The 576,716-nt window shown below is 38.5% G+C and overlaps 3 protein-coding genes and 5 long non-coding RNA genes across 33 annotated transcripts; 5 read left to right on the top strand and 3 right to left on the bottom strand.

The window, feature by feature from the left end:
• The first annotated feature begins 66,947 nt into the window (after nucleotides 1-66,947).
• LOC135327984 (uncharacterized) lies at nucleotides 66,948-77,098 on the top strand. The gene is made up of 3 exons (XR_010388700.1): nucleotides 66,948-67,101; nucleotides 67,964-68,082; nucleotides 73,193-77,098. It is a non-coding gene; the product is annotated as an uncharacterized LOC135327984 (long non-coding RNA).
• Nucleotides 77,099-95,745: 18,647 nt separating this feature from the next.
• On the top strand, nucleotides 95,746-115,270 carry LOC112985493 (uncharacterized). Its single transcript, XR_003259758.2, has 3 exons — nucleotides 95,746-95,898; nucleotides 111,215-111,333; nucleotides 112,133-115,270. It is a non-coding gene; the product is annotated as an uncharacterized LOC112985493 (long non-coding RNA).
• Nucleotides 115,271-259,743: 144,473 nt separating this feature from the next.
• On the bottom strand, nucleotides 259,744-401,393 carry LOC135327980 (uncharacterized). The gene is made up of 3 exons (XR_010388687.1): nucleotides 401,328-401,393; nucleotides 397,300-397,490; nucleotides 259,744-263,410 (listed from the first exon to the last, which is right to left on the bottom strand). It is a non-coding gene; the product is annotated as an uncharacterized LOC135327980 (long non-coding RNA).
• A 51-nt stretch (nucleotides 401,394-401,444) lies between these two features.
• On the top strand, nucleotides 401,445-468,873 carry ATP2B1 (ATPase plasma membrane Ca2+ transporting 1). 11 transcript variants are annotated; one of them, XM_064510023.1, is made up of 22 exons: nucleotides 401,445-401,571; nucleotides 431,653-432,062; nucleotides 436,851-437,048; nucleotides 437,891-438,145; nucleotides 438,228-438,353; nucleotides 438,728-438,892; nucleotides 441,843-441,881; nucleotides 442,249-442,410; nucleotides 444,056-444,270; nucleotides 445,620-445,862; nucleotides 448,267-448,508; nucleotides 451,351-451,588; nucleotides 452,592-452,771; nucleotides 452,858-452,945; nucleotides 453,265-453,371; nucleotides 456,384-456,575; nucleotides 456,777-456,990; nucleotides 457,101-457,312; nucleotides 459,285-459,392; nucleotides 461,315-461,497; nucleotides 461,810-461,896; nucleotides 465,944-468,873. In XM_064510023.1, the coding sequence occupies exons 2-22, from the start codon at nucleotides 431,858-431,860 to the stop codon at nucleotides 466,253-466,255; spliced, it is 3,771 nt and encodes a 1,256-aa protein (XP_064366093.1). In that variant the 5' UTR covers nucleotides 401,445-401,571; nucleotides 431,653-431,857; the 3' UTR covers nucleotides 466,256-468,873. The 11 variants fall into 11 exon arrangements, with proteins under 11 accessions (XP_064366093.1, XP_064366091.1, XP_064366107.1 ...); XM_064510021.1 differs by having other exon boundaries at nucleotides 401,452-401,645; XM_064510037.1 differs by lacking the exon at nucleotides 401,445-401,571 and adding an exon at nucleotides 401,825-401,841.
• On the bottom strand, nucleotides 434,184-438,808 carry LOC135327982 (uncharacterized). Its single transcript, XR_010388688.1, has 2 exons — nucleotides 438,669-438,808; nucleotides 434,184-435,145 (listed from the first exon to the last, which is right to left on the bottom strand). It is a non-coding gene; the product is annotated as an uncharacterized LOC135327982 (long non-coding RNA).
• LOC112985502 (uncharacterized) lies at nucleotides 457,310-493,386 on the bottom strand. 2 transcript variants are annotated; one of them, XR_010388684.1, is made up of 5 exons: nucleotides 492,473-493,386; nucleotides 485,860-485,928; nucleotides 480,644-480,714; nucleotides 468,591-468,693; nucleotides 457,310-457,533 (listed from the first exon to the last, which is right to left on the bottom strand). It is a non-coding gene; the product is annotated as an uncharacterized LOC112985502 (long non-coding RNA). The 2 variants fall into 2 exon arrangements; XR_010388685.1 differs by lacking the exons at nucleotides 457,310-457,533; nucleotides 468,591-468,693 and adding an exon at nucleotides 480,361-480,490 and having other exon boundaries at nucleotides 492,473-493,376.
• A 107-nt stretch (nucleotides 493,387-493,493) lies between these two features.
• On the top strand, nucleotides 493,494-557,684 carry POC1B (POC1 centriolar protein B). Of its 15 annotated transcripts, none has more exons than XM_026104150.2 (12): nucleotides 493,494-493,621; nucleotides 493,781-493,865; nucleotides 502,516-502,687; nucleotides 503,443-503,622; nucleotides 504,978-505,085; nucleotides 506,003-506,118; nucleotides 506,506-506,639; nucleotides 507,428-507,496; nucleotides 511,913-512,065; nucleotides 520,762-520,848; nucleotides 548,584-548,808; nucleotides 557,445-557,684. In XM_026104150.2, exons 1-12 carry the CDS (start codon nucleotides 493,607-493,609, stop codon nucleotides 557,517-557,519), a joined length of 1,419 nt encoding a protein of 472 aa, XP_025959935.2. In that variant the 5' UTR covers nucleotides 493,494-493,606; the 3' UTR covers nucleotides 557,520-557,684. The 15 variants fall into 15 exon arrangements, with proteins under 15 accessions (XP_025959935.2, XP_064366183.1, XP_025959937.2 ...); XM_064510113.1 differs by lacking the exon at nucleotides 548,584-548,808 and adding an exon at nucleotides 518,591-518,751 and having other exon boundaries at nucleotides 557,445-557,461; XM_026104152.2 differs by lacking the exon at nucleotides 557,445-557,684 and adding an exon at nucleotides 550,030-551,140.
• GALNT4 (polypeptide N-acetylgalactosaminyltransferase 4) lies at nucleotides 493,889-498,909 on the top strand. Its single transcript, XM_064510063.1, has one exon. The coding sequence runs from the start codon at nucleotides 494,230-494,232 to the stop codon at nucleotides 495,979-495,981; it is 1,752 nt and encodes a 583-aa protein (XP_064366133.1). The 5' UTR covers nucleotides 493,889-494,229; the 3' UTR covers nucleotides 495,982-498,909.
• Nucleotides 557,685-576,716: the final 19,032 nt, after the last annotated feature.

Genomic DNA, 576,716 nt, shown 5'->3' with positions numbered 1-576,716 from the left:
CTACAGTATTAAAAAGTGAAATTAAGGAGTCATGAAAATATGTAGGTTTCAGAGACTTCCTCAGTGGGACTTACATGGGGAGTCTTTTCCCCTAATTGTAACATCTGATACCTATCTTAGAACAGGATGAATCACCCTTTGCATTGATAATTTCTGGAGTCTAGAAACTAGTTTAGGGGCAGCACTGAGTATTTAGATGGCTAAAAGTTTGGTGGAATGAATTCCAACCCTTATACTGATTTCCATCACTTTCACTGAATTCCAACCCTTATACTGATGTATTGGCTAAATTCACTGGTACCTGAACATCAAATGCTGAACGCAAATAAGCATGCATATTTTTGTAACGTGTCTTTTGTAACATGTTTTGTAACATACCATATGTCTGTACAACTGAAAGAAGTATGAGAAATCTATCTCAGTCTAATTTATCCAACCACATACTGTGATCTAACTTTGACAATTAGATGCCTACAGATTGCCTTGAGGATGTTGCACAGCATCAAGACTAGGCTGCCGCAAACAGGAAAATTGTTTTAGATTTCTTGGAGTTGTAAGACCATTCTTGTATTTTTCCTTTTTGATGATTATTATTAGATGATTCTTCAAACCATTCTGATAATGAAATTCCAATTCTGCTTTCTACCAAATGTGTGGGTAGGTTCCCTTAATCAGCCCACACCCATTCCATACCTGGACTTCAATTTTTCCTTGAACACTGCTGTGAACTAGCAAGATCTGACTGTCACCTCCTTTGCACAACTAATCTGTGCTTGAGGCCTCTTGGGAAGGGAAGACAATACAGGGATTTCCTACTCCTTTTTCTGCCCTTTTTGCCTATCCTGTGACATACTGCAGTTCTAGCAATTTTAAGTAACTTTAAATCGGCATGCCTTTGACTCCAGACTGTTACCTGTATGCAGTATGTATGTGCTAGTGATAAATACAGCGAGCTATGTCTCTAAGCTTCGGGCAAGGCACAACTGGGGAAGGCTTCAATTCTCTAAACACAAGCATTAGTGCTATTTGAGATGCCAGGAGTACACACACATACACAGGACTTACAAGAAACTTGCACATTTATAGTATGGCCTGGAGGCAATGTGGCATGTCCCATAGCACCTGCAATGACACTAGCTGAATTTATTTAGGCAGCTGAATGCCACTGCAAGTCAACAGACCTAAGCTTATGTTTTTCAGTCTCAAGCCGAATAACATTGTTGGTGTAGCTGAAATATTGACTTGGGCCAAAAACTCCTCAACTAAAGTGCATAAGCTAATTCTTACTGTATTAACCAGCACTAGATGTGCTGTCGCCCTGGCAAATCAATAAAATTCTTACTACTTTTCAGATTTTTCTTCTCTGTTTTTACACTGTGATGCTTTCATGGGCCAAAAGATAAGAGATCACAAAGCAGGCAATGCCCATTATTTCTTCTGGTCTTTTTGTTTAGCTATTACTAATGAAAAATGCTTCTAAAATATACATTGCCAAACATGATGTAGCCAGGCAAATTGCAATAATGGCTTTGACATTTTAAACTTTTTTTTTTAAAGAAATTAGTTCACTAGTATTTATGAATCCAGTGCATAACAGACTGAAAGTATGAAATATCTCCTATGCACATATGAGCACAGGAACCCAAGTGATAAATGTTCACTCAGCCAACAGTACCCTTTGTCTGAACCCAGAGGAACTACTCAGGTGTTATTTTAGTTTACAGTGCCTCATAACATTCTCAGTATTCATGCCTGATATCTAGTCTTAATTATAGCAAAATATATTCATTTAGTTATTGCTTTTCTGTTGACTAAGCTTTATGATGAAATTTTTTGAATAAAAATCAGCAGAACCAGCTCTTTGTCATAGGTTATAGACTTTCTCTCACTCATCCATGTACTTTGCAAGAAAAGTAATAACTTCACAAACCATTTTTCTTCATGTCCAGAAAGCACTGAAATGTTTCCATTTTGGGGATTGTTTTCTTCAAGATTGTCAGGTTTAGTGACAACAATAGTACTTACATATAACATGGTGAAGGAAGACACAAGTATTCTAATCAGCATCTTTATTTATTTATTTCCTTAAAGCTTTATTAAGTGGTTTTGACTGGTTATTAAAAACTGTTTTGAGTTCTTAGAACTTACTGTCAAATCCAGTCAGCAGCAAAATCCAGTTGGTGCTTAGCATAATTCATGTTAAGATTGTAGAGATGTTTCTAAACCTTAAGTGGTTTGTGTATTTATTTTTAAAGCAAGCAAGGTCATCTGTGGTCTGAAATCAGAAGAAATTCAAATAAACTAAAAAGAGAATACAGGACAGAGGGGGACTATTTTAGTACGTTTATATTTCAGTCTTGCATATTTTTATGAGCTCAGAGTGAATTTTTCCCTATTGTGAATTCTTCTTACCAAACACCAAAATAACATATCTATTTACTTTCAAAACTGGACATCTAGAATACACATGTTCTCCTACGAAAATAATTGAAATTAAAAGCATCTAGAGATTTATACGGACAATCACACCACTGAAGCTATTCTTCCCTACGGTTAGTTATCCATTGATTGATTTAACCACTACTGCTAAGGGACAAATCATCCAGCTAGCTTTTACTTAGCATTATGCACTGGTTTCATCTGAATTAGACTCATGAGATGAAGTCTAAGGTCTTTTCAGAAATAAATATCATCATAATAGGTTAATCTGTTGTGAAAATGAGAGCCACAGAAGTTAGATGGCTGCTTTCTCACTGCATCCTTAGCTCAGCAGAGAAATCTTGCGTTGTTCCTAAGGTCTTTCAGCGTGTGCTCACTGGAAGCTGTTTCAGTCTGCAGGGCATAATATGCAAGTCCTTTCGCTGCCATCCTTACATTTGCATCCTATCCACTTATTCACGGTTCTGCCCTGTGCAAAACCTTCCTGTTACCCTTCACAGAGGATGGGGATTTTGGAGTAAGACATAAGGAAAAGAGGAAGGTGGCACAGAAAGAAGTTTGCTTGAACTAAACAGCTTCTCTCAGTGCTTCAGGCTCTTTAATATTGCCAGATCCCAGAGGAAATATGATGTCTGTCCTTCCCTTTCCATCAGCCTGCATAGATGTGACAGCAGTGTGATGAGCAGCAGGACACCTGCTCGCTCCCTGCGGCTCTGGCAGTGGCACAGGGCCTTGCTTAGATGGCTTCCTAAGTTGCCGACTGGAGCTGCAATTCCAGGGTAGACAGAGCTCAGTCTGCCATGGCTCCAACCATGCAAGCCACAGACCGTCTGTAGAAAACAAATGGAGATGCGCAGAGTCTGAGGAGGGAGAACAGGCCCAGGTTTCTCCAACAGCATAAGCAAAGGTGTTCATGTTTGCTCCTGGAACTGCCTTCCCTGCATCTCCCCTTTCATTTTGTCCTTTGGCTAAGACATTGCCCTTCTCTTCCTGCTTTAGTAAGTAGCTGTGAGACACCAGCTACTTTGTTTAGCACCTAGAAGATGTGAAAGTCAGTCTAACTTTTGAGTTCCATGAGCAGGCTGGAGAGGCATCAATAAGTCCACCAGGTTCCCCGTCTCAACATCATCTTCCTTCACAAGCCATTGGACGGACTGGGGTCTCCCGTGGCAGGGCAGAGGACGGATTGCAAGAATGTTTTGCGAAGTGTCCTCTTGCTTCTTCACACTTGCTTCTCACAGTTATCAGCTCCTCTCCATATTGTTCTTCTTGCTGGAAATAATAAAAATAACAAATTCTAAGCCATGCAAGGGAAGGCAAAAACTTCTTAGTCAAGAAATTTTGCATACCTAAAAGCCTTTGTTCACACAACCTAGGTCAGGACAGACTAGGGACACCAGGGAGTAGCCCTGCATCAGAAGAGAGAACAAAGGTGGCATTGTTTAATGGAAACTATATATTTTTTTCTTTGTTACTTTTGGTTATCTAAGAACAGGTAAATGGGATCTGCTTTTTCATATGAGCTGTTCTACAGACATGTCCAGCCTGCATGAGACACATATTTTTACATTTTATCTGTCACTGATACAAATTTATCTTCACAAATAACTCCATTAAGTTGCCAAAATGTATTCAAATGGGGTTGGGGTATGGGGTTTGTTTTCTTTAACTCTTTTTGTGATTCTCAGTTTAAAGGAGTTTTAAAGGAGCTCTATGTTGTATCCTTCTAGATTCTCCCCTCTATTCATACATGGTACTTTCCATTAAGCTGGTAAATCTCTTTATTTGCTCAGCAAAAAACAGCTTGAGTGCGCCAGAAAGAAGGGAATTTCACATCAGTAATACCTCAGTGGAAGGAAAAATGAGGGAAAAATCAGATAGATTCCGTGGAAAAATGTATGGCATAATGATAAAAAGCATATTTATGTGGCTCTACATCAACATCTTCTTGAGAAGAAAGAAAGAGAACATTGATGGTGAAACAAGCATGGATATCATGCTCCAAAAAAGCTGTAGAGAAACTTTGCTACTTAGAAAAGGATGCCATAATTAAAATAAAAAGTGGTATCAGAAGCAGGGCTGACCCTGCCAACAACTTTGCCAAAAAACATTCTGCTTTATCAGACCCAAGTGGTCCTGAGCACTCTGGAGTTCCTCCAGCAAAGCTTTTAATCATGTGTTTAATTTCAATACGTCTCTTGACAAAAATTAAATTACTCATACAGTAAATATGTGCTTAGGTGCTTTAATGTATGAGAACCAGAGTACTTTGCATCTCTCAGGATCAAGACCTATGTACCTTCTGCTCTGAGTTTCCCCTGTGCTGTGGATAATCACATGTTACTGAATGGAGCTATGCATAGTAACGAGCACTACATGCAGTAGTAACTGTTTGCATGGTAATCTGTTAACTTAATGAAACAAGACAAAGTGTTTATAACTCAACAGCTGAAATCATTATTAAAATTAACTAAAAAGACAAATAATAGTTTATCAACAAATTTATCCTTACTATAAAGTACTTCATAATGGGAATGACCCGCAGTCTGTGGATAGCTGAAACTCTGGGTTATGATATATAAGAATACAGATGAGCACATTGTAGCTGTTACTGGAAGAAACAGGAGAAAATCTAGAACAGTAGACTGGTGTTTTTGCCTAGAGTCTTGTAGACAGAGTTAGTACCACATTTTCCTTGTTGTCATATTCCTGCATCTCTTCAATTTTCATGATTTTTCAAAACTACCCTGTCAGTGGTTTGTGTAAGTTTGTTTACTAATTACCTTAAGATGCAGAATGTTTGCAGTGACTGGTTTGCTTGGGTTCATATTTTTAACTACTCCTTGTCTACTCCTTGTCAACAGCTGCTTTTGCAAACTCTTCTTTATGTTACTTGTTAAAGTTAGTTTTTAAACAGCAGTATTTCACCAATTTTTGAATTCTACAGATTCAAAATTATTCAGAAGTTCAGATAGCTTTTCTTTATGAAATGCAGTGTCTCAGACCAGAAGTGATTTACACAAGAATATGTTATTTCCCACTGCTTTCACTGGCTTGTCATTTTAGCTTTATGACCATAGTACATTCTTTCTTAGTATGATTTTTATGCAAATCACAAGTACAATTATGCTATTTTTGGCTGCTCGTGTTGTGTGTGCCACTGAACATTGAATAGTAATTTGCTGTTTTAAATTACATTTGAAGTTACATTTAAAAACATGCAGAGCTTCTTGTTAAATGATGTAATTCTCATGGCTTTAAATCAGCATACAGCTTATACATATGCCTGACTTTAAGCTCATGTTAAATCAGAAGCCTGAGAATCTAATTCAAAGGCAGCAGAGAACGGTTTTGTCATAGAGTAACAGATGCTCTTATATGAATAGACTGAGCTCATATATCCATTTTCTATGAATTGCTTTGAAAGTCAAAACAAGGAACCCCACACAATTAAACTAGTATCTCAAACACCTGTTAGCTTTGGGACAGGTCATGTTCATGCAGTATCTTGTTTTGAACTACTGTTAGCTTTGTTCTGTTTCTATCCAATATTAGATTAGAACTGTGCCCAGTTCAACAATAAATTAAATGCTTGGTTTCATTTTTGCAATTCAAACTGTAAGAGCGGTGAATTAAAAGCAGGTTGTGTTAACCTACCAAATGTATGCTTAAGTCTAAACCGACAATCCATGTTGACTCATACTCTAATGCTGGATAACCCAGAGCTTGAGAGTGGATTAGGTACAAGGGTAGGCACCTGCTACCTACACGCCTGAACTTGTCGTTTCTGTTTTGTGAACTAGACATCTGCTCACAAAGCCACAGTCTCACACCCAACTCTCACCATGGAATAACAGTTAGCTGAAGAAAACATTTCTTCAGACAGATGAACCGTTGTTTCTTTCCACAGCCAAAATGCCCATAAGTAACTGAAGCTGGGACAGCTCTCGCTGCCATTAGCTTTAGCCTTTGAGGAGCAGTGTGAGGAAGGAGCAGGTTCTTTCCACCTTTTTTTCCTCATGATAAAGCTTGCCAATCTACAAGTGTGCTTGAGATAAATGACCTGTTTCAGGTCTATCAGTATTCTGAAAATATATGCCCCAAGTTCAAATACTCAAATAACCAAGGAAAGTTAGTACCCTGTTTTTTTGCAAGCACTGAGGTATCTATGCATACCATGATGCATACCCTGTAAATGCACATTTTGTGCAATTTGCATTACATGTTTGGTATTCTTCCTATGTCACTGATGATAATAAAGTTCAACCCTCTTTAAAATCAATGGGAGTGAGTCAGGTAACCTCCTTAGGTTTTTGATATTTTTTTTTTTTTTTTTTTTGTATTTAGTGTTTGGAAAATCCCGCTAGGCACCTATTTACATTTTTTAGCACCAAAATATATTTTCTGTCTCTTACTTTGTAAAGCTTATTTTACCTTATGATCAGAGGAAACATCTTAACTTTTGTACAGCACCTTAGTGAGTTTGTCACCATGCTACTATCCATAACACTGCTGTGTGTGGTAAGCAACTTCGACAAACTTTTTTTTAATGAATCTAATTTTTTACTTCCATGAACATAATTAATTAAATCTTCATATAAAATGGTGAAGAATATGTAATTTACAGGACAATCTTACATTATCAAATAATTTTTCAGAGGAACTGGCAAGTTCTTGTTTATGTAAGGTCTCCTGGTAGAAACCAGTACAATGCACCAAGACTTTTTTGCAGGAAATAAACCATGACCGAATAGCTGCTTTGCTACTTTGCCAAAAACTTCTTTAGAAACATTTAAAGATCTCGTCCAGCTAAGAACTTCTGATATTTTTTTGTAAATGTTTGTAAACTGAACTTTACAGAGCGCTTATTATGGTGGCACTAGTTTATGGAAAATTCCACTGTATGTTTGCACTCTTGCAGATTGCCCAGATTGTGGTGAGTTTGTACCAGAAATGTGACTCATAGATGTGAGGGACTTTTCCAGCTGCAGAAAATCGAATATTTATTCTCACCTCAACAAAAGATGCTTTCAGACATGTCCGTTAAAACAGAAATTTTATGTATGGATATTTTTCTGAACCTCGTAGGGTTCAATTTCTCACATCTGAAGTCAGAATTTGAGCAACACATTAGAAGCAATAAAGAGCATTGCTCTGGTTAATCAGCCTCTCAGTTTTCTTACTACTGAAAGCCCTGAGGACTTAGGAGTACTTTCACTAGGGGATTTATGCATGGTGATGCTCAGCATTGCAACACCTAACTTTCAGGCACATGCTGAGAGTAGAGTCTTCAGTCCTGAAGTAAATACCAAATACACTGTACACTGGGGAATGTGTGGGACTGAAAATGGGACTCACAACAGTCAGTGTGTCAGGTGAGGAGCCACCAAATCTCACCAAGAAAACATGTTGAATGGAAGGGTGACTGTTAATTACCACTTTCGGTAGTAGCCATTGCACAGTAGTACCTACTGGATGCCTAATTATTGATCTTTAGACTGCAAGGAGACAGATATGTCATACTGAAATTCATAGACCCAGCCTCCTTTAGCACATTAAGGCCAGTAATCTTTTTAACCAGTAAAGCTCAGTGTGAAATACATTTTTAACCTCTGAAAGGTGGAGGTGCGTTTCTTCTATACAAGTGCTTGAATGCCTGGGCTACAGCATTTTGACCCCTCTTGCTTGCTTATTGGCCTTACAAGTTTCTGAACCATACAGTGTCTTCAGGAGGGTAAGCACTGATTTACACATGCCTTCCAGAACAGTTTATTCCGGGGTAATTAGGACACTAGCTTGGGAAGTAAGAGCTTTGGTTTAGATCTCTTCAAGCTAAATAACAAGTCTTTGACTTTCTGGGAGATAACTCTTATCATTCAGCTGTTGGACTGTCTTTCCATCATCCATCCTAAGGGTGCCATCCCAGGAATTCCCATCCCATCCTTCTCTAGATCCCTTTTATCCAGTTCCTAACTGCAGTTTACTATTGCCCTTACTCTGCTGGTTCAATTGTTTATCTGAAAGTTTTGTTTAATGATCCAAGTTAGAAATAAGAAGCACCTTTTGATGAGACGTTTCATTTTAAGGTAGGTGTATTTCACTGGTCCATTTTACTGTATGACCGTGTGAGGAGTTACACTGGCATTGCTGAGTACACTAATGAGTGAGGGGACACTGTGAAAAAATGGCTCTGAGCACAAGGGAGTCTTCTAAAATATATCTTCAGTTGGAGAACTAACAGTGTGGAAAAGTGTCTTAGAAGAGACGAAGCAATCTTAGGCAAAAGAAAGACACAATGATGTTCAGGCCTATCTAAAAGACAGTAGTTCTGAATGACATGAAAAGCATGGGATCTTGTGTGAGCAAAAAGCCAGTTTTCTACCTACTTCAGCCAATGAAAGCATTAGGGTGAGGGTATAATGTTGAAATTAAGACAAAAGCTAAGTCTTTTGGGCCTTATTTTCAAAGTTAACATGTTAAATATCCAATTAGAAGAAACAGTGTCTGAAAGTGAAACGTGTGTGTGTGTGTATGTGTGTGTATATATATATATATGTTTGTATGCATATTAGAAGAAAGCCAAGTACAGATTCCTGAAGATCAGTCAGTATGAATGTACCTTTGATTCTTCTTTGTACTACAATGATGCCTTATACTTTCAAGAATCCTCCTTTATATTATGTGTGTCATACAGCTCTACTTTGGTCCATTCAGCTCTATTCAATGGATATGCTAGTGATAACTTTACCAGGGTCTGCTCCTTACTTACTGATATATTCTCTGTCATCAGTTCTCCTGGGTCACTTCACATCAGCTTGAGGATTTTCCCTTTCAGCTTTTGCCATGTTTTCTTATTGCTTCATGTCAGTTAGCACCACCCAGTCCATTATAGAACTCAGTTCATTGACTTTTAGTTAATCATTTGTCTTTTGTCTTCATGGCATGTTCAGGAGCTCTTCATTGCAGCATACATCTTGACACTTTAAAATGCCAGTGGCTAATTAAAAAGAAAAATGTTGCTTATGTTGTTATTTCAAGTAAATATAACAATATATATTCTGGATCTATTTTTATACTAATGTTGTACTTTGGAACACTGCATATATTTAGAAAAGTTGGTAATGCTAGACTATGCAGCACATAAATAATGGATAAAGAGTGGTTAACTTTTCTAATTTACTCTGCACTCAGAGACCTGTCAAACAGGTTTTCATATGCAAATGAGAAGTGAAGTAGAATCAGTACCTGTATATAGCAAGCTTTTGACAGAATTGCTCTGAGTTGCAAAAGCTTTCTTCTTCTTTTTATGTTTAGTATACAGAGACAAATTAGAGGCTCTTTTTGACATTTCTGTCTATTTGATATCCATACAAGTGATATAAAACAGATGAAAAGAAAGGGAAGCCAGCTTGCTTCCTGTTCCTATAAAACCATTTTTGAACAGGCTGCCATAAAGCCTTGAAGCTTACAGTGCACTTAAACATCAATTATGCATTAAAATAAGGATGTTTCTCCTTAAGTTTTATAGAATATGGAGATATGGATATGACTAGGGCTGAATGTAGAAAATTTATTGCACATATAAAAACATATGTAGGTAGATTTTGCACCTGCTGAACAATTCAAAGAGCATTCACTAAGATTAGCAATGGGATATATTGGCCAAAAATTTACTGTGAGCTAGGGTCCCTGAAGAAAGATGGCCTGAAAATGTCTATAATGGGATTATAGGAGGTTTGGCTGGATATGGAGAGTGTCTGCAGCCCTCTATTTTATAATTAGTAAAGACTTCATGAGGAGGCTTTCCCCTAGTTACTTAATACCTGAATCCTCTGCCAGATGGAGGTTCAATGTAAGACCTCTGTCCAAAACAGCCTATTGTTCTTTTACTTTCTAGTGCTTTTAGATAGATTCTTGCAACACAGGAAAAATGAACAGGTCATCTGATCCTTCTGCTCAACCCAAGTCCCTGTTACAAGTTCCTATAGTGAGCTCAGATGCCAAACCTATATGCTTAGGAGAGTTTAGGATGGAGATTTTTGGTTCTGCTTATTGAAAGGAAGGTGATGTGTGGTTACTGATTCCAGAATTAAGATGTGAGGTTTAGACTGAGGCTTTTTTCTAGAAGGTATATTATATAATACAACTAAAATATCATTCAGGTGATAGTGCTTTAGGCAACCGATTGTTATTTGTCCAAATGACAGGGGCTTATTCTTTTCTTAAATGTTAACATATGCTGAAATTTTGCTATTTGGACAAAATTAAATGGTTTTAAGACAGACTAATAGCATGTAATATGATGTTGTTTTATGCAAAATTCATTTTAAATGTCAAAAAATATAACTAGTTAGCCATATAAATCAGATTTCTCTGTTGATTAAGCAACTTTGCAGTCATTTAAAATACAGTGTGGAATTTTATTGTTTTTCCTTGAAAACTCTATTACTCTTCATTCATAACCTTTTTATAACCTTTTTTTTTTTTTTTTTTTTTTTTTTTTTTTTTTTTGAAACCCTTGCAATTAAAAGTTATGGTCCATATTCAGAACAGATTATGCTGCATATATAAAACTCTCTCTTACTTCCTGGCAAGATGACTAATTCCTAATTTTACTACTCAGCCTACTGCTTCCTCAACAGTAAAAGCCAAAGCATTAATGACATTGTCCATGCGGGAGCCTAATATACAGAAGTGAATGCTGTCATTAAGGCATGTAAAAATGATCTAATTATCCAAACTGGCATCAGATTATCATTGCTGACAGGAAGCTGGCTTGTGTTTTAGGGAATACTACAAAAGCAAAGTCAGTATGTACCTTTTATAAGGTGCATAATGCTATGCATGTCTCTCCTTCCCTCACTGTCTAGTAGGGCAGCAATAACAGGCACAAGGCATTGGGCAGTGAAACGGGCTGTGTCAAGTTTTGTGACCCTGTAAACAAACAGATTTGCTTTGTAGACATCTTAAGCATTCCTGAGAATACCCTTCCCCATCTCCCAGCATGAAGGTTTGTGAAGAGAGGTGCTTTTTCAGGGGTGGAGAAAGAGAACAGAATGGGGTAGTTTTTGAACCGTGCCAGCCCTTTTCTGCTGGCAGCAGCTGTGATGGGTATATGATGCCTTCTGAGACAGTTTGCATAGGAGATCAGGTTTCAGCATAATGCTTGTTGCAAGCACAATGTTCAAAAAGGTCAGGTTGTGATCAGAAACTTTCATTTCCTGGTCCATAAAATAGGTTGTCCATAGGTGAAAAGCACTTCTTAAGTGTCAGACTTTCAGCTTGCTGGGCAAAATAGTTAGAATTTCTTTTAAATGCTCATTACACGTATATATTTTACAGCTTTTTTTCCCCAGTGGTCTCATATTACATAATCCATTTCAGAAACTTAAGATGAATTAAGTGCTTTCTTGCCTGTTTTGTTTGGTCTATTGCAATACGATATGGAAAAGGAGCTAATGAACTGTGAAGGGGTTCTCTCTTCAGGAAAAAACACTCAGGCTTCCACTGGGAGCTAATTTTATGATACTGATATAATGATCTGAGTACAGTTTAAATACTTACTGTTGAATACACTTTTGTAAGCAGCCCATTTCTGATGGAAGCCTGAGGGTCTGAAACATTGGCAGCATTTTTTCCTCTCTACTTAATGGCATTAAAAAAAAAAAAACATACAAAATAGGTTAAATGTAGGTAGTAAAAGGGTGGGGGGATTTTTTAATTTCCCTTGAGATACAATTCACTGTTCCTCAGAGCTGTTTGTAGTTTCGTCTGTGATTTGGAAGGAGTTCTGCTGTTTAATGGCAGTAACTCTAGTCAAGACATGGCTTTGTAAAAATATATACACAGTGGTGTACACTACAGGAGATGAATAAAGAGCTGAATAAAATTGGCTGTAGTTCAATAGTGAATGGTAAATCTGTAGTTGAAAATGCTTACAATCCAGATGGGAAGGTTACTGTGAAAATGTTTCCAAGGTAGTCCCCCTACCTGCACACTTCCTAAGGTATCATTTACCACTGTAAGACTTTTTTGGCCAACTGCATAGGATTTCCAGAGGCCAGGCAGCTTAGTGAGAACAATGGTAATAGCTGACAGGATCTGGGAACCCTGGACCTTGCCAGTTGTGCATGCGTCGCATTACTCCCCCCGTGTGTGTGGTGAGGTAAGGGACATGCATGTGTGATGCACTGGGCTGGGCATGCTTCGATAGCAAACCTAATCTAGTCTAACAGATCAGACTTATTCCACACGTGGGTGTTAGAGATGTGATTCAGATATGATAGATCCCAAATGTGTTGGACTCACAAGCGCACAGCAGTTGCACAGCATCTTTGTTAGTTCCATACACTGCTCACAAACAACTTGTTTTGGGGGCAGAAATATGAGGGCTACAGCTTTTTGGTTTTTTTCCATGTCAAATATTGGCAAGTATGTACCTCCAAGCTGTAAGATACAAGGGCTCAGCTAACACTGACACCAGGGGAAACTGAAGGTGCTTTGGACTTCACAGGCTGAAGTCTGTACCACGTAGACAAGGTTAAAAAAAAAATGTTGAAAAGCTGACAGACTGAAAAGGTTGCTCTGAGCAGGGAGGAAAAGAACAAGAATAGAAACAAATATAAGGCAATTTTAGAAACAGAGAGAAACAGGAAGGAAGAGAGCTGTAAAAGCTGATGTGCTCTTTTCTTAACTGAAGCAAAGTAATAAATGGACCAATTCTGCAAACGCTGCTCAGGCTGAGTAGCCATTACCTGCAGTTAAACATCTACTAATACAAGTCCAGCACAAAGTAGAAGAAATTGCAGTTGTTTTTAAATCATATTCTTTTACCCCTATCGGAAATACATCCACCCCAGCTGTGTTTCTTTTGTACTTTGGAGATAGTGCAGGAGGCACAGAGTTAACTGTGCTGGGGAAGCTGGAATTTTTCTAATGTAGCTGAATACCGGAGCAGCAAAATGCTTCATGGAGAATGAAGCTGTGGTTGCAACCAAGAGCGAATCCAAATGACTTGAGTTAAATATAGTCAGAAAAGCCAGTTTCTCTACATGGCAATTGACAAAAAAAGTTCATGTTTTTCTAAAATTTTCTAAAATGAATATTTAAAAACTTAATTTTCATTAACTAAAACCAGCTTCAGAATGTAGGATTCTTGCATTTCTTTCTTATTTTGAGGGGCTCAGAGTATTTTGTATCTTTTTGATATTTTTTGTCCCTTGCTGAAGACTGGAAACATTTATGACAGCACGATAACTTTCCATGAAGTAGAACCTCCAGCCCATGGAAAAATTAGATTTTTTTCTCTTCTTAACCTTAAAATATTTTCTGCATTTTGAATTCTGATATTAGAGTGTTTTACCTTACCTAATACTTACACAAGATCGAAGTCACACTGCTTTCCCACAGCTTCTGAGATAAATTATATAATGTATTCATCCCTTCAGAATTGTCTTCCATAATTCTGAGGCAGAGTTCTGTTTCTCAGTTAGCCAGACAGAACTTATGTCTGCGTGAATGGGAAAGATTCCATTAATTGCGACAAGAAACTATGCTTCTACCAGCACTTACAGTCTAACATTAATGCCACTTTTCTAACCAGACCTTTGGGAAAAGAAAAGCAGACCAAAAAACCACACAAACTGCACCGCACAAATGCAGCTGAAGTGCACTGCAGTTAAGAGTAAGCCACTGAAGCTGAGGTCTGCGTGCCACCACTCCCTAAATTGTGCTGCTGTAAACACAGAGCCTCCTCTTAGGAGTCCTGCTTGACTGAGGGGCCTCAGCATACCAGCTCTGTCCCACGCCCATGTACTGCTTGGCACACTGTAAACAACCTATGCTTCTATTATTTTACTGTTTTCTATGTTCCTTTGCAAAGGATCTGAGATACTTCCTGTTGCATAGGGACAATAACATAAACTCTAATCAAAAGTAAACTCAAAAGAAATGAAGAAACAGAAAGAAAAGCATTGCAGTTTGGGGGAAAAAAAGTGTTATTTTTGCCTTACTTAAAATTAGAGAAGAAAGTAGTTTAAAAAAAGAAAATAGTGTTTGTACTAACAGAGACATCTGGGTTAAGACAGATCTGAAGTCCAACTCTGATAGTTATTTAATATCTTTACATGAAAGGCAATAATTTTTCTTGCTGTGAAATCCATTAGTGACATTTTGAGATAGGAAGCACAGTTTTCCAATGTGCAATATACAAAGCATTTCTCTATAAGATATCTATCAGGAAACAGGCCTTATGGTCTAGACTGTGAAACTTCAAGCCCTGCTGAAGCTCTGGCATTTTCTCATTTGAAAAGTTTATCTTCACAATACAGTTTCAAAGTTTTAAGCATCTAGGTAAATAAGCATTATCCTAGGTCACTAAATTACTGACTGGTACAGAATTCTGCAGTTGATTTGGGGCACAAAGGAAAAGAAAAGCAACTGTATATTTATTTGCAGAATAAATGAAAGTGTGAAGTGTTTCCTGAGGAGCACCAGTCTTCTAACATTAGCTACCTGGAAAAAAAGTCAGGGGGGATCATTTAAAATGCTGCTAAATGCTGAAATGCTAAATAAATGAGATACTTAACACTTCTCCTTAGTTCCTCATTTAGTTCTGTGCTAATTTTAAAGGAACTCTAATAACCATATGCAACATTTATTTACTTTTAATAACCTTGAGCAAAATGTTTCCTTTCTGGCCTCACTTGCAAACCCTTCCAGATTGTCGAACTGCATTTGTGAGTTTCTTTTCATCTGCCATCCTAAAATAGGATTTTGGGGCGGATCTGTCGAATTATGTAGCCTTGAGTCAGATGATGAAGTGATCATGGAGATTTTTCTTATGAGTTTGTACAAGAATCTCTTTATCAGCCTTGTCATAAGTTTGTTATTGCTATAATTGTCAGTCACAGCCTATAAATATATGATCAGATTTGTCAGGAAAATGATTGCTTTGAAATCCTCTTCTCAAGTGATGTACCACACCATGTTGGGTCAGTAGGTTTTTATACCTTAGTAAGAGCCTAAGCCAACATAAAGAAAATGTTATTCTGCCTGTGCACTGGAAAGGCAAGTGTATGTTAATTAAAGATGGGGAAAGAGGAACAACATAGGCATATATCAAAATTCCTAAAATATGTCAGTATCTTGGCAGAACTGAGGAAGAGAGAGAGGCAGATTATTTAAAGTGTGACAGAAGAGCTTCCTTCTATATCCCTTTCTTAGAGTGAATAAAAGTTGACAGAAACATTGCTCAGTCCATTTTATTTTGTGTTATGTTGCCTACACCTTTGCAGGTGGAAGAATTCTTTATAGTTATAGACATATAGACATATGATGAAATAAACATTGAAATTAAGCATATATGTTTATATATAATGTATTATCCATAGATATATGTATAAATATATGTTTAATTTAAAAAAATAAGTTTCTCAAGTGTAAGATATGGAGTTTATCTCCAATCCATAGAAAAAGTAAAGGTACAAGAGGTCTGCTCTCAGCCACTAGGAAGGTGTAAAAGTCACAGGATGTTTAAGTCAGGCCAGGTTATGGTGAAGAATGCCATGGTAAATATATGGGATAAAATCATCCCTTACCTTCTAAAAACTTAGCATATAGGCTAAGTCTATTTGCAATTATTCTAGGTAAACTAGAGCTGTTCTGGAAGCATTTTTCCAAGTATCACTAGCGATTAAGTAGTTGCTGAAGACAATAAGACATTTTCTTATAAAGTTTATAGGGAAAAATACAGATGTTATGTTAAAGATGCTTCAAGCTGGAACACTGGAGCAAGACAGCCATTAGCAAAGGTAGCTCAGAGTCAGTCACTCAGAAGCTGGGCAGAAGGAAGGACTCTCAAGAGCTTTCTCTGTCATTCTCACTTTGCTTAACTCTGGTCTGGTCCTTCAGTGTTCAAGCAGCTGTCTCCATGCAGGACTGAAGACTTTTCCTCAAAGAGTCTCTTATCCATTCCTTGTTCCAATTTCAAAGTTCATTTGAATTTCTGTCACAGCACTCTGAAGTCTTCTGTCAGCAAACACTGGAAATGCATTCACTGAAGCCCATAAGGGCATGAGGCCTGTTTCCCTCATGGGCTGCTGAGCCTGGGTGAATCGCTGAAGTTCTGACAGGCTATCCATGCCCTCATAGAAAGAGCTGCCTTCATACCGTATTTTGAAGCCTTCCCAAGCAGATAGGACTCACTGAACTTTTGCAGAATAACCAAGAAAACTCATATTTAGTAAGCATTTGTGTTTTCCACAAAGTTTAGTGAAGTTTAGCATAGTTCTTTTGTTTTGTTCTCCTTAGCATAATGCTTCCTTTTTTTGGGTTATAATTGCAAAGTTACCAGCCTAGAGTGACATCCCATTTCAGCAGATAAAATCTGAAACAAAAAGCTATATTCTTTGCTTTTGTTTTGAGAATATTGTTCGGTGCAATCTTAGGATAGTGTAAAAGGAGGATCTTTTTATCTGGGTATTTGTGATTATTTCTGTGGAAAGACTACATTTTCTTCAAGGTGAATTCTACACTGAAAGCAAGGTTCATTCAACAATTACATTGCTTACTGTTCATCCACAACATATTGATTAAATGACTGTGTCAGTCTTCCCCTCATCCATGTGACAAAAGACTGCATTAAGGGATGTACAGTCATCACTTGCATAGTCCATTCTTTTTGAACTAATACGATTGCATCAAGAAACCCTGACTTTCTTGCCAGTTCCTGTTTTTGATTGGAACAGATAGAAAGTTTCCTGGGTGGAAGGGGGGAACATATTGTTTTAATTCATGTTTCAGGTATCATCTATTAGTTAGGATGCGAATGTAGCCATGTTCAGCCTTTGCAGAGCATTCAAATTCTGGATAGAGATTCACTGAGTAAATATAAAGTGTGATAAACCAAATAAAATCAACTGCAGCCATTTATTGCGACTCTTGTTGGAACAAAAGAGCATGAGAGAAATTAAATTTTAATGTATAGTGACAACAAACATTTTATCATAGAGGTTACTGATTTGCCCAGGGCTTTGCTGAAGGATATAGTGTAACAAACAAACAAAGGAATCAGATGCATATAACAATGTTGTTTCCATAACTCACAGAAGAAATAGGTGACAGCCAGCTGGTATAGGGACTTATGAAGTCATCATATAGATAGGGTTTGTCATTGCTGAGCCTGATGGAGGACCAAGGCAAAAGGTATGTCATGTCACACATACCATGTGAGGTTTGAATGGTCCCATGCAAGGTCTGCCTTATGGAGAACAGCACATGTGCAAGAGGGTAAAATATCTGGAATACTGGCCCATATATTTGTGGAAAAGTGAGTGTATATTGAAAGAGTAGCCCCTGAATTCCTAGAGGTATGCGACTAAATAAAATCTAGGCAAATAAATCCCAATTCATGAAGTTACTTAAGATACAATAGGACTATTTACGGTTAAGGAATCAGGCAGCACTCATATCCCTACCTGAACAGGAACTGTAATCTGAACACTTAATTCAAGATCCCACTGCAATTAGTAACATTAGGAGTATTTAAAAATATTAGTTTAAAAAAATGCAGTTCAGGCCAGGCTTTCATGGTAAAAATACTCCACCAGTTTTGGACGCCTGCCATTTGTTACAACACACACTGTACTGTTTTGTCTGATTGGGTGAGCAGAACAGTCTGCGGGGCTCAGCTGGCTTGAAAACTGGGAATGAAAACATGCAGGGGTCCTTTAAAGATGGACTGGTTCCCCAGTCCAGTCTCAATATTGTCACTGAGCACTTTGTGTTATGGAAACATGTTGGAGTGCTTTTCAGAGGCTGTGCTGACCACATGGAACAAAAGGCTGGCCCTCATGTGGCTACCACGAGAAGCTGGTTCCTTTCATACCACAGAGACAGGCTATTCAGCAGATGTAGGTTGTTTGAGGTAATAGTAATTATTATAAGTGTTTTGAGTGGAAATTGAACAAATAATGAGAAAAGTAGGTAAACATCTACCTAAAAGCAAAAAAAAAAAAAGTATTTAATTTTTATTCCCCCCGACTGAATATTTTTATCTTCATAAATGCAGAAGATAGAGAAGAACACGTGCTCTACAATATTAAAGAAAAAAACTATAGCTTGAAAGAGTATGTCAGATTGATTTTTGGCTTTTGTTCTGTTTTAAATTGTTACAACTGTATTAAATGACCTGGTTTCAGAATTCTGTGATGTTTTTCTGTGACGGACAGCTTTCCACGTCTCTCCTGTGCTGGAAGGTGCTTGCTTCCTTGGTCTATTTTTTTTTTTTTTTAACATGAGTCACTATACTCTAAAGACTGATTAATGACCTTGGCAGAGAGCAAATAAAGGTGTAACGGATCTCAGGAAAAGAAGCTTTTGCCCAAGTTCTTTGGCTTCAGATGAAAATCGCTGGTCTATAGGAAATCAGCTTAAAATTGTGAGTGAAGAAGATATATGTGTTGACTGCGAGAATCATACAAGCTTTAATAGGCTTCAACACATTTGATTGCAATATGATTGAAAAATCCATGTACATACAATATTTCAGCCAACCCATTCCTACCATTATTTTATTTCAGTCAGCCTCATAAATTATTCTCAAATAAGAAAACATTTACAAGATTAACTGTAGTGATACCTCCTAGTTCTACTGAAACATTTAGTGCAAATTTTCCAGAGTAAGTAAACGTGACTAGACAAACAAATCTTCTTTAGCTGAGCAAATCAAGATCTTTACCTTAAATAAAATTTCATGTTCAGTTACATTTTATATCAGCATTTTAATAACAGCATGTTTTTGCCATAATGCTGGCTCTTATGCTTACTGCATTAGTAGACACATAAGGAAACTTATGAAGAATAAGTAATGATGAATAGTTACTTTTCTGAAATATGGTATGTTGATTTCAATCCAAGTCTTGATAAATCCAAAAAAAATCTTTCTATACACCCTTTTCTAGTAGACTGGCTTCCAAAACGTGTCAGGGCCTTTAGAAAGCTAAGTCCAAGAGGTGATAATATTTGACATCCAGGAATCTTAGTCATATGATCTGGCTGCAGTTTTGAAGCAAATTTCTCTGTCATAGGACATGTGCAGTGCTCACTAAGCCTGACTTTACACTAGCTCTGCAATGTCAATATATTAACAGATGCATCAGGAAACGGGAAAAAGGGTGAAAAGAGGGGTAGCCTTATAATGATGTTTTCTTTATCAGAGGTTCCAAATGCAAAGAACTCCTGAAAAATTGGCTACTAATATCTGAATATTTACCATAACATCAGTATAAGATGTTCCACGGGAGGTAATTTCAGCGTAAAAGGATTGTCCATTTATAATGGTTTGGAACTTCATTAAAAAAAATATATAGTGTGGTTTAGTATGTACTAGTTGCCATACAAGGTCCTGCTCATGTCCAGCACTAAACAGTTGTCCACAACAGGTTCCATCACAAACTCGCAGCAAGAGAATTTAACAATGATATGACTAACAAATTGCAACACACCCACCAATTCAAGTTCATGTGCATAGCCTTGCCAAGTGGACCAGAATAGCTTTGAGACAAGCTCTCCGTCCAGGGACCTGGTATACAGAAAATTAAGAGTAGAAGTGCTCAGGCTCCACGGGAAGAAGAATCAGTGCTCTTTGTCTTTTTTTCAGCACATGGAGAGCCTAAGAAAAAACCTCTACAAAATCTTGATTAAATTCCCTTGCTCCTGTCATCATCTTACTGATTATTGTGACATAGTTCATGGTGTTATCATAATGTTACAAAAAGCTCAAGGCATGAAGCAGGACCCCATGGTGCAATGCACTGTACCATGCTAAACAAGCTAATAATTCATAATACAAAGGCAAGAAATGATAATAAATAGCTTGAGAGAATCCAGGAAAATAATGGCTAATGTGATATGCTCTAATCTCCACACTGGACATGAAGGTTGGGATTCATTTGGCCAAGTGCGTGATGTGCGTGATGACCAAGAGTGTGATCTTTGCCTGTGGTTATGAGTTGATCACAGGGCAAAATCCATACATTCGGATGCCATGCCTTCTTATTTCTCTTTTAAAGATGCGATCAAAGAGAAAGGTTAGTAGTCTGACTATGTGATGTGTCCCACTTCCCCGCATGAATTATATTTCTGGCATCAATCTGTGGTATCTTCTATGTTCTTTAATTTGATAGATCACAACAGGTCTCAAATCAGGCACTATATCTACATTCATGATAGCAGAATGCCCTTCTAAGGAGGAACGAAGGAAACCGGAACATTTGGTTCTTATTCAGAATGTCTGAGGGTCTCATTCAGAAAATTTCTGTTAAAAGAAAAACAGAATTTGGGAAAACAAAAGATAAGAAGCTAATCTACTATATATATTATACTTTAATATTAAATTTAAAGCCTGTAACACAACAGATCAGGGGGTTACCACATATTACCTCAAGGAGACAATCTGTGATTTCAGAAAATATTTCACATTTACTGAAAGAAAAGGTATCTTTATTAATAAAAAGCTCACTAGCATGAACCTAATATGGAGGCATGAAGGATATACAAACCTACCTTGGTAGTGAAAAACATTAACAGATTATGGAGACATTATTTAATCTGACAAACAAGGATAACTCTAGGCAGTCTGGCAGGAATGAATGGGGAAAAATTCTGTGTGTGTGTGTGTGTGTGTGTGTGTGTGTGTGTGTGTGTGTGTGTTTATGCATGCGGGAGAGAGAGAAGGAGAGATCACAACCATCTCAACTTTCAGAAAGTTCCTCCAGGTGCAGACTTCTGGCATCCAGTAGCCAACTAATATCTGATGGCTTCTCACATATAAGGAAGCCTAACAAGCTCTTTTCTTTCTCATCCAGAGAAGATAAGAACACAAAATAAATAAATACATAAATAAAATAAAAAAACTTCCAAAGAGTAAAAACTAACTCATTTGAACATTTTCTTTAGAGTGTAGGTCTCTGCACTGGCATACAGTGTGGAGCAGAAAAGCATTAGCACACGTTCTCTCCCCTTCAGGACTAACTTGTAGTAGGATAGATTCCCAGGAACCACTTATAATTCTCCAGAAGTCTAATTGGAGGATTGATGAGGTAATATATAGAATGAAATACACCATGTACTGGGAGATCATGATATTATTCCTTTTCATCTGGGAGCTAGAAAAAAATGGAAGTAAAACGATAGAAGAAAACACATTGAGAAGAAAAATCATTAAAACTTGAAGAAGAAATCTAAGGCACAGATGAAATGCTATATTATCCTGAGCGATGCACCTACCAGGAGACACACACAAGTCAAGGAAGCCTTGTGGTAGGTTCTATGGTTACTAAGAAGGAAATCTTTCAAGAGATAACAGATAGAAATATTTAATGAAACAATGGTCATAGAAAGGGTAGGCAGAGTAGAAGCAAAACTGCCACAGAAATGAAAAACAAGTGGTACAAAGTTTTTATGAATGTCCAGACTCTACATACAAGCAGATTTATAGCCACAAAACCTTTGGAATATGAAGAGGAAAAGTATCTGTGAAACCTACTGGCTTTTGCACCATGTCCTACAAATGTCCTATGACAGGAGGAAGGGATAAGCCCCACAGGAAAGTGAAAACAAGTGAGGAATTCCCATGGGTATTTAGAGACTAACAATTTAAGAAAAATGTACAGTCTCTTAAGGGGAATACTTTAACCCTTGCTTTATTTTATCTTTATCTATGTTGCAGTTTCACATTTGGTCATTATATTCATTTAGGCAATGAATTTTCAGACAACATGGGAATTAAGCAAACTATGTTTACCAAACACTTGCATTCCAGCACACAAGTGAGACACCAACAGGCTTGGCTTTGTTTAGTAAAAGGAGAAAAGTGGCATCTAGTAAAAATCAGTAGTCCTGTAACAAGTGTTTATATTTTGCTGAATATAACTGGAGTTTGGGGATTGTTTTGGAAGCATCAGTTTTAGCAGACTAAAAAGAGGCAAACATGTAAGAATTAAATTGATGCATTCATATGTTAGAGGGAGTGATGTAAGGATGATCATTCCAAAGAAGAGGATCATGTTTTCCTCTAAAGATTACTATGAGTCATGTGGCAATCAAAATCCTGAGTTTTACACAAAATTAAGTCTATCTATTTTTAAGTCTTTGTACGAGGTGGATCTTTATCCTCATAAGATGGGAATGTATTTTCTCTCCCATTTACTTAGTTGAAAAATGTGTATAAAGCAATTACTTCCACTCCTCCTCTCCACAGATTTCTATATCTATATGTATATATATCTTCACCTTATGTGCAAACATGTACTTCTTAGCACACGTGCACGTGACTACACATTTTTGAGCTCAGAGCAAATCTACAGCACATCAGTCTTCAAAACCTTTTTTTTTTAAGCCAAAAGAGTGAATTTGAAACTATAACAATTTGTCACCCCAGCTGTTTTGTGTAGTGCCATGGAGTGTTTCAAAATAAAGTACATCCATCCACAAGGGATTCTAAACAACTGCTCATCCAGACGTAGCAGTAATGTTTTATGTATTTGCGTGGCTGTTTTCGTATTGTACTCAGCTCTTCTGAATAATGAAAGGAGTAAGACAGAATAGCACACAGCAATAGACAAGAGAGGAAAGGGCAAGGAGGCAGTTTAGAAAAAAACAGTTCCTCACTAGAAATTTGGGCAGATTCGATATAAAAACAGACTTAGTAGGAGAAGACAGAAAAAGGAAAATTGCTTCTGCAGAAGTGACCTAGACAGGAGGGAAGACAGTGGTCCAGCTGTCTGCTTTTGCTTTAACCAAAGAGAATTACAAAGTGATCAAGCTGTTAGATGTATTCAGGTACAGGGCATTGCTAATTCTGAGATAATTTTTTTCAGTTTTAATGTTCTGCTGTGACACACAGTGCTAATTATTCCTTGAAGGGTGAAGTTTTAGTGAGAATAAGGTTTATGTGGACCAAAAAAATAGAAGCCTACTGCTCCTATCAAATCCTGCAGTTATTTGTCAAGTGTTTCTAAAATCCACTACGTGTGCCACAGAAAGCACAACTGGCAGAACAAAATAACAGCTTGAAAAGAGAAACAAAGGTACCATTCTGGCAGTCCAACAGCTTTCATTTATTCTCCATTTATGGTCACATAGCTTAACCCAATTACTTGGCAAAAGAAACAAAACCAAATTTGAGTCATAATTTAGAATCATATTCCTGTATACATATATAGGAATACATGTAGCATTCTTCCTCCTCTTCTTTGTCATCATCGTCATCATCATTTGTACTTAATGACTTCATTAGGACATAGTAACTTGCATTAAACCTATGTTTATTAACCTTCTTGCCAGTGTCAGAAAAGTGCTTTGTTTCTGAACTGCGTTGGCAATGTAGATTTACTAATGAATGGACACATTCAGTTTGATGAAAATCTGTGGTAGCTTTATACAATGAACAGAAGTCTCCTAGTTCAGGAGGATGAGACCACCAACCTTACAAAAAACAATATGATTAAATGGATTTATTTATTTTCCCCAGAGTATTAATTTCAGCATGACTGGTCTACAGTTAAACAGAGATCAACATTTACTTATATAACTTTTATAGGATTTCCACTGTAGAGGAGTTGAGACTGGTATCTCAAGTGACAGATGAAAATCTAAAATATCTAAATCAGATTTTACAACTTAATGTTGTATGTGTGCTTAGTATGCTGGACAAAAGCTGACCAGCATTTGTTAATTGACATTTGTGCTATATAGGAAGAGATTTAATGAAAAATATTCTACATTACTAGATAAGGTTTACAGTTTGTTTTCACTCTGCTTGCATCTTACGAAATGATCTTTTTTCTTCCTTTTACTTCCCTTCCCTTTTGAATGAGTGTGCTGTCTGGAAACATCTGCCATTCCACCTTGTACTCTTGTCCGACATAGTGATCATGTACCTTTGACATGGTGAGTTTTCTGAACTCAGTTTTTTCTTCAGCTTAGTTTTCCTTCAGTTTTCCTCCTTACTGTTTTAGGGGATCTTTTGGAGATACTCCCTAAAATTTTCTGTAGCTGTTTCACAAGGCACTGTCCTTGAACAATTTATCTGTGTTACACATCATCTCAGGTTATTATCTCCAAATACAAACTACCTATGAGTTCAGCTCACGGCTGAATTGTGTCCAAAAACATCTTGGCTGCCTTCTGGCATTACCTTATATAAATCTCATGTCAGCTGAAGCTCAGTATGACTAAAATATAATTCTTAATCTCTCCCACACAAATCTTTCCTTCCTAACTTTCTCAGCTGTGATGCCATCCTCCTGCTGACATTTAAAACTTTCCTTTGTCCCGAACCATTTTCTGGGTCTTCATGCCTGGGATACATCTCATTTCATGTTTTTTAAAACCTCTCATTCCTCTCTAGCAAGATTCTTTCTAGTGTAAGTCTCTGATATTGCAGCTAGCCTTTGTCTGCACCTGGCAATGCCATATCCCCCTTCTCAGGTTTTTTTTCTCATGTTCAGAACACAAACTGACTCTCCAGGATGAGTAAGAAGTAGAATACAGACTTCCTATTAAAGAAGAGATTTTATTGACAGAAAAACCAAGCAAACCTGAATTTGAATGTGTTAGGATACCTAGCTAATCTAACAGTTATCCAGCTGATTACTGCCTTTGACTGCATGTGACTTTGTCAGGTAACCAATTCAATGTTGGACAACTGGGGAAAGTATAAATCAGCCACCCAGTAGGTGATGGCTCACCAAATAGAGGTGGTCCAACGCTTAGTCCCAGGCGGACTTTGTGACTCTGCCTATCTGCTGTGTTTCTCCTGGAAGCCTGTATAGTTTCAGCTAGTCTTGGGGATACATGGTGGCCTGGCCTAACAGGGTCGGTACTTCTGGACAAGTCCATTACAGAAAAGTTCTCAGAGAACAGGTTCTTTTTTCTTTTTTTTCTTTTTTTCTTTTTTTTTTTAAGAGAAAATCCAAGTGAAATCCCCTTTAGAAGAGCATATTTTAGTTAGTTTCCTCTTCTGAGCATTAAAAAATGAGAGTGATATTATCCATGCTCCAGTGTGTTCCTACCATGCTGTGGCCTTCAAAACAACTCTCTAGCTTTAAGAGTCATTATTTTCTTTCCCATTCATTCTTAAAACTCTTCTTTTCTGTGATTCATTCTGCCACCTCCAAACACAACACACAACAACAGCATAACTGTTATGTTACTGGAGTAGGATTTATCTCACCTAACTGTAAATATCTACAATGAAGACAAGCATATGTGAGCTAAATGGCTCTGTTTTTGTCAGTTGAGAAATATAGACACTTTTAGGTATGATTCATCTGAATTACTTCACTAATCTACATTATATTCAATAAATTGTACCCTGTGTTTTAAATGAAGTCGATGATACCGTATCAGACAAAAGTCTCTTTATACATAAGACTATGCTGAATTATTAAGATTGCAAGAACAAATACTGCAGTTGGAGTGCTAAAGAAAATGAAGCTAGTTTGAATTGCTTCACATCAAATACCTTAGAAGATTATTTCTATAAACAATTAACAACAATCAACTAACACAATGCAATTTGTTACTCTACAATTCCTTGTTCATATACATGGCTGTGGTCAAGATCTCAAGCTAGCCTCAGAGAATGACTGAAACATGAGAGTGGCTGCCTTTGGACTGTTTGTCATACCCAGAACCACGTAGTTGTAGGTCTGAGCAATTTTAGTTTTTGCTTTTTTAAGGAGAGGGTAGGTATTGATTCCCAAAGTTTAAATGGGAATGAATATAGTTTAAAGAATCTGGCCAAAAGCAACTAGGCTTTCACAGTAACAGATAGTAAGAATTAACTCTTACTCTTAATTTTTCAACAAAATCAATAAAAAGCAATGTAATACATACAAAATATAAAAAATGCATTTACGACAATGATGAGACGTAGGTGTATGTATGATAAATGGGAAAACAAATAATGGGTCAGTTGAGAACTTAAGTTTACTTTGAAGATCATAGGTGGGTGGTCAGCTTATATTGGTGGAATTCACCTCACAGTTTAAGACACATAAACATAGATGTCTTCCTATAAGGCAAGTGTTAGTGGCACTCTAGTCAACAGTGTCAAAGCAGTCTAGAGAGTGATTTAGCCCACCCTAATCCAGAAACCTACGTTTAGTCCTAACATCTTTTTTTTTCCCTCATTTTTGTGATTTTTATATGCAGCTGTCATTATTTGGAACCAGAAGTGGAATATTGGGGAGAACTCATAACATGTTCAAGGGTCTCTCGTCATGTTGCAAGTCTATTGGCTTGCCACATCAATGACAAAAATCTCTTCTTTAGACCAGGGAAGGGATGGGCAGATACTTTCAAATGACTGTAAGAACAGAGGCTTTTCTACCACATGGACTTTTTTTGAATAATTTCCATTTTTGCTCTGGCTCAGGGGCCACCAGCATTAGCATGAATATATCCAGTACGTCAGGATGTTCCACTCCTCTACCAGTCTTGCCCTTTTAGGCCTTAGCTTACCATGGGAAGTTCAAGGGTCTCTATTACTTTCACTTTAGTAGCATCAGAAAGATCTTAAAACTTTTTTACTCCAAATCAGACATTCTTCCAGAAAAAACAAACAAACAACAACAACAACAACAAAGAGAAAAACCACAGGATATATTTGCTTGGAAAGCTAAATTCAGTCTTCCAGCTGAGGTAATGGACATATGAGCCAGAAAAAGTATGTCACACAAACAATGTATAATAGTTCAATTTTCATCTCTTTTTCATGCATGCATAGTTTTCACAGCGGTTATTCCAGGGTTATCAGCCTTTTTTAAAAGCTCCAGAGCTTTTTTTAAAAAAAAAAATCATGAGAAATTCAGAAACTAAAATAAATTTGTGGCTTATTCTACTGATTTTTTACTTTTATATTTCATCAAAATGTATTATTCACATAATTAAATTACTTCAGCTTTTACAATATTTCTTCAAATTAAGGGGGTCTTCTCTGACTGCCTTTGCATTCAGGCTTTGGACTGAAGGATTATTTTCAAACTTCTTGGCATAAGGGCCTTTTTTTTTACCTAAGAATAAATAACATTAAAATTGATTAAATAAAGAAATCAGACAATTTAGCAATATAAGACCTTTCTTCAACAACATGCTGATATACCATAGCTATCTCATGACCTGAAAATCAAAAAAAAGGAATCATAGAAAATGAATGAATATAAAAAAACAGCAAATTGTAAAGATTTCCAGAAATCCATAAGACAAATTAAGAGAATGAGTTTCAGCTAGTAAGAGGCATAATAGGCATTAAGAAAAATTTTCATAAATACATGACATTTAAAAAAACCTGAAAGAAAATTATTTAACTATGACTGGACATATAACAAATGAGATGGAAAAGGATAATCAGATATGAATTCAAAATGTTGTGGGTAAACTGGAGAAATTATCAGATACTGGTAAGATGATTTTTAGCAATATCGAGTGGGGATATCACATTTAGGAATGATAATCAAATACACAAATACTAACAGGGAATAACAATACAGGAGAAGAGCTGAAAGTGATGAAATACAAAGTCTGGATGCATGTTATCAACTTAGCTGCTTTTGCATGATTACATGTCATTGTCAGATGCATTAAAAATATGAAAATAATTATTGTATTGTGTCCCACACTGTAAGGTCTTCCTGGTATTAGAAGTCAATTTCAAGCATCTCATTTTTAAATGAATTAGAGGGAACACAGAGAAGGGTAGTAAGAAATGGGTGTTTGGAAATGTAATCTTTATAGTCTGGGAGGACTGGGATTCTTAAATCTAGAGAAGAAAGGGTAGGATGAGAGTGTCAGGAGGAAGTCAGAGAGAGGAACATAATAGTCTTCAAACATATAAAATGTTAAAACAGAGAGAAGACTAATAATAGTGCTCCACAGTCATGGAGCACAGGACAAGGGGAACAAAAGAATTTGGATTTATATCAACAGCTAATTAGATGAGATACTAGAAAACATTTCTAATTGTAAGGACTGCCAAACAGTCGACCAGGGCTAGTTTGGGAAGCTCTCAAAATGCTGAGTTGGATGTTTTTATGAGAAACATATAAGACAAACATCTGTCAGGGACTGTTCAGTTACACTTAACCTTGACTCAGAGCAGGGAAATGGACTAGCTTATTCTACAGTGCTTGAATATTAGTGTCCTCAGGATGGGAGCCACATAGATTTCCAAAAGGAGGAGAAAAAAGCCGATTTTAATTTTGTCTGTGCAGTTCACAGAGGAGCCATTTACAAGTCATAATGAAAAAGAACCTCTTTAAAAATACATGAAGGGCAAATGTGTTTTCTTTATCAGCTTCAACAATTTGATGCACGTTCTAATTTCTTTCTGTTGTAGCTTCCAGGGTTCCATTGATCTTCTGGCGTGGGAGGACTCTTACAGTGGGAGTCTGTTACCATGAGCAACATGACAGCATTAATTCACTTGTGCTCAGGGAAACCGAAAGTAGGCTACATGCATATTTGCATCTCTGCCAATAAACACATTAGTGCTGCAAGTGCAGAAATTTTTGCCGCATTAATCAGTTTGATTCTCCATTAGTATTTTTTAAAGCTACCTGTCTTCCATCTGCTTGATGAGAAGAGCAAGGAATCTGTTTTTACATGTTTTATATTGAACCTTGCTCAACTGGTCTGCTCGATTGCATACATTTGTTTTAAAGTTCATAAATGACAAATCCAACAATATAGAACTAGAGAAACCAGATGCTTTTGATGCCATTTCAATGAAATAATTATTTTTGTCTTACTAAAAACCAGAAAATATTATTTTTAAGAATAGTTCTGAGACTTGTAGAGCATAGCTTGATTCATACTCACTGCTGAGATGTTTCTTCCTCATACTCTGTGTTAGTGCAGCCAGCGGCTGTTTAATTCATGAGAAATCTGTAGGTATGCTAAGTACAGTCAATCCGGGATTCATCTTGCCTAACTTTACCATGTAAGAGCTAGTCATCCAGGTCCTCACTGCAGTCCTTGGGGAGAGAAGCACCTTGAGATGGTGTTTCATCCCAGCTGCAGCAGGCGGGTAAAGTAAATGGGAACCTACGTGTATGGGACCAATATTACACCCTGGCCAGTCTGCAAAGGGCCAAGGCATTGGAGAAGTGATAAAGTGAACCTTTATAACTCAATCTAGGCGCTGTCTCAGTCTTTCTGGCAGCAGCTCTAACATACTTTCCTAGATCGAATTTAGGAAGAAGGTCTCTAGTAGAAAATTTCCTCTCCGAAGACAAATTGTAGGGGACTGGATTCTCTTGATTTCAGCCCTTTTTTTCTGTGCTGGTGTTCCCACACGAATGTGAATCAGCCTTGGGCTAGGACTCCTACATAAAGCCCACAGACATGTCTACCCACAGACAGGCCAAAAGCCATGGCACAGCATCACAGCCGCTGGATAGAGCATTGCTTTAGGCTAGAATTATCAAACATGAGGTCTAAATATTTAACATAGGGCATCACAGTAGGCATCTCCTCCCACTTACTTAGAACTCTAAATCCTCTAAGGCGTGGGACACTGGAAGAAGAGGAAGATTTTTTATATATATATATATATATATGTATGTATGTATGTATGTATGTATGTATGTATGTACACACTAGATCCTAGTGGTGAGAACACTTTTTAGAAATAGAGAGCTCACGTTCTAATCCTATATGAGTTCCAGGAGTCTTGAACCCATTGTTCCTGCTTCTCAAGAAAATGGTCTAATCTCCATCTTTCTGCTTAAACTGGGTCTCTGTACAGAGGAAAAGGCAAGATTCATGTGTCAAAGAGAAGCAGCATGAGTGGGGGGGACCTACTGGGCAACCCATTGAGAAGGGAACTTTGGGATTCCCAGTGCCATTTAGCAGTGACTTTTTAATGCATAATCACCATGAATTTTCTGTGTTATCTTTTAGTATTCAATAAATCACTTTTCAGTTCCTCAAATTATACTATATAACTGGCATACATAGTATGAACTTTGGAAGACATAGACTATATATCAAAATGAGGAGTGCAAGGTTCTTCTCCCCTCTTTTATTTATTTTCTTACTATCTCCAAAAAGATGACAGCAGGAACCAGGAATCTTGCCCAAGGCATGCTTCATCTGAACTAAACATGTTAAGCAGATAATATTAATGATTTTTTTCTAATATTTATGTCTGCTTTAAATAAGAGAAAGAAGTGTACATTGAATTAGAGAGTATTTAAAAGGCAGTGTGCTCCTAAAACTGTCTGCTCTTATACCCAGAGAAAAAAAAATCTACACACAGAATTTGTTTTTTATTTGAAATCCCTATATGTTGTAGCCTTGATGACTGAGAAGCAGAAGAATCAAAGCTACTAATTTCTGTTTTCATTCATCATTTTGAATGAATGAGAACTATTATGTGAACTAGCAGATTCACAACCCAGCTTGCTAAAACCCATGTTGTGCTTGCACGTGTTTGTGTGTGTAACGGAGAAAGTGAGTGATGGGGAGTAACGCAGTGTTAAGACAGGAAACTCAAAACATTATGATATTCATTTATAAAGAGCAAACCTCATTTTCCACATCTCCAGCCCCGTGAGCCTGCCTTTCAGCTGTGAAATTTAAAACAACAAATGTGAGCAAGCGATAGCCATGTAAACGTGTTGGATATGTCTACTACCAAGATGATTAGACTCCTGATTTTATGCCTAGTTTCATATCTGATGTTGATAATTTTTCAAAATAATAGAGGTTATTTCATACTGATGAAATTTCCATTTTGCACAGAGAGTGAATTCCTGTGCTATTATGTCAATGCAGAGTTTGCAGGTAAACAGCAACTCCCTGAGCACTTTGAGCTCCGAGACCTGTAGACCCAATCCAGCTCTGAACTGTAAGTCACGTAGCAGTCATTAGCATAGTATTCAGCTAACAAGCCGTGCTGAGAGGCAAGATATATTTGCTTGGGCTTATGACATGATCATATGGCTACCTGTCTGTGGGCTAATTTGCAGTGCAGATAGCTTGAGGATACATCTGTCTGAATAAGAAATGGAGACATACCTTTTAATCTCTTCAAATGAATTTTGAAGGCTTACTGGGAGTTTAAATGGTATAAATAGCATTTCTTGCAAAGCTTCCCTACTCCTCCTCTTCCCTCATGATGAAGGTGGAATTTTTTTTAAGAAGAACTGGCATTCTAATACAAAGTTTTCCTTAAGGTTCCTAAATGAAAAATGATTTCTTTCTCAGTTCATCCAAAGGAACTTTCTTGTCCATCAGCCGTTAACAAGTTATTTATATTTCTTTTCACCTGAATATCTCTAATACTCTTTTGCTGTGGTTTTGTCCATCTTTAAGCATCCTAGAATCTCTAAATTACTTTTGGACACTTCTATTCAATTCATCTGAAAGAGTCTGGTATGACAGGACCTATTGCTGCAGTAAATGGAGGTGACCGCTGCATACAGCTTATAGAAATAGCTCTGGTGTTGGTACTCAGACAGAAACTGATTAAAATAGACACCACTACATGGAAATATTATTCATTCTAATAATGCCAGATGGTCCCAGGAGTATGATTGGTAATGGATTCCATCTGGTTCAGTTGTCTCTGTTCTGCCTCAGAATGGCTTTATAATTAGCTTTGAATCCATTAAACAGTATAATTTCAATCCTGAAATAAGCTAGGTGGCTTCAAAAAAGTTTAAAGGCAGTGTATAGACTTAGACTTTCACTTTAGGAGATGAATATAGGAGGTCAAGGACTGACTTTAGTTAATTGTACATCCTGAAACCTAGCCCAAAAGATCAAATAGATGAACTGGATATGAGCTAAGGATAATGGCTTCATTTAAGATATGCAAAAAGGTCATTTGGATAAAGTAATTCTTAATGGGTCTTTTGCCACTAAGAATTCCTGAACTTTATTTGCTTTCAATTGTTATTACAAGACATTTACTAATAATTCAAAGAAAGAGATGGGAGAGGCAAGATTCCTTTATGCCTCTAAAAACAAAAATAAGGATTGAGAAAGTCACTAAATCCTTGTTGAAGGTGTCATTAGTGAGTTGACTCATTATGCAGTATTTTTGCATCTCTTACACAGAGGCTTCTGGAATAATTTCCCCACAAATGAAACCTTGCCACAAATAAAATTCCTGTGGATACAGAAAATAAAGTCCCTTTTATGAATTCTTCAGCATGAATAATCTTTTAAATTAACCTGAATGGGCATATTATCTTCAATTATACGGCTTACATACATCATTCTTGTGTGTTGCCATTCAACTATAGCAGGATGAATACTGTTAGGCAAAGTCTTTTCTTATTATAAAGCAAATCATTGATGCCAGTAAATCATTGACTCTCAGGCAAGAAGAAATGGGAAAGCCATATCATAAACATTAAAGATATTTAGAGATAAAAAATAATGGTTTCCATCAGTCTTACAGAGTCACTACAACTGGGCAAGATCTAATAGATGGTCAGCTGCAATTAATAAACTGCTCACTTTAAACATCATAGAGTTGCTTCTGTAGAATATCAGGGACTGGACTTGTAGCTGTTTGAGTTGAATCTCTATAAGAAATCAACATATTATCAGATTTATTCCTCAAAAAAAGAAAAATTGCAGAAAAGTTAAGTTTTGAGACACAGTTACATTTGTAAGCAGATCGATGGCACTGGTTCAGACTGTTGGCAATGACAGAAAAGTGGACTGGTACTTGCAAGAGTGACTTACAGTGATTTTGAAATAAACCTGATACAAGATTCCAGGAAGGTTCCTCATTGCTGCCAATAATCATGTCACGACTCTGCACGCATGTTGAAAACCAATCTACTTCTGCATCATATTTCTTAGCAAGTAGGTTTGTATAAAACTGTTGCAGTGACAAACCTTACTGGTAGCAGTTATTGGTGTTTGAAAGTTCCTAGCTCACAGCAAAGAAGGAAATCCAAGAAAAATTATAGTAGATGACACTTCTTAGGTTCTAGTGGGAATGCCAGTGATATTTACCATTGCAATGATCATGCTCTCTACAGGCTGCCACTTCAAGATGTTTAATAATGTTCTGTGACAAAAAATAAGTAAGCAAACCTTGCTTTTCAGCTGGAGGAAATATTTTTTCCTCTTAGGGAAATTCTGGCAAAAAAAACATAATGGAAGTTCCTGGTGACACACTTTCAGTGCAGTTGCCCTGTTTGATTTATTGCTATTTGCTAATGTAAAATGCCAAAAGGCCAAATTCAAACAGCACATATGCAACATTCTTTCAATTCACAAAATCATAACAACATAAAATATACTCTAAGATATTGGGTCCAAAATAGTTAAAGATAAATCTGGGAGATCACAGCTAAGTCCTGGACAAAGAGAAAAAATCCCTCCAAATCCCTCCAGTCACAAAAGGTCTTAGTCCAGCATGGATCTCATCATGGACCATAATATTATTCAGTGTATTGATATGAAAAATCCTGAAAGGAAATTTCAATATTCATTATTCAATAATAAATAAATAAGTGAAACTAATTGTAATGCACTGAGCTCCTCTCAATCCTGAAACAGAAATGTCCGTTGTTTTTCTTTGATCTAGCCTTAAGCAGCCTTGAAAAGGTAAAGATGAAATGTACAATATTTCATATATATGACTTTAAATATAGGTACAATAACACACAGCACCAAAATTGACAATGTTTATAAAAGTCCAGCAAGCATTTGTCTGTGTATACACACAAAAATAACTCTCTGTTACAAGTGTCAGAGAATTAAAAAAGAAAAAGAAAAAAACATGGATATGGGTGTGCTTTTTCTTCTTTTCCAATGAATGCCTTTCTGTTTTTACTCAAATTTTCTATTCGAGTAAGTTGTTAATACCTTAGGAAGCATCCCTTTGGCAGAGATGACAGAGTTGGTGAAAATGTAGAACTCATTCTTGAACCTTCTTGACATAGATATTCATACGCAGCCACTACAAAGTCAGAATCAGCTCTAAATTCTAACGAAATAAAGGTGTAAGCAAGATTACAAGTGGGTGATTTAGGATGAGTGAAATTGCACAAAATTGGAAAAACTATTAAAAGTGACACAATTCTTTGAGCACTCACACTGGCTAATTTGTAATTCTGTGGTTTAAATACATAATATCTAAATAGCTTAGTTGCTTTTATAAGGTGATACTGACGGTTAGGCTGAAAAAGAAAATAATCTGAGGGAACCACAAGTAGGAAAGATGGGGGTCTCAAACCCACACAGAGAGCTGAATTGCAGATTAAGATATTTTCTTCTATTCAACCATCTATCCAACACCATTCACAGAATTTCACCGAGTTAGACATGTCAAGTTCATAACTTCAGTTGCAATGATATATGCTCTTTGAAGGAGCGCTGCTCCTGCTTTTTCGAGTTCTATTAATGAACTGTCATATTCCCAGTTAACTTTCACTCTTCATGCTAAAATGGTGTGCTGTATTTTTAGTTTGAGTTCATCCAGCTTCAGCCTCACTTTTCAGACCTAGATCAGTTCATTTAATGTTCTATCTGTTGTCAGTGATAGCTTCCTGACACAGATACTTATAGATTATGAATTTATTGTCTCTTCATTGCATCTCAGATAAAATATTTTCTCACTAAAAGCAAAATTCAGAGTTGTTATAGTTGTTTTCTGACATTTTCCAACTTTTACTATTTTTCTGCTGCATAGGCAGGATAATAACTTTCACTGTTGCTATTTTCAGGAACAATACCACCTTTTTAAAGCTTGATATTACCTAGAATATGCATCTGAACCTCATGTTAGTTCTCTTTCTGAAGAATAACACTGAGAACTCAAATGTTTAGCTATTGTTAATTTTGAGTCTTTTTCAGAATCAGCCCATATTCCAGTTGTCTTAGAAGTATGGTTCACATTTTTGTCCTCAAGTTTTGACATTGCATTTTTAATGCTTATGGTAAAATGAACTTCTTCTGCCACACAATCCAGATCAGGGTGGCATAATTAATAATTGAAACTTTGACATGTTTTAATTATAATTTACTGCTTTATCAGTTTTTGTTTACTCTCCAAATTTTACCAGCAATAAAGTTGTCTTGGTGGGCAACACACTGAACACCAGGAATGCCCCTTTAAAGCAATAAGGTGAAATAGGTATTGGGTCACATTAGTGCAAGCATAACCAGCTGTCCAAGGGAAGTGATTACTCCCTGTTATTTATGCAGCATCTGAAGTAGCGCATAGAGTTTGGGGTCCCCTGGTAGGAGAATGATATTTACAAACTAGATTGAGTTTTCTGGAAGGCCATGAACGTGTTTGGGGGCAGAAGTATGCGATTTATGAAAAACACTGAAGGAGCTTGGTTTGTTCATCCTGCATAAATCTCCAGAAGATATTTGTTCAGAACAAGGCGGGGTTTAATGTCTGTCTTCAACTGCCTAATAGGTTATTATAGAGAAGATGGACTCCAGCAAAGGGACAAGAGGCAACAGTCATAAACTGCAGCATGGGAAATTCCAGCTGGACATAAAAAAAAAAAGCCAAAAACCCACAAGTAAAGTAGTTAAACATAGAAATAGGTTTCTCAGAAAGGTTGTGTCTAGAGAAATTCAATACTTGACTGACTTGGGCCTCAGGAAACGTTATCTATCTTTGAGGCTGAACCTGCTTTGAGCAGGAGGTTGGACTAGATCATCTTCTGTGCTCCTTTGCGACCTAAATTATTCTATGATTTTATTATAAATGGGTTGTACAGTGAAACAAACCAGAAAGACATATCTGATTCATAATGTCTTGTGCCAGATCAAGGTTTCTACTTTTGAGACTGACAAGTGACTTTTAGGATGTACAACATCCCTACACATGGTAGTCGTTAGCACTGTTTTATTCATTTTAATTTGGCCAACAAGTGAAGCCTGCAGATTGCTCAGGTAGAGATTTCTAGAGTAGCAATATATGGAGGAAAAGCACTTGCTGCAAAGCTACAGATCTGGGATACAATATCAAAAGTAATCGGAAATGATGTTAAAAAAAAGAAAATTCATTCATACGCAGAGAAGCCTCAGAAAGAACAGACATGGAAAATGAATAATGGGAAAGTTCCCACCTCACTTTGTTACTGAAATCAAGACAAATATGCTGAGGTCTAGTTCAAAAGGGTAGCAAGCAATGAAATGAATACTAATTTAAACCTCTGGGACAGTTTCAAATTGAGTTAAATGATTTTCCTATAATAAATCTTAATATAGTTTTAGTAGGCTATAATTTTAAAGTTTTCATCCTGCACAGGACATTAAAAGTAATAGTCCCTTTCCATCTGGGAATGAAGGCTATCAAGACTTCATGGTGACTGTTAAAGTAAGAAGGGCAATATGAATGTTTTCTGCTACTCTCCTTTAACAGTTACAAATGCTGTCTTTGATTTATTCCTGAAGAATTCTATCAGGATGCAAAGATTCCCCAATAAGCTTCCAACGAAACATCAAGACCAATGAAGCCTGAGCACCGATGAATTTGCTTCCTGTTTCCTGCCTCTTCTGCAGCAACCTCAAACCTCTCCCATGTCTTCTATGTTTTCTTTATCACACTTCAGGTCCTAGAATATGCCCAAAGCCTGTAATTCTTGAGGTTCCACTCACACCTCCTAACCCCTTCAGTACACCCACATTTTTTCCATATTCCTCAATTCTTTACAATGTTGTACACCCAGCTGAGTTAGCCCAAACCTCCCCAGCAGGGTAGGCCAGACTGGATTTTGCTCGTCCGTCACTTTTCTGTCCCATCAATGGGAAGGAAAGGTGAAAAGGAAGGTTGTGGATCCTCTTCTATCAACAGCATTTATCCTGGATTTACGAAACATAAACACAGGCAAACCAGACAGCTAGGCAAAGGCCATTTTGCCTATGCCTAGAGCAAAATCTGGCCCAGCTCCATCTATGCCCTCTAAAGAAGTTATAAGGGTTACAGTTTGTTTCACAGATCTCAAAGGTCTTTCTAATGAACCCAATCTCACAGCAGCTCTTTGAAGCTGGGAAACTTTATCTCCAATTCATTGTAACACAGAGAACGTGTAGATTCAAAGGATCTTCAGTAGGTGCTAAAAATGTTTTAGGCAACATAATAAAAAGCTGCAATCCAGAAAAGCCCTTTATCCTGACAACTAAATGCTTAAGAAGTCTAAGTTCTTCTGGCACCCACATTTTGTATCATGATATTCTCTAGGTACACAAATATAGATGCCTACATGTAGACAGGCACTCCATTTTGAGAAGTTAGAAACCCATTTCCCACCTAAATTATGTTGCTGACCAACTAGGCAGAATAACAACTCCGCATTACCTAAAACCCCGGAGGCCCTTGATTAGGTAAGCATACCAAGGCATACCTAATGCAGCACTGCATTCTGCCCAAAAGTGAACAATCCTGCTCACTTTCATTGAAAGACAGTGCTTCAGGGAGGAGGTGGGTAGTCCCATAGACCTCTAGTATAATATCTAGGTAGATCAATCACCTGGGAAACATTAAATCTCAATTCCAGCCTCTTCACTAAGTGTGGAAATTTAAACATATTCACACATAGGATAACAAGGAGGGGAGAGGAGGAGAAGAATTCAGAGGAGACTGGGTAGATTGGGGCATCCTTCATTACTTTTCTGCACAGTAGCTCAACAAGATTCATTATTTCAGAAAGAAAATGAGCAAGCTGAGGCCTGACTCTGTAGCCTAGTGATTAGGGCACTTAGCTGTGTGATCTAGGAGACTACTGTACTTTTATTGCAAGGCATGACTTTTTCTGTAGTTGTCAGGAAACTTCACTGGTGAGGTGAAAAATTTTAATTAGCTTACTAATCCATGGAGTATTAATGTACCCTTTTACTTTGCTTTATGTAATTACATTAATTAAAGCCAAATTTATACAGGGTAAATCACATACTGTCCAACAGAAATATGAAATGAGTAAGAGCAGATATTCTTCAGCATAGCAATGAACATGGTTCATTTTCCTGTAGCAGTAAGGATTTAGATCACTTTCGCTGGGGAATCAGGGGCTCCAATTTTGTAAACAGTCAGCATATGCCCAGGCATCAGCATATACTCATATTCAACTTCATTCACTAGATAATTTCAGCATATGTTTAAAGTTAAGGGCATACTTAAATCCAACTGTTCTAAAAGAAGATTAAACACTTACGTAATACTGTTCTGAATCCAAAAACATGATTTCAGCAGCTGTAACAGTTCACTGTAAAAGCCAGTTTCTACTCCCAGGTCTACACTAATGTTAATCTACTATGAGAAAAATGCTGTGCAATATTAAAATTAATCAAATGCTTTTACTTTTACACTTTTGCCTCTTGGGAATGCTAATTCAGACATCATTCATAAGAGTTGAAACCAATTCAAGTCCGCAAATGCAGATATTTTGTGCTTGTGATAAACCTCCTCCATGCCGATAAGGTCAAATTTATTACTGAATTATCATGCTTAATGATATGGTTTAATTACTAGGACAAACGAGAAAAAAGGACAATCTTAGTATTTTATTGAAATATTTATGTAAACCCATTTTTGCTTTATTAATTAATTTCTGTAAAGTTGTTTGTAATTATTTTGCTTGGCTAAAAGTCATATAAGAAACAATAATGTGCTTCTGGAAGTATAAGAAGCTTGACTGAATATATTTAACCTCAGCAAATGATTCTTAAGATATCTTATTCATTCAATATTTCCCTGCATACTATAAAGAATATTCTGTTAACTCACCAAGAGCACTGAAAGAGATCTGTAACTTGGAAAAGTAGCATAAGCTATGAGTCTCTAAAACATAAGCAACATATCCTCTAGTTGAGCTTCAAACAGTATCTAGAGAGATTCAGATATGCCTATTAAGTGTTTAGTACTTTAGCAATGAGCATCATAGAAATCCCTTTTTAATAAATAGTGTAGTGGAAAAATGAGATGAAATCAGTTTCCAGAATGGGTAAAGTTCATAGTGCAACCACTAGATAATATCACATAACACTGAAATAATTGAATGTATTGCATTTGCCCTTGGAATTTGGAGGATTTTAGTTTCTTTCAGATTATTCGTTTTGCAGAAGTGATCCAAGATCTGTGCCAACCTATGTCAAAAACTACTAGAGACATTTAAGTTATGCAAGTATTGCAAAGAGCAATGGAGAATAAAGATACTCAGCTAGTCCATGAGCTATAAACATTCTGAGTACACTAGAATGAAGCATAATATGTATTGCATTATCCTACCAAAAAAAAAGACTGGTAGTCAGGGAATTTTATTTGACTGGCAAGGCAAATTATGGAATGGCAAACTGGAACAACTAAGTTTGTCTAGCTAGACAGTAACATAATAAGGAATAAGACCTGATTCCAGTTGATTTCCCAAGAAAATCTATGCTGCCACCTGGATTTTCTAATGAGATGTCAAATGAAGGGACAGGATATATCATAAATTCTTGGAAAGATAATAAGGCTTTTGCTACTTTTTTTGAAAATGCTTGTCTTTACATCCATGCTTTCCTTTATAATATGGAGAAAGAACGAAGAAAACCTACCTTGTCTATGGAGATACCTATAGCATGCGCACGCGCACACACACGCACACACATACACAGCACACCACCCCACACACAGAGTTAAAGACTTTAAAAAAGCTTTCAGCAAGGATTTTCATTCAAGGTGCATATTGTCAAGTTGCAAGTAAATTTAACTACAAGGGAAAATTCAGCTGACTGCATCAGGGGAGTTATTCAAATGTGCAAAGGGGTGAAATAAAGGACTTTTCTGCTTGTCATGAGCTGAAAGTAAATTTCAAGGTGTTTTTTCTATGTCCTAAAGTAGAAAGTATGCAGTCATAAAAGATCACACATTCCTGCAGAGGAGAGCTTAATACTTTTTTATGAATTTTCCATGAGAAGTGTTTTAGTGAGGGGGGTCATGAAAGCCCTCATGTAAGTGTATCATTGCACTAAGGCTATTTGAACGGACTTCTTGAAAACTCAGCGTCCTTCTCCTAGTAATATGTTTGAATTATCATAACTATTCTCAGTAGGAGTACCTATGTGTTTATAACTATTGGATCAGAATCAAAATGTTCACCATGTTGCAGGATGAAGCACAGGATGGGCAGAAAACAGGAGGCTTTATTACTAAATGTTCTTCAGGAATAACAAATTATGACTAACAATAGTGTTAGTCAAAACAAGCAGCTTGAAAACATGCATTTCCATTCATTAGCAACTGATGAGCAATTCCAAATAGCATACATTTGCAAAGGTTATTGCCGATATTGAAAGATTTTTCTCTTCTAATGGAGTGTCGTGAATGATTAATACATTTGGTTCCACCAAAATAAGGCTACACTGGAAGCCCAGCTAAAATGGACCTTATTCCTCAGTGACTTACAAGTCATTCTCTGTAGAGGAATACCCTGGCAGCAAAGGGGGATTTCTGAAATTTAAAATATGAGTTTCCCATTATATTTGCAAGTGAAATAACTGAAAAAGATACTTCTGAATTTACTTAGAGCATTTTCTTTCTAATATGGCTCAAGACTATAATACTAAAAACAAACGCAGGAACTAATTTTAGAAAGTAAACTTCTCCAGTAAGATTCAACTTTTAAATCCACTTTTTCTAACCATGTAAGTAGCTATTTGGATCACAAATTGAGTGAATAGTTGAGGGTATTTGCTCTCTGTGTTACATTAATGGTTTAGCTAAAATCATTTCATGTGTAGTCTCTGCCTAGCTAGATATCTATGTACCACGAGCACGAGTGATTCTTTGCTCCTTTGTGTTGCTGCTTTGTTTAATGAATCAGTAATGGTAACGCAGCAGTTCCCTTTCAGTTCTAAAATAATGACGCTCAGAAAGCAAACATGACTCCGGTAAATGAGACCAGGCTCAAGCACTGCCTCATGAATATGGGTACAGTTTAATTATTTCCACGTTCACTTGCACAGACCTGGTCTGAGCCAAACAGCACTCCCAGACAGTTTCTGGACATGACTGGCAGAATAGTGTGGGCCCAGAGACTATTCTTAGTAAAGATTATGGATGAAGCCAGCCTGCTCGGATGAAGAAGAGAGTCTAACTAGGTAGACTTGAGCTGTTTTCCACCATTTGGTTTCAAAGTTAGGGTACATTATTTTGCTGTTGTAGATGTACCACTTGGTTAGACAGGTCAGAATTGATCTCTTATAACTCAAGGGTAACATGCTAACATCTACTCTGCCAAAAGGTAACAGGAGAAGGAGGTAAAATTGCCCTAAGCTGCCTGTGTCCTAAAAGAGAATTTCTGCAGTGCAGGGTATAAGGAAAGTAGCCAGACTGATCACTGGGAATCCAGTCTCAAAGCCTACTGTCTCTGCTGGGATACAGCTGTGATAGGTGTGTGGAAGAGCTAACACTACCTGTGTGATGGACATTTTGGATATTAGTGAGGTCTGGAGAGTCTGTAACTCAGAGTTACAGTAGTCTTTCATAAGAAAGGATGCAAAGATAACTGAAAGCTACCTCATAATTTTGTAAAACTGCAGACTGTGTATTGAGATACACCCAATACTGCATACTGAATTTTAGAACTCAAGCATAGTACAGAATATTATCTCAGGAGCCAGAAGTGGAATCTTTATGTTATACGTTGACAAAGCCTTCCTGTTTGTGATTTTGGATCTTTTCAATACCAGTCCAGGAAAGCCTCAGTAGCATTCTTGGATCCAGCCCTATTAAGAAAGTATACTGAACCATCTTCTTGAACTGGAGTGTAAACATCTAATTTAATGCTCACTAAATGCAGTCCAATCCCTAGCCCAGCTGTGATAAACATGTTCCTACCTAGCCCAACGTTCAGCTTGCAACAAAGCCACAAATTCAGCATATTTGGTGGTTCTAAAGATTCCAGTTAAAATTTTACAGCCATACTTAAAGCTTGCCAATTTTGCATCAAACTGCCTAGCCTTGCTTGAGATGTGACTAAAACGTACCTTAAGGAGCTGAAAGACTGCCTAGGGATACCCAGGTTATTATTCTTAATTGGAAGCTGTTGTACTCTACTCAAAGTCTGCTGCAGCCTTCTCAGTTTATTTATCCAGTTCTTTCTGGAAGGAACTAAAGCAATGTGGATTAAAGGCAACACAGAAGCAGGTCTGACTGTATTACAGACCTGTGTGTTTACAGTTCCAAGGAAAAGTTTGCAGGGCTGTGATATGAATAATCTGGTACTGGAGAGACAGTTTCATCCATTACCAAAATGCCTCTACTTCTGAAACAAAAAGAGGTGTCTCTTTCACTACATACACTATCTCCAAAATGGTTATGGAAATAATGCAGAGCATAGCATAGGCAGTTAACCCTCACAGGAAACTGGGATGAGTGAAATGTAGTTGACAATGTAAAGTCTGGCCCAAATACAAGCATCAATACTGCAGCTTCTGCAAAAAGTGCAGTAAAATAATTAACAGCCGATAGTCACCAGAAAGAACTGCAGTTCTAAACTATATTGACAAGAAGCACTTCCATTAGTTTTGTGGTATTGTTCTGAGAAGATAGCAACATCTAGAGATTCACCTCAGTCACCTTATGTTTTGTTTTTTGATGTTCAGATGTCAATTTACAGGTAATGATTGCCAAACATTTTGAGTACATCTGTGGATTGGGGTGCATCAATATTCATAATCCTGCTGTAAAGTTAATCTTCATCAGATAACAGAAGTACTACTAAATAAGTTGCTTTTGACTTCTGAAAGGAATAACTACTTTAGAAAGATCAAGTAATTACCAGTTACACTTTGGCTATGCCAAATAGAGCATACCAGAGCATACCATACTTGCTCTACACGTATGTTTAAAAAGCATTTCAGACATCTCTCATAATCTTATAATTTCACCTACGTTAATATCAGCAGGTGCTATATATTCAGAATACATCTTACCCCAATGAATTTAGATGCCAGTTTCTAGAAATATGGGGGTTTTCTTATTTTTATTTTGCTGTGAGAAGCAATAGAATTGACAGAAGAATGTCTTCGCTGTGAAGGATATATACTTTCCATTTTAAACACTGAATAAATATAAGGCCTGAAGGGTATGGCCAGCTTCATTTTTGTCACTTATTTAATATCAGATCAAGTATGATGAATCCATCTCTAGAAAAGAAGAAGTTTTAGATGGAACAGAAAGGATTAAAATGATTTTTGTCAGGCAGTCCACTACATTTTGGTCAGTCATGTTGTTAATGGTAGCAATTCATCTCCTGTCAATTAGTTCTATGAATACAGCAGTGCCTGCAAATTTTTGAGACTCCATTAAGAAGAAGGAGATGCATTACTTCTGTCATGTGTGTAACAAACTGTTTCAGAAAGGTAGCTAATTACTTGGCTTAAAATTCAGGACTAGAAAATTAGGAAGGTCCTGTTAGTTTTGCTTTCACTGATGTACATGTATTTTTAAGTTTCTTTCAAAAATTCCTTTGATTGTTATTGAAATAAGTAGTTCTCACTGTGAACATTATGTCTGCATTTATAAATTTGGTGCCAATAAATGTAAAGCATATTCATTTAGCAGAATAGTAGAAGTTATTTATAACCAAGATAGCTAACTTCAATATAAAATATTTTTGAAGAAGAAAAAATACTATGGGATTTGCTAGTGCCATTGTGTTTAGGATTCAGTGGGCATTTGTATTATAAATGGGGTCTGTGTGGGCTTATGCATCTCACCATTTTGATGTAAAATGTTGCAAGACTGAGCTGGTAGATCTCCTATATGTACAACTACCCCTAGGCTGCTTTTTTCATCAAAGGACCAAAACTGAATATTCTTTTTCAAAACAAATATTTATTGAAGATTTTTTGTAAGGCCATGAATTAACTCTTGGAGAAAATCTGCTTTTGAGGGGGGATTTACCAGTGCCTTTATTGTTGCTGTTATTCATGTACATTTAAAGCACACAATAGTTACTTTCCCTAATACACTATCATATATGCATGCTTTAGCCAAGAAGAAAGTCCAGACCTTCTAATAGCTTAACTAACAATGGATAGATATGAGAAGTTTTAATTAGGAAATAGCACATTAATGTCTGCAATAGACCTGAATTATCTCAAATATTTCCAGTCCTTTCTGCATTTTCTGCACATGTGCAATTGTACCTACCTTACTGCTGTTTGCTTCTGCGAACTTAAATGATATTTCCTGAAAACACACACTGGTTCCTTTTCTTCCAAAATACAACCCTTACCGAGGCTCAGCTATTCTTTTCATTTTCTTCAGCTCCTGCCACTGAGAGACACGGGGTTGTCCAAAGTGCTTGAAGATACGTAGCACTTGTTCAATAACTGTCCCAGAGTAATTTTGTCTTAGTGTTTGCTATTTAAATGACAACAAAATTACAATGTAAATAATATAGGTAATATACTACTCTACTAGTTAATAGAACAGTATGATTTAAGGAAGAATGGCTGTTGTGTGTTGCTATGTCTATATAATGCATGAGCTGGCAGACCTTGTAACTGGCCAGACCTCCCTTCTGCTCCAAAGCCTGGCTCTGTGTAGCCCGTTGCAGGCAACATGAACTCAGTTTAGGCAACTGTAAACCCTTTTGCCTTTGTAGCAGGAAATATTAAAAAAGTGACAAAAATGTCAGGAAAGTCCTGGCAGTCTTGTCTCCTTGACAAGAGTCAGATGACATTGTCAAAAGGGCAGATGTGTGTGAGTGGAAAGGTCAAATACAATGTGCTAGGATCTCTCTAGACGAGAGATCAGTGTGAAATGCTGTTAACCCCCCCCCCCAAAATGCAAACTAGAGTATTACTGCCTCAGCCCCATCCCGACATGTAAAAGCTGATCTATGGTAAACCATAGGGTTTACCATGCACCCTTTAAGGGTGCTCCTTATGGTCAACAGCAACTCAATGGAACAGTGACAATCATTAATTTTCAAATCATCCATCATTACATTGTCTATCATCTTAGCCTCAAGTCTACTCTGGAATGATAGCATAGATACAACCAGAGTACTTTTTCTTCAAGGAACTCAAGACAGTTACAGTATTATCATTCACATTATGCAGATGCAGAAACTCTCCAGAAATGGGGAGGGGGGGGGGAAATAAGAAAAAAAGTATTCTAGGTATGCTTATGTAACAGACCTGGAAACACTTTAACTGTTGTCTAATTAGTCACTCCTGTAACAGTACTCACCTTAGTTCTGCACCAAGCCCTGTCCTTAAAAGCCTGAGATTTTAAACAGCAGATGCTTAAAATTCACTTTCTGGTCATTCGGATTCATAATATATGGGCTGATTTTCACAGGTGTTCAATATACCACTGTTTGAACTGATACCCCTACAGGTAGAGATTCAGACCAAAAGGTTGTTGCAAAAAGAGGTTAGTGCATGCCAATTCTAAATTAAAAAAAAAAAAAAAGAAATTTGAAAAAAATTCAGAATAGGATATTTTCACCTTTCAAAATGAAGAGTTCATTTTTCATGATGAATAACATCTAAAAAATTACATAGCTTCTACTGAGAAATAAAAGTTGAAATCAAAACAAAAATGAAATTACTGAAACAGGTCCTTTACTTTGACCTGAAATGCATGGTTTACACTCCTCATTTGAGAAAAACACTGAGATTTTCACTTTAAGTTCTGATTCAGGATTTTCTTTCCTCTTTTATCTTGACAGTTTCCACCCAACTCTTTGATCTTGAGTTGGGATTTTAAGTGACAGTCTTGGAAAACCTTTACTCCTTAACATTGATATTATGACAGCTTCCTGAACATAAGTGGCTCTGTTAAGCAAGAGTAAATGAAAGATTTGTGTAAACTGAATTGCAATAAGCATGAATTAATCCTACTAATGTTAGTGCAACTCTACATGTTTTTGGCAATGGAACTCAAGTCTGTCTCTAATCATCCAAGCAAAGTCTTTAACCTTTCCTCACGAAATGCCAGTCAGTCATGCGAAATGGTATAGTGGACAGTCATCAGATGAAAATAAATGTGCAGTATGCACTGGAATAAGATCATCAAATTCATTTTAATCTGTGATTTCTTAATGGATTAAATGACTCCATGACCTGTCCTGAATATATAATAGGTATGTCAGCAAACCTATGAAGTAAAACTCCTTGGGTCAGTTGGGCAATGAAGTAGTTATTTAAAGGAATTTTCATCTCCGTATTGACCCTGATTTCTAATAAAATAAAGCACAGGCTGTTCTTAAGTAATCATAGAAATTGCTATCGCTTTTAATTTCTATTACTAATGGGAGTTGATCCAAAAGCAAATCAGAGCTTATAGCAGGGTGTTGGCTGATTTTGATGGGGTGTTGTTGTTCATGGACTTAGTACTCTTTTTCACAGCTGTCTTTCTGCACCTAGCTATATGCTGAAAATTGAAAGCAAAATACATTCCTGTAGGGCATACTGGTATATGAAGGTTTCTTCTCTCCTACAGGAGGCCGCCTTTCTACACAAAAATATACTGTTGAGTTTTCTGAAAACATGAACAATAAGCAACTGAACAGCCAATGAAAATAGCCTTTCTGAGGAGAGGAAAAATATGTGGTGACTGCCTTTCAAGTATGCAAAGCTTTGAGTGGAAGAAGGCAAAAATTATTACCTCATACCATATAAAACATGTCCATTAAGTTGATGATATCAAATTTACAAAGCAGGACACTCTCAAGATTTGACATTTTCGCAAACTTTTCTACATCTCTTTTGAGGTATTTTGCTATTTATTTTTTAGCAACATCTTGCTTTTGCTTTGGCTTGAAACAGTGAACAATGCACTGAAAAAAGGCATGTCAATCCACTGGCAGACTTCCAAGTTGGAGCAATATTGTTTTCAATCCAGAATGTTGAGACTGGGGTGGATGTTACCTGAACTATTTTGTGGATTTGAGGCTAGAGAGTAGGTCCCAGAGCAGAAGACCTCTCCCCTGACTTGATCATGGGCTGACGCAGTCAAAGCATCGTAGAACCAACCAGGACAATAAGGCAAACAGCAGCTGGCGAGCGAAGGCACGCAGTGCAATCCCTCAGGCAGCACAGACTATTTGCACTGTTCAGAATGCTACGGCATGTTCAGAAGTGATCTAATCCATAATAAGACATGATTCCACTATATAGAAATAAGTAACAGGAATGAAACGTAAAAGGAAGGTCTTTCCCATCTGTCTGAGTTCTTCACCTGAAGAGGCCAACACATTCAACCTTTGGTTGGTTGCCATAAAAGAAACAGTAATCTGAAGGAAAGTATTGGTTGCTACCTAAGGGAAATAAAGGGTAAGAGTGTCCCTTTGATTTGTACATAAAGGCTTGGTGCTTTTTCGTTGTTTTCAAGACGTGATGTCCTAATAATTAGGCTTCTGCCAGGATGGGCATAGTCAGCAGAAGCTGGAAATGTTTTTATTGTTAGAAGAGGAAGATAATTCAAGAGACCCTGACACTTTCTGTAGAAGCTCAGCCAAGAAAATACTGCCATCTCTTCCAAAGTGTATAGCTATTTGTACTCCCTCTCAAAAAAATTCAAGGGAGCCAAAGAAGAGTGAAAAGGCTGTTTTCTTTCATCATGCAATAAAAAAATCAAAAAAAAAAAACCACTAGTAATGAGGTAGGACATTTTAAATTACTGTGAAATTGAGGAAAGCTACTGTTGGAATGGAAATGGCAATGGCCCTGTTAAGTCCACATCAACATTATTACTGCTCTAAGGGTGCAGTTTTACACTAATATTTTATGACAAAATAGAAATTATAGCTGCTTTTCTGCTCATATTTCATTTCTTTGTGTTCCTGGTAAAAAGAAGATACTACCTCAATGTTATCAATGTTCTTACATAATAGCTATGAATTACATAGTCAAGTTAGGTCTGTAGCAAGACTGTGGCACCACTAAGTCTAGAACCCAGGATTTCCCTGCATTTTCACTGAGTTACAAGACTGGACTAAGGAATATCTACTTTAGTGTGGTATTCTCTGCCATATCTTGGAGTACTGATAGTTTTAATGGTGTTCAAAAGGGTACCCATGCATCTGTAAGCAGGCATCGAGACTTCCTGTTTTTTAAGTGAAATCACAATGTGAACTGAGTTATGCCCACAGTAATTTAAGGTAATTTACCAAGAGGCATACCTAGAAAAATGTCTCCTGAAATAGCTTTATTATGTACGCACAAGAAGTAGAGCCTGGAGATGCACAAAATGTTTTAGACTAGATTTACTCACGTTGGTTAAACTTGAACATGACTATATCCTAAGTGGCAATAACTTTTAAACTCAAATAGCTGTGTGGGTCATGACTATGGTATATCATTTTTCATCAAGGTAGGAGAATGAGTATGACTTTATAACAATATCAATAGATGCAATAAATTAGTGTTTTTCAGGATTAGCACAAAAGACAAGTGAACATGAGCAAGAAAATTTTGTCTGTAACCAACTGAAAAATAAACCAATGTGACTTCTTTTGTTTAATTTTCAGCTTTTCAAGCATCTCTGTACTTTTCTTTTCTGCCCATAAGACCTTATTTCTTTCTTTCTAAGTGAAAAAGTTAAGAAAAGTTTTCTTTAGGAGGCTAGGAACCGTTAGGAACAATACTTTTCACTGACTTCATGGAGGTAATGAGGTTTGAATATGATATGCCAGGGAATGCACTATATCATGTTTTATACCATTTCCACATTATTCCGCTTCAGCTGTTGAAGAGTTAGCCACATAGGCAAAACTAATCTCAAGTCCTTTAGTATGGGAGAGACAAAGAGGGAGATGAGCCCTATTTTGAGATAGGTGTTCACAGTAAGACAGATGACTCTCTTTCCATTGGCTAGAGCATATGAAAATAGTACAGATAAATATCTACCAATTATATAGTGAAAAGCAGAGAGATGCATCCTACGCTTTCTGCTGGCAATGATGCATTTCTCTTGCATTCAGGTGACTCTTCCCCAGGCTCTGCCTATGCATGTATAAGAACATCCCTACAGCTCGTCTGCTCTTTGAAATAGAGTAGAACCGACAGAAAGACTTTCTGTTCTTGCAAAGGATAATATGGCTAGTTTTGCAGATGACTTTTAGTAAAAACTGTCATTAACAGAGAACAGATGAAGGTGATCTGAACTTCTGAATTTTAGTCTTAACACTGCCTGGCTGAAATGGCGTTTTACATATAAGCATTTCCACAGATAGTAGGAAAGCAGACTTCACTGCAATGAAAGAGGGAAGGCCTTCTTTTCTCCCATGATTACCATGCCTCCATTTCCTGAAGGTGCCATAAAATGTGCTGTCTCTTTAAGGTTCTTGCAAGTTCAGGCAACAGTAAACTGCAAGGAGCTGATATCCAAAGCCACTCTTGCCCTGAGTAGGAAGCAGTTGTCCCAGTGCTATGCAACTTTACCACTCCTAGTCACGGGCTGAACAGCGAAGTCTAATGGAAATTCCTGCTCATGCTGAAAAGGCATGAAAATATCACGTGCCCTTACAGTTAGAATTACTGAACCAGCTTCCCTCAATTCTGTTTTACTAATGTGTTATGGCATGGAAAAATTTAAAAAATAACCTACATGAGAACAATCTTGGTTTCAGAAACTACGTAGTTAGTTTGCAGTTGGAAAACATATAAAAGAAATAACTTTCTTTCCTTATCAAGGCACAAAAAAAAAAAAAAAAAAAAAAAAAACCTAAAGGGACTTTGCTGAAATCAGAAAAGAATGCCTCTGAACTAAGACTAAACAAGGAAAGCATCAAATATCAACTCAAGAGGAATGTGACTGCCAAAGTAATGAGCAACTGAGAAGGTGGGCTACCATGGAAATTTCCTTTCTACCTGAATAATTCCAAACAATAACCACTGAACAATAAACAGGAGACATTTAAAGCTGTATGTCAATCATTTGTTATTTTCAGAGACAAGAAACAAGACATGATCAGGTTCAACTACTTTTAAGGAGTTAAAGGATCCTGAAGCTAGGAAGCTTTAAAATATTTCATATTTTCCATTTTTGAAGGGAGAATATCATATTAATCTCAACTCTCAGCAGAAATTGTACTTAAAAATAAACAAAAAATTAACTTCACAAAAGAAGAATGAGCTTGGGAGGCTTTGGAAAACATTTGAAACCTACACACTCATTAAAGTGGAAATGTGGGAATTAACAGCCACAGCTAAAGACTGAATCAGAAACAAAATTTCTAGAACCTTTAAAATGTAATTTCTCTCAGAAAGATTCCTCATGACCCATATCCTTTGTGCACAGAATAAAAAAGGGCTGGACCTAATCCAGTTTTTTAATTAAGAAAGTACACATATGCCATCAGATTTATTTCGACTCACTATGTCAAGGTAAAACAGTTGGTGGTGATCGAGACAAACAGGTCTCTTTGCAGGCTCAGATCTGAACTGAGACAAGATCAAAAGTGGCGTTATATTTCCATGTGATCAAAGCCTTCAGAGTCAGCGGCTAAATGTTTCCAGTCGACTTTTCAGTTTGCTTTAATGTTCACTTAATTCTAGGCATACATATTATGTTAGAGCAGAAAGGCAAAGCCATATTAGTCTTATTAGCCATAAGCTTTTGCATAATATTAAGAGATGTGTGCTGAAACACGACTAAAGGTATCTTATTCAGCAGTATGGGTATAGGAAGGCTAAAGAAACAGATTTGGGCCTGATTACAGAGACAACCTTTTTAATGTAAGACTTGGGACTGAGCAGCCCAGCCGTGCCTCCTGTGGTTGCACCATGCTCCCTGGAGCTACAGCTCGCAACGTGCAGGATTACAGGGCCTCTCACTCTATCACGTCCAATATTGCACAGACAATGCACAAAATACACTGCTTTGAGGACTATATGCCTTATGCCACGGCCCTGCCAGCTACCTGCTGCACTTGTGTTCGGTGCCGCTGATTCGGCGCAGCAACGCGCCCAGAGTCGGTGCCTGTGGAAAGGCTGGAGAGAGCAAGGCCCCCAGATATGGTCCAGCTGTGTTTATGCTGAGCGGTATTTCCCTCTTGCTGTTTTCAGCAAAGAATCCTGCATTAATAATGCAGCTGATGTATCAGGGGAATTTCTGATAGAATAAGGCTTGAGAAGGGTGGCAGAACATAGCTGGAACTGGAAAACTCGCTCTGTGAGAATATTGTGTAACGGTTCCTGTGTGTGCCAGTAATACAGTTGTCAAATTTAGGAGCGCCGAGACCTCTTCATTATTCCAACAAAGGCCTTGATTTAGGTTGATGAAATAATGCCACCTGATTCATTGCAAAATGCTTTATTCACATTTTGCTAATAGTAACTGTGAAACAGATGTGTGGAAACACAAGGGAAGAGCGATGGGTTGTAATGCATACCCCAGCTGTGAGTGATTCCTGCCAAAGCTTAGAGTCAAATCTGAATTTTGAAACATTATCTGCAGGAAATCTCAAGAGCTCAGAAAAAGCACAGGCGAAGGTTGTACAGAGTGGCTGCACTTAAAATTCATGTAACTTCTAGGGTGCTTTTATGCTCTAGAGAAACTCTCTGTACACAAAAGGGGGAATATTACTATACACTGAAAATCTTTCTGCAGATGGAATGGGCTCCATCAGGGCACTTCCTGCAAATAGGTAAAATATTCCATATTGACCTATCATTCAGTCATTCTTATTCATTTCCATACAAGTGATACACCTAACTCATCACTGATGGTGTTTTGCTGTCTAAATAGTAACATGGTAATCACTAGAGCTGCTACACAAAGGGTTTACCCTTATTTGTGGTCAATTTTCTTCTCCGTTTCTGAGCAGACGTGGTTCAGAAATGCCATTAATGTTAGCAGATGGTTGACAGCCTGATTGCTACTGAAAGGAGAACACAATTTTCCGAATAACTATCATGTATACCTAGCTGTCTGTGGACACGCCTGAAGAATGAAAAAGGATTTTTCCACTCCACCTCCAGTATCAGCTGCCACAGAGTTTAGCAGCAGACATCATTTCTGCCTAAGAGAACACCAAAGGGAAGGGTTTTCTCTTCATTTTATTCTGTGAAAAATTCTAGCTGGGCACAATTCAGATTTTTTTCTTTTCAATTTTAAACAGAGAATATGTTCCTAAACCAAAATCTCTTTTGCAGCTTAACCATATCATTCCATTAAAAATCAGGGAGAGAGATAAAACAATCTGATCTCTTCATAGCTTATAAATTATATCTTTCTATCCTTCAGCATCAATAAATAAATTATATTTTCTTTTTTTTTTTTTTAATTGCCGAAGAGACTGTTCAGTGCACTTGCTTTCTTCAAAGTTTTTATTTGTGCAGTGGTTCCACAGTCATAAATATTGAAACCAGGACGTGTCCCCACCTGACCTGAATCAGGTCTAGCACAGCATATCACTTTGTCTAATTAGTCGCAACCCATGGTGTGGAATCATAACATCATGCTCACACAGTAGGGTTTCTTGCTACGTGCTTAGGGATAGATAGATCTGCCTAGGTCTGACCAAACCTAAATTTAGAGTCGTATAGAAAGATGTCCCTGATACCACATAAAGCCTGCCAGAACATTCACATTTTTTATTGCATTTGAACTGTCAAAGTAAAAAGATGGATCAATCAGTTCACTGTAACTTTTTTGATCTAGTGCCAGGAGCCTTAAAGTGAGATTTAATACATTGCCAAACCACAGCCTCAGGATGAGATTCTTGCCCATGCATAAGGCCAGTGAAAAGCCTGCAAAACTCTTAAGTCTTACTTATCACTTCTAAATAGATTTTAAGTGAGACTTCTGCTATTTGGTAAATTTTGCATTAATCTTTTGTATGGGGATAAATCTGACTCTCCACAAGTTACCTTTAACTATTTAAAATGTCCGGAACACATGCTAGAAGGAAGGATGATACTGTAAACTGATCAAACACAGTCCTTACCTGACACGTGTTGGAAACAGGCGTCTCTTCATGCAAGACTAAGCTACAACGCAGAACACCTACCCATGCATAATAACATATAGCTTTTGTTCGGCACTGCAAATACTATACTTCCAAAGGACCGTGCCACCAGCACACCAGTGAAAGGTCTGAGAAGGAAACTAAAGAGTTGCCATTATTGCTGTCATTCACGGCCTCTGATTTCAGGCTTTTAATCAGTGATATGCAGTCATCATGATGTCTGGTCAAGTTATGTCTTTCTGCCTGAGCCTTGCAGCACAGCGATTCGCTGTGGACCTTGTGCCTCAGCACTACTCTAAATGGTCTGAATGTGCTAGGCCCTGTTATGCTCTCTACAAGGAGAAATGACTTCACCAAAGGCATCAGCATTAGGATTTTATCAGCATCTAGGACTGTATGACAGTGCACAAGGAATACTAGGGGAAAGTGGTTTCAGACAAGAGGCCCCCATGTTATCATCCATATGCAACACCCTCAAAATGCCAATGACATGTTGTGGTCTAAGATTTCACCTGGGGCAGACACCACATGAGGACAATAGAGGTGGGAAAATCATCAAAGAAGAGGAGGGTTACTTGTAGCATCAGCAATTACAGATTCTTTTTCAGGGTTAATTTTCAGGTGATTTTTCTTCTGATAACTGCTGCATATAATCAGGAAAGTGGTCTCATGAATCATAAATAATTTCAGCAAGTAAAGGTTTATTAAATATTCCGGTAATTAAATTTATGCAGTAAAATAGAAAGGATTTAATAAAATCCACATCTGCTCAGTCATCTAGTGCATGTTTATACTTCTGATAATATACAAGCCACCTTTTAAATGATTTTTTTTACCTTTGATAAAAGAGGTGATTCTAAGGAAATTAGAACTATCTCTTACAAAATCCTTTTTTCTTGTAAATATCACATACCCCTTTTACTTCTCCATCTCTTTATCCTTTTTTATAGAGCCACAACTGCTTGAAAAGTATTATTTTAACTAAACTGTAGATACTCAGATGTTTGGCAGTTTATTCCTATTTGTCTGTGGATGAAATCTTGGTCCCTTTAAAATGAACAGGAATCATCCCACAAAAGTCTATATGACTAAAATGTCACCTGTTAAAAACACTTGAGTCAAACAGCCATGGCAATGCGAAGCTCATGCTTTTCATATGAATCTCATTAGACATACTAGCAAAATGCTTGTTTACCTTGTTTATGTTCTGCCTCGGATGAGAAAAGGAAAGCAGATGGTAAATGATGCAGATGTAAGGAAGTGAGTGGAAGCAGAAAAAGAAGATCATATGAAAGAGGACAACAGAAGAAAAGGGGTAGTGGGCAGTCCAGTAGTACTAACACCACACACTTTTCAGGGATAACATTTTAAGAGAACTCAGCAAAGGATATCCCCGCAACGGGCAATAGTCACACATGAGGTGTAATGAGCAGTCCAATAGGTGGCAAATCAATAGTCATCAGAAGTTGGGCAGGAAATCCTGGATGGCCTGAAGGCCTTCATGATACTCTGCGTCTGAAGGAGGGCTAATAACCTATCACCTCCTAAGGTTGTTTATTTGCCTGTCCTAAAAATAAAATGGAATAAGGGAGTGATTTTAAGAACTGCTTAAAAATAGCAGTGTCAGCTCTTACATCTGATTTAAAAAAGCACTTACTACCAATAATATCCACAATTACTGGGAACTAAGAGCACTAAATAAAGTAGTTCCTGTAATGTTTAGTTTGTTTGGCATGTTATGCACCATTAGTTTCACTGTTTTCTTCTTTGTAGTTATAATGTCTGTTTCCTTTTCTCAGGGTAGATAAGAGAAGGAAGATTAAAACTTTTTAAAAGGAATATATTTTGTTTTGTTTTTAGATTACATTGCAAGAAGGACTTAAAACAACTTGAAACCACTTAATCAGCTGCATGAAATGATGTTTCAGTTGATCATGTCCCTACAAATTAGTGTAAAATCCCCCAAAAAGGACATTCTGTTTCATTCCTGTAGTGAACTTGGTGTGTTTCTATCATAAGGGAAAAGAAGGATTGAATTAATTTTTGCTATGAATTTTTAAGGAATAATTCAGGCTTTCTAATAAGGCTTTGCACTGGGATGTATGTATATAAATTAATTTTATTTCATATGATACATTCTGTCTTTGTTTAATATGCTTTACATAAAATACAAAAAAAAAAAAGAAACTTTAATACCAATGTGCAATACATGCCTATATCTCTATATGCACACTCATGAAATTTTCTGCTTTATGACAGGTGAAAACAATTCTTAAACTTCATGATCATAAATATGTCATTGGATTAACATTAACTTTAGAAGAAGTTTGAGTGCCTGAAGTGGATTATTTCATGATACATGAATGTGAAGAATAAATAACCATTTAATTTCAAATAACAATTTCAACAATGACAAATAAGCCAATGACTGAAGGCAACATTTAGAAGTGCTATTCCAGTTTGTGGGTTTGGTTGTGAATCCTCAAAATGAAAAGATATCAAGATATCAGTGGCATTGGAAATGCCCCCCAAAAAGAGACAAAATGGCAGTCAAAGTGCACCATGAACGTTTTACTGTGTGACTGTCATTGCTTTTCTCCTCAGAAGGCAGGAGCTGAACTGGAGTTTTCTATTCACTAGCCTATGGTCAAGATTTTATTTGTGGCTCTTTTCATTACTCTAATATTCATTTTTTGTAGCCTCATTGGCATCATAAGTATTAAATAAGTCTAAAGCCAAAGTAATGAAGTGGCTAAGCCGTTCTCTTCCCACTTCAGGAATGTCTTTGCTGTTGTTTTCACTCATTTTCAGTGAAGAACAGGCCACAACAATCAAATGTAGGGCAACATTTTGAGAAGTTTCTTCTAACTGTTCACTGTACTGTGAAATCTGAGTACATTTGTTTGTACATGCCAAATCCCAGATTAGCATGTGCAAGGATGTAATTATATGTTAAAGTACCAGCCTGATTTTCCACATGTAATTGTGAAGCTTCTTCCTCTACTGCATGCTCAGTTCTCTTTATCTTCTCTTCATTGATGCTATTGATTGATGACTTAAGTTTCTCAGCATCTCTCTAGTTTAATTTTCATGCTGTAATCATTAAAGGATGCTGCCTTACTCACTTCTCTACTGATGTGATTAAGACCTGTGCATCACAACTTGTCCGCAGGCAAAATCAATGACCTAAGGCTCTGACTATACTGTGGGGTAGGTATACTCTGCTGTACTTTGCCCACTGTCCAGACACCTATGATCATCCAGACCAGACAGCACTATTGCTTTCTTTCCCCCACCCTCTGGCTTTTTTCAGAGGAAACCAAGTTGTGCCAGCGGATGGTGTACACATGGGTTGTGCCTTCACAGGACGTCAGTAGTGGGTGTGTGCTGGGCCAGGACTCTGCACGTTTAAGCACACCTGCTCGGCAATGTTTGAGCCAAAGAGATCCATTCTGGCTCCTGTAATTATAAGCACATTAGTTGCATTCATTAGAGGGCCAAGTGATGGCTGCATCTTCTGGTATTTTGAGAGCAACTTGTCACTTTATAATCTGCTAGTATTGGTTTTCTACAGGAGCATTAAAAATCCCTATCATTAATAAATACACCTCTTCAATTTGTTTCCCCATGGTCCCTAAGACACAGGACATTGATGCAAATATGTGGAGAAGAGCTCACTTAAGCTGACTGAAATCACAGGAGATACCAGCCCTTACAGGCAAACATGGTGCATGTCAGTTTGCATCAGTTTCTGTGCTGAGAACACCAGAAATAACACCACTAAGCTCTTACCACAGTCACATCTAGCTGGGTCTTCAACAGTTCATATATGCGTTGCCATGAGTTTGGACGGAGATGAGCAAACTTATTTGTGCTTCCCCTTGCCTGTGTCACAGACGATCAGGCTCTTTGACAATTCACTTGTCATAAGCAGTTCAGCTTACGTTGTGCATACCAAGGTTTGCCAATCAGGGTAATGTGTTGCCTTTGGCTTCTTCATTTGTTTAGATCAAACTGCAGGTGTATTCAGCAGTTCTTATAGTTGGCATTTTCACTCCTACACAGGCAAGAAAGGATTGATTGAGGTGTAATGCCAGGACAACACTAACAAGAGTCCCTGGTCCCCAATGATACACCAGGGAAATGTGCTTGCAGCTGTGCAGAGCCACCTTAAGCCTATGTGTGCTGATAAAAGGGTGAATTAAAGATCAGTTTAAGCTAAGGAGCAAAACCTGAGTCTGAAAAAGCCATGGGCTGCAAGAGGCTAGACCTCTTCTTGTAGGGTAGGCTTAGCTGGGAAAGGGAGGTGTTATTTAGGGCAGCTTATGTCAGTTTTCTTTTACTGAGTCTACCTTACGGTATGCCCATTGTCTCACAGCCTTCTAATGAAAAGTAAATTAAAATGTCTGTCTCTGAATTAGCACCTTCTTCTCTCCACGATGACTTTAGTTTTTGACAGCAACAGAGCTACATTTTGGTAATTAGGGCTCAGGTACTTCCCTGAGTCAAGTAACAGCTATTGAGTGTCCAAGTAATGCAATGGAATAGTCGAAAATGCACAAACACCAGACAAAAGTGGAGATGAAGTGAGAAAGCATTGAGAAGGAACTTGGCAGTGTCAGAAATCTGATTTCTTGTGCTGGGCCAATGCCAGCTACACCATGGCACTGTCTATCCAGGCACCTGTGTCCTCACCAGATGTCCCTTCACACTCTCTGGTTTTCTCCTCAGCACCTCTTCGCTGACACTCAGTGCTTTCTGTCTGCTCCCCCAGCTAAATTCGCACAGGAAAACAGTTACAGATATGAATCTCACTGTGAAATAAGAATGCTATAAATAGCCTGAAGGTTATCTTTTCTGAAATTTTATTCTGCAAAATGAAAGATGAAGGCTTTCTTGGCACACCTATCTCAACTGTTTCTAGCTAGCCAAGAAGGCGGTGATTAGCAGATTGAAACTGTTAAATGGTATTGATTATCATTAGTGGTATTACTTGTTATTCAGTTAGAACACAAACTAGAGATATACGTGTATGCTTCTTTGTCATATATTCAGGGAACCGCACAAGGGTTAATTGAGGATTATGAAAGGAAATTACTTTGAAAGGTTTGAGGTTTTTATACCTTTTAAAGCTCCAAGGAAATATAATATAAGAGGAAATGTTTGGCAGTCTGAATTACCAACAGATGCAGGTTCTGAATGAGCAGTATTAGAAGACATTGAACAAATTCTCTGCATAGAAAGGAACCATTCTATGCTCTGCAATGGGCCCTTCATTATTTGATATTCTCTTTCTCTACTTCTTTGATCTGTCTGCCCATCTTACCCCTCTGACTACCACAATAATTTTGTGGGTAATAATAGACACCATATATAACCCAGCTTCTCAGAATATTTCTTAGGGAAATGTGACTGAGCATTTCCACCATGGAAATAGAATAAAATTAAATTGTTCATTATTGGTCTTTCTAATTCTATTAATGGAACTACAGTGAGGGCATTCTGTGGCATTAAGAAATACTCCAAGACATTCTTTCCAAAAGAAAGTTAAATGCATCTGGCAGGTAATACATTAATGGGAGTACTGCAGGCTATGCCATTGTGGAGATTTTCCAGTCCATATCCGGACTGTCTGATTTTGCTCATCACCCCTGCTCTATTCCCTCAAACATCCCCACAGGACTGTTAATTATGCTTCTGAAAGTAAAGAAGGAATGGGTTACTGACATCTGCGAAAACCTGCATGGTTATCACAATAGTTTTTAAACATGAAACACTTTTCCAGTTAGATCAGTGATCCAAATAGCCCAGTACCCTGTCCTCAACCCATATATCTGCTTCTGGATTGGCAGCTATAAGAAGATATAAAGAAAGCTTGTGTACATCTCGTCACAGCAGATGGATTGAAGAGCAGAGAGAGAAACAACAGCTTTTCCTTTCTTGTACTAATGCCTTCAACAGAGTTAGTACCCCGGTATCCTCAGAGAGCTTTGCCTGGAGCCCACACATGTAAAAGGGGCTGACAGCTTCCATTCTGGGGTCTGATGTATTGTATTTGAGAAAAGGTGACTGAAAAATCATGCTTTAGTGTAAGACAACAAACAGAAAATGCATTCCCTCCTGAAGGATCCTTGCAGCTTGGTTAGCTACATGCAAATACTCGTTTTTAATGAACTAATGGGTTCCAAAATTGGCTTGCTGGCAATGATCTGTTTTTGTCTCATCATATCAATTGACTGAAAAAGGATAAACCTTTTTCTTTCTATTTGAGCAAGTTGTAATATTTCCATAGGCTTAAATGGACAGATGCCTGGATCTTAGTCCTATAGTCACAACTGACAATAAGCAATGGATATCTCCTTTGCATTACAGCTCTATTCTTGCCAAAAGAAAAAAAAAGCATGGTTATCGTGTCCATTTATGAGGAAATAAGAAATTGGTGTGGGAGCAGGTTTTTTTTTCTTTTACTGTGTTTAAGGCCTATAAGCTTAAGAGCCCTGAAGATTTGTCTTAGTGATTAATTTTAATCAGCAAAATCTTGCGTAGACACTCATTTCAATATCAAATAGATAGAAAAAGAATTGTTTTCATTACAAATACTGTAAGTAAAATATATCAGTATTCCAGATATTTTTATGGAGAGTATATTTTAATAAAGCTGTGTTATTAGCCATTATTAAAACTGCAGGTTGGAGGTACATCAGTACACATTTGATGATACTTCTGATTACTAAAAAGGTTTCAACTCCATTTGATATTAATTGGATATAGTTTTCATTGTCTAAACTCAGTTTTTCATTTGCTTGAGAGAAGAATCAGATTCTGGATGTAGATTTGATTCTAATTAAATGTGTCCTTTTTATTGGAAAATTGCCTAGGTTCTTTTCTACATAATCTTAAAAAAAAAAAAACAAACACAGTCTCTCTTCCCTCTTCACTTGATTCCTACATGCAAAGTATTGCATGAGGACATTAGAAAGAGCAGTAGCACCTGGTGCAACAGGTTGTAAGTCATCCGTTTATCCTGGTGGCACAGAGCTGCCGTGCAAAAAGCTTTAGTAATGGTATGGATTCCAGCTTCCTTTTTCAGGTCACGCACAGGAATAATTGGGGTAGTCATAATGTTCTCGGGATTGTGCAAGGATTCATTTAGAAATTACCATATGGCAAAACACTCAAGAACTAACATGGTTCAGTGTGACATCGTATCTAGAAGGTGTCATGCTACCCTTGAAAAGCTTTTGTTCTCTATAATAAACCCGAGCAATGTGCTGCTGTAGCTGATTCATTTTGTTTAAAAATACAATCATGTTAAGAAAATCTGTTCGTATATGTGGTGTATGAAGGTTGTTTAATTCAAGATGCTTGAATTTAGACACTCAATTAGACGTAGTAGCCCTGTAATTAGGATCATACAGGGTGTAATTTGTCATTGATTAAGTATGTACTCAATTAAAAAAATCCCACAAATAATTGTATGCACATGGGAAAAAATCCAGACTTTTTTCTTGTATCCAGATATTTTTAACCAAATAAAAGTATCTAACCTAATTATTATGCAACTCTTATTAAGCTATGCAGTTTTTTTCTTGCATATTCTTTGTAAAATACTTTTAAATAATGGTTCAGAAGTCTGGTATGAGAAAAGCTTTGTGTAAAAATAACAAATGATAGTATTTCATAGCCACTAGTTATATTTAAACCCTACAGCTAAATCCTCATCCAGACTGAATTAGCACCACTGATAACTACTGGCTATCCCAGTTACATCAATTGATCACCTGATATAGGAGTGTTTTGTTAAAAATTAAAGCCAATATGACTGGCACCGTGTGTCTTAGAGCCAATATGACAGGCACCATGTGTCATATTACTGGTGTAATCAGAAGTGTAGATTGTCTTGTTCCAGGCTCTAGGCCCTCAGTACAGACCAACTGCCTGGAAATTTGGGACACCTGAATTTGGGGGCCAGGCAAAAAAGTGCAGACAGAGGACAATCAACTAACACATTCATTGGTGTGGCTTCTTACAAACAGTTTCAGATATTAATTGACTATTGCAAGATAGCTGTGAATCTATACAATGTGTATGTGGCTTCGAAAATCTATTTTCTTTTTTTTTTTTGGCAAAAAAAATCTATCTTTGAATCAGGCAACAATAATAGCAGTGCTGTGATAGTGTGAAGATGGCCTTTAGAGCCTAATTGGCTGTTTTTACTGCTCACATCTAGCTTGATTTTGCGACATAATTCACAGTGCAGAGCAATAAAGCTCAGCTTTGGACTCCAAGTGGCAAAATCGGTCTTTTGGACACCAGTTCTGAGACGAATCAGCAGTGAAAGAGAAATATTTCACGGACAGTACAGGAGTGTGACAGCATTGTTTAAGTGGTAACCTGGTAGAAGATCCACCTACTGCACTTGCATCTCATTAGGGTAATACAAAAATTTTTCACTGCCTGATATAGAACAGTAATAAATCATTTCAGCCACTTGTTACTGTATCATATGCCACTTACTAAATCAGTCCTTTTCTATATCACGTCTACATTTCCTGCCTATGGAAGGCAAATTAAGGACATAGGCAAGACAAGATACATAAATATGGTCATATCTTCTTCAATACTACCTGGGAAAATTAGACCGTCTCTCAAGAACAGCAGCTTTCCCTCAGATTATCTGTGCACAAAGTTCTGTCTAATTTTTACAGCCTGTATCTCTACCTCCAGACATATTTTTGTACGTGGTGTTTTCTGATTAAGTTATCAGGATGTTATTCCTTCTGTTTGTGCTTAGACAGTACAATATATTTAGTGCTCTCTTTCATCTTACAGGTTAGAAAAGCAGCCAGGTAACTGCAGTTTGTAGTTTGTGTTTGTCTTCTGTTTCAACATCACTGATAGTGAAGAAAAAAGCAAAGTTTGGAATCACTGTATGTACTCAGAAGAGAGAAAAAATTCTCACGCAATGTATTTCTAACATTGTAGGTGGAAAACAACCATCTTCAAAACAAGGGATAAGAATCAAGCCTTCCTCTGAGTAGTCATTACAGTAAGACTCATGGACGCCCTAAAATGAGAAGCGTGTAGAATGAGTCTTGTGCAGTCTTCTAAAAATTAGCACCTTTTTATAAAAAGAAAAGGCTTTAAAAATTTTATGGAGTGTGGTTTACAAAAGATCATAATGTTAAATATAGCACTGAAATATATTCAACTGACTTCTGAAGAGAAAATAAGGGTAACAGAGTCAGTACTTCAAAGACCCTCAGAGAACATTTTCAAATGATTCTTACAAAAGCTAAGCAGTTCAAGCAGGGCTGAAACATAAGAAGAGGCCCTAAATTGATATTAAAAAGAATGGAAAAGGGTATTCCTAAGACACGGAGAACTGCCTGCAGTTCAGTATCTACAAGAAAACCCTCTGGCTTAAAGAAGGAACTGAAACTCAAAGGCAGGAGTCCACTTTAAAAGACAACACTTTAGTGCATAATTCCATGAATAATTCCCAATGGGTCTAGAAAAGTAACTAAAAACACAAATCTATTCAATTTGCTTGAAAAAAACCCTGCTTATCTGCTGAGAAATTCATAGGGGTCCGTACACCATAAAAGGTTAACAACAAATGTTGCAGAGAGAGAATATTTTTGACTTGGTTCCTTAAGTACTCCAGCTGAGAAAGACCTCAGAAAAACCCTGAACACCAGTTGGAGCAAGAGGGAGGTATCACGCAGATTTTGAGATTATGTTTTCCCTCTTTTTTTTTTTTATGCTGCTCCTTCATAAATGTGCTTTCTAGTTTGTAAACCAGAGTGTATCCCTTTGCTCGATTAGGATAAAACTTGCTGTTCACATTTTAAGGTTGGCTACTATTTAAAGTGAAAATTCAGGGAATTTGATAGACTGGACCTTCCTCTTCCTTCTCTCTGGAGGTCACAAACCCAAATAAAGTTTTATTACAGATTAAGCCTCTAAGTGCCACAGAGTTGTGGTGGTTTTGGTTAGTGTGAGGCCTAGTTGCATCAGCATCAAGTAAAGGGAAAAAAAAAATCTCTCTGTTGGAGTTTCTCTTGCGGTCCTCTTAGTTGGGGCATGCAGTGGAAAAAAAAAAGGGCTCTAAACCAAGCATGTTGGCAGTTTCCAGATGTCTGTAAAGAAATCCGGATGATCACTTTATGACAATATCTGAGCCTTGACATGTCTGTCTGTCTGTCTGTCTGTCTGTCTTTTTTTTTTTTTTTTTTTCCCCAGTAAGTTCTACAACTACCTACCTGGTGAAAATGACCTCTACTTTTTGGAAACACACAGTTTGCAAGATAATCAGTCATTAATACAGATAATCAGAAATATTTGTAGACCTTATTTCATGGTAAAGTTTTCTGTGGTTTAAATTGCTCCTAAATCCACATCCTGCCCCTCCCTCTCATATGGTACTGTTTGTCCTTTTGATAAAGCTGGGGTAATGTTGAACATTCTCTAGAATGAGTTATCTTCATTTTAATTCCCTGAAATGAAAACAATAAATGCTTTTCATGATGAAGCCATTAATTACTAATTCAAAAGAGTCTAAAGCAGAAGTGTACACCACCCCCTAGTAATTAAAATAATAGGTTTTCCATTAAGATAGATTTTGCCAATTTATGTATTTACACAGAAAATTTCCTATGGTTTGCAAATAAAGAATGCATTGCACTCCTGCAGTGCATTTACGAACAAATATAGATAAAGCTTTGACATTCAGTTTAGAGTGAAAGGTTTGGCAGGCTGGGAAACTTACTGTTGGAGATTATAAATTCCTGTGACTAGCATTCTAAATTCATTATGATGTTTACCGTTTTGATTTGTGCATCTTATGGTTTGACTGTATCTGTACACTATATCACTTAAATCATTGAAAGGATATATAAGAGGTTAAAGCAAGCTATAGACTGGGGCATTAGACAAGGTTTTTGTTTGGAAATCTAGGTAGGTCATTCCATCCAAACATAAAGTCTGTCTCCCTTTGCATCTTTCAAAAAGTGTTTCCGTGTGCTGCAATTTACCATCATGTAATTTGTTTGGAAAATTAAAGAAATAAAACCTTAATTTGTTGCTTGTCTAAATGGTAGCTATGATTGTCTCAGTAGGATGTTGTGAATGCTGGGAAAAAAGGCCTTGTAAAGATATGCAGACAGAGCAAAGTGTTAATTATCAGACACTAATGGACGAATATTATGTTTAATGTATTTTTAGACTGTTCTAGTACAAAAAAATGGTGCCTTTATGGCTACAGTTGTCAAAACTAAAAAGCCAGTGGGTGCCATTTTCAATTATATAACACACAGAATAATTATGACGTCTTGCATGCAATGATGTGTTAAGTGCTGATTTTTAGTGGCTGGCAGCATACAGTCACAGCTGTCTCCAGTACCTAAGACGTACCATTTCGAATGCAAAATTCCAAAATCTCTCTTAGGAAAGCAAAGCTGCTGGATGTAGACTTAAGGTATGATGTAACCTAATCCTTCAGAATGCCACTGTATATTTAGGATTTAAAGCTGGTTCATGGCCTTGTAATGTCAGAGCTATGTCCCGACCTGTTTCTATTGCAACGGCCACAAAACTGCCTGCTGTTGCAGCCAAAAAAGCCCCATGGCCCAGCAGTAGAAGAAGTTCCACTGGACTGCAGAGATCTTCCGTACACTGGCCTGGTAAGGTTATTTCATTCGGTGACCAATGGCCGTGGTAATTGCCCAGCAGAGCACACAAAAAGGTGGTTGTGCCCCAGCAGCATTTTCTGGAGGAGCTGCGTGATCCAGATGTGGAACGTGGAGCCGAGGACCCTGGTCCTGGCTCCCGATGTTGGGAGCGGGGCTGTTTTGGCAGCAGCATGTGAAAGTTGCTTGATTGCTATCACTTTATGATACCTGATAATTACTGTAGAGAAAATAAGACAGCAAAGAGTTTGTTTGTTTTTAATGGTGGAGTGCTTTGTATAGATAAGCTGTGTTACCTAGGCCTAAAATTTGAGAGGACTGTAAGATCATACCAAATCTAAAAGTATTCACATAAACAGCACACTTTAGACAGAGAACTATTGCATCTAGCCATGAATGCTCTTAATAGATTTTTTTAACATTAATTTTCCTCAAACAGTTTATTCCACTTGTACGTTGGTGAAATCAAAAGCCTTGTTATCACCTGTTTTTCTTCACTGTACACTGAAGTTATTTAACTTATTAAGTGGCAATATATAAATTATAGGAAAAATCACGTTGGCTTTATTGGAAAAGTCTGTAGACTCTGTGTTTGTTAGTATGCTGTTAAATTTCTACTGCAATTAAATAAGACCTAATAGGCCATGTGTTTGCAGCAATACAGCATACTTTTCAAGAAGGGAAAGTCTTATTTAAAACAGAGGTGTTGATGAAGGGTTTTTTCAGATTTTGATAATTTTCTTAGCTGTAGCCTTAAGTCTCTAAGAATGGCAACTGCTATTTGAAGGGACAGTTAAGGAGCAGGGAGAAGTGCAGTTTCCATCAAACGATCTTGCTCAATGACATGATCAGACTGCTTGGAGATCATTTGAATTAAAAATGTGACAAGTATTATCATTCAGAAGTAGCATTTTTCCCTTTTACGTGGTCAAATAGCAGTATATTCTGGAAGCAAGATACTTTTTATCCAAATTATGAGAGAAGAAACTGCAAGCTGAAACACAGGAATATTTGTCCCTGAAACAGATTTTAGTAAGTGAAAGAACAAGGTTATTGTAGTTTCATTTTTCCTTGAGACATAACAATATTCAGAACTGTTAATTAGCTATTGTGAGCATATAATGGTCAGTATTAAAGTTATCTGTCATGTACAAAGTTCACCCTTCCATACAGAAACAGCACAAAGCCTATAATGGCCTAAGTCTGGAGATGTTTCAGAGTGCACTACCTATTATCTGCATATTATGAGGAAAAAAAAAAGCAACAAATTTTAAAAGTTTTTCCTAACTTTTTCCAAATTAAATTGCTTTTATATTAAAATTATAGGCAAAGTCCTATTGGCCTGAATACCCCAGTGAACATTAAAAAAATTAAAAAAATCTGAAATATCGTTTTATCCAGTGGTCTTATTTTAGTGAGATCGATAGGAACAGCATCATATTTGGCTTTTCTAGGGACATAAATATCCTTTCCGCTCACATCACCTCTTATTTTTAAGGGTTGTTTGATGATAGAGTTTTTAAATGCATTGAAATGTCATTACAACGATACTTTAACACCCTTGCATTTTATAGTCCTTAATTGCTTCCACTAGATGGATGAGGAGGCTGAACAAACTGAGACACAGAAAGACAGAGGAAAATGGAGTATCAGCTAACTTCACAGAGAATTAGAATCAGAAAGCTGGTGAACAAAATTAAACTTTTTTAAATTGAACTTTTTCTGCTTTAACCTGATGAACTTCTGAAATCTTTTCATTAGTTAGATAGCGCTGACATTGTAATGGAAGAGTTGTAATTTTATGTACTTTTTTACAATTAGGAGGAATGACATTCTGAAGTCACACACCTTTAGAAGAAGTGGGAAATAAAGGAATTATGTGCCAGTACGGCAATACCTAAATAAAGGCATTTTATGATCTTGTCATGTTCCCAGTGCTGGTATTACCATTTCCTGGACCAGAGAGGCTCTTTCTTGTCCTGCTGTCAGTCCCTACAAGAGGCCAGGTAAGCACTTTCCCATCGCTGCTGCTCAGCGTGGTGCTGCCGAGACCGGGGATTGCTGACCCCCTACTGTCGGAGGAGAAATCTGGCCTGGGACCCATTTTTTCTGTGCATCTGGCCCGGGACATAACCTCATCGCAGCAAAGACAAGAGACCATACTGAGAAAATAAATGCAGGCTGAGAGCAATTTATATGTCAGTTGGGACGAATCACCCCACAAATCATAGCTGTCCAGCCTCCCTTCCATTCCTTTACAGATCTATCGCTCTAATGAGTCCTATTACTATAAGGCCTCGCAGCCTAATTAATCTTCCTCCAGGATAACAGCTAGACTAGAAGCCTCACTGTTCGCTTTGCACTTTGCAATTCTTAGATACCCTGTTAGTAGGATTTTAATGAGGAGAAATATTCCATGTCTTTGAGGATGCAATACATAAATAACTAGGTTGGAATTTTTTTTAAGCAACTTTTTTTTTTTTTTTTTTTTTTTAAGACAGATGAGGGTTATTTCCTCTCATTAAGATGATAATAAGATGCTGACAAGTGTTTGGTATTTTTAACATAATTAAATGTAGGGCTATTTTTGTTCTTTTCAAGCTATTTTTTAATGTGCTTTTTATTTTATAAGTAGCTCATCATATAATTAGGGATAATGAAATAGTTCAGTCAAAAAACACAAAAGGAACAAAAAAATAGCCCCCAGACCCTCTTGATTCTTTTTAAATAAAAATGATGATTTGTGAGTAGGATTTGAATAAACACTGTACAGATTACATCTACGCATTTCAAGTTAAAGTTATTCTGATACACGATATTAAGGATTCTGTTTTGAAAAGTAAGTTTTTCCGTATTTTCTCCTTGAAGTGAACAGCCACTCACTGAAAACAAAAGCTCCTGCTAAAGACTACTAAAGACAAAAGATGGAGAAACCGATCTGGAAAGAAAGAGAGCTGTCCCAGACTTAAGCCTTCACCATTCTCAAGGTTAGCAGCCTTTAAATAAAAGCACTGTTTGAGAAGAGCAAAATGTAGTTTGATTCAGCTTTTATTTGATTTCAGATCTGGGCAACTGACAGGGTGTAGAGTGGGGGATCCATTGTATATTTAATTTTGAATATAGAATTTGTCTAGAGGAGACTGCATGAGCCTGGGAATCAGTGAACCCAGGTTCTGCTGCTGGTCTTCTCTGTGTCTCAGTCACTTCAGGTGTCTTTTCCTCAGCCGCTTCCTTTCTCTTGCTGATCCAGGGTATAAGGTCTTGCAAGAAGGGACTCTCTCACCATGTCTGTAGATATTACTTAACACGCCAGGGTCTCACCTGTAGTTATAGGCTCTAGGCATAACTGAAATGCAACCACTAATATTTGTTTCCTTCAAAGAATGAAGCCAACAGAACTTTGTGTAATAAGCTCATAAGCGAAGACATTGTTCAGTACAAAAGGTAATTCTGGGATGACAGCCCACATAGTCACTGTGAATTCTCCTTAAAACTTAAAGTCTTATATATGCATCGATCTTTGTTCAGTCCTTCTGATTATCAGTGATTAAGCTGATTTGCTGAAATCCCTCTGTGTTCACATAGGAATGGTATCTGAAGAAATGGGACGCACAAGCAGACCTGATCTAATTTGATTTCTGTAGGCTCCACTCCCCATCTCCCTGCTTTCCACAGTAATCCTTTTACCCAAGTCTCTTTTAGACTTAATAATTGGCTTTCTGTTCTATCCAGGTGTCCACCTCCTATTGCTGGCATAATATACGATGTGAGCAGTGCCTTCATCTTCTTCAATAATTAAGATGGCCAGGTCCAAAAGGGACTAAAAAGTCCATCTAGCTCTGAATTACTGCAGAGCAAATGACACAGTGAGCAGCTGAACTTAAGCCTCAATTAAGATGTTAAAGTTTTCACTTAAAGATCAAGTCAACACACTAAATTCAACTGCAACTCTCAGAAATACTAGGTGTTATAAAAGATTTTGCAAAGCATTCTAGTAAAAATTAAAATGAAAGGGAAAAATTAAGTTGGAATTACATATTTACCTTCTCACATGCCTTTCTTTCACTCCATTGGTTAACATAGAAAGTGCTCAAAAGGGTAGCACATACTAATCTGCACCTGCACTTAATCAAAAGAGACTACTTACGAGCAGTCTGCTTATCCAGGAATGAGGAAATTGCCTATGTTTCACAAATACACTACAAAAAAATAAAATAAAATAAACCAGCTTGATTAGCGCTTTTAACAACCTTTATCCCTTTAGAGCCATATTATAACCCTTTCTTTGAGCCATATTATAAACAGAGAGATCACCAAGAGTAATATAATACTATAAGAAAACACAAGAAATCCAAACTTACTTTCCACCTCATATGAAAGGTTGCTCACTTTATTTTATGCTTTAATATTAATTCATTTGATATTCATCATTGTAAGGACACTATTCAGATTGAAATGTCAGATGTCAATCATGTTCTTGCATAAAAACATGAGCTAACCTATAATGGAAAACTCTTCTCACTAATTTTTCAAACTATGACTTTAGGTACATTAACATTTGCAAATAGATACTTTTCCAATCAGTTTTATATATAAAATTATTATATTTGAGTGTTGTTTTTTCCTCTAGGAAAGCTTAGGCAAAACTGTATCTGAGTATTTATTGATTCTTAAGAAAATTATGATTGGTACAGACATATTATTTTTGTGTACATTTATTTAAAAAAATGTATATTTTGTTTGACTTATTAGTACAGAAAAGACAAATTCATTAAAATTACAAAGAGATAGTATGCTGGCACAGAGATACAAGTATATGGGAAAAGAGTATGGGGCAATATTTTTGGATATTATTTTGCATGGGGCACATGAATCCTTATTTGAGCAGCAGAATCAAAGTTGCTAAGCAAATGACACTCTGAGAATTCAATAAAGGTTATGTGTGCTCAACAAGTCATGCCTCCTTTTAAATTTGGTGCTTAAAATGCTCTTAATTTACATGTTTAGTCACCAAAATATGAAAATTTTGACCTAAAGGATTTGCCAGGTCCTCTGAAATAAATTGATATTGGTGTGATAGTCTTGTTCTCTCTTCACCAGTTCTTTGTATGAACAAATCCTCAGAGACTATATGAGTAATCATAGTTTATCTCTGCACAGTACAACTTTAAATTTCTTACTGGTCCAGATGGATAGATGCACTGTTATTACTTGATTGGGGATGCTGAAACTTAGGAAAAAAAGTATTTTAAAGTTGACTTTGAACATTTGTAGTGTCATATAATCCTTTGGCAAATAATAATGCAAAGAATAAAATTTAAGGACTTCGGAGTTTTGAGAAAGCAATAAAACAGGACAATTTCCTCAAAGAAGAATATATAAAATTATACCTGAGACAGCTGAGAAAGAATCATCTCTCTGTCTTGAAATTTCTGTATCAATTGCATTCATTAGTACCAGTAATGCCTTCACAAGTAAAATGGGCAGACCAATTGAATAACATTTACCAATAATATACTTGCTGATATTTTTTCTCTTTATTTATTTGTGAATAGTTCTGTGTCACTTAAACCAGTTGTATAAATGGGCAAGTGATATTTATTGAATGGTACAAAATCAATCAGATGTCAATTGAATTATTCACTGTTGATATATTTTACTCTTCAAGACTGCTCAAGTCAAAGCTAGAGGTGGTCATGGAGTCTTCACCGTTACAGTGAAGGTACACCGTTACAGGCATACCACAGTATATTCTGTCTTTCTTTCTCTTGCTCAGTTTTCCACATGCATACTCTCACGCACAGATACATACATTTCTTTTCCTTTATATAGATATATTTAAGTACTGAGAAATGGAAAAGACATTCAACATTTCTCAGCAGATGGTACTCCAGGGTGGGAGTTGCTTAATATCAGGGAAAAAAAAAAAAAAAAAAGAGCCATTTCAGCATTGCAGTTAAAATCATTGAAACACTAAAATAGGCTTTTAAAAAACAACAGTTGCCGTGGTAAAGCCAAGACATCTGGTATCCTTAATAATAAGCCTAATAATTTTAATGCAGAGTTCCTTATATTCAGGAACAAACTGTGAAACAGCATCATGCTTCCTTTCAAACTATTGACTCCCAAAATAAATTAAGTGACTTTAAATATAAAAGATCCCGGTGAGCATGTGTCCATTTGAAACACCATTTCAAACGTCCATTTGAAAGAATTCTTTTGATAAAGGAAATGCCTATGTCGGATCACTCCTTGGAGTCCTTGGAGAAATCACTCCCAGTCCTGAATATAGTGGATTTGATGATAAACATAATTCAAACTGCTTTCTTCCTAATAGAAATTAGATATTTAAAAATAGATTAAGAAGAAATAAAACAGTCACAGCCATTCAAGACTAATGTTGGGCCACGCTTTCAAAACAGCGTAGGTGTCATCTCCAGTCTCAGTACCCGTGCCCCAGGGTCATGATGCTACATGGTGGTCCCCAAGCAGCTCCTTTGTGGTGGGAATAGGAAGAACTTCCTCAGCCTTGGCAGCACCGAGAGGCTCAATGCTTATGTCTATGCATCTGCAGCATTCCTTCGCGTCGTGTCTGGAGACAAAACATATGTATAAACTCCCCACAAGAAGAAAGAAAGTGCTTTCTCCTTCCTTTACTCAACTGCCTGCAATCATATCAGAGACTATATGTCTTTCTAAAGGCCACTCAGCTCACATTCTCAACTGTCAGGATAGTACTTAGCCACTGAGGTATGACATATACTAGAATTTAGCTTTTAGAGTCCTTTTGGAGCTGCTGCTCCTTGCACAAGGGAGAAGACAGCAGGTCAGCTGAATGCCATAATCTTCCGCTAACAAGGGACCTGGCTATAATACTTGCTGCAGTTAGCAGCATCCACTTATCTTGTGCAGCTTGAAGCATCTTCAGCAGGACAGAGACTTTGCTGTATAGGTCTCAGACCCACAGTTCAGCTGCACTCTGGAGGAATAGGGTGTAGGTGAAATGTGAGCACCCCGTGCATCCGGTGAGCACCCAGGGCCCAAGGGGAGAAGGGAGCATTCCCTTCTCACCAGCCTGGACTCAGTCTCCTCACATCAGAGGATTTTGTTGTTGTTTTCACCCCAGCAGCTCCCTATTTAGATCTAATCACCCCCATAAAAGCATTAAGGAAAAATATGCAATTCTTTTTATACAGATCATTTTTCTTCACCATCATTTTCTTCAATGTATATGGACATTTGTAAGCTTTATTAAGAATTTTCATCCAGCTAGTTCATACCTTACTAATTACCAGCCATAACGGTTCTAATTAGATTTGACATTTTTTCATCATTCCCTTGCTCAAAGGTAAATGTGTACTTTGCTTTTTTTCCACTGGAATGTTCTCATCTGCATGATTTAGATGCCTAGCAAATATCATGGTTTTAATTTCTGCAGATAGAGTCAGGAAGAGGAAAAAATCTGAAAGCAAATAGAAGCATGATGGGTTGCTAAATCATGTTCTTTAATGCCTACCAAACATTTATTTTGTGCTGTCCCTCATGCACTCTCTCTCTCTCTCTCTGCCTTTCTCAAGAATCAAAGTATTGTGCATAGCTGTTTTTAAAGTTGAGATGAACCCCAAGCAGTTGAGGAAAGGTTCATACTTGTAATTCATTTTGTAATCTGATTCCATGACCAGTTATCTTTAAGCTTCTATATCATATGACGTGCATGCTACAGAATATCAAATGAATGTACAATTAGCCAAAACTATCATAATTACTAATTCAAATACTAATTCTTAAATACTGTAGAAATATTTTATTGGATTTGATTGGAACTGAATTTTGCATTAGATTTTGATTTCTCTGGATTTACTCTTGATCCCATTGAAGTTGTTTCTGGAGCCTTGCCATGAACTTCAGTGATACAAGACAGCCTCTTCCAGGGAAAATTCATGTTCAAAACCTGGCCAAAAGTAGGTGGGAAAGAAGTTTTATCCTGTCAAAGGTAGTGAAGGTATTTCTGTAATGATTACATTACTAGTCAAAGTGCAAAATACTCACCTATTTCCTGCCAGTAGCCTAATTCTTCCTTTCTCTACTTTCATGCAGGAGAAGAAATATTTGTCATTCACTCCAGTCTTCCCCAACACTTCCCTGACTGCTGGCAACCTTAGCTTTCCTGGCAAGGATCCTACTGTGGAGCTATACACACAGATTTGACTATAAAACATATTGCTGGGCCTGGGTAAAAAAAGAAGAAAAGAAAAAAAACCACACACACACACACGCCACTCACTTTTTGTCAAAGGTGTCTGTGTTGCTATTCCCATGGACTGTGAGCTATGCTTAGCAAAGATTCACTATGTAGAAGGTTTTACAAAGAAAGTGCTTTAAATGAAAAAAAATCTTCCCATGAGCATACAGTCTTTGCAAAGCACTGAAGCTTTCTACAGCTTTGGTCCCTTCGGAATATAGAAGATTTACCTTTTACAGTTGCAGTTGCCTTACATCTACGTGTTCTATATAAACGAGAAGGAAGAGAAGCACCTGGAAAGAGAAGTTATAGTAATTCTGCAGTATCCTTTGTAGTACAGCCTGCAGCTCACAGTATGTTCTGCAAGTTTGGTTTCAATTTTACCCTTGAAACAAAACAGTATTTTCATCACATAAGCTTTCCTGTCAAACACATCTTAGATATTTTCAATTTGTCAACAGCTTAATGCATAAACAAAACAGTGAAATAGCAACCCCCCACGTTAAAAGGGAACAAGCATAAAGAATTCCTGTATGTAGGTGATAAATTACCACTTTTTTCACTTCATGATTGCACTGCCCAACATTATTACAACTGATGAGATTATCCAAACCTGTGTCTAATCACAAGATGAAGTGACAACTGTAGCTACTTAAGTCGCAGCAACCTTAAAAAGTCACTTCAGCTCTGAATCTAGTGTTTTGCAAAATTTTCAGCTTCAGTATTAGCTCTATTTCCACATACAAGCAATATCTATTGCTTAATTCACTCTCCCATTCAATATTCCTGGCCACTGGACTGCAACAGAGTCAGTGAGCTGGAGCTCATTGGAGGACAGCAATTTCATTTCAGAGCTCTTGGGGAGCAGTTTGCATCCTTGACAAATGGGCCTCAATAAAAGCTGCCCGATGGTTACTGGAGTCACCCTCCTACAGATGGCCGTGGTCAGCATACAAATTCCGCACTTGCTGCAAATCATTATGGCTCCAGCAAACGCTGCTTAGGGAGTTCTGTGTGTGACCACTGACTCCACTATCTTTTTCATTATTTCCAAGGTATCTTTAATATCACTTGAGATATTAAAGCCCTTAAGAACTGCTGCCCTGCAGAAACCTTCCTTCACACAGAAGACTGCCTCCGCTCTTGCTATCAGAGCAAAGCTCCAATAGCAGGGCTAGCGTTATTCCAAAAATACGCACAGGAGATGTTCTTCCATCGACTGAGAGCCTGAACACAAAACTTCACCTTTAACGAGGAGCTAATGGGATTACCTTCTCACTTCAGACAGCTTTTGAGCAGAAGTGTGAATGGTTGACTGGGAGTTCCCAAACTCCTAGTTAGCCATCAGTGTCTTGTAAAGTGGCCTAAGGGACTGGTTAATCTTTGCAGCTGTGAGTCTCATGAGACAAATCTATCAGCTTTCCTTAACATAACTTCTCAGACTCAATTTCAAGGAGGTACATTGTTTGAAATGGTTGGGTCTGATTTGTAATGTCCTTAGTGATACAACAAAATCAAACTCTGACTGAAGGATAAAATTGAATTAGACTTCAGAGAATGTCATAACAGCAATATATATTATAGCAGTGTCAGATTATCTCTCTCAGTGCCTCTTACTGCGGGATCTTCCAAGCATTTTCTAAGCATTAAACATACACAAACACTTTGCACAACAACAGAGAGAGTTTGTCGGGGCATCTGGGCCACTTGAGATTTGGAAAACACAGGTGGGAACCCTTGATCTGCATCAGGCAGACTGCCTTCAATGTGGGATTATAGCTATTCTCACTGTGGAAAGATTCTTCAGCTACCCAGCTGGTCCATGGCACAGTTAAATTTCATGACTCCCAATTATGTGTTTGTAGATGATTCTGTGACTAATTTGGTGGCATAATATATAATACATTAAAATGAATACACTCCCTAGTTTCTTTTTTATGGTGTCAGTGACTTCGGCCAGGCTGGATGAAATGGATCCCAAATGGTGTTCTGGCAAGAAAACAGTTACTTCCAGATGGATCATTTATACCATTTTAATTTCTCCAGCTAAACTGCATGCCTGTTAAATGAGTGTGCTGGGGATATTTACAGTTGTAGAGATCAATAGGCCATTTGATAAAGGTACAGTGGAAAGCTACCTCACAATATTCATCAGGCTTGAAGTACATATAAGTATATAAAATGCAAAGTCATTCCTCTAACTTTACTCATGTAAATACCACATTTGAAAGCCAAAAAGAAAAGGTGTCATGAGATGTAGGAAGTCATAGAAACATTAAAAATGAAATGTGAAACTAAATATGCCCTAATATAGAAATTTCTATAGTGTACCAAGGAGGCTGCATGTTAATATTAAACCAAAAAAAAGACATTATGAATAACATTCATTTCATATGGTAGTTTTAATTTTCTATAAACTCATCTTTTTCTTCCTGAAATGTAGCAGATAGCTACAACTACTCTTCATATACATGATGCCTAGAGAAAACTATAGCTCACAAGCTGATTTTGTTGGCTGTCAGTTTCATTAACTGAAATGTTTAGGTTAATTAAAGAATCTCCTAAGCAATCATTCCTTTTAAATGGCAGATATGAAGGCTGACAAGAAGAATAGTTGCTCCTTAGTTATAAATCACCACTGACCATCTGGGTTGATTGTAAAGAAAGGGGAATAAAGCTTTTACATTTTTATTTTGCTGCAATAAAACATGTAGTTTCATTGCATACTTCAAACCTTTATCAAGGTTAACTACTGTGACTTATTCTGGGCAGCTATTGGAGTCACTAATGGGCATAGGCACCTATAAGGCTTCCCAGTGTGATATCTTAAGCTCCAGCAGGGCTCCTCACTGTTCCTGGGAAGAGAGAGGTGTCGCAGAAGGGAAACCCAAGAGCGCTGTGTGCTGAGCACACAGGACAATCAGAAAACACTGACAAATACTTAAGGAAATCTGTTATTGGTTCAGCCCCCTCCCTGGAGAATGCATCAGCCACAAGGCAAAAAAAAAAAGCAGGGTTAAACAGTTTTATTTCAGAAAGACACATGGCATCAGTGGGAGAGAGAGAAGTGCTCAAGGCCCGTTAGCAAAGGTAGGCAGGCCTGATGTCAGGTGCTTTGAATCCCCTTAGACTCAGATGTCCTGAATTTCAGCCTTATAGCTTACGCAGTACCTTTTCTCTCTCTTTCTTTGTACTCTGGGGTCCTTTTTTTTCCCTGTATGGATTCAGATATTTTTGTATTTAGAGTGCTTTTTTATGGAAATGTTTCAAGGCAGAATACAGTTGATAGTCACTTTTATGTATTTATTTTTATTGATTGGAAAAACTGTAGAGCTCTTGAGTAGAAATGCTTGGTATTTGGTTAATTGTTTCTCCATGTTTCTCTTAAAGTCACTGTTAGAAACAGGTCACGTAACTCACTTGTTCACTCTAGTTCTTGTCAGAGACAAACTGATCACTGCTTCTTGCATTAAACTGACATTGTGTCCAGATTAGCTGAAGTTTCTGATGATTTCTGTAATACTCGATGACCTCTTACAGCTGAGAACTGAGCAGGAGAGCAGAGCAATGGCATACTGCTATGTTTCATGATAGGGGCGAAGGAAAACTTTTTTGTTCCTTTGGGGCTTAGTCTATCACCAACTTAAGTCACAGGAAAAAATTCTGATGGATTGCAGAAGAACTGAGGCCTAAAGCAGAGAGAGAGGTATGTAGGTCCATGTCTTGGTGGACCTGCTAGTCTATGAAAGCACATATGTATAAGACAGGCCTAATTCTTAGGGATTGTGCTGTTTTAGCTATGATGCTCAAGGGAAATAAGGAAAACTAGTCTTGGGGTGGGGGGGGGGGAGAAGAGAGATTTCTTTTTTTAGAATAGCTATTATGGGTAAGCTTCTTGGTGGGTGTCTGAAAATGGTTCTTCCTTGGGCTGGAAACAGAGGAATGAACATCAAATTGTGCTCATTTGGTGATTATTCTGCTCTGCTACCGTGGCCACTCATCAGTTGCCAGATTCTTTTCCCAGGCAGCAGCACTGAAATTTGAACCCATTTGTGGGTAAAAGCACTTTAGGTGGCAGGTCTGTGTCATGCAGACTAGAGAAAAAGATCATAATGCATTTATGACATCAATATATCTGGGGGATGAAGTGCCCTGTGATGAGTTTTGGTCTAGAACTGTGCAAACTGATGATTTATATAGTGTACTTGTAGATCAAATGAACTTGGAAAAAATATTTTAACTGACCCAAAGTGAATCTTCCTCCGTTTTTTAGACACGTGCAAAGTAAATCAAAAACTCACTTTGGATCAAACAAAGCACATGGATTTTTTTTTTTTTTTTGAGACTTTGAAAAAATAGATATTTTTTAAATTTCCTCTAAAGTAAGTGTTAAAATACAATTTTTTTGACTGAAAAGTCAAGCTTGTTATTTGTTTTTCTCTGAAGAATTTTAGAAATATTTTAATGTAAAATACAGTAAAGCCAATTTCACCAGGAAAAACAAGCTTTATCACAGTCTAATTTCCTGTCATGGGACACATGGACAGTACCTATCATGACTTAGGCAGCTAATTTGTCTATAGTAAACCATGATGTAAGGATATATGGACTCTTGGGATCAGCTTAGAAAAGTCACCTTACTTTTTTGTACAAATAAAGGGTGGTCAGAACGAGCAGAAGAGTGTTTTCCATGAATGTATTCATTTTATGTTAACATTGTCAACAAATTAAACAAATGTCAAAGCTCTGCCATCTCTCTGCAAGTTTTGGCAGGTCCTGATTCGTTTATAAGGACAGAGTCATTGATTTCAAACAGCAGATTATCATTTGTTGCATTCCCAGTGCCATATCTCTCTGAATCATTTTTAGCTGTTTTCACTGGGCTATTTCCAGTCTCTGCCTTTCTGAAGTGCTTCTCTTGTATTGGATCATTCAGACTTGAAGATCCTTTGGGGACTCTCTGGGGGAGATCATCTGCATCAAAATGTGCTGGGAACATCCCACGCAGTGCCTGCCCTCCTAGATGCTTTTCCTTCCTAGGGTGACTTTAGCCACTGCCTCTGAGCCGCAGTTCCTCCTCTTGGGACATGAGATGATCCCGCTGCAGGGAACCTCCTCAGAGCCCTCCAGCCTCACTGCAGCTATAGTCCTGGCCCCACATGCCACCCCACAGCATGACGGACACTTCGTCCAGTGGCCCCTTTCCACCAGCCCTCTCCTCAGGATGTTTCCAGGTCTCCCCTCCCTACTCCCTGATGGATTAGGATTCGTAATTCACCTAATCCTGAGCAGTCTGGACCCGGTCACCCAACAGTAAGTCCTAAACCACTGCAGAAGTACTTGACCACAGCTGATGTCTGAGTTTTACCTGCTCATCTACATTTCTTACCTCCACTCAGCTGTGAATTTTCACCACACTTTCAGGAACTTAGCACATTTGAGACTAACACTTCCCACTTGAAACAGGCCGGTTGTTCAGAAACTATTGGCTGAAACTAACAGACAACCAGCATGGCTGAGCAAACTTCATTTCCTTAGCACCTTGGCTAAAATTGGGATTAGGACCTCAAGAGATCATTAAGTTTATACCCAATCCATTATTACTGCTATAACAGATTTACTTGGACAAATTGAAATTCAGCTATGTTTGCCTTTACAAGTATATTAATGTTCAAGAAGTTATGAACCACACTGGGCAGAATGCCTGAAACAATGACATTTACCTTCTCATTTCTACACATATTTTCTGGCCCACTTAATTTCTTTTAATGAATCTAGAAATCTGGTATTCTGTGGTTGCCATGCTACTTCATAATATAATAAAGTTTTAAAATAAAGCGTATTTGTAAATTGGATTCCATAAAGTTTTCTTGGGAGACACCACAACAGCAACAGTTCCTGAATATAATAATATGTTATACTGCTTTCTCAATAACCTTTCAGCATAGACTCATTAGTCTGATTCTTTGGCTGATGGGAGTTCATTAAGAAGAAAGAAGCAAGACATTCTGAAATAGAAATCTTCCTGATAAAATAATTCAAAGTAAAGAAGGACACTCCACCTCCCTGTATCAGCAATACAACCAAACCTTTTACCTGTGTCAGAAACCTCCATCAAGTCTCACAGAAATAACTCCAGAAGCTCTAAGGCATATTTAATATTTTCTTTCAGCTTTGACTGTCCTAGCCAGAGCATTCCATGCTTCCTTTTCATCTTTCCCACAGAGCTGCAAATTGACCTTAACACTGAATCAGAGTGGAGAAGAGTTCTTCATTTTCCAAAATTTCCCCACCTTGAGTCAAGTCTAAAGTTTCTGCTTTTGTCATTTAAGTCTTGTCTCAGAACAAATGAGTTGGAATTGGTCAAAATAATTTTTTTTTTTAGTTTAGGTAAGAAAAAAAATCTAATTGTTATAATTTATATATAATTGAAACTCAAAGTGCATTAAATTTTAAGATGTGAAATGATTTTAAATTGGAAAATCAAAAAGGAAGATGCTCTCAGAATTAAGCCTGTGTTGTGAAAGCTTTCACTTCCATCAAGTCAATATTTATAGATTTGGTCAAAGAAAAAAGCTCCAAATGGTCCTAATTACATTTTTAAAAAAAAGAAATGTAGAAATAATATGTTGAAATAACTTTACTTGTTGAACAGATCTTATGAAAATACTCATATATCTCACAGTGCATTTAAATATTTGTTGGGATTAATTATGCAACTCCACATCTTCTTGGAGAAGAACACTAACTGTCATGAAAATTTGAATAATTTGCAAATTCTGGCAATACTGTGACACTAATTCTCAATGAGAAATTGCTAAGCCATGTAATTATTTTAAAATCTATTATTTTGCCATTTATTCTTTAATAATAAAAGATCGCATCATGTCACATATTCAGCATAGCAAGCTAAAGCCTCAATTTAGGAAAACTTTTCATGCCTATTGGCTTCAGTGGGATTTAAGCAGAACAGTAACTGCTGTCAAAAATCTCTCTGGAGTGATTCTGGGCACTGCATCACAGCCAGAGGCAAAGCCTGCTCAAGGTTTCTTTGCAGGGTGGGCAAAACCAAACGCTACTGTCCTGACAATGTGGATAAAATTAGTCAGCCTGGGGGAGACAAGCTTGCTGGGTTTGTTTTCACAAGGGGATGGAGGATGCTGCTTCTGTGAAATGCCCTGCCTTGGCTAGTGGTGGCCACTGCCCTGCAGAGGGATCCAGCCACCAGTGGTGCTAACAACAAAAACTGCTTTCCAGAGGTCCGGCTCAGGCAAAGTAGACAGTAGGCAGCCCCTGAAGGGCTTCAATTTCCTAGTTGCCTAGATTTAAAGCTTAGAATAAATTGGAGTGTCGAATGATGTAAAAGAAAAAAACTAAGTAAAAAGAAGAGATGTAGGTGGTGGTGCCAGCTACCATTCTGCTTTAATATAAGAGCGGACTCTACAAGATGGAATTGATTGAAAGTCAGTGAAAGTTTTGGCAGTGGACTCAACGGAGACAAAATTTTACCTGTGAGCTTACACACGTGCAAATAACATGCTCCAGTCTATCTTAGACTAGAGTGGGAGAATAGGTGAATAAATCTTCCCCTTTACTGTTTTATATCACTTTGAAAAACTGATGCAAGAACGAGTTAAAGGAGTCTGTTGTTTGACCCATATTGATTAAGTGGCAGAATAAAGATTAAAATGAAGGAATCTTTGAATGAGACCTCCCCTTTAGGGCTAGGTCACATTTGCTCCTGGCTTTAATATTACTCATTCAAATTTGTGTTATATATATATTTTTAATGTGGCTAGATTGAAGTGATACTCATTAATGTGACTTGAACGCTTATTTTTTACCTTAACACTCTGTCCATTTTTATTAGTTCTTCTTCACTGAACACATTTTCTCAATAAATAAGTATGTATATGTATCTATATGAAGCAAACTGTATTTATTTGCACTTCTTTACTGTGCTTAAAAGTTTAGCCCTAAATACATTTTTGGAAAATAATTCACCAAATGTGTATGCGTCACATTGTTCCACTCTTCAGCTGCAGAAAGACATTTTACTTGATGTACATTACCTTTCCCTCAGCAGAGTAGAATACAATCTTATGAATCCACCAAGGCAGCTTGGATAGCTCCCAAACCTGCAATCCAATCACACATTCAGTAATTCCCCTTTACAATTTTCCCCTCTTCCCTTAGTTCAGAATAGTAATGAGGACAATATTTCTTTCCACCAGACTACCCAAAGAAATCTTTGTCCAGTAATGGAGGTTGAGAATAAACATTTCAAGACTGAAATCCATTCTTCTGTAAACAGAGATGACATGGCTGACATTTGCTGAAAAAATAAGCAGAAATTATCTTTTCGTAGTGGCAGGAGACTGAGAATGAGTTAAAAAGCAAATTTTTTTTTGCGAAAAGCTGTTTCCTTCTCCTGATAAGTTGTGGCGATCACAATCTTTATGTTTAAATTAAACCAATTGCTTGGCTTTTATTTGTTAATGAACCAGAGCAATTTAGACTGTGTGCAAGCTAAACTAACAGGACTCATGCATTTAGAGATACCTTCACGAAGAACTGAGAGTGTTTTGCTACCTTCATCTGGAAGGACGGAAATTTAAAAGATAGTTTCTGTCTTTACTATCACCACATTTATTGCCTTTTCATCTTCAGAGATGGTGGTACGTAAAGTAACTGCATACTCCCTATGCATTCTTTAAGGGAACAAATTTTTAGAAAAAAAATAGCCAAATCTGCCATACCTCCAACATCTAAGTTGAATTCCAATAATGTAAGTCCCCATTTTTTCTGTATGCCTTTATTTTTTTTCCCCCTCATAAATGAATACCTGTTTTTTTCAGGAAGTCAAATTTAAAAAAATACATAATATTCTACCTAAAAGACTAAAAGTTTCCAATGTAAGCTGGAGGAAAAAATAGTCATTGCAAGGCAGAGAAAGCTGAAGACCAAAATAAGCCTAAACAACACGTACAGATGGCCCTTTAAGGAGCTACGGGAAAGCAACTTTAAGAAGTGCTAGGGCTTAGAAAATACTACTTTAATACATCTTTAGTAAGAGAAAGGAAATGATCAGGAGGGGCAGCTGTACTGTAATCCACACCTGTTTAGAACTGCCAGTTTTATTATCAGTTTCAAGGACATGAGTAATACATCTGACCAGCACCCAAAATGGAAATATAATAGACTTCAGTGAGTGTAGTTTTTCCTTTTTAGGGAAAACTGTGCTCCATCAGTATGATATGCACTGCTTTTCTGGGAATATGAGAGCTGACTTGAGAGCTAACTGGAGGATATTTTCCATATATGAAATCCCTGACATGAAATCTCTCTTTATTCCCTCAATATGGCTAATTTCCAAAGAATTTCCAAGCATGTGTTCCAATTTGCTCCTATGACATCCTCTGGCTGGTTGCAGATGCGGAGGATCATGCCTCCCTGAGTTCCCTCAGCAACAGGATTCCCCTGAGAAATTCGTCACGGAGGAGTGTGGGCTCAGCATGCACTTCTCATCTCTCCTCACCTTCTTTTCTTCACACCCCCTGGCTGACTTAAGCCAACCGGTGCAGGTCTGGGACGGGAAGCACAGGCTACAGGAGTCTTTACAACAGCAGAGCTTCCCAATACACAAGGACAATATCAGATGTTCTATACTCATAATGCAATACATAATAGATAACTGTGTGCTAAAAGAGATCAAATTAAGCTCAGAGAACTGGAGGATTCAACATAATATTTTCTAGAAGTAAAAATAGGAATAATACACTATAATCCTCGTTACTATGTTTCATTATTCTCCATGTCTTTCTTTTTTTCTTTTTTTTTTTTGGTCAGGTTGACCAAAAACGTAAATGAAATGATAGGTATAATACTATAATTAGTCTGCTTTCTTCTACTACAGTTTGTCAGCAGTAACCATCATGTGTGACAGCCAAAGCAAAGGCTTTTTAGTTTTTTATTCCTTTCCTAATTCTTCAAGCAAAAAGGCCTTGTGTCTCCTCACAGTTCTTCATCTATTGTGTCCTTTTCCGTCTTCCCCATTCCAAAATCAAAGAAAATAGAGTATCCCATCAAGAGAAAACACACACTGAGTTCACTCATGTCAAACTCTCCAATTTATTTATATTTGCTTTGGAAAAAAAGTGAAGCATAGAAATTAAACCTGTGTAAGCCCACAACTGCCAGCAGGCAGCAGCTGTCAGCAAAGCAAAAACAATCACTCTTCAGTGAGTCACAAACTGCAGCTGAAGAAACTTGCTGCCTTTTTTTTTTTTTGTTCCTCTCTTTCCTGCCAACGATTACACAAAACAAAACCTTCCACCCCAAAAAGCAAACAGTTTGACTTTTCAGAAGGGGGTTGGTGTTTTATCGACGTCCTCTTTGACGAAGCATAAACAGAATTGATTTGCTACTTCTGTTTCTGAGACTGCTCTGTGCACTGCGGCCCTGTGACAGGAAAAGCCACAAGTGGAGCCCTGCAGATTCCCATGGGGCTGTCTCACCGCTGGCCTGGGAGCAAGTAGTTGCAAGCAAGAGGTTGCAAGCTTGCAGGAGCAAGCTTGGAGAAGACTAGCTCAAGCTCAGCACTGGGAGATGGATAGTCTGCACCCATCCCTGAGGACATGAAACATTTCAGGCTCTCTGTTGGACTAACAACCTACACTGCTGCATGCTCAGATGTATCACTTCAATAACAATGCTTTGCAGTTTAACGCTTTATTTTGTTGGGCTCCAAAGTCTCCAGTAAAAGTTATGGTCCTGCTGTGCTGGGTGCCGCACAAGCGTGCAATTCAGAGATGGACAAAACATCCCTGAAATTGTTAAGTGCAGCCTGTCCTCCATTTCAGCTGTGCGTAGAAAGTAAAATGTTTCTGAGGTGAGAACAGTCTCCAGATCAAAATGCAAGCATATATCATTGTCCTAAACAAAAACAGATGTGAGGAAGCACTAGAATTTGAACTAGCTGGGAGCAGGGCTTGACTGGAGATGTTTTCAGTAAGAAGTGTGTATGTGAAAAGTAATCAGAAGAAACACCACAGAATAAAGCACAGAGAAGGAGTAGAAACTTAGTCCATGTCCAAAGAAGCACTGAAATGGTCACATACTGTAAAAAAGCATAAAGAAAGAGCTTTTGAATGAAAGGGACTCAAAGTTGAAGCAAAGCAGCTCTGTGCTATTGTTTGATTCCCGTTGCATTCAGGAAATCAAGACTTTGTACACCTTTTGTGAATAGCTATGATTGTACCCAGGCTGCCTGAGACATAATCACCTTCTCTTTCAATTCAGAAGCAGCACAAGGAACCCGGAAACACGGTGAGCTTCTTGGGTCAAAAAGAAAAGATATAAAAGGCATAACTTTCCCTGAAAGTGTTAACATTAAAGTTGCAATAGGGCCATCAAGAGGTCTGATGTCTCAGATACTTACTCTTTTACCACAGAATGCTGACCTGGACCTATGATTTAGGGCTTTTATCATCTTAATTTCTGTTTGAACCTTGAATGTCAGAGGTGCTTAACTTGGGCAAAAAGAACAAAATTTGGACAACTGTCTTATTTCAAGATCTTATCAGTGCCTTTGCAATGATTTATTCATCATTTTTAACATAGCAGGATTTCCCAATGTGAAATTTTGGAATGAAAAATCTCGTGTCAGTAGTTTTAAGAGCTAATAATTCCCCTGCCTTTTAGGATGACATTAGTCACCGTTCCTTAATCATGGATCTTATCTGAAGACTCTCCCTTCAGTCAGTCAAAAACAGTGTGACATTGCCTTCTCACCTGCTAATTGTTGTAAATGTTAAACAAATCATAAATATGTTAAATTATGCATATTTCCACCTTATTTTCAATAAATTCCAGTTAAATCTTTTTTTTGAAAGGGAAGATGCATATCTTGGACTCTCTTGAGTGAGTATGCCAAAGGCTTATGATCGTGTAGGGGTTTTCGAGGCTGAAATTCATGCTTATGTGGAGCAGTTTGCTCCATGATGAAGGTGGTCATCACTGCACTATGCCTCAGTCATCATAGAGGTCCTTACTTCCACTGTTAACAGACCTTCTAGGCAACCAGAGCATATGTGCATCTTCCTCTGCCTGCAGTCTCACAGAAACGAGAGCAAATCTCTATGGCAAGCCCTAACATGTTTGTTTCCCTTGCAAGTACCCTCTCCTGTATCTAGCACTCACGCAACCCAGGATAAAGTCAGAGAATGAGGCTTGGGACTTCATGGCTGTTGCCTTCTTGGGAATGTTTTTAAAAGTTTGCTTTTTCTGCGTGTGTTCTTGCCAGTAAGTAGGAAACTCAAAACGATGGGTACATGAGGAAATAGCACTGTCTGATGCAAGAAAAAATTCCAGCAAATGTTCAAGCACAGAAATGTTGTAAGTATGTTATCAGGAGTGTAATCTTGGTTTTGTTTTTGGTCTATAATTTCTATGTGTCCACATTTCTTCTTGAGACTGTGAGGAACAAGAGCATCAAAAGCCCTTAACAAAATCTAATAATATACGTGCATCTCCATAATATTGACATTAGCATTCTTTGCTCATTTTGATTAATGAAAGTATATTAGTTTAATTCTACATTAATAATAATATGGTAGGAACCTTGTGGTTCTTCTTCTGTTACACTGCAATCACTGAAATGCTGTTCTATCTTCCTTTATACTCTATTCATAAGGCTTATATAAAGCATTATCCATCAATTTTTTTCTAGTAAAATATTCAGGGGTAGGTGACTGCAAAACAAATTTGGATCATGATACAGAAAGCAACATCAAAAAAAACAAGCATAAATGTTAAAGGCATTTGGCCCTTAAAACTAACAATCCAAACAAATGGAGAATGCAGTCTAAACATCAAGAAACAGTCATGACAGTGTTTTACACAAAAGCATACTGTGGGTTCTCCTGCAGTATGGTATTACATAATATCTTGGAGGATTTCTGAGAATAAAATCTTGTACATATGGTTTAGTGATGGCCTTTATACTTTCCTGGGAAATGATGTTCTTAATGCATTAATTCATTCACAGATGAAAGGCAAAATCCGTAACATCACGTTCAAGATAGAATGCCCTATACAGATTTTTTTCTTCCTCTCAGCAAAGACTAGCACAGTCAACTTCCCAGAAGCCATGTTCTAATAAAAAGGGGAAGAATAGTTAGCCTTACTCATCAAAATAGGCTCTTTGGCTGAGCTTGCTTCCCTGCTGCTGCTTTGATAGTGGCTTCATATATTGATGTCCAGCTCTTGAAGGACATGATGCTGCGCCACTGTTGCTCCTCAATGGCCATTTCAATGTACACGACATCTACACAATTACCTCTGGTCTAAATTCTTCCTCTTTCTCTAATCTCCTATTTCTCTTTAATAGTGTCTCTTCAAAGAAAAATCTTTGCTGGTTGGTAGAGGACAAATACTTTTCCTCTTTATTGCTTCCCTGTCCCTTCTTCCTTGAAAATGGATGAGGGTGAAAGAAATTTTACTTAATTCAGAATTTTTCCCAACTTTACTTAATTCAAATTTTTTTCCCCAAATAACCACCTTTATCTCTCACTTTCTTTCTGTGTCTTTTTTTTTCCCAAAGCCCCAAAAGTGAAACACAGCCATGGAAATCAATTCAAGTTTTGCTGTTGACTTCGAGAAAACCAGGATCCTACCTGTTGACTTTATTCTCTCCTTGTTTGCTACTTTTCTTTGAGCTGAAATAGAAGTTACCTTGATTATACAAATTTATGTTTTAGATTACTCTATTGGGATGAAGTTCAGATCAAATATATATATCTATATAGCCTGTAGTAAAACCTCAGTGACTGCAAAATGTGAAATATAGAGCTTACAGTAAGCTCATAATATTTCACCCATCTGACTTTTGCAAATACATTCATGTATGTTTTTGACTCAAGAGTTAATTTTGGAAGCCTGGTGCTGCCAAGAGCACAGAAACAGACTCATCTTTCTTATTCTTATCATTACTGAAAGCCTCATACTGCATGTCTTCATTCCAAGCCCTTGATAACTTTCATTAAAACTGTTTTCTTTTTTTTGAAGATTACATATTCTGGGAATAGCTGTGCTTAATAGGTAGAATCAGCAAGTGAAATTCACCAGTACGAAATAAGCAAAATATCTTGGTTTTTTTGAGAAAATATCATCTGCATGGGAGGTTCAAATGAACATTTTAATTTTTGTACAAAAGAGGTGGAAAACCCACCAGGGTTGGCTCACATTCTTTTTCTATATCATCTTTTTGAACTGAGTGATCCCTATTGTTTATATAAGGAGGGTCACATAAACACTGTTGTCATGGTTTATCTTATTATGGATATAAACTGGGAAAGTATATTACAAGACCTTAAAATTAATTTTGTTTACATTGCATTCATCTCTGTACTTTGGAATGAATGCATTCCCTAAACTAAGATTACACTCTCCAGGTGACTTTCCTCACTGTAGCTTAAAAGAAAAGGCCAAGACTTTGCTGCTGACACAACTGCAGATATTCTAAATAGTTTGTTACATACATGCAAGATTAATTAATTCTAATAAGCTTAGGTTGCAAAAGCACATTGTGATGTTATTCCCTCAATGTTTCTTTGGGCAGTCTTTGGTTGATTTAATCTAATTCAGTATACACACATATGAATACATCACCATGACCAATGTAACAGCACTTCCACCAGCAGGCAGTGCTATGTCTTAGCATTAAGTTTTTATAATATTCTATATAATGTTTTTGTATAGTCTTTAATTAAACCAAAGACCTGGAGGAAAGTGATTGCATATTGCATATTATTCACATGTTATTTATCATAAAGGAGACCTGGAAGAAAGTGAAGGTGAAGAAACCTGTGCACTGATGTTTTTACTTTCAGTGTCGGAGTGAATCATTTGATTTGTTTAAGCATGTGTTACAGCTGGTGGTAGCAGCTTCTATGTGGCACAAGGACTTTTCCCAGAGAGAGAATTTGCTGGTCATGTGAGTAAGCCTGGGCTCTGTGAGTGTTTGGCAGTCTCCAAGCTTTTGCTGTCTATGAACGCGTGAGCAGAGGAGAAAGTAGCGATGCCTAGGAGTCTTTTTGGATGACCTTTTATCAGCAGATGCTCCAGACGTAGTGGCTCTTCTAGGCAGTTGCCCAAACACTTTGCTGAGAGACCAGCCCTTCTGGAAACCTGGGAGGAATGATGAGAGGGAGATGTCATCATATGTGTCACTGAGTGTCCTTTATGTACATTGAGAAGATTATAGATAGGGGTTTTCCTTGATCCACCCTGGCCAGAAGGTAGCTTAAATATAGCAGATCCCATGCTTGAGTCTGGACCTGACAATGCTGAGGAGGGGCCAACACCCACAGGCAGACCAGATAGAGCTCTGGGGGAAAGGCAGTTTATGGGCGGTTTACCAGGGAAGGGAAGAGATTATCCTGGAGACATTGTCACAGCAGCCTGTGCTCAGAAGCATGAGTGTGGGAGGAAAAGTCTGTTTTTTTCCTTCAAGATATGCTCTGGTAAGTCCTGGACTAAGGACAACCGCTTTATATCAGCAGTACGATTTTAAGAAGTGAAGTGGCTAAAAGAATCAGTGAATTGTTTTTGACTTGCAGATCCTTACAAGTTTTAAAAACCTCAGGAAAGACTGATAAATAGTCACAAAGTTAATTACAGCACAGTCCAAAACCTTAATATTCCCTTTTTCAAATGTGGTATAGACATTGCCTCTCACTGTCCTTACATCAAGTAGACACAGCAGCTTCTGTCTCTGTCTTTTCCTGGCCACGCCACACACTGGTTTCCAGCTCTCTTCATCTTTGCTCTTTCACCAATCACATTTCCTATGCCTCCTATTTCATCCTATTGGAACTTTGTCTATGCAGGTTCCTGTCTTCACCCTTCTCTGCTCTTATTCACTATCATTTCTCCTCCCTAACAGCACATGCCTCAAAAAGAGAGAAAAATTAAATTAAATAAATATAAACCAATTTGTAAAATAATTTGAATTCACAGAAAACTGGCAAAATTTTTAAATCTGACACCCTAAGACATTCTAGGACTAGGACATATTAGGAAGCAGAGAAGACTTCTACCAGCATATAAAACTCTTGCTTCTAACTTTGTGAGGTTGAGAAATAAAATACTAAACTCAGTCACATTTTCATGTACAGAGAAAAACTGTTATTGGCCCAGAACTGAATGTTGCCCATTCTGGGCTTTAAGCCAGGATAATTTAGTGGGGAAAGAGGGAGTCTACATTTGAAGAGAGACCGAGAAATGTTTCTCTGGCAGGTTGATTTAAGGGAATGGCAGCTGTCTGAAACTGCTCTGGGAGATGGAGTCTCACAGTGAATATTGAGGGAGGTGGGTTAGTGGGCAAGCAACGAAGACATGGGCATATGATTGGAAAACGGAAAATTGGAAAAGCATGTAAAAAATGTGCTTCTGCGTACTTCTGAAGCTGTGGATATGGCCTGTATGTCGGGGGGGGGGGGGGTGATCTTTTCCTCTGTAGTGTAATATACCTTAAATAGCAAAAAAGAACAAGCTGAACCCTTGTAGCATCCTGGGGAAGTTGCAGTGGAAAAAGAAGTAGTTGTCCATCACCTTCTGATATGCCTCTAAGAGAAGGAGATTCATTGGCTTTCTAGGTTCATCCAAGCTTGCAAGAGTTTCATTAGCATGGTCTGAGTTTAGTGAACATAACAAATCCAAATTTGAGTTCAACTGAGTTGATATGTACTATTTTGCACAATGCAGCAGATGATTCATAGAAGAGCTAATGCATAAAAATGCAAGATGTCATCTTTTCTATCATTATTCTGGTGTGAGAACCTGTGTGAATTATCTGCCAACAGATGGTGCTATTGCAACCGGAGAGACTTTCTGAAGGCTTTCGAATGACGCTTCACTTTCATACACCAAAGTTCAACATTTCCTGAATCTACATGGACTGTTTTAGTTTGACATCCCAAAAATGTTTCAGTTTGGACTGTACTAACAGATAGATTGTACATGACAAAGCTAATGGAAATGTCACACTAGGCAGTGTTGCAGAGGCTGGTGCTGAGGGTGCTTTAGGCATAGGCCACAAGACCAGGTGCAGGGTGGTTACCAGAGACGTTTCAGACTTGTGGCTAAATGAAGGAGTATGACCATGGGGCTGGCAAAAGGAGATTGTGGATGTTTCCACTACCTATAAACAGGGGCTTTTTAGTTTGGGGTCAGGATCTCTGACAGGTGCATCTTGTTGCACTGGTTTTCATTTATTCTGCAACTTAGCTACCAGGTCCAAGAGTCATGGCTTCTCCCAGAGCTGTTTCTAACCCTTTCTGAGGTCTCCTTGTACATTGGCCTTCTCTGCTCAGCCTCTTTGTTGAACAGTTTTCCAGAAGGCACAAGTCACTTTCTGATGCATGATTTTCTGGAGATTCTACCTCTTCTCGTTCTGCTCAGGGGCTAAGGAAGCCCCTGCCATAGTTAGCTTGCTTGATCCTAGAAACTGGAAAAGAAGCTGTTAAAAATTATTGTTTTCTGCATGGCAGAGCATTGTTACACAGAGTATATGATACTTTAAATACACTAAAATTCATTATCTTTACATACAATGTAAGATATAGAAATTTTCCTCAGCACATGTTATTATCGTGCAGTCTGTGCAGTAAGTCTGGAAGGACACAATCTTATGTATCTTTGGGAGAGCTATGAGTCATAGTTATTTTATATCTCTATGAGAAAATGTAGCGTATGTAAGTCTCTACCCCAGCTGTAACTAAGTTAACAGCATTTTGCCTTTCCACATTCCTCCAAGGACTCCGTTCATTTGACATTCCCCATTTCTTGTCTTAAATGATTGCATAATTCTGCAGTGTGCTGTTAAAGACTTCTCCATTTCATCCTACTTTTCTGCAGTGAAAGAATGAAAACATTCCTGCAAATAATTTGTGCAGGGGTTGGGCAAGCCATAAAATGTTCTGGGAGATATTAAGATGCAAATGTACTATGTAAAGGCTTCAGATATTTACAGTAACAATTTCTATAAATCTTAATTTGTGAATAAGTTGAAATACAAAGATATAATAGAGAAAAACAGAACAAACAAAAACTACAGTATAAAAAATATATTTGGAAAAGATGGCAGAAGCTCTGAGTTGTGAAGAAAGATTTAATATATGAAAAAGGAAATTCCAGAGATACTGGATGTCATATAAAATCATTACAGATGGAGGCTGGAGATGCTGGAGACAGTGGAGAGACAAGCTTGTTTTAGTAAAACTGTCCATCTGAACAGTCAGAAAACTGAGCTGTGAAATGCATGAGTACATTTTTTAAAAAAGATGTGAAGGAGCTGAAGCAAAACCAACAGCTGATTGTAAATGTCCAGTTAAACTCCCTGCAAGATTTGAACCACCTATGATCATTTTGTATGGGAAGTCTGGAATGTCATGAGTTTTCCAAAATTACAAATAATATCTATGCATTTTTTTTAAGACAGAGAAAGTAAAGAGTTAGAGTGACAGCAAGAGAAAAATTGAAAGTGTACCAAAGGAATACATAAGCCACTTTTCACAGTCTGGCATTTAGCTTTCATTAGTACCTCTTATATGAATTTTGATATTGCGAAATATAAAACCTACTTGTTATGGATTATTGTATAAGTGGAGAGGTGAAAAGCCATTGGGGATGAAAGCTTGGGAATTTTTCCATTGACTCCAATGGCATTGTGACTCCAATGGTATCATGATTTCAGTTAGAGAGACATTCCCAATTAAAAGGTGGGGTATCAAAGATGAGGGCTGAGGGCTGAACTGTATATTCATTTTCAAGGGCTAATATGGATCTATCACTTCTGTAACCTGTGTTCTACCTCTGCTGTTAGATCTGTACCTGCTTTAAGTTTCTGCAGATTCATCCATAACTGATACATTTTATCTATAATCTAATTAAAAGCCATTGGACGCAAAGACTTTCATTAATCATGCAAATTTGTTAAAGAAGTGCATCTTTTTGTATTAAAGTCTCATGAGATTTCCACTTAATACACCTATCAGTGTTGACTGAATTATAAAAGTAATCTGAGACTATTATGAGGAACAATAAGAAAATGTGCGATGTTATTATTATGTTATGATTTAATATGTGAATCAAATCACCAATAGCATAGCAATTTTAGATTTAATATTGTCCGGGGAGTGATGCAAAATGACATACAACATGAAAATGAAATGGTTTGGAAAACAGTGATCTGAATCTGGTTATAGTTAAATAAAGCTGGGAACATCCTGACCTTCCATACAGCCAGATGTGGAAAATGCACTTCAAAGTCTTTAAGATAGAGCTAATGGTATACAAGATTAATGAATGCTGTTCCTGAAGGAAATCAGGGGCCTTGTAATCTTGGAATCCACCAGAACAAGGCATATGTGTAAAATGCAACCTTATATTCTCTAAATAATGGGGAAGAAACTATATATCTTATCTATAACTGGGCAAATGCTTTAAAAGCAGCTATTACATGTTCAGTTGTTTTCATTTATTTCTTCCAGGAGTTCTTTAACAACAGCTGTATCTTTTACTGAGATCACTCTGTATTCAATTTTTACCAAAATAAACTTGGTTTAAAATAAGTGTTTTTAAAAAATACACTTTGAAGTATTTCCAGAATCTTTGTTATTTCAGGTTAATGCATGGGAGCATTCATTTCAGTTTACTTGTGTACTAATTAGACAATAAAATCATCCTATTTGAAATCAAAGGAAAAGAATCTATAATGCTTGTTCATCCAGCTGTAATGAATCAACATTTCAAGTTTTCACTGTTAAATATATATCTGATCAAGCCATACTATCATTGAAAGAAGAATGCGTTTTGCAAAAAATCATATTTTATAATGTATTTTATAGTGCTTCCTGGTAAAAAAAAAAAAAAAAGTCAAGTTAGACAAATTGCTTATTGTAAATTCTTTTGCTTTCTGCTTTTTATGTTTCTCTGCATTGTATGAAAAAAAAAGTCCTTTATTGGGAAACAGAGGCACATCCTGATAATTAGGCTCTCAACACAGGGAATTCAACTTCTAATGCACAGGATCATTTTTCACTGTAAAAATTAAACCATCTTTTAAGATTTCAGTGCATCTAATACTTGATGCTATTCTGATGCACAGCAAACCCTCTCCTGCTTAATGAATGTGCCTGATTTTTTTCAGTTGTTATTTTATTAAAGATGTTGACATTTAGTGACAAGTTCAGTACTATTATATAACCCCCTGTGATATGTAACGGTGTCTTTTCTGTCATCTTTCATAGTCAGGCATCTCTGTTTCATTTACTAAGCAGCATAACACAGACCAGAAATGACACGCAAAATTCCTTGGTACAAAGAATAGTGTGGGAACATATAAATCCATATCACAACTGGTCTACATACATAGGTTGTTGATAACAGACTTTTAACTTGTGCTTTATTTCATGCTGTTCACTTTGTCCCTTTGAAGAGAAAAAAAGAGAAACAAAGAAAAAGAACATGCAGTCGGTTCTACTTTTCTACTTGATGCAACAAAATGGAGGAGCAGATGGCTTGAAGAACTGGTAACAAGATATGAAACCTTTTATCTCTGTGTCAATGATTTAAACACAGCTTAGGTTAATAGTGACTGAAATCTGTTCCCAAGAGACTGCTGCTCAAGTGAAAAGCCTGTTGGTAGTTTCAGTGCAGTCTCAGCGCTCCGAGCAAGCGCATCTTAGTAACCACATCACAACTCTCATCTGTCTGCAGCTTCAGCAAGGAATCCAGGAAAATGGACCAGTAGTGAAGAATGAAATCTCTAACAGATTATTCCTTTGGGTGTCCTGGACCACACCGAGAGAAAAATGCAGATAAAGCTTTCCTTGTGGCCTTTCCTGTACCGTTTTTTATATATATTTGACTGCTTTTGGTCTAGGATGGGATATGTGTGTTGGACGTTGTCAGGAGGCCCAATGAATAATCAATACAACATTGCACTAGATGAACTTCGTTCAGAGGTAAGCCTATAATAATGCTGGTCATCAATGCACACATTTCCATTCAACTATTTATCCTACCCATATCAGGAAAAAAAATCACTCCTCAACCCCACCTTGTCTTAAACAAATGAATTCCAAATAGAATTACTGTCAAACAACTCAGCAACTCTGTAGCTCTAATGAAAGCTTTTTTCCCCTTGGCCCCTCCTTGCAAACACTTAAGTAAATTAGCATGGAATAGACAAAGTGATATCCAGATCAAAGGAGCAAGTTCGCACTCAATGGCATAGGACAATTAATGCCTTCTTTCACGCAGCAAATGAACCTTTGCTTTTGTTCTCCTAAGGTGCAGCTCCACTGTAAAAGTTGTCGAACCAGGATCAGTTAACTCTTTCCATGCATCAGGGGGCTCTTCTACCTGCTCCCTTCCAGCAGGATATTTATCTGACATGTGGAACCAGAAAAATGTTTTCACCTCAAATCATAAAAATTTGAGAACACTCCAGTTATGATGCAGAGGTCTCTGCATCATCTACACACTTCTTTTCTCTCTGTGTCTCCTGAAAAGATTTCCTTAGCCCTGTCTGCTACGAAGCACCTTATTCATAAAATCTCAAAGTCTTGTCATTTTTGTACTGGTTTGTACTGCCGTTCCACAAAAAAAGCCCCAGATTTCTCAAATGAAGGATTATAAAAACTCTTTCCACTATTCTCTTTATGCCTTATTTCATTTTTTGCAAGTGGTGATATAGAACTATTGTGTTACTTTTGTTGTGTGTAGTTCTGCAACTTTGGAAGATCACATGGTTTATGGTCTAAAAATAGATACATTTAACGGAGTCTCGAGGAATGGGCCAATTCATCATCTGTTCTTAAAATTGCTTTCCGATGACAGGAGTGTAACTGGAATTCCTGTCCTGTGAGAGACACGAGTGAGGGCCTGGCTTTCAGGGATCATCCCACAAGTGGGCGCCTTAGTTATGAAAAGAACAAACCCTTCAAAAGAGTAGAGGTTTGGTGTCCTAGGCAAATCACATGGCCGAGAGAGGAATCCTTGGTTTGGAAAGGACACATGGCCGTCCAGCATTGGAATTCATGCACAGATAGAGACCTATGGAGATATCTACATCAACCTTTCCCTAAGCCTTTTTCAGGCAATGGAAAATGTTGACTTCTCCCTCTCTTGTGGAAGGTAGCCTGTCCCCAGGCCCAAATTGCCCTGCTTCTCCATTTCACACAGTCCACGCTAGACCATCCTCTTAGTTCCTGGTCCTAGTAGGACTGCAGCTGAGATTTATTTTGCTGCTCATCCCTAGGCTGGGCTTTCGCATTCCCAGAGGGGAATGGTCTGCATTAGCATGCAGCAAATCTGCGAGCTCATAGAGCAGACAGGGCACTGACCCTCTCGTGACTCATTTCTACACAGCACAAGATAGCAAAAATTTCTGGGTTTCCCCAGCAGGCAGCTGTTTCCTGTCGTGACCACCTCAAACCACAGCCGCTCAGAAATACACACTGTGCTTCTGCGTGCGATGCTTCTACTCCTTCAGGTGGGAATTTAGCATTTGTGTGTCAGTGTAACCGCACTGTCGTCTGGGGGAGGGAGAGGTGCCTGCCTGCAGGTTGGGAAATGGCTCTGCTCTCTTCCTCATCACTGCTGAGCCAGGGACTTCTAGGCGCGCACGCACAATGTTGCATTTGTTGTGCAGGGCTCCCATATGCATTCACTGGGAGAGGAGAGGTCAGGGCCCTCTAGCCTGAAAGCAACCGACTTCATTGGCTAAATAGCCCTTCACCTGCCATTCATTAAGGAGCAGGTATTGAAGAAGAGGGGTAGATGATGGCTTCTGGGAAGTTTGGGGTTTGGGTTTTTTTTGTTTGCTTGCTTGCTTGCTTGCTTTTTTACATGCATCTCTCAGCTCTAACCTGGAAGGGCTCTAAGCCAGCTGCCTGCCTGGAGCTGTGCCAGAAAAGCAGACCTTTCATTCCCAGCCTAGTCAAATAGGCGGCTGCCTTGCATTTCCCCAACTAGGAGAGCTACTGAAGTTAAATACCTTGAGGCAGAAACCTGATTTAGTTTCAACACCTCCTAGGTCCTACCAGTTAGAGGAATGGTTTGTCTGATATTAGCAATGGGCAAGGGCAAAGGTACATTTGAATGTACTCTAGGCTTGAAGGTGTGCGTATTTTAACCCTTAAATGTTTGCTCTTTTTAATCTTGTATTTCTTGCTGTGTTAAGAAAGAGAACTTAGCAACTACTCACAATCACTTCAGCTGCATTTTCTAAAGGAATGGTAAAGAAGCTCACTTTTTTTTTCTTTGTTATTATCTCTTACCTCTCAGGCTTTTTATTGTCTTAGTGTTTGCCATGTTAGTGGAAATACAATACAACTTTCTTCAGAATTATATCTTTGTACAGAAAAATGAAATGCCAAAAGCCAAGACACTGTGAAATGAGCATCTGTTATTATAATTCATAGTATTTCCCCCAAACAATGCTTCCAGATGAAAAAATAATCAAACAAACTAACCATCCAGCCTCTCTGTGATCTGAACTTAGCTTACAACAGCCTGGCCCTCAGTACTGAATCATCCTACCCTAAATCAGTCAGGCTAACCCACTTTCTCACTCAGTCCCCTTATTTTGTGATGCTCTTGAATTGCTCTTCTTTCAGCTCAGTGCTTGGCTGCTCTTCCCCCCCCCCCCGCAGACTGGCAATGTGGCTTCAGCAGAGGTCTTTCTTCTGAATTACTGAAAATGGTTCTTCTGGTTTTTTGAATGACTGATTTTTTGTGACATACACAACACTTGTCAGCAGTCACTTGCAAGATACAGGAGAGGGCTGACAAGCTTTTAAAGAGTAAAATAAGTCAAAGCCAGAGTAGAACAACCAAAACTTAGGTGCCGTATGTAGCTTGGGACATTTGAGAGCTCAGCTGGAAGTGAAACAGCCTGATTTGCAGCCTTCCAATTTCCACGTTTCTCTTTCTGTTCCTAGTATATCAGAATGCAAAGCAGCTGTTTATCAATTCATAGTTTGCTTTGCTTATCATGGTTTTGGCAGGTAAATGAGATTTCCTCTTTTGTGCTTCTTGTATTTTTCACAGTACCAAAGTCTATTAGAGGGGAAGAGTACTGAATAGTAATTGCAGTGACTTCGTTGTAAAGTCCTACCTGGCATTCCTGTTCAAATGCATTAACATTCCAGTTCAAATGCATTAACATTCCTAGACCCAGTGCTGACCTCACTTGTGCTGATTTTACACTTACATAACTCTGCTGACTACTAAGGAACTGTCCTTAATTTACACAGTGTTGCTTTTTACTGAATTTTTACAAGTACCTTTACAAATTCTTGCTCATTTATTGTGCTTTTATTAATAATCTTATTTTGCCAAGAGCAGGACTCTTATCATTTGTCTTGTTTCATAAATCCCAATGGATAGCGCATTTTTATTATTTCTTTTACATTTTAATTTTCTTTCTTTTAGTTCTTTCTTTTAATTTTCTTTCCGCTAATCATGCTTCTTAATCAGTATTTTCACCACTTAAATGAAACAGTTGTTCTTTCTTGATATACATCCCTTTCTAGAGCTGGTAAAACTTCTCTTGTGTGAGGATCAGAAAGGTGCAGTGGCTTGTTTCAGTCATCACGAAAGCCAGGAATAGAGTGGAGACAACCCGCTTCCTATCTCTGAGGCAGAAGACCACATTTCCCTGCACTTTTCATTGTTATTATCTTAGCTGCTTTGAAACCTCTGAACTACTGAAGTGAATCAGGAATTTGCTAGCTAGTGGTGATTAAATCTAATGCCTGTTCTGTGATCCAGTCAAATGTGTATGTTCCTTGCTTTCCCTCACTTATTTATATTCAAGGGGAATAAGCTGACTTGTATTGTAGGTTTCTGAAGCAAATTAAAGGTCATTAATGGCTCTTTGCTATTTACTACAGATGGTTATTAAAGGAGTGTGAAAGGAATTCAAAAGCAATCTCTGTAGGCTGGTCAGCTCTGACTAACCTCCAGTTTCCTACAGGGTAGATATTCTCAGGATGGGAGAGGTCAATTGGATTTATTAGCATTCTTCAGCCTTCAGTTGAAAAGGAAGGCTGTGGAAAGAAGAAAAGCTTTGACAGTACCTTCAGGAATAATCTTTGTATATTGCAAATTTATTATAGACCTTCTGACAACAACATGTAGATCACATAAGTGTGGTAGGAAATAGCAACAAAAAATCTAAGACAAACTAGCAGATAGCTCTTGGGAGTAATTTCCTCAGAATCAGACAAGTCATCCCAAAATATATCTTATTTTGTTTACCCTCAAAATCTTATTAAAATACTATGTAAATAGTAATAATTAGTCATGTTCTTATCGCAGCATTGTACTGTCTTTTCAGCACTACCACTATTCAGGAACACCTTTTCGCCCCATACTATTGTGAAGTGACTTAAACACAGTCACTATTTTGCGTGAGCTGCTCCATGATTCAACTTTAAATATATTCAGGTATTTCCTATTTGTTTACAAAAGCAGAAATGCTGATTAAAATATGAACTAGAGAGCATCTTGCTCTAACATGGGGAAAAACTAGCTTTTGTTTGTAGAGCTGGTTGGAAGATTTCCAGTGGACCAGATCTCAACCAGCATATGCTGATTCAACAGAACAGACATGTCCTGCAGGAACATGATGATTGCATAGAAATTTTCTGTGGAAACCTATGAGGTAGGTAGCTCCCAGGCTGCCTCTGAGGACCTACCTCGTTGAGACTGCAGTACTGATTCCTTGGGGGTGTTTTTTTTACCAGAATGTCCCAAATCCCTTGCTGTCTCATTGGATTGGAATTTTCTTTGAAGAAATACATGCTATGTTGTGCATTTCCAGTTTTATATTTGTTTGATTTTTCTCTGAAAAAAACAAAGACTAAATAACCCCCAAATTTTCTATAGGACAAACATACCGATTCCCGTATAGCTTTATCTGCCTGTGCTTGGAAATTGAGACTCAACACAATTATCAGCCTGCCACCACCCATAACCCCAGACTCAGTTATGAGTATTCACAGTAACAAGATTGACCAAATATTTCCCATATACCATTGTGAATGTTTAAAGCAAAAGCCAGACTTGGAGCTGCTGAAACTAATTCCAACTCTGCTGAAATCAATGGAACGAGGGGATTTTACATTAGTTATTGATGATGATGCTTTCCCACTATGATCTTTGGTCTCCAACTGCTAACCATCAGCAGGCGCTGATAACCTCCACCAGAGGTGACAGGTACAACCTTCTCATCTTAAAAAATCTAAACTAATCCATTTTAAAAGCTCTGTCCTTTAATCTCTAATAGCCCTGCTGCTGCTGTTGTCATTATTATTATTGTCATTATTATTTTTACTGCTACTACAGATAACTTTGTTCTCTAATCTGTTCCAAAGCCATGAACAGATACCGGAGAATTCATTATTTCTTTTGTCTTCACATTATTTCTAAAACTGACAGCAACTTATTTTAAATGACTGAATCCCAAGAACACCCATTTTCCTTTTAGAGCATATCAAATATAGTAAACTATGATTAGCGAATGCTAATCATTTGTATTCACTGTAGGAACTGATGTTTAATCAAGTTTAATCTCATTGTCTATAAACAGTCTTTGACATCATTTAAAGAAACAATTATGTCTTCTTTTGGGGCGTTGATTCAGAGGATTAGCAATGGTTTATCTGCAACCTCCTGTCTCTAGCCGACCAGATCAAATCCAGCCTAAGTTGCTTGTCCCTGCAAGTTGTTAATATTAAATTCTGTGGCTTAAATGTGGTCTTTAAAATGCTGAAATCTCTTTGCCCAGTCAGATCGTATGTTCTGGCTGCTGGTGTTTGACTATCTATTGTGTGAACTGACCATGGGCCTCTGAACCCATGTTCAAGGCCAGAATTTACTAATCTTCAGTATATCCAGAAGGTGCTGGCAGAGGTAAAACTGGACAGAGAGGGAGGGAGGAAAGCTTGAATCTGTGTTAGCCCTTTAGTGAGGATCCTAGGGGTCATTCAGCCGCAATGCAGATAGGCAGTCACAGTGTCCTTGACATGGCACCACCAGGTATCCCATTTGCTGTCATCAGAGAGGCAATATTCAGCTACCTAAATATAGGTATCTAGTGTCATTTTACATGCCCTGGCCTCCTGCTGTCACTCTGGAAAGGCAGAGGTGTCCTTTAGGTCTGTGCCTTATGTCCTAACCTCATGCAGAAGTGACGAACGGATCGGAGCTGGATGGGAGCTGGATGGCAAATGTCATCCCATCTATAGAAAGGCATCTGGAGGGCATCCTGGAGACTATAGATCAGTGAGTCTGATTTCCACTCACAGTAAGGTACTGTGGTCTGTAATGAAGAGTAAAAGCATTGTGCTGTTATTCCATTCAGCACATACCAAACAGTTAGTGAGTTACATATATTTTGTGGGGGAGTTAATGTATGAGAGATGATCATCATGTAAGGCATTGCTTAGTAATTTTCTTCCATTTTCCCTGACAGTTTACCATAGAAACAAAGACATAAAGCTCAGTAAATCTAAAGAAAATCAGCTGCAGCTTAATTTGGGATTTATAAGCATGTTATTTACTATTTTCCAGGTTGTTTCCTCTGCCTTTTGAATTACTAGAGAAAAACTGGTCCTTTTTTTGGATTTTGCTGGTTTTTAAACAGATTGCTAATGTTACATTGCACTTAAAAGCATGCCGCTGTATAGTGAGCAAATCCTTCCCTGGGGTGCTGGGCCTTCAATTTCTGAAAATAAAACTAAATAATCACTAGAGTGCTTAAAATACATACCAAGTCTTGTAGTTTGCTTTTTATGCCATTGATATAAATTTGCATACCTGATTCTCTGACTCTCTGTAGTCTGATACCTCTGGAATTTGATTTGACTTCCCCACAGGAAAGGCAAACTTTCTCATAATGCTCCACAAAGGTGCATTGACCTTGGCCTGAAGCTCCTGGGAAGTTCTCCACATGTCTATGTTCAGGGAGTTTCAAAAGTGCACACAACACAAGCTGAAGAGCCCCATGAACTCAGAACGCGCTACTGAATCCCTGGGGAGTAGAGTCTGACCAACATTGTGAGCTTATTTCTCTCAAGAGTTCTCAGAATAGACTAAGACGTTTCAGCTAGGTTATGAACAACCTTGGGATTTTTTGCACGTGTCTAAGAGCCTTGTTCAGTTTGCCTAAGTGATCATGTGATTTTACACTGTTATGTGGTTAAAAATGATGAAATCATGAGCATTTTACATTTTACTGATGAAAAAAATGACTTTCACATGTAAAAATAACAGAAATTAAGAACATCTAACTGAATACAGCTATTTCTTTTCTAGGGAGAGGATGGACTAGAATTCAGTGTTTAAATATTCTATATTTAAAAGGAAAAATCTATAAAGGAAATCAATTTCTTCCAGAGAAAAGAATTTTGCATACAATCCATATGACAATTAATACAAACTTTATGCAAGAACAGTCCAGACTGGAGTAGCTGAACGCATTCCAGTTTCTAACTGGATTGCAGCATATCCCACCCAGGCTATGGGTAGCATTCACAGAATTTTTACTTTTATGACTAATGTGATGTCACCTACTAGTCTTTTTCAAAGAAATATGACTGGAAAGCCACTTCCACATGAAAAAAGAGAAAATGAAAAAACTTTCAAAGCTAGAGAAAATCCAGTGGGCCGCTATATAAACTACCAAAAGACTAAATCACATGCGGAACTGAGAAACCAATCATTGCAAAGCAAATGCAACAGAAAGCAAGCAAAAAGAAATCAGCGTATTGAATATAAGTTACATGGAGGTTCAAGGTTTCCATTCTAATTTCAGTAAAGTCAGTGGCAGTGCTGCCTCTGTCGTCAAAGGGTAAAGGGCAAGGTTCCTGGAACAGAAATTCCAATTCCTGTGAAAACATAGCTAGAAACATGAGGAACAACTGATACAAATGATTAAAAACACATGGACACTTTAGATAACACAATGTGTGGGAGAATCCACATTTTTACCATTAATGGAAATAACATTGCAACATTTCAGTAAACAGAAGCTGAACTATTATTACTACTCTCATCTAAAATTAAACTTTGAAGAGATTCGTGCCTCTCAGTAGAGGAACAAACATTCTGTCATTGACAATAGCTTATGGTAGTTTAGAACAACATTATAAAATTATAGATATTATTCTATATATGTCCAGCTGAGAAATTGGGTAAAAAATAAATACATAAATAAACACATGTACTTCATCTGTAGTTTGTAGGAATTCTGAGTATCTAATGTTGAACACAACATTTTTATTTTAGATTTAGCTGTAAAATAGGCAGCTAAATGCCTCCAAATTTCATAATACATGCAACAACACACATTTATAATGAGGACTGGACAGAGGAAGGGCCAAGTGGAGGCAAATATGTTTTGGACCAAGAAATTCTTCTACCACAAGGAAACAGACTTTTTAGATTATCGTTCTGAGGTCAATAAAGCATCTTGCACAGAACACAATCCTGCTCAAGCAGATGTCTATTGAAATGAAGGATGTGAAATTAGAACCACTCCCAGTTGCCAAAGGACCTTGTAGGAGCATAAAATGAAGAAGATCAGTGTTGGTTAGCATTTGCCTATTTAGAGACTAAAATATAGGGCAAATTTTGAATTTAAGAACTCCATCTCCTTAGCATATGTCAATTAATCATACATCTGCATAGACCACAGTATTCTGTCCAATTGATTCTCCCGTTAAGAAGCAAAATGGCTTTCATCAGATCTTTAATGTCTTCAGGCCCAGTGGGAACCCACACAACCATCAAACAAAGCCTACTATGGCAGTGAAACTATTCAACAACTCTTGCAAGCCCACTGCAGCGATCTTTAAATAAGGTTGCTATTTATTACTTGTGCTCCCAGTAGGCAGAAAATCAATTGAATCAGGATGAAGTAGACTGCCCCGTTTAGTTGGTGAAAAAACAAGAGTGGCTGAAATGGATAAATTGCACCTACTTTTTAAAATTAATGTGCAGCAGCTCTTCTTCAAGTAACAAAGGGAAGGGGGATAAGTGTCACTGTCTCTAAGACTGATATTTTTTTCCCAGCATAGTAAGAGGGACCCATGAAAATAAAAGTCCTACTTGTCAATGATAACTCTAGAACAAGGAAGAAACTAACCTTTTCCCTGAATACTTTTCAGTGGAGTTCCAGTATTTGGCTTCTGCAGACTTTGCTCTTCAGAAAATGGCCCAGGGAGTTTGGGCATCAAGCAAGTTTTTCAGCTAATGAAAACTAAAGACCCTTTCAAAGCTGAACCTGCCCCACAGCTTCAAAGTATTAAGGCATCTAATTCAGTGAAGTTTCAATAATAATTAACTGTGAAGAGCTGAGTCTGCAAGACTGTCCCAGAGCCATGAGAGAAGGCTACCCAAGAGCCAAGGATTGATGCTAGCTGTTCACAGCATCCATACTGAGCCCCCCTTGCTAGTGCTTCCTTCTTCCTAAAGCCAGCAATTTGACTTGTGGGCTATTCAGTTAGATTCAGGCTAGTAGGCTCTTTATTCTAAAATAAATGTCAGAAAGGATATGAAGAAAATGAAAAAAAAAAAATCCCTCCTGATGGATTTCTGTGGATGAGCTTTTTCGTGGTTGTACAAGTATGCACTACCATATGCGGTCTTTCAGGCTGAAGGCAGATGTGTAAGCTTTCCCTCCTTATGAATCCCTTCACTGTCTGCTATTCATTTGTACAATGCTGCTAGGTATCTTTCACTGATCTCTATTCTCCTTGCAGCAAACAGTGAAAGGATGTGACATTTAAAGTTGTTTCTATTTTCAGGTGTTGGGACCTGGAGGATCTGTATCAAACAGGCATGGGAGCAAGCACACTGGGATTCAGCCTTCATACTGCCATTTCCCTAAAACTCAGGGGCACTCCAAGTCACTTTTTTCCTCCCTATTTCTCAGTGTACCTAAACAAAGGCCAATACAAATTTGAATTTTGAGCTCTAGCTGCCTCACTCCCAGTTTATTTATTATTTTCTCACGCTCCAAATTAACAACAACAACAAAAGAGCTATGTCAGATTCTGGATCCTAACATGGTGGCTTTCATTTTTAAAGCTGCCTGAAGGCAATCATGCTAAGGCAGCCTTAACAGCCTAAAAATTTCTCAGTTTGTTGTATTAATGGAATTCCTGAGTGCAACTGCTGGACAGTCCAAGAGGAGCACGCTTGGAGGGCCCAGGTGGTGCTGTATGTTGTATTGGAGACTCCTGTTAAATTTCAGAGAGAGAATTCAGAAATGTATTGTATTCACAATTTCATGTAGCACTGGCACTTTTGAGGGCAGCTAATAGTTGGAATTGTGGATATTTCAGGTATGATAGTGTTTGAATTAGCATCTAGAAAAAAGAAAAGAAAATATGCGAATTGAAACCAGGAGAATAAAATAGAAAAACAGTTCTGTGTCCATTTCAGGGAAGTGATAACATCTTGGGGGATTTACAGAAATGCTTAAAAGAATTGTGACAGGAATCAGTTCCCCATGGTTCTGTCAGAGAATACACAGCTTAGGGACATTTTAGAAATCATCCCTTTCAAAACCAGGAAATGTGGTGATATAGGAAAATGTAGAAGAAAGAAACCCTCAAAATCCAACAAACTGGAGAGAAAAATACCTATATTGGTTTAAATCTGAAACAAAGCTGTTTCAGATAGGTGTTTGCAGACCCAGTTTATCCACAGAAATGATGGTTAGTGAACATTTTACTAATTTTCCTCATATTACGTACTATTTGTGAACATCAGATCTCCCAAGTGCCACTATTCTAAGAAAGCTCTGTCTTAAAATCTTATAACATAACCACAAAGATGAAACTAGTAACATTTAGATTTTGGTACTGTACTGAAATAAAAAAAAAGGAAGGATGATTCTGTGATCAAAGTCTTGACTGTAAGTCATTTCATACTTTAAAGCATCGAGCCTCCATTTATAAGCTAAATATGATAATACCATTTTCTGTCACCTTTGTTCTGTCTCACATATTTAGATGCTCAGGAGTAGAGATAACTCTCTTTCGGTACATGCATTCACATATTGCACCAAGAATAGACCTTGCCTATAATGCTCAATAGCTGGTGATAGTGGATAACTATTTTCAGGAAGCAAACCACTGCTTAGTTTTTGAAAGCCCATTTTTCACAGATAAATATGAAATAATTACCCACACAGGTTTGTTGTTGCAGTTTGTGCTGAGTCTTGTAAGTATCAGTTACACCTCACTTTAAGTGTCGCATGTCCAAAAATTTAATTTCTATTTAAGAAGGGATCCTATGCACAACTCTTGTAAATATACCTAATTTAATGAACCTTTTCTGCCTGATCAACAGCAACTGACTAAAAATTTGTTTCCTAAGAGACTGAAGAACAGTGGTTTCACATTGTTTAATGGTATGCATTATAACATTAATCTCTTACAGACATAGTGCAATTACCTCACAGAAGATACCTGTTATCTTTGGTATTTTATTATAAAGTTGAAAATCATTACTAATTCATGCTGTATTCATTATAATAGCCATTAATCACTATGATGTTGGTTAGCATTCAGGTAGCTAGGAAGAATATCATCCCTTGAAAATGAAATGCTTTATTCTAGAAGGTCTGAGTCACTTAAGGTGACTCAAAAACATTATTTTCACAGCAGTATATTGCCTAATTACCAACATGATTAATAGTTTATAACTTGGGCCATTTACCAGATTTTCACTTTGTTTGGTTCATGGAAAAATGTAGTTTTTGCAAATTTTTTTTTCCTCATGAATATTTCAGTCCGATGGGGAAAAACAGTGCCTTTTCATAACTGAGCACATCAAATTACAATGAGGCAAAACTTGTATGTGTGTTTTGTCTGGATATCCCAGACAGAATACCCATTCTGTCATGGCAAATATTTTATCCAGATTTATTTCAAATACATCTAGAGCATACAGTTAGGAAGAAGAATTCTGAAGACTGGTGGCAGCCCATAAGCCTGCTATATGACGGGTAACGTCACTGCATGCACACACTGCCAAGCAGAGACCATGTCTTGTTCATTTCAACTTAAATTGTATGCAGATACTTCCCCACAAATGAAATTGTAAAGCTTGTCATTCACCATCATAACAAGAAATGTTTGGCTCTGTCCAAAAATATGTTGGCAAAGAGTTAGAAGTGTCTTTCGACAACACATGTGGCAGGTGTGGATGGTATTCATATATATGTATATATAATATATATATAATATATATATAATTATATATAATAAGACTTGACAACTCAAATGGCACCCCAAGCACTTGCTAGTATAAAGGCTTATGCTATCTCTTTAGTTCAATGCCAATATTAGTACTGTTCTTACCTTTCTTCATTGCACAGAGAAACTTAATGGGTGGAATGTCCTCATTACAGTTCATGGACAAAATTCAAATCCCAGATTTAAAGGTTTCTTATTCAGTGCATGTCCCGATCCAATATCGGGAGAGTTTCGTTACGATCCCAAGGACGAGATTAAGAAGCTAAAACCGGTCAAATATCGTACAACCTTTTAAATTTATTTTCCACAGAGTGGGGAATAAAGGTGGGGAAAGGCAAAGGGGAGGAGAGAGAGAAAGAGAGAGAGAGAAAAGGGGGAGAGAGAAAGAGATATCACCACCCGTGGATCCAGCGGCGTCCCGTTGGTCCTCTTCACCCTGGGTGTAAATTTTAGCGATGCACATGCAGTAATTACAACTCGAGCAGGGTCCGACCCTAGGTTCCCGCTGAAAAGTTTGGAGCCAAATCAAGGCAAATTAAATAAATAAATTGTAATGACACGCGTGCAGTAGTTACAGCTCGAGTTGGGTGCCTCCGAAGAGGGACCCTGAACAAAAAAATCCCTGGGCAATTATAGCTTTTTTCAAATTAAGTTTCCCACCCCTCACGCGGTAGTTCAGACCAATAGTAATTTTTGGGTCTGGGGTCTCCTGCTCCCTATTGGGTCTTGTCATTGTTCCCAGGCAGGCTGCATTTCTCCCTGATCTTTATTGTTGCGGTTTCTGCTGACAAATGTGTTGATTCCTCGGGTTCTGCCCTTCTTTCTCAGGGCCCTGACAAACAGGTGTTGTTCCAGCAATTAGCACTGCCCCAGCAGTGACAATAGGTGTTATCTTCCAAGGTCCTGACGAGGAGGATATAATCCAGACCCCCCCAAAATTAATACTGTTTCAGCAGTGAGGGGAGGCTTTGTTTCCCAGGGTCCTGGCGCCCAAGCAGGCCTTATTTCAAAGGCTTGACATCCTCCCTCCTGGAGTGTGACGCATAGGAATGCAAACTGCTGGTAACTCCCTTATCTTTCCAGTCTGCACCAGCCCTGGGGCCCTTTCTCACTGAACTAGGGAGTGCGGCTAAGCAAGTTTTATAAAAGTTGTGTTAAGCGGCAGTAATTTGCAGTCCAGGTCCCAAAGTCTCTGTCCGATCATGGTCCGGTTCAGCGCAGGCTCGGTGTGTCCCGAATGGTCGCAGGGAGACCATTTCAGGGGTCGCAGCAGCTCAGTCCTGTTTCCGCTGGGAACAGATGGCTTGTTCGGGGTTTTGGTTTGCTTGCACCTTATGTACCAAGAAATGTTTAAGGCAAAAGTTCATTCATCTGTCCGCCACAGTGCAAACACAAGCCTCAGCTGTGTCCGTTATGTCCTGAGGGCAATGAAACCCTTCATCCTGCAAACACCCCTGTGGAATTTGTGCCTCCACGTTATCCTGCTCAAGTCAGTGTGATTCTTCTTAAGTGTACAACTAAGCATGCGAATTTGTAGTATCATGGCCTGCTAGAACAACATCCTTCTTCACACAAGTGTTAATAACAAAATCAAGCTGAAATGTCTTATTTGCTGCTCTATGGCTTAGTATCAAATCACTGTTATTAGGAGTGGTGATTTCCAAAGTGCATTGGAAGTGAAAAGTGAAGTGAAAAACAGAGGAAAAAAGGTGGCCTCTGAACCCCAGGGAAATCTGCGTCAAAATCATTGTTGGTTTTGGTGAGATAGCAGTTCCTTCAGACACTACAGAAAATCAGTAAATAAAACTTATCATGACCTTAAAGCATTCTATAGCTTTGCAGAACATTCTTAAGTATTTCATAAAATCCCCCCAAGTATCTGAGAAAAGGCATTGAGAAATTACTGGAAAGGTCAAAACTAAATTGAGAAACGAGAGAAGAAAAGAAAGATACACACTCAGCCAGAATAACAGATGTGAGGGTCGAAAGCAGATGAGGTATACTGACTATTATACAAAGAGAGGTATCTTGTTTATTTGGAGCTCTTTTTCCCTGTGCATAAGCAATAAAGAGGAAAGAATGAGTAGCTCATCTCTCATTTTCATTTCTGTTTATATTGCTTCTGAGATATAACAGCACATTTTAGCTGCTGTATATAAATGAAATTAGTATGATACAAAGTGGAATTTACTGTATTTTGAATGAAAAACACAGATATAAAACTTATGTTGCAAAGTTCTAAGGGTTAAAATCATGTAAACTATCAGAAAGCCTCCTGAAGAAAACAGGAAGCCACTTCCCTTAAAAGTCAGAACTAGACTGGACAACGGCACCACAAAATATGCTAAATAGAGCAAGATTGCACTGCTAAGAGGTTTGACTGGATGACCTACTTGGCCTTTGCTGTCTTTAGATTATGTAATTCTCTTTAATGCTATATTAAGGTTTTGAGGCGAAGCCAAAGTCTGCTAACAATGGTTGCCAACCCTTTTAAGAGAAAAGGCTAAAAAAACCCTCAAAGACACTCCCAGAAAATCTCCATGGCTGGTAGAAGAGAGAGGGCTCATGCAGAGAGGGGTTTTTTCTTCGCTTTTTTTTCCCCAGCACTTCCTCTGAAACTCATCTAGGATAATACATTATAAATTCAGTCTCTGTGCAGGATTTTGAAACCCCTGCCAAAATCAGAGCTGCAACCGCTGCTGGGGGGTGTAAGCAGAGAAGAGCATGAGCAAGTGCCTGCAGCCATGGTGGCCCAGTGGTGGCAGCGGCTATCACTGTGGGGCAGTGAGAGAAGAGGGGACAGAACAGCCTGTGTGCAAAGAGCTGTTCAGCTGTGGAGGAGCACTGCAGTGGGAAGTGGTGGTTGGGAAGCCTGGGGGGGCATGAAGTTGAGCCGCTGAGTGGGGAAGGGATCTTTGGAGAAGGTAGGGATGAGGACAGGGAGGACCATGAGGTGGGTTGGGGCTGGAGTGACAGGAGGCAAGGGGCTCAGAGATGGGCTGAAGGGGCTGTGGAAGGAGCAGCTTCAAGATGGGAAAGGAGAGGAAGGGGAGGCCTGAGGCGGCTAGAGAAAGATGGGAGGCCTCAGGGTCATCAAGGGTGGGAGGCAGCATGCGCTGGAGTGGAGGGGGCTAGAGGCAGCCAGCGCTGAGAAATTGCCACAGGATGCTCCCTCATCCAGGCACCTGAACACTCATTTAATAAGAACACTAGGGCAAGACTGTATCGGCCTTCCACTTCCCCTAGACCTGCAATTATCTTCATTTTTGCCTTCAGAAATTGAAAATAAGCACTAAAATTCATGAGCCTAAACTGCAACATAGAGTTGATACATTTGGAGTGAAAAACTAGGATTCTGGTCTTTTGTTATGTGGCCATGGAGGAAAAAGAACAAATATATACTTAAAAATACTAAAAGCTGTCATTCATTATTATGGTACTCAGGTTGCAATAAAACCTCTGGAAAATATTTTAAATCAGATGTTATTGTACCTGTTGTGGGAGTCTGATTTCAGCCCTTCAGAAAGGTAGGTGAGAGACAGGTGCTATTACTGCCTCTTCATTGCTGTTTTGTAGCATCAGTATCTAGTAATGCAGCTGGAACATCTGCACTGCAGGACTGAAGATTCTGTAGCACTCCCTGAACAAGGCCTGTTAAATCTGGAGGTAGTTTGGAACTGATTATCTCTTTGCCCCACACCTATGTTCCCCTGTACACAGCTACCCCAGGAATGCTTTCCTTTTGGAAAGCCAGAGCATTAACATGGCAATTCTGATTACTTTCACTGGCTCGGTCTACACTGCTCTGTTGACTGATAGAAAGACCATGCCAGCCAGAGCACCTCAGACTCATGCAGCAGTCAATGCACCAAATTCCTATGACATTCTTGGGATGGCTCAGACACATCGACACTGCGTAAGATTTGTTATGTCAAGATATCCCACAGGACCTCAGAGTATGTCTAGCAAGACACCTTTAGAGTTAATCCAGACTCTAACTTGTTTCTGCCATGAAATACCATTTTATTTTAAAATGTCCCATCGTTAATCTCTATAATGATCTCAGTGCACTAGCATGTGTGACAACCTGTGATAAATGTGGTTGGAAGACACCAGAAAAGGAAGACAGAAGTCCTGGGGGCTGCCATGCAAGTAGAGAATAGGGCTTTTTGTTGTGAGGGGCGGCACTGGCATATGCTATGCAGGGCATATCTCCTGTACAAGGATGTGACCTCAAGATGTATCAACAACAACAGAAGATGAATTTGGGAGGATTCTGGAATCTGCTCCAGAAAGAGGTTGCCAAAAATGTCAGTACCTCCCTTCCTTACTTGGTGTGATAGTTGTAACCAGACCTAGACAGACTTGCAACCTGCGTCCAGGCTGAGGAAAAGTAGCTGTTTTATAGCTCTGTGGACGGACGAGGGGTTGGGGGAAGCCTGGATGCTGGATGAGGGGCTTATGTTTGCACTGCTTGCAAAGACTGCATTTGTAGTGACCTGTGTCACAGTGAATGATGTTCTGTCGCTGCAGGGAAGGCTCTTAACCCTAGCAGATGGTTGACCTGCGCTGCCTCACGTGTGGGTATGTCCTCATGACATTGGACTGTCACATCAGACTGGAGATTCGGCTGTGATGAGAAGAGCCTTAAAGTATGTGGATTTGCCAAACGGGTCACTGGTGTTCCTCATGGAGGTCCCTGCAAGAGGATGCTGGGCTCCTCCATTTTCTCTTTCTCTGGTGGAACATGTGTTAGTGGGTGGGTTTGACATGCTCCATGTCAGTGTGAACCACACTGTGCCTAGAGATGATCTCATGGGCACAGAAAGAGCAGCTTCTCCCTGCCTGTTTTCTCCAGCTGGATTATACTCAGGATGTCCTGGAGGGCACTCTTAGAGTGAGGCACTGTGGATGGTCAGGGAATTAGCTTTCAAGGCCAAATGAAAGCTTCAGGGGTGCTGTGTGGACAAAACCAGAAGTTCCTCTGTTATATCCAAACATGCACTCAACACAGACCTACTAAATCAATGCCTCACACAATTTCTCTAAAGCTCCTGAGACTTGCACTGCTTTCAATTTAAGAAAAGCAGAATAAATAATAGATGGCTTCTCTTTAAATCAAGGGAATATATCTCAAGTGTAGGCATTAATATACATTAACATACAACACTGATGTCTTCAGAAAGAGACATTTAGCAAACTTCCTTTCCATGTTCAATGACTTTTCTGTTGCTTTTCCAGAGAAAGAGAAATGTTTGAAATAGGTCCTAGAATGAGGGCAGTTGTTGGATGGAAAGAGGGCTGATGTTTTATATTTCAAAATACATGTAAATAAATACTATCTATGTAAATGCTAATAGATGTCATTAATTTCATTACCATTACAAGTGTTTGCATATTAGCTGGAGAAAGGATAAAATGTATACCTTCTGTGCATGTTTCTCCAACCAGGCAAGCAGCTGCATCTCAGACGAGACCTTCACAACCACTGTGCAGAAGTCTTTGACCTCAGTAGAGCAGCATGCAGTACTCTTCCGTAATGAGGTGTATGTTCTGCGGTGTGTAATAGAGACATTTTCTCTGCTGAGAAGACTGCTACACAAATCAGGAAAAAGGAAATTCAAAAGGACTCACTTCCTTTGCTCCTTTGTTACCCCAACCCTACATTCCTCTAGGTAACCATGCTGAGCCCAAAAAAGAAGACATCTATGAGTGAAAAATAGAATCGGAGAAAAAGCAGTATGTCATCTCTGTGCCTGTTAAATTAAATATAAGCAAATGATGAACAAAAATTGTGATTCATTATGCATGCTATGACAAAAAGAATAATTTATAAATTCCAATTAATCTGTTATTTCTTCTGTAATAATAAAATGAATCATCGGCTTTTAATTTTCCACTATAATTGATCTAAACCTTTAATAGGAGGCTTGTGTACCTCTGGAGGTGTCCAGTAGCCTTTCCTAGAACTGTGTGAATTTCACAGTTTTGCCACTGATATATAAGCTAAAAAATTGCACCAGACTAGTTGCTTTCACATGCAATACACCTCTTGATTCATTACAGTTATTGGTATATTACTCCCTGAAGTGTCATCTTACATGTTACTGTATGTCCAATTATGCTTCAGCTACTGTATTTAACAGTATATGCCTCACAGACACAAGTAACTTATAGTATTTTCATAACTGAAAATAAATAAATTAATTAATAATGACTACCCCAACACTGGGATTTTTTTCTTCTGTGGGGGTGTTTGAAAATTTGACAATATCTTAAAGCTTGTTAAAAAGCAAATTAGAAGCAAATCAATTTTGGAACAGAATCTATTACCCTTTCTGTATGATCTGTTGCTTGTTTTACAGTGTTGCAGCTCTAATGGTGTGTTTAATTCCTATAGATGTCATTGGCACTTTTAAAGACGAGTTAATACAATGTAGTTAATATAATGCAGTCACTGGTATGTAAGAATTTGTAATAAGTTTATGTCAACCAGAGTCTGGAATTCTCTGTGTACTGAAGAATTGTATGTAACTTTGCCACCAGTTTGGATGGCAGATTATGCAGGATTTTACATGTCTATATTTTTGTTTCTTATGTAGAGAGGAGGGGGAAAAGTTGAAAAGGGACAAATGATGGTGTGTAATGTCTTCCAAGAAAAATAACCCAACATTTTGTCCAGTTTCATGAATTTCTACATCTTCTGTGATACTCAGCTTAGTGATTGCATGAATACAACTTAAAGGAGAAAGTCATACTGGATGAAGAGTACCACTGGGACCTGAAATTCATAGGCTTTTATCTGATTTTAGCCTTGCATCTTTAACTGTGCCTATTAAGAGAGGACCCTGTCACCTACTCTAATGAGAGAGTGGGACAATGTAGCCTTTTATCTTTCCGCTCAGTAAACGTATGAAAGCAGTCCGGATGCTTATGAATGCTATCCTTGAAATATTCTATCCTTTAAGTATTCACAGCTTTTGAGAGAAGTTTGACCTTTTATTGTGGGATAGTTTGCAGAATGATGTACTCAAGTGTGAGACAAGGTTTCAATATAATGTATTAACATTTTTCGCTTCTAAAATATTCTCTATTTGTATTAGAAAGCTCTAATACAGCTCTAATATAGACCCGTGTGGGAAGCTCACTCCTGCTCTGGCAGAACTATTGATATCTTTGATGGTAGGGAAGGAATAAGATCTCAAGGCATGGTGTGTTTTCTTGCTCTGTGTTTGCACTGTACCTTGCATACTAGGGTCTTGGCTGAAGACCAAAGTTTCTTTGGTGTGCCCCTGGTACAAGAAGTGCAGATATTCCCATTATCTTCCAACTCACAGACTTTTTCAAGTTTCTGCCCTCATGGGAAAGTATCCAACATGAGATGGAATTTATCTTGCCTCATTTTAGCTATCTAAATGTTAGGAATCGTGTATAAGCTGATGGTTCAGGATAACTTGTAGTCAGAGGAGAAAGACAAGCACCTTTGGACAGCAGTTCCCATAGGAGTCTGAAAGAACTGTAGTGCTCAGGCAATTCCTGGCAATTTCTCTTTCTATTGAAATAAATGACCAGGAGACTAAATGCCTAAGTTTAAAATGACTACAGTAAAATATGCTGTATGCCCCTAAAATTCCATTTTTAAACTTTCTAAGCTAATAAAAGAGCTGCATTTCTGTATCTTTATCTTCCATATCTATTAGCTTTAGAAATAAATTAAGTTTCTTAAAGTAGATTTTCCCCCTTTTATTGACTTTTTCATTTGATTATGTAATTCCAATTCTATTTTCTATCCCTGGAATAGCTGAATACAAGTTATTTCTTTTAGAAACTTTCTCTATGTGACCAGGTTCATAATGTTTAAAATGGCCTCTTCCAAACAGTAAAGCATTTTACTATTAACTGAAACTGAAATTTAATGCTAAGTATTAGATTCAGGTAGTGAAATGAAATACATTAGATCTTCTTGAATCTATACTAGGGTTGGCAATTCTCGTAGTTTTGTGGTTTGACTCGTATCTAGCAGATTTCTTAGATTTTGTCCACTTCTGGTAACTGAAAGTGTTTCTTGGCTTTCATTAAAACAACAACAATAGCAAAAACAATTCTTCTCATTTCCCAACCCATATTTTAATGAAAAGCTTGAAAAAAATCACCTAAATATGTCAACTGCATAAAACCCAGGAGATAAATAAAAATACAAAATGCATTAAAATAATTGTTGTTGCAAGGCTGTTATGTAGTATAATGCTTTAATTTTGAATATTATGCCTGAGAATACCATTAAACTTAATCCCTCTCTAGAACCAATGGTAATTTATTGATCAGTGCTGTCCTTAGTGGCAATGAAAGAAGAGCGCTAAGAGTCTAAATAACAGAAATGGTCTCCAAGGGCCTTCCAAAAACCTAGAGATACCATTGCAAGACCTCTCCTCAGAAATCTCTTAATTCCAGGAGGCATGATGATCTCTTTTCTTCAAAATTAATCCCTTTGTTTTGATGATGCTAACGGATGTGGTAAGTGTATGAATCCAAATAATAAGGCTCTGTAGAGGAAAGAAATATTTTCACATTGGAGAATAAAATATTGTCATTTTTCTTCTGATTGATATGAAGTAGTGAAAGGCATGGTCCCATGAAGTCGAATAAAGAGTACTCCAGGGTTTCTTTATCTTTCATTGTACTATTGATATAATCAAATCTGACCTTAATATTTGACATGGTAAGAACATTACAGAATGATCCCTACTGTCTTGCACAGACATTAATTTCATTTTGACATCTCTCTGACACTTTGTAGATCTCAAAGATTGCATAATGTGCTTATATTCCAGTTACAAGAAAAACTGAAATTCACTGAAATCAGTTACTTGGTAAAGGCAACTACTAACTGAAGACATGTACAGTAAAAAGAATCACAATAAATTTTGCAGCTAGAAAGAGGATGCATAGTGAAATTTTTTTTGAAGAAGAAGTCAGGAAAAAACAACACTTAACGATTACATATTAAGTCACAGTAGACATTCACAGAGAGAATATCTGTAAAAATACTTGGAGCCTGAAAAGTATTTGAAGGTTTCAAATTCCATTAATTTCTGGCTTTCCTGTTTTCAGTAGTAGTTGGGGATCTAAACCCTATTGTCCTCAGCTTTTTTTATTTACAGCAGTACCCTTTTAAAGTCAGAATTACTTACTCTTATAATAATCACAGTTACATTTTAAAGTGCTTGAAAATACTTGGGCATATAAAAGTGTTTCTAAATTTACAGGCCCACAGATAAAGCACAATTCTGAAAAGAAAGTTATTCCACTTGATTTGTGTGGAAGTTGAATCTGGCCCTTACTCATAAAATTTTTGAATTAAAAATAAGAAGAATTGTTTATAATACCAGGATCAACTTCTTTTCCGTTGCTCCTGTCTTCCTTGCCAGAACATACCTGTATTTTTAAAAGACCAAGAGTGAGAATGGGTCCTCTCTGTTAGAGGATATGCATTGAATTTATGTTTATATTTCAACTTAATGTGAAGTAAGTGCTCAGCAATGCTATTCTGGATATTCTGCAGTGAAAGGAAAAATACCCATGAATTTCCATGTTTTTTTTCCTGCCCAACATGAAGAACATTTTAAAAAGCTTCATTTTAAAACACAGTTTCTGAAAATAAGATTTTAAAACACAGTTTTGCAGAAGGAAGTGAAAAAGTGAGAAGGATAACTTTCAATGCAATAGATATCCTCCACAGACTAAATAGTTCACATAATCAGGATGGTATAGAAGAGTACATAGTCAAATATATAATGAGAAAAAGCAGAAAGTTAAAGGCTTTGCATAAAAATGTCATGCACAACAATATGAGTACTATATAACTCTGGTTGAAAAGCGCAAAGACAAAAAGGAGTGATGCAGGAAAAGGGGAATGAATGAAAAGGTGGCATCACTTTTCAAATCCTATCCATGATTATTAGCTCCTCTTTTTCTTTAGATACTTATATTAAGAATCTATTTTTACATGCTGAGTGCCAAAAAATGTAAGTCAATGAAAATACTGATGATCAATGACTCTGAAAATGAGGTTACATGCATCAACATTTGAGTGCCAAAAAAAAAAAGGAAATAGTAGAAGTTGGGATTGTTTTTGAAAATGCATAAGCAGCAAAAGCACACCATGCTGTCCTATTAGAGTGTCAAGACTGGGATATTTCTGCAGGAATACATTTCACAGGGCACAAAAAAAACGCCATGGTGGGGTAGGAAGCTTAGTTGTACAATCTTGTCAGATACAGGAAAATGCATTTGGTTCCCTGACTACTTTTCTAAAGGGATTAAGCAGTCAGCTTGCCCAGACTACTGCATGCTTTTTTTTCTTCTTGCTTTCTTAGAAACTGATGTAAATGTCTTCTCATGATTTTCCTCAGCTGTCGAGTTTAGATAACTTGCAGGTATGTGATCGTTCCCACCTAACCCAAATTGGAAACTAAGATTATGCTACAAAATGTGCTTCAATGTTAAAATGTTTTTGATAACCTTTTCTAGTAAAAACCAGTTCAAAGTCCACCTGAAAACTGGCACAAGACTTATATATGCCTACATTTTCACAAAATGTCATAAGTTCGAAGATCCCATTCTTAAGGCAGACTTTTCTCCTGAAGAGCAAGTCTGGGTTTCGGTTCCTGAAAAGGAGTTTGAATGCTGCTTGTGAACACTTCTGTTGTCACTCGCATTGTACCTGGACTCCCTGTAATTTTCTTCTAGTCCAATAAGAAAATAACACTTTTTGTTCTAAATAGGCTGCTATTTTGAGAAGCCCAACAATATTTTACATAAGCCTGTCACAAAACTACTTTTCCATTTATGACCGAAAAAGGAAAGAGGTTGCACAAAGAGGTTGCCCAGAAAATGCAAGAAAGTTAAGCAATGAAAAGAATTAAAGCAGAATGCAGTATAGAAGAGCGAACATGTTCAAAAGTAGGGAAAAAAAACATATCCACTTTTCCTACAGTTTAAAAATGGGCTTTAGCTGTTAATGAAAACTTACTCAGAAAGCCTTTCAAGAGCACAAAACTTTATTGATCCTAAAAGTCTAACAAAAACAATACTACTTAGGCTTACATGACAGTAGATGGCACTCTATAACTATTGACACACACGTGTGCCTGCACATATGTATGTGTAGGAACACATACATATGCTATCACAAATATGTATTCCTCTGCTAATAATGACACCTCAGGAAAAAGTGTAGGGTCTAGGCCTATGATGCTGTTTTCTGTCAAAAGACTTGTGAAATACAAAATTTCCCTAAGCAAGATTTTGGGGAGGATTTTGAAATGGAAGATCTCATGCAGCAGAGAAATATAATCAATTTCTAATACACTTTTTTGTCTTTCATTGATTTTCCATGCCTTAAAGTAAAAGTCACCTTCCTTGAAAATAAGTGTATTGCTCTTTATAGATGCTGGTGTAACACAAATGATGTACATAGGGGTGTTTTTTGCAAACAGCACACTAGCGTATCTGCTCATTACGCACCAGAGGCCCAAAATAGTAATTAAGAAGTTAGACTGTGTAGTAAGGAGAAGAAAGAGAGGAAATATTATACTGTGCATTGCAGTCCTATTGGCATATGCAAGAAATATGATGAAACATCTATATGAATGCTATGTCCTCATCTTGAAGATTTAGTAAGTTTTGTTCTCTATTACTAAAAGAAGAAAGAGAAAGAATGAATGAATGAAGTTGGAGAAAGCTGAGAGAAGAACAATAATTATTCAAGACAAGAAGAAACAGTGGTGATAGGACAATAATGTCACCTGAGAATAGATTGTTATTGGGTGCCAAATAACACTATTATTTTTGACTGTAGTTTGACTGTAGTTTGACTGTGGTTTTGCTTGAGAAAGGACTGTAGTGTTAAAACCAAATACACATAAAATATATAGATTTGAACAAATAGAACCCTTGAGAAAGATCTGTAATCTGAGAATCAGGCCTAGCTTCTTTTGTGATATAAATGGTCTTGCATTTCAACTGGCCAATAGAACTAGCCATTTCTCGTAGTAGTTGTGTTAACGCTAAAAATAGAGTAACACCACTGGTGACCTGGAGATTTTATTTTTCTGCTTATTCCTATTTCCAGAAATCTGCTGTTAAGCAAAGAGGTTGGAACAGCCTGTCTTAAAGTCCTGAAGGCCAAATTCACCAAGATCACATCTACATTTTATTATATTTACATTTTCTTTCAAGGATGGGACTGAAACAAGTTTTTGATTCACACTCAGATTTCTGAGGATACACGCTTGCATTTAGGTACAGGTTTTATCCAAATCACAGTTAGGGGGCAAAACTTGGTACTGTGTCACCCCTTATCAAAGACTCAAGTGTGACCCTGTGGAGTGGCTGCCTCAGCCCACATGCCAGCTCCCTTTGGGGTGATATTACAGTACCAGCCTTGACTAAAGGCTGTCCAAGTGACAGGGATCCTGACATCATCTGACAAGGTTGGGAACCATCCATGGACAGATCTCAGACTGCCTTTATACTGCTATATAATCCTAGTTATCAGGTGTATATGGTAGCTGAGAATCCACTAGACTTTTGTCTGCTTCCTCACCTGATGATCTGGTGGAGGCATAACCATATCTAGCACATTTTAGAACTAGATTCAATGAAAGAGCTATTTAGATTTAATGAAAGTTAGACACCTAAAATCTGAGTTGTGAGCCTGTATCTTTCTGCAGCTCTGAACTATGACTCTGAATACACTTTGGTTGCTCCAGCACATCCCAGTGATGCCCAGCTCTCCACACTAGAACTCATAGATGTCTTGCTCTTCCTCAGTGTTGTCTTAGATGAGAAGCTCCATGCATAATGCATGGCTGGGCCTGACAGTCCCCCTTTTGTGTAACTAGATGGATATGATCTGGCAAGCATTCACCCAGCACCCCTAAGCATACCCAGACAGGGCCAACAACCAGACAAGTGTAATTCTTGCCACTTGCTTCTAAAATGTAACTCCAAACCCCATCTTATTATTGTGCAGTTGCTAGAATAATCATGACAAAATGGGAGACTTCTTTCCGAGGTACAAAAATGGATGAGGAAAAGACTTTATTCATCATGCTACAATAGCCTTTATAAAATGGTCTGGCTTTAGCATGAAGGATGCTTGGGGAGAAATAGAGAAACTTTCTAGAGAAAAAAATCAGGACTGAATGGACTGGAAAGAGAATAAAAAATAAAATAGAATATATGAACATGGCTCATACTAAATGGTTAAGACACTGGCAATAAGAGATCTGGATCCTGATACTTCTCCAAACAGCTTTTACACATTTTTTCCATGGTGATTGTTCCTTTAATCCTTATAAAGCCTCCAATCACAGACAACCTAGATGGCAGCCTCCGAGCTAGCATATAGACGAAAGCAATCTTGCTTTGTGTATACAAGCAGAACAATAAATCTTGCATTCTTTGTTGCACAGTAAAATTGCTTCAACAGAAAGAGCTGGAAATGTTCCTTCTCCCACCCATAGTGCATTAAAATGCCTATAATAGTTAGGAAGCAGGAGAAAATACAGGTGTGAATCCTACTGGGTAGAGAGGAGCATGAAATAAGCCTTTCTCTGCTTCCAGGATGAGTGCACAAGTTGTATCCATAGGAGAAATTGCTCATCTAGCTGTCTTAAAAGAAGGTCAACTTCATACATTTTTTTCAGCAATCTGTTCCAGTTGTGTGTCAGGCGAATGACTTGTGAAATAGCTGCTGAATTTCTCAGCCTTGAGGTGACAGAGCTGCACAGCTAACCATGGAATAAAGAGGAGGAACGTGCCTGAGGAGTCGGGCAGCGCCATGCTCCTGCTGCCTGGCAGCTCCTGAGGAGGGGAATTCTGCATTTCAATTTTGGACTTAAGCACCAACCTTCATGTTGTGCATGTGTGGGCTGTTTTGAGTCTTTCGGTAACGTATGAGGCCCTGAATGCCAGAGCTGAGGAGCTGATCCAAAACTTTGGTAGTCAAAAGTCATTGATGGTCAAAAGTCTCATGTGCTTTGGATGCAGCCCAAGTCACTACACCTCTTCTGTAGCATATTTTCCATAGTACGTGAAGCTTTTGGAAAGTGGTTAAGAGCAAACCACAATGGAGAAAACCATGCTTGTTTTCCTCTCCTGCAATTATTCCAAAGTCCTATTTTAGATTTGCATTCTGCTTATTTCCAGCAATTCCCCCTCGTGTGCGATTCATCTGGCTTGGCAGCTGCTCTGTGTGCAGTACATTTCAAGAAGTAAGGGGACAGAAGCACAGGCATGTTTCCAAGAAAACAGATAAACTGCTTTGGTGTCACTGACTTAGTAAGTGGGTTAGTCAGACTTTAAAGGACTGGTCTCCCTGAATGTTTTTACTTCAGACCATCATACGTGTCTGTGCTAGCCCACCCCTCAGAGTAAAAATCAGCAGGTCTTCTCCTCTGGGAGTGCAGCAATGAACTTAAAAAAGGTTTTGCAGTTTACTATTTAAATGATGCAAAGTATTCAGCTGTTTTGAGGCAGCATGTAAAGCTGATTTAAGGATTACTGTTATGTTGCTTCTCTTTTTTTAGATATGCTAAGTATTTCTTTATCTATACATTTAAATCTTTATCCAGACAGAGAATAGGTAGGCAGATTAAATGACAGTGAACTAATAATTTTCATTGTACCAAGCAGAAGAACAGCATTATTTTGATGACAGTTTAAGAAGAAGCTAGCAAGCTTGTGGCACGAAAAGGTTAACTGGGAATTATGATTCTTTATGATTCATATCTGGAGAAAAGTATTTTAGCATTATGTAATCAAGGTTTGTGACATGATGATATTCTCTTTGAGAATGTAAAAAGAAATGTGTTGTACATGTGAGGAAGACCAGTGGATATGAGGAAAGGAAACAACTAAGAAACTCAAAGGAAGTTCAGAGGCAAAGGGAAAATTAAGGCTTCTCCTTTTTTTCCTTTTTCTAAGAGATAACTCATCCAGAATGAACACGTGTTAAGCTCTTTTGGAAGCTATGGCATATAGGACACTGACTGTGGGCTATGAATTATTACACCAGAAGTATTAATGGATGCCATGACCAGTCTGAACTATGCACAGCTATAGAGCTGTCTGAAGCCAATGGATAGGCTAAATGCCAAAGAATCGGTAGCTGTATCCACACGGTCCTGCAAGAGTGCCTTCAACTTTCCCGTCAAATTCCTGAACAGCCTGTGCTATCTAACCACAGGACTGAACGTCACAGAGTATGCCACCTGGTAAACCTGGGAAGGGCCATGGGTTTTTCTGGTTATTTGAGTGCTCTACCGGATACTTACACAGGTCTTTGGTGAGAACATTTTCCACCCAAACATCCTGACATCTGCTGCTACAATCTGAAGCACAATACCCTCGCGTCTATTCCTGCATCCCCATGCCACCCTACACAGTATTGCTCTGCAGCTTGGCCAACATGCACAGGCTTTTGCAGGGTCCACTCCACCAGCTAAGCCAGCAGCCTAAGGGGTGTGCAGCCTGCCTGAGCACACCAGAGTAGGAGCAGTACACTCTCTTTTCCATTCAGGGAGAAATGAGTGTGCTCTACACTAGAATTTTGGAAAGACGTCTCACAACCAGTCTCTTTGATTTCTGTCCCAAGAACACGATGCTATTGCCATAGCAGGAACCTTCCACAAGGTCAAGGTCTTCATTTATCTTGGAAGGATTGTTCACCTGAGAGACATCTACCAGCAATGAGTAGCCCATTTGTATGTCTAGAAATTCAGTAGGAAGCTGCCATCCTTCAAGGCAGGTAGCCAGCCCCTTCCTGACAAAGGTATTCATCCAGCAGTATGCTTGAGGATCTAACAGTTATCTCTTTGACCTTTTCAAAGCAGCAGTGTTTATATCAAATGAGGAGAAGAACACTTGTGAATCTGTTTCTGGATGGCCTGCTTATGCAAGCAAGTAGGATAGTGGGGTGAGTCCCTTAAGGAAGATGTGGAGCACACTTCTGAAGCTCTGGTTACCTAAGGGGAGGCAACTGAAATGGTGCAGTCCTGGGGTTGCTCCCGGCCCTGGATTCCATACACATTTCCTCCTTCTTTTGGCCCTGAGAGGAGATACTTCTTGGGATGGCCTCCAGCATTGCGCTTGTATCTTGGGCATGGAAGGTGGGCTGGCTGGTCAAAGTACATCTGCATGAACATCTGCTGAGCAGCTGCTTATCTATGAGGCTGGCACCATCAGCCACTTGTTGGACACAAGTAACTTCAGGAAGGAATGACAACTGAGTACTGATTTTCCCTATAACATCTTCACAAATCAAAACTTAAAACCTGCATGACATTCTTATCCTGGCAAGAAGTCTATAAAGAAGAGGTTGCATGGAAAAGACTCCTTGAGAATGACCCATGTGAGACAACTGGGATGAACAGGTACAGCTGCAGCGTAAGCATGTGTCGATGACAGAACAGCATGATAAGAAAGGCGCTATGACACTCTTATCAGTAGGTCTTTAAGAAGCAAAACAGCTTGTTGACCTTGATGCATGCAACTGTATCACTTTATGTATATGAAGGGGAGGATTTCACAGACTTACAGGGTCACTGGCTTACAGGCTTATATCTTGGGTTCTTTGAAGAATGGAAATGAGAAGTTCAGCTAAGTGACCGCATCTTCTAGGATAAACCTGAGAGTGCATTTGTGATATTTTTTACATTGGCTCTAACTGCTCCTGGTTGGTGAGTTCAGTTCAGTAGTGATGTGGTCAGAGGTGGAGGCCCTATTTGTCTATGGTTTGGCAAGGAAGTCCAAGAGAAGATTAAGGGCAACAATGCTGAGGCAAGGGAGAAGATGAGAGGGAAGAAAAAGTCCCCTTTGATTCATACTTTATTTTAAAGGGTATATTTATGGACTAAAAACCACATAAGAAAACTTAATACTTGATGAAACCTACTTGAGTCTTATGATCTCTGTCCTTTAATGTGATCCATTAACTCATGCATGTCTTATTAAAACTCTGTTAAAAAGATATTGAAGAGATGTATCTATTCAGATTAGTGGATTAAAAGTATAGCTATACTTATGGCAATCTTAAATTAGTCTCATATATTTACCACTATAAACTTTAAGGAAAGAGGCAATGGAAAAGATGGATCTTCTTAGTTTTACCAGTTTTTGTTTTCTCAGACATAATTCCTTTGTATATGATGAGTTGACTTTGAAGAGGAAAATACTTGTGAGATTTTATTACAGGCAAGAGGCAGTCCCAAATGCAAAAGACATTAGCAAAAAGTCATAACTCTGCATCTACTTGAGATTCCTGCTTTTGAAATATTCTGAAATTCTGTTTACTTTGCTTTCTAGAAAAAGACTGGCAATATGTAGTCTCAATAATTAGATATTGTGCCTACTACTGCATTTATTTATTATATTTCAAATTATAGGAATTTCCCTCAAAAACAGCAGGGTTTCCTCATAGCTTTCTGTGTTTTGAACACAATAGGACAACAGGAGCTACTGCAAGGGAAATATGAAAGATGTTTTAGGTCTGCAGAGTATTTTCTCAATCATGTCCATAATCCTGTTCTGAAGACAAAAAAGTATAAAACATAAGCAGGAAAACAAAGCGAAAATAATACAACTCCTCGTACATAATGGAGGCATTAGCTCTAAATAAATGTTCTGATTAAGAGTGATTTCAATTTGTTTCTAAGTGAACACTGTTTCTTATAAGGGACACTACTTCCTGTGTTGCTTAAGAAATAGCAAGTTCCAGCTGTAGCTGCAAGTAGCAAAGAACCTTCTGAAGATAGTAGTTATTTTCAATATTATTTTTAACATTAGTTAATAGCTTATGGCTTTGTTCAAATTTTCTATAAATTCTTACTGAGAGGCTTTGTTAAGTTACAAAAAGAAAGTTATAGCACTGTACGAGGAAATATGTTTGAAGACAATTTTCAAATGGTTATTTGAACCTGTCACATATTTATACTTAAAGAGCACATAACCCAATTTTCTTTTCTTTAACAGGTAACCTTTGTTTCTTTATGATAAAGGCACTGCAAAAGAGCTTTTACTTTTCCCTTATAAAGGATTTCATTCTTTGCTATTGTTAAACCATAAAAATATCAGTACTATCGTGTCAGTTTTGTGGAAAGATTCATTAATAACTTTCTTATCTACATTCACACCTCTTTGCTGATTAAGCTTGAAAGAGAAAGGACAAGGGAGGACAAGTCATTAGATGTTTCTATACCCTTTTTCCAAGTATTTATGTGCATAGGTGCTAAAGATAAACAATCACACAAAATTTTTTGAACTTTTTTTAATTCTGGCAAAAGAGATGTGCAGAAACAAAAATCGATTTTTTTAACTACAGGAAAGTCAAAAACTTCTCATTTGCCCCACTGCCTTCTTTAAACCCAGTTTGTTAATATGAAACAAGTGAATGAGACCCCTTTCTCCATATCGCTGTTCAGGCCTTTTCTATATACACAGAAAAGAAAGCATATACATATATATATACAGATATAAAATTACATATGTATATATACATATTACAATATTACATGCATATATATACATATAAAGAAAGCAAAAAAGCTCAGCCCTCTTATTTGCAGTCTCTTCATAGACTGTCTTTACAAATCTACAGTAGATTAAGCTTTTTACGCTGTAGTTCTACAGTATTTTCTTAATATTTTAAAGTAAAATAGGAAATGGGTTTTTTTCCTCTACTTTGTTTCAGACCTATGGTGTGGATAATAGTTTTATGGTGTATATGACATGGTAACCTGATTTTCACTATACAGGCTAGATTGTGTCTCTTAGGTGCGAGGGGCAGTAACAGGCAATGTGTGTGTCTGTGTGGATCTGGAGGAGATATGAACCTTCCCTGGGAGGTGAATATTGCCAGAAATGGAACATCTTGAATCAGTCCACCCGGCTTACCTCACCTGCTCTGCAAAACAGTGTCAGTAGAAGGTGTTTTGGAACCAATTCATAATATGTATAAAAACAAATCAGCAGGACCAGGTGACATTCACCTAAGAGGTCCAAAGCAGATCAAGTATAAAACTGCTCAATCATACATTTCACAGTTTCTTTATCCAACATCTACACCTATATCGTCTATTGTCAGGGGGAAGGGAACAAAGGTAACACCAATTAAAAAAAAAAAACTTCAAAGAGGAATAAAGAGGATCGCAACACAGTGATTGTGACTTCCAGACCAGGCATATATATATACTAAATAATAGCATTAGTAATCAAATAGATGAATGTAACATAACTGAAAAGATTTAAAACCTGAAGAGGAAATTCATGCCTCTCAAATTTGAGAGGTATGAGTTTTCTGAAGGTAATCATGTGAAGAAGGTTCCCCATCTAACATAACATTCTTGCATTTACAAAATTTATATTGATGGCTTTTAAAGAAATTAAGCTGTCATGAGGAAAAAGAGAAATTTCCCTTGTGAATCAATAGCTGATTGAAGAATAAGTAACAAATGATAGGGCTAAATGCTCATTTCCACAGTACAGAGAGGATTGTCAGCGGAGTTCCACACAGAACTGTCTTAGGGACTAATCATATTCTTAAATGGTCTGAAAAAGAGACTGAACAATGAGATGAAAAATCTGCAAATGATACACAATTATCCCCAGTGGTCAAAACTAAAATTGACCATAATGTTCTGCAAAAACATTTCATAATGCTGAGTTGACAGTGTGATAAAACGTAAAAAAAAAATCATTGACAAGAATTTGCATAATGAACATGGTAAAATCAAACCCAACTAAACATAGAAATGAATACCTCTGAATGAACTTTTACCTCTGAAAGAAGAGATTTTGGAGTCATAGGTTCTTGAAATCTTCATCTCAATGCTGAGTCAAAAAGGAAAATTGAACGCTAGGAATTATTAGGATGAGAATAGAGAACAAAGCTGGAAACATCACTATACCACTGTATGAATCTCTGGTGCAAACTTCTTTTAATTATCATGTCTTGTTCAGGTTGTTCCAGCTCAAAAAGGATACAGTAGAATAAGAAAAGAAATGATATAAAAGGCAGCAAGGGGAATCAAAGGAAACGGAAAAGCTTCTTTCTGTACAAGCAGAGACTAAAACTTTTCAGCCTAGAAAACAGACAGTTTAGGAAGCATGTGAAAAAAGCACGGCAGAGAAGGTAAAAGCTGAATAATTGTTCATTATCTCTCGTAATACCAACATTGGAGGGAACTAAATGAAACCAAATCAAGTTAAAAGCAAACAGGAGAAGTACTTTTTCACAATTTGTATAATGAAGCTGTGGAACTCACTGCCTCTGGAAATTTTGTCATAAGTTTGAATGGGTTTAAAAGAGATTAAACAAATGTGTATAAGAAAGGTCCATTGATGGCTACTAAACACAATCATGAAGATGCAGCCTCTGGCTCAGGAAGACCCCGAAGATACAGTTTGCACCCTGAGGAAAGTATCACTCTCAGTTTTGTATTTCTTATCCCCTTTCCTAAACTAGCCACGACAGAGAAAGGATTTTAGGCTAGAGGAACCTTTTTTTTCTGAACCACTATAGTCATTCTTACAGAGAAATGACAGTGTATTAAATTCTCTATCCTGGATACTCTAGAGCAGAGAATGGCCTAAGGGTTCACAAGAGAACAGAGAGAATCTCCTTGTTTTTTAGTAAGCATGGTAAAAGAAAGCTGCTAGAAATTTTCTCCTGTAACCTATGCTACATTCAAAATCAGTCCAAACCCATAGAATTACCATATTAGATGTTGAGAGCATTTGGCAATATGTTTTGCACCACAGGCCTTACCTTGATGACTACTGAACTGCATCATAAATACATGAATATCCACAAGAGGGCCTTGTGAAAGTTCTCAGCCTCTCAGGGGGTCATGGCAATAGCTAATTTAAGAAAGAGTTTGGGTCTGTTGACAGTTCATCTGACTTGATGTTACCAATGTGGGTAAGACTACATATAGCCCTTTCCAATCTTATTTTTTAGACAACCATCTTGAATTCAAGCATTTATTGAAAGAAAAGACTGTTCTATGCTGTTGTAAGGAAGATGTCATTGTCAAGTGACCAGGGTCAACTCTAACCATTAATCCACATTTGAAAACTCATTATCAAGAAATATGAGTTCTGAAGCAGAATTATGACAGAATTGGGTCTTTAACAAACTTTACTAAGTTTGCGGATTTGTCTTAGAACACATCATAAATATAAAAAGCATGAGGCAGTATCTTTGAAGATTTGGAGAGTTTTACCTGAGCTCATCTGACACTCTTTTTCTTCACAGTAAAAAATCCACATCTGAACAACAGGCAATGAAAAATCATGAAAAGAAAAAAGTGCCTTATTCAGTATTTTTTATACGACAAGACCAAAAATCCTCAGCAAGACGCAGGAAAAGAGAATGTACTGATTCAGGGATAATGGCTATGGACATTTAACATTTCAAGGAAGAAAAGAAAGCCATCTGAGTACTCACCTAAATGTTATCAGCAGTGTTAGGCACTAATGCAGCTGCTTAGACGGTATCCTCACTAATGAATGTTATAACGTAACTGGGAAGAAAGACCAAATGTCAATAGCCACCACCTTGGCTAGTAAGTTAAAATTGATTCAGGCTGCTCCTCCGAACCCTACAAAAACTACAGCACAGCATTTCACCTGTGGCTGCAAATGCAGTACCATATTGGAAATCCATGTAAAAATGGTCTTAAAGTTCTTGTTTTAAAAAAAGATTCATTTGTACTTTAGATATTATAGACGCGTCCAACTTTCCAGTTGAATTTTTTAGATTTAAATGGGGCTATAACCCAGGTCTGATCTTCAGAAATACTGAGCTCTGAGAATTTCCACTTCTCTCAATGGCAGCTGAACACTTGTGAGAACCAGATTTACATTTATTTGCCTTAGAGCAACCATTTGTACTCCTCTGATGAAATCTGGTTTCAGTGAAATTAGGGACAAGTATCACTTTTGGTTCAGTGGGACCAGTGTGCTTCAGAGAGTGCTTTCAGGAGAGGAAAGCTCCTTCAGTCCCCAAGGAGTTTCTCTCTCAACTAGCCCTGTTTAAAGCTTTCATTCAGGTGTTCATTCTCACACGTTAAAAGTAAATGGACACAATTTTAACATTAAAAGTTGATCATACCGAGGCAAATAAGCTGAAATTAAAAAACAATACAGACTGGCATGTGTGTGTTTACAGACACTTCAGTCATTTCCCTGGTGCATTGGAGGAATGATCAAAGTTTGAGGGAAGAGAATTTATTTCCACATGTGACTTTCCATGTATGCGTATGCGGCACTCTTCTAGCCTATGCCAGCAGATATTCCCCTAGACATTATGGATAGGATTTTTCATACCTCATTCTAACTTTCTCAAAGTTAGTAGTTTATTCTTATCTAACTATGCCTTTTATTTTCTGGAAGAAATATTATTCAGAATAGTAACATTTAAAGTTTACATACCAGTCCTCCAAAAGCTGCTTTAAATGTCATTTCATACAACTGACCATTATCACTGAGTCAGCACTGTAGACCTTTAAAAGTACTTAAAAATAGATTACATAACATACATTTTTTATAACCAAAATTACCCGGGGCGATGATTTCAGTGAATCAAAGGATAGTGGTTTTCTTCTGGAAAGAAAGGGGAAAAAAAGTAATCCAAAGCTTTTTGAAGTTGGAAACAGGTATTAAAACTTAAATGGCCAAAAACCTATTGCAAAGGCTCCTTTGAAAACATTACGTAACTCATTCTAAAAATGCATAGTAGAGGATTTACAGTAAATCCCCTAGAAAGTAGGTGACATTGATTATAACTACATGGACGAGTATCTTTTTCCCTTAGAAAAAATATAAATTTTGCAATTTTATCTATACCTTTTTAATTGTGATATTAAATAAAATTAGGCTTTACTGTATCAATTCTTTCTCCATTTAAATGTTAGCTTCACATACTGTATAAATAGCATAATTAGAAATATAATTTATTGGCATAAGAGATATGATATGAAAAAATAAGAGCACATGAACATTATAATTTTGTAGCAAATCAAACTTTCTTATATGCTTTTCATTCTATTTGTTTGTTAATATTATGCACCTAAGTCATCCAGGGTTGGAACCAAAAATAATTGAAGAATTCAGAAAGTTGAGATTTCTAGGAAAGCAGGACTGAAAATCTTAAAGATCTCAGGAACTGAAAATTCTGCGATATTACACTTTGAGATGTGAAGAAAAGAGAATGGAAACCCTTATAGAAGTGAGGAAATGGAACAGAATAAGTTTGGTTTTATTATTATTGTAATGAACAGGTATATATTGTATGTCCAATAGTTTTAGGAGACAACTGAATAGTTCCTTATTCACAGGCTATCAGAAGCTGTAGATCAAATATGATTTTATTCAAATATAATTTTAAAGTAAAAAGAATGGCTTACTAATTGCTATGCCTAAGAATAAATCTACCTCAAAGTAAAGTTCTTTTTGACATATGTACTATTATCTTTCATAATAAAAGTGAACAATTGATTTTTTGGTGATAACAGTTTTGTGCCTGAATTAGCTAAAACAGAACAGGAATTAAAAAAAAAAAAACAGTTCTATTAAACTCAAATATAATCAGACATCTGTGTTCAAAACATACCTCTTAACTCCCCTTCCTCTCACCTGACCCACAGCATGGCCGTAGGTTGTAAGCACTTCAGTTTTCAATATCGAAGTCCCCAAGGTGATTAAACCTCTGATCATGGGCATCAATGGAAACACTGCAGTCATTACAAAGCTGAGGATCTAAGCATCTAAATCATAGCTGAGCACTGTGCGGGCCATCTTTCTCCATTAATCCTTCATACAGTGGCTTTTTCCAAGCATATCTACTGAAGTAAGCTCTGCACAAACATACAGCCATCATGAGTTTTCTTTACAACATTTACCTGAAAAAAGAAGGGGGAAAAAAAAGGCTTGATATCCTGTGAGTTTAGCTGCTAGTGGAAAGATTTAAGAACCCCTCCTAGATCCATGGATAGTGTCTGCTTCTTTCTTCCTAGTGTAGGGACTACCTAACACAAAATGCATGAGCAGCCCTGAAATCGAGAACTGAGGACTTCTGACAATGACAGAAAGATTTTACATCGATTGGTATACAGCAGCCTAGTTTCAAGAAAATGAGTGGAGAACGCCACCCACCATCCAGTCTTGAAAAAATGATGGTGCCTTGGGCACATTTCTATGGTTTGGGGTTTGAATCTTCTGCAGAAAAAGGCCTGAAATACAGGTCTTCCAGTTTCTGGATAAATCCTAGATACTGGACAAAAAGAGAAATGCTCTTCAACAGTCCTTTAGGAATGAAAGTGGCCACAACTTTGGGCTGAACTCAACCGTGTGATTGTCTGTTTGGGTGTATGTACTAGATCTGTCCCCTGTGAGATTTAGGCAGGACAGCTTCTCGTTTCTTAATCCAGCGCGGTTCGGGCAAGAAATGGGTACCTGTGTGCTCAGCATGTTCTGGACAGGGAGGGAAGGGGAGCTGCAAGTCGGCATTCCCATCTGACAGAGTGATTCCCATCCTGGAGGTCAGATGGCTGCTCCACACTGTCTTTGTAGGGCTCCGTATTCCTGTCTATGATATTGGGGGAGTGCAAGCTCTCGTGCAAGTGCCGCAGTTACTCTGCACACATGTAGGAAATCCAATTTTGGGGGAACATGCAGAGCTTACTGGCCCTGTGTATACTTATTAATGCAACGGTGCCAAGAAGTGTTCTCAGTCACTGGAATTGGAATATCTGTACTGTTAAATCATTAGATCAGACTTGGGTACAATTTCCGCCCATGTCAATAGCATGTTCATATACAACTTCTAGGCACAATTCAAAAGCAAGTAGCAGACAAGAACCATTCCCGATTTATATGAGGCTCCTGGTTAATTTAAGAGTATGGATGAAGGACATTCCCCTCCAGTGGCCTCGATGCTGGAGAGCAGTCCTGAGCACATTTAATTTACTGGTCTAGAAGTAGCCACTGTGCAACATTTGTCAGTAGTCCACCTGAAGTTTCCAGAAGCAGAGGTATGAGAGTGGAGAAAAGGTGCACAGTGACTCTGACTAGGTGGCTGCACATCCAGAAATGTCAGTCATACCCACAACAGAGGAGCATGTCCGGGATATCTGGTCCACCAGATAGTGGGAGGCATCAAAGCCACTAATACCATAAGAAGTCTTGAAATTTCAGATATGTTCTTCAAAAGTTCTGTGATCAGATTTTCTGTTAGAAAGAGGATTCTGTTAGAAACTCAGGTGTACAGTAGCCCCATTTTTTAATCTGCATTAATGACTTACATATTTAAAGTCCACCTAAGTCCTGCTTAAACACTTCAGTCAATATTTGGCTGTGGTCTCTTGCTGCTCTGTATGGATATGTTGGCTCAGCAGTGTTAACAGGAGTAGAAAGCAATAAAAGTTTGTTTTCATTTTAAACGTTGTAAGCCAATCTGCCCCAGAATACGCAGGGAGAGTTGTTACATTATTTAACAAGGTGACATTTTTACATGGTCACTTTCTTAATAATAACTACATTATGCTGCTAGATGTGGCAACTAACATAAGTTTTTTTCCCTCTAACTAAAGATCCCACTGTGAAGACTTTCTCTGCCAGAAAATGGGATTATTTATATCTATTAGGAACTTCTGTGAACCAGTTAATGTTGCCAAGTACTTACTCTATTGCTGCAGATGGTTATGTTAGGGCAGATTTAACTCTTTTTTAAGTAACTTCTATATTTGAAATGTACAATGACAAGAGAATGCAAGTTTGATGTATACCACAAATGCAGTTTGAATGCTGCGGTCCTCCAATTCGGGAGAGAAATATAACGGCTTATTCAGACTTGCATGAGTGATTCTGCAACAGAATTAGAGTGCTCATTTCATTAAAAACGAAGCTAAAAACATGAAGTCTACTCATTAAGGGGTCGGTGTTTTAAAACTGTGAGATCAGAGACAAATGAAAAAAGACTGACAACCTCTTTACCTACTTCCCTCTTGGTATCTGCTGATTCAGATCAGGTATTTGCCTGTTCAGGTATTAGGAGAAAACTGCATTTGTGTTTGAACTGAAAGAGAGAAATAAAACATTATCATTGACAAATGTGCTTCTCTTGCAAATGAAAGTCAGCACAGACACCCACTATACACTCTATACCAGATTTGTTCAAACTGGGAAGTCTGTTTAATTGGGAGGGCAGAAGAAAGACTTGGTTGAAGAACAGCTTGGAGTGAGAGAGTAGGAGGATACACCTATTACTGGCATTATTAGAGTGATAAAATACAATTCCTCCAAGGATAGAAGAAACTTGCATGGCTAAGGAATGTCAATATCTGTAGCCAACAGCACATAAGGCAAGCATTATATCCAGCTGCTTTCAATTCCTCAGCTCAAATGACCAAAACCTCATTCATAACAGGGGCAGCTGAAGCATGAATCCAGGGTAAGGTGGAATTTCAGTCCTTCGGTTTTGCAGCAAGAGACTTTTCACCACTCTGCATGATTGCAGGTGTCTTATTTGTCATAAAATAGGTAAAACGAAGGCACCTCTTGGATTTAAAATTCATAATGTATATACAATGCTAAGCATGTTTGCATGATCCTCTCATTAAAAATTTTCACCTGTTTGGTGCTGTTGCTGTTTTTCTAATATAAAAAGGGTCTGTGAGAAGCGTAGCTCAATCCATGGAACCTGACTTCTGGCACTGAAAATATCTTTAGTAAAGGGACTTTTAAACTTCTGTTACAAATGATGGGCTGATAGGCATTTTTAAAGGAGGATAACTGTGGTTCAAGTTGAACATTAGGAAAAAAATATACTAAGAGGATGGCGTGACACTGGTAACCTGAGAGGTTGTGGAACCTCAGTCCTTGGTGATTGCTTGAAAAACTCTGGAGATTTTCAAGACTCAGCTAGACAAAGTCACGATTGACCTGATCTAGTTTTGACAACAGTCCTGCTGTGATTAGGCTGTCGTGGCTTACTTTCTCTGAAAACTTTAGTAACTGAATAGGTAATAAATGTAACACAAGCTTTCAGCATTTTTTCAGGGACCCTGGAGGACCCATGGAATAGGTTCTCAGAATAAATCTCAACAAATACGTGTGTGATGAAAGCTGATTTCTGATTTCTCTGCCTGTGTGTAGCAGTGACAGTTCCCTAGTGTTCTTGACTGTTCATGGTGAGAGTGCTTATCACACCAAGTACAGCCTGAAGGGACTACCCAACTGAGTTTTGAAAAACAAAACGTATCCTGTCTCTCTGAGCTAGTAATCGTGTCCTTTCTTTGACTGCTTTTTGTAGCTCCTCCATCTTAATTGATCTTTTACACATGGTACAGTATCACTTCCTCTTTGAATCCCTTCATCAGCTTCACCTATCCTTTGACATCACACTCAAGTTTCTTATATTTGCCCTTACCTATGTTATGCTATCCATACTGACCTCTCATTTCCTCTCCTTTATTCAGTGCTCTTCACTTTCCCAAAGGCATCTCTTTCTCTTCCTCCTGCTCCTACTATTGGTTAAAAACAAGCAAGAATGTTCATTTGCCTTATGCTTCTGCCTTCTTTTCCACTGCATGTTTATTTCATCCCTGTATTTTTCTCTCACCGTGTTGGTAAATTCTTCAGCAAAGGAATTACTTTGAAAAATGTTTTTCTATTTGTGACCCAGGCTTGGCACAGCAGAGCCTATAATGACAGCAATAATCATTAGATTTGTTCCTTCTTTGACTACTATTCTCATGGAAGTATATTCCATTGTCCTTCACTACCTACAACTTTTCCCTATTACTGTGTTCCAAATATTTCCCCTAAAATATTTTTTATTTGAATCTTACTGTGAAATTCATGTTTGCCGTAACAACAAATATGTTTAGTCCATTATGTCTAGACCTCAATATTACATATAAAAGATTACGAGGGAGAGAAGCATATAATACATTTAGACTGCGAGGGAAGCATGTCTGAAAAACATAAATGTTTAAGAATGAAATCCATCTCAGTTTAAGCTGCATTCCTAAACCTGCCAAATGCTTACGGATTTCTTGAATTACACCCAAATTGTTCAACCAGACCTCTTTCAGCTCTAATCTTTCAGGTCTCTGAAGGCCACCACAACACTGAGAATAATAGACTTTCTGATCAGCTGTCAGCAATCAGTTTATTGCACTCTAGTAGAAGACAACAGACTCTACCTTTTGCTTTAGGCAGTCTCATGCCCCCAGGATGCTGCATATGTCCCATTCAGGTTTTTATTCTAAAACTCTAAACTCTAAACTCAGGCTCACCTCTTCTGGAGGGGGCATTTTTCTGGGACTTTATGGGTTTACAGTCAATAGCTCTTTCCAGAGAAAGTATTTCTTTTATATGTCCAGTGACTTTCTTCTGGATAGCATTTCTTCACTGCCAGAATCAACATTGTCTTGTAGATCATTTTCTGGCTATTCATTTATACATAGAGAGCTGTTTGAAGCTAAGTACATGCTTTAATGATCCTCCAAGCAAAAGGATTTTGCTTGGACAAAGCAAAAGCTGATCTGAGGTCACACTGCACTGTCAAAAGAGCATAACCATTTTTCCCATTTTCCTTTCACCATGCAAACCAAGGAATCTGGGTCATTTCTTCATCTTTATTAAACACTAAGAAGTGGGAAAATGCATTCAGAGACAGATGGGCTTCTATATCAGCATGGACTTTTTGTCTCATCTCAGCTGCAAGCTGTTCAAAGCACTTTCCAGTGAGACCATTAGACCTCCAAGCTGGCACTGCTTTCACTTATCTTCTACATCCTCTTGTCCTGTTCCAATGTCTCTGGTCTATTATTTAATTTGGCAGACAAACACACTCAACTGGCCCAAATACATTTTCTGGCCTCCCAAGCTTTACTGACTGCCAGAATATGAGTATATCCCTCAGCAAAGGAAAAAAAAGAAGGACTTGCTATGTTAATGTATCTCATTCATTAATCTACTAAGAAAAGTTTTTTCTTGTTTCTTTCTTACATAGTGAATTGTGACTCCTTGACATGTTCTGTGTCCTAAAATAACACTCATTTCTTCTTTTAAAAAGCTGACCTAAGAGCTTATCTCATACTGCTGTACAGCACCTTTAAGAAGTGGCAGCCACCAGCAAAAACAGGTGGTTCAGGAATACAGAAGCAAAAACTTTATCAGCAATTCACAGGATGGCATATTACTGCATTTTCATTAGCTTCGTAGGGTTAAAAGTTATGACTATATGGCATTTTGCAGACATGCAGTGGCCAAAATATCTCTTCCTGCATTTCCTATCAAATTTCCATCCAAAGTTGGCCAAATCTGACTATACTTCAGTAAAGGAAAGAATTTAGTTGAAAATATTTCATTGAAAAACAAATTAATTCATGTAAGGCATTTCACACCTGTGCGGATGCTTCCTATGGAAATTTAGCATACATTTATTTTGTCTTGAACTTTTAACATTTAGAATTCTTTAAAAAATTAGTCAGGTAGACCATTTCAACCACAATGCTTATCTAATTTCTTCTGTTTACATTCATCTGGCTTTTGTGTAAAAATAACGAATTAAGAATGTGGCTAAGGCAGGTTAAAAATGGTAGATTTTTATTCAAGCAGGGCTAGAGGATTCTACCAGCTTTTAACAGCATAGTGTCTGAATATTGAAAAATATATTTATGAGACAAACATCTTTTGACCATCAGCTGTGAGTTGCCACTATCCAGCACACTGCTCCATTTATATTTTAATACAGCACAGGAGGAGAAGCTCTTGCTGTGTCTGATACAAACAAAATATTAAATGTGTTCCTTTACCAAAATAAGGCTGGTGAATCTCATTTAGAAAGAGAGGCTCAGTTCTTCTTCAAAGGTTATATCAAAATCTGTTGCAACGTTTCTAAGGATAATATTAAGAGAATACTCACACTGTGGTAGAAAAGAACATCACACACTTTTAAAGAAATTATTATCAATAATGTGTCAAAACGCATAGTTTGATTTGCAAAGGGTGGCTGCTACTAACTTCTCAACTCTACACAGTCCTTGTTCCAAACCAGAATTGAAGACTATCATCAGAACTGCTGTAAATCAGCACTGAAACCAATCTGGCCATATGACATAATAATGCCTGGAGACTGGCTCAGACCAGTGAGCTAACCAGTAGTCTATCCTCACTGTCCTGATGCACTGCATGTTCCACTCTTGACACTTCACATATGAAGATGAAATCAGTTTTCCTCAGCTTAAATGCCATTTAATGTGAAGATCTTCCCTACAAACTCATTTACCACTAGATGCCACTAAAGGTCAAACAGGCTGCACAGGAGACTGTGCATAGACAGTGTTATATTGTTGCAGTCACTTCCTTTGATGTCCAGAAGATGCATGTGTCTGAAGCAGAGGAGAGGCAAACAAGTCACTCTTCTGTTGTACTTGGCCATCAAGTGAATGAGACTGACCATTTCATCAAATGATTAATAGCAAATGCGGTGATACCTGGAGCTGATTTAGTGAATTATCAAATTCTTCTAAGCCATGCAAAATAGAATCAGGAGAAATAGACCAGGAAAGGGTTGCGGTATCACAGCCTCTGAAGAAAACCATTATGCTGGTATGGAAACTACCACAAGAAAGCTGTAATTGAGACAGCAGCAAACTCCTCTGCAGCCTGTTTTGGACAGGTTCAGGAAGGGCCTTGTAAACTTTTAATTCCTGCCAGTAACAATTAGAGGGTAATTAAAATTCCAAGCATGATAAGTTAATGGATAGTTATGAGAAGATGCTTTAAGGTCCTGATATGGGGGCCTTTCTCTGCTTGGAGAAGCTCTGTCTGGTTTGGAGATGACAGAGAGCTGGTGGGAGGGAAGAATGGAGTCAGTTTGCACACTGGATTTCCTTTCTCCCCAAAGGTCCTGCTTCCTCACACCTAATTTCAAGGGAAACCATTTATACTGTCTCAAGATGAGATTGTACCTATGAGTCCTAACCCTCATGCAGACTGTGCAAGGAGAGCTTGGCAAGGCCTTGTGTTTTTGAGGGTCAATCCCTTCACAGAAATTTCCTTTGAATAAGCTGTGACATCCTGCAAAAGTGCATGGCTTGTTGCTTCTGGTATGTCTGAACCACTGTGAAGACCTTTGGCTAGATATGGGCATATCGCTGTTTCTCAGAAACAATTTGAACCACCCACAGGGAAAACAATATTTGGTCATTTTTCTGTGTGCACAGGCCTTTAGTTTTCCTTGACCCTTGCATGGGGCACTCATATGGGAAATTAATTTTTTGTTGAACTTTGGGAATAAGGACATTGCTTTTATAGTCTAATCTAACCCAAGGGCTAAGAGAGTGAATGTTAATGTCATCAGTGGTGCTTGTCTCTGTGTGATTCTGTGTGAAACTCTATGCATTCAAACTTGTGAATAATTTGTGGAGACTTAGAGGCTGTAGGAAGAGATTGAAAGTCTGGCAAATGTTTAGCAAATATTTGAGTGTACCACCATTTGAAACCAACCTGGGAAAATAGGTCCCATGAATTCTTCTGAAGTGAGTTGGCTTAAAGTGGGTTTTATTAGGATATATTATTTATGAAGTATAGAACTGTGCAAGAGATTTTGCTAATGATACTTTGTGTGGACAATGAAGCACTGCAAGCAGCATTCAATATTATTAGTTATTACTTTATTCATTGGCTCAGATTTTGGTGGAAAGGACTAACCATCATAAAAAACTAATATCAGTTGTCAAGCCTTGTGGGTGTTGGCTTGGCAAATAGTTCAAATATGGAGTGAACCAGCCAATTCATTTTAGCAATGTGGAAAAAGGGATTCATAGGGACATACTTTGTGTTATTTGTGTTAGAGACAAATATGCAGGTTATTTCCTCAATTTCCTTGGTAAACGTGCAGTAGTTTTAGGATATGCTTGAATAATCTTTCTATATAAGACAAAGAGGCAAGTGATCAAATGTGAATGTGTTCATAGTTTTAAGCAGTGACGGTTAAGATTTTCTTTTATAGGCTGGCATAAGCTACGGTACTATGGCGATCCATTGAACTCATGTAAGCTTCCTGCCTGCAAGCTGATTCATGCAGACCATTCTGTCTCCCTGCACTTTAGGTGACGAAATTACGTCCTGGAATTGCTGGTCAGGCAGAGCCCAGAAAAACTTAGCTTTGTGGTCTGACAAGACCAGTTGTTGTGACTCAAAATGAGCAGCTGGGAATATGCTTCTCATGGAGGCATCTGAATCATTAGTCACCTGCCAGCACGTGTAGAAAGGAGCAGAAGAAATGGGTACCAAAGATACCCGAATAATGGTACTAGGTACACAGACTGAAGAGAGAGAAAAGAGTTTCAGCATATCCAGAACTGGAAAGTAAGCTGCAGCAGGGAACATCTGCAAGGAAATAAATATTTCAATGTGAAGCTGTCCTCCTTACCTTTATATAAAGGTAAGAGTCACTGTTAATCCAAAAGTGAAATAACCTGCATAAATGTAACTAAAAGGTAGATGGTAATCAAGATTTAGGTATTTCGATTATGATTATTTTTTATTTTGTGTTGTTTTCTTTCTTTTTTTTAGGGTTTTGCTTTTAAAGATGGAAAATTTGAAAAAATATATCAATGTTTCAAAAACATTCTGGCTTGGAGGGAAAAAAGAAGGGAAAAGACCTGCTCCTTCTGTCCAAGGAGGACTAGAGATAAAAATTTGCTCTATGCACAGATCAGTCTTTTATTACGGTGTTTGGCACAGCACCTTATATTTAATAAGGATTATTTGGAGCTTTTCTGGCATTTGACCTTGTTGCATGTAGCACAGATATCGAGAACACATCTGTTGTTTATGTCTGCCCAACAAATTGCTTGGCTGTGACAAAGAGAAGAGTAAACACAGCTAAACAAATTTCGTAGTCAATACCAGAAAGGTGTCTTTTTCATCTTCTGCGGGGGGGAAAGGGTATATATTGCTGTTGCGTCTCATCATGGCTCTACTGTTAGATGACATCTGCATGGCAATGTACAGGCTCCTGACATTCCTAACAAGTTGCATTAAACCTACCTATCAACGTTGTCACTGTAGCCTCACACGCTATGTATACTTGTGCCCACTTCCAGCATGTACTGCAGGCACATGTGGCCACTTGGGATTTCCTCATATGTCCCAAAGTGGACCCCCTATAGGAAATATTTCAAATGCCTTCTGAGGGACCCCCTGGACCTCAGTGGAGAGATGTTCTGATCTATATTCAGCTGAGGGACTTGTGATGCTTCATGCTTTTAAGTGTCTCCATCCCAGCCACTGGCATGTCACAGAGCCAAACCAGGTGGATGCTCTGTTCCTCTTTGTATCTGCATTACTATTGCAGCAGGGCGCAGACAGGGAATCTACAGGCACATTTCAAGCTGTGTGTCTGCGCTCTGAAGTCAGAATTGGATGCAAAGGAAAGAAGTCTATGCTTATAGACATAGTCTATGTCTATGCTAGCAGCTTGAAAAGCAAGGGGGAAAGATATCTTCCACGTTGCAATCTCTACAGGATCCCCTGCTCAGTGCATGACGATCATCTAGACCTGATGGGCTGACATCACCCCTCAAACAAAAGCTGCAACTTGAGGAAGCATGAGATCCATAAGGAATTTGCCACAGACCTGCAACACCAGATCTGGCAAATAAGGGTGGTCAAACATCCTCAGAAATATAAAACTATTTCCCGCAGTGAGCTTTTCAAATGCAAAGAAATACATTTCCTCCACATGAAATGGTATCAATGAGATATCAATATCCATTACTATATTAGGGGACCTTGTGTACTCTTTGCTTCCCAGAGTTATGAGGTCATATCCTGACCATGGAGTATTTGGCAGAAATCACTACAATTACATCTACAGCAATTACAAGCAAACTAGAACCTAAGGTGATACTGCCTTCAAAACACTTGGACAGTTGTTCAGTTCAGCAGAGGTAAAAGATCCCATCGAAAAAATGAAAAAAAAACAGGCTATTTTATGTCCCTGGAGGAAAAAAAAAAAAAAACAAAAAAAAACCACAAGAATGCCCTCACCATTTTTTTTAGTTTTTTTCTGTTTATAGCAGAGTCATGAGTTGATATTTGTTTAATGGTTATCCTTTATTTTAACTCTGTAAAGAGTCCAGAAGTGTGCAGTGAGAATGATCTGAGGTCTAAAAAACATCTCCTGTACAGAAGGACTGGAAGAATTGTGTTCTTGTCCATAAAAGAGATGACTGAGTTGGGGGAGGAAAGACAGTCCGAGTCTTCACATATTTTAAAAGTAACTGCCAAAGAAGAACATAAACTATTCTCCTTGTTCCCTGAGGACAGAACTAGAGGTAATGAGCATAAACTGTAGCGATGGAGATTTATGTTACACATTATAAAAAAGCAATTCCAACTGTATAATGGTTATTTACTAGAACAGATTCTCCTGGGATTGTGGAATTACTATCAATGCTTGCTTTTAGGAACAAGTTTAGACAATCATCTTTCAGGAATGGTTGAGATAGAGCTTATCTTGTCTTTGGGTAGTGAAATAAAGCTACATGATTTGCAATGTCATGCCAAGCCTTATTTTTTATAGTTCTACAGCTGGCCTGGTCAGAAGCTGCAGAGGCAGAAGCATTTATTGTCAGAAGCTGGCACAGTATACCTGCCAGCACAGGCTATCCGATGTAGGATAGCTGGTATATAATATATCTGGCAAGTACTGCTGGCTCAGGATATCTGTCAGCTCTCATATATGCTATGGCAAGTATTTAACATTTAATTCATTTGCAAAAAAGTTGCACAAGGGGCAGAAAGAGGGGAGAAGTAAACTCTAAGAGGATAGGCAGAGATCCTGATGAAAATTTGGGGTCCTATTCCTTATGTTAGCCATAACATTATTTCTGATTGGGGAAATTTTGAAAAAGTTGGTGCTATGGAGTACCCTGACTGGAGAAGGGAATAGGTTTTCCAGCCAAGGAGTTTGTAATCTGTGCAAAGAAAACTTTTCCCTCCTTCCTGGCTTGTCAATAAATTCATGAATAGAAAGGGATATGTAGGGCAACCACTGGTGGTTTGTCCTGTCCAGTAGCCTACTCAGCTAGCACCTTCAGTATGAGAAATTTTTATACATTATATGTCAGAAACGGAGAAGAACCCGGCTAAACTTTAGCAAGAGGCTGAATCAGGATGAAGGGGGGTTGCTGTCAGCAGAACTGGTTCATCCCTCCACATCTTGCACAGTTTGGACATCTTGCTACAACACCCCTACAGACCAACTCCTACCATCTCAAATGAGTTTCTTCATTTAGTTCTACTACTGCTATTGGGGTGTGTAAACCAGCCTGTACGGGAGATTGCCTTGGTGACAGTAACACATACAGTGAGTAGTGTAAATTGAGGCATGCACCCACACATATTCAACTGATCAACCCTGATTCCATTCAATTATATTTTTTTTATAAATACCAAATTCAAACACAATAAAAATGAATCATGAGTTTCATGTTTAATATTTTATCCCTGCCTGATCACCACCTTGCATTTCATGCCGATTAAGTGGAGACAGTGTCTCTGTGCCAGCAAAAGCTGGAGGTGCAATGGTACCAGTGATTCCCGGAGGGGAGACGATCCTGGTTCACATCAGCCACTGCTGTTAGATAAGTTTGAGAGAACGCTCTTCCAGATTACTCCTTCTCTATTTTGTTATATTAAAGGCTCATCCAAATCATAACCTTGAAATTAGAGTGCTCTTTAAACACTGCAAGAGAACATTACAAAGGCCATTCTTTTGTACATAAAGTACCTTCATAACAATCAGTATATTGGTCATAACTAGAAAATCCAGCCTTCTTATGCTATATATAATGTGTATTATATACATACATACATATGTATAAACACAGAGACAACATAAGGCTAAATTTTCTAGTTATGATCAATACATATAACTACATATACATGTATATATAGTTCCATGTTTGTAAACTATAAGTGTGCATGTGCATGTGTGTATATATATATACATGTACATATGTATGTATATACACAAAATATAATAAACTATGAAAACTGACACCTATCTTTCCAGACTGGCATTACTTCATAGAATTGTTCAGTGGAACCAACCCTGAACAAAGCTTCACATAATGGTTTCATGAGACTTTTTGGCCTATTCATTGTGGTATGTGCCCTGGATTTTCCCAGCAGTACAGCCTGTACAAGGATCTTTTCTGCTTTTTTGTCCACTATAGGGTCCTGTCCAGTGCTATTAAAATCTGCTCTGCCTCCAATCTAAATATTGGAATATATTGTTGATAAGGCCACCACAGTAAGATTGGCAGCACAGCTGGATCATTTTTTTTTTCAAGTACCTTATTCCACTGGAAAGCACACTTCCAGGACAACCAATATTCACTGTACATTCAGGTCAGTATCTTCATATAATTTTAGCCAAAAGCAAAACTTACAAAATCTTTTGAAAGCAGTTCATGTTAGGTTGAAAGAAATAGTTCAGAAACATTGAAACCTACTGTTCCTGCCATTTCCAGCACATTTCATTTCCAGTCACTTGTGATAAAACGGAAGACACAAAGCACAAGCCTAATAAAGTATGGGTAGAAAGAAGGAAAATTGCTTCTGAACAATAGCTTACTGCTTGGAGTGCAAGGTGTGGGACATCTGCGTTCAATTCCCTTTTTGCTTGAAATCCCACCTTTCACTGCTCGAGAAGACTATATCATGAGAAAAGTCTTCTCCAACTCTTCTGTTGATGCTATTCCAATGTGTATAAAATACTTAAGTACTCACTGAGAAACATATTGGAACCTCTCAAGTGAGTCATTACTTCAGCAAAAAGCATTTTGCCTCTATCTGGGTGCCTGCCTGTTCAAGCCGAACAGGATGAACAAGTGAGGCAGAAGGACCGAGAGAGAGGACACACAAAATCCTGTGCAACCTGATGAAAAGGATACCCAGACTGACCTGTGGGACTGACTGCCTGTCTACTGCCATGTACACAAAATAGCTGTCCATTCATGCTACCTGCCAACCGGAATCTCTTGGCTGGGCCAGGGGCAACCCTGGTGGTATCCTAGGTCTGACCTGGAGTGCTCTCTGTGCATCCAGCACACACTCGCTATGTGAGTGGACACTATCATACTAGGTAGCCTCTGGCTACCACATGAGCCCTTGTGACCAGAGGCTGTCTGCAAGGCTCCTGAAATCCCTCAAAGGCAGTTTCTGGCATCATGTTCTTCAAAGTCACAGGGGTTTTGTAGGCAGTCTAAGCTCACTCTTACTGCTGACTGCTTCTGAGCACAGTGTGAGCGGCCAAGGTGGTCCTCCTCTGCCCAAATGTAGACTTCTGTCATGTAAATGTACACACGTGAGTTGTTTGTTCTAGGTTTCCACTAAAGCCAGTGGAGATAACAGGCACATCCAGGGCACACTTCATCCCATTTATCTCATGTTTAAGTGTGTGTCTAAAATAGATTCATTCAGCTTATGTAACGTCTATTTCTCCCTTTGACAATAAAGGGAATCTACCTGACTAGAACAATGTAGATATCTTTTTTGTCTAATGCTAGGGAGGTAAATCCTATCTCACTGCAAATCTCAGGACTGATCTGTGGGAATCTAGCACCCCAGGAATAATCTGACCAAATATCATTTAGAAATCCACCTGTCAAGATAGCATCCGAACCACCAGGCTCTGAGCACTGGACAGAGAAAGGCTGGGGGAAAAATCTGAGTTTTCCAGTTTGGAATGGCTACTTTTTGCATTGTGATTGCAACGCTGGATGGCTTGTTTGCACCCGCTGCACTTGGACAGCCCCTTGCTCCCAAATAATATTATTTTAATTGAGATATATCAGGGAAGATGATGGATGCTTGATCTAACTTAATTCTGTTGTCATACCAGAGGTTAACCAGAAAGCTGATATGACATGCTCATACAGCACTACTTTGGGATGATGTCTTCAAGCACTCTTCCACTGATATGGGCCTAATATTGTAAAAGTGAAGCCATGAGGACAGCATAGGTTAAAACCCAGCAAGGAATGAGTACACAGAGGGGGTGTAAAACAGCCTTGATTGGCCTGAGCTCTACTACTCATGCTGTAGCTACCTGTGTACTGCAAAGTGAATGGGGCATGGTGCACATCCAAGGCAAACCCGCATTATAACTATTTCCCTGGGGAAACAAGTGAGTATGGGTCGAAAGCAGATGCATATTAGTTTTGTGGGAGGCTATTCATTCAGCGTGTATGATCCAACAGATGGGAAAGATTCCACACGGAAAGTGACTGCTTTGAAACTGGGTTCATACCAGCAAGCTGATAGTGACTTGGTAAGACTGGTAAAACTGTCAGCCTTAAAAGAAAAAGTCTTTAGACATGCACCAAAGCCACATACAAAAAAAAAAAAAAGAAAAGAAAAGAAAAGAAAAAAGAAAAAGAAAAAAAGAAAAAGAAAAAAAGGGAAAAAAAGAAAGTAGAAACTATCATAATATTTTGTATTTAAATGATCTTGTTACAGAATCTCAGTGAATTCTATTTTAACTACAGACAATCTGGCATTTTTGTTTTTCTTTTTCCCTAAATTGTTCCTTTATAGGATTTTTTTTTTCTTGTTTCCATGGTATTTATTATCCAACCATTTGCTTTCTATTCTGGGTTGAGCACAGAATGAAAAGCTTGAGTGTTGAGACTAGATTACTACTTGCTGTAAATCAGGACAGTAGTATCAACTTCAGTGGAGTCATTGTTTATTTATATCATCTGACCTTTGAAATTTTAGGATGTAGAACATTATGAAGAAACCCTGGAAAGGAAGTCCATCAGTTTGTTAGACATCTTTATGTTTATCTGTATTGACTTTTAAAATAATTAGATAGTGGTATAGGAAAAAAAAAAAAGAGTAATAGCAAATTCAGTCACTTAACATATTACAAAGGAGAAAAGAACAAAAGGACAAGCTGGACAGCTCCAGCTTGGATTAAAAATGGTAAATGTAAGAATGTGATATGTTTTCAGTTTTATAGAACTTACAATTTTCAAAAATTTTTCAACCATTTTATCCCAACAATTTTATATTCACTGAAAGCAGTAGGTCCTACAGGTTAGGTGCTACAGCTGTCAACAAAGGCAGTATGTGTCTTGCATCTGCACAGATTCCCATGTTTGTGAAAAACCTACATCCAATGATTTGCACAATTACAGCCTAAATCAATGGTTCCTTTTTTTTACCCTCAAAATATAGTCTTAGAGATTACTTCTTTAAGGCATGCTCAGATGGACTACTTGCCCACGAGTGTGCTTATTTACCACTATGTGAACTGCTTCCAATTTGTGATGTTATAACATCCCTATGGCAACTGCAGCACTTGCTTACATAGGAAAGTCATTTTAGGAAAGTATTGAATTTATTTTTAGCTTCTTTTAGTGAAATCTAGGAGCTGGAAATGAAGTAAGCCAGCACCATGTTACTAGCCAGGGCTTTGCAGAAGAAAGAACTACTGGCTTCAGTTTTATTTTTTTCATTATCACTTATTTCTTTACTGTGCAGAATACCTAAGTCCTTCCTCTGCCATTCTTCAGCCATTGAAATCAATATAGATTTTATCTCAGGGCTGGTTATCATGTCATCGTTTTTATTATGATATTTATTATTGACCTTATTTTAAAGCTGCTCAGTCAAAGCAAAAATTGAAATTATATTTGCCCATAATAACAATGATTAATTGTAGAAAAGATATAGAACAAGGAAAAATGCCTGTCTTGTGAAAACAGTTATAAATTTCATCCACTGTAAAACAAACACATGGGTCTGTTTGGGGTCAGCAACAATGAAGACATAAAATGATTTCAGAAATGATTTTTTCTGTCCTGTCTATGGTCCAAAATAATTTGGAGCTGTGTTCCCTCTTCAGGACAGACTGTGATAAAGGGGGTAGTAGTGAAGAAAGTTAACCCTAAACTTAACACACTACTAAAAGCAGCTGGTGTTACACTCAGAAATTCACGCTTTATTAATGGTAGATGGAGAAGGATTCCCATTCAGCATTGCTATAATCTGTGAAAGTAACACTATGGAGATGACCAGCCTGCAAACTCCTTCTTCTAGTTATGTCTTTCTGCTGCCATCTGTATTAAGCTACATATCATACACTTCTGACAGACCTCTCTTTCCAATGGTCATGAGCATATTTGTTGCATCCTATTTCGTGGGGAAGCTTGAGAACACTGTGTAAACTGTGTGCACTAAGCTATTTTCCTTGAAAGGGAATTAATGTGCCTATTTGCGAATCTTCCTAGGCAAAGAAGCAGATGCTTAACAAAAACCTTCAGACACTGGCAGTTAGTGCTGTAATGCTTCAAAGTGAAGAGTCCATCTCTAGTTGTTGAATTCATAATGTCAAGATAAGGGCTGAAGATGCCATGCACTGCTCAGACAGAGGAAAAGTCAGCTCCTGTATCAGGTTTCACAAGCAGTCTGAGCACTTACACTCATTACTCACAAGAAGAATGAGAAGGGTGCATCCAAAATCCTTTCTCATAGATAAGCATGAAAAACCTCCCATGGCAGCAAGATCCAAAAGTTTGATACCTGAAGAAACACTTTCCTGTGGCTATTCTCAACTCACCTCCTACCAGTGTCATTGAGTACCCTCTAGTCCTAGTATTGTGGGATTTGGTAAACAACAGTTCCACATTCACCTCACCCTCTGCCTTTAAACATAAGTCTGTTCCCCCTCAGCCTTCTCCACTCCAAGCCAATGAGTCCCAGCCTTTTGGTCTCTTCTCATGAGGCAGCTGCTCCATGCCCAGCCATGGTGCCTTATTTCTGGCCTTCTTTTTCCAGCTCCCCTTCTGGCTCCGTGAATCTTCTCTTTTTGACTATTCAGTTGACTAGGTTTGAGAGGAAAGCTATACATTCAGTATCCAGCCTCCACTACCTGGTGGTTAGATTATTGTTTTGGAAAACGGGAGCCTAGGAAGGCCTCCAAAGGGCCTCAACTTCCTGATGGACATTCCTATATACAAGCCATATGGCAGCAATAGCAAGACACTTTCACCTTTTTCAAGACATGCCAGAACATCGGCTCTGTGCATCTTGAACCACCTTTATCAGGAGCTACCTGAGTCAACTTGGCAACAACACGCACGTTAAGCGTTCCGAGCACCACACAGAAGATTTTGTGTCAAATTTTGGATGTTCAGCTTGCCTCAAACACTCAGGTTAGACAGGGCTTTTCTGAACCTTTTTCCTGAATTTAAGCACCTACATTCTTCTTAAACGCGAATGTTTTGTTGAATGCTTGCCATTGTGCTCAGAGCCTTGCCCATTGTGCATGAAATAACCATAATGATTTGATATATTGAAATGCTAAGAATAAATATACCAAATTCTTCCTTCGCTAAGGCCCCTCCATGTATAGTTTTAGTCTGTTTCATAATGCTCTCAACTTTTCTTTGGCAGCTGTGCTCCAGAACATTTTTGGCATGAACACTTACTTCTTGGCAGTAATACAAACTTTTATTAGACTATATATATTATTTCTTTTCAATTGTTCTAGTTTACTATTAAACGCGTGTGTGTCCCCCCCAGTTGTCTTTCAGTGGGTTATGGTCAAAATGCTTAACTTCTTCCATTAACAGACTAGGCACTTCCACACACACGCATTTCTTGTATTCAAAGATCTACTCATTTATCTACTTCAAGTGCTTTTGCTCATAAAGTGTATGACAACCCTGAGAAAAAAACTCTTTTCTTTCTCAACTAAATTTGCTCTCTTTTTCTTTGCCAGCATACTCTGTCTTTTGCTGAATGTGTCTCTTATGGTGATTAAGTGGTGTGATTTCCACTCATTTGTTGATAGGCAACCTCTTTAGATAATCGAAAGATGCCATAAAATGTCATTTGTGCTGACAATATTGCGGAGTACATTTGTAAATACTGGGAAATGGACAAAAGTATTAATTCGTAGGTAGCTCCAAAATACATTGTCATTTTTAATGTGATTTATGTTAATATGCCATATTGTCCAAAGGCAGATGAGGATATCTTTCTGGACACTGCAGTATTATATCTATTCAGTAACAGGTTGCAGACATTCAAAACCAGTTATGCTTATTAAAACAATGAGATCTTAATATTATTTCCTTAAGAATTTCTCAGCTATCATTTACTCATTTTTGCCTTGGACTTGCTTTAGGAGGAATCTTACTTACCAGTTCCAAAAGTTATTTGAAATCTGTCTTCCTAAGTCTCCTGGCTTTATTACTCTTTTTCTCTCCTTTTTTCCTGCCTCAGTGGTTCAGGATCACCAGCTCCCAAGCTGAATTCTGCCTTTGTTAGTTACTCCGTAGTGAGGAGGAGGAAATGTAAAAAGACAGTCCTCTATGCTTGCATCTCTTACATTCTCTGTCAAATCCCCAGCCCACTCCATGTACCTGCTGAATAGTTTCAAAATTAATCTCCCATCATATGCCCCTTTAATATCCTTGTAAACCACTCAGTCCTCTGATTCAGAGGATTCTGTTCCTTCCTTACAAAAAGTTATATCCACTTCATTTTCCCTGGTTCAATGGTTCACCATAAGCTTTAGTATGAGATTGATTCCCTCTTTTGCTGTTATGCACAAGCTTTCAACTGTGTATTATGCCAAATAGGTCATACTGTTGATCAAATAATAAGACTTCCAAATCTAGCTGTTTACGTTCCATGTTTTTTTTCACTAATATGTAGAAATCTAAGATATTCACCAATCTGAGATTCATTTTACCTTTTTGCCATTTCTTTGATCTTACTGTTAGCAGCTTCCCCCCCCCCCCCTTTGGTTTGAACCACTGTAACTTTTGTACTAACTATTAGTCTTATTTGTCCATCCCCTTTCAAAAACAGTGGACATTTTTTCTCCCTGGTTAACAACCCTATATTAACAGCTGAATTAGAATCACCTTCATAATGGGACAGATAGATAGACTTTTCAATAATCCTGAGCAGTAGCTCAATAACTATAGTGAAAAGCCAGAGGTAGCACAGATGTTTTCAATAATAGTAAAATAAGAAAAGATATTAAATGGTATTATCAGAGACAGAACTTAAGTCATGACATATTAATCATGGATTCTTTTAAAATTCTTAACTTAGAACTAGAAAATACTATTTTATGCAGAAGAGTGTGGAATAAGTATAAGGGAAAAAGCCATGGGATGAAATTAGAATGGAAGATATATCAGAAGAATTAATTTTAACCCTTCCAAGGAGGGTTGAAATTAATCAGAAGAGTTTTTCACAAATAAATTAGATTACACAATTATTTTTAAACTCCTCTGATAGTCAGTAAAGAAAAGTAATCACCTCTACAGTTGACTTTCTCCCATCCTGACATACATGAGAATCATGAACCCATCTCTGAAAGCACATCTTTCTTTCTTAACTTCAGAATAAGAAAGTAGGATGAACAGCTCAGGCTGCATGTCAAACTTTTACACAGCTAAGATTAGGTGGGATCAATCTGGCCTCATTAACAGAAGCTTAGAGCAAAGAAAGACAGAAGGCTCAGGTGTTCTGCAATAGGAGAAATGCAAAGTAGGGAAAAAATATTGGTGGCTGCAAGAAAAAAGACTGATAAAAGAAGTATGGTAAAAACACTATTTTCCACAAGGAAAAACAAATGCAGTTTCAGTGCCAGATGAAGAAATTCAAGTGGAAATTCAAGACCCAGGAAGTGGAGAGACCAAGATAGTTTATACATGCTTGAAATGGAGTAAGGACATGGCAAGAAAAGTTGAGCTAAAGAAAAAAAAAAGCATCAATATGGGTTGAGGCACGATAGTGGTAGGTTGGTGGTGGTAGCAGAGTTTTGTATGCAAACATGTTTGGGAAGTAGAGACAGGCAGATTGTGTGTACGGGGACAGGTGTCCAGGCAGGTGAGGAGACGTGAACTGAGGTTGTTTTTAGAGAAGGGAGATAGCAGAAGGTAAACCGGGGAGAAGAGATGGCGAAGAGTGATAGGAAGGCAGTAGTTAGGAACTGCAGAAGGAAGAGATTAACAAGGCTGGAAAAATGAAGTCTAAAGGGGAGCAGAGGGCAGAAAAGAACAACATGGAAGAGAGTAGTAGCTGCAGGATTTGGACAGGTGGACAAGATCACATGCATTCAGGACTGAAAAATACTGCAAGAACACAGATGGTGGAATAGCCCGAACCACACTGACCTTGGGCCACTGAAGAGTGCTGTCCTGGGAAGAAAAGATGTCCAGGTTGCACTGTCAAGAGGAGACTAGTAGGTGAAGACATCAGACAAGAAGTGTCACCCTGTGCAGGTTGCTCCTGAATGACTATTAACCCTTCAGCTGGATCAAAGATAAAAACATTTTCTCAGTTGTTGCAGGACGGCTAACAATCGTATTATATTATCTTATAAAAATTAATTCATAGTGATTTACAGATGAAAAATAATAATAGATTGACTCCTTATTCCCATAATTTTACTAATGTTTCTTCTTAGAATACAATATAAATTAGTTAACCAAACGCTATTATTTCCCTCCCTCTCCTCTCATCTTCCAAAAATGGTAAGACAACCATGACCTGATAGTCATGATTGTCATGATTATGTCATGATTTCTGTTATTATTTTAAGGAATTTTACTGCAGTTAGGACAAAATGAGGATAAACTGAAAGATAGGGATGTCAGTGATAAAGACATTACTACTATGTGTGGAAAAGCGGAAATACAGCAAATGAAACACAGTTCCTTTCATTTTCCTTTTCCAATCTGGTGTAGAAGTTTTGCAGCAAGAGAACACAGACTGAGTCTGAGCCTCTTTTTCTTTCTACCATCTTGCCTATGGATTGTTTTATTGAATATTAGTTAGATCTGAAGATGATCTGTATGGAGGAAATTCTCAAATATGCAAACTGGATTTCAGGTATCCCAGGTTTTATTGATCCTCGGTAGAAACTGGGTAGAAAAATACTCCTTTCACTTTTAAAAATCTCCTTAGTCTGTGTGTGCATGTGTGTGTGTATGTATAAATATATATATATTTATACTTACATATATCAAAAAGAAGATGTGCTACTTTCAAACAGCTATGGGAAAACCAGTATCTCAGCCAATGAGGAAAGTTATTGCTGTAACTGAAGTGAAATAGAAGGATCACATTTTCATTTTGACCTTGAGCTAAAGTAATATGGATCTAAAAGCAAGAACAAGGACATTTCATGCTAGAAATTTCAAAAGCTTTAATTAATAATAATAAAAGCCATAGGTAAATGAGTTTGATCAATCATCATGAGCAGAAGATCTAGTTTGCTCCCCAAATCGTATCCATTTGAAAAGCAATTTGAGAAAGAGTCAGTTTAGGTTATGAGAAATTTAGCCAGACAACTACTTATATAACTTATTTGGCATGTGTTGGTTTTGTAATTTCATATATTGAGATTGGATTTTCAGTACTTGTAGGCAGTATGCCATTTACTTCTTTATTTAATAACCCTTGATACCTGAAAAGGAAAAGGAAAGGGATATTAAATTTTTTCTTTATGTATTATTACAATGCTGTTTCTGGGCAATGTCTTCAAAAATTTATCATGGCAATTGTCCCTTTTCAGGGTGCACATGGCACTAGGATATTTCTTCTCAACTTTGGCATGTAGCAGTTCTTAATTAACTTTTCTCTTTTGTGTCAAGTAACGTATCTCTTTCTGTTTGGCTTGTGGGTCCTATTTTAGCTATTTGGTGATACAGTGATAAAATGTCACAATTAATACATTTTAAGAAGCAATCCTTTTAAGTAACTATATGACCCTCTTAGATGTGCAGATGTCTTTCAATCTACTTGTGAGCACTAGAGACCAAATAAAAAACACTAGATGATGGAATCGGGAAGCAGAAGTTCATATTGTGTAATGTAACTTTATAGGTCCCTCTGCTATTGATCTCTTCAAAATGCACCGGGAGCTCATTCCTGAAAAGAAAAATGTTCCTATTGTCTGGTGTCCTACTTCTTGTGCAGCCTAACTGAACAAAATAGGCTAAAATGGAAACCAACTATTTCTAGAGAGCAGAGAGGAGGCAGGGTAGCTTCCTGAAAGAAGACAATGATTCTGATGACTTTCAAAGAACTTTTAATATCATGGGGAATGACATGGTGGCAATTCACTGTTCCACACCCAACCTCCCCTCACATGGCCTGTCAGGTTTACGGATGATTGATGACTTTAATCTCCTGACAAACCAGCTCTTTGCTAGCTTTTAATGTTGGGACTTACACAAGAAATAGAAGATTTTAAATTGGGTGAACTCGATTACTTATTTACACTAAAAGTGGGGCGTTTTTTGCAGTTATTATATGTATTTTGACTGACAGATTTTTGTTCTGCTCAGTTTGGACCCTGTTGCACGTTATATTCTAGAGAGCCTTGAGAAGTTCTTTTCCATCATAGAACAAACATAGAGGTTAATGCAGGCTGCTTACCTTGTGTCAAAGACAACTTTGTAGAAGTTCTTCAAACAGCAGTCTATTCTAGTCCACTGATATTCTGTGATGGTATCAGAAAACTTTACTGAGATAATGACAATGTGCTTTTCGCAATACCAATCAGTATCACTCAGTCAATTTTGTGGAGTTGTTTGGAATATTCTTGTCCAAATGGTGTGAACCATTTTATGTGCATTTTGGGTGAAGACACCTAGATATATGGGCATTCTGCTGATGTAGACTGCCAATACTTTTCTTCATAAAACTAGAAGCTTGGTATGATCAAGGTGGTGTTGGGTAAATCCGTACTTAAAAATTATCTTTTAGCATTGACAAATTTGTCAACTAACAACTAATGTGAATAAATAATATACAATAAAATAATAAATAATATAAACAGAATAAATTCTGCTCTTAGGAGAGCAATTTGGACATTGGAGGATTTAAAGGCCACAGGTTTGTTTCATCATGATCAATCCAATTTCAACCAATTACCTGAGGAAAGAATTAGATAATGCAGAAGAGGGATTATTAGGATTTGAAATTATTCTAACTGTAGAAGGTTCAGGTCCCAGGCATATTCACGAGATTTTTTTTGCTTTGTTCGCAAAAGGCTAGGGGCATAAGCCTGATGACTCTTTATAAGGCATTCTACCTGCTAAAAAAAGAATGTTCTGGAGCATTTTTTAACCAAAAGATGTTAATATAGATGATGGAAGTTCCTGTGAAGCAGAGTTTTGATGAGTTAAAGAAAAAAAAAAAGATATTGATTTTCCATTTGGTCAACACAGAGGTTCAGCAAGGGGGGGAGGGGGGAAAGTGCATTGTCTGTGACTTAGGCGTAAAAGAAAGACGAGAAAGAAAAGGCTTTATTGGGAAAACTAGAAGAGAAAGAAGTGAAGAACGAAAAGAGAAAGAGATAGCTTATTCCAGGACCCCAAGTGCCCTGAGGGCTCTGCAGGCTCTCCTCACGTGGGTCCCCAGGGGATGCGCCTTGCCGCGGACAGCACAGCGCCCGGCTCCCAGCTCCCCGGGAGCGGCCCCACTGCTCCCTGGCAGCTTCAGCAAAAGCTTGAGATAGAGAAAATAAACAATATCCACTGTCGCAGTTCCCAGTCTTAAACAGTAGCTTGGGATATGGATAGATCAGTCTTTATATAAATAATATACTTGCAATATCAGCCAGAACTGCCTGCAGGGAAAACGCTCTGTCCCCTAAGATGCCACTTTTTCAACATTTCTGGCAGCAGTTTTGCTTTGAAATGTCAATATTTATTAAAATACCTTTCCACGTGCCCTAACGTATCAGCGTAATTCTAGTTATAAGTATTATTTTTTTTTCTCTTCACTGTTAGCTCTTTCAAATTTGCATTCAGGGTCTTCTGCTAATATTCTTATTTGCTGCATTATTACATGCTTAATGTACCGTAATGGCAGATGTGCAAAAATTTATCAGCTAGTCATCATGCAGTACATGTAATACATTTAAACCTCCTTTAAAAATAAATTCTGTTCACTAACAGAAAAACAAAAGTACTTTCTACCAATTTATAGACTAAATTGTTAAAATTAGTTATAGCAACCACATTTGTTATAATAAAGATCTCCGTGGGAAGCTGATTCAGAGACAGAATTATGAATTATAATTTAATTTGTGAAAAACAAAAAGATATATAATAGGATGAATGAGGAACAAAACTGTTAGCAGTTGCCATTATAATACAGACCCACACACACTGCAAAGTTGTGGAATTCATGAGAGGACTCTTCTACTTTAGAAAAAAATCAAAATCAATGACTATCTTAAAACTTCATGCTCCCAGAGTTTTCAGTTTGTGTTTGAAACACAAAAATAGTAAACTCTTAAAATGTGTATCTGTGAGTGTGTTAGATATACAAAATTGTATGCTTAGCTAAAGATGTTATTCCAAAGCAGGAACTCATTTTCATTCCTCTAGCTGATTTCCCTTCATCTCATTTCAGATAAAGTTTCAATTCTGCCATTTTTGAAGTGGCATTTCTCTTCTCTCTAGAGAAGCAAAATTAAAGTCCATCAATCATGAAATTATTTCTTTGGTTGCTCACTTTCTGTAAAAAATGTCATTGAAAGAAAAAATCCGTGTTGAATCAACTGAGCATTATCCTGCCATGTTCCTGGTGTTACAAATGATTTGTTAAGCACGAAGAGCCACGCTTGGCTCTGTACAGAATACAAAGGAGACAGAAACACTACTAAGGAATGTATAGACTAACTCTCCTCTACTGTTAAACACATGGAATCTTAGTCTAATATTGGTCTCTTATATAATTCCTTTCATACTAATTTAAGTTTTGTCATCACTGCAACAGCTAGCTTAAATTGTCACTTTCCAAGTCAGTAGTTCCTGAACTTGTTTTCCAAAATTTTGGATATATCTGTGCTTATTGATTGTTTTCCCCTGTCTGTTATAGCATGTCTTGTTCTCCGCCCAAAACTGCTGCTGCTTCAACACTGCTTTCTTCACTTTTTTATTTTATTTATTTGTTCTTTCACTGCATTAATCAGAAGAACTATTTACATCAGAAGAAGAAGTATTTACATTTTTTTTCATTATTCTCATCTTTTTCCACAGTGGGAAAACCTTTTAACACAAAGTCAACAGGCAACATCTATGACACGTCTTCCTCTTTTTTGCACCACTGCAAGCGGTATGCAAATCGTATTGCAAGTAGCCTCCTTTCGGTCTGCAGTTTTGACCTCCCTGATTACTTTTTTCCTCCTGAAGGAGTTGTGCAGTTGGATAGAAAAAGATTTTCTCCGGTTCACCTCGGGCATTTTTGCCCCAAAGTTGTTTTTTCTTGCTTCAGACTACCATATTACTTCCTGCAGAATGCATGTTGTTCTAAATTGCCTGCATCCCTCGGTATTCAGCCTCTGTCTTATTCTGTGAATTTCTTTATCTTAAGTTTCCACATTTATCCCGCCCTTCTCTCTGAATATTTCATTTACACAGGTTGTTTAGACACTATTCTTTAGGGTTTAATCTGTTTCTTTGACCAATCTTACAAAGCTTGGACACACAAGTCCCATGACAGCCATGTCCAGAGTTATGAAATTTTTGCAAAATCTTAATATTTATAAAATTACATATGATAATATGGTTCTCACCTCTATAACTTATACAGCTCTTTGCTTTCTGGTAAATGCACTACCTCTATGGAGACTTTTTTGGTTTAAGATGACTGATTTAAGACCTTAAGATGACCTAAGTTTTCCACTCTCCTCAGTTTGGGACTCTATTCCTGTTAATTATCTCATTTCCTATCATATGAGTCACCTACTTACCCTGAGAGCTGCTTTGTTTTCCTGCTAATCACATTCATGTATTTTGTTGTGTTCTTCACTAGACTGCCTTCTTGTCACCATGTTTCATGTTTGCTGGGTAATAACATGAAAGAGCTGCATGTGTCTGAAAAACCCAATCTCTGTGTTGTTTATTAACAAGCCTATTCTTGCTACTGCTAGTGAAGTAGTAGTGAAGAGACTGATCCTTCCTCCAAGTGCTTCATCTAAGCTCTTTTTTTTAACAAGTTCCTTACAAATTCCTACAAACTGTCTCCACTAACCTAAAATGATCCTTTGGAGTTTGCTGTATATAATTGGCCCCACCAAAGATTATTATGCAATAAGCAATATTATTCCCTCTGCAGAGGTGGTGTTGTCTGGGAGGGAAACAGAATAACACTCACTAACTACCATAAAAGCAAGGAATACATTGCAAGGTAATTCAGCATCAATTACGATATTGAAGATGGCCCACAGTACTTGAGGTATGTATGTATTACAGTGAATTTGTCATTTGAAAAAAAATTAGGTCTACTTGGTAGCAAATATATGTACTTAAATGATATATATTAAAATATAAAAGCTTATATGAATATTTTTTAGAATTAGGACTTGTTGTATATATAATAATGTATATATATCACCAAGACCTAATTTCAAAAAATGCTAATAAGCCAAATCCATGAAATGTAGGTTTGTATTATAATTACCTGTGTGTGTTTGTGTATATTTGTAGCCCTCTAATTAAGGGGGGAAAAAACATCATTATCAATTCCTTCCTTGTTCTTCTCAGCTTATTGTAAACGTCTGATGCATTTTTATTCTCCTCCTTTTCAGTAAATATAGGTCTTACAGAATGTATGGCTGATGGTTTCAAGTTACTAGTATAAACTTTGCCAGCTTTTCAGTATAGTGAGCAAGGAAAATTAGGCAAGATATTCTGAAAATTTGAAAAACATTTTTACATTTTACTTATTAGGTGAAGCAGGGATGAATCAAGAAGGAAAACTGAATTTAAATGTTGGGATTGGCATATATTACCTACAAATAGCCATATTCATTCAGGTTGAATTAATGTAAAAAGACTTTGCCTGTTTCACTATTAAAAAATACCCTTCAGCCTTAATTTTGGGTATTTTAACCCCTGGCAATTCAACTACAATAGCTTGCTTTTTCATGTATATATTAAAGAGTCATTAATCTTAATTGCTAATGCACACAGGTGCTACCTGGCTCACCTCACTGGTACCAAGATCATTTTAATTATCTTCCTATATTTGTTCATAAGCAGGTGGATAGCTGGTTGGAAGCTCTTTGCTTAGTAAATTAAAGGTTAGAGATCTAGGAGTAATTGCCTTCTGTAGTCTTCTGCAGTCAGAAAAGAATGGAGCTCATTTACGTGTTCTATACTAATAACTCACAAGACATAGGAACTGCCACTTTTAGCTCCTAATTTCATCAAGCTTAAAGCCAGAAGAGATAGCAAAATAATGGAGTCAGACTCACTGTACATCTCAGACCATTGGATTCTGCGCGTTTGACTCGCGTGTAAAAGCCAAGGGAACCTCATAAAGGTTTAAGTGCCTTTAAAGCTCTTTGCATTTAATTTCAGCATTTCTAATACAGTCTAGATTAAGAAAAAAATACCTTTTTGAGGGAGAAGAATTCATAGACGTCTCTAACTTTGATCAAGAGAGATCTTTGATTCTGAAATTGCAGGAAACAGGTGACACAGAGACCATGTGCCATATGGGATCTTGAGCTAGGCTAACTGAAATGAGTTTCCCCAGACTTTGCAGCTCTCTTATCTGGGCTTAAGCACTTATGGACTTGAGTAAACAAAAACATAGTTCCATAAGCAGTAAGACTAATCAAGTGTTTATCTTCTCATCATTATCATCATTAGTTGAATTCAGCATCAAAAAAGGTGAAAACTTCTACTGAACCTTTCCATGCAGCAGGGGTTTCATAAGGGCTCTTTCCTGGTTTAATTCTTTGGTACCTAATCAGATGTAAGTTCATGTCATAATTTTTCTGTCATTAGGGTACATACTGTTTTTCCTCCTCTACCTAGCCAGATTTTAATGATGTTCTCTATGAATTTCTTTCTGTAATTTCCACCTCTGTGCCAAATTAGCTTGAAATCAGTCAACAGATTCAGAAGTTATTAGAAGTTCAAGGACAGATGTGGCAGACAAACATATTATGATGAGACAGTACAATCACATAAGTCTTTCTTCTAAAGGAACACAAGTTTAAAAGGAAATACAGGACACCTATACACTTATTAAAATTAATGAGTAATATTCTATTTTGGTTGAGCACTCATAAATCAATAACTTTCCCATATCGATATCCAACAGTTATCCTTCTTGTTAGTGTAACCTAAAAATAATCTAACAATACTAGTCATAGCTATTAGGATTCTGAAGAAGCCCTACTAAAAGGATAAGTATATGCTGATATGTCATCTTCTGCACCAAAAAATATTTGAATTAGAAAGAGTGCATTTTGGGGTATGTGGTTAGATTGGATGAATTCTGTTATGTCTTCTAAAAACTTAATGAAACTTAGCATAAACAACTAATAATTTTGTACTTCCTTTCTGGCTACTGGACTAAGTGTTACAATTATTCCTAGGATGATGTGGGGAAAAGACATTAATTTTGAATCAAACATAAAAGGAAAAGAAAAGGCTGGAAAATATAAATGAGGCATCTCTTTTGAATATTTATTATATTTATTGTCAGTTACAGAGAACTGTAGCATCTTATTGATGTCAAAACAAAAACACCCCTCAAAATTTTAACTTACACAGTGAAGAAACATTCTATTGTAGGTTGGTTTTTCATTCGTTAGGGTTCATTTGCTATGAAAAAGAGCCAGACAGCATCATCCACATTATTACCAGATAAATGTTTGGCCTTTTTTACTGTTGGACTGTAAACAAAAGTCTTTTGGAAGTCTTTTAGTCTTCCTAAAGATTAAAGCATTCAGGAACCCCATAAATATTTACCTATCAACACAAAGGGGGAAAGAATGATCAGTGTGTCCTATATAGTCAAATTGACCTGAAGTCTTCAGAACTGAGCTCTGACATCATGTAAATTTAATGAATTTGAACTTCAGCTTCTAGGTGGTTTACTCATGTTCACACAGAGAAATCAATGGCAGATCTAGGAAGTATATTCAGATTTTCTAATAGCAGATACATCCCCTGAATCCCCCTAAAGCTGAGCAGACAGTAAGAAACAGAGACCAAGAAACAGGTATCCAGAATAGAAGGTAGGAAACTGAACTTGTAGGGGATTATTCTAGCTCTCCTGCAATGTTCATTTGTATCTGTTTGGATGCAGGTCAATACCCTCTCATAGGGTAAAATCCTAAGATGAAGGAAAGCATCTAGAAAAATATGGGAGATTTTTAAGGTAGTGGAGCTGTCTCTACTGGCAGAAGAGCTGCATGATCTTTCCCACATTGAGGCTTTCTTCAGTGTCTAAAGAGGCATCTAAAAGGGTAAGAAATTCAATAGCATTTTAATCTATGACTTTTGGAGGAGGTTCAAGACACTCTTAAGGTTCTGTTTTGATTCTCTTGATTCCCTTTTAGAGTTAAGCTAGGAACTGACTCGTGATGACTCACTCTTTAAATCATAAAAGTAGTTTTTTATCTTTCTTAAGTCAACACACAGCTTCCTGAATGGTATCTGAACTCTTTTGTTCCTTTTAGATTAAGATGTTTACCTTTCAGCTCTATTTCCTTCACCGCTATTTTGGAAAGTGGGCTTTCTAACGGTAATAATCCTGGTGAACAGGCTGCAGGAGTTGATGGTCCTATGTTATATTTCCCTCCGTTTTTCTGTTTGTCAAGATAACAGTCCTCTGCCACTCTACAGTTTTCTGCCAAATACATTTTTTTGCCCAGTCCTCCATTAAGATGATTTTCAGGTAAAATGCTGAGAAAAACAGATAAAACAGAGGCAGTGGGACAATTAAATGTACTTACATCAATTATTGAAACCTTATAAAACAGACAGTCTGGATCCTTTTTAGTCTGTTTGAAAGCAAAAGAAATGTTTTGTGGTTTGGGGGTTTTTTTTTACATTTTACATAATTTAGAGATTAGCATTTACCTGTTTTATGCTTACTGAAGAACTGTTTTTCCATCATCTAGCTGAACTCAAGGCTTCCTCCTGAGGTGCCAATGTTGTACTGAATACAGTGAGACTTGAAAGAGATGATCTTTATTACACAACCATCTGGGGTGGTATTCTACCAACTTAATTTTAGCCTGCTAGAAATGAGGCGCATAATCTAACCTAGTGATCTGAGTCCTTCAATAAGCAATAGAAAAATAATGGTATTTCTAGAAGGTAATTTGTCCCACTTATCTTAGATACTTACCTTAGGATGAACTGAAGCACTTTTGGAGAAACTTATCTTGTTGGATTTACTTTGAGTAAATATTGAATCAAATTGTTAATGATCATTCCATATATTTTTCTGAGTAATCCATAAGGCTTCTTTCAGATCGCTGCTTCAATGCATATTACCATAGTAGCTAAAGAAGTGGAAAAGGAAAAGGAAAGCATGGTGAAATACCTTGCTATTTTTCTCCAACTTTAAACATGTGAAGTTCTGAATATTTTTGATTGATTTTAGTGAATTGCACAGGGCAAATTTCTACATACAACAAAGTTCACAGTCACAGTTCACATTTCAAATTTCTAACAGCCAGTTCAAAGGCATTAATCAGAACCTGTCTCATTACTCCGAGATCGGTCCAGTTCACCCGAGCCCAGGCAAACAGTCAGGTATGGTTAAGGTGAGCCAGCATCTGCCTCCTGGCCAGTGATGCACGGGGGAGTGACAGTGGCAGTCACCTTTCCAGCTACCTTGAGTTGACTAATCCAGATTATCCCCTTTCTTCATTGGGTCACTTGCGGACAGCACTCACCACTGCGGGAAATAAGACTCAAGCCTGAACCTCTGGGTTCATAGCAGGAAGCCGTACCCACTCTGCCTTTGCCACGGCTTCTCAGTGAGAGCTGCTGAGATTTCTCCAGTAATGTTGTTTCCTCTGCTATAGCCCCCTTAATCAGAAGATAACTCAAATGCCTGCAACAAACATCACAGGAGCAAAGAGAGCATTAGAATATTGCAGCAGGTTATTACAGAAATAAGAACATATAATGCAAAAATTTAAGACAGTTGTCTCATTTCTTCACAGAATTCAATGGGAAGTTGTAGAAACACCTCGAAGTTTCCTCAGTACCATTATGTGGTGTCCCTGTGAGAGAACCATATGGGAGAAAAGTCTACTAGTAAGTTGACTATTTTCATGTATTTAATGTAAATAAAAACAGGTATGGGGTTTCTTATTGAATAATTACATAATGATTTATGATAATATTATCCCTTGGGTAATGGCAGTCATATATGACATCTATTCATATCAAAGAAAACAGTTTAATTAAACAGAAAATTTTAGCTTTTTTTTTCTTCAAAGAAGATTCCTCGCAACCACAAGTTTCTGAATATTAACATAGGAAACTCACTGCTTAATATAATATGTCAATAATAATGAAGGTACATCCTGTAATGGAATAAGCAAGCCACTGGCAGAGCGAGAATTAGCCTGTATGAATAGCAAGAGGCAGTGAAATGAGAAACATATTTCTTACTGCTTTTATTAAATTAAACAATCAAACTATGGCACTTTGAATGTTTATACTATTCCTTTTAAGACCATCTAGCAATAGCTCATTTTCATTCTTTAAATTTTGCATAATTTTCCTAGTGCCACAGTTTTATTTTGTGGTACAGTAACACGTTACATCTTCTGTGGCTTTCTGGTGTATGTGTTGCCAGCTCCTGTAATTTATCTGGAGCCTTCCTCTGTTTGCTGCTTTCTCTTAAACCTCAATGCTTGGAGATGAGGCATGAAAACAGTTCCAAACAAATTCCAGTTTTAAGCCAAAAAGAAAAGAAGTACTCTCAACTGTAAAGAATAGTTTGAAAATGAGGTACGAGCACAAATACAGATTCAAAACCCATGAGGCAAATAAAAATAATTACATTTACATTTTTAAGTATTGTTTTGGATGTGTTGAGGGTAGACTTAACCCACGCTTTTTGAGTGTCTGGGGTTGGCAAAGCCATAACATTATCTGTCCCTATCAGAGAAGAAGTCCCTATCAGAGAACAAATGTGGTTGTTCCGTTCAGCTATATTACAACTCTGAGATGAAGCTTTATTGTAACGGCATGTTGCCTCTGAAACTCAATTTTATCTTTTTTTTTAAAAGCAATATAAGATGGAAAAGAGAGAATTAGTTTGTCCTTGAACATAATGCTGGTATTTGGCTCATGGAAGAGCGGCCATCAGTTAATGCAGGGAAGTGCAATGGGGATAGCTGCGGTAGCAATTTTGAGTATCAGTATTAAAACTCATATAATAACAGACAGTGAAAGGAAGGAAAATTGTTAGGAAATATATGTAAATTTACTGAACTGGTCCCAAGAGGTTGTAGTGCCCTGCCTAGGAATATGATTTTTTTCTTAACAACTGTCTTGCATCATTTTAAGATGATGGAAGGACACATCAAGGACACTATCATATTTTTAAGTGCTTGATTTTAATGCTTATTTCCCTTTTGTTTTTGCATAATGCTTTTGAAAAGGATATTTGCTTCTACTGTAGATAGATTGTTCTATTGTCGCCTTGCCAGCTGATGTAAAAAGCATTTCTAACAAATATTCAGAATTAGAAACTGGAGAGAAGTTGCTTGAGAACAGGTATAGTACAGCAGGAGAAAAAGTCTTCAAGACCTCAAGAAAAAAATGATTTAAAGAATGAATTACAAAATACACAATACTTAAATGATCTGGCCTTCTGCCACCTTATCCACTGGCTGCAGAAGAAGGCAATGCTGTAGCAATAAAAGAGGCAGTGAGAAGTTTGCTTGTTCAGGAGCTAGTGCTCTATTACTGCCTCTACGCAGCTTGCTTACCTAAATCTGTGTTACGCCACGATTACGGCACTTTTTTCCACCACTGCTGGAGCTCTCTCCAAGAGGGCAGTCTTCCATGCTGCTCTGCTGGGTACCTTTCCATTGGATCCATGTACTCTTGGGCGAAGGGAAAAGTTTAAGTGGACGGCAGCACCTAACCTCACACACATTTTCCTGTCTCAGCTTCCTCATAAATTTGTCTAAGCATATCCTTCAGGGATCTTTCCCCTATAATTCATTGTTCATTCTCCCTGGTCATCTAGCTTAGACCTAGGTCTAAGACTAAATACCCAGTTCTAAAGCACCATTCCCTGATCAGCCCTTCTGTTGTACAGATCCTCTTTGACTCAGTCTTAGTTTTTCTAAAGCCTGCCTCCTGCAATTTGATCTTTTTTTCTCTCTTGCTGAAGCCTTTCCACGATCCACCTCGTCTTCTTTTTTTTTTTTTTTTTTTTTTTTAGAAAATTTGGGAAAAGGAGAAACAAAACAGCTTCTCTTCATTTCAGTCAAGCCAGCATCCCAAGGTATTTTCACCTGAATAGGGCAGCACCAAGGCAGGGTTAAAATGTGTGCTGTTTGTGATCTGGCAGCTATACAGCCCTGCACTGATAGATACAATAAGCAAGATCCTAACAAAAGCGGGCATGTGTTAAGTCGTCCCTGACTACTCACGGGTACAGAGTTCCCAGGAGTTAGCTCTTTCTGTGCATTCAGACTCTGCCCCTTGCTGGTAATCAAATCGTACAGCCCGGTAGACCCTCGACTGCAGGAAAGGATGCTGGAGACTTGGCTCTTGGTTTCTGCTTTGTGCAGAACCATCTTTGATATCGAAGAACAGCACAGAGTGGCTAAACGCAGCCTCGTGGCCCCAAAGTAAGGGCTGATGCAGCACCAGCTCACCCGTCGCATCATGTTGGAGAGATGGGAGAGACTAGGAAGAGCACAAGGCTGCAACACAAATCCTAACACATGCAAAAAGTTTCTGTTGGTCAAATTCCTATTAAGGGTTGGAGGTTTATAGTTAAACCATTGTGAGCCAGTAGGTGGTTTAACACTGTTCTGTAATCCACAGACTCATGCAGTTCGGGTGCAGAACCCTGATGGGTTTGAGTTTATTCAGTGAGACTCCAGTATAAAATACGTACATAGGCAGGGAAATTTCCACCAGTTTTTATGGTGGAGGTGAAACTGAAAAAAACTTAACGCCACGCAAAATAAAGAGAAATCACAGACTGATGTCCACTGGGTGTTGTTTGCTCAGTTTTACTGTCTGTTGACCAGTAGATACAGAGGAGTAACTGTTTCTGCAGCATCAAAAGAATTAGACTGTTAGATCAGTGCAGCATAAACCAAATTTTACTTGCTTATGAAGCAGCCAGCATGCAGTAACCAAAGGGATTACTCATTAATTAAGGAAATACTAATTCCTGAGCCAGATAACAAAAACCAAGCCCTAAATAAAAACTAGCAAATGATCACTGTCAGCAATTTCAGGCAAAGTGAATAAAGTCAAACACAAATTAAAAAATCTTCCAGCAATGTGACTACCTAGCAAGGATTTTTTCCATTGTGTTTACCAACAGAAACTACTTCTGTCTATATTTTAGCATTCAATTCAAACACTAAAGTATAAATTTTAGTATGTGTTTTCAAAAAAGTTACTATGTTAAGAGGAACATCAAGCCACAATTTTTTAAAGGCAAATTAAAAAAAAGACTCATGGGAAGAAAATAGATGCCATTGGCTTTTATCTTTAACAGAAAGTTTTGCTGGAGAACAGTAAAGAAGGTAACGATTTTAAAATAGATTATATTTTGGGAAGTACTTTATGTCAGTGTGCATTAAGAAAATTGGGCCCCCATGCAGGCAGTCCTGCAGATTGATAGAACAGAGGCATATTCAATTAGTACTAGACATTTTTGAAAAAAATATTTTTCTTTTCCTTCCTTCCTTCATTCCTTCCTTCCTTCCTACTTTTTTCTTTGTTCTTTCTTTTCCCTTCTTCCTTGCTTTTTCTTTCTCTTTCTTTTCCTTCCTTCCTTCTTCTTTGTTCTTCTTTCTTTGCTTCCTTGCTTTCTCTTTCTCTTTCTTTCTTTCTCTTTCTTTTCCTTCCTTCCTTCTTTCTTTCTCTCTATCTCTATCTCTATCTCTCTTTCTTTCCAGAAGTAAGTGCACACTGCTGTGTTCAAAGCCTTATTGCATGAACATCTCCTACATGTTCTCTTTACAAGGACTGCTGAAAAAGACGATGTTTGGGGGTTAAAGTGGGGGAATTACAGACATATTTTTAATTAAGGGCCAAATAAAGTCCTTTTTATTTTGTTTATAACTGAACAAATTTGAGTGTATGGTTAAATATTACTTTAAAATCTTGCTATTTAATCTTGCATTTTAAACCCCAAATAAACAAAGATTGCTGAAGAATCCAGGTGGAGTTAGTTAATTTTTTCTAAGGAAGAAGAAATACAGAAGCTACCATCTACCCAAACTCATCTCCATTCTGACCTTAACCCAAACTGAATGTGAAAAAAATAGAAAAGTTTTTATTGTTTTGTAATAGAGGCAGACTTCATGTAAATGTCACACACTATTTCCCCAAGTTTCCAAGCTGAGGTTTTTTTGGTCACATGCAAAAATTCAATCAGTGTAAGATTTGTGTGCTGCTATCTCTCCTTTTGGTGGAGGAATAGAATAAAAACTTTTGTATATCAATAGAAGTTTTCAATTTAAAAAGCTTGGCATCAGTTGCCAAATAAGCAGTACTGAACTTCTAAATATCTTAATTATCCCCAAAAGCATGAACATGTGAAGTGAATGGCCATATCTAATTTATTTATACCCTGATATTTAAGAAGCACTGGTGGAGACAATAACAAATTAACAAGGATACATTTCTTTCTTCACTTGCCTTTCAGGATTGTTCTTTTCTGCACAGGTGGCAATTTTGCTACAGACTGTGCATTAATGTAACCACATCAAACAAAAGCTGAAACTTTAAATTGGTAATTAGGATTTTTTTGGACTGAGAATGTTACATTCCTGACAAAGAAAACAACAGCATGAATTTCCTTATTTAAAGTCAATGATTTGGACTCTGGGCCAAGATAATTAACTTTAGTCTCACTTTCTTTGCTCTCAGCTGAATGCATTTCTTACAATAATTTCCTTTGCTTCACAAGATGTAGAAGATCTAGCATTATATTATTATTTTTAGCAGAAGAGGTGAGCCTTTGACATTTTAAAAATTTACTTATATATGCTTTTTATTATTATTATTATATATGCTTATTAATAACGTCTGCCCAGTGCTTAAGGCACTATACAAACATCAGTCAAATGTTTAAACTCCATGCCACTTTTAACCAGAAAATTCAGCAAGGGGACTTCATTTTGCTGTGTTTTTAAATTTGGCAACTTTATAAGGGAAATGTTTATTCTGACACTCATTTTCAAAATGAAACACTTAGACTGTCTGCATAGCAATAGCTAACTCAGATGGGTAGGATTCACCTCACTAATTTCAGTCGCCGAAAACATCAGTCCAGTCTAAGCTAGTCATGTACTTACCTCTGCAATCTACACAGATGTTTGGGCACCTGCAGAGAGAGACTTGGAGAGATGTGCAAGATAGCTGGCATCAGTTATCCTTGGAAATGACCAGTGACCATGGAGGGAATTTACAGATCTGAATCTAGAAATGGAGGAAGTTAGGATAAGAAGAATCCCAATTCATGTGATTAGCTTGGGTTGGGCTTCTAATTTTCAGATAGCTAATAAAAGGCAAGGTTGATCTTAGAGCATTACTACATTCACCCCTGCAGCCTGGGGCTAGTTGTGTTAAAGTAGGGGCTGCACAGACATATATCTGAATTTGTTTCCTTGTAAAAGGGCATATACACATACATGTGCAAAAATATGTGTGAGGGTACAAGTCTGCATCTAGATAGCAAGACAGCGGTAACTTTTTAAAGTAATGTTTAACCATACACTCAAATTTGTTCAGTTATACACAAAATAATAATGGCTTTATTTGGCCCTTAGTTGAAAACATATTGTGTAATTCCCCCGTTTTTAACCCAACTGACTTTGACTATTGCTTATTTGGGGACTTCATTACAATAAAGGAGCTATAACTGAAGGACCTCTGCAGTTTAGTAGGTACAAGAATGACAGAATGAGACTTTGAGCAAGCTGGTGTAACTTAGCTGTTTCCTTATGCCGTGGGCTGAACTAGACCCTTGGATGCGACCAACTGGCATGGATCTACCTTTGCCCCCTGCAACGCACCCTTTCAGATCTCTCAAAATTCAGATCAGCTAATTGAGTCAGATCAGTCAACTGAGAAGCTGTAGCTTCTAATGTTTTGTCCTATTTGTAATTAACTTAAACATTTGCTGATGGAGGGCTAATGCTATGAGTTTTCCCAAGAAGTACATTTAAGAGAAAGTAACTCTTCAGTTAAAAAATTAGGTGAGTGATTTGAACAAAAGGAAAATAGTAATAATCATCAGGGATTTTCACATCAAAGTTAAGAGGAAGTGTACAGTCAAATCCCCATGTGGCTTTGAAGATCAGCATTCTGGGACACCAACTCTGCAGAATTCAACAGAATTGCTTCTATTTGCAACACCTGTAGTTTTAATGAGTGTACTGTTATTTTACACATTTACAATTTTTCTAGTTATTTTTTGTTTATAGACTTATTTCCCTTAAATCTTTGAACATCCTTATTTAGGAGCAGACTATAAACCCATGCCCAGATTAATGAGTAGTGATTCTCTGGGTTGTTCACTGACCCTAACAGAACTACACATCCAAGTGACAATGGGTCCCTCTCTAGCCAATAGTCCATTAAACACAAGGAAAGTGTTGGAAAAGCTTCAAACTAGCTTTTCAGCAAGCATGCACAGGGTTAACTCCTGCTCATACTGGTTAATTTACTGAAGGCAATTGCTTTGTGTAAGGTCAGTGCAAATGCCTCCACAAGCTAAATACAGCAGTTATTATTTATAATGATTGATATACTAAACAAAACATTAGGCTTTGAAATGTCATTGCTTTTCAATCAACATGACTAATGTTTGACTTTACAATCCAGTTTTCTATGGTCTCCTTTCCAAAGATGATGAGCCATTAAATGGTTCCTCTAGAGGCCAGTGGCAGCTCTGAGTATGACACCATTAAAGATCAGACCATGTAGGCAACTAAATAACTTTTACACACTTAAGTTCTGCTCTCTGTATCTCAGCATTATGGCCTAAGATTCCGACACCAGCAACTGATTTCTAACAAAAGATTCTTGTAGTTATTAGTGAACACAAATAACATCCTGCAAAATTATCTAAGAATTTCTGTTTTGTTTAGTACCTTGCATCAACAGAATTTGATGCACACACAAATTCACAGCTATTTCACAGTTTTTCAAAATAATTTTCTTAGTTTCCTGGAGAAAAAAAAAAGTAACACAAACATCCCAAAAGTCCAACAACTTTCTCTGATATTTCTCTGTGGCACTCCCTTGTTTTAGTTCAAATGAAATTTTCAATATAGAATTATTTTTATTTGGCCTTTCCCTGTTGTGATATATGTGTTTCCAAAAACAGTTTTCAAAATGTCAAACAACATATCCCACAATGGGGATTTCACCTACTTTAACTGAAAAGCATGCTGTTAATTTGTCATTCAATTACTCCATGCAAGTCATTTCCCCAGGGATTACTTAAAGTAATATTCAGGGACAAATATGTCATTAAACTAAGTAGCCACTAATGAAAAAAAAAATGTGAGAATATAAACAAGTTACTTATCTCTAAAGGATGCATGTTTAACATTTCAAAGTGAGGCCTAAATGCTAATGATTTTTTTTACCAAATAGCCTCATAAATAGCATCCTGTTAGTGGTGGGAAATTGCATGCTGCATTTTACAGTAGCAAAGAAGTAAAAGCAACAACTTATAAGGCATGATTTGCAATGATAAGAGAACATATCTAGAGATATGTGCGCACATCGGCCCTCTCGTCTCAGCTCTTGCTGCATTTTTGCAGTTTGTCAGTCATCCTTCCTATCTTCTTTCTCAGCCATAGTCTGACTCAGTAAATGACTGTTATCAAAGGGAGTGGAGAAGGAAGCAAAGCATTTCGTGCTATGTCCTTACTTGGAGATATTAGAAAGGTTTATTACCTTACAGTAGAGCCTAATACACTGTTGGTCACAGTTTTGGCTGTTGGAATGGCTCTGCTGGAGCCTGATATTCAATATCTGACAAACCCTTAATGATACAGCCCACAGTCCTTAAGGTTTTGATGCATACTATCCACAGACTGTAGAAAAGGGCACTTCAAAGCGAAAGTAAGGACAGAAGTGTTGTTATAAAGTGCCTAAGCTCTCCTGATATATCCCATATAAAATATAGGCATTCCCCCCCACACACATTTTTATATAATCCTTTTCATGCATTGTTTTATAAAGTGATCTCAGTAAGGTAAGAGGTTAGACAAGCCTCCGTGCTTCTGTAGGTGAAGCAGCTTACACAAAGTGGCCACAGCAGTAGTTAATGCATAATGAACAGCAGTACATGAATGAATCCTCTCCTTACTGTGCAACGACTGCATAAGCCATCAAAACAAACAGTACACACTTCACTTCTGTTTCTATGTGGTCTTGGAAATTACCACTGGATATATCAATAAAAAATGTAGTGTGCTAATATGCTTTGGGAAAAAAGCCACACAAAGTAATTTCCAAACAGAAAGCAAGAGAAGATCTTATTTTCCAGAACTAGAAATAGCTTATATTGCTTGATTTAATCAGAATTAAGGATGCCATCATGCTGAATTTTTCCTGCAAATAGTGCTTGTCCAGAGAAAAACAAGGCATAGTTGAGAGCTACCACATAAACTTATGCAAAATTCTGAATTAATATCTTGTCTAGGTAACAGCTCAGAATAATATTGCTGGTTTCATCTTATTTTTTCTAAGCAAGCAGTTTAACACAGTTATGTCAGTCTGCTCGGCAGAGAGGTTACACTTGAAATCCTTCAGGCCTGGGATACTGTAGCAGATGTGTAGCAGAAGCAAGTATTGCAATTATCTGCATTTTGCATTCAGTCTTTTGGTGTAAATAAAATTCTCTCTTTTACGGCCAGTGTAACCTGGGTGTATTTTAAATAAATACCTTAGCTGAATAAAAGACAGGGGGAAAAGGACAATAAGTTGAATCATGACTCATGATGATGAGGCAGGTTTTAGAGCATGCCAATTTAATGTGTCTGCTACAGGTAGTGGTGGGTGAGACAGTGGGTAGAGAGAGAAAGAAGTTTGTTTCTCTCTGCCCCCAAACATTTATAATTAATGACCTGAAGTTTATTGCATGAGGTCATACAGAGATACCCACCTGAGGCACCCGTGACTTCTATAATGCTCTGTGTAGGTGCAGCAGTCCTGTCATGTTTAGCAGATTGCAACTAAGCCAGTCAGCAGGAGCAGCAGAAAATGTGCAAATGAATACATAACACCCACTTAAAGCTTATGTTAATTCAGCTGCTGCTTTGAAGAAGCATTAGCAATGGATAGTATGTGCTCTGTCTTGTTAAATAGCAAATGCCACACTACAGTTGTTTGACAGTCTACAAAAAGAAGAAATACCTGACATGTATATTGTGCAGTAGACTATGATGTTAGTAATAGGAGGAGTGTATTCTGAAACAGAAATATCAATTAATGAAGTTCTAGAGAAAAATCATACTTTCAGCAAAAGGAAACATGCTATTGGGATTTTTTTACAGGAAAAATGCATCATTTCACAAACTTCATTGGCACTATGATCTGAACAGATGTGTGTTTCAGCTCTGTTTCTCTGGCCTTCTCTGAAGTTCACTTATTCCATACAGGTAATCAACTGCTGTTATAATAAATTTGCCCTTGAGCGAGCCAAATGGATAGTTAGAGACTGAGCAGAGTCCATTCCATCCCCAGCTCACAGTTTAGGTCAAGGATTATAAGCACAGCAGCGTACAGCCCATATCGAACACGTCTCCTAATGTTGTTGATACTCAAAGGCAATTGTCTTCCTTCTTCAAGAAGCTGAAATCCACAGGAGGAAATGAGAAATACTGTGATAACTGGGTTAGTGACTTTGGTTGCTGGATTGTTGCCCAATTCCATGCTGTTCCACTGGGCAGACAATTCGCAGGTACAATTCCCCATGTGTCCCTGAATGGATCAGGGAAAGCATACACAGCAAGCAAGTAATTCCAGGGAGAAGGTAGGCCAGGCCTCTTGCTTTCTAGGCAAAGATGTTGCATTGAGCTAAAATGCAGCTGTGTTACCTTACATGACCTTCCCGTAACTATCGTCATCAGCTCTCCTGTTTCAAGTAGCAGGAAAATCTTGGTTCACTCTACTCAGACCAGCAGTACTTCATCATATCATGAGATAACCCCCTTCTCCATATGTAAACATCAGAATTAGAAATTGGATGGATTATCTAGCTTTACAGCTCAAGATGACACCTGTCCTATGGACATTTCTGTTACTACCTGTATTGGCATATGGGTGTGTAGAGCTATATACTGCAGTATCCATCCTGATTACAGTCTTAGGAGTTTGGTAACTCGAGCATGCTTTCTGCAGATCAACCATAAGGGAAATCCATATTCTGTCTTCTATGCATGTTTGGTTTCTACATGAGAACACAAAACTCTTCTGAGCTCCATTTTTTAGATAAAGTCCTGATCCTTGAACTAAAAACATCGTATGGGAATTAATCAAAATGAAGAATGGAGAGCTTTACTGATTTTTTTTTAACTGAGATTTTAAAAAACGATTAAAAGAATTAAAGATGTTGCAGCTTGCACAATATTTTTAATATTAACCAACACTTTTAACTTGGAGGCAACAATGAAAAAGTTTTTAAAAGAATCCTGACATCTTTCCCAGCCAGAACATTTGAATACTTATATGAAATTCAGGCAAAGCATATTGCTTTGGATATCTGGGCGAGAAGGAAACCAAGACATAAAAATACACTTCTAAACTTTATCAAGGGTTTTAAAGACAGTATCCTGAATAATTTGAAGTGTTACATAACATTTTTACCTAAAATCATTTTACAAAGAAAATTAAGCGTTATTTATTTGCCTTAAAACGGCACCTATAGAGTTGAACTCAGGCCCAGGGAGGATAGGTATCAAATAGGCACAAAGAGCTACACAAACAAAAAAAAAATCAGTGTCTACTTCCTACTTTTGTTAATGACTTTCAAAATTTTAACTTTCAAAGACCCCCCACCAGCACTTCCCAAACAATATAGATGTCTGAACTTTCATAAATGCATCCACTTCTACAAGACAGGCTTCGTTAGTATTTAATGGTAGAATTGCTATCAGTTATCCTCAAAGTTAATTTAGTCAAAGCTAGATATCTAGATTCCTACTATGAGGAGAAATAGACATCTCAAAAGGACCATTCATCCCATCACAAGGTGGGTGCCCTACGATATGTAGGATGAGTAGCCTTCTGATGGTGCCTTTACTGACAACAGAGGAGAATCAGCTAAGATCAGCTCCTTAACAGTAAGATGGTTAGAATTACTGAGAAGAATTTCACCTCCAGTATCTGCTGGTCAGCATGTTCAGGACCACCCAAACCACAGCTCTACACACAAACTAAACAGCTACTCAGATCTCCTCAGGAGTTAGGAATATTCAGAATATAACTGCTGGACCAGGCATTGTACACAGAGAAAAACTGCTAAAAGAGGTGCTGTGTCCTCTTCTCTTTTGCCCATTAAAGCACTCGGAAGGATCATGAAAGCCCTGAGCTCGCAGCTCTCATCTGCTTCAGAGATGTTGAAATCGCACTTTCCACAAGCATGGTCTAATATCGGGATGCAGCACGTTTTGGACAGGAGGCTGTGCTCTACCTCTCCTACTGAAACTGCTCTATTTTATATGCACTCATTTAAATATTAGTTGAAGCAAACATTGAGAATAAGTCTTTCTTTTAACTTAATCACTTGCCTGAATATAAAGAGATGTGCTTTGAACCTTGTCATCTAATTCATTTTATTTTATTAAATATGAAATATTTGATATAATATGAATAATATGAAGTTACTTGATATAATATGAAGTTATGAAGTAACTTCATCAAAAGTGGTCAAGAAGTCTCTCCTCCCTCCCACTCCCAGACTATGTCGAAGTGTGGTGATTAGATTATTCTGCGGGGTTGTAAACGATAGCTGCTCAAGTCCCCTCAGGCAGAAGACAGTTTGTCTGCATTTTGAGGAAAAGAGATGGCTTTGGCTTATAACTAATAATAACTAATTTAAGGAAAGTTCTATCCAGTACCTTAACCACTTCCTTTCTTTTTTACAAAAAGCCTGACAATTAATGTATGCAAAATCAGTAGGATTTTTAAAACTCTTAGATTAAGTCACATCCTCAGATAGCAATTAGAAGCGAAGGCCCTCCTGGTTAACAATTAGGGTTTAAAAATATAGTATTCACATATTAAGCCCCTACACAAGCTTCAAGGAAGAGAAACAAAAGAAACCCTTAGCCCATATTTGGAACTGAACTTACGCTGAACCCTTTATAAGCAAAAGTGCTTTGGCGCTTCTGATTTCCACCAGGGACTAGAGCTGGAAATGACTGTACTCTGGAAGAAAGGCTTTTCTTCTGGTATTTCCAGCTGAGATGCCAAGTGGAAGTGCTGGAATCTGATAAGAAAGCTTGTTCTCATAGATATTTATCCAATCTGAACCTGAACTCTAAAATTTTGGAGATCTGGCCATCTCTTCAAACTGACACTCAGGTCAGTTAGCAGAGCAGTCTCTATTATTTATATTCAAGCATTCTTTTTTTTTTTAATAGAAAACTTCTGTCTTTTTACAGATGCCAGTGTGATGGAAATATCAGTAGTACAGGTTAATACAATGCTGAAAGAAGATACCTAATTCACTGGTGCTAAAAATACAGTCACTGGATACAATGCCTTCCAATCAAAAGAAATACATTCAAAATGCCTGTCTTGTCTCCTCACACCTTAAATTACAGTGAGACAAATTTTGCATTGAAGATCTGGTATTAAATCCAGTGGAATCACTGAAAAGTCTGCTATTGAATTTGATAGTCTTTGGAACAAGCCTCTACTGCAAAACTTGGCTTCATTTATGCTTCCATCTACTCTATTGAGCTCTGAAGAGGTACTTTAACTGAAAAGTCTTAATAAAAATTACTAAAGGAAGTGAGGTCTCGGACAGCTTTTCAATGGAATAACACTTACACAGTCCTCATCTTGTCTGAACAGCACCAGACTATGACAGTGTGTAAAAACTGACAAGCTATGCTACCTATTTTCTGAATGCATTGCTAAAACATTTATGAAGAATGGGTGTTCAGTACAGGAAACTAATACAGAGATTATAACGTACACTTAACCGTGAACTAAAGAGAAAAGCACTCTCTGACCTGGTAAAACAGCTGTGTATCATTGCGTAACAGTGAAGGACTGAACCCAATAAATTATTATAGCTAACTCTGTTTGCATCAGCTTGTGAAATAGCTTCATCCCCCCACGCTGATGAATGAAGTAATATTATCTTCTCTAATAGCACAAATGATTAAAGTGAGACCTTCAGATGACTGTGCCTGATAAACCATAATCATGCCTTGTTTTCTGTACCACCCATTATATGGACATTTTCCAGTAAACTTTTACTTATAATATCTACAAAAGTTATGTAATTTATGCAATTATTAGATCAATTTATATAGTGTACCTGTCAAAAATGTTCTGGATGAATGTATACTTTGTATAAAAATTCTCTCTGTAAATAAATCTAAACTAGCACAATTACCAATAAATACTTCCTGAAGAGTAAAAGCTGAGATTATAGCTAGGCAATTTTTCTATACGCAAAAGGAGAGGTTATTAAAGCTTATATCCATAGTATTCACTGCAGATCAGCACATTAGACCAAGAAGTAAAAAGCATTTCATGGTAGAAGTTCATCCATCCAGAAATCCAAACATAAGGACCACAAGCAGGTGACCTACCTGTTGCCTTGTAAGACACCCTCTCTCTTTCAGATACAGTGAACTACAAAGCCGGTAATCTAATGTGCATTTACGACTGAATTGGCAACCAGTATAGCTATTGAACACCAATGCAGTAAAAGACAAGGAGTAGGAAGGAAACCATATTTTATTCTTGCTGAGGTTTCGAATGGTTTTAAACCCTGGATTCTACAACTGGTAACTCCAGATAAGCAAAATCAGAGAAAGTCTGTATTTATAGACATGTTCAGAAATGAGAGAACAGAACAAAACAAAATACCCTGGCTACTATTGCTGCCAAGGTATCAAGGTGCAGCCAAAGGTGCAACAAGATACCCTTGGATCATAAACTTAGCTAAAAGGAAGTAGCCAAAATTGCTGCTTCGGTCTCAGCCTGTACTTTTCTCAATCTGCCAGTTTGTCCCAGCTGTGCTTCAGGTATGAAGCTCTCACCCAAGGAGTCATCTCAACCCAGCATGAAGAAAGCTGAGGAACTACATCACCTGGGTGATATGAAGCAAAGATGTGTAGAGCTGCATGACGTCAGTGTATTGATGGCAGAGATCTTACAGTTCCCTTTAGTGACTGCATATATAATTTCAAATAAGAAGAGTGACAGAAAAATCTACCAAGCCACAAAATATTTGGCTTCTTGGGTAAAGGGATGACTGTGAGGTTAGTTCTCTCAGAAAGAAAGGAAGGGTGCTCTTGGGCATGTCCATGTCCATGTTTGCCAGGAGCCATAAATGTCACATAAATGATGCTCCATGTGAAAAGTCACTTCTGACAGTTCTGAGAGAATCGGCTTGGATGCAAAATGTATTTGCCAGTTTCTTACCCAGCCAGAAGGTATTGATTCAAAGATCAAGAAAGGCAAAGGCAGCATTCTGATATTTTTTAAAGGATCACATACAAAATGTGTCTCTTACGGGATCAGTCAAAAGGTTCTAAAATCTTTTTCTGATATCCATCTTTCTTTACGAATAAGATTCTCAGAAGATTGGGCATATACCAGGAGAAGAATATACCATTTCTGACTTCTTGTTTATGTACACAGTCTGCCTGAACTCTCAAAAAGTTTGCTTTAAACAATATCTGATTTGGTTGGTTCATACTGGAGAACTCACGGGTTTTCAAAAAATACCATTCCATGCCAATATAGACCAAGACCCCTGGGGATGAGAGCATACACAGTGCCTGCTTTTCTTTCTCTTTTGCAATGGTGTAAACCCACAGTAGCTTTGATGAGCTCACAGTAAATACAAGCTATACAAGAGTCTTCTAGATTTCAGTAACTAGGTTTGAACTAGGAGCACCTATGAAGTTGTTCCAGAGGGCAACTGCTTTTGAACCAGAGAATGCATTTGGATCATCTCTACTATGAAGTGATAAGCTGTGTAAGTTCAACCTACAATGGAAAGCCTTAACATTATCCATGCTTATTAGTACACAGCACTTGTATAAGTGCCATGGGAAATACCATTAAGATTGTGGACACTGAAGAACTCTGATTGCAAGACTATATATGCCTATTGTTGTTCTTGTATGGGTTGTTACTGAATCTTTCTATGTTGCCATCTCTCAACTTGTTCTGAAGTCCAATAGCTTTTTAAATCCTATTATCCAGTGAACAAAGAAATAGCAGTTTTGACCAAAAAATCGTTATAATGCAGCTATAACTGTGATGCATCTATAACTATGAACACTCCATGTTCATCGCACTCCAAGTTAACCTATTAAATTACACTCCATGTTAACCTGAAGATTGCCCAGGATAAATATATATGCTATTATATGGGAGAAGAAATATATGAGCTCGCATTCCCTCTAACTAAAAAGCCAAGACCACCAAAAATAAGGTAGATAAGTCTACTGTCCACTACAGCAAAAGTGTGAACTGACAGAAACTCCTCTCTCCCTCTCTCTTTTCTTTTTTCTTTTGTTCCAGCTCCTTCAAAAAAGAGAGGCCAAAACTCCAATTACGGGTACATGCTATATTCCCTGCCTTCATTTTGCACTGTGATACTATGAAGCATTGCAACAGTAGACAAAGCCCAGGAACAATTGCTTTTTAATCTTCATTAAGCAATATTTCACTTCTAAAAGAAGGAATTGGATGACTGCATACTTCTGTGTCCTTCTAGTAAGTATGACTAAGGTCTGTTCTTCAGTACATATGAGCACTTGCTTCTGAAAAGAGCTAGATTCTTGAATTACACAGTTCAAATGTAGCTCCATTCACATTAAGAGAGGTATAATGATTTATACCTGCTGACAATCTGGACTTAAATATCATGCACGGAGGAGCGCACATGATAGTTGCAACTAATAGTCTGAGGAATAAAAAAAAAGGCAAAATGGCAAACCAACTGAAATTAGGGACCTGCCATACCTTTATGCTGTTTTTGACTGCCATAATAAAATTCAGCTATGAAAAAGGATGTTTCAAAAAGTGCACCCAGCCAGAACTTACATAGGTTTGGAAGAAAAAGAAACAACAAGTGCAATACAAATTCACTGTTTATTGAAATATAATAGAATAATATATCACTATTGTTATACTCATATTTGTAAGTGTTCTCTATCTAGCCAAGTTAGATAGTTAATTTTGTATTACTAACCATTTTCACAAGATTTTTGATTCTTTGCACTGCAAGTTTATATAGAGCATTTTCTATATTTCTCCTATTCTATTCTTTCTTTTTTCTTGTTCTTGCATGAAAACAGTCTTTCTGAGAGTTCATCAGTTCCAGCTGGTTATTTTCCACTTGATGTCAATAATTCTTTATTCAGCTATTTGTCATAATTCTTTTCATGGCAGCCAATGGGTGATGTCACCAAGAAAGAGTTATAATTGCAGGTGGTAAATAAATAGGAGATCAAAAAGCTTTCAAGTAACCAAAATTCTCCATTTTTGCAAGTGTTCTAAGAAACAAAGACGAGAATAAGAAACAAGCAGACAACAAAGTAGGATTCAAATGGGAGCAAAATTGTGTCTAAACATACTAATCTTCAAAGCTTAACATGGCTTGTCAGCAGTTCTCTCAAAAAAACATGTTCCTGATATTGCAATTGTAGAACCATTAGTCAGCCGTATAGGAATGAATATTTCCCTTAATCAAATCAGATTTATGGAATATTTTGTCTTCTGTTAGATTATAATATATTTGCATTTAATAGTTCTAATTTAGAATGTTTGAGTTATAAATAGATAGGAAATGCGGCATAAATTAACATTGATATGAAAAACTAATATGTTTTCCTTGTAAGCTGTAAACTGCTTCTATGTTAAAGCAAAACTAAGCTGCACTGCACTTGAGGTTTTCTGAGGTAAGAATGCATGGGTGTTTTAGGTCAATCATCCTGTTCTTGAACTGTGAGCTGTGCTTTTCAAATTCCTGTCCATGTTAACTATTACTGACCTTCAGCTATGGAAAGCAGCTAGTAGGGTGACTTTGTTTGGCACCTGTTCTGGGGATTTCTAAATAGCTGAAGCCAAAAGCAATCCATATTTAGGTGGCCTGGCCTGTACTCAGCACATACTGTATTTTACTGTGGATTTCCGTAAGAGATTGTAAGGGCAATGCCATATCAGAATTCCTAAGTGTTGCCTTTCACTCTTTCAAATGCCAAATGTGCGGCTGTTTTTACCTACTTTGTTTTTTGTGGTAAGAGTGGCATCCATAGGAGAGATTCCTCCAATGCAGTAATTGCCATGCATTTTCCAAAAGCTCCTCGTGGGAATACACATTACTTGGGAACTGAAAAGGAAGGGAAACTATCAATCAAGTGAAACTGGGCTTGTAGTGTAGATGCGACACTATCGGGTATGCACATTGTATGGAATTTTCATACCATTTCTTGAGGATAATCACAGGAAAGGAATGTGGGTAGGCTGGCTCACATATGAAAAGACATCTCTCAGCTAAAGGAAAAACAACAAAACTTTTAAAGCACAGGGTTTCAACATAACCCGTAAGACATAGGACAAAAGCAAAACAATGAGCTGGAGTCTGTTCTCACACTAGTCTATGCTGAAAATGTCACTCCAGTTCCAGTGACAAAATAGCTTTTCAGTTTCTGATTCTGGAATTCTACTACCCTATGTATGTTACTTTACTTTTCCAAATTCTTTAGAGAAAATGATTGTTAATATTTTTTCTAATTGTCCAGAATTTTTTAAAATATAGCTGTAAAGAACTAAACAATGGGCTGGATTCCAATACTCATTATTAAAACAAAACAAAAAAAAAGTGGCATCCTAAATCTTCAGATACAATTCCTGGATGAACTATCTTTTACCAAGGTGCATCACATTCTTTCAAGGAGACACTGTCTACTATTTTAAATGACTATAACATACAACACTACATACAGGAGGAAAATGCCATATTTCTTTTCAGTTTCACAGATATATACAGACTATAATAACCCATATAAAGGAAAAGTCAGTGATGATCTTCCAAGGAATGAAAAGATGCAGCCTATTTTGAAGCCTATTTCCCCCCTCCTGTAGCATTTTCAGATTAACGCAAAATATTCTTGAGCCAGCTGGTTGTTTTGTTCACATTGGCTTTCATTGCCTAATCAGTGAATTCATTATAGCTCACTGCCTGAGGGCTCAATTTTCAGCTGTGCTGAGCATGACCTATATCTGCCATGGGAAAAGGAAGGCAAAGGTTCTCCGCGCACTTCACACCTTCCTGCGATTTAGAAAAGCCGTGGGGGAACCAGCCCTCGGGGCAAGCTGAAGTGGCCCTAACTATGTTATATGGCTTTGCATGTGTCTTAGGGATCATACTACTACTGGGAATTTGCTTGTCCTAGCATGAATCCTGTGACATGGTGTTGTGGGCTAAGAGAAGCTGCTGTAAAACAATGTTGATTTTGTATCAGCACAGGACTCTTCTAGACCAGGGAATCCTCAATGTTTTCTGGTTGGGAAATGATAAGAGGCTGCTCTTGCAATATAAAAAGACCTTTCTGGAACCAGAATTTGGGATCATGTATTTTTTTTCTGAGGTAATCAGACTCTAATATCATTGCAACAACTATTATAAATTCACTTCTCAGTTATGTGCTAGAGATATGCTATTACAAATAGAGAAGCTCTGTAGCAAATGGATTCTATTTGTGCATGTGCTACAAAAGGACAAACAGTTCTGTGTTTTTAAAGCTTTTTGGATGAGATTAGTGGTTGCGGAGTCTGAGCTGTGTCCATTTTGTCCTCACTAGCAAGTGGGTGGTTGCCTCCCACACTCACGTCACTACCACCTTTGGCAGCAATAACACTTTGGCAGCAATAATATATCTAGGAGGTCCCAGCACTGTAAAGTAGTCTCACTTCTCCCTACAGATTTTTTCTCTGAGTTGGGTAGTTTTGCTCCTTATTTTCAGTTCGCTGAGCTATGGTGACTACCTACACACATGCACCCACCCATCTCCTAGCACTGCAAGGAAACTACAACTTACAAATCAACAAAACAGAATGGTCCCAGCCAAGGAAGAGGGAAAAGCAAGATGAAAACACCATAAAGACCCCATGCTGGCACAGCACACTCTGACTCATCCTTTCCAGTTATAAATGTCATCTATTAGGTTTAAAAAAATAATAACAAAATTCAGTCTCCATTTTCTTTTTTATTGCTTGCTTTAATAGCTCTGCTCTTCATCAGCTCCAGTGTTCAGCAGCTGATCCCTCTTGCCTTGGCTAAGGACACGTGATAGTTTTGCTGAATAGTTGCAAACATGCTCTCTGCTGGGTACTAATAGCTGGCACATTAGGCTGCTTGGCGAACTGTGGCAGTCAAACAGAAATGCTTTCAACAGATTCTGATTTCAGTAAAGAAGTGGAGTGTTTTGGGTTTTTTTCCCTTTACCCACTCTGCTCGGTGCCAGAGTTCTTAAAATAGTTCTGTCAGAGTCTTCTTGTTACCCATTTTGGAGCCCAGATGTAGGAAGCAAGCCAGCACAGCTGGTGGAGCCTGACTGTGTCTCGCATATAGGGAAGACGTACATGGCCTTCCTTTTCTTTATTCTTATGAATACTGTTGCTGATATTATTATTACTGGAACATCAAGGAAAAATGCTATGCTTGCATAGGTTAAAAGTCTACCAGCTAAAGACCATTGCCTTCCTCCTGGCTTCACCAGGCCACTGTACTTAATTATCTTTGGTTCTTCCCTCATTCTTTTCCCTCATCAGGAATGTGGATTTAATTAGTTGTTCTATTCCAAGCTCACACGGATACCTGTGTTGAGCTAGTGCAAGTGATGTGCAGTGATGCTGCAATGTGAACTCATTCCCACAGCATGCTGGATACAAAGCAGCAGTCTGCTTATACCTAGGAATACATGCTAGACTTCTAGTCTGAGGGAGAAATAATGTACAGAGTGGTAGTAGTCTTCCCGACAGCAAGCTAAAATGTACATAACATACTGAAAAGACGTGGTATTTCAATTAGTAGAGTTTCCTTATAGTCATCTAGTAAGTACTGGGCTCTCCACTGTTGGAGAGACAGTAACTTTCTTCCCTTACAGGAGCAAATTAGATGTCTGGAAGCCTGAACTTTTGCAGATGCCATTTGCTTCTGTGAAATTTTTGTCTGTTAAAGACTTACTATCACCTGAGCACCCTCCTGAGATGCTTCCTCATGCAACATGCTATCACTCCTACTAGCTCTGAGTTACTTATAATTGCACAGTTCCCTAAAGGGTGGCTTCTGAAAACAGCCCAGTCTGGGGTATTACTGTTATAGACCACAGAACTACATGTTCCTAGTACATCTGTGAAAGCATTTGGGGGAACAAGGATATGGGTGGAAGTAACACTGATTCACTCTATCTTCATATGAAAACAGAGGGAACAGTTGGCCTCTCCAAACTGGAGTGATACAGATAGAGATATGAATATGCAAAAAATAGCACGGCAGTTTCTAGGAGAGGACTAAAGACATCTCAGAGAAATGCACGAGAAAGAAACAGTGCATTGAGACCCACAGAGAAACCTTTGAAAGGTGCAAAGTGCAATCAGGCAGCCAGGTCCCGCTGAAAGTCAATAGGAGTCAGGTATTTAATTCCCACTTATGCATTTAAACCTTTGTTATCTTCAACAGCTTACTCTAGCAGGAAGTGTGTCCCTTACATAAGCAAACCTCTGTTGTGATTACAGCAGTTGCAGATGAATGACAAAGGCTTTGGGAGATGAACGATCAAATTCTGCACTGATTTAGGGCTTTCATAAAGTTTCCCTGGTGGATGTTGGGCTACGAATTTAGAGACTTCCACTGCCCACCCTGCCTTTCTGCCTCCTCATGATGTCATCGGAAGAATTCAGTTCATATCCACAGCTCCCTGATGGCCACGTCAAGGTCTAACATCTTAGCTGAAACCATTAATAAAAGTGGTGTTGCATTTAGATGCAGGTCTGTGAGTGGGAGCTGCTGACGCATATGTGCTCTTTTCCACCAGCACTGCCACAGGAACAGTAAACTTCCAGTAAGCAAACAGCTGAGAAGGTATTTCCTTAAACAGCTTCAGCTGTTTGCACAGAGAATATGAGTACAAGTCCCTGTACTCTGTGCTAATTCTTACATGTGTCCATGTTCAAGCTATGCCTAGCTTCATTCCCTCTCCTTGAGTCGGCAGCGCCCTGCTTAGGTAGGTCCTGAGACTAATAGTAATTATATATAAGCAACAAATGACTAGAGAGCTTTAGATGAGCTCAGACTACATGCAGACTTTCATTACCATACATCTCCTCTTCTAGGGAAGAGGGACAGAGCTTAATGCCTGAAACCACAGTCTTACAGGTGCCTACTAATGTTTGGACCTCAGGCAGCTGTTGGCAGGAGCCATACACTTCTCTCTCCTTGAGCTCCTCGGAGGCTTTACCATAAGCAAGTTTGAAGATTTTCATTGTATTCCTAAGGCGAGACATATGATATCCAATTTCAGACATTTAGAAGTTAAGTGCATCACCTAAGCTAATATTTAGGTTTTCTCTATGTTAAATGGAGAGAGATAGGCACATTCATATGCCAGTTCTTTCACATCATAAGTTAGGTGTGTAAGATAACAGAGGAATTTCCCTGCAGCAATTATAGAGAGAGCCCTGACTACTGTCTTCAATTGTATGCTAAGAATCATGTGACTAAAGTTAGCTAAGATAAACTTCAACTTTCCTATAATTTTTCTGTCATGACTGAGTCCACCACAGAGCCACCACCTTGAAGTCTCTATGTACAGTACCTGCTTCCCTGAAGATTTTCAACAAAGATACTCATTAGCTCAATTATCCTTAAAGTTATCCACAAGAAAAAAAAATCTTGAAACAGATAACAGATGCACTTAAGGGTTGCATCTTGTGATGAATGAACACAAAATCCCAGCTTCATTATAGACAGCCCACACAGTCACATTTTCTATTGCTCATGTGTAATGATCAACAGTCATTTGGAAAAAAAAATAATAAACTGTAGCCAGGCCAAATTTCCAAAAATAAAATTAAACTAAATTAAAATAAAATAATGGAAATTATTTCCATTTGTGTTTGAAGCAACTGGGAGAAGCACCCTGTCTTGACCATAACTACTTACCAATATCTACCATTCTGATGTTCGTAATAACACCTCTGGTACTTTGATCTTCCACTCTTTATCACTCATCTTCCTATACCTGCTCCAAATGCCACACATCACCTTCAACAATCAAATTTTTCCTTTCATGATATCTTGCACTAGAACTGATCTGTAAAGAATTCAGCCAACAAATTTAGCTCCCAGTTTGTTCCTAATTTTGTGTACAAGCTGTATGATAGCACTTTGGTTCATGTGAAATTATTTCTGTTCTGTCTGTTTGGATGTGCTAATTTCTTACAGCAGGAATTCCTCTTCCCGTTGGCAAGTTACTATAAATATTTGTAATTGTTCAATAAATCCTTACAAGTCCTTTGTATGATTGATCCTTTCTTTTCCCAAAATGGCACTTCTTGTGAAAATACTCTTACACATTTATTTGAACCTTGAAATTCTTCTGCTATCTGCACTTCATTTGCCCAAGTGTTTGCATCCAAAACTAAGGACACATCTACACAGATGGGTATAGATGGTTATGTGTCTGTTCTGCCCAAACTCCAGTCTGACTGAATGCCATATAACTCAATTATTTTGTCCTACGAGGATTAAAATGCTTTTTGCACTTTAGACTGTGTGATTGGAGTGAAGGTGCATCTGGACCCATTAATCTGAACGTGTTATTTGCATGGCTGGCCAAAATCAGAAATGAACTGAGTTTTTGCAAATACTTATTTCACAAATATTTTGTATAGATATTTGTCTGTCCAAACAGAGTATTTCTGAAGAGTCATAAGATTTTTTTCTGATCCTCTGGCTCATTTTGCAAGTGCTGAAGTCTTTTGAAGTGAATTCTTCCTCTGTGGGGAAGCCGAAAGCTTGTGAGACTTGGACAGAACATTCTGACAGTCCAGCTGCAATGTTTGGGCACACTGCACCATTTCGTTTGCTTGCAAAGGTAACCTGCAATCCCTAAGAATATTTGTCAGCCAGGTGATGGGGAAGAAAATTCTATGCAGTTTTGCTCTTCTCAAAGCTGAGAAGACTAATCAAGATTGATAGCATTTCTTTTTCGTGCTCATTAAATCAGATGAACTGGCAAAACATCTACAACAATGCTATCTGTTGATTCTCCATAATGTTAAAAGTTATCTAGATGTAAAAATAATGCATTATAATGCATACTCTCCCTTCCTCCCTTCCCCCCTTTTTTTTTCCTATTTTTAAGTTCAGCTGAATTTCTTGTAGCTTTTATATCTTAGCATTAAAAGCAGTTGCTGAGACTAGTCAAGTCAAGCTTACTGTATGTCAAATTTTGATGGTAATTATAAGCGACTTAGATATTTTCACTTTGGTCCTTCCTGGAGATAGCATTGCACAGCAGAGACAAGCTCTTAAGATAACTAGCTAACAAAGGCCCATTTCAGCTTCACAGGTTAAAAGCAACACTCTAAATGCCACATGGAAATGAAGAAGCAACAGTGCTGATCACGGAGCACCAAGGTAATGCTCTCTGCTGCTCAATAAAAGGGCATCTACATCCTGCAACAGCACGTTTTCCAGAAGTGCTTGGCAGACAGTTCCCATGCAGTGCATTATGTTAGATTAATTTAAAGGTAGCAAAGGCATGGATAACTATAATAAGATCTGCATCCAACAATGTAATAAGAGACACAGGATTCCAGAGAATAGCAAGAGAAAAATGATCAGAAGATGAAGCACTTGGCTGCAATGGCTACTTACTTAATTAGCAATAGCCCTGATCCAATAAAATCAGCAGACTATGAATTTTCTTGCCCCAGTTCATTCAACAGAGGTGTCAATTATCTGGTCAGTGTAGATTTGTCCATTTTTTTTCCCTCTACCTACTAATATTACTTCAGGGTTTTTTTGGACTGGGCAAGCATGCGTCAGACAACAAGCTCTCAGTCAAATCCTTGTCTCATATGGATTAGAATACAGGATCTTCTTGGATCCCAGTCAGTTGCATTGTGTTCATCTAATAAAAAACATCAGTGGAAAAATTCACCACTACACAAAAAGCAAATAACTTGAAGCACTTTAACGATTGTGTATGAGCACTGGCATGCTTCAAAAATAACTACTAAACATTGCTGAGAGGACTGCAGGACTATATAATTATTTATGACAGGCTTTCAGCTTTTTTTCCTTCTCCTAGATGGTTGGTGTTAGTTGAAGGCCAAAGGAATGCTGTGGAAAATGAAGAAAGGCAGGCAGTGGGATGCTTTTTTTAAAGCACTGCCCCCCATCTGCACTGACTGTGGGTGACAATATCGAGCATCTCCTGGGAGAAACACTATTCAAAGGTGTTTGGACTGCAGATTTCATAATCCGAAATCCATGTCTGTAAATAGAAAGAATGAAGAACCATGAATAGAAATGAGCAGAAAGCAGTTTATTCCCATTTGAGGAACATGTTCAAGTTAAGAAACAGTTTTCCGTTCCATATTGGGATGAAATTGAGACCTTTCAACTTTTTCAAGAAAAAGCAGAGCAAGTGAAAGCTCCAGTGTTTCCCCCTCCTCCTGTTACTCCCCTTCATATCCATCCCGATTACCAGGCATTTGAGATGCTAACCTGCAAGGAAAGGGGACTAGACCGAAAAAGGACAGGAGCCCAGCCCTGATGTATTCACATGCCTGTTCTCAGTACATGACAGTCCCGTCATGCATTGCAGAACAGGGTCCCAACCTGCAGGCTAATTCTGAGGTCAGATACAATTCATTCTTTGTACTTAAAATAGCCCACCCTAGAGCTCAGATGCATTTCCAACCATCGGTTTTCTCATACTGACGTATTCCCACTAAATCTTTCAGTTACAGCACATTGACTCAGCTTCAGTACTCGCCCCCATTCTCGCTCTGCCGCAGGGTTGAGCAGAACTTGCTATCTGTTTGAGCACCCACCACCACTAACAGGACCCTGATTCACTCCCAACACACACACCAGGCTGGAAGGAAAAATGGAAGTGATCATGTAGAGAAAAGGGAGGCCTATATATCTCATGGAAATATGTTTTGCACCTCTGTTGTGGGATTACTTCCAGAAAACTGAATGAAAGATATGGTGATAACTGTCAGAAATACTCCTATAAACTGGCTTTCTGATGTAAGCCAAGGAAATCTGTTCTTACCTTAGTAATATCATCATTAACTTGTATCCCTGAGAATAGGTTTTTTGTTTGGTTGTTTTTTTCTCTAAGTATCAGCATCATTTTTGCTTGAATATTCCTATCCTTGCTGAGCTTTGCTAGACTTTCTGTATGTCTAAAATTCAACATCACTGGGGCCACTGTTTGAAATATCTTATTCTTGCTGGAATATCAGGAGATATGCAGAAGTTAAGATTTGTAATAGTGCTAGCCCTCATATTCCATGACTGAAGGTAAATATTCCCATGTTGAATATAAATAGCAGAATTAGACTTTTTTCCCACCAGTAAGGGATTTGGTGCTCTATCTACACTAAGCAGTTCCATTGCTTCCCAGTGAAGGCCTGTTTGTGAGTAATGGGATTGAAATCTGGTTGGTGCTATCTTACACAACAATGAATGATACCAATAATAATAAAAACATACTTTGGAAACATTTGAAAGAGGATCACCCTACATAATCATTAACAATCTGTCACTTGCTGGGTCTTTTGGGGCACAAAGTTAGTAACAACAACACTGACAACAGCTGCCATCCTGAATGTCAGGGAAGAATTTTTTTTTTTTTTTCATATCCCAAAGTGAATCAAGGAATTTTAAAACCTCTGACCTTGATATGCACATTTATCTGCATCATCATTTTGTAACTGGGCCCCAGTAAGAATAAACATATACATTAAACAGAATAATAAAAGACAGCAATGGCACAGTATCAGCTTCATCGAACATATTTGAGTGTTGCTGGGAGAAGTTAAGCTATAGCAATATAAGTAGAATAAGCTGTGAACACAAGTAGGTGAATCATCATTTTATCCTTGTTGTGTTTCAGATCAAGCTTCTAAAACCTTTCAGCCCAGACAGAAGAGACGACCACAAGAATCTGAATTTATAAATTATTTTGTTGCGATGGAAAAAGTATGTGTATAGTTGAAGTTAACTAGTGCATTTACAGTGACTGAGATGCGGGATAAAGAAACCCATTCCCCTTATTCCAAACCTTCCAGACAAAAGGAAAAATGGCAAACCCACTGAGGCAAGACCAGGCCTTGAAAAATGTTTTAGGTGCCCAAAGATGCAAATTCCTCACCAAATGGGATTCGTGGACATGCCTTGGTGCCTTATTCCTAATGAACTTCCATGGAGTGCCTTTAAAAATCTGTCCTGTGAGCCTATGATTTCCTATTTTACTGTAAGGCAGAGCAGTTCCTCCTTTTCTGAGGAAAGCACTTTATAGCACATACCACCTCATGCTAGATTTGCTCTAAGGCATGTTTTGGAGGAGGCTTGGAGTGGGAGAAGTGTGTTGCAAATGTGAAGGCCCTGCTTTCAGCTGCAATGCTTTCTGCCTCTGGGAGTGTAATGGTGAGTGGTTAGTACAGTTAGCAGTTTGTACCTCACTCAGCAGTTACCAGGCAATAGTTTGGAGCATAAAGACGGTAAGTTCCCAGTGGCCCATGCCATGTAGATGGTAGAAGTTGGGTTTTTTCGACTTCTAGGTCCCCATGTAGCTGTAATAGTCATGTAATGCATGGTGACCAAGGCTAGGTCTGTCACTAAGAGAAAATGCTTGAAACCCTTTCTCGCCATGTAAATGAAAATGCAAATATGTGTAGTCATAGCAGCAATCTGGAATGGAGGAGCTGCTGAAAGCCTTGTAAGTCCCTTGAGACTTGTGACAGATGTCCACAAGGGACAGGGGCAGTTGTTATTGATGTTACAAGCTTTGTCTGGCCATATCTCAGTCAGACAAGAAGGTGATGTGGGAATGTGCAACGGAACATTATCCTACAGTGCTTTCAAATGAGACCTGAACTGCAGAGGATTGTGCCTAGCAAAGACATCTCTGATGAGAATTCCTAGGAATTTAGAGCTTCCTCTAATGCCTTACTTCTGGGATTTTTCACGCTGAGACACTGGCTGGAAGAGTTGTCAGGTGAAACAGCCTTTTTAGTAGTCTCCTGAGTCAGTAATTCCAAGATGCTTCGGGTTTTACCTCAAGTGCCCAGAGCTTCCATAGTCCAGGTTGTTATGTTCACAGCACAATGACACTTGTAAGTCAGTAAGCACAGACTGGGAGTGAAAACTGTCAGTCTGCAGTCATACTAGGGATATCAGTGCTGTTCATTCTCTGTCTAGTTTCTGTTCCAAAGAATGTGCAGAAGAACTGCCACTGCTCCATATCGTCACTGACTATCTACTCATTTCCATATTGCTCTTTACTTTCTGGAACAGGGATGAAGGGTGATATTTCAGCTCAGGTCAATTCAGATGGACCCAGATTCCTCCAGATTTCTCTGTGTGGTGATTCTGTGTACACAGATGCCTGTTCTCTCACCATTTAGGTCCCTGCACGGTAACGGAGCAATGCAAGATGGAATTATACTTTCCAAGCATTCTGCACAGCAGGAGACAGAAAGGGAGCAGAGGCCTTGCCTGCTTCACTCTGCCCCGCAAAACCCAGCTGGCCAGCTGGGTACGCAGATAACACTCTTCATTTCCTAAAAAGGCGTCTTAACCAGTGCTCTCTGCTTGCATGCTGGGGAACATTGGGAGGAATCCCTCCCAGATCCTTCCCGGGACAATGAGTCTCCACTCTGTTCCCCATCTGGGTCTTTGCCTAATTTGCACAATAGTCCAGCGTGATTAATCGGTATTACCCCCCCCAGCCAAAGAAAAAAAGGGGGGGGGGGGTGGAGGAAGCATTATACAGGGTTTCCAAACAATACCAAATATTGCATTGAGACTGTAAACTGTAGATTCCATTGTTGAGCAGTATCTTTGTTTTAAGAACAACAGCTCAACTTCTCTCTCTCTCCCTCTTTTTTTTTTTTTTTTTTTTTCTTAACTCATATTGATTAAAGTAAACTCTGGAGTTTATTTGTTTTTTCTCCAAGGTACAGCAGCTGCGTAAGAGAACATCTCACCATAAAGAACAGGCTGATTCACTGCATTTCTCCTGAGTACAGATTGTTGTCTTCTCCCACACAGTCTTCATAAATTAGGAAAGAAATCTGAAAAGCACCACAATATATGTTTTCGATTGTTCCTCATTTACAGCAGATAACTTAGACCTCAAATCTCCTGACTTTATCTAAAAAATAATGCTTAAAAAATAAAAATAAAAAGATGAATAGACAAAGACCTGCATGCCCAGTTGCCACAAAGTAACTGAGAACAATGGCATGATTTAAACAGGAACTGCAGTGAGTTCATTAGAGAAACACCTTCCCTTTGTAAGGCCTGAGGCTACTGAGTACATTCAGCTCTTGGGACGTTTTCCTCAGCTATTAGATAACGATGCAGAACGGTGGGACTGTGTTATGGATTAGTATTGCAGTGGGCTAAGCTCTGATCTTGTTTGGCTCACTACGGGAACTTCACTCCAAAGAGCTTAACTCTCTAAGAAAATCAGAAGTTACCCACAGATACATCCAGCCTTGTGTGTGCAGTTACCAGCCTTCAAGAGAAAAAAAGAAGCAGTAGAAAGCTGGGCATCCATATCAGCAGCAAGACATGTTTTTCTCTTCCCAAACGTAACTTTTGCTAAACAATGTATATTTAGTGCACAAAATCAGCTAGTAAAATTTGTCTGAAATGAGATTTGGCTCCATGTTTCAGATTACAAGTGAAATGTCAGAAGTAATTCACTCAAGAGGTGGCAGAATCCCTCCAGGGTGGTTCAGCCCTCAGTTAGAATAATAAATAAATAATCCTAGAAGCCCTTTCTTTTTTTTCTTTTTTTTTTAACTATGAGCAACATGAGAAGGTTACCAGAAAGTTGCCACTGCAGACATGAAATGCATCTTTGCCTGGTTTCTGTAGTAAATTGCAATATATCACACTGTGATTCTGTCAAGAATAATTTTGAATAATTTCTTGAGACTCTTAGACATTTAGGCCTATCTTCCCCCTACAGAAAAATAAAGATAGTTGAAGGAAAGCATAAGTTCAAAAAGAAATCCAGTTCAATTAGTTATATATAGGGAGGCGTTCTGTGTTTGAGTGGTCTACAGGCTCTTAGCTCTCATCCCTGGTAAACTTTTTTACTAGGGAGCACTTGAAATTCCATTAACTTTTCTAATTGTAATGGGACCTATGTTAGAATGGGGCCTGAAACGCTGCAGGCCAGCAAATCTTGAGCGAATTTGAAGAATGTAATCTTTGAAATTGAGGCTATTGAGATAAAATTCCTAAATTGTTTAACAAGGAAAATCTGAAAGCCCCATCCCATAAAAGTACAAAGAACCTGATGATCAAATCTCCAGCAAGAACAGGATCTTAAATTTCTTCTACCAGTCATGCCGACATGAGCTAAGAGAGCACCTTGTAGCAAGGAAAGTTTGTTATCTCCTCTTCAGCTCTACCATAGGCTGGGGACACATAGGCAGTATGGTTTCTTTTTATACAGTAAGAGAAACTGAGATTTGGGGTTCCTGGATTCAGTTAGAACTGATGAAGAGGAATGTGGATAAATGTTTGTTAACTTTCCTTTCCTTCCTTCTAAATTGCCAGTTCTTCTGGTCCAGCTCTCTGTTCTCTTTTCTTTTTGTGATTCTTCCCAAAAGAAGCATTGGAAAGACAATCTCTTTGCTTGCTATTTTAGTGCCAGGCAAGCAACTGTAGGGAAAGTTGTTTCAAGGAAGAGCACGCGTGTTGCTCTGTGAGAGCAGTCCCATTCAGGTGGGAGCTGTGGAGAACAGTCAAGCTAGGCAATGAGGGCACAGATGCCAAATCCTGGTTAGCCTTTACAGAAATCAGCTGTTGACGACATGCTCCTCAGTGAAGCAGTTAAACATGCATTTTTCCCTTTCCCTTTGTAGGACCTCTGCCTTAGCACTCAGAACTTATGATGTGCCAGAAATTATTCTTATTATTTATCCTGTATGGAAAAGCATAGTCAGCTCTAAAGGCTGGCATGTTCTCACTTAACTTTAGTGTAAAAGTTAAGCATCCAGTCTAGGTTAGGAGTCTTTCATTTAAATATTAATTTAATTTTAATATTGACAATAAGTGAAAATCAGAACCACAAAGTGGTAAAAAAACAACTTTGATGTCAGGGCAAGTACTTGTAATTACATTTTGCACTACTGTTTGGGAAATCTTTCAGAAAATATGCTTCCTTGTTCAGCGGGATATTCTGAGTGTAGATGTCTCACTTGTTCTTTACTCTGGCTTCTACCCTGAAGTTGATGTTTTTGCTGTAGGTGTAGAAGCAACCCCCAGCCTTTCTAATTGAGTCTGGAGGGGACTTCTGGTGAGCATTGAGTTCCACTCCCTGTCTGAAGCAGGTCTAGTTAAATCAGGTGTGTCAGAGACTTGCTGAGTTTTGAATATCCCCAAGGATGGAGATTCTCTGGGCAACCTCTTCTAACATTTGACCACACTCACAGTGAAAAGTTTTTCTTTGTATCTAACCCATGGTCAAATATATATACTGCAGCAGCTGAACAGAAAATCCTGTTTTTCACTTATGGCTCTAGTTTCTTTTCTGTTGTTACACATACAGCTTGCCTGGCAAAACTGAGAAAGGAAAAAATCTTATAGCTCACTAATGTCTACTTCACTGGAGCACCCACTTTGACATATGTGATTGCTTTTCCCAATACAATATAATGAGGTTCTGTAACTGCCTTCAGCAGTTTTTCTGTCTTGTGAAATCAAAGCAGCTTCTTCTTGTTGTGATGGAAAGAACAGACCCTTTTAACATTCAAACGTCCACACATCCACACAGATGTCAGCATCACAATCCAGCCTACTGGAATTAGGAGAGGATAGCCTGATCAACTCATATGTCTGTAGCAGCAATGGAGTCAGCCCTGTACATGCATACCTTTGCAGAGAAAAAGAAGGAATTTCTATTTTTTATTGCCATGGATCAGGCTAAAGAACAGAATCATCTTGTATTTAGTCCATATATAGCTGAGGTATTTAGGTTTCTCACTCTTTAGCCATATCATTACCTCACAGCTCAAGCTCTGTCCCAATCTCCACAGTCTTTCTCATATCATTAGTCATGCAACTTAATCACAGATCAACATTGTAACCCATCCTTCAAAAGGGTGGTGATCCATTTTCTCCTGATATCAGCAGACCCTGGTTACATTCAAGACATAAACTCATCATCCAGGAAAACCATCCAGAGGCTGTGAAGAAGTTTGCTTTGCTGCTTTGCTTCATTTTGTGCCATGCTTCATCATACCATGTCACAGGTGTGATATTGAGTCTTGTCTTGGCTCCACTTCTTCTCCCTTTCCCTTGAAGCAGTCCATTATCTTTCTTAACCCTTTCTTAAGTCTTTTCTAAACCCCATATCAGAACAAATGGGCCTCCCTGGAACATGGAGCCCAAGCTGATTACATGCCTTTTATCTGTCTTGTAGATACATATAGAATACTTTCCCCAACACTTTTGATATCTACTGCTTTGACAAGAGGAAAACAAACTCTCACTTTTGTAAAGACTATGTCTAGTATATCGTTCTATGTCTTACTGGATGAAATAGATCTTTTTAAACAGGTAAAGCTGTAAATATTCTCAATAAAATACTCTGTTATACTACTTTGCTTTTTAAATAGAGTACTTTTCTGAATCAATTTTATCTAAGGCACATGTTTAAAGTAAGCTTAAATGTTGACCTCTACTTGTGCACATAAATTAGTGTTGGTACTTAGGTCTGAAGGAGGTTGTAGAGTTATCTCGTTATCTATTTTCTGTATTCGTAGACTATTCTTAGGGGCACATCACTACGTAGAATCTGACCACCCCTCAAGAATTGTGAATGTACTTGAGGTGATGAAATGGTTATAGACTTTATCACCTATTAGCATTGCTTTATAGCTGAGTCCAGATATAAACATGCATTTTTATCACTACCTTCTGTAGCGTGTTTCTGATAAGAGATGACAGTGCTTTACAGAGCCTGACCACAGCAAAATCACTACAAATTATATCAGAAATGAACTCTGATTTCCAGTAGTGCTGAATATCTACAGCTTCCATTAGCTTTGGCTGCTGATGAGGATAATTTGCACATGAACATTGGGTTTTAAGGAAGGAATTTATCTTGTCCTATGTGGATACCTGTAAGTTAGATATCTGTACATAGGCTAAACTGTTAAACTCTAATCAGTGAAGGTCCATCTCATATAAAGTATGTGAACCTCACCCTAATGTGATTCTAAGTCAATGCAACAGTAAAGGGAGTCCAGAGTGACTACTTTGGTTATTGACATCTCCACTGGAGTGGTCTAAAGTTAGATAAGATTAATTTCATTCTCTGTCTCAATTTAACATTGAAAAATGAAAATCTACAGCTTCAGTGCACAGTTCAAATGCCAGAGGCTGGAGTCAAACTGTGGAAGGGTTAGACTCCCGCTCTCCCAGCTTTTCATCCATCTTCAACCTCATTTATGATATGAAGCCTCCAATCTGAATTCATCTCTTGACTGTGAGTGCTGACTCGTATTATCCTTTCATAAGCACACCATGTCTACCATAACTGAAGGCAGAGGTCTGTTTTGTCCTATGCAGCAAATAGAAGGTCTTTTCAAGGTCAAATTGAAAAGATCCACAGATGTCAGTTGTATTATAAGAGACCAAAAATAAAAATGAGCTGAATATAGCAAATCGAATGTATTTGGGTATCAACTATCACCTCAAAATAGCAGAAGCCATGGTTGCTGAGAGAAAGAGATACAAATATAGTTTGGAAACCTTATATCATTTTATAAATAACCAGGTAAGTTTAAATATAGATGGATATTTATAATAGGTTTGTCACTATTAGGAACTCTGTCTGTCTCTCTCCCTGTAGGGTGTCGCACATTTGAGAGACAACACTGTGGGGTATGGAGTAGACAGAAGATTTTATTGGCCTGTATCTGAAGCACCTTCATTGCTCATTAGAGTCCTGGACAATAGTGATTTAAGTGACTTTCCCAAACAAGACATACTAGCTCTCCAAATTTACTCTAGCACAGTGTAGTTAAGGAGCACTTCCTATACACTGTGTGTAGACTCTGGTGACAATGTACGTTGTCTTTATTTATTAGGTCTGATGTCTATGCCCATTCTGCAAGCAGGTGTAAAGAGTTTTGTGATTTCTAAAGATAATTAATTTTCTCTTTCTAGCTTAATGTGGCCATTTTTGAACTACTGAAGCCACACCAGGGACACCTAATCGGGTTTAATGAGACACTGGGAACTGTTCAAAGATACCAATGACTATAGTTATGTTAGCGAGTAGTGCAGACCAAAAGGAGCAAATCTGTACAAGCAAACATTTGGTGCTGAGACAGGCACAGTATATACATTTCAGTATTTGGGGTTTTCTTTATCTTTTTGTTATATTTGGACTAGCTCTAATATGCTCTCATGGGCTGAATGCCCCGCAGCTGGATTAAATTAAATGCAATCTTGGAGTGCATCTTCCAGTTCAATTTCATCAAAAAGAAATCCCATTTGTGTGCTCTGGGATCACTCCACAATGCAAACCAAAGCACAGTGAGTGGGGATGATCAGATCTGTTTCCAAAATGCACTGCAGATGCAACCTAAGACAATAATATAGACATACATGATGCAATCAGTCTGAAACATATTGATGGAAAATAATAGTAAATAATGCATAATATAGACATTACATATCAAGTGCTTTGATAATGCCTACTCATATAATTCATTTGGAAAATGGGTGATAAAGATTGAAAGATTATTTAGCAAAAATATTTAAACAAAATATTTTCATGGATATTAGTTGGTATCTTACATTTTTCAGAGTTTCAATAAAGCTTACATAACTTTATACTATTTAGAAACACAACACATTAATTTTCTTAAAGGTTAGGCCTCAGACAAACTGAATTTTTAAATTGAAAAAAAGCTCAATACTTAACATGCATTTTATTTTGGTAGAAACCTATTTAAAATGCCTAACAACGTTGCTAATGCTTTTCTTTTTTTCTTGCTATGGAGTTCTTTTATGGTAATCATAACTGCTTATGTTAAATGCTTTAGACTATGTTAACAAACATGGAAACCAATTGTGCATGATAGTCCAGTTTGCTTGAATTCTTTCCATATTTTATTTATTATTAGAAAAAGTTTTGGTTTGAGATTTTTGTTTACTCACTATGTTTGAGTAATGGTTGTTATTTTTACCAAAATAAGTATACCCACACACCACAGTATTTGCAAGTGGATAAAAATATTTTGATCATCTGAGCTGAATTCAGAGAAGTGAGAGGCCCTACTAAAGTGAAACAAAAAGTACACAATAAATTCCTTAGTCAGGACCCTTTAACCTTTTAGAAAGCAACAGAAACAACAGACTATGATCTACCAGACCAATTGCAAAATGCAAGTACAGACTATGCAAATTGACCAATTTTATATTTTGCCAGAAAAGAAAAGAGGCAGAATAAAACATTCACTGCACAGCAATAAATAACAAAATCAAAAAGGCAGCTCAGAAACATAATGTAATGTGAAAATTAACATCTTTCTTTTTATTGGCTATTCCCAGTGTGCTTTCTACTTAGAAGATTCTCACCAGGCAAACCAACATGCAGAAGAAAAGACCAAGAAAGGTTGTACTTCTCATGAAAGTTTAGTGTCTCAGCAATACAGCCACTTACAAACCAAATGATAAAAATTATAGCTCACTTGACCTGATGGAAACCAAAGGTCCATTCTGAGGAATCTTCAGGGACTGCGACTGATGCTTCTGATTAAGGATGTCTTCCTTTTTCAGGCTCATTCAGAGCAGATCTAACCACCTTTTGAACACTAGTACAGCTAACATCACACCTACACTAATGCTCTTCATATTGCCCAAAGTGGTGAAAATAAATAGCAGGAAATTTCCCATGTGTTGCTTTAAGAAAAGCAGACTGTTTTGACAGGTGAGAGTTGTTCCCCATAGAGAAAAGATCTAGCATATATTCTTCTCTGCCCACAGATGGGAAACTATAAGCGATCAAACTTAAGACAAAGATCTGAGCTAAACTTTATGCTGTATACTGTTCATTTATGTTACTGAAACAAAATGAAGAAAGAAGTGTATATGATAATCTGTGTCAGGTGTCAGGACCTTTATATGTATTATAAAACAAGAACAGAAGAGGAAATGAAAGCAGTCGTAAACTGTTAGTGACATCGTAGAGCAAAGCAGCAACAGAATAGGACTTTCAGAAAGACCTCACTCTAGCATGTCAACAGAGCTAAGAAAAGACATGGGTGGAACATGTCCATGAAAATTTTTCCATTTTTGGTCAAAATGTAGTGAATTCTTTTCAAACACAATAAATGCTTTAGATAATCCATTCCAGATTATCAAAGAAAAAGGCAGATTCATATGCAAGAGCAGAAATTTTAAAAGTTCATTGTTCTGGAGACATCTTTTAGGCTGACCCTGAGCACTATCCCTTTTCTTTTCTAGAATAGGGTCAAATAGTAACCCTAAAACTTTTGCATGGGGTGATATTTCTCAAGGGGAGTAATCCTGAGCTGTCTGCTTGGTATCCTTATTAGGCTGAAGGACTGCAAATGTCTTTCGTGCAAATGTGATGAAGATGCTGCTATTGATGGTGAAGCAATCAAAGCTGCCATCTGGGACTGACTGGGATCTTGGAGAAAAAGTGGCTTTTCACTGTCCCTGGTGAGACTGGAAGTGAAAAGAACAAAGAGGAAGAAAGAGAAGATGCAGTTTAATGGTGCTATTCTGGGTTATTGTTTTCACCTTATGAGCTAGTATGTACTTCTTCTTTGTGGTTCCTATCTGTATCTGAATATGTTGTTCATTCTCTTGCTCCAGGAAACGTTTAAAATTTCTTCACCACAGCTACAAAAAAATCATAGCTGGCTGTGGCCTCTAGGGCAAATGGAAAGCAGGAAGCAGGGAAGTAGGAAGCAGGGAAGTTTGGCTTCGAAGTCTTACAGATTTCTTACTGCTGCCTACATTTATGCCCAGGTAGTAAAGGCAAGTTAAAGTAGCACTGAAGAGAACCTTTTCCTGCACTAGATGCTGAAAAACTTCCCATTTTCCTGAAACAGGGAAGCACAAAGACATGAGACTATATGGGAACACTAAGACTGTCAGACTTAGTCCCAATAATCACTGGCAACCATAACATAGATATCTGATGCTTGGAAATGCTACCTACCCTCCTAGTCACCTCATACCATTAATCACTTCCCAGTGCCCTGTAATAAGGTGAAGGCCTATCAAAGAGGACCAAATGTGACAACTTGCTGTGTCCCTCTAGCAGAGTCCAAGAAAGTGAGACCATCACCTATAATCTGAGGCCCTGAAAACAACCCAGAATTTGTTACATAGACCTCCAGATGATCCTAGAACCAGACCTCTGATGCGGGAAAAACAAGTATCCGCCTTCCTGGCCTGGTCTGGCTGGAGGAGGGGTGGAGATAATGTTCTGTAACCTTTAATTAGTTGGGTTATCTTTTTGCCCTTTTAAGCAAGAAATGCTAACTGGACGTGTGAGAATATCTCACCACTCATGGTGGGTGACTTGCATTCCTTCTCAGATGAAATTTCCCATGCATAAGTGGACTGAGGTGGAGGAGGAGTATAAGTGATTGCCTGAACCCCACAGGCAACAGCAGAAGTCCTGGGGCATCAAATAATGCAGTCATTGTAAATACGGTACAGATAAACCATGATCCAAGTTGCTCTCGTCCCCTTAGATAAATCATCAGATACCCAACGGTTCGTATTACAAATTTAATTTCCTATACCCAGGAATTATTTAATTAAACAATACCTTCCATTAAACTTATCAAGGACAAAAGGGGGAAAAAAAGGAAAAAAAACACAGACTCTCACTGTCCTGGCCCTAGGACAGTTGCAAGCTATGAATCTTTCCCTTTGCATTAATTTAGGAAATAGAAAAATCAGAAAAGAAGATGCTGACATTTTTAAATCTTAAATTATACTTTCATTTCAGTTCCAAGGAATTATGAAGTATTTCTAAGTGCAGCATATGCTTTTTAAAAGTGAAGCCACAGTCTGAAAGTCAAAGGAATATTATTCTGTGGAAAGTCTTACAGCTAATTTATTTAGCATATATCCATATCCAAAATGCTACTCGTGTCTCATTTTTACTTCTAGAAAAAGAACAGATTATAAATATAACACATTAGAACTTGACACCATCCATATTATATCATAAAAGAAAGTTTGTGAGATAAGTTAAGTGGATGGTTATCTCCTCTGGTAATTAATATTTTATTCTTTGTACAGTTTATTTGTAAAATATATGATGGTGTTAAATATTTTATAAAATAGAATGCATGGCATACATTTTTAGAGAAGGACAATCTCATTTCATTTAATATGTTATCAAAAAAATATTCATAGTTCTACTGTTAATAGCCACTGCAAAAGCTTGAACTCATGGTTAACTAAAGAATGTTGCTTTCATTATAGCAACTTATTTATTTTCAAGTCACCTATTTTACAAAAAGCCTGCAGAGATATGCTGTCTGATGTTTGGGAAGTTATGTTTCCATATAAGTTGCCTTAAAAAACTCCAAGGCCTCCAATACAAAGCAAAATCTATTGCTTCTTTTTCTGTGCAATGATTATTCTTTCCCACCTTCACCCAGGAAGTGAAAGAAAGCTTATTAAATAGGCTTCTGAAAACTGACCTGATTCCATTCAGTCACTCTGTGGAGGATATCATCTCAACTACATAATGTCTGCCTATGTCTCATATGACGTGGATCTCTGATTTGGTAACATAAATGGCATATATAGAGGAATCTGCTCTTTCTCTCAAACAGTATTGAGACAGCAGGAATTAAAGGTAATTCCTTCTGTTACATGGTCATGGCACTATCTGATTTGTGAAGATACTCTATTCTAGGCTTAACTGTTCCCCATCAAGATTAGACACAAACTTTTTGTGTTTTTCTCTCCTTCATTTTATTGATTATAATTCTGTTGCATTGCATGCAGCATGAAATATCCTGAATTACCTTTAAACTAGCTAATTCGGGTACAGATGGCAGAGGCAATGTTATGTTCATTGTGAGAGCCAAAAAAGCAAAGTAAATAACTGAGTGGTTAGTCTGTGCTGAGCCCTGTACTGCTATCCTCCTACCAATTGCAGGCTGTATAGCTTCAAAGTAATTTTGCTATACTCATAGTATATATGTATGGTAGCATAAGAGAGCATAGGTGACTGCTGTTTAGAAAGACATGCTAGTTCAAAGAAGAGTAAATTAATTCTTTTAACAGGGAATATAATACCATCAGTGTGTTCAAAGCAAAGATAATGCAGACCACTAGAATGATTTTATACCTTGTCAAGGCAAGAATGGAAAATTGCAATGGATTTTTGTTCACTGTTGATTTTATAACCTATCGCATTAAATGGCATCACATTCACATGACCTGAGTTTATGTAACAGAGTTATCATAGCACAATTGACTGAACACAGAACCTGCATTTTGCAGTAGCAGTCAATGTCTAGACCAACTTATTATTGACTGCTCAATGCAGCTTTTAAGTTTTCTTGTTTTGGTGAAATTGAATGTACCAGAGAAAATGTACTCTTCTTTCCTATGGAATCATATTAAAAGGACCTGACTGTTTGGTGCGTATATGTTATGCACCAATGTCACCCCATAATTAAAATCATGCTGAAATTGGCACCTAAAACATTGTTAAAATCCTTCTATTTTTCACTGGTTTTCTTAGTAAATAAGGTCTTTGAATCCATGCTGTCTGTCTGTCAGTACCATCTAATAACTGTCTAATTAGTTGGCCAGTTATGAAAAGACTGGACAAAAAGTAAAGATCTCAAAGATATCATGTTCTGGTAAAGGCGGGTGGCTAGGCAGCGGAGGGGAGCCCAGATCAGCGCCTGCAAGGGTGAAGCAGGGGCTCAGCCATAGGCGATCGACATGCCCTGCTAAAGCGCCAGTCAGACCTCGATCATGAGATGGTCAATCAGTTCACTTGTAGGTCTGAACCTGCCACAGCATATGGTGCTCTTGCCAAAGGTGACAGGTAAAGGACACGGGAGAAAATTGTTATGGGGTTAGGGAATTATTTCTCAGCTATCCAAGGATAACCTGGCCTATTCAAATAATATCTTCAATTCCTCTTGTGCAGTACTGCAAACTGTTTCCCCCCCCTTCTTTTTATTAGTCATGAAACTAAAACTAGGGTCAACTCTGAATTTTAATTAAATGCATCTCTTTCCACAGTTTTGTGTGTCTGTGTATATACACAATATAAGAATATGCAGGGATATAAAAATCCTTGAGTATTTTTTCAGGTTTTCTTTTGGCAACTAGCTGGTTTCCTGTGGACTGCTGGCATTTCAAGGATCATGAGTTTTCATTAGGATGATGAAGAAGTGGAGGTACTAAAAGGGAGGCTTGCAGATGTGGAGAAAGACCTAGAAAAACTGTGGCACGTGGATTACAGTAGGAATACAAAATGTGGTGTATGAAGGCCAGATACCGCAACTTCACAGAAAGCCAGACTTCATCTATATGGCTGCTGACAGAACAGATACATTCTTTAATAATTTAAGCTAGTCTGTGGGGCACTGGACCAACTACTCTTCTACCGTTGTTTTTCAGATTCAGCTTTGGCTTAGGAGGGAAAGAGATTATTACTTTTGTCAAACAAACCTCTAAAAAAATTTTTCAGAAATTTCCCATGAGATTTTGAAGTGCTTGCCGACTCTGCTCCTGCTGATGTGGGTAGCAGAATGTCTATTGATGCCCATGGGAGCTGTGCCAGGTCAGCCTTGTATCCTTCTTGCATATTCACTGTTTTTTCAGGGTTATTGGGCCAAAAAATATTGCATCACCCTGCACATCTTTTTTCTCGTAGTATAGTAAATTCATGTAAGTAAATTCATGTGACTATTTAAAATTAAGGTAAATATAAGGAAATGATTTTCCCTACCTTACTTGTTCAAGGCAACGCCAAGGCTAAGATTTCCTTCTGAGTGCTTAAAGCATTATGTGCGTGATCCATAAAGTAGGCTGGACAGTAGATAGACATTAACTCTTTAACATCGAAGCATAGCATTATTAATATATGCTGAACATGATGTTTGGCAGAAAACAGTGACCACAACCAAAGAGACTGAAAGTTCTTTCAGAGAGAAAACAGTTTAGCAGATGGTCGTATTGAACACGACAGAATACCGAAGTGAGAAACAACCTATCCTATAGAATCAGCAGAAAAGGGACATTTTGGTACAAAACAAAACTAGATCTACTATTTTCCTCACATTGTAACTATATATCTAAGCACATATCAATTAGAAGTTTTGCTGAATGTTAACATCAGTTACCAACAGCCATTTGGATCAAGTAAAATGCTTTTGCTTCTCATAGATGTTCTTGGATTAACATCCACTGACAATAATAACCATACCTAAAGCTTTGTCTAAAGCTCCAGATCAGACAAAAGAGTGCATTAATGTACACCAGACATACTTCACCCTGTTGCTTAAAAAAGCCTACTAGACAACAAATTTTTTTTTAAAAAAGGGACATTGTATGGTCTGGTCAGGTCATTTGATAGTGCATGCTAGAGTTTCTTTCTTTTCTGGCCACGCATGAATAATCTTATAAATTTGTAGTTTAGGTAGCACAAGTTGCCTAACAAAAGTAGAGTTACTCATGAATAATTTGGATTTCAATGTGTATGTGAAGAAAACAGCTCAACACAAGGCTTTTTGTACTAAAGCCATCTGTGACTCACAGTACCATCATGCATGATACGGGGGTCATTGTGTGAGAGCAGTAGGGCATGAAGAGCCATGGAAATGGCATATGAAAAGCTACCTTCAGGATGCCATGCACAGTTCTTGGAAATGATAATGATATGGGTTTTGAGGAACAGTGATGTGTTTACAAATCCTGCTGGTGCTGAAATCAGCTGTCTTTGCCATACTTAATATAGTTGTACATGAGGTTTTGGTGCATTGTAATGAGGTTATTAGCACGAGTTTTTTACTTGGGTATGAGAAAGATGTGTGAGTCATGCAGTTTCTCCAAAAGACAGCAGATGAAATGTTTATTTTACACTACCATGTATTCTGTATATGTGACAAGTATCCTATAAAACAGTTGCTTTGATGTACGGTAGAGTGCTCTTAAATATTGTGTTGTACAGTTTGCCCATATCAGCTTTTGTAGATGAAGTCTAGAGCCCACTAAAATCATGTATAAAACTCAGTAATTTCAGGGGCTCCAAATTTTACCCTGTAAGTTCCCAAGCATTGCAGAGGGAATATATAAACACATTTGAAAAATTGAAATAGGTTTTCTGCACAAAAAGAATAATTTACATACAAATAAATATGGTCTTCTTCTCTCATAGCCCCTTACACATGAATTGGAAGAACCCTAAGAGTCTGCATAAATATATTCATGAAAATTTGAATGAAGATTATATAAAGATTCCTCCATTTTGACATAAATCAGATTAATCTTCTTTGAATCTTCACTGAAAGGCTAGGCTAAATAAATCTCTTTGAATTCTCATTAGCTGTTAGTACAGCTGATTCTTTGACTGGTTCATTAGCATGCTTGCTAGCATATGCTCAAAAAAAAAAAAAAAAAAAAAAAAAAAAAGAACCCTACAATTTAATGCAAAATAGAACAAGGCTGTAGATTTCAGCTTTTGTCTTGTACACACTGTAAGGTACATAGAGCAACGATCTAACTTGAGCTGTGCGTGAGGTTCTTCTGATTTGCCATTCAAATTGTTTCCTAACTTTGTCAAAGTATAAATTAATTAGTCAGCTTCATGTAGATTTTCTCCTATCAAACTGAGTTAAAACTATGGAGAAAAAAGCTTTAAAAATATCTACTGTATAACATCAGCAAATAGATATGAGCAACTAAATTTGCTACTTTGTAATTGTAAAACATGCAAATTCAGATTTCATAGTTCTTGGAAAGAAAGAAAGAAAAAGCCCTCATATGTCTTCATCCCATGAACAACTCAGTGAGATAATTTTACTTTAGAGTTTTAGAGTGGGAAATTCTTGTCCGATTTACTGTCAGTCATACAGAGGCTAAAGCAATTATCTATCAAATAAAATATATAATCTGGATAAAATGCTACTATATTTAATAGTCAATTATCCACAGAGAAACTATATAACTTGGCTGAAATGCTACTATATTTAACAGAGATGAACTCAGAAAAAAAGAAATGTACAAGATCTCAAAGGAAATAATAGAACAATCAATAGCCATTTTCTATACTATGCACCTCAACAGTAGAACTGCATAAAGCTTTTTCCATTCATTCAGTTTCCATGACCTAATATTACTCTGCAAAATCAGTTCCTTGGCTTGTGACAAGGGTGGCTGGGATTTCCAAAAGGCCCCGATTTACAGGAAGGCCCTGCATAACATACCTTAGCATCCAGGACTGAATGTGATAGGGGACACCAAGTCAGCCACAGCCATAAGCACCAAACTTCTTGACTAGTCTTGCAGCTGAGCGGGATACTGTATTATTTAATCTATCGTTAATATGTTCCATGTTAAACGTACTGCCTGCTGTCATGTTTCTTGGCTTTCACAAGCTAAGCAAAGTAGCTGTTCCCTATTACATAACTATCCTGCAATGCAATTTTAAAGGCTAGGCCAGGATATCTCTTTTAGCTTACTAATATTATATAACATCCCAGAAAACCACTCTAAAGACATATGTAGAGAGGGGCAGATCTAGGGTTTGTATATCAGTTCCTGCTAGCCCAAATGGAGGAAAACTGCTCTTAGTACAGCTTGTATATTTTCACTGAAAAGATGAATCTCTAAAATCCACAAGGGAATTAAACCTGTATTATTCCAATTAATAGTATCTTGGAAAACTGCTGCTGTTTTACGTTATTTTGTTTTTCTGACAAGAAGATTTTTTGTTCTCCTGATTCACAGAGCAATGTCCTGAGTGATCTTCTTTGGGTAGGGATAGTGTCCAGCTCCCTTCCCTTCTGGGTTTCTGACTTTCTTGCCTAGCTCCTTCTGTCCACTCAGGTTAGTGTTCACACTTCAAGTACTTTTCACATTATTAATGTTGCAAGTTGTGAAGAAAAGCCTAGAATTACTGAATGCGAGCTTTATCTCACAGATTATTCTAATCCCAAATGATTTTTGAAAGTTATCTATAAAGGAGTTCATTTCCTTTTTTTTTTTTTTTTTTTTTTTTTCCTCTCTCTTCTTTTTTATCCTTACCTCAGAGAAGAGTGAGGAACAGCAGCAACACCTAAGGGAAGTGATAGCAGCGTATCAAACCCCGTGGAAGCAGAGAGGAAGCAGTAGCTCGTCTCAGTAAGAGCAGCATGCCTTGGCGTCTTTCCTTGACACCACCCCCGCCATCCCAGCCTCCTCTGCCCCTCCCACACTCACACATCTAAAAAGCAGATGGAAAATATTCTGCCAGAAGACATTGAAATACAGTGTTAGAAAGTTACTCTCTTAAGGCTGGAGAAAGTGACAGGGAACTCTGGCAGGCGAGTTAAATTATTCATAGTCCGTGGCATTTTGGAAGGAAAAGCGGGAAGGAAATAGGAGACTGAAAGAAGTTGTAGGGATGGTACAAGAACCATCTGGGACATTGGAAGCAGATGCACTTGAGCTTGCTACACTTCAGAAAGAAACCTGTGTAGCTAATACTGGGTTAAGGAGGCATTACTGGTCTTATCAGTTTGTTTTCAGGGCTGAGCATACTTTAATGCTCTCTCGTAAAGCCACAATATTATGGCTATAATGGAGCCAATGCTGCAAAATCTGGCTTCCCCAAATAGATTTTACTCTCTCTAATGGCACTGGGTAATGATGCTCAAATTCTAAAGTCACTGTAATTTGCTCTATTACTGCATCATTCTGTACCTGTGCTAGTCTCATTTGGATTTTAAAGGTGTGGCAAGGAAAGCAGACACTACTCTGTGGCATTCTCCATGCTTCAGTGATGAAACTTTTCTTAAAAATTTATTATACCCAATTTCATGTTTCCTGTGTGTGATTGAATGACTATGAGATCAGGTCTCACAAGAACTAAGCTACTTTCAAATTGAAAGGCAACTTTTCTTTATCTGACTCATTGGCAAAACTGCAATGCTTATTATAGAGTAAAAAGCATTTAGAAATAAATCAAGTTCCACTACCTAACATTTGCAGTGGGAAGAGAAGGGAAGAAATAAAAAAAAAAAACATATGTGAGAGAGAAAAGACATACCAATCAACATTCTCATGAAGATGTTGAGATACCAAGATGATGAGCACAGGAGGAAAGGATATTTTCTTTTCTGTTATTCCTTTTGAGTTTTAGACTTATGATGTAGGCAAGTATCGAATGCATTTTCCATTAATAGATCTATCCCACCACATGTCTCTATAGCTAAGATTCTAGAAACTGTATGGAATTTGCCCACATGAATGTATAGATGAACATAGTACATATGTGTATGTATACAAACACATACTGAAAAAGAGAAATTTGGTGAAAGCAAGTCTTCTTTCCCTCCCATCACCAGCATGCTGAATTTAACTCCCACAATAGTGATGTTATTAAATTACATTAAGCTAGTATTGTGTATAGATTAGAACATATATAAAATCAACTCTACACACACTCTTTAGAAGTGTTTGCAAGCATTTTTTCTGCTTTGTTGCTAAAAACAATACAGGCTGCTATTAATTCTTCACTTTCTTGTCCAGCCTGTGGAAACAAAGTAGCTGACACATGCTGCAGTAATATTTCAAGCATTGTAATTTTCCCATCATCACAATCTCATATTGGAAACCAGCTTTTTGTTGGAATTTGTAGATAAAACAGCACCTGCTACAGCAATCTAATAACCTGAAGGAATTCTTACACAATTAATCCTTTTGTGTTTTATTATAGAAATTAATGAAGTGCATCAGTTTCCAGTGGCACATTAGTCTGATGTTGTTTTCAGCGTGAAGATTGTTTAGGCCAGTGATCACACTTTTGGTTATAAATCACACTGCAAATTGGGGATACAAATGTAAAAATGATAATGGAATTAGCAATAATGAACATGATGCTCCAGAAAGAAATCAGTAGGGGAAAGACAAATGGATGTTAGTAGGAATGTTACGCATGTGTGCGTGTGTGTAGACAAACACTGAGCAGATTGCTTGTTTAAACTATTTTTTTTTTAGTTTTTTGCCTGAGGCTCACAGAATTTCTCTCAAGACTAATCATAATGAATGTACTTGGCACGAATGTGTGTGCTACATGAGGTAGCTCTTCCACAGGAAAACCATGCAATTACCATTCCAAAATGGTGTTCCATTAAAACAAATATTGAAGAGCATTTTTGGTGTCTACATTTAGTTTGCACAAATATTTGCCAAAAGAACCCTGAGCAGAATCTTTGAAAAAGAAAAACTAGTTGTCATGTAATAGTATTGAATTTTTTAATGTAAATTTCCATTAGTTAATCATAGAACGGGTTTTTTGAAAAAAAACCTCTCCTTTAGCATACGAAAATTACTGAGGTACGTGAAGATTTCAAATAAGAATAAATTTGTGATGTGAATATAAATAGAAAGTAATATGGAAGTGATTTTTTTAATCTTTTTGGATGAGTACTTGGGAAATCAAAATTAGGTTTTTCTTAGTTTATTGCCAAAATATGAAATGTTTGCCTGTCCATTCTACTAAAATAGTTTTAGCACTTACACATATAAACATGCACATGTGGCTTACAAACCTTGTTTACAGACTGAATTAAAGTTAATATTATTTGACTGGCAGAATATATTTCTAAACCCTATTAATTTTAAATCTATGTGTATATCTAGTGTCCTTACTCAAAATCCATGCTCAGGGCCTGCAAAGCAGACTGCCTATCATATCTTTATGCCAGAGCACGACTGCTATCCACTGGTGCAGAGAACATTGAAGAGTCAATCTTTCAGCACGCTAATTTTATTCTCTTGCCCTCAAAATGTAATTTTCAGCTAAATAACATAAATTGGTTACTATGTTTGCAGTAGCATTATCCTTCATAGGAGTAAACAGAAAATCCTGGGTAGATTGCCTCACTGGCTTTCTTCCATGAAAGTTAAAAATGTCATTAAAAAGGGCAGAGTTGGGCTTTTGCTTCCTGTTTCCCAAATCTAGCTCTTTGCTGAATCTTTTCCAGGTGGAATAAGAAGAGAAAGTTGCCTGAAACTCTGTGAGAGTGTGATAGGGTGATGGGCCTCCAAGGAAAGGACTTTGGGAGTTGGTGGTCCAGACGAAGTGGGACTGTGGTGAGGGCTGTAGAAAAAGAGCTTGTTTGGAGAAAAAAGACATGGTAAGCGGATGGTCCATTTGCTTAGGACAGCCACAGCAACTGCTTATAGCAGAGGCTGAGCGAATGTCTCCGTGTGAGTATCTCTCACCTCTCTCCAAGTGGTCTCACATCCACATGGCATGGGAGCAACATCACAAGGTGCAGTGACTTCCTATCCTGCATGCAGTGTAGCTCCATCAGAGTGGTGCTACATACAAGCCCTGCATCTCTGCTGGATTATACTGCAAAGATAGGAATTATGGGCCTATACTGGCAAACCTCATTTTGATGATATCAGGCATACTGGAGGAGGATTGTGGGAGTGCTAGAGTGGAGCTCAAAATAAGAGCAAAAGGGCAAACAGGTGAGGCTCTTCTGGATGCCAGACCATGCCTTGCATGAATAGAGTAGAGGTGAGAAGACTTTTCCAAGTTTTAATCAGAGGGATTAGTTCCTCTCCAGGCAAAATATGCTCTACTCTGAAGAGCAAACAGAAGAAACTAAGAGAACAGGAGGGTTTGATATTGAATGCAAAATCATATTGCTACAGCTTCTTTCATTAAAGTTTCTAGGTATACTGTACAGTATTTTCTTTTAGCATTTAGACAATATTGCTGTTGTCATTACAGCTTAGTGCCTGCAGCAAGGTTTGGCCTGTTCCATACTGGGCACATGGGGTGAAATGCTAGCCTTGGTGAAGCTGCTAGGGATTTTTGTCATTAAAGTCAGCTGGGCTCAGCTGCCTCCTGATGAGGGACTGTAAATCATCTGTGGCTAGGGCCAGCACTTGCAAGTGGAAAATAATCATCTGGAGACAATGCTGCAAGGAGAAGTCAAGGCTCCTGAATCCCAGGCCAGCATTACAGTAGTGTATCTCAAAATACCACCGTGATGTGTAGTTCTGAGATTCAAAGTATCAAAGCACAAAACACAAAATATAATTTCTCAGCTTCTCCAGGTAAATTTATACAGTCTGAGATAGCTGATTTCTAAAAGGTAGATAAATCATTAAAGATTTCCTCCTGTAAAAAGTGAAAAAATATATATTATTCTAAGTTCTTACTTTGGTTTTGGTTAGGCTTTCTTGCCTAATCACAGCAGTACTTAGCCCTCCCTATGGATAAATCTCAGAACACAAAGTAATTCAGGCTGGTGAAGACCTTCAGGAGGTGCCTAGTCCACACTCCAGCTCAAAGCAGTGTCTGTTCTGAGATCAGACCAGTTTGCTCAGGGCTTCATCCAGTCTGGTCTTGAAAACCTCCAAGGACAGAGACTGCACAGCCTCTCTGGGCACCTCTTCTATTGCTTGGTTGTTCTCATGGGGAACAATTTTCTCTTTATATCCAGCCTGAAACTCTCTTGTTTCAATTTATGCTCACCATCGCTTGTCCTCCTGCCATGCACCTCTGTGAAGAATATGGCTCTGTCTTCTTGATGATCTCCTCATAGGCACTGGGGGCTGCTGTTAGGTCTTTCTTCCAGGCTAACCAAGCCCCACTGCCTCAGCCTGTCCTTAGGGTTTTTTTGGAGTTTTTTTCTAGAGAACTCCATTCCCTGGCAAATGGGATTGGACTTGACCAATGGGCTCTGAAATTATTAAAGAGAACTGATGAACAAGAGGACAGATGGACTGAGAGGTAGACAGGATGCTTATAAAGGCCTAGCCTACAGGTGAAAAGAGAGGAAAAAAAAGAGGATCCTCTCTGGCTAACAGAGAAAGGTTATTCAAAATGGATGAATCAGATCAGATCAGATCTGAAGCTTCTCAAAAGTCTGAGCAGTGCTGTGCAGAAATAAAACAAAACAGCATGTCAAAACGTAGCTATATGAATATAATCTGCTCGACCCTGTGACAGTCATTTTGATAAAAATCCAACTGAAAGTGTTTTCATGGAAGCTAACTTTAGCCTAGGGAGGCTAATCACTTCTGTAGTCAGTGGAGAGAAACGGGATCCTCTAATGCTCCTCTATGCTCCACTGCCTCTGCTCTGACTATAGAGGCAGTCTGGAAAAACCAGCCTGAGTGGTCTAAGTCAGCCTTTGTGAATGCCCTACAAAAGCCTGTCTACGCAATCGTGACGTTAGGTGAGCTGCATCCACTAAGGGCAGCTTTCCCTGTCAGCCCAGTGGGCTGAAAGTCATCAGCACCAGCAGTGGAAGATTAAGCTTTAGCTTTTACGAGTGTTGAGTTACGATGCCTGAGACTGCCCTATTTCTTTTGCCCATCTCAAACATATGTGAGGTGGATTGTGGGTAGGAGAAGCTGTATTGAAGGTGTCTTCTCCCACATGCAGCTATTTGGGGAGAGAGCACGGGCACCATTTTGAGATGGGAAAGAAGAGAAGCTAAAAGCAGGTTGTCCAAAACTGTGATAGCACAAGCCAGGCAACTGTATCGGCAAATGAGGCAACGTTCAGGTACCATGTGAGAAATCCCAGGCTCCTTGTCGGATATATTCTTTTATTCATGGCATTGTTACTTCCTATACAAGCTCTGACCGCACAAGCAAAGCAACTTGATGTCAAATAAAAACTAAATGGACTTGCAGCAGCACCAGCAGCAAGTCTTTCATCAGTGTCAGTGTACAAACCCTACTTTAATGAGTTCAGACATGCCTTGGCTTTGTTACAGCAATATTGACTGAGCCTCTCTTTTAATTAAATTAATACAATATACAGAGAGAATTAGCTTCATGTAAACCATTGAACAAACACACGAAAACTCCTCCTACCTGAACCCCCATAATCTCACTGATAAACAGGCTGTTTCTTTCTTAATAAAATAGACAGTGTCCAAACAGTGGGCTTCATTCCTTATTTAGTGTCACATTCATCCCAACACCAATAATAGAGTCAATTTTATTCACAGGCCTGATATTTAATTACCTTTTCCTAGCTGTCTGTGGAAGAATTGTGTGTATTTATAGGTAGATAGGCAAATACATAGATAGGTAGATACATACCAACAGGTAAAAAGGTTATGGCAAAGGATTTCCATTCATTGCGGTGGAAAGGAATATCATAAATGCAGATGTATCATTTACACAGATTCATCTAAGTATGAATGGAGCACAGTAAATCTGATTCAGACACAGTTCTACCATTTAAATGTTTCCCTTCCAATGGATCACTGTTGCTTACATGCCTAAAATACTCTTTTTCCATTTGCTTGTTTTCTTAACAAGCGTATCTTGGGGCACACTCCAGTTTTGGCATGGCAGCGTTAGGACAGCATCCTTCAGCTGAGGCAGACTGTACCAGGGAGGTCTTTGCTGGTTCACTTACACACGCTGCTCTTCCTGAGTTGCTTTAGTCCTGTGACGTCAGCTCCCTAGAGGCTAACAATGTCATTATCATTACCAGACAAAGACGGTTGGGTAATTTTGTCTGATGGGAGCGCAGATATTGACCTGAACTAATGTATTCTTATTTCCCAGAGAGATGCTGATTGTAGCAATGTGACATAGTAGGGTTTGCTAATATTAATCTGAAGGCTGTGTTCTTTTTTAGCAGAGAAAAGCTTTTACATTCACATTTGATTTAATCACTCGGCATGTCTCTAGTCTGCTTGCTAGACTTGAGATTCTTTGGCTTTTTAAAGATAAATACAAGGTCTTAGTCTGTGTGTGCCTGTAGAATATTTCTGGCAGCCTCTAATTTGCACATTGTCTGACCCTGAAGGGAAAATTACCAAGACCATTCAAAAGGCTTTCTTTCTTCCGGATAGCCCAAGAAGAAATTTCTTTAGGGAAGGGAGACTTGTAGCAGTGATCATATCTGATGTGTCTTGTGACCACACATTATACGTATCTTACTGTGCTTTTTTATTGCTGACTGCTGGCAATGCACTTGGAATGAAGTCCTTGCCTTAAAGAGATTACAAATTGCACATTTTATTGCAGTTTCCTTGAAAAGCAGATATATGCTGTGTTTATAATAAGCATTACATAAACAGATTGTGGAAACATGCACGTTTAATAGTCCTTCTGGAACATTCTGCAATTATAATAACAAATACATATATATGCCAGAAGTACATCCTTATGAATGTACAAAGAAACTACTGTCAGTTGAAAACCAGTTAATAAATACTGCAGTGTAACTGTTTAATGAAGCAGTCTGGAATTCTGTGCAAAACCCTAAAATCAAAGCTTTGGTACATAAATACACATGACTGCATGCAGATTGCAATAAACCTGATTTATATTGAAGCTGAAATCATATGATACTCCCTCCAGATGTTAAGAAAGCAAAACTAGCCAGCCCTGAAAAGGCAATCAGGTTTCACTGCGACATGTAGTTTAGACAGTGCTATCACCCTCTACTAGCTATGGCACAAAAAATAACCACAGAGATTGCTCAGCTGAAAAGTCCAGACAAGCAGCCATTGCCATCAGTGGCAAACACTAGCTTCCAAACATTGATAAACTTGTTATGATTCCATGACAGTGTCCCATAGCAAAGGCTCTGGTTGTAACGTCATGTTCTCCGTTTGCAGTCCAAAGCCTTAAAAAAGCCAAGGTTTTAAGAAAAACTCAAACCTTTTTATTCCAATTTCAGCTACTGCCAAGCTGTACAAGTGTACAGGGATGTAGTCTAACAGTAAGCATTACAGGGAGAAGAAAATTAAAAAGAAAATATCTGTAAATAGCATGTTGCCCCAAGTCATGGAGCTGTATTTCTTTTGTTGAAATACTGTTAATGAAAGGGACATGAAAAGTACACTTTCAAAGGAAGGGATAGTGGATTTATTTTTCTTTATCTGGAAAACTGTGGGAGAAGTAAAGCTGCAAATCAATGGATGACTTGATGATTAACAAGGACCTTGGCATAGCCACCAGAGGCCAGACCACAAATGTCTTTTCACTCAAAACATAACAATAAAAATCATGCAGCCATAGCCACTTGTGGCTTCTTCTGAACATCCCTTTCAACCCAGCAGCCATCTGAGAAAGCATTTGTAAGCGCTATCATGAAGAAAGAGCAGCTGGACAACTACTGAATAAAGCCAGTACCCCACTTCCACGCTACATATATCTCCAGAGCCCTGATCTCATTTTGCACATAAGCTTTCTTAGTAAAAAGGTGTCATCTCTTCTCCATCGTTCTTCTCAGGGGAGGGGATCCGAAGATTTTTCTTATCAAGATATTGAAGTTGGATATTTTATATAGAGAAGGGGACTCCCTTGTTTTTTTAACAGATAAAAAAAAATCCCTGTTGCAGTTGCACACAAACAGGTTATAACACTTTCCCATCTTCAAATACATGTATCTTCAAAACCAGTGGACTGTTGTGTTTAAGAATCAAAACTAATATCGGAGTATTACTCCAGCTTTGGAAAAAAAATTTCCAGGATTTACAGTCATGACCTTTTCATATTATCCACAAACTATACAGTTTGTTTCCTGAACAACCAAGTTTGTTACACTGCTGTAAAGTATAATACAGCATTTCATGGAACAACATTATAAAATTTTTTATATTACATTTTCCCCACTGTAATAACAATGCACTTATTGTAACAAGTAGTGATGAGTGTATGGATTATCATGCCAACAGCAATGAATCTTCAGTCCATTTATTGGCCTTGTGCAGGCTTAACTCTACATTTGAAACTAGGTGAGGTTATTCTGAATTTTCTTCTTTGCAATTAATACAGAAAACATAATTAATGATTATGTAGCTGAGCCTCTATAACATCTTACAATAGATCCTATATTACAATGGAAAAATAAGAGGATAATGCCTCCAGCATTTACAGAGCTGGCAGTAAAATACTTGGCACTTCATTCCACTTAGGTTTCATCTGACAGAATTTGTTAAAATGGTAAGGGCATAAACTGGTACAGTAGCTTGGCAATTAAAACAAAGTCACACTTCTTTCCTTAGTTTTTAATATGATGAAATATAATTATATTGCTCCTTTTCTGTTGCTCCTGTATTTCAGAAAATCCCACAAGCTAATATTTTTATATGTCTAAAGAAAACTGCAGCAGTGTAATATGTGCTGCTGCTAAGCTTCCCATCCTAGTAACTGATAGGACGAAATTGTCATCAAGCAAAAGGAAATCTCATTCACTGCTATGATATTGGTAGAATATTTTATTTTATCCAATTTTTGTTGGGGCAGAATAGGAAAAGGATTCCCTTTTCAGTAGGTCATTTCTTTGGGAGTAATTCTTCAATAATATTCAAACGAAGTTTTACAAAAGTATGCATAAATGTATATGTATTCACACACAAAAAAAGCCCTGCTATTCATTGACCAAAAATACTATTCATGCAGAATTGCAGTCTCCCAAAATATAATGTGTGACTCAGATTAAACCTCCATAAATCAGGCAATAAAAAGTGAAGTTAGCATTAAGTTGTACTTTTGAAATCTATACATATTAATGCAGTTTTCGTTTTGCCTCCCTGAAGACAGAAATAGCCACTGAAATCCATACTTTGGAAGTTGCAAAACCTCTTGCAATGCTTTGCCGGAATGGCAAACCCTCGGGGATTTGTTTGAGTTGCCTCCACCCGTTACCTCTCAGGCATCCTTTGGGCTTGAGGACCACTGCTGAAAACCACTGCTCTAGATGCACACAGTCTGGATAATAGAGGAATTCACAGCATCAATTTTGCAGCATTGGGAGTATGATATGAGAAGATGGAGGAATAGCTGCAAGATCATCTGCAGGCTGGAGCTTCGTCCACTCGCTCTGTGCTGGCTGGCTGGGAACAACCAGCTCATTTCTGAAAGCCACATGTCCATGGGAGCTGCAGGCGCTGCTGCAGCCTGCTCCCCAGGCCTCCTGTGGCATGTTTTAGTGCTATCACAGGACAGTACTAACACAGCAACACAGGCTTTCCCCTAGGGCAGGCTGAGGATGTGAGCCGCATGGTGAACAGGTTAGCCACGGTGTGTGCTGAGCTCTGCAGGCTGCGTTGCAAGCGAAGAACAAGGTTCGCTGGCTGTGGAAACTGCTCTGTAGGAAGGCAGCACATGAGCAGTCAGTGCAAATTAAAGAGTGAGAGCAGACAAAATCTGTGAACTGGATGGGAAAAGTGGTCCTTGACTTGCTGTTCTGGTAGAGTAGCTCAGTAACTTGAGCAAAGGGAAGGTGGAGGCTGTTATTGAAGACGACTCACATAAACACAGTCTTTGCCTCAGCAGGATAAACGCTGTGACACTAAATTGCCATGGACATATGCTTTGCTTCCTGCAACGGCAAGTGCTAGTATGTATTTTATGGGCGCAGTGGCTTGCTGTGCAGAGAGAGAAGTTATGGCTGTCAGCATGCTGACTGTAGCGCTCCTAAGTGCTTCAAGGCTTAAATGTGCAGAGTCTGGAAGGATACGAGCTACCCCTGTGCAGCTGTAAGTCAGTGCTAATGGAGTCTAGGGGCATTTAACTTCCTTTTATTTAAAAACAAAGCAGTTTTAACACAAACAAATTATCCATCTCCACTGCTTCTGGTTCCCTACTGATGGTTGCCACAGTTATACAAGACCCTGACTGTGTATCGGCCCAGCTCTCCCTGCTGACCACCCCTGCACATCTCCCATCTGCTTTTCCTGAACTTCCTTCCCCAGCTGTCCTCTCTGTGAAGGAGCAGGTGCCAACATGACACCGGCAAATGAAAAAGCAGAGGGAGAGGAAGCAAGACCAAACAAAGGACGAGGTGAAGTCAGTGGAAATCTTTCCTTGAGGGTGGAAGGAATAAGGGGAACAAACATGTGGCATCGTAAAAGAAAATAGTGTCTGTAATGCAGGATTAGGGAAACCCAATGTTAGTTCTCTGCTCAGCTGCAAAGTTTCTGAGTATCCTGAGCAAATTGTTTAGCCTCTTGGGACATCAGCTCTCCATCCGTAATTGCTCTCTATTTCACAAGAGTTTTGAAAAGATGACTGTATTAAAGGCTATGAAATGCTCAGATAAATAGTACAGTGACAGGACCCAGCTAAGTGCTTACTTTGGGATAAGAGGGATGAAAATCAAATGACCATGCCTCCAGCTCGTCCCCTGGACAGGTCTGATGCCCTTTCTTCTGCACTGTTTTCCTTTGCACAGTTGAAAACACCCCTTTCCACGTTGTCCAAGCCCTGATTTTCTTCAGCTGCTTACATTTCCCTGCCACTCTGCCAAGACCAGTACAGCTGTCCTGGTGCCCCAAGAGGTACATACACATCCCCATTGCTTGGATCCCTCTTCCCCAGTTACACAGAGAGAAAAGGCGTTGCTCCACGCTATGTCGGTGCTAACGCTCTGTTCTAACGATTTTCCACAATGAGAAAATTACGGTGCCCAGCAATCAACCTCTGTAAAAGAAGCATTTAATTTCTTTCAGGAAGCAGAGTTGTTTCTAAATCAGGAAGCTCCTTCTTCAAAAGTAAAAACTCCTAAGCTCTTACCAGAGGTGGACAGGAACAAAATGACTCTATCTCCCAGATATCTGTCAAATGTTGAATTTTAGAGTGCCTGAGGCAATATAGCTTTGTCACAAGAATGCATTCCCTGGATCCACCAAATTACCACAGTGAAGATGTCCATTACCATTCCCTCATGCGGCTGACTATGCACACTTCAGGCTCTTTGCAGGAGAATGTTTCCTTAAATGACATTTTCAACATTGTTTCCCCCACAGGGAACTGAGAACTTGCCCTCTACCCCCACATACACTCTCAGCAGTAACTGAGATAAATCCTGAGAAAGCAACTTAGAAGAACTGGGAAACAAACAGGGTATAGTTACAGAGAGAGAGAGAATCAGAAGGATCTGTTGATTTTCTTATGCTGATTTCATTCTAAAGGTTTAAAAGAAGAAATAATTTTGCCTTTATTCACCAGTTTTCTAATTTTCCTTTTCTTAACAAGTATTTACTTTCTAACCTTTCCTATTAAAAAAATCTCTGAGAAAAAGGAAGAGTGAAGAGAGCAGAAAGAGTTAAAGTAAGTTATGAAAAGCTGTAAATTAAAACCAACCTTCTCTCCAGAATCTGAAGATAATTTTCTTTTTCCAGCTTTTCCACTGCATTGGAAAATGCTCTATGATTTTTTTAACCAAAAACATATTTCCCAAGGGAAAAAAAATGTTTCAAATCTCTTTGATGATTTGTTTGAGATTCATCTGAGTCTTCAGAACCTAAGGACAAGGAAAAGCAGAGCTGGGATGAAGCCCTTGGCTCTCACAAGGGGACTTGCTCTGACGTTCAGAAGTGCATAGTGATAGTGCTTGTCCACCTCAGCATAGCCGAAAGAGATTTGTTTTTTAGCAAGCCCTCTCTGAGGGCAAGCTCAAGGGATTCCCACTGCTGTGGTTTTAGACATGCTTGCTGCTCAGCCACCTGCCCATTGCCCACACTCAGGATTTGCCCATGCCCTTCACACCACCCCACTGCAGGCCAGCAAGTCTCTCCAGAGTTAGGAGCAAAGGAAGGAAGAGCAGCTGAGAAAGGTGAGATCTTTAACCACCATGCAAAGATTTGTCAATTGTAACCCAAAGCTCTAAAAATCAGTGATCCTGAGAGTTTCTCAAACTTGTCAACTAGAACTTTCATCCAGAAGTCTTGGTCTCCCCTTTGCTTCTTATTGTTAATTTACTTTATTGAATTGCTCGCTGTTCCCATCTTCCCTCTGAACACACAGATTTCAATTTACATTCATACTTTTTTTCCCTTGGATTATTTCCTTATCTCCCTAGATGCTCTACTTTGTTTATTTCTCTGCACAGCGTGACTGCACAGAGATTTTTTTATATTCATTTTTATTTGATTTTCTTTCCTATTTTTCAGATGCTACATTTCATGGCTTCATTGCATTTTTTCTCTCTTAGTCTTCTAATTTCCTTCCATTCCCATTTATTTTTGCTTTCTGCATCTCTCCATTTACTTTCACTGTTATCACTTTTTTACTATTATTCCTCATTTCTCTGTTTCCTTATGTATGTTTTTGTTTTTCCTTTTCTCTCTTTTCCTGTATGTCTTTTTTTTCCGAATGGCAACAGGAATAGTTTATTCATAAGATTATGAATAGGTAGATAGAATATATAGATATAAAACCGCTGTAAAAAATTACCTGCAGTATTTTATCTGACCAAAGTGCCAAAACACTCAAAAGAAGCACTCTGACTTGTGTTAAGTAGGTCCTTACGTAAGATCCAACCCTTTTATATCCAAAGGTCGATTCTAAAAAACAGAAAACATTCCTCTCCTACCTTTATAGTATTAGCTATGTGGGGAAGAAGGACTTGGAACAGTTTGTTTGGTTCAATTATATACTTTAGGGACAGTAGCCCATTCTTGATTCATTTTTATTATTTGGTTTATTACCAGAAGCTGATACAGAAGACAAATAGAGTTTGCCCAGACTATAAGAGCCAACTGAATGCAAGAGATTTAGCACATTCATGGGAACTAGGAACACTGAATTTGAAATTTCAGCTTTATCTTAAAATACTGCAATAAAATCACAGAGAAATCCAAACACAAGAGGTCAGGTAATCTCACTGTGTGTCAAATAATCATTTCTGTTTGGTGCTAAAAAAACATATTATTTGTGTTTGATTTAAGCATGTATGTTGGGTTGCTTTTCCTCTAGGACATAAACTTATTCTTATGTACTGGGAAAGTCGATATTCACTCTGAGTAAATCAACCACAATATTTTCAACTGTATAATGCTTTGAGTAGCTCTAATTTAGGCATTTGAGGTTTTCAGCTGCTGAGTCTGATTCTTGTGTCTTGGCTTTGTACATTATGATGCTGTCAACTGAAGTTACAAAGGAACTAAAATTTCCACTTCATGGGAAATTCTCAGGTTTTCAAACTCAGATCACAGTCTACCAGAAAAAAATTTAAAATTTTCTTCAAATCAATATTTATTCTTTTTCCTTTGTTTATGATTAATCACAATATTTTGTCTCACATCTGTTTTTTTCTACAGTTTTTTCACTATATTATGGTCTGAATATAATGTTGACCCTACTTTGAGAAGGAGACTGGACTAGGTTCCTTCCAGCCTGAATTATTCTATGATTCTGTGATTCTATGCTTTTTTAAAACTAAAAAAGCCATTCTATAATAAAAAATCAAAATGTTGCATTTCAAAAACCTAGAAATAGAAAGTTTTGAATGTACAAAGTACTTTTTTTATACAAATGCCCTCCTTTCCCTCCCATTTTCAGTGAAATCAAAAAAATTTTTCTGTCAAAATGGTGTTTTCCAATAGGAAGACATTCCTGAGTGCAAACATATATACTATTAACAATACCACTGCTAGTTTATCCAAGTGTAATACAAGAAGCTGGAACCATTGCCCCTTCTTACCGTTCAGGAATGTGAATTTTTCCTAAACTTTATGCTGTCTTTTCACATTCAGAGCTCTCAGCAGTTTTGCTTGTTCGTAGCACATCTGCCAGGTAAAGCTATGTGTGTGCAGCAGCTAATATTCATGAATAAATACTCATTTCAGGACTTATCCTGCATCTCCTGACTTCACCAGAAGCAAAGTCAGATGCTTCTGTTAGCATTTCATGTAAAATGTCAGCTGCATATTATGTATGCATAGTTTGATCTAAATGCATCTCCCATGGGCTTTACCTCACTAGAACAGGGGTTAGCTAAGAAGTAGCAAGATAATAAATCATTTTGTGGTAAAGAGTAGCAAAAGCAATAAATCAGATCTGTAGAAAATTATTTTTAAGCACACTGTTAAAAAGCCAGAACCAATATAACTGCTGATGGGTAGACTTCAAAAACTAGAAGCCAATTCTAATCCTAAGATCAGCTGAGTATGTCATATAAATGATTTTTGTAAGTATCTCATTCTGGTTCTTTGTTGAAATGCCACATTTTTGCAAAACAGACCTTTAATATTTCTAAAGACTATTTTCTTAACGTTGAGATTAATTAGGGTCCTGTTTGGGTGAAAGTGCAGCTCAGTGTTTATCTTATTCCAAATGCCTCACTCATATCCTGATAAACAAATTGAAATGATTGTACATGAAACAAATTTCTGCTGCAAGGAAAAAGTAATAAAAAAGAGAGATGCTGCTTAGCGTTTGCAGGATCTCCAGGCTTATAATTTATCTGAGCTATATAGAGGGTGAGCTGTAGATTAGCAAATTCATGGCAATTCAGAAGAAAGCTGAATGTATTTCTGAGTGTGGTTGATGTGTACATTGCTGATGAGGAGAACTCAGGTCAAAATGATCTATGACGCATACTTGTTCCCCTGACAAATCTTAAATGGAAAACCAGGAAAGAAATTATATCATCTCTAATGACATTCAACTGAAGTGTCCAATGAAATTTTAAAAAAAAAAGGAAAAAACTAATATTGAAGATTAAGTGATAAACCCACATTGCCTTTCAATTTCTAGTGCATATAAGCTTTGCAATCGGTTTAATGGAAGGATATTCTGGAGGGCATGGAGTTATGCCAGAATGGGGTCTGTGACATTATGTGAAATTTCCCTGCAATATTTTTTCTTAATTTTATTTTTATAAGAACTAAACAAATTGAAATTACTCTGAACCTCAGTCACCAGTGCTGCGCTGCAATGTCACGTACAGGTTTACAGAGGTATAAGACCAGACTGTTATGAAAATAATTGAAGCCTTGGGACTCTACAAAGGCCAAAATCAAACTGAACCACCCAGAGAGCTGCTAGTCCAGGCAGAATTAAAGGAAAAGCTTCTACTTGTCCATTGAGTGTTCAGAGGATAAAAGAACTCTGAAGTTAAATTTTCAAGGTATTTAGGATTCAAAGAATCAGATAGGCACCTTGGGATAGCTCCAGTGTGGCTTTAGGAACCACAAGAATTGAAACATCCAAACCCAGATTAGAAGGCAGCGTTCCTCGTTCCCCTCCTCTTGCCACCTAAACGTTGAAACAGCTAAACCCCATTGGACATGCCCTAATTAAGAGACCTCTTAGGTATAGTATGCCTTTTGCGCATGTCCAATGTGAGCATGCCAACCATTTTAGCCAGTAGCCTACCAAACAATGGGAGGCTGCTACCAGCTATATATCCAAGAATGAGCTCTGCTTAGGTCTTTAAAAGAAAGGCTGGAGACATGTATTTTCAGGAGAAAAAATCTGGCTGTGGATCCAAAAGTGATCAAAACATCCTGAAGGTCCAAATCTGAGACCTGAGCTACAAAGATAATCAAAATTTCAAACATTCCCCTTAAAATGTTGATGAGTTAATTCTAGGCACCCACAGGCTGTTTGCTGCAAAGCAAAGAGAAGCACCTGATTCTCCCACAAAGCCTGCGGAGAGCCTAGGTTCCTCCCTCAGGATTCGGGATACTCTGGGGAGAGGTAGGGCTCACACCTGAAACTTAGGCAATGTCTTGACTCACTTTTAAACACCTACACCCTCTGTTGGATCTCTTTCCTACAGGATTCCTGCTGAAGCAGTTGAAATGTGGTGCCTACATGCTTTAGGTGCTTTGCAATCCCACCATGCATATCTTTCAGCACCAAAGATGCCTTTGCAACCCTGATCATGGATCTGAATGAGAGGATGAAAATTTGATTAATGTCTAGACCCACTAAAATAGCTCATACACCAATTAGATTCCCTAAGCAAGATTCTCCTGTGTTTGCTGTTTCCATCCTGTTGAAAACACAGAGTATCTCTTCAGCCAGAATAATGCAGAAGAATCACCATAGAAAGAAGCATAGCATCTGGTAATACTGACTTTCTGCTGTGCTTTTATACTGCCCTGCAGCTAGTATTAGCCTGGAAAATGAAGTATGCCTGGAACTTCCTTTTCAAAAATCCCTGCCTGGCTCTTGCAACTGCCCACTAGCAGTTACTTTAATTTAGAGTAGCCTTCAAGGTCTTAAGCCTGCCCTAATATTCCCTCTGGACATAACAGCTTCCCGAGAGAAGACCTAATGCATTGCAAGAGGGGCAAGTCCATTGCAGCAGCTTGCAGTGAGTGGGCGATAGGGTGTTCTCTCAGGGTACCTCTGCTTTGAATTGATGGCTGCTTTATGCCATAAGGTGGCATAACGAGGAAGAGAAATGTGTCCCCTGGGAGCTATGAACACATACGGCTGTGATTTTGAAGTGGCCTGTCTGTGAACATTTGTGTCAATAAAGCAGACCTCTGAAATATCTACAGAGAATGAACTTCAAGGGGAACAGAACCAGATAAATATTTGAATGAAGGTAACCAAGAGCATTTTATGCCTTTGTTCTCATGCCTTTACCTCAAAACTTTCTACAACTGAAAGGGAAGATTTATCAGAACTCAGGGAAAATGAGTGTGCTACATGCCTCTGGCCTTATTTTATCTATGCTAGTTTTGAAATCTTGTGCGTTTTGTCTAACTAGGCTATAACAGATTTTTTGTTTGTTTGTTTTAATGACAGATTTTACCTCTTTGCTGTCCTCTGTGGTTTTTACTGTTTCAATAACTTCTCTCCTTTGTCAGGTTGCAGGGTCTTCATTGCACAGATGATGTCATAAAATTTAAGGTCAGTAGTTCACTTACTCGGCTGGAACGTGGATTTTAGACGAAGAGTATAGCTAGTACAGATATATAAGAGCAGAATAATAAAATGTCCCTTCATCTGTGTATTTAATTAGCTGCATTCCTCATGATTACAAAGATCAGTATGCGGGAAGAGAGGAGCTTTTAGGTCTCAGCAGGTTAACTCCACACCAGAGGATTAGACAGGACCCAAACTGTGATGCTTAGTGTTCTTATTTCCAGGACAGTGCTGGCATCCAGCACTTTTTTCTTGCACCTCTGCAGTGAGATGAAACATTTGTGTGACTGAAAGCTATGAGTTAATCCAAAAAAGAGTCATTCCAGATAGACTTTGGCAGATTGCTGAGTTAAAAAAAAGGCAAATCTGAATATGTAATAAATGATAAATTCTTTCTTCCTCCTGTGTTATCAGTGGCGAGTATATTGCTTTGTCATACAACTGCCGCAAAGGCTAATCCTCCACACTTGCAAAATCTTCTTATTCTAACTGCCACGGCCGTGCTGAAGCCAGGGCTTACGTCCCTAAAAATAGGAGCAGGATTACTTAGGTTGCAGGCCACTGAAGTAGCTAAAAGGTTTTCAGACGTGGAGTGGGGAGAGAAAAAATTATTATTCTAAAATATCAGCACCCGAAATTACCATTTTAATCAAGTTTAATTAAAGACTTCATACATTTCTGGTGCAAATGCTGCCAGCATGAATGAATGCATACTGCCTTATGAAAACAAACCATCCAATAAGGCACTTATTTAAACACCTTACCTCACACATTTCATATCTGTCTCAGAACCTCTTGGCTTTAGCTTATTGATTTCAACCTTACAGCAGCCGAGTAGGGGTTTTAAGGAGGATTTAGGCACCTGCAGCCATAATTGCAATCCTGACAATCCCTACTCAGCTATGGCCTAACCCCTTTTCCTTTTGGGGAAAAATCAGGCCAGGGTGAGCTAAAGTGTAGCCCAAACTAAAGGCTTGCCATCCTTCTGAGCAGGAAGTCAGGAATCTAGGTTTCAGCTGTATTCACAGGGCAAATAATAAAGAGCAAACCAGGGGCAGAAGTGAGATCAAAGATTCAATAGAAGGTGTCTGGACAGGAAAACAGAATAAAGATGCCCAGACAGTATTTCCTAGCATGTGAGAAGCTAAAACATGCTGCTAGGCATAATTCTACCTGTGGAATTGAAGGAAAAAGAGAATATAATCTGTGCAAGTCCAGCACTCCCTAGCCTTGACAGGTCTTTGCAGCTCATGCCTAAGCCCTGTTTAGATACAGAAGCTGGGCATTGGTCTACTACCTGTGCTTGAGAGGCTTGTTTTGCAGGCTTGCTTGGAACAGTCCTAAAATATTCAAAGAGGAACCAGCTCCTTGCAAGGAATTGTGGTAGCCACTCTTTCTTTCAAAAGATGCAGGAGAACAAATTGTTGTGCTATAGCCTCACATTAGGAGCTTTTCACCAGGGAAGTAACACTGCTGATTCAATTCAGTCTTCAGATTCAGGCAATCTGTACCTGAGAATAAAGCCTCAGCTGTGGGAAGGCTGCAGGGACTGCTGCAGGGAGAGACAGTCAGTCCTTGGCTCTGGCCCTTCTCTCCCTCTCTGCTCTCCCACTCCTCTCCATCCAGGCTGTGCCACCGTGTAGAAAATGACTGGAGGTGTATTGAGTCAGAAGGAGAGGAAGAGAAAGCAATATAAGAAGGAAAATAATGCTCTGGCTTAATTTTAAGGCATTTGCTTAGGATGAGCAAATCTGGTGTTTTAGCTTCTGATGCTGGGACAGTTTTTCTTTAATATAGAGAACAGAAATATTCCTTTGCAACAGAAATTGTGGTTGAGGATATCACTTTTTCAAGCATAGGTCTGAACCTGGGGTTCAAATCATACTTTGCATAATATTCTTCTTCCCTTCTTCCCATGGTAAACCTTGAATTCAGTTTCACTCACCAGGTTGTTTCAAGTACGTTTCAACCCACAGCTACGAAGTGTGTCTCCTGCCCCACGTGCCTTGTTGTTTAGGAAACTTTTCCCTGAGATGGGAGATATGATTCTGAATCAAAGAAGAAGCAATGAAATCTTCTATTTCCTGGGTGAGTGCCTCATTCAGGAGGTTTTTTCATGACAGATGGGCTCTATCAAATCTGTTTGGCTCTGGATGCCACTCGAGGACAAGGGTAGCACCCAACCTCTCGCCCCTCGCAGCAGAGCCTAGTCCCCCTCATGAGAAGCCCGTGCTCCTGACACAGTTTAGTACAATTAGGAGCTGAAACAGAAGTCAGATGTTCTCGTCCCCAGACGGCCCAGCATCTCTGGCAACTGCGAAGTAGCTGTGCAAGGATGTGCCAGCATGCCCGTTCCCTCCACTCAGGTGGGCAGCCTGCTCATTCCTCCAATTTCTTTCTCTCTTTTTCTCCTTGCTTACGTATCTGTTGTTACATAACCACATCAGTGTGAGTGACAGAAAATGCCATTCCTCGTCCCCAGTCTGGTGGTAAAGGCACTCTCACTGAAGACAAAAATTGTTGATTTGCAGTTCTCTTGGGTTGGGGGAAGCCTAGACTGAGGGCCATCGCTTTCTGGGCAGCACAGCAGCCACTGTATTATTACAGAGCAATAGCAGCACCCTCTGCCATCATCCTTAGAGCAATGAGCACTCAGATTTCTGGAAGATCAGTAACAGGGTCCTTCCCTCCAGAGGAGGTCACAGACCCTGGACCTCCAGGGGACAGAGCGCTTCCTTGATCCTCTGCCTCACATGGGAATGGGTGAGGTCTCAGACTCACTTCAAGGCTTGTTGTTTCTCTCTTGGGTGGCTTGGGGCGTCTCAGTCTCATTGCAAGGTTTTCATCTGTTAGTCCAAGGAGCACAACATCCTATGTACACGGTGTATGGAGACAAGGTACTAGCTCCTGTGCCTCTGTCCTCCTCCAGAAGGCAAGTGCCTAGAGGCTAGGCACTGTAATTGCTGAATTGCAGGTGCTTCTGCATTGTTTTATTGTTATTTTTTTGCTTGATTCTATTACATTCTCTCCCCTTTACCTGAAGCATCGGTAAGACTATCTGCAAAACATTGCAGTGTGCAATAATTTGGTGCTTTTTTATGTATGGCAGTCCAGTCACAGTTCTTGAAGGAAGAGGGGCAGGGTTCAGAGACAGGAATAAGTAGTACTTTTCAGCCTTCCTTTCTGCTTGCTTTGCAGAAAAGCCTACCGATGTAGACTTTATCCAAGACAAGACTTTGGTGGTAGCCACTATAAGATGGAGATACCTCTAGTGAGTGAAGAGTTGTTCCGATTTATATTTGTAGATGGGTTTGTTCAGGGGAGTTTTTACACTGGCCAAGGAGAGTGAAGGCACTGTGATCTAAACATAACCTGGAGTTTTATTGTTCTTTGCAAATGTACCCCATCGACCAGAGTCATTGCTAAACCTGAACTCCCTTTGAGGCTTCCTTCCAGCTGGACAGAGCCTGGGCCTCCCACTGCCAAGGCTTCCACCTTCCTCCCAGGCTCCATCTTTCTGCCATGTTTGTGTATTTGATTCTCACCATAACTGACAGAGCAATTGAGGATGCCTCAGTCACAGTGGAGACCGACTGGAAAATGTAAGTGGACTGGCTAGGCAGGAATGCTCAACTGGGAGTCCAGTTGGCATCAAGATAAAAATAGTCCCATGTTCTAGTCCAGGTGAGGTCTGCTTTGGGAACCCTATGCTTGAACAGTGAACAAGCACGTAACTTTCTGTGCCTGGCAACTTTCAGGAGCACTGCCGATAAAGCCAACTTTCATGATAATTTGCCGGCGATGAACCTAACGTGTCTGTGGAAGTGATATAAGGCACTGCTGAAAATAAAACATATTAAATATAATAGGAAATAAATCCCTTCCATGGTTTTAACCCATGCCAGTAACTTTTGTTTCTTCAGGTAGAGATGCCTAAGATTTTATTTATTGTGTTAATTTCCTTAGATAAATAGTACTAAAGAACTAATGCCAATTGCTAACAGTTCTGAGAAATTAGTGTCATAACAACAAAGTAACAATCAACAAGATTTCTTAAAAATAAACCTTCATATTTGGATTATACATATATACTCATTTATCTACAGATGTTTTAAGAAGATAGCAAATGAACACAAAAGCATATTTCTACTACATTTTAATTGAGGAAACATGCCTTAATCTACTTGAATCTTTGTAAGATTAATGAAAATAGATTTTTTAGCTTTCTTTTTATTTCTTTATGACTTTGTCCATAGAAGTTAGTGTATATGGTGTATTTTATTGTTTGTTTGTTCCATTAATAAATGGAGCTGAAAATTTTTAAGCCATATTTATTTAATTCATACAACATCACAGACATGCTTCATCTTTTCCTTATTCCAGAAGCCTCACACTGCTTTCCTACTGTGTTCACTGAAGAGATTATGTAGGCTTGACTACATGCAAAATACTGACTAATGGTAATTACAAAAAGTTGTGTGATTACAGGAAACATTGCAAGTCTTTTTGTTTTTCCCTGTTCTCCATGTGGTCTTTCTTTTATTTTTATCATTTAATATTGCTCCTCGGTTGTGCTATCCAAGCTAAACCTTCTGAGATCTGTTGATGGCACAGTGATTTATGACCATGTAGAATGACAAATTGTGGCTTCACATGAGATGGCTGGGTGCCCACAGTTTAATCTTATGAGGTTTTCCACTTCAAAAATTACCTTCTAAAATGCAATAGCAGATCTTCATTTTCTTCCTGACAAAGCTCCCAAGCTGGAAATGCATTTCCTTCAGTGTTCTGCACTGATCGTCTACAGACTGTACTCCAGACCTTTGATAGAGAAACCTCCCCCTACAAATCTACAAAGCCATCTACAGAATTTTTCTTTCTCGCTTTAGGAGTGTTCTACTTCAGTTACTCACTCTTTTCCTCACCACTTTTGCTGACCATTTTTTTCCCCCATATTATTACTATGAAATTTTTAAAAAAGACCAGCAACAGCAAACAACAAAAAACTGCATTGTGAATATTATTCTGGCAAGTGTGTTAGAGAACCTTACATTGTATAAATAGCAACTCCATTTCAAATGCATACTGCAGGATGTGCAAACACATATAGAAATGTACAACCACGCTTGATGATTCCTAAATAGTTTATAAACCGGGGTCATAAGCCTCCCATTGGATCCTTTCAGGTGCTCTCTTGCAGCTTGTAGATCTGACTGCAGAATTGCTGTCTACTTACAGTTAAAGAGATCATAAATACCAGTGAATGGGGGTTATGCCTCCATGGAAGGGCTTTGGCAGAAATGGACTCAGTTCTGACATGCGCCCTACATGGCCTGTGCAACTTTTTAGCATCTCTCTCTGTGTATCAGTTTCTACAAATTTAAGAAAAAAATAAAAACCAGCAAAAAAACCTTCACAAACTAAGAATTTCTTTCCTTACTTCTCTGACTGGATTGTGAACTGTGTGGGAAGCAGATTGCTTCTGGGAGTTGCTGGTATGTATTTACCATCAAAAGGCCCAATCTCCTTTAGAGTCTCCAGGTGCTGCTGTAATACAGACAATAATACTATCTAACACATGTAAAGGATCTTGAACTTGCACAATGCTACAGAATTCTCAGTGTTAATAGGCTGTCAGAAAAAGGCTGAAGGGTGACAAACAAATGTTCTGACAAATTTTCCAGCTGTGTCTGATTATTATTCTTTCCTTCTAAGAGCTTAACACTATGGTGAATACTATTTGGCTTTTTCCTGCTTGAAACTATTGATAAGAATGGCAAAAATTATGTTTATGCATGCTTAACATCTCTTATCCCATCCCAAATGGACCTTTAAAATGTGTTCTTTCACCAGTTTTTAATCTCTGTGAGAGATCTCAGGCTACATGCTGAATCCCGGGACAAAGAATTCTTTCTTGGATTGTCAGATGATAGAATGTCATATGTTCTCCATCTACTTATCATATTTCCCATAAGTTTTTATGCAACTTCCACCTATCAATACCATTACACTTTTTTACACCTCCTGCCATCCTGCTGAGAAGTGACCAGTTGGTCAATAGAGTCAATCTATAGCCTCATTCAGAATCTCCATGTACCAGAAATCATATTATATGATCCCTTTCAGGAAAGATGACCTAATCATGAGTCTGTAAGGGATCCTAAGGGCTCTCTAATTCATTACCCTATCCAAAAGCAGGATTAAATTGTTCTGTGATGCTCCAAATAGATGTTTGTCTAGTAAGGTCTAAGAGATCTCTGATAATGGAGATGCTACAAGCTCACAAAGAAATCTATCCAGTTATTTCAGATGATACTAATAAAAAATGTAAAGCAAACTGTTCCTTCTGGAGTGAGAGAGAACTCTATGCTTGACAGTTTTTAGAAGAGTACTTAGGTTGTCAGATGCTTGCATACGAATTCCAGTCCTTTCTCAAAGCATAAAATTGTGCATGTGTTTCATAAAAGGTGTGCTGGTCTATAGTAGAAAAAAAATGGAAGATATAGAGGCCATGGTTGTGCATTTGAGAGAAATATAAGAGAAATACTCACAATATAAAGTTTTCTTAAGACAACTGCATTTACATCTATTTCATTAGGTAAAATATTAAAGCACATAAAAAATGGGTTTGATCTGATACAGATTGGTCCTCGTTTGGACCAATAAGGACAGTACAAAGGGGAAAAAAAGGTAGAAATTCATCCTTTTGTACTTTTTCACAATGCCAAAAAAGCTATTTAAACAAAATGCCACATGCAACAATATAACAACACTTTTACATAAAATAAATTTATGAAAATGCATGGCTTAATGTATACAGCTTTTATGCTGTCCATGGAGGCAGTTCGGGCTATGAAAATGAAACTACAGTGAAAAACAATGTTTATCACCATACAGATTTGGAATAAACTCTGTAAAAACAACTGAGTATGGTAAAAATAACAGTCATCTCCCATGTATTGAACACTGCAACTGTGCTATCTCGAAAGGAATTCTAGCTTTGCCTGAAACAGGTTTAAACTTGAAAGAAGAAGAAATTAAGCAAAGCAAGAAATCATATAGAGAAGTAGTGGTCACCCAGTATTCTACTACTCTGGCAGTGTTTTTGTAATAATGAAGCATCTGTTAGTCAGTTCTAATGAACACCTGTTTTTCCAGAACAGAAGGACAGACGTGGAAAATTCTCACAATCAGGTGCATTAGAGAAGAACAAGGAATGTAAATATTCCCCTGATGTTCAATCCATTCTTCATCTACATCTCCTGCTCTCATATACCCATATATTATGATGTGTGTTGATATGAACATAAACATGTTTTCGGAGTTGCAAGCTTAACATGCTTTGGAGAGCAATGCAGCTTGGCATTTTAAATTTTGTGGTTTAGATACTCATTTCAAGCCTAGCAAGCATATGTCAGTAAGTCTGCAAGATGAAATCTACTGCCTTATGGAGCAAAAAGTGATCTCAGCCAGAGAGAGTACCTTGTCATAGATAGAGGGAAACTTCTTTGATGACTATAATCAAACTACTAAAATACATATTTTAAGTGACTTACTTATGAATATAAACAATTCAAGAATAAATCTTTAAACATAAAAGCTTTTTCTAGCCATATAAAATTTAACATGTACTGTAAGTTATTTCTTTATTTCTTATTCTTTTACTGTGTTCAGGTATTTTCAGTTGTTTTTCCTCTCTAAATATCTGCATTTGATTTGAAATATAATAATATATTTTCAAATCTAGTCATAAAACTGAAGATAGTACTTGCTCACTGTTTTTTACAGTAAGATCTATTTGCTTTCTCTCGTCTTTAAGTGAGGTTGACTTTACGCAGTCCTCTAAAATATGTTCTGAAAATAGCAATTCTGTGTTAAACTCATCTAGATGACTGTTTTTGATTCTGAAAAACATTTTTAGGATACATCTGTGGGCAGCAGGAGTTCAGCAGGAAGCAAGGCAAATGCCAGATTGCTTCGAGAAGTAGGCTTAGAAAGCTGAAGAGTAAGACTGATAGAGTGGAGTAGATCTGTTTTGAAAAAGAAAAGTACAGTTCTGTATGATAAAAATGCAAATTATTTAAGACTTTGGGGAGCAGTAAGTGCTAACACTATGGAAGTTAAAGATATCAGCTGCCTATATGAATCACCATTTTGTATGTGGTACCCCAAGTGTGAGGAGCAATAAACTCACTGAAGAACAAGCTGGTCATTTATTTCTGGTGGATTTAATAGTTTAGATCCTTTCCTCTTGCTTTTAAGTTATGGTTCAGTGGCAATAATTCATCAGCTTCTATCAGCTCTTTAAACTTTTCCTTAGTAAAAATCTTATTGCCATTACAAATTCTAGAACATAATTATCAATCCTGAACATTATCAAATTATTCTGGTAGTTTGATAAAAACTTGAATGTGTTGGACATTTCAGAAAGAAAAACAATTAAAAATTGACACCTTTGGCAAATATTTAGCAAGTTGACTCATTTCTTTTCTCTCTATAAGACGCTAGAAGTCTCTGGACACTGCTCTTAATCCATACGGTTTCTCCTCTTGTGCTCATACAGGGTAGAGTTTGTCTACTTCTTTCCACGTACACTTTTAGAAAACATTCACCAGGTCAAAACTTGTGCCTACTCCTTCCATTTCTCCTGAAAACTTCTAGAATTCATTTTTATTTTCATTGACTAAAACTGTGAAATTCAACAAACAATGTCTGAAGAAGAGGTGCTGAAAATCAGACCATTTTATAAAGTAACTTAGAGGAGATCCTGTTCATGGCTTCCTGTTTCTGCAGACCACCTCCAGATCACTAGTTCAACTCTTTGCAACCTTATCTAGTGCCTGACACCATATTTCAGAGTGACTAAACTATTTTGGATATCCTTATCTTTTTGAACTATTCTCTTCCTCATCCCCAGCCCCTAACCCTGAGCCAGGAATAGACTTCAGGACTCATCATTATTCCAACTGCTGATGAGTATGCAGTTGTATAACACACTGCGGAAGTGTGAGTCAAATCCTTCTCCAGGGCTTGAACTATGCAGGGATGTACTGCAGTTAGTTTGGTATGGTTCAGCAGACCTTGCTGTTGAAAACAGCTCCAGTACATAACCATACCATCCCTGCTCAGTTGGTTTTGTGGGTGGTTCTTCCTCTTACTGTTTCTCTCATTCTTTGCTTTCAAGTTCATGTTAAGAGGTCTTGCTTTGCCTCCACGCTCCTAACCTCAAACCTAATCTGAACGTTCAAGGACAGTACCCTACTAGAGCTATGAAGAGGCTGAGGCTGGCACCTTCATTCAAAGCCTTCTACTCCTATGTTTAAGGCTCTAAGCTTTGAGGATCTAAAAATCAAAAACTTAAAGAAGCTGAAACATACATATTCAGTTTTCTGCAGGAGTGTGTAATTCTGTCAAAGCTTTTGACCAAAATGAGGCAGCCAAGAAGATCTGCCCAATTCACCCACCTTTATTCCTCCCTGCCTGCTTCCCTGAGTGCCCCAGCTGGATGCCAGGGACTTCGATGCTCTGGACTCCCTGCCAGCCATCTCCCCAGATTACCCAGCTGATCTCTGCTTACAGCAGTCACGCTTCCAAGGCTTCCAACTTCCCACTCCCCATATGGCTCCAAAAGGCAGCTGACCCTTGGGGCTCTCTGCTCCTCCAGCTATCTGCTGTCAGCATCTCCCCAGGCTTCTCAAGCAGCCAGTCCCCTGGGACTCCTCCAAGCCCTCAGCACAGGCTGGGGTAACACCAAGAATTGCCTGACCAAATGAGTTATCCATCCTGGGAAGCAAGCCCAAGACTGCATTTAGGGGCTCCTGAATTCAACTTTTGGAGACTTCAGTTCCCTTGAAAATGTTAACTGAAACAGAGTATCTTCCATAATTCAAAATGAGCTAAGACATCTGCATTTAAGTTATATTCTGTTTCTGACCGATTGTAGATTAGTCTCTACTGTTAATGTAGAGGGAGGATTGGTTTGGTGATTCATACCAGGAGAATAACTCTTTAAAGTACATTTTGTACTGAAAGGAATTAGGATAACCTTTAATTTATAGTATGAATCACCAAAAGACATATTTCACAGTTAATGCATCATACTTCTACTGTGTGATCCACTGGACTGGAGGTGTGTCTTGTGCCTGCCCCCGTCAGTAGCTCTGCATCTATGACAACATGCTGTGATTGCAGCCCTCATGCAGGCTATGCAGATATGGGATCAGCCTCCTCCTCCTGTCTCAGAGGATGCTGAGCCATGACAGCCACAGTGGAGAATGCTATCCTCACTGCCGGTTGTAGGCCACCCATGAGAAGGAGAAGCAGCCCTGTGTGTCTCCAGTCTCGAGGCTGCTCTGTTTTGCTTAGCAGTTAAATGTTCATAAGGTCAAAGACCTAAGCATGAGCCTTCATCTAACCACTTACAGCATTCACCAGAGAGAAGAAAACTGTGATTCAATACCTTTACTGGCTGAGCATGCTCCCCAAAGTCCGAAGGCTCTTGTAGGCTTTAAAAACTTCCAAAGGTAAGTGACAGCTGAAAAAAAGGACGTGAGGATCACAGACTCACAGGGGTCAAGCTGACCCCTAAAAGTAGGAGTTAGTGGTGATTTCACTGGCTTGTGGATCCAACCCTGAGAGATCACTGAACAGCACACCTGTTACAACAGCTGCTCTTAGCTATATCCAGTTTCCAGAAGTCCTTGAATGCCACTAGAGTGTTTTGAGAAGGAAGTGATGACATGGGTTCCTTCAGGGAAGTCCCTTCCAGCTGACAGTCACACCAGCCTTGTACGTAAAGGACCCCTACAAGGGGTATCTCATTTTACTCGAACAATCTGGGAATGGAGGATCCTTTTCTCTGTATTTGGTTAGCACACTTTTCAAACTCCAAATGTGTAGTAATATTTCTTTTTGGTTATATCTTTCCCTGGGATCCTTCTCTGATAAGCAGAAGGTACCCATGCTGTGCCTTGCTCTTCTGTCCATGTAGGATCATAGTGCTTGTAGTGTACCAGCACCACTCCTTGCTTTTGCCTAGCATTGTCTTTGGTACCACTGTTGAACTTTTATACAAATGACATCACTGAACAACTCACTCATGTTAATTTTAAATTCTTTTAAATGGAGATAAAATGTGGCAGACAAAGAACTTAATTAAAAATATTGTTGCATCTTTAGGTAATCTGTGTAATGCTGTACATTGTATCACCCCCAAAAGCAAAAGGCAAAGATTGACTAGACGCTGTGATTTATAAGGTCATGAAATACTGTGGGCTACGTGTGGTGCACTCAGTCTTGTACTCATGAGTCCTGTAGCTCTACTCTACTTGCCTAGCAGCTGTACCATGCTCTTCAAAGTGTTAAATGACACTTGGGGAAAAAACAAGCCTGAATCAAGAGCTTCCCACACTTGGAGGCTGTAAGAATTTCATTCACTGCAGGACACAGAGAGAAGAGGAGAGAATTTTCCAATGTTACTGTCATCAAACTACACTGCACTGTCACTGTCATCAAATCAGCTTCTATTATTAAGTGTTTCTACACTTTTTTGAGGCTGTTTTAAATACACTTTTGTTTTATTTATTTATTTGCTATCAAAGCAGCTAAACAACCAAGCTTAAACATGGCCAAAGTTATGTCTTCCCAGCACAGCACAGGGATAACTTGGTCACAGCGTCTCCTACCATACAGTTCAAAGTGAGACAAACTCTACAATTATCAAAACTGCAGCAAACCAATTGACAGGTTTATGTGTTCCTGTTCCTTCTTGGCAGTAGCCAGAATAGCATACTGCAGAGATAACTTCTCTACAAGCCTTTGGGAAGTCATTTTTCAGGTATAGTAAGTTACAAATGGCCAAAAATGTAAACAAAATTGGCTTTTTGTTGCCAGCACTCCAACTTAAATGAAGTTTAATAGCACTGAGGTCTACCCACTGCTATCCACAATTTCCGCCCAAAGACTAGCACTACTGGAATAGAGAAATAATTGACCTAAATCTTCTCTGAGTCCTGTATTCCCACCTAGCACAAGCCTTTTAGCTAGCCCTTTAGGGTTCCACATAAAGCCTTGTGGTTTTTGCTCCTGTGGATAGTGTATTACACTCCTAGCAGAACAGCTGCATACTTGCTTCAAAATTGTTTCAATGGCATTTGTTTGCAACAGTCCAGCTACAGTAGCAGTGAGCATATGCAAGGTGATGCAGGAGTCTGCAAGACCTGGAAAGGAAAGAAAACACTATGAGTAAACTACTAGAATATGATCAACCTCTAAGTTTGATGCAACTTTGGAACTGGTAAATTTAGCTGGTATTTAAAAGAGGTCAGAATCTACACACAAGGTTTTGGGAGAGCCACATTCTGCCCTTGGCACAAATCTGTATAGCACCTTAGGCTGTGATACAGTCACAGTCTCTTCCCTCTCTCAGTGAGATATCAAAGCTTATTTCTGAACAAGTCGAGAAAGAAAGGGAAAATAATCAAGCAGAGACCAAACTTATAGTGCCACCATAAATTTGAATAACCTTAAAATGATACTCAGTTGTGTCGATTTGACAACAATTCCCTTGAAGCCATGACAGCAGCAAGAATTAACTTTAGCTCCCTGGTCTGCAGCCCTCCTTCAACCATGCTTGTGCTAGGATGGCTTAGAAATGCCAATGTCAATACCTGTTGATTCTGGGTAACACCAATGGCTTTTAGCACCCAGAGAACCTGTATTACCTCTCCCAACATGCATTAAGGGCTCAATTCAGGTGTCCCCTCAAAGGTGTGTAGTACCATGTGAAGCACTCCAAGGTATCCTGCCTGGCACCCCCAGATCTTCTGCAGGTCTTGTGTTATATCTGACAGCTCCCTGTGGATGCTTCAGGGCTTTGCAAAGAGTAATGGATGCCTATGTGTGGGACTACCTATTTGTGGGAGGCCTATGTGTATTTTAGGACTGAATCCTAAAAGATGATCAAGGAAAAAAAAAAGAAGAAGAAGAAAAGAAAAAAAAGATGAAAAGGACACCAGAATTAGGAAAATACAGTATAAAGGCTGTCTGATCAACTGTAATGCAGTTTGTCAGGTACATAAACTATGACGCAGGCTTAAATTATATTCCCTGGTTCTGCTCCCATTCCTCTTCTCCATGCTCCCTATTCCTCTCTAACTGCTGAGTCCTGCAGTTTCCTCTCCCTCCCTCTCTTTCTTCTTCCTTTATGCTCAGCATCACACTGAGCCATGGTAGTTAGCAACAATACCTGCATTTACATGGGGAACATGATTCTCTGGCAGTTCAGTGGATTTCTGGCATGTTGCTGCAGATGGCATGGGGGAGGAATGGGACTTATTCATTAAAGTCTCAGTAGTCTCTACTGAATGAATAGGTATTTTTCTGAAGCCTTCCGGCTTGCAAAAATCAGGTATACTTTCACAGACAGATTAATGTATATTCTTAATACAAAGGTCACCTGCTATTCCCTGCCTCAAAGATAAGAAGTCTAATGCTGCTCAGGAAGAATCTTTCCAACATAGGCTGAATAACCTGATTTCCCACACACAAATCTCTTTTTCAAACATCTGAACAGAAAACAAAGCAAAACAGCCCATGGCAGTGTTGAACATATAAAAGGATAACACCAGTGATTACTCCCATCAGCATAAGTACTGAAAACTGGACCTTTTTGGAAGTATAAGAACAACTCTAATTATAGTTGCCCTACCATACAGGTCTCTAAGAATGCAACAGAATATTATACACGACTAAACTATCTAATATGTCCCTTTTGAATAAATTCCTCACCACGCAGCCTGAATATTAAAATTCCATTCCAAATAGCTCTAGCATAGGTAGATAGTATTTTACGGGGAACTAACTACCTGAATACTTTATTATCTGTAGTATAACAATGAAGATGTATAGATAGAGAGGGCTGTTCTTGAAGAAAAGGATAGATAACATAGATAACTGACATCTTGCATTTGATTCTCTAAGAGCAGGGGAGACGCTGAAGCAAGGTAAAGCCTGGTGGAAGTTAATTAAGAAGGTTCTAAATCCAGCTATAGCAAATGCTTATTTTGGATCTGGGTTAATAATGATGGGAGCACACAAATGTGCACACAAAGGTAAAGTTTGGTCCTTTATGTATATCACATAATGACACTTTTTTCTTGCAAGCTTGTGGGATATTTTAAGTAATTAAAAGACTTGTAGTATACATTTTCCACTGAAGGTCAGCCAGTATTGTTAATCTCTTCCCAGTTCTCAAGCCCTCACTGCTATCTCCCTGCTCCAGCAGCCGATGCTAAAGCTTGCTTGTGCCTCAGCTCTATAATCTGGGTGTAGTTTTGAGCTCAGACCTATCTTCATCTGAGCAAAAAGTTTGTAGTTAAATCTTATCATTGGATCAGCTGTCAGATATGACTTTCTTTGCCCAATCACAATCAACATCTCTCCTCTACATCTTCACTATTTCAGGTCTTAGTTACTACTACCATCTTCTTTCTCTTCAGTCTTTTTCCACATGTATAATTTTCTGAGGCTGCTGCTTTAGCCATGTCACCTCTTTTTCTGCATCCCTCCCTTTTGCTCAACTGAAACAAACCACCCATTGGTCTTCTTTGCTAGTGTCCTATGCAGCCTATCTTACCTTACTCACAGCCTTTTGCTCATTGTCAGGACAGCATCTTTTGCCTTCCCTCAGCCCAGCTTCCAGCTTCTTAGGAGATAACAACAGTGAGGGCCATCTGTTGTGTACAGTTCTTACTTAGCAATAATGCCATATAACATCTTCAGAGTGTGCCAGGGAACAGGACAAAAGAAAAATAAAGGACATCAGTAACACAAAGAGAAGGAGAAGAAAAGCACTTACAATTCCTTATATTTTTACAATAGAACCCCTATGATGCTTTCTACTATAGATTTTTTTATGAACATAACTGCTAACTGCTTTTTAACTACCTATTTTCTAGCACTGAAAATGAGGAAGCTATCAGTTATAGCGTTGTTGGCTACATCTCCACAAGATCCTTCTGATGGCTTTCCAGCAATTATCCCATAAGCTGGAGTGATGCATAGGATCCCTTATTAGAATCTGCACAAAGGTGCACCTTAAAAATACAGTAATATTTGCTATCTTGCACTAATTAGTAAGTTTAGCCAACAAGTGTAAAAGAGAATTCTAAAGAAATTGGTGCTTGCAAAATGTATAAAAATAGCATTTATGTAAAGACTTGTGTCAATCTTCAAAACATATTGTCTTGCTTTGCATAGCCCTGCCACTTGATTTTAAGGATCCACTCCAAGCTCCTTATGAAGTTGGCTAATCTTTCTCTTTGGAGAACAGTATGAATAAATGACCATGCTCTTCACTTTCCTTTTTGCAGGCTTCCTTCTCTGAGATGTGCTTACTGAAATGCTGAGCTAGGCTCCCAACAGCAGTAAATCAACACTGCTCTACTAGTTTCCAGTGTGCCAAGATAATTTATGCAAGATATGGGGCATGGTTTTTAATTTTATCCCATTACAAGAGAAAATATTTATCAACATTTTTCTGCTTAGTTCTTCATAGATCGTAATAATGAGAACTTCTGCACTTCATCCTCATTTGATTACCATAAGATATTATTAACATATAAATGTTCATTATCCCTACAAACAGGAAGATACCTGTTTACACTGAGTACATCCAACTATCACTGAAATAATTCCTAGGCCTGGATTTTTCCCTCTGAACCAGATGCAATTCCTTTTCACTGATTTAATTGCTTCCTTTCCATTTAATTACTTTGAGGATTAACTGCAGACAAGTGTATTCCAATAATAGGCTAATCTACAAAGAACAGGAAGCACTCCCTGTGGTCCAGGGAATTCACCACTTCCGACTGTGGCTCAGCTCTATAAATATCAGGTTTCTCTTTGCCCCTGGGCTTTATGTGTCACCTTGTCTGTATGAGTGTAAGGAAATATCATGGGATGAACCATTTATGTTTGTATTTGTATGTAGAACTCCAGGCAGGAAACAACTTCTCCTAATCTGGGCATAAGATGCAGATATTTCAGGCCCAAGTATCCCAAATATTTCAGGCTTTATTATTATTAATTATACATAATAAATATTCACTATATTTATAATAGTTTCCATCAATAAGTTTCTGCAAAACAAAAAGCAATATGGGAAAACTGGGCAGTTTTCTCCTGTTTGTTTATAGCAGTATTTGGGCAAAGATCCTTTTTCAGACATAATATGCATACTGAAAAGCAGTTGATCCAATCTGCATTTCATTGGAATTACTTAGCTTAGAAGCTGGGGCTGAGATTATTGCTGTCTATATGTAAAAATGACAGATCACAGGAATATTTCTTCTCTTAGGTGAAGGCTGAGTAATGTTTTGGGACAACTTCTGCTTCAGGGATCAAGGGGCTAAAAAAAAAAAAAAGCCTTCTTTTGACTCCAGCTTACACGAAAGTCCATCATAAAAGGGTTTATTAGTGCAAATTCCCACAAATTCATCAGCTCACCTACTTCCCCTCCAGCAGACAGAAACACATTTTACACTGAACTAGTGCACCGTGCCCATGAGACTCAAACTTTTGACTGATCCCTGAGGGCTATTTCCTTGCAAGACCTGACTAGAATACACCTGAGCAGCACAGCACCACGGCCTCTCACACACCCACTGATGAGTGGAAGCTCGTGGGACCCTGCTGGGGAAAAAGGGCCAGAAAATACCAAATAGAATCCAAACAGAATGGCAGAAATTTGCAGCTAAAAGAAGAGGTACTCTAGCCTCTTCCCTATTGTATAGTACAATGTTCCCTAGTTTATGTGCTAAGAAAGGTAAATTGAAATAGCTATGTAAATAGTACCAAAACAAGTTATCCAGACTTGGGTTAGTTTATTTTTTAGCCGAAGCTTGGGATATATTTTTAGTCAGGAGCACTTTTCTTCCAAAAGTAGTTCTACACAGAATATTTTTCTGTCCCTCAGATTCTAAGAACATTTCTGTTTATAAATGAAAGGGTTATGACTCATTAAATAATAGACATCAGGTGAACAATGTATAAAACACTTTTTTGCTTTCTTTTCTTTTTTTGGTTGAAACTCCACCAAAGAAATATGCTCTCCAGTTTGTTCTCATTGGTAGAAAAACCTCTATCATAAATTCAGGAAAGCTGATAATGAGACATTCGATGTTTCCATTTAATCAAAATTAATCATTCTGGAGGTGATTTTTGCCGTCTGCTTTAATCACAGATCTCGTTTCTACATTTACATTTCCACTACCTGTGGTATCTGGAAGGAGACTTCTCGTCCTTCCCAGCAGAGGTGCTGCCTATTTATTGAGATGTGCTGAAAGTAAAGACATGGCAAACACAGATGTGTATGGGGAATAGGGAGGATTATTACTAGGATCTGTGTCTGTGCTACAGCTAGCAGACAAAATGCAACCAATTTATGTAAGAAGCTGGAGTGATGTCAGGGGAAAAAGACTTAGCCTGGTTTGCTAAAGAAACAGTTCTGTGATTCATCTGAAGGAGAGCATCTGTCTGTCATTCCCACCCAAAAACTTTTGAATCCAGACCAGCTTCTTCCAGCTTGGCCAAGGTAGGTTGTATCTGCAAGTGTGGCTATGCTCACAGCCAGTGTATACAGCCCGTGGCCCAGCTCCCCAGGGCTGTGCCATGAATCTGTACCTGGCAGCAGCCAGGAGGAGACCAGGGCTGGCCGTTTCATGCTAGCGTAGGTCTGGCCTTGCTAGAGCAGATATCACCTCTTGGTCAACCTCCAGATTAAGCAAATGTAGGTAGGGAATATAGGAAGGAGCTAGGAGCATTAGGAGAAAAAGAGAGGGAACTGAGGTTAATATATACAGGAATAGAAGTGACATATTATTTATATTTTGGTAGGCTGGTATAGAGGATTCAGGGGAAACTAGGGATATCATAGTGCCAGGGCAGATGCAGTCCAACAGTAACACAGTGAAGTCCTTAACGTATTCCTATGCATTTGACTTGACTTGTATGCCCTATCCTATAAGTTTCAAGAGAGAAAAAAAATAAAAAGAAAAAAAGTTTAGATAATGCCCGACTGAGGGAAAGGCAGCAGCATGTATTTGCCCTTTATTAGCCACATGAAAGCCCAAATGAGGGAACGCTCTTTGGCTGCCCTAACAACAGTAAAGCCTCAGTGGGACAGCGTGCCTTGCCGGGCTCTCGCAAACCTGCCCTTTTTGGTCAAGGTTCCCTCCCAAGTGAAGCAGGACTTGAGCTTGTGCTGCAGCCTGAGTATTAATGTGGTTACAAAGGTAATCAGCCACAAGACACAAGCCCATGTCTTCATTAGACCTCATGGAAGAAGATTGATGTAGAGAGAGATATGCTGCAGTCACAGAAAGCTGAGTGGGATTATAATGCCTGTTACGCAGGCATAGCTGTAAATCAGACAAATGTCTCTAATGTCATCAGTGACTTATATGCATTCCAGTCTAAGTGAGATAAGATTCTTACCCACAGTACATTCTGCAAGATACCCACAGTATTTTGTAGCTGTTAGGCGTCTTTGCAGTTACATAGAGGCATAAACATTGTTATCAAGAGTTAATTGTTATGTTTTTTTAAGTATGCCTATTTTTTGTCCAATCTATTCGGATGCTGCACAGTCAATTAGAATAAATATAAAAAAAGTAGGCCATACATAGCAGTGGCTATACTTATGGAAGAACACTTCTGAAAAAAACTCAAGAACCAGAAGTGATGAGCAGCTGCTGCTTAAAGTAAATTATAAAGTCTTATCTCAGTAGTCCTATGAGTATTATCTCATTAGGTAAGCAAAGGCAGAATTTCTGAAGGCAAATACACCAAAATATAAGTGCAAAGCCTTCCTGCAGGGATGCATTAATGTCTAACACTGAGTTGACGGACAAGAAAAATGCAAAGTGGATAGATTTAGAGTAATGTACATGAGAAAAAAACAATCCTACTTTTACCCATGCTTTTGTGGCTTCCCAGGAGACTCAGAAACACAAACACATCCAGTCTATCTCTTTGCTTTGATCAGGATTAGCAATACCTGTGTCATTTCTGACAGATGTATGACTGACCATTCATTAAAAACACCAATGATAGTCTCCAACCTTCGCAATCTATGTGCCCCCATGCTCAATTAGCCTTACATTTAGAAAGCATTTCTAATGACTTTAATCTTTCTTGTGCCAGTTTAACCCTCTTACTTCTTGTCCCATTTGTGGTGGATACAGATAACAGACTATTTTTTCCCTTTTGCAACAAGAATGACTGAAGACTGCAAAGCTTTCTTGCCATCAACTTCCTTCCCTGCCTTTCTGATTTGAGGCCTGATAGCATCGATTCTTCTAATCTTATCTCATAGCTCATGTTTTCTACAGCTCCTGATCATGGTGTGCATCTTGTAGGCTATACTTCTTTTGGCACATCACCTGCAAAATATTTGTCTTTTCAGAAGAAAGTAGCATTGCTGTGTCATAGCCAGTTGGTGATCCATTATAATTTTAAAATCTTTTTGAAGAACTAATCTCTTTCCCATTCCGAATTTGTATCATTGATTTTTGCTGTAGTATCTTGCCCTTGTCTCTGCTGAGGTACATCCTATTTTTCCAGTGCATTTCTCCAGATTTTTTTTACTGCTATTCTCCAACATCTTTGGGGTCCTTCCTAGCATTGTGTCATATGCAAAAATAATGAATGTTCTGACTATTCTACCCTCTGTTTTCTTAATGAAAACCTTGAACAGAACTAGATCTAAGGCAGACCCCCCACAGAACCACAAGTGTAATTAGACATTAAGTACTCTCTGGTGTGGTTATCTAACCAGTTTTGTGCCCACAGAATAATGGTTTCATCCTGGCCATTTTTTCATAGTTTGGATATGAGAATATCAAGTGAGACTGTGTCAAGAACTTCACTTGAGTAAAAGAGGCACAAGCTCTTCTGCTTCTCATCTTCAGGTCTCATCAAGACCTGTTGCCTGGTCATTGAAGGTCTGAGATTTGTTTGCCCTGATTTGTTCTTGACAAATTTATGTCAAGAACAGGCTGTTGCTGGTCTCCCTGTTGTTCTTCTGGTACTGCAGACTGTTCCAGATTTATCCTGTGAGTTGAAGTTAAAATGTCTGATCAATAATTCTTTCTTTCTTCTTGTTTTTTTTTAACCTCTCTTCTGAATAAGCACAAGCCTTGCCCTTTTCAGTAGAAGCTGCAATAGACTTATTTTAATGTCTTTACTGGTAAAGAAATATGCACTTAGCAGTCATACTATGTCTATCACACCAGTACGTAAACTGTGATAAACTTAAAGCACTTGATTTCCTTTGGATAAGGAGGATTTATAACTTTATCACTTCATCTCAATTACACCTTAAAAATGCTAATAGAAAAAAAAAACTCTTAAAGATGCTTGAAAGCTTTGGAGGTCATGGTGTATGGCCCTTCTGGAGTAGTAATTTTGATTGTGTTCTTAGATTATGATACGTGTCTCAAAGATATCTTAATCAAGGAAGATCCTACAAAAGCATTTGAGGGATGCCAAGGACCCAAGATTTTGGTGATGTTCATTGAAAACTTTAAACTCTAGATTTCCGATTTGTATGCTCACAATAGCAGCTGAGGATGAGAATCCTGCAGACTAAGTTTTGCAGAGTAAGAGTTAGTTGCCTGAGCTACCAGAGCTATGCAGACTCTCTTTCCGGGTAACGGAGACAGACTGACACCTTCTTCCTAACAGGGCTATGAAACAGATGAGATGAACCATCCTCCAGATGTCCCTTTCACTCTCCTTCAACTGAAGAGAGAGCGTACATGAACTGTGCAGACGGTGTGTGCTGACTGCAGTACGGAGATGTCTAGGAAAGCAGGTGATGACTCCCACTCTGGAAGCTGATGGCTCTTTACTTGAGTTGCTGCTGTTATGTTACCTCAAGGGAGTGCAGGAATTTTTAAACCACACTGACTGGATAAGCCAGAAGTTGAGGGAACAGGCCAGTAAAATGAACTATTTTATTGCTCCCTTATGGTAGCCTGACATGTCTGAGTTCAGGCACACTGATAAATGTACTTTCGTTGCTTAGGATGCATTGTTCTGTGTCTAAATAAAGGATTTGGGTTGTCAAGACAGTTTATTGGGAAGATTGAAATATTTCTGCCCTGTTACTTCATCAGTGATGGAGAAGGTATATTCCAGAAAAGAGGAGTTTAAAAAAGTGTTTACAGGTATTGATCATACACACAGAATAATAGTGCTATCCAGGTTGGATAGGGGCCTTGGAAGGTCTCTAGTCCAATCTTCCGCTCAAAGCAGGGTCAGCTGTGAGGTCTAGAGGTAGCTAAAAAAGTGATGGTTTAAAACAGAAAGACACAAAGCAAGAGATAATTTTTAATCTTTCTCAGATGAACCAATGCCTGGGAAATGTTGCCTAAGAAGAAACTCTATCCATGGTCAGATAATTCTACAACTGCCGTTTTGAGAATATGCGTAAAGATGGGTAAAAACAAATTAAAATGTTCATATAATTTGCACACAAAAAATGACTCTGGAATGATCTGAAGATTGGGTACACAACTAGATGCATTTTTATTAGAAGTGAACATTGTTTAATTGGTCTGATATTTTAATGAAGTTAATTATTTCAGAAATTCCAAAGGCTTCAGTTCAGGTATTTTCAAAAGAATACTTTCATCATTTTGTTTTGAAATTTTATTTTAAAAATGCCTTCTCTTTCTCTGTTTTTCATGTGAAAAGGCTAAATAACCTGAAAACAAAACATACGATTTCATTTTGGGTTCCCTGAAATATTTCAGACAAATGCAAAATAAAAATTAATTATGCCTGATTGTTCTTCTTTGTTGCTTTTTTTTTCCAGTGAGAATATTGCTTTGACTTGATCTAGCCTGAATTTTTCACTTTTTTTTTTTTTTTTTTTTTTTTGGCTCAAGCATGAACCAAAGCTCCACTGATCAGTCAACTACAGCTAGTGGCACTAGCCACAGTTGGAGGAAGCAGTCCCATCTAGTCTGGGACTAGATCAACAAAGAGATTAGTGCAGTAAATAAACTAGGGACCCAATCGGAATGCTGTCAACTCATCATCACATTTCACACTTCTGTTAACACTTGTTGATTGTTGGCATCCCATTCCTGGATCTAGCATTTTTCAGAGAGAAGTCACTTAATCGAAAATGATGATAGATAGACTTTCTCTAACAGAAGAACTCCCTTTCTCTGTACAGTAGGAATTTCCTGCTCACAGTGAGTAGTGACACTAAGTCAAAAGAGAACCAATGTTTTTTCTGCCTGGAATCAGCTGGACACATCCCAAACCCTTACAATCACATTCTGACACTGAGAATCACCCATGCATTAAATAAGCTCATTAAAGCAAGTCCAGCTATGTCTGTATCAGCAGTTCAGTTTTCAGTTCTCTGTGTGCAAGACTACAGTAAGCTATTTCTAAATAATTCTGTTTGTTATATATATATATGCACACACACATATATATACATACACACATTTGACATTTAAGCTGTATTGCTTTGAACTAAAACAGCTGACATCTTCTTAAGGCTAACAGCTTTAGCATGGCACTGCTTAACTGATTCATGCCCAGTAAAAGTGACACCTGTCAGTGGTGCAAAGCAACTTCTGCCTTATAAGGTCAAATAGCTAATAAAAGGGAAAAAAATCTGTGTTACATAGGAAGCATGTTGGACAAATTTTGTTTTCTCTGATGTGAGTGTAAGTAAGTTTAGCACCACTGAGTTAGACTCATTCTAGATTTACATTGGCTTAAGTAAGAATGGAATTTGCTTTGTTACTGCTAATACCACAGCAGATCTCATCGTGATAGCGTTCTGTCTAGTCTAGAAAAACAACACTACTAATGCAGCAGTCATCCCAAGTAATAGAAAACAACAAAATCTTTCTCTCTTTCATCTTGTCTGTTGAAAATTAGGTGGGAAAGCATCATAACTTTGTTTCGCTAACAGAAATGAAATAGGAATGTAAATCATGATTACTCTGAGTAAAGAGAAGTCAAATACTAGATTAATCCCATTAGTTTCTGAGGACATTTTTTCTTTGGTTGCATAATCTGGATGATATGCTAGACAGATTTGGACAACAAAACAAAAAATAGAATTGCTTTTCTTCTAATCCTTTGCACCTGCAAAATTTTGATATTAATCTTTTAAGTTTCTAACAGCAATTTTGTCATTTTCAGTCAAGGCAGGAAGGGAAAGAGATAAAATTTTTCTAGGGAAACAAAGTTAGTTCTTTTTTAAGATGCTTTTCTTGTCTTTTTCTATTCGATTCAGCATGAATGACATGAAGGGACTACCCCGTCCTTAGAGTAAGAGCTTTGCAACTTCCAAACTCAAAAGGGAAACACCATGTCCCATATATTTTAAGTGCTGATAGGACTGTTCCAACATTGTTTCATCCACTGGACTTCATCCAGGATTCTGCTGCAGGTGACTGGTTTTATAAATAGCAACAAACTGAGTGACTCTATAATTTACATCAATTGGGCCTCTTTGGCTGGAAATGAAACAGATTGTACTGTGCTCCATGCAGATTAATGGGGGCCTATTATGTCATCCAAATAATTGATTTCCAGAGCAGCAGAAAAAATATCCCATAGAAATCAAATCACTAGGAAATTGTCTCAGCTGAGATATATTCCATCTGCAATCTGAAAAAGAGGGCAAAAGTCTTTTAAGGTAAGTGTGAGTAATTTAAAAATCTGCAAGGTCCGCAGTATTTTCTCATTAATTATTCGGTCATGAACAAAATTCATAGGTCTCCGCCAGCATCTAATTTGAAGCACTAGCTATACTGAAGAGTCAGAAGCTTGATAGTAATGCAGCTCTATCGAAGACTGGAAGCAGAATTCCACTTTGAGGTAACAGGGAAATACATTAATTTCACATTCTAATTACTTCCCATCGCTGTGAACCTTCATTGTGTCTTATGTTGTTGACAGAGCAGAGAAAATTACTTGGAAGTAAACATTTCCCACAGCTCCAGGGATGATCCAGTGTCACTTCACATGACTATATGCTTCCGTCAAAAAAAGAGCGGGTCAGTCACACTGGGCAGGCGTCAGGGCAGCTCGTCAGGGTCCCACGGCCTCAGGGAGGGACTGTGCTTCACTGTGATGCTGGCCCTTCCCATTCTGCAGGCTCCAGGTGAAAGAATGGCCTAAGAAAGTTTAAAGGTGACTGTTTTGAGGCAAGATCTGTGGTGGGTTAAGGATTTGGGAGAGTTAACTTTCAGAGAGGCAAAAGGTTTAGAAAAAACTTTATAGGAAAGAAATCTAAACCCATAAAAACAAAAAGCAAAAATAGGCAAAAGTTATTTTTTCTTTTCATTCTTATCTCTTATTCCTCTCCTTGTTATCACAAATATGCACAGGGGTTTGGTTTAGTGTGATAGGACAAACAGGCGGAACAGCATCAATATAAAGGATGAAATAGTATAAAAAGAGATGACATCTTGAAGCTCTCTGCCAGATTTCAGCTATGTGTCTTCCTGTCGTACATCCTCTAACTGCTTTATTTTATTAAGGTATTTTTAATATTGTTATGCATATATAAAGTTGAACTTATCCTTAACGGCTTATTTAACAAAGGTCTTTTTTAAGGATTTTTCTGTTTAATACTATGTGTTATATGTTTGGGTTAGTCTGAGAAGTTAATGATTTAATCATGCCAACTTCAGCTGAACCCTGGAAGAGGATTAGAACTAAAAATAAGAAGAAAAATCCCACAGAAATGGTTAAAAGAAATTACACATATTCTGGGATAATATATCTTGCTCTTTATGTGACATCTGAGTTCATCTGCATGCTGTTGAGAAAACAAGACCATAGTTCATGTCTTTAGACCTCCATTGGAGAAATATTCAAAGTTAGTGTCTCACATTGGGTGAATGGGGAAGTAGAAGAGGTGGCTCTTTTCAAATTCCCAGGCAATTTCCCTTGCACAAACTAAAAAGACGAGGAAGAAAAATGTACTTAATAACCAGATATATGCTTTATAGGGAACAGCATATCTGCTTTGCCAGCATAACATTTGGATGGATCACCATGTCCTAATACAGAACACAGGCTGCACTTTAGGTAAATTAAAAAAGCATTTAGTGGGGGGGGGGGGGGGGAGAAGAAAAAAAATTGGCTTTATGCACTGAAGAGGGAAAAGTTCATAAACTTGCACTAGCTCTGCAAATCCTGTGAGCCCAGAAATTAGTTATTAAGGTTTGCAACACTTTGAATTTTAGGAGCTCCATCTGCCCCAAGTACTAATAGCAATTCAACAAGTAAATATCCTTTTAACAAGTAGGACGCAGCACTGATAAAACTGCTAATACTGTATGGTCTTCACATACCCTCATGAACATGCCAGATGCTGCTGCAGATATTTCCTCTGACAGATACATATTTCTCCACCCTCTCAGCTTGTTCCTGCTAGAGGCGGGATGCTTTAAAGTATTGTCAATACACCAGATACAGAGCATTTTATCTCCAGAACATAGGTGTGAATCCACACTAATTATAACTTGCTCTGTGGTATCAGTAGTGACCAATGTCTCTTATAAAATAGCTAAACTTTGCAAGACCGATCTCTCAGATTATACTGATTAACAAAAAATTTATTGAAGAACTATTATAAAATGCCAAGAGTGGTGAGCTTTTGGCATTTGAACTACTTTATGCTCCAGACTTAGACTAAGGTTATGCAAGTCAGCTCAGGAAATATACCTTTCCCTATGATTCATTTGCTTTGTGAACTAGTTTTCACCTTCAAAAACAAAGGTATCACACTTTGGACAAGAACTGTTGTGGTAGGGGATGCATAGACTTTTTAAATTTAGCATCATGATTACATAGTGAGTTATAATATTTATTTTCCATTTTACTATTATAAGAGTTTACTGGATCACCAAACACCATGGAAATGAAAGTTTTCAGAATAAGAAGTCAAACATCATTCTAAATTTCAAGTAATAAACATACATATATTTAAAGCATTACAGTATGCTTTTTCTTCTTAACCTTCCATGCAGAATAGCTGCTTTAGGCTATACAATCTTTGCAATGGAAATATAGATTTAAAAATATATGCTGCTGCAATTTAGTATTTGGGCTATTCTTCTTAGAAAGTATTCTTTCATTAAAATACATGGTTTTTTTAAATGGACACTAGAAAACCAAGTATGCAATGACATGGCTATGCCAACAGGCAACATTAGTCACAGTGTGTTTGTCAGTTCTAAATATATCTGGCTTATTTTATTTCCCTGTTGATTTTTCCTAAAAGTTACAGATTATCAAGTCAATACTGCAAACATGCTAGAGCATAAGACTGGTTGACACTTAAATTTCTGACATATTGATAAATACAGACGAAGCAAAGAAGGATTAAAGCCAAATCCAAGCATATATACTAGGAATGAACATTGATTGCTGAGGAATGGCATGCTAGATGGGGTTTTATTGAGTCAGCAAAGATAGATTCTGGTATATATGATACACACAGAGCAGGAGAAACAGCCCATAAACTAGATGATCTTTTCGTTTGTTGTTTAGTCTGTGAAAATGTGTCAGTGGGCAAACAAACTGAAACTGCGTCACAGCGTCTTCCTCCCTAACGCAGATTCATTAAAGCTTGCTATCACTGTATCTAAGCATCAAGGGCCAGAAAGGAGTTTAACTTATGCAACAGCTTGCAGGTCTGACACAACAGTAAATGATATGTCATTCTAGTGATGTCTTTAGCTGATGGTTTCCAAAAATGTCAGAAAGGGAATGTTTTTCTGAAGTATTTGAACATGATAAAGGAGAGGAATATTTCATTCTTAAGTGAGTTTTGATGTATAGCTTTAGTTCTGTTTATTATGTTCTGTTCAACAAAAAGCAACCCCAAAAATGTAGTGTAGCCTAGTGCAGGCGAGTGCGTGAGCCTGAAGAAAGGCAAGTGACAGGATATAGCAGTATACTGTAAACCAGAGGTATACACTTAAACAAGCGGAGAGGGTGACACAGGTTTCCAGTCATTTTTCCTGTGTTACAGTCTGCAAGTGGTTGACTCCAACGTTCGTGGAGCACAGTGTAGCAATGTTATCAAAGAAAGGTTTAGCACTGGACGTGGTAAAATGGAAAAGAAGGAGAATGTTCATGATCACTTAAATGGGTCTTACTGGTTACCCTGGTGAATAAAAAGACTCCAGCATCCTGCAAGGCACAGAAAGGCTGAACCAGCCATGGTTAATGCGGTGCTCCAGGGGCACCACTAGTCGCCAGGGTCGGTACAAGAGCTTGGCACCCACCGCGACAGTCCAGAGGATTCAAAATGTCTAACAAATTAGCTTTAATCACCGAGACAAATCATGGATATCTATAGATGAGGACCAAAATAAGACTTCAGATGTACAAAATTGCAGATCAACATGTCCAGATATAGTGAAAAGAAAATCCTGGTCTTTCGCAGTTCTGCTCCACAGAGGAATGCATATGCAGTGATATGTACATGCTACATGCAAGTACAATTCATATACCTACAAGCTTATGTTATCTAGGTATTGACTCATGCTGGTTTTTTTTCAAAGGTAACCAGAGGGCTAAATCATGCCTTGTAGGCATGGACCTTTAAGGAGGCAACAGGCACCTTGCAAACCCCAGAGGAGCTCACAATTTATGTTTCATGGAGGGGAGCACAGGACCAGTATAGAAATGGTGCGGCACGTTTCCTCTCCTACAGCCAGCTAACAAGAGCTGGGGCCAAGCCCTGGTCCTGCTGCTCCCCATTCTCCTCTGCCCTTTTCGAGGTAAGCGAGGGAGGACAATTCCTGCTCCACGTTTAGCACAGAGCCTGCAATTCTGCCTGTCCTTCACACAGACTTGGCAAAATGATAAAAGAATATAGGATCCCATGTTCTCATCTAATTGCTAGAAAGACTCTGTCCACAAAGTAATTTCATTTTGCCTATCTATCTATAGTACTTACATAAGCTCTTATAATGCAGTGTCAGAATACAGCTTTACTCTGTTTTTATGTTAGAACAGATGAGATCAAGGAGAGATCTTTGCATTTGCAGAAGCAAATGGTTTGGGTGTGCCTTAATTCTCAGAAAAATTCACTCTAGGATGCGTGGAGCTTTGGGGGTCATGGCAGAGCACAAAGCTGAATTGAGATTTCTGGCTTCAGATGAGGAATATAATCGATGGTCCTTCTCCATCCTTTGCCTACTTTTAGAAGAGCAATACTGGCTTTCAAGGGTAAGCCTGCACTTGGCATGCCTGGAAATCAGTATTTAGGCATGGAAGGCAAATTAAACTTCCTCCTAGCTTTTCCTGCTTCTGTTGATGATTTTTTTTTTCTCTTTTTCTTAACAAGTGGACAGGCCCTAAGTATGAGTTAGTTCTTTAGGCCTTCAAGTATAGAAAAGTGGCTTTGGTTACCCTCAAGGTGTCAGCACAGATATGGAACAAAGTCCTTCAGTAGTCCATCAATTAGTTGTGGAAATGGTTTTTTGTTTTTGTTTTTTTTTTTTTCTCTCTTGTTAATGCGAAGTTTTGGCAGCAAAATACCAACAGGGTCATCCCCCAGAGTAGAACTAGCAAAAAGACAAAGATTCATTGAGCTTTGCTCAGGGTATTTCTAATTATGCAAGTTAATACTTCATGTATGCAAAACTTCCAGCAAAGGAACAGGGGAAAAATTGCTTCCTGAATAATGGTACCAAAGGGCTTGTTTGGGATGTAACACTGGTATATTTGAACTTCCAATTGTTATTTAATATAATAAAATGAGGCTCTGGAAAGTAGAAGTGTAAATTGCAATTGTTTTAATTAATTAGAAAAACAGCGAGACATATTAAATGGAACATCTTTTGTTGTAAATGAGAGTAGGCACATTTACACTAACTAAGGAATCATGAAATCTGGAATCAAAATGGGTTTTGTTGGGATTTAACATAGGGGTTTTTTTTAAATGGACATCCATTACCTCATGAAGACAAATTATAGTAGTGTAAGAGGGTTTCAGTTGTAAAAACCTCTCCTGCCTAAAGCAAACAAGCCACAAACATAACTGCTCCAGTTCTCCCCTTGGTTCTTGCTGAGTGTGTATCCATCCCACACATCTCTAGCAATCTGCTGCAAAAACAGCAGCCTTCCTTACGAGGGAAAATCACCAAAAGTCCCACAGAGACTGGGAACAAGAAAATCAAGAGATCAGATTCATGTTTTGCGTAGCACAGATATGTCGAAAAGTTTACAGACCTGACCAGTCTTTCTATGAGAACTGCAGCCTCACATTTACTGAGTTTTTCAAATCCATCTTAGAAGTATAAAAAGATTAGAATGTTCCGATGACCTAATTAGCTTAAGTGCAATTCAGTTAATTTTATATGCTTAAGGCAAATCTCTCATTAAAAGTATTAAAATGCCTCTGCTCTCCAAAACTTACCATACAAAACTTTCTATGCTACTCACGTTTTTTGTGTTTTTTCTAATAGAAACATAGGGGAGCACAGTTATATCTTGACCCGACTGTTACACTGGGAAAAGTGATGGGATTGGGACTCTTTTCAGTACCAGATTACTAATATTAAAGTTTCATTCCTGTTTATCTTCTAAATTGAATCAAGAGACACTATTGAGGACCCTGCAATCTATGGTATGACTAGGGGAAAGTCCCAAACAAACATAGGTTGCAACATTATTTAAGCTGTGTTTGGAAATAGGTTCTTGGCATACCAATAGCAGGAAAAGCAGGGAGAAAAAGCCCTAGTCAAAAAGATTGGTGCAATCACGCCTTTTGCTTCTTTGTTGGTCTGAAAAGACTGTGATAGCCTACATGTGAGAGAAAAAAACATTCGTTTGGGTTCCCTTTTCTAATACACACAATTTTGCTTCTTGGAGTCACTGATGCTCACGAAACTTCTACACAGATAATGACTCTTAAAAAACAAATTATGTATCATCCACAAGAGAAATGTTGTTTCTAGCTGAGCAGTCATAGATCACAGCTTGCATCTGTATTTTAGCCTGGAATTGGAATTTTGCCAGGGTGTAAGCCACAAAGGTGAAGGGCAAGGAAGTGCACTGAGGAAAGTGAAATTGCTGAGAGGGGAAAGGCAGGTGAAGTTCCTGGAGAAGAGATGCTTTTGCAGTTGGCAGAAGTAACAGGCCTTTCTCTTTTGGGAAGGAATGCTCTTTTCTTTCTTTTCTAGAAGAGAGTCCAAATTTTCCCTCCCACTATGAACTTCAGCATAGTTGTCCATGGTTCAACGGGGATTATTTTGGGTGGAAGAGGGAGGGGAGTTGTCTGCCTTGAGCTTCAAATACAGTGTGGTACTTTACAGGAAGAAAGTCTGGAAATATTGCATAGAGAGTGTGAAACATGATACCTGCTCCCTCAAGAAACCTCTTCAGGTAGAATTTTAGCAGCTGCAGTCCATACATTGTGCTTGTCACGTACCAAGTTCTTTGCCTATGCTGATTTAGCCAACGAGGCCAGTCACCTTTTGGGGTCTGCCTCCTCTGAAATCAGTCTCTCCCAGTAAATCAGACTGGCGGCTGAGATAAACTAAAATGGTTTTAAGAAGCCACAGGGAGCATTCCTTTCTGAAACATGTTTTCCACTTTTATCACGCAGAGTCCACAGCGTATTGAACTCCAAGATCAAGGTGCATATCTCATCCAATTCCTCTGGCTGGAGAGAAAGTACACCTGCAGGGTCGGTGCTTTTCTCCTAAGGGATGGGTTAGGAGCTATTTTCAGATATGGGTTTTTTTGAACTGCTCTTTTATAACTTGAACTCACCCAGGCCCAAAAATAATAAGGAGAGATATCAGGGAAAAAAAGAAAAAGAAAGAGAGAAAGAGAGAGAGAGAGAAAGGAAGAACGAAGGAAAGATAGAAGGAAAGATAGAAGGAAAGAAAGAAGAAACTGTAGTTGCGTCCAAATGGAAGGGGGAGTAAGTAAGAACTTTCCGAACACTTATATTTGGTCAAGTGAAGTAAGCAATGAAACATGTTAAATGGAAAGCATTCTGGAGTGTTTTTCTGTGTCTTCTATCTTCAACAGTAATATCTGCCTTGGTAATTCACTGAAAGCATTCAAATTCTGTTTTGTTTAAGGGACGCTGTGCGGTATGTAGGTCAGTCTCTCCAGTGATTCTTTTTCTGTGCCTTTCTCAGGAGATGGCTGGGTTTTTTCCTTTCACTTTATACCTAAGAGCACAATGCTCTACAGATTCGTATTCTGAAAGATGCAGTGATTCACAAATAAACCAACAAAAAATGAGAATAAAAAATTTTTCTCTGAGGTTCAAATATAAAAGCAAGAGAAAAAACTAGCTTGTTTTTGTTTCAGCAGCACACTGACTACCATAATAAAAAGAAAAGAAATAACACTGTCAGGAGGATAAAGAGGCTTTTATGGGACTTCAAGAAAATTAATTGTATCAATTTAGCAATGCTGAATACCTAATAATGGTGAGCAGCTGAGAGTGACTCAGCATTGCATCAAGTGTGCCCATTCTCTCAGGAAGTGTTTCAATTCAACATGAGAACCAGATTGTAACTTTTTTGTGATTGACAATGAGTAAGACATATGTAAGATGCTAGGAGATTGAGTCATTCTTCTTGTTTTTCTCTAAGTGACAGCAAAAGAAATAATTCAAGAAAATAACCTAGCCGGATTCTCAAATGCCAAACAATCATTTTTAAGCCTTCAGGTGGTTTTCTAAGATCCTATGCCCCTTTTCCTTGCCCCGTTTTATTTCCAGATGGTAATTAGTCATCGCTGGCATCCATCTCCAGAGCTTGCTCACAGACCTGCAAGCTGCTGCTGGCTCCGGTGCCACCAGGAAAGCTCTGCCTGGCTCAGGGCTGCTGTGCACGAGGTGGCCGCAGTTCCCTGAACACTGCTGATTCCCTGGGGGCTGTGTTTGTCCTGACAGCCAATGTGACTTCTTCCAAAAATGGGGTTTGCTTTTTTGCCCACTTTGTACCCTCTGCTATAGCCAGGTGCTGCAGTCTCCTGTTTAACAGGAATTGCTATTGTCTATCAGTAAAAGCCTCAGTAAAGGGAATGAGAAAGCAGCAATATCCTAACCAGAAAAAAAAAAAAAAAAAAAAAAAAAGGAAAAAATAATGCTGCAACTGCTTACTCTGGAGTTTAGTCTGGCCTCTGAGAAACAATACCTCCTGGGATGTCTGCTGGGACACCTCCACATGAAGAAATTCAGCAATTAAAAAAAAAAAAACCACACATTTTATTTAGGAGATGTTCAAATGTGCAAGGCTATGGGTCTTCAACCATTTTCAAATGTCATTTAATTCTTATCTTTGAAAAGATCACAAAGAAAAGCAGGGGCACGCCATTCACTGCCATTCAATCTGAATCAATGCAGCTCTTGTTTGTAAAGTCCAGCTTAGTAACAAAAATATATTAGCACTTATTTATACAGTCTGCATTGAGCATTGCAAATCCTTCCATCTAGCCTGCTTTAATAATCACTCCTTTAACTCCTAGGAATACTCTTTGCATGGTACCGCTGAGCAGAGTACATGCTTGTGCCTGAAATTCAGCCTCAGAGCCACTGTTCACATGTTCACCTATATTATTAGTGAGTGCAGGTCTCATGCTCTGAGTTAGGCATATCTTCTGCGGGCAGATAAAGGCTGCAGTGAGCTGAGATTGAGAAGACTTACCAGCATTTCCTTCCGTGCTACAAATTGCTCTCTTCATGAGCAACACAGGAAAACTTATGAGGGCAGGTAGAACTTACCAGGGCCTTTCTAGATTTTCTTCTGTGTCCCTTCAATTACAGTTTTCTTTTTACTGCTCTTTCTCACTTGTCGTAAATTTGTGCACTAGCTTCTGATGCACTGCAAAAGAGCAAGCTCTATTTTTCTGTATCAAAAAAGGATAAACTTTTGGATCCATAAGAGCCATGCCAGATAGGTGAAAGAATGGTAAAAGGTGTACTGTAGGATTTTTTCCCTGCTGCTTTTCTCTGGCTGTTTAGCTGCATCAGTTCTTTTTTTCTGCTTGTTTTTCACATCATTGTTGTCTTTTCAGCATCAATACAGTCTTTCTGCCAATGACACACTGACTGCTGTTTCTCTGTTCTCCCACCTTCTCAAACACTAAGAATGCCAGAGCACCTTGCTACAGAGATCCAGTTAGATGGAAACATTGGTTCCTGGAGCCTTAAAATAATCCACTGAAGAAAAAAATGGATAGCTGAAGGCCAACAAGGACTACGTAATGTATCTCTAACTGTCAGGGCTTTTTATGCCTGTGTGGCTGCTCCACCTCATACTTTGAGAAGCTGTCACATGCTGTCAGCACCGGCTGATTTCCAGTTGCTGTTTCCGAAAGCAGCCCTTTCGAGTCGATCTCTATGAACTCACAGGCAGAGACATTTTCCCTAATGGAGTTCTGTTTTCTTTTGTCATATTTTCCTTTCTGGAGAGGTAAAACAAGCAAAAATTGGTATCCCATACTTAACATCTGCAGTCATGCTGAACTGAAAAGCTCTCTTGAAGTGCACATTACTGTGTAGCAATGAAGATGCTCCATTACTATTGCCTGTAAGCTCATTGGCAAACAATTCTGACACTCTCCTATGACGAATTGTTAGTCGGATCACTGGATAATCATTCCTGAGCTGCACTGAGTCATATGAGTCATATCTCTGTCAGTACATCTAGTGTTGTAAAAGAAATTGGTGCCCATTCTTGATGTTCTGGCAGGCCACACCAGAGCTGATTTTCACCTCTCTCACCTGCACACCTCACTTTTCATGGTGAGCTGAGAACGTCCACATTGCACTGCTGCAATTCCAAGCTGGGCTTCATACAGGTCATAGCAGGGCACCACTGTGCGTGGATGTTTGTGTGTAGCTAGTAAATACAGACACTGGGCTCAGTAGCCAGTTCATTATCAAATACTTGGCTTCATCCAAATATGCCATCTTGAAGAGCCTAGATCTGTCCTAACCAATCTCTTCAATTCTTCAAAGTGCTGCAGGAAGGTGGGATGGGATCATCCCATGAGTCACGCCAGTGCCTTAGCGTGCAGACTCCCACTTCAGTGAAAGCCTGATTTCTCATGTCATTTACGGTGATTGGTGACTGATAAAGTAACAATTCACTTTTTGCACTGTTTGCCCCTCAGCACTGGTGTTTGCTACAAAAGAAAATTTATTTCATAACCTAAATTGAACCTCTGTGATTTTCCAGTCTTCAGTATTTTCACATATTCTGAACAGATGTCTCTGGAGCTCTTCACATGATTCTAGCAGATGTTGAGGGTGTCTCCACTGCATCAAAAACATCCTGCTTCCTTGCTGTTGGATCTGCAAATGGTCTGGTGTTGTGTAAGGACCATTTCCTCACTTTTGGTCATGAAGTAAATATCATAAGCATGAAGCTGAGCCTCTTCCAGTCTTTTAGACAGATCATTAACAATTCTTCTCAAATAAAAAAGTCATTCTCAGACTGGACAATAGTAGCTGATAGCTTTGAAGGAGCACCAGATTTCTACTTACACTTTTTAACCCTACATGGAAGCTGGTCTGATCTAGTCTGACCTTTCCTTCACCTGCAGGTTTTGAATCTTGTCCATTAAACTATATATTGATTCTCTCCTGGTTGTCTGAAGGCCTTCACCCTCTCTCAGATTCTGCACAGCAGGGTCTGTTACAGCTGAGACATCTTTCCACCCTACCATATCAACAGTTTTAGCAATAGTTTTCTTGATGTATAGAGGGAAAGGTACAGCAGTTCTGCTTTGTGCTACCTTTTGCCTTACCATTCATTTCAGGATCTTAAAAGGGCAGTTCCCTTTCATAGTAAGCTATAAAAGTGGTTGTATAGCTATACACCAGAGACAAAAGGTGCTCTGGATAGACACTGGTAAAAAGCCACCTGGAAAGACTGTTGGGTGTTGCTGCTTTTTTATTCCCATATGCTCATTTGCAAACATTTGGAGTATCCACAGGTCCCAGTTTCAACTGTCTGAACACTGTATTTCTTTTCAAGAAAAAGTTATTTTGCATCCTGAAGCTGTGCAATATTTTCTAACAAAAATAAAGTGACTTATTAAGACTCTGCAAATAGCAACTTCCTGAGTCAGAAAGAACTTAACATTTTTCTCCCCTCAATCACAGACAATAATGTAATGTAGGACTTAACAATTAGATAAGTATATAATACGTAATATCAAATTTTCAGAAGTGTCACCTCTTCATAGGCTACAAAATAATTACAGTGTACAAGTAGTGTGCTAGGGAACCAGAGAAGATATCTGCTGGTGCATGGTTACAAGTATAATCAGTGCCATTCTCAAGGTCCTGACTCCAAATATGAGGTTGCAGAGGGCAGCTGAAGGGTTTGTAAAACCTACCTACAGTGAATAGGTAGAGGCTGACACTGGTCAGACAAGTAAGCACAGAAAGTAGATGTCTGCTACTGGTCATCCATAGTGGATAGGGAAAAAAGACCCACCTTCTAGGAACCTTGAGCAATGACAGGATACTCACACACAGTGGGAAACCTGTGCACACAAGTGGAAAAACGTTTAGGAAGGGTTTAATCTGAGCTGTGAAAATCGTAAGTAAATCTGAGTCAGCAGCAGAAGAAATGTCCAGGGTAGTGCAAGAATGAAATCAGTCACGTTGCTGAACAGTATCTACACCGTTTTTGTGAGGACAAGCACACCAACAGGAAACGGCACATGCGGAGTACTCGCAGGAAAGTCTGAACTGTCTCACACAGCCTTTTCCATGCTTACTAAAGACTGTGCAGTATCATGATTTGTTATCTGCCCACTTTGCTGCAAAAAAAAAAAAAAAATGTTCACATTCAAAGTTGCACTGTGTGACAGATACAGCAGTTAAACAAAAGCCCATTCACTGTTCCCTGATGGATTATTCCATGCAGGTGTTGCTGGCAACCTAAAGAAAATGCATGACTATGTGACACCCCTGTGGCCGTTGGAGAAGCACTGCAAGGAACTCAGTCAAGGAGTGCAAGAAGCACTTGCCATAAGCTGACAAGAGACATTCACAAGAACAAAATAAGAAAGGATGCCAAGGGCCTTCCCAGAAGCAATGCAACTGCCAAAAAATGGTGAGAAGAATGACAAACAACTAAGACACAGTAATGCCTTTTTGATCAGAGATATGTGTAATTCAGCCTTCTGTCTTCCCTATCTTTTTCAGAGCCTTTCCCAAGCTACAGCACTTCCCTCTTTCCCTCTTCACCCACATCCCTTGCTTGTTTTCATACTGGCCTCACATCTTTCATTCTCTCTGGCTACTTTTTGTCCTGCACTCATGTTAATGTACAAAAAATAAGCCCTAACAAACATAGGTCACAGGCTATCATAATGGAAGAGCTGCTGATGTCCTTCCCCAGGCACTCCCCCACAGAAAGCAGGTGGATTTAGTCTGACTCAAATATTTTATTAATCAGCCCTTGACCAAAGCAGAAAGCTGAACAATGTTTTGGACTTAAACACAACTTTATTTTCCAATAGTCCTCAAATTCAAAGTAAATAAGAAAAATCAGAAACATTTTAGTTCAAACTTTCCAAATAAAATCACATTTGGACAGAAATCAGGTCTGGAAAAGAGAAAAGTTTCAGAATGCTATTAGCCATTAAAAGAAGCATATTAGAATAGAAACATGATGTAACCTCAGCATCGTGACCTTAATAAGATGTTTTGGCACCCAGAGCAAGATGGCATCAGTCTTTTACATCTTGAAGTATGTGCACACATATACATGAGTTCCTGTGTCTCTGCCTGCTCTGCGTCATTAAATTCTTGAGAGCTCAGCAGGATTCTCAGTTGCTGTGCATGTAATGTAATATATAGGTGAGCACCATGGCAATTTGTCCATCAGTCACACACACAGGGCAACATATCCCGTGTAATTGCCCCCATTTGGGTGCGGCCAACAGTCTCCCTGGAAGTGAGGTGGGCACAGTAAGACAGTCATTGTAGTGAAGCTTGGGGAGCATCTAGCAGCACCCCTTCGGCCCTACACCTCATCAACAGCATCTTCCTCCTTCCCTCATCCTCCTCCTTCCTGCAGGCCTAGCAATAAGGAATACCTTCCTGCGGTATTAGAACAGCTGGCAAGGCAAAGCCGGCTGCAGGGTAGAAGGGAGAGACTGACTATATAGACCCATGTATGTGCATCTGTGCTCTGCTTGGGGTCACTGCTGGTAGGCAGCAGACCATGGAGATCAGAGGCCACTACAAGATTTATCTTCCCTTTTTGCCATTTTTTGCTACTCTTTTCCCTCTTGTCCCTGCAAACTATGAATCCTTTAGCCAAAGCTGGATTGCAGCTGCCTCTGCAGTGAAACATGTATGTCGGATGACAGCAACTATTGCCTAAAAACTTTTAAAAAGGGATGTGGAGAAAAACACCACGATCAGATCTGCAACAGGAGTGATTCAGGTAAGCTGAAAGTACTTTCTCACATCCATATGTTTTCTATTAACAATGATATCATTAGATTCGTATTCATTTTTTTTTTACTTGTGAGGGGAGAAATTTCGAATGTGATTTTTCAATTCATACTCTTTCTTCTGTCTTTTCTTCTCAAAAGAAATGAAATTTTCATGTGGTTGCCACCTTCATTTTCTTCCAATATGGAATGAATCAATAATTATATTAAATGCTGTAAAAACACCTACAAGAGGCCTGCTGAAAAGCAGGTTCAGAATTTGCGTGTGTTTTGGCTCCCAGGATAGCTTGGCTCACTAGTGCTTATGAGAACACACCAGGGAGTTAAATTTATTATGTAATTCCTTTTTTCTTATACAAGTAATTTCAAAGGCTTTAATAATGAGCAGTTATGGATCATTTCCTCCTGAATAACTTGTTTTCTTTATCCTTGATAAACCTATATTTTTTTCACTACACCAGCTGATTGTGCCTCCTATTATAATGAGTCACAGTAAAGCCTTGTCAGCCCAGCCACAGCCTGGTGCACTGTGTGGTGTCACGCAGGAGAGCTGAAGCCCAGTTAATATGCTGCAGTCCAATGTGTCTGCACGGAAAACACGTTAACCCATTGCTTACAGTGCCTTGAGGGATAATGGAGACGGCTTGTGTAGAGCTGGGGAGGGGGGGTACATGGGGAAAACCAAAAAACCCTTCTGAGAAACAAGAACTCGACTTAGTTCCAATATTCTTATTCATAATTTTCAAACGTCCATAATGCTGAAATATAACTAAAATACAACAGAACTTTCAGATTTTCTCTATCGGTGATAGGAACAGCAGGCCAATCTTTTAAATAGGTCTTGCTATTCAGTTGTTCTGGAGCTACAGCTGCCTTTCACATGGCATGTGAAGCAGAAATTTAGACTAAGAATATTCTATTAAAGAAAGATCCTACTTGTTCAAAATATGTAGTTACCCTAATACCAGTTGTCTCTCTTGCCATCTAATGCCCTAACTTTCAATGCATTTAGAACAGGTCTTCCATCAATCGCTAAGTGTTGTCACAAAGTTTGTCTTCTGCAAATCACAAGTGTTGGATAAGTGAGCAGTTTATTTCCAAAATAATTAATCTTTTGAAGAAACCAGACATAACAGACCACGTACTTCCCCTATGTGGTTACTGATCAGGCTTACAATGCTGAAACTCCCAGTGTATTTTTTCAGTGATTTTCTTTTTCAGTCATTTTACTGCGGTTATTATTAGGAAACATATTAAAAAAGATAATATTATTAAAAGAGATAATATTGTTGGGAAACATGTTAAAAAAGAAAATTTTCTGGTACTTGTGTGAAGAAGATGACTGGCATTTTACACACACTTCTAAGTATAGAAGGCTGTGTCAAGAATTTCTGGCTGTACTTTATTTGACTGTCCTCCACAGATAAGGAGACTCTTAATTCTTAGTAGGCCTGGATGGAGCAGCTGATGGAGCTTAGAGAGCCGCAGATAAAAGGAGGATTGCTGGAGGATGAAACAAGGAGTCAAGGTGAAACAGAATCTGTTTCTCCTTGCTTTTCTGGGCATTTGTGATCCTGCTGGCTGGAGCTCTTGGTATGAAATGGTAGAAAGCACCTTGTCTGCCTTCCCCCCCTTTAATAAAGGTCTTGCTGAAAGCTGTCAGAGACAAAAAGAGGCTCCATTTTAGGGATGGGGGTAGAATCTCCAGGGGTGGGATTTTTTTTTTTTTTCATGTGAGTATAACAGATGGAAAATATTTCCGAGGGAAGTCTGCACAAGTGGCGGCCAAGAACTCCATGTGTAAATGCACTTGGCAAATGCGAGAGAAAAAGAAAACCTTCTGCCTCCTCCTTGAGAACTGTTTTATTCCATACCTCTCTGAGCACATATTTCCTTATTTTGACAGCGTCTCGTGGCAAGCCCAGGCCTTGCAATTTGATCTGCACAGAGCACACCTGAACCCCAGTGGTAGCTCACCAGTGATGGCAGCTGACTGCCTGGGCTGCTTTCACATTTCTACCAGCTCAGGAGACACAGAAAGTAAGTTCTGTGCATTGACATACAATAAAGCCATTTCTTATGTCATTATTTAGTACTTACACTATGGTAGCACCTAAGGATCAGGAGCTGGATATACATATTCTGGCAATTTCCAAACAGTCCACAACATTAGCAGGATGTTCCGGTACCTTAGGTTTCCTTCTTAATCAAAGCCTATAACCAAAGACAGGGCTATACCACTGATTTTAAAGTGCTTGATGCATCAAATGCACAAAATTGCATTCACCACTGATCAGTCAAACTTCAGTTAGCAGAAATTGTTGTAGTTTTGTTTAAAGCCACCACATCATGTAGTGTCACAACACAAATGCGCCATGTTTTCATAGTCCAGCACGTGATTTTGATGTCTGAATTGTTAAAGCATGAGACTATTCTTTTCCCAGGATGTCAGTCATGGAGTAATTTGTTTTTCTTCCCATCTTCTGGTTGCCATTAAGATGGCCAAAACATCTACGCCCTTTATTTGCTGTCTTCCTTCTCCCCCCTGCTGTTTGTTGATGAAAGGGACACACTCCTCTTCTCCCTTGTCCCAGGGATGGAGATAGAAAGACGTCAGGAAGATTTCATCTCATTTCTTTGTGCATTGTATGAGTGCTGGAGGTTTCATGTGGTCTATCCCTTTCTCCTTTTTGATACCTGGAAAGAAGAGAATACAACTTTTTATTTCATGTCATTGCCTTTGAATGTCTGTTTGACCAGAAAGAAAAACAAAACAAAACAAAAAAATCTCAAATTGACCCTTTGACAGACAGCACACATGTAGTCTGTGAGCAGTTAAGTGGAAAGCCAAATGCAGACATTACTGGTTGTGGTCATTAGTCACACAAAAAAAATTAGAAAAATCCTAAATGTACACAAAAGCAATTCTTTCATCTGATCTGAGTAGCAAGTCAGAAATCCCATCTTAATTAGACAGACTTGCTGTTCTTCACAAAAGTATTCTTTAACTGGTATCTCTGGGATATGTGCATGAAAGTGGTATTAGCTATACCTCATCTTCTACATTTGTTCTCTCATGACTCTCCCACTCGAAATAATTGTGTTGGCAACTAGCAAATCCAAGAGAGGATACACTGAAGAAGTTGGATGAGGCATGAGAAATTATTATCCCACATCCAATTTCCCATAACAGCTCCAAGGGCAGGCCAAAGAATAATTTCCAAAATGTATCATAACTTACAGTAAGTGCAAGCCATCTTGATAAGAGATGTCCATTTTAGTAATAAAATAGATCACGAATATTTAAATGAAAAAATATGTTCCATGTAACACTTCTTCAAGAAGAAATCCTAAGATTCCTAAGAATCCTAAGAATCATCCATTTCTTCTTCTTCTTCCTTTTTTTTTTCTTTTTCTTTCTTTTTTTTTTTTTAACTAGGTGTGTTTCCTTACTTTGGTAGGAAATCCTAATGACAGGACATGTATTTTCAACTGTTATGTTACATTACATAGGAACATATATATGGCCATTCTGGATGAAAACAAAGATCTATCTAGCCCCAGATCTTGTTCTGACAGTGGTCAACAGTAGATTTCTAGGGAAGAGTTTACAAATGGAACAAGTATTCAGGAATATGTCTGAAGAACATTCTCCCAATTTGCAATGGCTTGCAAGTCAGGGATTTCCTGAGCCAGAAGTCCTTGTGTCTTTGTGTTTAACACTCCTTTAGGCATTTTTCTCCCATGAATGTGTCCAGTCGCTTTTGAAATCCAGCAATCGATTTTCAAACCCAAAGTTTTGTCAATGCTGACCTGGGGGGAGTATCAAAACTAATCTGTTCCCATACATATAATTAAAAAATGTATCAAAGAAAGTAAAACATACAAGCTTCTTTTAGAGAATGTGTGCATAAACTGAAATTAAAATGCAGAAATGAGTATCTGAGCTGCTGGAAGGGAAAATTATACAGGACAGCCAATTCTAATTATCAGTATAATAGTTACTTATCCAACCTTGGATACCAAAAGCAGACCATATTCTCCAAAAGAGAGACTCTTTTGTAATGTGCAATCTCCAGAGAGATGTGTTTTTTAATTACCAGGAGACGAAAAGACCTCAGTTTTACATATCCCCTGAAAAACAGTACACATAATTATGCTAAGATAATTATTCATTATGGACTCAGGAATCTGACACCTACTGAATCACCCACATCATTTTCTTGTAGTGCCCACATTTTTGTTTGAGGTGCCAATCTACAGGCTTGATCTCAACATCATTAAGGCAATGGGAATGGTTTGAGATAACTCTAAAGTAGAGTACAGCAGGATCTGTCTTTTAATCAGAATCAGGGTTCGGTCAGACGCATCACTATAAAATAAGTAAAGGCAGGAATTAAATGCTACCTCACTGAAAACACCCATGTTCACATCCATATTCCATGGTACCTAGTAAAAATGAGGTACCAAGGCACAAGAAGATTCACATGGAGTAGTTAGTGCTTCTGAAGGTTTGCTTAGTTTTGTGTGACCAGTTTGCTTGCCATACCCTCTGTCCCTCTTAAATTGAAAGATGTGTCAGTCCCAAAGCCCCACGGGACATGGCTGCAGATCTGGCAATGATCTGTGAAATGGTCACTGGTGCACAAGGGAAGGGAAAAGGGGACTGGCCAGGAAATTAGAATTGTTTTATTTCAGCACTTTATTCACCCCAGTCCACCAGGCAGTTCTTTTCATATGGACTTAATTACAAACTCAAAGGCAATTGGGGGGAAAGTGTTCAACTTCATTTCTTTAATTCATATCTGGGAAACAGCCGGACACTTCAGGAAAGTTATTTATTATTGGTACTAAGTGTTAGCAGAGGTTTGCTCACATCACCAAAACACCAGATGTGGGTAATTTTTAGGTGAACAATGTATAAGCACATTAGCACACAAGCTTACAACTCCCTTCCTGCAAGAATGTTTGGAAGTTACCCTCAGCAAACAACACGTCCATGGAAAACTTACCCTGGAAGTTTAATAAGCAGATGGACTGCCATTCCAGTTTTAAATTAAAATTAGCACTAGCAAGTTTTATTTGTTCATACAATTCAGCCAGAAGTTCTCTGGGCTCTGTCTCAACTCAGAATAGGGAGCAGCAAAACACAGTGCATACCAGGATAGATGTGTACTCTAAAAGACATTAGACCTAGATAGCTTTACATATGTTATCTCCACTAGTGATCAGTGTATAAATTGAAGTCATCTTCCTGTAAGTGACTGTACTGAAGGATGATTTCTATCTCACATGCAAACCTCTGCATGTAAAAAATGTTATTATTAACTTGGATTGTGTTTTGAAAAGCTTTGATGCAAAACAGCTTTTCTAATTTAGACAGATTTCATTAGGCTTCTTTTGCAGATCCAACAGTAGACAATACACATTTTTAAAGCCCAGGAATGCTTTTCCTTCCCAGATCATTGAAAGAAAACAACACATTGCTGACCTTGGAGAATATAGCATCCAAGGAGAAGAGAAAACAAGATAACTCTGGAATTTAACCATATTACTAGATAAAGGATGCAGTGACTCACAGACCAGTATTAGGAAAGCATAAACATCCTTGTAAAGATACGAGTAGTGTTAAACTTAATTTATTGCATCTTAGCTACTTCATTCCCAAAATGCACTTCCTTTTCCCTGAGATAAGAAGGAGTTTGCTTTCCTCTCTAATTTTCTAATGATAATGCTTTTCAGTTTACTGAGCTTTTATGATTATTTGTTATGAGAAGACAAAATAATGGCATGTAAGGGAGCCAGAAGATGTAGCTCAGTGCAACATTTCATAGATTAATTTGTTATGAAATACAGAAACTCTGCAACACATAGGCACTCTTATTCCTGTCAGTATGACTATAAATTAATTTTTACAGTGCAGCTTAATCAGCCATTATTTGCACACAACATATTTAGACAGGAGCTAAGGTCCAGGGTGCAATAGCCCCCAGGTGTCACTGTCAGATTTGACAAGCATACTATCCTGCATCCTGTGGCATGGCTGGGATCATGCAGCTACTCAGCCGTCTTCATAGCAGGCTTACGTTTATCCACAGTCACAGATTTGCACAAAAGTGAAAAGATGTCACATGGAATTGTTTGTGCATTTAGCGGGTGAATTCTGCCCTTACCACCTAAACAGGAATCAGGCATAGGATTCATCTCACTGATTTTACATGCCTATAATGTAGATAGGTATGTCTAAACAAGTCATGTTGAGCTCCCCTCAATAGACAGAGGCACTTCTGGGCGATTCAAATTATCTTGTGTAAAACAAGTCTTATGAGTTGTGCTCTAGGAGTGCCTGTTTTTCCCCACTGACAATAAAGAAAGCCTGGAGCAATCAGCTCACCTGTAGACATCTACATCATAGACCTCTAAGTAAAACAATTCCAGCACAAATCTCTTAATATAGCCAACATTAGCTAAAAGCCAGAGGGAGTCATGAATGCCCTGTCTGATAGTTTGAATTGTGACCATATGCCCCAGAGACAATGGAGATGCCACCCTTCTGCATGATTCCTCTCTTTCACAAGGGAAATACAACACTTAGACCTTCACTCAGATGGGTGCAAGGCTATATGATTATTGCTTTGCTAGCCTGCTTAAAGGGTGACAGCTGGGGAAGGCTGTTGCTAAGAGCAGGCCTTGTACAGGATCTCTTAAAAGGCAGCAGCCATTTGAAAGCTTTATAGAAATAAAGACAGAGATGGATGCATGTTTCACACAGGTGGTGTGCCTTTTCTTTTTTTCCACTTTTGTACCTACATCTGCAGACAACAGCAAGGAGTCTCAGTGAACTTCACGTAGTAAAGCATTGGGCAGACAGAGCTCCAACTGCCTGGTTCACTCTGCTCTTGATAAGACACTTCTGAATTGCAAATGGTATAAAAATACCACACAATTTTCTCTCAAGGAAATCTCTCCTTCTAGGGGAGTCCCTCAGCCCCACCACAGGTCACTCAGGGCAGGGGATAATGAGGGAGAAGACTATATTGGATTGGGCAAAAGGAGCCAAACTCCAGCATTCCCCACAAAATGAGGCACCATGTAACAGTCTGTTCTCACCTGCTCTGAGGCAGATGCAGGGGATCAAGAAATGGGATGAGGTCCACAGCAGTCTCCTGCTCAGTAAACTGAGAAGAAACTGAGGGCAGCAAAGAATCCAGCCCATATATCATCTCTGTATACAAAACGTGTTTGTGTTTAGTGCTAGTGACAACAAGAATGCCTTTTTAACATAGTCATTGCACAGAAGATATTTTACAAGGTTCTGAGCTAATTATGGAGACCCTTCTTGCCTACAGTAGTAGTTAAACATCCATAATTACTCTTTAATCAAATAATTGGTCTTTCAATGACCTATTGACATAAATGGAAAATCTGAACTTCTTTGTTAGCCTTATTTCAGTTAGTGGGGTTGTCCGCATTGCAGGATGCCAGCTTTTATTCAAAGTTTTGCTAAAGCTGATGTTTTAAATAACATTCAAATATCTAACATGCCAGCAAGAGAAGCACCAAAAAATTCAAACCACGTTGGAAAGTGTTTACCTTCACTTCAAAATCAGCCTTCACACACATGCAAAAAAAGCAGTCCCCAAATAATTGTAGAGAAGTATAGAATACTTTACTTATATGTAAAAATCTTCCAAAGCTATTAATTCACCCCTTTTCTGGAAATATCCCAGATAAACACAGAAAATCATATCTCCCCAGCGATTCAGGAAGAAAAAAAAATGCATAAGCAAACAAGTCAATATACACAGCTTATTTTCCTTGCATATTGTGCTGCACTTTATAACAACAGAGAGATATTAGTATCCGGTAGGTGTGTCAAATATTCTTCATAAACAGTTCCTAAAACATTTGCCTGAGATTCATAGTATCTGGCTGTGGCCAGCTTGTTTCAAATCAAATTAGTCCAACCTAATTTTCTGTTCATGTTATGTACAGTTAGTTGAGGTGGAAAGGTATCAACTCTGGGCAGGCAAACAAGATTCAAAGCCTCTCGAAGAGCATGTATAAGCTATGTCCTTTCCCCCCTTGTGTCATTCCAACACCCAGTGTATAAATATCACTCTGAGTGACGTTAGTGAATGTGTAAATGTGCGGTAAATTTGGGGATATTAAAACAGCCCCAACCTACCATCCCAGGAAAATCTGTGCGTCTGTGCATTAATGGGTGTTTATCATTTCCCGAGCTCCATGCTGGCAGCCAGCCAGCAGAGTGTGTACATTGAAATTAGAATAGATCAGGAGGCAGGACTTTGCTCCAAATTGATCTGCATGACGATAGCAAATCTGAAAGCAGCTCCACTTTTTTAAAGGTTCATTGTTTGTTTCTAAAAGGGAGGGGAGAAAAACAGTTAGGAAAATAACAGGAAGTAAATCTAAGTCTGGGATATATTCTTTTTTTTTTATTTGATTCAGCAAACAGCATCGTTTTGTTATCAACATAAGAGCTAGAGCTCACTAACGTCACATGAAAAAATGCATGGAACAGAAATGAAGAAAATGCTATTTCTAGTCATCTATTTATTATTTAGAGATTTTTCCGAGTGCATGTGCTTGCGGTTTAAAGAACAAAGCATTTTATCTGACTTCATCAAATTGTGTCAATTCCAGCAAGGACCAAAATATGTATTACTGCTAATGAGAGTAATCCAGTTTTATAATATGATTAATAAGTCTTTAGCTGTCGGTTTACCGTTGAGTTTTACGCTACCCTTACAAATGGTGGGTTAACATACAACCCCTATTTGGTTCACTTTTTCCTGTAAAATTCAATACCTACTGTGTATATCAGCATCTTTTTGTAAATGTCTGTGCTATTTTTTGTTGTTTGCACTCTCATGTAAAATGATTTGTGAAGTGGTAAGTCAAAAACAATAAAGATGTCAAACATCAGCATAAATTTCATTAAGTTACCAGAAGCACTGGTAATTTCTTATGCTTTTAATGCTTGCCAGAAGGATAGACCAGGCACAGAGTCCACCAAGCATTAGAATATTCAGGGTGTAACTGCCTTAAAATAAAGACCTGATAGAATGGAAAAATATAACTCCTGAGATGACACATTGTTAAATAGTTACAGCTGCAACTGACCTTGTGCCACTATTTTTTATTCTTTATGACTCAGTATACAAGATCAAATAAAACTAACTGGAGTAATCCTGTTTTGACCAAGTGCCAGATCTCTAAATATATTTACCATCTCCAATGTTATTCCCAAATTGCTGTTTTTGCATTGCCTGGACAATCATCCCCCCAGACCACATTTTAAGAGATATGATAGTAAGAAGATGACTCTTACTTTGAAAGTTGAATACACATAGTTGAATTCAGATTTGACCATCAATAGCAGTACAGTTCTTACCATGTCTGAGCCATTTCTCAAGGACCTCTCAAGAACCAGACTGCCAATTATGACTAGCTGATTTGAACATCTATTTGCTGAAAGCAGTATACTCAGTTCACTTAGTGATGCCTTGGCCACCCTTTGATATAACTCATGCTGAGTTATATCTTTCTTCAAACATAAAAAACTACTATAGGGCTGAGTTCTTATTTTTAGAGTACCTGTTAAGAGTTTTTCACATATAGTCTATAGCCATACATTTTCTATGCTATCAGAGAAAAAGAACATTTGGAGAAAGCTCCACTCTCTTTATATTTATAAAGTTCTTTGTTCAGTACTAGAGCAAGCAGCTCTTTCCACGATCCTTTGCTATAGTCAGCGAGCTCTGAAAAATCTCACAGTCAAAAGAATCTGGTACTTCACTTCCTTCTTCTCCAGAGCATACCAGAGAAAGAGGTCAGGCTTTCACATTTAAAGCCATGCAAGGCATCTTCTTTGGCTCTGGAACAATAACTCCAGGACCTAAGCAATTCAAAGTAAATAGTTGCCTCAGAACTGGAATCCTCTTCAGTGTGGACAGCTGCCTCTCGATGGAGTGCGGCTTCCCGTCCCCCTTCCAGCTTTGCTCAGTGTCTTTGATCTGGCTCCCCTGGCAGCTGCTCAGCAGCAGATCTAGGAGCTCCATGAGGATGCGATACAGCTCGGAGCTGTATTAGTGCCTGGCTTGATCTGCCCCAGTTTCCAGAAATGATCTGGCTAGTCTGAAAAGAACAGTGCAGCAGAGCATAATATCCTCTTTTTCTGTCCTTCCTGCGTACATGCTAAGCCACAAATTGCAATGGACCTCTGACTCCACTGAGATCCTCAGAAAGGGAATTTTGTGTGAAAGAAAGAAACAGAAAATGGTGCTGAGGAGACATCACAGCCTCTCCTGTGAGCAGGTGGAGTTGTACACAAAGAACTCGAGAGAGCCATGCACTAAGCAGATGCTTCACACCGATTCTCCTGGAGTCAAGTAAGGCAGAATCTAATTGTCTGGCATCTGATGAACACTGAAGCTTCACAGTGTTATAGTCAGGATATTTTAAAACAGAGATTTGCAGGTAGTGAACTAACCGTGCATTACTTAGTGCTGTCTACACTGTTATAACACCCACTTTTCACAGACTCGCAGTTTGCTGCATACTGCAAATGGAGTTCCTTTTCTTCTACTGTTTCATGACCTCGGGCCAGGTTGGCTTATTGTGTAACATCATGCAAAGAGAAGGGGAGAGGAAAAAAGGCTTTAAATAGTAAAATCTTCCCTCATGAGCCAATAAGCTCCCTTTCCAACCAAATAGCTGAATGGCATATGCACATTATCAGTGATTCATCACTCATCTTTTTATAAAAAGCTCTTTACAAGCTCGTGGTCAACATGAGTGGGGCCTAAATATTCATTGGACTTAAGAAGGACTTGGTGGGTATCACATTGCATTCTCAATGGTGAATGATGAGGTACCGAAAACAACAGGCCTGTACTTTCATCCCTTGTTTGCTAAGAAGACAACAGTGTTAACTTCAGTTTCTTTAAATTAAAATTTCCCATTTACCACTGATAAAGGGAATATGCAGAAGGTACAACAACAATACATGTGCAGAGCTGTGCTCTACCGTTCAGTCAGAGCTGAATAATCATACTGTCAATACCTTCACCCTAGCAGCCTTCTTTAGTTGGCTGGCCTGAGACCATTTCTTCTATTCTCTCTGAAGTAAACAGCATCAAGCATATTTGTAGCTTTCTTCAAAATGGCATTTGTATTTCAGCAGCTGTTACACTTTCACTCAGTATGCATAAAAACTTCTCAGTCAATTTTAAAAAGTGGTCACTGAAGCCTTAGGGGACATGATTTTGTTGCAGATGCTAGGAAGAAACCTAGGAAGGGAATACTTCCAAAGGATATTTTTTCTAGTGGCTGTTGTTGTTGTTGTCTGGTTGCCTAAGGAAACAAAGACTATGTGACATCAGTGTCAATCTATTGGTTTCTTTAATAACTTTTGAACTCACTGCTGAATTTTTACCAAGCTTGGTGAATAGGAAAAATAACCCAAATTTATTAAATTCCCAGAAAGTTAGTGAAAGTAGAGAAGCTCACTGACACCTTCACTGAGGGAAAGGTTAAAAAAATAGCTCTTATCTTGTTTGTCACCACAGGCACTATGCATGAGCTCAACATTAATACCCAAATCCATAGGAAATAAGGTTTGAGTATTGCTGTTGTCCATCAAACGAGCTGGTTCTTTGCTCTGCTTTGCTGCTACTGATGTAGGAGCTCAGAAACCATCTAGGTAGCTTTTGAAGATATGACAAAAGGTGGACATCAACTACTTCATGTCAAAGGTATAAGAGAATTCTGCACCTTTATGTACAAAAGAGCACCTGTAGAAAAGGAAGGATTCTCTAGCACAGTTCTGCACGAGCCTTATATGTTTGTTCAAGTCAAACTGAACAGCCAAATACAAACTGTTTTGTGTTATGTAGCTTCTGCATGACTTTGGCTTTCCTTAAGAAAATTTCAAACAACCCTAAACCATTTCAGGAACATGGCAGCTAGATGATTTCTGAGTACCTGCATGTATCTTAAGTTGCTGTTCGGGACTTTCAACAACAAAATATACACCCACTGGAAGAGCTGGAGTAAAGTGCAAAATACAAGATGGCAGTCAATTGAATTTAGCAAATAATCCCTAGCAAATCATCTCTAAAATGAATAATGCCTCTTTTTTCTGTACTCAGACTGCCCATGGCACATTGCAGTCTTTATTCAGTATTCAAAATTATTTTCTGAATATCGTTTTTGCGTAATCTGTGGCCTGCAGTGGTTTGTTGTGGGTGTTAAATACTTGAAATTTAAACTGTATTCATAGTTCTATTACATAAATGGGTCACACCCTTGGGTATCCTGTTCTCTTCTCTTGAGAAGGATCTCACTATGATACCTGCTGAGTGGGTATATGTTTCTTAAGAAACTTCAAGAATTTTAGGAATTTTACTGGAGCAAATATATTTTTAATTTACAATTTTTTATCAAAAGTATCACTCAACATTTGTTTAAAAGTAGATGATTCTAAGAACTTTCATGAATATTGGTGGGAAGCAAATCCCACACAATGTGCAAGCTCAGTAAAACAGTGGAAACTATCATTTTGGTAATAGATGAATATTTATGGACTTTTTTTACAGTAACTATGTCACATGACATGTCTAAACAGCTTCTTAAAGCTATTCTTCATCTATAAAGGTTTAATATGAGGAGACAAAAGTTATTCAATCCTGGATCCTTTTGATAGCCCTCTTTTTCTCACTTCCTCCATAGCTTGTGCTGCCATCCTTGCCAATGGCTTCCCTCAAGTAATAACTCAAATATCCTTTGATCCAAGGTTACACAATGGCAGGAGACACACAATCTGTAGTGTTATGTGAAGATATATATTAGCTTTCTATTACAAAGTTTCCTCCCTTTGAAGTTTTGAGGAAACTATGATTTCCTTTCTCCTGCTGTAAGATGTATATTCAATGATAGTTAAACACATATCCCATAACAATTCATTTCCCAAGCTTCACCAATACTTAGGCATAGTTCAAACAGCATGTTTGATCTGTACACAGTTCCTGAAAGAAATCTTTATTCTTCCATTCAGGTGATGAGGAATCCTACCAGGAAATGGCTACTTGCATCTAACTAAATGAGCCCACATAACACTTTAAGCAACACCATAGTAACATGCGTATGAAAAGTTCACATCAGTCATCACTAGCACAAGGAAGAACGCTGTGCTTGGTTAGACAAGTAGAGAAGGCAGCATTAAAATCATGAATACATTTACAATTCTGTGCCTCAAGTAAGCCCTTGTTTGCCTTTCTGTGTCAGACTGTGTGCCATGACAGTGCTGACTGCTCTTGGGGACTGCACATTTATCATGTTTTGGACAAGGAGTTTTGAGGCCAGTGGACTACGGTAGCTCTATATAAAAAGTAGTTGTATTTGTATGCCTTCGCTCAGCTTTGTGGCTAAGTGGCTCACCTCATAAGCACGAGACTGTGTAAGCCATATGCAAGAAAGTGAGCATTTATGTAAGGCATCCCACAGACTTTAGTGAGGCTGTTTCTGCACACTCTCAAAAATGCAAGTGAGGTTCATGCAGTGTAACCCTCGGCATGTGTCTGGAACCACACAGAGCTCCAGAAATCATGGTCCTACAATCTGCTGGCTGGAGCTTGCAGGGGAGATAAGGGGAGAGCAATAAACGAGGCTACAACTTAGACCTGTGCCTTCATCACTTTCAAGTACCTATAAATTGTTTTTCTCCCCCTTCATGCTATAACTATAGGCTTTCATGTTCCTACATCTGCTAAATATGACTGGTATGCCTACTCACCTATCTCCCAGAAGCGTAGGGAGGCTCCCTTACAGCTTATATCACACACCAAGGGGTAAAGCATTAGCTGTGCGTTGAGCCTTGCAGTTCATCCTTATTTTGATTGCTTTCATTTTGCCTGTATTTGATCAGATAACAGGCAAACATAGGTTAAGAGTAACAACAAATGTGCCAGGGCTGGATTTTGCTTTCTCTGTGGATGTGAGACTGACAAAAAGGAAAGGAGAGTACACCGGAGGAACAAGCCTGTATTAAATGGCTTGGTTTTCATTCACATACCTCCTTTGGCTCCTCATCGCAGCACACATCGCCACAAACCACCCCTTTCTGGAACCAGCTACACAGAGCGGGGGCAGATGGGAGCAGGGGCTTGTAATTCACCAATAAACTACTCAACTGAGAGTGAGTGCTCTGTTTTGCATGCAAACATATTGCTGGCTTGATTTCAGCTGATATTGCTCAGTTACTGTCACTTCAATCACGTAACTGCTACGTAGGGCTACCACAAGTGCCATCCTGGTGTCCCTGCCTCCACATGGAGGTTTGATCTCAGATCAGCCATGGACTGGCCTGACCCTACTGCCTGATTAGCCAGAATAAATGGGAATAAAAGAAAAATTATAACTTGTACTTACAGCCTCCCTTTTACTAATAAGCACAACAGGCTTTGCTGGGTACGTTATTCTTAGTGTTGCCTTTATAATCTGATGATCTAAGATGCAGGAAGGATAGGCTTGGTCAGTCCAGCTAAAGGGTTCATGGCAGAATTAAGGTCTATGTATCTTCACTCACAGTCCTCTGCTCTGACCGCTAGATGATGTTGATGACTTGATTCTTTGAGGTATATGAAAGCTCACTCTGACACATCTGTTTCCAGGCAATAGCACAGAGATATCTCTTTTCTCTAAAACTGACTGCAATTGAAATATTACGATAAACTGCATTTAATATATTACCTAGCTGACATATAGTTTCAAATCCAGTCTCTTCTTTTTAAGAGCAGAAACTCTTCTGTCACTGAGAAAGACCTGAAAAGCTCCCACTGTCTCACAGGGAATATAAACCTCTGATGGGCATCTGTCTTAAGACACCAGAGAACAAGGGTCAACGTACTCAGGCAAGAAGCGCTGGGATTAACAGAAGGGAAAAGCCTTCTAATAGGCTAATATATAAGCATGATTATAAGGGAAATGTATAATTTTCCCTACTAAATTTCAAGCAAAACAACCAAGCTGCATGAAGATTTTGATGACATTTTCCCTTACAACCAGGGACTCTGTGCCAGAGACCCTCAGGGCTGCCCACAGTCATATTTCTACGCTTCCAAGCATACTGACCCTGAAGACAGTTCAATCTATTTCTGTCACAGATTAAGTGACCTCTGAGCTTTTTGCTTCTAACTGTGGAGAAAGCTGTAGGTAGAGGAATGCTCATCCCCTGGTTAAGCTAAACCTTTGTTTGCTGTGTTCGCATGAATAACTTATAGGGCCTTGGCATCATGAACAGCAGCGCTGACACAGTTGACATGACAGCACTATAGACTGAATCCCGATCTGCCCTCCCAGGATAAGATGGGATGTTTGCTCGTTTCACATTTCACCAAGTCGGGCTGTTCAACTATTTATAAGATGAATAGAAATTTCCACTACTTCAGCCGGCACACCTGCCTTTACCTAGCAACTGTGCAGATGGAGCCGGCCGAGACAGAGGAGGCTTTGAGCGCCACAGCGCCGGGCAGGGCGGCTGCCGCTGCGGGACGTGCCGCAGCTCCCCGCGCCGCGTCTCCCTCCCTGACACAGCGGCAGCCCTTCCACTCACCCCAGCAAGGGCTATTTATACCCAGAGCGGCTGGGGAAAGGCAGGGCCTCCGGCCTTCGAGCGTCGGCTGGGGCACCAAGCTGTGCGCAGGCCAGCAGGACCGGCGCTGAGGAGTCCACTCAGCCCTAACCATACACTGGCCACTTTTTGATCTTCTGCTGTTTTGGAGGGAAACTAAAGAGCATAAGGAGCATTGCTCACCAAACATGTTTGACAAAGCTCTGCTTCCTTCCCAGGGGTGGCTGGCAGAGCCGGCGGTGCCCGCAGCCGCTGAGATTGCACGTTTGTCTCGTGTCCGGGGGTCCCTCGGGCAGCCCTTTCCAGCTGGGCTCCGGGGGGCACAAAACACGTGGCAGCGCGGTGTAAGCACATGTTTGCACCGTGTGCACTGATCCCGCGCCCACCACAGATTCATCTTCAGCAGCAGCCTCCTGAGGGGGGAAAGGGACTGCTTTAACTATGGCTAACATATATATGAGCCAGTAGGATCGGGGAAGAGCGCACGAATAATGACACTGTCTTACTATAGCTGTCAAGAGGGCCTGGCAAAGGTCTGAGGCTGAGACTGGGAAAAGCTGGGAGATCTACTTTTCAATAATACTGAGTCAGATACTAACCAGGACTGAAGTTCCATCATCCTGGGGACCTCAGACACACAAAAGCTGAAGAAGAGACAGTCCCTACAGAGACATTTTGGTCCAATTTAAGGCAAGATTTGACAAGTGCATTTAACAGACAAGGAGGGGGTGGCAACAAGAAGAACATGTGCTAGCACAGATTCTGCATGTATGCTGTTGCCAGGGTGAGCAAAAAAATCAAGTGTATTTATGCTTAATAGCTGTCCTCTTCTTGCCAGTCCTCATCAGGAGGAGCAGGGGCCTTGGGGCTGCGGAGGTGTGACCCACACATGGTGCCCAGAGCTGGCCGAGAGCATGGGCTGGGCACCAGAGGCCAGGGAGCAGGACAGCATCCCTGCACCGCGGGGGGCAGCGGGAGCCGGGCAATATCTCTGCCCTCCCCGGCTGCCGCCCCTGCTGGAGAATCCTTCTGCCAGCCTGCACCACCCACCCGGCCCCAAAGCATTGCACCACTCTCTGCAGCATTATTACCTTCAGATTTTATATTTATATTATATTTTCTGAGTTCTTCCATGAAAGGGGCTGTTTTCATTACTCTGACATCTTAACAGTTCATCTACCAGTGCCTGATTTTTTTTGAGGGAGGACTGTAAATAAATGCAATGTATTCTAGTTGTTCACAATATCATACCATTGTAGCAGTGTTACAAAAAGGATGATATTTAGTTAAATGGTTTAAATGCTGAGAAATAAAAAAACATAATTGCCAGAGTATTGCGAATGGTATTTGTAAAGTAAAGAGTTTACCTAATGGCATCCAGGGAAGAAGATAAAGCAGGGTACATTTTACAGATAAATTAGATTGACCCGAATCCAGATCCTAAATGTTGGAAAAAGGTAAATGTGATTTGGAAAGGGAAGGGAAAAGGTGTTTCCAGGAGACATGCTTCAGTTTCAAAATATCTTGTACTTTTCACAAAGAAACAGTCTGTGCCCAAAATACTCAGCATCTTCTCTCCCTTGTGCCTGACACATACTTCTTAAACGCAGAGCTGAGATCAGATGTGAGGGAGGGCAGAGAAGAAGGTTCCCAGCAGCAGGTGAAGCTGAATCAACAGAGTCATCCTTTTGTGTTTCAGTAAACTCAGCCAGGGACTGATGGTAATCTGAGGGCTATTTCTTCCATCCCTCTCCTCTCCCTCCCTTCCCTTCCCGATTCCCTCCCCCCAGCCCTAGCACTGCTGTTCAGCTTTGTAGTGAGCTGTTCGAGCTGTCTGCTTGAGCCCTGGGTGCTCTCTTTAGAAAAGAAAATCATCCTGCCATCATCCACCTTGCTCTAACACCCACCCACTTAGGAAATCTGAAAGCTGTATATCTCTTCAGAGGCTGCTAATGCTGTTAATTCTCTTACCTTAACCATCGCTCCAAAATGTGAAAGCAGGCTTTCTGCAGATTCCTGGGCTGTAGCACATTCTGTTGCATTTCCCATACACACTTCAGTGTCTGCTTCCCTTGGTTAAAAATAAAGAAAGCCTGATTCAACACTCTCTTATTTCATTTTTACATGACTGGAATGCCATTGTTTTTCACCTGCACAGCACCAGCCTGCACTCCCTAAAACTTATTGTGATTCTTTCCCTGTTCTTTGGCAGGCTAAATTACCCTAACAACAACCAGACCATTTCCCAGACTCAAGCTAGATGATTTAAAGATAGCTTGGATTTCTCTGGATTGCAATGTAGACATGCTTGTGTGAGGGGCACGACCACTGCTAAATGTACTATCCAGTTGCCATGGGTCTCACACAGCTGCCTACCTAAGCATTGTTAATGATTTACCTATCAAATGAAGGTAATTGCTGAATAATCAAACGCTTTAATTGCCTACTAGGTTTTAACTCCTTACTACACTGGAAAGATGTTTTTTAAGGTGCCAAGTTTGCTTACTGCCCCTCACCCCGAATATCATCAGTCATATCAGCTGGAAAACACACCACCACCTATTGTGCTCTTAGAAGGTTTTCTCTCACAGCTTGGTATTTCCATACTGCTCTGTCATCTCAAGAGAATACCAAAAAGTATGTACTGAGGCTAATCTGCTGTCACACAAGGGTCCTGTTGGTGAATTCTGGCTTCAAAAGAGCTCCTTTTAAGGGAGCAAGAAAGGGGGCTCCTAAATTGCATTGGGAGCAGTTTCAGCCATCCTGGATCCTACATAAAATTGCTGGATAAACTTAGTCCCCTGCATAGAGGAATCTCAAAGATCCAAGGAAGAACTAGAAAGAGGAAGCAGGCAAGGAGCAGGGGAGAGTTTGCTCTGTACTGGAAACACTCTTCACTTCTCAGGAATGAGTGGAAGCAGAATGTGCTTAAACATAGAAAAACTCAGAATGCTGTAGATTATTAATGAGATAGGCAGGTCTTGGCACTACTTCAAAAAGACCTTATAACAGCCTCATGAACCCACCCTTGCCTATATCTCTTCCCTGCCCGTTCTTGACTCAAAGTGGAAAATCTTGCTTGAGACTCAGACCATGGAGCCAATACTCTGATGCAGAGACAATATAGTATGAGGGCAAGGGTTCCACCAAATTCACTATATAAAAAGAAAGTAAAATATTTAAAGGATTTGAATGAGACAGCTTCAGAAGCCCTTACATTATAATATCCTCATTATAAATATCCTCAGTCCTTGAAAAACTGTGTATTTGATAATAAGGGAGAGACTGCGTCTGGAGCTATGTGTGTGCTGCTCATGACATGACCACTGAACGTACTGCAGTGAGAAAGCAGAGGAGAATTTGGTCAGGAGAGCTGTCTTTATGATTGCTCTGATCCAGTGAGAGACATGACAATATTGATAAAAGTTGGTAAAACACAAAATGCTAACTGAAACAATAAAATGACCAAATGAAATACAATAGCATGAGAATGGCTTAATCTTTCCAAAAGGTTTAGTTAATTCAAAAGGTAACTAAGACTCAAGCATCCCTTGAGAGCCAACACTGTAATACTCCATTTCATTCCACACACTATGACTGAGACAAGATCTAAGGAGGTCATGAGCAGCATAATAGGAAAGATCTTATTTTAAACCTCAGCCACTGGTGGAAATAAAACTCATTCTTGTTTGGAGGAATGTTAAAAAGTAGGTTAGAGGTCTGTTTGCAATGAGGGCTTTTTTTTTGTTTTACCTGATTTCCTGTAATACTGCCTCACTTTGTGTTATAATAGCATGGACCATTCTGTCCTTTTATGGTAACTTTACTTAAACAATATTATTCAGTTCAGAGTAGCTTTAAGAATAACTTTGATATGGTGGATCTTCTTCTCCTATTTATTAAAAAAGAGGAAACTACTGTGTATACAGGCATGGAAATTGTACCAGGCTGGAGAGGACAAGCATCACCTTGTGAACATGGAAGGAAGCAGAAGGAGCACGGGTAGCTGGCTGAGCAATGAGCCCCATTTCATTGGTTTTGTCATGCCAAGTACGCCACAGCACAGCACTAATCAAATTCACAGCTGACCCAAAATCATGAAGAGGTCTTAGCAGTGGGTATAAATGGTCACATAAATGAGAACCAAGGCCCGTGTTTTCTGACAGTCAGATTAGAGTATTCTTTCACTTTATACAACTAACCTGCGAGAAGCACTCTTAAAGATAATGATGTAAATGAGGAAAAATTAGGCTCCCCCCAAAAAAAGCTTTTGGTAGTTACAGATTTCAAATCCATCCAGAAAATCATTGTGAGCTGAACTGCAGCATTCAGAATAATAGTTGAAGACATGCACGATTAAGGAAAGTGGACTGAGGAGCTTGCTTTACAGTCTGTACAACACAGGCATGAGATTTGGTAAAGGAAGGGCACATCTATGCTAGCAGTGCAGAGACAGCAACACTGAATCTACGACAGCCTTGGTGGTGTCCATCTGTGACCGCACAGGAACTCTACAGCCACATAAAAACATGACAGCAATGTGTCATGTAACAGAGCGTGAGAAGAGCATTAACTGCAGGGTGATGCTCACTCCTCTCACTTCCCACCTTCACTTGCCATCTGTGCTTGTATTAACTACAAGCAAGATGGTCTCAGGAGGATATTGCCTGCTTTCAGACACAAGTTTGTTACTGCTGATGGTACTGTACTGTGTGTGACTGTACCAACGCCAGCCTGCACTGCCTCAGGGGTCTGCTTGCTCCATTACAAGGTATAGATCCTCCCAGGCATTGCACTATCTCCTTAATGCCTGGTATAGCCAGTGGAGCTACATTCACAAGAACAAATACTCTCAAGTCTGCAGTTAGGTACAAAGATGTCTAAATAATTCTTCTCTCCAAGATAAAGACTCTGTCTTGCTCTCAGGATTGCATACTCCCTGCTGACCACTGAGGAATACAGTCAGGGCTGAGAGGAGATACCTTTAAAATGCCATTAGAAGTGTCCTGAAATGTTGACACATCAGAAATCCACATAACTGTCATTTAAATATTTGATCACTGGCAGAGTAAAACATGCATGCTGGCAAACATCAGCATGTTGTAAAAACAATCCCTTCAAGTAAGCCCTCCTCATCCCCCAAGTCCCTATTTATTTTAATAGAGTATTTTGGAGTTCCATGGGCTCCCCCTGCACCTAGCTGGAGCCAAGCTGCAGAACCACAGCGTTCATTGTACCCATATTTCTAAATTAAAAGGCCTCTAATCATCATCATCATCACTATTATCATTGTACTTAGTCTCTGCCTACTACACAGGGAGGAAATCATTCCACCTTCCCTGTGGGATATTGACTGGTTTTCTTTTTCTTCCTCCAGGGATTGAACAAACAAACCCACTCAAATGATATGGACTATTATGTTTCCAGAGAGCAACTTTCACAACTGTATTCTTTCTTTCCTGGAGAGCACCCAGTGGTCCTCCAGCTTATCCTCCCCTCACCCTACTCCATTTTACAAACATTTCAGAGTTTGTTTTGCCTCCATGCATTCACCTGTTGTGCTCTCCAAGGACAAAAGGATGGCAGCTACTTGAGCATAAAGGTAGTTCAGCTCTACATGCAAGGGCAAAAATGGAGATGGAAATGAGATCAGCTAAAGCACTGCAGCTCTATTTCCCTAATGAAGCAGAACTCGCACACCGAGCTGGTCTTACAGCACTGTAATCAAGTACACTTCTCACAATGCTTGGGTTATACAGAGCCCTGCACAGAGCAAGGTAATTATCAGCTGCCACGGCTCAGAAGGACTCCTTTCCCCTCTGCTTTTTGCTCAGTTGTCAGCTTATAATCAGAAATAAAATTAAATTAAAAAAAGAATACCCTGCCTTATCAAAAGCATCTGTAGAAGGGAAAACAGGTGCTCAATACATATGAACCTGCTTCTCCCCACTGAAAAAAAAAAAAAGAAAAAAGAGAGGAAAAAAGTGAGCAGAAGAGGCAGTATCATTGCACTGGTCACCTTTATGAAACACTTCTTTGCAAGAACAAGCTAAGCCAAGCTCTCAGTCCCACTTTTGAAGGACTGCATTGTAGAACTGATTTTATAAGTGACTATAACACTGAGTAACTTTAAGTATGTTCTGAATGTTTTTCCCAGTACTGAAAGGCAAGGGCTGATGGACAGCTGAGAGGAGGATGAAACTGATGGGGAGATATAGTGAGGCAAAGTAAGCAAAATCCTGGTCCCCCAGAAAGCTTTGGAAATGTTACCATTCACAAGATTTTACCTCTGTTCCTTAGGAATTCTGTGTTTCCACTGATGTTGTTAACATGTATTTCTTTTTTAATTGATAAAGACAGCTGCAAAGCTCAGCAAAACTCTAATGACCTGCTTAGCAGGTTTAAGCTAAAGTCTCTGGGGAAGAAAGAAGCAAAAACCACCCATTTCAGAAGTACCTGAGATTTGGAGCCACCTGTATAAAGCGCTGACTTCCTTGTATGGAACGAACATTCCTAGAAATACAGGGGTGTCGTTCTAATGACATTTACGTTGTGCTAGTAATACAGTTATTATTTTGTTCTATCCAAAAGTGTGGAATGTGTTCAGTGAAGAGTTCGTTCGGAAACTTCTGTGGGATCACAGGAACTGTGACAAAATAATGATATCTGTGTGTATACAACTTTCTAGGCGTGGCATGCCATAAAGCCTAGCCATGCAATACGTACAAGCGAAAGGAAATATCAGTGAGAAGCAAAACTCAGAAAACTGCACTGAGCAAATTGTTCTAGAATAATGAGATATGTACAGTCCAGGAAAGCACCAGAAAGTGCAATGAAAAATAATTTAACTTTTATTTAAGAGCACAAGCAGATGTGACAGAAAGAAGATCACTAGGCTAACTGTTCTCAAGATGTGACCTGTGCCAAAATAAAAGGCTTGTTCCAGATCACATTGATATAAACACAATCAGTTGAAATACACACAAAGGCTCTTCAGCTGAAGTGCCTTGAAAAAGCAGACCATGAAGGCATGCAAAATGAGAAAAAGTTTAGACCTTATAGGTGTATGTGGGAGAATTTCAAAATGACTGACAAAAGTGTTGAGGTTGGCAGGAACCTCTGGAGATCATTTTGTCTAACCCCTCTGCTTAAGCAGAGTCAGCTACAGCAGGTTGCTCAGGGCTGTGTCCAGTTGGGTTTTGAACATCTCCACAGATGAAGACTGCACAACCTCTCTGGGCAACCTGGTCCAGTGTTCAACCACCATCAAATTATTTTTTTTCCATACGTTTAAGTGGAATTTCCTGTATTTCAGTTTGCGCCCATTGCCTCTTGCCCTGTCACTGGGCACCACTGAGAAAGTCTGTCTCAGCCTTCTTTATCCCATCAGGTATTTATACACATTGATAAGATCCCCCTGAGCCTTGTCTTCTCCAGGCTGAACAGTCCCAGCTCTCCCAGCCTCTCCCCATATGTCAGTTGCTCCAGTCCCTTAATGATCTTTGTGGCCCTTTGCTGGACTCGCTCCAGTATGTCCATATCTCTCTTGTACTGAGGAGCCCAGGACTGGGCACAGCACTTCAGCTTTGGCCTCACCAGGGCTGAGGAGAGTGGGAGAAGTCAGTGTGCTGACTCAAAGGGAGAAAGTCACTGACAAACCATATGATAATTTGATATTAGGGATAAGCTAAAAAATATCGGACACCAGAGTGCTACAAAAGCCATATTGCCCTAAAGATACTGAAATTGGGTGATTCTTAAAGGATTCTATTCAGTCAGACCAAGAGAAGGACTCCAGATCTTTGTGTTCATATTTCAGGAAATTAACAAAAAAAAACCTAACAGCTTCTGAACTATGTGAGTCTGGATGGCTCAAAAGAAGGGTAAAGAAGTATGGAGTTATTACAAAGTCAATATTTCCCAGTTTCTAGCCACATAAAAAAGGTCAATGAGCAACTCTTTTAGAGCAATTTGCAAGCCAGAATGTATGCATTTATGTATACATAGGCAAAATATATGAAAGCACTGAAAAGAAATTGAAATGAAGTAACTCACTGCACAAGTTTCTCAATGACCTGGAAAGTATGCTCTCAAGAAACGTTTTGCTTGATGAGATCAAGGTTGTCAATGCTTACTTTTTCTTTGGCAGGATGGGCAAGAGAGATTGTCATTCAGCTCTGAAGCATGATACATCTAATTTTTAAGAAAGTGCTCTCACAAACATATCAACGCATCGCTCCTAATCTGTTCCCACCAGACAATGCACATATGTCACGACCTGAGTGTACTGTAAGATGCTAACAAAATACATAATTGGCTCCATATGGAAATTCAACTACCTCTATCAAGAAAGCATTTGCTAGTCATGATCCAGATCTTAAGATATAAATTTTCATATCAGAAGACTGAACAAAAGTGGAGGGACAAGAGGAGAAGTGAGGACATTTACCTCAGGCTTCCTCTTTTGAAAGGCTAGCTGGAGCTTTGCAATTACACCGCAATTATGAATTACACTCATTACACTGCAATAAATGTATTCACAGTCCCAACTTTTGTCTTATGTTCTTAGGCCATCTGCATGTTCCTGCCCTCCCATGCTTTTTCATAGTAGCTTCATTCCACAGCTATTTCTTAGAAACTTCCCTTCCCCAGCAACTATGTAGCTCAGTTTTTGCTTTGAAAAGGAATGTTTGATTGTTCTTCATTGAAAAAAAATGTCTGGAGAATCTGAACCATTTGCCAGCAATGAGAACTCGGTAATGGGTAGAGGAAATGAGCAGAGATCTGTGAACATGGGATGCTGGAGGCTGGAGGAAGGAATCCTGCAGTGAACAGTTTTACCACACAGCGGTCTGAAAGTCAAATGCAGCTCCAGATCTGAATCATGATTAGAGCTCTGATAAAAGTCTAGCTCTCCGTTTCTGAATTGGGCAGTGAACACAGCTGAATATGAATAATGATGCTTCAGTACATCCCTCACCAAAGCAGGACCAGCTAGCCAGTAATATTGAAGGTCCAGACATTTCAGTAGCTCAAATAAGTGACCTCAAGACTTGACCCATCCCACCTGAACAGAAAGTAGTTAGGCCCTACATCCTATACTTTCTTTGACCATTGTAGGAGAATTTATTCTCCAGGTATATATATATATTCTTCAAGAAAACTATTTCTGTTTTTTATACAAAACAATATATGGCAAGAGTCCAACAATATGAACAGATATATGGGTATCTGCCAAAGAGTGGTTTGGTAAGCATTCAGTTTTTGTTTCAAGTTTCCAAGAAGCGGTTATATATAATTCAACAGTTCCCACTAATGAGACACACCAATAAGAAAAATCAGGCATAGCACTGAGTGGCAAGAAGTCCAAACTAAGAAACCCTGCTTGAGTATCTGCATTGGTGGAAGAGGGCTGAGAAGGAGCTTGCAGCAGCCTAGGAGAATGGCAGAAGATGGCAAGAAGGTGGGAGCAGGACTCTCTGAGAGGCAATGAGAGAGAGGCATGTGCTTGCAGGCAGCAGAATACCCAAGAATCAGGTGGAAAAGGAGAGGACAGCAGTAAAGAACAGAGAGGAAGGGGAAAAGTAGTGAATAGGTGAGGACACAGAAGGTGAAAAGATGGGAGGTGTAAGAAGGAAGAGGAAAAAGTAGTTACAGTGACAGCTAGCAATAAAAAGGCTGGGTATCACTCGTATAGCAAACACTCAGAAGAATAAAGCCTTGATTTTAAAGCCTTAGGGATTAAAAAGAATTAATAATAATAGCTTTAGCTCAAATAAAACTCTCCTAAACCTCTCCTAAATCTCCAAATCAGGTGAAACCCCAAAAGTGAGCACCCTGTTAAGTTAATGAAGAATTGCAATAGGAATGGTATCGAAGGGGAGTACTAGTTTTGTAAAATGTAACAAGTGGTTATTAAGAGCAGCTCTGGAATGGTTTTGAAATGAAAGGCAAATGCACTTAACATTTCTTCCTAACAAGCCATTAATTCTACCCAATCTGGACCTCAAATAACTTCTTTCCTTTTTTATAAATTTTATTTCCCCATAACAACCAGGGGGATGCATTATTTCCATCAATGTGTAGGTTATAATGTTGAAGCATATGGAATCACAGCTTTGTGGGTTGGGAGAAGTGGTATTTTGGTATGATAATAACACCATTTCTGCATAACTAGCCACTGACCTTTGTTCTTCTCATCAGCAAATAGACTGTCTTTGTAACAAAAGTAAAGCTGAGGGATTTGAAAATGTCAAAATAGCAGAGCAACAAAGAGCCCTTGGCCCATATAAATATTTACATTTGAAATATCCATTTGCCGAACTGGATATTTCAGCTGTTGAGGGCAGCCTGAATCTCATTACATCAGCTCCGCAGGCCTATTGGTGCTCTTGCTTTGAACACAGACAAGAGCAGCACATTTATTGTGTGATATGCACATTCCAAGCACCCAGCACACTTATAAAGTAGGTTGTATTCCAGCAATGCCATGTCTCTGCTATTCAGTTTTTATGACAGCATCCAGACTCCACAGCTGTGTAGCTTTCCAATATTGAATACAGATCCCTCACAAGACAGCTGTCCTGTTTTGTTTTGTTTTTTTTTTTTACTTTTTTTTATTAACACGGAAGAAAAAAATCCTCCTAAAAAATGGCCTGAGTAACATGTTGCCTAGTGGAAAATCCATTTTAATTCACTAATTATTCTGATCTGGAGCTACAGTTAGTAAAATGCTGTCCAATCCTTTTCAACTCAGGAAGATTAGCGCATGCAGCCCTTCATCTAGATCCAGCCAGCTCAGTCCCCCTTGAGCCAGTCTTCCTCATGATTGGCACATACCAAGAAGCCTCTCTGTACAGACCTAGTCTTCTTTCCTGCTGGATGGCCTTCTGCCCTGTGCCTCTGTGAGGTGCCAGGTCTTTGCATGACTCAGTAAGACTAGAGGAGAAGAGGGAAGGAGTATGAAGGTATGTCATCTCCTCCTTGACCTTGGAAATCCATGCAAAAGGTATCCCAGCTCCATTCTGCAAATTGCAATATAAGTGGACTGCAGGGACATCTGCCAGGTCGAAATCACAGCTCCATTTCATGTCTGCTTCACAGAAGAAGGGAAGGGGGGTTATAGGCCACAGATGTAACGTTATGGGCAAAGGGTCTCCAAAGGAGTCATCTTGGCCCCCGTAGACATTGTCAGCCCTGCCCCTTCCACTGGAGGCAGTCTCCCCCAGAAAGCAAAACACTAGTAGACCAGCAGTGGAAAGCCAATGGATTTTTCTCCTTTATGTGTGCCTACTGGAAAGAGAGATCCAAACTGTCATTTTAAATGTAATACACTGTGGTTGGTCTATAGTTGGTGTATAGTTTGCATTGAATACTATCAGCTATAAATATCTTTATCATTTTGGCTCATTTGAAAGTGTTTTATATAGGCTGCTGTGTTACTTCTGTAGATCTCAATATGCTAAATAAATAGGTGAGATGGTGCTGTGGCCCCCTTTACAGTATCCGCCTGTTTCCATACACATGATAAATTTCTTCACTGTTCTGCTTTCACTCCCGGAAAGGCTCTAAACCAGGCATTACTGGTTTGAGTAACCCGATTCCTCAAAAGTCCTGCACTTTCATTTATTTCTAATAGATTTCACTCAATTCTTCCTGAGTACCCTGGTAAAAGGTGGAGCTGGAAAAGTTTTCCAGTCTTCAAATTTGTATTCCAGTTTGCTTTTATTTCATCTTAGTTTCCGGCACTTCTATGACAAATAGATTCTACTGTTCCTATTAATATTTTATAAACCAACAAGCAGCTGTAAAATGAATCAAACACAAGTTTAGTGAGTCTATAAATGGTAAATTGGAAATATATATAAAAGTTGGCCTAATAGGGATATTTCCATCTTTTTGTAAGGTTCTTTGTGACCAACATTATCACTGAATACATCTTAAGGGAGCTCTGTGATAACATAACGATCCTCAGAGACTTGTGGTTGCACTGATGTGCCAGAGCACTGCATACGTTAATGATGAAAGCATCATTCTGGCTTGCGGCATGCACCTATTAATGCTTTGCAAGTATGCTTTGCCTGGAATGTAATGGACTACAAATAATTGCCTCTTGTGTGCTTTAGCTTTTTCCAAGTTCTGTGAAAACACTCTCCTTCTTTAACTGAACTGATTTTTTCCCATTACCCTATTCTTTTCTCATCGCTACCTAACTGATTGAAAGGAAACATACACTCTCAGATGGAAAAATGCAGAGGCTGTGATTAAGACTAAAAAGCAATCTACAGCTCGCTCTAGTCAGCAATAGATGACAAACATAATGAGGTTTACTGCTGTTTCCAAGTACTTTTCTATTAAGTCATTACTTGATTGTCAATGTATAAAAATCTATGGTTATATAACAGAAAATCCTTCAATATCAAAGTTCAAACATACAAAGTTTCTTTTACTGGGGCAATTAGTGAGTTTTATTACTCACATCAAGTGCATGGTGTGTGAGAGCTGAAGAAGAGCTGGTAGTAATAAAAATGTATAGAGGACTGTGGGTGAGTGCTGTAAATCATTTTCAGCCAAATAAAGAAGCAAGCACATAAACACACATACACACACACACCAGCACACCTGGGGCTACTTATGTGCTATAAGACAAAAGACAATGAATTTTACAATTCAAAGGCTAATATTTCTGCATCTACAAGCAACTATTTGAAAGGCATGTGTCACACCCATAAAACTTAACAGCTGCTTGCAGTTCACACCTTTACAAAGGCAGGCACAGAGGTGTGCCTGTCCATTAGCATGTAATTTTACAGTCCCACAAGTGGAGGTCAGGTGATGACCTGGATGAAACTGCTAGTTATAATGTACATCATAGTCACAACCATAGCTTAACAATGCAGAAGCCACAGCTTTTACAGCTCGTTGCCATTGGTTATGTTGTACTTGACCTTTTTCTGTGAAGAGGGGTTGAGGGCATAATGAGCCTCTTGTCCCATCCGCTCTGATGCTTCTTCCTTGCAGACTGGGACTTTCTTGTGTGCATGGATGAAGAGTACTGCCACCTCCTAGCTGCCCGGTGGAGAGCCACAGTGTTACGTCTTCCAGCCTTTGCATGAGCCCCCGGGAGGCTACAACAGCACCATCTCAAAGCATATGCCTGCCCTATGAATGGTGTAGCTGTGGAGGCAATGGACCACTTGAGAGCCTAAAGTGATGACTTGAGGGGAAGTAGCTGTACCCTAGCAAGAAGCTAGATTGAAGACATCACTTACCCTGCTCCTTGCCTCCTGTCAAGGCAATGAAAGACACTTTCAAGTCAGCTACAACAGGATATCGCCATTTATTGCCTGGAACCTTCCCCTCACAAGGACTGACCCAACCTAACTCTGATTAGCCTCAGAGATCTGGTGTCACATGTGTACATGAAAAGCATCTAGACACTTATTAAATATGCATTCCCCTTCCTACTAACATCGTTCCATCAATATTTTAATGCCATGTTGCCTGTTAGATTGTGTTCTTTCTGTAACATGAGGTCCCTGCTGGGGCAGACAGACACCAGAGAAATGAATGTGTTTATGGATAACATTTACTTTTGTATGAAGAGTTGTCCTCAGTGGTGAGTTCCTGCTGAAAATGCTTACAGTCCTTTCATTAGGAAATGCCATCTCTATTCTCCTCTACCAACAAAACCAATGGGGCAGAGTGAAAGTGTACAAGATAGGGCTGAATGTATTCAAATAACAAAACATAATTACTTATTGCCAGAAAGAACTACTTTTTTATCAAGCTCATTAGATCAAAGTTAACCTAGTGTAAACCTGCTGACTTGATCAGGCTTCTGTGAGGAGTAAATTTGGATCATTGACTATTTCTGGAGTGAAAACCATGTCTACATGAAGTTTGTCACTGACTTCTAATGTCCATTTTCTAAAGTCCCTCATTTTGTTTTCTGTTTTTTTCTCTCCTCTGGTTATAGACTAATCATTGCCAAGTTTCAGTCATCTGCTCAAAAAGCAATAGCTCACAGCCATTGTGTTACACAGCCTGTTTTGTTATCCTTGCCGCAATCCAGTGTTCTAGGTTATTGCACTTGATAGGTGTCATTAAGGTTTCCATGTTGTTAGTCACTTTCCTGATCTTTCATGTTTCTTCTGCTCAGGAAGTAGCTTTTCCTGGAAATATTCAAACAGAATAGAACCTGGTGACAGCCAGCACCTTGGGGTAATGGCGTCTAAGATCCAAATCTGTCACTTTTTTTTTTAAGTTGATAATTCCAGTTATAAACGTAGAAGGCCAGATCACGCCCCTCATGTTCACGCTAAGTCATTCCACAGAAGTCTACAGAACTAGGCATGAGAGAAACACAGTTAAAAGTGAGTAATTTTGAATAATACAGTCTAAGAGTTTATAGCACACTGTATTACCATTGCCGAGGACATAGCAATTGGACATTAGGCTGACATAAACCTGCTCATCTCAAATGCCGTAAGATTACTTTACGACCATCCACAAAAATTCAGTGATGGTGCTGGGGGCTATTTGCATGCTGTCAAATGATTCTAAAGCTCTGTTTGAGGGATGAACGTGTAGCCACCACACAGCAAAGGAGACCTCCTCCTTTCCAGACTGAAAGTTTTCCTTTTTACATTGTTGTCAAGAAGGTTTCTGCATCCCTTCTGCCAAACAAAGAGAAAGTAATATGAATGCACTTCAGGTGGCCGACCAAGGTGCAATGGCATCCTCCTTTACACTGAGCCAACCAAGGACCCAGAAGCACAGTGGAAGCCATGCACATATTGTTTAAACCTAGTATTTAGATTCCAAGCTTGAATTTGGAAATGAATTTAGTTTGCCATATCAGCTCAAATCTAAAGTGCCTTGAGTACATGAGCCATGCTGCCCTCTCTTTGGTGGGAAAACGCTAAGTAAAAGAAGTCATTTGCCCCAGAAAAAAGGTTTGGGGTCACAGGAAGGTAGATTTGGGTTCATATCCCTTCAACAAGCACCTTCTCTTCAAAAAGTACAACAGGTTTTTACTATCCGAAGAGAAAAGGCAGATCTTGGATTAGTTTATGCTGCTTTGTCTCAAAGCTTTGCACACAACAAACTGGACATAGCATGACAAATATGAATAAGGGGTTCAAACTAAAAGTTATTCTGCAATCGTAGCAGGAGCAGTATGTTCCCCAGCAGAAAAGGATCAAGATTTCAGTTAGGGTCTTTTTAAAGATGCAGGCAGAAGATTGCAGTCTGAGAAGAGAAATTCCAGACAGCTGAGATTAATTCTCACCTTATATATATTTATTCATATGATTTTACAGGTCACAGGAGTGACTTACAGAGATGACAAATGTATGGACAAAACTTCCATCTTTGCTACAAAGCTGAGCAAATAGGCCATTTTTATTTGATAGGACAATAATGAGATATAAAGGTTTATATTTCTATTATAGTTTATATCCCCAAAACCAGTGGGATACCAAGAAGTGCATAAGCAAGCATCGTAAAACAAGTATACTTGCAACATTTCCAATTCCCCTCTACTGTTAACACTCAAAAATTTTTCATGTTGCTATAATTTTTCATGCACAGTTTTCTTAGGAGGTGACATTTTAAGAAGGTTTGGGGAAAATCCATCTCATACCTTTTGAACTGGGCAAGACTATGAAAGAAAAAAAAAGCAAAACTCTCCAAGGTGAAAAAGTAACATCATACCTTTCTCCTTTGAGGCACAGATTCTTCCAAAAATGACATAACTGTGAAACTGAAAGCTCAGGACAGAAACAGTTCCTAGACACCTCCTGCACATGCATATATATAGTATACGCACAGTTAGGGACACACTTATGGATAGAGATGCGTATGCAGCAAAGTCACCATCAGCTGAACCAGTAATTTTGGAGAAAGTGAAATACTTCTCCTACAGAGGGATATTTTAAAGGGAATGTGCAGGCCTACTGTTGGCTTTCTTCAGAGGTGGAAAGACTGAAAGAAGTCAGCCGAGGGGGGTCAAAGGAACAGGGATTGTATTTGATCAGAAGGAGGGGGGGTGAGTGGTGTGCCTTTTGAATAATCGTAATCCTGCAGGCTAGGAAATATTTCTCCAGCTCCTCACTAGTTAAGCCTCTTGATATAAGTGTAAATCATCATCTTTTCTGTGGGGGAGAGAAGGGAGAATTTACATTCAGATTTCTCCTTGAGAATCTGCCAATGCATTTGCTGTCAGGAAATGACTAAAATAAGCCGCTGCACATATGTCCTTAAAAACACTTTGACTGTATTCCCCTGTAATTATTAAGCTTCTTCAGAGTCTGTAAGCCAGTGAGAAAGGGATTAGAGGGGTTACTTTGTGCCTCCGTGCCCATAAAAATCCCTTGGCTACTGCAGCACACTGCTCGGAGTGTCCTGAAAGCTCTCATATAATCCGTGCCTCCCAGCCACCACCCCCACTGCATTCCCTTTATTCAGACACATTCAAATTTCATGCTGTAATCCAAAAGCACTCCAACACGGGAACAAGATCCACATTATAAATCACACTTAAAAACTTACTTGCAGCTTAGAGTAGAGCAGCAAGGCAACTGCATGATAAAGCTAGCCTGAATTTTATGATGAAAGGAAAACCAGAGGATGTAAATTGGCAGTTAGCATCTGCTGACATTTCCTATTCTCCCCGTAGCTCAGGGCAGGGATCACTTTTTACACCTGTGCATGTAGGAGAGGTCACAATAGGACACTGGTCCTTGACTGGAGTTGCATGTGAGCAGAAATAGAGGATAACAATAATAAAAGAAAGATCGGCTGCCTGTCACCATTTAGGGGATTTTCATGACAGGAAAGAGCTTGCTAAGATCAGTGTTGTGCACTGAAAATAAGTCATTGTATCATTGGCAGCAACACAGGGCTGCAAGCGACCTGCTGGATCACAGGGGCTGTTTCTATTGCACGCACCATGTTATATAACCCCTTTCACTAACTCATCTTTAAGAACCCTAATTTTTTCAAAGGCAGCATTTCCCTGCAATAAATTTAGTGAGGAATTGTGAGCTGCAAAAAGGCTTGAATGAAACACTACTGTTAAACCCAACAACAGCTGTAAACATCCAAAGTGAACAGCTTCCAGATCATGATGTTAAAGCAGAGAAACAACTGTCAAATGTGCATTAAAACAACATCTGCATGACAGAATCTAAAAATCGCCTTTGTGGAGCCATCCGATAACAAACACTTCCTGGGTTAACAGGAACCTAGAACTGCCTGGTAGAAATCAATGGTAAGGACCAAAGCAAGGCTAGAGCAACCAGGGAGAGGAAGCTCTTTGTCCTGTACTCCTGCCTGCGGGAGCAGGGAAACCTGCAGGCTATTAGGTTTGCACCTGGTGCAGCGGGAAAGCATGGTCCACTGCCAGGGCAGCCGGTAACCCTGCTCCAGCTTGCGGCTCGCTCCCTCCCTGCCCCCTCACGTCTGTGCGTATCACTCGGCACATCATATCAGCATATCTTGGTCACCATCTGTGAAATGGAGATAATAACACCTCTTCTCTGCCATGTCTATTTAGGTTGTAAATGCCTCCCAACAAAGATTGTCCCTGACTTTGTTTACCAACAGTGTGTAGTACATGGACCCCATTCTTGTATACAGCTCCTGGTCACTCGTACAATAATCATTATTATAATAGTGACAATAACCATAATAACTAACCAATATGAATCTAACAACAATAACAGTCAAGCTGATTTATTTTTGTTTTTATCAGAATTGTTATCCTAAATACGCAAGGCCACAAGAGTCAGAAACACAGAACAGTTTTCCCTGTTATGGAGTGGCTACTGATGATCTCCGGCTGCACGTGGGATGTATCGGAGGATGTGATAAAAATACATGCAAGGAATAAACAAGCATTCAGACACTGATCACTTCTGACCACTCAAAACCATTATCTTCTATGCACTATCTGTTTTCAGAGTGACCAGGGAATTTATTTCGTGTCAAGCTTATCAAAGCAGGAACTAAAATATTATTTTATGATAACCTCACAGGACAAATAAGCAAAGACTATGTATCACAAACAGAATAGATCATATATTTTCCTGATTAATTCACTCACCTCTTTCACTTTAACAATAGTAAATGATCAGGAATAGCAATTCTTCCTTATTCCAAGTAAAGGATAGATCCATGACACAGGGAAGAAGTTAAAACAGAAGTTGAGAACTGCAGCCTGATAGTAAGCCCTCTGGGATTTGAACAAACTCTGCTGACAGTGCTCGGCTAAATTTAAAAATTGCTACGATTAATTTTTTAAATAAATGAGCTCCCAAAGTGACATATTTCAAACATAAAATCTTAATATTCCTTTCTACTAAACTATGTACCATTGTTCATGGTGAAAGAGGAGGAAGCTCTGAGCTAATTTTTAAACCCAAGGGAGTATCGACAGACAGACAGCTGCTAAGGCTTTTTGCTTGATCCCTTGCAAATTCTCTTCAGCTATTCAAGGCCAAAATGTGTCATGTGCCACTCTGAATTCATGCTGGAAGAACTGGTGGATAGGGTCTCCTTTTCATATTCCTGGCAGGCTTATGTCAGAAGGCTGTGAGGGATAACCATTGCTATTTATAGGTAATTCCCCTTTTGAAAGGTCACCCTTTATTGTATGCTTGTTGCAACCCATCTCTATCCAAAAAACATTTTCTTGCAGTTCATCCCTAATGGGTATTTTTAAGCAGATAAAAATAAAATAAATCATGTAATAATGTAGAAGATAGCTTCTGTTCTGCAGCAGACAGCCTAAAGAATGCATAGTACTCAAATAGCTCCTGTGTTTTGAATTGCAACATATGCACTTTTTTTTAACAACTTCACTATCTTTGGCCAAGAGCAGGCACTTACTTTACATGTTCTTGTACGTTCTTGATAATAGGACACTTCGACACTTAATCACTTCCCTTATCATGAACTACTCATGTGCAGGCACAGAGCCATTTATCAGCCCACCAAACTAGTTCACAGTGAGCTGGGGGGCAGGATGGTGCCTGCTCTGTTTCTCAGCACTTTCGACTCTGAGAAAGGACCACAACAATTCCCACATTATAAAACTAAGCTTGCACTCTTTATATTTGAGTGGTCATCTTGAGCTGAAAGCTAACTGCCTCTCCCACTTTCTACTCGGCTGTGAGTTGGAGAAAACAAGTAAAGTGATGACAGCACTGGGTACTAAAATAACAGTAGTGTTGAATGGAAGAAAGAGAAAAGTGTATTTTTGAGGAAAGTGGTGCACAGCATTATACCAGTTTAGTGATGCTTTCTGGATTTCAGCATCGTCAAAGTTCAATTAATGGAACCAAAAGGCTTTTCACTATGGCAAGATGTCAAACGTGATGCAGAAAAGCAGGAATATGGGAGGGAAAGGGAGATAAAACAGGACGAGGCTTTGTGAAAGAAGGAGGTTAGTGTCTCCTGACAAGAGATGGGCAGGTTTAAGAAGATATGACTTAAAAGCACAGAGATAATGCATAATATTTCTGCTATCTTTCCTAAAAGACTGCTGTCTTTCCTAAAAGAAAGAGATAAAGGTAACATGTGAAGCCTTCTCATCACACTTCTAAGAGTGGGCAGACAGGGATGTGGGTTGGTTTTCCTCAGAATCAAGTGTTGCCTTTTGCTGAGCTTTATCATTGTGACAAGCAAAATGGAGCATGCTACTGCAGGGAAGGTGAAATAGGTTATGCAGGGCTGAACCAGAAGTTGTTCTTGCTGCCATTAATGTGACTTTTGTCCTGATTAAATTTTGAGTATAGATGGCAGGGTCTGTTTCATGGAAAATAATGGCTAAACTGCAGAGGTCGAAAATGGAATTGGTAATCTCACCAAGGCCACAAAATGAAGTTAATTCTGCCTAACATACTGCAGCTTTTTTGTTCTTGCTGTTCATTAAAGAGGCCTTGCCTTAAAGGCAGCATTTACATTTTCAGACTGTTTAAACAATTAAATCATTAATCAAAGCAACAACTTTGTTAAAGAAAGCAGAAAGCACTGAAGTTGTTCCTCAAAAGAAATTGAAAGGATTACAGTTGCTCTGAGATCATGTTTGAACAAGAAAGGCAAGACTATAGTTCTTGGATTATTTGTAAAAATGACTCATCTCAAAAAAAAAAAAAAAAAAAAAGGAAACAAAAAAACCCATCCTGTAAATGTCAGATCACTTTTGACAGCTTCCACTAGGTAAACTGGTATTTCCAAAATTTCCTTATGGATCTCCACACCCAAATCTTGGTTTATTTCAACAGACATGAGGGCTTAACTCCCTTAAGCTATTTGAAAATCTCAGTCACATTTGTGTTTTAAAGTGCCCTTCTAGATAATGCATAGATGGAATTTAAGTTTAGATAGGATTTGCCTCACCTAACTGCAGCCCTGCAGATTGTCATCTAGGTTACTTGAACAGACAGTGCAGAGAAAATTCGTCCTCCAGAGGGTTCATCCCATCTATTCCACAAACTTAATTTTTGATGAGATGAATCATCCTCTGGAAATGCCTGTGCCTCTCGACTAGCTACAGAGGGAACATTGAGGGCCACTTGAGAATAGACACTTGACTGTTAGAGGGCTGAAGTCCCACCTCTTGTGGCCACCATTAAACTAATGCATCTAAATCAGGGTTGCCTGCACTGTGGGTCCAAGAAGAGGGGTGAAAAGGATGCCGCATGCCCAGTGTCTTTCCTGGTATGACAAGCAGGGGTATAAAGGGGGTTGACAAGTGCTTTCACCTGCTAACTGCCTGTAGGAGTCAGAGGCCAGCAGGAAGGATATGTGCTCTGTTGTACTCACCTTGTCTTACCTCCCTGGAAGTGGGAGGAAGCAAGAAAGAAGCTAGAAATCTCTGAATAAAGCACCAATCTGGTTTTCATTTTGCACTTGAATTACTCTTGATTTTAGATGGCTCATTGTCAGGGTCATCCCTCAATGCTGAAGGAACAGTATGAATTGGGGAGTGTCACAAACTGTGTTAATGACCTAATAAGAGCCCATGTGATTAGCAATAGGGCATTGTCCTACTTGCCAGTGAAAGGCTTGTGAAGGATTTAGAAAGACATTTTAAACAGTCAAAAAAGTCAGTTAAATGGCATCCAATCAAGTTAATGTAGGCAGAGTGAAGCTTCTCCTCTCATTAACCTCACTGTCTGTCTCTCATTCTGGAAACTTTTTTTCAAGATGGATGCTAGGCGTGACTTCAGGAATTAAGTTTTCATCTCTCCTTTCTCTATCAGGAGCTCCTTGGAGAAAAGGGAACCTTCCTGAGAATAATCCCCCAGTATTCCTCTTTGATGTTCTCCCCTCAGGATAAGATCGTGTGACTAGCCAGAAACCTACCTTACGTTTTTTCCCTGGGTTCAATGGGTCAGCAGCAGATGCCTTCTTCCACTGCAGTAGTGAAATAGCATTATACTGGTGGCATGTTTCAGACCCCTAGACAGTTCTTAGCACATACTCCATTATTTTTGTATCGTCTTCCATCCAACTTCAATACCAATGGAGCAAGAGAACCCTTCCTTTTCATATTGCTTCCAATGTGTTAACAGCAACCTCATTTAGAATGAGGCTGGTTGACTGTAGGATTTCAGTTTGTCTTCACCTGGTAGAAGAGAACTGAGTCAGAGACATGCAGATGGTAGATGGCTTTGAACCATTAAAGTGCCTGACAGGGAGTCCTTCTCAACAGGAAAATAATTTTGGTTTCCTGGTGTGTAGTAGAGCAAAGTCTGCTTTCACTTCAAAATGAAGCATATTTTTCTCCCTTCTCCTAGCAATTGGAAAGGAGTATTTAACTGAGAACAGCACAATTTCCGGGTAACACATGAATATTTTAAATGGCCCAGAGATTTCTATAAGACTATACTTCTCAGCAGACAGACAAAGCATCTGCCACTCTTCCATGACTGTCAGTTTAAGCTAGAACCACCAGTGCATTTTAGGTGTTGCTAAAAGTAACATCCAAATACACTGATGATCACCTAATTGAGAAGGCACCTGTAATAACTCTTAGTTGGTTGTGTTACTATTTTGCAGAAGATTGCTTGGGTCTTTTCATTCTATATTTTTTGCTTCAAGTAGATTCTCCTGTTTTAAAATTTTGTGCAACCCTCTGGTCAGAGTACATCACTGGTGGTCTTCCCTACTGCATGTGCAGGCTTCAGGGAAAATGAATCAGTTACAGTCTCAGGCATAGAGTTTAGTTTCTTAATATATTCTTCAGGGATGAAACACTGGTTTAGTCTTTACTATTGGACAAAACATGAGCCTTTCTCCAAGTCTTTGGCTCTTTTCAGCCCTTTCTCCAATGTGGGTATCTCACATACCTGCTACCATCCTACCTTACATGGGAGGATTCACAAGACATCATTTTAAACTCATTACATTTGTGATATGTACTATGATTATGCCATTAATACAAGTTTGGCTTTGCCTGTCAGTGTTACCAATGGGTGGATAACTGCTACTGGAAAATTGCTGTTAGTGAAATTCCAAATCATACTCATTGTATCATGAGGATTCCTGTTTAAAGAAAGAATTACACTACATTAGACCCCAGACCATTTTAATTTCATGAAACAAACTTTAATCATTCACTGTCCTGTCCAGCACTGGAAAAGAGAAGCTGTTTTTCAGCTCTGTTCAATTCCAACCATTTTCTTTTGTTCTTTTAACAGATACAGATTTTTTAATAGATCTTTGACCAAAAAAAATATATATATATTCCTAAATTTACCTGCTCTGTAACTCATAAATGAAGGCGGTTTCTCTCATCTCACTTAATCTTCATCAATACTCCATTGCATTCCCTAGCAAGGAAATTTTTGACACCATTGGTTGTTTTCAAATTATAGCTCAGAATGCTTTTAGAGTGCTGGAAATGTACTGCCGATTCCTCTAAGTCTTTACAGATCTTCTTGGAATGCTTTCAGAAAATATGCTGGAGCTTGGGGAATGATTCACAGATTTCTAAGTTTGTTTTTTTTTTTTTTTAATATGTAGCCTCATGCCTGTACAAGGCTGAACACAGCCCATGTTTCCTTCAGTCTCCACAGCCACAAGTAGCACAGGGCCAGATTTTGAAATCCTGCCTCACTATAAACAGTACTCTCCACCTTCCTATAGACCAATATGACATGGAGGAAGGAGAAGAGAGAGAGTTCTTACATTTTGAGATACCAACATGGTATCTCTGAGGCTGACTTATATACTGGCCTTAGCATTTTGCACAACAGCTATGATTACAGCCTCCCAGCAGGCTTGTTTTTAGCATCCTTTGAGATTTTTTTTCATGCCAGGTTTTCTGTGCAACACTAAGCAGCTCTATAGTAAAGCTGCACGGTTACAGACAGTAGCTGCACTCTGCCTCTGTATGCTGTGGGTGCCAGCCACCAGCTAAGTGTGACTCTGTAGTGTCATTCATAGCTCTCTGCATGTTTGGAAGAAACACTGAGTTCAAGCTTAAACTGACATTATTAAGACTGACAAGTCCCATTTTTAACCATCAGTTCATCTGAGGATGCTATTTTTGTCCACTGCCCTACAGAACCAAGATTCCCCCCAGTGACAAAGTGCAGTACTGCTAAATTCAGGCTTCTTCCTGGTAACATGGCCACCGCAAACGGGGAGGAATAAGTGGAGCATTCATAATCTCTGTGTAGATACATACAGGTCATACCACCCTGTCACTCTACCGCTCTTCTTTGCTCCTGTATGCAGGCAAGGTACTGAAGTATGCAAGAATCTCCCTGCCTGGAGCTCTCGCAGACTGCAACTCCTATAATGTGCATTTCAGTGTATGCCCACTTACAAGAATTGCCAGGACAGGCTGAGCAGAGAGGTTGCATGACAAGCATATATACATTCACAAACAAAAAAAGACAGATGAAGGTTCTAATTTTAGGCTTACCAACAATCTCTGTTTATGGTAAGATGAACAAAAAGATGTCCAGCTCACCAGTAAATGGAATATTAACTGTACCGGGAACACAGATATTTTTAATAGACATGGCTCAGTAAGAGGACAAAGAAGCTGCTGTTTATGAACCACAGAGCAGAAAGTGTGAGACTTAATAAGTATCTACCCATGGTCATAGACACAGTCATCCTGTCACTCCATTGGCTTATATTCACGTTAACAACTATTGTCATGATCTGGAAGCATTTTAAATCCAGTGATTAACCGAAAAATACAACTGTGCAGAATAAGCCTCAATCAGTGGAAGTCATGACACCTAAGGCTACACATTCACAAGTGGGCTGAGGCATGTGGGCATTTACATCAGCAGCTGTCTGTAAAGAAACAGAGGCAAATTCATTTGTCTAGCCTATTTCAGATGTCTGCTCTGCGAGGAGACGAAGCAAACCCTAAAACTGCCTAAGTCTCTCCATTTGCTATAAAGGGACTCTAGTTACCTAGACTACAATAGGCAGTCTAGATATGACATGTAGCCTGCAGCCCCTGGGAACCAGGGAAATTCCATCCTCTGCATCAGAGGGCAGGTCTCCTAAAAGTAATGCTTTTTGTCGAAAGGGGTATCAGTCCCCAAAGTAAAGTACTATAGAGTTCCAAAATACCGAGCATCGGAAAAGAAAATAAAGATATATATATGCAAGGAAACTGAACAGAAATAAGAAAATAAAAGAACATAAATAAACCTGGGGAAAAATGCTTACCCCACACCACAATATAATTGCTACTAACTGTGTGCACATAGCATTGGGACTGTATGAAAGACACTAACAAACTTGTCTTGTAGTCTTTGCCAGCTTTTTCCCATAAAAGCATGAAGGGATAGAAGCAGCTACATTCCACAGAAATCTAAACTCTAACCAAAAAGAGAACTGAGTATCCTATTGATTTTTAATGACACTTAGGTGTATAAGTGCCTGACAGCATACCTATGTCAAGGAGACTCAGTTGAGTAGCTCCACATAGGTTGCTACCTCTTCACAGAATAGCACATTGCTACATGAGGACACTGGCTCAGGTCCCAAAACCCAGTATTGCTATTTCTCTGGTTGTCAAGGACACAGGATACCACGGCATAGAATATGCATTTCCCAACTCACTTTAAAAATAAGCTTTACAATTCCTAAGTCACAGAGGTGGTTTTGAAAATGATGCCTCTTGTCTTCACATAGCAAATCACATGAAAACAGAAATGAAATTTTACTCTTTGCCATGGATGCCTAAATGGCTTCAGGATTTTTTTTTTTTCAAGTTTTCTATGAGAGTCATGTTGAATGAAAGGATTAGAGGTTCTCCCAACATATAGGAGCTTTTTGCTGTCCAAGTGGAAATAGACTCACTCATTTCCTGATACCAACAGTGATAAATCAAGTTAAGTGGTTAATTGCTACTGTAGATAGATTTAATCAACAGGAGAAAGCTGAGAGTAAACTACACACAGTTCTCACCATTTAAACAGTTCACATTTTGTCAGCAGTGAAGAATTATTTGAGATCCTGCCAGTAGATCCTATTTTTTGTTTAGGAAATACAGTATTACTTTGAATGTTGCAGTTAACTTATCTTTAAAATAACAGATTATAAATGTAATATAAATATAATAATTCTGCAAATTTACAAGTGGAGAGCTTTAACCTGAAACATTACTTTGTTCTAAGAGTTTATCTTAGTTTGCCCATGTTTCTGAACAATACAAAATGGAGTGTGTGGTATTACAGAAATACGGTCTCCAGTCTCTGGAGATCTGGTTGAAATTTAATATGTAGTTTCATTCACAGCAATAACAAGGGACAAGCTAGAACAATATTCACTCAGTGCAGATAAAAAAAACTTGTATTGTGGAAGAGAGACTCTGATGCTGCAAAATATAAGCAGAAAAGGTGGAAGACGCATTATCACTTAGGCTTAGTCTGAACAATACAATCTACATAATACAGAAGCAGCTGTATCACAGTCATTGCTGCGGTAGGCTAGATCTATTGCTTTTGTTTCTGACAATATTCAGGATTACATGACACTGGTTTGTAGCAACATGCATTTGCTCAGGTATCTACATTGTGTCCTGCCAGCTCTGTAACTACGGTATATGCTAATCTACAGCAGAAAAAAAAAGAAAAATATTGCAGACATGACATGAGAGTGTGAAACATTTATGAGAGTTTTTTTTTTTTTTTGTCTTTCTAACTTGTTACCTAATTTTACAAATGTGTAGGCTGTTTACAAGCTTTGAACCAGACTTGTTACAAAAGAAAGATGTCATGGACTTGGTCCCAGAGCTGAAAAACTTTTCTGCAATATTTGTGTGTTATCAGTTCAGTGGCTCATAGCAGTTAACATTTGACTGAACTTCCAATAGAAAAGAACCTGATTAAAGGAATTTGCAGATACTTGCAGATACTTTGCAAGTAAGACACCTCCTCTTTCTTTATTACAAATTATTACGGTGATAAACGCTGGTGGACATATCAGAATATACTTGAGGAAGGTGGCCACAGGAAGCAGACAGCTGCTTCAGCAGCATTCTGGGACATCGCTCTGGGCCGGCCCGGGCCTCAGGTCTTCCATGTGAAGGATGAGGTGCCCGGTGCCCTCCTGGGAGCCTGTCTGGATCCTTGAGGTCTGCAGGGTGCCCTCCACCAGAGCTCACAGTGAGGCCTGCCCTGTTTGGAAATGTCAGCAGAAGAAGGTGGGAGGAACTTCACCCAGAGTCTCTGGTCCTGAGATCTTTGCCTCTTTCCCGAAGAATTTGCAGGTGCGACAGAGGGCCGTCCCACCAGTGGCAGACTCTGCTGTGGCACTGGTGTTCCGCCTTGAACTAACCTCCAGCGGAAAGCAACAAAAGAAGACACCAGTGCTAACCACACTGATAGGGAGCAGATATCCAGTTACCTGCTATTACTATCTGTGTGGGAATGATAACTTGGCAGTAAAAAGAGTCAAATAAAATAAAAGTCTCTGCACTTAAGACAGTGTTTTGATACCATCAGTCTAGTAATCAGGAAATCACAGATTAGAGTCAACAGAAATTATGTGGTCACAATCTTTTCCAAAGGTGTAATCCCAAATCATTGAACTTTATTTCTAGGAAATAGATATGAAATAACCTCATGTCAGCCTACTCTATCTCAGTAAATCCATTTTGCCATTTGTAAGCACTTGTCCTACACTGAATATAAAAATATGGGGAACTCTGAGCCACTAAATATTGTCCTGAAAGACAACTGCTGGCTGAACTGAGACCCAGCAGAGAGTGGAGGAGCTGGGAAGCACATAGAGCTGAATTTCAGCACTGAAGCTGTCTCAGCAAGCCCTCCTTAACTTGGCCCCATCTGCACTGTGGGAACTGTACCTGTGTTGTACCTGTGATTTTGGTCAGTAGATATGTGAGAAGACAAAGAATAGAAATTGTCTCTAGCTTAGTAGAGGAAATAATGAGTGAATATGTCATTGGGGAGGTGGATTCTTGGATTTTTCCATATTTTGCAATTTATAGACTGTTAAACAGTAGGATTTCTGATATTTTATTAAATGAGATTTAGAGCGAGTAAAATGTTCTTCATGAATTAGAGTTGTATCTGTGAATCTTAATTAGTTATACTTTTTGACTGTTGTCAGGCTTCGGTAGATGTAGCCTACTTTTCCTCTTCTCCTTGCCCCCCATTTAGTTCTCTCCACATGCCTAATGGTCCTTCATGGTACTTCCTAAGATTCAACAATCTCCTCTGAACTTCCCTTAAATGTTTTGAAAAATGTTTCTGCAACACAGTTACCCTAATTTAGAACTAAGGACAAGAATTCCCATCATCTTTGATAGAGCTGTTCAGCTTGCTCCCACCAAATGATGTCACTATCTAGATAATAAGGGTCTATTTGGGGAAAAAGGGCAAAGGGTCAGTAAAAGAAGTTTGGGAAAAGTTTATTCCTCCTGGACAAAGAAAGGCCCCCTCACTATTGTGACAAATAAGAAAAGTAGTTACCAGAACAGTACTGTACCCAAAAAATTTGAAATGCATCAGGGAACCCCAGCACTTGTGAAATGCAATCCACCAAGCAAGCCTTTAAATCTCTGACCTGTGCCAGCTTGTTGAGGTTTATCCCTTGAGGTCATGTCCCACAAGGTCATAAGCATCCAGCCTATATCAGCAGAACTATAAATTTTACTCATCTGCCAAATCCTTACTGTATAAGTCAACGAGTTCCCCAGGTTTCTAAACAGCTTTAAACTTGCTTGCCCTCATTTTAAATGCAAGATAATGTATATGACTGCTTAAAGGTCTTATTGTCAAGATATAAAACTTTTTCCAAATTATTCTTTTATTTTCTAGGTTGTAAATTGTTCAAATAAGCAAATCTGATTTGATTTTACCCTACTCTATTGCTCCATGACTAATTTACTTTTATTGCTTCATAAATGAACTCCATGGACATTTCACTCTTAGTTCTGAGTACGTTTTTTATGAAAGTATGCTATAAAGTTTTGTTTGTGGAATGATAATATGGAACAAGTTGGCAAAAGCTAAAAAGCCTCAGACAATCTGGAACCTGTTTTTTTCTTACGTTTATCTCATAAGCCAATGAGTTCACCTGAACCATTTCAGGTGTCTGTTCCAGTTTTAGTAATGGAAGGAAAAATACTTGCTGTGAAGAATTCTCAGCTCTAGAACTTGTTTCGCAGCTGGACTGCTAGTCCTGCTAGCCTTCGGGGCAAAGTGCAAAGCTTACCTGTTTACCTGTGCTTCTTCCAAAGTAAATCCTTGGGCCTGTTATTTTAGCAGACTTAGGGGGGAAATTGGTTAGGCCTAGAGTTTCTAGAGGGCTTTTGTGCTCACGGATACTAATTAGCTTGGGGATTCTCTTTTCTCTAGCACTTGTTGGTAATAAGCTGTGAATTATTTATTAGGCTTTTTGTGAATGTAAATCCACCCAGATGCTTGGGCAGTGGGCACATGTTTTATAGATATGAATGTCAATCAATAAATAAATAGCGGTGAGTGCTTCTCTATAGAGGAGAGACAGGAAATGATCAGAGGAACAAGGGTAAAAATTGAAGGGGTATTTTGACAGAGAGCCTTTTTGGGGTAGTGTCATAGATTTTTTTCTCAACATTCCCTGCTTTGTAATGGTATTTCCTAACAGATTATGTCTGCACTGTAAGAGGCAGGTGCCATGGTGCCATTTGCAAAAGAGCTTCAAATGGTTTACATTTTGCGAAGCGATATGAACGTACTGGTTACAAGGACACCCAACAAAAGTCACCTCCATTCAAAATGTTTTACCTTCAAAGGCCAGGTACAAAGCTTTGAGCTTAACAAAGAATATTTCATAGTGCAGACATGTCATCTGTGCAAATAATCCAAGAGCAGATATGGATAGTTTTAGTCATCATTTACAGCTGTCCAACAAATATTCTGTGTGAATGTATTTCAGACTACAGGTGGTTCATGAACTATTCAACTGTTTTTCACTATATGTTTCTCTCATGGCTGACTCACATTCACTGAGCGAACAGCTGTGGTGGCTAAGACCTTACTGCCTCTTCTCCCCCCATTCCAGCTGTTTGTTACTGACCCTTTGCCAGAAATTCTTGCTCCTGCTCCAGTGACAACAAAACCTGCTGCACCTCAGCTGCTCCAGTTCATAATCTGGCATCTCACTGCAAAACAACTTCCACTGCTAAGTTAAGCTCATGTACAGGACTGTAAAATGGAACAGCTGAGGTGCAGTAAAATGCTCTATTCTGCCAGCTCTGCAATGGGGCTGTATCTTCTGGTAGATGGGTCTGATGATAGTTGAAGGAAGTGCTGATTTAACTAGTTCAGCAATATCTACCAGAGCTTGTCTATCAGTGTTCCCCTAACCACATAATTGCCACTGTACTGCTCTTAGGTGTTTAAAAAAGTTATAAACAAGGTTGAGGGCTTTTGATGCATGTAGTAACACCAATTACAGTAATATCACTACAGTATTTGTCACTACAACCTTTGTCACCTGCAGGGTAAGTGCTACATATCTAAGTATATTTGCTTAAAGAATAAGAATTCTCCTGTCTGCAAAGAAACAAACACCTAAAATTAATGGACAAACGAAGAAAAGGTGTATGAACTTATCATAAGATAGGGAAAGTGAATCAGAATGTGTGAAACTATTCTCAGATAATGTTTCCCACATCTATCTATCTCAAGTACAGCTAAAATATAAACTGTCTAAACTGGCTGAGGGAAAACCAGAAAATTAAGAGAATACTGTGGAATCAGAAGGGGCACTAGGCCTAGTTATACACTATGAGTAAAGTTAAACTATGTGTTTCTTCATACCAGGTTTCTGAATATAAAATAACAAAGTAGACAGAAAAACTTTATTCTTGGCACTGTTTATACTTATAGTATAGGTGAAACATGTAAAGGATATTTGTGCAAAAATAGCTACTGTTAGGTAACTATTGGGAATAGTAAATATTTTCACAGATGTTCCATTCTGGTTTGCCCTATAGCTACCTGCACACAAGGGAAGGCCATTTCTTTTTGCAACGTGTATCGCCCTGTTCCCTAAATTGGATTGCACAAGGCATAAAGCAATAAAGAATTTGGTCTGATACGTATGTTTCCATGGGAGGAAAATATCTTCTGCTCCAAGTGAAGTCAACTTCCTATTATATTTCAGAAGGTGGAGAATATCCAGACAGAGAATTCCCAGGTTGGGAATTGGTTGTTATTTATAAGAATGACAGCAAATTGAAGCATTATGTCAAATTAACACTCACCAGGCAAACAGGACAACCACTGAAAAACAGCACAATTTGCATAGTTTTACAAACATCACATGTTGTGAAGTAGACTAAAGCAACTGTTACTTAGACTCAAACTGAAGAAAAATTCAGATGATTTATACTGTTAGACCTTTCTCCATTAACAGCTGTTTCAAACCTTTCACCCTGAGGGAAAATACAGACAGATTTTGCAATATAAAAAGCACAATACATTGGACTTCAGTTATTGGAAATGATAAAGTTCTTAACAAGTAGAGATTAATATAGATGATGTAGATTAATAAGATTTTCATGAAAATAAATTACTTTTTCTAGCATGCTCACAGCTTGGGATGTTGGCATGTTGTGGATATAAATATTCTAATTACAGGGAAATTTGAAGGATTTTGACCATAATTGGCCATTTGCTAGTTGTCCTGAACATGACAGTCACCATACCTATTTTTGCAACAGCAGATTTCTAAAGGGCAGTACAATACTGGTGACTGTCCATTCTGGTATATGATTATTGACTATGCTTCCAACTTTGAAGAATTAGAGCTTTCTGGATGTAGTCCAGTCCTCCAGCACTCACTTTGTCTGATGACATTCCTTTTAATTTGAATGGGAGATATTCTCCAGGAAGAAAGGAAAAGATGTACCCAGCTTTGTTATTTGCCTTCAACAGTTTCTCTGTGTTGTGCTATTGCTGCGCTTTTATACTTAAACATGAGCAACTTTCCATGCAAAAAGCCCACAAAGCAAAAGCCATGCTTTTATTTGCTCCTGGAGCAAGCCGGAGGCTTTAAAGCATGAATTTTGAGAAAAGAGTGTATTTTATCTCTTCTTAAACATTTCCTTTTGGACCCTGAAATTATGCATATACTGTGCACACCCACAGTGAATGCAGGTCCATGAAAGCATGTAGGCTCCTAACTACTGTTTAAGAGAGTAATCTTCCTATTGGTTTTCCTTTATGCATCTACATAGTTTATGGATTCAATGCTTAGTCATCTGTTGTTACCCCCATTTATATCCTTCGGTAGATCCGGTTACCTCTATTCAAGCCAACTGACACTCTTACATTATACTCAAAGGGAGTGAGATTTTGTGCCAGAGAAATAAACCCTAGAGGAACTATTCTGTTTTCACTCTAAACATAGAATTTGGCCTCTCCTATCTAATCTAAAACATGCCTCAATTACTATCAATTTCTTAGCGTCAAAATGTGATATGATTCCAGAAAAAATATGTAACAACTAGCAAATATACCTGGCTACAGTAAGTTATGGGTTCTCTTGAGATCAGTTTGGAAAAAAGATATAATTCATGTATTTCTGTAAGGAACCATCTAATTTCCTGGTGAAGTTTTCAAGCCACTGGAACAATCCCTTAAGGAAATTCTGGCTAAAGCAAAACTTTGGTTACAGTGTAGCCCTTCATAGCACCAGGCAATGCAGACCAAAAAAAAACAAAAAAACAAAAAAACAAAATCAGACAAGCAGAAATGCCGAAAGATCTCATCTCAGTTATATTAGATTTCCACTGGAATAAGAGAATTTAGACTCTATAACTCATTATCTACCATGTAGCATGTATCACTGAAAAGAGTCCAAGGACCTCAGGGTAGGGTGGGCCTTCTAGGAGCTCAGAAGAGATGCTGTTGTCCTGCTTCTCGGAAGGAGGGGCTGGAGGTATGAATACTCTTGTACTTTGCTAGAGCCAGGACCCACCATTATGACTTCCATGTTGCCCGGAAGGGATCTGACATTTGCCATGAAAAAGGCTGGATAACCCTGAATTAGAAGGGTTTTTTTGTTTACTTCTTACAAATCTGGAATGAGGTTCAGCTCCTATCAAAGCTCATCAACATTTCTCATGGATTTTCACGGGAGAAATACAGGATAACTTAACTTTTGATGCAGTGGTGGTCTGTCTGCTAAAACCTGGACTTCTTAGACAGCTACAAGTTGCATTACACTACAGCATTTTAGAAGCATTTTAAAAATTTTTGCACCTCCCAGTGATCAGAGGGACAAACAGACTGACCCAAGAGATCCACTTTGTCTTTCATTTCTAGGATGTAGGCTGTTGTCAGACAGTGGGATGGATTTTTGCACCTCTGTATTACTACTGGTGTAGGCTGTGTTTAAAGTCAGCACAGCAGGGGCATACAAAAGGTGAGAAGACAAAGTGGCACTTGATGTATGCTGGGTTGCAGTTGGTTAGAGACCCAAGAACTAATATTACCCAAAAGAAAGGCAAATATGAAGAGTGTACATATTTATATAGCATAAGCAGCTAGAGAAGCTGGTTGGCAGCTCTACCCACATGTCTTCTCCCTGGGAGAGCACAACCAGATAGACAGCTGCAGGGGTCTGTCAAGGTGTCCCCCCCCCACCCCCACCCCCAGTCAACACCATTTGCACAGGAAAGGAGAGGAAAGGAAGGAAAATTGAATGCAGTTCTCTCCGTAGAGCTGTCCTCTGAACAGAGGGATGATGATTTCTTCCTCCTCACAACCTACTCCTTCTCCCTAGAGCAGCTTTCCTGGAGGTGATAACAAACTATGCCACCTGCATCAGCTAGAAGGAACAAGGTGGAAACCCCAGGGGAGCACACGTAGCCTAGCAGGAAGCAAAAGTGATATGCAAAGGCAAAAGTGCTTGGGGTGAGCTCTAGTTTGAGTAATGAGGTAGCACTGGTTGCCTGAGCAGAAGGACAAAGCAGACAACCACAAATACTATGGTGGGTACACTCCTAAACAGAAGCAGCCAAAATGCCCTTGTTGGTGTCACTGCACATTAACACAGCTGGCCAGTCCCGGCAGGCCAGCTTTACAGGCAGTGCCTACTTTATCCATTACAGAGCCTATAAAGAACCACATCTGAGCCCTTTTGTCATAGTCGGCCTGAAGGCAGCCGAGCCATTGCTGGTCAGAGGCTATGTGTCTTTACGCTTGTGCTTTCTTTCACCTTCCACCACCATACCTCGTTTTATGCCCGAAGAGCTGTAATACGGATATTTGTTCAGTGGTTTAGTTTAGCTGTTTTAAACAGACAAGAAAGTATACCTGAGCTTTTAGTGGAATGACTCACTTGAAAGCTAGGTTTCATGCCCAGTACAATAGCTGATTGTCAAGATCCATTTTGCATGTGCTCTAAGAGGGTTCACAGCAATTGTCCTGTAGGAGGATGGTAGGGGAGAAGGTAATTACAGCCCACACATACAGGCATCCTCATGCCCTTGTAGGCTTCTGCAGAAGCCTTTTTCTGAAATTTCCATGCTTGTGTAGATGGCAATGGCTGAGGATTTATAGTACTCCTCAGGAGAGGAGGGGGCTGGAGGGTTTGGAGACATAAGGGCAGATTCTTCTCTTAAGCCCACGTGGTGGATTGAAGAGGAGAACTTAGCCATATGAAATAAAGCCAGGTACTGTGACTCTCGCTCGTAGGTAAATATTTCTTTAATCTTTTTTTCTGAGAGTTATTTTTTGGTATATCCAGCTGTGGCCTGTAGCAGAAAGGAATATCTCATAATAAGCTCTGTTATAAATGGCTCTGAAACACAGAGTGTTGGAATGCCACTAAAAATATTTTGTCTGTGGCTTTTGCTAAGGCCCAGCTCCTCAGGAAATGCTTTCATTGTTTAATGCTGTCATTTTGTACATATCCAATATTTTCTTAATCTATCACTGGGAATAGTTTATTTATAACAAGCTTATTTTCCAATTGCATGCTGTAAATATGTCTTAACAGCCTTGCCAAAAAAACCAACTATTCACTATAACTACTCAGTTATAGAGATTTAACCAGTTTATTAGCTTTTAAAAATACCAGGAGTATGTGTCAAAACCTCGCTTACCCCCCCCTTTTTTCCATTGGAATAGTGGACATAAAAGTTTGGGTCAGAAGTCACTTTGTTGATTAAACAGTTATAAAAATGAAGGGCAGATTGTGATTCTAGATTTAGCCTTCAGTGTGTAATTTACATCTCTCCAGAAGTAATTCCAAGAAGCAGTGGGACTTAGAAACACCTCCTCTTTGTTCCTTCCCTGCTCCTAAAAATTTGTCATTAGCCTATAATAGTAGCAACTTATGGCAACTATAATACAAGATCAGGGTGCTCTTGCTGAAGAATTTTTGGGGAGTCTCCAGTGCTGTCATAAGGGCATCTTTTGTTCTCCCCTGGTATATGAGAAGGGAGAGAAAGAGGCTGTGTCTTTTTTCTCAGGGTTATTACATATAGACATAGATTGCCTGCTGAATTTTATAGCTGGCAACCAGGTAAGGCTTATAAAATGTGTTTCACATGCGGTACATCCCATAGCATGCACTCTGTAATGGGATCCTGTTTGTTTGGAGGAACTAACTGATCAAAATTAGCTCTCCTAGGAGTCTTGTACTCTTTAAATGTTGTTAAGTCTATATGCGAGTGTGTGTGCATGTGTATGTGTGTGCCTATGTACAGAATAAAAATGAAGCCATGTGGAATACAGAGAACTTGTTGAAACATTCATATGTCTGCCAGCAAGCTTGCTGACAGTTTGGGTTTTTTTAATATATTTACACAGCTGTAATATATATACTTTTATGGGGAACATTTTCCATCATTAGCTTTCCAACAGGTTGAGAGGGTTATTCATAGATATATCTGCACACAATGAGCCAAATTCTGGTCTCAGCTGTAATGGTGTAAATCCAAAGTCACTCCATTAAAATCATTTGCTTTTTTTTTTTTTTTTTTTTTTTTTTTGGACTTGTACCTGGGTAACAGAGAGGAATTTGTCCTCCAAGTATTCTGAGATCCCAGACTGCTGACCTTCTGTACTCTAGCAGATTATCTGCTGTTCATTTCTGTGTCATAGCTGTGGAAACTGTCTGCCTGCTCTTAGTGAGTTCTGTAGTCACGTGCTTCTGCTGATAAGACGATAGAAATCAATCTTTCTGAAAGCAATGTCCAAAGGCTGTCTCTGGGATTGTTTTTAATTCACAAGTCTAGAATGTCCCCAGATATTTATGCCTCCTCACTAACATCCATATACACATTTGAGCCATAGCTAAGTAAAAATGTCATTAAAATGTGCCTTGTGATATGGGCTCAAAACTGATCTTAATTCTGCAAGAAGAAATCTTCCATAATGGCACTATGGTCAGTAGAAAGAGATTCCAGATTTCTGCTGCCTTCACAGAGCCTGGAATTCATTCTTCTCTGTGAAGTGGCTCTTTTTAACTAATATAGTTAAACAAGTCTTTAGAGGAAATATTCTATTTCAGCTGTGCCAGGAGATTTTTAAAAGCTACCTTGTCACTTGCCTTAATGTGGTTGCATTATGGCCATAGAGATGCTGTCTCTCAGCAGCTCCTGCGCTGTCATTTCTCTCCACTGCAAGAAAGTAGATGGAAAAAAGAAGCTGGGAAGGACTAAGTCATGCTGGAGCTACAGGACATTCTAGGGAGAGCAAACTGTGTTCTTTTCCAGGCTGCATTAAATTAATTATGCAAGAAGGAATAGTAAAAGACATCTGAAAAACTTGGGACACACTCTTGCAGTAAATGAGCAAATAAGCAGGTTGTAAAGCCTAGTTAAACTTGGATGCTGCCTAAACTGAATGATATCTCTATCAAAGCACTGTTTGGTCTTTTTTTCCCCCCAAAAAGGTAGCAATAAATCAGTGAATTCCCGCATAATGAAATATTCCATGTCATTGCAAGAAAAGCTGCAATATGAAACACAGAAATCATTGAAGTGAATTAGACTGGAAACTGTCTTTTACAGGGGCCACATCTTACATTTTTCTCCTCTGCCAGACAGAACTAAGCCCTGACCCCACTTTAAGTCTCTCAGCAAGGCTGGATTAAGCCCTAAGTAGGTTGCTGGACTTCCCATTTAATATAGGATTTCCTTTCAAAACAAGGCAGGGGCTTTGGGGCTGAAATATGGAGATATTACCTTTTGCTGCATTTTCCACATGTTTTTAGTAGGAGTCACAGAATTTGAGACTGAAGTACGGGTAATCCCACAGCCTCCTGCATCCCACTCAGCGCCGTCTGCCTCTTGTGACCCAGAGCCACCCCCCTCCGACAGCAGCAGGGACGGCAAGAGGCCACGAGCGAGGGGGAGGACACCGGCAAGCAGAGAGCTATTGCTGACGGCCCAGCCCGGTGCCCGGGTGGCAGCCCCTGAGCTGGCGGCAGGAGGGCAGAGGGGGCTCGGGCGCACTTCGCGCCCGTGAGCGCTGGGGGTGAGAGGTGCCGCTGGCGGCACCGCGGCGGCAGCGCTGCTGCGGCGGCCGCAGCCCTTTGCGGAGCGCTCCGCGTGCCGGGCTGCTCTGCGGGCTCCTGCCGTCCGGGCGGGCAGCGTCCGCCTGCAGTCGGGGGAACCTGCAAGTCCCAGCCGCCTTTGAGGCTCGCTGTAGCTCGCCTGAGCAGAGTGTCCCGGGGTGTCCCCCTGGCCTGGTTACACATCTGTTTCTGTTACAGATGAGGAGGATTTCTCAAGGAAAGGTTGTTCAAGTCCTTTGTAATGAAAGGCGCCAAGGACCCCAAACATAAACGCCCTCAAAAATAATAGTAACTGTGTGAGAAACTCTTCAGTTCAAGGGTTTCTATAGTGTAGCCTTATATAACGTTACACACTGTAATACTGTACAATCCTAAATGTTGTCATCTTAATCATACATCAGCTTGTGTTTTTAAATGCAATGCATTTTGAAGTCCTGTTTGAATTGGATGCACTACTGTAGGTCTCTGCAGGACATTCTGTTTAGAAAAGAGATTACCAAAAATAAAAATTACAAAACAAAGCGGTATAAGTTACAAAAATGAAAGTACAAATGCCTCACTCCGGAAGTTTTTGCCACAAATCCAAATGTAAACAAGGCCAAAGGGACTCAGTACAAATCAAGTTATTTTTCTATTACATCAGTAAGACAGGGGCTCAGCAGCTATCCTGGACTTATTTTAAAGGCTATAACATGGAACTAGTTTAAATCCACTTTGATTCAGTTTGTAGTTCACCAAAAAAGCTGTATCGAGATGGAAAATTTTCATGTTAAGTTCTTTACCCTCTAGGCGTCAAAAAAAGCTCTTATAAAAATGGTTCTTGCTTATGAATGATTTGTATTTGCCTTTCTGCAAGCCTAACAAGAAAAGGCAGTTTTAAAAAATATAACCCTTTCCATGCCATCAAAGATGCCCTGAGTTTTGGCTTTTGCACTGACATAGAATTACAAATGATTTATCAGCAGGGAGAACACTGGGTTTCTCTCTCGCGCTCTCTTTTCTGCTCTCTCTCCTACTCTCTCTCCTTCTCTTTTTTTTTCAACTTTCCAATTCATTGCATTAGAAATTTACAGTTACATATAAATCTAAATCTGCTACACTTCCTTTTCCTATTTCTTTCCATCTCTTTAGTCATTCCCTCAGGCTTAAACTCTCCTGGACAATGAAGGTGTCACATTTGGTATCCAGGGTACTGCTAACTACTTACCACTGTTCGCCTTATTCCTCATGCCTGCCATAAGAAGTTTGGGCACAGCTTGGTAATGTCCTTAGTTTATATTATAGTACTATATATAAGTCCCAAGAAACATCAAGGTCCCTTTAGGCTTAATGCTATATGCATAAATATGCTATAGCTATATGGCACAGAGCAGTGTCAGGATCCTGGAGACAGTATAGCTTTGTCATTGTGTTATTCTCCTGGACTAGTCAGCCTTGACAACAATTTGCATGGACAAGATGCCAGCGTGACTCTATTGAGTCTGGTTTTGCAACATGTTCAGAGCTTGTGAGGACATCCACCTAGTGCATTGAGCCAGTCAGCATATCAGTAGAGACAGTAGTCCCTGCCCCAAAATTGCTTACAGCCTCGGTAGGCAAGACAGACAAATGGTAAATGGAGAATGAAGGCACAGAGAGGAGAACATCTGTGGCCAGAGTCACAAGCCCCTTCCTGAGACAGAGCCTATGCCCGAGGCTTGACTACTCACCTGCGCTGTGCAAGTAGCAGAGGCAAACAGTCTTGAGCATACAGCTGAGTTGTGAAACGATTCAATCAGGTAAGCTCACACCCTTACTAATTACTTTGTGCAAATAGTCTCATGAGTGAAGTATTGTTCACATCAGCACTTGAAGGAACCAAATATAAGCCCTTCTTGTTTCAACAGCTCCTGGCTATAAGCCTAACATGAGATAGTTTTGTGCAACACCATGTCTAGGTGACCCATGAGGTCCCCTGAATTGCTGTGTTGCTACAGAGTCTAACTGTGGGGAAGAAATCTGCTAGAGCAAGAATTTACCACCCTGTCAGCTCATACACTAGGGTCTGTAGGTATAAATTCTTACAGTTAGGAGAATTATTGGTCCTTTAACTGGAATTCATGCTAATTCATTTTGAAAGGCTCATAATAATATAGATATGTGAAGACTACACTGTATTTTGGAAAATTTTTCCATTAATTGCAGGCGCTCAGTTTTGTTTCAAGAAATGTGAATCACAGATCACAGAACAGTTATGATTTCTGGTTTATTATCCTGTAAGTTGGTACTGAGAAACCAGACTAACTACATCCCTGAGAGTTTTCTCTGTGACTGGAAAATCCTTTTGTAAGGTCCTAATCAATAGTTATCCACAAGCACATTCACACTAACAACACAAATATGGCAGAAATTGAGAAAGCAAAATGTTTTTGTTTTCTGGAGAAAACAGTGCACAGTTTAGGATATGTGCCAGCAGCAGCAGAAGAAACAAGGGCTGTCTACTGCAGCACACAAGTCACAAAAGCTGCCAGTACTCAGCTGAGCATCTGGGTTATCAGTTTGGAAGAATGATCCATTGGGTGCAGTTAAAATCAAAGAAAAACACAAGACGGCGCAATCCTTTGTGGTTGAAAAAGCAGTTCCTTTGAAGCTAGAATCTGACACATATTTCAGAGCTCAACAGAAGCAAAAATCAATTTTTGTATTATTCTTCTTTCTAACTTTGGATGAACTTTAAAAGAAAGCTGAAATAAGCATGTGCATACAGGTCCACAACCCTTTCTTGTTCCTTTGCATTTCCAGGAACAGACAAAAACAGCCAACATGGAGAAATATTGAGGCAAACAGAGCCAGAACATTACCTTCATTTTCTTATTCCTCTCACCTGCCTGAAGAGATTGACCCAGGGGCGAGTGTTACCGCTTCATAAAGCCCTTGATTGAACAACTGTCCACTGGGGAGTATTAACTACAGGTTTAAATGAAAACAGAGCCAATAGCTTCCTGAGCCAGTAGCTCCAGGATGGAGAAGTACAGAAATGTACTTTATTCCTCCCTTCCTTATCTCTCCTCATGCCAGCAGTTTCCCTTTGCAGCTGAAAAGTGGGGGAAGAAGGAGAGGGTGAGGGGGAACTTGGGAAAGAAAAAGAACCTAATTATTTACCAGTAGAAATCACCAAATCACTTGATCACTGCTCAAACAAAACCCAGAGATCATTATTTAAATATATTAAACCACATGGCCGGCTTTGCAGCTGGAGCTTGAGGTTTTGCTGAAGCTCCAGGGACCTGTGTATGCTGAGGACCTGGTCCAACATCTTGGTCTATTAAAAGCAGTGGACTCCACTGGCATTAGCACAGTCTGATCTACCCTTGGTCATTTGACTTTGAAGGCAGGTTTCCACGCTTAGCTGTTGCATGGGCCATAAGACAAGGATGTTCACTTACTCCCTTCTGCTTTACACTCAGGTCCTTACTGAAAATGTTCATGTCCCTGAAGACCTTTGAAGACCTCTGGGCCCTATTGTAGGAAATAAAATGCTATGCTCTGTTGTGGAAAGAGTTTCATGGAAAATTTATTCACAATTATTCATGTTCATCTGAAAAAGAAATTCATAGTTTCATGCTTTGATTACCTAAGTGCTGCAGCTGCATTAAGAAAAGAGATTTGCCCAGCAGCAGGAGGTTTCATAGGCTTTTCCCACCACTTTACATTCTGCTTTGAACAACATCCAAACTGAATTCAACACTTGTGATACTCTTCCTAGTGCTGTTATGAGGTAATGGTTCTCTTAATCTAAATCTTATCTTCCCAGCTGCAGTCTTTACAGTTTCCTCTAACTATGCTAGTCACATGAGACTGAAGGACCTGAGAATTTAGTAAATCTGTTAGAGTTTAAGATTATACATGGATGGAATTTGTTTCATCATTTGTCTTAATTTATTAATGCTCTGCAGTCAGAATTGGATTTGAAACTGAAGTGAGTAGCATTCACTAACAGCAGAAATAAAATGCACTGTGAGAAAGGTTTAGTTTATTAAAGTCTATTACTTTGCAGTTATATTAATTGAGATATCTGAATTGTACAACAAATATCAAAGTAGGAAAGTGTCTGTTTATTTATCCCTTTCTCTACCCTTGCCCAAATAAGATATTTAGGTATACGCTGTCATAAAATTTTGTTTTATGATCTTCTTACAAGCAAAGCCCCAATTAAGGCAGAGAAATTTAGTTTTTATCAAGTGGTATAAATCAAATGTCATTGATTGATACAGTTGCTATTCCATCACCTTTGAGGTGGGATCAGCTGTTGAGTTTATTAGTTTTTTAAGCATGAACTGTGACTTTACAGCACAGGGAACAGTGAGGCCTTGATCACGGCTAAGGTTATGTGCGGTATGTGAATGCGTGTATGGATGTTTATGGATACATGAGTGTTCCTCTGCAAAACAAATCTTGCCAGAAACTTTTCTAAGGATTAGGCAGTTGCCCAACCTCTGCAGACCTGTCATCATTTGCCCAACTTCTCTCACTGCCATCCAAAGGGAAATTTTCTTCCAATAGAGCACTAATTGCTTGCCCAGAAAGGAAATTAATGACTCAACAATTGTGACCAACAGGCTGCATTTTGGAGATAGGCAGTCCCAAGAAATGTCATCTTTGTCAGGCTATAATTTCTATTCTTTACTTGAGGGTTTTTTGATTTTTTTTTTCTAAATGGTGGAAATACATAGGAAATGTCATGTGGATGTGAAGCTGTATCACAGGGTAGCTCATTACCTCCTCTGGTGGTTTGGATATACTGGCACTGTTAATGCTAGGAGAGAGGTATGCATTCCAGAAGCACCATCCTGACAGGACTGCCTCCCAGGCCTGCCTCTGTCACTTGGCAAACTCATGGCAGCACTAATTAGAAGCCAGACCATAATTTCTATGTCATGGTATGTCAGCGCAGCACTATGAAAAATGCCCTTGCCAAGCAGAGTTCTGATGTTTTGATAAACCATTATTATTCATGGTTTCAGAGCAACATGAGGTGAGGAGGCATGTTCAGCTTTTGCTGTGGGTATAAGAATGAGAATATGAAAGGGAGAAGGGCTTAATTTCTAACAACTCCTCTGAAGGTGGAGAAAGAGCCATGCCAATTGCTCTCCATCCATGAGATCAGTAAACATGACAATATGTTTGACTGACACTATTTTAGGTTACATTTAGCCAAATCAAATAGCTCATTGTAAATGGCTTAAATAATCGTCAGATCATGAGTCGTAGTATTATTTTTCCATTTCTCTTAAAATTAGGGTAAGCTGCCTTGTGAGAAATTTATTCTCTACAGGCAATTTTCTATTAAAGGTTTTTTGATATTTGATCAATATAGATCCTCTTCTACTTATAGTGTCAAATAGACCTGCAGTTTGGGGCTACACTGAAGAGAAATGTTTTGCCTTTCTGTGGCCATTTTGGTCAAGAATTGTTCACAAGTACACCTCTATTTTCTAGGTTCACCAACTGTCAGGAGCTGAAGGGAGACTTAGCATAAATCCCTGAATATGTACAGTCTAGAAAGAAGACAATGTAACATGTAACTGTGATGGATCAGGCTAAACATCTCTGAAGATAAGAGAAGTTGCACTTCCTTTAGGGTGGTGATAAGTAGTCTATAAGCATCTTCATGTAACTAGTTTGGTGAAGCTAGAGTAGTGTCCCCACCTAAGGCTCATGTGACCACATGCAGCACATTTGCACATGGCAGAATTTCTCTATTAGTTTACGTGTTACAGGAGAGCCAGTAAAATAACACAGCAGCATACAAAGAGAGAAGGAAGAATCAAAAAAAAAGCCAAAAGAAATCCTGGGAGCTATTCTTTGGAAAAGCCTTCTGTGGGATGAGTGCTCCCAGAGAAGAGCTTGGAAATGCCACCAAAGAATTGGTTTCTAACAAATTTCTGCTGTGTGAGGGGAAACAAGACTTCACATATTCTTTTTAAATAAACAGGATGGCAACAAGGATGCTCAGTTCCACAGTGAGCTAAAATTTATTTTCCTGTTGGACTCCATCCAAAAGCTATTTCATGCCATGGAAAGGTTTCCATTGATTTCAGTTCCAGTGGATGTTGTCCTTACACCCCAGCCAGAGATTCTCTGTTGTACCCTCTTAATGGGACATTTGCAGCTGAAGATGTAGCCCAGCCATCATCTGCCTTATTACAGGTTTGACTCTCACTTAACAGCAGTGGATCCCAGAGATATAGTAAGGAAATGATTTCATTTTTTACCCACATTTTGCCTGCAGAGATGAATCTAGTTCAAGAATTGTTTTCCATCCAAACTGTAAAGTATTCTAAGACTGAGATTTTGAAATCAATATAGCTTTCTGTATCAGTAACTTATTTCCTATTTACAGCTCTACCCAGAGATCTGTATATCTTTAAGCAGAACAGTAATTCCATTGAATTCAGTGAGACTACTCTGCATCTAAGCAGATATGTAAGTGCTTTGCCAGCTGATTTCCCTAGTTAGACCTGTATATAAAGAAATAATGACAATTTTCAAATTAAATTAGTCTCAGGCTCAGAACTAAGCAAACTTAGAAACATTTGAAGAAAATAATTCCTGGGCTTGAGACACCTCTTACTGTGAATTAAAATCATAGTAACACACAGTCAGTGTTGTAAAACAAGAAACTTGCTGTCCAGTTTAGCAACAGACACCAGATGTGAGAAAAACAGTTAGAGGGAATGGTGTTCAGGGAGCAAGGGTAATATGACAGATGATTTTGAATCTTTTTATACATGTTTATTTTTTTACCTTGTGAAGCTAAATCAAATAAGTAGCAATGATGTCTATCAGCTCGCTGCCCAACGATGTAATAAGCAGCTGCAGGGACAGAGCAGCACACACAAAGCTCTGCACACGTCAGGAGATGAGAGCCTGCAGCACGTGCAGCAGACGCATTAACATGAGACACTATTACAGCTCCAAAGGAGCAGCTACATTCGTCATGCCTGTGAACTAAGAAGGATTTATACGCTGGGCCCTTACAGCTCCAAAGAATATGCTGTTTGAAACCCCACCATTTAAATGCTCCAAAATGCATGTTTACTGAAGAGACTGTGAGCCATTAAAAGAAAAGGTTTGGGAATTCTCTATGGTTGGGGGAGAGGAGGGGTTTCTGTTTTCCCAAACAGCTTTCTTCGAAACATGAAGGAATACATGTCAATCTTAAGTATTGCACTGGTGAACCACATCTAGGAAATTCAAAGTCAAGGCTGCCACTATGTCCTTGGTTGACCCTTTGGTGCCTTGGGATTGCAAAGACTTCAGCTCAGTGTGTGATCTTGTGTATCGTATGTGTCACAGTACTTATTAATGGGGTACAAATTTTGCCTGCATACAACTCTACTGCTTTATCAGGTGTGCATCCGGGATGAATCTGGCCCAAGACACAAGTTAATGCCAGATTTCTGCCCTTCATGTTGCAGTTTTGCGCTCTTGTTACCCTGTATCATATTGGTAATGGTCTGCACTGACTGATTTAGAGCTTCTTTTATCATGTGACAGAGAAACAGAAATGATCAAAGAAACCATAAAGCAAGTGCTTACTAAGATGCCTGCTGCATCTGACCTACATTCAACCCATCTGTTACAAACCTGATTTATGGAAAAACTGAAATTAAAACTCTTCCTGGAAACCTAAACGCTCATAACTTGGCCGTGTATCGTCCAGTCACATCCATTTTTGATACCTGTCTTCTTACTAACCCAAGATACTCACACTTAAGGCCTAGAATGATAATGTTCCTAATCCACAGCTGATTATCTTCTCTGAAGTTAGATATGACAGATGTATAACAGCTTAGAAGTCAGGATAAGAGAATGGTGGAACAGCACAAAATGGGGGAAATTACAGGCTTTGCTGTGTGATTGCCAGCTAGGGGCCTTAGCAGGTCAGTAAGAAGAATGATTATTTATGCAGAGCAGATTTGCAAGGAACTACACATGTCTTCATGCTAATTTCAGTGTCAGAGCCATCTGATGCCCTGTTACGTTAGAAAAAGGAGGGGAAGGAGCAAAAGTGCTAGAGAAAAGGGCCTCGGAAATGCAGTTCTAATAAATTCTGCTGCAGTACACCATCTGTTCCAATGGGAAATCTATGCTGTCATAAATTTGAGTGTTGTGGCTAGAAAGACTGAGGGCATGCAACCCAAATTTGTAGATACTGTGTTGTGAAAACTACATAACGGAGCTGAGACATTAATTTGATGAAGTTAGATTCTTTTCTGGTTGTGAATATGTCTTGAGAATGTTTTTCTTTCCATTATCAATGAATTATTTAAGCTCTGTAGGTGACACGGTTTGTTGCAAACAGCTACCACAAATATTTGAGAAAAAAGTTGACCTGTATTCATTCACTGTCAGTTGTTACTGAGTATAGTAGCGTGTTTTCGTCTCGTTCTGGTGGGCAGAAATTTTACAGTGGGAGGGGTCTGAGGAAACTGCTAGACATTGGCCTCTCTCTTGGGGAAAAGCCAGGAGGGAAGCTGAAAATAAACAGGACGAGAGGATCTGGGGAAAATTTGAACCTTTCCTGTCTGAGTCTTTCAAGTCCTACCTAACTGAAGAAAAGTAAGCGACAACAAGACATGACATGATTAATAATTTTTTATTATTAAACATTCAATGCCAACATATTGCCTATGAATCCCAGTCATTAACAAGGACTCCTTAAAGGTAGCAAAGAGAGACCAAAAATGGGTCTCTGTTCCATGGAATGTCTAATATCATCTCCTGTTTTCTATTTTTTATTATTCTCATGCACAAAGTACCTGCTAAACGTTACTTAGAATAGGGATAATCATATCACGAGCAGGCTAATTTGCGTGTTCTGTAACAGGGCTCTTTTGAAAGGGGTTTCTGTCTTTCTTCTGTGTCTAGCAATGCCTTGTCCAATGAAACACAAACCAGTTCTAACACAAATACCAATAGACTGTCAGCCTAACAATTGCTTTTTGTCATTACCACTGGTGTACAGTTCAGTCATGGAAATGAGCTGGAAAATTCTGATATCCTTGCAGGATTTCAGAAAAAAGGTAACTTATTTTTTACATAACAGCCACTATTCAGAGAATGTTGTAGCCTATCTAGAACTGGAACAGGAACTAATGCATATAGAGCATGCAGCTACTTTTGTAATTATAAATGTGCAAATTTTCCAAAGCTCCCTTTAAAAAAAGGCCTTCCTTTTCATGTTGGATCAGTTTTCATGGTTTGCAGACCCACACTTTCAAAAATCCCTTATTCTGCCATGGAGAAAACTCCTTTGGACTTTGTATATACTTCTATGGGTTAGCTGGGAGAGGAAATAGAATCAATAACGCTATTAAAATCAAGCTACATCCCTAGGCAAGCAATACTTGAAAAAAATGTGCAAATGGCAAGCTCAGACATTTATAGCAAGCAAGAGGAAATAATAATATATTATATACATCTCTTAAAATGCAGATGATTGTGTGTAAATGTCTGTGCGTAAAAAATCCACTAGTTCATTGACATAGGATAAATTCAAAACAAGAACTGTTGAATGGACTGGAGATTTAACTCACATTCTTCGCAAACTGATATTAGCAAATTTTCTTTTTCAAAGGACCATCCTGCTTGAGAAGTTAATATTATTTCTAGACTATCCTTATGACTAATGTGAAAGATAACAAACTGTGAGGATTACGATCATAAGTGACACACACAATGGCTTTTTTGGTACTTGATCAAATCCCTGGATGACTTTTCTATTCACTAACCACAAGTTTTGTGTTTATTTACTACAGGAACACAGTACCATCACATTTTCCTTGCAGGAATGCTCCTGGGACACAGATGTCCTCTCCTACAGGAGGTTCCAGGAGCAGGTCACCTAAAGAAATGTGGAAGTGTGAGACTATGTGTCCAGCCAGACTGTGGCCTGTGTGCACTACGGAACTGTGATTTGCCCGTGGCTCTGAATACTGAAACTTCCTTGAAAAGGTGTAATGATAAATAAAAAAATGGATTTACTCAATATTGACATCCATAAGAAGCGGATAAACTGTACATTGCCCAAACTAGATGTGGGATAAGCTTTCACTGTTTACGTTCCCCAGATCTTTTGCTATCAGGTAGAAGAAAGGGGAGAACCCTGTGAGCGGTGACAGAATGGCAGAGAAGGAAGGTCCAGCAACATTCAGAGGGATGAGGGTTGCAGCAGCAGGGAGATGCTGTAAAAAGCCTTTTGTGCTGTTCTGCTGTGATAATCACTTGAATTTACCATCTCCTTTGAAAAGCCTCTGTCAACTGAACAACCTGCAACAGCCCCATGAAGTAGTTAAAACATAGCAAGTTGGAAATAGACACTTATTTCCTGGTAGAAACACGTTAACCTGGTCTCACTGATACTGAGCAGGAGGCTTTGGCAAGCACACAGTGAGCTGTAAGAGAAGTGGTACGAGCTTTCTCTTCATTCTGCAGGATCCATGAGCTAGAAGAATAAGGCCTGGCTTGCTGAAGTGAAGGAAAAAACAAATACCCAGTACCCAGACTACCAGTACACATAGATCAGTGTAAAAATCGCAGTAGAGCCACAATCATATACAATTCCTGACAACATCCACCTAGATATTTTACCTAAAGAGATGAGGGAAATTTAAGAGATACATAAAAGTGTCCTCAGGAAACTTTATGGTAGGCTTTCACTATTAAAAAGTAAGCTTTCTCCAGCAGTTAAATAACTGCACTGTCATACTATCCTCTAAAATCTGAATTTGGAGAGGATGATAGCCACTGAGGAGATAATTTTTTATTTATTATTTGTATTGCACAAGAAAGACAGAAACAAAAAATAAAGAACTCTACCCAGTCCCTTCAAAAGAAATATATGCATCTATTTCAGTTTTGAAGATTCTGAGCTCAGGTTATTGAATGAACGGAGGCATTTACCTGCAGCCCTGACTCAGGAGTCTAAGGTCTAAAGTGCACTCAGTCTTCTAAGTCTTTGTGTTTAATATGAAGGCAGTCTGGGATCTCATTTCTGACAAGCCATTAAATAGGAAGCCTAACTACCAGACATATAGTTCTGCACTCTGTATATCTGAACATTGCCTTGCAGGGCACCTAAGTCCTTTGTTGTATCTAGACTTATCCAGTATCACAGAGGACATTAGTCGTATCACAAGGAATTTAATTCAGCTGTCCTGAGTCCTAAGATAATGCCTTAACATTTCTCATAACCTTTTTCTCATAACAGAACTGTAATGGCAACCACACGGAAAAGGAAAAGACAGACTATTGTTTGTAGGGTTATACTACATTACCCACCCTACCTGAACAGCAGGCTTAGGTTCATATTTTGAAGTCATTATTTGTATTATGGGACCTGCTTGCTAGCAAATTATTTCACTTAGTCAAAAACTGGAGATTATGATTTGTTAAAGTGTGATGAGACATGACAGTGAATGTCCATGGTATCTCTATGGAATCATTTTGGTATTCAAGTAATGCAGTCTGTGGACATTACTGAAGGCTAAGCAATCTATTACTACTAGGCAAAAAAATGTAATATTGCCTGGAAACACTCTGCCTATTGTCTTATGGCTATTATACAACAGAAATTGTGAAAAAAGGGGGAAAAATCAGATTTGTTGAGAGTCATTGCTACAGGTTGATATCAGAAAAGTTATTCATGAAACTCTGTCTGTGTCTATATAAGATACCCAAATATATGATACTTCAAAGTGATAATCTCTGCCTAAGTAGTTATAGTTAGTAGCTGTACTGTATTCTTAACAGAGGAACATCTTTATTCCCAAAGATCACAGGAAAGCATCCCACTCCTTAATAGAATTACATTTTTCCAACTGTTCTGTTGCGGGTTTTCTTAGGCTGTTCTTAGGCTGATGCAGGCCTATTTTTCCCCTTGCCCCTACTGCATCCATAGTCAAAGTTGAAAGTGTGTCCACATTTCTTCTTAACATGTTATACAGAATGTAGTCTATAACACCTATAAAGAAGGTCAAAAGGAGATTGCTGTATCTGACTCAGGGAGGAAAGAGTGAATCAGCAATGCAAACAAAAAAAAATCTGGATTATGGGGTAGAGGGACTGACCTTTAGACATAGCAACTGTAGCATATAATACTCATAAAACTGTCCACCAAAAATATGTCCTCTTTATTAAGAATGTGTACTGTATGTTTATATTAGGGGCACTAAGGGAAAAGCAGGAGTGAGATAATGAGATAGGTAACTTGATATCACACTTTTTTTTTCAGGAAATGAATTGGGGATGATTGATGTACTATTTTTCCATTTAGATTTATTAGTCAACACTGAACTCATTGACCAGAACAGGTTCACACAGGATTGTGCAATTTTTCTTTTGATAGCCAAATCCACAAGTGATGGAAAAGCCAAACATCCAGACTGCAAACAGTCAGAAATTTTTTACTGAAATTGTCTTCTGTTAGAAAATACAGTTAGATAGGAATGTTGGAAGAATTATGAAAATACAGTGATTTGTTCTGACAATCTCAAATCAAAATGAAACAAACTTTTTTTTTCTTTCATTTGAAATACATTGTTGCTGAAATAAAACTGGCTTACATGGACCAATTTAATTGAGAGTCTACACAAAACAAAATATACCACATTTGTCACATAACAAGTCCAGATTCCAGATAGAGCTGCTTTAGGGGTTAATCATTTCTGCGACTTTATTTTTGGAGTATAAATTTTGGCAGTAAATCTCAGAATTAAGGTTTTAAAATCCTGGGCATTGGGATAAATGATTACAGGCTTGAAAATGTGAACTTTATGTTTAAAATGAAAATTTCTCTCTATATAGTAATGAAAATAGCTCATCAAGCTAGACCTTGCAGGACAAACCTGTGACTCTTCAGACTTTTGCAGAGAATCAGTGACGTATGGACCTGAGTTCCTTTTCAGCACAGACACACTTAAGATGGTTCCATGGCACTAAAAGCATTGGGCAGAGTGCCCTTTGAACTTTCTCCATACAAGTCATTTAAGATCTGAGAGCAGTGTGAGGATGAACAAGGAGTAAGGTCTGAAAAATTTAGGCATTGCAAGGGCTTTTACTAGGAAATGTGTCTTGCCATAAGGAGTCTATAATGCAAATAGACAAGAGAGCAGAGAGTGACAGAAGGAGATGATACTAAAGAAGTGATTTGTCTAAAAGAACAATTGCAGTAGAGCATCTGACTCCTCTCACTTTGTAAGTTTAAGTCTCAAGTGTTTTGTCCATTTTATAGGCACATTAACTTTATTTACCCAAAATACAATTCTGATACTTAATTTAACAACAATATGAAAACACGATGCTGTTAGCTTTCCAGTGACGTCAAACCAACTTTAAATGATTTACATCTGAAATCTCTTTTCTTTTCTTCTTTAATAAGCAAATTGCATTGTTTACAGACTCTTGCACTCCAAACACCACTGGAGCACCTGGATTCTCCCTGCCTGTGGGTGACAGCAATGATCCACATAAAGAGGTAAGTATCCTGTAACCTGGAAAGTTATGTTCTTAAAAGACACGTCATTTGTTCATTTGGGCACTATTTTATTTGTCAGAGTACCAGGGGGAGTGGAGACACTTGGGCCTTCTAATATAAAAGAAAGTGTGCAGCTAGCACACTGGACTAAGACAGCTTGTATCCTCTTTCTACCAAGGTGCAATGTCAGATGCTTTCAGGAAAGGTGTCAGTCCTCTCCTAATGCATAATTATTTTAGTCTATTCTGTTGTAGCTACCAGTCCTGAATCTCATCTAAATGGCTGCTTGAGAGATCTGTGGTCTACTACATTATAGGGCATTATCTGAGATGTTCATTCCTCTTCTTGTATTCTCAATACGCTTTGGGGAATAACAGATGCAGCTGGCTGACAGGCAAATTTTTTTACCTCCTTTACTCTCCTTCCCCTCCCACAAGAACTGCTGGGAAGATACCTATTATCTCAGACAGCAAACACACATGCTTTTCCATACCCACACCAGGGATGAAAAGATGGCCAACTGATTGAGATGGAGAGGAAATGTAAGCACAACCCAGGAGTCCAAACATAAACTCTCCTTTTTTTCGTTGGCTCCTTGGCAGAGACAAGAAACTGGCTAGGAAGGAGCTAGGTGACATCTTAGCACTACGAACTATCTGATCACTGTAACCTCTCTAATGCATGTTTGCAATGCACACTGGAAAGCTGCTGTCAGTGATTGAACCCACAGGTCCGGTGCAAAGGCATTATTTCTGAATTACTGGCTCAAGTTCAGACAATAAATACTTTATCCTGAACTTATCTCCCCTTCTTAGTCTTTTGCCTCTGTCATGCACTTAAGTTGCAAATTCCTTCTGACAAGGAACATCTCCTAGAAAAAGCTTGTACAGTGCTCAACACATCCAGGCCTTGCTCCTGGTTAATAAATAAATATCCAACACTATGAATATTATCTTAATTCAAAGACAAGTATTAAATGTTGTCTTGTTCACATTTTCAAGCATTTTGCAATCCTTAAGGAGAGACATCAGAAAATATTATTGCTATACGATTATTATTTCCTAATACTTTAAGCTTCCAAGTCAGTTAAAGGTGCTAGAAAACACTGTGGGTAGGTCTAGAGCAATGCCAACAGCACAGGATAAAGAAGCACATAGTCCAATCACTATTAAACAAGCACTTCAGATTCTTAATAGTGTGAAATAAAAAGCTGGAGGCATGATGTTTGAGGTGAGAAGGCTACTGAAGGCATCCTTGGGGACGATCTTTTGTGTTCTCCTAGGAAACAAAAGACTTACAGAGAAAGGAAACAAAAGACCTGAACAGCAGGAATATTTTGGGACTGGAGCCAGGGAAAAGAGTCAGTAACAAAGACTGGTAATTTTGCATGAATTGCTGTTTTGTGTTGTTGAGCACCAGGACACAGCTGGTGTACTGGTGAACCTGAGGATTTGTATTAACTGTATTGAAATGATAATGAAGTTTTTATTTTATGATTGCAGATGTTAGTGGATTATTGTTATTAAGCTTATTAGTTTAATAGTACAAATATGAGTTTCTGTTTGCTTACAGTCTTATTTGTTGTAGCTTTGTGAAATTAAATTTAGATGGCTATTAAATAATTCAAAATAACATAAAACGTCAATTGAGGAGGTAAAAGCACAAAGGTAAAGGTAAAGTAGTTCTACAGATTCAAATTCTTCAGAATTTGAATGAACTCACTGCTTTCCGTTACACGCTAGTCATACACTTAGTAGTTCTCTTTGGTGATCCAAGATAGAGCAGAGGCAAGGGAGAGATCTAGGGTTACTTTACAAAGCATTGAAAGAACAAGCAATGCTATGTTTTGCAAATTGTTTTCTCACTTTGCCTCATTTGGCCTCCTAACTTGGGCCATCTAGATTTCTAGGTACTTAATGTGAAGGACCTCAAAACTGCCCCGTTTTCAGAGAGGAGGCTCTTGGTGTTTCCAGAGAACCAGGCTTTGTCCGAGTATCTCAATTGAACACCCAATACACTAACTGCATTTGTAAATATAAGCTTACCAAATGAGATGGGTACTTTTTAATCTATTCAGTACAGTGACCAAGGTTTTTTTAACACACAACGCATAAAATTAATGTATTAGAGCATTTGATTTGTTATATACAGTTCGGGTACATAGCAGATACATTAAGACAGTTTACTGCTCTTATGAACTTGCGATCTCTATAACAATTAGGCAAAAGACTAAGGAAAAAAATTGCTTTTCCTGTTGAAGGCTCATGAAGGTATAATTTAACTTATTTTAGTCAGAAAAGCTTGCCCGTTGATCTAAATATATATTGAGCTCACACAGAAACTGAACAAGATGAATAGAACACTAAAATGTGCACATCTGAAAACACGATTTCATTGTGACCAGACACTCATTACTGGTTTTATGATGATTCTTTTTTAATCTTACTGGAGCTCAACTTCAAAATGAACAGGGCCTACCTTTAGACTGGTGGTAAGGAAGATAAGAATGAGCCTAAGCTGTCCAAACAGCTCCACCGCTTTGGCTGACCTGGAGGCACAACAGCTAGCATAGCTTAGAGGAGCACAGAGCCTGACAGAAGGGGACTCATGCTTAAGAAAGCTAACAGTGTCTTCTCTCCCTACTGCTAAAGGCTACAAATAATTGCTTTTGGGCCTCTGCTGATAGAAAGGGATCTTGAGAGGGGGCAGTTTAGGGATCTTCCAGCAGAGCCCAGTTGTCTCTTCTCCCTAAGCAATGGGATTTTTTCAGACAGTACTGCCAAGGCTCAGCTTACAATTTTTGAGCTCTCGTTTTTGAATATACTTCTTTAGGATTTGGCAAGCAGCCTTTGGCAGCCAACAAGTCCATGACATGACATGACACGACATGAGTGGGCAGTCCAAAGACAGTCATGCTGCAAATAGAGTGAGCGCAGCTCTCTCATATATGAAAATCTAGCACAGGAGTCCTAAAATGCATTAAGAGTAAAGAAAATCGCAGATGGATCATTCTGGCCAGCTAGTCTGGTTACAGGCATTTGGGCATACACTGTGGCTGATCAAGTTTCTGCTGAAGCCTCTGCAACACTGGTTAAGACACAATTTTCAGACAATGTATAACTGCTATCATGTGCCTCTCCCTCTACTCACATGCATGACTGGCCATCTCAGCTACAAAACCACACTGATATCTCCTAGAGAGTACCAACGTTTACATTCTTTCTCTGAGCTGTGAGTTAGGCCTATTCTTTCCAAAGGAGGAGTAAACTACTGGATTTGCACATTCTTTTGAAGACCTTGGGGAAGAACTTTAAAATTCTGTCTGGGCACATGCATATTTTGAGGCATATAAACAAAAACAGCCATTAAAAAAACAGTCCTTGGAAATCGTTCGATGACTATTTTCCATTTACATTTAACTCCAGTAATTGCAAAATTCTTCAGATGTTCTTTGCACCCCACCCTCTCAGGCAGAAGCTTCCTAATGATAAAACTCTAGAAGAAAAAAGGCTTATTAGATCCAAGTTTTACCATTCGTAATGTTCCTAAAATGTTGTTAGTCATTCTTGCTTATTTTTGTTCACTTTGCAAAGAAAAGATGTCACCCAAAAAAAAGTGACTGGAAAAGGTAAGTTGAAAGGTGATAGCTCTAAGGTACAGAGAAAAGCTGGTGAAACTCTGATTTCTTTATAAAAATCTCAGTCATAGCGGACCATTTACATTATGAGAGGCTTTATATATGTGTGTTGTGCACGTGTGTGTGTGTGTGGTTATGTGCATACATACTATGTTTGTGCATTTATACAGGCAGTCACACTCTCAAACTCTCAGTTGTTCATATAGAGGTTGTAGTACAGCTTGATACTTGCAGGCAGTCAGAATAAAATAATCATTAATCTCCCAGCACAGCCTAGGCTGTGACAGGGTAAGCTCTCATATTATACTGCCAACAAGCCTCCTGGGCTGAGAAGTCCGTTCCTTTCTTGTCCTCTTGGCTGAGCCTACCTATAGATATGCCAACAAGCATTAAGAGTTATAGTGCTCTCTGTTATGACACCCGACTCATCAAGGTACTAAACCACCTGCTCGATTTCAAGCATGGCAAATATTTCATAATTTATGTCTATTCTCAACTCCCATAACTGAACAGGCATTAGATTAGTCACAAAATGTAACTGGCAGCACTACCTGATTTCACACAGACATCCAAATGGTAACAGCAAATAATCACTGCTCTTCTGGCCTCTCTCTGAACTGGTGTCTTGGAGCAAATAGGCAAAGAAGCAATTTCTTTAAGTTCTGGATTCTCAGATTTTTTTATATGTTCATTTTAACTTGGATAAAATTTCTGCTGCCCATATGTGCAGACGGTTCCAATGGCTTTATAAAAGATCATAGTATTTACAAATATGGAAGGGTAGTGTTTGATCACTGGTGTCTTCCATCTCTTCAGCATCAGCAGTGTTTGAACCCACACTGTTATGGTTTGTTTGCAGTGGAACAACATTTGTTCATATCTTTCTCAGAAAGAGTACCAAAACTTACAGTAGGTTACCATAGCTCTAGGTCAAAACCTAATAGCAAAGTATTATAATGTTGATGAAAAAGTAATGTTAAAAAAGGAACAGAAATGGGAATGATCGCTTCCTTCAAAGTAAAGAAAGCTACATGAAAATTAACTGACATTTCAAAAATGTTGAAAACCCACATCTTCCCCTGAAATATCTAGCTGTCAAGAGGCAAGTTTGAAAAAGTTTGTATCTGTTTACTTCTTTCACGTGACACAGCGATGAGCGGCAGTGCAATGCTTAAAATGGTATCACAGTCAACAAGAGTAGCTTATACTCCCTAGACTCTGTAGAAGGCAAAGGTCAGAAAATCTGCAAGATGAACTGTAAGTAATACTGAAGTACTTCTATTCAGTGCTTAAGGTGATCCTGTATTTATATCAATAGAGCACTGTTTATTTAGTATGATTATGCTGATGCATAATTTAGTTGATGTTAGCTTGGAGCCAAAAGTGCCTTATGATTTCAGTGAGTTATCAGGGATATTGAAATAAGGTCAACAGAGGGTTCGGATACTAAGCAGTTCTGGAATATCAAGCTATATTTGTTCACTTTGGATGCCCAGATAGACATTCAGGAAAAATCTGATGCCTGCTTTCAAAAGTTGAGCTTATACGACTAGAAACAACATGTGTCTGCCTTTATATCAAACCCATGCACAGGTTCTCTGGCACCATTTAAAATTATACTGCAAAGCTAAAAAATTTAAACCCTACAAATTGGTCAAAATAAAACCTTGACGTACAAATATAGCTATTTCTCTATTCAACTGTTTTGGTTACAGATGCTAGAATAAAAGCATGAATATGAGAAGCTAGAAATAAGTAGATTTCTTCCTATTGAACTATTACATTCAGAGATGGTTCTAAAAAGAGATCAACTTGCTTGGATACATTCTTGACTTGGGCACATGCCCAGTAATAACTGAACAAGAAAAGGACCTGCACAAGAAAATAACCTTCCTGAACCAATCTCTGAAAGCAGAACTTTCACAGCTTCACACTGTGCCACAGAAATCCAGAGACTACCCCTCAATTATACCTGAATAAATGGTTCTGCTCTACCTTTACGATTAGATACGACCTCTGTTCAGCAAAAGGCTTTTGTTAGGTTTTATGAGTGGCTGCTTCTGACAGATTTCACTGCATAATTAGCAGTATTATCTTGCATAACAGGGATGGTGTATACTGTACTGTCCATTACCACCTATTCATTGCCCTTAGAAGACCTGCTTGAACTTTTCAGATTGATGTTACAGCATTGCCTGATTTCTACTAATTACACTGGAATAGTTTGCTTTAGAAACACTGCAAGAAATAACTCAGTAAATTCCAGCTCATTGTAATTTCTGAACAACGTAGTTTGGGGGTCATTAGGCTTTAAGAGTTTTTTATTATTTTTTAATATGTAAATAAAACAGATTAAGGCTCCCAGCCTGAAAAAAATTCAAGATTAAGCTTATCTTTGAAGAGAGAAATATTGTACATTCAGACACTTGCACAAGAATGTTCTATTTCACACGTCACTAATAAATATACCAAAATAATACACATTAATTATTTTTGGAGATGCTTTAATCATAATCTTAAGGAGATACCGTACCAGAAAATTACTGAATGGCAACACCAACAGTACAACAAGAACTGCAAAAGAAGAGATTTTCAGAATTGTTCTCTCCTAAGCTAGGATAACAAAAAAACCCACACTATTTTTAAAAAATGAGTCCAAAAAATCTTCAGTTTACAGTGTTTTTCAAGACCTACAGTTCCTCAGAAGAGTAGCCAGATGAACAAGGTATTGTAGTACCCTGAGACCCCAAGAAGGTCCACATCAACCCTTTCTCTCTTTCTGACCAGAAATTTCACACTGGATATGAGCTGCATTCTTAACAAACTTTTTATCAAAAGAAATGCATTTTCTGGAAATGTCTTCATTTTGATAAATTAGTATTTTCCAGTACAAAAACCCAGCTCTCTGCAGTTCAGTAAGGAAGATGCTGAGCTGTTTAGGATGGCTTACTTGGCATTCCAGCACACTGGCATAAAAACAGCCATACCAAACAGGTGGTCATCATGTCAACATGGCACCAAATAAGTATTCCTCAGGCCAAACTTCAGCCAGCAGTTTAGTTGAAGTCACCATGATTTCTAATCTTTCTTCTGAAGAATCATGTTCAGCTGCAGAAATAGAGAAGTTAATACTCTATCCAATACTCAATAATGTGAAAGTGACCTTGCTGTTTAGTTTTTAATTCCCAAGTTTCTGTACAATGATCTTGATGCCACCAATATGTTTTGAAGAATTTTAATTTATTTACAGATATCCTATACATTTGCTCATATTATTGTATTTCTCCCAGAGATGACTTTGGCATACAGGTACTGGATGTGGTTGAATGTGTCCTCTTTTCTTTGAGCAAACTCCAATGCTTGAGTTTATTTAGCTGATAACAGACTGAGCATGTGCGGCTATTCCTGTCTTATATTAGTAGAGATACTACTTCTGGTTTTGTGCAACTTAAGAGTGCTACATCGAAATCTGGTTATGTAAAAGATACATAAAGAGGACAAAAGAAAAAATGCATTTTTTTGATTTACTGCAGGAATTGCTACTGACATTGAGAAAACCCTAAGATGTATGAATTCATGAGAAGTTATTTCTACTTATGTATATTTCTGCTTACCCTATGTTAGAACACTATGAGGAAGTCAACATGCACTAACATTTAATACACAATTTGTGAACTATTAACATTTAATTTAGGATTATTCAGTATAAATACATTTCATATCAACAGTAATGAGTGCTTTTTTCAGATTTTGGCAGTATTTGTTCTTCACTGTACACTGACTGCAGGTTGACTGACAATTTTAAAACTAAATATCAGTAGCCCAAAATAATGTACTCCTACTCCCAGCTTGTGCTTGAATATTCAAATCTGCAGATGTAGAAGTAAAATAGAAGACATAGAACTGAAAAAAATAAAATAAAATCTCACTGAGATTCCAGATGTAGGATGTTTGACATTGGCGCACCTCAATAAACACTCATTTCCTAGAAAACTGGCCACTGCCACCATCCCCATAGACAAATGTCAAATTTAAGATCCTAATCTTGCAAATATTTGTTTAATAAGAATTCCCATAGAATGGACCAATGAACTACTGAGGTGATAAAATTTTTCTCACCCATTACAGCATTGCTGAAGCAAATCTTAAATGAACATTTTGACAAGATTATTAAAAACAAAAAGTTTTGATTTTTAAAATCACAACTCAGTGAGGCTGGTTTCTTCAATGTGAGCTTTTGGGCCAGATCTGTATCAGCAAGCTACATACCTCCACATGCCTGAATGGCTGTAACCACAAGGTTTAGGCTATGTTAGTATGTTAATATTAGGCTCTGTTTATATGTACAAAATGAGTTTAAGGATCTATTGTCTTGAATAAACAAACAATTTGCTTGCAAAACATTTCAGCATCTGGTTTTACAGATGGAATTGATTATTCATTTTCATTACTGCATTACTGCTATGGACACAAAAAGCAAAATCCACTTGAAAATGAATACAATTCCCAGTTATATCTTAAAAGTCTTACACTGTTTTCTTACCACAGAAGAGTCTGTGATGCTTACTGCTTCTGTTCTGTAAAATGGAGGCTACTTAGCATGAGAAAAGAAATGTTCCCCCACCCTCTATATCCAGTCAGGCTGATACCTGGAGAAAAGGCTTAACAGACTTAAATTTAGTTGTTCATGCAAGTGGGGCATTAGTCAAATGTTATAGCCTCCCCCACAGAAAATTAACTAACAGATATTCACATATTCAGGCTGTTAGGCTTCACAGAAGAATGCAGAAATATTACCAAGTGGCTTTAGATTGAACTTCTGCAGACTCCATGGTCATGCATCAAATATGGATTTTTTGTGTCATTCCAGTCCTTAATTAATGTCCTTTCCAGGCAATAAATGCTACTCCATAAAGGAAGGATAGGATTCATGGAGTATCGTGATGTTGCCATGGTTTGCTTCTCTGAATCATTTTAATCATTTTATAGAGACTAATAAGGCAATGTCAGCTCCATAAGAATAATTTCCATCATTTTTTTTCAGTCCCATAAATTAGTGTGTGTTTATGATTAATCCCTTCATCAGGAAGAAAAAAGATGAAAATATTGACCTGAAACATACTCTAAGATTTACTGGTTTCTTTGACGTATCAGTATGTGAGTAGAATAAGAATAGTTTTACACAGAAATAAAAGTGCCAAACTGCTTTTATTTCCTTCCTTCCCACCTCCATCCTTCATTCTAGGTGAAGGATGAGTGAATATTCAGTATATAGAGAACAAGCATTGCAGGTCAGATGCTGAGCATATCTAGGCTGGCATATGCCAGCAGAATTGAAGGAGTTACTCCAGTTCACACTACCTAACAGTCTGTCTCACAAGTAAAACTATCCAAACAATTTATTTCTCTGGATCAGTGGCAGAAGAGAAAGCAAACACACCTGCAAAAAGGGCTAAATATATTTCCTGCCTTGAGAGAAAACAAACATGTAAAAACTTAGTGAATGGAAAAGAAAGCTGTTTCAGGATGAGGAGGTTAGTTTATTTTGAGGCATCTTTAATGTATAACTAAACGAAATTTGGACATCAAGCTAGAATTACAAAGGAATAAATCTGAGACTCAGATGAATAAGGAGGAGGTGCACCTTTGATGTTTTGATTACCCATCCTCTGCAGCCATGGTGAGAACTTAAAAAACAAACAAGCAGGAAGCAGCTAGTACTCACTGTCCTAAATAGCAGAAAGCCACATTTTGTGGCTTACCTTATGCAAGCCAACCAGCTCTTCTCTTTGCAAACAAAACTACTAGTGTTTCCTTGCTGCATAAGTACGCCATGATTTGGGTGATAGAAATATGGGTATCTTGGTTAGAAAAATGGCAGAACAGTTGGATTGATTTTTTCTCAGGAAGATGTTACGAGAAATAAGGAGATCTAATAAAAAAGTAATGGTGTTGCCATAGAAAACACCAATCTGATAGAAAGCTATGCATGAGTCACAAGATGGCACAGAGTATGTGTTACGTCTGTAGTCAAAGAAATGCATTCCAGTCCTTGCAGGCACATCTAGGGTCATTTTAAATTTTATTTCAAGTCCTGATCTCAGTGGTAGAAGAGGCAGCCACAATCTCAAAGTGGGCTGCAAAACCTGCCACAGAAGCAGGTAAGTGCTAGGGCAGTTAGTACAAGCTGCCATGACTGTGTTGCTAGCAGGTCCCAAATTAGCCAGCTTAAAGCTAGCTCAGTTGTTTGACAACAATGTAAACATAACCACATTGCCTGAAAAGGTTAATGCAGCTGTGGCTCGAAAGGATCAGACCACAAAACAGGCCCTCTCTGGTTTAAGTAGCTGTATATTTTACTCAGCTCTAGGCTCTTCCTAACAATAGACAGGAGGAAGCTTACAAAAGGGCAAAAAAAGATCAACTGGGGAACTGACCAATTAGGAAGGATTAAAGTCCTGATACTGCAAATTCTTCCCAGGACATGCAAGAGGAAGTTCAAGATGTTTACAACTTTGGGTTTCTATGAGAAGCAGTTCCTAGGCACATAAGCTAGCATGTATCTTTGCCAGGATTCTGTATATCTGTGTCCTTGGGATAAATGATGAGACGATGCCAAGACAAATGATCTATAGATGGTCCATGGTTTGCGCCAGTCTCAAGAATGAAAAGGATGCACTATGCAGAATTTGGATGCAATAGATATTGCAATGCCACAACACAAATGTGTGTTCCAAGCCCCACAGCAGGTCTGGCGCAGTATGATCTGCAAGGAAAAATAGCTGGGGAACGTGTGCTATCCTACACTGTTAAGATGACTCGTAGTCTGAAAATCCCCTGTTCCTTTATTTGCAAGGGGAAAATGTTAAAGAAAAAAAAAAAGTCCAGAGCGATGAGCTATAAGAAGAGAACACGCACGTCTCAGGAAAGATCAACTTATGTACAGGAAGAATAAAAATCCACAGAGGCTTACATGCGTAACCTTAATAAACAGGCATATACTCAGTCCTCAGAGTCAATCTAGACTTGTCAGTGTACTTTAATTCTTTGGTTAGAGTTTGTATCAGCTATTTTGGAATACATGACTTAGTGGGTTTGAAAATTAACACTAAAACACTCAGCTAGCTTTTTTGCAATCATAAATCTCCAGGAAATGTGACCAGATGTCTTGAAATAAACATAATTCATTATTATTACATGGACAAGTTGATTTTTACTAAATTTGTTAACTCATTTCCATAAGTCTGATGTGCTGAGAGATGGTATGGCTCTTCTTTATTTCACAGAACAGGGGTCATCATCCAATCACCGATACATCCCACACGTGGTTAAATAAGACCACCATGGATCTTTATTCTATAATTATAATGCAAGGTAACTATGGTAACGATAGTTGGCAAATCTTGTCTTTTAAATGGCTTCTGTTGCCCAGGTTTTTATATCTTCTTCCCCCTCCCCCTTCCCATAAACATTTTATTATTATTGTAAGTAGATAAGGGTAACTATTATGGGTTGTATGGATTTCTATCCTCAGGAGTACTGAAGAGCATCACTTCACCAAGATCATCAACTGCCTTTATCCCAACATCAGCCTAGAATATCCTGTGTTCTCAAAGCTCATACAACTAAAGATTTCTGCTCCCTCATGGATTTACTACATCAATTCAGATTCCTTTTTTTGCTGTCCTGCCTAAAGTCTAATGCTTTCCAAAAGCTTTACTGAGAAGAATCAGACTCAAACAAGGTTAAAATCATGACATTTCATGTATATTTGGCTCCTCCATCTTAGATTTAAAATGCACAGGGATGGACAGTTAATAATAATCTAAAGGAAGGCTACTCAATTTCAGCAGAGAGTGTTGTTATTTACCATTATTTTGACCTGAATGGAAGAATGTGGTAGAAATCTGCTTGACTCAAAGGCTTACGTTGCCTGTGAGCTGATTGGCTGTAGCTCTCCTCTTAATGTCTTTTTTTCCATTGACTAACCTTCGATTTTTGGCAGATTCTGAACAACCTGTTCATTACAACACTGGTGATGTGATCGCAGGATCTCTGGCTCTACTTGTTTCATAAGAACAAAACAGTACTTTGTTCCTCTGAATAGTTTAAGATGCATTGCATTTCTTACAACCATCAAGACACTTCATTTTAGTCATGAACCAGACCGCAAACTATGTTTAAAAACTGTGTTTTAAAACTTGGGCTGCACATGATTTGCAGCCAAAAGTACAAAAATTCAAGGGCAGAGTTCAAGGGCTTTCTCTAAGAAAAGATGCATTGATCTAATTATAATACATAATGTTATCTTATCAGTTATCAGCACAATGTTATCCATTCCTTGACTGTTGGAAGAGTAAGGTTTAAAAACAGATAAAAATGAAGCTAGAGTTGCAGTATCCAAAGAGATATGGAAAAAGTTAGGTATGCAATTTGATCTGCTAAACTATCTTTACATTTGGGCTTTAAAAGTAGCTTAAATTGCACTGACAAAATTCAAGTTAAAAAATTAAAGTCTATGGGCTAAATTCAGCTCTGATATAAATCTACAGTAATTCAACTGTAAGCAGTGGTGGTGTTCCAGATTTACACCAGCGTAATTGAGACCAGAATCAGCATCATTTATTAAACTGTAGAGGCTGTGTTTGTCTCTCAGTATGTTTATTTAAGTCTCATTAGCTACTGAGAGGGAACTGTATACTTAATGGCCTGCAATGGATAGTAGGAATAGGAGCAGGGGAGGCACAGGGATTTCCAGGGCTGAAGAAATGCAGGTTGTCCCCCAGGTGTGAAAAGTCATTTTAACTGTTGTCCCTCTCTTACTCAATTATCTTACTATTCATAGAGCCATACAAAAGTAGCAATGATCATACACAGGAGAATCATGAAGCAGTGACAATAAAACCTACATAAACCCTTCTACTGCTTTGAAGTGTAGCTAGATAGTTCTGTCTTCCTTTTAAAGGACACTGCCAGAGAGCTGCATAGCTTTTTGAGAGGAGGCTGGTATTTTCTCCTACCTGTATCTGATTTTTCCATGCAGGCCGTGTGATTGTGTACAGGTATTTAAGATCAAGGTCTTTGGGGAATGGGACAAGAAATATAATTCAGGAGCTGCCAGATGGGCTCCATGTTCTTGGGTCATGTCACTATCATCATGGCTCTTAAAAACAAAAACAAAAAACAAAAATAAATGCAAACTATCTGATACCTATTGCTTCAAATAAAGATACAAGCAGAGCCACAGCAAAAAGTTGAGTTAACTCAGTCCCTCCATGAGCACTTGCTTTCTCTACGGAAGTGTAAAATGTACGTAAATGTAAATGTAAAATTAATGAGCCTACAGGACTAAAGAAAGTCTTCAACTCTTTATCACGAAAAGCACTGCATAGCAAGCCCAGAGGTTCTGATTTTGCAATGCACATACAGTGAGACCTGAATTCCTGTATTTGTAATATAGGTCTCCATACACTGAAAGTCATTCTCTCTGGGCTTGTTACATATTCACCTATTTTCTAACACAGACTAGAACTAAACTGTGGAGGGGGAAGCTTTAGACACCTTTTTTTTTTTTTTCCCGAGGTCATTTAGACATTAGTCTAACATAAATAAGGTAACAAAAAGATCTCCAGATGCTGTTACAGAGATATTTCAGCCCTGCTCTTTCTCTTTCACCAACCAAGAGATCATTCTGTGCTGGAAGATGATGGAGAAGTCTCTGAGACTAAAGTTTTGTATCTGGGACTCCATGTACCACTGGAACAAAAATAACTAGTTAATTCTTTATCTGTTTATCACAAGCAATAGATGTGACTTGGGATTACACTTTTCTTTCCTTGGCATAGAGATTCCTTTCTCCTTCCTAGTACTGACCATTCAAGCTGAGAAGAGCCATATTGTATTTTATTCCAAGTAATAACTTGCACAGCCACACTGAGGATTTAAGTATACATTCCTTGTGCGCCCATAACTCCTTATGCACAAAGATTTTATGTTGCCATGGAAGACAAAATGAACTCTTAAAGTTGTAAATTCTTTAAGGAGGGCATTTTACTTTATTCTTTACATAAGCACCAAAAAACAAAGCTGCTCCTCCTTTAAGCCACTCTTAATGGTAAAAAATCTCCCAACAAAGAAATCTCTAGGTGTGCTAGGTGTTTTAACACTTTTCTCCTCTCCCCTCCCACCCCCTTTTCCTGAGCAGTCAAGGCCTCTTGACAAGTGGTGGAAGAGCTAAATTTCAATTGTCTTCTAGCAAGACCCAGTGAGCAGAGGAGTCCTTGAAAGACCATCCTAACTGGCCTAACTCCAGACAGCTTTGATCTGTTCCACGTTACATCCTGAGCTAGTTGGTATTCCTCACAAAAAAAGGATAACTTTTTCTTTCCTATTTCAAATTTTGCAACGAGTACAATTCAGTTAATATCACAGTCTCAATAAACAACAAAATTAAAGTTTTTTTTTTTTAATAAAATTCATCTACCAAATAGATAGAGTTTGTCAGAGAAAAAGCCTTTTTGCAATAGAGCTTCCTGGATCGAAAATCAGCATCATGTTTAATCCAAGCTTCCTTTTAGACTTTCAAAAACTGAACTGATATAAAATAATAATGATAAAGACTACGGATCTCTGTGCAACATATGAAAATGTCAAAGCTGGTATTTTGGCTTTGAACTAACAGCATGGTATCTTAGCATAAAGCTGGTGAGTCATCCACATGCTAAACATTTGGAAAGTCCAGATGCTCTTGGGAAATTTGTTTTTAATAACAAAAAAGATTTGTTTGTCTTAAAATTTTTTAGAAGTGAAGATGAGAATGATTCCCTTTCCTGTGGGTTCTGAGCTTGACCCACTGGGTTGCTAAATATTTTCAGAGATAGTCTAAATACCTTCCATCACCACTTGCTTGAACAGAAGCTGAAGTTACTTTGAAGTCTGCACCCCAAGTGGTTTTTTTTCACATTTGCTTTGATAAGATTGACATTAGCAGCCAGATTGAAAATAAACAACATAATTATTTTAATGTCCTTCAGACAGTATCACAGTCATAACAATACCACCATTCCCAAGAATGGATCTTCTGGTGTTATCTACAACACTGCCATCTCAGTCATCTGATTGCTGATTTACCATACAGCTTTCACATTGCCAATAAACTTAGCTGGAATATTGCAATATTCATAGGTTTTAGGTTATGCTTACACAGTTCCTGATTTGGCAGTTTATTCAACTAATATCAGAGATGCATAGATAATGGATGGCAAGAAATAAGATAAACTTGTTAATCTTGGTATCTACACTGTACTTCTGTTACATTCATCATTAATTATTTCAGCCTTCATTAATTAGTTACTGGAGAGAGAAACATACGTACAGTACTTCCAGAATGCAGACTCAATACAATTAGGTAGGCAAGGCCTAATCGGCATATACCCAACATGTTATGTAATCAGTCCATGTCTTCCTCTAATAACTTCAGTTCTGCTGCTAAGAATGCCATTATATTATGTTACATGGCTGCAGTCTGGCTGACACAGGCAGGAAGATGAATAAATTTGGAACCAAAACCATTTGATTGCATTTACCATGAGATATTTATTGCATCTATGATAAAATATCTCTTAGATTACAAGAAAGTAGAAAATAATCCAGGCGTAAGTATGTTTTCAGTCAAATAGAAGCCAGAGGAGCTATGTGGCTTAAGGAGATATGCTGAGTAGTTATTCAGACGTGATTGTTCTCACTCATAGCTAAGCCTTGATTAACATTAACTTTTAAAACTGATGAGGGATGCTTTGTAATCATAGCCCTGACATACACTTTAAACATTATTTAAAAGTTCACAGATACTGTATAGTATTTGGAGGAGTAAGGTATGGCACATGCAGAGTTTGTTCAAATCTATTTTGAAAAAGAATGTATAAGTCTTTCAAACAACCTTCAGTCTTTCTCAGATTACTAACTGATATTTCAGTTAACACTCCAAGAATTAACTCATCTACCTATTAAGAAGCCAAACCAACATTTTTTAAACTAACAGTGTATAAATGAAGCATTTTTAGAAGCTTACCACCACTAACCTTTTTCATTACCAAATTAGCATTTTTGAAAATTAAAGCAGAAGAGCTCACCAATTTTATATAGTATCATTACACTTAACATCTTCCAATACCAAAGAGGAAAATGAAACCTTATCTTCCAGAATATACTGTAAGTGATATCAGTATCTCTTCAGCACCCTTAGGATACAGTTAGAGGAAATTGTTTTCTCTGTTAAGTATGAAACACAGTAAAGGTTAAATTGGTTAGTGGCTGGAGGTGACACATTTTTCAGATGTTCTGGATGAGATCGTCCCTGAAATTCTATTCTAGAGGTCAAAGTCCTTCTTTTTTTCCTTATGGTAAATAGGCAGTGACTAACTGAAGCAAAAGTAGAACATACGGGTTTATTAGGTGTTTCACAACTATTTGGAAAATGTTTACAGCTTTACTTAAGTGAAATTCACTGAGGCTGAAGCCAGTGATTAAACAGAGGCTTTGGTAATGTAGAGTGTACTGTGAATGAATGCACTGAAGGAAGAATGGCACTGTCTAAAACATAAGTGATCACTTGTAATTCCAGCAGAGGAACTGCAGTCATCATTTAGTCAATGATGTTTATTATTAACTGTAAAAAATAAGCTTTAGGCAGCAGAGTGGGAAATCATTGTGGGTGCAGTGGAAGTAAATGAAGATTTTTGTCCACTCAAGATAGGTTCTTGCCTGTTCAAGATAGATATCGATTTTTATCCTGAGTAGGATAAATAACTATATTAAATTCACTCTTGTCCCCTATAAATAACATAGCTGCTGTTGTGGTTCTATTCCTTTCCTTTAGCAGCATTTTATTGCTCACAAACCAATATACAAAATGTGTTTGATATAGGAAGTATGGCAATTATAAAACAGTAATAAGAGAAACTTCTTTTCTTGACTCTTATTGTTAGCATCAGAAATCACAAGATGGCCTCTGCTATGTTGACACTGCCAAGAATTTACCTCAATAGAAAGAAGTTTTGGGAAGGCGTCTTTTGTTTTTTTGCATCTTTTCTATGCCATACCCTATTTAAGTCCAGTCCATTCAAGTGCAATCCATAAGCCTTGGAGGACTTCCCATACAACTCTGGAGGATAAAAGCAAATCAGCAAAGATGATGTTTCATACTTCCCTTTAGTCTCTGTCCTTAGGAAGCATGAAAGTCAACTTGTGCCTGTGCCTTGTCCAGAATCATTTTTCTTTTATGCTCCACTGTACTCTGAACAATTTCAGTTATAATATAATACATTTGCTCAAAGTCAAGGTGACATAAAACAGTAAGCTTGTTTCATAACAGATAAATCCTGTCCACTATAATGTCATATTAAAATTTTGGTCATCTACCTGAAGTTCAGGGACCTATTTAAATTGAAATGAACCACCTAACAAGATATTTATCAGTGGAGAATATCTATCAAGATCAAACATCATTCCAATGATTCTCTGCTATAGCATCTTTATTGAGGAAGGAAGTTTAATTGTAAAGGCTATGAACTAGGCTAAAGTCTTACATAGAAGTTTTTCTATTTATGTTTCAGACAAGAAGTGTAAATTTACTTTATAGCAAATGTGATAGCATTACAGCTTCAAAATGACTAAGCTGCCATGGTAGCAGACATCATAAAGGTGTATAAAAGCCATAGAATTGCATAAAGGATAATGGTCAGCCTTAATATTTCTCAGTCGTACATCAGAAATTCAAAGTAACTTGCCACTTTAGGTTTATGTAAATGAATGCTGCACTGACAAGAGGCACAGAGTTTGCCACAGAGTGCTATATGTGTACCTTAAAACAGATGGCTTCTCTAAGCTACACCCAAAATTATATGAGTTCTCATGCTGGCATGTGGTTCTTTCACAAAAGAACAAAGCTGGATATTTATACAAAACTTGGGAATTTCTTACAATCTACAGTCTCAGGACTTATAAATGTTCGCAAGTCTCAATCTTTATATCAAACACATGATCAGAATAAAAATACATCACATGTTTTTTAAGCACGTGGTTGAAAGGCACCATATGGGAAGTGGGCTCACCCATGTTCTCATTAACTTCAATGGGTGTTTTGTCCCTTGATTTCAACTGGAGCAGGATGAGAGCCTGCACTAACAAGCATGAGGAAGACAGACGCAGCACGTGTTCTTGGAATGCTTGCTGGTGTAGCCTGGTGCTAGGAAACAGTGACCCACAATTTATGTCAAATTTAGGAATCTGAGGTTTCTCACTCACTGCAGCTGCTAACGAAGAACCACAGAGCAGATACGGACAATAAGCAGTGTTAGCATTCTGCAGACCTGTCATGTCTCACACAAAGCACAAGACTCACAACTGACTCCTGCCCCTTTTATGCAGCACAGCGCCATGACCTCCATACCACTCTGACACTCTATGGCACTGCTTATCAGCCTGGTCTATGGTTTGCTGACCAGATGCTGGTGTCATGGAGCAGAAGACCATGGCACTGCTCAATAGCCCAAGGACGTGTTAACTAGAAAGACCCCATGCACAAGCAATACTCTTAGCAGCTACCCTCCATGCCATGTGGCCCAAAGAGGCCAGATACACGCCAAGTCACACAGCCCAGTCCCATGTTATCTCATGCCTCAGATGGCAGGAAATTCAAACAATACAGTTCTCCTCTGATACAGAAGTATGAAGGCTTAAGAAATTAGTGTGCATACAAAGAACAGATCCCAGTAGTCTGTTGCCTACAAGGTATGTAGACACAGGCTTCAGTGAAAGGACAGAGAGTAAAGTGAGCCCTTTTAACTCTAAGGGAACCCACAAAAGGTCAAGGTTGAATAAGGACAGCAAGGATATATCTCAAGAGTCTCTCGAGAGGTATCCATTTATCTTCAGAATAACAGATTTGCTGCTCAGTCTGACAAGTGTGGCCCCAGGCACAGACAGATGCCTTGCACTGTAAAGGAGACGCGCTGCCCAGTTTAGTACATTGCCTGTACACCTGGATGGAGTGTCTGGCAGGTAGCTGTGTGGATACCATGTTATTTGTGCCACCCATCAAATACTGCTCAAATACAGCTCAGGTGTTCCATATTATTGAGACAGAACTGCTTTTTCACAGGACGTGCCAGGATGCCAGGAACTCTGGATGCAGACACTTGAAATGTGCCTTGAAATGCCAGCTTTCATTCCCTCCATCAAAATATTACATATAAACAACTTCATGTTTGTTCAAGATGCATAGCTGCAGTAAGCAGAACTTGCTCGGTTTGCCAGAAACAGCTCAAAACAATGAGTATTATTGTGACAAAACATACTTGGCATTAAAAGGAAAGTCAAAGAGGAGAGACCTAACAGAGCTACCCCTTTTCCTCAAAGTGATCGTAGACTACAATTATCTTGTTTTATAACTTCATTTAAGTACCAGAAACATTCTTCCTTTCTAGCAATAATGTTGTTGAGCATGAAGCTGTTGAGCATATTTTTGCCTTCAGTTTTGATTCTAAGAATTATTGTCCCTAATATGTTGGCTAAACGAGAAAGATTGCCATTTGTATAGGCACCTATTGCTTTCCTCCAGCTCTTAAAGAACAGCCTCTTGAAAATATATTGGCCTTTCCTCTGCCTTGCACCTTGTGTGCTTAATCATACAGAAAGCTCAATTTTTACTGGCTCGGGAAGTGGCCATGTAGCAGAGAGCCACGCTTCTAAAAAAAATCATGCAAAACTCTCCATTGCTACTGAAGGATTCCTGCTTTACGTGAAGCAGAGCAAGTCAGTTGTACGTTCTCTAGCCAGCTCCAGGTAGGAAGTATATAGGGACAGGAGAGGCAGAAGGGTTAGAAAAAAAGGGGCAGAATTCACAGTACTTTAAGAGAAATGACACACCCACAGTGACTCAGATACTCATGCTGGCAAGTTCATTTCCACCTTCACCAGCTCAGGTTGTTAAAAGTTCTACTTTTGCAACTGAATTCACATCAGTTCTGTGACTTACCCTTCTGTTCTCCCACTTTCTCTGTCTCATGTGATTGTGATATCTGGTGAGGGAACTTCTTACCAGGCTCCATAAGTTCTGCTATATCTAACCTGGGTGATCTGGGCATATGGGCCAGACAGGAAACATACCACACTTCAACCAGGTCTGTGGTTTGAACAGTCTTGGAGTAGCGTACTGACGGCATGGCACAGCACATGCAGCTTTTGCTCATCTACAGCTATCTGGATGGCATGCAACTTCAAGTCTGCAGCAGTAGAAAAGAAGCTTAAAGAAATCTCTGATTTTTGCCCCTGTTCTTATGGAGCAGGATGCCAGTGTAGGAGTTACAGTCCACAGAAGGTCATCTCTTCAGCACAGGGAGATTCCTCAGGAGATTAGGCTGCAATGATTCCTGGCAGTAGGTCCATTTTTCACTCACGTATGTATTAGCATTGTATCATATACATGGACATCTCATATATCTTAAATCATTTTTATATTCTTCAGTGTTTGGCATTAATGTAGACTGTAACCCCTCTAAAGTCCCTGCACGACTAGCAAAAAATCTTTAATTTGATGGCAAACTCAGAGGGTATCAGACAAGCAGTTACAGTGTAAAGGAGGCTTCTGGAGGACTGCCAGCAAAATAACACTGAGGCTTCTTCCTGTGCATGTGCTTAGATTTGCTTCCCACGAGGCAATACAAGCAGTGGTGGAGTGGGCTGGATTAAGAATGAACAACTCTGAGTCACTAATCATTGTCAATTCACTGATAATCACCAGAGCACCACTCCACAATGACAACCTGACACTGCCATTGATGTCTTTCTGTTGATGAGGGGATCCTTTGCAGGATTGCAGGCAGCTCCACTGTAAAAATCAGGTAGCTGCATAGTAAGATTAAAAAAAAAAAAAAAAAAAAAAAAAGGAGAAGAAGAAGACTGGAGCTTTTTCTAGCCAAATACAGTTCAATTATAATGAGTTCACTTTGTGTGCTACTGCTAAAGGAAGGAACAGTCTGTAATGTGACACATGCTGTATCCACTACTTAGCAACTCAAGATTTCTGGTTAGACGGTCTTGTCTTCTGATTTTTTTGGTTTTCTTGGTTTGGTTCAGTTTTACAGTATCTGCATGATGAACGTTCCCCAATTAAATACTTTTCAGCTGCTCCACAAAGAATTAACCACTCTTTCCAAACAAGTTCCTTGTGATTCTAGCGTTTAACTCACTCTGAATTTTACATAAGCTTCAGTCTCTCTGATGTCATCTGCTAAACAGTGTCAGGCTGGGTCAGTACTTTAGTGAGAAACTTCCAAGAAAAATCTAAGAGCTGCAGTGACTCATTCTCTTTCCTCTGACTCAGTACTAAATTGCTCTCCCAAGATGCTCCTGGAGGTGCTATCTTTCAGATGAGATATAAAACTCAGGTCCTGACCACATACAGGAATTTTAAAAAAGGGGAGGAGATGTATGCTCCTTTTTGCTATATACTCCATAGACCCTGGTTGGATATCCACTTAAAAACAGCCAGAGCAGAAAAGACATCACTGCAACCCCAGCTGTCTGTTCCCATCCCCCTGTTGGAGGTTTAACAGATGGAGGGGTAGTGCAAGTGGTCCTTAATCTCCTTCAGTCAGAGTCAGCTTTAAAAACCTGGGATAGATGGATATTAGCTCTCACAGCTGACTTTGCCTGAGGCATATAGGGAATGCCCTCACAATCCCTCTCACCAAGGGAGATGAGGGCAGGGTGGCCCTCAATGCTTCCAGGCACTGGTAACAGCACGAACACTGATGTGAGCTACATGTGGAGAAGAACGTCTCTCTAGAGTCTCATGGTTACATTCCAGAGGACAGACTCTACTATTTTTATTTGTCTGTGACAGTACATCATACCATTAGTGTCATTTCTCTCCACAGGCAATCTGTGAGAGAGAAGTTGCCCAATATTAGTGCAACCAAATCAGCCTATAACTAAATAGATCTCATTTTTGCCTTCTCATCCCATCTGCCTTTCTTCCCTACCATTTCCAATTTGTTTTTCACCTTTTCCTCTACTGAGCCCTCATAAAGGGTTTTGTTACAAGCCTAAGGCTTCCAGCCCAGACCTAATGAGCTGGATCACACAACATCAACAAACTGGCAGTTTAGTGAAGCTTCCATTTCATGTTCCCAGATGCTTTCTTTAAAAAACAAGCAACCTTTTCTCTCTCACTATTTCAATAAACCTCTGGCCCTCAGAGTTATGAGAAAAACTGACAGTCATTTTAGAAGTTAACTGATACCTTTAATTGCTGCTAACAGGCTGAAAAAAAACACTTTGAAAATGGAATGAGCTACCCAAACCATGCCAATAGGTGGTGATGATAATGTTGACATTTCAGCTTTGTTAGCTAATCATTGCACATCACTGCGCATGGGAAGAAAAGAAAAGATTTGCACATCCCAGAACTCATTCGGCTTGGGCAAGACTTACCATTCCTTTCCCACCTCAACGTTTTACCCAGAGTGGGAGCAAGGGGGAGACCCCAGCTCATAGAGGCTTCTGTGCACTCTGGAGGAGAACAAGCTGTGAGACGAGTGCCTTCCTTATCAGTACCTCTGAGATCAGCCCAAGCCCCACTCAGAAGAAGACAGAATATCTGTTCGACCTTCTGTGTGTGGCTCCTCAAGCAGGCAGAAAATAGCTGGCAAGCAGAGTTTGGCAGGGCACCATTGTCTTTTGCACCTCTCCTAGTTTAACCTCCATACCAGCGGATGCTGCATTTCTGCAGTGAGTAATGAAGATTGTGTACTGTACATGATGATTCATTTCTTAAACTCTGCCTGGAGGTTTGAAATCTTTCATTAACTATGCTATATGCATTGAACAGATTAGCTAAATGATCTAAATATTATGTAATTAATCAGCAGAGTGCAGGATACCCCATCTGACTTTTAGCAGGGAGTATTTAGGTACTTGTACTCCACAGCCTTTTACAAGCAACCCAAAGCAAATATTCAGTAAGTGAATAGAATATCTTGCCTAATTAAAACACCCCTGATAAAACTCCTAATGTATCCCTTTACATCAATTTGATGCCAAACACAAGGCTAACATCATGTAACAGTATGCCACAGAAGACCATAGGTGAAAAATAACTGATACTATCCAATGCGAAGTATTAGAAATGCATTCAGATAAATATGGTTATACTGTGTGGGTAGGTAGAACCTTGTTCTAGCTCTGTATTAAAGCAAGCTACTAATAGTACAGTTCACTGGTCTCCAAGGAGCCTGGGGAAAAAGCATTTCTCTCATCTGTCTCCAGTGTTTGTAAGTACAATTGTATGAATAATACCCGTTTAGATTTGGTGAAAAAAAAAAAGATTTAGATCAAACCACAATATATTGTTTTCATTTTTGTTTTGGCAATCTCTTCGCTTTGCAAAAAATCGTTTAAAATAAATTATTCCCAAAGCAAAAGCCCCTTCAGATTAAAAAGGTAGTATATGTACTTCTTTAAATATTGAAACAAGCATTTTGAGCCTTTCCCTCTTCTCTTTAGCTGAGACTGTTCTGTGAATCTGATCAATCATTTAACTCCTACCAAAATTACAATCACAGTTTTAGTGTCACACACACACAAAAAAATAGTTAATTCTTCTGCTGCATTGGTTCTGTGTGGTCTACTATGACCTCAGAAAAAGCATATAATACCTAATCTTCATCATTATTTTAGATTCAAATTCATCTTAAAAAAAGAGAGAGAGAGAGAGAGAGAGAAACCATGAAGGATTTATTCTTCACAGGGAGCAAATGGTAGTGAGGAATTAACTCTTCCTGTTACTCTGTGGGTCAGGCCACCCCTCCCTGAAATTAGTTATTTAAATTATATAAAGGACTGTAAATGTAGTTAAGTTTCTAAAGAGAAGCAAATATCTTTACAGTATTTCATCCCCTTCATTACTAAGGGAGGCAGATGCCTGCCTGTACTATCTTGTGCCAGTTAGTACTTATCATATCTTTTCAAATAAGTGGCAGCTAAAAACTACAGCTGGACAGATGAATGAGGAAAGAAAATTTATCCTTGGGCACACCTGGTCTTGAAGTGTACCTCTTTTTCTTCTCAGGCCAAACCTGGCTAATGCCACTGGCACCAGAAGTAGCAGTCAGTGAGAGTGGCAGAAAGGCCATGGGCTCACTGCACCATTTTCTTATGCCAGAGGCCTGGAAATCAGACTACAAGTGCAGCCAGAGAAGGCGTCAGAATATGTGGTGTGGCAAAGATAGCTGAGGAGAGTGAGGCAGCAGAAGCATTAAGCCCAGTTCTCCAGATTTTCCATCCTTCCCTATTCCTCCTGCTTCGCGTGGAAAGAGTGGCCAGGCCCTGGCCCACACATCCTCCTCATTCACAGCAATCCTCAGTGTTGCCTTCAAAGCTGAGAAGCCATGACCCAGATCTGATCCAAGCCTGAGAGGCACAGCAGAAATGATGAGTGCACGATGAATAAAACTTTGCAGAAGATGCGTTTTCTTGACTCCTTACTGATCCAGCACCATGAACAGAACTCAGATGACCTAACGTAAATGTCTACAGTATAAATGTCCTCATCTAAGCTTCTAGTCTAGATAGCCGTAATAGTCAGGAGTCAGAAACAAGCACTTACAGGGTGTAAGTTATCTCATCTGAAAGGAAATGTATAATATAGGACAATTCTTCCTCTTGACTATAAAAGGAGTAGCATGACTTGCTCAAAGGAGATCGCTACAGTGTGGGTGTTTACAGTTAGGTGAGATGTCTCATGTCTCCATCTAAAAAAGGAAGATAGCAGAGTTACACTGATTTCAGTTGTAGCGTAATGTGAAAATCATCCACACTTCTACTCCCTTTCCATCTAAGTGACTATGTTAATATTTCTAAAATGTTGTTTTTATGATACTGCCCAGGTTAAAACTTACAACACACCATTTGCAAAGGGAAGAACAATAGTGCAACTATTAGCATAGACCAGAAATCTTACCATCAAGCAATCAAAATCTTTTACATCTTACCACCTGTGTAGAGACCCATCAAAAGTTTATGGTTTGTACAGAAGTAGTGTCCCCTATGAGAACAGACAACTGAATGGTAACAGGAAAGACACAACCACCCCAAAAATGCACTGCCCTGTCTCTAAGAAGTTACTTTCTAAGTTTGGAGGAATATTTTTGTAAAATCGTCCTTAATGTGTTATGTTATTTTAAACATTAAGATAATTGCGTGCTATTAGTTTCCTTTATCACTCATGTCATCAGTCTTGCAGGGGCATTACTTGCACCATTAGAATAATTCTTTTCATTTGATTCCATGACAGCATTTTAGCTCTTGTTAACAGATGCATTTTATAAGGAAAAGAAGTGCCTGGTAGACTGTAGAAGGCAACAAAATAACAAGATCTTGCTGAAATATTATTCATAATGGGTATGCTGGTCTCTCTGTTTTGTTTGTATCCGTTGGAGTTAGAAAAGATAATCTCTCATTAAGAACAGGCACATTTTTATGATAGAGTACTAATTTGAAATGCCTTTTTATTATGATAATGACTAAGGACAAACCAAGATTGGGTCCCCCTTATTTGTATAGTGCCTAGCCAAAACAAGTGCTCAGAGCTTACAGTCCACGTAGACAAGGCAAAGGAGAAGAAAAGGATACGGTATGTAAGCAGGGCTAGTAGCAGTAGCAAACATCACTTTTTTTTGTTGTTGTTGTAATGATAAACAAGAAGAAGCTAGATTGAAGAGCTGGAGGCAAAAGACCAAGGAGATATGGCAGGTCCAAAAAAGGGAAAAGTGAAGTAAGGACTGGGAAGGCAATAGAAGGGGAGATTTGGATCATGCCACCATCCAGCACAAGGCACAGGAGAGCAAGAAAGTCTTTAGGTTATTCCTTCAGTTGTCACTAGCGCATGTTTTTGATATCTATATTCCTCTGTCTTTATATTTTCATCAGAGGCTTCAGTGGGATGGCGGGGTTGGGAAGGCACCACCCCAGACCATAATGTCCCTGGTATTGTAGTGAGAGATGGACTTCAACTAGGCAACCTCTTACCCCTTCTCCATCTAATGGAGTAGTCACTGCTTTAATTGCGTCTGAGAAACTGCAGCAGGTTAAACACATGTATTTAACCAGGTGCCTGTTGGCAGGTTTGACTACTTCAGCAAGTATAAATTACCATAGCCTGACCGACATTAACAAGATGGCACTGATTTACGGTCACCAAGCAGACTCTATATTGTATCCAAGTAGCCAGTAACACTGCTAAACCTTTCTGTAGAAAAAAAAGAAGCTTCTCTGCAGGAACTCATTCCCATTTGACAGGAAAGAATTGCTTTGAATGTTAGCAATGCTAGTTTGTGTTCAGAACTGAAGGAAGGACTGATTAAGCAAACAGATACATAGTTTTTCCTATCCTTGATGTTTTATTGGCAGGCACACTTTTTATGAAAGATGTAGGTGATGGAGTTACAACGTCCTCGTCATGCTGGTATGAATTAATGGGATTTCAACTTTTATCTGAGCGTATGGCTCTTTTTTCCCAATTCTTTCATACATTATATAAACAATATCAGTTTCTCTCCTTCCATTTACCCTCCCGCCCTGCTTTTAGCACAGAAGAATATGGCAGCATCTCCCCACCTGCATGCTTATTCCAACAGATAAGGTGTAATGAGAGGCCTATTGCACAGCAATATTGCTGCTGCTAGAAAGAATGTAATGCCTTCAGAAACAATGGATGGAGAGCCACAAAGAGTGTTTAGCCACAGAATAGGTACAATATGAGTGGCTCTTGTACAAGCATCCCCAAGCCAGTCTGCAATACCTGCTCAACATGGATCATGCAGCAACATCTCTGGTAGGAGGTGAACACTGTCAGACAAAGATTACCTTCTTGTTTTTTGTACAGGTATAAAGGTGTCTTAACTCTACACTACGATAAATACAAAGGAAGAATAAGGCTCCCTGGATCTGGGAATAAGACTATTAAATTATTTTATGTATTCCACTAACACTGGTCAAACGTCATGTGTGAGTAAACAATGATCTTTGTTCTTCCACACCAGAGGAAAAAAAACATTCAGAACAGTGCCACAGAGCTATTATATTGCATAAACAAACATTGTAACTTATTAAAAAAGACACTGCCTTCATTACTGTTGATACTACACACACAAAAACAACATATAGAGACATTAAAGATTAAAAACTCAATCACTGAAGGAGTTAGAAATCAGAATAAAAATCCTGAGAGTGAATAGTAGAGAAGAGATGGGCTGGGGGGCACTCAGCATCTCTTTTCCTACACATGCAGAAAGTACGTGTGCTGTCCTCAGCATACATAGTAGTTTGCAAGTCTCAGAGATAAGCTTAGGCCTGACGACATTAGGATCTGTCTCATCGTTATTTATTTACTAAGCACAAGTTTCCTATCTCTCTGTGAATTACGGGTTAGAATCTGAGAAACTCTTGACCACAGAGTCTGAACATTTATATGAATCTGCAGGCTCCAGAGACAGAAATGGAGGATTGCTACTGACAGATTCTGATACCTCTTTATTTATTCATTGGAATCACTGAGTTCCCAAGTTTATGCAAAAGAGAAGTTAGGATTAAGATTACAGAAACCAATGTGTATGTGCAGAGCCCACTTTGCGCCTTTGCACTGTCAGTTATCAGTCGAGCCATTAATCAGCCAGTACTTGTACCACAGCAGACATGGCTTCCTCCCACTTTGGAGTCCTTTCAAATTATCTAAGGGTGCTCAGTTTTATGGATGCACATGTGCTTCTCAGTATCACATTGCTTCAACTTTATCTCTGGTACTTGAAGAGACATTCCATATGTATGCACAAAATGGGTCAGAGCAGACCTGTATATGAAGCACATTCAGTGTTTCACACGTACCTCAAACATATCACTGCTCAGCGGTCTTGGCAGCCAGCCTGTTTCTTCCATGTCACTCACACGTCACGCAGCTGCCTATGCTGCTGACACCTGCCATTCAGAAGTTGCTTTATCTCACTTGTGTGAGTTTGGCCAGTCACTTCAGTATCTTAGGCAAGAGTATTACTTGAGAAAAGGCATTTGCGTTAATAGGAAATTCATGAAGGAAATGAAATTCCTATACCAGGCCTTCATCATTAAACAGATGCTAGGCAAACATGACATTTCACAGCCTGTAACAAAATAGACACATAAGCATTTTGTTTTGTGGTCAGTAGCCTACAGCAATGTTGGAAAGCTCAATCAGTTCACTGGATGGCTTTGCAAAATATTCCCCTATTGATTTACTCACAAAAAAGAGAGAGCTTCCTTTCAACACATGTACCATCATCCTTGACACTTTTTCAGAAATGCTGAGCATTTACAATGTGTATATTTTACTTCTTTGCTTCCTACAATTACAATAAATCATTCACATATACTTGTATTTTATAAAGGATATTTCTGCATATTTTATGACATGTATACAATTAAAAATCCTGAACTATACAGAACATATAGCCAGGAAGCTGCACAGTCAGTTACTACCCAGTTAACTGCAGCTAGTATGCAAACCATTTATGTTTTCTTGCTTCAGGCATTGCATTATCTGAAATTTTTACAGCCCACATTAATCAAACCAAACTGTCAGTACCCATAGAGTAAATTCTATGCAAACAAAAGTGGGGGGCCAGGAGGGATTATTTAAAAGTGTTATTACTGTTAGCTGATTGGGGCAATCAGCGGAAACTTCTTTTCTCTATATATCAATGTCCTCGAAGTACAACAGACTGATAACATTATACAGCCACAGCAAACTAACAAGTAGAAATAGAGGATGAGCCTGACAGTTTATATCAGCCTGCAACATTTTGCTTCATTAGAGGATCCTTGATGACATAGCCCTGAGTGATATATGTTAAAGAATAAGTCTGTCCATCTGTGCATCACTTCCTTTTTTTTAAGTAAGTGTTCATTAAGGGGAAAATAGCTTTCACTGACCCGAAACATTATAAGGACTCTCAGCTATCACTTTGCTAAGAGCAATGGGAAAATACTTATCTCCTAGGCTATCAAGGTGCAGTGTGATTACAGTTCAGACAATTCCATGACATTATCAGCAATGAGGCTTCTTAATCTAGTAGGGCTAGGTCGATCCCATTTGATCTATCCCAGTCGAGCGTCAGTCTATGATATTCCCTTCCTTCTACATCCATATTGCCTGGCTGTGTAGTTGGGTTCCCCATCCTCTGAATGAGAACCTAGGAATCAGCTTTCCATTACCTCCCTTACTATAGAAAAAATATAGCACTGCAGACTGTGTAAGACCTCGACAATTTGCTAGTACAAGTGCTTGATGCTTGTGCATGAAATCCACTATAGGAGACTCCCTAAAATTTCAGAAAGGTGCCTAATAAAATATCTAAAAACTGTTTTACCACCAGCTTTCACTATCCCAAAGAGATCCATATGATCATCATTTAGCTAAGGCCCATTAAGGACTAGAAAATAATTTGTTGCTGAAGCCAAATTTGATTTGTGCATCCATTTTACAGCATTACCAATCAAGTTTTTGGAACAAGTTGTATGGCATTGCTAACCTACAAAGCCACCAAAGATCACTTAGCTCATACAGGAAGAAAAGCATGTTTTAGAAAGGAACTTAGTCTGGATATATACCAGCTGAGTTTGTAATCCTGAATACTCACCATCTATCTTAGTGTTTGGCTTGTCTTTGGAGATGATTACAAATGGGTCAGTTATCTACAGTTTGTAGTTTCCAAACTGATTATTTTCATCAGATGCAGCTTATGAAAACAAGGTCCTCAAGATTTCACTTCATGGCTCTGGATTGCTTTGGCAGGCTGCCAAAGTCCTGAAATCAAAGCCTATTTTGCATAAATTGGAATAGAGTGAAGGTACCTTTTATTCCATTAAAATGAATAGAAAATGTTTTTCTATACCCAACAGATGGCTCTGAAAATTTTAGACACCCATCCTTGACAATAAGTCTCATGAATGCTATGGATAACAACATATACTAAGACCATGACTGGCCTTACCTTAGTAAAAGAAGTGAGGACAAGACTCAGTTTGTAGAACTCTATGGGCTGCATTTGGACCTTTCTTCATGAAAACATACCAACTAAAGCTGTTTTGTTTTCAAACGGTAGAAGAAAATTCTTCCATATACTCATTGCAGGTTAAATGAGTCCATCTTTTTAGATGTATTTTAGCTTCATTTACGGGACAAGACCTTGAAAGGTAATGAATCTCTGGTCACTTTGGATCATCACAGAGGTTGCAGTCCTAGGGTGTCATCCAATAACTAACATTAAAGATGTTACATTAAAAATGTTGCATTAAAGATGTTCCACATCTGTGGAAAAGGATAATAATACAGACTTCTTCTGTAAAATCCTTTGAGGACAGCATTATGTAAGTGCCAGGTATTATTTTTTTTAGTAAGAGACAACTAGTATTACAAGTAACTACATTAAACAAAAGAAATAACATAGATGTTCTTTTCATTAAACCACCTTGCTGAAAAACTTGACAAACCACACTTTATTCATTTGACTATAAGAAATCCAAAATTTGACTGAAAAAATAATTGCTTTAGTGATATCAACAATTTCAAAAAGTACAGGGCTATGTAAATCATCTAATCATCTTGTCATACTTCTCAGACTAAAACATTAGTAGCTTGATCAAGGGCTAGTATACAGCTGAGACCTTCAGCCCTGATTTAATCTGACTCCCTGTGGACATTGAATGGAAACACGTAAATCTTATTAGGCTTACAGTGATTTCCTTCAATCATGAATTTAATAAAGCAGGTTGGTTTTCTTTCAGTGTGCCAAAATCTATAAAGTTCCCAAACCTAAATAACTTCCTATTAGGTAAGTGGAAAGTCAGTATGAAATAATATTAGAGTACGTTATACAACATCAAGACTAGAATTTGAGGGATCACCTGCAAAACCCCAACCCCCCTATGAAGTTTACTTTTTTGAAGGACAATACTTAAGTGTTGACAATAATGTCCTGTTATTATAACTGGAGAGACATGATTTTTTTTTTAACTATGCAAAGTTAGTTCAGGATTAAAATGTGGTCCAATCTATACAATTGTACATGACATCAGAGGAATGGACACACAGAAATTATGTAGTCATCCGTGGTGCAGGAAACAGTGCAAGAGGTAGTGCATTCACTGGTCTCCATTCATTCTAGTGTAATGTGGGATGGGTTTTCCCTTAGCTCGTGGCCTCTAGTATCCACATCTGTATGACTCTGGAGCCCTTGTAGAGATGCAGTAAGATGCTAGCAATGAAGAATAACAGATCCATATTCCCAGAAGCAAGGAAGAAATTGTCTCTGTAAGGTAAAATTTCATCTCTTGACCACTCTTAGAATGGTGAACCAACCTGCTCCATGCTTGGAGCCAATTGGTCCATGATCAGTCTACCTTCCACTGTAGCTGAAATTTACATTACCTACAGAAAACCAGAGAAGGCGACCATCCTGCAACCACAAGAGTGAGGCGATGGGGAAGTTACATTTAACACCTTTTTCCCCTTAACCTTGGCAGAGGAGTAAGGACTTGCTACACATTTATCTGTGACTATTATATCAAGTGACAAAAAAGACTAATGCCTTTCTACTGCTTGATCTGCTGCTAGTATAGGTTCTGGACTGGGACTTTTAACTGGAAAGTAGAATTAAAGGTGAGGTTATCTAACCCAATTTTCCAAATAAACTACAGATTATACAGTAGCACACGTTAAGGTGAATGTAAAATTCCTTACAATTAATTATTAGCAGGCTCATTTAACTCTTGGATACACAAGTCCCTTTGAAATCAAAAGAACCTATACGCATATGTCCTAGAAGAGAGCTGGGTTTATTGCTTTTATTTTCTAAAATACTGCTTTTATTTTCTAGAAGTGCAGAGCTACTGACTGCCACAAAGAACAAACCCTTCAAAGCTCATGACCTTAGTAAAAATGATCTGACCCAACAGATTTGCCATGAAAACTTCTGGCTCACTTGGATGGCTGTTTCAGCTGAAGTTCTACTAAATCTGACATAAAATGCCTTCTGCAGTTTTCTTCATTACAAGCTGCTGGAACCACTGCACATCTAAGTGGGTGAATACTATGAAGTCTGTCATATAGGTCATACTAAAAGATACCTTCTGGACTTGGAATCTATGAATTGCCTGTACTGCCTTTTGCCATAGCCTATATTCTTCAGACATTTACATGTAAATCTTTAATAAGATACAAATCAATCCTTTTCAACTAAAGAAGTGCTAAAGAAGGCATTCAACAAATACAGGAGATGGTGTGAAGCTTGCAAAGATGGACCAGAACTTGCCCTATCTTAAAGCTATTTGAGCAACAAATCAGTTTGCATTCTCACAGAATGAAACAGAGAGAAATCAAGAGACAGAAAGGTAAATAAGTAGATCCATCCTAAACTTTCAAGGTTGTCCTATCAAATATCTTAGAAGACATTTTCATTAGAAAGCATAAGTGAAAATGTTACTGTTATTAACGAAGCACTGGACAAAAATCTCTATAGTCTTAAAGTGAAGACAGACTTGAGAATGATAAAAGCTTGAATTCAATACAGAATATATGAGACATGAATTTACAGCGATTTCATATATTCCAATGGAACATGATTTATGAAACCTTGCAGACATTTAAATGCATACAACAGTACAAGTCCACTGTTAAAATGGGGATACATGCTTTTGATGATCAGTGAAGTTATTACTAATTTTAATGGTATTTTATAGGGCGAAAGAGGTACAAATAGCAGAAGCTATCTACGGATGCGGCTAGGATTTGATGAAAAATGTTGGTGGAAAAATTTGAAAATTTTTTAAATGTCAAAACATTTCTACAGGTTTCATTTTGAAAAAGCCAAACTCCTTGCTTTCTACACTTTCAAAAATAAAAAAATTGGTCATACTAGACTAAAATAAGGAAGAAGTGGTTAACAGTCTAATTAAATAGCCCACAACTAAATGAAATTTTATTTCAGATCAAGCAACATTCTTCGACTGACATGAAAATAAAACAGAATAGGATTTTCCTTTTCATTTTGCAGAAATACCCACTTCTTTTCACACAGATTTTTTTTCTTTTTAAACTGGCCTAATTCTTTTCACTTTGGGAGGTTCAATGACTATACTCCTTATTCATGGCAAAAAGTCATATCACAACATTGACATCACAACACAACAATAACTGAGCAGTAAACAATTTAGTAACTTTGAGAGTCTATAAAGATTTAAGGAACTAAAAACTATTTATTCTGTTCTTTCTTTCCTACTGAATGTTTTCTTGGATTTCATACTGGACTATAGAGCTTTGATCTATTATTTTGAAACATAAATGGGAAATAAGTAGCTCAGACACTTCTTTGGACTGTTTTCTTTTTTTTTAATATATGTATTGGTTTTCATGACATTCTAAGCCTGCTGCAATCATCCAGAAATAGCTGAACGCTATTCCAAGATACTCATAATCTAACAGCCAAAAAGACAGAGATAGAAGAAAGGAGAAAAAAAATGTTGCTTAAAAGCAAATTAAGCAGACATATTAAAAATAAAAATATGTGTAAGTTGTAAAATACAAAATCTTTCTCACTATGTACACAAATGTCTCTTAACATCTAGTGTCAGTGCATAAGTATTATGAACACATTGGCACCATAGAACTGAAGATGATGCATAGGCAACATTTTTCTCAACTTAGTGCAAAGAAGATATGAAACAAATCATTTATTTCTGTGCTGTGATGATTATGAGAGTTGTGCTATTATATTAGAGAGCGACAGCCAGACTCAGGCCCACAGCAGCTCTGACACAGTACAGATAGTTTAACAGGCTGGGAGAAAGAGAGGAAGCCAGCAACTGAGTGAAAGATGTGAGCTGGATCCTGAGCAGATACAGTGCCCCAGTGATTCACAGTTTATACCATATGCACATACACACACACCATATAACTCTAAAGCCAGATTCAACTGCAGTAGCCATGTGTACACCATCAGCCACCACACCATCTTACTCCCAAGGCATTTCACAAACTGTGCCCATCAACTCTGTGTGGGTAGTCTATGTGGAGGAGGTTCTTTTTCTTCCTAGTTATTGGTATGGCAACGGTTAGTTACATCTTGGTTGCATTCAGAAAATGATAGAAATTCTTTGGCTGGATCACAAACAGGCAAAAAAATGAGACAAATGTTAAAAAGTGTTTTTATCAGACTATTTTTAATTGGATAATAGCCTACTGCATTATGGCAGAGAATTATGCTCCTTTTCTTCCTTGTCAGTTTAACTGCTTGTTGAACAGTGTCACCACTACGATAGAAAAAAACGTTTGTTACGCACTTTATAGCTCCCTTTTAGTATATGAAGTTTAATTCAAATAAATAGTTTCTTTCTTTTTAAGATTTATAGGGAAAAAAAAGGCAAATTCTCCCCTTGGAACCTTGGCACTTCTTGGAAAACATGGAAGAGAGCATCCAAGTAAAGTAAAACCTGAGTTTCAATTTTCTCCCATCTCCGAGTAGAGGTACATGGGCACATTCAAGAATCCTAATGGGATAAGAGGCTGAGCACCTCTTGTAGAGCAGCAGTGTCATAAAAATCCTCACAAAGTCATAATGGATAAATGGTTCAGTAGTAGGGTCTCAAAAAGATGTTGCGTACCTCATTCCCTGCAGAATCTGTGTTCCTTAAATAGCTCTGCCCAAGTAGTCTTCTGATCATCCTAGTCTGAGAAATCTCAGCGCACCAAAGCACAAAACTGTCATTAACTGCAATGGGACTGCAGCAAAACATCCCTGAACTCTGTGGAGGGTTGGGTCCAGGTGTAAATGCTTTCACTGAGAGTCAGCCACACTAATTATTGCCCAGTCATACACTGACATCCACAGTGCTGTAAACTGTGAAGTTTATGTGACACTCCTCCCCTTGCCCATCAGGAAACTGGATTTATCTACTTCCATCTGGTAACACCCAGGAAAAGATGACTGTTTTCCAGTGATCACATCCTGAATCTTGAGATATATTCAGGGTGCATGGGCATGTGTGTGTGTATGTGTGTGTGAGACATTTAATCTCAGTCCCACAAGCTGTTACTGAAGTCCTTTCTCAAGAGCATGTTCTATCTGCAAGTAACTGTCTTGCTCTCTGATTCATTCTGTTAAATTATGCTGGCTAATCAAACTGTTGCCTGTTATGATATGATTAAGGAAGCAGTTCCTTGCTATTTACGCCTAATAGCAGTCTTTTTAGATGATACTGTTAAGTGTCCCCTCAGAACGAATCTGGAAAGAATGGGGAAAATACAACATATCGTCTGCAATGAAAATTCTTGTTCTGAATCAAGCTGTTTATAGTGTTACACTTCTTTTTAAATGTATGCCCTCCAGAAACAGACTAGTTTATTTTCTTCTTCAGTAACATTCAGCACTCCACATCACTAAGCATATTCCAGGCGTACTGGTACTGTTCCTAGCATGACTTCCATGCTGGAAGAGAGGGATATTTGCTAGATGTTATTTCCTAGACACAGTGCTGCTGATTTGCTACTACCACAATCAAGATCTTTAACAATAACACAATTAGTGGACTTCCCAAATTCTTCTGTCTAATCTTCCCAAAATATGTGAGATAGATTATCTTGAGAGACATGTCCTTCAGCACATCTAGATTCTCAAAACATCGAAGGCTAAAACTTGAGCAAAGAATAATCCAGTATCCTGGTAGCCCTGTAGTGAAGCCTAGATATGAGGAAAGGCTATGTTTGGAGAATACTTTATTTCTTACAGACCATTTCATTATCTTTAGTTATAAAAATCTGCAAGGTACTTCAGATATGGTTTATATAGTATTTGTTGGGTAACTGGTTGTTAATATAAGATGGCAGAGGGTGTGCTCATGAAGGTCTTATGGTGAACAGAAGAAGCTATTTACTGAGCTGAGTGAAAATCAAAGGGAGATGATTCCGTAGATTTTATTTTGCAGATTGTTAGGTCCTTTATTACACATACAAACATGCATATAATTTCATGGGCAAAGGCAATTAGATAGACAGGTACAGATCCTTTAGGATGATGTCCTTCTGAAGAAGTAAAGTGTTAGTAAATCCTTTACATCCTTCTCACCTGGAAAAACTGTCCCTAGTTCTCATGGACTTTAGTGACAGATCTGAAGATGGTTTCTGAAGCTGGTTCAAAAAATACAATTTCTGAAGTTCTTGTGGATCTAACCCAGTCAAAGGAAAATATAAAATATCTTCCCATGTGTTATGTCCCTTCTAATGGTACTCAGAGGAGCTCTACATCTGATAATGGCATCGTTTTCTCCTAGGTGAGCTGCCTGAAAACAGTTTAAGAGATCAGACAGATAACCGTAACTGATATACATGTATTTATAAAGTATTCCTTATTCCTATAGAAACTTTTCAATGATTGATCTTTTGTAGATCTGGTTGCAAAACAAAATTTTATTGCATAGGAGATTAGTTTCTACTCCAAAGCAGAATGAAAAATTGTAGTATGAAAAAAGTAGAGCAAAAGACTCTGAGAAGTTTCAAAATAAAATTGTCAAAGTGAAAATTATGACACCCATGTTTGCAACAAAAGTTCCTGAGTATCTTGAACTGATTTTTTTTTTAATTCAAATATTTATTTTGAAATAAAAAGTATCATTGTTTCAAACAGTCATCTGGAAATGAAGGGGGGGTTGTTTTGATTAAAATAAAAAATATGCATTAAAATTGACATTTTCCCACAGAAGGTTCTTATTTCAGCAAAACCACATTTTCCAAGAGGAAAATTTTTCATGTAAAAATATTTCAACCTGCTTTACTCACTTGCCAGGAAATATGAAGCTGTCTATAACCAGCATCTTACTAAAATTTTTCCAACATGAAAGTTGTTGTAATTTTGCAGTTGAAACTTTTAAAATGTTCCGTTGACAAAGAGAATTTGGCCATGAAGCAGCATAGTGCTTATTATAGCACCAATACACAGAAGCTTTCATTTGTCAGTCAGCACACTTCATGGCTATCACATGTTTAATTACAGTGGCAAATTCCAAGCATGGGTCAAACACAAATAAACTCAAGAGTTTAAATCTCTGCTCTTTTAAACATTCCAGATGTAGAAGCATAGTTTTCCATTTACTTCACCTCAGTCAACTGAGTTGAATGGGGTGGGACAATTAATCCAGTCAAGTGTTCTGCAAATATTTCAGTCTAGATATAGCCTCACCTCTTCGTGAATGTTGACGTACTTTTTAACAAAGGTATATGAACAAAGTGATTTAAATCCAATTGACATATTAGAATTAATATAATTTTATATTTACAAAGAATCAAGAAGATTCAGGATTCACTGTAGAACAGCAGAATGTAAAAAATATGCTTTGCAAACCTTCGTTGTTACTGCAACATATATTGCTACATGAACAAGATTGTTATACAGCCTTATTTACAATGACTTTCTGGGCACTTGTTCTAGCCAAGAAGAAACTGATGCTTTGGGATAGCTCAGTTTCAGATATCCAAACTGAGAAGTTTTACAGAGGTTAATTTTTCATAAAATAATGAAGATTCACTCTTGAAAACACAGGCCTTTATAAATGAACTGAAATTAGGCACCTCAAAAATATAGACAACATCATTCTTTTCTCTTCAAAATCTTAGCTGCTTCTTTAGTTCCTTAGCTATGCGTAGTTGACTGCCAGATAACAGCACACAGGACTTCATTTTAAAAAAAATGGGTTCCCATTGGAAATTTTAAGCTCTGCATTAAACATTCAGATTCTTTTCTATCAAGGTTTCCAATTCCACCCACCACACAGAAATATATGAATATCTTCATTTGCACATACACACATTTATCAACATATCTTCTATTTTTATGTCCAAATGCAGCATTTGTGACACCAATACTGGAGAGAAATCCACATTTGAAAACCAAACTCTGACATGTCTGGATAGAAGCTCAAGAACCTTCTAGTTAAAAAAAAATGCATTTACAACATATATTATGTTAACATACTAACCTAAACAAGGGTGTTTCTCATAGTCCTTTAATGTGTTTCTTGCAGTGAGAGTGCATTCATCAGGGTGAGTCAATCATTTATTTCTAGGAACAATGTGTGTGATGAAGTGAAGTCCTGCCTTGGGAGACACCTCTAAACAAGCATCCTATGCAGGACAGGTAAGAGGAATCCTTTTTTTCTCCAGCTTACTGAGATGTCTCACTCTGAATCAGTTCTTCCCACACAGCTATCTAAATTCTCTTTCTTCTATGAAGTCATTAGACTAACCTTTAGAATGTGAATAGAGGTAAGGGTGATCTTTGTTCTACACCAATAATAAGCACAGATCTTCTATTTCAATTATATAGGTATAAATTTTATTATATAGGTATAAAAAGGGAGACATGAAGCAACATTAGTCCAGATGAAATTAAGGCCAGTTAGTACCAAAAACATCCAATTTCTGCTTTCATAAAATTAAGAACCTCATCAGAAAAAGGCTGAAAAAGCAATAGCAATGGAGTAAAGTGTCCTGGAGGGATGCTCACTGCTTTCTCAACCAGACTAGAAATAGCTAGAGAATAAGACCAGTTCAGACTGGGTGTTCAGTGGCACTACAGTCAGGGTGAGTTTTAGATATAGGTAAAGGAGTAAGTTGTCCATGGTAGCAGAGCCAGGGGCAGCAAAATGGCTATTCAAATCCTAGAAATCCAGGTCTGCAGCTGCTGGTAGGAAGAGTTAGAGCATGTTCGTCAGCTGTGACTGCAACCATGATAGGGTGGGGGAAACAGGGATAAAAAGGCAGCTCTTCCAAGCAGAACCAGACACTAGCCTCATCTTCTTGTGTTTAGAAAGGCACACTCAATCATCCAAAGCTCTCCTCTGGCATCTCTCCTTCATGTGGCAGAAATGGCCAAGTTTAGATGTTCTCTGGAGACACAATTCAGATTTTCACACATTGCTGAGAAACTTGGAGCTATCTGTGATTGTGGCTAACAGAAGAATGAACTCTAAACCTCCTTTTTGATCTCTGTCAATCTGGGACCATTTTAGGCTTAACATTTCTGGAATAATTCAGGTTGCCCAAGGTTCTATGAGGTTTTGGCTGCAGCAGATTCAGGAAGACTACTCTGCATGTATAGAAATAGATGAACCCCTAAGGCTGTGGCTCAAATTTCCTCACAACCCTACTCTACAATTAAAATAGTTCCTTTAGGCAGAAGTATGGGAACAAGTGCTGTAGAAACCATCTATCCTGACTTAACATTGCATGGCTGAAGGAACTAGAAGTCTTTAATAACAAGGATTTGATTGTACTAAGAATACATTTCTAGTTGTCTTGCACTGCTTGAGGAGTTTAGTGAGATTGGACATGAGGCCAGGGACCTGACCTTTCAGCAAAATGGAATATCATCTAATTATGGCTCTGTGCTTCTCTTCTCCCAGCTATTTCACAAGTTTGACTGACTAAGGAGCTATTTTGTGATTTAACACTTTTTTAGAATACTGTACGGTACCTTCCACAGAAGTTGATTAACTCACTTTGATTAACTCATGTAACTCACTTTGATTAACTCATGTTTACATTGCTCATTTGCTGGTCCCAAGCTATCACCTATCTGCCAACCAGTCTTCTTTTTAGGGATGACACATTTCCATTGGAATACAAACTAGTTTGTAATTAATAACAGCTATTTTTATAATGTAAATATTTAATTTAATATTAATATTTTAATAATTGCACAAAATGAATCTTTAATTTGCTCAGACTTTGCTACTTCTGAGCAGCTAACTGAATATACCAAGACAGAGCTTACTCACAACAGATGACAATCCTAAAAAAAAGAGTTTACCACAAGAACACGCTACAGGGAAATAACTCCAAAACTCTCAAAAACAATACATAAGTAGCTCAAAAAGGCAAAGTGAATTAAAGGGAGCCACTCCAATCTGTATCCCTTCCTAAAAGGACATTTTAAAATCTATTCAAAGCTAATAAAGAAAAAGAAAAAAAAAGAAACCATATCAACTAAGATTAGTATTAAGAATCATATAAAGCACCACAGTTCAGTGGATCACCACCTAGATGCATTAAGATAAGGAATATTTTCTCCAATGGCAATAGCAAAGGACCAAATACGGAACTCCTAGTTCAGTATTCATGATTAGTTTCTCTTAATTATTAATTAAGCATGCATAGACCACTTAAGTCCCTAAAAAGCCCACTCATCTGAGGAGATAAGGGAATTTATAATTACAAAATAAAATAAATAGCAAAGCCCACATTCCTAGCAACTCCTAAGGCTCTGGCTTCTTGCTAAATTACTAAATGCACTTATGAAGGCCTAGTATTAATTTGTGAGAGTGGATTGGAGCATGAGAAGAAAATAGGTAATGAAGAATTTTGGACCTAGTCAAAATTCATGAATGCTATTGGCCAGTTTTGGCAAGTCCTAGGTGAAATCGACAATATTAAGAAGGGCAGGAGGTGACAGAAGGAAGTAAACAGTATCTGAAAGGATGCATCTATTCTATCAACATCCCCTGTTTGCCTTCTGCTATTATTGGCTATCCATTGCCTCAACACGGTTTAGAACTTCTTGTAACTTTTTGTAGCTGGCAATAGAATGCTTTTCCACAAGCATTAAGAAGAAAACAGGAATATAGGTAATTTCAGGACTAAACACTACTTCATTGAGCCACAGCATATGTCCTCATCATGTGAGCTGGACCGAGTTGCATCTGCTCTTTGCCATGTTCTCTAAAGTCAAAGGACAGAAATTAATGCCTAGAATATCCAGATCAGTGTATTACCCAAGTGTATTGGTGACAGTGCTGCCAACCTCAAACATGTAAAATTTATGAATCAGTTCTCTCTACAAAAATCATGAAGCTTTATTTTTTTTTAATTATACATTTGCATGCTTTTATCTCTCACTTTTTGAGCCTCCAGGGTGAAACTATGTCTTGTTTTCAAGTTTCTCTTTGAAATAAGAAGTCTAGAAAAAATTTTTTTCTGTTCTAAGAAAAGTTAAAAACCCAAATCATTGGTTTTCAAGAATTACACTTTTAAGAAAAAACATCCGATGTCACTCAGACCCAGGATGAAATTTTACATTTGCCTTTGCTTTTACAGTAATAGTAATTAGCATCTGATGTCTCCTCACATATTCTTTACTTTCATTAGCTCTGTGAGCTGACATACAGCTAGGAAAAGGACTAACATCCCTCTCTGTCCTCACATTTCTCCCGTAGTATAATAAGAAGGTATACAGACTAGCATTAGCAGATCAGTCAGCTAACTGTAATGACTGATATTTCTGACCTCGAATAGCCTACAGGACACTTCCCAAGTTGTTCCTGTTTGAACTACAGCATGCATTTTGGAAAAAAAAAAAAAAGAAAAAAAGTAATCTGTGTTAGATTTAAGCATTTCTGATGAAGAATCCACGTTGGTAAATTATTTTGATATTTAATTACCTTTGCTGCAAAAAATTTCTCCCTTAATTCAAGACTGAACTTGTTCTACTTTAAATGGAGACAGTGTGTCTTGTTATATATTTGTCTGCTGGACTGAAGAGTGCTTTATTATATTTCTCTTACTCCCAGTATCTCTTCCTTTCACCCATTTTTAGTCTCCAGTACTCCTCTTAAGTTCTGGACACAAGAAATGAACAAACTATTCCAGAAGAGGTTGATTCCATAAATACAGAGGTGATAGAGCCTTCATATTCATAGGTTTTGTTTTTGCAGGTAAGGTATATGTGTTTGTAGCTACATTGTCACACTGGGAGTTCATTTTCAATGTATGCAATTCCACTTAAACAAAGACTCACAAGTAGATCAAAGTAATCTCCAGAGTCACTCCAGCCATTTCTCCTAATTTCAGTGATCTTTAAACACAATATGATTCTATTACAAATTATCTTTTATTTAATTTGAGCTTCCAAGAAAGGTTTCAGTAACAAAATCAAGGCAGCAATAGCTCTCTTGCTGTGAAGGACACATGCACAAAAAAAAATCTAAATTGCAAGCATTATTTTGTCCAAACAGTAGTTAGCATGAACAACTAATCTAATCAACCAGTTTGCATGTGAAATAGTAACCGTGAACTTAATTGGCATGGAAAACACATTTAAAAGCACTTTTTGAAGTCCTTTTGCATGGAACTGCATAATGGCTTTATGTATTTTTAAGGCAGAAGCCACAAAGTGTCCTGGTTGTGTTACATTTATTTCAGTTTGGGCAGCAGCCGTTCTTAAAATTGGAAAAGAAAAGAAATGTCATAGCTGGTATTTTGGCTCTTGAATGTCATGATATATACTAGCAGAGCACCTGTATTGCACAGTGAAAATGTACATTTAAACTAGCATTAACCTGCTGCTCCCTATCTTAGATGTCAGTAGTCATCTCAGTAAAGCAGCATGGAACTCAACAAGGACCTCTTGATAAGGTAATCAGATTATTCTGAGCTCTGTGCTTCCATGATGGCTTATAAAAGGAGTAAATACCTGATGAGGCAAACAGAAGAAAAGCCATTCTGTATAGGCAATGTATAGAACAACATAATAGAAGGTGTTATGGACCAACTGTAAAGAGAAGAAGAAGAAACCCAACAGCAAATTAGGGTTTACTTCATCTCAGCAGGCTAACCATTTAGAAAGATGAAGATCTCCAAAGAATAGAAATGGTCAACACGCATACTATCTGCTATTTCTCTGATAAAAGAAAAATGGACAGAAGTTAGGAGGGGCTGTCAAGTCATCAATCCTAAACTTGAGCATAGTTCAGAGAGGCAAGCAACAACTCCATATTACAATGGGTAGATTACAAGACCAGGTAAGACCCAAAGTTCCACTTTGAATATTACTGGGACTCCAGTGAAGAGAAAACTTGAGATAGGTTGTTCTCTTCATACAAAAAGGCTCATTCAGTATAAGGGAGAGAGTTGCATAATTTTGATTTTTGAATTTTTTACACCTAGCTTTCTGAGGTTGTGAGGCGAAAAGAAGGATTTTTTTCGATCAGTTGTGAAACTGCTCAGAGAGGTTAGCATGTATAAACCCAAAGTCCTTTATGTAGTGCCACTTTTAAGGAGTGATAGCTAATGAATTTGAAGCTCTGCAGTAGTTGAAATGCAGGTATCATGTATCTCTAATAACTAGACAGTTAATCAAGAAAATTCTTCACAGGCAGAACAATCTTTTCTGTGTTTATGCCTACACAAAACAAGACAGCAATTCTGCTTGGAGTGCAAGTACTGCTGTAATACTAACCATAAATATATATGATTCTTTGTATCTACTCTTAGCTACAGTAAATTGCAAGCAATGTTTTGGTGATAGGGCTATCACAGATGAGATTATGTAAGTGATTAATAAAAGGAGGTGGTCCTTCTCTAAAAGAGAATATGGTTTGATCAGCAGGGGATATTCTATTTCATACTTGATCTATCTATATATTTTGACTTAAAAAATTTGGAATGAATGCTTTTTCCATTAAAACAATAGATTCAGTTATAGATAATTGCTTTTTGAGGGGTGCTTTGAACAGTAATGTAATATTCAAGAACAAGAGAATTCACAATCTGTGAGTACAATCAGTGTCTTTAGTCCAATCCAATGTCTTCATAGCTAAATTCAAAATAGACTAGAGATCTGAATTAACTCACTCTGCCACAGATTCATTGTGCAACCTTGAGCACTTAATGTCACTGTCCCTTCCTCATTGGTGCAAATAGCCCATAAATATAGATGTCTGATCGGACAGAAATTTCCTCAGATAAAAGAACTATAGGGACTGCATAAAATGGTAGGCCTAGATTTTTTCTGAGAAAATGGGTGTTTCCAGAATGCTTCTACATTTTACATGTTCTCAGTTGTCAGAGTGACCTTTGATTCAAGTGGTAACAGCCTCCAATCAAAATGGTTCTTCATTAACTCTGGAATCTGGGAGCTATGAAGGAGGTGCACGAACTTCATTTACCATCTTCATTTCACCTTCAGGTTCTGCACAGTTCAGTCAGACTTCAGAAACTCAGGCATGTCAAAATTCTGGATAGTGTAAAAGTGCTCATTATTCTAAGTTAGATAACATTCTAAATGTTATTACACTAAACACTTCCAGTGATGTGTTTTGATCAGGAGACTGTTCTGTCACCTTTACTTCAATAACTGTTATGAATTATAGCACAGTTAAACACATTACTGCTCTCCTCAAACCACTGGGTAAATTATGTGCAGTACTAAAGCTTGTGTTTGTCCTTGGAAAACACTAGTCTCCATCACCCTGTCATTTCAGGGTGCAAAATGGAGCTCGTGATAGAACCAGGCCTTCTCTCATCTGATTCAATTCATTTACTATATTAAGAAAAACAGTTCTTATATTTTCACTTGTTTAGAAGGATCTGATACAAATGGTATTCAAATCAGTTCTTCCCCTTGCCATAGGAGAGATATTTTACTCTGAGCAAATGAAAATGAAGCAAAATTGAACATCTGTGTATTTCTCAATTCCAAAATAGCACTTTACACTGCATCTTCCTTTATCTCAAAATTACATGTACTCATGGGCCTAATTTTTGTGTTATGAAGAGAGAATTCCAGAGCAACTCCAGTGAAATTTCAAAACAGGAAAATGTTCATGTTTGGTAAAGAAAACAGTAACTTTGTTGCTTTGCCTCTATTATGTGATCATTATTTATAAAGTATGCTATTGTTTACTGACAGTTCTATTTTAAAATACAAGGAACCAGCCAGCAGGTTGAGGGAAGTGATCCTTCCCCTCTCCTCTGCACTGGTGAGACCACACCTGGAGTGCTGGGTCCAGTTCCGTGTTCCACCGTACAAGAGATATGGAAGTATTGCAGCAAAGGCTACTAAGATGATTAAGGGACTGGAGTATTCTCACATGTGAGAAAAGGCTGAGAGAGCTGGGACTCTTCAGTCTGGAGAAGAAAAGACTCTGGGGGGATCTTATCAATGTGTTTAAATATCTGAAGGGAGGGTATTAAGAGGATGGGGCCAGACTATTTTCAGTGGTGCCCAGCGATAAGACAAGAGGCAATGGGCGCAAACTGAAACACAGGAAGTTCCATATGAATCTAAGGAAAATATTTTTTACTGTGAAGGTGACAGAGCACTGGAACAGGTTGCCCAGAGAGGCTGTGGTGTCTCCATCCTTGGAGATATTCAAAAACTGCCTGGACGGGGTCCTGGGCATCATGTTCTAGATGACCCTGCTTGAGCAGGGAGGTTGGACTAGATGATCTCCAGAGGTCCCTTTCAACCTCAACCATTCTGTGATTCTGTGATTCTGTGAAACATGACATGCTCATAAATTAAAAGATGCAAGTCTTGAACATCATTAAATACACTTTGGAGTGAGGCAAAACTGGGTATGTGACCACCTTCTCATTCCCCAGGGCCAAAAAGACTAGACAAGGCAAAGCTATTTTATAGGGTCACAGTCTTTCGTTCTCTAGTTTTACATGGCTCCCAAACACCAGAAAATGTCAGGAAGCTTAATACATCACATGTAATATGCCATGTAAAGTTCTCTGTGCATATATATGTAATAAACCTGGTCTGATATAAAGACCTTTACATACATGCAGTCATGTCACATTTACAGTACTAAGAGGCTTCTGAAAATGTAAGATCAAACTGAACAGAAGAAACTGATATCTGGTTTATAAGGAAGAGGCTTCCCAAAATTAAACTTAATTGAAATGCACTTTTTTTGCATGTCATATCTTGACATCTTAGCTTCATAGTCACAACCATAGCACAAAGAATAGCAGAACAGGCTCCTATTTTTCTTTTGTTTAAATAGGGCTGAATTTAAAGTCTAAGGTAGCAAATCTGTTCATCCACACAAAATCACAGAATCACAAAATTACAGAATAATTCAGGGTGGAAGGGACCTCAGGAGGTCTCTAGTTCAACCTCCTGCTCAAAGCAGGGTCAGACTGGAGATCAGATCAGGTTGCTCAGAGTTATATCTAGTCAGGTCTTGAAAACCTCTAAGGATGGAGAGACTACAGAACCTCTCTGGGAAACCTGTTCCACTGCTTGACTGTCCTCATGGTGAAAAATTATTTACCAAATAGGAACCTCTCTTGTTTCAGTTTATCCCTGTTGTTTCTTGTCTTCCCACCGTGAACCACCATGAACAGCCTGGCTGTTTTCTTGATACCTTGTAGGCATGGGGAGTTTAGGGGGAGCAGGCGAGGGGTGATTTGGTCCCCCTGAAGCCACCTCTTCTCCAGGCTGAACAAGTCCAGTTTCCTCAGCTTCTTCTCACAGGGCAGATGCTCCAGCCTGACCACCTTGGTGACCTTCTGATGAACTTGCTCAGTTTATTGACATTTTTCCTGTATTGGGAGGCCCAAAACCAGATGCAGTATGTAGATGTGGTCTCTTGAGTCTCAAGTAAAGGGAGATAATGACTTCCCTTGATCTACTGCCTGTGCTCCTGTAAATACATCCCAGGATGCTGCTGGTCTTCTTTGCTACCAGGACGTGCTGCTGGCTTATGTTCAGCTCTTAATGGATTAAAGTTGATACATGTATTCACATTTGTCAGCGTGACATTTTTCTCATATGTCCCAAAACGTTCATGCAAATAAAAAAACAAGTATCCATGCATAGGTTTTAAGGCATGGATCTCTACCTTTCTGAAGTGATTAAAACATGATTTGATTAAATCAGTGTCCATCTACACCTCTGCAGTTACAGTTGCAGATGGAGGGTGGCTTTGTTGACTTTAATTCTTGAACTCTTAATGTGCGACCACTCACTGTTAACTCAGTCCAGTGGTAACCTGGACTCTGGATTTGTACTTTAAATACAAGTGGTCAGATTCCCTTTTGGCATAGTTCCAATGAAATCAGCTCTTGATTGGGCTTAAGGAAATTTTGTTCACATGTATAAGGGTAGTAGACACTTCTGAATAGCTCAAGATTCTAACTACTGCAAAAAAAAAGAAATCACAAATTTAAATGAAACTATAGTGATCATGCCTATCTAGTCCATAGACAATGCTGTTGATGTTAACAGAAAAAATAAACAAGGAAGTGAAGATGAGAATAAGAGGAAGAGAATGTTGGGTAAGAATGAGACAAGTATTCAAGCACTATGTTTATATATATGCCATATGGTATGGCCATAAACAGTGTGAGCTTACTTTACTAGCATTATGCAGTTTGTAACCTCCCTTCCAGAAAACTCCTGCCTGCCAAATGTTTTTCTTGTCTCTAATACTGCAGATTCCCCAGACATGAAGCCTGCATGCTTATATATACCAAAGTGAGATTCAGTAGATGACAGATTTTTCATAACTACATTCATTTTCTATTAGCAGCATCAGGAATAACTGGATTGTCTTAAAAATCTCTCTCTTTTTTTTTTTTTAATAAAATCTGTACATTTACCAAACTCTAATGTGTAATGCACACTAAAGGTATGATTTTTCAGGCAAAAAAATTGCAATTACAATAAAATCATTGCCAGACCTGATGTTTGCTGTGGAATACAATGGCAGGGATACATTAAGATTTTTATCTAGTATTATGATACCTATGGGTTTGAAGATCCATACCCAGCTATTTGGCAGCCTATTTTGATCTCTAGACTTTTGTTGCTAATTTGTTTCAATGGCTTCTGAAGACTCAAGGACTGCAGGAGCATACTTTCAGGAACAAATTACATGGCATCTCAGTCACAATGCTGATAAATATATATAGATAATGAAATATCAAGTATTCTTAATGTAGCAAGGATCTGGCTTTAATTTCATCATCTAATATATCGTTTTGTCATTAGTCCATCTTTTACAACTCATTTTAGCAGTATGTACGTTGATACTTTGTAAAATGAACATAATAATCCTATTTTTTTTCCATTGGCCTGCTTGCACTTTTTCCAAGAAGAGTTTTAAGAGCACTATAGCACTATAGAATTTTGCAAAATTTTCCTTTTTAAATTGACAACTCCCAAATAAATCTGCCTAACTCCACTGGAGTCAATGAGTGCTATGCCAGTTTGCACTAGATAAGGGCCTGCTGCAAAAATATGCTTTTTAGACTGCCAGAAGTCTTATGCTTCATTTACTGTGCTCATCCTTAGTAAGAATGAGAGGATAGTTCTAGCAGAGTGCCATATTATTACTGTTTCTCTACAGAGAAGTTGAACAGATAGCTTCATCCCAGGTTTGGTAGCTGTACAGTTGAAGATGCCATGACAATTGGGTAATAAGTCAACAGTTTTCTGTGCTAGCGAGCAAATTTAGAGGATCTAATGAGGCTGTGGGCAGCCCAAATCCACACAGATCAAAGCCAGTATAGAAGTAAACTCCTGCTGAACAGGCTCAGTGCTTACATGCCCAGAATGCTTCTCTTCAGCCTTCTGAGAACAACCAGCAAACTTACTAGGGACTTCAATAAGAGTAAGAATGATCTGTGAACACTATTAGGATCTCCACAACAGCCTCTGTGCCATTTTGTCCTGTCCCCTGCTTTCCATTCCAGCTCCTGTCCCATCTGTTTCTAAACGAACAGGACATTGTTTGAAGGATTATTATATCATCTGTTTCCAGGAAAGTTTCTGAATTTTACATTACTTTTTACTCTTGTAATACATCAAGTAGAGACTTGAAGCCTGAGTAACCCCGTCCCCCTCACATCTTAACCACTAAACTGACTGCAAAGGAATTTTGCCAGAAAATTTAGATACCGGAATAACTTGAGGACACTGCAGAGGTTATTCAGGTCTATTTCTATTTCTATTTCTATTTCTATTTCTATTTCTATTTCTATTTCTATTTCTATTTCTCTTATTTTATTTTAATTTAATTTTAAAGATTGCACTCCTTAATATAGAGGCCTAAGTCTAAACTGCATTTCAAAAGCCAAACTTTTATTTCAGATACTGTCCTTTGTGCCCACTAGTGCAAAAGTATACTTTATTTTCAAGTTGTGAAATTCTTGTAAGTGGAAGCAGCTGTATCATTCTTACTGCATGCTACGCACATGCAAACCAGGTTAGCCTAAAGTGCTGGTATGCTCTAAAGACATAGTAATTTCTCCATGTAAACAAGCTCCAAGATATTTACAATATTCAGGGGCAGTTCTCCACCATTTCTGTTCTGCAGTTACAATTGCAAGACATCTTTGATCCCCTTTTCCCTTCAAAAATGCAGAGCCAAATCCCATTTATCCTCCAATGAAATTACAGAAAGATATAAATGTTATCCTCATTTCCAGCAAAAAGAATTTTACTTGTTATAATTTCAATAGTTCTTTCTCTTTTTTGACATATTCAGCAGTTGTTCATTAAAATGCTAATTGTTGTTTAAGTCTCTGCTGATCTACACTACAGTTCCTGGGACTGTATGCAGAAATAACTCACAAAACATCTTGAGTTGGCAATAATATAAATCTATTTGTCCTAACAGATATTCTGACAACCTGTAACCATGCAACAGAATAAATTGTGTCAGTTTCCAACCACAAGTCCTCATTTAATTTTTAGCTTTTTCTAGAAGACAGGAAAGGTGTGGTCAAAACTGATCAAACAGCATTTTGCAGAAAAGAATTCATGCATCTGCAAAATGAATTCTTAGTCAATGTGTGTTTTCTCTATTTTCTTCAGCATCAGTGCTCACTACCAAAGAAACCATTAAGGCTCACGCATTCTTAGTATCTTGATTTTTTTGCTTATCAACATCCCATGTGGTCTAGTTTTCATCTTGTTTCTTGTACATATACACAGAGTTCTCTCTCCCCTCCTCTATTCTGTCCTTGGAGAGGGCCATAACTCATGGAAGTCATGTCTGATGTTCTAGATTACAGATCTCACTAAAATCAAAAATTTATACTAGGCTGAATATGACTCATTGTATATTGTTGTAGACAAAGCCATACTGACTGGGACCACTCAAAACCGTAATTCTATGTATTAGATCAAGTCTCATTTTTTTGTCATAACTTTTATTATGACAGTTAAATCATGCCAGAAAAGAAGAATGCTCTCCCCAGTATAGATCAATTAGAAAGAGTTTATGCCAGCCAAATGTAACTGCTATAAAGATATTGTTCATAATCTCCTGACTCTATCAATTCTTTCTGATCACTGTTTTCTCTCAAGTCTCAACAAAATTATGTGATCTCTTGAGCAATGTGCATGATAATCAAAACTCCCATTGCCATCACAATACATGGCTTAGGAGGCATTTCTGAGAGCAGGGAAATCTGCAGACAATTAATAAGATAGTAAATCCCCAGACTATGACAGGAGACTATGTCCTGGCTACAACTTTTGAAAGATTCTCAGATTTATTTGTTTTTACCAGACCTATCTTTATTTTACTTGGCAACGCAAAGCAATGTAAATCCTGCTTAATCAACCAGCTTTGTATGTATTGTTGAAGCATACTGGTCAAACTGGCTTTCTACATTAATTTCCATATCTCACTGCTGTGAAGGTGGCACAATTCATCCTGCGCACATAGAAAAACGATTTACCTGATTTTTTTTTTTTGTTTGCTTTCCACCCAGCTGAAAAGAAACTAGAACTGCATCAATATCGAAACACTATTTTCACGTTGATTCCTGCCCTGTCACTGCACGGATATGAATGCTGCTGTCTGACATTTCAGGAAGCATAAGAAGAGAAGCTGAGCTGCTGAGTCTGCATGTTATATGCACAGTCAGAGAGGTAAAAGCTCACCACAGAATTATTCAACCTGAGAAAATGATGTGAGATACTTCCCAGAAGTGTTAAACAAAATGAAAAAAAGACACACAATAAGTGACCCACAGCCCAAGCCTAACTAGCAAACAAACCAGGCACAAAAAGATGAATAGCAAAACAAATCTATTGGTCCAGTGTAGAAAACCCCAGCTCTCACCCTGCCTTTCCCTTCCCCTCTCACGTGCACCCACCAAGAAGGGGAAGTAATGGTAGTGCTCTTCAGGACATTAACTATATTAGTTATTTAGTCCAGGGGTAATAGTAGCTGAACAATCAATTTGCTCTTTGTTTGGATGCCTGGATTGCTATGCCTCTAGCTCAGGTTAATTCATTCATTGCCCATTTCTCCTGACACAGAAAATCTAGGCTTCATTAACACTGACCCCTGCCTTTCACTTCATTTTCTCACATCTGTTTACTGACATTATTGACATTCACATGTTAGACTCCTTTTAGCAGTGATGAACAGATTTGGTCCTGGTGATGGATCCTAAAGCACATTCTTTACTGCAAAGTCATGGGGAACCTTTTGATACCATGGAGTACCTGTTCACCTCCTAGAATAAATTCAGTACAGGAAAGAGCAGGCATAGCACAGCTTCACGCAATGGGAGTCACACCCATTTACTTCAAACCTGAACTTGGCAGCAGTGTGCAATTTAAGAATCCTTTTTACAACTCCTCATTACACCTTTGATTTTTATGTATGGGCATAAAAGACATAATGGAAAAAACTCACTCATGGAAAATTATGAAATAATTGCCTCACGCCATAGCCTGTCATTATTACTATAAACAAATTGAGCTGGAGATAGCAACTCACCTTTACCCTTTGTTTGAGACATTAATATTCCATATGCATTCCTTTCTTTGCAAAACATTATTTATGATTGCTTCCAATTCACTGCTAACCCATGCCTGTTTACATCAGAATAGCTCCACTGACTTCAAGGCTGTTTTTCCAGCTTGCATCAATGCAAGCTTAGGTTCATTTTCCTTAAATTATGTTAATGCCTACCTATTCTTTGCAGCTAGATATAAGCAGATTATTGCATGGACTTTGCTTGCAAAATAAATATATTCACAATGGCAATCTAGGGCATCAACTTTAATCCAACTAATTCCTGCATGAAGCCCGTAACTTCTACTTGAACTACAGTATCTCTATGAAAGTCAGGCTTTATTTTAAGAGTTGAACAGAGAATCCATTGTTTTCTTTGATAAATTATTCTAACAGTTCATCATGTTTACTTAATATATATCTCCAGCTCAGATCTCTCTATCTGAGATACACTTATGTTTCTGCCCTTTTGAGCTAGTTTATTTTACATCTGTTCTGCGAATCACCATCAACAGTATAAGGTGAAAGAACAGAGAATCCAGTCCAGGAGAATACAGATGACAGACTGCCTTAGCAATCTGAGTGCCCTCTGAAAAGGAGGATGGTAGAAAGACTATGGTTATTCAGAATGTTTCCCCATAGCTCAGCCTGTCTCAGATTCAACCAGTTTCCTTTTAGTAAGTGGGTGATATCTGCCATGACCTTTGACAGAGAAGAGATATGGCAGAAATGTAGAGCAGGTGTCTCTGATGCTACAGACGGTACTTTGGTAAGCCAAAATCAGTGTAAGCAAGAACTGGAAGCAAGAAAAGCTCTGAACAGGTGGCTATTAGAAGATATAAGAGAGAGTTACTCTATGCCTTCTAGCATACTGTTTTGGTATCGTCTTACATTGCTCCATCCTTTCACTCCTATGTGTTAGCTGGGATGACTTAAACCTAGGCTGATACAGCAAAGTACAAATGTTACCATTGTATCACATCTGCTGTCTCTTGAACCTCTGACTTTGCAGATATCCTGAACTTCCCATTCCCATGAACTTGCAGGGTACTGATATCATGGACAAGCAAAAATGCGGATTTAATTTTCTCTTTTGTGATTTTATTAGAAGAAACATGGGGAAGTAAGGTGCATGCAGCCCCACCCCCTTCCGCTGTACCCCAAATGAAATCTGCTTCTAGTGATCTTACAAGTGACTGTTGGTTGCACAGTTGTGCAATTCCTGTACTTCCATCCACAGTGCAGCAATAGCCAACAGCAGTCTTATTTTACTTACAGTGTTGTAATGACTACAAGGAAGGACCTGGCCCTGATTTGGGAACCAAACACACAAGAAGGCTTTTGCTTATCTCCACAGTATTTCAAAATCTTACTTCTAAACAGCTTTTAGTTGTTTCTTCTCAGCATTCATCCTGTCTCTCCCTAAACTCTGAGAGAAATATAATTTAAAATATACTAATTTGCTGAGAATAGTAAAATCAAAACAAAAGGACTATATACAAAAGCAATTTTTTCATTTAAATCATCAGAATAGGTTTCACTGGAAAACAGAGTCAATATAAACAACCAGAACAAGATGGAATCCATTTCAAATGTTCATGTCCTTAAAGTTTACTATTCACACCCTACTTCGTTGACCCTAGTTAATGTGATCTATATGCAGATTTATTAGACCATGACTGATTCAATTGAAAGTATCCTCTAAGACAAATGGATTCAGAAATCTGATATCACAAAAAATATGGCTTCTAAGCATCATGCACAATACCTATATATATCCAAATTGTTCAAATACACACCAAAAAACACCTATGACACATCAGTAAGTTAAGCTGTTACTTCTAAGCATCATGCACAATACCTATATATAACCAAATTGTTCAAATACACACCAAAAAACACCTATGACACATCAGTAAGTTAAGCTGTTACGAACTCCTGACTTCAACCCTATGTGCAAAAAACCCACCTTGCTTAAACCGTAGAGGAAGCTGCATGCAGTGTAAACAAAGATGATGTTTAAGTATCAATATTTAATGAAAATGTAAAACCTGCCAAGCCAAGTCTCAGATCAATGTATTTTTTCCAGCTAAAAAGGAGTTGCTATTCAGGTGCTGACTAGGAAGTCTCAGATCTCAATCTTGTTCATTTTGGCTTCAGGAACAGAGGGAAAAAAGCACACTGAAGTTCTCTTCCACTACCAGAATAGGCAAAAGAGAGAGCAAAATCAGTACTGCCCAGTGACTTTAAAAACAAATATCATGAAATTAATGTTTAGTATATAACTCAGTCTCAAAGGAAAGGAAAGAAAGCTACAGATAAATTAGATAACTGAAGAGATGGAGATTCTAAAAAAAAGCTCCAGTAGAACTGGAAAACCTCACGTGACTCTTTGTGTCTTTACACTCAGCTTTGACTTCTTTGTTTCTTTTATCCTTCTCCCTCCTTCAGCTTTGTACATTCTTTACTGTTGCTTCCTATGTTTGGAAGCCTCCCACTCATTGTCAGCCAAGCATCTTTCTTTGCTTTCAAGCCCATATTTAAAACCTACTACCTCAATGCCTTTTTACTAACCTACCCAGCTTTTGTTCATGCCTTCTCTTTCCTGAACCCTTTTCATGTCTTGCATTGTGCGTAGCTGACCTCTGGAAGGTCCTCAAGATAGGAACCATGTTTTGCTTCTTTTTTTGCAAAGCATTTAAGAACAAACTGGTTATTCTAGCTTCAATCTTCTAAGGCGCTTGAGGGTTTCTTGTAGGAGCATTCTGCTACTCAGTGTATCTTCCTAAAATACGTGACTATGTCAATAATGGAAGAAGAGAAGTAAGTTGGTGCACATTTTGGCAGATACAACATTCATTCAGCCAGATCAACTGGCAAGCTTTTTCCCACTCCCCTCACCCCACCTTCCCTAGAGTCCAGTATTCTCTCTTCCAATAAGTCTATCCCAAGATGGGTGAACTGCCAGTAGCTACCCTGTGGTCTTACCAAAGCCTTTACACAGGCTGTAAAAGGGATGCTATTTGCTCTTTCCACACTCTGGTCTGTCTTCTACAACCATATAAGGGAAAGCAAGATTTGTCTCCTTCTCTTCTTCCTTCCTCGTACCCATATGAAGTATTTTTACAAAACAACTGAGATAATACCTATGATATGTTGCCAGAAATTAAATACTGCTTTAGTATCCCACAAAGCATGCTTATAATTTTTCTGTTTCCAATCATCAAACTAAATCTAGTCAGAACACAATACACAGAATAAAAGAAACAATGACACAATATTCAGTGGTCTGGGGCCTTAGCAACAAATAAAATTTAAAAGGAGAAAAAAAAGACAAAATCTACAGTACTTCGAACTTGGCAGAGTAGTAATATAAAACGTCAGTGACAAATAATTTCTGTGTAGACTAAATCTCCATTTTTAGGAATGTCACCCTAAAACCTGAAAGAGAAATACTTGCTGAAATGAACTGAGGGTTTTCCGAAGAATCTCACTTAATAACCAGGAATGCAGTCCAATCAAAGCCTTTGAAGTCTATACTCTGATAATTCCATGTCAAAATATAGTTGTAAATATATCAAAATAACTTTCAGGATGCTGAAAAATAAAATGACATTGATAGATACATAGGGGGGAAAAAAGGAAATATTCAGAAAAGGTAAGACAAAACCAAAGCAAACATAACAAAATGGACAGTCAAGGTGCCACCAAAATAGCCTAGGGCTTTCAACAAGCTTTCAACAAGTCCCTATTATCCTATGTTCAGCTATATTTTTATGTCATGTAAGGCATAATAAACAACACTATGAAGTTTTCCAGCTGTGCTTTATATCATACTTCTTTTCCTATCTCTGAACCTCAGAAAGATGTTCTGTACTTCACAGTATAATGTCTATCCAAAAAAATGTCTGTGACTTGTAATGGAAAGCACCATATGTAAGCATTCACAAGATCAAAATCTGATTTATGGCACAGAAGCTAAGAATGGGACCCACTGAATGCAATTAAAGGGTTATAATACAGTCATCTACAGTTTAATATTGTGAAAGTACGTTTTGATTCAACTGATGTCCAAGGAACTGTATCGATAGAATCTGGTTCAGTATCTAACTTAACAATTAAGAAGAAAAGCTGATTTGTCTAGCTTTTAACTGAAAAAGAAAGTCTTATATCTGCAACTTTTGTTTTATTATACAATTCTTCTCAAATAGTCCCCTTCCTGGACCAAGATTACAAGTAAGTTTTCTCCACAGTCCACCGCATGACACCTCTTGCATTCCTGCAGAATATCTTGTACTTCTTACCATTGTCCCAGTCTCTTATGGAGTGGCTAAAATATTACTACATTTTCAGGTTGCAAAGGCAGCTTGTACAGTGTGGCTCGTCCAGTGGCATTGGAGTGGACACTGCACTCTGGGAGCAGATTTTTGTAAAAACAAACTATAAACCTCTAGACTATGGCAATACCTAAAATCTTGACTGACTCATTTCCCCTACTATTAGTAAAGTTGGGAGCCACAGTACAAACACAGCACAGACAGCCTCTAGCATTTTAAGTAGTGTTGATTAGCCCTGCTCTAAATAGATAACACTGTTTAAAACGTTGGCAGCTTTGTTTACCCCAAGGCTCTAAATGGTGCCAGTACCTGAAGAGCTAACCAACTGTTAAGTGGCACTGGGACAGGTTTTCAGTATTTTCCTATGCTGCTGAGACTTAGATCTCTAAGTCTCACTCAAGCAACATCTCCTGTCAAGTTGGAGAAGATTTAACAGAGCTTGCACTCCTTTCCTTTAGACTAGACTACACCCTCTTTCAATTTTCTTTTGCTTTTAATGAAACAACTCACAACTTATAAACAGCACAGAAACAAATAACCTGTCCCAAATTAGTGGGTTATATACTGAAATACTTCAAAGAGAGAAATTTCTTCCTCTTCTCCTTAAAAGAAGAGAAGTCCAGTTCCACTTCTGGGAAATACAGGATGAGGAAAGCCTTTGTGAAAAGAGCTGATGAGCTAAAGAACTGAAACAGTCTAAGCAGAAGGAGCCCTCTTTATCAGACACAGAGAGAGGGTCACAACGTGTGTTCAAGTATTCACTGAAGCTGACAGCATCTTGGATGTCACTTCACCTAGGTGAACGCTGTTTCCACACAATGAGTTTTCTCTCATCTTTCATCAGGAGAGACTGCAAAAGCCCAACTCAGAATATCCTACAGGTTGATCTTCAGATTTTCACCAGGGAGATACAGGCTGAAATCCCCTCAGCCACAGAAGGAGATCGGACTTGTATGTCCCATCACATAGATGGGTGACATTTAATCATCTAGTTACTAGTTAAAAGGGGATTCTTCCAGCATCACAATCTGCGTTTGGGGTAGGTTTTCCCCAGGTGGTGTTCTCTGAGAACATGCGGTGGGCTAGCTGAGTCTCCACAACTTGGAAGCCAATGCCTCATTTGTGCACTCCAATGACACTTTCAGTCCGGTGAGTCTATCAGTGCTGCTGAGCATCCCCAGAGAGATCTATGCACACCTGGGGAACCCTACTGGTAGAAACAGACCCATCTCAGAGTAAGTATTGGGTGACTGCCAACAGCAGTACATGGCAGTACACTATGTACTGTTCAACATGTCATGGAAAGTACTGTAAGAATTATTTAAGTTGAAGGTTTTCAAGTTACAGTCTACATAGTTTGTATAAGTTGTCACCAGTATTTTCAATAGGTAACAAAGAAAAGAAAGCTTACTAATAGCTTAAATCAACTGTACAGGACCTATACTGCCAATGGAGCCAAGAACTCAAGTGAAGGCTGAACACCATTCACACTGGTGAATGGTGAATGGTTCCCTGGATCACAGACTGGAGAAGATGTTAAACTTGAAATTCTGAAATTTATTTGAAAGGAATTCTGACTGTAAATGCTCTCACTGTGCAGAGGTAGATGACTGTCTTCTCAAAGCAAGTGTTTTTTAACATGATCACTGAGGAGATTGTCACCAGAAATAGAAACAGCCACAAAACTTCTAAGAACAAAGAAATTAAACAGTGACACAGTCACCCAATTCAACGCAAGTCACCCACTAAAAACCTGTTTGCATATTAAGACCTGTATATTAAGACTAGTTTTAAAAATAGTTTGCTTTGTCAGAAAAGACTGCTAATAGACTAGAAGCATTTTCTGCAAAGTGAATGGGTCCTGCCTATGCATTTTGACAGCCACAAAACCCTCTGCAGAAAGGCAAAGAAGGTGTCATGCAGTCCTTACACCACCTAGAAATTCCCTTTAAGACAGGTTTTATTTTCTTTGTACTTCTGGACTGGCCATATTCAGTGATCTCAGCTATTGTATTCATTCTACCTCAAAGTTGTAAATAAGGACTATGCTCTGCCCCTCCAATCTGTTCTTTCAGTCAAACTTCCATCTGCAAGTTCTTTCTTAATTTTCTTCTTCAGGATCAAAATTTTAGGTTTTTTTTCTTTCTCAGCAGTAAATAAACATATTGCAAATATTCGACTTTAAGTGGTACTCATCCGAAAGTAAAGTCTTCCTACAAAGATGGACAAAACATTTGAAGAAAAATACGCTGATCATTAGCATTCTTTTTTTATCAATGTGACAAGCTGTATCATTTTTTTATTCTTCATCCCATTTTACGTCCTAATCTTTTTTTTACAGAATTTCATGTTCAAAAGTGCATTGGATTTGCTTTGCTGCAAAAAGGAAGCTATGAAGTCTCAGTATATTGGCTCTGACCCCCTAAAGGCTTTGTTCATGTTTAAATGTTTACATATTGGAATCATGATAGTTTCTTTAACTTTCTCTAAGTCATTTCTTCAGGCATTTAAACTGCTTACATATTTCTCTTGGGAGTGGTTCACAAACAGACATACAGGAGCAGGTACTTGGCAAAGAAGACACCCCAAGAACATAACGGATATTGTTCACCATTGTAACATCTAATAACTCATTTCTGTACACTCTCACATAAGTGTGAGGAGATTCAGTTACTGACTCCCATGTTAAGTTCCCCACCATCTGAACAGAATTTAAGCACTACTTTTCAATTTGAGGTTACTCAAGATATTGGCAGAATATAGATCAACTATCTAACATTTCTCCTAAGAGTCAAACCCAGAATCCAGCTATGCCTACTTAGGGTCCAGTTCCAACTACCACCATAATTGAGACATATACTTTCTCAGAAAGAAATACTCAATAAATATAAGTAACTGCACTTGTGCATGACCTTTTCTAAATACACAGTTGCATTTACTCCAAAAAGGAAACACAGATAGTTGGAGGTTGTTTCATAAGCAGCAGACCTAAATAATAGGACTTTCTAAACCTGTTCATCTTGGAAGACCCCAGGGTCCAGCAGTCAGCAAAAAGACAGGAATATTTCCTCTTCCTTCAAACTTCTCATGCAGACAATTTCCTCAACTAGACTGCCAAAAATGAAAAAGTAGACATATTTACTTTAGCTCCTCCCCTTTCAAACTTTCCAACCTGTCTGTTAGACAAGCCCCATCAGACTACCACAAAACCCTGATGGATAAATCGATTGACCAAGTGATCTGTACAGTCCTACTTCAAAGAAGCTAACTCCTCCATCAATAACTATGATATTTCAGTTAACTAAACCAACAACTCTATATAGACAATTCCATTGAAATTTTAGTTCAATAAAAAGTGAAAAGCCGTTGGAAAACAAAGTATGGTCTTACAGACAAAACAGAGTTGCAGTCCACAGCCAACTCGTACACGCACTTTTTAACATCAACCAGTATCCATCAACTATATATAGCTAGAATACTTAAATCATCACAAAGATGTGCTCATATATTTCTACCTGAAAAATAAGTTCATAAAAAAAAGACATATATGACTACTGGAGATATGAACAGAAAACTGAGATACCAAAGGCAATTTCATAAGCTCAGTGACAAAGTAGGCAGCATACACCATATGGTGGCAGTTCTTGCAAAAGAGCACTGCTTACTCCATTTAACCATTCTATTGTACCTTGCAGATGAATGGCCCATCAATTGTGCTTTCTGTCAAAACTGCAGGCAAGGCAAAAGAAGACACAGCTTCCTTGCTATAGCAAAGAATGTGTGCATCTGAGCTGCCTGCTTTTTTCACAGAACACTGATCTTAGTATTGCTATGAAATAGCAGTGATGTAGAAGAATTTGGGAAGTGGAAGCAACCAGGCAGACAGTGTAGCCCACTTTGCTTTGTAATCCCTGTATCTAGTCTGATAAGAATACATCTCTTCAGAACAGGTTTAAAAAAGCAGGCTGGGAAATGTAAAGGCATCCTGTTCAAGAATTAGGAACACAGAATGCAACATATTATCCTCCAGATGAAGAATAAAATGGTTTTGCCTGCCATGCTATCAATAAAAAATTGCCCAATTCTGTAAAGTTATTTCTGAAGTTATTTTTAGTGAACTATGATGAGAAATATTTTTCATTGTCACTGAACTATTGTTTCCATGGAAATTTCCCCACTAAACTCTTGTTTTGTTGCCCTTACACAGAACGACAATTCTTTTAATGTCTAGTTATATAGTTACAGTGAGTTCAGAAATCTCACTGAAATTCCTAGTGATTCTGTGGAATTGGAAGGGGAAAAAGAAGGGAGAAAGGGAGGAAGGGAAAGTGGGAGAAAGGGAGGAAGAAAGGGAGGGGGAGGACTTTTACTTCGGAGTACCTCTGATTAAGTTTCAAACCCCTTCTCCAATCTCCTCAAAAGAAAAAAGAAAGTACAGAAAGGGCAAGCCCAGGAGAACAGCTGCAGATAGTCTATCCTCTTCCAGAAATGCCACAAGTGCTATATGCTATGAGAAAGCAACAGACCTTTATGAACCCTCTTAGGTTCTTAAAAGAAATGCGCAGGCCCAGCAACAGTGGTGAATAGGAAAAGCAAGCTACTTCCATTTGCTAAGGATCAGTTTCCACGGAGTTTCACATTTTGGGAGAGGTTTTGTAGGTCTTCATGTCATGTTGAGAGAGGAGGAGAAATCAGGAATGACAGCTAAGAAATGTGCAGGTGTGACTGTAACTATGCATTTTTTTTTCTCTCTTAAAGTAATACATAGAGAATAACCCAGCCAGAATCAAAAAGTGAGCAAGTGGGCAGTGGGTGGAGAAAACACTGAATAAAGCAAGCAAAAAGACTCTGAGATTCAACAAAATGCAGAAATAAAAAGCAAAGCCTTAAAGACAGGAAAGTCACAAAACTAACATAACCTATATTAAACAGTCCTTTACATAAAGGCTAGTTAGTACCTGTTCATCCTTAATCTGGTTTTGTTTACCGAGACTGAAATGCTGCAGGTTGACGACTGCCTAAGACTATGGGTTTTTAAGTATGCTTACTTAAAAGCATATGCCTTGAAGTGTGGTAGAGCAAAGAATAATGGTACTGGCATGGTTCAACAGACTCAATAAAGAGTTAGATCAGACTGAAGCTAAGGATTCAATTATCGTCCTCCTTCCAAAAGGTGGGAGAGGAAAACTCCTTATCTCTGCCTGAATTATATGGGAAGCATCCTAAAAGCTGGTGTGCACCAGGATGAAAGAGGGGACGGGTGTGTTTCTTACTAGCTGTGCAGCCCTCCATGTTCATGCCTATATGGCAGAGCTTCATGCCCTGTGTATACTGAGCAATGAGACTGTCTTGTGCATTTGAAATGCTGGGGTGAGGGGTGACAGTTTTGGCTTGGAACATTTTTAACTCCTTAGAACACAAGGTTGTTACACAGAGTAAACAACTATATCACACCAGGGATATATCAGCTATAAATGGATATATTTCCACACCTCGCTAGCTGCAAATTGTTGACATGTTGCATTTTAAAGTGCTTGAACGGTTCAGATATATTTTCAGACTTTTTTTTTTTTACCTGAGGCCACCCATCAGATGACACTTAAAAGTAGCCTAAAAAGGTTTCCATAAGACATATTAAAATGTTGGGAATTTAGTAAAATCACTGAAAAAGTATTGATTTTTCCAAATTAGCAAGGAAATGAAACAATAAATGAAATGAACCAGAGACAATACATCACAAAACAAATAACTTGAGAAGTGCTGTTTTAATTGGAAGTAGAATTTCGTAAGTAAATAGTAACTGTTCCATATTTAGTATAAGTAATAAAGTCTCATGAATGAGATTTTTTTTGCTCTGTCTTTTTTAAATATTTGATAAAAAGCAAGGGGACCACTGTTTGTGCGGAAATTATGAGGTGTGCTGATTAGTTAAGCATATAATAATGAGGTTATGAATTCCCGATATGCTGACAGAAAGTCGTGTGTCTGAAAAAAACAATTGCAGAGATGTGGTCATGAGTTTTCTCTTCAGCTTTTTTTTCATTTATTTTTTTTCCTATGATAACTGAACATATGGAGATTAATTTAAGTGTGGGAGTGACAGTGTGGATGTCTCTTTAATTGCCCTAGAAAATAAAAAATGTTTCTGCCTTACTCACAGAGGCCATTTGGCTCAAGTGCTGTCTTACAAAGCTGGATGTAATATGGAGTAGAAAAACTTAGTTAAGAATATGGCTTAGCCATTACCCAGGATTTTAAGCTGGAGCAGGTAAGGTGTGCTTCCGTGTGTATGTTGGTCATTGCTTGTCAGCTGCAGAAGAATGACAGATAAAGAGTAGAGAATTTATAAATAACTCAACTGGTATGGTCAGATAGACACACAGACAAGCTTTCCTTCTAACCTTTAACAGGGGAAGTTTTCAGTAGAGATAAGGCTCTAGCAGAATGTAGATTGTTTCTCTCATATGCCTCAGACATATATTGGACTCACATTTCTAAGATTTTAGGCTTTTTGCTTTAAGTCTGGCCTTATTTTTCCTTACCACCAATTTCCCAATAGCATAAAAAAATCTGCCAGGAAAGCATTTCCTGCAAGCATTTCAGTTTCCTGTTTCCTACAGTTTATGAGTTTTTTCTGAAGAGATGCTGATCAATGCTATCATTATCATTTTATGTGAGTCCCTTCTTCTAAGGGAAATACTCTCAAAAATACTCAAGAATATTCGCTTGAGAGAAAGGTGTTTTATGCATAAGGCAGTGCCAACAACAATAAATCATGAGAGAGTGTCTCTGAAAAACACATTCAAAATATACAGAGGTCTCTCTGTGCCAGGTAGATTGTAATACTGACTTAAGAACTCAGTTGCCCCATAGCATTTCAGACTGTTATACAAGTGGTGCAGGATTACAGATTTGATGATTAGACACTATATTACAGAAAGGATTCTTGAAAAGCAGTATGTAGTAACAGACCATGCAACATATTTTATAAGTTGGGTATGATTAAAGAAAGATAACCATACCTATTGTTAAATTCATGAAATTAACAAATGTGTTTCTCATTTCACTTTTAGAAACTTGAATTCTTCTCCTTTTAAACCTCTCATAGTTATCCTGCAGAGGCATAACCCTCATAGATTTACAGTGGCTATGAAAGACAATTTATTTCCCATCCAAGTCTTTAAAGGCAATGCTATTTTTTCTTCTGAAGTTCTTCTTTTCCAAAGGTCATCACACCACAAATCAAATGTCTTGAAGCTTGTAAGCCTGACATCAAACATCTAGAGTTCAGGAAAACACAGAAGTGTGTATTAAGTAAGAAGATAAAAGAGTGTGATGAAAACGCAAATACTTTTACCTAAGAAGTGGCAGCAATTCAGTGGACAAAAAGAAAAGGATATAACATATCATGGAAACCTTGTGTATGGGTAAAGCAAATTGTTTAACTGCAAGGTATTACTATCATTAAATAGGGAGTAGCAATGATATTATATCAAACTATATTCATAAAAATGTATCCCTGTTATTATCCTGTAAATTGAAATTCAATGACTGAATAATATATGAAACTTGGAGTGTACTAAAGTATAACTAATATCTGTTCATAGATTAGATTTTATCTTTAAAAATAAAAATTGTAAATCTTTACTAAGAAAGCTAGAATTTTAAAATCTACAGCACAAACTGATCTTATATATTGTTGATCCGTATTTTCTCCCATTTTTTCATCTATTTCTAAAAGCAATACAAATCCCATCGTCAAGAAAAATATTAACTATGGAGGAAAGCAAGTACCAGAGAAGACAAGAATAAATATGGCTGCCTTTCCCCAAGCTGTTCTTTAGACTGTTAGAAGCTTGACTCTGCCATCCTTATTCTGTGTAAATAGTGCTTTATTTCCATCCCTACTAAACTGGTACTACCTGGCATTTAGTGAATTAATTTTTCTACAAGTTGTTGTATTGATAGTCCACTAAGAGGGTGTCCTCTTTTTGGCTACAATAAAAAGTTACATATTTCTTATCAGTGTACACGAACATTATTTTAGCTTGACTGAATTCTCATGAACCTCAGTATGTCTTATTCAGTTTAAACAAATATCCACTATAACTCCTTATTGTGTTTGAGTTGGTAATATTATACTTTCCTTCTTCAGGGAAACTTGATTATATTCTAAACATATTTTGGGGTTTTGAGATAAATCATAATTAATGTATTGTATGTATCATACTATAGGAACATTGTAGAACAACAAAATGAATACTAGATATCACTACAAAGACTAGAATACTAGAAATACTAGAAATTATTAAAATATTAAAAACCAAAGACACTTAATATATAGCAAAATATAACTATTCTGAAATAGTTGTATTCATTAAACGGATCCTGCAGTCATCAGCTAAATGTATGTAATCTAGAGATAACAGTGCAAAAGCAAGACAAAAATAGAGAACAAACAGGCCTTTTCAGGAAGGAAGAAGTGTACTGTATAAGAAGTCTAGAGAAACCTCATGAGTCAGTGTTTAAAAGCAAAACAAAACAAAACAAAAAATAACTCATGACAAAAGCCAAGAAGAAACAGACCATTTCATCAATGTTTATATAGACCATAGTGTAAAAATAAAATACTTGATTTAAACACCAAAAAATCTTTAAAACATAATTTAAATAAATTTTGGTTTATTATACCCAATTGAATTAATGAAATTATACATTTCATTGATGGTTCAAAATACAGATTAAAGGAATTGGAATACAAGTGCATGTATTTTATATGATTAATTATTTGTATTTTTGTGTAGAATTAGTTTTTGATTCCTGTAGATTGATATGGTAACTCTAAAGACAGTCCTGAAAAACAGGAGATGGGAAATTGTACCATACCATGTTTAAATATCTAAGATACTATGACTCAGAGGCACATGTTTAAGGCCTGTTCTCCCTCTTTTCTTTACTCTGAAGCATTACTAAATGTATTTCTACTTTGATAAGCCAATGTGTACCAGCGGTAGCTGAGTAGGGGTGTGTGGAACCAGGACTTACTCAACTCATTTTCTGTCTCCCTCTCTCCCTTCTACCACTTCTTAGAAGAGGTGAACTCTAAGCAAAGTTAGAAACTTCCTTTTCCCACAATGGCCACATGTAAAATCTGGGAAGGCTGAGCAAAGGAATAAAATGGACCTGACCAGTGATTTCTGTTTGAAATATTTGCTGATTCTTGTAACTCAGCTGAAAATGACACACACTATGATGTTTCGGATCAGATACATCTTTGATGTATTTCAGGAGTGCAATAAAGATGAAATATATTAAGAAAAAAAATTCCTTTCTCTCATAACAATGAAAAACAAGTGCATGTTTAAATTTTCAAGGGAACAGACTGGAGTTCTGGCAAATGCTTTTTAATATTGAAAATGGAAAACAATGAATATACTGATAGAGATAGTCCCAATACAATGCAAGCAACATATTTCCTTTTCATAAGTTCCTTTAGGAAATTTATGTCCTAACCCTCCAAAGGCATGCACAAGTTTAACTTAATCTATATTTGTGTTTCTATTTCGAGCTTGAGAAAGAGTAATAAAGAACTCTCATCTAATACACGTACCAGATATTCATTACATTCACTGATTCCCCTCACACCATTTTATTTGCTTTTGTGTATTTGACCATAAGAACAAAAAAAAAGAAATAAGAATAGGTGAAACACATAGATAGAGAAAATATGAATATTATAGTAAGCTAATAAAAAAAACACCCTGTGCCCCCAACACATAAAATTTTGAAGGAAGGCTAAAACTTATCTTTGTTCTTACCTCTCTCAGTATTACCATACTCTTTCACCAATGAACGACCCTGCATACCAAAAGTGCTGCAGGATGGGATAAAGCAATGTTGTAGCTCTGTTTCCTGGCATTCTACGTTTAAGGGAGTTATTTTATCTTAGCTTTATTTGTCTTCAAATTAAATGTTTCATGTAGTTTTCTGTCTAATTTAGAAAAGAGGAAAAGACCAAAAAAACTTCTCTTTGCAACACTGCCTGTTTTCTGGTTTCAGAGGGCTTAATTAACTCTTTCTGGTTTCATTTCTTATGGTTTTACATTCATCGTCTTCCACTTGAGTTCTGGTTTCTTTTTTAAAAAAAGAACAGTTTTCCATGACTCCCACATAAAACTATTGGATAGGGTACTGTTAACTTTTTTTTTTTGTTATGGATACTTTTGCTAGTCTTCTTAGTGAATTAAAATTGATGGGCTATGCATGAGGGGAGGGACAGTAATAAGGAAAGGACCATTTTATCTTAAGGAACCGGCTGGATTTTCTAAAGCCAACAGAATTTATAGACATTTTACTGTTAGTTTATTATTTTAAAAGTTTTATTATTTTGTATAATACTGATTTGCAGTTTTAGCTGTACATATTTTTTATTATAGCTTCCTTTTAAAGCAAGTTCTCTTTTTATGTATGTACACTTACGTATTTATTTACACACACATACATTGTATTTTTGAAGGGAATTCTTAGAACACTTTTCTGAGTGCTAATATTTCACTGCACTCAGACAGAGCATCACAGAGTTAAACAGAACCACATAAGGCCAGAGACAGACAAACACATAGTGATTAGAAGGGTCAGAGCTTAAGTCTCTGTGTCACTGATTCTTATTTTCTTAAAATTTGTAAGTGTGAAAGTCTTTTCACTATCCACAAAATAGGCTATTGTAGTGCTGGCAATTCAACATTGCACCTCAAATCTTACTCTTAAGTAATTCCATGAAGTACAGTCTGTATAGGATCCACACTCATTTTATTCTCCATGTCTGGCTGGTCTAGCTAAAAAGTAGACAATCTCACAAGAGTTCAGTCTAAATGGAGTCAACCAGGACCACTAACTACTAACTCAGTAGAATTCAAGCCAAGAATCAAAACCCTGAGCCTTCCAAATGTGAATATCCCTTTCCTTACAGATAGTTCCACTGGAATCCGACATACTTCATTCATGTTACTACTTAACATCATGTGATTCAAAGACTATTCGCCTCAGTTCAAGTTTCAGTGCTTTAATTACTAAAAGTTGTTAGTAGAAATTAGGGTATGAATTAGAAAAACACTTGCATTAATTAAAAATCGCTAGCAGTGGATTGCTTTAAAAGCTGGTCCTTTTAAGGTAGTGGTTTTCCTGTTTTTGGCTTCTTGGTATATACTCTCCGGTTCAGTGGCCACTTAAAGTAAACGCACGCAGATGAAGAGAGTCCAGAAAAACACATGGTCTGAAAGAGAAGTTTGCCTCAGTTACCCATTTTTAACCTTCAAAGAGTTAGACATAAACTACTCACCCTTGTTTCCCTCCACAACTAATGGAGAAAAATAGACAACTGCAGAATCATCCTAGACATTAATCTTAGGATGATATATTGCCTTCTGGAGGTGCCAGTTTCTCACCATTGACTATAAAAGGAGCCAAGAGTTACCAGCATAGATTTAGATGTGCTCATTTTAGATGCCTATATTAGGGCAAATCAATCCCACCCTACTGACAAGACCGTCAGAGAGCAGAGGAGGAATACCACACACTAGCAGCACAAACAGTGCAAGTTAATCACCTGATGCATTAGTTCCACGGGATGTTCTCGGGTTCTGTTTTGTTTGGCAGGAATTGTGGGAAAGGTGTTACTGAGGAAAAAAATAAGCTAAACTGAAAGAAAAGTGAGGGACAGAGTACATAAAATGAGAAGAGGCAAAAGGAGTTATGCAAAGGAACAAAAAAGGGTGGCAGAATGCGTGTGGTTCAGCCTTCAGCACAAGGATGGGAAAGTTCTAAGAGGAGATCTCTAGAGGATCCCAAACACCCTGCTTTGACTGTGCCTGAAACTGCAAATTCTGATTGAATCCTCGACTGGGTCCCCTCTGCACTTTTCCCTACACACAGCAGAGAAGTATGAACACTGGGATCCTAATACCATCCGCCTTATAAAACAAAAGCTTCTCCTGTATTATTCTTAGCCCAGAGTAGAGGACAGAGAGAGGTGATTCTAGATGAGCTTCATTCAAGTTTCCCACATACAATGGAACAAATATGCTAGGATAGTGGTTCTCAGATCGTTCAGACCAGTGGATCATCACCAGCCCTTAAAATTTTTACAAACCATTACATATGCTGTCACGGAAATTTCACACATTAGGGGTTTAGTAGTACATACTACTGAATACAGTCCCACAAATCAGCTCTGGGCCCTTTATGTTATCGCGGTAAACTCTTTGCAACCTATCGTAACAGCCTCCAGTTTGAAAGCTACTGCTAGGGGTTGAGGGCTTGAAATTGAAAGACTCTGGAAACAGCAAAACAGATTTGGCTTTTTTTATCACCAAGCTGAGAAAAACTCAAAATATGAAGATATTTAAGATTTACATCTATAGCTAAAGCTGAGTAGATCTAAAAGTCCCTTATAAAGATTAATTTTGAAATTCCTTTAAATAATCCAAGGTATTTTTAGAAACATACGTGTTTGTTAGTTTTAGTAATTACTAACCACATGCAACTCTTACTGAAGTCAGTCAGAAACAAAGATAATAAAATTGTCAATGTCTGGGCTGCTGTTACGTGCAAATTTTTTTTGTATCTTTTAAGCCAATTCCGGTCCAAACCAATCTGCCTTTGCTGCTGCATAACACATTATAGCCTCAAAATAACCTACAGCAGTCCTATTACTAGATATGTCCACAACATGATATATTTAAACTCTGCTGGTTCAATACATGGCTGCCATGTTATCTAATTGACAAGAGGGAACTTAGGCAGAGGAAAATCCTATTGATCCCTTCTGCTAATACATAATAGGAATACAGTCGATGCCACAAGAAGTATTTTAATTTTCCTCATTTTTATTAGCTAATAACCTTACAGGAACGTTCTAAATTATATTAAAAAGATTGTTCCTACTAACCTGAATATTTATAGTTGTAGTATTACATGATAATAGAGACAATTCCCCAGTCGACACTTCTTTCCACTGACTATAATCCACACATAAGTACTCTAAGCATGCTTGAATGTATACATACACAGGTGTAAGCATTTTATGTAATACCTTTTCTATACTTTATACTACTGTGTACAATGATTTATATTAAGGTTTTAATACTATATATTGCATATCCACACATTTCCATAGATACACAGATTTAGATTTTGATACAGGTAATCTTCAGATCTGCAATTCCTAATCAAGAAACAATTATTCCTGAATAAAGCTTGCATGGCTGAGCCCAGAGTTTTAAGCCGTGTATGTAAAATAGGTCGTTATTAATATTTTTAAAATGCTACTTTAGGTAGCTGGGATTTTTTTCTTGTTATATCTTTAATATCTTAAAAGCAGCCAAGATGATTTAGAACTGCATCTGATCAACAAAGAAGACCAACGATTTATTCAAGTATGCTACTATCATTGTTTATCACTTGAATGATTAATTCTTGATTAAGGAAGTGGGAATAAGGTAGTGCATTTTTTTTCTGATACTCTTCCTTGAAGGAAATTCAGAATGGGAGCTATTAGCTCTAATGACTCTTAAATGTTTCAAAATCATCCTGAACAATCGCCAAGGGGCAGAAATGCTAATGTTTGCTGAAGGAACCTAAGGCTTAACTGAATTATCTATCTTCTTATCCAAAGGACTTTGAAGTAGCATCAGTAAGAGACAATTTATTGTCCCACTCAAAACAATTAGCCGGCACTGATGAGAGCATGGAGGGGGCTATATTTAGTGTTGCTAGTACTAATTTCTGTGAGTCAGTAGCATGATTCAGACTGGTCAGTGATGTTGATGTTAGCCACAGAGGGAGATAGCTTGGTTATCCGTATTGGTTTTTTATCTTTTTTTTTGGGGGGGGGGGAGGGAAAAATAAACAATATATTTGTAATTTGATCACAGAGCAGTGTATCACAACATAAAATTTTATGAACCACATTTTCAGTCAGCACAAATTGGCACAGGCCCACAAAATCAGTGGAACCAGTGTAGCTTCACAAATTGACATTAGCTGACTATATGCTCTTAAAGGTAAGACTACCAACTTCTTCGTAAAAGTGCAGCATTAAGAAGTCTCAAAAAGCAGCACATCTGAAGACATCCACAGCAGTGTAATCCAAGCAAATTAACCTTTTGCATTTCATCGCCCAATTCTACATACCATAACCCCCCAAAAAGCACTTCTGTACTTTAGTAAGTGTACTGGATATTCCCACATTTTAAATCTTGGGGTGATGGCTGTGCTGCCTGAGAAATGCATATCCAGTGTTATTTTTAACAAACCCTTCTAGTGTACTGGACCTAATTGCCTCCAGGACAGCCTTGCTTGGGACTCTTGCCATCCTTCTGGAATTCAAGCATTAAGTAACAAGGCTAAACTGCCATGGAGAAAGAAAGTAAAAGAAAAATACTCCAAAAATAGGTAAGTGCCACATTGGAAAAGTCACTGGAGTGGGAGTAGCTGGGTGCTCACAGTATGTCACAGTTTGGGGCTGTACGAGCACACTATTTGCAGAGTAATAGCACACATTCATTCACCAGACATTTCTCACTTTTTAAGAGGCAGCCATAGTAGCACTGCCTCATTGCATTGGCACTTGCTTTTATTTTATATATTTCTCCTAAATAGCCTCCCAAACATGTTATTTCCTACTCTTTATAGCAGTGTAAAGTATGATTATCCTACCCTGCTCTCTTTTTCTCGTCTCTCTCATGCCTGATCCAAGTCCTTTATAGGGTCAGATTCTCTGTCAATTCCAGGATTTTATGCTTTGCTATTTTTTTCTTTGAATGTAGACTTTGCGCCATTGTTCACGAAGTATCTTTGTACTCTTTTATCTGGTCTGGGGCTGTAATAATGCTGTGCAGTGGCCGCGCCTGAAAAGAATATGAAAAGAAGAAACAGTGAGCATATGAAGTCCAGTGTTTATTTTTTGGTGTATTTCAAATACGACACACATGAGAAAAGATGATTTGCACAATAGCCATTCCTTTCTCTTGTTCCTTTCTTTATTTTACTTCTTTTTTTATTTCTCACCCTCCTGACTGTGCATTATCACAGTGAAAGAATATAAAACTAAAAGAAAAAATAGTTAAAAAGTTTTGTGACAGACATGTAAGTGAGCACAAAAGTTGAAATATTTTAGATTATCATACATATTCACAGATGGAAACATACTATGCACAAATCCTGAGTTCCTGAACAGTCAACAGAAGAATTTTGAGCTGATAAATCTGTGGATGTTTATGGATAATCTTCTTTCCTAAGGGAGGGATAAATTTGATTTCAGGATAAATTGGGTGAGTTTGCTTTGTTTCACAAGGGCGTTCTTAAACTGAATGGGTGGCTAATACAGCGATCTGGCTATCATGACACCTACAAGACAAAAAGAGAGGTCAATTGTTTGCAAAGCCAGATTGTTTGGTCTTTTAGTCAGCATATTGACCAATCTGTTACGATAAGGATATTGTCACATCAGACACAGCCTTAATGGCATTGCAGAAAATAGCTGTAGAGCTCCAGGCAGGAGTACAGGAGGAACAGGACTTTTGCCTAGAATGGTCTGTGAAGAGTGGGTGTGAACAGAATAGTACTGGACCCAGAAGTTGACTGAAAGATATGTAGCTAGTCTGGTAAAAGTTTCTCTATGCAAAACTGGTGGAATCTTTGGCCATTCATTTCATCATGTTTGCATGCAAAAATTCTCCTAACTTTTCACACTTCCTGCATGCTCTGCAGTTTCATGAAGTTTAAAAAAGCCTTGATTACACTTATTCCTATATTGGCTCAGTCTGAACAGGATTAGCGCTCGCAGCATAGTCAAGAAACCAGTTTCAAAGCCTAATAAAATTTTGATCCATGCACAAACTAGGAAAAGACTGTGTTCTCTGTCTTCTCTTCTTGGGTCAAGCCCATCATGCAAGTTTGCCCAAAGGCTCCTAGTTCATACAGAATGGTGAGGTGGTCACTCAGGCCTTGATCACCTCACTCACTGTTGACCACATAATGTAATGATCCAAATACTCAAAATCATGCTCTTTATGCTAAAACCCTCACAGTAAATATATCAGATTCAGGCAATCCACTTAAATTCTCTGTGACACATTTTCTGCCTCTGTAAAAAAGTATAATAATTCTGTCATTACAGTGCTGGTCACAGAATGAGTTAGAGCAATTGTCATTGATTTGTCAAATCTGGCCTTTCCAAATTGTCTCCAAACCACACTGAGTTTTCCTGAAATAGTAATGTTTCCTCAAAAGTTAAATGAAGTATCTCCAGAAATATTCCTTTGTGCATTTTATTTTTGCTTGCTTTATGATTGATGACCTAAATTACATGGAATGTTTTCCGTTACTCAATTAGATGTCCTAACTTTTAGAAATAGGAGGAGCGCCTACTTTCTCACAAAAATTGTGAAGAATATTGTAGCTGGAGGATTAATTTGAAAAACATTTTGAATCCGCAGAATATTCTCTGGAGCTACAAGGAATTTTTCCTTCTTACTTTCACTCAATTTGTGTTGCATGCTTTTATGTTGTCCTGGTAAATTAGTGCAAGAGGAACATTAAATAATAACTATTTTGTGCCTCCCCATGAAAATCACATCCACTTAATGAACTCTACTATAACAGTATCTCACAAAAATATTTTGGTATGTACCCCTTTTACCCCTGCTTCCTTCCTGCAAAGCAAATAGAAACAAATTATTTCTATTTGATAGATGAAGAACTGAAGTACAGACTGACTGCCTTCCCCAAACACAAAGTGATGGAGGCACAGGCATGTACCCAGACTGCAATGCCACCATCTTCTTCTTACCTTAACCAAAGCTAGTTTTGTCTGCCTGAGAGCTAGGAGATATGACAGAACTGTGCAAAACACATCTGGCAGTCTTATAAAGCTGGAAATGCAATTTTCAAGTGCCTAGGGAAGCCTACAGTGATCAGTGCAGATGAGGGTGCTGAATTGCAGGTAGAATGTAAGAGAATTTCTTGTTTTATATGTGTTCAGATAGTTTTATATTTCCCTTCTGCGAAGAAATGCAAGAAAGAATCTCAATAGATTAGTCCGCAGGGTTTGTCTACCTCAGTATTTTGATTTTTCAATTGACCTCCAGATATGCAGAGGTAAGGTAGTATTTTTAGCAACTTCCAAAACGGGCAGGAGCCAATTACTGCTCACAGCCTCTTTTGATTGCCTCACTTGAACAAAGAGAAAAATGTAACAGCGATACAGGTAAGAAAGAAAGAGACAATGAAGCTCAAGCAAGCCATGATAATAATGTAGTTAGGATGATTTATTTATTTGCCAGTCCTTTTGGGCTGTTTTGTACTGACTTCATTCTGTTGCTTTAACTCCCTACTCTCTGTAACATCTCAGATCTGTAACAACAGTGACACACGAGCTTCTCTGTTTCATTTCTTTTGCAGCACTGGCTCTAATAGCAGTGTGATTTGAATGCTAGCAATGGAGAAACAGGGTATTTATGGTAGGCTAAAAGAACTTGACAGCCTATAGCACAGCTGGTCATTCATTCTAGTGAAATGGCCAACAGAGAGGCTGATAGTATGTCAAAACAAAACTCTAAAACAAAACAAAGAGATTATAGAATTATATATGTTTTATGTATGAGGATTTTTCATTGAAGAGGGTGACCTACTGCATTGGAAAAAGACTTGAAGCTTTTTTTTTTCTTCCCAATTTCATTCCCAGACCTGTTACTAACTTCCAGTGTATCCTGACCGCTCACTTGGGCGCAGATGTTGACACCCCCACTAATTTTTCGTTGTCCAACCTAAGAGAAAGGTGCTGAACATGTGCAGCTCCTATATGCTCCCATTTCCCCTGCAGAAGCTGCTCATGACCCCAGAGAGGGAGGTAAGCCTGCAGAGGCTAAACCTGGTGATCCCACACCCCTGAGCACTCAGAGCAACCCGCTCACTTCTGTCATTTAACCTTTACCTCCTCTGAACCTCAGCTGGCCCCGTTTAACAAGGGACACAACGCCTCTCTCACTGAAGCAAGCCTCGGTGATGCCTGCTTCATTTTCGCAATTGCACTGAGATCCTCACCCAGAAAACGCTGCGGTTCTCACTTTTATTATTCATAAACGATGAATAAGCTGGCAGGGAGGAAGATTTTGGTTCCCCCCGCCCCCGCCCCAGAAAACGCTGTCTTCGCAGGCACCAATCTGGGGCGTAACGCCGTCCCCCAGTCCCTCTGAGACGGGCACAGCATCGCACACCCTGCGGGGGGGGGATCGGGAGGGGGAGGTCGCGGTGCCGACCCACACCTATCCCGCCGCGGGGACGCCGAGACTCCCCGCCGCCCGCACACCGCCGGTTCGCTCCGCTCCGCTCCGCTCCGCTGCAGCGGGGCGCAAAGCGCCAACGGCCGCCGGCAACGGCGCCCCAACAGCCGGCGGGAGCGGCGCGCGCGCCCCGCGGCCCCTGGGCCGGGGGAGGACCGCGCGCGGGCCCGCCGGATCGTTAGGGCGGCCCCGCCCCCCGCCCTCGGGATGGCCGCGGCCCCCGCCCCCGGCGGAGCCCCGCCCCCTTCCCCGCCGCGGGACTGCGGTCCCTCCCGCCGCCCCCCCGCGCAGGGGCAGCCCCCGGCCCCGCCGCGGAGCCCCGGGGCTTCGCGGGCGGGGAGGGGCGCAGCGCCCTGCGCCCGCCCCGCCCCCGCGGGAGCCGCACGCGGCAAAGTCACCGACCCCCGAAGCCCGCCGGGCTCCATCAAACGCCGCGGCCCTGCCCACCGACGTCATGGAAACAAGCGCGTCAGCCGCCCGCCCGCCAGTGGCGGCGGCGGGGGCCGGGCGGCGGCGCGGCACCGCCCCCCCGCGCCGTGCCCAGCGGAGGCACCTCCCCCTCCCCCATTGAAGGCGCCGCACGTCGGGACCCCCCTTCCCTCCGCCGGGCTAGGGGCCCCGTCACGTGGCCGGGGCGCCGCAGGCGGTGAGGGGGGCGGCGGGCACCGGCGGTTGCGGCGGGGGGGGGGGGGGGCTGCGCGGCGGGGAGCGAGCGAGCAAGTGAGTGAGCGAGCGAGCGAGCGCGGCGGCGGCTTGCTCCGCCCTGCGGCGCCCGGCTCCTGTAGCGGTTACTCGGCGGGGCCGGGGCTGCGCGGCGCTGCCCGGTGCGGGCGGGGGAGCGGCAGCGGCGGCGGCGGGCGCTGAGGCGCGGCGGGAGCCCGTGTGAGGCGGGAGGGCGAGTCGCGGTTCCTGCCCGGTGAGGCGGCGGGGGCGGGGCGGGCGGGTGGTCCCCCCCTTCCTCCTCCCCCTCTTCCTCCCCGCCGGCTCTGCCCGCGCCGCGGCCCCCTCCCTGCCGCTCCCCTCCCCAATTCGGTCGCCGCTCCCCCTCCCTCCTCCCGGCCGCAGGGCGGGGGCGGCGCGGCGGGGCCGGCCGTGGGCAGGGCGGGGAGCGCGGGGACCTTGTGCGCCGGGCGAGCGGGCGGCGGCGGCAGGTTCGCGGGCGCCTCGTCGCGGCCCCCCGGCTGGACAGCGGCGGCGCCGAGGTGAGCAGCGCGGCGGCGGCGGCGAGGCTCGGGGCGTCGCCGCGGCAGGTGCAGGCGGAGGGCGGCTGCCTCGCCGCCCGCCGGGGGGCTGCCGGCCATGGCCGCCGCGGACTGCCGGCTCGCCCCGGGGCGGTGGGGGGGGCGGCGCCGCACCGCTGCAGCGCCCTGGTGGCGCATTGGGGGCGGCCCTGCGGCGGGGCTCGCCGCGCTGCCCGCGGAGGTGAGCGGGGCGCGCACCTGGCCGCCGGGCGCGGCGTGACCTTGAGGGCAGCCGGCGCGGGGCTCTGCCTCCCGCGGGCCGCCGCCTTGAGCGGCCGCGGTTAAGCGCCCGCCGCGCGGCATCGCCGCCGCTGCCTCCCCGGGGCGGTGTTTTTTGGCGGCGGCCGATAGCCGGGCTGCGGGGGGGGGCCCTCCGCCAAATGGTGTCTCTAACCTTTGGATGCGGCACCACGTGAGCGGGCCCGGGCACCGGGGGATGGCCGCTGCCCGCCGCGGGGGGAGCGCTCGGTATTGGCGCTGGAGTGTGTTTCCCGGCGGGAGGGGGGGGGGGGCGGAAGAGGCGAGCGGCGCTGCGGCGAGGGCTGCCCCGGCCGGCTGCGGGGCGCGTTGTCCGCCGCCGCGGGCGGGAGCCGCTGGGGAGCGTTTGGGCTCTCGGGAGAGGAGGTCTGGCGGGAGCCGAGCTGATAAAGCTGGGGCTGGCTGGTCTGCGGAGGCATTTCGTTTTGTGCGACTTGGAGCAGTGTAAGTGGCGGTTCTCGGAGTGACTGGGGATGTAAGCCTGAATTCATAAAAGCTCTCGAAAACCGGGAGTTAAGGGTGAGTCTGTCCCTGATTTTTCAACCTGATGAGTGATTAATTCGCGTGGCTGCGGTAGGAATCCGAGCGGTGCTGTGTTCCACGCTCAGCAAAAATTGTTGCTAATATTTAAATGTTTCTTTTTTGTTTCACTTTATTTATTTTTCCTTGTATTGGGGGGGGGGGGGGGAGTAAAAGGTACACAGTAACAAAATTTCAGAGGCTTTTTTTCTCGTCGTTATAAGCTCTCCATCACAGAAGCCCGAAAGTCTTAAATAGCTATTACATACAGCATTCTTAAATTCTTGATTTTGTGGGGCTTTCTTCTCACATACTGATTAAAAGTAACTGATAATAGCTAAAGCCTTGTTTCATACCGTCATTCTGACAATGTATTTACACTGGTATCTGGCTTAACAACGAGTTAAGGGGCGGCTACCTAGGTGAATATTCAAGTCATATTCCTTAACGTGTCCCTGCTGGAAATGAAGTCCAAAGCCAGATGTACCTGTAAAATGTGTCTTGCATCATTAGCAATTTACAGTCCCCGTTTACTTTTTTGGGGGAAGGAGTATTGGACATCTCTGGAAAACCACAGCCTGTCTAAAAGGTGCTGTATCTTTAAAATGCTTGTTGGTGCTACTGAATTTGAGTTGAAATAGCGTTTTTAGATGATAAAGATTTTTACTAGGTGGCTTGCCAGCTTCTCGGTTCCTCTTACAGTGTATTAATACATGGCTGTAACTATCGCTGTAGCCTGTGTGACTTTTTTCTTTGACTGTTTGTTGGAGCTTTTCAAGAATTTGTTCCAAACATCACAATAGCAAATTCCAACAGGAGTAAACTTGTGTATCTTTAAACCATTGACTCTTCTGGCAGGGACAGCTTCCAATGTACTAGAACTTTAATACTTATGGCATAATGAATGGAAACTCTCTTAGTGTCAGTGGAAAAAGTGGTCACTGAATTCAGTCTGAAAAATACTCATACACTTTAAAAAAAAAAGTGAAATTGCTGGTCTGGAGCAGTGTTGTTGGGTTGTTTAGGATATTGCTGCTCTTTTTATTTGTGACAGTTGTACCTACACCTAGGCTGGGTTATCTGGACTCAAGAAGTAGGGATCCTGTGTTATTTACACACACTTGCAGGCTTTCCCCATCAATATTGTTATCTCAGTGCTGAACTGCAACATTACTTCACTTAAAAATGCTTATGATGTGGGTAATTAAAATGATATAAGTCAAAGCTAATTTTAAAGTGAATCATGGCTGTACTGTGTGTATGCACAAATACAGTGACTCACTGTTGCATATTAAGTAGACACTGTTGTGTTTAGGAACTTAAAGCGGAAAACAGACTAGTGTGGTTTTAGCACTGGATGATGCATTTTGGTTTCTTACGAAGTTATATTACATACAGCTAATGATATAAGCAAAGGATCCCCATTCTTATAATGCCAAACCAGCTGCTAATCTGTTAGTGATTCTAGTAATTCAAATGCTCTTGTTGTTTAATGTTAAAATCTCATTTAGAAAGCAGTTCTTTCACTGGACCACAGTTTAGAGAACTTCTGTCAGTTATTAAAATTGAGAACCTCTAAGTCGTGTTGTGGAAGCTAAACAGGAAGCTGAGAAGCTTGTGAATGTGTTGTAGCTCACGGTCAGGAAGATCTAGCAATTAACTTTTTAAAAAACTGTTTAAGATTATCCAGAAAATAAGAGAAATGTGGAAAAACTGCAAGTTGCTATAAGATGGAGATATTACAAAGGAATAAATATAGATTGGATAAATATAAAGCCACCTCAAAACCTGTAATGTTTTGGAAGACTTACATTTGCCAGCATTTAAGATTTTAGGAAGAGCTGGGAGCTATATTAGCTGACCGATTCAAAATGGACTCGGCAAAGCAGTCAGTAACATGCCATAGCAAGCAAGTCTCCCTTGACATAAGGGTGGACAAGATAACCTAAAGTATCTTCTAACTCAAATTTCTTCCATTAAGGTAGACTAAATATTAATGGCACTTGAGCATTCTTTACCACTGAAATGTGACCTCAGTGATGTCTTTCAGTGTTTGAACTGTTTATTTTAACATAAAACTTTCCCTTTTAATGGGAAAATAACAGTAGTGCAACAAGGATGCATATTTTACTTGGAGTTGAAGTCAGCTTTCAGTTACCAAAGATTAACCTAGTGCAGAATAATGGTCAGCCTTGATTAGCCCAGAGCATATAAATGTGAATGTCTTTTGACAAATAAGGGAGAGTACTTACATCTATGGCAGATTTTTGTTATAGAAATGCACACTTACCTTCCTCCAAAAAGGTCAGTAAAAGTTGAATCATATTCTTCAACTTGAACTCTTCAGTATTTCTGCCTTGTCTTAAAATGAATATTAATAATAATAAAACTTGTTAAAGATGCTGTTCAAGAGATGCTGATCTTTCTTTGTAGAGTATCTTAATTTAAAAATAGGTAAAATCTTGGAGTTTCAGTACTGTGTATAAAAAGTTAAGATTAGCTGTTCCTGCTAGCTGCTGTAGTGGGTGCAACAATCTCGGTAGTTTTCTGTACTCAGATGTGTTGAATTTGCTCCTGAAGGCACCACTTATATTTCTCCTTATGAAGTTAACTGATTGAAAAGCAAGGAGAGGAGCAGACATGAAATGACATGTGGGGAGGTTATGTTTGTTTTTGTTTTCAAGGAGGGGAACTCTTGTTATAATTTATGTAGAGGATGGATATTTGCCACAGGTGTTAATAGCTAGTTATTTGTGTAACAGAACATGGTTGTTTTTACATTTAGTCATCTTCACTTTTAACTGACTGTCACCATTGTTGATTTTCTCCTAACTTTGGCTTTAAATATTGGAAAAGAGCATGTTCACTAATTACACAGTGAAATGGTAAATAATAAGGAAAGAGCTGAGTTTATGGAAGCAAACCCAAGTATTTGCATTCACATGTGAAGAGCAAAAATAGGTTCAGTATCTCTGAAACAGGGCAGGTACATACAGAAGATGGAAGCAATATTAATAAACAGTATGGGTGGAGGATGGATTGAAGGAATCTGAGAGGTACCATGTACAATGAAATTATCAGGCAAAACAAATTAGAATAACTCATCTTGGAACAGTTGTTCCTTTTCACACCAAATGTAGTCTTAACACAAATACATAGAATAGTCCAGTTTGAAACCCTGGTAACATAGGGATAAAATACAAATACAGTTTATAAAAATAAGCTTCTAGCTTTCATGACAGGTTTCACTTAATATGAACAGTAAATTTGGAAGATCTGTCTGCCCAAGCTGTTCATATTTCTGTAAACATTATGAAAGTGATTTCTGCTGCCATTTATAAGTCTTATTCTAAATGACAGATGCCAGCAGGAGGTGTTATTAGCTTAATTTTGGTGAATTGCAAAGTAGGCATGAGGCTTTCTCTGTTGGTATTTGGAAGCTCTGGTGGGAGAAGAAATGTAAAGAAAATGTAGGAGGGGTGCGTATATTCTTAAGGCTGGAAATAACTCTGAAGATAAATCAAAATTCTTGTGGTCCAGTAAAATGAATGAGATGTAATGGCATATTACAAGACAAATCTCAAGCCCTGTCTTTGGGGAATATGGAGGGTATAAGAAGGTATATGCTCTCACTAATGCTGATGGCAACTATACTGTGCAGTTAATACATCGATAAATTTTGAAGATGACAGGATATTTCTGACAGGATTTGGTGCTGGCCACTAAGTTTGGCTCATTTTACCAATGAAAGTAACTGGTGTCTTGCAGCAGTACTGTTGGCTTATTGCTGGCTATTCTCTGATGTACTGCCTTGGAGAAGGAGAGGTCTAGGTGAGTTCCTTCATGGCCATCCACGTATGGCTAACTATGAGACAGGAACAAGAGGATCTCCCTTCAGTCGTCTACGTATCTTAATTTTTCAGTGATGATTACAAGTGGGATGCGGCCTTCTCAGTACACTCAGGAAACATCCTGTTCTTAAAACACACTTCTGTAGAGCCTATCACTTGTAATCTACCCTTACTTGTGCCCTTATATTCACTGAAAGATAAGGTGGCAGTAGGGAATACAACACTATTAGGTTCTGACCACTTGGTGTACAGTGTCTGGTCTATGAAGAAGAGGTCTTAGATGTACCATACTCTGAATAGTTGATAGTGAAAACTGTATTTACAGATGATGGTGAAACTTCCTCATCTCAAGACAAAAAAGGTGATTCAGCCACTCTTATTTTAAGCAGCTATTTAACTTTGGACGTACCCAGTGGAAGAGTCAGTGGTATGTTCTTTTTCAGGCTGTTTTATGTCTTCATTAAAACCCTAATTTTGATATTAATTTTAAGGTTTTTTGAAGCCAAGGTGATCTTGGTCATGATTCTGTGAAACAGTGAAGTCATTGAGTGCTCTTTACCCTGGGGCATTACAGATGTGCTCCTGCAGAGATCCTTTTGCACTTGTTATTAGACAGACAGACTGGTTGTCCATATGGCTCTTTCAGGACTGCTTCTGTGTGTATGCAAATGCAAGAATGTGTTGCTTGCAGTGGCTAGTATGGCTTCCCAAACTACTACATTTCTAATGAAACTGAGACTTCTTGGGTCTTATTGATAACAGACTTCTCAAAAAATTCAACTTGCTGTATGATAGAGTAAACTTCATCTGTGACTCAGGTCAAAATATCTATCTGCCTTTAAAAAGAACAGAACAACTGGTAGCTTCTTATGGGGAAAGGAGGAAGAAGAGGCATTAGCTGTATGCAATGGAATTTTTCCACAATAGGGCCGTATCACTATGTTTTCAGTTGATGTAAGGAGCGTAGCTACTAGCAGTGAAGAAGGGAAGTCTTGCAGATACTGCGAACTTTTTTTTTTTTTTTTGGAAGACTTGTAGAATATTATACATTGGTAGGACAGTGGCCATCGTAAGCCTCTAAATAAAGGTTGGAAAGCATTTATTTTTGTGCGGCAGGTGTCTAAAAAATGGGAGTCTTCCAAGTCTTAAACAGAAGACTGGCTAGTTGCTTTTGTTAACATTAATATAAGATGCTTGATTGCTTTTTTTATTATTCTGAAGTTATGGCACATTTGTGTCATGGTCTTCTAAAGCTGGTGTGCTAGATCAGCATAATCCCAGAGTGTTAGGACAACTTCTTTTGTCCTTTACTCTGTCTTTTGGCATGTCACCGTGAGGGGAAAGTTTCGTGGGTGTCTGAGGTTGCCTGATAGTTACTTTCATTTCCAACCTGTTCTCAGCTGCTCAATACTTTTTTTCTTCTCCTGTGAGAAATTGTGCTTCTTTGACTCACTAGACCAGCAGATCATTTGCACAAGACTAGTGCACTGAACACATTCTCCAAAGGATAAGATGAGAGGCAAAGCTCACACAAGCGAAGCAGCATGAGTATTCAGGTAGGTGGTGTGGGAATAGTCCTCCTTGTGCAGTTGTCACGTGAAACTGTTCTCTAGAAAGTACTAACCTTTTTATAGATAGTTATTCTGACAGTAGATGAGAAGATGGTTCAAGTGTCAGCCTTGAACTAATGGCTTTCCAGAAAAAAAGATTTGGATCTATCCTTTAATATTTTATCTAGTGCAAAGATCTTTAGGAGTATTACAGCCATTTACCCTGTGCCTTGGTGGTTTCTGACACTGGAGTAGGGGAAATGAAAAACTGCTTGTCATATTGTGTGTACAGACATGCTTTCTGAGGCTTTGCTTAGGAGATAAGCAAAGGAGATAAAGGAGATTGTAGCAGGAAATAGATAGAAAAGATGACAGACAGGTATGGTTAGTCCTTAAGTTATCTGAGAAAGAGTGCTATTTCTGAATCTCCAATTTTATTTAAATATAGCAGAGACTAAAGCAAAATCTTAATATGCATATTGAGCAGGAGTTTGTCACTTCCATCTAGGTGCTGTTGCTATTGTTGAGTTGCATGGTGCTTGAATTGCTTCACTTTGGTCTGCTAATTCCTTTCTTCACTTGGGAATGAGCCTTGTGCAATACTTTATTGATTTGCAGTGTATTCCATAGACTTCATACTTAAAATGGAGCAGAGTCTAGCAACCTTACCCCAGTGAGGTAGTGTAAAACATGAAATGATTTAAACAGGTTGGCAATATCTATGCTACACAGCTTTAGAATATACCTAGTTGTTTGAAAAGCTGGAGAGTCTGTCAGCTGGGGAAGGGGCTCTATTAACAACTGCATTGATTCCACCTGTTTTACCTCTGCTTTATTAACAGTACAAATCACTTTAGCTTGTGTTCACCTACCTCTTGAACTCTTAAACTGGTGTAGTTAACAGTTGCAGCTATTTTCACATTCTGCAGTAAGCTTGCTTTGTGTAGTGATGTAGGTTATTCCAGTCTTTACAAAGTCTGATTTGAATAATGTGTTTTGGTAATAGGTGGGTTCAGCTGTGGTCACTGCCAATCCAGGGACTTTTTGCTAAACTGAAGCTGACTAGCTGCAGCCGCTTGCCTAGTAAGGCAGTTTTGAACAGGCATATGACTTTGTTCTGGTTTCACCAGTCTTGCTGTTTCTAAAGTGAGTTGAAAATGATTCAGCAATGAAGCCTTAAATTATCTGTCTAGGATGCGAGAGAAGCATAGTCTCTTGCCTTTTGGATTTTTTTAGCTTGTTGGTCTGTTTTTGTTAATGGAGGCACGCCAGTAGTGGAGCTATCCTTAAGATGGAGACAGCTGCTCACAGTGCACACCAGTTTACAGGAAACAGTCTTTGAAAAAGCCTTTTGAAATAGTCTTAATACAACCATGCATTTCAGAAAACGAAATACCAGCATACAAAGTGGTAGTATATCATAAGCATAATATCTGCTTGTGAGTGAGCAATTTACATGTGGCCTTTTTGTTCTTGTTGAACTGGCATTGCTAAATGCTTGACAGAACCGCCTTATAAAATCACGTAGAAAAGGTTGTCTGATTATGCAAAGTTTGACATTCTGAAACTGCAGTACTAACTTCAGCTACCTCAAAGCACAGGAAACGAGTTTACCAAATGGAAAAATACAATAGATGAATGTTTGAAGGGACTACTTTAAGTTTTTTGGAAAGATATTAAAATGCCACTATAATATGTGGGCTAGTTGATCCAAAGCTGAAACACTGAACATCTGCATGGACTCTAAGCTTCACATTCTCCTTCTAGTGCCAGATTTAAAGCTAAGGAAATGAATATGGAGAAAAAATACTTTACTAATCTTGGGAAAAATGCTGTAAACTGAGCAGTGTAGCAAAGTGAATAGTTTACTTTGAGATGGTGGTAATGGAATAGGCTGGTTGCAAGCATCTGATGGGTGTTACCAAAAGCCTCTCCTGAACATTATTGAGCTCACTGACTAAAGACACTACTGAAAGGTTTTTCTTTCTTAGCTGCTACTGTTCAGAATAGTTGGAAGCAAGATATGACTTGCACTGACAATGTGTTCAGAAGTTCTATACCAATGTGTGAAATACCTTATTTTAAGTAAGAGCTGCAGCCAACTTCATTGGTCTTGGTCCCCATCTTGAAATATAGTGACATGTGGCTAGTTCTGGATTGTGGTAATAGGGCTTCTAGATAATCTGGATCCCTGTGGGTGAAAGTACACAAGGAAGTTGAGGCTGCTTTGGGACTTGATTGTGCCCACTGCTTCTCTTCCTACAGTGGAGCAGTGGGACACCAAAGGAGTAGGCCATCTCCTGCTGGCATAATGCTCCTCTGCCTTTTGAAGTGCAGTGAAGAAAACTGTGCAGTCCTGCACCCTGGGTATAATTACCTCATGTTATAGTACAGATGAGGGGCTGGCAGCATAGGGGCAAGGCCTGTGGAAAAGGCCTCTGATCTTGTGGGCCAAGTTGAATGAGAGTTGGCAGAATGCTCTTGTGTTGATGAAGACTGACCAGTATTGAGTTGCACTAGCAAGAGCATAGGCAGCAGGTTAAGGGAGGTGACTATCCCCTTCAGCACTCATGAGGCTGCATCTGAAATAGGGTTCAGGTTTTGCTACCTCCCCCCCCACGCACTGTATAAAAAAGATCCTGACAAACAGGAGAGCCCTGCAGAGGGTCAGTGAGGTGGTTAGGAGCTGGAGTGTGGTAGGTGAGGGGAGGCCGAGAGCTGGGCTTGTTTAACCTGCAAGGGAGAAGCATAAGGAAAGGACCCTGACTGCAGTATTCAGTGCGCAGACTTATAGAGGTGGAGCCAGACTTTTCAGCAGTGAACAGCAGAAGAGGCAAAGCTCACAAGTTGTAGCAAGGGAGATAACAATTAGATAAGAGGAGTTTTCCACATGGGTGGTTAAGCTCTGGAACCAGGCTGCCCAGAGAGATGGAGGAGTCTCCATCCTTGTGGACTTCCAGAACTTAACTGGACAAGGCCCAGGGCACTTGCTTCAACTTTGAGGCTGGACCTCCTCTGAGCAGCAAGTTGGACTAGCTGACCTTTATAGACTAATTTAGATCAGAAGGGATCTTTGATATCATAGGAACCAGATAAATAGTAAGCAAAAACTGCAGCTAGGTATACTGTCTAAGATATTCCAGTTTAATATTTTACAATTGTCATCAGCAGTTCTACAAAACCACCCGCATAAGTTATGTTCAAGCAGATGTTCAGAGCTTGGTTACTGCCTTTCACACAGGGGCTTCCTTGGTTGGTTTGAGCCAATTAAGTGTGTGCAGCACAGGAAGGGGCAGTCTGTCACCCCTTGACCTTCAGAAGGAGACGCATACACCTGCTGTCACTATTTCTCAGCTAGGTCTGTTCCTTCATCCTGTGGTCAGGTGAGCATTAGGGCTCACATTAGAGCACAAGACAGGGCACAGGACTAGAAATTCTGACAGTAATATAGGTTCGGATCGTCCTAAACTAATTGTGAAACCATGTCCTTATTCTTGCATGTGCCTGCTCTTACATGGTAATATATCTACTTGATATGCTAATTCAGCTGAGCTGACTGCTGTTAACTTTAGTAGTGCAATCCTTGCCACTTAAATAACCACTTTAAAAACTGAAGGCCTCCTTCGTTATTGAAGAAACATCAGCGCATGTAGAATGAGATTCATGTGACTGTTTTAGATCATGTCCCAGATACATAAATTGAATCCTAAGGTAGAAATTCCAATTTATCCATTTCCTATTTAAAAAGGAAAAAAAAATAAAAAGCCTAAGGTGCCTAGCTTAAGTGTTACCATTTGATTAGATGAATTTACCTGTAATGGTAAGAAAATAAACTTTCGAACTAGGGAATTCAAATAAACCTCAAATTGAATCTCCTGCTGGCAAAGGGAGAATGGGATGGAGAAGTGTGGAACTTAAGCATTGGTTTCTAAAAAGTAAAATCTGTACATCTACAAGCTGTCTATTACTAATTATTTGGGTACTAATTCTCATGGAGTGATAACACTGAAATCAGTAACTGTTGAGCTGTGTACTAAATAAAAGATCTTACGTTTTTGTTTAAAACAGCAACAGCTCCATAGATCCTTAAATATGAATATAGTAGATTTAAAGTGTAAAATTCTGTAAAATTTGCTTTAGAAATTTGTCTAGGATGAAGTGCTCAAAACATACTAATGTTTCAAGTGATTTTTGAATGTGTTTTTCCCCCTAGTTCATGTAAATGGATCATCATGCCTTTACTTGCTGGTTAGAAGCTTAGTCTGATGGTCCCTCAAATATAAAGAAGGGTATTATATAAATATAAGGATGTGCTATTGGTAAGGTCCTGTTCTTTTAGGACTAACACAGAAGTATGAGGTAAACTAAATTCAGCTGTGGGTGAGATAGCTCTTGTGTTTGCCCCAAGTCCTCCTTTTTTCCAGTTTGCAAAGAAAATGATAAACCAAATCAGGGAGCGTAATGAGATTCCAGTTACAGGATGAATTAGAGTAGTGATATCATAGCAATTCACTGGTTGAATTAAGTATGTGAATTTATAGCATGCACCCCCTGGTTATGACTTCAAAGTCAAATTCACTAATGTCCTTCAGAAAAGAAAGGAACTTTCCTGGGACATGGTTTCACATTCACTTGACTCAGGTACTATACAGTTTGACCCTGTCTTTCTGAGCTGGCAGTATTGTTGGTGCATCTGTGTGGTGAGTCAAGTCAGATAACCAATCTGACTGAAAATTACCTTTTTCCTGTCTGGATCAACTTCCTGATCTGACTTCTTACAGATTTGCACAAACACTACTGTCGTCATAAGAGGAGTTAATAATTTGGGGAAGAACAGGGGGATCAGAGTAATTGGAATGCATCCTGATATTCAGGCATGACCCTATTTCTGATGGAAGAGGCAGGAGTTTTCCCGCCTCTCTTGGCCTCCATTAAGTTTACAGTGCAATCTGACTGGAGTCCTGGGAGCAAGACAGAGCAAGCTGGGGAGGTACAGAGTACAGGCCTGAGGAAGGATGCGAGCGCTTCGGTGAAAAGGCAGCGGGGCTCGTGCCCAATTTGGAAAGCAAAACTATGAGGTGATCTCCCATGCTCGAGGACAAACGTAAGTCTGCTGTAGGATATTTAACTGTAAAACAGGAAGCAACTTGGCCCACTCTGACTTGTCTAATGAATCTGTAATGAGGAAAATGAGGATGCAAAGTGAACACTGCTTTCCTGTAGGAAGAAGGGAACAGAAGTGGCCATCTAATGCACCAAAGCGTAGTTCTTTTGCTTTTTAAAACTTGAAACAAGTAAATGCTAAATTCCATGGCTATAGGTGCGTGCTTCTTGGGCACGTAGTAAACAAAATCTAATGACTAAACCTTTCTGGATTAACTCTAGATCCTCTCACTTCATATAAAGTTCAAAAAAACCCTTGAAATTTATCTTTTGTGTGGGGGTGGGGAGTGCTTTGCTCTTTTAGAGGAAATTTTGACACTAAGCTTCTGGACACTATGCCTTTAATGGAAAACGGTTTATCACTTTTGTCTGAGCTTTTCATGTAACAAAGTTTTAAATAGTGGAAGTTAGCAATGACCCATAAAACCCATAAAATGGTTTGAAAAATTTTTAGGATTAGCGAGAGCATTTTGTCTTAACTTAGCCTTTTAACAGCAAGCTGGGAAATACTGACTTTCTTTTAAAACTCTTGCATTGCAGATAACTTGTTAAAATCTTGAAGTGTATTCTGTAAACAAGCAAGGAATGCTTGTTTGCAGACCTTTTCCCTGGAAGGTATTTTGTCTGATTTTGGCCAAGAGCTTGGTATTTACCTCCTTGAGATGGCAAAAGGCTGTCAATCTGTCTGCTTAAAGCCTGCTCCTCTGTTTCAAACTGTTTCCATGGCAGCCAGTGTCAACACTGTTCAGTCATAATTGCCAGCTCCAAAGCAGACAGATCAATGGAAATTCCAAATAAAGCAGCAGAGCTCTTGCTTCAGAGGATGTGTGAAGCCAGGTCTGCTGCTAGGTACTAGCTTTTGAGCACTCCAGCAGATAGGTTAGCTTTGCATTACTTTCTGGTCTGAAGTGATGCCATACCTTTCTGACTCTTTACTAGTGAGTTTTCTTGGCTGGACTCTTACTTTCTCCATTTTCTGAAATCCAAATGAATGATTCTTTAAAAAAATGAATTGTTGAAGGACTTCAGCTTTTCTGAAATTCAGGAACAGCAGAATTGTAGGAATGAAAACTGCTGACTAACTTGAACTGTTGCTTCACTTGTCAAAAAAATATCATGTAGCTATCAAGTTTATGGTACTTGTTAGTACTGCTAGAGTTGATCCTGCTGTTATTGTCAGTATGCAAGACTTTACGATTTGATGGTTGGCTGGGGGATTAGAAACAAACACCAGCTTCTGTTTGCCAACGTACGTGTGTATGAAAGTCTGAGGAAGTTCTTGGCTTGTTTAAAAGTGTAACTGCATTATGTTTGTAGGCTCGGCTCTTGGAATACTTTCTTACAAGGTGAGTATCTTTTCCACAGCTGATAAGTTAAATGATGCCTGTACTCCCTCTGCTGGCTCTGCAAAAATAACTCTCATGAGATTAAATAGTTCACTGTCACCTTTTGCAAATACGGCTGTGTAGAATTCTGCCTTAAAAATGGCTTCACGGATGGAAGAGGGGTTTTCCTGAAAAATAGGTCAACAAATAGTTGCTGAAAGCTAATCAAGTGCCTCAGATGCTATCTGCTGCTATAATGGTAAACGCTGGTGTTGTATATACCTCTGTAATTGTAGTCTGGTCTGTTGTTTGTGTATCATTGTTTGGATGGTGCTGCTCAAACTGAGATGCCAAATACTTGTACATCTAGTCATACATCTCAGAGCCCTATTTACAGGGGTCATAGGCTGTATGTACACAAACAATGTATCTGGAAGTGTCTCATCAAGGAAGAGACAACTTAAGTCCTTCTCTGAAGTACAGTGCCCTGTACACTTATTTAACACTTGTTAACAAGACTGTTTCTTCCTATGTGAAGAGGTTTTTTATATAAAATTTCTCATCCAGAATGGAAGAAGTTCAGGTCTTGAACAAAGTCTTAGTGTAAGTGTTACATCCATCATCAAAATAGTTACTGTTGAAAGTCAACAGGCATCTTTACATGCGAGTGCCAATCTCTTTATTATTATATTATTCTGTTCATTTTTACTTTCCGGAACTGACAAATGGTCTTAACAGTTTCTTAGGACTGAGAAAATAAACTTTCCTGGTACTGTTCATTAGTCGTTCTGAAGCTGGATAAGGGGAATGACAAACCAAATTCGTCTGTTTAGCATTTGTTAGTGCAAGATCTCTCTGAACAGGTACCCCTGAGCCTTATGATGTAAAGAGTCTGGCTCCCTGTTGCTAAGTCTGAAAATACCTTCTGGCTTTTCATGCCTGCAAGGCGCACTTCCTGGAAAGCTCAGATTCTTTTGTCCAGATGTTTGATGTGTAATTCATGACTGCCGAAAAATATTTCAGAACTATAAGACTACCCTGCAAATTTGATTTAAAGAATTCTGTGCAATCAAACACTGTGGTTCCTCCTGTTAGGAGATTTCTCTTTTCATATACCCATGGCTACCTTCAAATATCTTTAGGCATTGTTATACCTAAAATTGGTTACTTGGCTCTATCAAAATAGAGCCTATAGTTGCCTATGCTTTCACAGAGAAGTTAAAAATAAATCTTCTCTTAAAGTGAGTGTGTTCACCATACCAAATAGCCTGTTAATCCAGTTTTTTCCTATTAGGTATGCTATTGTGGATTAAGGTCCTAGAGTTTACCCTATGAGTTCACTATCCTCCACATATGATCAGAATTTAGCATATGACTGTCATGTTGAATCACTTCAGTTTTAATGTACAAAGCTGTAATTCAATAGCATTCCTGTTAATCAACAAGAAAACCAAAATGTCCTAACCTGCATAATACAGGCCATACATTTTAGCTTAATAATGCCTGCTTTGAACCCTAGTCTTCTAGTCAAGCAAGAACGGCTGAGAATTCTCCGTGCATAGGGAAATACTTCCATTTTCTAGGAAAGCCTAGCCTATTTTTTTTTTGACTTCTGAACTTGGAGGTACCTGAGACTTTTCATCTTACAATATTTAAAAACCATCAGTGTACTTTGCTTTGGGCTTTCTTTGAGCAATTTTACTGTGAGGCAGTTGCTTGAATACTTGGAAATACTTGCTCAGTTAAATGTTTGACAGCTAATGGCTTGTTTTAATAATGACATTGCTCAACAAAAAGGTTTTAAAAAAGTGACATTTTAGTAAGTTCCTACTTCTGGAGTTTTAAGGAAGAAAACTGTCTCAAAAGCTGATCAGAGTCTTAATTGTATGCATAAGGCAGTGTGCATCAAATTAGATTCTAGTTTTGACAGACAGGTGTACAACTGCCTAAAATTATGGTATGTTCCTTTACACTTTGATTCTGGATGCTGAACATATACTACTGTTTGGTTATATTGCCAAGTCCTTATTTGGATGACTGCTCTAAACTGTTCAAATACTGACAAAACAAGATTCCGCCTCACCCCCCCAAAGTCATGCAGTTCTTTTTAAAGAGAAAAATTACAGTAGGAATAGATAAACCTGCTACAGTCTAACTCCTGTAGCAGTAGTTCTTTAGCATACTGAGAATAACCTTTTATTAATAGTCTAGAAAAACACAATACTAGCTGCTGGTATCAAGACTAGAGGTGCAAAATACAAAACAACACGTTCAGTATAAACACATGTTCTGAAGATGAACTGGAAGCATTATTTATAAGTTGTATTGCTGTTCCTATAAACATGTTAAACATATAAAATATTTTCATGATCTCAGTACAAGTCATTTATTTTAAAATATCCATTTCCTCCCCTCCAAGAAACAATGTTTTAGAATGTTGAAAGTAGAGTCAAACTAGACTGTAATGAAACAAACAAGACTTTAACTAAACACAGATTAAAAACCACAGTAAAATTTAGCTTTCAAACCTTGACAGAGTGTATAAACTTAAATATGCATGTAACTTAAATGAGCCAAATTCATAATGTAACTGTAAAACAAGGCATCTGGTTGTTTGTCAATGTATAGGCCTCTTGTAGCAAGTTCTTTCTAACCTGTGTTTACTGGTCTGCCTAGAACCTACTTAAAAAGTCTGAAACTTGTTATTGTGAAGATTAGCAGACTTCACAGTTGCATCATTTTTAGAAAAAAAAAATCTCGTCTCCATCTGGTAGGTTTTTTTGGAAACACTACTAAAATGATTCTTAATTAGAAAGGTTGTGAGACATGGCTTATTCACGTGCTTTCCGTGACAACTTCATGAAAAAGTCACTCTCAATGAGACTGAAATAATAAGCAGCTTCTTGGAGAAAAATCTTAGCGTGGCTGCTTCTCAGCCTCTGTTTTCTCTCCCCTCTGCCAGAAATGGAGATGGACAGCCCTGTGTCCTTCAAGCAAAAGAATCTCTTGAAGGTGCTGAGAAACCAGTGGTGTCCTGGGAGGAAGACAGCTTAGGGGCCTTAGTGGAGCCCTAGGAAGCTGAGAGGAGGCTTCTGTGTATTGTCCAAAACTGAACTCTGGAAAGACAGAGCCACTAACTATATGGATTACCGGGAACTTCTGTACCTTTTGTTTCATGATACTCTGCCACTCTTGATTCACAATACTCTGTTGTTCTTGTTCACTTTTTTCCAAGGAGGAAGTGGTCATTTCCCTGAGTGTCACTAACCTCAGAATAGAAGAAGCTCTAGGCTTCTCTACTTTGCATTACCTGTATGCTGCAGTGAGTTAAGGAAAACTTACGATGCACAGGGGCTAGATTAAAATGCAGTTTAGCTTCATACTTTTCTGAGCTGGTATCTGAGTTCCTACTTGTTGTATAAGGAAGAAACTGGCCTGCTGAGCTACATTATATTCAGACTTGGAATTGCTGTGGCCTTTTGAGGGAGTTCACTGGAAATCCTGAATTGGAGACACACATCTAGATTCTTAAGAGAATCGGAGCCTTCAACAGTGGCCAATTGGAATTAGTCTACCATGCACAAACTAGACCATTTTTCTGGTTGCTTGAGGTGCTTCACTTGAATGGAGGTTTCTGTCCTTCCGAATTCTCTTTCTGTAGAGCTACTGTATGCAATTGTTAAGAATACTCCGACTGAAAAAAATCAGAGAATATTACTATGTTCCACTGTAAAATAAGCACTTGTGGGAAGTAATTCAGGTCTGGCACAGCTGAGTCAGAGTGCTGATCTGTAGTCTACACAGACTGATAGACCTATGGCCCTTAGAGTAAGTTTCAGCTGAACTAATCACAGCAGGTTTCCAATTCAGATGTCTCCTTTTGGTAAGAGGAATATTACCCATATTGAACTAGCCACTAGGAATCATTTCTGGGGATTCACAGGCTGCCTTAATGTGAGACTGATACTTCACTATGCTGATGGTAGTTATGCTCTTGGCACCTGAGTGCTTGCTGTTTTACAGTGTTTTTCTGATAGCCCTGAGCTTCAGCTGGACAAGGGAGCAAGGGAAACAAATATTATCAAGTTGTCAGCGCTGAAGGGACCTGGTAGCTAAGAAGCTTTTCAAGGCATGGTCTTTTCCTGCTTTAAGGAAAAAGCATGGTGCCAGAGCTAAATGAAAACCTAGTTCATGTCCTAATTTGAATTCTTGCTGCTTAGAGTGGAAACACAACTAAAGGATTATTAGACACCATTGATAATAGTAAACAGTTTAGACATTTGTTTTACAGGAAAGTGGGGCAGGTATCTCCTTTACTGAGTGGAGCAGGACTTCTAAATGTTATCAGAGGAGACTGCTCCATTTGCAGTCACTTTCTGCAGTCACTTTTTTCAACCAAAACAGTCGATCATGAAGTTGATGTCAGAAGAATTACTGCACAGTACAGATCTTCACACCTCAAGACTTCAGAAATAAAGCTACAATTGTTAGTTGAGTATAACCATTTTGTGCTGCAGTTCTTAGATATCCTATCAAAACTGAGAAGTGATCCAAGATTACTAAATCTGAGCTGTGGTTTGACAGTCTGTTTGAGCTGAATAGCTAATTCAGTCTCTGGCCACAATGACAGTGACATATCGTATGACTTGTTCATTCGCTTGTCACTTCACCTGAAACAACAGAGGAAGAAGTGACTTTTCGTTGAATGGAGTTTAATGGTATCTCAAAGGTGGCATCAACAAAATAGTTCCATGGTGAAGGCAGTCTCAACGATAGCTGAATGCGTTGATAACCGATACCCACAGGAATGGTGCGGAGATGGCTGTCATGCCTTATCACTTAAGTTTGGCTTATCAGTACAGCCTTTATGGCTTCTACAAATAAATCAGCTATTTTAGCACTTTAGGCTTTTCCAGGAAGAAACATTTGGGGGATCTGTTGTGGTTACTTTTTCAGCCAGTAGAAACTTTATTTACATCTCTTGTTTTTATTCTGTGCCTGTGAATGAATGCTTTTTTGATGACTGCTGTCTGCATCAGGACTACGAATAGCCCAAATTACAAAGCTCTAATGCCTGACTAGAATCACAATTAAATGTGAGGATGGTGGCATGGAAACCTGTGTGGTACTTTCTAGCTCTCCAGGTCCAGGACAGCAGATCAGAGAATCACAGAAGTTGGAAGAGATCTCTGGAGATAATCTAGTTCAACCCCCTGCTCAAGCAGGGTCACCTAGAGCATGTTGCACAGGATCGCATTCAAGCGGGTTTTAAGCATCTCCAGAGAAGATGACTCCACAGCCTCTCTGGGCAACCTGTTCCAGTGCTCAGTCACCCTCAGAGTAAAGAAGTTTTTCCTCATATTCATATGGAACTTCCCGTGTTTCAGTCTATGTCCTCTTGTCCTGTTGCTGGGCACCACTGAAAATAGCCTGGCCCCATCCCCTTGACACCCTCCCTTAATATATTTGTATACACTGAAAGATCCCCTCTCAGTCTTCTCTTCTCCAGGCTGAACAGGCCCAGCTCTCTCAGCCTTTCCTCATAGGGCAGATGCTGCAGTCCCCTAATCATCTTAGTAGCCCTCTGCTGGACTCTCTCCAGTAGCTCCATGTCTCTCTTGTACTGCGGAGCCCAGAACTGGACACAGTACTCCAGATGTGGCCTCACCAGGGCTGAGTGGAGGGGGAGGATCACCTCCCTCGACCTGCTGGCAACACTCTTCCTAATGCACCCCAGGATACCATTGGCCTTGTTGGCCACAAGGGCACATTGCTGGCTCATGATTGACTTTTTGTCCACCAGGACTCCCAGGTCCTTCTCTGCAGAGCTGCTTTCCAGCAGGTCAACCCCGAGCCTGTCCTTGTGCATGGGGTTATTCCTCCCTTGGTGCAGGACCCTGCACTTGCCTTTGAGCTTCATGAGGTTCCTGTCTGCACATCTCTCCATCCTGCTGAGGTCCCTCTGAGTGGCAGCCCAGCCCTCTAGTGTATCAGCCACTCCTCCTAGTTTTGTATCATCAGCAAACTTGCTGAGGGTGCACTCTGTCCCTTCATCCAGGTCAGTGATGACTAAGTTGAACAAGACTAGACCCAGTACTGACCCCCTGGGGGTACACTGCTGGCTGCAGGCCTCCAACTAGACTCTGTGCCACTGATGACAACCCTCGGAGCTCTGCCATTCAGCCAGTTCTCAATCCACCTCACTGTCCACTCATCTATCCCACACTTCCTGAGCTTACCTATGAGGATGTTATGGGAGATGGTGTCAAAAGCCTTGCCGAAGTCAAGGTAGACAATATCTGCTGCTCTCCCCTCATCTACTCAGGTAGTCACTCCATCATAGCGGGCTATCAGGTTGGTTAAGCATGATTTCCTCTTGGTGAAATTCATGTCTATGCTGACTACTTCTTCCACGTGCTTAGAGATGACATCCAGGATGAGATGTCAAAACCTGTCTGTTCTTAAAGATTGTGTAAGTGGTGTTCCTAGTTTGGGGAGAGGAGAATACTAGTAGAAAAAATTACGAAGGGAAGAGGTGCTAGAACTGCTTGGAGTCCTGAGTGTCCTATTAGGGATGGACTTAGAACAGGCCGAAAACCAAAACACTGCTGCTCTAAATGACTGAGGTGCTATGAAAGAAGAGGAAACAGGAATATGTGAAGTTGTGTTCCAGACTCTGGGCTGTCTGCAAGACTGTTGTGACAGCAGGCTTTCACTTGATCTGATGCTTCTTCATTAATGCTGATGCCTATTAATGTAGGTAACTTGTCCTACTACAAAAGGAGAAGGTGGTAGAAATAAGACTGGCAGAAGATAAAGTTGTGATGTTATTGGTGTCAAAGACTGTTATTTCAGAACCAATATGGGTGAGTTTTATGCCTAGATGTTGCAGTCCAGCTGTACTTTTAGTCATCTGAGGATGGTGACAGACTGCAGATGTGCTGCTTGACTTGTTTGCCCTTATGAAGTGCTATGGTGGGTATCTCAGCTTAGCCTGTGCATTCTCTTGTGACACTTAACAGTGCTTACACATTCAAAATCTGCTAAGAGAAGTGTTTATTGCTTTTGTACTGAGTGGTGCACCAGTAATTGTTGAGTAACTGCTACTGATCAACATCATTCTATGTACAGACACTAATAGTTATATTGCAGTTATACCTAATGGCATTAAAGGTGGGGGGGAATTGCACAACTGAGAAGGTTTCTTAAAAGGAGTGGCTGACAGGGTGTAATACTGCAGGCAACATGGAGTCTTAGCCTTTAATAGCATGTCAGGCTCTAGAAAGACTAAAAAATGTAGTTGTGTTGAAAGACTAGTTTTGAAAGTGGAAATCTGTCCAAAGGATAAGGCAGTATGTAGCCTCACTAAATGGCAAAACATAACAGAAAAATACTGCAAGGCTTTATTTACTTGGAGGTATTTCTTAAACTATACCAGAAGGAGGAAGCCTGCTAGAATTAATTAGTAAGGGATTCTTGGTATAAGCTTAATAAAGGAGTTTAGGGGAAAAAAAATCCTGTTCATTCCTTGCAAAGGCATAAAGTGAATTCTCAAATTCAAATATCAGGTTTAAAAATTCAAAAATAAGGCAAACACAAAAAATCAGTGGGAGCAGCAAACTTACGAGTTCTCTCATGAGTTTATGATGATTCTGAAGGAGCATATTTGGCTGCTTAGGAATAGAAGGTGGCAAATGTAATAGCTGCTTTTGAAAAAAGTTCCTAAGAACAACTTGCTTTACACCAGGCAAGCTGGCTATTTCTGGCAGGAAAGGATTAATGTGGCACACAGGGGAAGCTACCATGGCTTTAAAGTTATGAATATTGCGGGAAGCAAGATTTTAGGAGCTGGACTATAAGGATTAACTGTGGTGTATTTCCAAAAACCTTTTCAAAAATCTCAAGATGAAGGCTCTTAGACTGGTATGTTACAGGACAAGAGGAAAGTTTCTTAAGCTTGGGCCCCAAGAGGACAAAACAAATATTTACTTAGCTTCATGGTGTGCTCTTGTTGAGACTGGTGACTGGAGCTGCATGTTGTTTAGGTTCCAAACTGCTGCTTGCAGGCAGGATGATTTAGAGGACCATCTAGATACTTAGGAAAAAACAGATCAACTGCTGCTCACTCTTAAGCAGGTTGTTGAACTTAATGGATGATTGGACACACAGATCTGACTACTCTTACATTTTTACACTCTACTAATTAGCATACAGAATATTCCTTAATGATGTTTCTGTATAACACTAAGCAAGTACCTTAATAGACAGTACTCATTGTCATATAGAAAGTAAATACAGAAGTAATTAGATTTAATCTCATTAGGCGTAAGTACTTCCTAGTATTCTTGGGACTAATTTAAAATTTCACTCTTCACTTCCTGGAAACAAAAAGAATTGAGTAGGGGTGTATTTCTGCCCTTTATTGCCTGAAGATAGAAACTTTAACTCTGTTTTGGCTTCTAACTCTAAAGAGCTTTTGGCAGCTCTTTGATAGCACAAAGTGTGATTACAGTCAAAAGCATACAACTTCACTTAATGGATATTGATGTAAAAATACTTTGTAGAAGGAAAGAGGGGGCTGGGATGATAAATGTCTTTTTCTAGCTGAAGTGTTGTATGCAATGTAATTTGAACATATTGTAACTTAAATGGGCACAACATGTCCTAAAACTAGGTATGATCATTTCTGGTATTCAGAACTTCTAAAGTTGTCTTGGAACAGTGATTTTCTTCCCTTTCCTTCTTGTGAAATAGTAAATAGTATTAGTGAAAATTTCTTTGTTCTTAAGCTCAAACTGACTAAAACAATTGCAAGGGTATGCATGTATATTATTGTGGAAATTGAAAGATGAAAGTGAAAATCGTCAAAGATAATTTCTGAAATGTGTTCAGATTAGAATTTATTGAAAGCAATGTTAGACAGAGGCAGCAAAAATTAGAAGTTTTGTAAAATAGGGTAAAAATTTCTCAACAAAACAAGTAATCTTCCTGAAGGAATAACTTTAATGAGAAAGTCAGCGGCTGTTTTGCTCTCATGTGTCGTAATTATTGTCGGAATTGACTTACTGGACATATTTCTAACAGACATGCACTAAGCTTTAAATGCAACAAGTAAATAAAATCCAGGAATTCAGTTCCAGCTCTGCTAGATGAAATTTGGCACAGTTTCCTTTTTACTTTCTCTTTCCTTGAAACTTGGCTCTATAAAACAATGCATTGGGCTCAGGACATGCCTCATTTAACACATACATGACAGGTTTTGTGACTGCAATGCATCTTGTAATTTGGGAACTCAAGCGAACTCTAGTTAAATGATGGATTACTTAAGCAGTATGTGATCTGCTACCATAACTGGTTCAACTTAATGGTGGCTAACATTACAAAACAAGGTTTTGATAAATGCTGATGAGAAATGTATGGTAAGTTGTTCATGGACTTAATGTGAATATTTGTCAATAGATGACTATTGTACAAAAAGCAGCTAGTTTTAGGGCTATGCTATTAAGGTGACAGACCAGGCAATAGAACATATTGCAGCATAATTATCCTGAACAAATATTTTTAGGCTAAACTTTGCAGGGTTAAGAGAACTTAATAAAATCCTCAATCATTTATTTTTAAGACTCAGTAGATCTGAAGTCAAGTGAAAGATTGGGCTTTAGGCAAATACTTTTTTCCTGTTTTACACCACCAGTGAATGGAATTTTGTGATATCCAAGGCTTGGCTCAGTCATTAGCTGCCTTAGTCCAAATTTTGGCGGCTTCGTTCATCTCAAGTTATCCGAGAAGTGTGACGCACGTAGTAAATGCATCTTAGGTACTTGAAGATGTTAGAAATAATGCCTGATGGGACAGTTATATCTGGAGGTTAGAACTTTTTTTTCTGGGATTATAGTCTTAACTTGGAATTACTCAGTATTATAAGCACTCCAACAAAAAGGCTAAATTTGACAGTAGTTCATTCAATGTCGTTGCAGAGCAAACAGTACATGATATTAGTAAGAGGAAATGCTGAGAAGGAAGCTTCAAGGCCTGTGGGTGGAAAAGGGAAAAAGCTATTTGAACACTGGTCAGAACTGTAGATTGTAGTAAACCCTTTGAGACATCGCTCTGTTAATGATTTGAAGTGATTAACTTCTGTTTTCAGAAAAACATTTAAGTAGTAAACACTTGACTCTCGTCTGCATGTATTGGTGACTTGAAGTGTTCCCACTGGGAAAGAGGTATTGGGCTTCTTGCAGAGAATTCAGCCTTACAATATAAAATATGAAGATATGAAAGCCTAGTATTTTAAATACTAATATTTTAAATCTAAAAAATAATATTTTAAATGCAATTTGAATGCAAATTTAAATGCTAGTGATTGCATGGAGTTCATTTGCTAGGACTTTCCAGTATGTCTTACAGTTTGCTCCTTGAAGAGTGTTCGTACATTTTTGTAAAACACTGCTTCTTTGATCAGTTTTTCTTTACATCTATCTAGGTCTCTTATATGCAAGTCAAAATACCTTAAATTCAGAAAGCTCGTGATTAGTTTAAGCCTTTGAGAAAATAGCTTTTCTATTCTGAAACACTGTCCTATACAATACTTTCCAATGTCTTTTTAATCCAGCTGTCATTTCAGTCTGAGTTTGCTTGCTTCATCAGTGTGGAACTGCCATGGCTTGGAATATGCACAGGAATATAAGGCCTGCTCTGATTGATGGTATAAAACGGTGCCTGATCACTTGCTGGGTTCCTGCAGAGGCTGCAGAACAAGCTGCTTCATGAAATGGTAGTGTTCTCCATGCCTTGCATGACCTCTCATTAAGGCAGAGGAGAACTTCTCAGGTGGCTGTGTATGGTAAATTGATCCAGAATTGTTTCTACTACAGCTTTAAGACTTTGCCAAACAACTCAACTTTAAGACTTTTCCTTACTACTACTAAAATAGGAAGGGAATGAAGGGGAAGTCCTGTGCAAGAACATTGTTAGTTCGTACTACTGAATGAACTTCAGACAACTGAAGTCTTAATGTGTTAGCCATCATTTCAATAAGAAATAGTTTGGGGTCTTAAAGTGAAGATACTGGTATTGGATAAAATCCCTATTACAAAACTGGCAGTCATGCTAGGCATCAGCAATCCTTTAGATAAGTTTGGTAAATGTTAAGTACCAGCGTATACATCAACTGCAGGGTCTTGGAATAATAGCCAGTTCTTACTTCAGGTACATCTGCCTTTTAAAAGATTAAGCTTCACAGTGAAATCAAATTTCTCTTTGAAAACTCAACAAAACTTGTGACTTTCGATTAATTTACCTTTTAGAACCCTGAAATTGTAATAAAGGAAACTTGTCAATACAAGTTTTCTTGTGCACATTCATGTGCTCTTGGGCACATTTGAAGCTCAAGATGAATTGAAAAGTATTTCTGTTTCTAAGCATCTTCCATGATTGAACCTTCCCCTCTTAGCTGTTCAATCTACATTCAGCTGCTCATTCCACTGTCTCTTCATAAGCCAGGCTCTTTCAGAAGAGTTGCCTACACTAAAACTGCAACAGCATCCTGCTGAAATGATATAACTCCACTAATTGTTCAGTTAGGCACATTTTAACATAAAGGATAATGACCTCTAAATGCATGCTGTTCTGTATGAGCCTTCTATTTTGCTAGCATTCATTTGTATTTTCTGTGAAATAGTTGATGAGTTTCTATATTCTTCCAAGCACATATAAGGGTCTGTCTCTAAAAAGTAAGATAAAGCTTACTTTCCAGAGTGGAAGACCTCAGAAGACCTTTTCTCAGCATGTTCAAGTGCATTTCTCAGTTAAAATTACTTTCCTTATCAAGTAATAACACTACAAGCAGCTTTGATTCTTTTCCTAAGATATGTGCAATGTGGGAGTCTTACCACACCATGTCATGTGATGGTTTGAAGCTATGGAACGTACTGTGGATTTCAACCTAATGTATGCAAAAGCATATTCTGTTTTTCAGAATGTCTTAAAGATATTATTTTAAAACTTTAAGGTGGAATGAGAACCGAAACACACAGACAGTTCTTGCCACTGCAGCCTGTTTGAATGTAGATCTGTTTGATCTCCCTTGAACTAATTAGCTTAAACAAAGACTTTCCTGAGATAATCACTTTGTGAATCTTTTCCTATATTACAGCAACCAGCTTTAGTGTGTTGTTGAAGGTCAGATGCTTTGCATAGAGGAGTACTAGTCAGTGCTTAAAATCTGAATGCACAGAGTACTAGTGGATGTATAAGTTAAATTGAATTGCACAGGATATGTAATTGTTGGAGCTTTGACTTTTGAAAGCATATGAGTTGGCTGGAGTGTCTTAAGATTTAATTTTTTATTAAATTATTAAATTTAAATTATTATTAATAATAAAATTATTTAATTTTAATTTAATTTTTAATTTAATTTTTAATTTAATTGAAAATTAAAAAATAATAAAAATTATTAAAATACATTTCCTGTAGACTGGTGTCCTCTATGAAGTAAGTATTAAATATAAATTAAGCAATAGGAAAGACAGGTAAGGGTTCTGTTGGTGTACTAGATCCTGTGTATCTGGGCAATAGTAAGTATGCCACTTGTGAACTTTCCTACTTGCATTTGATTGTCAGTGTGCTGATGCAGCAAACTATTACTTCAAGTTAGGCTTAAATTTTACAAATGTAGAACACAGATTATAGCTTGCTTACAAATAAAAGGTTTATTCTTACTAAATACTTCTGCCTGTGAGGGGTTATTTCTGAGGTCCTTTTTGAAGCATGCTCAGCTTTCAGGGCTGTCTCAATTTTTCAGGGAAAGGAAAAGGAATATGACTTTTCATAACCGTCAACTATTTAGTCTTGTTACAAGAACACTTCAAGAAACATGTTTATAGCTTCTAGGTTGGTTGACACAGTATGGTCTGGTAGCACTAAAATGAGTTTTAGTCTGTAGTCTTTCAATGCTTTGGCGTAATGTAAGCTTTTACATGTAATGTAAACTACATGGAAATTTCTGTTTTGAGTTTGGTATTTCTCTGAGCCAACTGTGAAGGCTCATGAGATACTGGAATTTTTAACACTGATAAATATTATGTAAATCTTGTTTCGTGGAATATAGTCTTGAATTGCTATCTTTATCTGGTAACAAAGCTCACTTATTTAGTAATAAATATCAATTTGATTTGGGTAACCAATTTAAGATGCAGAGCTCTTCATCTGCAGCCATGGTCAGATTGCATCAGTCATATCAGTCAAACTATTACAGTCATAGAACAGCCTTTCCAGAGATAATTGTGTAAGTATCTGAATCCTGCTGCCTACAAGGATGTGTACTGTTTCCATAAGGTGTCTTGTCAGTATAGGTTTTTATTCACTTGAGTGTGACAGTTGATAGCTTTAAACAAAGTTATTGATAGTTTCAATGGTATGTAAACACAGGATTATCTAAAAGTTGGTGTGCCTAGTAAGACCTACTTCTCCCTCTTAATCATCTTAAACTCACTTGTTTTGGGCAGGACACTAATGTACCTTTGAATTAAACTTTAAAAAACAGAACTTCAGTAATGGTTACTTACTGACTTCCAGTTAGGGTAACTGTTACCTGAATTTAAAATTTGGGATGTTAGCAGACTGGAAGTTTGAAGTGAATTGCTTTCAACTATTAAACCATGTTAGAGAATGGTTGAAAGTGCCACTATTAAAATTAGTGATTAATAAGATGCAAATAGATTTAGAGAACGCTGTAGTAGCCACCACTGATAATGCTTCAGAGTTCATGTTACTTGAATAACCTATCTCAAATCACTATTGTGAAAATTCAGAAATGGAACACTGATCAAAACAAAATGTTGCACTAGTTGAAGTGATAAATATAATTATTGTAAGATCTTATGTGACTTAAATATGCTTTCTTTTATGATGGTTGAATTTCACTGCTTTTAATTTCATTATGCATCGCCACCTTCTTCTTACAGAAGTGGACTGTTGGAACTTGCTGTAACAGGAAGCAATTGAATTTTGCAAGATTTGACATTGACCTGAGTTAAGGATATTACTTAAAGAAGTTTGGAGTGAAATTCCTCTATAGGGATCAGCAAAGAAACTAGGTTAAGACTGGTCCATCCTGTACCTGTGTGCTGAAAGACTTTTGTATTGTCTATTGAAATGCCAGGTAGAGATGGGCTACTGGAGCAGATCCTTTTTGATCTGATTTGGTATAAAAATTGCTATGTTTTAACAAAGTATGTAGGATTTGGAGCAAAACTGCTCATTATCCAAAATTTGAAGAGTCTTTCTCTGAATTTGAAGAGTCTGTTTCTCTGAATCTTTTTAGATGGATATGCAGAGTAGTCTACAACACTATTACAGCTGATCTGCAGACCAGCACTGCTTTTGTTGTATTAATGCAACATTATTGAATTTGTCTGTGAACCCTAAGGAAATACGTTGGCGAGTTATGACACCATTGAGGTACTTCACAACATTTCAGAACCCCTTTCATATAAAGTATTAGTAATAGCTGGTCACTGGACTAAGTCATAACACAAATCTAGTTGCATAAGAATGATAGGATTGGAATGCAAAGCACAGTATGAACTACTAATTAAACAGTGTTACCACTCTTGTGATAACTTGTACATGAAAGCCATATCAAGTCTTGCCATGGCTAAGTAGTAAGTCTCCAAGTGTTTCAATGACCAGAGCTGTGCTTTTTACTAACTTCATGTCTGTTCTTGGATTTGAGCATATTTGGGCATCAAGAGTGCAGAGTTCCTGTTAGAGGCTTGACTGAGCTTTTCTTAAGGCCAGTCAACATTAATCATAATTGAGGTAAGCTTGATGTAATTAGTTGTGGGGCATTCTGCTTGGTCTATTCTTGCCTCATTAGCAGCTGCTGCAGCTTCTTCCTAGCTATACCAACTTAATTTGCCTGATCTGCTGCTGCTTATGCTGCCACAGCTTATGATCAGATGCCAGTTGATAAATTCTCCTAGCTACTGGTTGGCTAACAGCCTCCAGCTTTTGGGCATTAGATGAAGATATGGTGTGGTTTTAAAGAACAGTCTTTCAAAAATGGTTTGCGTGCGTTTCTTCACTTAAAGGGTGCTTTGGTAGAGCGTGTTATAGTCAGTTTAATGAACTATGAAGAATGTGTGTTGATCAAAACAGTGCTCCCTAGCATGCAGGTTAACACTACCATTATGTTGTAATGCATTTTTCTTTGCAGTTACTGTGGAGAAAGTCATGGAGGTTTAAACTGAATTTTTAGCTAGTTACTTTTTTGCTGTTATGCATAAAACTTTCAACATACTATATAAATATTGCTTTGTGTCTTGTCTCTCTAGAAAATGGCCACAAACAGTGCCCTTAACTGAATCTTGCAGTGATAGGGTTGTACAACTGCTGGAAGTGGAGACAGTCACTCCAGTGTCTTTCAACATTCTTCATTGCAAACTGAGTACTGTAGTTCTGTGCTTAAAATGACAGATAAACTATAACTCAATTCCTTCTAGAAAAGAGATGAGCAGAGGACTGAGACTTTCCTGGAACAGTCTTTAAAGTATTGGTAGTTAAGTGCTTGTACCTAGATCTCTATGTAGACGCAGTGGTTTAGTCATAACAGTCTTCTGACCTGACAGGGCAATAGCTGATAGTCTTTTCTTTGTTTGACTCTCGTTTCTAGATGAGATCAATTAATCTTTGGAATGTGTTTCTTAATGAGGCCTGATTTTCTTGGTTCTAGGAAAATGGGCATATGACACCTAAAGGTCTTGTCCTGAAAGTGTCCAACTTATTGTTCATCGGAGGCTGGCAGACATGATGTCTCATGAGGACATATGATTTGTGCTCATCCTGCCATGTTATGTTGGTAAAGCTGATCTACAGATCACTCTGGCATGTCCTGCACACAGCAGATCTATGTACAGACATGTAAAGTATGTGTTCACTGTTCTGTCATGTAGATGCATGTGTCCATACAAGATATGTCAGCTGAGCATAAATTAGCTGTTAAGTGCCTGTTCAGGCTGAGAAACCTGTGGGTAGATGCTAATTTCTCAGCTACAAAGCTCTCAAAATCAGATGGATGGCCTGATCTTAGTCTCCCTATCCCTTCTGTAGGAAGGTGGTGCTGTGCAATTTTTTTGTTCTGTTCAAAGAATAAAACACGGATGATGTGCGAGGCCCGAGTTGTGATGAATGGGCTGGAGCGGGCTACAGATGTTTGGTCATGAAAATGCATTAAGACTTAGGTCTGTATCGAGATACGCTCTGTGCGCTCCAAAAGTACTTCATGTGTGGATTAGCCTAGTGTTGAAACTGTTATTTTGTGAGGTTTACACAATTTGCTTTTGTGCATTTCCACAAACTCTTGCTTAGCTTGAAGTCTAAGACAAAGGTTTCCTGGTGCTTTGGTGATAAGTTGAGACTTGTAACTTGAGTATATTTATGCACTGTGTGACAGCCATCGGTGCTGAATGTTCCAAACTCCATTTCCCTTGGGACTGGTTTACTTCCTGGTGCTCTTAAGTCTCCTGTTGATGAATCATATGGCTGTCCCAAGCAAAATTCAACACTTAAAGGCACCAGCATAATAAGTTAATGATTTAAGAAAGTATGATAATGCAGTGAATTTTGAGACTACAAATATCAGTTTCATACTTTGTCACTGCCAGCTGAATGTCTACTAAAATATTATAGGAAATAGGAAGAGCTTGTCCTTAAATTACAGAACAAAAATATCTGCTTCAATACAAAGCATAGGACGGTCTTACAGTATATTTCAGTGTAGCTGCTGTGTAACTGAATGTGTATTTATTTATTTTTCCTAGACCGTACATGCCATTTGGCTTGGGAACAGAACTCGCCATGGGACAACGTCAAAGATACCTCTCCAGAAGGGGTCTTTTATTTGGGTGATGTGTCTGCTCTCCTGACTGTCTTCATACCCACAGGATTTATTTTCCTTTTGGAAATATTTTAAATTGAAGTCTTATTCCTTACTGGAAACTTTCTACACTAAAGACTGCACGCATCATGGGTGATATGGCAAACAACTCGGTTGCATATAGTGGTGTAAAAAATGCTGTAAAAGAAGCTAATCATGGAGATTTTGGAGTCACTCTTTCAGAGCTCCGTTCTCTTATGGAACTTCGAGCTACAGATGCACTGCATAAAATACAAGAATGTTATGGAGATGTACATGGCATCTGTACAAGATTGAAAACTTCCCCAAATGAAGGTAAGTCAATTTTCAGGCCAATGTTGAAGAGACTCCATTTAAAAAAAACTTTAGTCAAGCAAACTAATTCTTTTTATGTAATAAGGTTTATAAAGGTATTTAAGTTATTTAATTATTATAGTAAAATACTGCTTTCTACTCCTTTAAGGCAGTATGATAGTTCAACATGTAATAAATAAGCAGGGGTTTTCAGCTGGTCTAACTGATATATGCCATTTTGGATTAGCGGCAAAGTTGCACTTCAGAAGAAACTTTTTTTTATGGGGAGATTCGGATCTGAAGTAGCAGTGCAACATGGTGATGTTTAACTTAGTGTGAGCATGTAAGTCTTGTCATCAGCTCATGTGACCTGTAGTTCATAATTCAGATCATGCTATCGTAGAACACAAGGTTTTGATACTTTTATGCAGGGCTTATTAATACTTGTACTGTTCTTGCATTCCTTACTACAGCAGTTTTTAAAATTGGAGACATCTGTTTTCTAACCTTACTATATCAAATTCTTAATAGTGGGATCCAGCTTTTAAATACACAGTATTTCAATAGGTTTCACTTTATCTACACAAAAAACTACTGATACAGCTTTACACACTAAGAGGTACTCTGACTCTTTGGTAAGAAGTATGCAAAGTGACCACACAAACTTTATTTTCTTGAAAAAGCGCCTTGTTTAAAGAAGTCTTTGCCAGTGAAGTCACACTTCAGTGAATACTGCTGAGCATATCTGATGCTCCTTCTCTCTAGAATTGTTACGTCAAGATAGACTGTTGTAAATGTTAAGGGGAAAAAAAAATTGGTCTCCTCACTAAGACCTTTCCAACACTTTTCTTCAAGATCTGCTTATCTTACATTGTTCTGCTCCAGCTGAAATGAAAGCTGAAGGCTATCATAAAAGAAATAGATTCAAGTCATGTCACTTATGCTGAGCTCTAGTTAGTATCCTGTACAAATCTTTCTTGCGTATGGTTATGTTACATTAATAACTCAAGTTTAATGGTAAGTCATGCTGTTGCTAGTAATTCCGAAGATCTAAACCCAAGATTTTGGCAGATTGTGGTGTCTCAGTATTTAAGGGCTCATATAACTGTTATCCAATGTAGCTCGATGTTGCTGGCAGTGAAGTACCTGCTGCCTTGATCCTGGAAAACTATTGCTTTCTAGTCTTAAATGCTACAGAAGGGTTTGGCTCCTTGCATTAAGAACAGCCTACTAATGCCTTAAGATATCTTTGGGTGCATCTGCATTTAGGAAATTTTGTCTCAGGTTGCTTTTGAAGCCACACTCCTGATGTCCCTTCTGAGGTTCACATTGTGAAATGGTGTCAGCATGTGAACTGGATTCCTCTTACTGAACAGAAAGACTTCTCTAGGAGATCAGCTATTAAGACTGACCTGCCAATGAGTGTTCAGTGCATGGGACTAGACCAGAGCTAGTCTAAAGAAAACTTAAAAACATGAGTAGTGAAAAATTTTAGTGATGGAAAGAGCTGTAGTTTTCTACAGATAGGAACTGGAGTAAGGGTTAAATCCTGTTTTACAATAGTCTGCAAGGTGTCTGTTCAAGGACTACTATTACTGCAAGCTAGATGAATGTATGATTGTAGGTGGCCTTGATGCACTGGGCACAAAATACCTAGGAAAATGTAGAATTTTTTCATTTTAACAACCATGTTAGCAGATTCTTATGAGTGTGAATGTACTGAAATGAGAATAGCTAGACGACCTGTTCCTGCAGCAGGGCTCGAGCTGTAGTGATTGTTCTACTGTACTGAAAATTGTGTGGTCAGAGCCTTTTCTTTTTAAAAGGATTTGACATTTACATGTATTTAACTGATGATCACAGGACAATGCAATGACAAACTTGATAAAAGGGCATAATTTTGAAGTGTGAGTAGCTCACAAATGCAGCAGACTCAGCAGTCAAACTCGATAATTAGCTCTAAAAGGTTAAGAAAGATGGGTTACAGAAAACAGTGTGTCTTCTACAAAGGTGGTGTTTTGGTTCTAAATGATGACAGGAATTTTTAGGGAACCAACTTTTCCCTTTATAAGATAAGTTGCTATGAATTCTCTTGGAGATATTACATTGTGGAGTCTTTGTAAGAGTAATACTAGGTCTCTATTGTCAAGTTCAAGTTGTAATAATACAAATGGAGAGATTTCCAATGGAGAAAATATATGCAAGACTATGAAAACGGCTCAGTATTATAGAAGTTCTAGTTTTGTCAAAACTTGTGTATAAATCTGCGGAGACTTACTACGTGGCTTCCTACTTGGAAGCTTTCTGTATGACACAATACGCTGACTTGCATAACTACTAGTGGCTTCATAGCAAAAGTACAAATAGCTCTGAAATACTATACAATGGATGAGAACACCTTGTGTGATTTCTTGCTTTGAAGCTATTGACAGTGTAATGCAACAGGTTTTCAGCCAAAAGGTGGATCAAATCTACCTGACTTGAAATGAAAAATGGGAATTATCCTTTACCAGTGCTACTAGAAAAGACACTTTGAGCAGACTTTACTGCTTAGAATTTAACGTGTGTCGTGTCCTTTATGTGTACAAATGTGTACGAATGCAGTTGTTCCACAAATATCAAAAGTAGTAAAATCCCCCTATGTTCTGGGGAGATGGACCACCAAAACATCAGTGTTTCCACAGATCTACATCATCTCGATTCTATAGGAAAATCTACTTCTAGATTTCCAATAAATAACTTTTAGACAAAGCATCAGCTAGTCACTTCCTCAGTACTTTTCCATCTTAAAGCCAAATCACATAAAGGACCCTAATTAAAATACATAATAAAAAATACAATGTGGTAGTTAGACCTGACAGGCCTGAGCCTGTCTGTTATAAACTGTGAAATTACTAGCTATGTGGTAGATGTAGCAAGCTCAGTAATTGTACACAACTGCTTATTGTAAATACTAAAAATTCAAATGCTTTTGTATTTGCTAGGCTTATTTACTAATCTTTTAAGTGGCACTGGTAATACTTTGACTTTAGATTTGTTAGAAAATGCTTTTCATTCTTCAGAAGCCCTTGCTATGTACTTCTGATGTTCTGCTTCCTGGTACCCTGTGAAGAAAGGAAGAAAATGGTGTCACAGGCATTTTGCAACTCATTTTCTGACCTCTGCCCTTTTAGGATGAGATAAATGGCTTCTGATGCAAAATAGCAATATATTGTGGCCCTTCAGGATGGGCAGTCTGTCCTGAGTTTCTGTAGATCCTCTAATGTGACTTCTGAAAATGGTCTTGCTGTGTTCTTTTTCTGAGTTTGAGAGAAAAAGTAAGCATCTCAAAGCTTAGACTTCAAGTGAGAAGTGTATTGTTATAGCTAAACAGTAAAAATGCTCCTTCGTATTAAACCTTTAGAGCTGTGAATCTAAGAATGCTAGAACAAATTCTAACATATATGCTAAGAGCATGTTTATTTCTTTTTGATGTTGAAATAATCTACACATTTTGCTTTTCAGTTAAGCAATTATTTAGCAGTTTTTAGCATTTAAAACTCAGAGCTTCACCCTTCAGCAGGCTTTGCAAAGTCATGTGGTGCTTTAAGGAAATGTCTGTAAGAGATGTGTCCATTAATTAAGAAATACCACTCTTTCACTATGAAAACCAGTTGCAGTGATCACTATTCTTGTTAATTACCTGGTATGTTTATAAGGCCTTGATGTCAGTAAGTGATTGGGTTAAATGTTGAAAAGTTGCAACTATGAAAACTGTTGTCTTTAACCAGATACTGATCATAACCTTTGTGTGACAAGAGGGTGGAAGTATCTAGAACTCTGGTTGGCACATAGCTTGAATTGTGGCCACTTTGCCTTCAGAAAGGAGCTGGCTGTTTAAGTACGAAATAGTGTCAGCTGGAAACTGCTGAAGAAATAAACAGGAGGCACTTATGGCAGATGTTGAGTGAATGGTCTTGTACTGAATATGCTTGGTATTCCTTTATCTTTAAGGACTTAGTTAACTCTTGAAGTGTGTGCCTTCTAGTGAAGGCCTCTGACTCTTAACTCCTAGTGTCCCTTAAGCATGGTCCTGGAGTTGAGACAACGAAAAGGATTCTTAAAGAAATATGCCAAATAAAAAAGAAGATTGCTACAAAGCTTAGGTGACAAACCATAAGGGATCCACTGCAACGTGCCAAATACAGGCTGTCTTTTTATATGAGAGAAGGTATGAAGAGACTCAAGCTTCAGAACAACAAGCAGCTGCTGTACAGGTGGAAGGATGTGGCAGCACCATTACATAGCCGCCTGTCACCACACGATGCCTGGATAACTTCACCAGGCTTACGATAAACGTTAGATTAATTGTAGCATCCTAGGAAGCTATCTCTGAATACTCTGAATAACTCTGAATCCCTACAGCGGGAATCAGAGTTGGCTTCTCAGGCTGTGATCTTGTTAAAACTATGATGCTACTCAGTCTTTACATAGTAACTCTACTAATAATCTTGTCTTACAAACCTGTTTCCTTTGTGCCCAGATATGCCTGTTGCTAGTACTCTCCTGCTATGTCATAGTAAGTGCAAGAAGGTAGACCTTCAGCTTAGTTTACATTGGCAAAGTGTGATTTATTAAATATAGCTATTTGCTGTAGTGGAATTGATTGAGGGTGATACTTAATTGTTTCACGTATAGCTTTTTGATATTACATATGAGTATGTATGGAGTAGCACTTGATTCCACTTCATGAATGGGAGATCTTAATCACTTCTAATGTGAAGGTGAAAGGCAAATCAGCATTACTAACTTTGTCTTCTTATTAAATAGGTTTAAGTGGAAATCCAGCAGATATAGAAAGGAGAGAAGCAGTATTTGGGAAGAACTTTATACCTCCTAAAAAGCCAAAAACATTTCTTCAGTTAGTATGGGAAGCACTACAGGATGTTACACTAATTATATTAGAAATTGCAGCCATAGTATCCTTGGGCCTTTCTTTTTACCAGCCTCCAGGAGGGAATGAAGCATGTAAGTAAATGTTTTAAAAAGCAGCTATCTACCTGTATTATGCTACTAATTTTCCTGGTCCAACACAGCTATCCTGGTGGGGGCAGCAAGTCTGAAAAAACAGGTTGTTGTTCCTTATTGAGAGAATACTCCTAAAACCCTTAATTTGCCTTAAAATGGCAATATGAGTTTCCCCAGGTCATTGTCCAGGCTGTTTCTGACAAAAATAATAAATACTAAGTGTTTAGTGAAGTATTTATTGAAGTAAAAGCAGCAGAAACAATAGATTGTCTTAGATCCAGTCATGTTTCTGTGCAAGTGTTTTGTTAGCTTTGCCTCAAATATATTTAAGCAATTTATAATTTGTCATGTGCTTTCTGTGGAGTCAGCATATCTTAAATTCTCCTTGGCTTACAATTTGACACTAACTTTCCAATTTAAAAAAAAAAAAACTTATTTGTAGGTCTAAACAAAAGATGGAGGGATCTGACCTTTGAACTGAACTTTTGCAATGAGATCTGGCTTATTAAGTAAAGTAAAAGTAAAGTAGGAAATGTTCACAAAGCAGAAGGTGGATAACTAGTTTTCTAGTCTGGCCACCTTATGCCATCATTTAACAAGATGGGTAGCTTTCTGTATCAGCTTCTTTTGTGTTCAGACAAGCAAGGGTATAAATTCTAGGTGATATAACCTCATACATCTCTAACTTTTGGGTTCTCTAGCTTTGTGATGTGTTACCCCTGAAACTAAATCTAAAGTTGTAAAGAAGGCTAGCTAGTAAAATGATATTCTTTTTGGCTAACTTTTTTGTTTTATGAAGTAAGTATTTATGTTAACTTACATCCAAAATCTGTGTTCTACAGTATGCGGATCAGTGAATGTTGGTGAAGAGGAGGAGGAAGGGGAAACAGGTTGGATTGAAGGAGCAGCAATCCTCCTATCTGTAGTTTGTGTGGTATTAGTAACAGCTTTCAATGACTGGAGTAAAGAGAAACAATTTCGAGGATTGCAGAGCCGAATTGAACAAGAACAGAAATTCACAGTCATCAGAGGTGGCCAAGTCATCCAAATACCAGTAGCTGACATAATTGTTGGAGATATTGCACAAGTGAAATATGGTAAATATATTTTTAAGTTAAACAGTTAAACTCTTTTCTTCGGTAAGGAACTGAAGTCATCATCCCTAATGATCTATTTTAGGTGATCTCCTACCAGCTGATGGTGTACTCATTCAAGGAAATGACCTCAAAATTGATGAAAGCTCACTGACTGGAGAATCTGACCATGTTAAGAAATCTCTGGACAGAGATCCTATGCTGCTTTCAGGTGTGTGACATTTGAAAATTCTTGAAGAAAGTGATAAGCTTTGGGTGACTGATTATTTAAAGTTTTGAGGTTAAAATCTAGCAACCTGGACCTTATCTATGGTGACTCCTAGAAGTATCCAGAAACCATAGCACAGCAAGTGCAGAACTCCATCAAAGTGACCTGACTCTTAAAACTCAAAGTTCTTGCTTGTACAGTTGCTTTTTTTCTCTATTTATTTTCCAGATAATTTTGGCAGTTAAGTCTCTTGGAAAATGCAGTAATTTATGCACAGTCTTACAGGTTCTCAAACTTTGTATTAAAAAAAATACTTACTTTATACTCTGCAGTACAACTGTTGAAGTTTCAGTGGAAAACCTGATGCAATCTTTCAGGTACACATGTGATGGAAGGCTCTGGAAGAATGGTAGTTACTGCTGTAGGTGTGAACTCTCAGACTGGAATCATCTTTACCTTACTTGGGGCTGGAGGAGATGAAGAGGAGAAGGAGAAAGAAAAAGAGAAGAAGGACAAGAAAAGTAGGCATCATAATCTTAAAGGTCTGGGAAGGGAGGGGTGAACTGCATATTACTGGATGCAGAAGTGTTTCAGTTATCTGGAGCCAGAAAACTTGCCAGAAAACTTCTTAAAGCCTCATGCTTTCTGTACATTTCACAGATGAATGATCCAGTGACCTAAGAGTATATGCTACTGTTAACTGTTGTCATGTGGATTTCAGTTATCATTGAATCAATTGTAGGTTGAAAAGTTCGTAACCTCTAACCAGACTTATAGCATGTAAGTTGTTATGCTGCTATCTTTTGCAACTTCTACGTGCATTCATGCTTTATAGCAATTACTTGTTTATTACCAATAATTAAAGCTAATAAGTATCTAGTTCTGCTTTTAACAGATGGGAAATGTCCTGTATAGTGAGTTCTTCTATGGCAAATGTGCCACTTGAAGGGGAACAGCTTGAATCATTGATAACGTAGTGCTGAGTTTGTGTATAACTTAAACATAAATACCACCTATTTTGGTGAAAGGTGAGTGGACAGTCCTTTCCTGCCAAAACTTTTATTCCAGAGTTGAAACTTTGAATGCTCAGATTTATATAAGACAAACCTAGTGACCTTTTTCCTCTAGATTTTCTTTTGGGAAGCTGGGGTGGAGAGGAAGAAGCTTATATCACAGAGCATCTTAGAGCCTTTCTGTGAAGTGCAAAATGGGATATCCTCCCTACTTTGAGGGGCTTGATCAGTAACCAGCATTACAAGGTCACTTTTCTAGGCCATAGCCTTTATCCTATCTGTGTAAGAATCAAAGCTTAGTAAAGTTAACTAGTAATGCTTTGATGCTAGCTCTTACAAGGCGTGATCAGGACAGAGCTTGCCCACAGCAAAATTCCTGTAGAAACTGTTGTGAGGTCTACTGGATGAGACTGAGCCTATAAGGACTCTTGCCAGAAAAATATACTCCTTTGTCGGAGTAACAGAAACAGTAATGTAAAGCCGTACAGAAATGTGCTTAGGAATCACAGTGGTCTTCAAGTTAAGGAGAAGACTGTCGAAATGTGTACTCTGTGCAGGACCTGGGATTGAACTGTGCTTCTGTCTTGTTGGCTTAATCCATAAATACTTAAATCTTAGCCCTTCTTGAAATTTACTTCCAGTTTAGAGCTTCAAGCTCAAGTGGTATAGTGAAGAGTAAAGGTCGAATTGCAACAGTGTGGGATTTGTATAGAATAGCTTCCTTTTTCTCTTACAGAGGAAGGAAAAGGAAGCAAGCAATATACCAGCTGCAGGTACAGGATACAGAAAGATCATAGAGATACAGGAAAGATCATAGCTGTCATATTTTACCACTGCATATTATTCTATAAGAAGCAATCTTTTTGGAAGATAATGCTTTGGTGTGTTCTAGGGCCTGAATATTGTTTGACTCCTGAGATGTATAACTTCCTCTTTTGCTTAAGTTGGAAGCTTTATAAACTGAATTTAACCAAGGAGAATCTTAAACTAAATTGGCTTCTCTGTGAATGTTAAGGAGATTAAAGTGGCTATTTTTAGTTGTCTGTATGTGACTTGGTTCGGAGTGAAAGCATGTGTAAATACAGGGAGTTAGAAGTATCTCAAGTATAGAATTTTGTTCTTGTAGGAAAGTCAAAAGAACTGGGAGAGAACAAATACTAAGTTAACAGATAACAATGAGGTCTTAAACTGAGTGAAGTGACATCTCTGGGAGAAGACAAACATGTTTTTCTCCTCAGCTATTCTGAGGATGCTGGGGGGAGTCTCTTATGTGTAGAAATTATACAGAAGACAACTGATGTCATTACTTATCCGTAAGTAACACATCAGAATTACGTATGTCAGATATTTACTAGTGAGGCTGCAAATTGTGGGTTTTGCTCAAGTTCCTCAATTTCCTCTTTTCAAGTTATTACAAGTAGTTACTGTAACCTTTGCTTTTTCTAGTTAGGAGAAGAGCTGACACCTTGTCTCTAGACAAGGTAATATCTAAAACCTGTTAACCTGAAAACCCAAGCAAAAAGGGTAGTGACCCCCTAATAAACTACACACATGATGCACAGTTCTTCTAGTTACATTTAACACTTTATTCATGAATTGATATTCATTAGAATAATGTCCTTCCTTATGGTCTCTTGCTGAACTCCATTTCTGAACAGAGGTAGGAGCAATATTTTATTATGAACTTGAACTCTTCCATTAGTGCTCTAATGTTGGTATGTTGCCAACAGATTATCTTCATGCTTGTGTAAATAGGGTTAGCATAGATCCAGTAATCCAGTGCTGTGCCTCCATTAAGCTTTGGTGTGGATTTATAAATATTTTATACTACAGTAGCTTCTGCAGTGTCGGACAAAAGCACTGCCTCTGGAAATTAGATCTTAGAATTAATTATAGTAGTAGTCAGATAAATTTGTCAAGAGTTGGAAGAAGAAAGTGAGATTGGAGGCCACCAGAATCACTTTAACATAGCAAATTCCTTTTCTAGCAAAAGAGTTTAGGCAAGCCTTTTAAACGTTTTCCTCAAAGGTAAATTGCTACCCTCTGCAATCACCTTCCCACCAAACATATTTCAATAGGGCAACAGTCTGGCCAGGACTGGCCTTCTGCTGTATTTCCACCTACTCACTTATGAATGTCTGCATCAGTTGTCTATGCAGACTTAACTATAATAATATAATACTGCAGGAAGTCTTGTAAGGGAAAACTGAAGTCCAAAGAACTGATGTGAGCTGCTTCTTGCTGCCAAATGTACTGTATAGTAGTGCTGACTTACACTTGAAGTTTCAGTTATGTCAGTCTTCTGTCTCCAGTGTTTCAGATGGCTTTTTATTATTTTTTATTATTTATTATTATTTTTAATTAATTTTTTTATTATTTTGTAATTTTTTTATTTTTTTATTATTTTTTATGCCTAAACATAGAAATACTTTCCCTGACTGACTTATTATAACTTGTTCCCCTCTCTCCTCCCTGACAGGTAAAAAGCAGGATGGAGCTGTTGAGAACCGTAATAAAGGTAAATGCAGTTTCTGTGCTCCTTCTTTTAAAGTCCTTATTTTCTGAGAGTGTATACAATAAATACTTTCATATGAAAATACATACTCAGTACTTAAGTCCAAAATGTTTATGCTAATGATAGCATAAATGAATCTGCCTAAAACAATTGCTTAAATGAACATGAGAGTCTCAAAATGGATACCATGGAAGTAACAGCAATGATTTTGAAACTATCCTGTTTAAATATTCAAGGATGTTAGGGTATCACTAGATAGAAGGTACCAAAATACTAATGTTTAGTGGAGACTTGTATTATTGAGCTTTGTAAGTACCAGTGACTTCAGGGATTTCAGAATGGCTAAAGTTTATTTGCTAACTACTTGTAGCTAAAGCTCAGGATGGTGCAGCCATGGAAATGCAACCATTGAAGAGTGAAGATGGTGGAGATGGAGATGAGAAAGACAAGAAGAGAGCAAATTTGCCAAAGAAAGAAAAATCTGTTCTCCAAGGCAAACTTACAAAGCTAGCAGTTCAGATTGGCAAAGCAGGTATGATTTAATGCTACTGTTTTTATTTGATGTCACACTTGAATAAAGTTGGAACATAAATAGCTCATAGGAGGTTAACTTCAGTAGTTAGCCTGGACCAGTTCGACCACTTTAAGTGCAAAGTACCAATGTATGCAATTATGCTTCATGCACAAAGTGTGCTTATGGTTTCTCGGACCGCATTATGTTGATTTTTTTTCCCCTTGATTTAAATAGACTCGCACTTTAGAGTATCAGCTTCTAGGACAGAACATTCCAGCTTCATACCTTTCATAGCAGTTGCCCAGTGTTATCTTTAGAAAGGTATGGCACTTAATGATTCACCCAGAGAACTATAAATTGACTTAATCAGGTATGTGGAGAAAGTAGTAGAGACAGTCAGGTTCTCTCTGACACTTCCAGAGGCTTAGGATCTTTAACTTTACATATGCCCCACCAGTAATGAGTTTTATTGACTTTCCTATTTTTTCATTTGTTACTTTCTCTATCAGCTAATTTTTCAGCTGTCAAAATATTTGATAAACTGTTGCTTATTGAAGATAAACTAAGACAGCAATGTAGTTCAGTGCTCCAGAATCACTGAGACTAAATGCTAGGCTATATTGCCTAGCATGTAGAGTTTTAATTCCAGTATTTCAGGCTTTATTTTGCTGCATGTAGAATTGTTGAAAGATTCAGATTAGAAGGGACCTCTGGAGGTCTCATAGACCAATCTCCAACTTAAAAAGGGCCAACTTCAGCATATGTGTTGTAAGATAGTTATGGAGTTGAGGACAAAGCAATAAAACTTTTAGCCTGAGCACTTCATAGTTATATGTATCAGTGTTTTTTCACTGAGAAACTTGTACTAACAAATACTGAATAAAACCTCCATGATATGTTCAGTGTAAGTTATCTTCAGTGTTGTTCTTTTTCATGTCTCATAAGTAACGACCCTTGCTGTGTTTTTGTACCTTTTGACCTCTTCTAATTTCCTACACACTCTTAATGTTAATCATCAACTTTATGCATGCATTTTTCTGTCCTGCTTCTTTGGGTTGTGCTTCACTGAAGTATTTTTCTGTGAATAACTGACACCTCAGTGACTCCTGTTCCTCTATTTCCAGCCAGGCCTGTTTTCCTTCATTGCTTTTTTGTGGTGTCTTAAGTGTGCCACCCAGCTTGCTAATGGTAGTTTCTCCAATTTACCTCTCCAGCTATTTCCATTTTATTGAACACTGTGCTTACCTTCCATACTTAATATCTGACCCTCCCCAGGAAGTGGGGTATGAACTGTTACCAGCTGTGATAAATGCACCAGTATCATCACTGAAGACCTGCTGAATTTGTTCAGTTATCATTCTGCTTAATCAATTTGCCTTAGATACTAATCTTTCTCGCTCACAATTAGATCTAAACTTTTAAATTAAGAGAAAAAAGCAAAATAAAGTTTTACTTTTTTGGTTTAAAAAAACCTGCATGAGGAAAGTAGTTGTATTGGAAGTCAGAATTGCTCTGCGCTACCCCTATGCTTCCTGACTTGCCTGTTCAAAACTTTAAAGTAAATTTCATAAAGGCAGAAGTCTTTGCACTTGACTTATCCAGAGTCTGTACTGACAAATGTTTAAGATGACATCTGAAAATGGTTTACTCTCTTTTCAATAAGGTTTACTGATGTCTGCAATCACGGTCATTATCCTTGTGCTATATTTTGTGATTGATACCTTCTGGGTTCAGAAGCGACCATGGCTTGCTGAATGTACACCGATTTATATTCAGTACTTTGTGAAGTTTTTCATTATTGGAGTTACGGTCTTGGTGGTGGCGGTACCAGAAGGTCTTCCACTTGCAGTCACTATATCCCTGGCTTACTCTGTTAAGGTAAGTGGGCAGAGGGGGAACAGACTTTAAAAGTAGGTAGGTGAATTCATCAGCCCTAAACTCTCAGTTGAAGTGTGCTGCATCAGAAGCAGCATGTTTCTAACCAGACCAAGGGAGGCTTGCTTTCCTTTCTTCACTTAACTGCACAAGAAATCCACCACAGTATTTTTCTTAATCTCAGAATTCACACTAACCTAAACAGTAAGCAGTGACAGCCTGTTGTCACCAACAAAAGAAGATGGTTTTGCCATTTAGATTCATCTTTTCTTATGGGTTGTGAGGTATGTTTAGTCCTCTGATACTATGTTGTGATGTTAACATTAGCATAGCATTTGCTTAGAACTGATATATTAGAGTTTGTAAATAATACAGACTTCTATAAACCTGGACTTTCGCCTAACTGATATGTTAAACAAGCAATTACTGAAAAAAATTTTTAGATTATTACTCCTTGAAGGCTGGGAATGACTTCTTATTCTGTTTCTGAATTTTGCAGAACATAGTATGCTGTTTATTATATAGCATGCTTTTTATACTCATGTTCTTTGTCCTCTAACACTTCTTCCTGCTTCAGCATCCTGAAACTGTTTTGAAAATGTCATTATATAGACAATGGCTGTGTATGCTCTAAAACTTACCAACTTACAGTACTAACTTGTAGCCTTCCTATTGTAGTATTTGAACTTACTCTCCACTTCAAAGTTAAAATACTATCCAAACCTGTTAGGTAAAGACTCTTAAGCAATGTTAGCCTTGTGAAACTTGTGTAGTGTTCACTCTCTTAGCAGAAATACTAGGACTCCAGTTTGTATTTGATGCTAAGTCTGACTGTAGCATCTTTGAAATACATATCATGTGATGCTGTAGTAAGTCTGTGGTATAGCTTATTTGTCCTTTTCTTGTAAGAGGAAAGAACAGTGGACTCCAGACAACGAATGGAACTTTTGCCATTCAAGCAAGTTCCACCTCACTTGTTAGAGATGTTTTAACATTTTATCTGGTAAAGGTCAATCTGTGCCTCTGCTCCACTTCTAAAGAAAACTACTGTCAAAAACTACTTCCTCATAACAGTCTGACTAATATTAATAGTTTCGTTTTGATTGACATGCAGATGTGGGAAATTAAGACTGTATCTGGGGACTTTGTTCAAAATGCATCTTTTTGTGACATGATAGACTTGGAGAAATCCTTACAGAATAGGGTACAAATTCTTATTCTGTAAGATGCTAGATAACTTAAAAGCTGTTTGTATTCTGAAACTGCAGTCTAAATCTTGACACCCTAAATGAGAATTTCTGAAACATTAACTAAAAGCCAGGACTGGTTGTTGACTGCTTTTGTCTTTTTAGAAAATGATGAAAGATAATAACTTGGTGAGACATTTGGATGCATGTGAAACAATGGGTAATGCAACAGCTATTTGCTCGGATAAAACTGGAACGTTGACCATGAACAGAATGACAGTGGTCCAAGCCTACATCAATGAAAAACATTATAAAAAAATTCCAGAACCAGAAGCTATTCCAGAGAAGACTATGGCTTATCTTGTGACTGGAATTTCTGTTAACTGTGCTTATACTTCCAAAATTCTGGTAAGTGGGTTTCCTCATTTTAATGAATGCATCTAAATATATTCCTCAAAACATCCAAATTGTCTGGTGGTCACATGATAGGCAGTTGCTAAGTTTAAGTGTGCAGCAAAACACTGTGCAAGATTTTTTTGCATCTGCTGCAAATTATTCAGCAGTTTATTTGGAACTAAACTTAAAATTGGCTTATAATTGTTTTGATTTGGTGAGTCAAAAATGATCTCAGGAAGCTAACTTTCTTATAAAAAGGTAAATTCATATTTGTGTCTAAATTTGTTTTATAGGGAGGGTCTACTTGGGCAGCGTCTTAGATCAGTTAGGTGCTACTTCAATGTAGAATTGTGAGAGTAGTGTAAAGTTGCCTAGAATATAATGAGAAACTGCAAGTGCAGATAGTGACTTTGGATTTTTATTCCAGATAGTATTTCCATGAGTCTGTAGATTATAGAATTCTAACACATTTGCTCATAACTTACTGAGCCTTCAAAACTATTTTGGAATAAACAGGATGGACTGTGTTATGTATTATAAATACTGGACTCCTCAATACTCTATCTGGCTTTTCGCTAATCCCTTTGGCTGATTTATGAACAACACCTTAATTTCCCTTTTGTGTGCATCATATTTTCTGCAACTCAAAACATAGATTCCTTGCTATTCCAAGATGTTGCATAACTTGAATTGTTTAAGGCAGTAAAAATAATTAGGTTTTAGCTTTTATTTAAAAAAAAAGTCAGTAGAGCCCTCTTCTGTGAATGCTTTCTACATGAGTAGCAGTGAAACCAGCAGTCTGAAAGCTGCTTTTCTTCAACCAGAAAAGATGGTACCTCTGCAAGAATTTTGTCTAGACAGCTGTAGTTGAGAGGGCACATGAAGATCACAAGCACCTATTTCTCAAACAAGACTGAAATACTAATGAGTTAGACTGAAGTTTCTCACATGCTATCCTTTCAAAACACCTTGTTATAAGGAAAAACATAGCTGCATACAAACTGACCCAGGTCCCCTACTACTCTAATTTTAATCAAACTATATCCAATGCAGTGCAGTCTAAGTCTGTTTTACAGAATTGCACAATTGCTGCAGGGACCCCTGGAGATCATCTAGTGCTGCTCAAAGCAGGTCAGCTACAGCAGGTTGCTCCGGACTGTGTCCAGTTGGGTTTTGAATATCTCCACAGATGGAGACTCCACAACCTCTCTAGGGGACCTGGTCCAGCGTTCAACTACTCTTAGAGTAAAAAGTTTTCTCTGTTTAAATGGAATTTCATGTATTTCAATTTCTGCTCATTGCCTATTGTCCTTTCACTGGACAACATGATGTGGCAGGCCACAAGAAGTCTGGCTCAGTCTTCTTTACACCCTCCCATCCGGTATTTATGCACATTGATAAGATCCCTTTGAGCCTTTTTTTTTTCCCCCCTCCTCCCAGTCCCAGCTCTCTCAGCCTCTCCCTGTATGAGAGATGCTCCAATCCCTTCATCTTTGTGGCCCTTTCCTGGGCTTACTCCAGTATGTCTGTCTGTCTTGTACTGGGGAGACCAGAACTTGGTACTTCATATTTTAGAGGTTTGAGTATTCAGTACAGCCAAATGTGTGGTTTGCAACATAGATGATTGTCTTAGCCTTAATGTAGTTGTGATCTAGATACTTCAAGGGATGTCAGGCTGACTAAGTGCTTCTGCCTTTTTTGCCACAAACTGCAATGTTACAGCTACAAAAGCTCAAATATTAAAAAAAAATATATTGAAACATATGTTGTACTGCTAGTAAGTGCATGTTGCACATTACCGAAACAAGAACTAGTTCTGGTATTGGCTTCTAAAGGCTTGAAAACTGGAAAGACTTCAGAAAAAAGTCTTTCCAGGCCATGACCTGGAAAATGGAACTTGTAGTGAGATTTAAGAAGCTTAAATACTTGCTTTATTCAATGGAAGGCAAACAAGTGATGTGGTTATGGCCTAAATCATCAGGGAAGAACTATTACAGGAGAGGATGCCTTAACTTAGCAGAAATAAAGCCATTTAGTATGCTTAATTTGCTCAAACTTATCCATACTTTTGAGCTGCAAAATTACTGAAGGATCCATTACATTCAAGTGATTCAGTCAGATGTCTCAAGCAATGGAAAATGCCTTTTAGAAAGGTTATTTTGGGAGTTGATACAACTTAATGGGCGATTTTGAGTCTGTGACAAAGGGATTGTAAGCCTAAACAGATGCAGAAGTTGCTTTTAAAAGCCAGCAATATGACTTTGGCTCATGACTCATAAAAATTTACAGATTAATCATTGCAAAAGTGAAACTTCCCCATCCAGAACTAAGCTTTGACTTCCACATTTTCTAGATGCTATATTTCAGCATTTGATAAGTTTACATCCTAACCAACAAAGGCTCTTATTCTTTACAGCCTCCTGAAAAAGAAGGTGGCCTACCACGTCATGTTGGAAATAAAACTGAATGTGCCTTGCTGGGGTTGCTCTTGGATTTAAAACGTGATTATCAGGATGTAAGAAATGAGATACCAGAAGAGGATTTGTACAAAGTATACACCTTCAACTCTGTTAGAAAATCTATGAGTACTGTGTTAAAAAACTCTGATGGCAGTTTCCGGATATTCAGTAAAGGTGCCTCTGAGATAGTTCTTAAAAAGTAAGAACAACTACTGTCCTACGCTGGCACTTTAACTTGCTTAAATGTTGTGGTAGCTAAGGAGACTGTGCTAAACAAACAAACAAAGTCTTTGATAATGATATAAAATTTTTGCCCTATTCACAATAAGTGTACCAGTCCCAATACCTTTTTGGTAGCTGGAAGGTCCCTGTTTTGTCTCCCTCAATGATTGTTCCACTTTCTGCAGTGAAGTGGGCAAGCAGCATTTGAATTGTTTCCATTCATTCATTGCCCCACCCCTCCAAAAACAAACAAACAAAACCTTTAAAGCAAAAATATAGCAGGTCATGACTTTAATCCCTGAACTGTTTTGATACAGGAAAGTATCTGTGAATAGCCCTATCCTCTAGCCAAGCTACTTGAGCTTTAGGTGTGGTTGGTCAAAATGCTAACCCACCTTCCAGTGAACTCTGAACAGCTGATGTGGTTAAACTCCAGGAAGGGCTTATACCTTTGAATAGTGAGTATGAACACAGATTACTTTCAGCTTCAAAAGACAGTGTAAGTCAGTGTCCAACTTCATCATTTTAATAGGGCATTGAACTTGACTAACTGAGAAGCTTGTTTTTTTTTTTTTTTTTAATGTGAGAAAGTAAGTTGTTTCCTTATAAATCTGTCCATCTATAGAGGGTTTATTAGAGATAAATTATAGGCAAGAGATCTGTCCTAGCAGTCCAGACCTTTAGGTGTTAAGAAGGCTTTGGCAGCTTCTAACCAGGTGAAGAGAAATCATACATGCATGCGTCATGTTTTCTAGGCACCACGGCTGTACCCTGTTTTCAGTCCTATAGTCAGACTATTTCTAGTCTGAGTAGCGCTCAGGTAACGCTTGTCAGTTCAATGTACCTTTTTCTTGCTACTAGCTGCCGAAAATGCTGTCTAAGGAAGCACTGATACACTTGAGATGAAATCTTATTCTCCTTCTCCCATCAGTTTAGTGTCAACAGAAAAAAGTCAACCTTTCAAGGACTCTTGTTCTTTCTGATGCAGAACTTAGATTTAGGTGTGAATTTTTCAATAGCTAGATTTCAAGTGAAGTCTAATCAGTGAATAAATATGCCTATATTTGCAGTAATTCTACTGTCAGAAGTATTTTGTATATGATTTTCTTGCTGAGCAATTGAAAACTACAAGATACTAGAACTCATTCAGCCTGGACTCATGTGGTCCACTTGGCTTGACAATTGAGATAGGAAAACAAATTAAAAAATAATAAGGGCAGCTGGGAAAGAACAGGAAAACCTAGAAGAATTTGGATGCTATAGGAATAGTTGAAAGTCTAAAACTACTTAAAAATATGTACCAACTAGAAAAAACATCATCTTAAGCCATTTTCTTTACCCACAACCTATTCAGTGTGTGAAATTAATCTCAGAGTTTGTAATCTGGTTTGCCAGCTGGGCTACCTATTCTTTACCAGCACATGTATGACTTTATTTTTGAGCACTGAAAGCATATGTATATGCATTGCTAATAACAGTAAACTTACAGTAAGTGCTGCAAAATTTTTTGAAACAGAAATTCTTCCCTTTGACTTATCTTCAAGTTTTGAGTCAACTATTTGAAGCAAGTTTCAATTAAATCTCTACATAAAGATTATTGGCTTCCATTTAGTCATCTTAGGGTGCTTTGAATTCATCATGAGCCCTGTAATTGGAGGTAATATGGGATATCCTGAAAGGGTGCTGGCTGATATTTGAACAGATGACCTAAATCAGGAAATTAGGATAGACTTCAAATTTCAGTTATGATGAAAACTCCAAACTTTAAGGGCCTGCTTCATCTTCATTTCCTGGCTAAAGTAGAAACTTTTAATACGCTATTGCTTCTGAGAATTCAAACCCTTGAACTAGATACTTAAATTTAATAGCAGTTGTCTAGCAGATCTGTAAGATCTGAGCGTGATAGTTTAAATCATACTGTACGGCTAAGTATCTTTTTCAGTGCCATAATAATAGTATTTTTAAAGTAAATGCAGTTTTTATGGAAGAACTTTGCTAATGACACAGAGGGACAAAACAAAATTCATTGTTCAGAATACCTGGCAGTGTCATACTTATGGCACTGATACAGCATATATGCTTTCTGTGAAAGCAGTGGTATCTAATGATAAGAAAAAATACAAAACAAGAAGAGCATGTACTGGAATGCTAGAGTCGAGTCTTGAATCTAGTCTCTTATAAAGCTGTTTAAAATCAGATTAAGTATCTGTTTTTCTCTTAATGCTTCATATTAAGAACTTAATGCCAAAATGCGCTCTGAAGTTATAAAATCTGGACTTATTTTTTTGTGCAAACTTTACTACTTTAAGGATAGCATTGGTTCATCATAGTATGAGAGATTGCTTTCAGTACTTATAGCTATATAAACACTGCACTACTTGTACTAGGAAATATGCAGTACTTCTGAAATTTGTACAGCTGTTAACAAGGTGGGATTATTTTGTTGAACTTGAAACTAAGTTGATTAACTTAACCAGCACAGATGTTAAAATCTGTTTACAGGCAATAGAGAAATGGATACTTCTGGGAGGTGAGTAACATTTGTCTCCTAAATTCATTGGGCATTTTTTGTCGTAGGATGACCCACCCACTCAGTTAATGTCCTCCAGCTGGAGTATTTTGCAATTAGGAAGTGATTAAATGCATATGCAGAAGATTACCTTAGAACTGCTGCTACTGGCTTTTTTTAGGGAGAGTCCAGTGAAAGTGAAGTTTGTGAAAACTTACTGGGATTGGCCAATAAGCTGTTTCCCACAGGAAATTTGAACTTCTAGTTTAAAAGAAAAAAATATGGTAACTATTAAACCTTGTTTTTGCAGGTGCTTCAAAATACTGAGTGCTAATGGAGAACCAAAGGCATTCAGACCTAGAGACCGTGATGATATTGTCAAAACTGTAATAGAGCCTATGGCTTCTGAAGGACTCCGAACCATTTGTCTAGCTTTCAGAGACTTCCCAGCAGGGGAACCTGAGCCAGAATGGGACAATGAAAATGATATTGTTACTGGTCTGACATGCATTGCTGTTGTTGGGATTGAAGATCCTGTGAGACCTGAGGTAGGGTGACTGACTAAACTGCAGTAATATTGTTAAGCAGATCTTGATTCCTGTTGTTAGTCATGTAGAGAATGCAAGAAACTGAATTGCTATTGTAAGTCTAAAGCATAATGAATGAAAATCTAATTTCTTGGGGGGAGGAGTTAATGGAGCTATAAAAGCAGATTAAAACTTCTTAACGTCACTTATGCTGGGTTACTGAAGCTCTGTACAAACTAATGATTTAAGACACTTACTAAGCAGCATCTTGAGTAGATGGAACAGCTCGTTCTTTTACCACTAGAAATATTAAGACCATTGTTGAAGATAATATTAGCCATTTTACTTGTTGACAGATTTTCATGGAGAGTGATAGAGAGGGAGGGATTGTCACCCGAAAGCTGAGGGAAGGAATTTGGCCTGTAGTTGAGGTCTTTGGAGGGCAGTATTTCTTAAAAACAGTGAAATCTTTTATGCTGCATGTAGGTGAGACTCCAATCTAATCCATATAAGCATGACTTCACAGTAAAAGTCGGAGGCTAAAAACTACGGCTCACACTCCTTCTTTCACATAATCATAAATGAGAAGCCACTCCTTCTTTCACATAATCATAAATGAGAAGCCAGTACTTCACGGTGTAAATGTAAAACACCTTTGAATATTGTAGCCCAATGTATGATGAGGGTTCTGGCAGGTGTGTAGTATTTTCTAGCACTGCAGTATTTGAAAAATGACTCTTTATTTAAAAAAAAAAAAAAAAAAAAAAAGGGGAGGGGGAGGGAATGGGAAGGGAGAAACAACAACAAACTTGCCAGAATACCAGTTTGTGGGTTTTCAGGAAAAGGATTAAGGTAAGCTACTTAACTTTTATTTCAACATCAATACTGTTTGTTATGGAATACTTGAGGGAAAAAAAAATTATCTTGGTTTGAGCCAAAGGCTTTCCTCTCATTGACATCTCTAGATTTATTCAGCTAATGCACAATCTGTAAGCCCAGGATTTTTATTTTTTTTTGCATATAGGTACCTGATGCAATAAAAAAGTGTCAGCGTGCAGGCATAACTGTGCGCATGGTCACCGGCGATAACATTAATACCGCTCGTGCTATTGCATTAAAATGTGGTATTCTGAATCCTGGTGAAGACTTTCTGTGTTTAGAAGGCAAGGACTTTAACAGGAGAATACGCAATGAAAAAGGAGAGGTAAGTATATTGGCTACTTAAAGTAGAACAGCAGATATTTTATTCAGGCTCCTAACTGCAAAATATAACCATTGCTGTTTTTGCAGATAGAACAAGAGCGAATAGATAAAATTTGGCCAAAGCTTCGTGTTCTTGCAAGATCATCTCCTACTGACAAACACACATTAGTAAAAGGTAAATATCCTCTTTCAAAAATCTAAAACTGATGTTTTTTCTCCCTCAAAACTAATTATGTAAAATATTCATCCTTATTTGAGCTTCTAGGTAAAGTTCTGCTCCTCGAAGATATCCAGGATCATTAGCAATGGGAAATGTCCATGAGGGAGTTGTCACTTGCCAACAGATTTTTACTACTTGAGAAATGAAACCAACTTGAACTATCTGTTGTAATTTCTTGATGACTTTGAAGATGAAACTGTTTTTTTCTCTTAGCTTTAATCTGTGCTGTGTTGTCAATACTGAACTATAACCCTGAGATGTTATTTTATTTTAGGTATAATTGACAGCACGATCTTTGAACAGAGGCAAGTTGTAGCAGTGACTGGTGATGGTACCAATGATGGTCCAGCACTGAAGAAGGCAGATGTTGGATTTGCTATGGTATGACTCTTTCTAATCTTCAGTATTTTAAGCACTACTTTGCTAAAAGAGATTATCAAATCACTTATAAGAAGACTGAAAAACCTTACTTTTTTAGTAGCCTAATATACAACTAAGTTAATGTAATTGAGTCAACATTCCTCTCACCTCTCACTGCTCTTTTTCCCTCCTCAGTCTTCCAATTTAATCATGTCTCTATTTGATGAAAAATGTTTGTGGCATTTGCCATTGAATATAACTTAAAATCACAGATGCTCAATCAGTTGCAAATCAAAACCTTTTTATAGAAAGGTTTGTTGCTAAGTGTAGCAACATTATACTGGTACTGTAGTCTAAGATTTCAGAAATGAGATCTGCTCAACATACGGTAGAAGACTTTATATGATAAACAGCATACTGTGACTTTCAGTAAGACTTGTATACAAGACTTGCATGGGATGCATTTGTATTCATCTGTGTTCCATTAAAAGATGAGATAGGGAGACTATCATTATAAACACTACAAGTTGATGTTTAAAATGTTTTTGGAGGTTGTACTAAGGAACATCCCCAGTACAATTCTGAAATAAAGCATTTTACGACAGTCTAGGACTTTCATTTGCCTGGATGGTTCCTTAGATGATTTGGCTTTTTCAAAATTCTCAAACAGCCTTTGAAACAGTAGCCTAACTTAGGTGTTGGACAGGGCCCATGGAAAATTAATGGCTAGGGATAGAACTGCATATCTTAGGCTTACCTTGTTTTAGTTGTTACTGAGGTAAGCATTAATTTATTGCAAAGCCCTGAGCAGTGTCTAGCAATTACGGGAATCTTATAGTCACTTTGTGCTTTCTGGCCTGACCTGAAGGAATGGGGGGACAAAACTTCAATTCCCTTTCAGATAACAACTCTTTTCTAATACGACACAAAGATTTTAATAATAAACACTTCTGCTAGAAGACTAGAGACTTACTGGCTTTTTCTGAGAAATATCTTTGCTTCACTCTGTATTTATTCTGCAGACAAGGTCATCTTCTATTTCATACTTTTTCAGCTAGCATTTGGCAAACAACAGCTATAAAGCAAGTTCCTTACAAAACTTGATTGCTTTCAACATCTGGTTGGTAAACCAGACTGAAGTTTTTACTCAACTCTAGTTTAAAATCTATATGTCTAAGAAAATAAAGGAAAAACTACCAATATTGAATTCCCATGGTATGCAGGTTCCTAGAATAAGCGATAGTGTCTGGCATGCTTGTACTTGAAACAGATTGATCCTACCAATTAAAGCAGAGTCTTAAGTTGCTAATACTAGATAGAGGCATGCCTTAAGTATGTAGGCTTTGGTTTTCTCCTGTCTCTTTTCATGCACTTACAATACACTTCTTGAATTTCCTCCTGCCTCAAGATTCCTCCTCAGCCTTGAGATGAGAAGGTATATAATAGCTTGCCAACAGGTCACTTTTGTCTCTTAAGACTTTTTAGTAAGCATTTTTTAAGATAAAAACAAAGATCACACTCTTCCTAGAGTGCATACAGATGTACTGACTCAGATGCTTATCTTGGAGGGAAAAAATGAGGGAAAGAGGAGCTTTCGTGTCGTTCTTGGAGCTTTTTTCACAAGTGTAACTTACAAATTTGATAGATAAACATGAAATGTTCTCTGGACTGTAACAGTCTTGTTATAATGAATGCCTGTTTTCTGCTATTGAATAGCTGCTGTAGTTGGCACTGTCAGAGGATATTTATTTTCATTTTCCAGAACATAGGTGCTTCCTGCAGATGCCTTCTATGCTTATCTGTGTAAGAAGCTAATTTCTTTAACTGCTTATCTAATTATCACTTAAAATAAATAGCATATAGTAGATGGTATAAAGACACCTTTTTAAGTTGTACACGTAGCTGTGCAGGTGACTCATTTTCTTAGCAAAATAATCAAGAATAAAGATCATTAAATTTGTTATTGGAGTTAAATATTTGCTTACAGTGTTTCAAAAAGCTCTCCTAGAGAACTGCGTATTAGACATGACACAGAACTTACTGTTTAGATACCGTAGGAGGCTATGAGTGCTTAAAACTTAACAATGGCATACATAGTCTACTGTTTAATGTCAAAGCTTTTCTGCAAAAAGTGTTTGGAAATGCTTTCACATCTTGCTTTACTGCTGGAATCCACATAGCAGACAGCTTGGGCATGGACTAAACAGTAGTACTGCACCATCTGGTGTTTGTTGCCTTGAACAAGTTCAGGAACCTTTCTTTGGGAGAGCTCGTATGCTGTCTTTATATTGTCTGCCTGCTTTTATTACTGCTACTTTCTTTAAAAGATGCAAGACTTCATCTTATTTCTCAACCTTGATCCTTTGAGATTTAAAAATTATTTTAAAAAGATGAACTTCAGAAATAGCCACCTGTAGAGCTAGATTTTTACAGGGATTCTAAAATGTTTTATAACCTATTTATAACTAGTATTTCTTTTCAGAATTCTGCTAACCCATATCTATTAACAAGCCAAAAAAATTGTTACCAATTGAGCTGCCTCCTTTTCTCTAAATTTTGAACTTGGTGCTGTGGGCTTTTTAAACCATGTTATCTTGGTATATGTTGATTCTTCAAATAAAACTAAGAGGAGGCAAGCTCAGATTTTTTTTTTTTTTTTTTTACTCTCCCCTCCTCACCAACATGAACTGCTTTATAACTTTGCTTGAGTGTGCTCAGAACTGTTAGTATTTTGATCTACTTGATGCCAAATGATGTTCTTCAGCTTGTTTGTTTTGTGGTGTAAGTCTCATTGCCTACGGTTCTTTTAGATTTTAAAAATAGAGCAGACTTGCCACATTGGTTGCAAGGTTGACAGCAGTCTTTCTATATTGTATTTGATTATCAGTCTGGACTTAAAATTTGCAACCAGCAAGGTACTATATATTCTTTTGTATCAAGGAACAGTCAGGTAGCCAGCATAATAGCTTCTACTATGTAAGTCAGTGCATCCTGTTATATTTCATAGTGTGTTTCTTTCTTTTTTTCTACCAGGGTATTGCTGGAACAGATGTAGCTAAAGAAGCTTCTGATATTATCCTTACAGATGACAACTTCACAAGTATTGTTAAAGCAGTTATGTGGGGACGAAATGTATATGACAGTATCTCCAAATTTCTTCAGTTCCAGCTTACTGTCAATGTAGTAGCAGTAATTGTTGCTTTCACGGGAGCATGCATAACACAAGTACGTACTGGTGGTGGATTGCTTCAGCTAGTAAAGGTTGAAAATGCGTTCACTCATTAACTCTTGAATTCAAGTTTTCAGTTGAATACTAGCCCAAAGAACATAATGCTCTTCAAAACGTACCAATGTTGTTTAATAAATGCCTTTAATAGCTGCAGTTTGTTCACTTATATTCGAGGGTTTATGTATCTATCTTTATAGGATTCTCCACTTAAAGCTGTGCAGATGCTGTGGGTAAATCTCATAATGGACACATTAGCTTCTCTTGCCCTGGCAACAGAACCACCCACTGAAGCTCTCTTGTTGAGAAAGCCTTATGGTAGAAACAAACCTTTGATTTCTCGTACAATGATGAAGAACATTTTGGGTCATGCATTCTACCAACTTGTAGTGGTCTTTACACTCCTGTTTGCTGGTAAGAATACTGAAGCTTTACAAAGTTATGATGATAGCCTTATAGATATCTGTTCTGTGTGTGTATACGTCTTATCAGTTAAGCTGCTAATAAATGTCTCTTACACACAGGTGAGAAAATTTTTGATATTGATAGTGGAAGAAATGCACCTCTCCATGCTCCTCCTTCAGAGCATTATACTATAGTATTTAATACATTTGTGATGATGCAGCTTTTTAATGAAATCAATGCCCGAAAAATTCATGGTGAAAGAAATGTTTTTGAAGGAATCTTTAACAATGCCATCTTCTGTACGATTGTTCTGGGGACATTTGTTGTGCAGGTAAGTAACTGAAGGCTTTGGGGCAGGAGGGCTGGCTGGGAGGAGGCAGACAGGGGAATGTGCTTCATATGTTGCTGTACTTGCTTACCTTCAAAATACTAAACAACTAGTGCCAGGCATTTCATTTCTGTAATGTGAAAAGTCTTCAGTGTCAAACACTACAAATCAGTGCTGGAAGTGCTGCTTGATAGGGCTTTCTGGTAAGGTCTCTTTGCAAATCACTAGAATTGAAGCGTAGAAATATTTGTATTACCTTTAGAATTCTCCAGTCCCTCAGTTTGATCTTAGTGTTCTAGTCTTACCACAGAATGTAATGAAGTTGTATATTCCTCCGTAGTCAGGACTCCTGCCCATAATATCTGCCAGTACATTTGAACAAAGGCCAATTTTAAACAGAACCGTAGAAAACCGTAGAAAAGTTGCATAACTTCTCTTAGCCTCTTAATTAATGAGACTAAAAACATGAATCTACTTTAGAAACTCCAGCTTAAGTATTGATTTTTGTCTTTCTCTTTCAGAAACCAATGTTATCTATATAGATGCTGCTGCCATAGTTCTTGCTTTGATCTGAGTAACCACTGATATCTAGCAACCATCTATTTTTTTGTGTATAGGAAGATTTGTAAGAGCTAGTTATTTAATTCAGTATTTATTAATAAGATGAATTATCTGAAATTGATCAATTTAACATACTGATGTTTACAAATACCAAGTCAAAATTGCATCTAAAGAAAACAGTTTATATGAGGTAGCTTTACCTTCTAACTAGCCTTAATGTTTAATTTATCATTAGAAGTGCAATGAAATAACCAACAAATTAGTATGTTGCATTTTTTACAGAACTTTTTTCCCATTTTGATTTAAGTTATTCTGGATTTATGAAGATATATCCCAACCTTAAGCCTCTTAAACTTTGGAATTCCATAAAGTTGACCAAGGTCATAACAGTTCAAGCAGTGCAGATGTATACACCTTTGCTTCATGTAAAGTTAGTTCACTTTCTTATTCTCCCAGTTTTAGTTTGCTTTAGACTACACTCTCAAAGCTACTTTTATTTTCAGGCTTGCATATATAGCAGGCTGTTATTGTGCAACAAAACCAAATATGCGGAAGGTGCTCCTGACTGCAGCTGTGTTCGTGTTGACTGAATGCCTTTCCAACTAAATAACTCTTGAGTTGTCTTAAAGTGATTTATTCTGTTTTAACAAAATAACAGATATTTTTGGGCTTTCCAGCTCACAGGTGTCCTACTTAATAACGGTCAATACTCTCTCCTTTTCACACTTGCCCTGCTACTTGAATTGTTGATTCTTCAGGGCACAGACTTTCACACACACAATTCCTATGCAGTTGGGATATCTTGCTTATCAGGGCCTGTACAGCTTCTTGTAATAAATAAGGTATTAAGAGCTTATTTAATTTACCTTTTGATTTTTCCCCCCCCCCAAGTCTTGCCATGTAAGCCGTCATGAGCATGACATCTAGCCTTGCATTTAACACTGACAGAATGTATATTAATGTTGTTTTGGACTATTGCAAAAATGTTTATCTCTTGCAGAGCTAATAAGATTTGTTAACAGTAGAAACTTATTACTTAACTTGATTCCAAGATGGCATTTGTATGATAACTAATCACTGTAAACTTGTAGCATCAATGACGTGCTGTAAACGTCAAATGAAGGAAAAAAACTAAGCATTAAGAATGGTGGCCAGCAGATTTTTCTGAACATAACATTTGAAGAATAACTAAACTATTTAATGGTTCTTGAAATACCAGAAAGCAAGAGAATATTGTTTAGGTTAAAAAGCAGCTTGAACTGCTGAGACAGTAGGGGAGGGTATGCTTAAAATGGAAAGTTATATGAATTTTAATGTAGATTTCTGTCTATACTGATGTTGAAGCATGAAGGAATCTTCTAGTAAAAGGTCACGGATTCATAACTTATGTTGACAATGATGCTCCTCTTCACAGATAATTATTGTGCAATTTGGTGGGAAACCTTTTAGTTGCTCAGAACTCTCGATTGAACAGTGGCTGTGGTCCATTTTCCTGGGCATGGGAACACTACTCTGGGGACAGGTAAACTAGGTTTTTCAAAACGCTAAACATTTACTTGCCTTGGTATGTTTGTATTTTCCATGTAATGTGTTTTATCAGTTCTCAAAAAAACCTCTCAAAAAACCGCCTATGGTCCTCAGGTGGACCATATGTGTATATGGAGTTTAACAGTGAATACTGCTTAAAATTGTCTAGTTCAGAATGTCTTTTGGTTGGATATTCCATACTCTGACTTGATTAGTTATATTTTGTAACTGGATGCTGTGGCTGGTATATATTTAGTAACTTTTAACTAGAAGCAGCTGTAGTTACCTCTTAAATATGAAATTATATCTTTATCCAGATAAATATTAGAAGAACTTCTGTAAGAATACAGATGCAATTAAGATACTAATGTTTAAATATATTTAATTTAATATTTAATGTTTTCCTTGAAAACCAGAATTGTTATACTTGGTAGTTTTTTATTTTTATTTAAGCTTCCTGGAGTAACAAGAAATGCAGCAAAACTCAAGAGTTTTTCTTCTTAATTTTCTTCACTTTTAGAATTATGAAATAACTGGAAAGTTCTTCCAATCATTAGGCAATCGTATTTTGAATTTTCATTACTATTGCATGCACAACAGTGCTTGTAAGCCACAACCTTATTTGCACAAAACTTTAGAGGTACCTAATTTTCCATTATTTAATGGCATATTTGTCTAAACTTTTCATAGCATGTGAAGAGATTTCCAATATGACTTCTTCCCTTCCCTTTCCTTCTCTTCCATCTTGAAAAGAAAGTTTCAGTTTTCAATATGAAACTGGCAAAGTAACTTTTAGTTGCAAATGCACACATAGATGCATATTTTAACAGTCAGTGTAAGCTTTTTAGGAGTAAGGTTCTCTGGAAAATAAATTATTTAAAGAAATCAAATAGAGTCATTCTGATGAGGTTTAAAGGTAGCACAGAAGAGAATCAAGATGACTTTAAACACCTTTGACCCAAAGTGTCTTGCAAGGGTAAAGCTTGCCTGATGTAGTTCATGTTGCTTCACTATCTCATTAAGGTAGAAGAGCTTTTTGCTTTCCGAGAATAGTATAAACTTGATTCTCCTTTCTTGGGATACTGTTGACATGTAAGCTTGGAGCATTCATAGTAGCAATTTCAGCCTGAAGGACAATTTTTCTTGCTTTTGGAACAGTCCTTTTTCTTCTGCAGCTGCTGAAACAGCCTTCCAGGTTGGTGAGGCACAAGAAAAGCAGGCTTGGAACTGAACTGAATCTACTAGATGGAACATATCAAAAGATGACTCCCCTTAACTACATAGTTCACCAAAATAGCCCTGAAGGTGGAGATGAGGAGGAAAGCTGGAACAACCATATAGCTTTGTTTAGTTTAGCCTAGATTAATGAATATCCAACAAGTAGCAAATCAGTGGTTTGGGATAATGGTTCTGGAAATACCACTCATCTTGCAAATGGGTTAATATCCTTCAGGTGACAAAATGCATGTCCATTCTGTATTTCTGAATTAGCTGTGGCTGCTTCTAATGAAATGCTGTAGTTCTCAATTAAGGGACAGCTCACACTTATCAAACTGAAGCTCTGAAAGCTCTGTAGTAAGTATCTAGTAGCACTGCTCCTTCCTAGTGTAGTCAAGTAATCCTGTGGTGGAATTTTGTGTACTTAGCAAGTATGAAGTCTTGTTATTTAGGTTTGTAATCCAAATTTAACTTCATGCTACTGTTGAGATGGTAAGGAATTTCCCAGCTTTGCAGCTATTTGGCTGAAGTGATTGCTCTGTGGTAATGCACTCATCCCATTTTTCATTTGTCTTTCAATTTTGCTAATCATGAACAGGATATTTTGTTAAGTCTGAACTCTGGTATTCTGTTTATTCTTTTAAGTTTAAAAAAAACCCAAAACCCAAAAAACTGATGCCTATTTTCATTCATTGTTAGTTGATTTCAACAATTCCAACCAGCCGTCTGAAATTCCTTAAAGAAGCTGGTCATGGAACACAAAAGGAGGAGATTCCTGAAGAAGAATTAGCCGAAGATGTAGAGGAGATTGATCATGCTGAGAGAGAATTACGTCGTGGTCAGATCTTGTGGTTTAGGGGCCTGAACAGGATACAAACGCAGGTATGGTCTCGGAAAAGGTAGGACATAGTGGGTATTCTGAGGGAAATCTTTTCCCCTCCATCCCCAATCCCTTGACTAAGATGGCAATTCTATATGGTGTGGCTGAGACTCGCAAAAGGGGGTATGGATGGATGTGTATTCCCTCAGGGTCCTCTGTTTTCTTCAGCTCTAAATGCAACTCTTGCCTGTGTATCTGCGCTATAAAAAGTGCCTTTTTTCTTTACTTTTTGTGTGTTATAGATGGGATGGTCCTTTCTCTTGTTCTCTCTCTCTCTTGCTGAGCAAGCTGTCACAATCTCTGATTCCTTGCAGATGGATGTAGTGAATGCTTTCCAGAGTGGAAGTACCATTCAGGGGGCTCTAAGGCGGCAACCCTCCATCGCCAGCCAGCACCATGATGTAACAAATATTTCTACCCCTACACATGTAGTGTTTTCCTCTACTACTGCTTCTACTACTGTGGGGTGTGAGTGTGTGTTCCTAAAGTGCATGAAATTAACATTTCCTAATTCACATACCTAACGTTTCTCATTTTCTCCTTAGTATTTAAAAATCATCGTTCAGGCTTTTCATAAAGCTTTGACACAAAGTGGAGTCCTCAAGGCTTTTTTCTTAGAGGGCTGAGAACAGGTGGAACAGTTGCAACAAAAGACTTTCATATGAAAGCTGTGAGCCTGCGCATCCTGTGCCTTCATCCATTCATGTGCAGAGGGATGTTTAAGAGAAAAACAGGAAAAACTGTTGTAAATTTTCGAGTATATGCCTCTTAGGGTGACTTATGTTAAGTAAGTGAATACTTGATAATCATGGAACTAAGCCAACAAAAGTAGGTGTCTTGCACTACAGCACACATGATACTTTAAAAGGTAAAATGAGTAGGTGGAAAAACAAACGATATTTTAAAAAATGAATGTACTTAGGACATGGAGCACTAAATGCATTTTCTTTGTAGCCCATAAGGAACTTCTGAATCTCTGCCTTTGGATTTCTTTTACTAAATAACACAACTTTCTCAACATCAGGATTCAGGTGGCGAATCAAGGCTTCTTAAATGCGTACAAGGCAGAAGAAACATATAATCAGCTTATATAAAAAGAAAGGCTTAAGCATTAAGTGGTGAAACTTTCATTCAAATTTGAATGATATTTTTTTCCTCTCTAGGTTCTTCTGGCAGCAGTTCATAAGCCATCAGTGAGAATGAAATTTTTGTCTCACCTTAATTCTGTCCTCTTTATATTGTGCTCTAAGTGGCATTTCAGTTTCAGCCTTCATTTCTTTAGAGGCTAGAGATTTAATTACTCATGTAGGCTTAAGTTCTGGGATCTGAAGATGTAGAACAGTTATAGATATTAACCGTTAGTATTCAACTATTGTTGAAATAATTTTCCATCCTAATTGCATTACATCCTAAACATTACATGTTTAACCTCCTTCTCTAACTTCCTAGAGGCTGGTTAAATAATTTTTTAAAAACAATTGTCCCTTGTGGGAAAACTGCTTGCTTGCTTTATTTTTTTTCCTCTTTAGACTTTCAGATTGCTGGATGGATGAAGATCCTTAATTTCAGGAGCTGTCTTAAAGAAATGTCCTCTTCTGATAACTTTTTGGCTTGGCCAAAATTTCTGTGTGAGCGTGCACAAGCACCTATCTCTTGTACTTGTTCTCCATTGGCAAAAAAGATATTTCCCTATCTTGCAGTAGTATTTAGAGGCTCAGCTCACAAATTTGCATACCTCCAGAACACTAAATGAAAAGTAGATTTAATAGTAATGATGTGCAGGATTGCATCTCCTACTTAAAATGCTAATGAGTAACCTGTATCCCTAAATATGCTCCAGAACATTAATTAAACATTCAAGATTGTCTAGAGAGCAACCTCATGCCATGCTGACATTTGAGCAGAATCTAAGAGGCACTGCAACATCTCATTGCTTCAAATGACCAATGTAGATACAATGCTGCAACAGCGGGGATTTATTTTTCACTCCCTCTTAAGAAGCACTACCTATTGCTACACCCACCAGGAGAACAGCTTTTGATAACTTATATGTACTAATAAGAAGCAGATGTGTGACTTCATTGTGTCTCTCTTTCAGAGAGCTGTTTCCAGGGAAATAGTTCAGATGTTCCTGTGAAGTGAGGTTGCAACTCTTAAGCAGCCATCTGGCTAGGAGTTTTTGGAGTGCTTACTGCATTCCTTGCTATTCTGGTACTAATATGAGGAAGGCCTGATGACAGTATAAATTACAGATGACAAATTGTCTTGTTTGCTCCTCACTTAGGCAATTTATTTATAGTGACCTCTCTTGTCTGATTATCTCAGGAAGTTGAAAATAAAACCTTCAAAACACTAACTTTTCCCTTTCAAATGTAACTTAAAATGCTGATAGTCTGATTGCTGCCTTCATGGCTGGACTCTTTCAGAGTCTTGGGTTCATGTGAGTGTTCTATGTCATGATCCAAACCATTTGTTTAATATGCAGTCTGCCTATTAATCAAGCCTTTATCATGGATATGCTTATATTCCTGTGATAATTACAGCTGTCCTGTTAAGCCAAAAATTATTCTCTGTTACTGCTCGTGATATAACTTACCATGTGGAAGCACAGGAAAACTAGTCTCATGAGCCAGTCATATTTCATTTTACCACAATAATCAGTGGCACAGTGGGAGAGTATCAGAGATGCAACCTGTGAAATGTAATGTACTTCAATGTCAGTGAGACCCAGCTATCTAGTTGTAATATAAAAATATGGACTTGTGTAGCTTTTGAGCAAACTGCTTTTGTTTAAGTGCCCTTGAAGGGGGAGGGGAATCCCCTGCTATTACTGGAGGTCAAAGAACACCATCAGAATCGAAGCCATGCATAAGCACTGTATGTTATAACAAACTTGGTAGTGTGTTGCTTTTGGAGGTGTCCTTAGTTTACAGTTAGGGAGTTTCGTGTATCTTAGCTCTTGAGGTCAGTGCTTCAGATCTGCTTAACCTTCCAGCCTCATTCCTTCACCTGGAAGTCCATTTATATTTACTTACAAAGGAACTCAGTGCCTCCTGTATGGAAGTGCTACTCATGAGGTACTTCTCTCAGCTTGAAATAAATCACCTTGAATGTGCTAAAAATCTCTTTAAACTGGACTTACTGTTCTGTAACAGTAAGTTTTTTGTTTATTCTAGAATTTCCCGCAATTCTAATTATACAACAGAGGAGCTTTTGGATTGGAAATATACCTTCTTAGAGAATTACTCACGTTACTTAACAGTTGAGTTTTCTAGAGATGTTGAGAATTGAATAGGATGGTACCAGAAGGGAAACTGTATCCTGATGAAAGTGTTGGACAAAGGGGTTATTGACTCTTACCTAACTTTGCTTGCTTTTTATCAGTTCATGAATGAATCCTCAATACCTGTAGTTGGTCAGGGAACTGTGTGGGGCTTGGGAGGAGAAGGGGAGTATCAACAGGTGGTTTCAGCCTTCAAATTACAGTTTGAAAAGCTTAAACCAAAATCAACCTGGACCTGCATTGTTCAAAGTGAAGTCGTATGGCTTTTATTCTATCTAACTTCATTCCAAAACATTTAGTTAGAAATTCTGCAACTTTAGCTAGCTTTCTGGTTTGAAAAAAGTTAGTTAAACAATGAAAAGACTTGAAATAATCTTCAAGCTAGGAAATTTGTCCATTAACTCAATGTAAATTGAAAATTTAATTAAACTAAGTGTGATCATCTGTCATACTCTGTGCTAGTTTCTTCAAACTTGCAACCTGTCATGGCTACATCTGAAGTGTACAGTACAATGTTCAATTTCCTGGTTCTGGTTGTAAACCTGCAAATCATTATTCAGTAAGAAACTTTCTCTAGTGTGGTAAATGGATATATACTCGAATATTTACAGCTGTTATAGCAGTATCTTTTTTTGCATGATACTTTGTCCAGTCATTGTGCCATTTGGCTTACACTTGCTTGGCTTTTTCATAGTCAGTTGACATCCTAATTCCTAGCATGAGAATTAGTAACCTTTTTATCCTCTAACTTATTTTCAGCCTTTTTCCCCCCTCAGTATTCAAAAAAAAAAAAAAAAAAAAGAAAGAAAAAGAAAACCATACCCTGAAACTTGTTTAATTTGTGAACAAGTAGATTTAAAAAATGTTGGCCTCACTTTTGAAAAATGCTTAGCCCATGCTAAATAACTGAAGAATTTTAGTGCCATGTCTGAATTTTTAGGCCCTTCAACTTTTTGCAATATTCTCACAATTTTTATTCCTACTGTGTAGACTGGCAGTGCTCTACTGAAATGCTCTTCATTTTTACAGTTATTCCAAGTTCCACTGCATCACATACAAATTCGATTCACTCATGTCTAGCTGTTTGTGGATTCAAACTCATAAGAACCATGTCATTACCAGTAAGCCTGCAGCATTTTAACAACCTTTTTTTTGTTGTTTGCAGATCCGAGTGGTGAATGCGTTTCGTAGCTCCTTATATGAGGGGTTAGAGAAACCTGAGACACGAAGTTCAATTCACAATTTTATGACACATCCTGAGTTTAGAATAGAAGATTCCGAGCCTCATATTCCCCTTATTGATGATACTGATGCTGAAGATGATGCTCCAACAAAACGCAACTCTACTCCCCCACCCTCTCCCAATAAAAATAACAATGCGGTTGACAGTGGAATTCACCTTACAACAGACATGAACAAGTCTGCTACCTCTTCATCCCCAGGGAGCCCGCTACATAGTTTGGAAACATCACTCTGATTGTAAGCTGAATGTTAACACACTAGCTGCATTGTAAAGAAATTGAAACTGGGTCTCTTCACACATTATGATGGACAAGATGATATTCTTGTCTTGGACTTCAAAAGAAGACACACTTGTACGAATGTAGATTTATTTTTTTAAAAAAAGCTTTCTGCCAGACTGGAGGGTGCTTTTCTGGGGGTGGGAGTAATAATGAACTCTGACAGATAAACAGTAACTCAGCATAAGTGACCTGTGGATCATCTGTTGTACTTAAGAATGGTCCTGAACAGTGTGTTAGCAGAGCTTTAGTTTATCTTGATCCTTTTGTGAGGGGAAGGCTGGGAAGGGCAAGAAGGCCCTGGATCATTGAATTGATACTTTAATTTCTGCTGTTGGCTGTTAATAATTTGGATTATTTATGTTTATAAATGATACAGATCTGTTTACAAGGTTTGTAGATACTTTTTTGTTCCTGTTCATAGATGGGAAGCTTCCTTATAAATGATGCAGAGAAAAAAAAACAAAAAAACAAAAAAAAATAGTCCTTCAAATACTGCTGTATTTTCAGGAAAAGGGTGTTTCTATTGAAACTGTACTAAATTTTGCCTGCAATTTACCTTGTTAAATATTGTAGATAAATTGCTAATATTAATAGCCAAATAGATAACACTAATGCTTTGTAAAAACATGAGCAGTGGTGTTCTAATGAAGTTATGGCCTCTGTCCTAATTAGTTTCTTAAATACATTTACTACTTAATGGTTTTGAAACAACTGTTTAATTTTTAAAAAATTTTGAGAAACTTACTAAATAACTTTTGTTCAGAACTTAGTAGGATTGTTTAATGCAGGACATCAATATGTGATGGAACTTGCTTGAAATATTTCTGTTATCTCGGGCAAAATGGATTAAATCAAAATACATCAGAATCTTAGTCCTTTGTTTTTGTCTAAACATGTTAGTTTAGTGCTGTCTTGGTGAACTGTGAGTGGAACTGTGATTTTTTTTTTTCCTAATCTATAGAATCCTTCATGAAGCATGAGGGCTGTTGGCATTTTGAAAGGTTGTTAGTGGATAGCATACATGTTTTCCTTTTTGTTTTTGAAACCTGTTTGTAAACATGAATAAATCTGCCCTTTTGTTAAAATAAAATTGCAGCAATGGTTTCTTACAGATTTTTTTTTTCTCAGCTCCTTCACTGGAAACACTGAAAAATGTTTTGTATTACTGCTTAACTTTAAGCTACAATTTCAAGATGGTAACAGCCCCATTAACAATAGTACTTTGGGTAAATCAAATCATGGTGGCTGCCTCACGGAATGAATGTAAGCTAAGGTATCCAAAAGTCTTCACTGAGCCAAAAGGATATTCCTCATGAACGAATAGTTCTGACTGCAGTTCTGATTTTTGCTGTGAGTAGTGCCTAATGTATTTCCCTTACTTGGGTGGTAAGGGGTATAATAAGTTGACTGAGGTGAGGCCAGTGAAAGTATGTGTATATATATATTTATACTTTTTTCCTTCAGTTGATCAGTATTTCCATGTACCAAAAATGACCTGTTAGCAATTGACTGAAAAACTATGGTCTGCCTCAACTATAATGTTAAAATGGCTAAGGATGGGACACTACTTGACCTGGCAGTTCCTGTTATTTTCTAGATTTAGTACTGCTTAGAAGAATAGCCTAAGAGATGAGTTGTACTCTTCTGCTGTCTCTGTATCCCTAAGCATAGTGAGAGCATCTTTTGGAGAACAAGGAGCGCTATGGAGATTCTTTAAGTGGTCCTTTAAAGGAGTGCAGGAATTAAGTGGTAATAAGGGAGGGAGGAGATAACAGTAGAACAAACTGCAGAAGTGAGCAGGCTAGGAAGACAAGCTCAAGCATGTCTTTTCTTTGTGGTGGGATAAATGCATGCTTTTGGGTTTATCTGTTAGTGGGTCATGTTCAACCTGTAGCACTGTATCCCACTGTCAACCACTCCTGAATTCAGTCTTTTCTATTGCACCTAACTAAATGCACTGAATTCTAGAAAGGGGTTTTGCACTTGACACTTGTTACACAGTAAGTTCTCCAATGTTTCTAGCACTTCCTTTAGTTCAGAATTCTTACCTAGAGTATGTGTGTGTGGGTATGGGGAAATCTTTTTTTTCTCCCTGCTTACTACAGAAGTTGCAGATAGGCTTTGGCTTAAAATGAGGATAGTTTCATTACTTACAAAAAGTACACTACCCCATGAGAAAGTTTTATGCATCATAAACCTAATTTGGAAATAGACCTTAATTTTTTCCCTTTCTACTAGCTGTGAGCATGACTGTTTTTTTTTTTTTTTTTTAATAAATTCTCCACTTACACTTTTCGGAGGCTGGGAGGATGATGTAGACTCTATACATCGGTGGTCCCTTTTGATCCTGTTAACAACAGTGTTCTGTTCTTACAGGAAGTGTAAGCGAAACCTAAATAAGGAAAACTTGTTTAAAAGGAGATGTTTTCTTTGTGATCTCAAGAAATAACATGTTGCCTAGATTATGAAATGGTTATCACTAAGCTAATGAGGCCTTCATTGCCTTTCTGGTTGTAAGGTTGACTTGTCTGTCTTGCTGTAACTGAAATAAATAAATGTGCTGTTCATCTCAGTCTGTATGAGGACTGAAATTCTTGAATGTCAGTACAGTACTGAGCTAAATCTGAAATGCATGCTAATTCTTTAAAATAGCTCTTGCTACAGTGAGCGTAAGTTCATTCTCTTTCAAGATGTTAAGGTGTACATGGTATTAAAATCAAGCAATAGGAACTTTTAACATAAATTCAGTTCTCTAGGCTGAATTCCATTTGAACAGTGGCTTATAATTTACTATCTTGGAAGTAGGATGTCTAATGTTATGATACTTTTGTATAAGACAGCAAATCTTTGAACACCTAAGCTTGATTTTGGGGAAAGGGTAAAAAGTTGATTCTTATGAGAGGACTCATTTTTTTCTGTATTGATCTCAACAGGAAGAGGAAAATGGAATCATGGAATAGTCTGAAGAAAATAATGGAAACATGCATTAATGTCAAACCAGTGGGTAAATACAGAGTCTGTAGCAACTGTGAGCAGCCTAAAAATGGTGAAATGACACTCTCAGGGACTTTCTTAGAATAATAGCAATTTTTCTAGTGTATGTGTTAAAAGTAAACAAACAAATCTAATATTCATGGAAGGATAACCCATGTATGGCTGACTTTATTGGGAGCTTGTTCGAAAAGCCTGCTAAGTTCAGTTTCTGCTGGTAGTGCCAGCTTCTGCAGAATCTCAGAACAATCTAAGCAAGCCTTGTGTGATTAGATTGCCGTAACATCAGTATTGCTTTTCTGATGCAACTACTTCTTTATAAAGAGCTCCTGCTTTTTCCACACCCCCTTACCCCAAGCAGTGCATGTCTTCTGATCTTACAGATTTCAAGCCCTCACTGAAATTTCTAAACTTTGGCTCAGCATGGCCAGCGTGGAGGGTCCTGCTCCAGTTTACTTGTCTCCGGATGTAACTGGCCTGCTCATTCTGGTCAGTGTCATGAGAATTACTGGGCCAGAATCAAGAGCCTGAGAGCTGCTCCCATTTTTCTTCTCTCCTGGACTATGTACAGAACCATCTAACCACCATCTTCCAGAGACTGCAGCATCAATCAAGGAGATTATTTACACAAAGTCTAACTCAAAGACCTCCTACAGGTATTAACTGCCTTTTTTTGTCCAGAGTGATTTGGTTAGAAAATTATGGGATGGGCTTACACACCTGGAAGAGGACAGCATGAAATAAGTAGCTGACTGGATATTGGCAAGCACTGTTCTATTGCAATGCATAAAGCTAGAGGTGGAACTTATGACAGCAAATCTAATAAAGCAAGGAGTCTTCCTCAGTATTGGAAACAAACTGGACATGACTCCGATGCTTTCTCAGTAACTTGGCAGTATATAATCTAACAGGGAAAGAGTGATATGGTCTGTTCTGCCCAAAATATTAACAGCTGCAAGGAAGCAAGCAGGCTTCTCCTACCCTCTACAGAGCAGGCAGAGAACTCTCTTTTTTGTGTCCGCATACAACTTCATGACCATGTCATAGCTTGTTAGTCTTCTGGATCTATACCTAGAAGTTATCCATAACGATGTTTAGCACTGCAGATGACAGAAGCATTACTTCCAGCCATATCTGATCACCTTTAAGGTTTAGTGAATTCCTCTTCAACTGCTCACTACTATTGAGTGCACCCGACACATCTAGTTATCTAAAAATCTGTTTAAAAAAAAAGGGAGGGGGGGAGGCTGAAAAGGGTTCCTTGGCTTACCCCTTCTGGAAGAAGCTAGGAATTCAACCTTGGAAAAATGATTAGTAGAGGGATTTCTGAAAAATAACAGCTTTGGTTGATGTAAATGTTCTATAATAATGAAACATCAGCTGACATGTCCATTCTGGTGTAGTGACAAGTGTCAATCCTGGCTGTGAAGCAGCAGTTGCTCACTGAAACCAAGTATGTATTCTGTATCCCTTTAATTCATTGCAAAGCAAGCAGTATCTAACAGTATTCTGAACATCTTCATCTGTCTGCTTTCCTAGGATGCCTCTCTTTCAGGGCGTGAAGCTGAAGTATGCTGAAAGACCGTAAGTATGATCATACAGAAAACTTCTAATGGCTTTCTCTTTAGTAACAGCACAACCTTAGCTTTGCTATATGGCAGCTGCTAAGGCACAAAGTGACTGCTAGCTTTTCCTGTTCAAAAGCTTTTGAAATCCCCATGATGGACATCTAGCAATAGCATAGTTCTGGAAGACACCTTGAGAGGATGATCCTTTCCTTCATGTCTGGAAGGGAGGGAAGGCATTGGGAATGAGTAGGTCACTGTACCAAAGAGAATAAAATGATCTAACTGAATTCTGTCTTCTGGAAGAAAGTTCTTACCGCAATCTGTCATGTCACTATAGCTTTACTCTATCTGAATATATACATTGTTCAAAAGCACTTAAGTTACCTGCATAAGGGAGCTTAGTCTTTTGCAGTCAGTATATTCTTTTAAAATGAATCAAATTCCATTGAGTTTACTGCTTTTCCATATGCAAGCAGTATTTAATAAGTACTAAATAGGTAACTTGAGTATTAAATATAAATACATCCTTTTCACTTTGAAATCAAATTATAAACAAATCTGAAGATCGTGACAAATAGGAGTTTAGGAATAGTGACTTGCCTTCAAGCTAGTCAACAACCTGTAGTACTACATTAAAATAAAGCTTTTTTCAGTCTGCATTTATTCCCATTAGTTCAGTTATTCTAATCTACTTTTTGTATAGACTTTCTGGTAAATGGAGGCATACATTTTGTCTGAAGATAGTTTTTTAAAAAGCAAAGACTCTCCTACTTTCTTGTTTTGTCTATAATTGATAGTATAAAGAACCTTTAGGGAATCAGAGCATTTAAATCAAAGGCTTCTAAACTTGGCGTGAACAGTTTCCGTAAAGCTTCTGGTAACTACGCATTAAAAAAAAAAAAAAATCTCATCTTTGACAATTTCAGTTTTACAAAAAGAAGCTGTAATTTGCTGTTTTCCCTCTTCCTATGACAACCTGGATGACTGTAGGTACAAAACATCTTCAGTTAGTCCTAAACTAATCTCATCCTGAAGGCAAAGCAGATCTTCTGAAGCAGCTATTTGGCTGATGTTTTTGGGAAATAGCGAGCTTATTTTCAATGTTGTGCTGGCAGCTATTTTTTAGTGTTTTGTGCTATGAACTTCAGGGGAAAACCCCCCAAAACTGTCAATTTAGAACAATTAGACTCTTGACTTAGGTCCTGCCAAAGAATACATTGATGAGGCAAAGGTTTAATACCTAAAGCTGGGAGTAATTGAAATTATTATTTTGGTAGGAAGCTCTAGGGCTCACTTTCTGGACAGCACTGCTTTTAAAAATGGGAAGGTACATCTGTAGTCACTGGCCATATTGAAGCTCTAGCTGTTGGGAAGGTTAAATCTAGTGTATCAGGTCTCAGTATGCTTTCTGATCAATAAAATCTAATTCATTGATGGCCATCATCTAAAAAACTTTTTAAAAACAACAACAACAGAATTTTGAATTAAAAAATACCCTGGAACATGTACTTTTCTGTGGTAATGTAATTTCAAAAGAGATGAGTCATTCATGGTGTTCCCCCACACACCGCATGAACTAGACATTCTTTTAACAAAACAAGTCTAACAGTAGCACAGATATCTAAAGTTTAGCCATCCTCTCCCTTTCTCCTGCTCCACCCTCCAGTCTGTCAAGGACTAGGCTAAGCAATCACTACAGGACAGATGCTGTAAGAGGTGCAATTATGGAGTTGTCTCCATTATGATCTCCTACTGTGCCTTATGATCTCCTGCTCTGCTTTCTACTTAGAGATCTCACCCAGTATCAGCACACTGGAAAATATCTGTACAATACAGCTGTTGCTATTTCCAGTGAAGGATCATTAATGTGCTCCTTTAACTTTTTAACTGGTGAGCAGGCTTGAAGTGATGTACAAAATGAAATTTTAGACTAAATTTTTCACCGAAGTAGTTTACCAAAACTCTTACCTAGTTGATCCCATAAGTTCTTTCTTACCCCTATGCTTGCTTATAGGAAAGCACCTTGGTATGTAGACAAGGTTCCAGCTGTACATATAACAGGACTTTGGTCATACTTGTAGATGTATCGATGCTGAAAACTAGGACAACACACGTTTTTAATTAAAGCCTTGGGCAGGACTATTCAGAAGTATTTTGTCTTACAGCAGATTTGTCATATATTTGAAGACCCACTTCTTACCTAGTAAAAAGTCCTAAGGTGCAAGGCTTTGAGAGTATGCATAGGCCTATGAGAACTTCATATGGAAAATGCATGCAAAGGTAAGGTATCTGTATCACACACTTGAATGAATAGGCTGTGGCCAAAGTCTGTGGTATTAAAGCATCAATTCTGAGATATAAATGATATTTTTGCTTTAGTGTGTCACTTGTAAATTGTCCAGCCTTCTTTTATTCTCTTCTTTCCCCTCCTGTTTCACTGTTTTACCTTTAAAATGAGCAAAGAAACAGTGACCATAGAACTTAACTATTGTGAGCTTCAGATGTAGTTTTGGTAGCAATATACTCCCCTTAGAGGCACTAAGGGCATTTTGGGTGACTTGATTGCAGTCCATTACCCAGTCTCTTTTTTGAGCAACATTTCAGTTGCATACAGTTCACTTGACTTGACGTTTCAGGAAGCCCAGTCTTTTCCTGTCTGCTTCCATAGTTCTAAAAACAGTGGTTTTAGTGGAAAGACTTTGTCTCCTTTACTTTAGCATATACCACTTAGATTGAAAGGTAGAAGAGCACATGCAGGAAAAAACTGACTGTTTTAGAACTTAAAATCTAACTGCAGCATGTAGTGGAAGTGGTTAAAGATACTTGTATGCTAGTAAGACACTAAGTGTGTAGTTCAGCTCCAAGTTATGACACTAGGTGCCTCAGTTTCCACTGTAGTTCTCAGAGCCAGGAGAGTGACTCAGCTGACCTGCCACTAAGTGTCTTGTTTGAACTGAACTGCTGTGGAGGCTTTAACAGCTAATTGTCTAAAGGTGGCATTTGGTTGCCTAAACACAGGCCTCTGGAGTCATTTTAAGCACTCTGGAAGAACTGCTATTCTAAAACAGTGCAATTCTTCCCTACGCCCAGTGTCATCTGGGCATCTGTTGAACGCCACCCATGTGGCTGCACAATCTGGAGCGGAATCCTACTCTATCTGGAAGTTATAAACTCAGTACATTACTGCTTAAGCCAATATCAAGCTGTAAAATAGTGGTAAGTGGAGAGCTCTTAAGTAGCTATGCATGCGTTTGGTACCTGTCAAGCATGAAGGAACAACATGAAGGAAAGCAAAAAGGTACATGTTGGTTAATCTCCCTTGTCAACTTGAAAAGTCTGCAGCAACGTGGCAGACAGCTTCTCATTCTTTTTATCCTATTCCTCTAAATCAGCACTGAAAAACTTTAGGAGGAAGAAAAAAAAAAAACCCTTGATTGGGGGAAAAGGACGTTCTTAATGATAACATGGGTATGGAATAACTAGGGGAAAAGATGATGAGGTATCCAGTTCTGAACTTGTTTTATAGATTAACAAAAGACAGTTAGCAAAAGGACAACTTGAAGGGATTAGCATAAAAAGTTTGCTGGGTAATTCCTAAACAATAATTGTATTGCATCTTAAACTTCCTTTCCTTATTCTGTCTTTCAAGAAAAACTTAGTTGAACCTTTAGAGCTAGAAAAAGCATTCCAGAGACCATTTTGTGTAGAGGTGTAAAAGCAGTTGTGGCTTATAATTGGTAAGGGAAGTAGCACTTCTATCTTGGCTTTACTTTGAGGATGCAGAGGCTTTGTATTTACATTGTAACGCTCCTCATGATTCTCTACCAGATACTAGTTACTTTGGCTCAAAACTTAGTTTATTTAAAGAAAATTTACTTAAGAGCAAGTTTAAACAGAGCGTTTAAATAAAGAGTTTAAACTTCTGAAGTGTTACCCTCAGCCTTTATGTCTGCATTTCAACAATAATTTAATCTCTTAAAGAAAACTTACTTTATATTTATTTCATTTGACTACTATTGCTTATTAATTTTACTCATTTAAAAAAATGTGGTAAAGCTAGTCCAGTTAAATGATATTAGGCAAATACAGAGTGACTGGCAAATCAAAGGACAAGAATGGAGATCCACAAATTTGGGAGCTGGTAATGACTGTCAGTTTGAAAGATAAGTGTTCAGTAGTTTCTTCCACTATCTTTGGCAGTCAGCAGAATACTAAGTGAAGTGCTTAGAGCTGTCATGATCTCCTTGGTTCAGCAACAGATTGGATAAAAGACACCTTTCCCCCTTCAGCCCCTTCCCTTCCCCTCTCTCTCATCCCCCCAAAAAAGCACTGAACACTTCCCCTAAGTGTAATCTGCCACAACTGTTTACTCCTGCCAGGTATGTGTAAAGAAGACTGAGAGACTCTTCTCAGTGTTGCCCAATGAACAGACAGGGGGCAATGGGCACAAACTGAAACACAAAAAAATCCATTTAAGCTTAAGAAAAAGCTTTTGTACTGTGAAGGTGGTCAAACACTGGAACAGTTTGCCCAGAGACGTTGTGCAGTCTCCATCCTTGGAGATATTCAAAACCTGACAAGGTACAGCCTTGGGCAACTTGCTGTGGTTGACACTGTTTGGAGTAGGGGTAGTTGTCTAGATGGTCTCCAGATGTCCCTGCCAACCTCAATCATTCTGTGATTCTGTGAAATCCTTATGCAAAGGAAGAGAGGTGTGACTCTACAGGGTTTCTCCATTAGCCTCATGGATGCTTTTTGGACATGGAGATGGAACTCAACAAGCAAATTATCACTAATCAAATGATCATTTTGAGCCAAATGATCAAACGAATGATTAAATTTGAGCCAAAACAAGAAAGGAACTGCCACTTGTCTTTCTGTTGCCTTAAACTGACCTGACCAATGGGCTGACAATATTTTCCTGCTACAACACTTACAGTGATAGCAGAGCTCTGATCTCTGTTACAGTAAGCCCTTCTGAAGGATGGCTGATGGGGGCAGTGTGTGTGTCAAGAATGAATGTCTTAAAAAGGCACCAATGTTAGTTATGCTCTGTAAGGACATGATGGGCCTTCTGAATGTTGATACTCATACTGTTGTTTTTCTAATGGAAAAAGGCTGTCCTTGTAGCTTCAACAACTTTTCTGTTCAAACCTAGTTCTTTTCATACTACTTGTTGAAAAAGCTCTCCCATCAGTTGCTCCACATGACAGTACTGGAAGATATACCATTTTAAAAGTATTTCCAAAATTGTATCACTAAGCATAATCAACTATACTTTGCTTCATGTTTTTCATCTAAAATGCCACACCTATAAGGCTTTAAGTTACTGCATGCAAGATGCTATCTTGTTATATTACTGGGTATCCTAGAGGACTTCTTACAGTAGAGGAATTCAGATGGTCTAAAATGTCTCTAGTGGCTTTGATCTTTTTTGTAAAAATGGTCATTGAAGAAAACTTGCAGTACCTATTTCCCTGCAGAAACATCTTTCAGTAAAGCTTTCGGGGTGGGGGGGGTTGGTGTTTTTACTAGCAACTCTTCCTCTTCCCACCTTTGTATCATTTGAAAAATGGAATAAAAAGAAATAATGCTTGTCCTATGACTAATTAGGTAAGCTTGAAGCTTGACCAAGACATGAAGTTATCTTGGTGTGAATGTAACTTGAGTGTTTCTACTGTTCTTAAAACTGCTCTCTAGTGATCTGAACTTAGGCTAAAGTCTAATCTTGAAGTCAGATATGGTCAGGAATTAAGTTACTGGTCATGAATGAGAAGCTCCTTGTAGGATGCAGGTAACTTCCCCTCCTCCCAGTAAAGCTTAGCAAAGGTCAATGAAGCTTAAACTGGTCTTGAGCTTTTCTCATCTCCAGTCACCTTGTGTCTAGATAGATTTGGAATATCTCCAAGGATGCAGACTCCACAGCCTCTCTGGGCAACCTCTTTCAGTGCTCAGTCACCTTCATAGTAGAACAACTTTTTCTTTTATGAAGGTGGAACTTCCTGTGTTTCAGTTTGTGTCTGTTGCCTCTCATCCTGTCACTGGGAACCACTGCAAAGGGTCTGGCACTGCATTTATACCCTCCCTCCAGATATTTATATGCATTGATAAAATCCCCCCCACACCCTGCAACCTTCTCTTCTTATAGGAGAGATGCTTCAGTCCCTTGATCATCATAGTAGCCCTTTGCTGGACTTGCTCCAGTAACTCCTTATCTCTCTTGTATGGAGGAGCCCAGAATTGGATCAAGCACTTCAGGTGTGGCCTCACCAGGGCTGAGTAGAGGGGAAGGATCACCCCTCTTCACCTGCTGGCAATGCTCTGTCTAATGCAGCCCAGGATGCTGTTAACCTTTGTTGCTGTGAGGATGCAATGCTGGCTCATGGTCAACCTGGTAGCTCTTGCTGAGGGTGCACTCTGTCCCTTAGTCATTGATGACTAAGCTGAACAAGATTGGACCCAGTATTGACCCCTGAGGGATACTGCTAGCTACAGGCCTCCAACTAGACTTTGTGCCACTGATCATAAGCCTCTGAGCTCTACCCTTCAGCTAGTTTTCAGCCCACCTCACTGTCTGCTCATCTAGTCTGTAGTTCATCAGCTTGTCTATGAGGGTGTTATGGGAGACAGTGTCAAAAGCCTTACTGAAGTCAAGACAGACTACAGTTTTAACTGAACCAAATGGAGAACACTTACTTAAAAATATTTTCAGTAATAATAAAGGCAATAATTTAAATGGAATTGAGAAGCTGCCTTTTCTCTTTACCATAGTTTACAAAGTGATTACCTAATTGAGGGAAATATCAGTTAAACTGAATGAAGTATCAATTCCACTGTTAAACAGAAATACCCCCTCTTTTGCCTCATTACGGAAATACTTTGTCACACTTGGAGAGTTTAGTGTTCTATCAGGTTCAGTTTCTTTTTACTGATTCTCAGATAATGGCATATAAAATTTTAAATTAATGCAGTTTGCAGATAGTGTTATGCTAATGCAGGAAGCCTGATGCTATAAAGCTGCCATTTGAGTCTTAAAACAGATGTAACAGGAAAAACATCTGTCAAATCTTCAAAGTGCAAGATGTATGGTAAAACTGGCTGGCTGGCTGGCTGGCCAAATGTTAAAGTAATGTGAGATGATTCAAATAGAAATTTGGCATTCTAGCTATTGAAAAAAATAACTGAATATCTGCAAAACAAGCTGTCATAGCAATGTGTTATTTATAAAAAATCTTCTGCAACTAAAAAAGATTTAAAATAAGTATGTATGGAAGAAGTGGGAGGAGTGCCCACAACACTAAATCTTTAATATGCTGTGTTCTGGCTCTGTACCTATCTGGATGTCATCTGACTTAATGGTGCAGAAATCCTTTAATTTATATTGCTATGTATTTCATTTCAAAGGCATCAGTGTTTCAATAAAGGATGAAGTAAATTCTATAGCAAGAGGTTAAGAGATACTGAAGTGCCATTTTTAAAGAGCTTGAGATAGTACTGGTTGCCAAGCGTACTCTAGACACATCAATACCTGAACACAATTATTTTAGAACTTTAGCTCTCATTAACTTTATTTAAAAAAAAAAAAGGACTACAAGCAGTGAAAGTCTGAACATCAGTTAAATGATTATGCCAGATTGATACTAATCAACATGATCAGCAGCTTTTTATGTGCTTAAATCAACAAGTGCTACAGGCTTTTTGATCATTGGTTAAGAATCATGAGCTGACAAAATTCCACTTGTGAATGTAATACTGTTTGGCATCAACTTTCTTCATTGCTATCCCTAAAGGAAATCAGCAAAGCTGACAGAGCCCTCTGTTTGTTTTCTAGAGACATGCTTGATCTCCAATATTTTCAAAAACTCAGACATTGAAACATATTCCTTTATGCTGTCATAAGCTGTTTCAAACACTGCTTAGCCAGTTAAACAGTTAAGCCATAGAAAGTATTTCTAAACTGGCTATGCCTGGAATATTGCCAAATATAAGACAAATGTTCTTGTGGCTTCCTTGCCTTGCTTCAGCCTTGCAAAGCTTGATGCTTGTACTGTAACTTAAAAGTTGAGCCTATGAGGAAACTTTATTGAGAAATGCATTCTACTATTGACCACCCTCATACAACTATATAGCACAAGAGCTTTACTTTTGGGAAGAAAAGTTATTCAGTAAAATGGTTTAGCTGTTTCCAAGAATGAAATTGGAGAGGGAAGTGTTATTTTTCTTACAACAGTTGTCACTTTGCTGCTATTCTGCCATCTCCAAACTTTAGAAAAAGTTTTGACAGTTGTCAAGGAGGCTCTCTTGGTGTCATGGGTCTCTTTTGCTATCCCAGTGGAAAACACGGAGAAGTTGCAAGCTGTTAAACATTCATATATTCAGCCTTGTCAGTTGTCCAGCAAAATTTGCTGAAACTTCTACCTGTTCTGAACAAGCTGCCTGGTCCAGTTGCAAGGGCTGACCTGGTTGCAACAGATCCTTTCACCCTGCAGTGTTCTTAACCCGTGAAACTGGTTCAAGTAACCTCCTCTGCTCCTCTTCTTCCTATAGTGTCCTTTCAGTTGTACCAGTTCAACTGTTTCTGTGACAAGCATGGTGAACCACACTGGAACCAATTCTGGTTAAACCTCTGCTGCCTAAGCTAGCATTGCTACCATGAGAAATGCTTGTCAGATGCTAACAGGTACACGGGCTGCTCTCTGGACAGCAAAACTTGAGGAGAAAGGTTCTCCCCTCTGTGGCACCTAATACCCTAGTAACCTAGAGATGGAAGAAACAACAGCTGACACACTGTGGGCAAAGGAAGTTGAGTGGGAAATGAAAGGGGGTGGGTGGGTAGAAAAGCATGAGCAGAAAGGAGGCTGTTTGAAAGCTTCAAGGGAAGCAAAATGGAAAACTGATAGTGGTCTCTAATAGGCCACTTGTGATTACATAGCATACATTTAATGCTTTGTCTACATCAAAGATATTGTGCTGTGTAGGTGGTAGCCTTATACTATACCAACGTAAAACCAGATGAAGAGCTCCTAAAGCTAAATCATTATTGTAGCAGCCAGCTGCAAAGTGATTCAGAACCTTTCTGTTCAAAAAATTGACTGTGCCAGTTTTCAAATGGGCAGAAATCATCAGAGCACAATTTCTGTGCAATTCATGCCACTTTATCTGCAAAAGCTGTTTTGCCCAGATATCCATCTTAACTTTGAGAGGGGAGAGCCACTTGACTTTTGCTTTCTTTTCTGCAGTGCTCAGGGATTATGATGACTTTAATGTGCTGCATATCTTGTCCACTATGAGGCCCCATCAGCCCTCCTCACAGCTGGGACCAGTCTCCACAGTACCTGTATGCTACATGCCATTGGAAAACACACTGGCTCCAGATGGAGATTCTGGATATATTATGTCCATGCACAGCAGCCCTATGATTACAAGTGTGCAAAATGATAAAAACAAATAATGGACAATTTTATGATATGAAAGAATGCTACAAGGAGTCTGAGTAGTGTCTTCTCAAAAATTTGTTTTAATTTACAGGAGAGCAAAGAAAACTAGGAGCATTTTTCTGTGTTCCTCTGTTTTCTCTGCTGTCAAATTTAAGTATTCAGATCCACAGCACAGACCCCAGTAGATTCTCTTCTGTAAATGACAGCAAGAAGTGGAGAGGGAGAACATGGTACCTTCCACTCCTAAATTCTCATCACTGTACAATACATGGGTTAAGCGATTCAGAAGTCTGCCCCTCTGAAAGAAAAGCAGTTATAATGCTGAGATCAACATAAAATTTCTTACCTTATTAGTGCCCCTCTAAGGAATCTTAAAGCATGCTGACCCAATTCCAGCTAGGCACATATGTAGCCTTCCTGCAGGAGAAGAAGAATTTAAAACAAAACAAAAAAGATGTAGGGGGGAACAGCTGCAGCTTAGACTTTCTACCCCAGAGTAATCCACTATACTAACATGTCGGGATGGATTAGTGGGATGGGTCCCACTAATTAAATATATCACTTCACAAGCAGCACTTGACAAGAAACAAATATACTGCTCACTCATTGAATCAGCCTAGCGTCTAGCTGTCTCATTTATGGTGGCAGCTCTTTTGTATTTGATGCATGCATGCAAACAGAATAATGTATTTGATTATAAAACTTATGTATATCTGAAGTTCCACAGTACTCCTTTTCATCTTTCTATGTGCATCAGCTGTGCAAGTCTGTCATTATCTACTTGTGGGTTTGCCAACTGACATGATGGAAAACTTCTCCTGTCCAAGCATCCAGTACTGCAACAGCAAAAAAAAAGAATATATGCAGTCTTCCCTTCTCCAGGCAGAGAGATCCTTTCCCTGTTCTGAGATAACAAAGATGCATGACATAACAGCCAGCATTTAGGCTTGTGGATGAAGCAGCAAAAATGTAGTTTGTAAGGCTTTCTACCTCTCCTGTGACCCAGTCCTCTCTGTAACAGTCCTGAAACTGAAGCAGCTGATACTGCTGGTCCCAAACACCTGTCCTCACCTTACTTCTGTCCCTCTGGAAACTAACCCAAGGGAAGAATGGAAGCAAGTTCTCCAACTGTACTAAAAAGTATCATCATCTGTCTAGTTCCATCCTGAACAATGGACATTTCTAATTCAATGCCCAAGTCACCTCTGGATCTGTCATGAGATGCTGAGTTAAGGATCCTATTTAGAGGATGAGTAGCAAGCATGAGTAGTGTGGAGCTGAAAGAATGGTATTATGACATTGCTAAACAAATGCATATAGCACAGGCATGTGCTATGCACTTAAAGTCTGTGATGGGGCACACTCTGGCCTTCATCAAGAATTTGGCAGAAAGAACTAAAGCAACAGATATAACACAGAATGTGCACCAAGATGTGCAGCTGGAGACTGCGCCTACTCCACTCAGTAGGTTTTCCTGACTGTTCCCTTCTCCAGCTGTCTGGCATACTCCCCCTCCTTTGCCTATATACAGAGAAGACTTGTTGAGCTGCAAATCATAGTATAGGACTCAGAAGGAGATCAGTTGGGCCACTGCCCTACCCTTGTCATTTTTGCAACTATGTGTTCCCTTCCTCTACTTGTAGTTGCAGATGTTTAAGCACCTTTAGGTTCTTTGGTTGTCCAATAATACTGGCATATTTTTTCTTACTTGTTTCTATAATTACATTAGTTATCATTTCTCTTCTTGTACTTTGTACCTGGCAGTTCTGTTCATTGGTTTTAAGCACTTTAAGTTTTTGTTACATTTTTACATGCTTTTACTGCTTAATCATATTTGGTATATTCATATGTATTTTTCCTAGTCCTGCTTTGGTAAGTGCAGACAAGTAAGCTTATGAAGGATGGGGAGTAAGGTTATTTGCATTTTCTCCTCCCACCAGCAGCAGAAAGAATAACTATGAGTTAGTAAAACTGACACTGAGTGCAGCATAATAGGTTATACATATTTAATAATTTAACCAAGACCTCCCTCACAACACGAGCCCTGCCACAACTGGTTAAACCAAATGGAACAAGAAGGGATACAACATGCTGTGCTCTACTCTACTCAGTTCTCATAAACAACAGGACCCAGTTGGTCTGATCAGAAGCCTGAGCCTTGCGGTTGTCTGAAAGGAACACAGGTCCAAACATGCATTCTGCAATGTGCAGCAGCTACTGAAACAATAATTAAAGACTCCCTAGCAATATGTCAGGTTGTCAGTGAAATAATCTTCCTTACAGGGCAAGAGAAGAAAAAGCAAGTTTGGTGAGCAGAAAAGGTACTATAGCTCTCACCCAAGCTGCATCTTACCTTCAGCCTGAGTTGAAGTGCGGAACACTGGCATTATGCACCCTCTTAAACCAGCCAGTGCTGGGGGCAGCAAAGGAACCCATGGCCTGGAGCCTGGCACCACAAAAGATCATCTTGCTGATGGGCTTGGCTGCAACTGACTAGAATGTATGTCCCACAGGATTGTTTGGAAGCTCATGCATGGAAAGCCATCTAGGATCTTTTGCATGTCTATCATACAGAGGTGGCATGTGACAAACACCACCCTTATTGCTGATGTAACCTATCTACCACATAACTGAATGTTGCCTTCTGCACTCTGCTCTTCTGCCAGTCAGGCCAATGGAAGCTTAATGTCACCAGCTTTCTGAAAAACATCGCATACCTCTTCTCCATGGTCAAGGGGACTTGCATGTTCATCTGCTATTACAAGAAGCAAGGGGAAGTTTGGCACATATCTCCATTCACAGAATGACAGAATTAGGTATGTTGTAAGGTACCTCCAGGCATCATCTAATTCAACCTCTGCTTAAAGGGCATCCAATTGCACCAGGTTGCTCAGGAACTAGCTCAGTCACATTTCGAGTATCTCCAAAGAAGGAGATTCCACAACCTCTTTCGGCAGTATGTCTGACCACCTTCTTGGTAAAATATTTTTTTCCTTGTATCTAGTTGGAATTTCCCATGTTGCAGTTTGCACCTGTTGCCTCTCATTCTATCACAGTGGACATCTAAGAACTGTTTAGCTATACCTTCTCTATACTCTGCTACTAGTTGTGTAAGATCTTCCCTTAGCATCCTCTTATTAAGGCTGAAGGAATCTAGTTCTCTCAGCCTCTCCTCACACATTACGTACTCCAGTCCTAGAATCATCTCGGCCCTGCACTGGTCTTACTCTAGTCGCCAATGTCTTTCTTGTCTCTCCTTTTGGGGAGACCAAAACTGGACACAGTCCTCCAGATGTGGTCTCACAAGTGCTGCACAGAAGGGAAGAATCACTTCCCTTGACCTTAGCCAGTCAGCCCTCAGCATACACTGTTGCATGGGATTATTCCAGCCTTGATGCACTTGGCTTTACTGAACTTCATGAGGTTCCTATCAGCCCAGCCTGTTGAGGTTCTTATGAATAGCAGCCCTGCCTGCCAGCAGATGAACTCCTCTTCCAGATTTGATATTGTCTGCAAACATGCAGCGAGCACACTCTATCCCATCATCCAGGTGATTAATACAGATGTTAAACAGTACTTTCACAATATCAGTCCTTGAGAGATGCCACTTGAAACTCATTGTCAGGTGGATATAGGATTAGCGATCATCACACACCTAGCCTAGCAGTCCAGCCAATTTTCCAGGTAATTATCATCCACCTAGCCAATCCATGTTTCACTAATTTGGCTGTGAATATACTATAGGAGATTGTGTCATAGGCCTTGCTGAAGTCAAGGTATACATCATCCACTGTTTTCCCCTGATCTATACAGCCACTCATCTCATCATAGAATGCAATCAGGTTAGTCAAGTATGATTTGCCCTCATTAAAACCATGATGGCTGTTCTCGATCACTGTCTTGTCCTTCATGCATTTACGAAATAGCTTTGAGGAGGATTTGCTCTACAACCTTCTCAGGAACTGAGGTGAGGCTCACCAGTTCGTAATTCCCCAGATCCTCCTTTTCGCTCTTGTGAAGTTGGATGTGACACTTGCTTTTTTCTAGTCATCAGGAATGTCCCTGGATCACCGTGATTTCAAAAATGATAGAGTGCAGCCTTGCAATGGTATCAGCCAGCTCCCTCAGTGCCCTCTTGAAATATGCTGTCTGGTCCCATGGACTTGTATATATTCAATTGGTTTAAGTGCTCGCTAACTGTATCTTCCTCTACTGGGGATAATGTTTCACCCCTCAAACTGTGCTAGTCAGCTCAGGGAATTGGGAAGTTGGAGCACAAACCTTATAATTGATAACAGACAAAAAGCATGAAGTACTTAACCTTTTCTATGTCCTTTGTCAGTAGGTCCCCGGCCTCACTGAGTGGTGGGCCCACACTTTCCATAGCCTTCCTTTTGCTGCCAAGGCGATTGAAGAAATTCGTGTTGCTCTTCACATCCCTCTTTAGTTCCAACTCCAGCTGAGCTTTGGCTTTCCTAAGTCCATCACTGTGTACTCAAGGGATTACATTAAGACTGCCTTCCTCCTCCTAAAGCTCTACATCCAATCTTGGTCTTCCTCGACAACTTTTACCTCCAGCCACTGCTCCTTGTATACTCAGGCAGTGCGCAGGATGGATAATACAGCCAAAGATGAGGCCATCAGTATGACTTACCTGAGTAACAACCCAGGTATGTAATACCATCTGGCAGATATGACCAAAAAAGAGCACTTTGAAGCTACTGGTGTTGCTTGCAAATTTGTACAGCTGAACATAAATCATCTAGAGAAAATCTGTTCCACCCTGGCTGCCGGTGTAGGAGGCTACAAACAAATCCAATGAGATCCAGCAGTGCCACACTCCAGTGCATCTTCTGGCAAAAATGGTAGAAAGCAGAACTATCACACACCTATCTAAAGACATTCCATAATGCAACAGGCCTGCATCTAGCAAACCAAACAGAAGATAAGCTGAAGGAAAAAGATGTGAGGTAATATGAAATTCCACATAGTAATACTTCTAAGGCTTCTATCTGCACAGAGTTGCTATTTAAGTGCCTAAGTTAAGACTGAACAGCAGCTGTACACTGGAGCATGCAATGGGAGCCAGAACAAGCACATGGCTGCAACCCGTAACAGTTCCCTTCCGGTGCATATGCCCAAACTGGAAAAGAGAAGGGAACACACCAAAAGTCAAGCTGTAACTGAACCATGCACTCAGGCAGGGTAACTCAGAAGCACTCCCGAGGCTGATTTAAGCACACCCATTGAAGCATAAATCCAAGTAGCTTCAAGCTACAAATTCTGATTAATAAAGAAGTAAAACCCATTTCAAACACTTCAGCCTTCTGTTTTGTTGAAATACAGATTCGTTTTTTCTATAATATGCACATCTGGTAATTTTTACTCAAGCCCACCAGTTCTCCAAAGCCTCAAACTAACACCTACGCATCCCTTCCTGTTTCAGAGCTATCAAGTTTTATTCCTCCAAGTTCAGAATAAAAAACATGCTTTTCTTCAGTCTCCATCTGCATATCATCAACCAACGTCACTGTTATGCTCTGGATTATTACACTACCTTACCTCTCCTTTAAGATCTGAACATGTTTCATTCACTTCCTCGTGTTTCTGTCTCACATGATGTTTGTCAATCTACGTACAAAAGAAAAAGATTGTGTATTTTGTGAATGTTTCTAACAGCTTTTTGGATTCCTGAAATATACTAATCAATTGCAATTGGAGGTGATAAAAACAGATAAATTTCTATATTTTCTAGTTAAATCTAATGCATATGTATATTTCCCTTTGGAGAGCTGAGTCAAAAATCTCCAGTTTTAATGGTTCAAAACCTCACTTTTCAGTTTTAGTATAGTCTGGTTTAAAACAATCAACATCAACTTATAAAATACCTGCTAATCTAAGTTCTGCTACGTCCAAATACCAAGTTTCTCCTCAACACCCAGCAAATAGATTTACTGCCACCTTTTATTCATAAATTTGTTAATCCGGAATTTGATTTCACAAAATTTGGACTTCAAGAAAAGCTTCAATTTTTCTAAAATTGAGCGAGTGAGCTCAGATATCAAGGAGTCATTTTTCTAGTTAAATTTCTTATTTTAATTTCTCTTGCTCCTGCTTATTCCATTTCCTACTTTACTCTCCTTATTAGTTTCTTTAGGTATTAGGTATATGCCTTGTGATACATAAATAAGTAGATACTTCATCAAGCTTCGTATTTCCAAATAACAGTTCTATGAAGCACAGTCACCTCCTTCTCATTTTCATTGATTCAGTCTTACAACTAATATCCAGATTATACTAGATGATGCTATTGTTCAACTATACTAAACTGAGATATTCTTCCAATGCCATTCTATGGCATCTGCTGAAGCATGAATAAATTTAGACTAACCTTTGCTGCATTGTACTAAGTTCTTCCAAACTTGTTCACCACTTCAGAAACCTAGTAAGGCACATAAAAACTCCTGATTTTAAGCACGCCCTACCACAAAACTTGCTAATGTAACTTGACTCCAATACGTGTAATTTTAAAATATACAATACCTTAAAAAATGGCATACAATAGCAAACAGCCATCATTATCATACATCAGTTTAGAAAACAACTGCTTTACTTATCATTAGAAAAGCTAGATGCAAGCACACAAAAAACTATTTACTAACATACCCATGATACTCGCAACACAACAGCCATTACTGATATTGACTATTCATTAAAACATTACAAGAAAGAAAGAAAGAAAGAAAGAAAGAAGTTCTTTAACTTTAGAATTGCATATAGGTGTACAGCCAGGTAGTGATGTCACTACTACAAAACATCATATTAAATCCCAGGAAATTTCATTAGTCAGATGAAAACCATCACCAGAAAATAATCGATGGGGACAAATGTTCTCACAGATTCAAACAATCCATATATATTATACAAACTGTTATACAGTTATAATCTGGCATTGAAGAAAACACCAATATCGTTTTACATGTAGCTCACTGCATGTTACAATTGCATATTACCATATGAGACATTTTTACTGTGCTGTTTGGGTAATTAGGGAGAAATACCTTGGAATTTAATTCCTGAAGTCATTAGAAAGATACATATCTTTTGCACAAAAGCAGCTAATTAAACAGAAATAATCTTTTTAGATAACACACATTCTGATACAAATTCTAATGATTTTAAGACAAGTTCTCTGGCAGAGTAACTATCACTGTCAGTGTAACTGTCACTGTCAGCTTCTAATCTCGATCATTATTTGGCTTACAGTATCACTTTTAAATTATGTAGTTTCCCTTTCCACGTGCTTCCCTTGATGCACTCTAAGGTTTCTTATTTATCCTTCAGTAAAAATACAATCTATATACAAAACAAGGAAAAATCTCATACATCCATCAGCTTCAAGCTCACCTTCCAACATTAAAAACTATTTTTAGATTTCTGTATGTCTTCACCATGCTTAAGCAACTCCCTATTACATGTCCTTGCTTTCTCAGCATATGTCAAGATTTCTGTATTAAGTCATTTGATCTTTCTGTATTAAGTAATTTGAAGGCATTTGACTTACAAATGTAAATTTGTTGCCAGTTTTCCTGAATCAACAAACCATAAAAACAATTCTTTAAGGAAGAAAAGCTTTTGATGTGTTAACCCAACCCACTCTACATAATCTTAAAACACAACTCTAATTACTACTAATTTCTAGTTAGAAAACCGCACATGATTTGCATGTAATATGTAAATTGTCTGTTTCCTGAAAAAAGAATCCAACCAGTGTTTTGTGGAACACAATAGTTATAATTAATACAATTCAACAAGTTGAAAAACCCATGTGTAAAAAGGATTAATGTTGGAAATAATGTATTTGGAAATAGAATGATGAAATAAAAATATTATAGACATTTCAAATATAAAATATTCCATAACCATCTGCTTAAGGCTGCCACTTATTTCAGTGAATACAGACCATTTACTAAATGTTATCTGTTTTAACAGAATTCCTGACCTACCTCAATTAGCACAACTAGAAGTTTTTTTAAACTAGTAATAATTGAATACTAGGTAATTCGTCATGTGTGCCTTGGTTTGATAACAGCCTCATTGCCCTTTTTACTGTGTATTGAATTAATGCATACTATTATATGCACTTCACTAATACAAAAATCACAAGTAATCATATCCTCCTTAATCACCACCTTTTTGCAAACACAAGAAACCTGTAACATAAAACTGATGCATGTGATGATGGTTCCTTCTTGCATATAGTATGCAAAAGCCTTTCAGTGTTTCAAGATCTTACATTTCCTGTAACTGCAGTGTTTGTTTCTCAGCTTTTAGTCTAGTCGACAAATGGTGGGCCAGTAGCACTATAATGCATTTTAAAAGGGCTGCAGCTACCTCCTCTCTGAAAGAGTACCGGCCAAAAACAAATCTAGTATTACCTAGACACTTTTTCGTATCAGTTTATATGCAGTCCTAGGACAAGTTAATAGACTGAACAACAATGTGTGGGGCTTAACTATTTTTTGTCTTCCTTGTTGTATTTGTTGAGTGGTAGCACAAACATGAAAAGTCTTCCTGAACTTTCTCTCAATTTATCATACACATGTTCTGATACTCAAAACACGCAGTAAAACTTACTTTTTCCCACTCATGGGTGACTTAATGAAATTTAGATTCCTTTTAGGTTAAACTGATTTAATCTTTAAGCCTATTGAAACCATACAACTATTTTATACCAGATCAAGTAATACAAAAAGAATATACCTAAACCCAAGCTTTCCCATTAAAAACATTTAAGGGTCATCTTCAATAGGTCATCTTTGGAGTAGAATCATTTTTGAAACCTTCCTCAAGGGACTTTCTTCAAATAACAGATTCTACCATTTTAAAATACATTTTCCTGCTGTCTCTCAATTATGTTCCTTTAGGCTAAAAGTGACATCAAATACATCCAGAATCATCCTTGCACTTCAATCTATATGTACAAACACTATCGTTTTCTCTTCCACATTCTTGCTTCTGTTGGTGAATAGACTTCAATGACACTTTGACAGCAAAGCTCCTCCAAACCAGCAATACTCCAAAAGTGACTTACAGTCTTAACATCTATCTTCACAGCGGTTTTAATGTAGCAGGAAAAGACAGGAGCTCTCAAAGGCTGGAAAGATACCAGGGGCATAAGGGTCTACAACCTTTAACTGCAACTACGTATATGCAGACTACATTCTTTTACTGAATGTAAGTGAATGAATAACCAGCTTCACACTGGCAAAGCATATGTCACATCCCCCTCTAGTGCCCAAGACGCATCATCGCCTACTTCTGTTCCCGCGTCCCAACAGCCCAAGGGTCAGAGGCTCCTCCTGCAGTCTAAACATCTGTGCCCCTGATAACACAGCTGCAGCCAATACGAGACAATATAGTAGAGTAAAATTTGGGGGGGGGGGGGGTTGAGTTGTCTTTTAAAAAAGGAAAAGACATTTAAACCTCTACATTAAAGTTGTATTAAAGTTATAAAGTCAAGGCCTCACATTAGATAGGACAGAATTTCAGTTGGACTAGTATATTAAAATTGCCCCCTTCTGCACATGATATTACTTCAGTTGTTATGAAATATCATGGGATCAGTGTAATTTATGCCTGCATTGCAACATATATGCACAAGGGTACTAAGTTTATCTATGTGTCCCTGAATTCTATAAATACATTAATTATATCCTTTCCTAATACAACCATGAAACCTGCATTAACTTTCAGTATAATCTGAAAGTGCTCCTCCATATAAACAATTTCTATTTGGACTGTTGGGTATTAAAATATTACTGTTGTTTAGAGCTTGAGAAAAAAAATCTCATTCATAGCAAATTCTCATGTTAGAAAATGAAATGTATAGAAGATAATGTTTCTTGCACATATATTGCTTTAACTCAGTACCTGTGAAAAAACTTCACAGCTGCTGAAGTAACAGCCCAGTGAAGCATAATGCTTGGAAAATATTTTCTGATGCACCACTTATGCTCTGTCAAGTTGTTGTGCACTGTGATGGCAAAGATATGACACTTGTATATTACAGAATAATTATTCTAAACCTTGAAAAGACGATATCAACTCATAATTGTATTATTACGAGTTACAATTATCTTGAAATAATTCTTAAAAAAAAAATGCATGCCAGTGAGGAAAAATAATCACCATGAAAACTGTAAAGATTACCTGCCAGCTTTATAACTACAATCCTTATATGTAATTATGTAAGTCTGTAGCAAGGGAGTATTTTGCTTCCTATTCCTATCGAGAGTCTTCAAAATGCTCTCAAGTGAGGATGGGCATCAAGGAGCAGATTATCTTTGTAAATCCTGTAATTAGCAAAACAACTTTCCAGCACTTCATAGGAAGAGGGATACCCCCCCAGCCCCGTAGTCATAGTCCTTCCTCTGCTTTGTGCCTATCACCCGGTACTTTACAATTCAGGAATTTTATGGGCAGCTACACATTTCAGTTTATTGGCAACACCCAGAGTAAAGGACAAAGATCTGCATGAAAAGTAACAGCTGTGAAGAAGGCAAAGGGAGAAAGATTGAGCATGGCTGAGAATTGTCAGTTCAGCTTGTAACTAAAATTGTATGTGTTTTGGGGGATACTTTGGGATCCACTGGGTTTTGAGGAACTTCTAGAACACACCTGCACTGTATGATTCACCTCAGAACACAAGTATTTGAAATACGGTATCAGACATGATATTATACATTTACTGCAGCATGGAGGGTAATTTCTCTTTCAAGAGAAATGGAGAACACAAAATAACCTAGATCATTCAAAGTTTGGTACTAATACTGCATCCCAGAGGTATTGCATCTAAAGCTAACTTGGTTATCTCCCTGCTGATGGCCATCAGTCACTACTAATAAACCCAGGAGAAAGAGGATGGTTGGGACAACGGTTGAAAAATAGGTAGAAAACTTCAGTAGTGGTGAGGAGGCCAAGTGAATTTGTTTTATTAGTCACTACTTCTGTAACATGGTAGAATGTGAGGCTTTCAAGTCTTATCATCGACTTTTTTTTAATGGTACACTTTTACTTTGTGATAACTAAAGCATATGAGCTAACACAAAGGGAGAGATGAGCGAGCTCACTGAGGCAAAAAAAGCAAAAATAAAACATCCCAAGAACAAAAAGTGACAGAACTAAGTAAAACTTTAGCTTTACTTAGGTGCAAGTTAAAGTCAATGCATTTTGTCTGCCATGTATTTAACCTACTTTTATTTTCTGAAACTGTAAAGGTAAATCGCCAGTCTGCATAACACCAATGTAAAGAGTGGCCAGAAGATTTTAGTGTAAACCTCTGTATTCTTTTTGTGATAAGCCTGCTTTTTTAAGCATTTTAATTATATTAAAGCTGTATTTCATGGTTAGGCATAATCGATTTGGAATTGTTCTGCAACTTAAGAAATTTGCACACTGGCCTAATTACTGACTTGATTTTGTAGATATGAGTTTAATGTGAGATGAAGCTCTATAAAATGCAGGCTGGATAAAGAGCGGTAATTGCAGCGTAAATTACTTCTTCACAGCCACTTGAATATTGAACCTTCGTTTTGCTAACATAGCCCTCCCTTTTGCTAATTGTTCCCGCCCCTCTTTTTGCTAACACAGCTATCTAAGCAGTACTTTTTTCAGTGAGATTAGTTCCCTTATCTAGCTTACCATGAAGCTGCATAAACATTCACAGCACTAGTAACACTTTTTTTGTTGTTTCTAAGGAAAAAAAAAAAACTAGTTGCACTTTTTTTTAAAAGGACTGCTTAAAGACCACTCTGTGATACAAACATGAGTGCTGGCTTGGAAATCTAGAGAGCACTAGGAGGCCAAGAACCAATGGGGAAAAGGCTATTTAAGGAAACAATAGCACCTAAGCTAGCTTAATGCAAAATTACTACGTGAAGTGTTAAAGCAGTAATTTAGAAGTAACAACGTTCAGGTAACATTATTCAGATCTTCCACGGTTTGGAATATTTTGCCTCCTCCCCAGATAACCTGAAAGAAAAGGCCCTCAAGAAGAGGCAAACAAAAGCACTGGTAGATTTAAAAATGAACCTTATTCTATTAGAGGTAAAATTATGCATGAAAAAACTGACTCATGATAGCTTACTCTGGTGTCTGAACACATTATACTTACCACAGTTACTGTATTCCTTTAGGTAAGATGAACTGTAGGCTTCTGTCCAAAAATAGCTTCATACATACTGCTCTGCTCCTGGGATTTTAAATTCCTTGAATTTTAAGTTCCTGAATATTACACTTAGTATTCAGGATCAGGCAGCCTTCCTAGATTCCTGAAACAAGAAGTATAACCGCCTGAGCGTGCTGGACGCACACAGCTGGGGCCCAGGGAGAGGAGACCTCTGGTCGCCTCAGGGAACGCCCCGGCACCGGCAGTCAGACGGGAGTGCTCAAAGCAGAGAGAGGGAACAAACGCAGCTCCGCCTGTAATCGTGGCAGCGGCGTTTTCAAGCAGCACTAACGATTTTAAGCAACTCAGAAGCCCCTTTAAGCCTTCCTGAGAGTCCTCAATCAAAAAAACTTGAAATTCAGAGCACCATACTTGTCATTTGAGAAGGAACACAAAACTTGGGGGCTTCCTCACAAGGAAAAACTTTTTTTTTTTTTTTTTTTAAATACATCGCAGGTCAACTTTCTTAAGTCACGCCGTGCAGCCCCGCTTTCTCCCACGCCTTCCAAACCAAACTATCACGGACCACCGTGCGCCCGCCACCTCGCGACCAGAGAGCGGGGACCCAAGTGGAGCAACGGACGCGGAGAAAAACCCAGCGCCCCAGGGCAGCCCCCCGGAGGTACAACAGTTGACGCCCGGGCAAAGGCTGATCAAGCGGCGCATGTGCTGAGCTCCGCAGTAGGGGCGGGGGTAACGGTCGCGCAGGACCCGCCCCCGGGCTTCGGCGCCAGCGGAGCCCCGCCCCCAGGTGGGCAGGCCCGAAGGGCGGGGCGCCCTGCGGAGGGAAGCGTTGTCCGCTCGCGCGGTAGCCAGGCAACGGCTAGGAGTGCTGCTGCTCTGCGCCTTTAAGAGCGAGTCGAACACCTACACGATGGATGGGGGTAGCCGCAGCGCGCCGGGCGAGGGCGAAGGCGCGTGCCCCGCCCCGCCCCCCCTAGAGCAGCCGGCGAATGGGCGGATCGAAAGACGCAATGTTGGCGCCGCACGCGAGCTCGGGGCTCGACCGGCCGGGTCTGGAGCGCGGGGGGTTTGACGGCGCAGCGGTGCCGCCGGGGGAGCCGCCGGCGCCTCGCGCCCATGGCGTCCGCGCTGGTAAGGACGCGGGCCCGGCCCGGGGCAGGGAGCCGCGGCCCCGCCGGCTGGGCTCGCCCCGCCCCGCCCTGCCCGGGGGCGACGGAGGGTCTCTCCGGGGCTGGCGGGGCTGCCCGTCCGCGGCGCGGAGCGGAGCCTCACAGCGTGTCTCCCCCCCAGGAGGACCCCGCCTTGATCCGGTCCTTCCGAGGCCACAGAGCGGCGGTGACCGGCGTCGCCTTCAACGCGGGCGCCACGGAGCTGGGTGAGTGCGCAGGGCCGCGGGAGGCGGGGCGGGCCGGTCCGCGCCGGGCGGGCCGAGGAGTCTCTGCCCCTTCCTTAAGCGACAACTTTTTGAGCAAACCACGAGGCGGGGGGAGGGGTTTGTCCCGCGGCGAGAGAGGAGGAGGAGGAGGAGGAAGTCAGCGAGGGGAGCGCCGAGGCGGCGGGGGCGCTGCCTGCCTCTCTCGCCGCCCCGCTCCCCCGCCGGGAAACCTCCGTCTCCGCCGAGGGGGGACCCGCCGCCACCTCCGGCCCGGGCCCCAAGCTGGGGCGTCCTGCCTCCCTCCCCCCCTGGGGAGGAGCTCACGGAACTGCTCTGCGGCGCGGGCGGCTCTCGGTCGGCCGCGATGAGGATCCGCCTGGCGCGAAGATGGACGTGGGTCGGCAGAGGCTGCGTGTTTCTTGGGCTCTTGACGGTCGCTTACTTCGTGGTCGAGCTGTCCGTTTCTTCCTTGGGCCCCCCCCTCTCTGGGGGCAGCATCACCAGCGGGAAGGGGCAGAGGCACTTCTCCGACGGAGCAGGCGAGGCTGTGGATTTGGCTCGTCCCGTCTATGACAGATCGCCGCCTGACTCCTACGCCCCGGGAGAGTGGGGCAAGGCCACTCGCCTGCAGCTGAGTCCTGAGGAGAAGAAACAGGAGGAAGAGCTGATCGAGAAGTACGCGCTTAATATTTACGTGAGTGATAAAATCTCTCTCCATCGGCACATTGAAGATAATCGAATGAGTGGATGTAAAACTAAATCTTACAACTACCGAAGACTGCCCACAACATCCGTCATAATCGCTTTTTACAACGAAGCGTGGTCAACATTGCTGCGGACAGTACACAGCGTTCTTGAAACATCTCCTTCAGTTCTTCTGAAAGAAATTATATTAGTTGACGACTTGAGTGATAAAGTGTATTTGAAGGCTGACCTTGAAAAATACATAAGCAATCTGAAAAGGGTTCGTTTGATAAGAACCAACAAACGAGAAGGGTTGGTCCGCGCACGCTTAGTTGGAGCTACCTTTGCTACTGGTGATGTCCTTACATTTCTAGACTGTCACTGTGAATGTGTCTCTGGTTGGTTAGAACCACTGCTTGAGAGGATTGCTGAGAATGAGACTGTTATTATTTGTCCTGTTATTGACACTATTGACTGGAACACTTTTGAATACTACATGCAAACAACAGAGCCCATGATCGGGGGTTTTGACTGGCGGTTGACGTTTCAGTGGCACTCCGTGCCAAAGCATGAACGTCTAAGGCGCAAATCTGAGACTGACCCAATCAGGTCCCCAACTATGGCTGGTGGCTTGTTTGCTGTCAGCAAGAAGTATTTTGAGTACCTGGGTACATATGATATGGGAATGGATGTCTGGGGAGGGGAGAACTTAGAACTATCATTTAGGGTTTGGCAGTGTGGAGGCGTACTGGAGATTCATCCGTGCTCCCATGTAGGCCATGTGTTTCCTAAGCGTGCACCATATGCTAGACCGAACTTCCTTCAGAACACAGCGCGTGCTGCTGAGGTGTGGATGGATGAGTATAAAGAACTCTTTTACAACAGAAATCCTTCAGCAAGAAAAGAAAACCATGGAGATGTATCTGAAAGAAAGCTACTAAGAGAGCGTTTGAAATGTAACAGTTTTAACTGGTATTTAAAAAACATCTTTTCAGAGTTGCATGTACCAGAAGATCGTCCTGGCTGGCATGGTGCTATCCGCAGCACAGGCATATCATCAGAATGCCTAGACTATGCTTTACCAGAACATAGTCCTACTGAGGCTCACGTTTCTCTCTTTGGATGCCACGGTCAAGGAGGCAATCAATTTTTTGAATACACATCAAATAAGGAGATTAGATTTAACTCTGTAACTGAACTATGTGCTGAAGTCCCTGAACAAAATGATTTTGTTGGTATGAGGAACTGCCCAAAAGATGGATCTCCTATCCCGGAAGATATTATATGGCATTTCAAAGACGACGGGACTATTTATCATCCTCAGTCAGGAAAGTGCCTTAGTGCTTATCGTACAACTGAGGGGCGTCCTGATGTGCAGATGAGAACTTGTAATGCTGCAGATAAAAATCAGATTTGGAAGTTTGAGAAATAATGGTTACTGGTAGTAACAATCAGATGGACTGTAATCACCAAGGCTTTTACATACATGGGCAAGGGGCAACATTTGATTGTGAATGTCTTCAGAAGTGTCTTTCCTGTAGTGGTGTAGAAACTGTCTACTGAAGTGAACAGTATGAAAAGCAAAAGTAAATAATGGGGGTTAGTTTCTAAAATATTAAAGCCCTAAATCTGGGCTTATATTTTTGTAGAGTGTTGATCCATTGTTTTCTTATTTTGGTCTGCCTTAATTATGGGAAAACAAAGCCTGTTTAGTGGACTGAAGAGGGTTTTTTTTGTTTTTGGGTTTTTTTAATACTAAACCTGCAAGGTCATCTGTTATGTGGAAGTAAAGAGTTTATACCTAAGGAAGTAAAAGTTAAGGTTCTTGCAGCAATATTAACCAACCTGTTTTGCAGCTGAGTGATAATATGTATCTAACATGCTAAATAATGCTATGGTAGCGTGTGGTTGAGTTGGCTTTGATATGGAAAGCAGAATCTGCTTTCTGGATTCTGTCCTTGGAATACTGTGTAATTTTACTGGTGAATTTTCATACCCTTAAGGATTTTTAAGGTGACAACAAACAGTTGTTTTGAGAAGAAGGAAGGTTTTTTTAGTGGATGGGAATCAGGGAATGGTACACTTTTTCTTTTGGCACAAATACCTTGCAGTCCTGCCCCCGCGCTAGAATGCTGATCTGGCAAGGGTGACTCGGGAATCTTCATATGTTTGGAAATGAGAGGGTAGTAGCAGTGGAAACGAGGATGTACTACAGGTACTGTGCATGAGAAGAAGTAAGGATGGTTAGAAATAGGAGTTCTGTTAATGGAAAAGCAAAGAGAGCATAGACTTGCATTAGCTACTACTGTTTCTTAGCTATATATTTGTTACTTACATAGTCTTTGTGTAAGCTTCTTCACGTTAAGCTTGGCTTCCTAGGGATGCAGAGCTTATAGAACTGTACCATGTATCAATTTTGCCGGTTCAGAACAAATTTCGATTACATTTTACAAGCACTTGTACAAGTTTTGAAATGGCAGCAGGTCGAGGAGAGAGACACAAAGGAAAAGTTAGGCTGATTTGTTTTGCCACATGTACTGTATTTTGGCAACAGCTGGCAGGCCCTACATCATACGTGGAGCTTTGAAATAATTGCAGTATATGCTGCTGGTTTCTAGTCATAGTAGTGTCACAGGAGACTTGGAGGAAGTTGGGGTTGCTGAGGTGAGGGAAACTGAAGAGGCAAAAGACAAATCTTAGGAAACCAGGGTTTATTAGGTGGCTCACAGGACATCTTAATTTGGACACATGTAGCATTATGTGACCCATTATGCAACGTATTGAAGAATATTAGTTCTTGAATGGTGTCACTAACTCATTTTCTTGCATCTGAGTGTGATTACAGACAGAAGGTGCGATCAGTATTTTGTATACTTCAAAAAAAAAAGATCATGTGCTAGTGTCCATGTTTTTGCCCATACATGATTGAGTTAAACAGTTACCTTAATGTTGCAGGTATTCCAGCTTTTTTTGATTTCAGCAGCCACAATAAAGTAAATGTTGACACTGGGCTGGTAGGCAGGAACTTGAGCTGGTGAGCAAATAGGATCTGGAAGAACATAGCAGGTGTTAAGCGTTGGTAGGTAGAAGGGTTACAAGGAAGCAAGTGAGTTCTGAAGTAAGTAAAGATTTGCCACACAAAGACAAAGCAAGAGTAAGTTAAGATATACATTTGAATCTGTGTAATTGGAAAGAGTTCAAAGATTTGGGTGACTGCTGACAAGCAAGTTAAAACAGGCCAAGATAGGAGGGGAACACAAGAAAATTTGGATCTGGGGATGTAGTGCTGAAGTAAAAATGCTTGCCACTGTGTGGCATGGGTTGTTTTGAGCCTTGGTAACTTATTTTAAAGAGGTTACTTGCAATTTGATTTTTTTTTTCTAAGCTGATCTGGGGGGAAAAATTGAACTTCTTTACTATATAAGGGAGGCATTCCCAGAAAATGCACTTTCCCAAGGAATTCTTCTGTGGACCCACAAGTTACGAATCATTTATCAAACTTTAAAAGACAGACACCAGTTATGTACCGGGGCAGCAAATTAAGCAAAGTATGTGCTTTTGTGAAAAGCTTGCTGTTAACTGTTATGTTACATAGAAACAGCAGGAAAAAGATGCCGGTACTCTTACCTAGCAGAGTCACCTGCAGTGCATGCTTCCTCAGATGAAACTAATTGAACAGTGTGAATATTGACTATGCAACTTTTTATACAATTTTAACTTTTTTAAAAGACTTGGTGAAAACTGTGTTTTGTATAGAGAGTTACTTACATGCTAAATATGGCATTCAAAATGCTATTTGAGCAAAAAAATCTAGGCAAACCTGTCTCTTAAAGTCTGAAGACCTCTTCTCTCTGCATGTATCTAAACCTTTCCTCCTTCTCCCTACCACATCCCATTATATTTCTGGTTGTTTAAAAATAGACAAAGCAGAAGTAAATGTCCCTAAAAAAGTATTGTTTCTTCCCAATGGGAACAATTTAAAAAAAAAAAAAAAAAAAGTTGTGGTGGATGGCTGTGGAAACGAGGGGGAGAGAGCGCAAGAGAGAACACGCGTGAGAGAGAGTGGGGAAAGAAAAAAGCTATCATTCCAAGTTCAGCCAGCATTGAACTTAATTGTAGCAATGCTACAGAAATACTTTAATCCCGTTGTTTTTCAGTGTGTACAGATTTCTGGAAAATCTGAAACTCTGGAAGATTTTATATTGTGTTATACTTCAAGAGTTTGGGAAACATTTGTAAATATTTTAAACTACTGATTTTTAAGTCACTTAAAAGAAATTGAATGTGAATTCAACACTGAATAAATGTGGGAGGGTTTAGGGGTTTCTTTTGGAGAATAAAATTCAAAATGATAATTGAATATTGACTAGTGTGCTTTTTTTTTTTTTATTTTTCTTCCATTTGTATAAGTACAAACAGCATACGATGAAACCGCTATGAAATTCACAAAACTTATTAAAGATTTGTCATAATTTATCCACTATATTTTAAATCTCAGATAAGGTCCCTTTATGGGGGTTTAATTAATAATTTTTTTTTCCTCCAGGTAGGAAGTCTTCAGAATCATTATTAAATATGTTTGCATTTTGACAGTAAGATTTGTAAGGTTCCTTCAAAGTTTGATTTTTATTTGTTTTTATATTCACACCCACACCCTGCCAGGGCACATCCTGGTATTCTATATGACCTGTAGTTCATACACTGTGTGAGTCAGTTATATTGGGAATGCTTCAATACTTGGAAAAAAGGGGCAACCGAGTGGTACATTTAGCTCTTAAAGCCTGTTTGACTGTACTTTTTGGTCTTTTGCAGAACTTAGTCATATTCATGATGATGGTGTTTTGGGAAATGGGAATGTAATGGTAATGCCATATTACAGTGCTTTATGTTTTATATATATATGATATATATATATATATATGTATGATTTATATGATCAGTATGGACAACTTAAAAGTATAAATTGAATTTGTATCACTACAAATGCCATAATTTTTCCTTGGCATATGAATCCCAGATACCCGTTTAAAGAACGGCTCAGAACAGTGTGCAAACTTGGCCTTTGGATAAAATGGTCTTCATTTTTTGTTGGTCAATTCTGTTATGACTTGTAAACAGAAAAGCAAATTCTCTAGAGAAACTTTATCAACACTTAATTCTTTCTTTTTCCATTTTGAGATAACTATGTTTGGGTGTTTACAGAAAAAAATGAGGTTATGAACTGGACTAGGTTGCATATTGGCATCAACCCGGTGTGAATTTTCAGTTTTCTTCTGGTTGTATTTTGCAGTTGGTCACATACCATTATTGTTGCATCATGGACAAAATGTTTTAGCTCTCATCTCTAAACACAGTTCTAATTACATTGTGTTTTCTGTGAGGGGTGTGTGCAGCAGACCTGTTTGTGGTATAGGCTTTCTTTAAAAATCATTCTGGACCTTCTGTGTTTCTGATGTGTTTCAGTTCTACTCTCGTAATGTAGCTCTGGAGATCTGTTTGTGGACCATTTACTGGAGGTCTGGTAACTGTTAATCAGACTGCAGAGTATTGGCATGTTTATCCCATGCTGACAGATCATAACAACTAGGTCTGGTCTGCATTGGTGTAGAGTACTGTATGTAGTTTGTCTTGAAAGATTCTTGCTCCCATTTTTTTGAGTACTTATATACATGTACAATCTGAACTTGGGATTAAAAAAAATGCATAAAAGGATTAAGAAATAATTCTTAAAATATTGTGCTTGAGTAAATTGAAGAAACATTCTTAGAACAAAATCCCTTAAAATGGAATAAAAAGAGAAATAGAAATTTATTTGATAATAGTAACTTAGTGCATTTTTCATGTATAAAACTTTTAAAAATTAATATTGATAATGGAAATTATTGTTGGTAGCAGTATTACCCTTTGGGCTCTTGTGTTTAGAGAGAAAGAGTGTGTGTGGTGAAATAAGATAAAATAATGGAAAAAGCCTGAAATTACAGAAATTTACACCCAAATTTTTAGACCTTGTCCATATACATGGAATTTAATTTCAGTCTGCTCAAATAGAAGTAGGATACTTGGCTGAGACTTCTTAAATTTAAGGGGACCCAGTTTCCTTTTGCAGGATAGGGGCTAAAATTGAAGACGAAGTCAGAGTTTTGGCTTAGAGTTTTGTTTCCCGAGTTTATACCTCTCCTATGCTTTTCAAGTGTAGATTTGCATTAGCCTGTGTGCCTGAGGAAAGGACTTGCACTGCTGTTCGATCAGTCTCTCTCCCTTTCCTGGGCTGGCTCCGAACCTCTCTGCTCTTTGACCCTGGGAGCTACTGTCAACCAGACTTGCAGGGCCGTATCGCAGCCTTTAAGTGTCCTGGTAATGGGTGGGCAGCCTGAAGAGCAACGTAAGTAAGGATTGAGAGAGGATCCAGTAAGAGTTTAGGCAACAGAAAAGGAAAACTCTGGATCACGGCTTGCATCTCACTAGCCTTGGGGTAATCCATTTATGAGAGAGTGAGCCACAGGAAACCCAGACTTCGCATGTTCTACGCTGTCGTCTTTTAAAATATTTCCTTCAGTTTTAGCAAGCAAAGCGGGCTTTTCAGAAGCAAAGAGGGCAGGTGTTACATGGCCTGGCAGCAGCTGGCAAGGTACCCCTTTGCGTTCCATGGGTAATTTGGTGGTTCCTGCGTTCCTTGTTTTAGAAACTACCAATCTTGTCATCTGTTCCGTTTTTCCAAGAAGATGCCTTCAAATTCTACTTTGGCTTTTATTTTACTTTTTATTTCTATCTCTTTTATGCAACTCTAGATCACATTTTTCTGAATCAGAGGGGGAAAAAAATCATTCAAGTACAATTAGAGCCTGCTATAAAATAAGCAGCTTTGAAAAGTTGGAGGGGAAGAAATATCCTACATTTATGTGTCAAATTCAGGCCTCCTGATGCAAGTATAAGGATAGTCTTGTCCCCCATCTCTTACCAGAAAACAATAGTTTTTGAAGTAAAATAACTCTGAGCAAAATCCCTGTGGAGAGTTTAACGTCTGGTATTTTGTTCAAGTCTTGCCATGATGTATGTGCCAATAAGTAGACTCCCTTCCTTCTTCTACTGCTGTTTGTGCTGTGTTGGTGCCTGCAACAGATTGGGAAAAGATTTATCATCCTTTCTTTCATGTCCTCTCCAGTTTCTAGGAGGTCACTGTTCTTTTTTTCCCCTCCCTTTCTGTACTAAGAGTAGGAATTTTGTAATTGGGGCAGGGGGGAGGGGTAAGGGGCATGAATCATTCTTTTTTTCATCCCTTTCTGGTTGTGTCCTGCCTGCTAGCACTTAGGAGAGATGAAGATGATGGGGCTTAGGAACATCTGGCTTGTTGGTTTAATTCAGCTGCTCATTGCTTTTGCTGCCTGAAGTTTTTTGAAAATGATCAAGCTCTGGTAAAAAGCTATGTCTGCTTTCTTAGATGTAGGTGATACAGTGATACAGTCAACTTGTAATGTGATTGCAAAAAAAAAAAAAAGCTCTTTCTATTAACAGGTCAAAAACTTCACATTGTAGTTTTGGGCTAGCCAGATGTTAGCAATAAAAATGTGGTATTTAAGTAGAGTTTCAGAATTATCATATTTGGATACTCATTTCAGTTTAGGTGTCTAAAGTATTAGAAATGATATCTTCAATTAGTTTTTTGAATTGGCCTCTCTCTCCCCCGAGTTAAATAGTTAGAATATTTTTAAAGCTCCATCTTGGATATCAGAGTGAAATATTGAACATATAATTGTAAACTGACTTCTGTTCCGTTCTGAATACTAAATAATGAGAAGTCTGGATTGGTACATAATGATGTGCATGATGTTGGGGGTTTTCTTATTCTGTTTTTATCCTTAAAGTGCTTTGTAAGCCACTTTGCTCAATACATGGGACCAGCAGTATGATTTCTACTTAGCTAATGATTTGCTTTGATAGACAATATCTTTTAATTATTTCTTGCCAGCTACCTCTTCTTTGGATAGGTTTCTTATGATATGGAAGCTGAAGGCACAATCCAGAGCGTTCAGATTTGTAGGTCACACGGAAGCTGTGACCAGTGTGCAGTTCTCCCCAGATGGACAGCTAGTCGCTTCGGCTTCTCAGGATCGTACTCTCAGACTATGGATTCCTTGTATGTGAGTATGACTGGGCAACACTGGCTCACTGGCTATGTTTTTTGTTTTTTGTTTTTAATGTGCACTGTGAATATTGGAGGAACTCTGTTAAATGTTTCTGTTTCCTTCCCACATCCCTCACTGGGCTTTGTCAGAAATAAGAGTTCTTTACTCCAGAGTACTCTGCAGTTCTCAAGGAAAAGTATAGCAATTCAGAGGTCATAATTCCATCAATGTGCAGGAGTACTCTTGGTACTGTTTCTCTGGCTTAAAGGATATATTTCTTTTCATAAGGATTGCATGACTAAGTCTCATTTTGGGGAGACAAATGATGAAGGAGGCAAAAATAACATTTGAAAAAAAAATTAGAATTAATTTTCTCTTTAGACTGTTCTCAAGTGGTAGTGATTATGAGCTATTAGAATGATCTTAGAAAGACTAGCACTACTTTAACTCTTGCACATTTCTCAGATTGCTGTATCTAAAGCTTTAATTAAATTTTCTTTCAAATAGTATATGGAGGCAAATGCTGCTACTTAATTGCACTATATTCTAAAATTGGTCATCTAAATAGATATGATTACTTTGAAAGTCTACATTCTAGTATTTGCTCTGTAAATAGGCAAAACTATTGGCAACACTACAGTTTAGCCAGTGTACCTTGTTTTTGTTTTGGATGAGATGTAGTCTTCCAAATATGTTAACTTTATGGATTTTTAAATGGTGTTTTGTTTTAATATTATTGAGTCTTTTTTTTTTCCTTCCCCCTTCCCCAGTCATGGAGAATCATCAGTACTAAAAGGTCACACAGCACCTGTTCGTAGCGTGAGCTTCTCGCACGATGGCCATCTTCTAGTTTCAGCATCCAACGATAAATCAATAAAAATATGGAGTGTTCGCCGTCAGCGCTTTTTCTTTTCTATATCCCAGCACACTCACTGGGTGCGCTGTGCCAAGTAAGTGTTGCTTTTATTCTCTTTGCAAGCAAGCAGTTTTGGTGAATTCCTTGCATGGAGCTCTTAACAAAGGTTGTTTATTGCCCAGAGGCAGAACTAAGAGAGGGGAAAAATCTGTGAATGGTAAATTTGATATATCAATAATAAGTTTTTAATCAATCGTGTGTGTGTGTATGTGTGTGTATATATATATATATGTATATATATAGAGAGAGAGAGAAGTTGGAAAGCCTATTATGATTAGTCTACATGTATTTATTTAAACATCTGTGATTGAATGTTAAAATAATCATAGATCAGAAGAAAAATTATTTTAAAGGAGGAGTGGGGGTCTTCTGTAATGATTTTCAGTCAATATCCTGACCCACTCATACATACTCTTGTGCTGTGTTGACAACTTATTTCTCAGCATTCACTCTTATCTGAATTTCTTTATTATCCATGGTAGGAGTTTTCCCAACTATTCTTGGAGAACAGCAAGGGCATAAAAAAAGTGGTCATGAGCTAAAATGAATTACATTTACAAAATTGGAAAGGATGAAAGCAAATATCTTTGTATGGAAAGTTAAGTGCCCTATTTAAAGGCAGAGCAGGCCTTCAAAGAAGAGCAAAGAGATCTTTACTGTTTTGTTTCCATATTAACAAAAAATATGCTTATTAATAGAAGATCTGTAGCTAAGAGAGTCCTGTTAAACATCTTAGGAAGGAAATCTAATACTGGTGAATTGCAGAGTCCTGCAAAGTTCTAAAATATCTAATGATTGAGAAGAAAAATAGAATTTCTAATTAATCATATTTGAAAATTCTTGAATAATGTTCCAATATTGTTTTTATGCAGTTGGTCACTATGAGAAATAATGAGGATTGGTGAAATTATAGACAAATCAGTCTTTTTAAAAACCTAATCTGCTAGTTCAGGATTAATCATGAATGTCTTGCTGGCAGTTTGGAAGTCTAGAGAGAGCACACAGGAGAATATATATGTAGGTTAAAATTGAATGTAAAGTTCTATTGTGTCCTCTTTTTTTTCTTTTCATCTATAATTTCTATAATGAGCTCTTTGGCATCTAAAATGCCTCCTTTAGGCTGTTTGTTACTCTCTTTCCCTCACTTATGGTTTTGTTTTTAATTAATTGCAGTTGATTGTGAAATCAAAAAAAAAAAAGAAAAAGAAAAAAAAGCAAATTGAAAAAGCTTTTCTCTTTAGTTCTGTTATTTACTGAGAAATTCAAAAGGCTATTATAACTTTTATTTCCAAGCAGACTTTCTTGGTTCTAGTGTTTTGCTACCAATGTGTTTAATATTAAACATCTGATACTACCTAGAATAGAAATGCATATGTTTACATATTCCAGATTTTCACCTGATGGAAGAATAATAGCATCTTGCAGTGAAGATAAAACTGTTAAAATATGGGATACAAGAAATAAAACATGTGTTGATAGCTTCATAGATTATGGAGGGTAAGTGTTACTGTTTAAAAAAAAAAACACAGTAAAATGTGTAGTTTTAATGAGATCAAATTCATATTTTCTTTTGTTAGCATCTGTATGCTATGTCTAAAAATAGACCAAAGTTCTACCATCCATGGAAACTGTAATACTCATTTTGCATTTTTCTAAAGAGTTTAACTGACTGTATCTACCCAGTTGTTTTCTTATAGTCAAGAAATAACCCATAGAGAAGTTGGATTGTTTGGGGGGTTTTGACCTTGTTCCTGTTTCGCTCATGGTTTTTCCTTCTGTTTGGATCACTTGCAATACTGGGCACTTTAACAGGAAGAAAAGTATAGGAATTCTCCACCTGCATGTTCACTAGTGCTGTTGATGAAGAAGGTATTCTGTTAGCTTCAGTTATCTGCCTTGTTTAGTTACGAAAAACAAACACTTGCTTTCACTTATCCTCAATTTTCTTATATGTCTTGGAAACAAAGTTTTATTTTACAGATGCCCTAGAAGATTAATTTTGTGTATATGTTTTGTTAGTTCCATGGCTGCCCTCTCTATTCTTTTTCAAGCAAAAAGGCTGTCATACCTGGATAGAAAATTATGTTACTAACTGCTTGCAACCCTTGATATTATACCGATGTCTTCATGCTCAGGGATAGCTTTGAAGTACTTTCTTCTGGGAACTTAATACCCAAATGTAAATTGTGAAGATTTGAGCCAGGATAATTGTACTATCTTCTCAGCAAAAGCCAGACCATACAATCTGATTCAGGCACATCTTTTTTTTCATGCTTATTACAATTGCTTGAAATACTTTACTGGAGTTTCCATACAGGTGGATTCTATGAAAGTTGGTGGCAAATTATGCTCTTTAAACATCAAATATTTCTACCAAAATGAATAATCAATCTATTTTCATGAATTATATTTAGATTTGCAAATTTTGTGGATTTCAATCCAAGTGGTACATGTATAGCTTCTGCAGGTTCCAATCATACAGTGAGACTGTGGGATATTCGAATGAACAAGCTACTACAGCATTACAGAGGTAAAAACAACATGGTTTGTTGCATTTTCTTTAGAATTGAGCTCTTTGCAATGAAATGTGATTAGTGTTAACCTATGATTTCATTCCTTACTGCAGAAAGTGGGGGAAAAAAGGTTGTATTGGCATTTTGTAAGTGTTCTTTCTGCAGGTCAGGCAGCCTAAAAAAAAACCAAACTGAATCCTGGTTATTCCTTTGCAGTGGTGCTCTTAATTTTTAGAATAGAACTAAGTAGATGTTTTAGAGATTCTCCTATGCACCCAACACTTTTTTTTTTTTCCGTTAATGGAATCAGTTTTTCTTTGGGAAATAGAAAAGAGGTAATTATTGGAAATGTACTTTTGATTTCTTAAATATCTCCTATCTGATCATAGTCTTCTGTAAATTAGTTCACAGAGCAGGGGTTAACTGTGTGTCGTTCCATCCATCTGGTAACTACCTCATCACTGCTTCTACTGATGGTACCCTTAAGATTTTGGACCTCTTAGAAGGAAGGCTTATTTACACACTTCATGGACACAAGGTATACACAATAATTCTGTTTAATTTAAGATCTTAATACGTCCTGCAAAATCATTTCAAATGGAAGATAACGTCTGTGCCATCATATCTTGTGTCTTGCTACTTGTGGAAAAACTTCTACTAGAGAGCCAAGTGTTGCATTAATACAGCTTGTCAGAAATGGACAAGGAGATGCATCAACTTTAGCCCCAACAATGCAGTTAATATGTCAATATTGTATGTTTGCTTAATGTTGAGTAATAGTTCTTGTTCTGAATTAATTAACAAATAATTAATTTTAGAAATCAAGAGTTAATTACTTGGCATATTAGTCCTTTTGTCTACTGAAAAATAGCACAGTAGTCCTCCAGTTGAGGGAGGGGGAAGTTCATGAAAGATGCTTTTTTTGTTAAGAATGGCAGTCTTTCTCCCTTACCTCCTAATACAAAATAAACCCTACTTTTGATAACAAATCACTCAAACACATTATCAAACATACTGTGTTATTGAGACAATTTTTGATTGTTTTAATTCTGTGTAAAATCTATAGACAATGCCACTGTCTTCCCATATGTGGTTGTAGTAGTCATAATACAACATCTTATCAAGATGTACAATGTTCGCTCTTTCATAAAGTTGAGTTTCATAAAAATTTCACTGCAGTTAAGCTGCTTCTTATCTTGCTAAAATGGGAAAAATGCGTTTATATTAAACTACTGCCTGGAAGTATTTTTGGGTTTGCCTTAAAATACTATGATTACAGTAATAGCATAATTTTACAGTGCGCTAATTATGTTTTTTATTTTACAGGGACCGGTCCTTTCTGTGGCTTTTTCAAAAGGTGGTGAAAAATTTGCCTCAGGTGGAGCAGATGCTCGGGTTTGTGGTATTGGCCTTTTAAATAAAATGTCTTCTCAATGTTTGTTACAGTGAATGAGAGTTAAACATAATATGCCAAAGTAACATGTTAATTATAGTATGCTGACATGATTCCTTTGCATTTCTTCTCCTATTGTGTTATATAGGCTTTATTTATCCTAAAGTTAAATTTGAGGAGGAAAATGCTAAATATATGGTTGGAAAAGTTGATCTTAACTACTTCAATTGGATATTATGAAGAGGAGAAGACCACAATACTGGCCACTTCTATTACACAAATTACATTAAAGGAGTGATTTTTAAGTATAAACATTTTTAAAACATAAACATTTTTAAAACATAGCAATTCAATGTCAAGAAAGTAGTTTTATTGCATACACATTTCATTAGGTTTTCCCTTCTTTTAAAGTCACTATTCTAATTGTAAGAACGTGCTGCTGGGAAAACTTTTGGCTAGAATTGGAGGGGGGAAAAATCTTATGTTAGTATATACATTTATTAGTGACACAACAAAGAATTGGACTTCATAGAAGGAAGAGTTCTTTGAACATTTAAAACAAGAGAAGTTCTTTTAAATTAAATGGCAAGTCATATAATTAATTCTCATCTGCTGTGATAAATCTGATAAATATAAAAATGTTAACAGTCCTGGAATTGCCTCCGACATGTTTTATACTCTCCAAAAAGAAACAACTTACGTAGCCCAAGGATTAGAGTCATACAGTCTGTTGACATTTTCCTTAATATTTGTTGTGTTATTGTTTCCTATTATAAAAAGCTAGAGCCCAGCATAGGTGTAGAAAGTGGTGTTGTAGAAAGGAGGATCTTCTGAATTTACCATAAACTGTGTTTATATTTTGGTAAATACATTTTGTGAAATTTGAAATATATTTCAACAGGTAACAGAAACAGCCTTGAAAATTTTTGATTCAAAAGAATTTATTATATCAGTATGATTAAAACAAATACAGCTGTCTGTTTTTCAGTTGCTGCTTCAAGTAGTACCCTTTCTAGAAATGACTTGAAGGCGCTCAAAAGAAAAGAAAAAAAAAAGTTGCTTTCCATCACAAGGAGTTAATGAGAAGCAATGGCAACTATTAGAACAATGCAAATGTCAGCAATCTTTCAATATTAATTTTGCAAGCAGGAAGAAAACAAGAGTGGGGGGGAAAGATGTGTATTACTTGAGCCACTACTGCCTTCTTTTGTTTTCAGGCTCAAGCTTTTGTATGAGTATTTTCAGTTCCAAAAGGAAACTTTGATTCTTAGGGAATCCGGAATTGTTGACCTTATTTTCCTGAGAAATTTCTTTGATTTTTATGAGGACTAGTATAGAGTATGTTTACATTAACTTATTTTGAGAGAAAGTGAAGTGTGTGAGGTATTAAATTAGTTTACATGCTAGAAGATTCATCATAGAAGCTCTGATGATGGAGGAGTCATAGTATTAAGCGAAATTCAATCTCCTAGATTGAATGCCACCGTGTTCCAGGAATGCCTATGTTATTGCAAGATTACTTTGAACTCAGGGCCTGCTGAATGCATCATAGTTGGTGCACTGGTGTCATTGCCTTTCTCCTGCTCTGACTCCGTGCTGTAGAGCCAGTGGCACATGAGATCATGGAGTGAGTGCAATACCGTACTGCAAAATCTGTAAGATGATTCATGTTTCTCAGCAGTTTGGTGCATTGGTCTCATGCTCAGTGCATGAGAGGAAAGATACAGTTTCATAAGAAAGTGATTTCTAGGTAAATGTGCAGTAAAAAGTGGTTATAGAGGTCTAGTTGCTAGCCCTGTTTTTATTTTCCTTATAGAAAAACATGCTTTTTATCAGCTGGAATTCATCTTTTCATGTGAACATTCGTGTGGGAAAAGGTTACTTACTTTGCTACAACTTTCATTTTTATATCTTAAGTTCTAAAATGTACAGTGTTACATTGTGTATGTTCTATTCTGTGATAACTGCTGATATGTATGGCTTTATCTATAGCAAACATAAAAGTATTCCTCAGCTTCCGTTTCCTCTGCAAATATCAGTGTTTGCTGACCTCTCCATGTAGCCCATTCAGGTCTGCCAGCAGAGCAGCAATGGAAGCACTCTTCTGCTTACTTTGATGGATTTAATATGGATTACTGCAAATGTAGATCTCTTCAGGTCTACCATGAGTTAAACCTTTTAGGGAATATTTATTTGAAAAGTTCTTCTGGCAGATTTGCATAGGCAATAACCAGTTGATCAGCACAGACTGGCCATAGAAATACCATCTTCCCTAGCGCAGAATCCAAAAGATACTGTCTGCCCACAGCATGAGTTAAGGGCAGCTGATTCATTGTAAATTTGTCATGGATTACTTGCTCTGTACACATTCTTTTGAGACCATTTTATTTTCAAACAGGCAAAATCCGGTTTTTCTCCATCAAACAAGGAAAACCAGTGTCTCTGCTTCTAGTTTCAAGTTTCTTTCTGGTCAGTGCTCAGCCAGCTGATAGGAGAGCTTTATTCAGAAGCAAATTAAGGATATGTAACAAGCACTGGTTACTCCTCTGTTCCTTCCCTTTTGCTTCCTTTATCAATCAAAAAAAAATACACTTCAGATATCTTGACTATACATTCACATGCCCAATCATTTCACCTACCTGTTTCAGTGAGAAACTTAAGACTTTCTACAGTTACTTTTAAGTGAAAGAGCAAAGGTACATCTGTTTCTTTTGAAGGTAATTGTCTTGTGCTGCCTTGCATGAAGACTTTTAATTGAATTCTTGACATTTGGGGGAGGGGATCATTATGTCAGGTGACTCCCTGGAGCTATAAAGAATACTTCCTTATGGAATATTTACCTTTCTAGGCTTGTGCACAGTTGCTTTATACAGTTTGCATTACAAGTGAGATACTCAAGGCATGCATGGATGAGTCCTTGCTAGTTTTAATCTTGTTAATTATTTATCTGTAATAATGAAGCTGCAGTGGCAAATTTCCAGTTTAGAGTGGGACAAAACATTTTTTGGAGCTTGAGCAGCTCAAATGGCTCACTGCTGATGAAAACAAAGGGTCCTGTTTCTACCACCTTCCTGTTATATCTGTGTTTACTCAGATACCGCTCAGTGCTGAGCCGATTCAAGTTGCTAAGCCAGCAGAAAATTATCCTGAAAAAACAGAAAGTCAAAGCCATAAAAAATGTGAACAATTTTATGCAGGATTAGTGATCTAAGAATGATGGAGGTAGTGGGACTATAAAGCTGAGAAGAGGAAGGGGAGAAGGAAGCAGGACCTCCCTCCCATTTTCAGCACAGTGAGCTGCTCTGAATGAGCTCATCTGACTGTCCCAGTGGGTCTTTATTGGTGCACTGCATCTCCTAGCTCTAACATCTGCATATTTAGTCTTCCACTCCACAGGGTCACGAAGGATGTCGGACTTGAGAAGAGCTTGTAATAATCCAGTTATTTAGGAATATATTAAAAATATGATTTAGTTTACTTTGAATTTCTGCTTACAAATCTGTGGTTTCTGCTGTTAATATATAGTTTATTAATTTCTTAAAAATATGTTTTGCTAGACAGGCAAATAGTTTTTAAGTCGACTTAAGAGTAGAACATGCTCCCATCTTAATTTTCCTCTAATTTAGAGAGCAGCTATAAAATCAGTTTTTGTCTGCTGGAAATGGCCATCTTCTACTAAAGAAAATGTAAGGAAGTTCGTAACTGTTTTGCCAAGCACTTAAGTAAAGTGACAAGGGATAATACAAATTGGGTGACTTATGGTAAATTTAATGAAGTGGCTGATATTTACAGTTGTTTTGTGACATGAGGCAGTAATATCTTACTCTACCTAATGCTGGATGTATAAATATCCCTCTCCCCTATTAGGGAGACTGTCTTGTACTATCTTACCTCTGCTTTTGGCCATGGTGTGAATGTTTCTACCTTGAATGAAAAAAGTGCAGTTAGAAAGGGTTTAGAAAACAGATTTCTACTGCTAAAACGCCAGAGCATATTCTTCCGAGTTTCAAGGAACTCGGTCATTTTGCTTATCAAGAGAAAGTTCGAAGAGATGACTTGCAAGCCTGTATAGAAGACAGATATGGTGGAAAATAAATAGCTTAGCACAATCTAGTGAGCCAAAAGGTGAAGCAAAATAAAAGATTGCTTTAGAGTTTGTTTTTTGATTATTTGAACATCATCTACAGATCTTTAAGACTTCATCTTTTTTCTAAAAGAGATTAAACTACAACTATTAGACTTGAAGTAAACGATACTACAGGGAAGTGCTTGTACTGTAGAAGTGATCAGACTAAATGATGACAGCAAGCTTAGTCTAATGTTATGATCCATTAGTAATAACAGAGCTCATTGAATACTTATGTTTTGTGCATTGAATAGGCTTGAGGTAAAGTTACTGATATGATGGCTTTTTACAGGTATTTCTATGGAAAACCAACTTTGATTCATTTGATTATAAAGAAGTTCTTAAGCAACACAGTAGAAGAATGCATACTGATGACCCTCCTCATCTTCTTGATATTTACCCAAGGTCACCACATCCCCATAATGAAAGATTTCAGTCAGTTGAGGTAAGTGCAGTAAGTACTCTAATATATGAAACCCAAAACAGTAAACACCTTCTGTCTAGCATTTATAATTAAATGTGGGCTATGTATACCAGAGAATCTTTCTTTGTTGTGTATAATATTTCAGAAGCAACCATAAGCTATGAATTCATATTAAGGTTATTAGGCGAGGTCATGTTCATCGGGATCTGTCCGACGGTTCCTTTCATGCTTCTTGTGTAAGGTCTATACTGTGTATCTGGTAAAAGTGTAGGTGGTAGTCTGGTGTTTGCTGAAATAAAAACATGTCAAACTGTTGCAGAAGATACCTGAACCTTCAGTGAGCTTTTAGGATACTGCTGAAAATATATCTCTATCAGCGGGACAGGGTGAATATTGGCATTATTACTAGAAGTCAAAAACTTGACTGTTTAGATTATCACAAGTTGTTCCTCTTTCTAAGACTCTTAGGTATTGCGAGAAGGGCTTGACATTGATCTAAAAATGTAGAAAGCCTTTTTATGGTTGTGGTGGTTTTTATGTCATTACAGAGAGGTAGATCCTCGTAGTCTGATTTTCTTATAGGCTCATTCTGCAGCAACTTTACTTTTAAAGTTTGCTGGTGGAAGGTATTACAGTATTGGGAATTGAAGTGAAATGTCCAATATTCAGTTAGTATTTGGAAAATTCTGTTTAATCCCTGTTGGTCAGATTGGCTGAAAGTTGTTATGCTAAGTATGTAAACAATACCATGTTATAGTCAAGACCATTCTTTAGGCTGAAACCCCAAGGGTATGTTTGTCGCTGCCCTTGATAGATCGGGCTAACTTCTGAATGCTGACTGCCTCCACTTTAATCTCTTCGGTATTCTCTAGATGCCTCTAGTGTCTGAGAGTTGTATTTGATATGAACCTGGGAAATTTTTGGTTGCTGTCACACACTAATTGTGTCCTATAGAAATTCACCGTTATCTGTTCTGGTTCTTTTTGTTCATATAAAATACAAATACTGCTGCCTTGGCATTTGGCTCCTGTCTCGGACTCTTAAAACACTGAGACTTCATATTTTCGTGTGTGTGTGTGTGGTTGGCCTTCTCTATGAAATGAACCTGAATGTAATGACAGTAGTTGTATACCAGTAGGAAGCATATGTATGCAATATCACTAGTATAAAGATTGACAAGATTCGGGGAGGAATGACAAAACCTTTATAGAATCCATCAAAGTATTTTCATGTGTCTGGTTTGGTTGTGAAGTTAGATATGAGTTAGATGTTTTCTGATGCTTAGCATTTTGATCAGAACAAGAACAGGACAACAACCGGATGCTTGACAGCTTGATTAACAGACTTCTCTGCCAGACAATGTCCCATTTTTGTAAGGTCAATGAATGAAGCTGCTAAGTGTAATTCCTTTTAGCAGCTGCCTTCAGCATAGATGGTCAGTGCTGGAACTCAATCACAGCATTTACCATCAGATTTAAACCACTCTTACGGTACCAACAGTTTGCTTCAAGACCCATCCAAACTACACCCAGTTATAACACGTGCTAAACATGTTAGCACCTTGTTTATTACCAACCCTGAAAGGACACACAAAGGGAATTTCATAGTTGAATGTTGAATTGCTTATAAGCTTATCTTTGAAAGATTTCTTTTAAACTAATGTCTGCATTTCTGCATGGCTGTAACATTTGCAGTAGTTTTATAGGCTTCTGGATTAGCTGCTCCCTGTTAGCAAAAGAGGTCTATGACTTTGTCATTGCAAAGTTGGAGACTCCCGTGATATCTGGCCATAGTTCTTCTCTGGCCCAGTTTAATGATCTTAAGAATAATGTTGCTGTGTCTAGTTTTCTATTAACATCACTTTATCTGTAGAATATCTTGCTCTCAAACCACCATGAAGTATGTTATGTTTACTGATTAGTAAACTGATACTTAGTTACTGATAAAGTTTTAATGAAACAGATATTACTATGATGTCCTTTTTGATTTGTAAATTAAAGAATTTAATAAAAGTAGTAATCATTAAGATCTCTTTTGCAACTTATTTTCAGAATTCATTTAACAATATGAAAGTTTAGAAAGCATTAAAGTGAAGTTATGAAGTTTAGTTGCTTCATATGTGTCTTTCCCTGTCTTTACTGCCCCTCCTGTCTATCTAAAAAAAAAATGTTTGTTATGGTGAGGAAGAATGGATCTCACCATCTGGATATAGACATAATTTATCTAGACAAAATAGTGTCTGGTTATTACCACCACTGACGTGCTTTAGTTGCACTAACTATGCTTGAAATTTTGCAATGTTCCTAAATAAATATTGTTTACAACAGTAAAGCAGTGTTTTGCAGTCTTCCTATATGTTGCCTCCCTTAACTGGAAGATGCAACATTTCTACCCCCACTGTGCTACCGTATTTTGGATTTTTGCTCCTCTTTTCAGTTAAAACAAACATACACTTTTTTTTAACATCTCAACCTTTTTCTTGCAACAGGAAATAGGGAATTTTATCACTAGGCAGTCTGACTGCAACACCACTCTTATTCTTCTAGTTACTCATCATGTCCCCAATGCCCAATGTACCAGGAAAGGAGAAACTGAATTGCATAAATGTTGATTAGAGGGAATTTCTGGAGGTCACCTAGCCATACCTCCTGCTTGCAGTGGGAATGTTTCCAGCAGTCGACCAAGTGAGCCATGGCTCTGCCTGGTTGGGTATTGAACAAGGATGGAGATGCTGCAGTCCTTCTGGGTGATCTCTTCCAGTGCTGCACAAACCTTCCAGTGAAGCAGCTTTTCCTAGTGTCCAATCTGAGCCTCAGATGAAATTCATAGTTGCTTGCTTTCTATTTATTTTCTTGTTCATGAGGAACAGGGGAAGCAGACGGATCTTACTGAGCTGAAGTAACAGTATCCTTAAGAAACCTGGTAGCATACACAAGTATTACAATCAGGCAGATGAGAAGACTAGTTCAAATACAGGAAATTAAAAGAACAGATGACCTTTTAAGGTTTGCTACAAGCAACTACAGTGTCATCTAGATACTCAAGATATGTTAAAAACGCATTGCCACAGATTATGCTGAGATGGATAAGCTTAGGCGCTTCTATAGCACGGGTGAAGATGAATTGCTTTAAGATAAAGTCCTAAGTAGTAGAACACTAAAAATGCAACAGATGTACAGGGAGAACTCGAGAGGGAAATAATTCTGTCCATACTTTCTTTTCATTGTTAATGTTTCATGCTTCTCCAAGTTCCGTATTGCTTTTGGGCAGTTGCTGTTTCTCTGTCCCTGCTTGCCTCAATGTGACAAGGTCTCTGCTACCCCAGAACTGCATTCTGGGAAAATTGTACATGCAAAATTGAACTGGTTATACTCAGTTTATCCATTTGGGTTTGGAAAGATATTTGCAGTGTTCTTGTGCATCACCTATTGGGAACTGCTGTTCCAAACAAAATAGTTTGCGCAAGAGGATTAAGAATTGTTCCAACAGTTAACTGATGTCACCTGGTATTCTGCCTTTACGGTAAAGATTGAAACAGAGCTTGAGGGTACTTGCACCTTTTCTCAAAACTTTTCCTTACTCTTCAAAGCTATGCACAGAGCCAGTAGTATTTAAGATACCTTCTCTAGGTCCACCTTCCCCCTTTCTGCTCGCTTTCTGAAGCGTAGTTATCATTTACAATAAATTCCTTATTTGTATCTCCTCTTATTTATAGACTGTCAGTAGCTTGAATGTTAAGATACAGCATTGAATTTTATATTTTTGGCTTATAAATCTTTACAACTTCATTCCGTAGGCTAATGTTACTAGCACTGATCAATGTGATTCTTGAATATACAAGTAAGTAGAGGCTTATAACTAATATTCTAGAATCCATTTCACTTTTTTAAAACTTATAACTATTACAAATATTCAGATAATTTGGAAATGTAAGTAAATGACTCGCTCTCTGAAGGTGCCTACTCTTCTCTCTTGTCCATAGCAGTAATCTTGGGTGACTAGCAGTATATCTAGATTTAGCTGAGATGAATCCTATCATTGTCTTTCTGAGATAAGGGTGTTTCTAGCGATTTGGAAATAGTATATTTATGCAATAGTGTAGTTGTCGTATGATATACTAAAAATGATGCATTCCATTTGGATACAAGTTGTATTTCTGAATTTTCTGTATTTTTGTGTAATTAATCTTTAGTATTCCAGAGATCTCTTTAAAGTTGTTGAAATAATCTCTTTTTTTTAAAAAAAAAAAAAAAGTGTTTGAACAGTCTTTCAATCTAAGCTGTGTTGGTTTTGTATCTTGAGCATAAATATCTTCTATTGATTTTTGTTTCACATTAAAATCTTCAGTATAAATTTGGATGCATTTTCCTAGATAAATAAAATGTGAGTCTACACTAGGTGGCAGTAGAAGTAAGAGAATATATGGCTATTGCTTGTTTGCCCTGAGAACTCCAGTCTGACACGAAACCAGTTTAATCAAATTTAAATTTCTTTCTAGTATGTTTGCAAAGAGTTTTTCACAGCTAAGTACATCACTTTTTCTGAAAAGTTTTGTGTAAGTCACTTTAAACTTCTTCATTTAGCTTCATTCTGTTACCTCATTAACTTTTGGTATAACATCAATGTCTTATGAAAGGCATTGTAAAAGTGTGAAGTGAAACCTGCTGGGTTCTTTTAGAGGTTGAATATACTTTATTAGAATGAGCAGAGGGAAATCTGCAGGGACATATTCATTTACTTAAAGTGTGTGGTGAAGAATTAATGTCCTTAGTTGACTCTGCTTCTTTTGATCCTCCCCTATTTTTCTGCTGTCTTAAGCAATGATCCTTATTCCTGCTTTTTATTTTCTTAAAGTAGTGTTTGGTTTTGCACTACTTCAGTCTTCAGAAATCTCTAATTCCTTACATGCAAGGTTCTGGAGAACCTTTCCTTCAAAAGTGTGTGGGGATTCAGGGTGGGGTTTTGTTGTTGGGGGCTTTCTGTTTGTTTGTTTTTTTAATACTATGGATCGAAATTTGATACATATATCATCATATTGGAAGAAGATAATCCAGTTTACCAGATAATTAAAGGAAAGTTTTGGACTAGTGATTTTTAAAAACCTTTAATACATGACTTTACCTCACTTGTTAGTGTTCTGATATTCTCTCGTTTTTAAACTTAATTTTTTCCAAATATGTTTGGTGGGATTATTTCATGGATAACTACATCACTTTGCCAGGAGATGTGTTGAGTGAGTCATTTGAAACTTTTCCATTTAGCTTCATTCCATTACTTCATTAATTTTTAGAGCAATATTAAATGCAAACTATTCACGAGAAGGGTTTAGCTACACCCTTTATGTTTTATGCTGCCTTTTCCTCATACACTTTGCCATTCCTGAGTTGTTGCTTAACAATTCTATATGTATTTAGCTCTTTTAATATGACCTCTGTGGAGATGGTTCCTGCAGCCCTAGTCAGTGGTTCCAATTCTCCTCCTCCTCCCCTATCTCTGATAAAGTGGTAGTCAGAACTATTTGCATAGGAGACTTGCATTCCAGTGCCAGGATGTGATACTTCTGCATAAACAGCACATTTTCTTTACTTAATCATTCCATGTATTTATTTAGCAATGTAACATCAGGAAAAACAGGTAACAAGGAGATGATATTGCAAAGAAGATGTTCCAAGAGCTGTTAGTACTAATACTATAGTAATTCAAGTCACTCCTCTACATCAGAATATTGATAGGTGATGGGCACCTGTTGTCCCTATTCTGCAGAGTCCTGTAGGTGCAGTGTCCTCTGTTCTCTTCAGTGCCCAAATGATACGTGTCAGAAAAGGACTGGGCTTAGCTGCCAATAGTCTGGCTGACACTCAGCTGATGTATTATATTTATTACAAGAAGGTCTGACGGTCAGACACAAATGAGGCTTATGATGAACAGTAAACAAACGGATTAGGACAATACCTGTTGTCTGTTTCATCTAAATAGATGAGGTGTGTATAGAGAAAGAAAGTAAAATTGTGGCATAGTGTTTTTGTCATGACAGTAAAGAAGTCCAGTTAAAACTGTGGAACTTTCAGATAAATACAAGTTTACTGCTTAGACTGTGTTACCTGGCTCTGTTTCTCCTTTTTTCCCTTTCTTTCTTCCAAGTCCATTTGGAAAAATTGGAAAAAAAGGAAGCACTTGATCCTAATGTCTACAAATTGAGGAAGACTTTTAACAGTTTTCAATTTTTATAGCCCTGTAGGAGAATCCCTGTTTCCTGATTGCCTCCAAATAGCTCATTCTCAATTGACCCAAAAGCAATCTGAATTCAAAGTCAGAATACCTACAAAAAGAGCTCATGGATGAAGAACAGCTTGTCTAAATTGAATTCAAGCAAGATCTAAGGACTGCTAGTCAGAAGTAGTGACCTAGCTTAAAAAAGAGTTGAGATATCCCCTTAATGAAGGCTTGTCATCTCTGATTTGTCAGTGCTGCAAAGCATGAGGATCCTTTTCAGCTTGACCAATCAGGTAACATCTGTATTTAAATATGCTTTTTTTCCCCCTCCAGCTTGCTAGGAAACTTTGTGGCTCCTTTCCCCCGCAACTCTGCTTCCTCCATGAAGATCTCACTGTAGTGAACTTTACTTCTACTAGTTCCAACCTGAACTTGTGTGACAGAAGTTACAGAAATCCAAATGAGATGAATGAAAAGGCTCCAGGCAGTACAAGGTGCTATTGCCTTTCTTTCCTGGCTACTAATTCCAGTTTAAAGCTCTCATTCTAGCCATTTACTCAGCTAATGGATCTCTGACCTAAAAGGCTAGACTTTCATTTCCATACTCTAGGATCAAGTAGTTTGGGTTGAGGAAATCCTGCTGAAGCAGTCACTGAATGAGCAGCTCAGGCTGATCTAGAGTTGTGACTGCCCTCAGGTGAGATGATAGGCCCTTTCTTCTTGAAAAGGCAAGTTAAAATGATCCTTCTAATAAATCTCCAGCAACCAAAGGAAAAAAACTATCACTAGGCAGGTGTGGGGGTTTTGTTTGTTTTTTAGTTGAAAGTAAGATAGCTGGAAATAATATAGTTTCTGATAAGTCCATTGTTATACCACTGATGCAAAGTTGAAAAGAAACAAGTTCATTTCTCTTTAAGATTTCTTGGTGATTTGGAAGTCATCTAGTCTTTCTGTGAATTTTGTCAGTCCATAAAATAGTCCATACATCACGCTCAGAGGGCAAATATGTTAGGCTGTGATGCGTCCAGATAATAAAATGATAAGGAATACATGCAGTACAGCTTTCATAGGGAGGATATTCTGATTCTTAAGTCAAACCCCTAAGATAAATAAATGCAGCAGCAACTTTTTCCACAATTCTTTATATTCTCATATTTTTCATTAATATTTTACTTTTCAGGAAAGGGCATTAGTAAAATATTGTTATAGATTATTTCCTATAACCAACAATAAATGAGTAATCAAACTTCACTACTAAAAAGTCAAATTTTCAGACCTTGTGATGACATGTATCTGAAATAGAATGCTGCCTCTTGTATTGAAATCAGCCTCTGGTGTTATCCAGTTTTTCATATGGCTTTTAGAGACAGCAGGATTTTTGTTTAGCTAGTTCACTTATCACAGAAGTCAGTGTTGCCTCATACCTGTTTTCCACAACAATGTTTTTCAAGTTATTTTAAAATATCAGGCTTATCATGTAAGAAGCAAGCATGCAGGCAGTCTCTGTATTGCTCTGATAAGTGACTGGGGAACTTGAGTGTGAATTGGAAATGGAGCTATCTCTGCAGCTAGATGTGTGCTCGCATGTGGCTTTGGTTCTAATGATGTAGCACTTGAGTTAGGCAACTTGGGCCCTTACATATCCACTGAGCTGGAGTGGCTTCAACTGTGTTGACCCCAGGTGAAGCTGTTTTACCCCTAGTACTTCCATTTTATTTTAGTGAGCTTCATGCCACACCCCCAACACTGATGTACCAAATTTTGGTAGTAATGGAACTTGGAAGCAGTAGTATGAGACCGTGAGCCAGGATGTGCCAGTCAAGTACAACAGGCTGGGGACCAGCTTAATATAAAGACTTGAGTGCTGCATACAGAAACCACAGGTGGCTGAGCTCTTAAGTCCATAGTCATTGATCTTATGCATCTGTGTCAATTTAAAAATAAAATAGTGTAGGAGTCAGTGTAACATAGGAGGGATACATGCAAAACTTTCAAAAGCACCTGCAAGTGACAGTTACAGAGTCTGGAAATTATTTGAATAATACCTGCAGTTCACTGTTTCAGTAGCATCATTGGCTACTCTTTGGTACACTTCTTAAACTGTTGTATAGCTTCAATTTCGGGTAGTTTGAGTTAACTTTCTAGTAAGTCTGTTCTAAAATTGTATTTGGCACTTTATTTTTATTGATTTGTCATAAAACTGAATTTCTTAGTAGTTATGCTTCTTGTGGTAAGAGCACTTGATAGTTTTGCGTGATGTTTATAAAGTATGAATGATATTTCTGTGATAAATGCATATCTGGATCCTGTTTCTGTATTATATAATTGTTTGTTATACTGTTACAGGGGTCAACATCCTTCCTTTATTTTTCACACACTTTAAAGAATGTTTATAGTCTTTATTTAATAGTGGTGCCTTAGTGTGGCAAATGGTCCTTTCTATTTCAGTCTTCTCTTTTTGTACTGATGCTGAGATAGTAATGATTATAATTCATTTTCAACAGATCAACCCTAGCTTTGATGTGGCTGATACACAAACACTTGATCCACCTGTCATAGAGATAAGTTCCTCTTTATCTTTCAATACTCTGGTAAGTTACCTTGTGAGTGAAAAGAGGATCAGGCATAGCTTAAATTAACATGTTACTAGAAATCTATTCTTTTGGTCTATATGGATAAAGTATACTGTTCAGAGTTCAATATCCTAAATTCTCAACTTAAACTTGTTTTCAGTTTCCAAGGATAACCAGAAGATGGTGTAATAGTGAACCTTTCACATTATCCCAGCAATTTTATCCTTGTACTAAGCAGCTCCTCTAATTCTACGCCCTTGTTAATTGTATCTAAATATCGCTGTTATTTGTGTCTTATTCTGAAACAGTCTTTCTAACTCTGTCTTTATCTGCAGTTAATAGGAAACCTAGAGAATAGTTGCCTCACTGATAAAATTCCGATAATGATGCTTTATTTTTTCTCCTTTTAAGACATCTGGTAGTTCCCTAGGAAAGAAAAGGTAACACATTCTAGGAAAGAATGATAGGATTAGATCCTTCTAGTGTTAGCTTTTCATATGACATTGGTATGGCATGTGGGAGGAAAGGAAGGCAATGTTTTAATGGTACTTTCGTAGGAGGAGAAATATGCTCTCCTGGTATGAAGTCCTAAAAGATGTACTGTTCTAGAATTAGGTTAAAATGAGAATTTTTCTTTTTTAGCTCTGAATCTGTTCCTGTGAAGGCATGATTTGTATCTAGAGCAATGTTAATTGCCTTAACAACAGTTGTACAGCTGAAGCGTTAATACCTAAGACTAGGCAGTAAGTGTGGTTTCTGATGTTCTATTTTGTCATAAGTGCTTTATGAATAGGCATGTTGTGAGGGTACTTTTTATAAAGTACTTTGAGGTCACTGGTGAAAATCATGATATAGAGGTTCACATGTTTAAAAAAAAATACATGCCAAACAGAAATAACCACATATTATCTTTTACTTGATGAGAGATGTTACAGTTTCATGTATTTTAAGGTTTAGCAATTGTCATGTTGTGTTTTCACAATGAAATACAGATCTTTAAGATAAGATAATTTGCGTCAGAAGTAGTAATTTGGAGACTTACAGAAGTCTCTTAAGTAGACTTGACAGATTGTAGCTTATGGTGGATGCAACTTATTGACTATCTGTCAATTTAAAATATGCTGTGTTCATTACATCTTGATCTTAATACTGATTACAGAACTCAGGTGTATATTACACTGTATTTCTTTGTCATGCATCTATAAAGCTGCCAATCATTTAATCTCCTTCATTAGTTCTTTTGATATGAAAGTACTTTATAAAACGGAAGCCCAGAAATCATCTTAGGGAGTCAAACAAGGAAAAGAATAAGTAGATCCACTACAGATAACATCTTGTTGATTTCTGTCTGACTGGCTTTACAGTCTTATTAAAAACATTGCTTCAAAATTCATACCTTTTGACTCTGTCAGTAGTCACTACATATTTTTCCATTATCTTGAGCTCCTGTTCACCGTTGGCTCTCACATTTCTGCATCACAGCATCTGTCATCTACCTCTTATTTTTTTTCTCTTCTCTCCCATCTAGCAACATTTCTCTATCCTCACTACTCTGATTACAGCCCTTAGGGCAACTGCTCTGTCCCACAAACCCACTATTGACACAAATCCAGAAACCATGTGCACATTTTCTCTGCCACTAGCTCTTTTCCTACAGTAACACTTCCCCAAATCTGGCAACCCATCTGGGCCTCCCTACTTTCTAACATCATCTATACAGTTTTAGCAGCATCGCGCTATTGAGTACCTGTTCGCTGCCTTACCTGCTCCTGTTGTTTGTGGAGTGGCTGCCTGTTTCTTAATTGAGCTGTAGGTCAGCCATCAAGTTTCTTCAAGTTTTGTTTCCAAAGGGTTCTGGATTTCAGTGACTTAGACCTTTTCATCTGAAGCTGGCTCAATTGCCCTCATGTATAGAGGCCCCTTCTATAGAGGCTTCATGTTCTTCTGAGAAGTCAAAGGCAGGAAGGGAGGATGCTGGACTTCTCCCCGTCTCACTTGTGCTGCTGAACTTCCCCTTGGTATTATTCGTCCTCACTTGAATGGCACTTTTTTTTTTAATTCTCCTCTAGTTTGTTGTCATTATGTCTAACTCATCCTCTCTTTTCCTGATTCCAAACCCTGGCTTACTCTTTTTCTCGTAATTATCAAAGGCAATCCCATGTATATTTTGCTTTGTTTTTGTTTTCCTCCACAAACTTCATCAAGACCCAACTTAAAGCTACTTGTAGCCTTTTGCTCCTACTTCTACTGGAAGGACTCTGTTCCAGAGTCTTGCTTTTCAGATGGCTAGAAATCTTTGTTCAGATTGCCAGCTTAATTCACAAATGTCCAGTGTATACCTATTTATTCTTGTTCAAGTGTTTTGCTTTAGCTTAAATAGCTCTTCTGCCCTTTTCATATATTCAGAGAGGGAAAATATACTCTGCATCTCTATCCTCTATCTTTAAGGATTCTTGTTCAATGACTTTGTATCACGCATTTAACACAGCAGGGCTGTAAGGGTCTTTCCAACAGATGATATTTGCAAAGCACTTCAGCAGGTTCCCGGACCAGGCTTTTCGAGGACAAATAAAAACACTGAAGCTTTTGTGGGGTCTGTGATGAGTTCCCAAAAGCTCACTAAAAGGTCTTCAGGGTGAATGCAAGTGCCTGTCAAACCTTACAATGTTTTGTTGAATGATTATCAAGCTTTTTAACAGCAACTGGACTAACTCCTATAAATCTCAAGCTACTCCAGGAAATAGGAGAAAGACCCCCCCCTCCCTGACCTTCCCTCCCTTATGTCTTCTGTAACAGGCTTTTTCCTCTTTGGATTCTCCCTATTGAGAATCTTTTTAGGCTATTTGAACTGTGTCTGTTCATACTGGTCATAGGAAATACACTAGTACTGCCTCTAAGAAGACTTGGAACAGAACAAAAAGATATTCCTTTCTCTTTCTTCTGTATAGATTTATTGATAGAAATTATAGAACAGTATAGGTTGGAAGGGGTTTGGAGGAATCTTATCCAACCTTCCCCTTAAAGCAAGGCCAGATTGGATCAGGTTGCAAAGGGCCTTGTCCAGTTGACTTGTGAATATCTGTAAGACTGGAGATTCCACAGCCTCTCTGGGCAAGTTGTTCTAATGTTTGACTATGTTGTGATAAAAATATTTTTCACAAAATGTAGTTGGAACTTCCCATGTTCCAACTCACATGTTGCCCCAATCTTATCACAATGGTCTGCTAATAAGTGTCTGGCTCATTCTTCTCTATATTTTCCAGTTAGATATATGAGATGGCAATCAGATTTCCCCCGAGCCTTCTCTTAAGACTGAACGAACCCAGTTCTCTCAGCTTCTCCTCATATATCCCATGCTCCAACTGCCTCACATCTTGCTGGCCCTTTGCTGGACTTGCTCCATGATGTCAGTCTTCCCCATATAGAGAAGCCCCAAACCGGACACTGTAATACAGGTTAAGGTGCAATTAAGTACCCTTGTCCTCTATTCTTCACAACAATCTGCCTGGAGAAAGAATTTTAAAAACATATATTTTAAAAAAATTTAATACTATTATTACCTTTATTGCAAATCTAAATATATTTTATCTTCTTAGCCATTGATATATATTTTGAGCTTTATCTGTGTGAGAAAAGATTGGTCTTACCTCTTCTTTCCACTCCTCTTTTCAAGGAATGCATACTATTTTCAGAAGAAACTTTAATTTCTTTCTTCATCAAAGCCAACAATCTATAATGGCTTCCATACTTAAAATGCTGTCGTATGTATTTTCAAATTTACTTACTTTTATTTTCTTGCATCAAAGATTAAGCCAAGATGAACAAGAAGAATGTTCTTGTAGGGGCTTTACTGCAAAATGCCCGATTACTACAATTTCTGAACTTTAAACACCTTATCTTCTCAGACTGTCCTATCTTATAAGCTGTAAGGCCAATTCCTTTTTGAATGTGCTGGGGAAAAAAATTGTTTCTTCCAAGATCCAAACTGATACAACTCTTTTTTTGTAGATTTAGTGAAAGGAATGCGATCATTGTGCCAGTGGAAAAACTTCGATGTAAGCTTCAATGTTGGAGCTGCTTGCTTTGGGGTATAACTGCAAAAGCATTAAGAATTACTGTATGTATATTGTATGGTTGGTGGATATTCTGCTTGCTAGATATAGCTCTGTCTTTTTGTGGTCTGCTATTTCGACTGGAGATTTAGAAAGATGTTCCTGAAAGAAAACTAAACTGATCTCTGAAAAAAAAATTGATGTTTTGTTCCCCAAAATAACTTCTAGGGTTTGTGTTTAAATCTGTTAAATTTCTACCTGACTTTTCAGATGGTAAGATTCTTCATATGTTGTGCTTCTTAAAATGAATGATATTCGTTGTATGGGGGGGGGTTTCTTTCCTTTCCATCTTATTGAAGACTCTGAAAATGTTATATTGCCTCTCTCCCAACTCTTCTTTTCCATATGCCAAGCAGCTTAATAGTACTTGCTTTTCAACAGCTCAGAAAACAAAAAGTTGGAAGATCTGTCTTTGAGACTGTTTCCTCCTATTTCATCCTCTGATTTTTACTTTTAGTTTTGAGGGAGGCTGGGTTTTTGGTGGGTTTTGTTTTTCTTCATTTTTTTCCCCCCCTTTTCTTGTTTAAGTCTGTAAGCTAATACTCTGGTAACCTCCAGTCCCTGATAAGCTGCTGAGAACAAGGGAAAGTTGATGATGTCTCAGTAGCTTTTACCCACAGCAGCAGGAAATCACTGTATAGGCTCTCTAATGTTCCATCCCTTGACCTTGCTCATGTAAACAGGATTTGAAGGGAGCAAAGCAACGCACTGTAATGTGAAGTCAGAAAGTCTGCGCCGGTTATGAGAGATCTGTTTTTTCTCTTCCAGTGCTAGTAAACAATGAAAGCAAGACATGTTGATTGTTCATGTACAGTATGGTTTCTATAAAGTTGAGTCTTTAATTTAATTAAATTAATTATTGGAAGGGGAAAGATAAGGATTGTTCCTCTTTGGGGTAAAAGGAATATAATGTTTTGTTTTGTTTTAAAGTTACCTAATAGATTTTTTTTTTCTTTTTCTCCAAACTTTTAAGATATTTGAAAGCAAATAATAGTACATGCGCAGTTTTATTCCTTAAGGTAAGACACTGTCAACTAGTCTGTATTGCATTTGTGGTAGGTCTTCTGATGTAAAGAGTACAAGTATTTGTATTCTCAATTTGTGAGATAGTTGTTGCCTCCCCAGTACGTATTTCAGGGTTTAGGTATTTTTGACCCAAACATTACTGCCTTCTTTATTTTGGTTATAACAAAAAAATAACAACAAAAAATACCTCCCTCATGTGTTATAAATTATGATAGCAATTATGAATGCAGAATTTGTGTTTAGTTCTTCCATCTCTCTGTGTACATGAAGGCTTACACAACTGTTCTGTCTCACTGGAAGCAACTTGTTCTGAAGAGATCTTGGGATAAAAATCTTTCTTACATGGCTTAACACAACCCCAGAATTTTGGAGAAGGGAAGATGACAAAAGAAATTTTGTCTTAAAAATGCATCTTTTCCTTTCCATGCAACTTCACATTTATTCTGTTTTACATCCTTTCCTGGCTCCAGCCTTACATGGAAATGCCAACTGCCTTGAATGACGTTAGTGGGAGGTGAAGAGAAAGACAGGAAAAGTATGAATTACACAGCTAGATCACCTCCTTTGGGGCCCTGGGGCTATTCAAAAGGCAACTTCCAGTGGAGTAAAATTCATGTGGTGCTTCACAGTGCACAATGGCTAGCCTTACTTCTTGTTGCAGTTGGTCTAAAGGCACAAGAAGAACTGCACAACAGCTTCCTGCAGTTCATGGATGTCAGGTTTTCTTGGACCTTGGAGATCCAGCCTTTCACTTAAACTCCAATCATTGTATGATATTTACATATTTGTCTCTGCTAAAGGCAAATTCTGGTATTATCCCTTTGAAAGACTGGAATCCTTGCCCTCTAGAAAAGGGAAGGGAATAAAAAGTGTCCTGCTTGTGTTCCTTGTCCAAAACTCAGTCACCGATTAGACAGAATCAGAGTTCTGCACTGAGGAGGAATCCCAATAGTAGAAGGACTTTGGTCAAAATTGACGGTTCCTAGCCTCCCCCAGTCAGCGTCTCTCGCATCAGCTTACCTTCCTCGTTCCCAGACAGAGCCCAAGTGCTACGGCAAAGTGTAAAATTAACATTCAGACCATGTAGCAGAAAACTAATCTCAGTATAACAAAGGTCACTTCCTGCGTAGCTATAGATCTGTTTATTTTTTAAATTGCTACTCTTTATTGCTGCTAAATATAATAGGAACAAACTACAGACTCCATGATCCAGATTCCAAATTCCAAGCATGGAATGAAATTACTGAGTAATGTGAAGAGATCCTTCTTCTCCAGAAGTCTGAGGTAAAACTGAACCTTTTCCATAGATGAGCATACCAAAAACTCTCCAAAAGGCTCTGAATTTCTAATGCTAGGTTTTATGAAAGCATAGGTAGAGTAATGAATGCTGCAAATAGAGGAACTCGGAAGTGTTCAGTGTGACAGAATAAAAATAATTAGTACGCTCTGTCTCTTGCATCTTTGCAAGTGAGACCTTCCCTCCACCCAGTCTTGCTCTTAGACAAGCAATTTTTAGTGGCCTGGCTTACAGCACACTCTAGACAGACCTTTCTCTATGTCTAAGACATTCTCTGCATCACACTGGAAGCCAGGTATGCATCTTTCTGCTTTTCTGCTAGTCTTTGCTTGCTATATAGGTTCAGTGCATGGGGGGAAGGGTAGGCTGTGTTCTGCCCTTTCTCTGCAGCTTGTCATTTGCTCTCAGAGAAGGAACAGTCTCCTGTCCCTCCCAAAGGCTGCACCTAATCCATGCGCAGCAACCATAAGGCAGCAGAGACTGCCTTCTCTGCCCAGCTGCTGCCTTTCACAGAAAGTAGGGTATATACAAACAAAACAGCTATTTTTCTGTCACAGGTGGCAAAAGGTTGAAGCATTTGGCATTTTCAGCAGTGAATTTCTCAACTTGCATTTTTGATTCTTTGTAGAGGTGCAGGCATGCTTAAAATGACTTGGGTAGTTAATATTGCAAGAAAAATGCTCTAATAATACTAGCATCAGATAATGATTAATTTTATAGATCAGGTACATGAAGGTGAACTCAACATTTGTAATAAGAGTATGATCCAAATGGCTTTCGTGTTTTGCAGTGATGATTTTCTAACACAGCATGTAACTGCTGGTTTACAAGGAAAGAACAGGAAATGTTTTGTGCTGCTACATAATTAGGTAATAATACATGTCTTGATATTCCTTAATAGGCTTCATTATATTCTTTGAGTGAACTGGAGCTTGAGAGAAAGTCAGGTTTCCACTGGAGACAGAATTCTGAATTTGGGCACTAGAGAGTGCAAGCATATAATATTTCCTCTACTATTTTTAGCCTGCTTTTCTGAGGAAATGTAGCTTATGGGATTGCAAGCCTATTTGTCTGTCTTTTGTCTCATCTCCCTGATAAACCTTGCTAGTTCATTTTTTATCACGTTTGGAAATTAGCAGTTGGCAGAATGAGGAAACCAAAATTACTGCCAGCACTAAGGAAAAGGAAGGTAGGATGTGACACTATGAATGTTCTTTTGGTGACAGCTGATTGAACAGACAGCATTTGTTGATGCTGGACTACGTACTGACTACCTGAAAGTGACCTGTCCTAGAGCTGGAGTGACCGTAGGGGTGTTCAGGAGAAGGACCTAATAGGAACAAAAAATCCAAAAAACTATAGAAGATTAAGTTTGTGTTTAGTCTCCTCACACGATAGTTTGTTTAATTACATTGTCTTTGCCCAATAGTGATATTACTTATTAACAGATGGTTTTGCTGGACTATTGGTAAGACGAACTGACTAACTAGAGATGAATTTTAGAACTGGCAGTATGTTGCTTTGCGTAGGGCCTTAACCGTGGCAACGGTACAATGCTTAAAGACATGATCAACTTGAAAAACATTTCTTATATTGTTCCTTTAGCAAGTCAGCACATTTCTGGGAACTAGAGGCATAGAAGTTCCAGGTATTATTTCTGTCCCAGCTTCCTGAGATACTGTACTTGTACGTCCTGACCTTGTCTGCCAAAGTAATGTTGTCCCCTCACCCCCCCCCCCCCCCCTTTGGCTGGGAATCGAAGCTGTATTCACAGTTCTCACAGCTGATTCTGAGGCATGCAGAAAATGCCCGACAGCTATCAAACCACACATCCAATAACAACTGCTTCCTTCCTCTTCCTGGGGAAGAGTAACATCCTCTGAGAAGAACCATCCCTTGAGGAATGCAAGAACAGCAGCGGGCCTTTTACACAGGAAATTACTACTATAGCACTTGCAGAAAAGTGTTTCTGTCACTTGGATTGTCAGTCCATAATGAGCTTCCTGCTGACCTAGAAGATGATTTACTACTGATCTAAAAATGCCATTTGTGAGTCGGTTAGCTTAATGGAAGTTAATGAAGTTAGCATTCAGCAGTTCTGTAAGTCTGTAAACACCTGTTTTAACTTGTGCTACTGCATTGGGGGGGGGGGGGGGGAAGTGTTGAATGTAGTATTCACTGCACTTTAATTATTCTGAGATAGCCCGTTCTGGGGGACGGAGAATGAAGGAAATGTTTGGATCAGTTCATAGTGTGTGAGTCTCTTAGAGAAGGTTGCAGGGTTTTATTTTTGTTTGTCTTAAGTTGGATAGTGAAACTGTGCCACAGATCAAACATGCCAGAAAAGATGTTAAGGCTGAGATATGTCTCTTGACTTATCCTCTGTTCTTAAATATTACTGAGTCTAAGTTTGGTGCAGCATGCTTACAACTCTGTAGCACAGTTTTGAATATAAAATGAAATATCTGTATAACAATATTTTTGTTCAAAATGATTAATGCAATAGTTAGTATTAAAGTGTTTTATTTTTGTAACAATCTGAATCTCTTCTTGTATTTCTAAATGATGATGCTTGAAGAAGTGCTAGCAAATTCTGTTTGTGACTTAGATTACAGTGATATCTAAACCCAGAGGATGCCTTCTGCCTAAAAGCTTGTTTGGGTGTTTTCCAAATATATCAATTGTTCAAATAAAATATCTCTCTCCTTGCATACCTTGCTGCATTACTATCTAGTTTGCTGTAAGAGATGTATTTATTCTCTCCACTTGAGATAATGGAAATACTGAGTTGGATCCAAAAATCACATAGGTCCCTTAAAACAGGATTGAGAGACTGAGAATTCAATAAAAATTCAGCACTGGCAGCAAAAATGTTTTTTCATAGTAGCTTCATCAGATAGGTATAAAAAACTTTGAAAACATCTTGGTTCCTAGTCTTCCACCAAAATAAATTTGGGATCAGAAATTAGGCAAGACAATGCTAAAGTTGTGATTCTGTAGTCATTTTAACTTAACAACTCTTCTTGAGTTTTTTGTTTGTGTTGTGGGTGGCTTTTTATTTTGTTCCGCACACCCACCCACCCACCCACCAGTTAATTTCATCCACATCAATGCCCTGATCTGCTCAGCCATCCAACCACTACTGCCGGCACAAAGGAAATAGTAGTGGAAACATATTTGGAGACTAGGGTAGGAGGTTAGCACTGACTGTAACCCAAATTAGGTTGTCCAATGTCCATTGAACTGCATCCCTAGTTTCTAGAAAGGCCATCTGAAGTGATCACGCTCCAACACACATGGGTGTGACACATGCATAACACAAATAAGACTTTCTCTTTCATAAGACGAAATCTTTGGAAAGATGGCCAATGGAAGTACTAGTAATGGGTTCCTTTTGTTCAGGCAGACTTGGATTCAGTTCTCCTTTTTCAGCATAAAAGAATTCAGCTTGCTTTCATCCATCTGCATGACTGTAACCTAACCAGCAGATAACTGAGACAGAGATTGAATGGGAGCTCCTTCATCCTTCATGCTGGAATTTGAAGCAGTGTTAAGCAAAGTTTGAATGTGTATGGCATCAGAGGAAAGCAAATGAGAAAGAGTCTGTAATTCATGATTAGGATGTTCTTCTGGAAGAGATATTCTGGGTTCCAGACCATGCTTCCTTCGCTGTTTATGCATTTTGCAATAAATAGTATTTTAAAATATGTTGGAACTGTCCTAGGGGCACCATAAATGGAGGTACATATGCATCACTGTTCTGAAGAGTTTGTCTATGTATATTTAATTTATAATATGTTATTAAAATACACATTTTAATATACATGTTTAACATATATGTACTTTAATGGCCAAGATAGTCCCATACTGCATAGAGACACTGTATTTGTGGATGTACCAGCTTGGTTTGGTGCTAGGGAAGGAGAAAGAGGAGAGATGCCATCTTCTGTCTTACTTCTGCATTTGTACTGTGTAGAGAGTGTAGTTGCTGACTTGAGGTTGTCACTTCCAAGCTACAGATGAGGTACCTAAAGAACAGGTATTGCAATGCAACTCTGAGTTGACTGTTGAAGTATTTTTACTTTATAGGAAGTCGCCCTTTTTTGACATAAAGGTTTAGGAGCGTTAATTACTTTCAATGCTGGTTTATCTAAGAGTAGGTTAAAGTTTCTTACTGAAAGGATTATTTTTCCAAGTCATGGTCCATTCTTATAAATATTTGCTATACCTTCTTCCGATTTCTTACACATCTCTTTGAAAACGTGGGTGCAGAGTTCCAGCAATCTTTTTGCCAGTGTAGTGTAACAGTGCAATACTACCTTTCACCCAATACTAACAGCTAGTTATGACTATGAATAAACAGTTATTGTAATTCTTTGCTCAATATCCTTATCACATTAAAGTTGTATTATTCAGTCAAATATGTATCATGACACTGTAAATCTTTTCAGCACCTCTGCTTTCTAGAGTATATAATTCTATGGTACTTCCATTTCTGAGATTGTACCTGTATATGTAATGTTGCATTTTGATTTTGGATTGGATTTGGATTTGAATGAAGCTAGATTACCAAGGAACCTTGACTGTTCTATGCAATAGTTTTTTGTTACGTCTCTTTTTGTGTCATCTGTAAGCTTTATCAAAAGCCATTTCTGGTATTCTTCTAGATCACTGCTTCATTTTATGTAAAACTGAATCAAGAACTGATTGCACCGGAATTACTAAAAACACCATAGTTCTGTAGTAACTCTATAGTCTAACTGTTTTTGAAGAAACGCTAACTAGGTAATTGACTTCATATTGCATTAGAACTGAAGATATGTTGATTAGAATTGTGGTGTACGTATTATGGATTAAAAACCATGCATATTCTTATTAGTTACAGTTTGTCTAAGAATTTCATCAGAGAAGTCTCGAGTTTGACAGACCCATTTTTTTTATTTCTTAAACTATGTTGATTTGCTTCTTTTTATGCCTTAAATCTTTGCTACTTATGTCCTAGATCAACTTTTCTGTATTTGTCCCTGACATCATTCTCAAGGCAACCGTGACCTATGATCACACAGTTATCCTGTTTATCCTTTCTAAATACTGATGGAATGTTAGCTTCCCCACTCTTCTGGTATTTCTCTGTTATTCCCGGATATATTCAAAATCAACATCATTGGCTTACTGGTTAAGTTGGTTCAAAACTGTAGAGTACAAACTGTGTAATCCTAGGTTTAAAAAATGTTTACATATAGTATAAGTTGTTTAACAATCTTTTTTGTTATGGTTGGCATAGAAAATATTTTTCCACAAATACAGTTAGTGTTCATTGTCTTCCTAAAAAGCAGATAAAAATACTCTACTAACCGCTTTAAAAATTTTCTGTACCACTCAACGTCTCTAGGTAATACATATGCCTTTGCTAGGATTTCCTTTGCTCCTGATATTTATAAAATACAAGTAATCCTTGAACACCAGAGATAACGTAGCCTGTCTTCTTGCAAATATGTTTCATAGTTGATTGTAAGCTCTTATTTGTAGTTTTTCACTTGTTTTGAGGTATTTTATAAGTTCTGTTGCTCTTGTATGCATTCTTTAGTGTCTAATAATGTGTGAACTTATGCCAGAGCCTTTCTCTCAGTGATGGTACTTACAGATTTCTGTCTTCTGGACAGCCATCTATTCTCAAGTAACTTTTACAAAATTAGCGCTCTCCATCTAGTTCACTGTCAGACTGTTTTAAATCTGCAACAGGTTCAAAACTTACAAATGAGTTGTGGAGGCGGGCAGGCAGAAATGGTAGTCTGAGCATCCTTTCCTTAGGAAAGTGGGCTAAAATGCCCTTTTTTTAATTGTCCCTAATTCTAACGCGTATACAGTTTTTGCTGATGCCTTCAATTATCCTGATCAGGAGTGTCATCACTTCCAAGTTATGGTGATTTATATCATTCTGCCTTTTTAAGTTGTAAAAGCAATAATACGTTTTGTCTGTGAAGGCTGTAAATCCCAAAGATGGAATGTGGCACTCGGGTCTGGAATGCCGGCTGTTGATCTGGGATTACAGTGCCAACTGCTGGGACTTTGCATTCATTTTTATTGTCATTTTAACATCTCTTAAAGTATAGAGTGCAGCACACAGTAGGGGAATATCTACTTCCATATTCCACATCCTGACTAGACCCCTTTGTGTAATAAGTGATACCATATAACTGATTACACATCAGGTTCTTCATTGTTTGGATCTTCTATTCAGCTGCAAGCACACGCTATTAATCAAATAAAAAATAATAAAGGAGAAGTAACAGTATGATACTCCTGTTTATGTGCCTTCCAGCATGGTTGATTTTTACATTTCTTAACTGTAAGCTAGCAGACAGTATATAATGTGGTTTTTCATTAACAGTAATTTAGTGAAATATTTAAACATTATTGGCACCTTTATATGTGTGTTGATATCTTTATATTCACCTTAACATATTGATCTCACTCTGACCTTTATTTAAAAATTTTATTTCAGTGCAGTTATATTTTTAATTTTACTATAATCCATAGTACCAAAATGCCTAGAGAAACATACATCAGCTTCAAAGAAAGTGCAATGCGACTCTGAGCACAAGGGAACACAGACAAATTGCAGATTCTGGGCTACTATCTTAACAAGAGTATCTCATATAAATGTTACACATTTAACTTGATGCATCTCTAGAGAAGGCCTGTGCTAATGTTGTCTTTTATTATTATTAGAAATTATTTTCCCTAAGATGCAAGCACATAGATGACAAAGAGCACTAGTGTCACTATGTGTTTTCATTAGAATGTGGGAAATGATGCATCTTTTCTACGTTGCATGAACACACAGTTACATAAATTTTTGCATCTTTTAGGCTACTTCTGGTGATAATAAAATACCAAAATAATTCACCTTTCGTAAGTGTTAAAAGATCATGGTACTAGTGCAAAAAAAGGGGAGCTGCATAATATTTTTCTTTATAGCTAACAAAACTAAAGCAGGGAGAGGCTGCAATTCAGTTGTCATTACAAAGCAAGAGGACTTTAATGGGAATCTATGGCAATTCTTAACAAAATTTTCCTCTTCTTCCATGGTAAAGGATGAGACCCGTATTCTAAAGAAATAGCAAGCAGAAATAGAATACAAATTTCTGATTTTTCCTTAACCTTGTCTAGCAATAGGATCCGATTTCTAGAATAGACATGCAATAGTTTATTGCTATATCATGACATAAGCAAACTATATCCCTCTGTTCTTCAGTTCTTCAGTATTGAGCTTTAGATGTATTTTGGCTTTCAGTTCTACTTGTGGAATGTACTGACATTCCTCTTTTGGCTGCCAGTGTAATTAGTTGTGTTAAAAGGGTGTTCCTTTCCACTAAAAAGAAATTATTGTTGTAGATAATTTTTGTGTCAGGATATAGCATTCATACAGGAATATAATGAATTGTGTAGACCGAGGTAATAATAGTTGACATTGAATACTGTTTTAAACTGTGATAGTTCTCATCTGGATGTCACTAATAATACAAATATCATTCCAAGATGCTTACTGTACTCTATAGAGCAATAGGAAAGTGAGCAAACTAAACAGTGCTTTTGTGTATATATAATTCTGTTGTCACTATTGTTTTGTATTTTGAACACAGAGAATACTAATGTTAATGATTGTTTTAAGTTTGTATAGCCATTAAAAAACAATAACAAAAACAGCAACACATGTAGCAACAAATATAATTAAATATGGAATGCATGCAGAAGATATGCATGGTGTTTAAGGAGTGAATTTATCTGAGCGGAGGTATGAATAAAATAATACACTGTAATTAGTGGAATTTTAATATTTATCTTGAAAAGATAAACCTTTCATTTAGTATTTTCCATTTATTTTCCTAATACGTGCATGCGCACGCGCACACACACTGTCTTTTAAAACTTTGCATGTTATAAAGAATATAGCTATAGGTGTTTTTATTCTAAGGTAATAAGAGTTCATAACGTGTTTCATATATAAGTATGTATGTTTGTATATATAAAACCTTATTTAACAAATTGCATTATTTTCCATTTGTATACATTAAATGATGAGCGATATCCCAATCCACAGTGAACCTGTTCTTCAGAACTGCTTCCTTGCAAAAGGCATTACACATTGCTGAATGAAGGAATATGCCTTGCTCTTGTTCCTCATGAATTGTGCATCTGTTTATATCATTTCAACTTTTGCCATTGCATAAGCATCACTTACAGAGAATGGAAACCTTTCAAGTTTCAATCAATGGAGTTTTCTCCTATACCAAGAAAGTGTAATAAGATGTGAGAGTGATGGGATTTAGAACACGAGATGGTGAATTTCCAAGGCCACCTGACCAGATTGCTTCCCTTCTGCTGTATTCACCAACTGCTGCTGCCTTTCTGCAGCACTGCGGAAAAAGGCTACTCTAGGAATCACGAGGCAGAGCTTCCTCGAGCTGTGTCAGCCTCAAGAATGTCATGCTGGTGAGAGAGGGAGGCGTTTGTACTAGCTTCTTGGTGGTGGTGAGGTTTTTTTTTTTCCCTTTTAGGTTGGGAGAGGAAAATCTGATTGCAAAGTAGTCAACCCAAGCATGTCACATCATTAAAAATGTGAATCAGGATCTTAATCTGTAAGACAATCCCATACAAAGAAATGAGAAAAGGAAGACAGGATTTGGCACAGTCATTAGTTTCCTTCTCTACCCTTTTTATCAGACCAGATTTCTGTATTTTGGCTTTCTTCCAGTATCGTTTGTGAAAGTGAAGTACAGAACAAAACCCTAAATGTTAGCTGTCTACTTCGGTTATTCTGAGAATAATGTATCCATATTTAGTTTAACAAAAGCCATTAGGATAGTGGATATGACCACTGTGACGTTAAGGGCATCTGTTGAGGTAGGGGTTTTATGTTTTTACTTGGTTAGAACATAATTCCTTTAAATGACATTTTATCCATATTTGCATTCTGGCTTCTTTAAATTTAGAAAGCTTAATAATAATAATAATAATAATTTCTCAGATGTGTCAGATGTTGTCAGATCCAAAATAAGAGATTACTCAATGAGAAAGATGTAGACAAACTCACTTACCTGAGAAATGGATTTGGCAATCAAGGAAAACTCTTCTAGTTCTATGGTCCTGTGAAGTTTAAAAATAACAAATATTCTTGGAATTGTAATTCATTCAGTCTGCCACCATCCCCTTCCTCCCTCCAACCCTCCCGAATTCAGGTCAGAGCAGTGCTGCCATTTATCACATGTTTACAGTTAGTCACCTCCAATTGTTTGTTAATTTTTGTCACATAGGGAAAAAATTGACTAAAATATAAATACTAAGTGACAAGAAGTGAGAAGATGGATCTTTAAAGTCTTGTAGCTAATAAATTCCTTGAGCAATGAAACCCACTTCCCTGGGTTATCACAGTGAGATTTTTAATTGAATTCTGATCTTTAATGAACTGCTGGAACTACAAAACATATTCCTGTATCAGTAAGATGGTTATTTTCATTTTCTTAAAGTTCCAACTGTCACAGCACAAAAGTGGGAGAAAATTATGAAGCATTTCAAAATAAAGCTGTTATCAACCTTAATATTTTAGCTGTAATTTTTTTTAATTGTTGAATTCCTTTTTTTAATACAGCCAAGCAGATTCTACCTACTGATCTCATGTGCCAAGACATTTAGCAGTTTAATTGGTACTGAACAATGTGTGTATTTTGACAGAAGTTTATAATAGAACACTAATTAAAATAAATGATATTTCAGGAGTATAACAAGCATGTCAGACCACTCCAAACTAACATTTTTTGGATGTTTGTACGCAATTCTCAAAAGGTTTTTTCAATTGCCTAATTTTATTCCCATTACAGTAAATTGTAGAGCTCAGCTGACTTAGGTAAGAACAAAGTCATGTTAGTGCTGCTTAAGCAATTTTTAAAAATCCTACCTTTGAGCTAAGCTCAACAGCACTAAGTATTATATTCACCCAGACAAACTGGACAGCATGTCCAAAATTTCAGTGTATTATTAATGCTGAGCACTGAAAGAGATTGGTGGGGACTTTTGCTTCTTCCTCCAGTTATTAAACAAAATCTAATAAAAGCATATAAACTTGCAAACAATTTTTCAATTAAAGAAACTTCATTTTATCCTTATGATTGTTTTCTGTGACAATATTGTTAAAGTATTGATGTCCTCCTCAAATCTCCTGTCATCATCCTTTATAAATTTAACATTTTATTAATAAAAGCCTCAGTGAAATGCTGAAGAACAGTGTACCACACTTGCATAGTACAATATTTTTTTCCTGGCCATAGCAGGGAGATTTAAATTCCAAGCTGTGAAATGCTACGCGTCTTTTTTTCTCACATTAGCATCTGGCTCTTTGGCAAAATCTATAAGCAATCGTGCTGGCACCGTTGGACTTCTCGTTGGACTCTTATGTCCTGGATTGTTAACTTAGTTTCTAATGCTTTTTACTCGCTGACATTTTCTTGTAAATAATTTGAATTGGAGGACATTGTTTGCTCCATGGAAGTGGGAGTAAAAACCCAATGGTATTGTAGATTGCCACCTGGTTAATTGGAATACCCTCCTGTTACCCCTACTTTGAAGGGAAGAAAAGTTAAAGCTGACAGATCTCATACAAAAGGAGACTTCCCAGTGAAGTCTTTCTGCGTGAATGCTCTGCACCTCCTAGCACCTGCTAATGGGATGCAGCTTAGGTTTGTCTATGCAATAAAGTTTTGTTGGCATGAGTTATGCTGGTATGAAGTACCACAAAAAAATTTCACACCGTATCACTGACATCCTTATGCTGGCAAAAGCCATTGGGATGCAGCTATACCAACAGGAAGGAGCTTCTCTTGGTTTCACATATAACCTTGAAAGAAGACTTTTTGTGTGTATCTATACACATATATACTTTATATATATGTGTATATATATATATATGTATATCTATGTACAAAAAAGCAAAAAAGATGTGGCAAAAAAGATTCAATATCTTTGTGTACTTCTGCACTCGGGGGCTCCGCTAATGTAGAACATGTCTACATAGCAAGAGAGGCTCTGCAGTATAGACAGCTCTGTGCTCTTCTCCTTTACACCCTCCCAGCCCTTCTTGGGAAGCATCAAACCCCTTGCCTGTTCACTCTGGAGCACAGAGACTGCAGTTATTCTCAGCTTTCTGCAAGCTTTGGGAGGAGGTTGCCCATGTCCTTCAGTCCTTTTTTTTCTCTTTGTCCTGGCAAAAACTTTCAGGTTTTTCCTTTCAATAATTTTTTGTTTGTTCTTATTGAGACACGGGGTTTGAGATAGATGTGTGTTCCTTTAGCTCATCTTATTTAAATATAGTATAACTTGATTAAGAATGGTTTACCCTAAAGATTAAGAGACATTATATAAGTATATATTGTGATATATTGCATATGATTCAGTTTGAAAAATTGAACTTGAGAAAAATGGTTTTGATTTGGTGTTCCTGGAAGTAAATATTCCTTCAAGTGGAGAAATTCCTTCATTTAGGTTTGTTAAACAATCTTTTTTTACTGTAAGTTCTTTTTGAACAATACCAATGAATATAATAGGTGACTTTGCCAGCTATTTTAAGAAGATAAATGAAGTGCTAGCACTTATATTTGTTATGACTGTGCACAATAAATCATACTGTTACCAGGTATTGTTTCTTTGTAAAGTACAGTTAGATTTATAGCTAGCTATTGGTCTAAAGGAGAGACTTTCAATTAGTTTCTTAAGTGGGGGGAAGAAGACAGAAAGAAGTCATGAGCAGGCAATCTGGAAGCACAGCTCTCCTTCTTCTGAGTAGAAATGCTCCGGATGAGTATTTTGTGCTCTCACTCAAATACTTCCTCAACTCTCAGGCTTGCTTCCCCCTGTCTGTGTGCCAGGGCAAAACAGTAGTGTTTTATAGCTCTGTTTCCTTCTTACACGAGCACAGGATAATGAAGGGTATTGTCTAGCTCTGTTCCCCCTCTTCTTTTCCTCCCCTCCACAGTCTACAACATTGCTTTCTACTTCAGATACTCTCTTCTATCTCACTGTCAGGTCTAAGGTGACCCTGGCCCCTTCTGTCCATCTATTTGATGCCCTCTGCAATCTGCTACAATGCAGATAGGGAGTTTGCCCACAGCCTTTCTAGCATGATGCAACATCAAAGAGTCCAATTTTTTCTTTAGATTTGTTTTGGATTTGTAATATGCAGCCTAGCAGACAATAGTATTTATAGTATTAGAAAGGAAGCCCTGGCCATACAGGGTTATTCAACTGATTCCATTACTTCACCTCCAGTATCTATTTCATTGTGTTGCCAGTTTGTGGTACAAGTATTTCTCCTGCCCTTTTTCAACCTTTCTCGGCCCTAGTGTGGATAACAAGTTCTGCAAGCAGAGTTGTTTAATATAATTTTTAATAGAACTCTATATGGGTTAAAACAAGTGATCACTTGAAATTTCAGGATTAATTTTAGCTATAAGGTGTTCCCTTGTATGTGTGCATGCATGCAGTCCAGAGTAATTTGCTTAAATTAAAATTGGCTATTTTATTTTGTGATTGTGAATAGTGGGAATGTTTCTATGGTTTCATGTTATCTGTCCTTCTCAGTTTTACAGAGCTTCCTGCTGAAGCTATTTCCAAATATATTGAAGAGCCTTTACCTTTGTGCCATAGGGTACATATTGTTATTTTTAGTGTCTGTGGTGTGTGTAAGTGTCTTTATAATTTATGGAAGTATTTGAATATGGTCTTCCTGAACTGTTATATTTAGAATTGACTTCCTGGCAGGGAATTTCTCACCTTTGGAAACTGAGCCTTGAATGATTTGTCTCTGGGATAAGTTAGTTTGTGCAGGGTGTTCATTTTGTTTGTCTGTGTCTTTGTTTTTGCTCTTTTCAATAGTATTGCTTGCTTTATAAGGAGAAAATGTTCAGTTCTCTCTAAAGGCTTAAAACCTGGTGGTTTGCTTAGAATACGTTTGAGAGGTTGTGTTCTTTTTTTTCATTTACAAATTGCATAGCTGCTGGGTTTGGGGACTGTGTTTCATTACAAGGGTTAACTTTATCCAAAGTTAAAAAGCAAGATAAGCCTTTAAGAAAATGGCATTAAACAACAGAAAGTGCTAATTTAGACACTGATTATGCCAATATATCATGTACATGCACACAAATCCAGTAGAAACAGAGCATAGCTATTCATTTTTGTGGATCCCTCTACAGGCTCAGACTGTGACAGTGCAGGGAACTACTGATGTTAGCTCTAAACAAATTAAGATCAATTGTAGAAAATGAGCAAAGTCAAAAAAACCCTTTTTCTGTTTTTAAATAAAGCTTAGATATTATTGATAATCTAAGAGTTTAGAAATATCTTATAGAAGCAGGTTATTTATTATTAAGTTGACATACTCAATTGTTTGTGGACTTCTAAGAGTTTTTTGTGGGGGATTTTAATTAATTTTTATATACCTTACACAAAACCGAGATTATTTTTGTTTTTCTGTGTCTCATTAATATGCATGCAATATGGAGCAAAATTTTATTGTGTACTCGCTTCTGCACATGTGGAATTGCATAATACCCAGTGCATTAGATGTGCACTGTTTTTCAGAGTTTTCTCAGACCATCAGTAGCAATCACAAGTAAAACTTCTGGAAAAAAAACTGGTATAGCAAAACAACACAGCCAGTTCAATATATATTTGAAAGAACACTTGTAAAGTACTGTATGATTTCTTTACATAAAAGAGTCTCTTCAGAATATTTTCAGATATTCTTGTGAACAGAAGAGTTTACTATTTTATGCCATCTCACTAATGGTAAATTTAATATAGCTGTAATCTTGGTAGAAAATACATAAAATTGATTAATTAGAGCATAGCTGTAGCATCAGGACTTCAGTTAATTTTGTACTGATATTTTAAAACACAATTTAGCAACCGTTTTTTATTGTACTGTACTGACCTCATGACCTTTATAAACCTTGCTCACATCAAGCTGAACTTCTTGTTTGCAAGACCAAGAAAGTGGTATGCTCTTTGGGGTGAAAATGTCTGTTTTGCTAAGGGAAAGAATCACTCAGTTTGTTGGCTGGGAATATGTATCCTGGTACCTGCACTCATGGTTAGGTTCTAAATTAAAGTGTGTGCTACTTTCAGTGATGATACCTGTGCTGGAGAGAAGGAAACCAAATATCTCCTTGACAGACTGAATAAAACGCACTTACATATAGTGCTTTCAATTCAAATGTTTTGTTTTTAACTTGGAGATTCTTTTAAGAACTAGAGAAGTTTAAGATGCCTAAGAAGCTGTGCAAGACTTTGAATTAAATGTGAAATTCTGCCTTCTCTGCTCTTCTGAAAGAGTTCTGCTAAAACTAGACATGCCTGGTAGAACTTTTTTTTAGATATGCCACATAGTTAATCTGTATTTTACTGCTGGAATGCAAAACTTATATAAAATTTTACAAATTAAATATACATAGACTACCTCATCAAGTGACAAGATGGAGAAAATTGTCAATTGGCACAAGGCAGTTTTTTGCCATGCATGACACTGATTTGTTTGAGTGCAAGACAAAGAGAGGAAGTGAAGAGTGCTGTCATCGACTGAAACTAAAGGAAAGTTTTCTACCATAGAAAATCATAAAATAGATTGTGATTTAGCATACTTAAAATTAGTCTAATAGATCAGAGAGATGTATTTTAAGTGGATCACTTATTCACTGAAAAAAGATAATTTCGAGGCAGTAGAAGCTATCTGTGAGTAATTGGCCTAGGAAAAAAAAAACAGAGAAACAATATCCCTGAACCGCTGGATGGTTCAACATAACTTATCCACAGTGAACCATTTTAGTTTGAGGATAGATTCACATGATGGAGGAAAAAGCAAAAATAATGACAATATTGTTACTTCTGAAAAACTTTCCCCTTTTAAAAGAAAAAAAAAAAACCAAGACAGGGAAATTAAGATTTGCTAGATGGGAGACTACACTGTTCCGCCTTTGCTCTTCGTTCTGTTTGAGCCTAATGCCCTTCTTATGACTAATTGTTTGTAGTTGTTTTAATCACAGTATCAGCAATGTTTTAGTATTAGTAGTCAAATGTACCGTGTGTTCAAAATTTAAAGGATTATTTTTAAAAAGCAGGCCATGCCAATTTTTGTGATTCATTAGGAAGCTTACCAATGTCACTTTTTCATTTAAGCCCATCTTAATTATAGGATTATTAGGGTATTCATTTGGAAGCTGTTGTATATATTTTCTGAATTCAAAGCTCTTAGAAGATTGAAGACTAATGATTTTCAGTTGATTGACACAGACTTGGATTTTTTTCATATTTTTTTACTTTGGGGAATTTTCTTCCCCTATAAATAAAACTGTTCAGGCACCTGTATATATGGATACATTTTACTCAGTTTCTATCCTTATACATCATGAGATGAAGGGATACTGGGGTTCAGTCTTTTTTTTTTCCCCCCTATCTGATCTGTGAAAGTTTCATGGGAAAACACTTGGGAATATGCAGGGGTGATAAGGTTATGTGTAAGCATTTTTCACAAATTCATTATGTATCACCCACAGAGTTTTGGCTATTTTGCTTGACAGAAAACAAAGATGAGCAATTATGTTTTTCTGTTTATGACATCATTTATAGGCTACATTTAATTTTCTACTGAACATCCGCTTGGTAATGTCATGGTAATAACTTCCTATTGATTAATTAAATCTGTTCCTTTTCCTCCTTATTTGTAACTGACATGAAGTTGCCCAAATATGAGTCTATTTTATTACTAACGGTCTGTGAATAGAAACACTGTACACATTTTAATTTTCTTTTTAGCTTTGCTCAGAAGTAACAATTTAAAATTGATTGCCTTATTCAAATTTATTCTCTCAAAATAAGCTATAGCTCTGAAGCCTTACAGAGAGTTTGGTTTTTGAACTGTGAGGCTTTTTTACTACATTGCTGGCAATAAATAGAACATTGCTTATGAACTGATAATATTTAGATTACTTTATAAAGGGACTAGTTTGAAGGAAAGGGAACACAATTCATTAAATGATTTATGTAAAAGAGGCCGTTAGGTAGAAAGAGTTCCTTTAAAAATATTTTATAAAACAGTATTTTATGTTGAATGACAGTGATGGGCATAAACTGATAGCTATCCAAAAGTAAAGGAAGTCTATTTAGACTAGTGTCACTCCTTTATGACGAGTTTTTGGCATATGAGTGTTGCATTAGATTTCAGCAGTTATGGCCCTTTCACTGAGCTGGTGAAGACTGTCACCGTTATCACATTCTGGATATTTGCAGAGATTTTAAATGCTATCAGACATTAAGTATGTACTTATATTTATGAAGTATCAGGTTTATATTTAAAAAACTTCTAGTACTTAAATTTCCAATCGTATGAGCACAACTTAAATAAGTTGGAAACTGTCTCATGTCCTTTATCTCTTATTAATGTTGAAAGTTCAATTATTTTCTTATCTATATTTGATCCTTTCAGGTTTGACAAATATTGAGGTCTCTGCCTTATTTATGTAAGTCCTCCTGTATCGCATCATCCCTTTATATCTTTGAGTACATAACAGAAGAATCACAATTTTCTGCTTAAATCACTAAATTACAAGGAGACTTTTCTAATACGCTGAACTGGCAATGTTGGTGTCAATTTACTGAGCTACAAAGCATTTTTCACAGCCTATTTTCTGATACATTGGATTTTGGATCATTCTACAGTTTTACTGTATGAAAAGATGTTTGGGGAGATTTTTAGTAGCTTATTTGTTCTGTTTACCCAATCTGACAACTTCCTAGTTTGGCTTTAATAGCAAAATTTGTAATCAGTTTGTGGGAGTTTAAATTGAAATCTCTACTTTATTTTCAGTCTGTATACAGCTGGCTTTTTGGAAAAGAAACTGAGAAACATCTACTTCAAAGTAGAACTGTTCTTAGAAAAACTTGTCAATGTCTAATAATGTCAGATTGTTTTCCTCTTCTGGTCCTAAAAATATCTATTAGTTTAAACCAATTTTAACTCTTAATTTAACTCTTAATTATCTGTCTATAATTTGAAGATGAATACCATTGAGTGTTAAGTCTATTTTTGATTATTTTTAAGTACTTGAGAAATAATAGATTATCCCAAGAACACTGAATTTGCAAAGCAATAAGCCTTAAGGAAAATCAAAGAACATTGCTTGAAGTTCAAATACAGTTACGTCTGGTTTGGCTGTATTGTCTAATTAACTGTATTGTTCAAACAGCAAGAAGATGAATTTACTTCTCAAAATATCAGTTCAAATAGCTCTGTGAACACAAGACAAACTAAGCTAGTTTTATTTCCTATGGTTTTATTGGTACTGGTGTCTGAAATGTGGACTCCCATCAGTCTTTCTTGCACTTCTGGAGTTCACAACTTTATTCCCCTGTGAGCTACTAAGGTGTGAACTTGTACAGCAACATTTACTTCTAGGATCTCTGGCATATGTTTTCCTGAAGCTTTAAGGAACTTAATCACTTCTGAGACCCGTACTTCTCCATGAGATTTGACGAAAATCAGCAACAGGTGCCAAAATTTTAAAAGGACACATGCGGGTGTGCACAAAGAATGATTGCATAAGCTTTGCTTCATTAGGAAATCACAATACAAACAAATTGTTCCTGTCCCAACTGGTAATTTTTCAGTGATGTTTTAAATCTCATCAACTGTCTGCATTTCATAAGGCATGTGATGGTACTGGACTTCTTGACTGCTGCCACACAGAATATACGATGCTCTACCTGCCTTTCACTCAACATGTGTGTCTCCTCTACCCTGCCTCCAATTTTCCTGACATTTGCTGCAACTTAATCAGTGATCCCACTACCTCTGTCAAATTTAGTTAATAGTAGTTGAAACTTGGAAGCTACTAGGCAAGCAGTGAAAGCTTACAGCTAAAAGCAAGCTTTCTGTCATCTCACTCTCTTTTCAAAGAAATCACACTAAAAAGTCCTATTCTAAGAGACTTTCCTGTTGTAGTTAAATATGAGGGTGTTGTTCTTTGCAGTATGAATAGGTTGTAAGACAGGAGACTTTTAAGTGTACAGCCACATTTTTTCATGAACATTTTAATGCTGAAGCAAGTTTCATCTTTTCCATGTTAACCAGCATTTGGAACTATCTCCATCTTACGAGTTAGTAAGCAGGCCAAAAAGCTTCATTAATCCTGTTTTCCAAAGACCTCAGATATAACTTGGTAAGTCAGTGAGTCTGAGCTCTTCTAGGATATGAATGAAATGTATCTCACATACCTAAGTCTGCAAAGGGAAGATTTTAACAGTCTTAAGCTGCAATACAAACTTCGTGCATCTAAAAATGTATGGGGATACATTATGAACCAAAACTGGAGATACTCAAAGCACGTTCTCTTGAGGACTTTTAACACTGTAAAGCAAGGAGCTAAAGCAAAGTACAATTAAATGGGAAATTCATATTTCTTTCCTGTCTACCTTGTCCAAAAATCAAACGGTTTATATTCTATTTTATGTTGTGCTAACAAGCGACTCCTTGAAAATGTATCATTCTTTGGAATAAATTGGACTTGACATCACAAGCTTTTCATATTGAAATGAATTTGAAATTCATGGTACCAGAGAGAAAGAGGAAGCCTAGTAATTAGACTTGCTAGCTAGGAGTGGAGAAGTTTTCAGTTGCAGTCCTTTCTCTTAAGGACTTTTCATTAATTTTATCCACTAATTATTTAAAATAAAATACAGAGCTGCTCATGGGAACAGAACTCACCTGCTCCTGGTAGAGTATCCTAACCATTGAACGAGAGCTGCTTTCTGTTGGCCAGGGACCAAACTCTAACAGCATGGCTGGAGAGAGGACCCTTTCTTCCACAGTTTCTCACCCTTAATAGCAAACAGACTAGCTGACAAGGCACTGCACCATGAGCCATGAGTTTGAATAACCTTAGACTGAGAAGGCCAGTTCCCTGTAGTCCTGAAGAAATATTTTAACCATTCAGATGTTCTGTAGAACAGCCCTGGGTGCTTAACTTTAGATGAAATCTGTAGTTTGATGTCTAACGCTCTGTTTTTGACACGCTTCAACATTTATACAAATCACTGGTGGATTTCAGTATGAGTTGGATCAGACCTTCAGTACTGACATGCTTACTTTATTTGTGTAAATCAGTCACCAGGCACAGAAAAGAGGTCTGGAAGGAAACTGGAGACACCTTCTAGTCCACCCACCTGATTCTTTTATAATAATGAAATAAATGCAAGTGACATAATACCAGATACCATGGTATTATCAAACCCTCAGAAGGGTTCCTTATGGTTTTGTAGAGTTATGAGTTAAGGTCTCAAATATATGTATGGCTATGTGCCACTATTGCTACAAACCCCATGCTCTGCACTTGATGGGTCTCACTTCAGGGCTGAGACCTGTCCCTGCAGAACTTAACCCCACCATGGAGCCTTTAACCCAACATATCAGAGAGAGTGGTAAGACTTTCTTCTTCACCCTCATCTTCCTAAGATACAAAACCCTCTTACCCCAACATAAGCTCTGTGTTGAGCCATTCGCCTTTCTAGACCCGCAGCCTTCCAGTGACTCTGTCTGGTACTTCTGCTTTGCTCTTGTGCTTTGCTAAGAGAAAGAAAAACTCTTCCTGGTAGATGGTGGACACAACTTGCCTCTTGCTCAGTCCCCTCCCATTGGTGGAGAATGAAGGAAATGCATGTAGCACTATCCCAACACTACGGAAAAAAAGATTTTGAAGAATCAGCACAGTCAGTTCAGAGAACAGAGTGTGTGGTTGGCCAGAACTGTGCAGGATGGCACTGAACAAGATAAAAGAATAGTATTATGGATACTGCAGCAATATCAGATCTTGTTAATATTCATATGATTTAGTATTATATATATTTAAAATCATGATGCCACCATAGTATTTCACTCATCACTACCTGGTTCAAAGGCAGGGTCAACTATATATAAATCCTTGCTGACAGTTGTCTAAACTGTTTCTAAAACCCCCTGGTACTGGTGACACATCAACATCCATAGGCAATCTTACAAAGTTTTGCCATTAATTCTACCTAGCAATTTAAGTTCTACAAGATTATTTCAGAGATTTAGCAGGATTTTTTTTAATAGCTCACAATGATTTCAAGAACTTTCATTTGAAAATCTATTCATCTTTACAACATAAATATTTTGAGTACTTTATAAATGTTGTGTATTATATATACATTAGATAAGACTGTAAAATTTCTTCTTTCTGTAGCTAATGGATACTTTCATCAGCTGTCAAGAAATTTCGGAGAAAGAGTTGAGCTGTAACTGCTGAAAAGGTTTATTGTACAGTGGTTGTTGATATTACAGATATAATTAGAGATAAGATAATATGATTACCTCAGATTATTTTAATTTTAGTTTATTTTTATACTGTCTTAAGCTATAAGAAGTTTTCAAAGAAATCTCAACAAGCCATTATTAAGTCAGGTAAAGTTACGAAGGGCCATCTAGTGAATTAGTGATGATTTAACCTTTACTGACTCAAAAGTGCCATTAAGAACTTAGAAGCACAAATAAAAACAGAAGTGATTGGAAAGATCATGCTCTTTCACTTACCCTGAAGCAATGTTTATATACATCCAAGTTATTTCTCTCTCAACTTTGCATTGTGTGGGTCTTTTCAGTAGTTTCCTCCTCCTGTTCTTTGAAGGAATAGGCTTCTCCAAAAGAAATGTAACTGAAGAAATAACTAAAAACTACTTAATGCTTTTTATTATCAAAGAAGACGACAGATATCTTTTATCACTTCATACTAAATAAAAGTTTCATATTATGATGTTGGAAGGAACCCTTGTGGTCGTCTCCTCCAATTTGAAAGATGTGATCCATATGACTGCTGTGAATGAACTCCTTTGTGAACTAGAGCTATCTTTTTGAAGAAAACTCTGGTTTGGTATAGTATTTCTTCAAGTTTAAATTAAAACTCCAGCAGTAAAGCATTTAGTTCTTCAGTCATACGTACCTGAAACATATTCATGTTGAAATCGTTCGTAAAGACTGCTGAGATTTTTCAATACACCATGAATGTTTATTGCCTCATCCATTACAGCTTAAATTCTCTCCTAGGTCAGAAGGAATTGAAGTGTTATGAATTGGACCTGGTACAAGAAGCAAATCTGAAGGCAGTTGTATGTGTTTATATGTGTGTAAACAGATTTTTACAACATTAAAAAAAACAGATTTTTCTGCCTATCTTCCTGCATGGTTCCAATTACATGAAGACAAGGGGAGCTGGATTTTCAAATGGTGTTTTTACATTCAAGGATGATGTCAGCAGTGAAGATTCGCCGTATCCCCCTGCCTCAGCCTTGGCTACAAGTCCCAAAAGGAAGTCAGAGAATGAGAGCGAATCAGCTATGCATAATGTGGAGAAGCAAAGAGGCATCTCTCCATCCCTGGGTAATGCTTTGGAGCACATAGTGGAGCAGCTGGATGTTTTAACTCTAGTAAGTATGCAATAACAGATAACACTCACTGTGGAGAATGATAATGCTGTCAATGGGTAAAAAAATCCAGGAACCATATTCATAAATCAGAGTATTAAAGTCTGTGGGGTTATTTTGAATGGTCAGATAGACAAGTGACTGTTTTGTTTTTTTCCATTCAGCAAATATTAATTATATTGCATTCCTTGAAGTGAATGCTTCCTGCGACATAATCACAAAGATTACTGGTGTATTTTTAACTCTGGGGGGAAAAAGTTGGTATTTTTCAATAGCGAGATCTAATGACTTACCAGAAGCCAGTTGTTGACTAGATATTATCAGATTCCAGCTTGAACAGTCATGCTTTAGCAGGGGATGAACAAGGTAAATTGGCAATGTACCATTAAATTCTTTTTCAAACTTAGTGCTCGAGGTATTGGCTTACCAATTTAAGCAGAGGAATAATTCTAAGTGTCAGTGAAACAGCACAAATATTAGGCTCAGTCAGTAACTCTGAGTCACTTCTTTGCAGATGCTTAGTGCTTCTATTTAGTAATCCAGGTTTAGCCAATTTATGTTTTAAGTTACAACTATGGTCTGTAAAACATTAAGCATTAAACCAAATCAAAAGGTAATGGCTAAGTTTTTTTCTACGTTCTTTTGCAATATATATGTTATCTCAAGAAGTAAGTTTTAGTAAGAATGGAGAAAAAAGCCATCAACTGAAAATTATTTGTGTAGTAAATTAAATTAAAAAGAGACTGTCAGCCTGTGTCCAGAAACCTACCTTTCTTAAAAGAGGGTGAGCTCTTGGAGAATTCCTTTCAGTAGTATTTTTTTCTAACATCGGTTTTTTTGGATGTCTGAAAAGTATCTTTTAGGTTGTTGGAAGACATCATTTGGGGTCTCCAGTGATGACTGTTTTTCTATTGACATAAAGTTACAATTTCCACATAGTATTTCTGAATAATTTATACATACATATATGTATATATAATACACACACACATACACATACACACACACACTTCCAGGGGAAATATTTTGTGAAAACAGTTTTAAACCTTTAAACAATCTCCACAGATACAAAACCATTATTACTGAATATAGTAGTAAATAGTGGAATAGCTATGGCAAAGGCATTTTAGAATTTTTTTCTTGTTTAGTTAAAATAATTATTTTTTATTTACTGTGTTGCATACTTTCATAATACTGTGCAAATTGTATAAAAATAAATTGAAGGTTCTGTCCTCTTCATGCAGACTATTTCAATCCTGGAACAACGGCTCACTTTGACTGAAGATAAATTGAAAGAATGCTTAGAAAATCAGCAAAAAATGTTACTTCAGGGAAGAGAGGGAGAATAAAAAGCGCAAATGATCTGTACTGATGAATATGTTTCATATATTCTCAAGGAAATAATAAATGTTGCTTCATTGTATTTGGCTGTAAGCAAAAAACCTTTTTTTTTCCTTATTTTAACAAGTCAGTACAATAAAAAGTGAAGAAAACACACACAACACATTTTAAATATTGATAGCAAGCAGATATGCTTGCTACATATTTAATAAAAGGTAGCCTAACCAAAACTAATACTTTCTAAAATCATTCCCATTGAAAATTACAGGACTGTTATTTCAACCTAAGATCTTTAAATGCAACTAAGCAACAAACTATGCAATTTTAGATGAGCAGTAATTATTATGGAAGTGCACTATGCAGGTTTTTCAGCCCAGATAAGGGCTGTGAAAATGATGCTCTTTGTGCTAAGGCAATTTTACTCAAGCACCTAAATTAAATAAGGCCTAATTACCACTAATTGCTAAAATGACATAGGTTGTCTCTTACACGCTATACAATGTTTTATGAAAAAGTGGCAACAGGTACTCTACATCTTCTAAATATTTCAGCGGCAATTGCAAGATGTTTCAGTGTAAAAACTTTCAGTTCCAAATATTAAAATGTAGCCACTTAAACTTTGAAACAACAGTTGGATCTGTGAATTCAGCTTCAAGACTGGTGCATTGTCTTGCATTTCCATTCTTTATGTAATCCATTAAAATTCATTTTTCATATTTAGAAGAGCAAAGTTTGCTTTCATGCTTCTGAAGAATGAGAGAACCAAACACAAAATAATATGAAGTCTGTATCATAAATACAAAAGATTCTCATCCTCCAAGGACTTGCAGAGGTGCTCAGACTTTGCATGCTATGAATGGCCTCCCTAGAAATGAGTTAACACTGTATAAATTAAGCCATAAATCAGTAAAGACCTTTTGTGAGTCAGTTTGCAATGTATGATGAATTTTGTTTCTATTTTTAATAAAGATATGATTTTTAGAAAGGCGTAAAATTGTAGGTATTGTTTTTTGATAGAGAACATCTTTCCTTCTTTATGTTTCCATACTATTTTTAAATGGCAATTGCAGAACATCTCTTGTAAATCCACAGTCAAAACTAAACCATCTTCCATTTCTGCAGCTTTGTATTTTGCATGTTGAAAAATAAGACAATTGAAGTGGGGGCATTTTAATCCAACCCTGCAACGGACTGTACATAGCTAAAGCCCATTTCCTAGACTGAACCTCATTAAAGTCAATAGAATTCAGCTTAAGCACAGAATCTCGCCGTGCAAATACTATTGCAGTTGAAGCCAAAGCAATGAGCAGTAGATTTTTTTAAAACTTTTCATTTTCCTCGTAATAATCACTTTTGGATGTCTAGACATCACTTCAATTGAGTGGTAAACTGAATTTTGTCAACAATTACTACGTATTTTCAATTCAAGCTTAAGTAGTACTGTTTATTGCAAAGAAATGACCTGTTCTTAAAAGTTTTTGGGTGCAACTATTTCCATGCAACATCCTAGCCACAGACTTTTTGTGAAATGATGGTCTTGTATATTCCAATGTATACAGCCTGACCTTTGATTATGCAAATGGTTATAATGCTATATAATGCATAGTTATGTAAATACTGTCTTTTATATCAGATATGCTTTCCTTTTTGCATTTGTAAATACTTCTGTGATCTTTCTTGCTTTCATTAGAAGACAAAAAATGTAACCATTAAAGACTCATGCTTGTTTCTTGTTTCCTCTTAATATTTTCTTCCATTTCTTTTAATTATCTGCAGATTCTTTTATTTTGTTTTTCAGGCTTCTCAGGATTATCTGTCAACAAGAATCGGCAATATTTTTTTACTTCTTTATTTTTTTAATAAACTCTGTGCTGAAAATTTCCTTTCTGCCTTAGCTCCTATTACTAATCCTTCTTATTCAGTGCATGTTTATGTGGAGCATTTATTACTTAATCCAGTTTATCCCTCTGTTGTTTGTGAATCTGGTGAAATAGCATAATATTTCCAAACGAAGGCATGTTCTTGTCATTCTATCAGGTAGTCTGTTGATTTTGAAATCCTCAACATGCATGGCATGTAGCATATTTGCATAATTAGAGGCGGTTGTTAGAGAAAAGGACGGAGGTATTTTCCTCAAGGTGCGCCTGCTCTCCTAAAATACAGCTACCACCTAGCACAGTATTCTTTCTGAAGGAAATTTGTCATGAACTAATTATCTCATTCTCTTGGTCCATATGATTTCAAATAGAGCCATGGAATATAAAAATTTTCTTTGAAAGCAGTTGAAGAGGCTGCTTAAACTCTTCAGAAGCAGCTATTCCCAGTATTTACTGTAGGGTTTTCACTCTGGCAAATAACTGATGACTTGACTGATTTGAATTATTTTTGAGAGACAGACGAAAGTGAATGCTGTTCAGTCTTAGTTGTGCTCCTGGTGTATTTGAAAAAATAATTGCAGAGATCTTTAAATGAGTATGAAAGGTATATCTATATTGCAGACTGCAGTGAAATATTGAATATCCATACTCATTCTAAACAAGCTAAACCATGTACCTAAGGCAATCCAGCTTTCCTCAGGCTAACTTATCCCTCTATAAATACAACATCCTGCTGAAGAAAGACCACTTACAGCATCCGGGCCAGCTACTGAATTAAAAAGCAAAAATGGCTCAATTGCCTATTCAGAAAAACCATAACTACTGAAACACATGCTCCAAAATGTGGTAGATCTCTGATGTTTGTGAGGGAAAGAGAGAATCTAGCAGAATGAAGAGCATCTCCTACCAGTGTTGCAGAAAGACTGTCGCTGCAGAAACAGACAGAACTTCAAATTCCTCCAGTTTCAAAGTGTTATGAATTAGCTTAGCAATTCAGTGCACATCCGTGGAAATTTATAAACAAAGCAGAAACACAGTGTCCAAACTGAAAGAAATGCTGCCAGTTATTAATGCATCTTAAATTCTACTTATAATTCCCATCAAAGTTGAGATGTCAATTTTAATGGAATTCTTATCTTGAGCACTACATCAAGCATAATACTGAAGCAATAAAGGTATATTTCTCAGTTTTTCACTTTGGATTGCAATATGCAGTTTCGTTGAGAGCATATTCAGAGCTTCCTAACTCTTACAGTGCTTGTATAGAAAACCTGGACATACAAGTTACGGTTCTGATTTCTATTTTAGAGGCAGACAACAAACAGCTAAATGTTGCAACATAAGACTGTGTGGCACTTAACGTTTTCTTTTGATCTGAACATACAGGTTTTCAAATACCTGGGTAAAATCAGATTGAGACATTAGCTTATGCCAATAATCAAGTGTGCTATATGGGCCATCCTGACAACTCAAACTGTAGACAGTTTTACTATTCTGGGGAGGTGGGGAAGGAGCTGTGGTTTTGTTTTTTAAAAAGAACACCACTGAATTCTGCATAAATCTTCATCATTTATTTGTTACTGCTGTTGACATATCTTTTATCAACTTATGGTTTTAAAAAAACAATTCCTGGAGGTAAATGTACCTAACAACCCCCCATCTTTGGGGTATTGTTGCTTCTTGCCTTTACATTGGTAAGATGATAATGCATTGTTTCATTATCGTAATTTTAGGTCAAGAAACTTAAAAAAACTGTAGGCTTAAATTCTGATTAAACTAATCTTCTGGAGAAATTATGGTAGAATAGCTTCTCTTAGTCATTTCAGGATTGCCTGAACAGATCCCTGTAGCATGAGGGAAGATTTAATTCAGGAAATAATAATAATAAAAAAATCCTTCCTTTATTTAAATAAATATAGTGTGCTATTTTTAAGGTAAACAGTTAATTTTTCTCCGTAAAGGTCTTATTACACCATTGCTAAATTATTTTCATTGCCATATCACATCACAAGAACACTCTGAGTTTTCTGGTGAATGAGGGTAGCTGGGAGTGTATTTCCAAGGACATAGTTTTATGTAACCTGTTTACCTTGTATGCCTTGTAAAAGTCAGAAATTGTGGACTCTTTGCCCCAAACAATTAATGAATATGTATGTACACACTGGATCCAGGAACAGTATGTTTTTGTCAGAGTGTCCCCTCAGCGACTTTTGCACGCTTCGGGTGCATAATACAATTGAAGCTGTTTCCGTGTGAGAAAATAGGTTAATGACTTGCCAAAAGGCAGATGTTAATTGGAAAAAGTGCATACAAGTCCTTTTCTTTACAATGTATAAGGGTTGCATTTGTTTTGACTTGCATCCAAGAACAGGTGCAATTTCAATTGACTCAGCTAGCAGGATGTGCTGAGTGCACTCCTCACCAATTTTACTATAAATTTTAAATCCAGCAAGAAAAAATAATTTCTAAGTTGATCAGTGAATGACAAGCTGCATTTATTATCTGTGTTACAAAACAAAATTATGACTTGTGAATGTACTTACACGTAAACATCTTAATAATATGAGGATAAGGACTGTATTTATCCATGTTGAAGAGGTTTGCTGTCGAGCACTGATGAATTTTACACGAGACAAAATGTGTCTTCCCTTTCCAAATGCTTCTTTTGTAAGAGAGTCAGCAGTTCTACACAAGGTATCACTAGTGTATCTATAAATGTAACTTAAAGCAGAAAAATTGCTCATTTTCACTAATGTATTTTCTTGCCACTAAGCTGCATAATCAGAAGCAGATTTAGATGGAAAAAAAAAAAAGCAAATGGTAAAAACCCATCTGGGTGTGATAGGATCAGAAAAGCTTCTGTTTGATAGTTTCATAAAAATGGAGAAATGCAATTAAGGCCTTTTGGAATTTCTAATCTAACCTTAAGAGTCCACCAAAGCAGTTTGGATGCATGTGCCTAGCCTGACCTGGTTCTTGGACAGACACTCTCACTTTCTCTCACCTTAGGAATGCTGAATGTAAAATGGGATGGTTATATGGGAAGCGGCTGAATCAGCTTCACCCTAGAATACCCAGTTGCCTCAGAATTAAAGCACTTTGCTAGGGTGGAGAAATCTTGGGTTTGAACATCTTCTCCAAAGCCAACAGAGTAGGTATTTGGAGGATGGCCTTCTACATATTTGATGCAGTGAGTAAACTTAGGTTTCTAACAGATAAAGAAAGCTCCTGGGTTAAAGGGAGCATGTAAGACTTTTAAGAAATCTTGATCCTGGCTGCTTTTCATGTGAGACCCAAGCCGACATGTGCTTTGAGATACTGACTAGATCAAGACCTATGGTCTAGACTAGTGCAGGAACATCTAGTTCAGGAATCCCACAGGAGCTTTAGCATGAGCAGGGGTACTGAGATAGCCTGCTGGTGCCCAGGGTTACACAATTTTCACATGCCTCCAGCAGGGACTTCAGCATCAGAGGACTCAATACACTTGCAGAGAGACAGGAGTGGGCTGAGAAGAAATGCTGCGCATCTCAGTGCCAGCTAAATACAGGATTTTGCAACTCAGAGTGGTTGTTTGAGTCATAAGTCCCTTTGTGGCTTGAGCCCTTACAGACCAGGATAAAAGAGAAGAACCCAACTTCACTTCAAAGCTGCTGAAGAGGAAGCAATTGCCAGGATAGGGGAAGAAAAGACCTCTATTATGTATCTTTTTCATCCTTTTGTGCTCTGTACTGTATTGTAATGAAATAGTACTTCTGTCTCAGGTTGTTACCTCCTCCTAATCCCCAGAGGAAATCCCTGCTCCTTTCAGAGAGATAAAACATTAGAACAAAGAGAAAGTAGCAGGAACTGCCAGTCTCTGTAGCACAGCATATCACCGAAGCCTTTCCCGGCCACAGTGATGGAACCCGAAGGCTTACAGCATTTACTCCAACACCTGCATCAAATGTCAAGATCGATCATAAGTTTAATTACTCAGAAGCAAGGAGTGTTTTGCAGTGGTCTATTGTTTCCTGGCGCTTTATGAGCAAGTAACACAGAGATAGAAGTCTATGAAGTTCAAAGTCCTAAAAAACATTTCTCTGATTTTTTTAGGAAAAATTCAAATGAGCCATATGCTCTGTTCCTTCATGCTACCTTCAACTTGCATGTCTCTCAAAATGAAACATTACAGATGTGATACACTTGTGTAGTGAAAAGGACGAAATGCGCCTAGCAGCATTTCTTCCTCATGAGAGCACTCGTCTAACATTTTTTATCATTCTTTTCATTATTATTATAGTTCTGTGATACTTGTGAGCACAAAGCCCAGGACATGTGCTAAAGCCTAAAGAGAGCAACTTCAAAGGGAAAGAAGAAACATTTGGTGATGATTTCCACTGACCAAGTTCTGCACTGGTTATTGGGGTTATTCTGTTAAAATTAAATGATGGTACACGTAAAATTTGATGTTGCAGGCAGAAGTAGGGTTTAGCTCTTAATCCACAAGACTTGAAAATTCTTGTAATTCACAAGACCAGCTTTAACTTCCAAGAAAATTGTATAAATGTAAGAAGATGCCATTAACTTTTCAGTTAAGCAGTGAGTGTAATCAAGCAAAGCATAGTAGAATATAATATTTAATTATGTGTAACCGTATTGAGTGGTCTCCATCCATACTGATGTATCTGTACATCTTCACTGCTAAAACACTATGTGCTTTTGTGCAGCTTCGGTAATCTGTTCAGTATAGGCCTAGCCTGTAAACAGTCACATTATTGAGAAACTGTAAGAGGTTCATTAGAGAAATTTTGACAGCCTCATTCTAGCTGGGGCTGATATAGTACCACTCCAAGTTATCAAAGAATTTGAACAGGTGTGTAACTTTAAGAATGAAACTGGGCTTTTGGCCATGCAGCTGAGAAGAGTGCTTCTCAGGTGCCCCTCCAGTCATCCTCTCAATCATTCCCACTGCAGACTCTCACAAAGTGCACTGCAGTCCTTTAGCAACACGAGCACATGGATTTCTCTCCAATTTCTCTCCACGCTGGTTGTGTCTCTGCACAGAGACAGGATGCAGCCAGGGCATGTGCCTGGGGCTGGGCTTGCTGGACGTCCTGCAGAAGGTACCTACCCGGCAGTGTAGACACAGCCAATAACATCAGTCATGTTCTTAAAATCACATGCAGGCGTAAGTGCTTTGCTGACTCAGTGGGAAGCTGCTGGCTGAAATCAGTGGGACTTCTCACATGATTGAAGCTACATGCCGAAAATGTCTTAATCTTATATATTCACATAGCTGAGTGACAAAATATGAAAAGCAACCGATGGCTATTTTCTCAAAGGTATATGAAAGACAAATACAGTCATTAGAACTCAAGCTCCTGATTAATTTAAATGGCTAAATTTCTAAATGGCTAAAATTCTTTATTTACTTCACAGCTACCTGATTTAGAGCCTCCCATTTCTGATTCTGGAACTCAGATAAATGAAGAGTTTGCAGGACTAAGTCCCTAATTTGTATGCAGACCTTGTCCTACAGCCTTTTGGGTATTCCTTTGGAAGATATGCTAAAATGAGAAAGGTTTCCAGTATCATTCAAAACCACAGAAGAGGAAATACCACTAACTTTGTCTTTATCTTGTATTTTAGAAATAAAAATGCTCTCAGCTATTCAGCTATTCCAAGTTGTACATGTGTGTTTTCCACATTTATCTCTCTCTCCTCTCTGGTGAATAACGACCAAGTTAGTCATTTCAAAGTGGGAGAGTTATGCCTTTGTTACATAATCTGAGTACTGGGGAGGGAATTATCTTATGTTTTTCTGTGTAATGGATTTGGGAGGAACAGGGAAGAATATAAAACTAACAAGTTGTGATATTTGAAAAATGCTATTCAGAACCCAGAATTGAGGGATACAATAAAAGCAACATATTCTCACACAGCATCTCACAATTCTTTTTGCATTTATATGCTCTGTAGGGTAACAAATCTGAGCCTTCAGCACTCATCACGCTGACAAAACCAGACAGAAGTGGCCAAGGGCTCATTTTTTAGATTTGCCCCATATAAGGAGTCACTTGCTATAAAAATATAAAAAATGTAGTCCATTAATGTTAGCTATGACCCATCCAGTTTCTTTTTCATTTAAGGAACCGTTATACCGTAATAAACACTGATTGGGAGTTTTCCAGCAGAACAGGTTTTTGTCAGAGAATGCCGATTTGTCGTGAGCAAAATGTTTCGCAGAAACGTATCTGTTTGGATGAACTTCCGATGAAACGCAGGCAGGTTTCCATCACAAGCCTGCCTGATTTCCTGCCAGCTTGCCTGGCAGCTTTCCAGGCTCCACGGCTCCGGGACGGCTCTGGACTGAACCTGTGATTTTCCCTAGACTGCTTTTTTTTTTTTTTTTTTTTTTTCCTTTCTGAAATTAGAGGGAAAAGGTCTTGGAAGAAATATACATCAGTTCTGCCTGGCTTTTTCTGATTCTTCAAAATTAGAGATTTCTTTTGATAATGATGACATCCCACAGCCCAGTGTCTTGATTTCTTATATGTCAGAGACAGAATAGCTTTCCTGCCTCCTACAGAAAGTGCTTGGGTTTAACAGCTCTGCAACTGAAATATTTTTCATACCAGACTGAGCTTAATTTCTGAGCACTTTCAGGAGACCTCCCAGTATCAATATTGTTTTCTCATTTTATTTTCTAAAGCATTGCACTGTGGTGTCTCTGAAGTAGCAGTGCCCTTCAGCATTGTCTCCTTTGCTTTCTTCTCCTAGGGCAGTTTCTGGTGCAGAGGCTGGACCTAGATCTTGAGCTGGAGTTGTGGACATCAGACTGCTTCTTGGGCCCTCACAGACACGCATACTCTAGCAATCAGCTTATTGTGATTTGGCTCTGTTGTTTCTTCCTGTTTTATCTGCCCTCTCTTCACTTGCAGCTGGTGATATTTCTCTGCATTTACGTCTGAATGTCCTGGGAGGTAGGGGTTGTTTCATTTTTTCTCTTCAATGTGGAGTTATCTGAGGGCAGGACCTTATGAAGGCGTGTACCCCCGTTCCTGGAGACTCCGTAGGTGAAGGAAACTGGAAAGGCGGATGCTTCTTTCCCACCTCGGAGCTGAAGCTGCAGGCAGCAACCTTATCAGCTTCGGTACTCCAGACTCACAACTTTTAACAACCTTCTCTGGGTATTTTTCTTACTTCAGCCCATGAGTTTCATCAATATGTTAATTTTGTCTGTGTACTTGGGTTAACTTGGGTTCTGAAAAGCATCTGACTGAGAAGAAGCATTTGGCCAACATCGAGAAGCTCTGGTGATTTAAACTCTGATGTTAATTTGGTGTTGGTGTTACCAAATAGCTGAATCCAGCTGTCGGCATCATTTTAATATTCTTTTTAAGCATTAGACTATCTCACTTTTTCCAGACCTCTTAGTTTTGATGATATTTTCTCGATCAGGAAACCCATTACCTCAGAAAGCAGATTGCCCAAAAGGCTAGTGCAGCCAAGGGCATCAGAGCAGAGTTAGGAACTATAGAAAGAACATGGAAAGAAAGGGATGTGCCCTGGTGTAATTTTCAAGGAGGTGATGACAGTTGTGAGCCCTGCCAGACCCTGAAACCTCAAAAGAGGAGGGGCTGTAAGCTTTAGGGGTATGAATAGCAGAGGCAATGCCAACAGAAGCTGGATGGAGCCAGGAACAGCATGTGAAAGAGAGAGGGTAGATGCAAACATGAACCCCATTCTGCGTAAGTGCAGCTTCTCATAATCAGGTTGAACAGTCTTCCCAAATGTACCCACAGTCTCTGCCTCCTCCTGCACTAACACTGTAGCCCTTCCTATATTGTCTGTCCTATTGTAGTCCATCGATTCTTTGCTTATCTCTTCCTCTCTCTGTTTTCATCCTCTCTTCTCTCCCATCCTTTTCCTCTGAAAATATTTTGCAGCCTACAATTAGTGCACTTGGCTGAAGTTTTGTTGGGCATATCAGGAAGTTTTCCGGATCACTCATGGGTGGAGTTTCCCAAAAGCATCAATTTGGTATTAATGTTGTATAAACAATGGGCCTGCCAAACTCTGAATAGTGTGAGGCAACCTCAAAATTTTGTGCCTCCTTGCAAATTTCCACTTCTGTTGCATATTACCTCACATGAGATCTACACCGTGATCTCCACGTTCACGCAACAAAAAATGACCACAGCCATAACTTGAGTGTATGCAACGAGGAATCTAGATCTTGTTGTTAAGTCTTTTCTTTTGATCAATCTGAAACATTGTTATCAATACTGTTTGGTAGCTGACCATTCAATTACCTCTTAAGAAGTCATAGCTGGTAACACAGGTAAAAGTGCAGGCACATTTTCAAAATTGCATTTATATCACCAAGCTCATTTTTGCCAGCTGTCGTGGGATAGTGAGATGTATAATAATGACATTGTTTGCAGCAGCTATGGGATTGAGTTTGAATCAGTACATTGTGTCTGCAAGAGGATTTTAAGTAAACATTACAGTTCAGACAGCACCAGTACAACTTGACATACAGAATGGCTTAGCTCATTTGGGAGCCCTTACTTCTGGTCAGGAAAGAAGTGGCTAAGAGTGGGTAAGGGTATTTAAACCACAAACTGGGAGTGCCACAAATAACCCATCATTTGCCACATTTCTTATTATAGGAGCCTGTTCCCACAAGTTTCCCAACCTTTAACTGCCTTGATTAAAGTTTTCCATGGCAGGATGAAATTTTCTGGAAACTTCTAGCCATTTCTGAGAACAAGATAGTATGTAACCCCTTTGGGTCTTTTCTGGAGAAGTTCGGACATCAGAAAGTGTGTGAAAAGCTCATAGGAGAGAACTGGTGTAGGAGACAGTTGATCTGAGGACGTTAAGTATGTGGTTTATTGAAATCCATTGGAGAGGATGACCCAGGTTGGACAAGAAGCAGATGCAGTGGGACTAAGAATAGCTTGACGTGGAGATTAAGAGAAGGGTAAGGAGAGAGAAGAGAAGATCTCAGAACCACAGAGTGAGCAGGGATGGTATGAGATGTCCAGGAACCAAGGAGATCTGTGGTGATGGAGCTCGAGAAATCAAGCTTGGGGCAACAGGAAGAAATGATCTTTGTCAATTAGACTCTGTTTGCTACCAGTCTGCAATGCCACCACTGCTCAACTAAACATCTGTCAAGCCACTCGCTTGATATCCTCCCCCACTGCATACTTCCCTGTGGTGCTAGTCTGCACAGAGGATAACACCCGACTACTGTTGCTGGTTACTCCGCTAGCTCATGAAGCAAAGGCCAATGTGATGAACCTAAAAGTACAGAGAAAATACGTACAGAGAAAAGTACTTAGAACGGTATGTTAAAATAATTTTACTAGGGCGGCTCTTGAGAATTGGATTTTATCTCTGCATCTGTATCATCAACCTGGCAGCTGTACTCTGTGTAGGAAGCAGTGGGATGGAGATGTGTAAAGGCTGGCAAGGAGGGGGATGTAAAACCCAAAACTTGGAGACTGTGAAGTTATAAGCAAGCGTTTTGAATTCTTGGTCAAGATCCTAGAGATACTACAAGGGAAAATGCAACAGAATTTGGGCACATCTGAAGAGACAAACAGTGAAAGAGAGACCAATGGTGAAAATAATGAAAAACAATTCTGTGATCATAGGTCCAGTCAACAGCTTTTACATCAACAGGTAAATGATGAGGCATGGGAAGGGCCTTTGGAGGGAAATAATTAGTTCTGCATTAGAAACGTTAAAAGTAAGCTGCAAGTAAGGCATCAGGAAATGCTGCCTGCTATCCTGCCTTAGGAAAGGGTTCTGCTATCCATCTAACTGAGGTTTTATGAATTGTAGACCACACTTATTTGTTGCTCTTCCTATTCGATTTTATAATGGTGAGTGCATCCTTTTGCATTTTTTAAAATCAATTTGGTGCTAGCAAATTGATTTGCCATACTAACAGCCTCTCTCCATCCATTTGGTCTCTAATGAACAACCCATGCTGCCTTCCTCTCATGCATTCGCAACCCTGCTGACTTGAAGGCATTCTCCAGGCTCCAAAGTATCCCGCAGCATTTTCCCCCATCCGCGCCTCACCAGTGGTACCGAGCTTTAGTAGGTAGCATTTTGACTGATGTGCCTGCTACTCTCTGACCACCGAAGATAGAAACTGCTTTTTAGATGCATCCCAGAGTGTATTACTCAGGTATGGGAACCTACGTGCCTGGGAAAGGGTGGTGAACTAAGCAGAGCATCATCAGGGAGCCTAAAATGTCTGATTTCCTACAAAACACAGCACTGCCACTGGGAACCCTTTGCCTCAAGCTGTGGCTTCTGTTTCCCCATTTGTTTTCTCCTCCCAAGGAGGGAGTTACTGGCATGATGCACAGTGCATGGCTGTGTGATAAGGGAAGCTGGGGCTTGCTGTCGAGCGTACCTGAAATTTTGGCAGGGAGGGTCTGGAGCAGCAGCCGCAGGTAGCTGTATGGGCAGAGATAAAGAAAAGCTGCTCAGTGAGCTAGAAATTCCCACACTGTGTTGTCAAACATGCTTGTGCACTGGTGTGTAAAGAGGAAGCTGAGGAGAAGAGAAATGAATTTGAATGCATTTTAATTGGGATTAGGGGCATATGGTGCGGTGCTATTTGTTTTCCTCTTCCTGCCTCTGCAGAGAGGCTTTAATGCTTTCACATATTTGCCTTTATTTGTCATGTCAAAGGGGAGACAGCAAGAGGCTTCCCCCCCTGCCCTGTGCTTGGGGTCATGCTAACACCCTCTTACTTCACCCTGAACTTTGCCAAAGGAATAATCATAATTTTCACAACAAGCGCAGCCAGATCCCAAAAGCAGATTAAGCAGCTCCAACTTATTTTTATTAAACTTTTCAGCTGCTCCTGGGAGAACCCTTGCTATTTTCAGGCAGCAGACTGGGGTGGATTCAAGGGGAGAGAGAGGGTCCGCAGTACCACATGCACATCATTCACTAGCAGCTGGATAGTTAGCTTTTATTGTTATGACTGTATATTTAGTGTTTTGTAAAAAGCTACTGAGGGAGCTGTTTCCCTTGTTGTACAGCAGTTTGTTTGCTGTAAGATTCAGACATAAGCCTTTAATTATGCCTAGCATCTCCTCAAAAGTAATTTCTGTTCCCTCTCTGGCCTCATGCAGCATCTTGGGATGTTCTGCATTTGAATGTGAACAAGCTATTGTTTAACATGGCTTTAAATGATGGCAGAAATGTTCTGTAGCATCCACTGGGAAAGGCCTCTCCCTTCTGCCCTCTTCATTTTTCACAGCAGCTTTGGGAAGGAAGGCCAGTAATCACAGAAATTTTGCTTAAAGGTTAAGCACAGAGTATCATATCTTCATATAGATGATTACAGTGCAAGTTAATAACAGGTGAAGCTGTGGCTCAAAAACATTTAAAAAGGAATGTAACATTAAGCATCCCTCCCAGCCTCCACAGAAACATCTTTCCATTCATTTTCCAAAACTGCATATGATACAATATGGGACTTTTACTTTTCTGAGTGTTTGCAGAGGAGTTAGAAGCTAACGTCTTCTCTAAAAAAATGGCTCAAGCACAGTTTAAGCCCATGTGGATCCTGCCCTGCTCCCACCTGCACTAACACATACCCTCTGGTAGACTTTTGTCAGCTCCCGGTGCCATGGTATCCCAGCCTGACCCTCACTTTACATCTGTAGCTATGGGGTCACTTCAAGACTTTGGGGTTTTCTTCTGAGAGTATTTTTTTTTTGTTATAGCTTCAACTTGTAGAAAAAGTATAAACTATCGGCTAGAGGTTATTCAGTTTAGCCTATATTTGATTCTCCTTTTTTCCCCAAAGTGTCTGTTTCAAGTAACGATGACAAAGTTGTATTAAATTTACATCAAAGAAAAGTTGTGGAAGCAGATATATGAATAGCAAACACATGCATAATGTGATTCTGAACAAAGAAACTTGGGCTGGCATGGCCTGGGAGGGAACACATCTATGGTATTGTAACATATTGCTCACACACATAGGGGTCATCCAGATACAGTCTGGAGCAGCTGAGATGCCTATTTGACAGCAAATGTGATAGAATCTGCTCTGTAAGTACTGTGGCGATGGCTGTATTTTAAAGCTTTATAGGGTGGTTACCACTGCCGTTTATGTGCTATCCTGTATAGATTTCCATATACAGGGTGTTCCCAATGGAGAGTGTAAAGATGCTTATGTAAAGAATAATAAATATAAAGACCCATAGCAAAGAATGAAAGATGATTATAACATTCTGACAGTTGTTCAGACACATCTTTAAAATGAATGAGAAGAAATTGATTAAACTGGAATGAATTTCACCCACCCAGATCTCAGTGCTACAAAGCAGTTCAGCATTTTTTCCTTGTCAGGAGTTTGAAATACTATACCAGCTCTTGCAGTGAAACCCTGACTACAGGCAAGGGGCCACAGCTCTGCCTGGCAGTGAGGCTGCATTTGTCCTGAGCAGCTGGACAGGTTCTGGATTTAGGATCTTTGTTCAGAGCTCTTCTGCAGGAGATGCAAAAGTAATTCATACTTTTTGTTCTGGTAGTGGTTTAACATTTTATATTTGTTATGCAGAAATGGGTATGCTTGACATTTGTTAGTTATATTTGTGTTTTGACTTGATTTTGCCAGATATTTGGAATTTAGAGCAGACACTATTACTCTGAATGCACTTCTGCTTTCCTTTGCTAGCAGCTCTGGCCCCCGTTCTGCTGTCCTTTGAAGTCATCCTTGGATAGAGAGCACTCAGCTGGCTGGCCCTTATCATCAAATTTTCCAAATGTTCGGCACCCATAATTCTGGATCAGATTTTCAGAAGTGGGCAGCCATCAAGCTATGATAATTATTATTAGGGCCAAATTCTCAAAAGACCTTGGCCCCAAATCTAGCACCAGTCCTGGATATCTAGTGCTTTCCTACAGGAATAACAGCTCTGATATTGGGGCTTACCTAATGCTGTGCTGCACAGAGGAATCTCAGTTTGGAGGTGTGTGGAGCATCTGATCGCCTTTCAAACGTGGTGCTTCTGGGCTGTGACGCTTGCTGTGCCACAGAAAGACAGAAAACTGAGAATCCAGCTGTTATAAAATGCTAGTTACAACCAGGAGAAATCCATAAATACAATACACATTTTACACTAATGAAATCAGGCAACTGGCCCACTGCAGGCGGTAATTGTTATGAAATTTGCTGTTCAAGTTTTGGCACATCGTAGCTAAACATGCTAGAGCTGGGCTTTAAACCTTAGGTCCCTAGACTACTTTTAATGGATCTACAAAGGATACCTAAGAAAACTAAGATTTACATTTATTATGTTGGGATTTTAAATTTCCATCCATATCATCACTGAAAAATGCTTAGGACTGCACAAATTCAAAACAATTGAAAAAAGATCACTGGACTAGAGTTATAATCAACCTTAAAATATTTCTGAAAACAGTAACCACTAAACTCATTTAAGTCACTTATAGAAGTAGATATCTTGAACTTCTGCCTCTTCCAATTGACTTTCAAAAAGTATCCTACCTATTTGGGGATCACAGTAAGTGAAGGCAGTTTAGCAGTTTTTAGACTAATCCCAACAACTGTTCAAAAGACAAACAAACAAGGAGGCAAACAAACACACACCCCCAACCAAAAACCAAAAACAAAGCAAACAAAAAAACCTCCTACAAGCCCATTGAGGTAGGCAAGGTCATGGCTTGTGAATGCTCTTATAACCCCCAGATAGACAAAACTGTACTTCAGTGCCCTGCTAGCATGCTTGGGCTGCGATCCCACCGCCTCCACAGTGAGCAAACGCGCTCACAGTGTGCCTGAATACACACGATGTCCCACCACATGCACATACAGTTGCTGAAACCTTGCCCTGCCAAGGTCAGCGGGAATTTTTGTCCTTGACTTTGATGGAGGCAGGATTTCCCCACACAGACACCTCCTCCCGGATGCACGTGCATATGAGCGTATGTGTATATAAGTATGTTTTACAGTACAAACAAAGTACTTTTTATAGGAAGGCATCTCCTTTCGAGTGTTTTCTTCAACTTCATACTGCATTAAATCGAACCCTCGCTATTACAGTCAGCTTCTCATAGCGTAATGGTGTTAAAGAAGCCTTCTTGCTCCTGAGCTCTGTAATAACAATCGCACCATCAGGAAGAGGAAATGAGCAGTGTAGCACACTCTGTACCTTTTCACCATGAGCTATTGTTAAGAGCACATTGCTCCAGACAGAGTGGCAGCAAGGCACGAGGTGGGAAGCAGGTGTAACCTGCCAGGAACACCGATCTAGCAAAAGTCGCTTATTAATCCAGACGAGTATCCCACCTTCTCAGCTGCCTCTTGCCACCAAACTGAAAGATATTTTGCATTCCAAATGCTCAGTACTTGAAAGCTTAACAGATGCCTTTATGGAAAATCAAGAGCTCGTTTTCTCATCTTGGCACTTTGGCCATTTATTTGCAAAGTCTTTGAACTTTTTTTTCTTCAACTCCATATCATAACATTTCACATGTAACAGTCTGATCTCAGGAAACTTGTTTCCAAATGCCTTGCTATAGTCTGGGTTTCTTTGCTTTACAGAGAAGTCTGAAATCTCCCCTTGCTTGCCCTCCTTGTCTCATAACTTCTCTGCTCCTGTCAGAAAGGGAAAGCTTCAACAGCAAGGCTGCCCAGGCTCTAGCCCCAGTGGAGTGCTTTAGTCAGGCTAGATCTACACAGCTGTGTCCCCTTCCTCCCCACCCCAACATGGCTGGATGAGTTCGCACTGCTGCTGGGTGGCCCAAGCCCAACTCGGTTACATCACACCCTAAATTCAACTGCAACGTGTTGGAGAACAAGTCCGCCCTTCCTGAGCTCTCTTGCTCTTCTCAGTCCATGAACACCAATATGGTGGTCCATGCTGGAGTGCATGAAGCTGACAGCCTACACATTCAAACCACTTCTCCATGTTAGTGTGGAGATCATTGTCCCACAGTGCAAAACTAAGGCTTATTTGTGATCACATTTAGTTCACCATGCTCTTGACACTATAATTACCGATATGTGCTGTTCATCTGCAGCCTTGATTAATACCTTATTTTGAAATCCCTGCCGCCTTGTTTGCTGAGCACTTACATACCATGCAATGCAATATAAATGAGCGTGTCCAGCGCAGCTGCCAAACCATAAACAAGCCTGATGTAAAATAATTTCCCTTTCCTCCTCTTGACCATTAAGAATATCACATCAATGCCTGCTATTACCCATCAGGACAATATACCTGTTCCCTTCTTCCACTGAGGCCTGAAGATGAAGTATTGTCTCACATGCATCAATATGAAATGCGTTCCCTGGCTGGTTGTTCTCCATCCAGAATTATCCATCAGCTGCAGGACACAGCTACTTGGCAAGGGAGTCAATGGACCATGAGAAGACCAGGCATCTTCTGCCCCTTACTAAGCAGTTTCTCTGCTACTTGCCTACATTATTTCTGTTCTCGTTATAGCTCTTGGTCCTCCTCTACCATGGGATACCGTTGGGAAGTAGAATCTGCTGCTGTCTCCTCCTCACCCCTCATGCAGCATCTCCTAGCTGCAGTCAGACTCTGCCTGGTTTTCTTCAGAAGTTAGCTCAACACACTACCAGAGTCCCCATTTTACCCCCTCAGCATCTTGTTCCTGACTTTCTTTTCCCTCACAGATGTTCTTGCCTCTCTCATGGATGGTATTATCTTGTTCCTGTGAGTTCGCCTTATTTAGATGGGCTGGAATGATGTGGGAAAAGAATGAATACTCATTCCCACCCAGTGGTGTTTCCTCCAAGAGAAATATTCCCTTTAAATCACCCCTTTTCGTTTGGGAGGAAAAATACAATTTTTTTCTCTCATTAACATATGATTCTCCAGTCATCTGCACTTCTTAGCTTTGTAACTATTTTATGTTCACTGATGGTAGGTATGATGAAACTAGAAGCCGCACCCATAATATATAGATTCAGACTGGGAGAAAAAGGCTGCAGACTGTGTTAGTGATCACTTCAGCTTTATTTCACTCAGTGGTGACGCTGGACAATAACAACTTACAAGTAATTTTGGACTGAACAAAATACATCTGTACCTGTGCTCCAGTGGAAACCCATCCATCTGTGCCCTTGAGAGCTGTCGTTGTCTCCTCATCTATCGCTTCCCACTTGTGGCATCACTTCATCTAGTCAACAGTAACTTGCAGTCTACCATGCCAAGAAACTTTGCAAATGTTCTGAATTTAACACCAGGAAAGTCCACAAGGTGCACTTAAAATGTCAAAGCCTTCAGAAACTGGTTCCGTGCTACTGTAAGTCCATATCCAAATGTGGATACAATCCTATGCTGATTGCCCGTGCTTTGTTTCTGAACACTGGTAGAATGTACCCTAATAAATCATTTTACATTTTGCTCTGCACCTTTCCGTCTTGCATTGCTTGTGCCTCATTAAGAAATGAAGAAGCTGGAAAGGGTAAGAGGCTGTCCTCATGCGAGGTTTGGCTGGCACCATCCAGGCCACAGCATGTAACCCAGTGGTACAGAGTCCAGTCTCCCCTGTATTGTAAGTGCCCTTGTAACAGTAACACACTTGCCTAGCTAACTCTCTCAGAGGTGCAATGATGCCAGCTGATCCACCTAAGTCTGCTTCTACCCTGATCCCAGCAAAGTCTCAGGAGTCTGGCCTGAGAAAGCTACAGGCTCCTCAGTAAGGTGAGGTTGGCAACAGCTCTATTTCCTGTCCTTCTTCCCCCCAGCACTCCTGCCAATTACCCCTTCTTTCCATTTCCATCTGCCAAAATCTCATGCCTTATGAAAGTGGCACCTGGGCATGATAGAGCATGTGATCTAATGCGCTATTGGTATATTTTTGTGTTCTGAAGGACTTGACATTGATTTGCTGTATATGGCCTTAGACATCTGATTTGTAGCTATCATTGGGATCTCAGCCCCTGAACCACTGTTGTTAGGTTCTGCAAAATTTGCTGATTTGAGGCATTTCACCCTGCATTGTGTATCTGACTGACAACACCTGAGGGGTTCACCAGAGCTTGTAAAAGCCTTTGGTTTGCCAGCAGAAGAGGAGGTCTTTGAGCGCGTGTCCACTTACGTATTGCAGAGACACAGCAGCAATGGGAGACATGAACATTGTGTTCAAACCTGAACTAATATCCATTACTTTACATAATTTTATATGTATATAACTGTACAGCAATATACATCATAGAAGAAAGTGGAGAAGGAGAAACAAGAAAACATGGGCTGATGAGACCTGTAGGAGGCAAGGGAGGAGGGTGGCCTGCCTGCGCCGTGCCCAGGCTCACGGTCTCAGCTCTGCTGGCTTGTCCAAGCACTGAGCATCTTCCAGCAGCAGCGCTGGAGCTGGCAATGAGAGTTAGGAGCAAACCATTTCCATGCTACCATCCCCACTCCAAGAGGATTTATGAGCTCAAGCGGAGAAACCTGCCTGAGGAGCCCTGGCTTGCTGCTGCCTCAGCAAACATGTCTCCTCAGAAACCAGAGTGCTGGGAAAGTAACTCAGCAACACCCTAACTCTCCTCTAGGAATTAGAAGCAGTTGTACCTATGTTGTCTGCATTATTTCCATTACCAGGAATAGCCAATGTCCTGTAAAAGAAATCCATATATCACTTTTTTTAATGTTAAGAGAGCAGACACTTACTGTACTGACTGCTCCTTCATAGTGACTCGCAGCTCAGGTATAATGGATGATTGATGCCACCTGCCAATGGGACATGTTAATCCATTCCTCGCCGTTGCCACCTTCAAATGTGTTTTCTTTTTAGCACGATGTGCTAAATAGCATGCCTTAATGTTGGGTTTGGCAAATGCACTTGGCATTTTCGTGTTTTGTTCACAGAAGGGAATGATCACTTCAAAGGGAGCCGTGAGATCGGTGCTGATCACCTCTGAGAAGCCTTCCTCCATGAAAGAGATTCTGACATTGTCACTTCAGCTTTGCTGTCCAGGAGCAAGAGAGAAAACTCCTGCTATTCATATGAAGGTAGTAAGACAGTACCATATACAATTGGAAAGGATGAAAAACTGAAATGCTTTCTCCAAAGCCTCATAATTGCTTACGATCATTTTTCCTAAAGCACTTCTATTTAATTTTTGAGTGAATTCATGTAAGTTTTGAAATTTTGATTAAAAGTGAAAATTAATTTTTCAATTTTTCACATTTTCTTTTTATCCTATGACCTCTTAGTAGCAGTACGAATTATACATCGTGTATGTGATATGACACAATGTTTTATGACATATCAAAACATTTTACCTTTTTTATTGTACTATTTTATTTTTCAAGTACAAATGCAGCTGCTACTTTGTTTTACAGTCCCAAACTCCTTCCCGGCAACATTAGTAGGAGACACTTTTAGATCAAAGTGCGATGAATTGTTTCGATCCATCTGATGTAACAGCTGCCCATAGTACATTCTGAAAAACAAAGTAAAAGAATTCAGGTAAGCTCATGAAATATTTTATGCATCTAGATGTTCAAATTATGAACCATGACTCCTGGCATGAAATAATTTTAAAGTCAAATTATATAAAATAATAAAAAAAATTAGTTAACATCTTGTCTTAAAGCACTGTTTATACAGATTAATAAAATATTTACATGAATTGAGGAGGGAATTTCTAATTTGTAGGAAAGCTTGAAATGACTGTTGCTTGTCTCAGCTGAAATAAAAACAAATTTCAACTTGTTGAAATTCCCTCCAAAGTGGAAATTCCCGGTTCTAATCTACTCTGAAAATCACACAAAAAACATTTCAGATTTTTATGGCAATGGATCAGAATGGCTTCATTCCTTTCCTTCCATATGCTGAGGACGATGCAAAATAGTGTCTGGCATGCGAAAAAAATAAACATCTGTGACTTTTTGTCATGCAAAGAAAAATAGCTTAAATGAAATGATCTTTCTGGAGCATCACCCGTCCTGCTGCAGAAGGTGGCATGCGGCTGGCGTAGCTGTCCTGCGGCTCGGTCCCGCTCTGCTGAGGCAGCGCTGGCCCTGCACAGCCAGTGGCCGCAGCTCTGCTCTCCAAGGGGCCGACGAGACCCTTCCCAGCCTCGCGAGCCTCAGCCGTTGCAAACCGCCAGCTCCAATCATGGCTCTTTTTTACCCAAAAGCAATCAGTGCAGTGCATCATTCAAACCAGTCCTGTGCCACTTGGTTTTAAGATCCTCTGCAGAATATAAATGCTGTCTTTTCACTGTCGCAAACAGGTGAGCTTTTTGCAGCAAAACAGCTCATCTGACTTGCCTTTTTTTGTGCGTGAAGAGGTCCGTGTTTCCAAGAGTTTGCAGGGTGCAGACGTGACGACCACTGAGGGATGGACACTTGGCGAGCTGGAGACTACCCCTGGGCAGAAGCAAAATGTCAGATTACTTCAGAGCCCATTAAAAAGTAGATGGCCTAAAAGGTGTCCTGCACTTGCAGCATAGATCCTCCATGACTCCTTCCCAAGGGCCTGAAAGGAATGGTCAGTGCCCAAGAGTTAAAATGTCTTTAAGTGCAAAAAAGAAAGGCTCATAAGGTCCACCGCTCAAATAAAAAATGACAAACAAAAGCTACTACCTCTTACTCAGAACTATGGGTGGAAAAAAAAGAAATTTGCAGAAATCTAAGCAGCTGCGCTGAACTCACCGTTTTTTAACATGAACGAAACATTTTTTTCCATGTTACATATCCAGTGATTAGGTTTCTGCTCTCCTCCTTTGACAATTTGTGAGATGAATTTGAGACCAGAGACATCTCACTCAATTTGCATCCATTATAGGGCAGAGTTAAAAGCATCTCTTGCTTGTGGAGAAGGATTTCACTATTTTTTCCCAATAAAGTATTTAAGTGTCTTGCACACTTAAAATCTTCTTTTTTAAATCAAGCTGTCACAGCTTTGACACTTCTACTTGGAGTTTATTTTTTCCTAGATCACTGTAAATGATATGATGTCTTTCTTTGTGATAAACAGAAAACAACATCTAGAATAAGAATGAAATTCTCAAGATCATTCCATGAAACACGCTTATTTACAAATCTGTTTTGTGTTCCACATTCTTATCTAGTTTAGAAGATATAGGAATAAACCAAAATGTGTTGCTATTTTTGCTTGTGTCTCTGAGCATGTGTATGTGTGTGAATCAGATAATTATGTAACTAATGGACTAAGCATAAGAAGTACTAAGCTGGTATTTCTATCCGTCTCGAAATGAAAAATTAATTCAGTCTTAATTTCATTCCTTGGAAATTGGAAATTTCACTGTTCATAATATCTGCTACTGGAAAGTGAAATGAGAAAAGGAAAAACAAAACTGGTAGCAGTTCTTAATCTTAGTAGCATTGTTCAGAAGAGTACACAGGCCATGAATAAGTGTTTGGTCTCTGAGCAATCACACACATTAATAGTGGCAAATCACCTTTAATTTATATGAAAGGAAACAAAACAAACAAAGAAAAATCCAAGTCCACTATTTAATAAAATAATGAATGAACAGAAGCCAATGCCCAAGGTGCTGGGCTACCTGTGAAAGCCTGAGCATGTTCTTACTCAAGGGAAATAAGATGGGTTTTCCTCAGGATTGACTGAAAACACAGGTGCAGCGTAAAGTGTGTGTGCATGTGTGTGTGTGCGTGGGCATGTGCATGTGTGTGTGTGCGTGTGCGTGTGTGTGTGTGTGTGTGTGTGTGTGTGTGTGTGTGTGTCCGTTTGTGTCTGTGTGTGAAGCCCTGAAAGGTCCCAGGGAGCCAAAAGCATTGGTCCTAGGAGGGAGCAGAGCCAGAGCTCCTTGGGGCAGAGCTCCTTGCCGCCTTCTACCTGAGAAAAGGAAAGTTCAGGCTGTTGTTCTTGTCTATGCAGAGAAAATGGACTTTTTGTACAGTCCTTATAAGCCTGTAGCACTGCACTGAAAGGAGATGTTTGCCTCATCCAATCGATTTATGTCGCCCACAGCAGCAGCCCAGCAAGGCTGAAGGCACCAGCTGGCTCGCCAGAGCGCTGAGGCGGCTTCCCTGTGCTTGGCCAAAGCTGCAGCTTGAGACCCGCGTTTGCGCATGGGCCAGCTGCAAATCGCTTAACTCCCCCAGTATTGCCCTTTCTGGAGTTCTCCGACGCAGCCTTCACGCAGGAGCACTCCCAGCACTTGTACACCCGGTGGGTGAGAAGAAACTGTTCCTTGTCAGACTTAAAGCAATACCCAGAAAAGGGTGGAGACTCATGTCTTTTCCATTATCTGAAGAACTCACAAACAAAAATTCCTCCCCCGATCCCCCACCCAAAAAAGGCTGGAGCCTCTCTGGAAAGCGGCCTGGTACCTAGTGACACGGAAGCAGTCTCAGTCCAGCACCGGTAAACACTGAGAGGGAGCAGAAAGAGCAGTTGGGCACCAGATGTGCATCGCAAGGGTAATTTAGGGCTACACTGAGGGAAGACGATCCAAACACCCACATGCTACTCACATCAGTGCCTGTAAGGCCAGGGACGTTTGTTTTAACTATAACGTTTTCTTCAGAACCTATCAAAAAAGGAGAAGTAGTGCTACTTCAGCTTAGTCCCGAAGCACCCCTGCCACGGCTGAGCTTGTGACGTTGGCCCCTGTCTTCTGCTCAGACCTGCTTGGTGTCCTGCAGTGAATAATGCCTGTTCCTAAATCCCTTAAGGACCAAATCCCTGACATGAACCCAACTCACTGTCTACTTTTTTGTAGGGGCCAGACCTTATGTTTGAGAGGATGAATCTTTTAATGGATTTTATGGCCTGCTGAGTCTGGCCACATATGGACACAAGCTGCAATAAGTTATTTCAGTTCTGAGGAAGTGTTTGACCTTGAAGCAGAACCAAGGAGAAAGCAAAAAGCTGCTGCAAAGGAATTGGTAGTCTGTGGGTCTGATGCTGCATACGCACCCCATAGCAGTTGTTGTTACGAGTATCTCACTAGCACTAAGTGGGCTGTAATAGGGAACTTACTTAATATTTCATCCTGAAAATACTATCAGCAAAAGGTGTCAACATGGTAAAATCTAAATATCGACATCTTAAATCAGACCTCAAAAATTTATGTGATTTTAAAATACATCATCAAAAAATAGCGAAAGCAGGGGTTTCAGTCTACATGTTAGGGTGAGCTGTCTCTATGATTTCAAGTTTTCTTTCTTAGGCATGATGTCTACAAAGACTTCTTCTAGTTACATAAAATGTGAGATTCTTCATGAAATCACAAGACTTCAGGAGCTGGGGCTTAGTGGAAAAAATATATATCATGAGATTCACACTAACATTGGGAGAGTGAGCTGTACTGCAATATTAATACAGCATAGGTGTGTGGAACTACAGTAGCTTTATCTTCAGGAAACAAACTTTTGCATTAGAAATGCGTTAAGCCTGCATTTCATGCAAGTCCAAAAAGACACTTGTTTGGCCATTGAAGCAAGCCAGCAAAACCTGTGGAGACCACACTACGCTCCCCAAACCTCGATATTACTGGGATAAAGGCGACTAGTAAGCAGCTGCCACTCAAAGCTGCGTTGGCACTGTGTTTTCACAGGGAGTTTGTGCCGGGGAATATTAAGAAATCTTTTCCTTCAGTTTCCATATCGGGTTTTCAGATCAGAGCTCTTCCCAGCCTTTCCTCCTCCAGGCTGCTCACAGTGTGGAGTGCTCTTTTCCTGTTTACCCTCACATGCCTTTTTATTACCAGGCAGGATTTTTTTTTTCAAAGCACACTCAGGCGCCTGCTTGTTTTTTCTAAAGCTCTACGGGGATTTGCTGGCGTCTTTTGCAGCAGGTCATCCTGTTTTCAGACAAAGTTCCTGTCTTGTTAAAAACAATCATTTCTGGATGTCTCTGTACAGCTCCTGCCTTTAATCATCCTGAGTCCTTGAGCCATGCAATCCGCACTACAAATATTTAGGTTTTGTTTGTTTGTTTGTTTGTAGCTGGAGAAAAAAAAGAAAAAGGAAAAGCCCACAGAAAACTTTTAAGCTGCCGACCTTCTGCAGGACGGAGGACCTCTCTACATAGTGTAACAATACGGACCAGCTACACACAGGCTGCGCTACACTCAGGAAGAAGACTATGAAGACTACACTCAGGGTGAGGACTACTAATGGAAAAAATGGCAGCAGCATCAAACCCCTTACTGCTACTCAAAAGGCCCTTGCTGCTCCCGATAGGATGATTTATCCAGCGGGAATTTGCAACCCGGCTGCTGAGGACTGGCTCTTGGGTGAGCAGCTGCCAGCGCAGCTCTTGGCAGCGGCTCTCAGACCCATGGGACACAGCTAGCTAGGTGGGACTGCCCAGAATAAGGGCTGGCCAACCTTTTGGGCATAGTCTGCCCTCCGAGCACCCAGCCAAGGAAAAGACCAACGCTGTCCTGTACAACAACAATAATTTTCAGAGCAGATCAAAGCTCTGACTGGCTTTAAAACTCATGGACAGGCAGTAACACGGCTACTATAATGCTATATAGCTTGATGTTTTTTAATTCGATGCTGAGAGAAAAACTCAGGCAACGGTCTGTCATGTTTCATCTATTCTCATTCTGTACATGCCCCTATTACTGTAGCAAGGGCAACTATCCAAAGAGTACATCTATCCTGACAACACCCCCTGCGAGTGAGGGGGCTGATATTATTTTAATTCCACTGAGGCTGGGACGGATATTTTGCATGGCCTAGTTTGAGACAGAGACAGGAGATTACTTTCCCTGGCTCCCTTTATAGTGAATGGTAAAGATCTGCTTCTTCAGGAGGTCACTCAGTGCCCTTAAGACAGGATCCCCTCCTGAACTGTGCTCTGTGGGAGTCTCTCCTCATCAACTGCTGAAGGAGGTCAGCGGCCTGCCTTTTAGAAATTAGACAATGTGAATAAACCCTCAATAAGTGGCGACGAAAGATGCCAAAGTGTTTAACAGCGTATTAAGTACCTTTTGCATCTTAATGGATGGGGGAACTCAGTCCACAGAAGATGATATGCCTTGCCTTAAACTAGTACTAGAAATTAAGTCTCTTTTATCTTGCTTTGCAGATGGGCTTGCTCTGTGTGCCAGGCTGTGCTGTTGCCTACAGCACTGCAAGGAGGATGCAGCTGAGCAGAGGACTGCACCTCTGAGCTCCTGAGCTAGCACATCCCAGCTTCTCATCTCTTGGGAAACTGCTATTACAATAGCAAAGGAAAAAAAAAGAGAAGGCAGCTAACTTAATTTCCTCAATGGCTCCAAAGGTGCACTACAGCAAGCTGCATCTTAAAGGGTCTTGGGTCACTTCCTTGGAGCCATTTACTCATACCGGGAAAGCTCAGTTTCAAGTGTTCCTCCAGAGTTTTGTGTACTGTTATGTCCCAGGAGGTGATGAAATATGTTTCAAAATATGTATGGCTAAAGGTGTCACAGGTGTCACTGGAGCCTGCAGCCCCATTAAGAGAAAGGGTTTATTGTGTGCTTCCTGATGCTGCACACTCATGCAGAATGATCATCAATCAAAGTTGCAGGCTTTGGTAAATTTACCCCTGACAGTTCTTATAGGAAGATGTTACACAATCCCTAACCTAAATGCTTTGATCTCCTCAGTCAAAGTCAATATGTCCAGCTGGATAAATAGCATTAAGCCCAGCACTGCTTCCTGTGTAAGTGATAAAAAATTGATAAAGTCC

Source organism: Dromaius novaehollandiae, chromosome 1 (assembly GCF_036370855.1).
Source record: "Dromaius novaehollandiae isolate bDroNov1 chromosome 1, bDroNov1.hap1, whole genome shotgun sequence".
NCBI classification, from domain to species: domain Eukaryota; kingdom Metazoa; phylum Chordata; class Aves; order Casuariiformes; family Dromaiidae; genus Dromaius; species Dromaius novaehollandiae.
Note: the sequence above shows the minus strand (reverse complement) of the source record. Positions and strands in the feature narration are given on the sequence as shown.

Coding starts and splice junctions, on each gene's coding strand:
- ATP2B1 (XM_064510023.1), top strand. CDS start 431,858: ATGGGTGATATGGCAAACAACTCGGTTGCATATAGTGGTGTAAAAAAT. Junction 459,393..461,314: donor GAACACTACTCTGGGGACAG/GTAAACTAGGTT, acceptor ATTCATTGTTAG/TTGATTTCAACAATTCCAAC. Junction 461,897..465,943: donor TCGCCAGCCAGCACCATGAT/GTAACAAATATT, acceptor TGTTGTTTGCAG/ATCCGAGTGGTGAATGCGTT.
- POC1B (XM_026104147.2), top strand. Junction 503,623..504,977: donor CACTGGGTGCGCTGTGCCAA/GTAAGTGTTGCT, acceptor TACATATTCCAG/ATTTTCACCTGATGGAAGAA. Junction 506,119..506,505: donor GCTACTACAGCATTACAGAG/GTAAAAACAACA, acceptor TCTGTAAATTAG/TTCACAGAGCAGGGGTTAAC.
- GALNT4 (XM_064510063.1), top strand. CDS start 494,230: ATGAGGATCCGCCTGGCGCGAAGATGGACGTGGGTCGGCAGAGGCTGC.